Source organism: Pseudorca crassidens, chromosome 5 (genome assembly GCF_039906515.1).
Source record: "Pseudorca crassidens isolate mPseCra1 chromosome 5, mPseCra1.hap1, whole genome shotgun sequence".
Classification (NCBI taxonomy): Eukaryota; Metazoa; Chordata; class Mammalia; order Artiodactyla; family Delphinidae; genus Pseudorca; species Pseudorca crassidens.
In genome coordinates, this window is record NC_090300.1 from 142,277,879 (window position 1) to 142,854,594 (window position 576,716).

Consider the following 576,716-nt stretch of genomic DNA (forward strand, 5'->3'; position numbering starts at 1 on the left):
TTTAGTCTGCCTGCCAAGTAGTGCTAGACTTCTTATCCAGGCTGTATGCGTGTGTGTGTCTGTGTGTGCTTGAACATGTGCATGCACGTTGCTGGAAGAAGGCAGCCCTGGGTAGAACCTAATTTTATCTGGAAACAGTGTTTAGCTATTGTTCTTCTAGACCATACACATCTAGTAAACAATCCAAACCTTGGTGATAATTAGAAAATAACTAACCCTGAACTCTCCTGTCAGGGTCAAAGGACCTGAGTTGGGAAGGTAGCCCCAAGGGACCAGAGTATGAAGCATCACTCTGTGTGCTGGCACTGCTCTAGGACATGTTCAGAGTCAAAACAGTGTGGCAAAATCTTCTACAAATCCGGGCAACAAGTTTGGGGTTGGAAATGAGGCGTCTACACTAAATATCATCAGAAGCCCATGATGTTGGAGCATAAAGCTGGAGTGATGGTGAAGTGAGAGGATCCAGCTGTTACCATGGGCCTTATATCTCGTTTTGCCCTTGTTTTGCAGCCAAATGTCCAGCCCTTGACCACCTTCAGTTGTGAATGGAAACCATTTCTGCAGGATTAAGGGCCTGGCAGCTCTTGGGAAGAGCTCAACCCTTATATTCAGATACTCTGAGGTCCGTCCCAGCTCAGCTGCTCTGTCTGTGGAATCTTGAGATAGTCACATGACTTTGCTGAGCTTCCTTTTCCTAATCTTAAACCTGGGATAGTAAAATCTCCCCCACAGGAGGTGAAAGGCTTACACATGTGAAAGTGCCTTGTACATATTAAGCACATAATTCCCAGTGAGTTTAGCTTTTATGTCTTAAGTGTTGAGATGACCTAGAAAGATATACCCTTAGAAAGCTGGAGAGGGGAGGCATTGCACACTTGTGCATGTCCTGAACGCTTCTTGACTGATGATTTCACATTTCATAGTTGTATATGAGCAAGTTTCTCTTTTCCCTGAAAATTAATACTTATTTTGTTTATAAAAATATTATAGAAAAACTGGGAAAATACAGAACTTCTAAAGAAACATTACCCAAATCATCCACCTTGAAAATTACCATTTATGATGTGATATGTTTCCTCTCAATGTATATTTAACAATTAATTAAGTTTGAGATGTTTCCTTATACCCATAAGATGGGCAAAATTTAAAACATGTAAGAAGCATGTGGGAAAATAGTCCTAGCTCCTTCTTCTGGGTATGCAAATTGTTTCACATGCATTGGAGAGCAAGTTGGCAATATCTGGTAAAGTTGCAGATCGCTGGACCATAAGGCCTGGCCATTCTCCTTATTGGTATATACAATATAGAAACGTTCTGTATGTTCAAGGAGACCAATTCAATTGTGTTCATTGCAGCACTGTTTGCAATAACCCCAAACTGGAAACAATCCACAGGCTTATCAATGGTAGAATGCATAAATAAATTGTGGTAAAGCCACACAATGAAATAATATATCAAAGTAAAATGAATGAACTCATTCTACATGTACCAGCATGGGTAAAATTTTAAATGTGTAATATCGAGTGAAAAAAGCAAGTTGTATAATTATACTTTTGCAGAGACTGGCCAAATGTACACTAAACCCATTTCCCTTTCCTGGCAGACTACATTTCTCAGCCGTCTTTGTAGTTAAGTAAAGCCATATTTCTGAGCTATGACCCAGGAGATGTGGATAGAAGGGATGCATGAAGCTTTAGGTCTGTCCCCTAGAAGCTGACATCTAATTTAACTTCTCTAGCCCTCAGTTTCTCCATCTGTAAAATGGGGATAATAAAAATAGTACCACTCAAACTGGTTATTTAGAGGATGAGTTAATGAGTTAGTACACGGGAACTGCTTAGCCTAGTACCTTGTATATAATATTCTCATAAATATAACAATAATTATTATTGTTGCTGTTATGATTTTTAGTATTACAGATGGTCCCCTACTTACGATGGTTGAACTTAACAGTTTTTGACTTTACAATGGTGTGAAGACAATATGCATTCAGTAAAACCATGCTTCAAATTTTGAATTTTGATCTTTTCCGGGGCTAGTGATATGTGGTATGAAACTCTGATATGATGCTGGGCAGCTCCCAGGCAGCCACATAACACTGACATCCATTCTGTACCCAGACAACCGTTCTGTTTTTCCCTTTCAAGACAGTATTCAGTAAATTACATGAGATATTCAACACTTTTTCCCCCCAAATTTATTTATTTATTTATTTTTAAACATCTTTGTTGGAATATAATTGCTTTACAATGGTGTGTTAGTTTCTGCTGTATCACAAAGTTAATCAGCTATACGTGTACATATACCCCCATATCTCCTCCCTCTTGTGTCTCCCTCCCACCCTCCCTATCCCACCCCTCTAGGTGGTCACAAAGCACTGAGCTGATCTCCCTGTGCTATGTGGCTGCTTCCCACTAGCTATCTATTTTACGTTTGGTAGTGTATATGTGTCCATGCCACTCTCTCACTTCGTCCCAGCTTACCCTTCCCCTTCCCCGTGTCCTCAAGTCCATTCTCTACATCTGTGACTTTATTCCTGTCCTGCCCCTAGGTTCTTTAGAACCTTTTTGTTTTTTTTAGATTCCACATATATGTGTTAGCATACGGTATTCGTTTTTCTCTTTCTGACTTACTTTGCTCTGTATGACAGACTCTAGGTCCATCCACTTTTTATAAAGTAGGCTTTGTGGTAGATGATTTTGCCCAACTGTAGGCTATTGTAAGTGTTCTTAGTACATTGAAGTTAGTCTGGGCTAAGCTAGGATGTTTGGTGGGGTAGGTGTATTAAATGCATTTTCAATTTACAATATTTTCAGTTTACATTGGGTTTATTAGGATGTAACCCCATCGTAAGTAAAAGGAAGATTTATATTTATTCATTTTATTTATTTATTTAGTACTGCTGCTGCTGCTACTGCTACTGCTACTGCTACTTTATGGAAGGAAGGTAATGTGAGTAGAATATTATTCCATGTCCATGATTTCACCCACAGGAATCCCTTAGGGAATATATCATTATTATTTCGCCTTTACATATGAAGACACTGGCTTGCAAAGCAACTCACTAACTAATAAGAAATAGAACTAGTATATGAACACAGGTTATTCTTCGAAATAACACAATTCACCTCTTTCAACTAACCTGCGGGTCTAAAGGATTCCACATGAGCATAAGTTGAGTTGAAGATTTTGTGTGTGCCTTTCATTTGCTAATTTATAACATGTGGCATTGTAAAAAGTTTTCTTACCATGCTAGTTATTATGAGTTTATTTTCAAATAAAATTACTGATAATATTGCAAAAGGAAAATAGAATAGTAGCAAGAGAAAAGATTGACTGTAAAAGTGCCTTGGATGGTAATAAGAGCAAGATGCCATTCAGCTCTTGTGGTTGCTTCAATGGTGAAAGAAAAGTCCTAAAATAAGAGAGTTTCTTTGACATGCACCTTGGAGCATATGTCAAATTATTGTCAGAGAAGAGAGCAGAGTCTAAATTCTAGACCTGTCCTACAGGAGAGGTCACTAAACACATCGAAGTTCTTTCCAAATACTTGGCATGGTGAGATAAACAGTTTTTCCCATTAGTTTTTAAACTCATGGGTATTTTAAAAAGAATAAAATATAACTTCTAATTAATTTATGTGCATGTTATAAAAATGTTATTTTATGTAAAAACTTCTTTGTTTTTAGAAGTGTATTGAGCATGTTCAATCAAAATAGGAGACTTCAGGGTATAATGCAGTCATTTCCAACAAATGGCTCAAAAATTAAGGCCATTCTAGTATAAAGTAATTTTCAAGAGTCAGGGGCAATATGTGAAATAGAAGAAAAATATAATAAGTTTTCATAAAGACATTTATTCAATTTACATTGAATACTGTAAATTATTCATTACGTTATGAATGTAATGGGGGGAGGTTTGAGAGGTATTTTGGTGTTAAAAATATTCTTTTCACTGACATGATATTGATTATTCTTTCTTCAATTATTATTTCATTATTTGGGCTTTCGTTTTTGTTTCCCTGTACTACTTTCTTTGTAGTTAGGTCTGATCTTTTTCTAACTTTTCACACTGACTGTTTAGCTCATTAATTTTGACTTTCTTTTTTTTCCCCCCTGATGAATATGATATATATTCCTATATATTTCCTCTTAAATACTGTTATGTTTGAGGGTATGGTATTTTTCTTTTCATTTATTTCTAAGTCTTCCATTTTGACCTGTTTTATGACCTATGTTTATAGGTCATATAAAGTGATCTATAAAGAAGTGTCTTTAAACTTTCAAAATGTTTTAAAACACATGTTTTAAATTAACTTTAAATTGTCATGTTCTATTTTTTAGAATACTGTGCCAGAAGAACATGGCCTCATGATACGTAAGTATTTTGATATTTCAAAGATTTGCTTTGTGGCTTATTAAGAGGTCAATTTTTGTATGTTCCATGGGTGCATAAAAACAATGTATGTTCTCCAGTGATGAGATAGGGGTTCCATAAATGCTAACTAGATCAAGGTTTTCAGTTTTCTCACTTAAAAGTTCTACACACCTAATACTTTTTCTATTTGATCTGTTCTTCTGAGATAGATGTGATAAAATTTTCAATTCTTATTGTAGATTTAAAAATTTTACCTGATAATTTTCTCATCTTTGCTGCATTCATTTTTAGGCTACATAGTTAGATACACATAATTTCAGAATTTTTATATATCTTTATTGAATTATTCCTCTTTTATGTTGTGGTGACCCTTTTTATCTTTAATAATGGTTTTTTGTTTTGTTTTTTTACCTTAAAGCCTATTTTTTCTAATATTAATAATAATGTTATCAGTTTACTTCTGCCTTTGTTTACTTTTTAAAAACTTAAACAACATATAACTGGATTTTTAAAAATCCAATTTGAAAATCCCAGTCTTTTAATTAACGAACATAGTCCATTGTAATCAGTCACTAAGAAAATTAATTTGTACCATATCATTTTCAGTTTTATATATACTATGTATTTTTTGCTTCTTTTCTTCCCCTCTCCTGCTTTATTTTCTTTTAGAAATTATTTTTTTATAAATTCTCTTTTCCCATTCTTTCCTAAGTTATATATTGTGCTTCTGTTCTTGAACTGGTGATGCTTAAATATTTAGTATGCATACTTAACTTGAGTCTAATATTAACAAGTATCTCAGCCATTCTCATGAACTATACAAACATATGAGTTTGCTTGAAGTCCAATCACTCCCTCTCAACTTATAGGCTATAGTTATCTATTAGTTTAATTGAACCTCACTTTTTATGTTTTATATTTAGTTGCAAATTTTTTAATGGTCCCTAAATCAGTTGTAGTTATATGTGTATTCAATTAAGTTTGCACTTCTTAGGTTTTGCATAAATCAAAATGTTGTTATTTCATCCTTACTCTCGAATAATAGCTCAGTTGTATGTAAAATTCTATATTATATTTTTCCCTCAGCACTTTATATTATTTCATTATCTTCTGATCTCTATTATTGCTTTTGAGAACTCTGGTTTTTGGTTTTTTGTTTTTTTTTTTTTTGCGGTACGCGGGCCTCTCACTGTTGTGGCCTCTCCCGTTGCGGAGCACAGGCTCTGGACGCGCAGGCTCAGCAGCCATGGCTCACGGGCCCAGCCGCTCCACAGCATGTGGGATCTTCCCGGACCGGGGCAAGTACCCGTGTCCCCTGTATCGGCAGGCGGACTCTCAACCACTGCGCCACCAGGGAAGCCCGAGAACTCTGTTTTATGCTAATCATTGTTCCCTTGTACTTGACCTTTCTCTCTGATACTTTTTAATATGTCATCTTTGTTTTGATATTCTGTGGATTCACTACAATGTGTCCAGATGTGGATTTAAATTCATATCTTCCTACTCAGGACTCAGTATACCTTTTGAGTCTGAGTATCCTGTCTTTGAACAGCCCTGAAAAATTCTCAGTAATTATCTCCTTGAGTGTTGTTTCTTCCTCATTTTTCCTATTTTATTTCTGGGACATCTATAAGAAATATGTTAAAGTTATTTATTCTTGCATATTTTCCATCTCTTTATCTCTCTTTCCGTATCTTTATCTCTTTATGTTGCAGAGGAGGGATAAATTGGGAGATTGGGATTGACATATACACACTACTATATATGAAATAGATAACCAATAAGGACCTACTACTGTATAGCACAGGGAACTCTACTCAGTACTATGTAATTGCCTATATGGGAAAAGAATCTAAAAAAAAAGAGTGGATATATGTATATGCACAACTGATTCACTTTACTGTGCAACAGAAATTAACACAACATTGTAAATCATCTATACTCCAATAGAAATTTTTTTAAAAAGAAATGAATATATGACAATGAGTATTACTATTCAGTGATAATGTGCTCATGAGTCTGTGTGTGTAAAACCCAGATATTTTCTCATTGCATTGGATGGCGGCTTTCCTTGTTTCCTTTTTGTTTTTATTTTTGTTTTTTATTGCCAAAACTCTTTGTGAGAGAAAGTGATATGTTCCCTTTTATCAGTGACTTATTCAACACCCTCATAACTTGTCACATTTTTCTCATTTTTTCCCTAAGATTCACAGTTCTGATTCTGCTCTCTCCTGGGGTTTCAATATAGTTAATTTTTCTCACTCATTACATTTTAGCTTTTGTGTTAAATAGTGGTAGAATAAATCACAGACCTTCTTGCTTTACCTGGAAATCAAATTTTGTATTTTCCAATCAATCACTGGAGTTTTTGTTGAGCTCCTTGAATATAGATTGAGAAGCTCGATGACTAATTTACCAAAAATGAGTAAATTCGAGAGAAATATTTTTATTTAAATCCCCATAGAATCCTGTTTTTTTTCTTACTTTGCATAAGCATTAATAGTATTTGTTCTATTACCAATCCAATATTGGTAAAAGATGCAGGCATTTTTACTTTTCTAAATATTTTCTTATTTAGGGGAACTCTTTATTAAATGGGTAGCAAGCAAATTTAATATTTTTTGACACTCACTAAAATTACAATACCAAGTATGCTAGTTAAATAGAAACATAGTACAGGCACTAATCTGTGGAAAGTTATAATTGCACTTACACCATTTTCCTAACTGGGTTTCCCTTGAGCTCCAGGATATAAGCTGAAAGTAACAAAAATAATCTATTCTTTAGTTTTGTTTTTTGGGTTTTTTTTTTGGCGGTACGCGGGCCTCTCACTGTTGTGGCCTCCTCTCCCATTGTGGAGCACAGGCTCCAGACACACAGGCTCAGCGGCCATGGCTCACGGGCCTGGCCACTCCGCGGCATGTGGGATCCTCCCGGACCAGGGAACAAACCCGTGTCCCCTGCATCGGCAGGCGGATTCTCAACCACTGCGTCACCAGGGAAGCCCTCTTTAGTTTTATTGTGAGTAATAAGGGGCAAATGGTTAAGCTTCTAGAAATATAAAGTGTTAAAAGCTGAAGTCTTCAGATGTTGTCCAATTACTGCTATTAAACACTGTATACGGTGGTTCTCAATCAGGAGCTATTTTCCCCCCCACCCCGAAGGAACGTATGTCAGTGTCTAGAGACCATTTGGGTGGTTATACCCAGGGGAAGGGAGGCTACTGCATATGGGGAGTAGAGGCCAAGGATGCAGCTAAACACCCTGCAATGCACAGGACAAAGGGATGCCTCCCGCCCACACCCCGCTGCAGCAGCAAATGATGTGGCCCAAAATATCAAAAGTGACAACATTAATGAACGTTACTGTATTAAATGATTTTTCTAGAGACTAAAACCTTATACTACATGACTGGCTCATAAGTCTGTTAAATTTTTAACACCTTTATTGAGATGTAATTCATGTATCAAACAATTCACACATTTGGAGTGTCCAGTTTAATGGTTTCTGTGTGTTCATAGAACTGTGCAATCACCACAACCAATTTTACATTTTCATCACTCCAAAAGAAGGCCCATACACTTTAGTCATAATCTCCCCGCCCTTCCCCTACCCCCTCCCCAAGCCCTAGGCAACCACTAATCTACTCTCTACCTCTATAGATATGCCTGTTCTGTATATTTCACATAAATGGAATTATACAATATGTGACCTTTTGTGTCTGGCTTCGTTCACTTAGCATAACGTTTTCAGGGTTCATCCATATCGTGGTATGTTTCAGTACTTCATTCCTTTTCATTGATGAATAATAAGGTATGTAAATAAGCTGTCTTATTTATGCATTCATCAGTAGATGGGCATTTGGGTTATTTCCACTTTGGGGCTATTTTGAATTGTGCTGTTATGAATATTCATGTATAAGTTTTTGTGTGAATGTATGTTTTCATTTCTCTTGGGTATATATCCAGGAAAAGAATTACTAGATCATATAACTCCATGTTTCACAGTTTGAAGAACTTCCAAAGTAGCTCAATCATTTTACATTACCACCACTAATGTATGAACATTTCAATTTCTCCACATGATTATAATTTATCACTATCTGTCATTCATAATTATTATCCTAGTGGGTGTGAAGTAGTATCTCATTGTGATTTTGATTTGCATTTCCCCAATGGCTAATGATGTTGAGCATCTTTTCATGTATTTATTAACCAGTTCTTAGAGGAAATGTCTATTCAGATCAATCTTCCATTTTTAATTCAGTTATGTATATTTTTATTACTGAGTTGTTAAAAATTCTTTATATAGACACAAGTTCCTTATCAGATTTACAATTTGCAAATATTTTTCACTCATTCTGTGGGTTGTCTTTTTGCTTTCTTGATGGTACCATTTTTTAAATTAATTAATTAATTTTTGGCTCTGTTGTGCACGGGTTTTCTCTAGTTGTGGTGAGCGGGGTCTACTCTTCATTGCGGTGCACAGGCTTTTCACTGCAGTGGCTTCTCTTGTTGTGGAGCACAGGCTCTAGGCACGCGGGCTTCAGTAGTTGTAGTACGTGGGCTCAGTAGTTGTGGCACACGGGCTTAGTTGCTCTGCAGCATGTAGGGTCTTCCCAGACCAGGGCTCAAACCCGTGTTCCCTCCATTGGCAGGCAGATTCTTAACCACTGCACCACGAGGGAAGTCCTTGATGGTATCATTTGAGGCACAAAAGTTATTAATTTTGATAAGTTCCAATTAATCTATTTTTTTCTTTTGTAACTTGCATTTTAAAAATTTCCTATCTAAGGCTTTGCCTAACTTTAGGTGACAAAGGTTTCCTTCTATGTTTTCTCTCAAGAGTTTTATAGTTTTAGCTCTTACATTTAGGTCTATGATCTATTTTGAGTTATTTTTTCTATAGTGTAAGGAAGGCATCCAACTTCATTCTTCTGCATGTGGATGTTCAATTGTTACAGCACCATTTGTTGAAACAACTATGTCCCCATGGAATTGTCTTGGCATCCTTGTTGAAATTAATTGACCATAAATATGAGGGCTGATTTTTGGACTCTCAATTCTGTTCTATTGATCTATGTCTGTCCTTATGCTAGTACGACAGTGTCTATAGTCTTGTAATAAGTTTTGAAATTAAGAAGTGTGAGTTCTTCAACTTTGTTCTTATTCAAGATTACTTTAGGGACTTCCCTGGTGGTCCAGTGGTAAAAAAAAATCCACCTTCCAATGCAGGGGACGTGGGTTCGATCCCTGGTCGGGAAACTAAGATCCCACATGCGGCAGGGCAACTAAGCCTGTGTGCCACAACTACTGAGCACATGGGTCACAAGTAGAGAGGCTGCATGTCACAAACTACAGAGCCCATTCACTCTGGAGACCATGCGCCACAACTAGAGAGAGAAAACCCGCACGCCACAACTAGAGAGAAGCCCGTGCTCCACAACGAAGAGCCTGCACTGCAATGAAAGATCCCGTGTGCTGCAACTAAGACAAAACACAGCCAAAAAAATAAAAAATGAAATAAATGAAAAAGAAAAAACATTGTTTTGGCTATTCTGTGTCTTTTGACTTTCCATATGAATTTTGGAATCACCTTGTTAATTTCTGAAAAACAACCAGCTGGGATTTGATAGATATTGTGCTGAATCTGTAGATCAGTTTGAGGGATAGCACCATTTTAACAATATCAAGTCTTTCAATCCAAGAACATGGAATGACTTGCCATTTATTTTGGTCTTCTTTAATTCCTTTCAAAAAAGTCTTAAAGTTTTCAATGTACAAGTCTTACACTACTTTTGTTAAATTTATTCCTAAGCTTTTATTCTTTTTGGATACTATTGTAAATGGAATTGTTTTCTTAATTTCATTTTCAGATTGCTAGCAAATAACAATACAAAACTGATTTTTATAAATTGATTTTGTATCCTACAATCTTGCAGAACTAACTTATATTACTTTTTTTTAGTGATTCCTTAGGATTTTCTATATACAAGAGCATGCCATATATAGAGATGATTTTCTTTTTTTTTTTTTAACATCTTTATTGGAGTATAATTGCGTTACAATGGTGTGTTAGTTTCTGCTTTATAACAAAGTGAATCAGTTATACATATACATATGTTCCCATATCTCTTCCCTCTGCATCTCCCTCCCTCTCACCCTCCCTATCCCACCGTCTAGGTGGTCACAGAGCACCGATCTGATCTCCCTGTGCTATGCAGCTGCTTCCCACTAGCTATCTATTTTACGTTTGGTAGTGTATATACGTCCATGCCACTCTCTCACTTTGTCACAGCTTACCCTTCCTTCTCCCCATATCCTCAAGTCCATTCTCTAGTAGGTCTGTGCTTTTATTCCCGACTTACCCCTAGGTACTTCATGACCTTTTTTGTTTCTTAGATTCCCTATATATGTGTTAGCATGCAGTATTTCTTTTTCTCTTTCTGACTTCCTTCACTCTGTATGACAGACTCTAAGTCCATCCACCTCACTACCAATAACTCAATTTCGTTTCTTTTTATGGCTGAGTAATATTCCATTGTATATATGTGCCACATCTTCTTTATCCATTCATCTGTTGATGGACACTTAGGTTGCTTCCATGTCCTGGGTATTGTAAATAGAGCTGCAATGAACATTTTGGTACATGACTCTTTTTGAATTATGGTTTTCTCAGGGTATATGCCAGGTAGTGGGATTGCTGGGTCGTATGGCAGCTCTATCTGTAGTTTTTAAGGAACCTCCATAATGTTCTCCATAGTGGCTGTATCCATTTACATTCCCACCAACAGTGCAAGAGGGTTTCCTTGTCTCCACACCCTCTCCAGCATTTATTGTTTCAAGATTTTTTGATGATGGCCATTCTGAGTGGTGTGAGATGATATCTCATTGTAGTTTTGATTTGCATTTCTCTAATGATTAATGATGTTGAGCATTCTTTCATGTATTTGTTGGCAATCTGTATATCTTCTTTGCAGAAATGTCTGTTTAGGTCTTCTGTCCAATTTTGGATTGGGTTGTTTGTTTTTTTGTTATTGAGCTGCATGAGCTGCTTGTAAATTTGGGGGATTAATCCTTTGTCAGTTGCTTTGTTTGCAAATATTTTTTCCCATTCTGAGGGCTGTCTTTTAGTCCTGTTTATGGTTTCCTTTGCTGTGCAAAAGCTTTTAAGTTTCATTAGGTCCCATTTGTTTATTTTTGGTTTTATTTCCATTTCTCTAGGAGGTAGGTCAAAAAGGATCTTGCTGTGATTTATGTCATAGAGTGTTCTACCTATGTTTTCCTCTAAGAGTTTTATAGTGTCTGGCCTTACATTTAGGTCTTTAATCCATTTTGAGTTTATTTCTGTGTAGGGTGTTAGGGAGTGTTCCAATTTCATACTTTTACATATACATATCCAGTTTTCCCAGAACCACTTATTGAAGAGGCTCTCTTTTCTCCACTGTATATTCTTGCCTCCTTTATCAAAGATAAGGTGACCATATGTGCATGGGTTTATCTCTGGGCTTTCTATCCTGTTCCATTGATCTATATTTTGGTTTCTGTGCCAGTACCATACTGTCTTGATTACTGGAGCTTTGTAGTATAGTCTGAAGTCAGGGAGCCTGATTCCTCCAGCTCTTTTTTTCATTCTCAAGATTGCTTTGGCTATTCAGGGTCTTTTGTGTTTCCATACAAATTGTGAAATTTTTTTGTTCTAGTTCCCTGAAAAATGCCAGTGGTAGTTTGATATGGATTGCATTGAATCTGTAGATTGCTTTGGGTAGTACAGTCATTTTCACAATGTTTTTCTTCCAATCCAAAAACATGGTATATCTCTCCATCTATTTGTATCATCTTTAATTTCTTTCATCAGTGTCTTATAGTTTTCTGTATACAGGTCTTTTGTCTCCTTAGGTAGGTTTATTCCTAGATATTTTATTCTTTTTGTTGCAATGGTAAATTGGAGTGTTTTTTTAATTTCACTTTCAGATTTTTCATCATTAGTGTATAGGAATGCCAGAGATTTCTGTGCACTAATTTTGTATCTTGCTGCTTTATCAAATTCATTGATTAGCTCTAGTAGTTTTCTGGTAACATCTTTAGGATCTTCTATGTAGAATATCATGTCATCTGCAAACAGTGACAGCTTTACTTCTTCTTTTCTGATTTGGATTCCTTTTATTTCCTTTTCTTCTCTGATTTCTGTGGCTAAAACTTCCAAAACTATGTTGAATAAGAGTGGTGAGAGTGGGCAACCTTATCTTGTTCCTGATCATAGTGGAAATGGTTTCTGTTTTTCACCACTGAGGACGATGTTGGCTCTGGGTTTGTCATATATGCCCTTTATTATGTTGAAGAAAGTTCCCTCAATGCCTACATTCTGCAGGGTTTTTATCATAAATCAGTTTTGAATTTTGTCGAAAGCTTTCTCTGCATCTGTTGAGATGATCATATGGTTTTTCTCCTTCAATTTGTTATTATGATGTATCATGCTGATTGATTTGAGTATATTGAAGAATCCTTGCATTCCTGGAATAAACCCCCCTTGATCATGGTGTATGGTCCTTTTAATGTCCTATTGGATTCTGTTTGCTAGTATTTTGTTGAGGATTTTTGCATCTGTGTTCATCAGTGATATTGGCCTGTAGTTTTCTTTCTTTGTGACATCTTTGTCTGGTTTTGGTATCAGGGTGATGATGGCCTCGGAGAATGAGTTTGGAAGTGTTCCTCCCTCTGCTTTATTTTGGAAGAGTTTGAGAAGGATAGGTGTTAGTTCTTCTCTAAATGTTTGACAGAATTTGCCTGTGAAGCCATCTGGTCCTGGGCTTTTCTCTGTTGGAAGATTTTTAATCACAGTTTCAATTTCAGTGCTTGTGATTGGTCTGTTCATATTTTCTGTTTCTTCCTGGTTCAGTCTCAGCAGGTTGTGCATTTCTAAGAATTTGTCCATTTCTTCCAAGTTGTCCATTTTATTGGCATAGAGTTGCTTGTAGTAATCTCTCATGATCCCTTGTATTTCTCAGTGTCAGTTGTTACCTCTCCTTTTTCATTTCTAATTCTATTGATTTGAGTATTCTCCCTTATTTTCTTGATGAGTCTGGCTAATGGCTTATCAATTTTTTTTTATCTTCTCAAAGAACCAGCTTTTAGTTTTATTGATCTTTGCTATCGTTTCCTTCATTTCTTTTTCATTTATTTCTGGTCTGATCTTTATGATTTCTTTCCTTCTGCTAACTTTGGGGTTTTTTGTTCTTCTTTCTCTAATTGCTTTAGGTGCAAGTTTAGGTTGTTTATTTGAGATGTTTCCTGTTTCTTAAGGTAGGATTGTATTGCTAGACACTTCCCTCGTAGAACTGCTTTTGCAGCATCCCATAGATTTTGGGTTGTCCTGTCTCCACTGTCATTTTTTTCTAGGTATGTTTTGATTTCCTCTTTGACTTCCTCAGTGATCACTTCGTTATTAAGTAGTGTATTGTTTAGCCTCCATGTGTTTGTATTTTTTACAGATCTTTTCCTGTAATTGATATCTAGTCTCATAGTGTTGTGGTCGAAAAAGATACTTGATATGGTTTCAATTTTCTGAAATTTACCAAAGCTTGATTTGTGACCCAAGATATGATCTATCCTGGAGAATGTTCCATGAGCACTTGAGAAAAATGAGTATTCTGTTGTTTTTGGATGGAATGTCCTATAAATATCAATTAAGTCCATCTTGTTTAATGTATCATTTAAGCTTGTGTTTCCTTATTTATTTTCATTTTGGATGATCTGTCCATTGGTGAAAGTGGGGTGTTAAAGTCCCCTACTATGATTGTGTCACTGTCGATTTCCCCTTTTATGTCTGTTAGTGTTTGCCTTATGTACTGAGGTGCTCCTATATTGGGTGCATAAATATTTACAATTGTTATACTTTCTTCTTGTATCGATCCCTTGATCATTATGTAGTGTCCTTCTTTGTCTCTTGTAGTAGTCTTTATCTTAAAGTCTATTTTTTCTGATATGAGAATTGCTACTCCAGCTTTCTTTTGGTTTCCATTTGCCTGGAATATCTTTTTCCATCCCCTCACTTTCAGTCTGTATGTGTCCCTAGGTCTGAAGTGGTTCTCTTGTAGACAGCGTATATATGGGTCTTGTTTTTGTATTCATTCAGCGGGTCTGTGTCTTTTGGTGGGAGTATTTAATCCATTTTCATTTAAGGTAATTATCAATATGTATGTTCTTATTCCCATTTTCTTAATTGTTTTGGGTTTTTTATTGTAGGTCTTTTCCTTCTCTTGGGTTTCCTGCCTAGAGAAGGTCCTTTAGCATTTGTTGTAAAGCTGGTTTGGTGGTGCTGAACTCTCTCAGCTTTTGCTTGTCTGTAAAGGTTTTAATTTATCCATCAAATCTGAATGAGATCCTTGGTGGGTAGAGTAATCTTGGTTGTAGGTTCTTCTCCTTCATCATTTTAAATATGTCCTGCCACTCCCTTCTGGCTTGCAGAGTTTCTGCTGAAAGTTCAGCTGTTAACCTTATGAGGATTCCCTTGTGTGTTATTTATTGTTTTTCCCTTGCTGCTTTTAATATATTTTCTTTATATTTAATTTGTGATATTTTGATTAAGGCGTGTTTCTCCTTGGGTTTATCCTGTATGGGACTCTGTGCTTCCTGTACTTGATTAACTATTTCCTTTCCCATATTAGGGAAGTTTTCAACTATAATCTCTTCAAATATTTTCTCAATCCCTTTCTTTTTCTCTTCTTCTTCTGGAACCCCTATAATTCGAATGTTGGTGTGTTTAATGTTGTCCCAGAGGTCTCTGAGATTGTCCTCAGTTCGTTTCATTCTTTTTTGTTTATTCTGCTCTGCAGTAGTTATTTCCACTATTTTATCTTCCAGGTCACTTATCCGTTCTTCTGCCTCAGTTATTCTGCTATTGACTCCTTCTAGAGAATTTTTAATTTCATTTATTGTGCTGTTCATCTCTGTTTCTTTGCTCTTTAGTTCTTCTAGGTCCTTGTTAAATGTTTCTTGCATTTTGTCTCTTCTATTTCCAAGATTTTGGATCATCTTTACTATCATTATTCTCAATTCTTTTTCAAGTAGACTGCCTATTTCCTCTTCATTTGCTTGGTCTGGTGGGTTTTTGCCTTGCTCCTTCATCTGCTGTGTGTTTCTCTGTCTTCTCATTTTGCTTAACTTACTGTGTTTGGGGTCTCCTTTTCACAGGCTGCAGGTTTGTAGTTTCTATTGTTTTTAGTGTCTGTCCCCAGTGGCTAAGGTTGGTTCAGTGGGTTGTGTAGGCTTCCTGGTGGAGGGGACTAGTGCCTGTGTTCTGGTGGGTGAGGCTGAATCTTGTCTTTCTGGTGGGCAGGTCCTCGTCTGGTGGTGTGTTCTGGATTGTCTGTGGCCTTATTATGATTTTAGGCAGCCTCTCTGATAATGGATGGGGCTGTGTTCCTGTCTTTCTAGTTGTTTGGCATAGGGTGTCCAGCACTGTAGCTTGCTGGTCATTGAGTAAGGCTGGGTCTTGGTGTTGAGATGGAGATCTCTGGGAGATTTTTGCCACTTGATATTACGTGGAGCTGGGAGGTCTCTTGTGGGCCAGTGTCCTGAAGTTGGCTCTCCCCACTCAGAGGCACAGCACTGACTCCTGGCTGGAGCACCAAGAGCCTTTCATCCACACAGCTCAGAATAAAAGGGAGAAAAAATAGAATGAAAGAAAGAAAGAAAGAAAGAAAGAAAGAAAGAAAGAAAGAAAGAAAGAAAGAAAGAAAGAAAGAGGAAAGAAAGAAAGAAAGAAAGAAAGAGAGAGAGAGAAAGAGAGAGAGAAAGAAAGAGAGAAAGAAAGAAAGAAAGAGAGAAAGAAAGAGGATAAAATAAAATAAAGTTATTAAAATAAAAATATTAAGAAAAAAATTTTTTTAAGTTAAAAAGGAAAAAAACAGACGGACAGAACCCTAGGGCAAATGGTGAAAGCAAAGCTATATAGATAAAATCTCACACAGAAGCATACACATACACACTCACAAAAAGAGGAAAAGGGGAAAAAATAATATATCTTGCTCCCAAAGTCCACGTCCTCAATTTGGGTGATTCGTTGTCTATTCATGTATTCCACAGATGCAGGGTACATCAGATTGATTGTGGAGATTTAATCCACTGCTCCTGAGGCTGCTGGGAGAGATTTCCCTTTCTCTTCTTTGTTCGCACAGCTCCCGGGGCTCAGCTTTGGATTTGGCCCTGCCTCTACGTGTAGGTTGCCGGAGGGCGTCAGTTCTTCACTCAGACAGGACGGGGTTAAAGGAGCAGCTGATTTGGGGGCTCTGGCTCACTCAGGCCGGGGGGAGGGAGGGGTATGGAGGTGGGGCAAGCCTGCGGCGGCAGTGGCTGGCAGGATATTTTACCAGCCTGAGGTGCGCCATGCATTCTCCCGGGGAAGTTGTTTCTGGATCACGGGACCCTGGCAGTGACAGGCTGCACAGGCTCCCGGGAGGGGAGCTCCCTCCCACTAGTGCAGGTCCCATCCCTATTCTTTTGTCTCTGTTTTTTTCTTTTTTTTTTTTTTTGCCCTACCCAGGTACGTGGGGAGTTTCTTGCCTTTTGGGAGGTCTGAGGTCTTCTGCCAGCGTTCAGTAGGTGTTCTGTAGGAGTTGTTCCACATGTAGATGTATTTCTGATGTATCTGTGGGGAGGAAGGTGATATCTGCGTTTTACTCTTCCGCCATCTTCTCAAATCTCTGAGATGATTTTCTTTCTTCCTTTACAATCTGGATGGTTTTATTATTTCGTTTGTCTTTTTTTAAAATATTTATTTGTTTGTTTGGGCTGTGCAAGGTCTTAGTTGCAGCACATGGGATCTTTAGTTGTGGCACGTGCGATCTTTTGTTGTGGCATGCTGACTCTTAGTTGCAGCATGCAGACTACTTAGTTGCAGCTTGTGGGCTTCTTAGTTGTGGCATGCATGCAGGATCTAGTTCCCTGACCGGGGATTTTGTCTGCCTAATTTCCAAAGCTATGCCCTCCAGTATAATGTCAAATAGAATTGCTGAGAGTGGACCTGTTTGTGTTTTGCCTTATCTTGAAAAGAAACATTCAACTTTTCATTATTAAGTGTGTTGTTATCTGCGAGATTTTTATAGCTACCCTTTATGAAGTTGAAAAAATTTCCTTCTATTCCTGAGTGTTTATTGAGTGTTTATTGAGTGTTTTTTATCATGAATAGGTGTTGGCTTTTGTCAAATGTTTTTATGCTCTAGTGAGATAGTCATGTAGTTTTTGTCCTTTATTCTATTGATATGGTATATAAGAGTGATTGACTGTTAGATGTTAAATCAGCCTTACATTCTTGGGATATTTCCCACTCGGTCATAGGAATAATCCTTCTTATATGTTGCTGGATTCAGCTCACCATTATCTCGATGGGAATTTTTTTGTGTCTATGTTCATAAAAGACATTGGTTTGTAGTTTTGAGAGTTTTCTTATGATGCATTTGTTTGATTTTTGTGTCTTTGTAACAATGGCCACACAAAATGATTTGGAAATTGTTTCCTCCCCTTCTATTTTTTTCAAATAATTTCTGGAGAGAAGCTATTTTTTTTTTTTTAAATGTTTGGTAAATGCATTAGTGAAGTTATCTGGGTCAGGGCTTTTCTCTGTGGGAAGTTTTAAAATTAGTCATTCAATATTTTTATTTTTGTAGGCCTAATCAGATTTGTTAGGTGAAAAATGTTTATAATTATTATATTTTTCTGATAGATTGACCCTTTGATCATTATAAAATACCCTGTTTATTTCCAATATCATTTCTTTGGCCTTAACGTATATTTTGCCTGACATTAGTAGCTCCCTTATGATTGCTATTTGCATGGCATATCTTTTTTCATTTTTAAATTTTCAAGCTCTTTATATTTTTGAATGTAAAGTTTATGACCCAGGGACAACATATAATTGAATCATGGTTTTTTTAATCCAGTCTAAAAATGTATGCTTTTTTTTTTTTTTTTTTGTGGTACGCGGGCCTCTCACCGCTGTGCCCTCTCCCATCATGGAGCACAGGCTCTGGACACACAGGCTCAGCGGCCATGGCTCATGGGCCCAGCCGCTCCGCGGCATGTGGGATCTTCCCGGACCGGGGCACGAACCCGCGTGCCCTGCATCGGCAGGCGGACTCTCAACCACTGTGCCACCAGGGAAGCCCAATGTATGCTTTTTGATTGTACTATTTAATCTCTTCACATTTAGTATTGTTACTGATATGGTTGGATTTGCACCTTCTGTTTTGCTTTTTGCTTTCTATATAGCTCATGTAACATTTTGCTCCCCTGTTCTCCTTTACTACTTTCTTTTGCATTAAGTGAATATTTACAGTGTAATAATTTATTTCCTCTAGTAATTTTTTCAGTTACTTTTTTAGTGGCTTATAAGAAGGTATTTTCTAGGGTTTATACTATACACCTTAATTTATCAGAATTGACTTCAGACTCATGCTAAATTAATACCAACCAGTGAGATATAGAAACTTTACTCTTACATAGCTCTATACAGTCCTCCTCCCTGTTTTGTGGTATTATTGTTATACATGCTCTCTCTCTCACATATATATATATGTGTATAAATATATATATATACACATACATCTCTCTATATATGTATACAAATATACATATATAATAAACCCAACAATACATTGCTTTAGTTACCACTTTAGGTAATTATATATCATTTAAGGAAGCTGAGATAAGAAAGGAGAGAAAATATGTATCTAAAGACTTTTTATCTCAGTCTTCTTATGTTTCATTTCTGGTTCTCTTTATTTGTTATTGTAGATTAAAGTTACCATCTGGTGTCATCACTTTACCCCAACATGTCTTTGTTCCCTCCTACCTCCTTTATGCTGTTATTGTCAGATATATTACACTTTTATATATATTCATATATATATGTGTATATATATATGAATCGTATTTTGAATTAAAGTTCTACACATAGTAAAATGATTCGTTACTGCTGTCCTGGGTTCCTTATAGACCAAACAGAAACAAATAAACAACTTTTGTTCTAGCAAGATGTAATGATGGAAAATAAAAGATTTTATGAATTTGTGATCTGTTTGAAGGACCAACCAAGGCTGTGTTTAAAGATCCCCTCCAGTTTATTCAAGAGAGCTTCACAACTGGGAGCCCTTTCCGAGTGGACCGACCAGGCACTGAAACTATCACAACCCCTTCAATGTCTGATATTCTTACAGCTGTAGAGACACAGCTTGAATGCTGGCATTGGCGTTATTCTAGGGTTCCTTTTTGCCTATATAAACATTTCAATAAATATGAGTTTATGTATAAAGGTATCTGTTATTTGGAGAATCTGAATAATGAGCACATGCTTTTTACAACCTTTTATATTTCTGAATTTTAAAACTCGTTCAACACCCTGAGTCAGACAAAAGTAAGAACAAAATGAAACACAAACCTGGCAACAGAGGTGTTTTCTGACTCATGAATAAGACATACAGGTAGAAGCAATACCTGTCAGACAGGTTAGGTGTGTGGCTAGATCACTTACTCCATGCTCAAACAGCCTGTGATGTCCAGAAACCCACCAGGGTAATTTCCTGATAAAATCATGAAATGCTGGGATTTCAACTGAGATCTTAACTCTTGAGAAAAATCAATATAGTCCATGCACAGTGTCAGTAGATTTCATAGGTTTTGGACACAAAAACTCTTCTTCAGGGTGTTTCTTGAAGCATAGAAGACATTTCCTCCCTTTTCTTTTTACCTTTGTAAAACACTTGGATCTTTGATGACCGCCAGAGATGATTTTCTCTAGAATAAGTATGTCATTTTTCTAAAACTAGATGATTAAGACTGTGCTAATATTTCTATTCTGCAATTGTATTTTTGTTTCCTTTTGTCCATAACTTTTTTTAATTGAAATATAGTTGATTTACAATGTTGTGTTAATTTCTGATGTACAGAAAAGTGATTCAGTTTATATATATATTATATATTCTTATATATATTCTTTTATATATGTATACATATATATATTCTTTTTCTTTACATTCTCTTCCATTATTGGTTATTACCAGATATTGAGTATAGTTCCAATACTCTATGTCCAGGGATTGGTGTGGAAAAGAAAGACCACAGGGAAAAATGTTTCTCCCTTTCAGTTCTCTATAGCTTTTACCTGTCCTTCCCTCACAAAATATTTTTGTTCTCAGAGGTTGTTCCCTGGTTAGACATGATCCTGTAACTGCGAGGCAAGTGACTTGTGAAAGTTTAAACCCTACAAGTAGATTTGCAGAAGTGACAGAGAACATCTGGGATGTTTCTGGATGAGGGTCAACCTGCAGAAGCAAGCCATTTTCCACTGAACTGGAAAAGCTGGCTTGCTGTCACAGGAGAAAAGACCTATTTACAGGAGCTGATGGAAAATAATTCAGACCTAGCTGTTTTGTTTTTGTTTTTGATATTTCTGGGAGCCAGATGTTTGTAGAGGCATGTTCACCCTTACTACCAAGATTCCAACCAGAACGATTTTTGATGTGACATTTACTTTACAACTTTGATATTTGTAACATTGCTCAGTTCCCACAAGCTTGCTATCTGATCACCCCAAGGTCACAAAGCCACCCACCCAGAAAGTATATCAAATGTAATAGCCACCAAGGGCGGCATTACAGTGAAGGCATCCTGCCTGCCCCGAGAATCCACAGGCAACCCACAGGACCCCCGTGGCAGGGAATCTGAACGCATGAATTCTGAAAAGACCTCTCCTGGGGTCCTGATTTATGTTTATTTTTCCCTTTCTCCCTTTTTGTCTTTTAAAAACCTTCAAAAAAATAATTTCCATTGTAGCTGGAAAGGCAGAAAAAGTACTTAACTTCAGCCACATTTCTGGTACCCTATAAAAGCTAAATAAAAATAATAGTGTTATTAGTGTTAGCTAGTGTTAAATAGTGAATAAAGCACAGCATAGATATGCACAATCTTTGCAGGCCAATGAGCAAACCAAAGATATGAAAAAGGTCAGCTCCTTCAACCTTATCTTAAAATAGAAATTAGAGTTACAAGGGAAATAGAAGCACTACCACTCCCAGCATGGGGAACTCTGCTTGGACCCTCATCTGAGCTTTAAGTGAAAACAGAAAGCATTTCTGTGTGTCTGCTTTGCTGTGACTGCCCTACAGTGGAAAAAGGACATTTTTGCTGTGACTTTTATCATTTGATGCAGATGTTTGGCCCAAGTCTCCTGATCTTGTCAGCAAAATTGCCATTAAAAAATTAGAACAAGACTCTTGGTTTACGTGTGTTTTCTTATGAGGTGTAAATTTGCATATATGAGCATTATTTTTACTGCAGTTCCTTACAGAGCTTTTATTCCTGGGGTATATTTCCTATTCTTTCTCCTTGTTATGAGTAATTAGATATATTACTTAAATTCACTGATCACTTCTATCTCTCCCCACCCTTGTATCTCCAAGGACCCCCATAACAAAGTACACTGTATTACAGTGATGGCTTATCCTTTTTAAGGACCATCAAGAAGCGCAAACTCCCACCATGACACTGCAGATGGCTAACCCTCTCGTGACCCTTAGATTTTTCAAAGTCTGCAAAGAAAAAAAAACAATGGGGAATGCTCAAATTTCATCACGTCTAGTCTTTCCTTAGCGGACCTACTGATTGGATTTGATACGCTCTGTCCAGTTTGCCTGATTAAAAGTGGTTACAGAGGAGCTAGGAAGTACTGAAAAAGCAAACATGGTCATGATAACAAGTTAAGCATTAGCAAGGAAGTTTTTCTTGAGCATGAGTCTTCATGCACGGTCTGGGCTTTACGAGTAATCTTACACTGATCGTCTGTTATCCTTTTAGAGATGGATGGAAAGTTGCTTTCAAAATGCATCTGAGTTGTTGAATATCCATTATGTTTCAGGGAAGCCATTCCTTCTTCCAAAACAATTTTAATTTTTATGGAGTCTAAGTTATAACAGGAACATTTATTTTCTTAGGGGGAAAATTCTTGGAATGTTCTATTATGAGGAGTTAGTCCATTTATTGACCAAATAACATTTGACCAAACACTGTTTTCACAGTTGACTTCTCTTAAAAGGAAAAAAGATTTAAAAAGGCAGGCATTTTTGATCTGTAAAATTCAAGAGTTTTCCTGGAGCTCGGTCTTTCAAAATGCCCATCTCTCATGAAAGATTTCCATAGTCAACAGGTGGTACCAGCCATCAGTGTTCTGCTTATAATAAAAATTACACATGTGTATGACCCTTGCTGTTGCATTTAATAGACACACCCAAATCTAGTTAATTTGTTCAATTTTTGGATAGTTGGTGATATACTGGGATTAATGAGTAGGCAAATACAATTTTTAAAAACTGCCCAGGGTAGGGAGCATCACGGAACATATTGTACCTTATTATAAAATAAAAATAGCCTAGGACAGCCCGTGGAATCTGTTCTAGCAGCATAATCAGTTCTTTACTGTGGTTTTCCTGCCAGTCGGGGAGCCCTGCGTCACAGAGCGTAGGTGCCAAGTGTCTGGTTTGTGCTTTGGTAAGATATGTTTTTCTTGCTGAGAATTTTCAGGTTTGCAATTTCCCCAAGTGCAAGGCAGCCAGGTCACCTTTCAATGCAGCGGGGTATCACTTTTGTTCCAGATGTCTCCCTGAAGGTTGCGGTATTGGTGTTCACAGCACCATTGGGTGCAGGCGCCCATGGGCTCCGTGAAAAGGCCAGCCCTGTGTAGATGGCAGAGGCCCGAGGCAGCTCAGTGAATTTTCATCTTGTGCAAATAAGCTTGCTGTCCAGATCCAAGCTCTCCACTATGAACAGCAAATTTGTGACAGCGTGTAGAGTTGAGGCCACTACCTAAATACATTTGGGCAAAACATACTCTTGGAGCAATATGGGATTTCCACCCTCCATGGATTATTCCACTTTTTAGTCTAAACTTTTCAAGGATGACTTGCTTCCTCTTTTCTTTTGTCTACAAAGGCCCAGTGTTGGTGTGTGTAAACCGCTTTCTTCTGTTCAGGGAGGGATTAGTTATCCTTAACAGGCACATGGGTACCTGAAGCCACAGCTGCCTTTTGGGGCTGTCATCACCTGTGCCCCACACTGCGTCCACTGGTCATTTCGTTTTGTGCAGCCAAGACTTGGATGGTGCATTTTCCACACTCTGTCTTGGTTATTTACCCAAACAGAAAATGTAATCAGAGAGCGAGCAAGATGGTGGTTATATGCATCCCAGATGGACTGAAAGTTGTTCCTATATACGTGCTGTTCTCACTGCTGCTTCTCTGATGCTTGTTTCTGCCACACTGACAGTGATCTGGGGTTACCTGAGCACCAGGATTTCACATGGGGCTGCGTGTGGAAAAGACCCCTTCTCCTGCCCATGTGTGTACACATGGGTGTACCCATGTGTACACCCTTTGAAGACAAACCAAACAGAAACCCAGAGCTAGGAGTTTAAAGAGAGAGGGCCTCATCCAACATGTAAATCATTTCAAAAGCCCAAGTAGAGAAAAGGGAACCCCTGTGCACCGTTGGTGGGAATGCAAATTGGTGCAGCCACTATGGAAAACTGTATGGAGGTATCTCAAAGGGCTAAAAATAGAGTTGCTCTATGATCCAGCAATTCCACTCCTGGGCATATATCTGAAAAAAACACAAACACTAATTCGAAAAGATACATACACCCCTATGTTCATAGCAGCACTATTTACAATAGCCAAAACATGGAAACAACCTATGAGTCCATCAACAGAGGGATGGATAAGGAAGGTATGGTACATTTATACAGTGGAATACTACTCGGCCATAAAAAAAGAAAGAAATTTTGCCATTTGCAGCAACAAGGATGGACTTGGAGGGCATTACTCTAAGTGAAATAAGTCAGACAGAAAGAGAAATACTGAATGATATCACTTATATGTAGAATCTAAAAAATACAACAAGCTAGTGAATATAACATAAAAGAAGTAGACTGACAGATACAGAGAACAAACTAGTGATTACCAGTGGGGAGAGCGAAGGGGAGAGGGGCAAGATAGGGGTGGGGGAGTGGCAGGTACAAACTATGGGGTATAAGATAGGCTCAAGAACGTATTGTACAGCACGGGGAATAGAGCCAATATTTTGTAATAACTAAATGGAAAGTAACCTTTTAAAATTGTATAAAACAAAATACATAAATAAATAAAATGCCCAAGTGGCTTCATTTTCAATTCGTACAAAGGTCTGCAAGGTTCTACAGGATTTCCTCCCCAATCCCTCATCCCCACGTCTCTCCTACCACCCGGGCATCCTGGCTCTTCTCCTAGTGCGCTCCCAGACTGTCCTCCTCCGGGCCGTCCCCTCTAAGACTCTGTCTATCTGTTTGCCCAATTTCTTTGTTTCTACGGGGCTCTGTCCCAAAGTAGCCTCATCAGTGGCACCTTCTTGGCCTCCTGACCCCTCCTCATTTCCCATCACCCACACCTGCTTTCTTTTTCTCCATCCTCACTTGACGAGCTGTGTGTGTATATGCTTACTTATAAATTCAAGGCAAAGAAAAACTGGACAGGGTGGAGGTCTGTTTTGTTTACTGCTGTCTCCACACCAATAGAAGAGTACCTGGCCCATAGTTGAGATGCTTCATGAAACGTGGTAATCAAAATGATCAAACCAAATGGTGCAGTATACGAGGAGGAAACGAATAGTAGAGATTCACTTCCCTGCCTCTCCACCCGGCTGTGTGACTCCAACCCAGTTTAAAAATGAAATAAATAAGGACTCAAGCTTGAGAGTCACTTAGCAAGTGTTTGTTCCAATAACAAGTGGCCGACAATAAGAATGCAACTAAAATCATCTCATGGAGCTTGTCTAATTCAGAACGATTGAACATCTCTGGCTCTTGTCTGTACAATTATTGAGATGAGGACTTTTGAGAAGGTTCAAAATTTGTATGGTTTTTCAAGCTATAAAATTTTAGAAATATTTTCTTTGTAAAGAAATAAATTCTCCTTTCTGACTTTTCCTACTGCACTATAATTTTCTTAAAGGCAGGTTTAAAAAATGCACATCCTTTTATTCTCTGATATTCACAAGACAAAACTTGCACTTAACTGGTGCTCAATAACTACTTGTTGGAAAGAACCTCTTTTTTCTGGAGACTTCTACTCACTGTGACTAGGAAGGTGGTTTTAGATGATACATTTTATATTGCTTGATCTGCTGGATCACAGGTTGGCAAACTTTTTCTGAAAAAGACCAAACAGTAAATATTTTCAGTTTTGTGGACTATACTTCTCACCCTTTTTTTTTTGTCACCAGTCTGCAATTCTGCCTTTTTGGCCTGAAAGCAGACATAAACAATTTGTAAACAAATGGACGTGGCTATGTTGCAGTAAAACTTTATTTACAAAAACAAGTGGTGGGCTGTATTTGACCTGTGGGTTGTAGTTTGCTGGTCCCTGTGCTAGACTGTTTTTGCCATAAAATAACTATTCCTAAGAACAAACTGTTTGGTTCCATTGTGTTTCTGAATTGGACATAAGCTGCCTGAGATAATTTTAGTTCCATTTATATTGCTGTCTATTTGTTAATTGAATAAAGACTTGCTAAGTGAATCCCAAGCTTGAGTCCTTATTTATTTAATTTTTAGATTATACAAAGCTTGACCCACTTAGGAAATATACCAGGGCATTGCCTTCTCTTTTTTCGTCCTTTTTAAAAAATATTTAATTAATTAATTTATTTTTAACATCTTTATTGGAGTATAATTGCTTTACAATGATGTGTTAATTTCTGCTGTATAACAAAGTGAATCAGCTATACATATACATATATCCCCACATCTCCTCCCTCTTGCGTCTCCCTTCCACCCTCCCTATCCCACCCCTCTAGGTGGTCACAAAGCACTGAGCTGATCTCCCTGGGCTATGCGGCTTCCTCCCACTGGCTATCTATTTTACATTTGGTAGTGTATATATATCCATGCCACTCTCTCACTTCGTCCCAGCTTACCCTTCCCCCTCCCCGTGTCCTCAAGTCCATTCTCTATGTCTGCATCTTTATTCCTCTCCTGCCCCTGGGTTCGTCAGAACCATTTTTCATTTTGGTTTTGTTTTTAGATTCCATATATATGTGTTAGCATATGGTATTTGTTTTTCTCTTTCTGACTTACTTCACTCTGTATGACAGTCTCTAGGTCCATCCACCTCACTACAAACAATTCAGTGTTGTTCCTTTTTATGGCTGAGTAATATTCCATTGTATATATGTGCCACATCTTCTTTATCCATTCATCTGTTGATGGGCACTTCGGTTGCTTCCATCTCCGGGCTATTGTAAATAGAGCTGCAGTGAACACCATGGTACATGATTCTTTTTGAATGATGGTTTTCTCAGGGTATATGCCAGTAGTGGGATTACTGGATAGTATGGTAGTTGTTTTTTTTTTTTTTTTTATGATTCTATAAAGCCTGTTCTGTTCCAAAGCTTTTTTTTTTTTAACATCTTTATTGGAGTATAATTGCTTTACAATGGTGTGTTAGTTTCTGCTTTATAACAAAGTGAATCAGTTATACATATACATATGTCCCCATATCTCCTCCCTCTTGTGCCTCCCTCCCACTCTCCCTATCCCACCCCTCTAGGTGGTCACAAAGCACCAAGCTGATCTCCCTGTGCTATGCAGCTGCTTCCCACTAGCTATCTATTTTACATTTGGTAGTGTATATATGTCCATGCCACTCTCTCACTTTGTGCCAGCTTACCCTTCCCCCTCCACGTATCCTCAAGTCCATTCTCTAGTAGGTCTGCATCTTTATTCGCATCTTGCCCCTAGGTTCTTCTGACCATTTTTTTTCTTTTTCTTTTTTTTTTTAGATTCCATATATATGTGTTAGCATACGGTATTTGTTTTTCTCTTTCTGACTTACTTCACTCTGTATGACAGTCTCTAGGTCCATTCATCTCACTACAAGTAACTCAGTTCCATTCCTTTTTATGGCTGAGTAATATTCCATTGTGCCACATCTTCTTTATCCATTCATCTGTCGATGGACACTTAGGTTGCTTCCATATCCTGGCTATTGTAAATAGTGCTGCAGTGAACATTGTGGTACCTGACTCTTTTTGAATTATGGTTTTCTCAGGGTATATGTTCAGTAGTGGGATTACTGGGTCGTACAGTAGTTCTATTTTTAGTCTTTTAAAGAACCTCCATACTGTTCTCCATAACGACTGTATCAATTTACATTCCCACCAACAGTGCAAGAGGGTTCCCTTTTCTCCACACCCTCTCCAGCATTTACTGTTTGTAGATTTTTTGATGATGGACATTCTGACTGGTGTGAAGTGATACCTCATTGTAGTTTTGATTTGCATTTCTCTAGAGATTAGTGATGCTGAGCATCCCTTCATGTGTTTGTTGGCAATCTGTGTGTCTTCTTTGGAGAAATGTCTATTTAGGTCTTCTGCCAATTTTTGGATTGGGTTTTTTGTTTTTTTGATATTGAGCTGCATGAGCTGCTTGTATATTTTGGAGATTAATCCTTTGTTGTTTGCTTCATTTGCAAATATTTTCTCCCATTCTGAGGGCTGTCTTTTCATCTTGTTTATATTTTCCTTTGCTGTGCAAAAGCTTTTAAGTTTCATTAGGTCCCATTTGTTTATATTTGTTTTTATTTCCATTTCTCTAGGAGGTGGGTCAAAAAGGATCTTGCTGTGATGAGTTCTGCTAAGTTTTCCTCTAAGAGTTTGATAGTGTCTGGCCTTACATTTAGGTCTTTAATCCATTTGAAGTTTATTTTTGTGTATGGAGTTAGGGAGTGTTCTAATTTCATTCTTTTATATGCAGCTGTCCAGTTTTCCCAGCACCACTTATTTAAGAGGCTGTCTTTTCTCCATTGTATATTCTTACCTCTTTTATTAAATATAAGGTGACCACATGTGCATGGGTTTTTCTCTGGGCTTTCTATCCTGTTCCATTGATCTATATTTCTATTTTTGTGCCAGTATCATCCTCTCTTGATTACTGTAGCTTTGTAGTATAGTCTGAAGACAGGGCTTGCTAAGCTCTTTGTGGTTAAACTCGTTTCTCACCCACCAGACTCTGGAAGAGGGAAAGAAACAGCAGATTAGATGTGTTTTCAGGAGGGATCAATATGTAATATAAACCAGATTGTATCTCCTTTGTTCTCCTCAAGCCCAATAACAAGCAATCCTTGTATGCGAGTTGCAAACAAGTGAGGAAAGAGGGGTAGACTTTGATCCTTTAGCTGAGACTTTAAAAATACCAGGAAGCAGAGATGAGTCCACATTCCATGCTTGGCACAGAAACCCAACCTAACCTGGGTCTAGGGCCTGCATGTAGAGCTATTGTCTTTCCTCATCCGGTGGTGACGAAACCAACTTCCTCATAGGTGTGCCTCTCCTTCACTCATCGCTGCCTCCATCAGATCTGGGGTGGGTCAGAGATTGTCTCTAGAACTGTCCACTCTCCTAGCAGGAGGGGACACCCAGAGCTCCCTGGACTCCAACGGCTCCTTCTAGGCAGAACTAAGTCCCCAATAGTAAGATCTTGATCTCTGGTCCCATCCCAGTCCCTGCACACCCCTGAGTTCCAAATGACTTAAAGTCACTGACCCCTGGAAAGCTGTGTCTCGCTGAAGGCCCTCGGGACAATAGCACTAGCAGCTAATGAGACAGTGGGGGATTGTCTTGTTACTTATAAGGTATTTATTCTGCAGAACTAATGGGAACCAATAGGTACTCTGGACTAAGAACAGCATCTTTTCTTCCTGAGTCAAGGTAATCAAAGTCACCAGAGTTGTTGACTGGCAGCTGACCAAAGGCCCAGCTAAGGGAATTGGACACATCCTGAGGTCGATGACCACATGGACACTGTGGGTCTAAGATGCTCTTTTGGGGGTTGGTGACTCATCCATGACATGGAAGAATAGGCCCAGTCCCCTTCTGACCACAGGAGATTTCTACAGGCCCCGTCATCACACGGTCTGACAACAGGATGAGGTCAGAGAGAGAGGTTCAGTGGGGAGAGATGGAGGACTGGAGACCTGGATTGAAAGCTGAGTTTACCTCCTCCTGGCTCTGTTCCCAATGTCCTCTCTCTGTGTCCACCCCCCTATTCTCAAACTTGGTTTCATTTAAACCATCTCAGTTTCTTAAACACAATATTGATGTCAAGACCTCACCCTAGACCAACTAAATTAGAATCTCTTGGCCATTTAAAAAGTCTCTCTGGGTGATTTATTGTGCAGTCAGGGTCGGGGACCACTGTTCTGCTTCATTATCACCTTGATGCTTAAATACAGGAAGGAAATGAGGAAGGCTACTAGCCACCCCACAATTCCTTCATCTGAGAACCTCCTCAGATGAGGCTTTCAGATAAGTTTCAGATAAGGCTGCATCTGAAAGTAGGCTTTGAGGTCACCTTATGAATAATTCCTTTTATAAACCTTTTTTGAAAAGGTGAAAGGTGTCTACAGCTGGAAATCAAATAGAACTTGGGTCAAACATCATGTGTTCATTTTTTTTTACTCCTTCATGGTGTAATCCATTACTGCAGCTCAGTTAAGTCTGAGATGACCCACATGAGTTGTGAATTCATGAGTGACTGTAAAATACAGTGATTCAGAATGTGTACTTGGAAGGGAGACCGAGATTTGAATCTTTGCAACTCAAATTGCTAACTATTTGATCTTGGGCTAGTGACTTAATTTAAGACTTAATTTTCTCACCTACAAAGTGGGAAGAACAATCCCTGTCTCACAGATAGATTTGTCAATATGATAGCAAATGTGAAATTATAAAAAATAACTTGATATTCAATAATAGTTAAACAGGGTGGTGGATATAAAACACCTAAATCAAATCCTTGACCCTTGGCATTTCTTTAACAAATGGCAGTTGTTATTATTAAAACTAAAATGAATTGTGTGTCAGAGTCTCAATTCCTTGTCATATGGAATAAGAATAGAACCCACTAATTATGAAGTCTTGATTTTTCTTGAAGCAATGAGCTCACTAGAGTTTCTTTGTGTTGCCAATTTCAATGAGATCCAGGAGTATTGGCTGCTGTCGGCATTCAAGGAAGACAAACTTTTGGAGGAAGTTTTGGTCTGCAGGATGCAGACCAAAAATAAAAATTCCAGGGCTGCCTTTGATTTCCTTTAAAGTCACAGCAGCTCATGTGAGGAGTGAAGATATTTCCATATTCCCTACTATCTGCTGAGGGTCAAGAGATGAGTTACAGTGACCTGAAGGGAGTGTTTTTAAAATCTTGGTTAAAACTAGTGTTAAGCATATAGGCAAAGTATGAATCTCTCCAATGCTTGATTTCAACTTTAAAAAGTAAAGAATAAGTATATTACAAAGCAAGCAGAATTTCAACATAATCTTTAGGAGTTAAATTATGTTTCCTGTGCCCTACATTATGACCATAATACCTGCTACCTGGCCTATATGTGGTGTGTGTGTGTGTGTGTGTGTGTGTGTGTGTGTGTGTGTTAATTAAAGGGGCATGTATTTACCTACATATCTATCAGATTGGTAGTAACAGTCCTACTCCACAGATTTTAACATTTGGGATTTGCCGTTCACAATAATATAAATGCACGTCTGAGAACCAAACTTGAACATAGCCTTTCTGACAGGAGATCTTTAAAGCTGAAAGTTATCCTGAGCTTCAATTTCAAGAAAAAGGCAAAGTTTACATCATAAAACCAGAAAACGAAGGACAGATGGCTGTCTGTCTGGATAGGTAAATTGATAGATAGATAGGTTTAATAAAACACCGGAGTTAAAAGAAATCTTTGTTACTCTGTGTACCTACATGTTCTCCAAGGCCACTTGAACAGTGAGCCTTCTGGTGGAAGGGTGGTGTTACTGTTGTCATGTTGATTTCATCTTCTGCCTGTGTTCCATGTTTTCCCAGGTTCCTCATAAACGCACACATAGTTTAGCATATACAACGGGAAAGAAGCTTTCCATCACCTGCCCTTGTGATTCCTAAAGATTCCTACAATTCGGGTGGAAGTTTGCATTGTATACTTATTGCCAGTAAGAGCACATTACATCACAAGGGACAGCCAACGCCATACATAACACTCCCCACCCCCTTATCTTTGCCCCTTCAGACTTGCACACAGTTATATCTGTACTTGATTCAGGGTTGGGTGCTGTAAGCACTTCAACAGCAAATAAGAAACAGAAGGGGTGTCTGAGCAATATCAAATATTATTTTAGGTTCTATAACCAAGATAGGAGATAGATTTTCATTCTCCATTGCTGGGAATACTAAGGTCCTATAAAAGTCAAGAAACAATGTTTAACTAAGTGGCATAAAACTTATAGCTTATCACTGCAATGCAATGTACATCAGGAAAATTGGCATGAGAAAACTCAATTTCCTAGGAACAATCTAATTAAGTTCTGTTTATTCAAGTAATCTAAACTATTGACTACTCAAGTGGTTTGTGATAAAAGAAATAGAGTAGGACTCAGAAAGCTCTCCTACCTACAGGCTCCCCTTGGAAGAAGCAGCAGGGCTTCTAGGGAATGCAAATCATTTAAGGTATTTTAAGCCAGCTCAGGACCTCTGCAGAAGGACTAGTGAAAACAGCAGATCTTAAAGGAATAGGAATACGCAGTTTACCTGTCTTACAATTCAAACCCAGAGGAAGAGAGGAGAATCTCAGTGTCAGAGCAGGAATTTTCATATGACCATTTTTAGATGAGAGTTGAGACAAGAAAAGTGAGTATCCTGTCACAGTGGCAGACCACAGTGGGCAGGAAGAGTGTCTAGACACTGGCCACCTTCACCGTGGAACTCCACTCCCTAAAGCCCTCTGATAGAACCCCTCATGGGGCCAGACCCTTTCTACACTCACCCTCATCTATGCTGCATTAGAACCCTGGAAGGTATACTTGTTTTCCTAAGTTCACTAGTGCAAAAACCAGTTCATCAATGAACTTGCCCCAGGTCATGCATTTGTGTTAGTACGTAGCCATTCTAGAATTACATCCATGCCTACCTGAGACTAAACCTATACTTTTTACCCCCATTATACTGTACTGCTTGCCAGAAAGAAATAGTATAACAATTCTGTGTCTGAGGCAAGGATAAAGTGACAGTTGACTAGTAAGGTAAGGTATACCATTAAGCAATTTGAAAAACAAAACATAACAATGTTTGCCAAGAGATTGCCATGAGTCTAAGCTGATAATCCAAGCACTCTTGTTGGTGTGCATGCTTCACTGTGTGATAAGCGGTAGTTACTGACTGATAAACAGTAACGCTGTGCTTTTGCAACTACTGCTGCTTGTTAAGTACACAGATTTCAGAAGAGAAGTGAGCGAAGGCAAGTTTGCAGGGATTAGAAGTTCACCAATGAAAGTTATTTGAAGAAGAGAGAGTCATAAGTCAATACTCACTCTGGGTTCAGGTGACCACAATGGAAAACCCAAGCTGGTGGGACAGAGCAAATGACAGGTACAGAAACTATTCTTCAGCATGTGATAAAAAATAAATGCAAGAAGGTACAAAAACCTTAGGAACATTTCTTAAAGGAGGAGTAAAGAAAATCCAGGCACTCCTTTTCCAGTCTGTGTAGGTGTCAAACATCAAGGAAGTTGAATCCGTATCACTTTGGTTTCAGGAGTCCAACCTGGCCTCCTACATCTCCAGCTTCTATTCGTCAAGTTGGACCATCAAGGAGAACAGTAAGGAAAAGAGTATCCTTTTATTGGCATTCTTCATCATCTCTTTGCTCTGCTGGTGACTCAGCTGTTTCTACAAGCGCACTTGATAAGTTGAAGCACGAGGCTAGAACAAGAATGACTGTGGACAGCTTTCCCTTCGAGGCCAGTTTTTTCTTTAACCAATTTGTGTAGCCTTGGGTAAAGCTACAACTTCTCCAGGCAGTGTTTGCTCAATTAGCACCTGCATTTGGCTGAGGGAGCTCTGGATTCAATGGGGTTTGGAGCTGAGATTTTGAGTGCCCATCACCGTCTTTCCATACCCAGACTACTTCTTCAGGATGAAGTCCTTTAGAGTTTATGACAACTCGGCTGGGATCTTCATTGTATGAATTTAGACAATTTGCATTGCTCAGTTTTCCCACAATAACTAGAAGGTTTGGCAAAAAGGTACAATTTTGCAGTGGGAAGGATCCCAAAGTAAAATTCTAGTTGTTTCCCTGGTTCTGCTAATAATAAATACCTAAAATAAGTCCCGAGAACTCTCCTGGGCTCTCCTGCATTTACACCATGTAGGAATAGAGGTACTGATGGAGAATCAAGGTTTTAATTACTTTCTTCTTTGTGGTTATCAGAGATAGAAACTATGGATTCATAGAGAAGTGATTCAGGAAGTTATAAATGAAAGATTTACGGTATAATAATACCACTAAATGCTAAACCAAATAAAGAGCCAGAAGACATACAAGGTGCATCCAATGGGCTATGCCAGAGGCCAGGGACTGAACTTGGGAAAAGTGGGAAAGAGGTTTTACATGTGCTCAGGATCCAAAACGTTACGGCAAGAAATGTCAGAACAATGAAACCTGTAAGGAGACAGTTTGATGGAATTTGGTGATGAAGGATAATGCCTGTGTCCATCAGATAAAATCAGACATGTTGCCTATACCTTGATATCTCCAACCCAAGAAGAAAAATATTCCATCAACTGGATGATTTTTTTTTTTTTTTTTTTTTGCGGTACACGGGCCTCTCACTGTTGTGGCCTCTCCCATTGCGGAGCACAGGCTCCGGACGCGCAGGCTCAGCGGCCATGGCTCCCGGGCCCAGCTGCTCTGGGCCATGAACCTGTGTCCCCTGCATCAGCAGGCGGACTCTCAACCATTGCGCCACCAGGGAAGCCCAACTGGATGATATTTTAAAGCTGAAGTATGTAGCTTAGATCTAACCAAGGACAAAGCGCTAAAATATGAAAACCAAGAGAAAAGGTAAAATATTTCACTACTTTTGTGTTCCTCAGTTATTCACAGAAATTAATTGGGGTGATAATAGCATTTTGTCCTATTTTATTTTATTTTATTTTAAATTTTTATTGGAGTATAGTTGATTTACAATGCTGTGTTAGTTTCAGGTGTATAGCAAAGTGAGTCAGTTATACATATACATATATCGACTCTATTGTATTTTAAATAGTCTAAATGTGACTCTGAGTTTTGAATTGAGATTGAGTTTCAGACTCAATCTACCCTGTGTAAAATACTGTACTTGGCCACCTGATGGAGATGGGGTCCATGCACAGACATCTCACTGTCTGGCATAGAAGATCACCCATATAGTTGATTCAGAGTTAACAACAATAAGACAGAAATAGAAGAGGTGACTTAATTCAAGCCAGCAGGTAACACGTGGCCATATGAATGTTACGGTGATATTGATATTGATAAACTGATACTGATAAACTGATATTGTTTATCAGTCAGTTAGGCTTTGTAAGGAAGGTGGGATCATTCTGGATGCAGTAGCCTGAAGATGGAAACTACCCTGTAGGTGTTGCATTCTTATTTACCAGCCATGTTGTCAACAGCAAAAAAGTCATTATCGTATACCTTTCATTGATGGAAATTGCCACAGAACAGATCACTCAGTAAGGTGGGTCTGAAGTGAACCAGGAACAAAATGTGTGTATTTAACATTCAGCGTAAGGTTGCACCAACAACAGCTAAAGCAACAATGTCCAATTTGAATGAGGCAAGAGGAAGCTGGATCACCATTGAATTAATGTCAGTGGTGCTTTGCAACTCACCGACTCCCAAGCCACTCTGTGGGTGAGGACCTGAAATTGCTAACGAACTTTAGGGGAGGTTTAAAGGAAGGTGACCAGCCTCTGTACAGAGTGTTGAGCATTTCCTGCATCTAACTTTTTAAGTATACATCTTCCCACTTGACAAAATCAGATTTTACATACGCCCTAACAAATGTCCAGTTGGTGCTAACAAATTAGGAAATCATGCCTATATTCACACTTAAAAATTAAACAAAAATGTTTTAAGCATTAAAATTTGACAGTTGCCTACAAAAGAGCTGGAAACAGAGAAGTAGGGTGACCAACCGTCACAGTTTGTCTAGGACCAAGTGATGTCCCAGGACACAAGACTTTCAGAGCTAACACTGGGGCAGTCACGGGAAAACCAGGCCGGCTCATCACCCTACAGAGGAATCATTTGGAGGTAACACTTCTATTAAGTTACTCTTCCATTTGGGGATAATTTTTTGTGCCATCCCATTGAAGAAGAATGTGAAAAAGCCCTAAAACAGCCTCACTGTTTTCCAGAGGAGGAATTCTTTTTAGTTGGGAATAGTGGTGGAGAGGTTGAGAAACCTCCAGCAGGAGATAGCCTGGGAACCCCGAGGGGCAAGAGGAGACAGGTACTTGGGGACCTGCTGGAAGAGTCCACAGGCAGATGACCTGCCAGCTAGAGCCTGAGGGCTTTGTCCTATAGGAGCTGGTTTAGAAACCAATAGATGGAAACAAGTTCAAGAGAATATGCACTTTTAACTAATTCAGGCAGGGGCATTCACCTGTTCTTTGCAAGAGATCTTCCTTCAGCCCAACAGGAATAACTGGCCTTGCTGCAAGGGCTGGGAAACTTTTAAAAGCCAGCTCACCCATAAGGCCAGCTTTTCTATTAGGATCCTGGGAAGATAGTTACCTGACCTTATGTGTTCAGCGGTGGCCCCTGTGACTTAAATAGTTGTCTTCTTAAGCTCCTGGTCAGAATTTGTTGTTGATAATTTTAAAATCTCTCAGATCTTTCACAGAGCACAGAACAGCCACATTCTTCACCCTAAATAATGCCCTAAAACTAGGCATCTGTGGTCACGATTCTGTCTAACAGGAGAGGGGCACACACTTACGTATCTGAACCTTCAGTCAGGAAAAATATTGAGTGATCTTTGAGTTCTGGGTTGAGGCAAACTGACAGCAGGAACAAGTTAACACAGCAGGGATGATGTTTTGACCACGTGACATGCTATGGGAAGGGTGAGCAAAGAGGGAGGGAATGCTAGAACCCATCAGCATCTTCACCAAGAAAAATGAACATGTCCTGGGCGTGAGCCCTCAGAGTCTTCAGAGATGTTCCAAGTACCTTCAATGATCACCACTCAAGCACCAAAAGCAAAGGATGGCTGTGCTTCTACTTTGGGTTCAATGCCTGCAGACACTGTTCTGTTTCTCACCTAATCTGGCATAGTAACCGCTAAGAGGGCTTCTCACGCCTGAGGCTTTGGAGTAATTATTTTTACTGTTCTACTAAAACTTCATTGGCTGAAGTCCATCAGCCACACCTGGGGGAGAGAGTGAGACCGTTAGGTAGCTGGCTGTCACATCCTGAAAGCCCCCCACTGATACAGCTCTTTTTACAGCAATGCAAACTTTTACATAGGTTTCTGGCACTTGAAAATGATATGGGTACACACACGTGTCAACGTAGGGACTAGCTTAGCGGAGCACAGTAAAGTGTACGAGAATCTTTCAGGAGATGTCGACGTAGATTTTTGGGTTCCAGGCTCTGTAGACGCTGTGAAAGTCACTCTCTGGTTTTCAGTGTCTTAAAGAGAAACATTACGAAACTGAACAGGGTGATTTCTAGGCTCCTTCAAGCTCTAACTAAGCCTTTGTGATTCTTCTTATTGCTCGCTTTCTGGAACATAGCCATTCATGAAAGTTTCCTTCTCCCTCAGAGCCCAGCCATGCCGAGGAGATGCTGAGTGGGAGAAAGCTGTCGGGTGGGAGAGGCGAGGTTGCCGAGGGGAGAGGAGCCACTTATACATATGGGGGTGGCGTGGAGAGCTGGTGATCTGCCTTGATGAAATGAAATTTGAAGACAAGCTAATTTCTGCTTGGTGACTTAAAAGTCTGAACGGAAGGCAGACATGAGAAAGAACACATTTGGGTTCTGATTTCTCAGTTTAAAAATGAATGATATTCAAAAAATGTTAATGTTAGCAAACAAAATGTAGCTTTTAGTGTTCTGATGTTCTTCAAAGTCGTGTAACTTTCTATCCCATGCGGCCATACTAAGTCAAATTTGACCTATCTTCGTTCCTACTTAATGAAACCCCCTTAACGGTAATGTAACTGAAGTACTTTTCTTTTTTTTTTTTTCTTTTTCTATTTTGTGGTATGCTGGGCCTCTCACTGCTGTGTCCTCTCCCGTTGCGGAGCACAGGCTCCGGACGCGCAGGCTCAGCGGACATGGCTCACGGGCCCAGCTTCTCCATGACATGTGGGATCTTCCAGGACCGGGGCACGAACCCGTGTCCCCTGAATCGGCAGGCGGACTCTTAACCACTGCGCCACCAGGGAAGCCCCGAAGCACTTTTCTTGATTCATGCTGTCTAAACTCTGGGAGTCTAAGGGTAGAGCTGCACTGTCAGTCTCCACCATTGTTAAGCTTCAGCTCTCTTGACTATTTTACTCTTTACCATTATTTGTTCTGTTTCTTTTTCCTGGAATGTGCACAACTCTTCTTTGGCTCCACCTATGGAAATCTTGTCAGTTGAACTTAACTGTTCCCTCTTCTGGAAGCTGACCTTTGAACTCCCAGCAGAGTTCACTGCCCTTCCTATGGGCTTCTAGAGTATTTTGATTATATAGCACTTAATGACACTGCATTGCAGTCAGCTATGCCCATCTTTCTGCTGAACTGTAATTTACCCCAGTGCAGAGATTGTGGCAAAGAGAAGGCACCCAATGTAGTTTACCAATCAAATTAAATCAACGTGATATCCATAATAAAGGCTTCTATTAGTAATAGAAGGCCCTGCTGGGGTCCTCCTGGCACTTTGAGTAACTGACCATGTGCACAGGAAGGCTATGTGCATCTTAAATCAAACTCCAGAGTTAGTCTGAGATCCCCAATTTTATTTTGGCTGGGAACTTGCTGTAGTGGAGGAGGAAGATGGGCGATGGTGAGGGAGTGAGGGGGCCATGGTAAGGGGGAGTAGCTGTACCAGTGGAAGAGAATCATTCCAGCATTCACAGGATTAGCAATTTTAGGCAATGTGGTTGGTTGTCTGCCCAGATCCTCTTGGATCTCCTTCACTGCTCATGGGTGCCCATTCCTACACTTCTGTGTGTATTACTTCTGATGGCATGGAGCTCCTACTGCCATCTGTGTAAGCCTGCCCTTGGACCATGGGAGCCTTTTCTTTGCAGATTCAGGAAAGCCAGAGCACTTGGGAGATTGCATGCCCTGCCACTCCTACTCCTAGCAAAGGCTGACTGGGGCAAGAGCATGAAACCCCCATTACCTCATCACCCAGTACCCAGTACCCTTACTACTTTCACTCCAGAACTCCCTCCAGAATCAGGCAGGGAACTGACCTTGGCCTGAAATCTCACCCTCACTTGACTTCTTCCCTTCCCCCAGCTGGCTTCCCCCACCCAGAGGAATCCTTCTTTAATAAATTGCATGTGCAACCTTGTCTCAACATCTGCTTCTAGAGTGCCTACTTCAAGACAGGATTCCAGCTTGATGGTTTTCTAAGACAAGCTTCTCACTGGAAAAGGCCAAAGGCAAGCAGGTCCCCGCCTCTGGCCTGCAGAGTCTTGAAATGATCGAAATGGACATCCTTCATACTCCACGGCTCACTTACCTTCCAAGAGGACATTTTACAAACCTCTGATGGGGATTGTGGAGGCAAACTGGAGAAAACTGCCCAAATCTTGCCTAGCCCGTGGACGATGCTTTAAGCGGCTGGGGCCATCGGAGGTTTCGAGAAGCTTTAAAAACTGACATAACCCTCCATAAATAGTTCCATATCTAACCTAACTTAAATAGATGTAGTCAAAGGTAAAAATGTGTATTTTTTCCTCTCATCACACTTCAAGGTTTTTAATGTCTCAATTCAAGCCAAGATGAAAATTGGAAGCAAAACAACCTGTTTTTTTTTTTTTTTTTCTTTTTAGGAAATTATTCTCGGGAAATGGTTCTTTCAAAAAAGCTGGTTCTTGTGATCTCTTCTGCCCAGTTTTCAAACATCTTTTTAGAACTTTGATTAAAAATCCAGACTTTAGATGTATATTCTTTTCAAATTTGACACTTACAAGAGTCTTGCTTTCAGTTAAGTGGGAAGAAAGAGAGAAAGATGATTTACTGAGCAGTGATTCATGTTATTTTTTTATATTAGGCTAAAAGATCAATAACACTGACCATCTTCCATTACAAAATGATTAGCCGTGTTCTTTGAAGAAATTTTATATGGTAGATTGCAGAATCTATGCCTTAGAATCAGAATGTGAGAAATCTTTTGCTTACTGGATGGGAGGGAGATGGGATGACAAAAAATGTTTTGTCAAGATTAATAGTTTGCCTTATTCCCCTCATTTACCCTCAGAAATTTCCAGAAATACTTACATGGATCATCCAGTTATTAAAACATGCAGCATAAAATCTGTCCCCTGTGGCAGAAATCTCATGGATGCTGATTCTAGAATTTTCCCACTCACCTCTCAAATCTTTAATCATGTGTTTATAATGCCTTACCTTCTTTTGCGAATTCTGTCAGATCTAAAATACCGTCTGATTATTGACATATCCTCAAATGAAAAAAAACAAAAACAGGTTAACATTACCAAAGTGAGAAGAGTATATTGTCTTTTGTGTCTGTGTGTGTGTGTGAAAGTTGCCTCCTTTATTGTTTTTTTTTAAATTAATTTAATTTATTTATTTTTATACAGCAGGTTCTTATTAATCTATTTTATACATATTAGTGTATACATGTCAATCCCAATCTCCAAATTCATCCTGCCACCACCCTGCCCCCGCGTCCCCCCTTGGTGTCCATACGTTTGTTCTCTACATCTATGTCTCTATTTCTACCTTGCACACAGGTTCATCTCTACCATTTTTCTAGATTCCACATATATGCATTAATATTTGACATTTGTTTTCCTCTTTCTGACTTACTTCACTCTGTATGACAGTCTCTAGGTCCATCCACGTCTCTACAAAGGACCCAGTTTTGTTCTTTTTTATGGCTGAGTAATATTCCATTGTATATATGTACCACAACATCTTTATCCATTCATCCGTCAACAGGCGTTTAGGTCACTCGTGACCTGGCTATTGTAAATAGTGCTGCAGTGAACATTGGGGTGCATGTGCCCTTTTGAATTATGGTCTTCTCTGAGAGTATTGTCTTCACATGTAAATTAGTTCGTGTGTTCATACTACTTTGGACTCACTTTCTTCTTTCATCATTTGTAAAGACTGTGTGATGAATGAGCCCGAGCTCTGCTGTGTACGGCCCTGTGAAAACTGCAGCTTGCCAGGTGGTTAGTCTGCGATTATAATTCATGCGGTGTGTTGCTTGATACTCAAAGGAATCTACACATGCACATGTATGCCCACAAAAGACCAATTTGAGAAAAATGGAGCCTAATGAAAAATGCATGGACTGAGTGTGAGAAGAGCTGTTTCGAGCCTCAGCCCACCTCTCTCTAGCTCTGTGACTTTGAGAAAATCACTCAGCGTCTCTGGCTTCCACTTCCTCACCCTTAAAATGCAACTAATTATGCCTTTGGGTCTGAGCATCCAATTAATCACATTTCTGAAAGAGCTTTATAAATTGAGAAAGAACATTCAAATGTTAGTTTACTAATAAAAGCTGAAATGGGAAAAAAATATGCATTAAAAATAAGAATTAAAGTTCACTTGTAACAAGCCATACCATCCGTTTATAATCGTTCATCGATCTTCTTGACAACTTTTTTTTTTTTTTTTTTTTGCGGTTCGCTGGCCTCTCACTGCTGTGGCCTCTCCCGTTGCGGAGCACAGGCTCCGGACGCGCAGGCTCAGCGTCCATGGCTCACGGGGGCAGCCGCTCCGCAGCATGTGGCATCTTCCCGGACCGGGGCATGAACCTGTGTCCCCTGCATCGGCAGGCGGACTCTCAACCTCTGCGCCACCAGGGAAGCCCTTCTTGACAATTTTTTAAGGGTCTATGATGTGTCAGGTGTCCCTCCAGGAACATGTAGCAAGCCAGACAGGCGTGGTAGAGCTCTGAAAAGGAGCACAGACAGTAAATGATAAAGAGGACAATTTAGACAGTGCTAAGTGATATACAAAGTGAGAGGGAGAGTTGAGGTACAGAGTTGGATTGGAACCACGGGAGATGAAGAGGTAACATTTGGGCTAAACCTGAATGGTGATAAGGGGTTGAGCAGGTGAATGAAGATCTGAAGAAAAGCATTCCAGGCAGAGGGAACAGCTTGTGCAAATCGTCTGGGGTGGGATATGGTCAGATCTTGAATGCTGCATTTCCCCTTTTTTGTTTTTCTCCATCTCTGTGTTTACCTGTTTTATATGGGACTTTTATAATACCTTCCCTCCCATGAGATCTATCTGATTTTATGGATCTGGAGGAAGACAACCAGCTTGAAGAGGTCTGGACCTACGTGGCTTCTTCAAGTCCTGAGCCTCTGGGAGCCCAGGGTCTTCTCTCAGGGGCCACTGCACTCTTCCCAGCAGAAGAGGAAACCATTGCTTCATGGGAAGGAAAAGGACAAAAGGATGGGGACAGGTGCTTGTTCCCACTGGGGAATCAGGGGCAGGGGATGATTTATACCTGGGCTTGGGATCAAGGGAGGAAGTAGGAGAAAATGGGGAGGTCTCAGACCTTCCCCCCCCAGCCAAAGCAGAATAACTCCTCAGGCTTTCCTGCCTTCAGTTAGTTCAAGGCCCCAGAACAGATGCAGCTGAACCCAGGGTCAAGGAGAGGAGATGCACAGGAGTGTGGAACCCAAAACTCAGGAAAGCAGACATATCATTTTCTTCCAACAAATCAACTCACTCCCTGTTCCCTCCAATGTGAAGCAGCTGCAGCACCCTGGCCCCGCCCAGGTGTCTGTGTAAGAGCCTGTGTGAGTGTGTCATCATCTCCATGGTGACAGAGGGTCTTTGCTTCCCACCAAGGTATTGCCCCTGGACCAGTGCAGGGGATCTCATTAGGGAAAGTGCCTGTGGGCATCTTCTCCCTTAGGGTGTACCAGGGTCTACTCTGGCCACAGGACAGCTGGTGACAGGCAAGGGCTGTGGACTGGCGTCCCTTGGCATGATGGCTGCAAGAAACTGCTTGGTGTAGGAAGGACACACAAATGCATTCCAGAATTCGGACCATTTCTCATAAAAGTGCTAGACTCTGTGGACCAACGCTGGGATGATTCCAACATGGAATCTCATTCCCAATTTCCATGCTGTGGAAGAACTCGATTTTACCCATATCTATCCACCTTATGTTTTTTGATCAGGGAAAACAAAGGCTATAGAAACAAATCAATACAGCCAGAAGGAGATTGAATTAAAAACATAGAGTGTCCATCTGCAATGTTTGCTTATACGTATATTTGATATATGCATTATCTATATGGGTTCATCCTGATCTTCCCAGGAGGAAGGATTTTTGTTAATATTCACCTGGAGTGGGGAGAGGGAAGAGGAGGAGAGAACAGGAGGTGAAGGAGAGCTTGTTAAAAAGTATAATCTGGTTATTTATTTATAGTTTATTTCCGCAAAGGGACCTTTATAAAGGCTGTGATAAGAGTGGCCAAAGTTTCTTAAAGATTAACTGGCATTCTTTAAAAGGGCATTAGTTTTTTTTTTTTTTATGCAGGTGTTTGGAGAACTCAGGACTGGGTGTCCATCAGAATATTTTGCCGGTCTGTAGATTCCCTTAAGACACACTGCTGACATCGTGGTCTCCTTTCTCAGATTCCTCTCTCTCTCTCTCACTTTCTCTCCTTCCCTCCCTCCCTCCCTCCCTCCCCCCCTCCTTTCCCGTTCCTCCCTCCCTCCGCCCAATCTCTCCCAATCTCTTTCTTTCTCTCTTCAGTTCCTTCAGGTAAATCCTACTCCGACTTGTACCAACTTGTTTTTGACTGACAGTGCACAGCGAGAGCGTTTTCTCCATTCTGAGAGAACCTGAAGACCTAGGCTTCCCAAAGCGACCTGCGTGGAGGACTCATCTCCTCGCCTTTTCATAACCTCGCATCTAGCCAGGCGCCTGCATTCACCAGTCCTCGCAGGTAAGAGGCACAGGCTTAGGTCAATTCTGGAACATGCTGCTCGCTGGAGGGATTTCTGAAAAACTTTCCTTCCAAAGGTAATGAAAATGTTGCGATTCTTTTGAAACTGACTTAAATCCTTCAAGACTTCCAGGCTTATCTGGGGGAATTTACAAGTGCTGTTTGCCTGTGGAAAACGGGTTTTTACTTAATGATGGGGCAAGAAAAAAAAAAAAGGCTTTATTCATGCCTGTAAAACAATAACCAGATGTTGTCTTGTTTGCTGTGGGTGTAAGTGATCTAGATGGAGGGAGAAGAATTACTCTGTTTGCAAGTGTTTTTTTCTCCTAGTGTCTGTGAGAGCAAGTTTGTTATTGATTTTTAGTGATTACATGGGTTTTTTGCGTCGTTCTTCAGCAGTTATTTTCCTTAGTCGGCGGAGAAATCAGTTTAGCTTGGCGTAAGGCGAAACCTCGCCGGAAAATTTTAAAATCTGTTACCTATCCTCATAAGAAAAAAGTAATGTAAGTTTTCTGTGGTAGGTATAAGGAATGTAAACAATTCTGACTTTGGAAACATTAGGAACCTGGTTCACAACCCATGGCTAATGCGTTTTATAACCTGTGTATAATTTCATGGGGATCTAGACGGTTCTCAGCTAATCAATGTTATACTGGGTGAAATTTCCACATTGTTCCTGTGAAGCTAGTTTTTTTAATCTCCTCTGCACTTCCGCATTGAGTTGCCTGAAGGAAATAAGAATGTGCTGTTCAACAGAAATCTCTTGACCTCATGATTTCTTTAAGTCGCAGGTTAGGAAACTTACAACAAATGCGATGTTCAACTTGGCAAAATTAAAGACCAAAATTAGTCCTACTCAATTCAAATCTTTAGATTTATTTCTTCTCATCAGAAAATATCTTAATCTTTTTGTTTGTTTGTTTATCTAAAGGAAAGATTTTGAAAAAAATATTACAAGTGATTCTTGAAGTTCTTTTTTTGAAACCTCAAAATCACACTCATACACACACAACTGCTAATCCTAGATCCTATTCCATTCTGTCCTCTCTCATAAATGTTAAAATAAATATGTAATGTTCTACGATAGCCTTAGGTGATAAATTCTTTCAATTTAAAATTGTCCTAAAAATCAAAAGAGAAGAGTCAAATACAACTATCATGCATTTTTAAATGCCATCATTTTATGACAACCAAGTGCTTACCTTACACACATCTGCCCTCAGAACTGTTTTCCCCAGGTGTTTTTTTTTTTTTTAAAGCAGTTTTCTTCCTTCCCTAGTGATAAATACAGTAAATGGCCAGGCAGGTAGCAACCCAGAGGTCATATGACTGGTCTTTGCAAACGTCTGGAGAGTAGAAGAGTTTCACCAAATCACCAGTCATATCTCAGAAACACTAATCAAATAACGGGGCTGACAGGTCCTCACTGAATTAAGTAAATGCCTAAGTAGTTTGGGGGTTTTCTAGAAATAGACTTAGCTGAATTTGGCGATTCTGGTTGCTTAAGGAAAACACATTTTTAAAAACTCCTCCCACACTCTCATCACTCCTTCCTCTCATCAACCGTTGTGGTCATTTTACGGAAAGTGCTATTTCCCCAATTTCCTCTCCTGACACTTAGAACCAGTGTAGACAGCCCCGTGTTTGGGAGAAAAGAGACAGAGTGAGACCCCAGGCTTCCCATGCCCGCGGTCCCGAAGAGCTGAGAGAAGCAGGTCTGCTGGATCCTTCTACTCTCGCTCTGCCCTTGTGTGAAGGAAATCTTAAAAGGGCTGAACTTTCAGGTTTGGGGGTGTGTGTGTGTGTAATTATGTACCTGAATGACAACGTGCTTTGTACAAGAAGAGCCACCAATGTGTGGCTTTAGGCATCAAAGACAAACATTTTCGGACTTAATCACTAAATGTCAAGCATTTGAAATCTCCTTTCCTGCCACACCCCCTCTCATCTGTCAGAGACGCGGGGCAGCCCACTGACTTCCTTCCTGACTCTGCTTCAGAGTCCAGAGAAGTTTGTGGAGAGTATTTGCCTGGTGGATGCATCAGAATCTTAGAACCAGCACAGGAGTCTGCAGAATGAACCGTAAGCATGCTGGAGCTGCTGATGACAAGTCCCTGGGAAGGCTTGTTTAAGGCGTATAAAGCTCCCTAGTCATGCCTTTCAGCCTTTACTCTGTAAGGAATCCAGCTACCGTCTTCTCCCCTGCAACCATTCAAGCACTTCACGCCAGAGTAAATCAGGTATCTCCAATTGTGCTGTTTCAATTCTTCTTTTAAGTAAAAAGAATTCTGCTCCAAAAATAGTCAGAAAGCTATGGCCAGAGTTAATGTTAGCTTTCATGCTCGCAAAGAAGAGTGTATTGCTTATTAAAGGGTACGTGAAAGATGCATATGAGACAGGGGTGCTTCTTCATTCTCCTCTCTCCTGCCCTTCACCTTCATCTTGTAGACGCACCTTGGGAGTGGGGCTTGGGTGCAACTGGTGTGGCCGGGCTGGGTACGGGGAGAACAGAGGAGCAAAGCGATCCAAGGTGGGTGTGGGGGGGGGGGCTTGCTCTGTGCCCCTCAAGGATGCAGTGCCATGGAAGGGGGCGGATCTGACCCCAAACACCTGGCTCTTTGCTGCCGCTCAGGTGGCCTCCTGCTGCCAGTTTTACAGACAGAGAAAGCACTGTGTGGCCAGAAAGAGCAGCTCCAGAAGTGCCAAACCTTCCCACAGCTAAAGGAACTAAGGGCAGCCCACCTTCCCCACCTTGAAATGGAGAATTGAGAGAAGAGAAAATAACTTAAAATCTGAAAGCGAAGGTTCTGGGAAAGAAGTTTTATTTGCTAAGCATTACTTTGATAAGATAAAAGGGGAAAAAAATGAGCATATAGACGTTCCTGGTAAAAGACAAAGCAAGAAAGACGAATCTGAAAATCTGCCCTCCCTGCAAAATGCTCCTTGGGCTGATGCAGACAGCAACGTGGGCACCTCTGCTCACAACGCAGCTGAGTCCATGTAGAAATTCCCACTGTCTTCCCAGGGCTTTTTAACTAAAAACATTTCTGCTTTTCTCATAAACAAAGGTCAGAGCTTGTGAGGGGTCGGTATACCTGCCTTCCCTTCGTTTGGTACCGTGACTTATCTGGTGAAAGGATTCATAAGCCAATAGTCACTGCAACCCAATTGGACTTTAGAAATTCACACCTGGCCTAATTCCAGAATAGTCTGTGGTCCCACACCTAAAATTCCATAACACAGAATTCCAGATATTTCAGTCCAATCGGAAGATGAACTAGGGTTGCCTGACCAGGCTCACAGAATCAGAAGATACACGAGAAGGACAAAACACACTTGTCCGTAGGAACACACCTGTCCATGGGAAACAGTGAAGTAGAAGAGCAGGCCCGTGTTACCTGGGGGCTGAGGACCCAGAGGAGCCGTTGAAAGGAATTAGCAATAGAATAAGCACGGTTTTGTTTGGTTCTTCCGCATGACCCCACAGCTCAGATTCAGAGCAATCTAGAAGTGTATTGATCCACATTAAACAAGGCAAGCAGTTCCTTCCATGGTGGCCTGATCTGTAGTCACATGGCTGCATTGGCTACTTAGGCTCCCATTCGGGGTTCCGAGTTCAGGGAAGTGACATCCACGGCCTGACTGTGACCCTGGGATTACAAATCACTCTAACCCTCAGTCACTGTCAGGGCCATCGGAATGAACACAAAAGAGGTGGCTCAGAGGAGGAACTCTGCAGAAAAGGATCCAGTTCTCAGGGCCCAGGTTTGGGTTTGGGTTTCAATCCACATCCTGTTTCAGCCGAAGTTGCCCTGCTGTGGGGCTGATGACTATGAACTTTCTTGTGAGTTTTCTCCAGTGCCGGGACCAGAGGCTGATCAAGATTTTATGGAGCTTGAAGATTATACAATTTTGAGAGCCCTCTTTAAGGAAAAGGAATGCAAAATTGTGACTGTAAAATTAGGTACAAAGCTTTGGAGAAGGTTGGTACAAGGGAGGAGCCCTGAAGCTTGCATTTCATTAGCTTCATGACAAATCCACTCTGTGTCCTACGTCATAAAGGCCCAATACTTGTTTCCTGCAGGAATGGTTGAATTAATTTATGTAAATTTTAGCTGCTGGTTGCCCTCTAAGTAACTCTGAAAACTGATAAGTGAAAATATCAAATAATTGTGCTTATATACATCTAATGATTGGTGATATATGGAAGACTGATGTGGGTGATACCTAGAACATTTCTCATTTCACTGGCACAATGCTGTGAAATGTAGATCCTTGTACTGTGGTCATAAACGTTAGGTTATAACTACCCAGTGGTAAGATGCTAATGGTAAGATGCTATCAAAACTCCTACAGCTGAGTATGTGGGAATTGAAATTCATGGTGCACTTTTTCCATTTGAAAAGTCCTCAAGTTAAAAACGGAAGAACTTCACGCTAGTCGCGGGCCTAGAACCTAGAAAGATATTAAAGGCATCAAGAACACACTTCTCTTTTAATAGGCTTGAGGCCTTGCCCAGCGAAATATCTACGTGTCTGGCAAGGGACAGCCTCTTCTATTTCTATGAGTGCTGTTTCCAGCTCCAATCGCAGTTATCAGTATCATTTCTCAGTATGAATGCTGGCTAAACCCATGCCTGCCAGGCCAAATAATGCTCTCACTCAGTGAATTTTACGTCTTCAAATATTGCAGATTGGTATCTTGCTCATCCTAGTCTCCTGCCAAAGAATGCAAGGTTGGCTCCCCGAATGAATCTGGCTTTCTTACTTCCTGAGTTACCCCTTTGTCTAGCCCTAACTTCCAAGAACACATTTGAGAAGCCTATCATTTGCTTTGAAATATCATGAAATTTGACATCATCTCTACTTTTCCTACAAATCCTATCCCCACATACCTGCTACAAGTTAAAAATATATACATATGAGCCCAGGAGCACCTGGCTCCTTTATTAAGAATTCTCTAAATACTGAGGAATGAGAACCTGCCCTGTCCTCGTCCTAGTTTCAAAAGTCCATGGAAAGAATTTACGTATAAACCAATAGTGAGCTACATCACGTGCAGACATATATATGCAACTAACAAAGGCAGCGAGCGTGGATATGTATTTAGCCATAACGTTAATGATGACACTAACTGTGTAGGTATAGAGGAATTTATTCCAACGCCAACAGTGTCACAGTACAATGCTGCTTTATTTTCAACATCTTGTCTTGTTTAGTAAATTTCAAATCTATAATTTACACTTAAGGTCCATAGTAAAGATTAAGTGTACAAAAAATTGCCCTCTAAGCAGTGTTGCCATAGTGACAATGATCTTAGCATCACCCTTTAACAAAGGAGGTGGGTATCATATTCATGTGACTCCATTATCGTCCACACGGATGTCATGATAATCTGATCAAGGAACACTCAGGGTTTCACCTCTTAGCACCACAACCCACCTGATCCCTATTGGCATGGGGAGGTGAGGGGACTGAGGCGTCCACTCCAGTGCCTTCATGACTCAATCTCTTGGGAACTGGGGGAAGACTCCTTGGAAGCTGGCCCTCTACTTCTTGTCTTAGGGGTCTAGGGGCAGGAGCAATCCCCTAGCCAGAAGGCTGAAGGAAGCATCCCAAAACACAATCAAGTTTGACAGTAAAGCAGCATCTCTCCTGGGAAGTTCTGCTGGCCAGCAAGTGGTCCTGAGGAGAGTTCTGTGTAATTCTTGGCCTACAGGAGATAAGAAGGTCTATACTCTGATAGGTTTGGGAAATCTGTCATAGTCTAGAACTCCCTCTTAGAATGTGCCAGTTATCATTACCATATTAAAAAGTCTAAGAAATCCAGCAGCAAAGGCATCCTTTAACTTTGAATCCCAAGTTGTTTAAACCATGTTGGACTACAAAACTGTCTGCCGCCTCCTTCCGCCTCCTTGTAACTATTATTCACTCCTCTGACTAATACTTCACGCAACCCCATGGAGGACACTTTTGCAGGCTCTGATTGGAAAGTTTTCACATACTCCAAGAAAAGAACGTGTTACAAGTTTCATACTCCACTTGGCTGTGAGTTGTACTTTTGGGACCTATAGGTGACTGGCCAGCCTTTGGGATTACAAAGTGGCCACCCACAGTCAGCTGCAAATAATTTATTTCCTTTTTGTCTCTTTGTTTCTTTATGTACATCTTATTCCCAGAAGGATTCAGGTGAATTTACAAAGACACATCCACATATCCTCACACAAATACAATACTAATTAAAAGTAGATGGAAAAGAAAAATAAGAGTAAGCCTCAAAGAAGTAATTTGATGAAATCATTTACTTATATGAGTTTTAACCTATTTTTAAAAACCACAAATGAATGTACCCTGACCCACAGCAGTGAAATCTTGTTTGTGACTTTAGAATTCAATGTATATTTTAAAATATGCTTCATATTTGACCCTGGAAATCAATTAGGCACTCCTTGAATCTAGTTTTATGTGCACCATATTTTATAATTCTTTTAAAAGACAATGTTAATTCTGCCTCTCGAGATCTTTTTCTTTTTTTCGTTTTCTCACTATTTCTATAATTTAATTGTCTGTAAGTGAGGTTATAAACTTTCTCCATCAGGATGTAGCTGGTTCATCCCACTTGGTCCTACTTTGCTATCGCCTGTCTACTTGTGTCTCTCCCCTACTGGGCTGTAAGCTCAATGTCCATGGAGATTTTACCTGATTCTTCCTCTGTGCTCCCAGAGCTCGGCCCAAATAATTCCTTAGGCAATGCTTGTTGAATCAACATGCATTGACACCGAGGCAAAATTTCTGCTGTAATTACATCTTCAGTTGAACCGTGACCTACATCCGTCCCATCCTGTAAACATAGAGCACAGGACTTTGTATCTGAAGTGTTTTGAAAATACATGTATCTGAAAACTCCTGACTAGTGCATTTTCTCCCTTGATGACCATTACAAAGGGATAGACTGGCTGTTAGAATCACTGAAAGGGGGCTATTAAGGAGGGAGACATATTTGTATGAATGAGAAGAAACAGGCCACCAAGTTACAATGTAGGAGTTGTGTGAGCCCCACGGAGGGAAAATAGGAAACACGCAGAGTATTTTGGAAAGAGGAAAATGGAAATAAAACAGAAAAAATAAATGCAGAGCCAGCAGGGTTTGGTGTGGCCTGAAAGTTTGATCCTGGAGAAGAAAATAAAGGAAAGAAAGGAATGAAAGAATCTACTGCAGTCTTGGGGAGGAAAGGGTGATTTGATCCAGGGCGTGACCCATCCAGGAGACAAGGGAATTCACATCATTTCAGTCTCCCTCAAATGCTGTGCTTAGATACAGTCTGTGTTAGCATACCTGCGGCAATGAGGGTATTTGGCTCGCAATGTGTTTTAAATTTTAAGATGAAGAGCATTTTCTAAGATTTGCCCATTTTAAAGATGAAATATTATAGGACTAAAACTTATAAGAGCCACTTTTCTGTGATTACAATCAAATGCCTTTCATTCCAACTAGGGGTAGTGGATGCCAGTACATGGTGTTTCAGAGTCTGAGGCTGCATGAGGGTGTATAGTTAAACATACATTTTACAATTACGGATTTTAACTTGTCTAGTCCAATATCCTGGGAATGGTCTCTTAACTAGCCTTTTTTGCATAGCACTCTGTTTTGTATTCAATATCCGAAGAAACGGTTTGTGACTTCCTAGCGCTATATTGGTCAAAATGTATATTTAATGAGTTTCTTAATCAACTCAGGAATGTGGCTGGTTAGGCTCTGACACTCAGTTCTCTCCACCTGGTACACATGCGCCGGCAGCTTGCTCTGCAGGAGGCTGGAAGGCTGTGTCTCAGAAGATACAGGAGCAGAAGACTTAGTCTTTAATCTCAAGGAACTTCCATCCCACTGCTGGGAGGAGGTGTGGATGGGGATGCAGGTGGAAAAATAGTAAGAAATACTCAAAACACATGAAGGGCTGCGCTGCCCGGCAGAATATGATGAGCATTACATGAGACCTTGACAAAAGCCTGAGGAGAGTCAAAGAGGGAAATATCAGATCTCTTTGGGACAGTTGGGAAAGGTCTTGGAGAGAACCTTGGAGAATGAATAAGACTTCGAAAATCAGGATATGGGGAGGAGAAGCCATCAGGGGTCAGGAGAAAGGCAGGCACAAAGGTACACCTGAAGGGAAGGGCAGGGAGGCTTGCAGTGGGCAGAGGGTTGAGTCTGCTGCAGAGAAGGAGTCTGGGAGTCATGACAAGAAGCTAGATGACGCTGATGATGGTGGACACTGCTGAGTGCTCACCAAAGGCCAGATCATTCCAGCTATGTCTTAATCCTCACAACCACTGCCTATCTGGGAGGCTTTCTTATTAGCGTTGTTTTAGAGATGAGGAAAGCAGAGAGCAGAGGTTCAGTATACAATCACAGGTTTCAGACGGTGTGATCCTGGGCTTTGAAGTGAGGCCATCGGTCTCTAGAGGCCACACCCTGAAGTTTTGCTCCCTGGGAGATGAGTCTTAAGGGTAAGCTCGTTGGGAAGGGCTGTTTGGGGTTTGATAAGCAATGAGGAGTCACTGAAGGTTTTGCTTGAGCTGCACTTTTGAATATCAGCCCAGTAGTGAAGACCATGTGACTTGTCAGAAGGGTATTTTGAGAGGCTGGGCAAAGGGACTGGGGAGTTGGAGCAGAGCAGGGGAAGAAGAGAGGGAAAGAGAGACACACACACGAGATACACTAAGAAGGTAGGACCTCTGGGCTCGCACTAATTAGGCAGGAGTGAGGGAGTGTCAAGACACACAGGTGGGAGAATGAGGGCACCATTGATTGGAACCAAAAATCAGGAGAAGTAGTTGGATGCAGGGAGAACAATGTGAGTTGTGTTTTGGACGAGTCGGTTCTGAGCAGTTCTCTATGGGAGGTGAACCAGGGGACATTGGAAACGCAGATTGAATCTAAGAGGAGGCACGGGTAAAGAAATGGGGCCAGGACCAGTCGAGGGAGTAAGGTAGAGGATGCTGAGAGAGAATAAAGAGAAATAAAAGAGGATGACTAAAAGACCCTGGGGGATATAACTGGGGGCGCGAGAAGGAAGAGGGAAAGTCCACCAAGCAGAAAGAGAATGGATAATCAGGGAAGCAGATGGATGACCAAAGAGTCTTCTGACCCAGTAGCAAAAGGCAGAAGGAACTTTCTGAAGACACTGCTACTAATACCTGCCCTGACTCGCACATCAGAGAACTGGAGAAGCATGTTTGGGAACTGAAGAAGAGAAGCAGCAGAGAGTCTAAAGGTACCAGCAAGAAAAGATGTTGCAGGAGGGCTTGGTAGCCCCATCCCAATGTACTCCCCAGAAAGAAAGTCAGAGGAATTGAGAGATGATCGTTTGGCTGGCCAATCAGAGTCTCAGAGGCCGGGAGGATGGCTACTTCTACTCGTGTTAGTGACATAAGTGTCTTTTCCTCTATTCCCTGTTCTAAGTGTGGTTAATCTGCTCCCGCTCCTCTTTAAAGTCAGGCAAGTTATTCCATAAATTAACATCTATCATGATTTTAATAGTCTGTGCTTAGCTCAGAGGGTGGTTACATGTATTCCCAAAGGAAGATTCCAGCAACTCAGGCCCCTGGGAACTGGGTGAATACCTGGTCTCTGCAAGTTATGTGCTTTAGTTTCCTGAGACACTCTGGATAAACTACAAGCCCATTCTTTTTTTTTTTTTAAATAAATGTATTTGTTTATTTATTTATTTTTGGCTGTGTTGGGTCTTCGTTGCTGCACGCGGGCTTTCTCTAGTTGCAGCGAGCAGGGGCTACTCTTCATTACAGTGCGCAGGCTTCTCATTGCGGTGGCTTCTCTTGTTGCGGAGCACGGACTCTACACGAGCTGCAGTAACTGTGGCACACAGACTCAGTAGTTATGGCTCATGGGCTCTAGAGCGCAGGCTCAGTAGTTATGGCGCACGGGCTTAGTTGCTCCGCAGTATGTGGGATCTTCCCGGACCAGGGCTCGAACCCGTGTCCCCTGCATTGGCAGGCGGATTCTTAACCACTGCACCACCAGGGAAGTCCACAAGCCCATTCTTGAATGTGTTTCCAATCAAAAGGGAAAGATAATGCAGCGTCCAAATTTTCTAGTTACTGACATGATTAAAGCAAGACTTTTCAAGTTTATTCTTTTATAAGATCGGAGATCTTTTCAATACAAACAGGATCTGACAGATAGTCTTAACGATGGAGAGAGAGCAGGCTGGGCCAGTTCCTTCAGAATGATTCGTTGTTGGCTTTGAATCTACAGTTTCAAGTTTGTTTTGCTGGGACTATCTTCTACTTTTTCGGTGTTGTAATGGGATTAAGCAAAACTTCAGCAAAACCTAAAATGCTATATTATAGTAGTTTTGAAAAATATGTAGGTGGATTTTTAAAAAAGTCACAGTCTTAATTTCTTAGCAAAAGTCAAATGAGTAGTCTTTTGGAAACTTCTGTCTTAAAGAATACGAATATTTGATGAGTTCTTTTTTTCAATTTATTATTGAAGTATAGTTGATAACTACAATGAGCAGCAAAAGGATAAACATGAAGATGTAAAAGAGGACATAAAAATCATAACATTTGGGGGAGGGGAGTAAGAAAATGTAGATTTTTTTTTTTTTTCCAGAATGTGTTTGGTAAGAGTTCCTGAAGCCCTAGAGAAAAAAAGTTGGGAGAGGAATGAGAAAAGCCTCAAGGTAGATAACAGTGGAAACTTGACAAACAGAGGGCTATCTGTGAAGAGGGGCAGGTTGGTCTCAGGAAAAGACTTTGGACTTGGGAGCTGACATTCCTGGATGTGAATTTCAGGTGTGCGGGCTCCCATGGGTGAGATGCACCGACCATCAGAGCCTCAGTGTGTACTGTAGGGTGTATGGGAAGCAATCAACAGATGTTGGTTCTTTCTCTCCCCACTCCGGTCGCCACCCTCCCCCACTGATTCCTCACCATCACCCCCACTCCCAAGGGCAAAGCAAGGCTTTTCTTTAAGGCAGCTGGTGAAAAAATAAAGTTAAACTTGGGAGTGGAATCCCTGGATTGGAGTCTTCACTTCTGTGCTGTGTGATCCTCCGAAAGTTATCTAACTTCTTAGATTCTCATCTGTAAACTTGAAGAAATTCCTACCTGCAAGAATAAAACAGGAGTGTTCGATGAGCAGATTTTTGTAAAAGTGTGGGGAAGTCACTCCTGTTTCTATGAATCAGTAGGGAACAAATATTCTCAATATGACCCCAAACAACCCTCCTTTCTTCCCTGAGGACCTAATTCCCTTTTTATACAATTCTGCTTTTTAGAAATTACTTTATAAAGAAACTCACAATTCCAGAGTCTAGGTTACCACCCTTACAAAATCTGCAAGCAGCTTTTTAAATATTTTTAATTTTTTAAAGGGATTATACCCCTGTAGCTACTCAAATTTTGATGAAGGAGAGTTTAGTTTTGGCAGGACTAGCTTACTGGGTTTCCCTCTAGAAAAGACTGTAGTTCTCGATGCAAATTGAATCAGAAATTACCCTTGTAATTTTTTTTTTGGTCTTTCACTCTTTTCTGTTAAAAATACATAGAAGCATTAAAAGGTAACTTTCTCCTAGGTCTTATAAGGAGAGAAGAGTGACAGAGAGAAAGACTATGAACTTGGCATACCATTGAACCATGCTCTGGAATTTGGGCGGGTCTAGGAAAAAGTACTTCAGTGGAAAGCATATATGGGTGTGGGAGAATTCCCTGTAAACTATAAATTGACTACATACTGCACAGGCTGGTGTGGAAAGAAACCACAAGTCTCCCAAATTCAGAGAAGAGGAGACAGAATCAATTTGGCATCAAGAGAACACCAGGTGCCCTTGGGAGCTGGGGATGTTTGCAATTAGTAGCAGTCTTAACTAGTTCCATGGAACCCAGTAGTCGTAAGCATCTACTGTGATGTCCTGCAGTTACCCGTTCCAGGACCTGCTTATCGTCAAGGTTCTCCATCACCTGACCTCAGTTACCCATGCTCTGTCCCTACCCACTCAGGCCCCCTGTTCTGTTGCTTCTGGTTTCATCCCATCTTGTTGCCTTTGCCTGCAAGGTCTCTTCCCTAATAATATAAATATTCAAAGTGTATATATGTATGATTTTTCAATACCTTTTTTAGAGCAGTGTTAGGTTTACAAATTGAGAGGAAGGTACAGAGGTTTCTCATACACCGTCTGCCACCACACATGCACAGACTCCCCCATTATCAACATCACTCACCAGATGGTAGAGTTTTCTTACCAAGAGTGAACCTACACTGACATCAAAAGTCCATAGTTTACCATATGGACTCACTCTTGGTGTCGAACATTCTATGGGTTTGGACAAATATGTAATGACATGTATCCATCATTACAATTCCATACAGAGTAGTTTCACTGCCCAAAAACCCTCAGTGTTTCCCTATTCATCCTTCCCTTCCTTCTTAATCCCTGGCCACCACTGATCTTTATCTGCCACCACAGTTTTGCCTTTTCCAGAATGGCATGTAGTTGGAATCATGCAGTAAGTAGCCTTTTCAGATTGGCTTCTTTCACCTAGTAATATACACTGAAGTTTTCTTAATGTCTTTTCACGACTTGGTAGCTCATTCTCGCTGTATATTTATGAGAAGACCAAGACAACACTTGACTCCTTGTTCTTTATAGTAAGAGGGTAAAAAGATTTATAAGCAAGTTAATGTTTAAGGGAGTGTGTAACTATTTTATCACCTGGGTCACATGTACTTCCATACATGCCACATGTCTTATAAAGAATTTTAAATGTAGCAGATAGGTCTCTAGCACAATTTCTTGAAGAGCCAAAGATAGTTCCTAGTGACAGCATCACTCTCATCTCATGGAGCCCAGTCTCCCGAGGTACCAGAAATCACCAAAAGCAGCAGGAGTCTTAGCTGCAGGAACTTCCATCTTCCTAAATCTTCTCAGTGACCAAACGGGACGGGGTGTCTTCCAAGACAGATGTTCTTATAAAACTGCCATACCTGATTAAGTAAGCTGAAATTTGGAGTCTGGGCTCTCTGTGCTTTTTCTTGAAATTTCACTTCATAGAAAGTTAAAGCTTAAAGGGGTTTCAGAGAAGTGAGTGTGACCCTCTCTCCCATTACAGATGAGGACACTGAAGCCCAGGGGGTCATATGACTTGCCTGGGGTCTTGCAGCACATAGAGAAGCTGGTTCTTCTGACGGTGCTTGAGACCCCTCACCAGGGCTCCTCTTACCCCAGGAGGAACCCAAGAGGAAAAGATGAACCCCCAACTCAGGGGGATGCCATATAACTGAACCGTCTTATAGTTTGGAAACAGATGAGAGGAGTGAATGGGAAGAAATAGAAAATCAGTTAGACATTTGCATGTTTTAAAAAGATAGAGGATTCCTGGGACTTCCCTGGCAGTCCAGTGTCTAAGACTCTGTGCTACCACTGCAGGGGCCAAGGATTCAATCCCTGATCCGGGAACTAGGATCCAGCATGCCATGTAGTGTGGCCAAAAAAAAAGAAAAAAAGAAAAATAGAAGACTCCTACTTTTCCTAAACCATTGACATTTGTCAATAGTTCCTTCTCTGAACTCTCATTCCTAAGGTCGGTCCTATAAGGAAAATCTCTGGGAACTGGGCTGGGTGGCATGTTAGTATTTTTCTTATCAGAATGTGGTGAGCCCATGTACTATGCTGCTTACACTATAGAATCACCCAGGCCCTGGCTGCCGGACCTGGTCATTGTTACGATGTGCAGATTGCCCACATCCTGTCCTGAGGTCATCATGGGAACAGATTGTGCAGGGAAGAAACGTCTGTAGAAATGAATGGAGAGGTCATCGCAAACGAAGGTGCACGAGATCCAGCCAACGTCATGGGAAGTTTCTAGTGGGTTCCCATTTGTTTGTGATAATCATCCACCACAAGGGGCTGCTTAATTACTTGACATTTTAAAAACAAACCACAAAACCCGTGACTTAGTGCCACAATCAGACCCACAAGGGGAAGTGTGAAGCCCCAGGTTGGCATTGAGAGCTGCTAAACTGTGAGGCTTCCCCAGATAATTTCCCAAGGTCCCGGTGCCCTTTGGGTAGAATTCAGGAGAGAGAAAGACCTTCCAGTGTCCCCTAGCACCTCTGAAGAATAAGAAAACTCTGTGTTGCCTCCCAGGCCTCTGTGGTAATTCTGCTTGGCAGTTTTTTTTGTCAAATAGCTTTAAGAAAAATCTGGAGCTATATCAGTTATAGTTATCTTATGATGCAAGGGGACAGTGTTTCATGCATAAAAACCAAGTCTTGTGCTAGAAAGCACTCGTGGCCCAAGGGCTCTATCCTTGGAGGTGTGTGAGGGCTGCTGGGGTAGGGACAGAGGCCCCTGCTCGATGCCCAGTTTCCACCTCCGGGTGGAGGGCACATCTGGTCCACTCTCTCGGCTGTCACGTGAGCACAGAGCCTATAGGTGCGGGTTGCAAACCAGTCTCCCAGCACCTCGAGCCTCCTCCCTGCAGAGCCAGCCTCCTTCATCACTTCCCCAGATGGCTGGGATCTTCACCTGAGCTGGGCCCCAGCACCTGGACTCCAGGTAAGACCCCCAGAGTGCTTCCTGCTAATTACCCTGGGTGGTAGAGAAGGAAGGGGAAAATAAAACACCCAGACCTCAGAGGACCAGGGAATTTCCGGAAGGTCCAACCAAAGTGATTCATCTTGACCTCAGGCATGATTTTCTTCTCTACGCTCCACTCTTTTCAATTTCAACTCATGTATATCTTACTGATTTGAAGAAAACTCCAGTGCTTAAAAACAACTAAGCACTACTCAATGACATTGTAAATAAAATAGAATATTCACTTGGTCAGAAAAACAAGCAATTAAGACTTGTACCTTATACTGTAAGACTGAAACCCGAATTTATTTGCATAAACAAAGGCCTTGGTATAAAACTAAAATGCAGTTAGTTAGGCCAAAACCTCCTTTCAATAGTAATATATTGAACATGCTTCTGTAAATAGCAATTAGCTATATTAATCCAGATGAAATTTACAAGCAAATAACTTGCAGAGTTAGTGCTGAGTTTTGACCCTTAAAGACCTTGATTTCAATGACAACATGTATAAAAACGCAGCTTTTTGGAAAAGCATGTATACTTAGGTTCATTTCTTTCAAGATCACGTATATTATTATTCACAAGTCACAATGCATATGGAAAGTGATACGATTTTTCAAGTATTAAATGATGGTAGCTCGCTAGCACCCCGTGATCATACTTTATCTTAGGCTTTCAGAATCTACCCAAGGCCTGGTTAACTCTTATTCACAAATTTTGAGAGGGATACAAAAAAGGACTTACATATAGCACAAGGAACTATATTTATTATCCTGTGATAAACCATAATGGAAAAGAATATGAAACAGAATGTATATATGTGTGTGTGTATAGATATATATATATATATATATATATATATATAAAAAACCGAATCACTTTGCTGTACAGCAGAAATTAACACAATTGTAAATCAACTATACGTCAATAAAATAAAACATTTTTAAAACGGTCCTGCAGATATTACTCTAAATTATTCTTAGCTCTGTGAGAGAAGTCACGTTTGCATAACTGTATCTAATATCCCTACCTACTCTTATCCTAATATTTGAAAAGCTCCTTCCCTTCCCCCACCCCCTGAAACCCTTTGACCAATATGTCTCCCTTTTCTCCCATTATTCACAAAGCAATTTCCCAGGCCTGCAAATATTAGAACCCATTCATCTCTAATCATCTTCTAGTCTGTCCTATCAATGTCATATCAGTGACCTACCAATTACTCTGCTCAGTTACCCACGACACTTGAGATTTCTCCCACCAGTATTAAGCTGTACATTTTCACAGGGCAATTTATTTTAAACTCAAGATGATCCATAAAACTAAGGATTTGGCATGCACAGATTCCTGTTTGTTCTGCAGCTGCATTTCTGAACGCTAATAGTTAAACATTAGATGTAGATGTTAAGGAAGCAAATTAACTCAGAATTTCACGTGTGCCCTCAGGTTCAGCACTGACCATGCTGGGAGAGAACTTTGAGGTCATTTTGTCCAACCCTCTCATTTTACAGATGAGGAAAACAGGACTAATTGATAGCTAGTTATACCAAATTACAGCTCTCCTGAAACAAGATAGCAGAGTTAGTAGGCTTCTTAATGTGCTCAATTACTACCTGGATTCCATGAGCTGATGAGGCTGCTGTGACCTTGAGCATTTCCATTCTGTGGTTTTCAAATGTTTACATTTCTAATGTGGTATTTGTCATCCCGAGTCCCAGGCACCTTTTACCATGGGCGGTCTTGCCAATACCTAACTCAGAACAGCCCACCTCTTCCCTCCTCAACGTGTGGTTGAACTTCTTTCTTCAACTCTTATTACTTCACCTGTGTGCTTCTCAAGAGCCAGCACAGGTTTGTTCGACATTTTTCAGCCTTGTTCCTCTTACACCAAAGGACCAAGACATCAGTCCCCAGACTAAGGACAGAGTTCCTCAAGTTTCATCCTCAACTGCTCAAAAAATTTTTATAACTTATCTTTTTTCCTCTGCCCCACAACTGGAGCAGAAGCTTCATGGAACAAGCATGTTGCCTGTACTCTTGAATCCCAGTGTCTACAAGAGTCTGGAAAATAGTAGGTGCTTGACACGTACATGTGTGATGAATGTAACCCTTGCTCTCTTAGGGAATCATTTGTCTCCCTCCAGTCTAAGACTTTGCCCCTGGGAGCATCAGTGTCCCTTTGTTCACCCTCAGATCTCTGACCTCTGGATCATGTCCTCACTCTCAAAATCGTGCCTCCTTAGTTGTCCACTCTGATGAGTCTACAGAGCCGTGCCTTCTGCTGGCTGCTCCTCCTCAAGCTGCTTTGCTAGAAAGTTCTCTCTCTCTTCAGTACAGGCAGTCCCCAAGATTCTGCCCTCAGCTGCCTTCTTCTCTCGGTATTTTTTTCTTTTTTGCAAATCTCATTGACTCATAGGTGATCAACTTCTACTTCTTGGGCAGTGATCCCCAAATCTCCATTGCCAGCCCCCAATTTATTTCCTAGAGATGGACTCCTACCATCAGAGCCAGAGCCAACCTCATCGTGTTATGGTCAATACCCTCTGCTTTTCAGGCAAGGCGTCCTCTTCATCCAGGCACCAAAGCCCAGAGTCATTTCAGCTCTTGCTCTCCACCCTCCACTTCACATCTAAGAGGTGTGTGAGGATTACCTGTTGGTGAACGTAGGTGTTGATGCCCTTAAGTTCGTGTGTTGCTTAATGAATATAGCAGCCTCCTAAATAATCTCTTTACAGCTGTTCCCTCCTTCTCAATCTATCTACCAGATGAGCCTGGCTTCTTTTGGCCTGTTGAAAGACCAAACTTTCCAGTTTGATCTCCATGGCCTTTTATTTTATTTTAATTTTAAACATCTTTATTGGAATGTAATCGCTTTACAATGGTGTGTTAGTTTCTGATTTATAACAAAGTGAATCAGCTATCCATAAACATATATCCCCCTATCTCCTCCTTCTTGTGTCTCCCTCCCACCCACCTTATCCCACCACTCTAGGTGGACACAAAGCAATGAGCTGATCTCCCTGTGCTATGTGGCTGTTTCTCACTAGCTATCTATTTTACATTTGGTAGTGTATATGTGTCCATGCCACTCTCTCACTTCATCCCAGCTTAGCTTTCCCCTTCCCTGTGTCCTCAAGTCCATTCTCTATGTCTGCATCTCTACGTCTGCATCCTGCCCCTAGGTTCTTCAGAACCATTTTATTTTTAGATTCCATATATATGTGTTAGAATACGGTATTTGTTTTTCTCTTTCTGACTTACTTCACTCTGTATGACAGACTCTACGTTCATCCACCTCACTACAAATAACTCAATTTTGTTTCTCTTTATGGCTAAGCAATATTCCATTGTATATATGTGCCACATCTTCTTTATCCATTCATCTGTTGATGGACACTTAGGTTGCTTCCATGTCCTGGTTATTGTAAATAGTGTTGCAATGAACATTGTGGTACGTGACTCTTTTTGAATTATGGTTTTCTCAGGGTATATACCCAGTAATGGGATTGCTGGGTCATATGGTAGTTCTATTTTTAGTTTTTTAAGGAACCTCTATACTGTTCTCCATAGTGGCTGTATCCATTTACATTCCCACCAACAGTGCAAGAGGGTTCCTTTTTCTCCACACCCTCTCCAGCATTTATTGTTTGTAGATTTTTTGATGATGGCCATTCTGACTGGTGTGAGATGATATCTCATTGTAGTTTTGATTTGCATTTCTCTAATGATTAGTGATGTTGAGCATCCTTTCACGTGTTTGTTGGCAATCTGTATATCTTCTTTAGAAAAATATCTATTTAGGTCTTCTGCCAATTTTTGGATTGGGTTGTTTGTTCTTTTGATATTGAGCTGCATGAGCTGCCTGTATATTTTGGAGATTAATCCTTTGTCAGTTGCTTCATTTGCAAATATTTTCTCCCATTCTGAGGGTTGTCTTTTCATCTTGTTTATGGTTTCCTTTGCTGTTCAAAAGTTTTAACTTTCATTAGGTCCCATTGGTTTATATTTGTTTTTATTTCCATTTCTCTAGGAGGTGGGTCAAAAAGGATCTTGCTGTGATTTATGTCATAGAGTGTTCTACCTATGTTTTCCTATAAGAGTTTTATAGTGTCTGGCCTTACATTTAGATTTTTAACCAATTTTTAGTTTTTTTTTTGTATGGTGTTAGGGAGTGTTCTAATTTCATTCTTTTACATGTAGCTGTCCATTTTTCCCAGCACCACTTATTGAAAAGCCTGTCTTTTCTCCATTGTATATTCTTGCCTCCTTTATCAAAGATAAGGTCATCATCTGTGTGGGTTTATCTCTGAGCTTTCTATCCTGCTCCATTGATGTATATTTCTATTTTTGTGCCAGTACCATACTGTCTTGATTACTGTAGCTTTGTAGTATAGTCTGAAATCAGGGCATCTGATTCCTCCAGCTCCGGTTTTCTTTCTCAAGATTGCTTTGGGTATTCGGGGTCTTTTGTGTTTCCATACAAATTGTGAAAATTTTTGTTCTAGTTCTGTGAAAAATGCCATTTGGTCGTTTGATAGGGATTGCATTGAATCTGTAGATTGGTTTGGGTAGTAGAGTCATTTTCACAATGTTGATTCTTCCAATCCAAGAACATGGTATATCTCTCCATCTATTTGTATCATCTTTAATTACTTTCATCAGTGTCTTATAGTTTTCTGCATACAGGTTTTTTGTCTCCTTAGGTAGGTTTATTCCTAGATATTTTATTCTTTTTGTTGCAATGGTAAATGGAGTGTTTCCTTTCTTTCTCTTTCAGATTTTTCATCATTAGCATATAGGAATGCAACAGATTTCTATGCATTAATTTTGTATCCTGCTGCTTTACCAAATTCATTGATTAGCTCTAGTAGTTTTCTGGTAGCATCTTTAGGATTCTCTGTGTATAGTATCATGTCATCTGCAAACAGTAACAGTTTTACTTCTTTTCTGATTTGGATTCCTTTTATTTCTTTTTTGTCTCTGATTGGTGTGGCTAAAACTTCCAAAACTATGCTGAATAATAGTGGTGAGAGTGGGCAGCCTTGTCTTGTTCCTGATCTTAGTGGAAATGGTTTCAGTTTTTCACCATTGAAAATGATGTTGGCTGTGGGTCTGTCATATATAGCCTTTATTATGTTGAGGTAAGTTCCCTCTATGCCTACTTTCTGGAGAGTTTTTATCATATATAGGTGTTGCATTTTGTCAAAAGCTTTTTCTGCATCTATTGAGATTATCATATAGTTTTTATCCTTCAATTTGTTACTATGGTGTGTCACATTGATTGATTTGTGTATATTGAAGAATCCTTTCGTTCCTGGGATAAACCCCACTTGATCATGGTACATGATCCTTTTAATGTGCTGTTGGATTCTGTTTGCTAGTATTTTGTTGAGGATATTTGCATGTATATTCATCAGTGATATTGGTCTGTAGTTTTCTTTTTTTGTGACATCTTTGTCTGGTTTTGGTATCAGGGTGATGGTGGCCTCATAGAATGAGTTTGGGAGTATTACTCCCCCTGCTATATTTTGGGAGAGTTTGAGAAGGATAGTTGTTAGCTCTTCTCTAAATGTTTGATAGAATTCACGTGTGGAGCCATCTGGTCCTGGGCTTTTGTTTGTTGGAAGACTTTTAATCACAGTTTCAATTTCAGTGCTTGTGATTGGTCTGTTTATATTTTCTATTTCTTCCTGGTTCAGTCTTGGGAGGTGTGCTTTTCTAAGAATTTGTCCACGTCTTCCAAGTTGTCCATTTTATTGGCATATAGTTGCTTGTAGTAATCTCTCATGATCCTTTGTATTTCTGCAGTGTCAGCTGTTACTTCTCCATTTTCATTTCTATTGATTTGAGTCTTCTCCCTTTTTTTCTTGATGAGTCTGGCTAGTCGTTTATCAATTTTGGTTACCTTCTCAAAGACGCAGCTTTTAGTTTTATTGATCTTTGCTACTGTTTCCTTTATTTCTTTTTCATTTATTTCTGAACCGATCTTTATGATTTCTTTCCCTCTGCCAACTTTGGGGTTTCTTTTTGTTGTTGTTGTTCTTCCTCTAATGGCTTTAGGTGTAAGCTTACATTGTTTTTTTGAGATGTTTCTTGTTTCTTGAGGTAGGACTGTATTGCTATAAACTTCCCTCTTAGAATTGCTTTTGCTGCATCCCATAGGTTTTGGGTCATCGTGTTTTCATTGTCATTTGTTTCTAGGTATTTTTTGATATCCTGTTTGATTTCTTCAGGGATCTCTTGTTTTTTTAGTAGTATATTGTTTAACCTCCATGTGTTTGTATTTTTCACAGATTATTTTCCTGTAATTGATATGTAGTCTCATAACATTGTGGTTGGAAAGATACTTGATATGAGTTCAATTTTCTTAAATTTACCAAAGCTTGATTTGTGACCCAAAATATGATCTATCCTGGAGAATGTTCCATGAGCACTTGAGAAGAAAGTGTATTCTGTTGTTTTTGGATGGAATGTCCTATAAATATCAATTAAGTCCATCTTGTTCAATGTATCATTTAAAGCTTGTGTTTCCTTATGTATTTCCATTTTGGATGATCTGTCCATTGGTGAAAGTGGGGTGTTAAAGTCCCCTACTATGATTGTGTTACTGTTGATTTCCCCTTTAATGGCTGTTAGCGTTTGCCTTATGTATTGAGGTGTTCCTATGTTGGGTGCATAAATATTTTCAATTGTTATATATTCATCTTGGATCAGTGCCTTGATCATTATGTAGTATCCTTCTCTGTTTCTTGTAATAGTCTTTATTTTAAAGTCTACTTTTTCTGATATGAGAATTGCTGCTCCAGCTTTCTTTTGATTTCCATTTGCATGGAATATCTTTTTCCATTCCCTCACTTTCAGTCTGTATGTGTCTCTAGATCTGACGTGGGTGTCTTGTAGACAGGATCTATATGGGTCTTGTTTTTGTATCCATTCAGCCAGTCTATGTCTTTAGGTTGGAGCATTTAATCCATTTACATTTAAGGTAATTATTGATATATATGTTACTATTACCATTTTCTTAATTGTTTTGGGTTTGTTATTGTAGGTTTTTTCCATCTCTTGTGTTTCCTGCCTAGAGAAGTTCCTTTAGCATTTACTGTAAAGCTGGTTTGGTGGTGCTGAATTCTCTTAGCTTTTGCTTGTCTGTAAAGGTTTTAATTTCTCCATCGAATCTGAATGAGATCCTTGCTGGGTAGAGTAATCTTGGTTGTAGGTTTTTCCCTTTCATCACTTTAAATATGTCCTGCCACTCCCTTCTGGCTTGCAGAGTTTCTGCTGAAAGATCAGCTGTTAACCTTATGGGGATTCCCTTGTATATTATTTGTTGCTTTTCCCTTGCTGCTTTTAATATTGTTTCTTTGTATTTAATTTTTGATAGTTTGATTAACATGTGTCTTGGCGTGTTTCTCCTTGGATTTATCCTGTATGGGACTTTCTGTGCTTCCTGGAGTCGATTGACTCTTTCCTTTCCCATATTAGGGAAGTTTTCAACTATAATCTCTTCAAATATATTCTCAGTTCCCTTTTTCTTCCTCTTCTTCTTCTGGGACCCCTATAATTCGAATGTTGGTGCATATAATGTTGTCCCAGAGGTCTCTGAGACTGTCCTCAATTCTTTTCATTCCTTTTTCTTTATTCTGCTCTGTAGTAGTTTTTTCCACTATTTTATCTTCCAGGTCATTTATCCGTTCTTCTGCCTCAGTTATTCTGCTATTGATTCCTTCTAGAGAATTTTTAAGTTCATTCATTTTGCTGTTCATCATTGTTTGTTTGCTCTTTAGTTCTTCTAGGTCCTTGTTAAGCATTTCTTGTACTTTTTCCATTCTATTTGCAAGATTTTGGATCATCTTTACTATCATTACTCTGAATTCTTTTTCAGGTAGACTGCCTATTTCCTCTTCATTTGTTTGGTCTGGTGGGTTTTTACCTTGCTCCTTCATCTGCTATGTATTTCTCTGTCTTCTCACTTTGCTTAACTTACTGTGTTTGGGGTCTCCTTTTCACAGGCTGCAGTTTCGTAGTTCCCATTGTTTTTGGTGTTTTCCCCCATTGGTAATGTTGGTTCAGTGGGTTCTGTAGGGTTCCTGATGGAGGGGACTAGTGCCTGTGTTCTGGTGGATGAGGCTGGCTATTGTCTTTCTGGTGAGCAGGACTGCATCCAGTGGTGTGTTTTGGGCTGTCTGTGACCTTATTATGATTTTATGCAGCCTCTCTGCTAATGGGTGGGGTTGTGTTCCTGTCTTGCTAGTTGTTTGGCTTAGGGTGTCCAGCACTGTAGCTTGCTGGTCGTTGAGTGGAGCTTGGCCTTTACGTTGATATGGAGATCTCTGAGAGAGTTTTGCCATTTGATATTACATGGGGCTGGGAGGTCTCTGGTGGACCAATGCCCTGAACTCGGCTCTCCCACCTCAGAGGCTCAGGCCTGTCACCCAGCCAGAGCACCAAGACCCTGTCAGCTACATGGCTCAGAAGAAAAGGGAGTGAAAGAAAGAAAGAAAGAACGAAGGAAAGAAAGAAAAAATAATATAAAGTTATTAAAATAAAAAATATGTTATTAAAATTTTTTAAATTAAAAGAGTAATAAAAGACAGAAAGAAAGAAAAAAGAGAGCAACCAATCCAAAAAACAAATCCACCAATTGTAACAAGCAGTAAAAACTATATTAAAAAAAAAACAAAAACGGACAGACAGAACCCTAGGACAAATGGTAAAAGCAAAGCTATACAGAGAAAATCACACAAAGGAGCATACGCATACACAGTCACAAAAGGAGAAAAAGGAAAAAAAAAAAAAAAATATATATATATATATATATATATATATATATGGAAGAGAGCAACCAAATCAGTAAACACATCTACAAATGATAATAAGCTCTAAACACTAAACTAAGATAAACATAAAACCAAAAGCAAATTAGATGCAGAAAGGGAACCCCAAGTCTACAGTTGCTCCCAAAGTCCACTGCCTCAATTTTGGGCTGATTCCTTGTGTATTCAGATATTCCACAGATGGAGGTAAATCACGTTGATTGTGGAGATGTAATCCGCTGCTCCTGAGGCTGCTGGGAGAGATTTCCCTTCTCTTCTTTGTTCGCACAGCTCCGGAGCTCAGCTTTGGGTGTGGCCCCGCCTCTGTGTGTAGGTCGCCTGAGGGCGTCTGTTCCCGCTCAGACAGGACGGGGTTAAAGGAGCCGGGGTTAAAGGAGCCGCTGATTCGGGGACTCTGGCTCACTGAGGCCGGGGGGAGGGAGGGACACAGATGCGGGGCGAGCCTACGGTGGTAGAGGCTGGTGGGACATTGCACCAGCCTGAGGCGTGCCGTGAGTTCTCCCGGGGAAGTTGTCCCTGGATGCCGGGAGCCTGGCAGTGGCGGGCTGCACAGGCTCCCCGGAAGGGGGGTGTGGAGAGTGACCTGTGCTCGCACACAGGCTTCTTGGTGGTGGCAGCAGCCTTAGCGTCTCATGCCCGTCTCTGGGGTCCACGCTGTTAGCCGCGGCTTGCGCCCGTCTCTGGAGCTCGTTTAGGCAGTGCTCTTAATCCCCTCTCCTCATGCACCCCGAAACAATGGGTCTCTCGCCTCTTCGACAGGTCCAGACTTTTCCCTGGACTCCCTCCCGGCTAGCCGTGGTGCACTAACCCCCTGCAGGCTGTGTTCACGCCGCCAACCCCAGTCCTCTCCCTGCGCTCGGACCGAAGCCCGAGCCTCAGCTCCCAGCCCCGCCCGCCCCGGCGGGTGAGCAGACAAGCCTCTCGGGCTGGTGAGTGCCAGTTGGCACCGATCCTCTGTGCGGGAATCTCTCCGCTTTGCCCTCCGCACCCCTGTGGCTGCGCTCTCCATCGCGGCTCCGAAGCTTTCCCCCTCCACCACCCGCAGTCTCCGCCCGCGAAGGGGCTCCTAGTGTGTGGGAACATTTCCTCCTTCACAGCTCCCTCCCACTGGTGCAGGTGTCATCCCTATTCTTTTGTCTCTGTTTTTTCTTTTGCCCTACCCAGGTACATGGGGAGTTTCTTGCCTTTTGGGAGGTCTGAGGTCCTCTGCCAGGTTTCAGTAGGTGTTCTGTAGGAGTTGTTCCACGTGTAGATGTATTTCCGATGTATTTGTGGGGAGGAAAGTGATATCCGCGTCTTACTCCTCCGCCATCTTGAAGCTATCTCTCCATGGCCTTTTAAAATCTATTGCCAGTATAGCTTCCAATCTGGCCTCATACTACCTTTCTACATGTACTACAGTGATGCTCAACCATGGATACACATTAGAAGCAAATGGGGAGCTTGGAGAAAGTACCCAAACTCTGTCTCCTACTCATATGTCTCCCACTCAGCCACCTCCTTGAGAGATTCTGATTCAACTGACCTATGGTAGAGCCAAGGTATTAGGGAATTTTAAAATTTCCCCAGGTGCTTTTTACATGTAGCCATAGTTGAGAATCAGTGATATACTCTTTGATGCAATCAAATGAGTGTACTTAGCAAAGTACTTTACCAACACCCCGTACTTTTGCCTGAGCAATTCCCCTTGAAAGCAGCTCTCTTTGCTCTATTCTTCTTCCTACAGAAAATGCATGAAGACTTCTGATTTTCTTCCAACTGGAAAGAATCAATCCTTTTCCTGGAAATTGTTAGTACATTTTCATATATTACATTCATTCATGTCAGCAGGGAAGACTGTGTGTTAGATAAGGACAATGCAGAGTATTAGAATAAGATAAGGTCCCTGTCTTCACATAGCTGCCCATCTTGCGGGATAAGAGAAACACATGAACCAACAAATAGGGCTTCCCTGGTGGCACAGTTGTTGGGAGTCCGCCTGCCCATGCAGGGGACACGGGTTCGTGCCCCGGTCCGGGAGGATCCCACATGCCACGGAACGGCTGGGCCCGTGAGCCATGGTCGCTGAGCCTGTGCGTCCGGAGCCTGTGCTCCACAACGGGAGAGACCACAACAGTGAGAGGCTCGTATACTGAAAAAAAAAAAAATGAACCAACAAATACCATAAGTTTTATAATAGCAATATGGAAGTGTCCATGAGATAGTGTTTAGGCATAAAAGGCTCTATTCTTCCTGGTGCAATAACAATTTATGTATATGTCATCGGTATATGTTTGAGGGCAAGTGCCATGCATCATTCACCTTTATGTATTGCAAAGACCACGTTTCTCTTACAATAGTGTTAAATGTTTACTGAATCAATGAATGAGTGAGTGAGGAAATGAGTGAATGAGTAATATGTTGGTGATTAGGAGTCATTGGGAAATAGTGTCAGCTTCAAGGGAGTAGTGCCATAGTTCAGTGCCTGCCCAGGGTGGAGGGTGTCCCACTGGAGTTACATCATCGTTTTCAGTCCTAAGCTATGTGTGAGTTCTACAATTTCCGTCAACCAACCATTCCACAGTTTATTTTAAATGGTAATAATAATATCTTATTAGAAACTAGGTCCAATTCTCTCATGACAAGAAGGTGGTAATGGTCTGTCCAAAATAATACTTAGCACCTTTGCTTTTAATAAGCAAATCCTGGAGATCAAATGGGATGGTTTGATGGCTGATGGGAAGAACTGGGGGTGGGGGGATTAGAAGAAACACCTGTCCACCCTACAGATCCATGAGACTTCCTCCTTCCCTGTTGAACTTGCCATGGTCTCCATGTTGTCTTTGGGCCTCTTAAAGATATTGCTGAGAAAGCTGCTAAAATGGCCACCAAATAAATGAAGATGAATAGGGCCCTGCAATAATTTCCAGGCTGATTGGGGTGGGGCTAACAAGTGAAGGACAAATGCACATGTGAAAGTAATTGTGCTTCTCCAGTGGAAACCTCTAATCCTTCAAGCAATTAATCATACCCTAAGAAGTAAACTGTTCTCGGGGAGAAAGCCATCTCTGAACATCCAAGTACTTTGAGGACACTAGTGAACCAGAGGATAAGAGTCATCAGCTGAGTGAGCTGAAAGGGTTAGCCCAGCTTCCGGGAGCGTCTGAGTCAGGAGAGATAAAAGGAAGTGTTTCCTAATCCAGAGGATTTCAACACTGTGGAAACTCATTTCCCACAGAGATACAACAATGTGCAAATATAAATCATTTCAAAAAAAGCCGTTTAGAAAACTTCACATGTCATGATAAAGGCGTTGAAACTGCTCACATGTTTTTGGCCATGTCTTTGACATTTATTCATTCTTTAATTTATGGATTGAATATTAATCCATTTATTCGATGACGCATTTATAGAGTCATGAGTATGAGTTATTATTTTTTTGTTTGAGCATCTACTCTGTGCCAGGGGCTGTGTTACTGTGGGTACAAAGATGAACGCGGCCTAATCCCTGCCCTCAGAGAACTAGCCATCTATAAAGAGTAGAAGAAACATGAAGAGAAAATCATACTGTGGTGAGTGTATTGATATTACCGTTTATAATGGTAAAGGGAGGCAGGATCTTAAATGAAGATGCAGGGGAGGAGTGAGCCAAGGGAAGAACCACGGGGACAATTGAGGGATCTGGTTCTAGGATGTGGTTTTCAGGCAAGGGAGACATTGGGGGCAAAAGCAGGTAGAAAAGTGTGGGGCAGTGCGCCGTGTGTGGAGAAGTGGAAGCTGCTTGGCATTGTGGAAGTGTGGATGGTGGAGCTAACATCCAGAGATGTGACCAACATGGTAGCCAGAAGTCTTGGACGTTGGGTAAACAGTGTATAGACTTTATCACGTGAGAACTGAAGAACGATTTGGGGGTTGGCACAGGGAACCGACACGGACAAGTTCTAATTTTTGAAAGGTTATATTTGCGGTTAGAGAGATTGGCTCTGAAAAGGGTCAGAGTGGAGAGGGGTAAGGAGGGGCCAGGGATGCAGTGATCAGGGTGAAGCCATAAAAGGGCAGGGGAGCAGGAGGTGGAAACAAAAGTTATTCGGGAGATAGAACTGGATGACATGTGGCTGTGGTCATGAAGGAAGGGGGAGGGGAAGCAGACCCCAGCATCTGGGTTGAGTGACAGTGGAGCCACTCACAGAAATAAATGATACAGGAAGAGGAGCAGTTTGGAGTGAGGGTTGTAGGCAGCGCAGCACAATGTACCTCCAGGGAACACTGACTTTGTAGGCACGATACCATCCATGTCTTCCATTGGTAAGCAGCCGCGTGTGCTACAGGAGACTGAGTCAAAGTGATTTTCCCTCAACTTAGCTCATCAATACAACCAGTATGTAGGAGATTTTCTTTGGAGACCCCAGACTGCTTTTCCAAAACTGGAAGAGTCCAAGCTCCCTTTGCTTCCATTCATGCATTCACTTATTCATACATTCACAAACATGAAGCCCCTGCTAGAACCTAGGCACCAGCATAAACCAGATAATATATGGGAGCTCACATTCCAATGAGAGGCAGTAAGGTATGATGGATAGAGAGCTGGCTTTTGAGTCAGACAGACTAGGATCTAAATGTTGTCACCACTGCTGACTAGGTGTGTGACCTTAGGCACACTCTCTAACTTATCTGAGCCTCCATTTACTTATTTTGATGGGTTTGGAGTTCAACTATATGAACTACCAACACAATGCTGATCACCTATGTTCTCCACTACTGGTAGCTGTTAGTTTGATAATTATTATTGCAATTAGATATATACAAGTAAACAATTCAACTACACTGAGATAAATATTCTGGGAGATAGAAACACAGGGAAAGCGCCTAACCCATGAGAACAAGCAGAGAAAGCACCTACCTAGAATGGGCAATGTCTCAAAAAAGAGATATGAGAAAGCGGGGAAAGGAAGAGGGCTTCCAGCAGATGGCTTTGGTATATTTCAGTGCATTGAATCAATCAGTAGAGGACCAACCCATTTGGGCCACTGAAAGTCATTCATCACGGAGCAGGCTGCAGAATGGCTGGTGTCAAGTCTAAAATATAGGCGGGGCCAGTTCCTGAAGGTCTCACATACCATGTTCACAAGGTCAGGAGCTGAGACTTTGGTTTGTAGATAATAAGGGGTCACTGGGCTGGGCAGCTGAGGAGTATTTAGGGAGATCACAGAGGCTGCACTATGGGGGATGCTTTAGAGGGAGGGCAACTTGCTGGAATCACTGAAGAAAGGATGTGCATCTAAACCAAGGAAGTAGAAGTGGGAAGGGAGAGGTGACAGCTTCAAGGGATATAGAGATAAACTAGGAGTAATTCAGTATCTTTCAGAGCCTGAGGGTCTACAGGAGCAGGGGAGCTGACCTAGACAGTGGATAATGAAGCTAAGCTGTGGTCAATCAAATGGGACAACAGAATCATTTCTTGACTTACAGTGATGTTCTTGCAGGGGAGAGGGAGACCTGGGATGGAGATGCAAGGTCTGGGCTTCCTAAAAAATAAAGGTGGCATCTCAAGCCATGGGAGTGGATACGGGAGTATGTTTAGTGAGAAGAAAATGATTTGGAGTATGGGGCCACGGGGAAAATATCATTTTAAGGAGCTGATGGAAGAGGAGGAGTCTAAAATAAAACTGAAAAAGGGCCAGAAAAGTAGGGAGAAGTTGGGAGAAGACTGTAGCAACAGTCTGAAATGCTACGGAAGTGTCAAGTAGGTGAGTAGAGGACTATTCCCCTGGGTTGAAGAGTCATCACACAGCCACCAAAGGCATGGAGGCAAAGTATCATTTCCTTCCTTCTTAAAGCTCTTCTCCATAGCCATCCATTCTGTTCCCCGAAGTTTGGCATTGTGATACAAGATATACACCTTGTCTCTCCCCACAACCCAAAGAGGGGTGTTTTGGCCTTTTTCATTTCATGATCTTTATCATCAATGATCAAGAGGAAACAAAGGATGGCGCACAGAACAAACAAGAGGGTCGTGCCCAGGTCTTTCAACCATGGTCCCATTCCCAATTTCACCCCCCCAAAATTGGATCTCTCACCTGAAAATAGTGCTGAAGATAGATCCAGGATAAAACATTAAGAATTGGCCAAGAAGTCTAAATTCAGGGGCCAGCTCATCTCAAGCGGACAACTTAAAGGCCTCTTGGAATTTCCTCATCCGTCCTCTTGTCTCCATTTTCTTTGTTAATCTTGAACATGTGCCCTTAGGTGTTGAGGTGGTTAGAGGCTGAGTCCTGTTGGGCTGCCTTACGTTTGTGTGGAGAGCGGACCTAGAGTCAGAAGAAGCGTCTTTCTAATTCAGTTATACGCCACTTTTTGTTGACACCAGTTACATAGTGGAAAAGCTGTTAGATATTCAAAAACGCATTTGTAACCACTATTCCATAGTAAACCAGCTCAGAAATTAAGCTAAGGCATATGGTTCAAATTAGACCAAAGTTGTCTTTCGAAAGTTCTATGGGACACACAAACGTGAATTGCTGGGTAGACTTTGCAAATTAAGAGACTCATTTTATTTGTCAAAAATGTGTGTGTATGTGTGAGTGTATATATTCACTCACAAATATTCATTGGGGGCTATATGTATGTGTTTTTCTTCTTCTCTTCTTTTGGACAGAGAGCATATGTAACCCACTGACTCCCAACATCAGGGTCCCATTAGGGTGAGGGTGTATGGATTTTGCCATTATTAGTCAGAAACTCTGGACTTAGCGCTCTGCCACTTAACATTAGCACCCCAGGATCTTTGACCATTAGAAGTGGTCAAGACCTTGGTTTCCAGCAATGCTTCTGGTAAAGGAAGTTCTCAGATAGAAGCCAAACACTGGAAAAGAATTGCTGACTCCAGGACTGTTTTGTAAGACTGTACGGTGATTTATAAACAGTGGGGTTTTTTGGTTTGTTTGTTTGTTTTAATGAAGTTGGCTAGTGCTCTTGAACTTTCTCGCACAGGTAAAGCCGTGTGCCAGCATGCTCCTTGGAGGCCCCTTTCTCTGTGAGAGAAGTCAGGCTTCATGTCCCCACAGCTTCCTTTGCTTAGAATGAGTTACCTTCTCTCCTCTGCTCTCGAGCAGTGCTAGTTACGGCTATCTGTGGGAGTCACAAATAAACAGTTATTGGAACCACCTTCTGTGTTCTATGCTGTGTGGTTCAGATGAAGAACCAGGGCTGCAAAAGCCTGATTGCCATCCAAAGTGTAGCCACCTCCAGCCTCAGCATCACATCACCTGGGAGTTTTCTAGAAGTGCAGATTCTCAGACCTCAGTCCAGATCTTCTAAATCAGAATCTGCATTTTAACACAATCCCCAGGGAACCTGTCTGCACATTAAAGTTTAATAAACACTAGTCTAGAGCAGTGAATTAAAAAATGTACAGTCCCTCTCTGCGCGTGCGCACGCACGCACACACACACACACACACACACACACATGAACACACACACACACACACGAACACTTTGGGACATACGTGCATCATATATAAATTTTTTGTCCTTTACTAATATATGAGGTACATTTTAAAATATGCACAAAATACAAACATTTAAAAGGGTGAAGCAGAAGCTACATGTGAATAGTTCTATTACTTTCTTATTGTACCCTCTTAGGTTATTGGGGTGCAATACTTTGTAGACCCCTGTTCTAAGGAAGCAAATAGAGAGCTAAAAGGAATCTTAGAACACTTTCTATATGATGGTCAGCGTTCTTAAGGCCTCAGGGAACACAAAACACACATAGAAAGTAATTTGTTGGGCTAAATTGAATATATGTATGCCACCCACAGGTAAAGCCATATCCCCAGCATATGCATTTATATTTAGTGTTTATCAATTTCATCAGGTTGAGAAATGTAAAACCCATTTTTCTCTTCAAAGTAAAATGCTGTAGGATGTTCCTTGGGCTATGAATCAAAATAGGAAGTCTAAATCTTTGTTTTTTAGTTTAGTCATTCAAGTCAGTAACGTATTTGGTATCCTCTCTGACGCACCTAGCTTTGGACTAGCTTCCCCTCTGACCTAGAACATCATCATTTAAATGGGTGACATCAGTTACTAAATCTGGATGGCTCTGTGTTCATGTGAACAGCATCTCTGACCACCCTGTTTCTTTCTTACCATGTATCAGGCCTTGTGTTGGCATTGGGGTTAAAAGACAAATTGATCACCCCACAGAGCCTGGTTTAAGGAGAAGAAGAAGCTTCACAACAAATCATTACAGCAATACATAAGTCTTATCATGCAGTGTGGACAACTTGCAAAAGGCAGAAGAGAGGAGTAGGAAGAGCTTCCTCTGGAAGCTGAAGGAGGTGACATTTGAGTTGGGCCTTAAGGGATGAATAGGAGTTTGCCAGGCACAGGGCACAGAGAAGGAACTTGGGGGTAAAGGGACCTCCCTGAACAAAGGCATTGGGCAGGAAACCTGCTTTATCAGCGTTCCTCTTGGGTGAAGCGCAAACTCTTCTAACTCAGTCAGTTAAATGAAATAATTTAAATTGACATGAAATAATAACCCTGAACGCTTACTGAACAGTAGGCTCTTGGGTTTGTAAAATCGAACGACTCTGAGAGTAAGTTATTTCATATGGTTTGGCCACGACAGTGTGTGGAAAGTTTCTCAGCAGAGCACAGTAAGTACTTCTCATTTACAGTAAAATCTGGAATGTTTGGGAAAGGTTTGTGCTAGGGAAATTGAATTTTCAGATTAACTGCATAAAAATGGAAAGTCTGGTTTAAAAAAACCTTACTAATTTTGTTTTCCTTTGAAGAGATAACTGCTGTTAACATTTTAGAGACATTTCATTTTAATCTTATCTAGTAAGAGAAAAGCCGAGCACTTATCCTGTCTTTTCAGCTTTACATAATGCCGTTCCAAATTCCACCCCCCAAAATTGGATCTCTCACCTGAAAATAGCACTGAAGCTGGGGGGGTGGCCATGCCACGCAGCAGGTGGGATCTTATTTCCCTGACCAGGGATCGAACCCGCGCCCCCTGCAGTGGAAGCACCAAGTCTTAAACACTGGACCGCCAGGGAAGCCCCCCTTAATGCCTTTTTAAAATTTAACATTTTAGCACGTTGCCGTGACTTAAAGACCACATAATATTTTCAGCTTATAAATATTTTGTACATTTTAAATCCTTTCTATGTTATTGATGATCCAGGTTGGTTCGGAGGTTTTAACATTGTAACTAATGCAGAGAACGCTCTTACACATAATCCTGATGCATATTTCTTATTAGTTCTTAGAAGTACATTTACTGGGTCAAAGATGATGAATAATAAACAGTTTTAAACTTTAGTTATACATTGTCAAATTGCCTCCAAAACAGCTTGGCCAAATTACTCTATCGGAGGCCATGTATGAAGCCCTTCGCCTCTGCATGCTTGTGGATACAGAATGTTGACGTGTCTTTTAAAACCTCTGATTATCTGATCAGTGAAAAGCTGTGTTTCTTGGACCCCTGGCTCCTTCTTATTCTCATTTGCCAATGTCTCCTGCTCTGCCTGGCCCTGGGGCTGCCCACGACTCAGTCTGGGGCTGCTTCTCCCACACCCTACGTCTAGGAGAATCTCATTCACTTACATATTTCACTTTCTATTTGTAGACTTAAACAGTAAAGGCATCCCTCCTGCCCAGCTCTCTCTTTTGAACATCAGACCCAAGAGCACAGACCCCAGATCACATCTGAGGCAGCCCTAGTGCATTCCCTCGAACCTCACCCCCAAACCTGGATCCTGTTTCAGTATTGGGATTACGTACCAGAGTGAGTTCCACACTGATATAACATTAAGACATTCTAACAGCGTGGGTGTCTGATAACGGATGAGTGGGTGTTAGCTACAGAGGAAGTTCCAGTGTCCTTGGAATCAGTAACATACCCACATCCAATCCACCTCTTTTTCATGCCAGAAAGTCAGGAGTTATCTTTGAGACCCCGTCTGCCTCTCCACCCACGCCCCACCCACCTGTCAGAGCCTCCTACTGACTCTGTCTGGAACGTGAAACTCAGAGCCCCTGGCCCCTCTCAGCCCTTGTCCGCGCATCCCTAATTTTAGCTTGGATTACTGAAAGCACCTGATAGCGCGACTTCCAGCATCTACGTTTGCCTCTTTCCAATCCATTCCCCGTGTCATGTCACAGAAGATGACTTGAAAAGGCAAGTCTGATCCTACCTCTTCCTTGACTGAAACCCCAAGATGCTGCTCGTTCAGCTAAGATGGTGCTGATGGTGTTCAAGGGCCCCACAGAGCCCTACATGGTGTGGCTCAGCCCTAAGCTCCTGTTCCACCCCCTCTACGCTCCCCAACTCAATACCCTTCCTCACGTCCCAGAAGGCAAGCTCCAGGCCTTTGCAAATGCCATGTGTAGCCCTGTGCCCAGAACACTCATCTCTCTCCCAGGCTGCCTCCTTACCTGCCAAGTGCTCGTCCTTCTTTATGTCTCCACCTTAATGCCACCTCCCCAAGGGAGTCTTCCTGGAACCCCAGGCTAGGACATGTTGTACACCCCATGTTCTATTCTAATGATTTATTAAATACCTCTCTTCCCTGATCTATTGTAAACTACATGAAAGTGAGGACCAAGTCAGTCTTTCTCCCTGCTGGATCTGCAGGCCCCTGCACACTGCAGCTCATAGTAGGTGCTCAGTAAACTCTTGGTGTACAAATGAATGAATCATTCTTGAAATATCTTCAAGATTTTTTACCTTTTAATTTCTTTTTGAATTGTTTACTTATAAATGTTACTGTTTGGGGGGAAACAGTAATTTATTGACTTCTAAGAACTTTCTGTCATCTGTGGTAAATTTCCTTTGGGTAAGGCATATTTTGTGTGTTTTGTTTATTGTAAACACATAACAATAACAGCTAACTCTCATATAATTATTAGTGTGAACAGGCAGAGTTTTATGGTGCCTTATATGTTTTAACCTGACACCACCTTATGAGTGGGCATGATTATTAGCACTAGTTTGCAGAGGATGAAACTGAATCTCAGATGGGTTAAGTAAGTTGTTGAAAGTCACACAGCAATTCGTAACAGAAGCAGAACACTGTACTCTTAACCTTTACACTACGCTGCCTCTGAAGAAGTGTTTAATTTTTTTTTTTTTAAGTTCAGAGGAGGTAATATTCAACCTGCCCTTTGAAGAACAGGTGGAATTTGACGGAGAAGGAAACAGCAGGACGAGCACCCTCAGGAAGGAGCAGCTGCTGGTCATGGAGCCATGAACACATTGAGCAGTCTGGAAAAGGTAAGTACACACCAGGCTAAATCCTGGAGGCAATAAAGATGAAGAGGGTACGAGAGCCAGGGCTTAGAAGGACCTTTTGCTTTGCAAAGGGGATAAGGATTTATCCTGTCAGCAGTAGAGGCTGCTGGAGGACTTACAAAGGGAGCTGTCGTCTGCATTACTCTGTAGATGAGTGTGCTTCTTCTTCCTGGTAAGAGATACGATGAAATCATGGTAATACAAAGTTGCATGCAACCGAATAGTGTCTTAACTGTAAAAATCCGGGTTCACAGTCCTGAGAAATGCAGCCCATGAGGCTGTGAAGACAGAGAATTACGTGTGTGCCTGAGCTGCTATTTCCTCCTTTGTTTCCATGTAAGAAACTGTACCATCATGTCCAGAGGAGGGCGTGTTGGACTGTCTCCCCATGGGTATCATTGCTCCAATGATGTGAACACCAAGGGAGTGGTGACTGCCAACACTAGTGCCCCCAGTGGTGTCCTAGTGGAAAGGGAGTTAATTGCAATTCTGTGAAATATCTCAACTACTCTTCCAGAAGTAACAGCATCTTTGTTATCAATGGCAAGGGAGTGTTTGTAGGGAAATCAACCAAGAAGGATTCAGTAGGTTGGCCCGATTTCTGTGACGTTATCAGAATTACTGTACGTAGAAGCCTCACTCACAGCAGGGTTTACACACAGGTGCACGGAGCCTGGAGAGATTCGGGGTAGAATCAGGAGTGTCCATGTCCTAGGATGGTGGGGAGGGGTGGGAGAAGAGGAATTGTTTATTCTCAATCACCTCTTAGGCTTTTATTGTTTACTATGAATGTGTAACACACCACCATCATTTTAGCCCCAACTGTGACTGTGTCATAGTAGAAGTCACAGTATTTCAACATGTAGTTGCTTCAGAGATTTTGAAATAACATTTCTGCTCACCACCCTTTCAAGACGCTAGCTCTTCTTAAGTAATACTTGAAAACAGAGCACAATTTTGTTTTAAAAATATTTTAATGAGTGCATTTTAATATTATCGGTGTCTTTTGTAGTCATATTTATTTTATTCTTATCTATTTAAACACATTCTGAGAAAGCAATCTTAGGTCTTACCTGTCTGCCAAAAAGAGCTATAACACAAAAATGGTTAAAAATCCCTGAGCTACACAGAGAACAGACTTGTGGTTGCCAAGTGGGAAGGGGGTGGGGGAGGGATGGAGTGGGAGTTTCGGATTAGCAGATGTAAACTATTATGTGTAGAACATATAAACAGTGAGATCCTACCGTACAGCTCAGTAAACTGTATTCAGTATCCTGTGATAAACCATAATGGAAAAGAATACGAAAAATAATGTGTGTGTATATATATATATATATATATACGTATACAATGTGTGTATATATATATATGTGTGTGTGTGTGAATCACTTTGCTGTACAGCAGAAATTACCATAATATTGTAAATCAACTATACTTTAATAAAACAAATTTAAAAAAAGAATCCCTGAGCTAAAATATTAAAAATGAGACCAGCTTACTAGACTTATTAGACTTCCTGACACCCTCTGATGTACGATGCGTGAAAAAGCTTTCGTCCCATAATGGTTAGAATTGTTTCCAGGAGTCCTAGTACTGGGAAAATCTGGACTGCTGTTCTTCTAAGAAAGTTGTCTGTATATTGAACCTTGTCTTTGAGTGTTTTGACCTTCTGAGCTACTGTTGAGCATCGATCTGCTCTTCCCTAGGGATGCCAGGTTTAACAAATAAAAATATAGGACTACTTTGTACTATATCTATGTGGTACATATATACGGATTTCAAATAAACAATGACTGATTTTGAGAATACGTATATATCAAGTATTGCATGGGACATACTTAAACTAAAGATTATTTGTTGTCCACCTGAAATTCCGTTTTAATTCAACATCTTGTATTTTACCTGGAAACCCTAAAAACACCAAAATTGGGCCAGTATCCCCCAACTAATTAACTACAGATTGTTAGAAAGTGTTTTCTCACAGTGTTTACTGATGGAGATTAGTTAGCTGCCAAAGGTCTCAGACTTTGATTAAATGTGAAGGTATTTTGAAGTTGAAATTTTCTTATTATCCCCCAGTGATCACAAACACCTGTTTTCAACTTTGGGACAAGCATACAACTCACACATATTACCAGTCCTTAAAGTCCATTTACCACCGTCCAAGAATTTTGGTGTTAACTGTGTCCCCCGAGATCCTGTGATAATCCAGTTTCTGTATCAAAGAAATATGGTCAAAGTTTAGACTGACAGGGAAACTGAATTTCAAAACCTTTTGACACTCATCCCGTTGTTAAGTATTTTGGTTCCAAATCAAGCAAACGTCATAATTTCCTTTGTCTGGGATGAGATTCCAATCATGAAAATAAGGAGCATAGACATCACCGAGGAGGAGAATGTCACTCTCGCATCCAGGTGCATCACACCAAAGCCCAGTAATCATCAACTGCTCGAGGCCAACAATTCCAAATTTATTTTTAACAGAAGAAAAAGTAGTCAGCATGAAGCCAGAAAACAAACCGGCCTGAAGTCGGTATGTATATTTATAATGTGATATGCTTTCTGTGTTTCTATTCCTTCACCATAGTAAAAAATATTATAAATGTGAGACGAAGAAAGATAGATGTGAGTGGTTAAAGGCGGCGGGTTCAATGTCTTAGTGAATGAGAGACTTACTTAGGGAAAAATCAATCTGAGTGTTGCAAATTATGTAATGATGCAGTGTAAAAAGGCAGTGATCTCGCCTCAAGCAACTTTTGAAGGACAGAGATGCGGGTTTGAGAACACAAACTTGCTTGCTTGCTTTCCGTTTTTTTCTTCGTCTTTTAGTGCTCTGACTATGCCCAGTTTGAAGTTTCATTAAATAGAATCTACTAAATAAAATACTTGTTTCTCTACAAGTACCATCTGCAAAAATAGATGCCTTCCGTTCTGAATTAGTTCCAGCTTCCGGGTTATCATCAGACAAACCCAGATGCTCTACATTTTCATCTCCTTATCTAAAGGGAACAATGTGGAGCCGTCTTCTCTGTGTTACATTTGAACTCATCCAGACTAGAATAGTAAGTAAGATTCCACGAGCTAGTTAAACCTCTTCCCTAAAGAGAAAATTGGGGGCAGTGCATCAGGGGGGCTATCGCAGGCCAACCCGCCTTGTTTTTTTTCTCCACTCAGACATAAATTTTCCTGTTTCACCAGTCATCTTACAACAATGCATGTCCAAGCCATGCTGTGATTAGAGGGGAGTATATGCTTATTACCCAAGTTATTCACATGTTGGAGCACGGAGGGACCAAGCGTGGTAAACCAAAGGAAATTTCCATTTGCTTTTCAGCTGCTGCGCATTCTTACTCTATAGGAAAGTTAGCTGTTATTAAGTAATGATGTTCAGCTGAAGTTGGTCACTCGTAACAACAGACAGATGTAAAATGTTTTATTTGGGTTAGCCAACTCTCTCCCAAATAAAGGGCCTGAAATTGCACTGTCTTTACAAAAATATTCAGCAAATGATACCTTATTCCAGTGCTCGGATTCTTTGCCATGGAAAATGGGAAATGAGTCTCCTAGTGAACCCACTATCTGTTTAAACTTGTCTTTGCCCAGAGAAAACTTGATGTTCTATGGAATGAAAAAAAATTTTAATGAATCTACATTGAGGAGTAAAGGGTATAACTATGCAAACCAAAGGATTTTTTTACTTACTTATGGAATTTGAAACAATAATAATGAAATGGAAACATAGGAAAAAGGCTAAATATTTGACCACAGAGGCAAATTGGATCATTAGATGCTCACATGCAATGTAAAATGTGGGATTTGTCTTTAAAGCAGTACTTGTTGCTTTTCCAATGTATAATAAGGCAAAAGAAAGACTTTGTCAGTTCTCCAAGCCATCACTTACAACCTCCAGCCACATAATCCTTTAGGAAGTTGGGTGTTTTTAAGACACTGGTTCTGATTCAGTGGCTCGAGTGTGGGACCCAAGAGCTGGGATTTCTGATTAACATTAGTAAGTGATGCTGGAGCTGCAAGCCTTTTATTATATGCTGTCCTGTCTTCAGGGTCCAGGGATATGGATAGTTCATCTCAAGGTATTTCATGACCACAGAGAAAGATATCTGCCCATCAAATGAACTAAGATTCATAAAGCCTGTCTCCATCCCTACTCCTGCCACTGGCTCAGTGACCTTGAATAAATCACTCTCAACCTTTGTGATCCTATTTTTCCCCAGATATAAAGTGCAAAGTTTAAACCAGATCAGCACTCCTCAGAGTGTTCCCACGTGTCAGATAAAGGCCAGATTTACAGAGTTAAGCATGTTTCTTTGCTGTAGAACTTCTCAGACCCTGTAATATACAAATGTGCTGTGTGAGTCTCCAGTGGGTGGGGACAGTGGGGTGCTTGGAGGTTCTGTAGGCAAAGCTTCCCCAAATTACCTGACCACAAATTGCTTTATTTGTGGAATACCTATTACCACACACTTAGGGGAAGCCTGAGCAAGAGAACTGCTAAGGTTCTTCTATTAGCTCCAGCTCCCTCAGCCCTAAAATCCAGGATCTTTCCTCTGGCCTCTGATGTTCTTAGCCAGTGAACCCCGAAAGCAACTGTAGGATGAAATCCATCATCCAGAGAAGAAAACTTAGAGCAATTTTAAACCAATTGCTTTCCTTGTCTCCCAAATTCTCATTTTTCCCTTCAAGGCAATTCACCTGAACTTTTATTCCCTAGGACACCTTTCCTGGCAAACTGAAAACTCCACCCAACAGCTACCATATCTGTACATTCAGCCCCATTGATTTTCTCTTCCTTCTCACACCGAAGGACCCACTCCTTTGCTTGAAAGTAACGAGGCTGAACTTTTAGGCAACCCGGTTTACGTGCTTGTGAATTTCCCACAGATTCTATATAACTCTAAGTGGTGAAGAGTATAGATCATGATTTCAAGACTGGTCTCAAGACCAGTAGCCTCAGTATCACCTGGGAACTCATTAGAAATGCATGTTCCCAGGCTCTACTCTAGACCTACTGAATCAGAGACTCTGGAGCCCAGCCATCTGTATTTCAAGACTTCCACATGATTCTGACACTCGCTGAAGTTGGGGAATTCATGTTATAGAGATGAGAAGCGAGGATTACAGACTCAAACAGACCTTGTGCTATATCAGTTTCCTTACCTGGAAGACAGGAATAATCATATTAACTCTCTCAGAATCTAAGTGAGAGTTAAATTAATATACGGCACCTTATGTAAGATCTGGCACCGGATAAGCAATAAATCAAAGCTGTTTATTCTATAAGGGCTACTAACATGTAATGAGCAGGAACTTATTTTGCGATGTTTTGAACTGCATCATTAGGAGTGATGTTCTTGAGTTCGTTTTGAGGACAGAGGTGCCAAGTGGTTAGATAGGAGACAGATTTGCTTTGCCAACGAGTTCCTCTGTGTATTAACTTTATGAACATGTGTAAATTATCGAATCTCTCTAAGCTTAGTTTCCTCATTTAGAAAATCAAGAAAACTCTTTCTTCAGAAGGTAAAGAGAAGGATTAAATAAAATACTGTCTGTAATGGCACTGAAAAGGGCTAGTCCCTTTTAATGACATAATGTTTAATTAATGACATAATCCCCTATGTGTTTGTCATCACAGATTATGAGGCCACCAGAACATTAACCAAGGGCTTCTTGCTCCACAGAAATAAGAGTGACAGAATCTGAGGCCCTTATACCTTGCCCTGAAAAGTTGTCTTGTCGTGATAAATTTAAGTACTGATTCAGAAGTAATTGAATGAGAAGAATTATTCACTTTTTCTCTGCTGTCCTTAGGGATCAGGCAAGTCTTTCTTCCCACTGAAATCCTGTGAGATTTGTATTTATTTTTCTATTCAGTGTTTAGCCATAAACTAACATTTGAAGTTTACCTTGAGGGATATTTCAAGACTTTACGTGTTTTCTTTAAATACAGTACCTTTTAGGTCAGATATTTAATCCAAAAATATGTAGTAAGAGCATCACTGCGGTCAGACTTTCACTAGGTTTTGCCTTAGTAACAAACAAGTCCAAGAATTCAACCAGGCAACAAGAGTTTTTTCTCACCTGGGTTACAGGTCAGCTTTGGTTCAGCTGTAGCTCAGCTCCAAGTGTCCCCCACCTCCCCCCTACCCCCCACTGCCATCCAGAGGAAGGAGCAGCCCAATCTGAGCCTCACTGGAGAGCAGTGACAGAACCGTGTCATTCTTATATCTCTGTTCAGGTGAGGCTTGAGTCACTGCAGCTCACAGGCCATTGGCCGAAGCAGTCACATGACCACATCTGACACAAAAGCGTGAAAACATACTTCCCTGCAGGGACAAACCCAGGGAAGGAATCTCATGGATGGACCCCACAGAGAGGGGCAGATAGTAGGTGGAAGCAACAATCAGCCACGACAACCCAAAATGACCACGGCTCTACCAATGAGGTTCCAAGTTCATGTCTTCAAAATACAGGTCATTAGGATAGAGGAAACTAGATTGTGAATTTGCCATAACCTTCATTGGTGCTTCCCCTCAGAGCCTCTTGTTCCTCACAAAGAAGAATGTCCAACTCCACAGCTTCCCAAAAGCTGCCACTCCTTCCAGCCAACCTCAGTCCTCAATGGTCCGAGAGAAAACATGGGTTTGCAGAAGGAAAGAGTAATTTCCCCAGCAGAGAAAACCAAAGGACCACCCTTTGGAATCTGCCGAGAGTCAGCTTTGGCCACCTTGTTCTCTTTAATGAACATGTCCAGTTCTGAGGCCACCTGGGCAAAGCCATCTGTGTCCTCAGATGACACTGATGAAGTCAAGAAGTGGATTCAGAACAGGGAGCCCAGCCATTGAAGCGAGTCCTAGGCTGCTTTGAAGAGCAGGTAGAAGGTGGCACGAGGCCAGTGCCAAAGGCCCCAGTGCATGTGTATGTGCGGCCACAGTCACAGGATCCAAAGAAAGGATAGCTAAGCCTCACTGAGTTTATTTTCCATTATTTTTAAACCTTTTGAGTTCAGTGAACCCCAACTAGATTCTTGTCAAGCACTTTTTTTCTACTTAATATTTAAACCCATGTACCCTTAAAGTGAAATTTCAGCCAGGTATTTCAGATTCATAGCAAAAAGAGAGATCATTAAAAGATTGTTTTGTCAAAAATATTTGACATCCAACAAAGCTTTAGGAGCAAATTTTCTTACAAACAGGGAGCTGTTTTGCCAGAGTTTTCAAGTCAAAGTCCCTCAGATTCTAATTTTAGTCTAGAAATCCAGAGTTATGGCTGGATTTGGATTTCATTCTTCCATGCCTCACCGCCCATTTGAAGGTAGGTAGGATGACATCACTTGAGGCCTGGTTGAGAAATTCCAGGTTTAGGGAGCCACTGTCTCCCCATTTTTAAATTATTTTTCCACAGGTGCATAGACTTTGTTAGCCCACCATGGAACACAGAAGTTTTTCCCAGCATGGGTGAACTGAAAACTTCCAAAATTTGACTCAACAGAGCTATACGTTCTTAGAAGGTCTCAGTTTTGTACTAACTAGGAGGGGAAAAAAAATCATTCTTAAAGCATATTTATTTTTTTCCCAGCCAAGCATCACATGAAAGTTAGCTGTGTTATCACATTGTTGAGAATTAAATATCCTGTAAATACAGGTTGACTAGAAGAATGGTGGGTGAAAGTCTATTGTGGAAATGAGAGACTTGTCTGTGCTTAATTTTGGTTAATACATCTACTAGCATTATTTATATCATATATTAATATAATATGAATAATGTATCATAATATCTACGTGTTATCTAAGTTAGATAATATATAATTTCTACATATCCTATAACACATAATACTTATATGATATTTATATGATAAATATAAATAATGTGTTACAGTTTTGATCAGATTCTCCATATATTGCTTTTTAAAAAATTAATACTTAGCCTTGGGCCACTGGGTCATTGGCATTCATTTATCTGTAAGGATGGTGAAGATTCTGAAAAGTAATAAACGGATGTTCTCCATGTCTGCGTGCAATAGCGTTATTTCAGAAATGCTAAGGGCAAGTGGGGAATCGGAGATTTATCAAGGGGGGGAAGCCGTTAGGCTGCTGATATGATTCAACATCTATATCCCAGTGTGGTGGTTCTCAATGAGTGTTCCTGCAACAGCAGCATCACCTGGGAATTTTTAGACATGCTAATTCTTGGACTCCACCCTAAACCTACTGAGTCAGAAACTCCAAGCCTTCCAGATGGTTCTGATGCAGCTAAAGTCTGAGCACCCTTGTCAGAGTGGTTGAGAGTGTAGATACAACAGCTTCACACACTGCCAGGTGCCAGCTGTTGAGAGCTTGGGTGAGTCACACAACCTCTCTGTGGCTCCATTTCTTCCTCATGGGGATGGTGTGAGGGTTAATTACATTCACACATGGAAAGCACCTAGAATAGTGGCTGGTACATGGCTCTAGCGCTATCTATTTATGATGATGATTATTGTTATTAGTGATCTGAAGCTTTTGTATTATTGTCACTTATCTGAATCTTTATTTTATTATTGTCATTTTATTATCTGGACCTTTCCCACTTTGGACCATTTCTGGCTGTATCCTGACTCTGTGCTTGCTTAGTATTTGCATATGTATTTCTCCTAACTGGTCAGGGACTTTCTGTCCATTTACAGGTTGATTTCTCTCTGACAGGACAGCATCCTCCAGCTCACAGTAATTAATTTCTTTGGTCTTCCATTCTTACCAGATCCCCTTTCTTGGATAGAATTCTTCCCCTTCCACCAGCGATGGTGATGGGAACTTCCTTTCCATTTTTTCCATTCTCATTGTTTTGTCCCCAGCACTGGAAGTGTGGTTCTTCATATAGATAAGTATCTTTTTCAATGTGGCTACTGTTTAGTTCTGTTTCCAAAATGTGTTTCTTTTCCCCTTTATCTCCAGAAAACAAATGCTACACAGCCTAAGCACTAAGTGACTTCATTCCATGTATATGTTACTGGCCTGAAATAGGAGAGTGTAATATTGATCTCTCCATTCAGTAGTTTCAAGGACTTCACTTCAGTAAAGATATCACCATTCTAAGAAATACAATCCCAACCCACATGTTGGAATCATATGATGAAAACTGGAGAAATAAATACAGTTTCCAGAGACTATAGAAAACTACTAATGATTCATATGGAATATCGTTTCTTTGCGGGACTAGGAGAGGGAAAATTAGAAGAGAATATCTTTTATTATTCTTTCCTTCCTTTACTTTTGGGAAATGATTATGGTCCCTTAATATTTTAGAAGTGAAACCAGGTAGATTGCAGAATCTAAGGGAAAAAACATCTAAAGCAGTAACATAAAATTATATGAAAGAAGAGTGTGCAATGAAGTAAATTGCATTAAGGAAGTCTGCTGAGGAATGAAATACTATAAATTAAGAGCATATAATAAAGTGTAAAAGATAAAGCATACAGGTAAAAATAAATGGGTGCAAAGAAGAAGATGCTGGATCTTAATAGAGCGATGATGTAGATGTCGTTTGCCAAACATACTGTGAACACACTGGGAGAATCCAATATATAAAAGGCTATACGGACTGATAATTGAGACTACCTAAATGATAAAAGAGTAATTATTGTAATTATTTACAATAATTAGTGGATCAGAAAAGAAGTGTGAAGTGTACTAAGCCTCTGTGTATAAGACAGATAAAAATGTGGGGAGATATATATGTATAGTTTAGGAAGAAGTATTTCAGAAAAGTAGCATGCAAAAGAATCTAGTGGAGTTAGAACAGATTGCATTAAACTTTGGAGGTTTAAGAGGGATTTGTGTACTGACAAGAACTCCAGTCTAGCTTCCAAAAACTTTGGACCCCGTTCTTTCTGCTATGGGCCATCTGTGTGAAGAAGACAAGTCACTGCAACCTCCCAGGTCTCCTGGTTTGAAAAACGTGTGTCAAATGCCTTGGTTTTGACATTCTTTTTGAATCTAATGTTCTATGACTCAACAGCAATAATGCATTTCCACAGGCGGTAAAAATATTCTAGACTCTTCCCTTCCAATTCTCACTGTTTACTTCCTCTGCACTTCCCCTTCCTGCCTCCCTGTTTGCTGGTCAGTTGATAGTGGGCTTCAGTGGGGGTGAGTTAACCCACCCTTTCCAGGGTGTTTTACTATTGAGCTCCCTCCAGAGGGTGGGAATTCTACAGTGAGGGCTGTGATTGGGGCTTCAATTTCATTCCTAAAACACTCCTTGAGCTTGGATCTATTCTGGGCACTATGCCAGATCACCAGGGGTTGGAAGGTGAATGCTGGGGCCCTAGCACTTGGGGGAATCAGTAAGGGTCAGTTTCACTGGGTCAGTTTCTTAGTAAACAGCTGTGAACTCCATGTGTCCCTCTTTCTTTCAGGAAGTAGAAGAATCCTATGGTAGCCAGGTGGGCGAAGGGGAGCAAGGACGATACACCTGCTTTGAAGAAGTCGCCATTTGACCTGCCGAGTGAGTGACCAGGTAGCACCCAGTTCTGAGGGCACAGGAATGTTGAGAGGGAGGGAGTGGGTGTTTAACCTTTGAGTGCTGTCCACCAGCCGCTCTTTTCCACAGAGAGATGCTAATCCCAATACCCCCACCCCACCCAGAGACTCTAAGTTTTGTTCCCCCATATATGCCCCCCGTCCTCTGATAGCCATTGGTGTCACTGATTCCAACAACAGTTGTGCAAAAATGCAGCCCAAGAACTTTCAGCAGAAAGAGGGGAAAGATTCAGCTCATCGCGAGCCTGGCCCTCTGCCCCTTTGAAACAGAGGTTAAAACAGAAGCTTCATGACACTGCCTTCATAGAAACAGGGCCAAGTTTCCCAGAATCTGGTGGAAGGCTGAGCTTGGAGCTTAGCGTGTGCTGCAGGACACTTCTGCATCATTCACACAAGAAAACTTAAGCTTCTGTTTTTATTTCAGTGGGTTGAATGGCATGTACTTTCCCCTACCAGTTTCTTTTTGTTTGTTGAAGTGCATGCAATTACTTGTCCATAAGCTGCATTTGTCTTGGCAAAGTGTTCTGAGCTTGACTACACATCTGGGCATGCCAGCAGGGCATTAACCTTTTCAAGCTTTCATTGTGGTCGCTTTCCTCTTGATTACTGAGAAGTGCTGCATAAAGGGTCTGATGGAGCCCCCGCTAAATTATATCCTGTACTTTACATCTAAATTGATACCCAAATAAATGGAATAGGCTTCAACAAGTAAAATAAATTCTGAATAACTTCGGGCCCTTCTTTGCAAAGAAAATGAAACGGTGACTCTCCTTTCTGAGGAAAAAAAAATCATTTCAAGGGTCAGTCAGTAAATGACACACTCTTAATAACATAACAGGAAAATTAAAAAGCCCAACAGATTTACTGCATCCTCAACAGGTGTTATCCTATAATGGATACAGTTTCAGATGCCTTGAAGGGATTTGCCCAAAGGATTACTTTAGAAACTTCTATTGAGATAACACTGCTCCAACAGCAGAGATTATTGCGTGAATCACAGACCACCCTATACCAGTTCCTTTTTAAAGGGAGAAATTTTTTTATTATTATTCTTAAAATGCCGATGAGGTGGAAAAAACATACCAACCAGGTAGAATTGCCCTATAATCACTCACATTATGTTTTTCAAGGAATGTAGGGGTAATTTATGTCAGTCGCCAGGCAGGTACTATAAGATGCTGTGTGGCCTCATACCCAGCTTGTCCCTATCTGTAAACGGAGGGCAGAGCATTGCCCAGGGCTCAGTGTGGGAGCCTAGTGTTTCTTCTAGGTAAGTCTGTTCTGCTACAATGTTGGATGCCTGTACTTATTTACTTGTTCATTGGCTCTTTAAAATAGATTCCTATGCTGGTTCTACTTAGCTCAAAAGAAGTAAGGCCAAATTTTTGCACCATACCTAAATGTCACACCTAATATTCTATATTGATAACACTTTTCTGAGAATAACGAGCATATTGATCAAGCCGTTAATAAAGCTTAATTATTCACTCTATGTTTGTTTTTGGTTGTTTGATAACTTGCTCTTTTCCATTGTAATCAAGAACTAGGACAGGTCATGGATTCCCAATTATTCATTGGACTAGGGGGAAAATGAATTGCTACTACAGGGAATGTCATGCAAATGGTAGCTTTTTAAAAACGTTTATGAATACTACACACGGTTTTAAAATTTGTATTAACATTTCCGATTGCTGTATCAAGACGTATCTTATGGATGGTGCATTTTAATTATATCAGTACTGGCCCTATGCTCAGTCAACTTATTTTTAAATTTTCTATACTTGGAAATCCGTAAGAGCTGAATATACATAAATAATCATAATACTCCGTGGGGTGGATTCTTGTGAGTGTGATATCACAAAGAGAAGATTAGCATCATTTTTTTGAGTGTGAATCTCTGTTTTGGCACTTTATAGCCATTATCTCATTCAACTATCACAAGAACTCTGAGAAGTAGACTTTATTTCCATATTTTACATATTAGAGATTTGAGGTCCAGAAAGGTTAAATAGCTTAGCCCAGGTCTCACAGCAAATAAGTGGGAGAGGCAACATTTAACCCAGGCTTCCCTGTCTTCAGTCTGTGCTCTTCACTCCCTCCTACTGCCATCCTCAAGTACCCAGTGATTCATCTTGCCCTCAGAATTATCCTTTCTTATAAACGTCCATGTACATTCGTACTTATCTCACATGATTATCCTGTTTCTGTTTTCTGGGCATTCTACCTCATGTGACAACAATGGAACGTCTCTCTTTGTCATTTCCTTAGGTGGTCCCAAGGCCTGACCATGGAACGGATTAACATCAGTATGGCCAGGGCTACCCTGGTGAAGCACACGGCTGGAGCTGGCCTCAAGGCCAGCAGACCCCGAGTCATGTCCAAGAGTGGGCACAGCAACGTGAGAATCGACAAAGTGGATGGCATATACTTGCTCTACCTCCAAGACTTGTGGACCACCGTCATCGACATGAAGTGGAGATACAAGCTCACCCTGTTTGCTGCCACGTTCGTGATGACCTGGTTCCTTTTTGGTGTGATCTACTATGCCATTGCCTTCATTCATGGGGACTTAGAACCCAGGGAGCACACTTCAAATCACACCCCCTGCATCATGAAGGTGGACTCCCTCACGGGGGCATTTCTCTTTTCCCTGGAATCCCAGACAACCATCGGCTATGGAGTCCGTTCCATCACGGAGGAATGCCCTCATGCCATCTTCCTCTTGGTGGCTCAGCTGGTCATCACCACCTTGATTGAGATCTTCATCACGGGCACCTTCCTGGCCAAAATTGCGAGACCCAAAAAGCGGGCAGAGACCATCAAGTTCAGCCACTGTGCCGTCATCACCAAGCAGAACGGGAAGCTGTGCTTGGTGATCCAGGTGGCCAACATGAGGAAGAGTCTCCTGATTCAGTGCCAGCTCTCGGGAAAGCTCCTCCAGACCCACGTCACCAAGGAGGGGGAGCGAATCCTCCTCAACCAGGCCACTGTCAAATTCCACGTGGACTCCTCTTCCGAGAGCCCCTTCCTCATCTTGCCCATGACATTCTACCATGTGCTGGATGAGACGAGCCCCCTGAGAGATCTCACCCCCCAAAACCTTAAGCAGAAGGAGTTTGAGCTGGTGGTTCTCCTGAACGCCACGGTGGAGTCCACCAGCGCTGTCTGCCAGAGCCGCACCTCTTACATCCCAGAGGAGATCTACTGGGGTTTTGAGTTTGTGCCTGTGGTTTCTCTCTCAAAAACCGGCAAGTACGTGGCTGATTTCAGTCAGTTCGAACAGATCCGGAAGAGCCCAGATTGCACCTTTTACTGCACGGATTCTGAGAAGCAGAAACTTGAGGAGAAGTACAGGCAGGAAGATCAGAGGGAAAGAGAGCTGAGAACGCTTTTGTTGCAACAGAGCAACGTCTGACGGCAGTGGTGTCGCCTCGACTTAACTCTGAGCTGCTTCCACATCTGAGCTCCCTTCAAACCCAGAGGTCACTGGGAAAACAAAAATGTGTGGACGCACTCTGAAAAACTGCACAGATGTACAGACCTGTTCCTTTGATCTGGTGTCTAAACAAGCATTACACATCTGGGAGGGTTCCCTTTTTAAATGCTTTGTGTGATGCAAACTCCCCAAATTCAAATTTTCTAAAAGGGGGCTGCATTTCAAAGAACTTGGTGGAGGCTACTTGAAACAATCTGGATGGACGGATATTTCACAATGCTGGTATTGAAAGGAAATGCATTTCCATACAAGGATGTCAGCTATAATAAAATGTATTTATTCAATCCAAGTATCAAAAAGGAGATGGCCGAGAGCTGAAACGTGGTTCAGTACCCACTTATATCATTGCTCTAAAACACACTCATTTTTTCAAGCAGAGAAAAAGATATTTATAATGAAGGCTATCTGGTAATATATAAAAAGGGGCAAAGGGACTCTGTACTCACAAAATATGATAATTCTGTTTTTACCTTTTTCAGTGAATGTAATTGTACAGAGTGAAATTGATCAAATCAGGAATGCATCGTTGTGAATACATGTATAGATGGAGCTGATGTGATTGTTCACACTAATTTGTTTTGGTTGGAATGTACTAGCCCCTTTCTATTCAAAATGGGTTCACAGACCAGCAGTATCAACAGCATCCAGGAGCTTATTAGTAATTTCGCTCCAGCTGGACTTAGAGAATCCGAGGCTGTATCTTAACAGGACCCACGAGTCATTCACGTAAAAATGAAAGTTTTAAAACTTCACTCTGGACAATGTTTTCGAAGTAACTTTCTGAAGCCAGGGGACTCTGTGGGTCCCACATCCTCCGTTCTTTATTATGGACACATATTCCTTTCAGTGATTTCATTCCTTATTAAAATACCTTGTCCGCAAAGGAACTGCCACAGGTATTTCAAGAACAGAATAAGACTGTTGAGAATAATGGCTGTCTCTCTCAAGCTAAGTACATGCTTGTCGATTACAGTGAACACAAAAGAAACATTCAGCTCCATAACAATCGGAAATGTGCTCCTATATTGAAGTCCAGTCCGTGAGGTTGGATGGGACGCCGAAGAACAGGTGGAGCTGAGGATAAGGAATTCAAACACAGACGATTCCTTGAAGCAGGAACAAAATTTGATACTCTGATAACATGTAAAGGATGCCCTCAGTATTGAAACAAATCTCATACAACTCAGTGTTACACAGGTAACGTCTGGATTTTGGCAGAATTTAGAGCGTTTATTTGGGGCAGAGAATAAATGGGCTAGGATTGGCTAAATGTGCAAAAGGTGAATTCTCATTTCATTCAAACCAGGACAGATTTGTACATTCACTCAAGAAGAATGTGACTTTGAGTGTGTAGACACGGCATGGATGTACACACGAGCCCACATATATGGATACACTGACCTGACCTGCGAGCGCGCACACCGCATGCACGCACACACACAGAGGCGTGCTCGTCCTGGCTCTTCCATCACAACTGTGGAAATTATCCACGAAGACATCTGTGATTAAGAGAGCAAGTCCTGGGCAAGTGTGCTCATGTATATTTTGTTCTATAAGAATGGGAACACTGGGACAAGTAATCTGGATTCAGATTATCTGTGAAATGGTGTCATATCATGATGTTCCCACATTTCAAGTCTTCTTCCATTAAACAGAAAATGTGGCTAAAACCTCTGACCCAGAACTGAACCTTTAATGCAGCTGTAAAAATCATGGGGTTGAAGCTGTAAAGTTTAAAATACAGGGCTTCCCTGGTGGCGCAGTGGTTGAGAGTCCGCCTGCCGATGCAGGGGACACGGGTTCGTGCCCCGGTCCGGGAAGATCCCACATGCCGCGGAGTGGCTGGGCCCGTGAGCCATGGCCTCTGAGCCTGCACGTCCGGAGCCTGTGCTCCGCAATGGGAGAGGCCACAACAGTGAGAGGCCCGCGTACCGCCAAAAAAAAAAGTTTAAAATACAATCTCCGTGCACAGGAAGTTACTGTCTTCAATTTTTCAGGAAGTTTTTTTCTTTTTCTGGTGATCATTTTATGGCAGGTTGTTTTAGATCTTCATTCTCTTTTTAAAAAATCACATTAGGACTTCCTTGGTGGCTCAGTGGTTAAGAACCCACCTGCCAATGCAGGGCACATGGGTTCGAGCCCTAGTCCGGGAAGATCACACATGCTGTGGAGAAACAAAGCCACAACTACTGAGCCTGTGCTCTAGAGTCCGCACGCCTAGAGTCCATGCTACGCAACAAAGTGAAGCCACCGCAATGAGAAGCCCACGCACTGCAGAGAAGAGTAGCCCCTGCTCACCGCAACTAGAGAAGGTCCACGTGCAGCAACGAAGACCCAACACAGCCAAAATATAATTAATTAATTAATTTTTAAAAATCACATTAATGTAGTTAGATATTAGTCGTTTTAGTTATTAAACCTTTTTTAATTGTATAATGTGGTAACATTGACAGGAAAATAATGCCCTGGTATGTTTACAGTTTTTCTCTTGCACTACGTTTCTTACGTTTTTTCACAGTATTTACATCACTGCTAATTTGAATGTGATCAAAATTAAGAATCTTGCATACTTCTATTGTATATGGTACAATGATGTAACATAAGATTGAGAAATCTTACTGTATGTTCATTTTGCATACCTATTTCAGCCAAATTTGGAAGACTCAATCATCTGATCTATTGCACTACGCACAAAATAAATATGTAGCGTCTTAAAATCCAATACTTGTACAAGTCAATAAATCATATTATAACAAAATATTCCATAAATAGCTCTAAAGTTGCTTCTGGTTTGAAACTTAGCATTTTCTAGGCACACGTACTTATTATTACTCTGTACAAAATCCTCTCGTGTTAACATGCTAACAAAAGAATTCAGGCAAAATTGTTTGATTACATCTGGGCATGAATCTGACTGAAACAGATTCATGCTCAACACCCAACTAACAATTGTCAAGCTAACGGAGGATTTTGACCCAAAAATCTTTTTTGCATTTTGACATATTTCCAATGCATGAGGCCTTCTCAGTGCAGCCATTCAAAAATGTCATGTTCCATTTGAGAAACCACAACGTAACAAGCAGCAAATCAGTGTAATCGGCAAATCATGTCTTATTTAAGTGATAAAATACATTGTACTGACATGGCACCCGGTAGCCAATGGCCCCAGACAGCATAGCAGAGATTCACTCATTGATCCTCACGACAAGCCATCTTTGTTTCTCTTTCCCACTTAACAGGAAATTACGGCCCAGAGATGAGATTCCAGAAACCTAAAATTAGAGGTTAAGAGTAAGAAGTGCCATGAATGAGTGGGTCAGATATTTAGATGCATGTAAACAACTATTTTGTCTGATTTTTCTTTGAATTAAATTTTCAGTTTTAATTGACTGATTTCAATCCCATCAAAATGTAAATTGACAGATTAAAAAAAAAAAAGGGACACTTCTACTGCAATATGCTTCTTTCTCCCTTGCTTGGATCCTCTGTACTCAGACATCATCTGGAGAAAGAAGAAAAGAGAAAAGAAAAACAAGGAAGTCACGAGGACTTTGCACTGGTAGCTTAGTAAAGGGCCACCTCATCTTCGGGCTTGGTTCTGTATTTGGTCTCTGTGGTCAAACGGTCAGACATCCAACCATGTGGCATAACAAAGACTTCCAGCCTCTCAATCTTGGCTTTCATTCTTGCTAGACTTTTACTGTTAAATATTAGAAATAATTAGTTTTGAACGCAGGTTATTTTATAATCGCTTTCTGGGATGGGATTTTTTTTCAAATGAAAGGTATTAGCATTTCAAGTCTTGATTTCCAAGTTCTATAGTGTACACTCGAATTTCAGCATTGGACTCTGCATAGGTCCAAGGTGCCCTTAATTTTCTTCCCCTGGGAAGACTTACCCCTGAAGGTCTAAACTTAACATTTCACTCCTAATTGACTAACTACACACGTTTTGCCTTTTCTGGATTTCAGTTTATCTGTAATCAGGATGAGCTGCCAACCAATCCTTGGGTCTCTGGGTAGCAATGAGCTGTTTCTGCTCTCAGAGTGAGGTAACGTATGAGCAGAGTTTGAGTCTCCAGAGTATAAATTTGTAATGAAATGGTATAATTAGAATTCAACTGGAATTTTAAAGAATAAAGGAGCTGCTTAATTTCTTGAGGTATTACTATTTGTTGGTAGACTTTTTTATTGTTGTTGTGTCATTTTGATTTTTTTTTAAGAAATCTGAAACAAAGTCTTTGTCTTCAAAGTAAGAAAGGCAGGGAGAAACATGTAAAAATAAAAGCTAATAGGTGATCAATTAGACTTCCACATAAAAAGACTTCTACCAGTGGAAAAGAACTTCATTGCAGGGGAAATATGGGTCATTCAGTCTCACATTACAACAGACTGTGTCATCATATCCTTCTGGCTTCCCAGGGGTAGCAATTTTCCTAGCCTTTAAGAAACACTGATGTATTAAGCCCCACTTTTTCCCAAAGTTTTTCTACTAGATGTTTACTGAAAAAAAAAACATGAGTCAGAAATAAAGCTCCAGTTATGTCACTTCATCTTCATCTTCTGTCAGTTCTCCTGTTAGATTCAATTTTCTTTTCAACTTGACATGTCCTTGGTTGATTATTCTTCATCTTTGCCATCCATTCTATCAAGTCAAATAAGTCTGTGGGTTAAAAATAATCAATCAATCCAAATTAGTAATTTGTGGACATTTAGATGCCTAAAAACTGAGGATAGGAACTTTTATCTTTCAGTTAGTATGTTGCTCGTATGTAAAAATAGAAGACCAAGAAAAACCTGTTGGGGCTTCCCTGGCAGCGCAGTGGTTGAGAATCTGCCTGCTAATGCAGGGGACATGGGTTCGAGCCCTGGTCTGGGAGGATCCCACATGCCGCGGAGCAACTAGGCCCGTGAGCCACAACTACTGAGCCTGTGCGTCTGGAGCCTGTGCTCCGCAACAAGAGAGGCCACCATAGTGAGAGGTCCGGGCATCACGATGAAGAGTGGCCCCTGCTTGCCACAACTAGAGAAAGCCCTTGCACAGAAACGATGACGCAGCACAGCAAAAATTAATTAATTAATTAATAAACTCCTACCCCCCAACATCTTAAAAAAAAAAAGAAAGAAAAGAAAAACCTGTTGATTTGAGTGGATAGTTAATTCCTAATAAAATTACAAGAATTGATTATGGAAGTCGAAGCACATAATTGGCATATGAGTATAAATGCCAAAGATGTCATATATGTAGATAAAGGACATATATAGAGTAAAAGTAAATTTCAGCCAAACACAGGGGACTTTGGTAGATTCCATGCACATCCTTTGAGCCTGTCACAGAAGAGCCAGGAACAATTGGCTCTAACTCTTCCTCCACGTGATGTACAGGAGCCCTGACTCCCAACCTCTGTTGGAGAATCAGGCTGATGGCTTTGTATTCCTAACCAGCACGGGATGAGCAAAACCAAAGATGAAGGCATCAACCTAAAAGCCCATCACCAAGTGTTTTGTTTAGCAGCTCCAGCCTTATGATGTACTTAACTGTGATCTTATCTTCACTCAAGGCCAAATCTTATCTAGTATCCAGGCCTTCGCAACAACTTAAGATATCCAATTTCACCCCTCAAAAATATTAAAGTTAGAGGTAGAACCTACTCAAAAGTAGACTCCAAGGGAGCTACTACAATTGATTACATAGTACCCATTCTCAAAAAACATCAGAAGTTGTTGATTCCGAGCTAAGAAATATGACCTCTTAGCTTATTATTCCTATGATTGTTATTATTGCCAATGCCCTTAATATTGCTGAAAAAGTAAAGAACTTCCAAGAATGTGATTGGAGAGGAATTCAAAGGAATGATTTTTTTTTTCATTTACTATAATGTAACCATGTTCTTCCATCTGCAATCAAATCTTAAGAGTAAGGACGTTGTATTAAATCACATCATTACAGGAAGTATGACTGTATCAGGGACTTTTTACAAAAACAAACTTCCAGATCACGAGAGGAAGCTGTGTTTGTGTGCTGACACAAAGTATTCAACAGCAGTCAGGAGGGGAAGGCAGGATGACAGCCAACTTGGATCTATTTTTGAAGAATTATTTCTGTAGGGTATCATAGCATTGTAAGTTATGAAAAAGAATGCTTTGGTAAACAGTCATCTCCATTTCAAAAGGACCCACTCCAAAATACCACTTAATGAAATTCACGGGAATGTTATGAAGATGGAAATCCCAAATGACATGAGATTTTACAACCAAACAGTTTTACTTTTCGTAAATACTGGCAGACTGCATTTACCAAAATCTCCATCATGCCTTGCTCTCTTGCTATATATAGCACTCGATCTGATCACTACACCATGCCGCAAGAGGCGTGTCCTTGTTTTCCTCTGATTTTTAAACTAGTCTTAGGCTTAAATTTACCATAGCATAGTAGGGACTCCTGTTTCTCAAGGTTGAGCTACTACTTGGTGCATGTTAGAAATCTCAAACTAACTGAGGTGTGTGTACTTGGTCACTACTGAACCTAATCATGCTATGACCAATCAGCTTTAAATAGGTCCTTTTATGTTCTATGAATTCATTCCGCTATTTGTCAAACCATTTCTCGTTTCATATGTATCTCCATCACCTTTTTTCTTTATATATATGGAATCACTCTCATCTGTGAAACAATAGCAAATACAATAAAGCTACTTTTATAGTCTTGAGTTTCTTCTCATTTCACTGGAAGGGTAATGATGTTACAGCTGGTGCTCTGATGGGCAGGGAATTACTAGTTTCTTAGAGACCTCAGAGATCAACTCATTTGACACAGCCTTTTCCAATGATGGTAACTACAATAATTTGGGGACGACTAGGTCCTTGTTGAGATGGTATTTTCTACCAATGTCTAAAGGAATGTATTTTGTTTCTTTTCTAATCAAAGAAATGAAATTCCTGCTTCTTCTCTTTCTTGTGCCGTGATGGTCTACTTGCTCATTTTATTTTAGTCAATGATTAAAGATCAAGTTAACAGTTTAACAGCATCCTTTCAGCACCTTATTCCTTACCAAAGTCCCTTGCATTCCATTGCTCTTTTACTTTGATGGATGAAAAGAAATAAAACACATAATTATATAAGCCTTAAATGCATCAGTATGGGTGTGACTACAAAGCAACACAGCTATATAAGATCCACACTGCAGAGATGTGCACCCATATCACTGTCCTCCTGCGGGAATACCACATACAGGCATACAACAGAGTAGCCACCAAAGCTCCAAACCCTCTACAGGTGTCTCTTTTGGAACCTGCTCTTTTGGAATCTTGGCTCATTCATTGCGATATTCTCAGTGGTGGCAAGACTAGGTTCTCTGAGAATGTGACAGGTGGAAATATAAAAGGCTGGTGCATATGGTAGGAAGTCAAAATGCAGGATGTTGTTTTGGCAAAAAAAGCCAAAATGTTTTCCAGAAAGTGCACAGTAATCTGAGACACAGTAATGAGGCTCGTCAGTTGGGATACATTTTATTAATTTTAATTTGCATGAAATTTCTCAGACACATATTATTTTCTACTCCATTATCTCCCCGCATCTGCTTGCCCTTGGGGGGTGACCTTGGCCGAGAACTGAGCTGTCCATGGCCAAGACGTGAAATAGCTTTGACTCTACCACACCATGTCTTTGGGGCAGTGAATATATGGGACTTTGTCACAGCAGCATGGGAAGCTTTGGTTCTGGGCAGGAAACAGAGCATCCTGGCAGCCATAATTTCTCAGAAATCCTTGATTTCATTCACCTGCCTTCAAAAAGTCAGATATTATGGTTTTCTCAGGGTAAAGAGTCATGTATCACAATGTTCCTTGCAGCTCTGTTTACAATAGCCAGGACATGGAAGCAACCTAAGTGTCCATCAACAGATGAATGGATAAAGAAGATGTGGCACATATATACGATGGAATATTACTCAGCCATAAAAGGAAAGGAAAGGAAATTGAGTTATTTGTAGTGAGGTGGATGGACCTAGAGTCTGTCATACAGAGTGAAGTATGTCAGAAAGAGAAAAACAAATACCATATGCTAACACATATATATGGAATCTTAAAAAAAAAAAAGGTTCTGAAGAACCTAGGGGCAGGACAGGAATAAAGACGCAGACATAGAGAATGGACTTAAGGACATGGGGAGGGGGACGGGTAAGCTGGGACAAAGTGAGAGAGTGGCATGGACATATATACACTACCAAATGTAAAATAGATAGCTAGTGAGAAACAGCTGCATAGCACAGGGAGATCAACTCGGTGCTTTGTGACCACCTAGAGGGGTGGGATAGGGAGGGTGGGAGGGAGACGCAAGAGGGAGGAGATACGGGGATATATGTATATGTATAGCTGATTCACTTTGTTATACAGCAGAAACTAACATACTGTTTTAAAGCAGTTATACTCCAATAAAGATGTTTTAAAAAAATCAGATAAACAAGTTTTATGGTTTAATTTTTCATGCAAAAGTCCATATTCTTTCCAGAAACTATTAGCTTGTTTGAGGTTTTTTTTCCCCAAACTTTCTATCCTTTTACTTGAATTTAACACTTCCACTATAGTGCTGAGCATGTAATATATTTGAATGTCCCAAATGTGTTTCACTGGTCCCTAGGGCCGTTTTTTTTTTTGTATCTTTCTTGGTTTGTCTCTATTGAGTATGTCAAAAACTCTGTTTACATATGGTTTAAAGATCTGCATGTGATTTAAAGATCTGCCATAAGTCTGCTATAAACAACAGACACACAGTTCTACACCAACACAGAACAACGTGTGCTTTTTCTAACCCACACCCACACCATGAATCTGGCTGACCTGCTACATGGGGCGTATGTTGTAGCGTGTGCTGTTGCAACATGCCTTTTCTACTCATACAAGCAACACACACACACACACACACACACACACACACACGTGCATGCAAGCAAGTCCCAGGACTTCTGGTCACACCCTGGATTTGCAGAGAGCAAACAATACCCACACTTGTAGGGTTCTTAATGCTTTAAGCAACTTCAAAACATTTAATGGTCTATTTTATACCCAACAAAGGAAGTAGGATATGTTTCATTCCTATACTTTACAGAAGACCCTACTGCTCACTGAGGTTCAGTGTCTCACTCAGTGTGACCCAGCAAGTGAGTACGGTGATTCAGGTCTCTCCCTTCCGGTCTAATGTTCCATCCCCTAAATTGACAACATGGGAATCTCACCGTGGAACTGATTTCTACATGTGATGGGTCAAAATCAGAGCTAAGTGATGACAGAGTAGGTCACCCAGGGAAAAGATGAGGCTGGAAGCCTGGAAGAATTACACGGAGGCTTTGCATGCTGCCAGGAGTCTGTTATTCAGGGGCTGAGCACACGGGATAAGTATTCAGAAGGTAGAAATGATATGAATCGATCAGCTGAAAGAAAAGAGCAGAAGAAATGAAGGCTGCTCACTAAGATTTAAACAAAATCTACAGCCCTGCTGTTTATCTATGTAGAGATGAACATTTGGCCAAAAAATAGACATAGGGGTGACCCAAAATTAAGAAATCCCAAAGGAGAGTCTCAGTGGTCAAGTGTACGCACCCAGTTTAGTTTGAAGTTCCTTACATCCATTATGATCCAGTTGTATCTCCCTGAAACAGGTAAGCATTGTCAGGATCCCTATTTTATACATGGTAAAACTGAGGCTCAGAAAAGTTAAGTAACTTGTCCAAAGTCACATAGTTAGGAAGTGACAGAACCAGGAGTAAAACCCAGGACTGACCAAAGTGAAAGCCCGTCTCCCTACGCAAGCTCTCTCCTGACTCCTGGATGGGCCATTCCACAGAGCATCCAAAGTAGCCTAGTGGATTTGGTGGTTGATGTTCTTGGAACAAAGCAGCTGTTGTTCAGCTCTCGTGTGTTTTTGTCAAGTGAAAACAAACCACAGTTGAGTTGCTATGTTGCCATAGACCTGACCCCTGGGTACTGAATTAATACTGAAGAGCAGCAATGCAAATAGTAAGGGATTTGCCAGTGTGCTGCCAATACAGATGGAGTGGTAAGTTTCCAATGATTGTTTTGCTGATCTCTGAAAACCTGATCTGCAAGAATTTATACTGGGCTCTTCAGAGAAACTCTAAGAGAGGTAATCATTTTAAGATCTTGGCTTATGGAGAGACAAAGAGAGTTTTATAGAGATGAGCAAACACTACAGAACCAACAGAGCATGCTGGAATTTGATCCTGAGTGTAGGGGGCCTAGTGGGGACAAGTGAGTGGTCCCAGCACACACAGTCACTGCTATAATAATGACCAGGGCTAAGCAGGCAAGATCAGGACCCAGGAGCCAAGAAAAGCTAGAAACACAGGGCAAACACACAAGGGAGTCCCTGGAAGCTGACTGTAGAGGGAGATCCTGACAGATGGGTCCTGATGCTTGGGGAGACAGGACTGCAAATCTCCCCTTTCATGGGCAGATGAGTAAAGGAAGGGGCCAAGGAGAGAGACATGGTCAATGAACCCACCACAAAGAGTGGAGATCAAGAGAGTGAAGTTTCGGGACCCAAACCCAATGCGGCCAAATCAGGGGCAGAACCTGTTCCTAGGAGAAGTCAGTGAAGAAGGGAAACAGACAAAACCTTATTTCTGGGGCAAAAACTAAGTCTGGAACTCAGGCATAAATAGGCTGACCATGACAGGAGTGGAACTGGGTAAAATATTGGGAAGAAGGGTTCAAGGAGAACAGGACCTGGGGTAAGGTGGATTGAGTGAGGAGCCAATGGCCCAGAGCACCTTCATTTCCCCTGAGTAGGAATCTGAGCTGAAAACCACAGCTCAAGCCTCAGTGCTCTCCAAGGCAGAGGTTGGAGGGCAGGAAGCAAGCCCATCCTCAGAGCCATAGGTTTGTGGTTCATCATCAGATAAAGTGGTTCCTTTCTTCACTTAATTCTTACCCAGCCAAATTAGACACATTAACAGTTGCCTGATTACCACGCCAGGTCTTTAGAGTGTTGTGGTCTCCACATTAATATCGATTTGACAACATTTATTGTATTAGGAGATAAAAGCTGATTCCCTGAAGAGCCATGCTATTTGTACTCTTTCCCTAGGGCTGCTGTAACACATTACACAAATTTGGTGGTTTAGAACAAAGGAAATTTATTGTCTCACTATTCTGGAGGCAAGAAGTCTGAAATCAATGTAGGCAGGGCGGTTCTCCCTCTGAAACCTGTAGGGTAGGATCCTTCCTGGCCTCCTCCATCTTCTGGGAGCCCCAGATGCTCCTTGCCTTGTGGCTGCATCACTCTAATCTCTGCCTCCATCTTCCCATGGTCTTCTCCCTGGGTCTTCACATTGCCTGTCCTCTCTGTCTGTCTCTGTGTTCAAATTTTGCTTTTTTATAAGGACAAAAGTTATACTAGATTAGGGACCATTTAATGCGTTCATTTTTATTACCTTTGTAAAGACCTTATTTCCAAATAAGGTCACATTCCAAGGCACTGGGAATTAGGACTTCCTCGTGTCTTTTTGAGGGGACACAATTCAACCTATAACACTATTCTTTCCTTTCCAATTCATCACTGGCTTGTCTACACTCAGGTCTCCTCCCATTCTTCTCCCTGGAAGAGATAAGGTGTTCACATTGGTGATGGTAATTGTCCTGGGTCTCCCAGTTCTGCAGAATGGAGAGACAGAGCAAATTTCCAGGAGATGCTTCATTGAGGATGCTCTTAGACACCGCTGAGAGGGTTTTTGGTTCTCTGCATAGAGAACAAAGTGTTTTCTTCCTTGGATGTTCTCTCCACAATTTTCGTACACCAGAAGACTTTTAAACCTGGCTTTCAAATAGTCAGAGGCTAGTTTTAGCCTCTACAAGTTAATCATATACTGGGCTTCCCCTCCCAACTGCTATCCACAAAGAGCTTGCTGATTTCCCAAAACTTGAAAGTATTTGACTTTTAAATGCATTTCATAATTCTGTGTCTGTCATTTTGGGGCATTTTGTGTCTCCTACTATAAAGATTACTAAAAACCCTTCCTTTGACCAAGACGTGCTTCACTGAGGCAGCTCTGCAGCCATTGCCAGTTCACACGCTGAGGTATGCCTGGTGTGGGCTCACACTTGCACCATTATACAGAATCAGGTAGCACCATGTTGCTCTGTGAACAATGTTCTTACACATTGTTATCCTCCCCAGACCAGCTCCTCCTCCAGTGCAGGAAACCTGAGACCCACCCTTGTCTTCTCCTGCTACCTCACCACCAGTATCTAAAGCATCACCCATCCCTGTCCACACCACCCCTGAAATGAGTCTCAAGTCAGTTTCTTCACTTTCATTCTAATTGTTCCTCCTTAGCTCAGGTCACTGTCATCTCTAATCTGTGTTTTGAAAGTTTCTGGCCGAAAATGCCTCTAGTCTTTCTCCCTTCCACGCCATCACACTGTACACAGAGTTGGCATTCTAACATGGATCATATAAAAATCTGATCATATGACTCCCTTGCTCAAAACCTTATGCTTCAGAATAAAGACTAACATGGGAATCATGGCTCTCCTTCATGTGGCTCCTAATAATCTCCTCCCTTGTTATGCCTTTCCTTTGCACTGTATCTTCAAACATCCTCAACTATTATTACTGGCTCACTTAGGTAAGTGATTTAACATTGATTCTTCTAATGAGACTGAGGTGGGGTGAGGTGAGATAATGAGACATTTGCCTCAGGGGAAAAATGTAAGGGGTGCTAAAAAAAGAACTAAGTAATCAAAACCATATTTTGAAGCAATATTTTTTTAAATCAAATTAAGGCCAAAAAAATCAATAGTGGACAAACTATCAAAATTTTAAATAAAGATCAGTAAGAGTGCTCAAAGAAAAATTTACAGTCTCAGGTGTTTATTTTAGAGAAGAAGAAAAGCCTAAAATCAATGACTTATGTTCCAGCCTCAAGAAGGAAAAAAGAAAAATAAAGAGTAAGTTGAATCCAAAATAAATGGAAGGAAGGAAGTATTATAAACAAAACAGAAATCAATGCAATAGAAAATCCACAAATAATGGCTCTGTTACTTGTAACAAACTTACCTACCCTCCCACAGATAACAGCTACATACACTGGAAAAAAATATATAAAATCAACTACCCAAGGACTCTATAGAGTGAATAGAAGCAAGTAAAGTTTTGAAAGTTGAAACTCATAGGAAGCAGCAAGCATGGGGGAAGTTCCCATCTTTCTAGCCTTGCCCTAAGGACAATTGCAGTTGTGGTGTGTCATAGGTCAGCTAAAACTTCAATGGAAAGTCACCAGTTTTCTGGTTCAGGAGAGAAGGATAGGTGCCCAGGGCAACCAGGACTACTGGAGGGTGGGAGAATCAAAGAAAGGAAAAAGCACAGAATGGGAATCCTTAATTCTGTACATACACTCTAGAAAAGTCTGTGGGTGACCACTGAGACATACACACATGGGGCAGACTACAAAGTCCAAACTGAGAACACAGCTATGACATAACCACAGGTGAGATCAACTTTGAAGTTTAACTCTGACCAAGTTGATTGCCTGCTAAAAGAAAAACATTAGCACACATTATAAGAAGGAACAGAATTCAGATTATCTACAACATGACTTTGACAATGTTTAGGATACAATCCAAAATTAAATGACATACAAAAAATCAGGAAAATCTGACAAGTAACAGAGGTCAACCCTAAAATGACAGTTGTTAAAACTATGCTCAGTAAGGTAGAGAAAATACAATGCAATGAATGAAAAAAATAAGAAAACTTACCAGAGATATGAAATATATAAATGAGGACCAAGTTGAAATTTTGAAACTGAAAAATAAAATATCTGAAATTTTAAATTTTACTAGCTAGGTTGAATAGCAGAATGGAAATGAAAAGAAAAGTGTAGGTGAATTGAATATATATCAGTAGAGTTATGCAAACTAAAGAAGAGAAAGAAAAAAGACTTTTAAAAAGTTAATAAGCCCCAGGAACCTGCAGAGTAATGTCAAATGTATAATATACAGGCAAGAGAAGACCTAGATATTCCATTCTTAGGCATTACCCAAGTGAAATGAAAACATATATCCACTCAAAGACTTATACATCATTGTTATTTATAATAACCAGGAAATCTGTAAACAGCCTAAATGTTCATCAGTAGGTGAATGGATAACAAAATGTGATCTACACATACAATGGAATAAATGAAAATTAATGATCTACTATTAATGAATGAAGACAACAATGCAGATGAATCTCAAAACATTATGAGCAAAAGAAGCCAGACAAAAAGAGTATGTACTGTGTGATTCTGTTTATACAAAATTTTTAAGTTGTCCAAATAATCTACAGTAACAGAAAGCTAATCAGCAGTTGCCTGGGGTCAGGGGTGGAGAGAGAAAATGACTGCAAAAAGGCATGGGGAATCTCTTGAGGGTGTTGGAGATGTTCTTAATTTTTACTGTGATGATGGTTCATAGGCCTACACATCAGTTAAAACTAAATTCTAGAGATCTGCTCTGTGACATAATAGGTATGTTTAACAATACAGTATTGTGCACTTTCAAATATTTTAAGAGGATAGGTCCTATGCCAGGTGGTCTTCCACACACACATACACAATAGAACACAAGGACATTTTGAGAAGTGATGGATAAGTTTAATACTTTGGTTGTGGTGATAGCATATGACCAAACTCATCAAGAGGTATATATTAATATGTGTGCAATTTTGTATACCTCAATAGGCTAAACATACATACACACACATCAACCAGGATCATTTAAATACATACAGTTATTATTTCTTAATTTTAACATAATAAACTGGATTAAAGAATTGATGTATGTTCTAATCACCAGGGAGCTAGTTAAAATAAAGATTCTGATTCATTAGATCTGGGCTGGGTCCTGAGATTCCACATCTGTAACAAGCTCCCAGGTGACACGCAAGCTGCTTGTCTGAGTCCACACTTAAAGGAGCCTGAACTAAACTCTCCAATTTAGATAAGGTATAGCTGAAGAGCTTTTTATAAATCCTCTTTCCATGAGTGATTAGCATCACCTCTCTCATTCGTATAGAGCTGGGTCATGTCCCACAACTTCCTCTACAGTGTTATCCATCCATGAGACTGTTAATGATACTAACAATCATATCTGGCATTTATTAAGCACACGTTGAGTGTTGGACACCGTTCTCACAGTTGCACATGAATTTACTCACTTAATCCTCAGTGTAAAGGCAGGTACTCTTATTATCCCATAACAACAAATGTAAAAAACCAAAGCACAGAAAATTTAAGGGACTTGCCCAAGGTCACGGTTGAAACCCAGAGGAGGCAGATTCAACCCCAAGCATCACACACTTAACCATTGTGCTCTATGACTTCCCCTCAGAGCAATTATCATGCTCCAAATGTCACAGGTTCCGGCCCCAAAATCAGAACTACTAATCCCTGTCCAAGAATCTTCCCACTTTGCCATTCTTTATGGAGAACATTATTGTTTCAACATCAGATATGTATTCAGCACTTGCCCCGTATCAGCCTTTGTCCACAAGATGGGCCAGCTCTTCTTATGTTCTCCTGAAAGCGTGTTATCCTTTGCCAACCAACCCAGCATCCAAGCAGTGTCTACTCTTTGAGCTGTTTACCAAGAATGCTGACTGGTGTTCCCTACCACCCTCCTCTGTCCTCCCAGTGATGTTGCTATTTTCCAGCAGAACCAGACCCACAATTTGCCCTAGTGTCTCCTCATACCAGAGAGTCCACACCATGAGAGAGTCATGCTATGAGCTTCTGGGGACTTGGGCTGCCATTTTGATCTCTGGCTCCCAAGGAAAAGGAGTATTGTTCAGATATCCCTGCAACTTGCAGAAATTCATTGAGACTCTAAGTGGAAGGCAGGGGTGACTCTGACATTCTCTCCTATTGGCCCATCAAACATTCCCATCCAGCCGGTCTGTGGGGAGACAGCTGATAACCTGGGTTCATCATCCATCCTCCAAGAAGACTCTGATTGGTAGTGCAAAGTTTTAAAACTTCCTATTTTCCAGTTGCCTCAACATTCCCACGAACAGGCTGTGAACATACCAACCAGGTGACCAGGTGCACCAGAGTGATAAGGTTGTCCCCTGACACAAGTTCCCCTTCTTGCCCTCCCCTGACAGTGACCTGTTGACCTTCAAACACATCAGTGAAACCCACTCCTGCCTTTTGCTTTCATAGTCCACCTGATCCCCAAAAAGGCACTGGCCCAGGGGTCCTCACTCTCTCCCACCTGCCTGGTTGAGCCCACTCCCTGCATGCTCTGCCCCAGTGGCTGCTGCATGCCAAGCTGTGCCTCCCTCCTCTAGGACCTGTAAGTATAATAAATCTCTTTTGTTTTCATATGTTTCTCTCTGGTGTTATTCTGTGTCCATATCAGACTGAGCATCAAAAAAAAATTTTTTTAAATAACATAATTATTCCTTACAATACATGATTCCTCCCCTAAGCTGAGGGTAAGAAAGCTTCGGGACCCCGGGGGGAGCCTGTGGCAGAAAAGCTTGCACAAGTTGGGAGGTGGGGACAGAAAGCTGGAAAAAGGTGTCTCATTAACAGGCACATGAAAAATGCTCAGCATCACAAATTATTAGAGAAATGCAAATCAAAAGTACAATGGGGTATCATCTCACACTGGTCAGAATGGCCATCATCAGAAAGTCTACAAATAATAAATGTTGGAGAGGGTATGGAGAAAAGGGAACCCTCCTACACTGTTGGTAGGAATGTAAATTGGTGCAGCCACTATGGAAAATAGCATGGCAGTTTCCTTAAAACACTAAAAATAGAGTTACCATATGACCCGGAAATTCTGCTCCTGCGCATATATTTGGAAAAGACGAAAACTCTAATTTGAAAATTTACATGCACCCTAATGTTCACAGCAACACTATTTACAATAGCCAAGACATGGAAACAACCTAAATGTCCATCAACGGATGAATGGATAAAGAAGATGTGCTATATATATACAATGGAATATTACTCAGACATAAAAAGAATGAAATAATGCCCTTTGCAGCAATGTGAATGGAGCTAGAGATTATCATACTAAGTAAAATATGTCAGACAAAGAAAGATGAATATCACATGATATCATTTCCATGTAGAATTTTTAAAAAAAATGATACAAATGAACTTATTTACAAAACAGAAATAGACTCACAGACATAGAAAACAAACTTATGGTTACCAAAGGGGAAAGGGGGGATGGGGTAAATTAGGAGTTTGGAATTAACAGATACATACTACTATATATAAAATAGATAAATAACAAGGACCTACAGTATATTTACACATATACATATGAATCACTTTGCTGTATACCTGAAACTAACACAACATTGTACTGTAAATGAACTGTATTTCAATTACAAGAAAAAATGTCCAAGGATCTATGAGTGATGCATGAACAGTGTCCAGTACAGTATACGAGCCTTTTAGGGAGGCTAGAAGGAGGCGCTTCCTGAAGGGCAAGGTTGTTGATGAAAAGGATGGATTAGCAAAGAAGACAGAACTAAACTGGAGTAGCAAGGGCTCTAAATGTAGATCTTCCCTGAGGCAGGGAGCTGTACCATTGACCTCTCCAAGCCCTCACATGTCTATGAGTCTACCTCAGCGAGTTTCAAGTCCATTAGGACTTTGTGGGTTCCATGTAGAAGATCAACCGCCAGTGAAGCTGAAGGCCATTGGCCAAGCCCACTTCCCAGTTGAGGACAACACTGAAAAATAGTCTGGGCAGCTTCCTGGTCAGCCCATCACTCTTACCAAATAGTATTTTGGTGAACTGAGTGTAAATGAATGAGAAACACATGGGTTTAATTTCCCTTGAAATTAGGGGCAGGTGAGCCCAGCCACAGTTTGGAATTGCTGAATGTCTCCAACTATTTTTTTCAAGTGCTTTTGGTTCAGAAAATCCAAAACAATGGTTCTGCAAAGCACATTTCCCCTCATTTGTATGAGTATTCATGTTTTTTAATGGGAATTTGATCTGCATATTTCAACTTCTTTACACTTCACTTATCAAGATGTTTAATGCAATTTCCTGGAAGTCTGAGAAATATTTTATAACTTTTTTATCAATCTTTTTTTATTTAGGGAAAGGAAACAATGAGGAAGGTTGGAAAACTCATATGCCAGAAAATGTGGGTTTGGGTGAACGTTTACACTTTTAGGCAGTTCTAGGGCCCAGAATTACACACACATGAGGTGTGCAGCCATAATATGCTAAAGGAATGTATTTGAAAATCTCTTGGAAAGGGAGGAAAAATTGGGTAAGTTCAATAAGTATAGGCTCAGGGGAAGTCTGGAAAATACAATATAGTTTAAAGAAATGGTGCAGATTTTCTCATCTCTAATATTCAGGCAGAGTACCCCTAGTAGCCATTGTAGAGTGGAGCAGAACTGCAGCATCTTGGCATCACACGCCAGCATGGATTCCCACAATTCTCCATGTATCACATGTCATAAGACATGTGATAAAGGAGTTACTATGGAATGCTTAGGAGTGGATGGACGACCAGAGAGGGTGGAAGAAATGTGTCACAGGAGGTGGGCACGGGTGGGGCAGGGTGAACCCCCAGCGCCATCTTTGTTTCAGAGATATGGAAACAAAGAGCTATTGTTAAAGAGCTGTTTTCACTTAAAGGTCATCTTGAGGTTCCAGGGGACAAAGTAAGACCCAAAAGGGAAAGAGGCAGTTGTCCCCCATCCTCACAGAACAGTCCGTTTGCATTGTCTAGGAAGCACAGAACTCGTCAAACCTTAATGGACCCACTTCTGTTCCTAGTGGAATGGGCAGTTAGTGGAGCAATGGATGCTGCCCAGCAGGAAAAAAGAAGGAAATGGTGGATGTCTGATAAAGTTTGTCTCAGGTGTCTAGGAGACATACCCTGGGGATTCCCAGAAAAACAATTTGTGGTGGGGACTTTATGCAGGAAGCAATAACAGAATAAGTTTTATTATGGTCAATATATCTCCCATTTTAATCCCCAGGCTTCTGTACAAAGAGCAAACATAGATTACACATCTCTTTAAAGCTATATTTATCCTGGTTTTGAAATTAGAAGACTCAAACAGGGCCACGTGACAGTGACAGCAGCAGTGATCCATATTCCTTGGACTCCCAAAGTTAGCCAGTTTCCTTTGTAGCTAGGCTGGGGACATGTGATTGGTTCTGGCCAACAGAGTGCAAAGAAGAACTAAACCTCTATCTGTTAAGCCATTGGGATTTGTGGGTGGAGGGAAGCTTGTTTGTTACAGTAGCTGGTGGTAACCCTCCTGACTAACACATGCTGTAAACTTTGAGTTACTGATTTAAAACGTGTCATTATAATTCTCTGATAGTAATAAAAATGGTGATTTTAGGCTAGATTCTTAGAAGTTTTTGAGAATATAATGGTACTTTGTATTAGCTTTCTTATTGTTGAATAACAAATTACCTTGAAAGGTGGTGGTGTATAACAATCATTTCTTATCTGAGTGCTTTTGATGGTCAGGAATGTGGGAGTAGCTTAGTTAGGTGATTCTGACTCTAAGTCTTTATGATGTGCAGGCAAGGTGTTGCCAGGAGCTGCAGTCATCTGAAGGCTTGATCGGGGCTGGAGGATCCACTGTTGATAGGAGAACTCAATTTCTCACTGGCTGTTGGCTGGAGTTTTCAGTCTTCACCACATGGGCCTCTCCATGGTCATTCTCATGACGTGGAAGCTAGCATATTCCAGACAGATTGATCCAAGAGGGAAAGCAAACAGGAATCCACCATGTCTTCTATGACTTAGCCTCTGATGTTGCACTCTGTCACTTTTGCTGTTTTCACCTATTGTTTAGCTATAAGTCACTAAATCCAGCCCTTACTCAAGAGGAGGAGAATAGGCTCCAGCTTTTCAAGAGAGTGTCAAAGAATTTGTGGATATATTTCAAACTACACATACCCCATCACCCCAGAACAAGTTTCTTAGTAGCTGAGGGGAAATAGAATGATGGGTTGCACCTAAGGTCGGGAAGAGGGGCTTCAATGATCCATGATAGATCAGGCTGTTGGAGGGTAATTATGTAACTGCTCCTTTCTTACAATGTTCCTTGGTCTCATGAACAAATGAAGGGAGCACAACCCCTTCTATTCAAACTAAGTGGGACAGACCTCTTACATGAAGCTGCATACTGAGATGTCAAGGTGAGCATAAAAGCCTTCCTGGTCATTTACTACTAAATTACACACTGCATTATGCATGATGCAGAGGAAATTAATTCTCATGAAATAGAGGCCCTGGTTGTGTAGGCAGGTGAAGATTCAACATCCTCCTCTGATGTAACCACCTCTTGCTGACCTCCCAGTTTGCCCAGTGTGGTACAGCATGCTGATTGTTGTTACACACTCAGAGAGTTTGCACAGAAGATTAGGATAAAATAGGATAGACTAGGAAAGATAGAACAAAAAGAGAAACTCTTCCCTTCGTATAAAACATAGTAGGCAGATGAAGGTGGTCTTAATTTAAGCCCAAATGATAGAAAATGGCAATAACACTGGAAATGGAAATATTGGTTCTATGAGGGTTGGGATTTTCCTTCTTTTCTCCTGTATCCACAGTGTCTATGAAAATGTGCCCTATACAATAAGCACCTTGCTGAATATTTTTCTTTAATTTATTGGATGAGATAGCACTCACCATAGAAGAGAAAGTAGTGGGACTAGAAGGTGGTAGGAATTTTAGATCTAAAATTTAGAGTTTAGGTTACTGATTCCAGAAACTTCCATCCTGGGGCTGTGCTGGGGATAGGCTTGCAGCCTGAGGAAATGGTTGTGTACATGCCTATAAATGCTTCATATTGGGGTCCAAGCCTCTGGTGTGGCCCACCCTTGGCTGATCCCATGGTAGGATCTACACCAAGAGGCAGGGCAAGAGCCAGAGATGAACACTCAGTCAAACCACACAGTCTTCTGCTGGTGATGTTTCAGTAACCAGACAACATACTTTTTGCTTCAGCAACCATTGAGAGCATCCGCTGCAGACAGCTGTAGAGTGTGGTCAAGCTGAACATGTCACAATAGCCTGCCAGGCCCTAGGAGCTATTAGCAGCAGTGAGAAGAGGTATCTATTTAGGTCCCCCACAGCCACCATATTTGGGTGGCAACCACAGGCAGTGCAACAGCACTTGCTCTGAGCTGCAGTAGCTGGGCTGTGAAGTGCTCCAGTCTCAGGGAGCACAGCTGAGTTTGCTCTTCTAATTCTAGAAAGAGACAGATAAGGAGTCAGGGGAGGAGTAAACTTCTTTCTCATCTGGGCATGGCATCAGACTGCTGAAGTAGGGCATCCCTGTTTGAGTTACAGCTTTATTTTAACTTAAAAAGGACTTTTATTTATTTTTATTTTTTTGAATATCAAGAGGATAAAAAATAGAGTATTATGTCACAGAAGCCAAGGTCACTGTCAGCAGTCTCAAATGCAGCTGAAAAGCCAAGAAAATGAGGACTAAAAAGTTTCCTTTGAATTTACTGTCATGGAAATCACTGATGATCACAAGAGAACAGTTTTGATGAAGAAATTGATGGGTGGTGTGGGTTGAGTAGAAAATTAAGGTTAGGAGATGGAACCAATGATTATAGACAACACTTTCAAGAAGTTCTGCTATAAAGAAGACCAGAGAGGGAGTTGAGTAGCTAGAGATTAAATAGGTTTTTGAGGGAGGGTTTTGCTTCATTCATTCATAAATTCCACTTTTTACTGTATAAACATATATATAAAGTAAATGTTTTGCATATGATTCAAATTTTCTGTGTCTGTTTTACATCAACTTCATTTTTTTTTCTTTTTACCTTTCGATCCCCTTCATCCATTTCTTTCACCTCCTCATCCCCTCCTCCAGCCACCACCCATCTGTTCTCTGTATCTATGGGCTTCTTTTTTTGTTTGTTTGTTGTATTTTTTAGATTCCCGCATATAATAGAGATCATACAATATTTGTCTCTCTCTGTCTGACTTATTTCAGTTGCATAATACACTTGAGGTCCATCCATGTTGTCAAAAATAGCAATATTTCATTCCTTTTATGGCTAAATAATATTTTAGTATGTGTGTGTGTGTGTGTGTGTGTATCACATCTTCTTCATCCATTCATCTATCAAGGGATATAAATAGTTTTCATATCTTGGCTATTGTAAATGATACTGCAATGAACATGGAGGTACATATGCCTTTTCAAGATAATGTTTTAGTTTTCTTTGAATAAATACCCCAAAGTGGAATTGTTAGATCATATGGTAGCTTTATTTTTAATTTTTTGAGGAACCTCCATACTGTTTCCCATAGTGGTTGCACCAATTTACATTCCCACCAACAGTGCATGAAGGTTCCCTTTTCTCCATATCCTCACCAACACTTGTTATTTGTTATCTTTTTGATAATAGCTATTCTAACAGGTGTGATGTGATATCTCATCATGGTCTTGGTTTGCATTTCCCTGATGATTAATGATGTTGAGCATCTTTTCATATACCTCTTGATTATTTGCTTGCTTTCTTTGGAAAAATTTCTGCTCAGATCTTCTGCCCATTTTTTAATTGGATTACTTGTTTTTGTTTTGTTATTGAGTTGTTTGAGCTCTTTATGTACTTTAGATATATTTTAAATGATCATATATATGATTTGGAAATATTTTCTCCCATTCAATAGCTTGCCTTTTCATTTTGTTGATGGTTTCCTTTACTGTGCAGAAGCTTTTTAGCATGAAGTAGTCCCATTTATTCATTTTTTATTTTGTTGCTTTGCTTTTGGTGTCAGAATCCAAAAATCATCACCAAGACCTATGTCAAGGAGTTTAGTGTCTATGTTTTCTTCTCGGAGGTTTATGGTTTCAGGTCTTATGTTCAAATCTTTAATCCATTTTGAGTTAATTTTCAGGTATGGTGTAAGATGGTGTTCGAGTTTCATTCTTTTGCATGTGGCTGTCCAGTTTTCCCAACACCACTTATTGAAGAGACTGTCCATTCCCCATTGTGTATTCTCAGCTCCTTTGTAGTAAATTAACTGAGCATATATGTGAGGTTTATTTCTGTGCTCTCTTTTCTGTTCTATTGATCTATGTGTCTGTTTCCATGCCAATACCATACTGTTTTAATTACTATACCTTTGTAAGATAGTTTGAAATCAGAAAGCATGTTACCTACAGCTTTGACCTTTTTTCTCAAAATTGTTTTGGCTATTCAGGATTTTTTGTGATTCTATACAAATTTTAGGATTATTTATTTTATTTCTTTGAAAAATGCCCTTGGAATTTTGATAGGGACAGCATAGAATCTTTAGATCATGTTGGGTAGTATGGACATTTTAACAATATTGATTCTTCCAATCCGTAAGCACAGAATATCTTTCCATTTATTTGTGTCTTCTTCAATTTTTTTCATTAATGTCTTATAGTTTTCAATATACAGGTCTTTCACCTCCTTAGCTAAACTTATTCCTAGGTATTTTATTCTTTTCTATGTGATTTTAAATGGAATTGTTTTCTTTATTTCCCTTTTTGATAGTTTATTAATATATACATATTCAATAGATTTTTTTAATATTTATTTTGTATCCTGCAACTTTACTGAATTTGTTTATTAGTTCTAACAGTTTTTTGGTGTAATCTTTGGGGTTTTCTATGTAGAATATCATGTCATCTGCAAACAGTGACAGTTTTATTTCTTCCTTTCCAATTTGTATGCCTTTTTATTTCTTTTTCTTTCATAATTGCTCTGGCTAGAACTTTTCAATATTATGTTGAGAAGAAGTGGTGAGAATGGGCATGTTTGTCCTGTTGCTGATCTTAGAGGAAAGGCTTTCAAACTTTTCACCATTGAGTATGATGTTAGATGTGGGCTTGTCACATATGGCCTTTATCATGTTGAGATACATTCCCTCTAAACTCACTTTGTTAAGAGTTTTTATTATAAATGGATGCTACATTTTGTCAAATGTTTTTTCTGCATCTATTGAAATGATCATATGATGCTTATCCTTCTTTTTTTTAATGTGGTGTATCACACTGACTGATTTGTGGATGTTGAACCATGCTTGCATCCTTGGAATAAATCCCACTTGATTATGGGGTATGATCCTTTTAATGTATTGTTAAATTCAGTTTGCTAATATTTTGTTGAGGACTTTTCATCTATGTTCATCAGGGATATTGGCCTGTAATTTTCTTTTCTTGTGGCATCCTTGTCTGGCTTTGTCATGGTAATGTTGGCCTCATAAAAAGAGTGCCCTCTTATTCTATTTTTGGGACGAGTTTGAGAAGAATTGGCATTAATTCTTCTTTGATTTTCAGTGTGGCCCTCGAACATGCAGCTGTCACTTGCCCCACAGGCACACATTAATGTGCCTAAATATTAACTGAGGTGGGATAGAAAGACCCAGAAAAATTTCCTGAAAGAAATTAAGACTAATGCAACAAAAGAACACACTCACCAATCAAACTTCATTGAAAGAAAACCAAACTATCATCTTCCTTCAAAATAATAGCAACAGCAATAGCTAACACTTGCTGGGCTCTAAACGCATCTCACATTTCTGAGAATGTTACAAATGGGTTTATTTGCCTCTTATTCACCCAGATGGTAAGGGAGAGATTCCCACCCTAAGGTTATGGGGATGGTCAGATGCACAACACCCAACAATGAAGAAATGAGATCAATAGTAGTTTATCAGAAACATACACTCACAGCCCATGGAAGGAAGATACTGCAAACCATACAGGTGTTGCACTTGGGCACAGAGGGAACAAGCTGGAATTGTGCGTCAGGCTTGGTAGTAACAAGAGGGTAAGGGGGCCCTGGTTCCCACAGACACCAAGATGTGGTGGTTTACTTGAATAATTCTGTAGGCTGGCAGGGAACTGAATAAAAGCTGCTACTAAGGGATTAGCAAGAACTGCACTTGGTCCATTTTATAAGGCAGGCTGCTTGTTTAGGAGGACTTCATCTGCAGGAGCAGCATTTGGAAGGAGCTGGATTCAAAATTTAGGTCATTTGAGGCCCTCCTGATTTGAACAGATGTCAAGGAAACACATAATATTGAGCCTTAATTTTAGGCTTAACATCAAAACGCTTCATCATCAAAACACTCATGAAATATTATCACACCATTCTACACATGGTGGATTCAAGGCTGAAAAGGCTAGTAGATTGTCCAGTGTTGGCCAGATGATAAGCGACTGAGCTGGTATTAAAATCTGGGTTCGTTGACCCCATTAACCATTGCTCCCAGGGTAGATGTAATAGACCAACTTAGAAGTGGACTAGCAGAGGGGAAGAGAAAGGTATTAAGGAGATCAGCAAATACACCTCACCCCATAGACAGAAAGCGCAATTAAACAAACACGATCACTTTTGCTGCTTACCATGTGACTTTCTGAGTCCCATACAAACTTCCCCCAAGGCAGCTGGGTTAATAACACAGCCCCACCGACCCCTAGCAGCCAGGCTCTGATTCTGATGTCCAACCTTGTATTTTAATCAGTGGCTCCTGAAATGCCTACAAGCCCAGCTGCTCCAGACACACTTCTGATTACACAGCCCACAGGAATGAACCCAACCAAGCAGATCACATAGTTCCCAGGTGCTTCAAAATCCCAAGCCCAAGATGGCCCCGAATTAGTCACCCTCCTGGACAAGCATGTTGGGCATGCCGGTGGGGCTTGGATTTCTACAATAAATTCCTTTGCACTGAAAGAGACCTTATATCTCATCCAATCCAACCTCCTCATTTCACAGTTAAAGAAACTAAAGTTAAGTGGCATCCCCAAGATCACAAGCCTAGTTAAGGCAGATCCTGCTTGGGTCCCTTCCTTAAACCCTTTACCAACTCCCTCCTCCCTTGCATCCCTTCCTTTATAAAGTTAAGGTGACACTCTGACCCATTTCCAGATGTTGTGCCATGAAGGAATCTGCTGGAGGGAATCTGGGAGAGAATTTTCCTCCCTGATAGAAGGCAAGAGACATACAAAGAGAGCTCTATTGTTTCCCTAGCCACCTGTTATGGGCTGAATTGTGTCCCCCAGTTTAGCCTGGAGCAGCCCCATGTCAGCAAGGAGTGTCTTTGAAGTCTTGAATTTATCCTAATAATTCACAAGAATTTTACATTCTGCTCCAAAATATGCCATGTCTATTTTAAATTAAATATAAAATTAGTGATTGCCTGAAAACTCAAAAAAAATATTGATGTCCCAGGAAGCTGTGTCCGCAGTTCGCCTGCGGTTTCAAGTCACCTTGGGCGCAGGGCACTGTGCCTTGGGGGTTAAAAAATTCCCCCGTTTGAGAGCACAGATGTAAGTCATTTACCTTACTAACTATTCTAGAACCTTCTCTGGTTCACACTTAGGACAACCACAGGCCACCAGAGGCTTGAACTTAAGAAACATGCGTGTAAGATGAAATCAACTAGAAGGCAAAATTTCCAGGAGATATTTGCACATAGGTCCAGGAGACCTTCTAGGGAACCCCTCACCCCCACCCCGTGCTGCCAAAATTAAAAAAGAGCACCTCACTGTGAGGCAGTAACCCCTAACATTTTGGGGTGTCTGAAAACTGCTGTAGCTATGGAGACCCTCCCCAGAAAAGACACACAGTTTCTCAGGTCCATGTGTCCTCTGGAGATTTCCAGAAACCTGAAGCCGTCCGTGGATCCCTAAGAACACAGGGATCTCACTGAGACACTTTGTCCTATTCCAGTTGTGGTAGGCATGAGTTTTTTCTTAAAATGTTTTAGGCCAACATTTAAACATTGAGAAAGTTCACATTAATGTCTGGACATTAGGGCCTGACAGCCTTGCGGTTCCTTGTGGCTCCTTGATGATGAGGGTCGGCTACCCCTGTAGCTGGGGCTTTCCTGGCCCCTCCTCTACTGCATCTGATCTTTCTCCATCACAGAAGCTGCCTGTTCCCTGGGGCAACTGTTACCGCACTGCAGCCCCACTTAGGGTGGCCCTGGAAGACTGCAGTGAGGGAAAATTCCACCGGGTGGAGCTTTGGGTGGTGCCCCTGGTCATCCACTTCATGTAGAAGTGGTTAGAATACATACAGAGTCATGGGCAGTGAGGAATGGCCTAGTTGCTAGTCAAGGAGAAAAATAAGATTGAAAGATCGGGAGATAAGACGGCCTGGGTATGATGAGTGTGGACTAACACATGTGGGTACAACGTGAGGATATTTGTGGCGTGTCAGCGCTCTCCAGAAAGCACTCACCACGGAAGATACAATGTATTCGGCTGTCTGCACTGCCGTAACAGACTGGGGAGCCTAAATGACAGAAGTTTATTTTCTCACAGTTCTGGAAGCTGGAAGTCCAAGGTCAAAGTGTCAGGTTTGGTTTTTCTTGCGGCCTCTCTCCTCTTGCCTTGCAGACTGCCACCTTGTCACTGTGCCCTTTGTGGTCTTTGCTCTGTGCGCATGCATTTCTGGTGTCTTTTCCTCTTCTTACAAGGACACCAGTCCTATTGGATCCGGCCCCACCCTTATGACCTCATTTAACCTTAATTACCTCCTTAAAGGCCATATCTTCAAGTACAGTCACAACGAGGGCTACAGCTTCAACATATGAATTCATGGAAGGAACAATTCAATCTGTAACAAGCACTAAGGCACAGATAAGCAGAGTGGCTCATCCAGCTGATCATGAACCAGTTCTGTTCTGACACAAAGGGCTCATGGATAGAGTAGCCATGGTGGCTGGGAAGGAGGGTACACATGGACCCAACAGCAGGGCTTCTTACTTACCAAGGCTGATCTAACTCCTACTTCTACTGAATGTTCAACCTGACATATTGGTCCAAGAAGTGACCAACAAGCCACTTGTTGGCAACTGATTACATTGGCCCGTCTCCATCAGGGAGAGGCAATATATGTCTTTTTCAGGAAAAGACGTATATTGAAAATATGGGTTTGTCTTTCCTGCCCACAGCGCCCAAACCAGACTCACTGTCTGAGTATTTTTGAAGGTTTGATCCATCAACAGGGACTCTTAAGAAAAGGCAGTGCTATCCCCAAACACGGTGCTATACAGCCTCCTCCCAGGAGCCACTGGTCTGAAAGACAGTGGAAAGGTCTTCTAAAGATATACCTGAGGCTTGGGGTTAGGGATGACATTCTGTGGGGATAGGATGTCATCATACAGAATGTGGCACACTCTAAAGAATGATCATCATATGGTTCTGTGTCCAACACAGATAATTTATGAGGGTCTAGGAACCAAAGGTTGAGAGTAGAATTTGTCTTGCTGATCATCACTACTAATGACTTACGGAATTTGTGTTTCACGTCCCTACAGTTTTAGGATTTCTGGATCGAGAGGTTCTAGTTCCCAGAGTGGGGAGATGCTTCCCCAGAGGAGGCACATCAAGAGTCTCATTGAAATTTAAGTGATGGCTGCCTTCCAGTAACTTCGGGCTCCTTATGCCCAAGGAACCTAGGGGTGAGGAAGGGGGTTGCCATGTTGTCAGTGGTGAGGGACCCGATCTTCAGAAGGTGGTCGTGCTGCTGTTACATAAACAGCATAGAATAAAGTATGTTTGACACTTGGGGAAAAGAGTAGGACATCTCTTTATGCTCTCATGCCCAAATTAAACAATGAAAGTAGCCATGGCCTAAAAAGGGCATGGGAGACAGGGACTCAGAGTCCTCAGAGACCAGAGTCTCGATCATCCCATCAGGCAGTCTGCCTACACCTGCAGAGATGTAACTGAGAGAACTGAGGCTGGACAGTTGATAAGGGGGATGATACGTACCAGTTTAAGACCAGCTGAAGCAGTGGCAGTGCGAGTTGTTCTAATAGTGCTTCTCATATAATTGTCTGGGAAATAAGACCAAACAAAATCCTACAGAAGTTCTTTCCACAGGGCAAACCTACTGTAAGAAGCAAGTAGATCTGGACAGTGCAAGGGGTAATGACGGTCTGAGTCTGTTTGAGCTGCTGTAACAGAAGACCATAGACTAAGTGGTCTATAAACAATAGACATTAATTTCTCACATTACGGAAGTTGAAAGTACAAGATCAGTGTGCCAGATGGTCAGGTTCTGATAAGGAACCTCTTCCAGGCTGCAGACGGCCAAGGACTTCTCACTGTGCTCCCACATGGTAGAAAACGGGCTAGAGAGCCATCTGAGGCTGCTGTTATAAGGGCACAAAGCTTTATAAGGGCTCCACCCTCATGACCTAATTACCTCCTAAAGGCCCCACCTCCTAATACTGTCAACTTGGGGGATAGGATTTTTTTTAACTTTTTATTTTATATTGGGGTATAGTTGATTAAAATAGTTGTGTTCGTTTCAGGTGTACAGCAAAGTGATTCAATTATACATATACATGTATCTATTCTTTTTCAAAATTTTTTCCCGTTTAGGTTGTTACATAATACTGAGCAGAGTTCCCTGTGCTAGACAGTAGGTCCTTGTTGGTTATCCATTTTAAATACAGCAGTGTGCACATGTCAATCCCAAACTCCCTAACTATCCCTTCCCCCTACCCTTTCCCCCTGGTGACTGTAAGTTCGTTCTCTAAGTCTGTGAGTCTATCGGATTTGAGGGGTAGGAATTTCAAAATAAGAGTTTCAAGGGGAAACACACACATTAAGTCCATAGCAGATACTATAGGGCTTCATCCAGACCCCGGGTGGAGCAGGTTTACTCACCTCCCAGGGGACGGTTTGGCTGCTAATGGCTCCCAGCTGCATCCGTTGATGGGAACTTCCATCAGCCACAGGGACCTGCATTGCCTAATCTCATACCTCCTCCCAGGGGACAACGGTCATCAATGACTGGCTTCTGCAGGGACACATACACTCAACCTCTCTTCCTCAGTTTGGGACAACTATGAAGGGTCATCCCAGCTGCAGAGCTGCTGGAGATCAACTGAGGCTCCACCTGTGGCTGTGCTGTAGGCTGGCTCTGCCTCCCTCACCTCCTTAGATGTACGCAGCCCAAGAACACTCCCCGATAAACTTCGACATCCAGCTCTCGGAGTCTATTTTCAAAGTCCCTATGACAGTACCCTTTCCTAAAACTGGTCAGTCTGAGCCTACATTCAGAATAGCCCTTTTCCCACCTTGAAAAACGTGTGTCACACCCGCTTCTAATATACTGTGGCTCATCGTCCTGAACTGAAATACACCCATGACACCATACAAAAAGGTATTTATTTCTTTGATTAAACAAAGGCCATGGAACCATATGGCTTCCTGTCCTTCCCTGCCTGAAAGATAGGTCTGTTAATTGGTGAAGCTTGGTATTAGAAATAGTGTATTTGGACCTATATTGTGATATTTTGAATATAGAACAGTCAAAGCAGTTTAGGTCATTGTCACTTGTTCTTATAAATGTAGACAGAATGTGAGCTTATCGAATTCTTCATGATACATTATATAAAATGTACAGATAGGGCTTCCCAGGTGGCGCAGTGGTTGAGAATCTGCCTGCCGATGCAGGGGACGTGGGTTCGTGCCCCGGTCCGGGAAGATACCACATGCCGCAGAGCAGCTGGGCCCATGAGCCATGGCCGCTGAGCCTGCGCGTCCGGAGCCTGTGCTCCACAACGGGAGAGGCCACAACAGTGAGAGACTCGCGTACCGCAAAAAAAAAGAAAAAAGTGCAGATAAAAATTTTATGAGATTCATTCTAAAGTTGGTGTGTTTTATTCAACAGAATAGTTAAAGCTATTTTATCAAGTCACATCATATTTATTCTAATCGCCATCCATCATCATCTTCTAATTTCATCTTATAGAGTATTATATGTTTGTCTTATTTATTACCAAGAAGTAGACTTTTTCAAGTTTATGATGAAAACATTTATATAATAACTTATAAATACACACAAGGGTAGATAGATTTTTCAACCTTCTTTTAAGATAGTGTGTGAATAATGTACAGTGTAACTATCAACAGAAGGAAAGGGTACCACTCATACATTCCCCTATTCTCAAGAATTTAGTAAATAAAGAAACGAGTAAAACAGATAGGAGGCCAAAGTACGTAACGGATATCCCTCCACACGGGGTGGGCAAGAAGCATCACCTCCCCCCAGAAATAACAGCCACATAATTGAGATTTTCGGGGCAGACCCCAGACTCCAGTACTTCGATCTGTTTTCCTTAGAGAGCATGTAGGGCTGCCAGACAACGTGTCTTCTTTGAGGGAGGAATATGGAACACATAGTCCCTGTGACTACACACCTTGCCCAGCCTATGGAGCCTTGGAGCACAGAGGCTGCCGTGTCCTTGGCTTCCTGGCCAGGTGCTCCTGGCTGGCCCTTTCCCTAGCAGTTCCCAGCAGACCTGGTTCCTGGCAGTTATGGCTTCGCTTTCCTTCCAGGTCTATTTTTGCCCAAAGTCGCAGACTCCCCACCACAAGTCTCCATTCCTTTTCCCCAAGGACCCTATCAGTTTTCATAAAGGAGGGTTTTCCTTGCCCACTCCTGGTGCCTCTGAGTCACAGCCAGCATCTCTGCCAGTGGGCCGCCAGCCCACTCTGCTAGCTAACCAACAACCCTGTTTTTGCCTCCGAGGAAACATCCCTCCTGTGATCGTCAGAATTTCAGCCAGAGGACACATGTGGGCAGAGCTTAGACCAAGGGCCAAAGGCAACAAACCCCAGGTAAAAGCAGATGTGAAGTCATCGCCAGTGACCGCTGAGGCTCCAAACATACCCCTGGTAGAGCCTGAGGTGTCCCTGGGGTGACCAAGAGTTCTCATCTCCTTGATATAGCAAAGTCAAGTGTCTCAGCCTTGGAGAGGTCAGGAGGCTTAAATGGAAATGTTCTGTGTTAGGCCTTCACCCCCGTATCTTGATCCTTGAGGCTATACAAATAGTTAAGCATGAAAAGTCTCACACTCAGATCTCATATGTTCTCCACCCAAAGGTATAAAGCCTGTAGATCCAGAAAACTGTGCACCGTCGTCTGTGGCAGCCGTGTCTTCAATTAACTTCTGTTCCAGGGAAAGGCGCTTTAGCTCAGCGAGGGCAGGGACAGCCCCGTCTTATTCCTTGTTTTATCCGTGATGCCCAGATCATACTGCTGACACCTAGTAAGTGCTAAACAAACACTGATGGAATGAACACTCACTCTGACTGGAAAGGGCATTTATCAAGATTTTTACTCCATCAAACACAGGAAGTCATTGATGATGACCCCTTTTGCTCTAACTTTTCAGAGTTTGTAAAGAGTCCTTTGCAGGGCTTCATCACCACCCCAACAGGATAAGGGTCACCCTTATCCAGCTCACCTGTACTACCTTGCATCCCAGGCACTCATGCTCTCCAATGCTTCTAAATGAAGGCCCTTTTCTAATCATAGTGAGGTAGACTAGAGGATTAGAAAATCCCACGCTCTACTAGGTGAGTCCATTTCTACTAGGTTCATGAAAGGATGAAGTCGTACTCATCCTAACTTTTTCTCCCTGAATTGCCCCCCAATTTCTTATAGGCCAGCCTCAGAATATCTCCAAGAGCAAATGTTGTCAGGTCTTTGCCCAGGGAGAAAACTTCAGCTCCTTATTACCAAGGTTCTGTCTCTAAATATGTTATTCATTAACTGCCTCACTCTCTCTCACCCACTTGTAGGACATAGATTGGAGCCCTTCTATTGTCTTACTTCTGCAGTTGATCTCCAATTGTGATCAGGAATATAGGGAAAGGTTCAGCCCAGGAATTCCTAAGCTGGCAGGGAGGGAACATCCCCTCCACAACCATCTTCGCAAATTCCTTTTCATCTTCTGCACCTCAACCTCCTCACTTCCCCAAAACAGTCATAAAATAGAACCACAATTTAGGATTAAAAGGTCTCTGAAGCACCCAGGCTGTCTACTATAATACATGGTCATCAACATATTTATAATCATATTTACAACTACAGAGTTTTGGTCTTGCATTTGCTTCAGAGATGCTGACCTCAAATGCCCCAAAAGTATTACAGTAGACTAGAGTGAAGTAGGTCTTCTGAGAATGGCAGGGATTGTGTGAAGATTAAAGAACCAGCCCCTTTCTTCTGACAGTCTCAATAACTTGGACTGTGAGACAATCGTTTTGTTCAGTCTTTCCCACTTCATAGCAATCAAATAGTCCTCAACCTCAATGAAGTCAAATGCAACAGCTTCACACAATGCAAAAGGCCACCATTGACTTGGGTGAGAAATGCCCTTTCCTATCCATGAAAACAGCCCGGGAGGGAGCAAGAAACCTACCACAACTGACACTGGAGCAATTATTTCTGCTGACACTGCTGTAAACCTCTCTCCCCAGAACACTTCCTCTGTTATCAAGTAGAGCAAAGCCAGGAAAAAGTAAGTGAACCAAGTGTTTACTTGACTGTTGAGTGTTGATAAAATGTTGGCCTCTGTGTAGCTCTGGACCAGGCATGCACTCCCCAGCCCTGCCAGCCCCGGGCTACAGAAAGAGCTGAGGGGCAGGTGATGCCCGCTTGCGGTTTTCAGCCCAGCGTTGGTTCCCTTATCCTGGACGCTTGACTTAAGAGGGGCCATGTTTATGCTGAGTCCGCCTCAGGGTCACTTTGGTTGAATGGTGTCTACTGGTGCGGGTCCCACAGCAACAGACTGAGCCCTGATTCCAGGAGAGATTAGGAGACTGCTGACATGAAAGGAAAGGACACAGAGAACAGCCCCAAGTCACAGAGGCTGCCAGGTTGCTGAGCTGAGGGGAACTTGTGTCTACTTGTTGAAAATGAAAATCAGTTTCGAGTCTAGTCAACATAATCTTCCAACTGTTTGAAAACCATGGACCGTAGCATGGATTTATAGGCAGCGTTTCAGATTGGGAGCCCAGGAGAGCAGAGAGGAGTGGAATAAAAACCAGAGCCAACCTAAAACTTCACTCAGTTGAGACTAGAGCCCACCCATCTTTCCATAGGGGTAAATACTGACGATAAAGGTAATTATTATTATAATTATTTATATTATTATAATGATAGTACATTACATAAACATCCACTGAGCTGTTCGCTAACTTCTGCTGGTGTTGACGCTTTCAGGCTACCTTGAGGCTCACAGGAGCAATGTGGCAAAAAATAGACTCTTGCCCTTCTCACCCCAAAAGGAAAGCAAATTATCTCAAGTTTTACAGCCTGAATAATCTAATTGAACAATAAAGAGAATCTAGATATTTGCCACAAAATTAAACCATCTTACAAAAGGATATTCTCCTTGTGACTGACCTTATTAAAAACCAGAAGAGTGAAAAGATCTGTGTGTTGAGAGACCCGTGTCTTCCTCCTGGCTCTGCAGTGAATTGGAACCATGGCCTTGAGCATGCACTGACCTCTGTGTGTCCTCTCAGGTCCAGGACACCTGCTGTGCCTGCCCTGATAGAACTCAAGCAGGTGGGGAAGCCCTCTGAGTAGGACATAGTGCAGAAAAGAAGCAAGGTCCATGGGATGTAGATCCTATCACTGCTGGGCCTTTTGCAAGGATATGCATTATGTAATCATTCGGTTTTGTAGAAATTAAACTTACTGGAATAGAAACTGTAGGTTGGAAAAGAACAATTCTAGTGGAAAAGGCCAAGTAAGTTCCTTTGACCTTAACTTTTTATTTTTGATTACTTAGGCTCCATGATCACTCTAGTATCAGATACCACAGATGAAGAATCCCACACATTCAGACACACAGCCACCCCCTGACCATTTGGCCATATACCTCTAGAGACTCATTTGGGAAAATTCTTTCCAGACTGCTCAGTGATCCAGGAGGAGTAGGGGCAAGGGAGGGGCCATAAGTTAGGCACAGAAAGCAGGAACCATAGACATGCTTAGTAGAGTGTGGGATGCCTGCCCACACTCCCCCAATGAAGGACATCTTGCCCCAGCTGCCAGGAGGGCTATCAGCTCCTTCTTGGATGGCCCCAGTTGCAGAGAGTTGCTTGACCAAGGTGGCCCAATGACAGATCAAGGAGAGAGTGTAAAGGCCTAGTATTTTGGCTATTTTAACACCCAAGGTCCCCATAGGGTCAGCTGAGACTGTTTCTCCTCATCCCACTCATGTTTTCCTTCTCCTCCCTTCCATGGGTGTCAATCTCAAGGGCACTGTTTAATAAACATCCTGTACTTTAAACTCCATTTCAGAGTCCATTCCCAGGGAACCCAACTTGTGACAACTAGGAAATAGAACGGATGAAATTCCCCAAGACAAAGAGGAGAATGAAAGGGCAAAAGACAAATCTGCTTTCTTTTGTACTGTCATCACCTTTCCTTGTCTGGCTTTCTGCAGCAGTCAGACTCTGGGGCACAGTGGAAAGGATACAGGAGTTAGGTTCCTAGGGCCACATTCTCATCTGAGCTCTGTCAGTCACTAGCTGTATGATCTTGGATAAATCAATTTCACAGGGACTCTGTTTGCACACTGGCAAATGGGGAGACTAATGATCCTACATGAGAGTTGATTCATCTTGAGGGTCTATTAAGATAATGAATGTGAACATGTATGGGGAACCATAAAACTCCATCAGCTGGTGACCACTTCTCTTCCCTCCAACCAAAGCTTGGAAAGCCAGTGGCAGCTTGAAAACAACAGCCTGAAAGGAAGAGTTTCTACTCTGCTCTTCAATCCCCCAGCTGGTGGAGAGATTGCAGGGAAGAGTTAGGGGCCAGAAGTGATGGGAGGGGGGAACATGTCTCAGTAAACCCTCGTGCAGCAGGTAATTGAGTACCTGTTATATACCAAGCACCATGTTAGTCCCTGTCTTCAAGGTACTCACATGCGGGGTCATGAACATTAACTAAAAACATCCCACAAACAAATAAAACCTCCCACAGGATATAAGCCAAGTAAGAACAGTCAGTGAAAGCCTCCTCAAGGAAGTGATGCTTGAACTGAGAAATGTATGATGGGTAGGAGTTATGTCAATAAAAAGGAAGGGAAGGAGACTCCTAAACCTGAGAAAATGCAAGTGCAAACAAGCCCCCACGGTAAGGAGATCAGTGAGCACAAGGCCTGGAAGCATGAGTGTGAAGCTGGAGAGTCTGGGGAGTGAGGGATGAGACAGGTCTGCAGAGGTGGGTGAGGGCTATGGTGATCAATTCCTGGCAGATCAATTAAAGGCCATCATCTTTAACCTACGTGCAATGAGGAGCCATGGATGGGCTCTAAGTAGAGCAGTCAGATGATTATTCTGGCTGCAGAGGGAAGGACAGACAGGAGGGAGGACAGAGTGGATAATATTAATGACAGCTTGCACTGATTAATCTACTATGTGCCTGGCACACTTGTAAGTTTAAATGAAGTACAGGCACCCAATAAAACAGGTACTCTTGTGATCCTCATTTTAACCATGAAGGAATGAAAACACAGACAGAATAAATAACCAGGATTCCAACCATGCTGTCTAGCTGCAAAGCCACACACTTAACAATGACACAATACTACAAGAGAGGTAGACCAGATGGACAGTTATTTCAGTAATCTAAGTTAGGTGGTAGCAATGAAGCTGGGGAGAAGTGGATGCATTTTGCAGAAGTGTGGGAGATTAAAAGGCAAGACAGAATTCAGTTGTAAATGGGTCATAAGGACGTGAGGGAGACAGTCTCAGGGATAGTGCTGGGGTGGAAGTGAGAAAGGGGGTACCAGTCACTGAGATGTGGGGCACTGGAAGAGAACCAGGGCTGTGGTGTTTCAGGGCTGGGGCAAGAGGCTGAGAACAGCGTGAGTCCACCTGGACCTACAGAGCACTGAGGCGCCTTGGTGACATATTTGGTTACATTGAATTCTTGGAAGGAGAAATGGTTCTATCCTCCCACAGGACTGCAGCTCCTTCTGCTTGGTTCTGATCCATCTGGCACATTCATTTGTTAACATGGCATACCTACTACACAAACAGGGGAAAAGGCCACTACCTCCCTTAAAGTCTCTTTGCAGAGGCCAGCAAGTCCCCCATCCCTCCTCAACCCTGGAAATTAGCACCAAATCATCCTATCAAGCATGAAAGCATCTACCATGAGGACAGGTGAGTATGGGGGATGGTTAAGAGCATAGATTTTTAAGTCAGATGCTGTATTAGTCTGCTCAGCCAGCCATGACCAAACACCAAAGACCGGATGGCTTAAAAAACAAATATTTATTTTCTTACAGTGCTGGAGGCTAAAAGCCAAGATCAAGGAGCCTTCGTGGTTTGGTTTCTGGTGAGGTCTCTCTTTCTGGCCTGTAGATGGCTGCCTTCTCCATGTGCCTCCACGTGGACTATTCTCTGTGTGCATCAAGGAAAGAAGAAGGTCTCTGTTGTCTTTTCCTCTTCTCGTGAGGACACAAGTCCTATCAGATTATGGCTGTACGCTTACACCTCATTTAACCTTAATTACCTCCTCAAAGGCCATATCTCTGCAGACAGTCACATTGCTGGGTCAGGGCTTCAGCATATATTCCAAGCCCCATCATTTGTGAGTGTTGAGATTATGCCTTTGCACAATTCATCAATCTTTCTAAAGCTCAGTTTTTCTATCTGTGAAGTATGGTTACTGGGAGAATGCAATGAGGTAACATATACGTAAGATGTAGAGCACCCAGAGCCTGACATGCAGTGGCCGAGCAATGGTAGCAACTATTATCTCTGGTGGTGATCACAGTAGATGACCCCTCGAATTGTTGCTCATTTCAGAGCTTCAGTCCCTAGAACCATAGGAATCCCCTCCAATTGCCTCCTGTCCTTAGTCTTTTCATCCTGTGCCCTGTCTTGCAAGGATAGTGGTCATGAGCCATGCAGACAGTGCTGAGATGTCTTCTCAGACAGGGATCCTCATCATCTCATAAATGTTTTGTAGGGCTTCCCTGGTGGCGCAGTGGTTGAGAGTCCGCCTGCGGATGCAGGGGACACGGGATCGTGCCCCGGTCCGGGAAGATCCCACATGCCGCGGAGCGGCTGGGCCCGTGAGCCATGGCCGCTGAGCCTGCGCGTCCGGAGCCTGCGCTCCCGCAACGGGAGAGGCCACAACAGTGAGAGGCCCGCGTACTGCAAAAAAAAAAAAAAAAAAGTTTTGTCCCTGTTCAGCCATTTGCTTCCTTGCATGAAAAGGAAGTCCCACATAGAAGTTTGCTTAGTGAGAGCAAGTGGAGAGGGCAGAGGGAAAGGAGTTTATCTGAAGACAGTCTTGGAAACTGAAAGGTAGTTTTTTAATGTGAATAATGGATGTAGCAATCCTCTTTGCAACGAATCCTTCTCTTTCCTCAAGGTTGGTTCCAAGGAAAAAATGTCATCACTTCCTGGGAGCCCTGAGGAGTCTTTCCTTGAGATGGAGGCAGGAGTGGTGTCTCGTCTCCACTCAGGAGCTTTCTTCACTGAGGCCTCCCAAAATGCAATCTGTCTTGGAAGGCAGTGGGTCCCATGTGCTGTGGCCGCTCATGGGGTGATTACAAAGCAGGCAACTGAACCATACACTTTATAGCCACTCAGGACACTGGCGACCTCTCACCCCAAGGGTAGGACAGGAAATGGGGCGGTTGAATCCCTTAGACTCTGATTTCACAGTCTGATGGTTTGGAGGTAAGAGGATTCCTAGATACCCCAGATCCTGGGAGGGAAATTTCTCTGCTTATGAACCTTTGTGGGGCACAACCATGCCTGATTTGGGGGCAGGACTTCATGGGGGAGGGAGACTTTTACAGACAGGTCTCACCCCCTTCTCTGCAGCCCAAGGCACCAGTAACCCACAGGGAATAGCGCGGTGTCTTTGCTAAGATGCCTTGAGAGTCTATCACTGTTTGCATTAGAAATAAGTAGGTAATTTTCCCAGTAATTATCACCATCTGCACTGAGAGAAGAAAAACTCATGTTAGCATGTGTTTTTAAAAAAGACAATAGTTTTCTTAAGAGAAAAACAAACACACCAAAAAGTAAACTCATACTTTTGTGTGTACTAGGAAGAGGAAACAACAACAACAAAAGGCACCTGACCCCCAGCTACCCTTTTTCAGGATGGAAGGATTATGTCTGGAATCTCACAAACTGGGGCTTCATAAGGCACCCCTGCATCCCTGTTTCCTGGAATCTGCTGAAAGAAAACGGCAAACCAGCCAAGATATTTGACTGAGGTTTGTTAAGAACACACATCTCAGTTTGGGTGGTTTTCTGAGAGGAGGGTCAGAGAGACATGGTTTAAGTAAGAAAATTGCTCATGGACAGTTTCAGAAATTATGACTCTCTCCACCGTCCCGCACGTCGCTGGCTGTAGTTACAGGAAGCAAAGTGGAGCAGTGTTTACAAATTACCTGGGGATGTGGGCAGGATGTACAATTGATTGAGAAGGTGGAAGGCGGAAAAACATCTTCTGTGTCAGTTATCAGGGAAATTCCATAGCTGGAGCATGCGTTTAGTTACTTAAGTGAAAGGAGGGAAGGTTCTGATATCTGGACCCCGGCTAGACTTTGGAATGGAACAAGAGAATCTACTTCATCTGATTTGTGGTCCACACTCCCCAGAGAAGATGTAGCTCAGGTCTCTGACATCTACCCATTGTGAACCTCAAAGGACCAATCTTCATACCCTTTTAATGTAAGTCTATTACACGTTTACCAAAGTCTAAACTCTTTGACTTGACTCAGAAGATGATTTTAGACAGTTACAGCCCATAGTATAACTGCATAAATGTTACCCGAAAGTGGGGTTATTTTGGTGGGTATCAAGCCAATAGACACAACCAAGCTAAAGATGGAGAGAAGGATTTATTATTACTTGCACAAATAAGGAGCCACCAGGGATCTTCTCCAAAGCAGTGTCTACCCAAACAGCAAAATTGGGGAAGCTTTAAGCTAAGGGTACCTGCATATTCATGAATGGGCTTGAGCAGAGAATTCAAGTTGACTTGGAGCAAAAGTTGATAGAGTCCAAGCTTTAGTTGATTGAAATCAGGAGGGTCAACATCCTTCCATTCTCTACCTGGATAGGGGCCTTAGTTCCTGCAGAACTCAAAGACATATTATTATGCATATCCCTTGAGGGGAATAGGACTCTGTTTTGTCATTGTACTATTGTTTGACTGCCTTTTCTCTGTTCCTGCATTCCTTTATTCCCTTAAGATCACTGAGTACTCAGACCTGTTCAAGGCAAGCATTGTGGACAGGCTTAGATCACAAAACGGCTTAGGCCAAAAATGGCTTCTCTCCTGTCAAGAAAGCCATGCCTGATTCTCTTTCTTTGGGAACCCCCCACCCTGTCTGTTTACACGAACAGTTTCCATAGCTCTGAATCAACCCAATAAATAATAATAACAATTCTCAAAAGCAGATAATTTTGGTTGTTTGACCATCAGAATTAGTTCTTTCTCTCAGGTGTATCTTTGTGGTTACCCTTTGCAGTATCGTGTCTGTTACCCTCTATCTATTTGGGGAAGGATAAACTGAAGTTGTGTTACACTTGATTTTGCATCTTGGGTTAAAGACTCAAAAATTCTACCTAACTACCTTCAGTAATCAGTGGAAAACCTTAAATTTCTAGATCATGAAGCTCACATATCAGATCAGTCATTTATATGTGGTCATTTGTCCAAGAATTCGTTCATTCCCTCAGCCTATCAACATGTGGTCCATACCTGCAGAAGTCTGACACCACCCTGAATGCAAAGAGCTTTCCAGGGACACAGCAACATCGGTAACACCATGGGAGGTCAGGGGAGGGCGTGGTTACTTTTCAGGGATGTCCCCAGAGAGGGAGAATATTGCTGTTGGCCTACAAGGATGGGAAGGACTCTGACAGGAAGAAATGAAGGGCTTTTAAGAGGATGTAGGGAGATGATTTTCCAAGTTTGAGCAAACCGAGGAAGTAAGAAATGAGAAAAATTGAGTGATTAAAATGGCGGTTACCTGTGTCGACTGAAAAAAAAGGTACAACCTAAAAGTTGAGAATTATGTTTTATTCAGCAGGCTTGCTGAGGACTTAAGCCCGGGAAACAGCCTCTCAGATCGCACTGAAGGACTGCTCCGAAGAGGTCAGGGAGGATCCAGGATATACAGGAGTTTTTGCAACAAAAACCAGGTAGTGAGAACATCAAAAGATTACTGTTAATTAAAGAAAACCAGACATCTCAAGTGAATGACTTTAGCGCTTTTCTATGTATGGGGAGATGCAAGAGTCTGGGCTCCGTGAAATCACTCCTTTGATATGCACCTTAACCCTCTAGGGCCAGTATCCTGCTTTTCTCCGTCCTGAATCCCCTCACAGTGTACAGCTGGGGGCGGCTGCAGTGGCTGAGAGCTGGGCAGTGGGCAGCCCATTTGTCTCCCTCCCGAGTTCCCTCAGGGCTCACCGAGGGGGTGGCTGTAGTAGCGTGATGGCTGCGACATCCTTTGTTTACTGATATGGACGGTGACATTCTTCTTCCACACCTGGATGCAGGATGGAATGTCAGGTGACTATGGTGGATGGCAAAACATAGAAGATCCTCAGAAGATAGGGGTTGGGGCCTTTTTTTTTTTTTTGGTAGCGGCTGGGAACCACAGAAAAGGTGTGGGTAAGAGCAGAGAAAATAACGGATCTGGGGAGAAAGCGTAGACTGCTGTCAGTGTGAAGAACGGATTAAAGAGTCGGGTGAGAAATGCAGGGATAAGAGACAGGCCAGAGCAAGAGCCCAAGAGAGAAGCAGTAAGGAGCTAAGTGGGGCATTGTGGAGGGAAGGGAAAGAGGGCGTGGCTGAGGGAGGAGCTTTAGACGAGGGACCCTCACCCCTGGGCTTAGTCCTGGCTCTACGCTCGGCAGCTGGGCCACCAGGAGTTAATGCTTCCAGACTTCAGTTCCTCCAAAGTGAAGGCAAGAGGCTGGATGAACCTCAGCCTCCTGTACAGCAGTCCCTCCTGTGAGCCTCTGGAGACATCGTAGGGAGGAGAGCTTGACTGGCTGGGAAAAGAGAAATTTTAGAGCCAGAGGCAACCTTGGTGATACTGGTTCCCAAACTTCAGTGCAGGTCAGAATCACCTGGACGGTGTGTCAGGAGCCCAGGACCCACCCCTGAAAATTCAGATGTAGTCTGAGGTTGCCCTTCCCACTGCACGACATTTTGTGAAACGCTAATCTCACAACTGGAATGTTGTCCGACTCTCTCAGACTGGAGGAATTTGAAGCCCAGGGGCGGCTCAGTTGCTGTCCAGCCCGAAAGGGGCACCTACCGCCTCCCTCACCATCTAGCCAGGGGACCCCCACCAACATGCTGCCACTTCTACGGCTCTCCCTTCCCACCTAGTCCATCTCCCCAGGACACAAGGAGAGCCTGTTGAGCTCAGAAGATCCCCAAGTCAAGACACAAGGCCGCAGGTTTCAGAGCAGCTGGTCTGAGGTGGCCCAGGGGCCCGGCCGTCCCTGTGCTGCTTTGCGCTGGCCGAGCCTCGTCACGATCAGTCGTCAGGGCGAGGAGGCTCGGCCAGCGCACTCACTTTACCCTTTGGCACCTCGTCATGCCTTGCCGTGCCGAGCATCACCCAGCAGCGGCTTCTGGAAGCGTCCTGGAAATGCAGAATCTCAGGCTCACCCAAGACCCATGATCTGGAGTTTTACGAGGTCCTGAAGTGATTTATTTGTGTTGTGTGCACATTAGATTTTTTTTTTTCCTTTGCGGTACGTGGGCCTCTCACTGCCGCGGCCTCTCCCGTTGCGGAGCCCAGGCTCCGGACGCGCAGGCTCAGCGGCCATGGCTCACGGGCCCAGCCGCTCCGCGGCATGTGGGATCTTCCCGGACCAGGGCACGAACCCGTGTCCCCTGCATCGGCAGGCGGACTCTCAACCACTGCACCACCAGGGAAGCCCACACATTAGAATTTGAGAAGCTCTGGTTTCTGCCTACTCTGCCTTCTGTACATTGTTCTCCTCCCCCCACCCCCGCCAAGGTAAGGAAAGAAGAAAAAGGGAGGGGAGGGGAGGGGAGGAAGGAAGGGAGGGAGGGAGGGAGGAAGGAAGGAGGGAGGGAGAGAGAGATTGAGAATAGCTAGAGCTGGCCTCTTAAGGTCAGTCCAACCACAGGACACATCTTTTTTTTTTTTCTTCTTCTTCTTTTTTTCACATGTAAGCCTTGTTGATGTCAAGTAGGACCAGAGGGTGGGGCATTTAAGAACCCCGAAATCAAAGACCTCTTATGTTTGCTTCCCACTTCCTAAAAGGGGAGGCCTCGGTCCCCTTTCCTGTAAGAGATATTTAAGCCACCTAGATTACAGCCGATTCATCACACAGCCACTTGGAGCAGGAAGTACCTTAAAACCTGGAGTTAGTCTGCACGCGTCTAATTGAAACCCTTGATTAATCGGATTAGCTTCCACCTTAAAGAGAAAAGCAAATACTAAGAAAACAAAGCAGCACCTGGCATGTATCTACTACTCAGAGCCAGCGGCTCCGCGCACAGGCAGGCACCCCCCGCCCCCCCGCCATCCTCCGAGGCAGGGTGGCGCGGTGGAAAGGGAGCTGGCAGCGGCAGCAAGGCTTCCACCCCAGAGCCACCGTGCACAGGTTGGCAAGTTATCTCACCTCCCCGAGGCTTGATTTCGAGGCCTGTGCATTGGGACTAAAAAAACCAAGAACCTCTTCAGTAGAGTCACTGTGGAGAAGATTAGGACTTTGGAACTGCTCACCTGATAGCTTCTCAATAGGAATAAATTCTCTTTTTTAAAAAAAATATAATTAGCAACAATGTACGTCGACAACATGTGTAAAATAAGCCGCAGTTCAAATTAAAGATGAAAACGAAATCATGAAAATTACCCCAACTAATATTTGCTGTTATTAGAACGTTGCACATATTGTCAATAATTTAAAAGCGAAGGTCTATCCTTCACATCTCCTAATCCCCCCAGGATTAAGTTCTCTGTCTTAATTCCTGTATCAAATTGCCCTTGTCCAACTCAAAGGGGAGCCCTAGGCCAGCCCCAAGGCCTCGGAGATCTGCACAAAGCTGAGAAGGCTTTGATTGTGGCCAGCCGACTGTGGTCTCGCTAACACCAGCAGAGCCGGATGCTTCCCACCCTGGGGAATCCCATCAAGGTTTCCTCTGTTTTGAAGCAACAGCACAAACAAAATAAGAGCCTGGAGACTTGAGGGGGAGCCTTGCTGTGAGAAGCAGGGACGAGTTGCGCTGGGTCTCTTTTGGGAAGCTCCAGCGCCATCTGCTGGCCGAGAGCGGTATTGACTCGAGTCCCTCCTGGGTTTGGCGGGTCTTTTCATTCCCTCAACTGCACTTTCTAATTAGAACCGCAGGGTTTCTTCCCTGAGACACGTTCTTCATTATTTCTTTTTAAGAATCTTGCATATTTCTGGTTTTTTCCTCTCTTACATCTAAACATTTCTATTTCTCTCGTTTCACTGGCTCTCTGACCTGACTCTTCCAAGCTGCCACCCTAGTTCCTAAATTTATAAATCAGTTCAAACCTTCTAATTCTCTAAGAGGATTATCTTTATCCTCTTAACACAAAGGGGCTTCCTTCTTACATCTTAGCAGAGGCAGTGGCATAGCAGTTAAGATCCTGGACTCTGCTGCTGGACTGCTGGCGTTAAGGTTGCACCTCCCCTCACCCATCCGTCGTGTGACCTTGGGCAACTTACTTAACCTCTCTGTGCCTCAGTCCCTCATCTGGAAAACGAGGCTGACTGCAGAAAGCACCTAGAATGCCTGTTGTAGAATTAGATGAGTTAATACCTAAAGCACTTAGGACAGGTCCATGATGGACCAGGAGCTAGGTGTTCGCCATCCTTGGTTTCAGGGCGATTCTCCCACCTCGCAGTACTTACCTCACCGGCTATGATTTCACCCACCAGGCAAGTGTTTTCTGCAGTGTGTGCGGTATAAGCAGATTAGGTCTGGGCCACAATCGGGAACGGACATCATTAACACGCAGACACAGGGATTCAGATGCACACTCACCTGTGAGCCCCACCCCAGGCAGTGGCTGCCCCATCGTCTGCTCCCCCCCCCCCATACCTGTGTAGAGTGAGCACCTGGCCCCTCGGAAATGCTCTGCTCATGTTGGTTTCCTTCTCCATCTCTTCTGCTACATGGTTTTTGAACGAACAAATGACAGACTGACTGGATATTAAGTTAAAATAACAGGGCATCTCAGGGCAACTTAGAGTCTGAGTCCTGCCAGTTGTTTTCTCCATGAAGAATACACGTGAACACACTTTCCCTGTTAGATCTGAGCCGTTTTTATGAACGTTATCCAAAAAGGAGATGAAATAATAAATGAGTCTCTCATGACACAAATATACGGAAACAGGTTATTGGTGAAAATGGCAGCGATTCTGGCCCTGAATTTAATGATGTTTTACTATAAAGGGATGCCGTTTCCCTGGTGCATCAACCACCAAACACATCTTTAAACTTAAGGACATCAGATGGAGGGAAGAAAAAAGCAAAACCATCCCTCCCAGACATGTGTTGTTGAGCTACAAACGCACCGCCTTTTGTGAAGGACTCGAAAGCAGTTACAATGGGGAGAGGGGATCAAGTTGGCGCTCTTACCAACGAGCCAGAGAAGTTTTCTCTGTTTTTATTCAGAAACATGGCCTCAGCCCTCAGCGGTCACCCCTGGCCACGCTGGCCCTGTTTTTGGCACCTGACACCACCCCGTGATGCCGTGGCACGCATAGCCCTCATGCCTGATTCAGATGCGCCCAAGAGGACCACACCTGGGTCTTGAAAGTCACGGCCAGGGAAGAATCTGCAGGAGGCTCCGGGGTTCATTGACTGGAATGTCCCCACACCCCAAGGGCCATCAGTAGCTCTGCTGACCCAAATCTTCCAACGCTGGCTCTTCTCTGTGGGACCTACTTAAATGTTCTCCCCATCAGTATGAACTGATGAACTGAAAGGACATTTGAAGAGCTCTGAGGTTGCAGCCCACAAAATCTAGACACACACACATACACACACACAGGGAGTTTTAAAAAGAGAAGTGTGTGCCCACAGATTCAGTCCCAAGATCTCTCTCCAAGTCCTGCCCAGGCTCACAGGGGAGCCAGCCCGCAGCACGCTGGAGGTAACCTCGCAACTGACCTCTAACTTATTCTGGAGAGATGAATGATGCCTGAAAAAGAAAATGATCAAAGTTAAGAAGGCAAATGGTGAGGTAGGAACTGGGTCTTGGGTCCCCGACCGCAGTGGCCGTGCGTGCAGCTCTAGCGCCACCTAGTGGATGGATGGGAGTCGTCCCCGCGCTTTCACATCAATCTACCAAGACGTGCCGCCACCTCCTGCCTGGCCCAGAGGTCCTCTCTGCCCGTGGGTCCCTAGGCTTGGTGACAACACAGTGCGTTCTAGAAGTACTTCTAACCTCGGGTCTTCTTTGGGGGGTCCTCCATTAAAGAGGGGAGCAACTGCAATCTTCTCCCCTTTGCTATGAACTGAAAAGATATTTCAAAGGAAGTAGAGCTCTGAGATGGCAACACGCAAAACACACACACATACAAACAGAACAGATACACACAGACACAGATACACAGAGACACATGCAGACACACAGACATGTACACACAGGGACACAGACACACAGACACACACAGAGACACATGCAGACACACAGACATGTACACACAGGGACACACACAGACACAGATACGCACACAGAGATGCACACAGGGATACATGCAGACACACAGACATACACACAGACACACACATAGTCGCACACACACGGGGACACACAAACAGACACGGGACACACCCACAGATACACCCACAGGGACACACACAGACATACACACAGACACACACATACAGGGACACACACACACAGACACAGACATTCAAAAGAAGTGTATGCCCACAGCTTCAATGCTACGATCTCCCTCCAGGCCCTGCCGGGCTTGTGGGGCAGCTTCAGCAGACTGGCTTCCCCAGATCTTGCCAGATTCCAGAGTGGGGAAGAAATATTAAACCCGTGACCCCTAGTGGCCAAAGCTGCCTTATCAAGGTCCTGCCCCTGTTTTGTTTTTGTTTTTGTTTTTTTAAGTCTCCTTTTCTGCCAACCCCAGATAAGGATGCAGGTCTGGGCGCCCCAGGAGAGGGAACAATGGAACAAGCTGGGAATCTTCCGGTGGGGGAGAGATGGCCAATGGTTTACACTCACATGCTCTGTCTGGCTGGCCCTCCTCGGGGTGACGGAAGGTGCGGGGGTTGGGTCACACACCACCACCCCCTGCCCTCTATCAGGGGCTGCTAGCCCACCAGGCTGTAGAGACCTTCCTGGTGAGGGTTGGTGAATCGGGGGCTGGTAACATGACTTAGAGGCTCACAGCCTCTTCCTCAGAAAGAAAAAAGAAAGTGAGTAATGATCTGCGCTTCACAAGACACAAGGTTTAGCCTGCTGGAGCCGATGTGAAATAAGTTACAAGAGGCCAGGGAAAGAGGATTTAGAAAAGATGAAGGAAAATGAACAAACAAAAAGAAAGTGGCAAAAGTCTGCAAGTCCTGACAGCTGCAGGAAAAGCAATCGGCTCCCTTCTGGCAGGAAACCTCGGCTTTCCAACCTGGGTGTGAATCTCCTACTTCTGAGCTGTGTGACCTCGGGCAGACCACTTAACGTCTCTGAGCTGCAGCTTCCTCATCCACAAAATGAAGATTCTGATACCGTGTGCCTCATGATGGAGACCAGATGAGTCAACAACATGTGTTTATCTGAATAAAAGTGGCTTCTTTTAGGGCCATCCTACATGGTAATCTGTCCAAAAGACCCAGAGTTGAATCCGTACTCTTTGAAAAGTAATGTGCGCCTTTACTGATTGTCATTTGAAGGTAGGTGGGGACGCAGAGCCACAGAATACACACAAGCTAAATTTACTGAAACCAGCCAACCAACAAGCTTTACCAACTTACCTCGCCAAAGTCCCTGGCAGCGGGCAGCTGTCCCAAACCTCTCCTGTCTCTCCCCTGAAAATAGTATCATCCTTTCCAAGCATTCCCCCACCCCACACTCATGGTTCCCAGCCCTGGCTGCATTTTTAAATTCTTATTCATATAGGATAAATACATATATACTCTAATATATACGTATAACTGAGTCATTTTGCTGTACAGCAGAAAGTAACAAAACATTGTAAATCAACTATACTTCAATAAAATTCAAAAGGAAAACCTTTTCAAAGGGCCAACCCCTGGGCCCCACTGCGGATGAATGAAATCTTAATTTTTGGAAGTTACGTCTTGACATCAGTAATTTTTAGATGCTCTGGGGTGATTTTATTTGCATCTAGGGCAGAAATCGATATTCTTAATATTTTAAAAACTGTTCCTTTTAAATGAATCAGTTGGCCACCTCTGGCTTCTGTCAATTCTCCTCCATGTGTCCGTGATTACTCCCTTCAGTGTTATTTGCATAACAAGTGGCTTGAAAGCAACACCAAATCCCTTCGATAGGAGACAAGTCAAATAAAAATGGCACATCTAAGCAACAGAAAACCAGTCAGCTATGAAAAATGAACCAGGAAGCTTTCTCTGAATAGATGGGGAAAGTCTCCTGGGTACCTTTTTAAGTGGAAAAAGCAAGATACCCAGCAGGTACCTCTCCTGCCATCTTTCAAATAGAAAGTGAAGAAGGCAGGAGGTTTATTTGTTGGGTTTTTTTGTTGGTTTTTTGGACACGAGGCATGTGGGATCCCAGTTCCCCAACCAGGGATAGAACCTGCACTCCCTGCATTGGAAGCACGGAGTCTTAACCACTGGACCACTAGGGAAGTCCCAGGCAAGAGTTTATATTCATGTTGTCTTGCATATGCATTTTAAAAACTATAAAAGATACACAATTGAACAATAGTTGTTATATGTTGAGGGGAGCCTGGGATGGGGGAGGATAGGGTGAGAAATAAGGCTTTTTGCTGTGTGCTGTTTTATATTTTCAAACATTTGAGTCATGAGATCATGTTACTTATGCAAAAGTTAAGATAAAATGAATTAAACATGAGAATAAATCAAGGGTGGGGGCGTGTCTAAAACTTGCTCTGACCATCCCATCAGGTGTGAACTGCAAGCAAGACCGAGTCCCTTCCCTAGACAGCTTCCCTTCTGGTGAGGAAGACACAGTAAACATACAAACAAGTAAATGTAGTGGAGGTGACAGGTGCGATGGAGGACATAATGAAGCAGGTTATGAGGAGAGGTGCCTCCCGGGGGGCGGGGGGTACAGGTTTCAGCAGGGTGGACCTGAAGGCGGTGGTATTTGAGAAGAGCCCTGAAGGAAGTGAGGGATGTGAGCCTTGAAGATATTCAGGCAGAGAGAACAGCAAGTGCAGAGGCCCTGAGGCCAGGATGGGTTTTGAGGACCAGCAAGGTGGTCAGTATCCCTGGAGTGGAGTGAATGAAGGGAGTAGTGGGTGATGAAGTCTCATAGGTGGTCAGAGGCTGGCAGTCAGATTCTACAGGGCATTGTTGGTCACTATGAGGATGCTGGTTTTTACTTTTACTCCCAGTGGGCCAGGCACCATTGGAAGATTTGAACAGAAGAGCAATATGATTGGATTAAGGTTTTAAAAGGAATTTTCTAACTGCCAAATTAAGAATGGAATTGCAGAGTAGGTGGAGAGAATAGAAATAGGGAGACAAGTTAGGAGAGATGGTAGATTGTCTTACTGTCCCTTTACTCTCCCAGGAGTTTGCATCCTGGGCTTACCTGCCTTCCCCTGGCAGAATAAACTCCCCCACCCTGTTGACTGTACACTTGACCGTGTGACTTGTTTTGGCTCAAGGGGCCTTGGGCAGTAAACTCATATGAGTAGAAGTTTAAGGGGCCATTGCCTGACTGGCTCTTACTTTTTTCCCTCTTCTAAAAGAACAGACATCCCAAATAGGAAGAAGTAGAGGATTGTCCTTCAGCCCAGGTCATTGAACTAGAAAACACAAAGCAAAGCTGCAAGAACTGAACACAGGCACTGACGTGAAGCATGAATGAGAAATAAATTGTTGTCAAAAGCTTCTGAGGTTTGGGGATGTTTGTTAATCAGCGGAGCTGACTGATACAGGGCTTGTTAAGGTATGACATTGCAGAGGTATTGGTGGAAGTAATGTGAAGTGAGCTTATTTTTGTACATTTTCTGTAAAGTCGAGCCAATCAGATTTCAATTTGACATATGGCATGTGAGACAGAGTTTGATTTTGTTTGGGGACATGTTAAGTTTGAGGTCATTAGGCAGCCAAGTAGAGATTGGAGCCCATGGAAGATGTCAACTAATTACAACTTGGGAGTCATCTTTTTGCATTTACAGCCTAAGAACACAGAGATAGTCCTCAAAGACATGAGACTGTGTGGGATCAACCAAAGAACAGTTCTGAGGACTGGACCTGGGGTGCTCAAAAATGTGAAAGATGGAGATCTGAGATGGTTCTTGAAGGACGAGTGAGCACCGAGCAGGTGGTGATGTGGGGGAAGCACTTCAGGGAGAGGGAGCATGTGTGTAAAAACCAGGAGGGTGAGACAGCCCACTGGGGAGGTGGGCAGCCTACGATTCACCAGCCTACCTGGGCTCATCTCCAGGACCCTGCCCTTCCTTATCTAGAAGGCTTACCCTCCCATCACTCACATCCCCAGTCACCATCCTCTACTTGAAAGGATTTCACTGGGTTCACTCATGGTGGACTAGTTCATGGACCCCAAGATTTAAGTCTCTACCACCAATGACAAATAGACTTTCCCTTTCCTGGCTCAAGTCCTGGTCATCCTTCCTTATTTCAACCTAAATGGAGCTTCATCTCACCCAGCTACAATTTGGCAATGTGGCCCAGCCTTGACCCAGCTTCTACCTCTAGATTGCTTTCATCACCAGAGAGGTTTTATCTTGCATTAAAGGCATGCAATTTGTTCAAGACTCCTCTTCTTCTGGGTCAACGTTTCTTGCCCTTAAGTTCATCATTATCTCCCAACAATCTGGCCAGAGCACCCATCAGCAGGCCCTGCCCTAAGGACAGTTGGCTCCACTTCTGTCCAACACTCCAAGAGAGTTAATCATCCTTCAGACTCACGAGCTGCTCCAGTCACCCTGCAGCCAGTTTCTTCTCCCACCCTGACCATTCTCTGCCAAACCATCAGAGCAATCCTCCTAAGATGAGAAGGTTGCCCTTCACTTCCTTCCCTTCTGCATCTCCACGAGGTAACTCCATCACAGCTGCTTTCATCATCACTGGGAGCTCAAGTCCCTCGACAGTTCCACTCCTGCTAAGATGGCTGGAATGCTCAGGAAATATTAGGAAAAGTATGTCTGATTCTTGGAGTTATTGGGTAGAAAAGGAACTCTGTATGTTCACATATCTCTACTCTATCCCTGACATTTTTTCTGGAATAGGAGAGGAACAAGGAAATGGATGGAGTGGGGGATTAAAGAAAGAGGGGAGAGAGAAGACAAAGGAATACCTTGCGAGGCTGGGGAAGAAGAAGCAAAGCCATATGACCCAGTGGCAGGGACTTTGGCATGGTTGTCTTGGGAAAATTACTTAAACTCACTTTGATTCAAGACTTCAGATATACACAGAGATTATGGTGATAATTATAGCACCAGTAAAGAGATGCCAGAGGTCTTCCTCAGAGAAGGAGGCACAGAACTGGTCCTTCTAGTGACCATGTAAAGAGCAGACATTGATTTTACCCCAATCCACTCACAGTGTATCAGGGAACCCTATGAATCCAACCAGGTCCATGTGTAAAACACTTGCCGTATGGCGTCAAAGACATCATAGAGCAGGACCAAGTGGCCACATGAGTTCAAAATCATAATGCAAACAAGTAGCATGATGGCATCTGACCCCACCATGATCTTCATTTCATGGAAGGTGCTACAAGGCTGTTTCTAAAAAGGAAGTTTTGTTGACTTGATGCTTGCTACTGCTGGGACCACTCACTGCCTGGATTTATCTAGCCTTTCAGGACAGAAGCAGGATCCCAAATGCTCATTACGTCCGTAACTGGTGCTCTCTGCACGAAATCACATCTTTAGGCTCTCCTGACGAGGACAGAGTCATAAACATTAAGGTTAGCATCATCTAGTTTTAATTTCTTGGCTTCATTAGAGAAATTTAGGAACCTTGATTAATAAACTCACAGAGAACATTTGGATTTATCTAAACTAGTAATTCCATTATCTACAAATGCATAGTCAGTGGAACGTAAAAGGAGTGTTATTTGGGCCCAAACCAACAGATTTGGGTATGTGTCTAGGGTCATTCAATAAAGCACAAATCGCTCTTCCTAGGTTTGTACTTGATTCACCATTAAAAGGCTTGAAACAAGGTCAATCTCTAGAGCAGTTGTTTCTAATATTTTAGGGTGATAGTAAACTTTGGGGGTTTGATGAAAGCAATGGGCCATCTCACCAGAAAAATTCCCCAATGCAAAAAATTTTGCTATGCCATTTAGAGCATTACCAGCCCCAGTTAAGGATCTCTGCTTTATGGATTAAAATACTGAAATCATCTGCATTTTCTTAGAGCGTGAAGACTACCATGACATTGGCGTGAAGTGGGCCCAGCGCAGACCCCTGCATGTATGAAAAGAACAATGTGGACTCCTCCAAGAGACTTCCTTCAAACTAGCGGGAAAATTTTTCCCTTTTGGTCACAATTCCCTCATTTTCCTTTGGGTGACAGCTCCTCCCTAACCATCAAAGGTTTGGCTGTGATTGATCCAACTCTAGCTCTAGGGTACATGACTCAGGCTGGCCAATCAGTGCATTTTATTGCTTTGGCTATAGTGATGGGTTCAGGGAAGGGCATGTGACCAAAGTCCAGGAGTGACCCTTAATTCCAGGTCTCCTCTTTGAACTACTGGGAAAAACAAGTGCTTTTCTGCTGGAGTGGTTGAAAGGCCATGGTGTAGCTGGTGATTCCCAACCGGTGGCGATTTTACTCCTCATGGGATATTTGGGAATGTCTGGACACCTCTCATATTGTTATGCATCCAGGATGCTGGCAAAATGGTAGGTAAAGGCCCGGGATACTGCTGAACATCCTACAAGGCACAGGACAGCAGCCTCACCACAACCATTTGGCCCCAAATGTCGATGGTGCTGATGTTGAGAGATCTTCTGTAAGCCTTTACCTGGAGTTTTGTGGTGGCGACTATGTTGATATGACACAAAACAAGCCCACCCAAAACCAAAGCCTACAGAGAGAAAATAAAGCTGAGAGACGGAGTTAAACCAAGTCCTGAAGCCCCTGGAGGCATCTCTGCTTGAAGTCTAGCTCTGAACTTTCCAAATCTGTCTCATTGACAAATAAAAACATCCTTACTGCGTCAACCTGCCAGGCGCCAGGACACTCCTTCATGGAGGTTTCAACAGCAATGATGATGAAAAACAAATATGTAAAAGAGGAGAAGGCCAGTGCCAAGGGCCTTGACGAAAGTAGCCCTGCGGATGTGGGATTGTGCAGAAGGTTGAGTTAGATGTGGTCAGAGACGGCCCTGCTGAGACCCAGAGGACGAGAAGAAGGCTGCTGCGTGAAGATCTGGAGAAAGAGTGCCCCATGCAGCGGGAGCTGCTAGTGCAAAGGACTGAACTCGGAAAAGGCCATGGGTTTGAGAGAGAAGGAGAGCAAGGGGAGAACTGAGCCATGAAACGAGAGAAGGTGGCAGGGGCAAACCCTGCAGAGTCTGCAGACCTGGTGAGGAGTTTAGTTTTATTCTCAGCATGATAGGAAGCTTCCACAATCGAAAGTCCCCTGCAGCTCCCTTGTGAGAAGGAACTGAAAACTGAACGTTCTTAGTTTGTATCCCTTACAGGCCAACTAGATATGAAAATATAAAGGATAAAGTATGCAGTGTTCGGCTCTCCTTAAAACGCGTGGCTGCGGTCATGGTCATCAGACCCTCTCAGCATCTTCACGAAGTCTCAAGTTCAGAGCCCCTGGAGGACTGTGACTGTAGGCACCTGTACAGGAGACAGTGCTTCTGACCTCCAAAAAGAGATGCAGGATTCTGCCATCAAATGGCACTCTATCCCCAGCTGGGAGCACAGGGCATACACTTGTTACAAAGGATTGCCAGCACTTACCCCCATGTCTGTCCCAGTTTCTGAAAGGACCTTGATGCATTTACATTCATCAAAAAATCACCCAGGTCAGCAGAAAGAACAGACTGTTCTGAGCAGAAAGGTACATGGCTGAGGGGCGGGTGGAGGCTGATGGCGGAGCCCATGCTCCCATCACCAAGACCTGCGCCCTGGCTCAGGGATGTGTTGCCTAGAGACAGGGCCACATTGCTGAGAATCGTTCACCCACGTGGCTTGTCGGTCCAGAGCATGCACCTTTCCTGTGTGCTGGTGGCGGCCCTGCTGGGAAAAGCTAATAGTTACCCAGTCTCCTCTCTCACTCAGTCGCTATGTGAGTGAGCAGTGCATGCATTCTTCAGACTCCCTGCTGCTACGTGCTATCAGTGGGAAGTAAGCACGCTTCGTCACGTGCTTTTTGTCCCTCTTCTTTATCCTTCCCTCACTGGCGTGAGCTGGATTGCAGATGTTACTCAGCCAGAGACGCATGGCCTGATCTCTCTCTCTCTCTCTCTCTCTCTCTCTCTCTCTCTCTCTCTCACACACACACACACACACACACACACACACACACACGACCTACTGGGAAGCATTAATTAGAGAAAACTCAAGGAGTCAGAAGCAGAAGTGGGTGCATGGGTCACCTGTGGACACATTGTTCTGTGGCTACCAGGGCACACAGGGCTAGCAGGGCCTGACATCAGGCTGTAGAAGAGGGCCCTACCCTTAGAGGGGTCTAAGCTTGCCTCTTCCAGCAAGACAGCAGCCGGGATCCAACAGCAGTAGGGGTGGTCAGACTTTCTCTCGAGCCCTGTCCCAGCAGCTTCAGATTCATGCCTGGGGAGCACCGGTCTCTTTTCTGGAGAACCAGGGCTCAAAGTCCAAGCCTTGGAGATGCAGTTCCTATGATGTGGCAGAAGGGACCTGATTTGCCGCCTCCAGCACTCAGCTGTAGCTGTTTTTCATGGAGCTTTGCAAGAGACCGACTGGTGGGAAATCAGTCTTAGACTGGACTTGTAGCCTGAGATGGGCAGTTTCATGTGCTCTTGGCAGTTATTCAAACATTAATCTAGGTGTTACTCTAAGCTGTTTTGTAGATGTGGTCAACATCCATAATCTGTTCACTTTAAGTAAAGGAGATTATCTTTTAATAATCTGGGTGGGTCTCATCCAATCAGTTAAAAGATTTTAGGAGCAAAATGAGGGAAGAAAAATTTCTGCCTGTGGACTTCAGTGTCCACTCTGGCCTGAGAGTTTCCATCCAGCTGATTTGCCCACCAGATTTCAGCCTCACCAGCCAGATGCCACAATGGCAGAAGCCAATTCCTTGAAACAAATACACACACACATTTGTACATACATACATACATTAATACACACATAGGAGCATACAGACATTCATATTCTACCAGTTCTGTTTTTCTGGTAGAACCCTAGCTGACACACAGTCCAGGTCCAACTTTTGCTTTGCCGTGAATATTTTGGAGTGAGCGCATCAACCTTTGATCAGAATAACCACACATAGTGGAACAACAAGAGACAAAGATCCTGGATTTCCTGACATCACGGATGCCACATCTGCCCTAGACCACCTATTTACCTTTGGACTTTGACATGGAAGAGATGCAAACTTCTACTTTGATAAAACCATTGTTTTTCTTCTTCCATAGCCAGACTTAATTCTAAGTAACTATTATTTGACCAACAGACAAGGAAAGAGAACTTCTGAGAAGCTAAATGCCATAACCAAGTTCAAACAGCCAGCAAATGGTAGGACTCAATGCATGCCCATGGGGTTTGGAAACCCACACTATTTCAACTACAATCCACAAAACCCAGAATGTTAGGGTCCTAGGTGCTTATAATACCCCTTTTACATCTGCGGGAAAAGTATTTCTTTAAGCAATATCCTTCAGCCTCAGAAAACCTGAGAGTTGAAACATAATTTGTCAACGGAATGACAAGAATCAGCCCAAGATATTTCAGAATCAGAGGGATATCCAGATCTGAGGTCAACCCAGGCTATATCGGCTTAGCCATTCTTAAAGTCTAAAGCAATATGGTAGGTCGGGAAGAACTCACAGGCAGCAAGGTTGAGAAAGCAAGTTGTATTCTTTATCTATTGCAGTGTAATCAATTTGCCCAAAACGTAGTGGCTTAGAACAACAAACATTTATTATCTCACAGTTTCTGTGGGTCTGGAATTCGGAAGCAGCTTAGTTGGGGGGTTCTGGCTCAGGGTCGCTCGTGAGATTTCAGTCAAAATGTTGACCAGGAATGAGGTCATCTGAAGGCTTGACTGGGGCTGGAGGATTGGCTATCAGCAGGAGGTCTCAGTCCGTCATGGCCCTACCACTGGGCTGCTTGAGTGTCCTCCTGACATGGCTGCTGGCTTTCCCCAGAATGAGTTATCCAAGGGAGAAGGCAAGGAGAAGGTCACCATGCCTTTTACCACGTAATCTGAGAAGTCACCCACTGTCACCTCTACAACTTTCTGTTTACTAGCAGGTCATTGAGTCCAGCCTACTCTGAAAGGGTGGAATCTTAAACTCTTGAATGGAGAAGACTCACAGGAGACTCATCTTAGAGAGAGACAGGATGAGGTACAGATATTCATCAACAATAACTAACCAACAGAGAGCATTTGGCACAGGAAGAAAAACCTGGGGAATACCGAAACCCACTGTACCAAAAGTGAACTCTCAGTCACCTCACAAGAGGAAACGGAGCATCCTCTGCAAGGAGCAGTCAGAGGGCAGCATGTTTCTCAGTGCTGGTAAACATTGCTCCAACAGCACACTGCTGGCAGGTGGGAAACTGTGGCTTCATATGCGCTTATCCTCTTTGTGTCACAGCATTTAAAACACATTTGAATTGGAAGATACATCATAGGTACAGAGAATGTTTAAAATGAATATACATAGCAAATAAAGAAATAGCTTTCATGATGGAGAAAAGAACATGGCCAGATTTTTTTAAACACCTGAGCATCCCTCCTTGACCCCATCTCTCTTCTTCCCCCTGAGAAGTAATCACTATCTTGGCTTTGAAATCATCAGTCCCTTGCTTTTATTCCTATTTTGGAACACTTTTGCATAATCTCCGAACAACATATTATTTGTCTTTGCCTGCTTTTGAAATCTAAATAAATGAAACCATATTGTATATGTTTTCCTGATATTTATTTCTTTGGCTCAATATTAAATTTGTGAGTTTCATTCACCATTGTCTATATTTCCATTATGTGACTATGCTAAATCTGGCTTATCTAATCTAATGTAGATGGATTCTTGGGTTGTTTCCAGTTATTATTATTACAAGCAGGCTTATAGGGACACTGTGGTTCATGTATCCCAGTGGACTTATGGAAGGTTTCTGGTTTCCTTTGGAATTTCCCTAACAGGATTTGGGGTATACACTTTGTCTGTTCTACAATGAATGACAAACTGTTTTCCAAAGAGATTGTACCAACCTCTGCTCCTACCAGTAGTTCATGAGACTTCCCTTTGTTTTACATCACCACCATCACCATTCTTAATTGGACTTTTTAATGTTTGCCAATATGGTGGGTATCAAATGGGTATCATTTTGGTTTTAATTTACATGTCCTTGATTACCATGAGCCTGATGACTGTCCATACATTTATTGTCTATCACATTTCCACTCTTGAGAAGTGAGCTATTCAACCCTTTTACATATTTTTCTATTGCTTTTTTCTTATTGATTTATAATAATTATACATTCTGGATGCTAGTAATTTGCAGGTTATATGAGTTACAAATACCTTCTCCCAGAGTGTAGCTTGTCTTTTTGCTCTCTTGAATGATAGCTATTAATGAAAAGAAGTTCTTAATATAAACACAGAAAATTTTATCAATATTTCTTTTATGTCTTGTATTTTTTTTTGGTCACGTTTAAAAAATTCTTTCGCACCTCAAGTTCATGACGGTATTTTTCTGGAAGATCTTTGAAAATCTTTGCACTTCTGCATTTTAAATTTTAGTCCTTAACCACATGTAACTGATTTTTGTGTGGTATTATATAACACTCCATCATATTTTTTCCCAGTATAGATTTCTAATTGTTTTAGCTCTATTTATTAAAAAATCCATTCTTTCTGCACTGATCTTCAGTGTCATTTATGACTATATCAGGTATTCAGATATGTTGGATTTGTTTATGGACTTTTCTTCTATTCCATTGATCTATTTGTCTCTTTTTGAGCCATCTCACACTGTGATTCTTAATTACTATAACTTTATAAGATTTAGTATCTGGGAGGACAAACCCCACAAAATATAGACTGTGTTTTCTTCTAGAGTGTCTTCTGTATAAATTCTAAAGTCCGCTTGTACAATTAAAAAGACTTGGGAGTTTTTGATAGGGATTGAAGTAAATTTACAGATTTTGCAAATAATAAACATCTTTATAATACTGAATCATCAACTCCATGAACATGATTCACCTCTTTATTTATTTAGATCTTCTCTGATGTCTCTCAGTGAAGTTTTACTATTTTCCCATAGAGATCTTGCATATCTGTATTAGATTTATTCTTAGGTACCACATATTTCATGTTATTGTAAATAATATTTTAAAGTTTATCTTTCTAAGTGTGTGTGCTAGTTATGTAGAAATGAAGTTGAATTTTTATTTCAACAATTTTGCTAAGACTCTTATAAATTCAAAAAATTAACCTAAGGATTAATTTGGATTTTCTACATAAACAGTCATATTTTTTGTGATTAATGAAATATTGGGGTTTTTTTTCTTTCCAATACTTATAATTTTTATTTCTTTTTTTCTTGCTTAGTGTTCTGGTGAGAACTTCCAAAATTATGTGGAATATAAATGGTACTAGTAAACATCTTTGTCTTATTCTTGACAACAAAGTAAATGTTTCAATTTTAAATCTTTAAGTCTGACATTTGCTGTATGTTTCTATAGATGCACTGTAACAGGTTAAAGAAGTCACATTCTATTCTTAATTTGCGAATAGCAATATATACCTGTTTGATTATATTAAACAAATTTTCTATGTCTATCAGATGATCGTGTTTTACTCATAATGTACTCATGTGGGAGTTACATTAATTGATTGTCCAATATTAATTCAACTTTGCATTATTTTGATAAGTCCAACCTGGTTATAATGTAAGTGCTTTGTTATACATGGCTGAATTCTATTAGCTAATATTTTGTTTAATATCTTTGCATCTCACGTTCATTAAGTGTGATTGTCCTTTTTGTACTGTCTTTGTTGACTTTTGTTATTTTGTACAATTGGTTACGTTAGCATTACAAATTGTATTGGGTCCCACTATTCCCCACGAGACGCACGTTTCTGTGGAGAGGGCTTTCCCCACAGTTACTCTTGCTTTGTCCCCACCCCTTCCGGTGTCTCCTACAGGAAGAGACAGGACTCACCCTCCCAGAAATCTGTTAGGGTTGTTCTCTCCCTGGGTATCACCCTCTCTGAAGAAGGCAGGTTGCTCCGTACTCTGCTCAACTTCTGCCAGCTTCTTGGAATATCCTGGCCTTCTAGTCAAGAGATCTTACCAAATGGCTTCATCACTTCTAGCCCAAATTCTTTCTAGCATATTTAACCTCGGCTCCCATCCTTTCCTTAGCATCTTAAGTGGAAAGCCAGCCTTGTCTCCCAGCCTCCGATGCCTGCTGGGAGGTGGAAACGGTTTCAGTCTGAAGCTGGGTTGAGGCTCCCTGGGGCTGCCCTACACTCTTTTAGCTGAGCCATGACTAATGCTGAGCAGGCTGGGACCAACAACCCCACGATGTGTGCCTTTATGCAAGAGTGTGGCAGGGGGCGGTCTTCCTGTTAAGTGAGAAAATGTGGAGGGGAACTTCAGCGGTTCTACCAGGCGGCTGCCTCTCCCCATTCACCAGGTCCCTGTGGTGCTGAACGGATATGTACATTTTAACCTCCAAGCAAAGTGGGCTCAAATCAATCTGGAGACACAAAGCCACAGAACAAGCAAATTTGGGGGGTTCTAATGTCTACATAATGTTTAATCCCCAACTGTGCTCCTGCCCTTGGGACTAAGTGATACTGACCAACAGTGAGACTTCTAAGCTGTCATGCATTTCAGACCCTTTTCCCTGATCTTCCAGGAACATATATATATGACATTTCATCATTTTGCAGAACCTGAGTTCCGTAGAACTGGAAAAGACCTAAACAGCCAAGTAGTCCACCTACTGAATGCTGCTAAATATCCGGTGATTAATCACATGGTCTATACTTGAGCACCCACGTCCAGCAACTGCTGGGCAAAGGGTTGGCCATTCCATATGAAGCTCCTCTGTTAGAAAGTTCTTCTTGAGTCTGGCCAATGGGCATCCACACTGGGTCCAGCTACGCTCCAGAAGTTACTTTTCTGCATGTTCATTTATATTCACAGCCGAAGACATTTACTGACAGCTTAATACTTCCATTCACCACACTGGGTCCTGGACTGATGGGCCATAAATGTAATCCTGCTTCCAGTATAAATACTGGACAGTCCCTTCAGCTGTTCTTCCATGCCATAATCTTGGGTTCCCTCATCCCTCTCTCATCTCTATTAGGCTTGCTCTAGCTGGTCTATGTACCTGTGCAAGGTTATGTCCAGAATTGATGTTGGAATCAGTTCAAAACAGCATAAGCAAGTTCTCTTTCACAATCTTTTAAAAAAAATGCAGCCTACATTAGGGTAGTCATGTCACTTTCCCATATCCTGTCAATATGAGGCAACATAGCTTAAGATTAAGAATAGAGGTTTGGACTACTGATACTAGGTATAAAATAGATAACTAATGAGAGCCTGCTGTATAGCACAGAGAACTCATCCAATGCTCTGTGGTGACCTAAATGGGAAGGAAATCCAAAAAAGAGGGGATATATGTATACGTATAGCTGATTCACTTTGCTGCACGGCAGAAACTAACACAACATTGTAGAGCAACTATACTCCAATAAAAATTAATAATAAAAAAAAGAATAGAGGTTTGAAAGCCAGTACTGGGACAAGCATTAGTTCACCCTCTTACCTTGGGTGCGCTGGATAAACTGTTTAATCTGAGTGTCAGGATTTTTTATTTTTAGCTGGTTTCACGAGGACGCCTGGAAGGAGTAATGAGACAACGCATCTGAAGTGCTCAGCGCAGTGTCTGCCCCTGCCCCTTAGCTCATTAATACTGTATATTCCACACATCACTGTCATCATCTCCAAAACCCTGATGTGCTTTTCACATGTGCTTTTGCTCAGTCCCACTCTCAGGTGCTTTGAATGTGATGCAGCTCCTAACATCATTAAGCTCCAGTAAGCCTGGAAAACTGGGCCCATCCCTTTAGGCTGCTCTTTCGGATCCTGAAATCGTCATGTAACCTATCTTCCTTTCAGCCCACAGCATCTGGAGTTGTCTTTGGTGTACCTCCTATATCTTCACCCTAGTGAGGTATAAATGAGTAAGGTCAAGGGCAGAGGCCTGGAGTCTGTCCCCGGGACCTCTCTTCCAGATGGGTATTGATCTTTTAATCAGTACTCTTTGGCTGTGCTCAACCAGTTATGACCTTGCAAAATCTCAAAACAGTTTCATGAAGTCCTCTCAGAATAAAATCCTGGTTACCATTTGTGTATTATTTTGTTTAGGGAACATGCTATGTGTATCTATGAGTCATGAAAAACTTGCTATTTCTTTTTTTCATAAAGGTCTTACATTTAACATGTTTCCTGCATAAGTCCGTAATTCAACATGTCTGACACAAATGATAATCAAGTAAATATTAAGGCTTGCCTTGACAAAATAATATCTTGTCAAAACTTTTTATGAGAAAATGAATGAAGCCATTTCACTTTATAAAATTAATTTAAAATAAAAGTTATAAGTTAGAAGAGTTTGCACAGTGATTTCTATATAGAATGAAGTTAGGCTGCTTTTTCAATAGAATCAAAAGAATATGTAAATACTATGAAAAAGTTAGCATAAGCCCTTACATTTTCAGCATAAAGTTTTCAGATTGGTCAGATTAAGACCAATAGACTTGTTCAAAGAAGTCCACATTGCCAGTGGGAGAGGCAGCCATGGAGCCCAGGGCATCAGTGCTGCTGAGTCGAGCCTGGCCTTTTCAGCAATGTGCATTAAACAGTTTTGATTGGCCAAAGGATTTTAGAAAATGCTAGAAGACAGGCAGTATAGCTATGGTGTTAAGCAGAATTCTAAGATGGTCTCTAAGATTCCCGACCCCTGGTGTACATGCCCTACAGAATCCTCTCTACTTGAGTGTGAACAGGACCTGTGAACATGATGGCTTATCACTCCCATGATTAGGTTACATTCTACGGCAAAAGGAATCTTGTAGATATAAATAAGGCCCCCAATCAGCAGACCTTGAGTTAATAAAAAAGGAGATTCTCCTGGATGGGCCTGACCTAGTCAGGTGAGCACTTAAAAGAAGTCAGAGAAATTTGAAATGAGAGAGGTTCTCCTGCTGGCCTTGAAGAAGCAACTTCCTTGTTGTTGAGAGGGCCACACAGCAAGGACCTCAAGTGGCTTCTAAGACTTGAGAGTGGTCCCTGGTGATGGCCAGTAAGGAAATAGCACTTCAGTCCTACAACCACAAGGAACTAAATTCTGCCAACAACCAGTGAGCTCGGAAAAGGACCCCATCCTCAGAGAAAATCACACTCCTGGCTGATTCCTTGATTTCAGCCTGGAGAGACCCTGAACAGAAGACCCAGCTAAGTTGTGCCTGCACTCCTGACCCACAGAAACTGTAAGATAATAGATGTGTGTTGTTTCAAACTGCTGAGTTTGCGGTAATTTGTTAGTCAGCAGTAGATAACTAATACACATGTAGGCGAGTTAACAGTAGGGAGGAGGGCTGTTCAGAGGGAGCAGAACTCAGGATGACACTTCCAGAGTAAACTGGCTTCCCTGATGGTTGATTTTCATATGGCCACAGAAGAAAATGTTATGGGATGGAGATTTCACACTGAATATTCCACACACAAAGATTATCTTTTCCTCTGCTGCAGTGGTTCGCAAACTGCAACATGCTTCCAAATCACCTGTAAGGTGTGTTAGATCTGATGGCTAAGCCCCACCCTCCAGGGTTTCCAATTCAGCAGGTCTGGGGTGGGGCCTGAGAATTTGCATATTTAACAAGTTCCCAGGTGAGGCTGCTGCTGGCCCTGGGACCCCACTTTGAGCACCACTGCTCTATGATAGATGAAGAGGTTCCAGTTATTTTTAATATTTGATTTCTATAGCCAATCTTTTCCCCATTTGACATGAAAACATTTCACCAAGATTTTTTTAAACCAAGGTTAAGATAAAAAGAAGGAATGGAATGTGATATACCTTTGAGCAGTCCAAAATCTTTTTCATTCTCCAAGTAGTCATCCAAGAACTTCTATTTGGGTGGGATGATGGAAGACCAATAAACATGATGCTCTTTTCTTTAACCATAGGTTACAGGTCAATCCGGGAGGGCTTGTGGGATCTCCATGTTTTCCCTATTTGCCATCACCGCCCCACATCCCAGGTGTCAGTGGTCCCTGCAGCATCTTGCATCCATGGCATGCCCCTCCAGACCCTTGTTCCCAGGTGGCAGGGACTGCAGCAGCGAAGAGGTGCTTTGGAGGAGCAGAAAGTCCTCTACCTGCACCAGTCCTGACAAGTTGCTTCATCATGAACCCCTCTGAGACATAGCAAGGACATCAAACTGGGAGCAAAAATGAAGTCTTGACTGAGATTTGGGAATCCGCAGAGATTCCACCATGTACAAATTCCAAAAGACTATTTAAAACAAGAAGAGGGCCCATCTCTTGCCAGCAGAAGGGAGATTCTGCAGGGATCTTGAGTGTACATCAGGGCAAACCGAGAGATGGGAAAAGCAGAGAGGAAAAGGTTCTTGATGCCACTATGAATACGAACTGGAGACTGCTCTGGAATTCGATTCTGCAGGAGCAGAGAGTGAACGTTATTTTAAGATATAACTGAATAATTATTTATTTGGGAGAACTCAGCATTATCACGTTATCCAAAATAATCCCCATTGCTCATGCTTGTCATAAAGTTTGCTAATAATCTGGATGGCAGGGGGAGGTGGGACCCTAACTGAAAGCAGCTGTTAAAATTGAAAATGAGAATTACGCCTTGTTTTTATTACTTTGTTCATGATACAATCCTGAAAGAGGGGAACTGAGTGATTATCCGAGTAAATGTCTGTTTATATGCAGAATGTAGGTGTGCTTCAACTTTGCATTGCAAAATAAAAATGACTGATCTTTCCCATTAACACAGTGTGGGTCACCGCAGCTGCCAGCGTTTATGCTTTTACTTATTTATGTCTTCCCTAAGGAGATACAGGCACTTTGCGGGCCCTTCCCAAGCTGCTGTAATTGATGGAGAGTTGGACTTCTTTTAATCCAAGTAATGCCGAGTGTCTGCAGCTTTGGTAATCGGATCCTACCAGCTTTAGAGACCACTGCCAAGGGATCCAGAGCCCAGAGGTTTGGCAACGTCATTTAATCATCGCAAGAGGATTACAGAGTGCAAAACAAGCCCCCAAACAGCGAGGAGATGGGCCAGTTCAGAAACTGACTCAGGCTAGGGAGCTGCCCAGGCTCACCCCCTCTCACAGGGCCTTGCACCCCACTCCCGAGCTGCCTTCACCTTGGCCAAGGCCGGCATCCTTTGTGGCACATAGGAGAGAAAGGATGTCAAGGGGAATTGACTTTGGATCAGAGAAATAAACAGTGTCTGATCATCTGTCAGGCTCAGGGTTGGTGAATCCCAAACCAGGGTACCCAGATTATCCTGGTGTGGGAAGGTCAAGGTCACAGTCTACCCGATGAGAGCCTCTGATGGAGAAGCCAAATGGCAAATTTTGAAGCTGTCCCTTGTCTCGTTAAAGTGAGACATTGCTGCGATCTCTGATGCTTTATTTACCAACAATAATACAGTTTACATTGAGAGCAATAGCTTGTTTGCCATCCAATGAATGCTTTATAGCAGGAATTAAGGGTGATTCGTGACTAGGTGCGGATCTGGAATTTCTCAATTACAACCCCAGCTTAGAGGCCTCTCTCCACTCTGGGTCTAACTCTGGAGGCTCCCAGGTGAAAACCTTCAGTCCTTCTGCTCCGGACGGGTCCAGCTGGCAACAAGGCCCCGGAGAGGTCATCACTGTTTGCGTGCCAAGCATGGCATTTGCTTGGCTCTCCCTTGCACGAGTTCCTGGACAAAGGAGAATTCTAACACAAAACCCACCCCTTGCAGCACAAGTTTCTAAAAGGCAACTTTAGTCACTAAAAAAGTGCAATTGCAGACTCCTGTGTAAATCTGATTTGCCATGCTAGGCCAAGCTTATTTTATTACATACATTCTGCATTCTAAGAACTAATAACTTCATATTGTAAACATTAAGCATACAGAGTTAAAGTTCAAGGCCACATTAGATCATTGATTGTCCCTTTTGTCGTGTATCTTTGGCTGGCCGAGATCAACTCGTAGTGTATAAATGCATAAGTTATATAATTATTATATAAAAAGAAAAAAAAAAAAACCATTGACTTGTATACTTCATTCTGACAAACGCACAGCGTTCGCGACTCAAAAGGAAACCTGGAGCCCGCCTCACCCCGATGCCTAGGTGATTTCGGATCGCAGTAGCCCAGAAGGCTAGCTCTTACCTGACCCTGTGGAGAGCAGGGCCCTCACCTAAGGATGAGGTCCTGAATGTTTCTTTTAAATATCAGACAATTCCAGTTACAATTTTTCTTTTGATAAACAAACAAAAAGAGAGATGCACGACTTTGTTTCTGAATTCTACTACTTGCCCTGCCTCCGTGACGCTGTGTCCTTCCTCGTAACACTGGATTTGGTACAACACTGACCGTATGGAACCGCAAGTCTCCATGACTCAATTCTCTGCAGGACCGACACCGTCCTAAGTCCAGTCTTTACTGCTCGAGAAGTTTCTTTCCCAGTCCTTGCCTCCTCTTCTGCTTCTTCCTCTCCCGCCTCATCTGTCTACACCCACACGCTTACCCTCCAGACACATTCTCAGTCCCTCCCTTCGGCTCAGAGCTCCTGTCCTATCATAAAGGAGTTGGAAGCTTTGGGTTGTCTTCACAGTTGGAGAGAGCTGACCGCTCTCCATCAAATGGAATGAATCTGATTTCGCCCAAAACTGCAAGTGCTGATGAGTTCCCTATCAATGTCTATCGATGGGCCACAGTCTGTTTTCTTTTTTTTCTGTGTTGATATGTTTCTCTTTTTAAATACAGGTAGTTTTTTTTTTTTCCTTCAAATGACATTAGAAATGGCATGTTAGGTCCAGACTGTGTTATCTCTATTGCTTGAGTTTAATCCCAGTTTAATGCATGAACAGGATCCCAAAGGCTCCTCTAAGGTTTACATACTTCTTCAGAACATTTTCTTTGGCACTTTGTCCTCATGACTTCATGCTTCTACTTACAATGCCTTTCACAAGGTTGGTCCACAGATGATCTGTCCACGTACATTACACTTGTAGCATCCTCTTTATCTCTGTAGTAATATTTTAGTAATTCCCTCCCACTGAGAGTCTCTGGATCTCTTCCCCGGCTTCCTCCCCCTCAGCCCCAGTCAAGCTTTTTCATTCCTCTTGAGGCACTTCTGATTCATGGTCTCCGATAGAGCTTGTGGCAATTGGTTGGCGGTTGCATGTTGCTGGGAAAGGCCTCTCTCGGGTCTTTAGTAGTAAGTGCCCAGATGCGAAGGCATATGGCTGGCTGGGAGCCTAGTGTTAGGGTAGATCCCTCCTGTTGGTGAATTCCAGTATGGGTTTGGGGCAGCAAAAAAACTGGACGATGTCACGGGGAGGGCTGGAGGGTGGGGGGCCACAAAGTTCATCTTCTGTGGGTGGGTGTGATAGGAGCCCATGTAAGGGAGGTCCGAGGGGTACTTGTACAGGGAGGACTCTGGAGGGTGGGGCTGCAGGGCCTGGGCGATCCCGTGGAAGTCAAACTTGTAGGCATAGCGCTTCCCGTGGACTTTGGTCATGATGTTTTTATCATAGTAGTAACGGAGGGCCCGGCTGAGTTTATCATAGTTCATGTTGGGTTTGCTTTTCCGTTCTCCCCAGCGCCGGGCCACCTCATCTGGATCTGTCATCTTGAACTCCCCGTTGGTGCCTTCCCAGGTGATGCAGTTGGAGTTCGAGCTGTCTGACAGGAGCTCCAGGAGAAACTGCCACAGCTGGATCTGCCCGCTCCCTGATGAGGTCGGAAAAGACAAGAAAACCCCAGTGAGAACAGGATCTGAGCTAAAGGGGTCCTTTCTTCAACGACAGAAGAGGGGGCTGTGGCGTCCCACCCAGACTTCCTTTACCAGGCTGTGCGCCCATCCGTCAGCGGCTGGGGTATTGGCTGCTCTTGTCCCCCAGATCCCCCTGCTTGTCTCCAGAGAACTGCCCTTGGCTGAAGAGGCGCTATTTCATCCACCCCCAGGTAGCCCACAGCCTGATGGACTGACACAGGGTACCAGAGGCCGGCCCCCTTGCCTCGAAGAGGGACCAATTCTGTGATGCTGGCCATGCCCCGGGCTCCGCATGGGATCAGACAAAAGCAGGGCTCCAGCGAAGTCCACAAGCTTCCTTCACTTTCCCCGGTCCAATCCTGCGTCCTCACTCCCTCTCTCCTGAGAAATACCCTTAATTAATCACTTGCACAAGTATCCTTAGCCCAAGCTCTGTGTCTAAGGAAGCTGACCTAAGATGATGATCCTTGGTGACTACCAGGCTGATCTAAAGATCCAGGTCCTTCCTGGAAATGCAAAGAGTTCCTAGAGGTCAGAGTTCAGGTTTGTTCCATCCATTTCTGACTTCCTTAGAAGAATAGCCAAGTCAACGTTGTGTTTTGGGGGTGGAAGGGCTTACTTTTCCTCTTTTGCGAGGCAGAAAGTGCTTTTATGTGGCTGGCAATAATGACTTAATACCATTTATATTGGCTAGGTCAAGTAAAATAATAAAAGTCAGATTTAGGAAATAAACTTCAAAAAGTTTATGGAAAAAAAATCGAGAATGGAAGTAAACACCGTTATTTCTAACATAACATTTGGCTGGCATGCAGAAAGCCATTCTGTCAAAACTTTTCCTAGAACAGAATTAACCCACTCAAAATGAGGAAGTTTAGAAAAAAGCTGGCTCTGTTTCAAACCAGATCACCCATTTCCAGTATTTAGGCAAATGCATCTTAACGGAAATCCATGTGTTGTCCCTGCGTTGCAATGCCAATTGTGTTAAGCAGAGTTTCCAAAAGAAAAAACTGTAACAATGAGTGATTGCAAGCCCTCTTGGGGCTTCCAACAGAGTCAATGAGACCTCATTTGACTGGGTGGACACAGAACCCTCTTGATCCCATTGGAGACCTATAGATGTGGCTTTTTGGTTTTATTAAATTCAGAGAAAAATCCAGGCACACCATTCTAGACTCTATGCTACAATACTTTAAGATGATTGATGGCTCCCTAAAAGAGAGAAACATGCAAATATCAACAGTCATACCAGGAGTACCAGGAGAGGCGAAGTACCGGGAATATCTGATCCTGAGTACCAGGAGAAGCTAAGATGCTTTAAGCAGATTTTAGAAGCTTTGAAAATGGACACATGAGGCAGGTCTTTCCTCCCAAACTCCCAAGCACTGCCTTGGGCTTATTACCAAAAAGATTATCTTGTATTATACTATCAATAAATATCAGTAGATAATGATAAAATCATTAAAGGAACTGTTGACTATTCAGGGAATTGATGAAATGTAAAACTCAATTATAGATGTGTTTTCTCTAAATCCTCCCCACTAGCTCACTAGATAAATTGTCCAACTCATAAATCTTTGTTTCCATGTTGGCTACATGGAAATGGATATGTTTGTGACTTTATCCGTACAACAGCATCATGAGAAAGGTCAGCCTTTTCTGAATTTGTTCTGGAAAATTAGCATTTTCAGTCTAGCAACACATTTGAAATGTATTAACAGCTTGTAGTTCATCGCAATGGAAGCCTTTGCTTTTTCGGGACCACATATTCAAACTGTTCTCAATCAAGTTTTCTTGCCCCCAACATTTCATTAATATGCATTTAAAAAATACAAAGAATAGTTTGAGAAAACCATATGGTTTTAGTATATATATTGTAACCAAAGGATTACTACTTGAAAAAAAATTCCATATATGACCTGGGAATAGGGAAAGACATAGATTTTTGATTTAACAGTGTAACATATGTTTCAATATAAACACATAGAGTTGTTTGAAAATAAATATTCACTGTCAACCTCCTCCCATACAGAGAACAATCCCACAGATTTTGTATAAATACACAGATCTTCCTAAACAGTCAAACTTATACTTGGTATCTATTCAAACCTTGGTATTGCCTCTTGGGAATTTGTCCCTCACCCACTTCTTTTATAAACATGTATAGGAGAGAACCAGTGTACAAAAGTGTTTTCCCATCTCTCCTGTTTCTGAAGAACTAGTAAGTCAGGGAACTAAATTCATGGCTAGAAACTCAAAGTTCAAAGGATGGATGACGAATTTCTCCCTAGACGATTTTACCCATCAGCCCTTGTACACAGTGCTCGGGCCTCTGAGCATTTCAAGAGTCTATGGGAATAAGACACCTGTAAACAAAACTCATCAGCTTCCGAACCTGAGAACAAAACCATAAATGCAAATCAATTAATGTTTAAGTAGATGTTATAAAATGTAACATTATGTCAAGCTCATTACTTGTTAAATTTAATATAACAAAATCCACTGCGTTCACAGTCTACAGCAGGTTTTCTCGCTGTTCGAGAATCCTCAAGGGGGCACAATGTTTGCTGAGAAGTTATAGTCAGTGGTAAATTAAACGAGTTACTTGTGGCCACGAATTTCAAAAGCAATTTATTAAATTCTTCGTTTACTGTCGAAACAATAACACTTACTGTGCACTGAAGGTGCATTTTAGAATATAGAATAGGGATTCCAGAACACGAATGCCTAAGATTTGGAAGCCTGAGTGTGGCTTGGGTATTCCACTGGCCAAACCAACAAGTAAAGGGAGATGCTCTTATAAGACCGGACCTTGCACCCAAACAGCCTCACCACCTGCACCTCAAGAATTACCTTCTTCAGAAAAACTCTTCGTATCTATTTTCTCTCTCTATCCTGATAACCACCTTTGGAACATCAGTAAGGAGTAGCTACTTTTGCCCTAGTTTTGTCCAAGGTAATTAACTAAAAAGGCAGGACCGGGAGGTGGGGGGACCCAAAGATGTCGGCTGCCCACCTACAGGAGAGTCCAGTGGGGTGAAGGGGCATGGGGCGTGGCTTCAAAGAAGACAGAAGGCAATCCTTTAATTCTGGGGAAGAAAGTGTTCTCCAAATGCAATTAAAAGAAAAGAAGAGAAACATACTAGTGAAGAGGTACAGCCTGAGCAAAAAAGGGCAAAACATCTAAACGGTTTATAAACCACAGAGAAAAGCACAGCTGGGGGTGAGTCAGCAGCTGTGGGTCAAGTAGGAGGGGTGTCCCCAAGCAGGGCACTCAGCAGCCAGCTGATGGAGGAACAGAGCCGTAAATAAAGCAGAGAGGGTCTTTAAAGCAGCAACCACCACAGTGGCAATCACTTGGGCTACTTTCTACAGTAGCTGGAGGTGCTACAGAAAATCCCACGTGCACAGCCTGGACCCCCCAGCGCATCGGGATTCAGGCAGCAGGCATGTGTCTCAGACGGAAGGCTTTGTCTGTGGCTCAGACAGGGCTTGTTGCGGGGGTGGGAGGGGCAGGACAGTATGGTGGCCGGAAGCACCCCTTTGGAGTTGGCACTGTCGCAGCTGAATCCTGGCTCTGCTCACCTGGCTCTCTGTGCCTCAGTGTCCTTGTCTGCAAAATGCAGGTGATGGTAATACTATCAAGATGGTAGTACCATCTTGCAGGATCACTATGAGGGTGAATTCGGTACAGAAGTGCTCTTATCATGATTTGAGCTGGAAACCAGGACTTAAAGAAAGGTACATCCTGGGCTTCCCTGGTGGTGCAGTGGTTGAGAGTCCGCCTGCCGATGTAGGGGACGCGGGTTCGTGCTCCAGTCCGGGAAGATCCCATATGCCGCGGAGCGGCTGGGCCCGTGAGCCATGGCCGCTGAGCCTGCGTGTCCGGAGCCTGTGCTCCGCAACGGGAGAGGCCACAACAGTGAGACGTCCGCCCACGTACCGCCAAAAAAAAAAAAAAAAAAAGAAAGGTACATCCCTTGCCTAGAGCCAGGAGATGCCAAAGGAAAACCACCACCTTCCCCCCAAAAACCCCATGCTGGCCAGGCAAAAGCTGGGAATGGTGGTATTCTCAGGGCTGGCCAGCATCACTGAATGCTGACTGGTACCAGGCATCATTCTGAACATTTTCCACGTGTTTATTTAATCCCCCTCCCCCCAGCATCATGTGATAGCCCATTGTAGGGGTGAGGAATTAGAGCCCAAAGAGGTAGAGTGACTTATCTTGCCCAAGGTCAGCAAGGGTTGGAACCCAGATTCGCCTAGAATCTGGGGCTAAATCACTGCACAACAACACTGCTCTTGCGCCTGGTTTCTGCACACACCTCTGCAGTCTCCTCCAGTCCTTCCCTGGGCCTGGAGCTTGGTGGGTTCCCAGTAGAAGACTGGACACTCCCACCTCCTAACCAATGGAAAAACATCCCTAAAACTGGTCTCTGGTTCCGCATGAAGCAGGTTACACTTTCATGCCCACCATTAGCGACTATCCAGGGAGCACCGAGGGAGCTACTGAACTCCTGCTCCCAGGAAAGCTCTTCCGTGGAAAGGCAATTTCTGTTCATCATAGAAGCCACATTAAATGGTCAGCCATCCTGACGGGACATAAAGGGGCTATGTCGCTAATATCTGATCCAGGACATAATAATGCAGGGACACACTCTTCTCAGCAGAAGAAATACGGTCCAAAGTGCACCCCAAATGCATATTTTGGATAGAGATGTTGCGACGCTGTTATCATCTCGTGCATTCATACTATATGATGTCATCTTTCCATTTAAAATGGTTTAAAAAACGTTTGCATTGTGAAAAGAGGAGAGGCAGCAGTTTAAAGTGGTGAAGGATTTATTTATCAGAGACTGGGAAACTAGAATCAAACAGGAAGAAGCATTCTCATTAATAGAATGATAAGACATTCTGGTTTTAGGGGGAAAGGCCACATGAAAGTAACTGACACACAGCCTAAGGAGAGATGGAGAGAAGGCCTAATTCATTATAAACGAAGTAAAAGAAATCTTTATCTTTGAGTCAAAAGTTGGATGTTGCCACTTTCCCCAGGCCCAATGGGCACAGTCTTTGCTTACGACGCCAGTGTCGCGGACCTCTTAGGTACCAAGACATTTTCCCAGGCCAGTGATGGGTCTGCAGTCTCCTCCTTGCTCGGTCCCAGGTCCCTCTACCCTCCGTGGGCAACCCCAGGCTGCTGGGAACAGCGTGAATAGACACTAAGCCCTCTGCTTAGGGGCCAGCAACTCTCTTTGGCCCCAAGGCACCAACCAAGCCACACCTTTGAACTGCAACAACATGGGCACAGACTTATATTTCACTTCACCAATCTGTGTGGGTGAAAGGGTCGGTTTGGTTTTGTTTGGTGCAGTTTGACATGTTCCTCCTCTTCATCCCTGACCTCAGCCTCATCCCAAGCATTGAAACAGTTGTTAAACTGAAAGGAAATCCTTTCTTTCTATTCTCTTGGTCCTCATTCTCCAAGACCTCCCTCTTCCAGGCTCACTCAGTGGCAGTGGAGAGCCAGAAAATATCAATAAAAGCAGATTTTGGAGACAGAAAGTCACGGTTCAAACCTGGCCTCCCTTCTTATGGGCTGTGTGACCCAGGAGAAGTTACCTAATTTGTCTGGACCTCTGATTCCTTTTCCGTAGGACGAAGATAATGACCTCCCAGGGCTGTTCTGAGACAGACATTTGCCCAGGCATGATATGGGGGAGGGGTGGGGGGAAAGCTATTGAATTGTTATTTCACATTATTGTATTAACTTCCCCAGCGTGTTCCAGCTTCCGTCCTGTTCCCCTTTCTAATCTATCCTGAACATTGCTGCCAGATCAGTCTTCCTGAAGCCTGACTAATAATAATCATCTCAAAACATAGCAATCGTTTTTATGTGAATGGTTATAAAGGCAGTTGCAAATAGAAAGCTGAGCATAGGCAGGAGGACGGACCAAGACCCCGGAGACGTGGCCACCAGGTGGATGCTGGGGTGAACCTGTGTCCATTTCTCCACAGGAATGGAAGCTCCTTGAGGGTCCAGGATGGTATCTTGTTACTCCTTGCATTCATTTATTCAACCAATAATTATTTAGCACCCGGTCTAGGCCCAAGGGGTAGAGCAATAAACAAAACAGACCCTTCTCACTTCTAAGCTGCTTAAAAAATATTTGCTGAATTAGTTAACATTAATCAAAATTTAATGTCAAAGATGTGGATGCCAAATAATGATGATATTTTATGTTTTCAAAAGTATAGATTCCCTGTGGGGATGTACACTGATTGAACCTAAATTTTCCCATTTCTAACCCCATTTTGGCCTCAATGTATAGAAAATATACATTCCAGCTTGTATTTGCAATACTCCTATGACATCTTGGCATCTGAATTTGCTGTTGAGAATATGCAGCATATGCTGTGAATTTCTGAAGTGGATGCCAGCACAGCTGGTTCTGATCTGAATACAAACACATCAAACAATTTGGTTGGCACTGAAGCGTGATGACAGGTGACAATCCTTGGCAAGGGACAGGTTACAAATGGGCCAATTAAGAATCTGTACTTTCTCCTGGCACCTGAGTTCAGAAATAGACCATTCATTGAAGATGATCCTAGATTTGAAGTCTTGTGGTTGTCATTATGGTTCTTTTTTTTTTAAGATATTATTTTATCTGCTAGTGTGATGGGTTGAATTGTGGCCCTCCCCCCAAATTCATATGTTGGACTTGCCCAGTACCTCAGCATGTGACGCTATTTGGAAATAGGGTCTTCAGAGAAGTAATCAAGTTAAAGTAATATCATTTGAGGGGGCTCTAATCCAATATGACTGGTGTCCTTAGAAAAAGGGAAATCTGGACACAGACACATATAGAGGTAAAGAGATACAGGCAGAAGATGGCAGCTATAAGCCAAGGAGAGAGGTCTGGAATAGATCCTTCTTTCATGGTCCACAGAGGGAAATAACCCTGACCACTTGATTTTGGACTTCTGTCCTCTAGAACTAGGAGACAATAAATGTCGATGTCTAAACCCCCAGTCTGTGGTACCTTGTTAGAGCAGCCCTAGGAAACAGATACAGTTTGGATTAGGTAATGATGCTCTTTGCGGAAGCTACATCTTAATGTATAACCCGACCCAGTTTTTTCCACTTAGGCAAATAGTCCAGCGAGACCTACAACTTCAGCTTGCTCAGTGGAAGGGATTTCTTGTCTATACAAGTGCGGTTTCAAAATAGCTACTGCCTAAAAGATAACTTTATAAGAGCAAAATCGTCAGCAGTATCTCACCTGGATTTGCAAGGCGGCTACTCGTGGGTCCAAGAATCTGATAAGGATCTACAGCAAAAAGAAAAGAAGTCAGATCCCAAAGACATAGTTGTGAGCAGGTAGGATGCAGCTCCAGGAATAATGCTGACCCACTGGTGTTTCCAGATCTCAGAGCTGAAAATGTCCCCCACGCCAAAGTCCCCCAGCACCACTTCCTGTATTAGAAAAGATGTCACATGGGTCTGAGTGATGCTTCTCAGTAAAGGTCTCCTAGCTGGTGGCCAAGCTCAGATTTGGCCCAGGGTTCCCAACACCTAGCCCAGCGCCCTCTCCATCCCAGGATTTAAACAGGGCAGATGTATTCTGCCAGGGCCGTGTGGGCCGTGACGCTCAGCACACGGGCGGCAGCATCCTGCCACTGTGTTTCCGCACTGGACTTGGCACACACGCTGATGTTGCTGTATGTGACCTGGAAGGTGAAAATCAAAGAACTGCTAGGCCGCAAAGAAGCTGCCTGTGGGCATGCAGCATGTTTTTTCCATATTTATTGCACAGGTTTTGGAAATGTTTTAGCAAAATCTCAAGTCATTCCCAGTTGAGTAGACTGATAATTTAGTCCCTGGTTTACATACGGAGCAGTCCTAAAGAAGACGAAGGAACATTAGTTTAACTTAGAAAGTGACACATTTTAGAAAGAGGCTGCTAAACCTGTTTCTTCTTTTATGGCCACCAAGATGCTCTGTGAAACATACCTAGCTGAGGACGCTGGTCTTCAGTTTTGGGCACTGTGGAAGGAGATGGCTGAGCAGCTGAAAATCCAAAAAACAAAGAGACAATTAGTTATAACTTGTATTTGCTACCAGACTTTGATGCTGTTGTATCATCATTCCATCATTTACCTTAGTTATTAACATAATAGCCTTACTCTTATAACAAGAAACATGGTAAGAAAAAAATTTCCTTTCTAATGAAACCAAATGTAAATGTGGTAGCAAAACGAGGGCACTTTTTAAAAATTTATTATTATTTTTAAAATACTTATTTTTAAATAAGTATTTATTTTTAAATATACTTATTTTAAAAATTTATTTTTACCCCACTTTTTGCAAAACTAAAAAAAATTTGAGATGGTTTACAAAACAGATTAAAATGAATCAACTCTAAAATAAAAAGATAAAGGGAAACCACCAGGAAAATATAAAGTAAGGAATACTATAAACATGGCCAAGATTAGGAAATCACCCAGTATTTAATCTGTACTCAAGCATCCTATGAGACATGCATTTGTCTAGAAATGCATTACATCATTCATTACATCATTCACTTCTTCTTGTTATAGAAATAGGTATAATGCCAATAGAGAAAGAATCATTGCATTTAAAGATCAGTTGCGCTTTGTTGCCAAAGGGACAAATGTATGTTGAAAAAGCATAGTTTGGCTACAGAAATTATCATTTACTGCATCAAGAGTTACCCACTGCCTTGTGATGTGAGGATTCAAGGCAGTGGGAACCAACACTGTACCTTTCGACTGGGGGGTGGGGTGGCCGTGACTGGTCCAGGCTGATCTCCTGGGTGGTTCGTAAGGTAAATCTGTAAAGATAAATAAATTGACTAAAAGATCAATGATGTAACTTGATAACAGCTACCTTGTGTGCTTTTTTTTTTTGTTTTGTGTTTATTAGAATCAATATTGTGCAAGAAAACCCAGTTATCCAAAGTAATATTCAACCTGGATTCCACAAGATTTGGGTTTTATTTACAAATGATAACTTTGTATCTTTTATTGATCTAACAGTTGCACACCCATTAATCTGAAAACTCCCATGGATGGATTCTCTAGGAGCTGGCTGACTCTTCTAAGGTAATTTCCTGCAATCCTAGGTCAAGACCATATCAAAAGTTTCTTACAATCTAATTTTTCCTGCTTCCCGCTGGAATTGACATAAGTCCATCACCCCTTTATTAGCTTCATGACCTGTCTGAGACACAGCCTACAACGTGGATGAATCAACCGATTTCCTACTTGAGGTCTCACACTAGATCCACCGAATGACGTTCACGTTCCTCCCTTTTCTTCTTCCTTGGAAACGAGCACTGCCTTCTCTTACTTGCCAGATGCCTCTCTCAGCCACCCCTCATCCACTTATATTAAACCAGTCTTAAGGGTCTAGTTATTTTTCTTTTTTTATTAAAATTAATTTTTATCAGAGTATGGTTGCTTTATGATGTTGTGTTAGCCTCCACTGCACAACAGAATGAACCATCCCACTAGATCCACCGAATGACGTTCACGTTCCTCCCTTTTCTTCTTCCTTGGAAACGAGCACTGCCTTCTCTTACTTGCCAGATGCCTCTCTCAGCCACCCCTCATCCACTTATATTAAACCAGTCTTAAGGGTCTAGTTATTTTTCTTTTTTTATTAAAATTAATTTTTATCAGAGTATGGTTGCTTTATGATGTTGTGTTAGCCTCCACTGCACAACAGAATGAACCATCCATACGCATACAGATAGCCCCTCCCTTTTGGACTTCCCTCCCATTTAGGTGGGTCTAGTTATTTTCCTACGCAAATGTCTACTCTTTCTCCTTCACTAAATGAATTTAGAATTTCTCTAAAACGAACTGTAAGACTGAAATAGTACTGCCCCCGCAAAACATTGGCAATGCCGTAGAGCTGAAGTATATGCCAATGATTTTTTTTGTATTTATAATGTATTGCTATTTGTCCCATAAAACTTCATCACACTTTGCATATGCAAATTTAATAATTATACTTCTGCATCCTCAGTGCAAGTTCTATTAATGATTATGACTCTATGTCATTTCAAGTTTCCTTTACAAATATATTCCAGAAACGTTATTATGCATGCTCTTACTAACTGTGCCTACATAAAGCTGGGGAGTGGGGTGGCCAACTACACGCAATTTTATTACAGAACCATTTCAAAACTACAACTTGGATTGACGGGTCTCGGTCCAATGCCATGTGTCATTCTGGGCCAGCTGAAAGCCATAGCCAGGTACTTCAGCAGGTGTTCTGCTGCCAGTCACCTGGAGATGACTATAAAATCTCACTTGGAGAGATTTTAAACTTTGTTTAAAATTGGCAGTTTGGTGGGTCAATCTTGAAAAAGCTTGTTGACTGTGTTGCAGAAGACATGTCTCTTCCTAGTTTCATATCCCAGAGAGAACAGCAATGAAATGCAACGTGAAATCCAATGCAGAATTGCCTTAATTTATTTGGTCTGTTTGGCTACAAGCATCTCGACTAGTGTGGTCCGTGAAATCCTACCCTCCAGAGCTTTGGTTGAATTCGATAATTTTTCTTTTGAAACTCTCCTATTGCTCACCACTCCCTCTCTACTGGCATTTCTGTATTTTTGGACTGTAAGCGTTTCCCACCCAGTTCCTCAGATTCTCACTTTTCTGGTGTTGAGGTTACACGTGGGAATTAAATCTGCAGTCGCTATCAATTTACAACTAAATTTCAACTTAAGTCGCTGGGAGCATTTGCACACAGATTCTCATCTAGTTGCATTTTGTCTAGAAAATGGTTAGGCAGAGTTTCAATTTGAGAATTGTCTCAGAAAGAAAAATCTACTAGCAGGGCAACTGTAACAGCATCTCCCCTACTTTAGGAGCAGACAGCCATATCAACATGGGGCTTCTGTCTACCAAATGAAAAAGCAAGAGAATCCAGAAATATGTTCTGGGTCCTTGTTTCTCCGCAGACCAGCTGTATCGGCAATGTCTGGAAGCTCGTTAGAAATGCAGAACCTCACTCTAGATCTATTGAATCAGAATCTGCATTTTACCAGATTCTGGTAAAAAATAAAATAAAATAGAACTACCATATGATCCTGCAATCACACTCCTGGGCATATATCTGAAGAAAACCATAATTAGAAAAGATACAGGCACCCCACTGTTCATTGCAGCACTGTTTACAATAGCCAAGACATGGAAGCAACCTAAATGTCCATCAACAGAGGAATGGATAAAGAAGATGTGGTACATATACACAATGGAATATTACTCAGACATAAAAAAGAATGAAATAATGCCATTTGCAGCAACATGGATGGACCTGGAGATTATCATACGAAGTGAAGTAAGGCAGACAGAGAAAGACAAATATCATATGATATCACTTATATGTGGGATCTAAAAAAAACCGATACAAATGAGCTTATATACAAAACAGAAAACAAAAAAATGATACAAATGAGCTTATATATAAAACAAACACAGAAAACAAACTTATGGTTACTAAAGGGGGGGAGGGATAAATTAGGAGTTTGGGATTAACATATGCTCACTACTATAAATAAAATAGATAACCAACAAGGACCTACTGTATAGCACGGGGAACTATACTCAATATTTTGTAATAACCTGTAAGAGTAAAGAATCTGAAAAAGAAAAAATATATATATACATGTGTATATATATATATATATATATATATATATATACACACACAGTTTTATATGTATATATAAAACGGAATCATTTTGCTGTACATCTGAAACTAACATGATATTGTAAAACAACTATACTTCAATTATAAAAAGAATCTGTATTTTAACATGGTCCCATTTAACTTGGGTGTACACTGAAGTTTGAGAAAGCCTGTTCTAGACAATTTCCACTATTCTTTTCTAAAAATCTGTGTTCCTACAGATAAGGATTTCAGAAATGCTATCTGAGTGTGTTAACACAAATAAATGTGTGGAAAGAGTTCTAGATTGAATGCTTTCACCTGAAACATTAGAAATGGAATTAATAGCAAGTGTCAGTAGTTAGTCTGCTACTACTTTTTGCCCATGAAATGTGACTGGAAGAAATTAAACACCAAACTACTAATATGAAAATATTCTGAAACTCTTAATTCATAAAGTCCTTCTTTGAGTGTGTAACCGTGTCTCATCCTCCCTTGAAAATCCGTCAGGCCCTAAACAACTCCAAGTCTGATTTTTTGCCAAGAACTGGAGATGTTTATATGAACAATGATTAATGTGTTCATGAACATATTGCCATGGAAGATAAGTGGGCTTTTGTTTTTGTTCATGAAATTCTGCTCCAGTGTTCTCTTATCAGCTACAGATCACAGGCCATGGGCACCAAGCCCCCCTCCTGTGGGATGTGACATTGGGGGGTGTTGAACTAAGGCTTGCTGAGATGGGAGACAATCATCTCAGTGACCTTGTCAGCAGCTACAACACCTCAAAGCAGAGCCAGTTTTGAGCAGTTCTGCTTTTTGGCTCCTTGAAAAATTATTACTCTGTGTACATTTGCTATTTGCCTCTTACGGAGAGTAGATCATAAGACTTCTAGGAAGAACACAGTATACATTGCATTTTTGGTGGTCATTTCAATCCACTCTCCATTTCTCTTCAACTTTAATCTTCAAGGTCATTAACTCTTAGACTTGGCAGAAGGTCCTGTGTCAGGGACAGCTGCTTTCTGGCATGGGTTCTGCTATTTTTTTTCTGTAACAGACAGTGTTTTAAAACAACTTTATAAAAGCCATTTCACAGGCAGCTGAGGGTTACCAAAGAAGTATGCTATATGCCGTGATCTAGACCAAACACCATGAAAACTACAAATAGGGAGTTTGACTGGTGTTGGCCCCCTCCACCCCAGCACCTTTGTTTATTTCCGGGGAGTCAAGATCCGTTCCTGATTCTGAATGAGACTCCTTCCCCCAACCACTCCCTTCCCTAGACATCAATGATGTAAGCAAGCATCCCTGCTGCCCTTCGTGCGGGATTAAGTTCACCAAGTTTTATATTCTCCTTTCATCAAGATTACTGAAGAACAGCCCACTAGCCCTCTTGACATCTACCCACCACTTTATTTTTTTAAAGGACCAGAACTTGGATCATGGGAGAGCTTATCCTCATGCTGGGGATCCATGCCACATGTACAAAGTAACTCTGGAGGTCCCTGGTTGCACTGGATGTGAAAGGTTGAATTTTGCCACTCTCAATGAACTTAGATGCTAATGGCAAAGACAAAGACCGAGAGCTATTGGCCTAAACCAATCTATAAACCCCTATTTAATGCAAGGAATTTTCAGGGTCAAAGCCGACTGACATGATTAAATCACTCTCTCTTGTCTTCCTCTAGCTCTCCCTAGGGTCTTCTAAACTCCTCTGTCAAAGACAGGGAGAGCTGGGGGCATTGTGCCTTCCCTTTTCAACTAGGCGTACAGATGTACAGATCTGTGGTTAGAGTATAGTTAGGGCAAAGCCAAGAATGCATTTTCAGCCATTTGCTGTGATACAGGCTTTACTTAACTGAGGACACAGTGCACTGGCTGCGTCATCTTGCTATGACTGGAGATGCTGAATGGCACTGAGCTGCAAACTCCAAAGGAGGAATCATTGCAGATTCCGAGAAACCCTTGAGGAGAGCCAGCTGAAAAGGGAAAGTCGAGGCTGCACTTGCTGACCCAAGTCTCCAGTCTCCTTCGATAAAATCCTAGATGGGTATCATGGTGCATGGATTACCATGGTGACGGAGGAGGGGAGGATGGGGTTACAGATCGTCCTGGGCACACACCAGAGCTTTCACATACACTGCTCCTAGGACGCCAGGCAGGGTTCACATCATGAGGTCCAAAACCAGCTTGCAAGTTTCTCTAAGTCAGACCTGTCTCTGTTTATGTCACTTGAGGCCTCAAGGGGCCATGGCCCCAAAAAAAGCATGTGTTCAGCAAAGAAGGAGGGTGTTTACAGGGGAGATGGGGAAAGGGCTTCTGGTCATAATAACTGACTACCCAAGAAACACATGCGACACCATGAAATTCGATCATAAAAAAAGAACGTAAATGGATCTGCCTATGTGCTAGCACTTTCTAAGAGGAGAGGAGAGACTCATCTAAATGCTAATTCAACAAAGGGATCGTGAAAGAGGGTGCATTTTGAATCAGGAAAATCTGGATAAAATTAATAGGAACAAGCACAGGCAGAGAGGGGATTGAGGCATGAACGAAAGAGTATATTGTCCATCACGTGTTATCCTGTAAGGTCACTGAACAGTCCCGGACAATTGTGGGGGGGGGGACTGAAAAGACCCAGTAATTGGACAGGGCAGGCAGTAAGGGGACTCTGGAATAAATGATCTTTTTGCGAAGCTGGGCCATGACAAGAAGAAAAGGTAGACGGGGGTGGTTACTTGAGGAGGAAGGAAAGGAAGGAAGTGGGGAGGGGACACTGGGAAGTTGGACTCAGCAGGATGACACAGGTGGGAGGAAGGAGTCCTCTGTCTCCGTGGATGTGGGATTAGAGAAATGGATGGACACAGTAAACCAAGAGTGCAGGGGAATGGGAACTCAGGTCTCTGTCCCCAAGGACCCAAGGACCTCTCCCAAGGAAAGTCAGCAACCAGTTCTTTCGAAAGCAGTCAGATACCCACCAACCAAAGGGATACGGTCAGATTCCCAGTGACCCCTCCCCCAATGATGTACAACACCCATCCCCCCTGAGCCGTCACAAACTTCTCCAACTGCACCGTTATAAGCTTTCACACTCACAAGACTGTTCCTGCAAGGCTGATCACTGGTCCACCCAAGGTATACAAACAAGTCTGTTCTCCAAGTTTGAATCCCTCAGTCTGGCTGACAGCAAACCGTTCTCTGGCTCATTCACTCTGACTTTCAGTTCTTTGTAGCTCAGACACTAATATTTGTATCTCCTTTCAGAATCACAGCAGCAATCACCAAAACACGTATTTTGGTACAAATCAAGTTTCTTCCAAGTCACACTCGAATGACAGACCCAAGAAAAGAGCATCATCAGGGCTTTGCTAGGTGGATTAGTGTTTGCCACCCTTGTCTCCCCCTGGGCTGAAGCACAGAGGGGTGTCCCAGCCAGAGACCTCCCGGCCACTCTCCTCTCTGACACCTGGACGCGCCATATCTTCCAAATCCACCATATCCTCAAATAGGGAGCAAAGGAGCTCCAGGACCCATTGTTCCGTCTAGGAAGCAACAGGCAGCTGACTGGCTGCTCCGACCATCGTGCTGAACGAACTCATGCGGCCACACAGCCCTGACACCAGCTCACAATCCCTGGCTTTTGCAACTCAGAGGCATCCATGAAATTGCTTCAAATAAACAAACAAATACGCAACCCATGGCCAAATGTTTCACAGATAGCTTTGACTTTTGTGAGTACGTATGGAAACTTCTTTCGAACACTCACAAAATCATGGTGATTTTCCTACACTTCCCATGTCCTCCCAAGGGACCATTTACTGGCAGTAAACTCAGGAATGCCTAGAGCTAGCGTGACACATGTACTTTCATTGTCCTTTCTCAGTACCCACGGCGGGTTTCTTTAGGGTCAATCTAGTTCACTCCAGACCCTGGGTCTTGTCCATGATCAAATGGCCTGTGTCAGAGGTAACTAAGCACTATCGCCAAGGCTTTCCACTATGCTTCCCAGGAGGAACTTCATGAGGTTAGGGGACAGAAAATCGCCAGCCTGAAGTCACAGTACCAGGGCTGTGTCGGGGCGAGAAAAACTCCCAGAAGCATCTTCACCCAGGTTATTCAGCTCACTGCCCCCCCCCCCCCGTCTTTTTCACTGGGAAGAAACAGCAGCGCCAAGCTTAGTGCCTGGGACCAGTTCAAACTAGGACTTGGGCAGCCTGGACACGTGACAGACATCCAAGAGCATCAGCTTGGGTCTAAGAAGACGTGACTTCTAGATCCACGAGTGAATAGGGAAAAGCCATCCCACAGCTCTAATCACGCTTCCTCAGCTGTGAGGCTGGCATGTATCATCCAGCTCATGGGGTTGTACATCCCAGCGAGGGGACAGATGTTTGAGCCATGCTTGCCCAATGTCACCCTCTCCTTCTCCACCTGGCAACACCTAATCCTCCTCTGGCATATGGTCCTTCCTCTGCAACGCTTCCTTCCCCCGTTCGTGGAGGGATGAATTCCTTTCCCTTCCTGTTCCCACAGCCTCTGTCGTTAGAGGTGTTGCCTCTACTATACAATCAGTGCTTTAGGTTAAACATCCATATCTGTCTCTCCAGCTCTAGGTACCTAGCCCGTAGGTTAAATGTATATGTGTGCGAGTCTGTTTCTGGCTCTAGATGGCTTTACATCTAGAAACATCTAGAGCTTTAGGCTGTGTGCCTGTGGGCTTGTTCTCTGCTGCACCCCCATGGCTGGCACTCAGGAGGCTCCATGGACAACGGTGGAATGAACAGGCCAGCTTTCTGAAGACAGGGAGCTTTGTAAAGTCTGGTTCATCTTTAGATTCCCAGAATCTAACATCGTGCTTGGCACTAACAGACAGTTGATAGACAGTGATTCTTTTCGTGAATGACGCGTAAATTAATAACCTAATTAAATCATCGGGAAAGACAGAAAGTAAGACTCAGGTGTACATATGATTGATTACATGCTTCTGCTCTGAAAGACTGGCTCTCGTGACAGCTGAGGACCAGCTGCTAGTGTTAGGGGAATGCCTCCTGCTCTGTGCTGTGCCTTGAGGACGGAGAGATTACACTTATGTCCTTCTGTAAACTCGAAACCGGATGGATTCCTTATCGCCAGGCATCCAGGATGCCTTCCTGGCCCATCTGTCTTCGAGAGCAGCTAGTGAAGGGGCTGACCTGCTCATAATCCCGCAGTTCGGGGACTGTTTGCGTGATCTCTGGATGGAACGGTCTGATTCTAGGCGCCAGATCCACAGAGGCAGAATAAGACCGTTTAGAGGGTCCGATCCAAGATCAGCTGTCTTTGTGTCTCGTGACGTAGGTCACGGACCTCACAGGACATCCTGGGATGTCTCTCAATAAAGAGATTACACAGGGGTGTTTTCGTACCTGGCCTAGTTGTAATTCTTTGCGTAGCTTCAGGATATACTGAAGTATTTGGGAAAATAAAAGCTGCACCCCCTGCAGACAAAAGGAAAGACAAAACATGTGAAGGTCTTTTGCTGTGGTTGTTGATCTGATCTCAGCAACAGCGCCTAATCTACTTTGCCCCATGACAACCAAGGGAGGTGGCCTCCTAGAACCTGCCACGCCAGACTTCGGGAGAAGGGACTAGCACACAGGTCAGAAACAGATGCTGAAGGTGGAAGAGATGTGACTCTCTCTGTGCCCCACTCGGCATAAGGCGTCTTGTGTTTTGATTTAACGGCTTCCTCCTGAAGCCCATCCGTGGGTCTGCCCATCCCCCTGCAAGCTCATTTTATTAAAACAATTCTATGGTGGGTGTTTTAATTTTCAAATCGTATAAAACCCATAAAACATTTTACAGAGCCCTTGGAAAGGAGCACCAAAGAATGATAAATATTTTGCCAAAGAATATATGGATCTTTTTAAAAATTAATCCGTGTCTCTGTTCAGATGCACATTTTCCCTTTCTCTCCCTCAATCAATTCTCAAATTGTTAGTGGAAGTAATCCTCTTTTCACAGGTCAGTCCGTTTGGAATCTGTTGTCCTGCTTTTCAATTGCTTCTATGTTTAGCAATAGCAAAAATAATGAAGTCAGAGATTTCCTGACACTTTCATCCTCTGCTAAAAACTTTTTAAATGACTAAGAAGTTATCAGAAAGTGTGTGTATCTCCGAGGCGTTTCCTAAGGCAGGGGAATTACTTTGTCTAAGGTGTTTGCTATTTCTGGCCACAAGGTCATTAATGGGCTGACTGTGTAACCTATATTGAAAAAGTGTATTATTGACTCAAAGCCATTTTTTTAAAATTTCAGATTAAAAGCACAACATTCTGGCTACTGGAGATCAACTAGCAATCCCTTTATAATACTCAAGCCTGGACTCACTCACATCATACATTTAAAAATAACAGGGCAAGTCTTTGGAAAATGGCTGTATTCCTATGTGAGGGCTGCTCATGAACTGGCTGGCTTGCCTATGAGGGGTTACTTAAGTCTTTCCAACACTAGATGGTTTTCTCCCTAGCCTGGTGGTGGCAGAGGGTCCCTGCAGGCTGATAACAGTGGGGTGAGCAGCCTGCGGCCATGCTTCTGTAAGTGTCTCCATCACCAGGGAGGAAATGGGTGTGACCAGGGCCACATTCATCCACAGAAAGCCCAGCCTCTACTCTCAGCCTTTACTAGGAGGGGAGGGAGCAGGGTTAGCCAGGAAGAAGCATCACGTTAAAACTCTATCAGGCTCAGGCAAAAAAAATAAAATAAAATAGATAAATAAATAAAAGGTAGCATCAATGGTTAGACACAGAATAGCAGGTATTTAGTTAGTCACTAATGTCAAATCTTCCCAAGTCATAACACAGTTTCCCTCACAACAAAAGCTCCCCCAAAGTAACCGGCATTCCCTCCTACGGCCTTTTTGCAAATGTACGAAGACTGTGCAAGAAGATTCAAGTCAAGTTGAATGGCCTAAAACTTTACCAAAAAGGAAAAAGTAAAACCCCTGCTTGTCCTAGTAAACATTCCTTTAAGAATGGAAATTTTAAAAGGAAAAAAAAGAAAAAAGGAGCATGCTAAGGGCCCCTTCACATGGAACATGCTTTTAGTTTCTACAGTCAGCACAGGGCATACTTGAGGACTAACAACAGCAGACTGTGACCCAGCCAATGTGAGCTGAGGCTATGGCTGAAGGCTGATTCTGCACATCTCCTGGTTCAAAGAAACCCTCTGACTGGCAAGGGAAGCGGGGGAGTGTTCAGAGACCAAAGAGTGCCTCCTGCCTGGAGGCTGTGGTACCGCCAACACAGAGCCTCAACCTACCAGGGACCCCTCAACCATCCACCTCTGACTTCCGCCTTCCTGATGCACTGACTGTCCCAAGTTCTACCTGTAAAGCATGCAACCTGTAAACAAAACCCTACACTTGTCCTGGGGGGAAGGGGCAGGGCCAGCATTACCTGTGTTTCTAGCATGCATTAACCGTGGAGAGTTTTGTAAGGCTTTATCAACATCATCTGAAGTCAAATGTGGAAGAGGTGCTACAAAACAAAACAAAAAGCAACATCCAAATGAAAAAAGAGAGAGAGAATTCCCTTCCTTGAAAAAAAAAGAAGAAAAAGAAGGAAAACATTCACCCCACTCCCCATCCTGTTATCATGGGCTGCTTGGGAATCTCTCCATGGCCCTGCTACTGGTTAGCATGTTAAAACCTAGATGGGGATCCATATTGAGTTCAGGGAAGAAGTGGTTGGGATGCCAAGCAAAGCATTTACACCAAAGAGTTCACACCACCCACTGTTGCACTATCTCTACTATCTCCTTCTGATCATGCTTGACATTTGAAATATTAAAGCATGCAGCAGACTCTGTGGATTCATGCCTCTCATTGCCAAGACGCCATTCCCATTGTGACAGGCTAAGCCACATCTCAAGATACCAAGTGAAAATGTTCCTCATTTTGTGTTCGAGTGGGATACAAAGGGGAGCTTGCTTTGGCTTTAGGGAAGATACACTCCACAATTCCCATCAAGTAGGAGCCTTTCCATAATGTTTCTATTTCTATTTGGGCATCATGGAGATGAAATAATGTGTGACCAGATAAAGCTCTGTTTCCCTTTGGCATGTGATCTTCCTGGTTGGGGGACCCTGGAGGAGGCAGCTGAATGCTAGTTGACTTTGCCGCTTTCGTAAAAGCGCTGACTACTTCTCACTACGCAATAAGTCATCACTTATAAGCATTCTCTCAGATACTAGTGGGAATCGGGTTAGGGCAGCAAGATGCTGCCGGCAACTGGGCTGAACCCTCGCATCTTACGTTAACAAGGACCTCTCGACAGTGCTCTCTGTGGGAGTGGGGACTGCCTTACTCTCTCTGAGGTAGTGGAGATGCGACAGAAGGATGTCAGCGTTGTAGCTCGGGGTGAGCCTCTGAAAGTCGTCTTTGGTCATCTTGCACAGCTCCTTCCCGTCAATATTCTGGAACAATAGGATGTCGACGTCCGGAAGGCCATATTCTTTCACTGCCCACTCCAGCCACTGCCGGACATGGTCCGTACTCCATAGCATAGGATCTGAAACGGGATGGAAGCATATTTGGTCAACTCCTGAAGACAAATTTCTGGGGTAGAGCCATATCCCAGGTGGGATCTCCCACCAGCCATAGCTTTCCAGAGCATCCCCTCCCTCTCTTGCAGAAGCACAGCCTCAAGCCAGGCTCAGGGACCAGTCCGAGGAGAATGTCTGAGGAAGACCAACTGACTCACAGTCAGAGACCACTGTCTTTAAAGTGAATTGTTCTGGAAGTTTAGGATTATTCACACCACCTGCCCTTCTGTTGCTCATATAATCTAAAGTTTCCTGTAGTGATGGGATTTTTTTTTATCAGTTTCTTTTAATTTTTATTTATTCATATAAAAATATGTTTATGTGTAAATATATATATATATGTATAAAAATCACACTGTTGTATACCTGAAACTAACACAACATTGTAAATCAACTATACTTCAATTTAAAAAAGAATGGGAAAAAATGAATAAGAATAAATGAAAACTTTCTTTCCTCAGAAAACTACTGGTTTCTTTATATGAAATAAGAGTAACACATATCAGGAAGATGTTAATTACAGATTACCAAAAAAAAAAAAAATCCCATACAGTATTTGTCTGAAATACTGAAAGATATTGACCACAGAATTGGAGATGATGTGTAGGTCAGCCAGAACCCTAGCACTTCCCAGGAGCTAGTGTTTCTAAGAGAGAGCCGTCAGTTACACGCTTTTCCTGCAGAGAACTTGGTTTTGCAACTAACTCACACCTGCAGGAGGCAAGCTGGCTGGGGGGCTTTCACATTCCACAGCTGGGGCACAAACACCCCACAGGATGCAGGCAGTGTCATCACGCTCTGCTGCCACATACGGGAGGAGAACCCTGTATGACCAGGAGAGCAAGTCTCTGGGGAAAAGGAGCAGGTGATCCCCAACGGAAACACAAGTTGGGACCACCCCACACAAACAGCCTGGGTGGAGGGGTGCCCAGGGCGCCTCGCCAGCAGACGGGGCTCCTCCCTGGGGTCCCTGCGCACAGAAAGACACCTGGGCAAAGGAGTAGGAGCCCAGAGTCCTGATCCCAGGGTCTCTCAACGCTGCAGCCTCCAAAGGCTGCTTCTCCTTTCTGTGTCTGTTTCCAACGTGAAATGAAAGCCTTAGTCTGGGTCCTCTGGACAGGCTCGTAGAGGGCAGGTGTGCCACGATACTCAGATCATCGTGAGTGAAAATATCTGCTGGGGGAAATACATCACCCTTTTGAATTGCTTTCTAGCTAATAGTTTTAGAAGCTTGTTTGGTCTTACTAATGTTTCAGGCTGCTCAAGAATGGGCATTGGATGTGCTGTTGGGATACATTTTCGGTTTCCAGAGTCAGTGGCAGTAACAGTGAGAAACAGCCAGACAGTCACAGTCACCAGAATTCTCCTCCCTTTCTCCCTCCCTCCCATCCTTCCTTCTTTCCTTTCTTTTTCTTTCTTACTCTCTTTCTGCCTCCCCCTCCCTCCCTTATTTTGTCCATTCCCTACTTTCTCATATCTTTTTTAATAGAAAGAAATTCTTTCAACCCCAATAGAATCCATCCCTAACCCATTCCCCTCCTGGACACTCCAGGAGGAACCACTAACCTGAAAGGATACGTGCATCATCCTTATACATATCTGAATACTTTTACCATATCCACTGTACATATATTGTCGTGTGCCTTTAAGCTAACATAAATGGTATCTGATTTGCTTTTGGCGTTCGGCACTGTATATTCAAGATGTGTCCAAGTCAATCCATGGAGGTATATTTCATCATTTAATCTGCTCTCGGATAACCCCACCCCCCCACAAATATACCCCACTTACTTATCAATGAAGACCCCTGTGTCTCCCTCCCCACCCACATGTGAAGCAATCTGCATTGGTCCACAGCCTGGGTACCAATAAAAAACTACTGATGCCTGGTCTCACCCACAAAGATTCTGAGTTAATTCTGCTGGAGGGCAGCCCGGGCATCAGGGTTGTTAAAAGCTGTCCAGGTAATTCTAAAGTGGTTCAGACCATCTACCCTGGGGCTTCACTACTCAGACTGTGGTCGTGGGATCTAGCAGCCTTGGCCTCCCCTGGGACCTAATTAGAAATGCAGAATCCCAGGTGCTGCCACATGCCTGCCGAATCAGAGTCTATATTTTCATAGGATTCTCAGCTGATCTGTGCGCACATTAAGCTTGAGAAAGTGCTGGCCTAGGTGAGGACCTAGATGTAGAATTGCTGGTCATAGGGCCCATGTGTAGAAGCTATAAACTAAGAACTCTGGTTCTGCTACAAAGCGCAGAACATCTACAAAAGCTCAAATGGCAGTGTTGACAGAAAGCTGTGCATATTCCTTTGTAATCCAAACACATGGAAACATTTTGTTAGCCTGCGAAAACCGAATGTGTATTGGGAATGTTAACTCTGTCCAAGTCACTGAAGTTCAGATGGCTCTTTGCCATTGGGTCAGCATTCTGCTTTCAGGGATAAAATGTTCTGAACTCCAGAATGTTTCCATAGAAAGTCCTTCTTTTCCTTTTCCTCATGGTATGTCATGACTCCTCATTATTCAGGAACAGATCATATATTGGTCTTAGGATGCCCTGAATTCAAGTCCTCTTTCCTTGGTTCTGTGCAGAGGACAGTTAAATGGCCCTCTCAGAGAGAAGACCCTCCCTTCCACAGGGGTCCCCAAGCCATTTCCTATAAATTCCACCACTAGGTATTAGCCAAACTCTTCTTTTTGTTTTGTTTTGCATTTAACAACCTGGAAGGACTATGTTTTGGTGTAACTACTTCCTAGAAATCAGTTCATTCTAGGAAGGCATTTTCTTCTCTTAATGGTAGAAACAGATATTCTAAAAATGATACATAAAGATCTTCCTGAAAGTTCCTGGGTTCATGTTAAAACGGTCAAATGACGTCTTAGGAAGATAGCCAAAAAAAGAAGTCCAATCTCTCCAGCATCCCTTGGTGTGCCTGTTAATTGGTTTCCCTCGCTAAGCCCAAGGTTGTAATGGCTCATTCAATTTTCGTTTAAGGGAATCACATGCAAGACCCCAGAGACCAATTCCTCCTTGACCTGCCCTGTTATAATCCCTAAATTCTCACTTTGGATTGGTCAAATGGCCATTCTCTTGTACTGCTGGAGTGAGCTGTAAATTGCTACAACCTTTCCAATGAACAATTCGGCAATACATTTCAAATGCCTTTTAAAAAACTGTGTGTATAGTCTCTAAACTAAAAATTCCACTTCTAGAAATTTATCCTTAGAAAATCATAGAGGAAGTGCGCAATGATTTATTTTCAAGGATGTTCTTTGTAGTGTTGTTTATAATAGCAAAACACTGGAAACACCCTAAATGTCCCAGAGAAAGAGAACTAGTTAAGTTGTTGTACATTTAGGAACAGTCCTGTGATATTTAGAAACTAAAAATTACACTGCGGAATGTAGGTATTGATATGAAAATTGTTCAAAATAGATTAAATTTAAACGTTTGAAACATTATGGTAGATTATATTTTGCAAAGAAATATAAACATATCCATGGAAAGAATTTTGGAGAGATATGCAGTGAAATGGCAACTACTGTCTCTGAAACAAAGGCAGTAGAGATTTAAAAGTTTTCTTTTCACTAAACTTTATCTTCTCTCTTTCCTACAATACACATATAATACTTGGGTTAAAAAGTTATTTTTAAAAATGTATTCTCTATATTTCAAAATCAAAACAAGGTTTTATAAAGGATTATATATATATATATAATATATATATATTTGTTAAAGTGTTTTTATAAAACTTTCAAGAGTATAATATTTTAATGTCACTTTCTTATACAGTTTGTTAATGGAAATTGCTTCGTTTGAAAAGAATAAAATTACACAAAGTCAGGTTACTCCTGTATCCTTTTGGAATTTGATCTCCATACCTCTGCCCTATACATTTATAAGCAAAGAATATTAAAAACAAAATATGGTCACTTGATAAGAGTAAATGAGATGTTCCTTTCCAACCTGTCCATAGGGTGCCATTACTCTGGACCTACTCTACAGGTGCAAAGAGAACAGTCTGCAAGGGGCAAGTCCAAACTCTTCAGCCTAAAGCACGTGACTCTTAGGTTTTGGGGCCCACCGTCTTAATAGGTATCATCCCCTGTCCTTCCCCTGTACTTCCCCTACACTCACTACCCGCTTTGGGTGTCTGTCCTCCACACTCTTGAGGTGTAAGCACTTATCGTGAATCTCTGGGCAGGGAACTGATAAAAAGACAGGAGGCCCTGTCCCTGCCCTGATGGCAGAGCCCACCCTGGGCTCCCCACAAACTCCCTGGGCCAGGCATGGATGGTGCCACTGTAGACAGTGTTGTTTAGGGTTCAGGTCAGTGTGTGGGGTCCCAGCTCACTCCTCAACTCCACAGAGCACCCAGTAGAAGCTTCCAGGTCTACTCCATGGCCCATGACAGGTCAGCAAAGTTTTCTTGCTTCTGACCCACCCGCCATAACAGAAGGGAGCTCACGAGGTCCCACAAGATTCAAAAGGCCTTATCTCTTTCCTCAACTATGCATGTGAAGGAGAAAGGGGAGGGGGCAACAGGATGAGCTCCAACCAAGGGTCAACTTTGCCTCTGTTCAGGGGTGGCATCCCACACCCTCTGCCCCAGGTAGTGATGCAGCTCAGAACCTGCCACCTAACCTCACGACTAAGCCTGGATTTTTGTGGTTTTCTGCTCATTTTATTATTATTTTTTTAATTGAAGTATAGTTGATTTACAAAGTTGTGTTAATTTCTGCTGTACAGCACAGTGATTCAGTTATACATATATATACATTCTTTTTCATATTCTTTTCCATTATGGTTTATCACAGGATATCGAATACAGTTCCCTGTGCCATACAGTAGGACCTTACTGGTTATCGATTTTATATATACTAGTTTGCATCTGCTAATCCCAAACTCCCAATACTTCCTTCCCCTATCTCCCTCCCCCTTGGCAACCGCAAGTCTGTTCTCCATGTCTGTGAGTCTGTTTCTGTTTCGCAGATAAGTTCATTTGTGTCCTATTTTAGATCCCACATATAAGTGATATCATATGGTATTTGTCTTTCTCTTTCTGACTTACTCCACTTAATATGATAATCTCTAGTTGCATCCATGTTGCTGCAAATGGCATTATTTTGCTCTGAGTAGTATTCCATTGTATGTATGTACCACATCTTCTTTACCCATTCATCTGTTGATGGACATTTATAAAACAATGTGCAGCCTCCAAGGACCCATAGGATAAAGACTAAGCTGAATTTAACTGAGTTATTGAGCATTTATAATATACACAAGTACTTCAAGGATTCAGAATTGGCCAAGACAAAGATGCTGAGAATCTACCGAGGTAGGCAGCCATGAAGACAACCCACAAAGCAGAATGAAATCTGTGTTATCCAAGCAGGACGGGAGTACAGAGAAGCAGCAACTGATCCCAACAAGGAAAAAAGGGAAAGGCTTCACCAGAAGGGTTTGGCTTGAGCCTGCATTAACAAAAAGGATTTTGACAGAAGTAGGGTGACAAAAGCAGAGAAGACCTTTAGTTTAGGGGAACAGCTTGAGCCCAGCTTCACACCCACAGAGGCATGAAATATCTGATGGTTTTGAGGGACATGTGAGAAGTTTGGTGTGGCTGGAGTGGAGGGTTTAAGAGGGAGCACAGAGACATAGGAGGATGGAAATGAAAGTTGGAGACAGATCAAGGAGAGCCTTGAGGATCTTGCTAAGAAGGCTAGACTTTATGATCTAGGAATTTCAGAGTCATTGAAAATGTCTGAGGAATCAAAGAATGTCTTAAGTTACATCAAGCACAGCAAAGTTGGTGATCAAATAAAAGGCTTTATTGGGAGCCAGAATACCCATATTTGGGCTCTGATTCAACCGTTCTTTAGATGTAAAAGTTAACCTCTCTAGAATTTGTTTTCTTCTTTCTGTGGGTAATTAAGTGAAATGTTAGGGGAAGAGAAAAGTAAATGAGATAACGTATGTGAAAGCACTTTGCCAACAATAACACATTACAGAGCAATAACGCAACCACGCACTGGATTTTGCATTGCAAACTCTGCTAAAATGAAATAAACAATCTATTATCACAGGGTCAGCCTCTTCCTCTAAACACAAAAGTCTGATTTATCACTTTATTTTAAGAAGTTTTCGGAGGTGCTTCTGTGAGATGAACCAAGAGCCACTACAGATAAGTTGTTTTGTTTTCAGCCCTCCAGTCCAATTGTTTTGAAAACATCTGTGTCATCACTCCACATTTCGTGGACATCAAAATGGTAAACCCCCATGGTACAGGGTAAAAGAAACAGGAAGCCATCTCTCTCTCTGCAGTTTCTTATTTGTACCTTAGATTACATGGTTAATATCCAAAAGTTTTACAAATGCTATTTCAGTAAACTGGGATTAAAACAATAAATAAAAGCAAAGCAGAGTTGCACCGTTTAAGGTTTGGGTGGGGAAGCAGGGGGAGGAGGGAAAAGCAGTGGGTGGGATTAGGGTTGAACATTTTTTTTACATTTCCCTGAAACTGGATTCTGCCCTAGTAGAGTTCCACTGCTGCCAGGAAAATATTAAGTAGATATTTAAATTAAGCAAAAGGATATTGCATTGCTGAAGACATACTGTGCCTTCTTGAAACAAAATACCTCATGTAGGCAAACATCCTGTTTCAGAGACCCCCAACCCCACCCCAGAGTAATGAATGAAAGCAAGATTAAGCAAGAACCAAATTGGTGATAATATAAGCTCTGAGTGTCATTTTTCTTGAACAATATCAATGTAAAATATTGGCTTCCAGAAAGAAAAATCACCCTTGGTAATGAAAAAATACCAACAAAAATAAAATGTACTTCTGAATCATATCAAAATCCTATGAGGTCTTTGTTTATAAAACCAGACCTTGGTGAGCCTGCCAGTCTGCTGTCCCACACACTCAGAAGCCTGCAAAAATAAGATTTAGCATGTTGCCTCCTCATTGGAACAGACTTTACATTTATAAAGAAGCTTAATAAAGAGAACTAGCTCACATTTGAGCTTCACTCCACAAGAAACTGAAATTTGAGCTCAAGTAAAGAGCCTATGTCAAGGTTACTTCTGAACCTTTTCATCTCCATACTATGAATGGGGCTCAGTTATTGTTTTGATAATTACTGATTTCTAATTTTACGACACTTTGGCCAGTGAAGGAGGTATAAGATACTGATTTTTTGAATACTGGTTGTTACTCCTTTGGTGGGCAATTTCTGCAAATTGACCATGCTTAAAAAGAAGGCTTATCTTCTAATTGTTGAGTGCAGGTTTCTATGAATAACCACTAGATCAAAATTAGTAATGCATATATAATTTTCATGTCATTGATCTATCAAAGACTGAGAAAGGCAAATTTAAATCTCTCACTAAGGTGGATTTGTCTATTTCTCTGTACAGTCCTTTATGTATTTTGAGGCTATGCTATTAGGTATATACAACTTTATCACTGTTATATATTCTTCATAAATGTAAACTGTTTTTATTATGTGATAACCCTCAACTTTCTCCAGTAATGTTTTCTGCTTTCTGTTTCCATTCTCGTCAGCTTTATTTTGACTGAAATTTAACTACTATATCTTATCCCATCTATTTGCTGTCATTCCTTCTCTGTGTTAGATGTTTGTGTAAATAGTATATACATAACTAACTTTAGAATAATTTTTAAAAATCTGCTTCATCACTTTCTGTCTTTAATGGCAAGTTTGGTCTACTTACATTTATTGTTACTGATAGATCTGATTTCTACCACTTTACGCTTTCTATTATTGCTATAGCTGTTCTTTATTTCTCCTTTCCAAATACCTGATTGGATTGATCTATTTTTCTTTGTTCCTTTTTGTTTCTCTACTTGTTAATCTTTAAACAAAATCTAAAGTTAATCACCAAATGTCCTTCTCCCAAAGAATGGAAGGAATTTAGGAACCCTCAACACTAGTCATTCATCCTTATAAGATAATGTTGGCCAGTATTTTTATTCTACCTTATTAGAGTCTGTAAAAGGTAAAAAAAGAAAGGTTAAGAGCCCAGAAGGTAACTAGAGTTTTGTCAGTTTCTCCCAGCTCACTGGAGATTTCCTTCTACTGCCCCTCTGTGCCCTGTTTTGTTGTTGAGAAGTCTGCTGTCCTCATAACTGTCATTATCTTCAGATAGCCTGTCTTTTTCTTTAGTGCTGGCTCTAAAGTACTTTGTCGTTGGTGTTCTTCAGTCTTACCATAATGTAATTAGAGAAGATGAATTCTTATTTATCCTTCTCTGACCGGTGTTTCCTGTATTTGGAGAATGGTGTTGTCCACCAATTTTGGGAAAGTCTTAGCTTTTATCTCTTCCAATATTTCATCTCTTCCGTTCTCTTTATTTTCTCTTGCTGGAACTTCTATTAGATCTACATAAGACATTACTATGAGTCCTTCCCAACTGTTGACTTTTTTTCTCATTTTCTACCCCTTTGTCATGTGCTGCACTCTGAAAACAATCTCAAGTCTCCCTTCTCTAATTCACTCTTTGATTTTTTCAGATCAACTGCTTAATCCATCTACTGAGTTTTTGGTATTTTTTTTTTGTTTGTTTGTTTTTGGTATTTTTTGACACTGAATTTTGAAAACTGTTTTGTGTTTCTAGGAATTCTATTGTTTCTTCCTTAAGATTATCTATTCTTTTCCATAATATCTGCTTCCTCTCTTTTTTGGTTTCTTCTTTTATGTATCTAGTCACTTTTAAATCTATTCACTTTATATTCTCTATCATACTTCAATTATCTAATATTCTTGAGGGTTTAATCTGTTGTTTCTGCTGAATCTTGGTCTTGGTAGATTGTTTCTTCCTGTTTTCAAAACTTGGGGTTGCAGAATCATTTTCTGTGGGTCTTTGTAGGAATTCTGTAAAGCCTGGATTGAAGGCAAGCTTCTCCAGGAAGATTTTGTACTTACTTCCTCCAGGTGCCCAAGGTTATCACTAGCTCATAACTACTTTTCAATGGTTAATTTCTGACTCAGGATTGTTGGACCACACAGTTGTGTGCATGTGTTTATAGGGTAAGGGGAGGGATCATGCCCAACTCCTGCTTTGTGCAAGACCAAGATCTCATTTCCTGCCCCTAATTAATCTTTAAAACCTAAATCTCTGTATTAATAGACATTGGAACCCCACCCCCATTCATGCCACCTAAGGCAACCAGGTGACAACATGAGAATGGGCTGCCCTGTTCTCAGTTCCCCCCTTTGTTTTAGTCCCTAAGAAATTCACTGACTTTCTTCTCAGTTCAGCTATGCATTTAAAAGGACGTTGGATTCTATGCATAATTTCCAGGTGCTCCACAAGAGATCCTTTTAAGTTCAATATTTTACTAGAACCAAGAGTCTTCTCTGCATATTTTTTACCCATTTACTTTAAAACTTTTCCATTTTCAATGCAGCTGTCAACCTAGCTCACACTATGCTCCACTTCATTCATTTATTAATTAATCAACTGTCAAAAGTTAATTGTACATATGAATTGCTCAATACCCTACAGCATAAAAACTGTAAAAAAAAGATGTGCCTACTTTAAACTCTCTGAGAATCAACAATTCCATTACGTATTTTATTCAAAACATACATGACTACACTATTTTTGTTGGGCTCTAAAGATACCTTTGAAACTCTGACATGCCAAAATATTTCAGTGGATGGAGACCTTCTTAACTCCTCTTGAGTGGATTATCTAGTTTGGGGATTTTGGTTTTCTTTATTTGTTCCCCCATTACCTCCCCTTAGTTATTCCGTGACAATGCTGCTTATGCCCATCATGTTTTAGAAATAGAGTGACTTGTTCCATTTCAAAGTCTCTCCCTGCTTGGGTTTTCTTTCTTTGCCCCTCTTTAAACGTTGGTGTCCCTGGAGTTTTGTCCTCGGTCCTCCATTCTCCTCACTTCATAGATATCCCTGGGCGTCTAGGCTCTCACATTCCAATTACAACACGCACGCTGTATTGGTTTCCAAAGGTTGCCATTAACAGAGGACCACATACTAAGTGGCTTAAAACAATAGGAACGTGGTCCCTCATAGTCCTGGAGGCTAGAAGTCTGAAATCAAGCTGTCAGGAGGGCTGTGCTCCCTCTGGGACTCTGGATAAAATTCTTCCTTTCCTCTTCCATATTCTGGTGGTGGCTGGCAATCCTCAGCGTTCCTTAGCTTGCAGCTGCATCCTTCCAATCTCTGCCTCCATCTTTACATGGCCTTCTCCCTGTGTCTTCACATCATCTTCTCTCCATGTATGTCTGGGTCCAAATGTCCCCTTTTGATAAGGACACCAGTCGTTTTATTAGGCCCACCCTTGTGACCTCATCTTGACTTGATCAAATCTGAAAATACTCTATTTCCAAATCGGGTCACATTCCAAGGCACCAGAAATTAGGACGTCGACATATTTTTTTGTGGGGGAACAATTCAACCCGTAATACACGCTTATCCCTTGAGCCTAGCGCTTTCTCCCAAACGCCTGACCAAATATGAAGAGAAGAGCTGCAATTTTTGGAGGTATCACTATAGCCCAAGCACTGTTGATGCACTTCACACATAGGTCTTATTTAATCCATACAGCACCATATGAGGTAGGCATTACTATCATCCTTATTGTAGTGGCAAAAAAACTAAGGATCAGCAAGATTAAATGACTTCCCAGAGCTAGAAAATGGCATAGTTTAGAACTCACGTGCAGTGACCCCATGATAAAGAATTTTAACCCTAGCTCTTCATGGGCCCACTGAACTGCCTTGTGGGTATCACATGGACATCTTAAGTACAGGATGAACCAAACCAGAATCATCTATCTTAGTTTTTTTTTTTACATTTACTAACATCCACCCAGCCATTCTTGCCAAATCAAAGCTATTTTCAATGCGATTCTTTTCTTGGTTTACAGGAAAAACAGAGAAATCATTATCATCATGGAAATGTAAAGGTTACGGGCTGAGCAACAGACGATCTTGAAAATCTCCTTTATCCCTTGACTTATTACTTACATCTCCTTTGAAAAGGCCATTTCAGAATCTACAACAATTTAACAAATTTATTCCACCATTCTATTACCTTGTGTTCTTCCTGGACATTTCTGATCATGTAGGATAGGAATAAGAGCTCAGACTATGGATTCAGACAGAACTGGGTTAGAATTCTGGCTCTCCACATCATTGGCTAGGACATCTTGGGCTACTATCTTATTTTCCCTAGTTTTAGTTTCTTTATCTGTAAAGTGAGAATAATAAATAGTCCCTAGACCATAGGATAGTTGTGGGATTTAAGTGAGATAATCCCTTTTTAATAAAGAACATGGCCAACTGCCTGACAACAGTGTGCACTCAACAGAGGGTGACTGTTGCTATTTCTGTCTTTATCATTTCAGTCACACGTATAACCCAATGGCAGTTTCCTCAATTCAGCTCACAGTTTAAAAATATAATTAGTTTTGACTTTAGGATTTAAGTTTTAGTTGGTCTGGTTGTTTAGTTGCTTGACTTAGCATAAAAAATTGTAACCAGAAGCTTATAGAAACACATTCCATAATGCAGACATAATGGGAGAGATCTTTGGAAGTGTTTAGAGGCATGACAAAGTAAAATAAAGAAATGTATAGTTTATAGAAAACAAATGTGTGGTTACCAAAGGGGAAAGGGAAGGAGGGGTACAAATTAGGGGTGTGGGATTAACAGAGACAAACTTTTACGTATAAAACAGATAAGCAACAAGGATAGACTGTATAGCACAGGGAATAATACCCATTATCTTATAATAACCTATCATGGAGTATAATCTTCAAAAATACCGAATCACTGTGTTATACACCTGAAACTAACACAACATTGTAAATCAACTATACTTCCATTAAAAAAAAAAAAATGTGTAGCTTTACCAAGAAGTTCTTTAAGTATAAATGAGCACAGGCCTGGGAATTGGCTCTGGTCTCACCCATCTCCGCGTGCGTCCTCGGGAAAGTTGTTTCACCTCCCTAGGGCTCGATTTTGTCATGTTTAAGAGTTTTATGATAGTTAATTGTATGTTTCCACTTGACTAGATCACGGGATGCCTAGATATTTAGTTAAACATTATTTCTGGGTGTGTCCGTGAGGGTGTTTCCAGAAGATACCAGCATCTGAATTGTGAGACTGAGTAAAGCACAGACAGGGAGAGGGGGACAGAGAGAGAGAAAGATTGGTTCTGCTTCTTTGGAGAACCCTGCCTAATACAAAGCTGAACGAAGATCACCAAGAATCTTGTACATCCGTCTCCTGTGATTCTGTGGTTCCCACTAACTAAAGCCGGATTCCCATTCACTCAAATAAATGCATGTTTACTGACTTCTGCACACGGGCCACGAGCTTGCTGCTTTGGCTGGTGGTGAAGAATATGCAAAAGACAAAATCACCAACTCAGGATGCTCACAATCTAATAGAACAGACAGGCTTATAAATAACTAAGTCTAATAAGATTAAATCGTAGTAATATGTTGGTCATCTGGGCTTGGTTGGAGAGTGTATTCTTCTATTGCTTGTTATTCGTCTGCTTTCAAGCCCAGCTTGGAGATGTCCTATGTAGAAAGGACCGTGTGCAGGTGATGAGAGACTTCTGCCACTCTGAAAACTCAAAATCCTGACTTTCTAAGAAACCAGACCAGCAAAGACTCACACTGAGCGTACGCTCTCTGTCTGCACTGAGCTGTTCGCTAATGTAACTCACTCTGTCCGTGGAGGATGTCACAAGAAGCAGGCTGGCACTACGTGGTACTGCCACTGAGGCAGGATGGTGGTCACGACTGTAGCCTCAGTGAAGCCCGAACAATAAGCCCAGGGATCCTGCTTTTAGGATTCTGCACCAATAAAAACATTGCCTTCCCTGTGAAACTTTTTTGAAAACAGGCATTAATTCCCCAAATGGCTCTTTTTACACTGGCCACCAGGAAGCTCAGAGCCATACTGGAAGCTTAGCTACAGCATATTGGCCAAGCTTGTGGCCAAAATGGCTGCATTCCTCCTTCATGAGACCTTGGTTTTCCATTAATATTTGTAATTGCCTTAGTACTGATCTCATACAAACAAACATCAGTTTCTAACTGATCAGTAGCTTGGTTCACATGATTATCAGTAGTTTAGTTCACAAGGCATCTCAAATCCTTCATGGAATTAAATGCTATGTCCAGTATACAGATGCATTATAGAATATAGTATAAAACCAAATAAAGTGTGGCAATGAAAGAATTGGTAAGACGTTGGCAGAGAAGCAATGAAGGTGCCAGCAGATCAAGGATGGCTTCCTAGACAAGGTGGATTTCAAAGATGCCTTGAAAAGTGAGAAGGATTTGTTAGCAGAGAGAGGAAGGGCATTCCATCAGAGGGAACAGCATGGGCGAGGACACTTGTGACAACGCAGCACAGGAGTAGAATGATGTGACTGGAGGGCAGGACAGGGTGGAGGCTGCAAAGGGATTTAGAAATCTTGTCATCAGGGAACAAAGGAAGCTTTTCTTTACTAGTCATGTTTACAGTCATCTTGTTCCTCAGCTATTTTGAAACATGTCTGAATCACTCATTTGAGCTCTTAATCATACTCTCTGCTGTCACGAATTACTTAACTTCATGTGGCTGGGTCTTATCTGCTTCTCACAGGCTTTGGTCATTTCCTCTGTGACTGGTGTGAGAGTAGCAAGTACCCAGTAAATACCTCACGCATTGAGTGGAAGTTACCCAGCAGGGAGGGCCTGAGGAAGACACAATACAAGAAGTTCTAGCCATGTGTGTTTGGGGGCCAGGAACAGGGGGTTTTAAATCACATAAGAGCTTTTATCCTTGGTGACTAGAATATTCTAAGTGCTCAGTAAATGAATGAATGAATGGATGGATGGATGGATGAATGAATGAATGGATGAATGAATGTATGCAGACAAGGAGCTAGTTAAAAGATGAACGTGGCAACTTTTTGTCTCTGAGACTTCTGACTCCCAAGAGCATTTGTGCTCAAAGTGGATATTTAGAAAATAAAAATAGAAGTGTTTGGGCTTCCCTGGTGGCGCAGTGGTTGAGAGTCCGCCTGCCGATGCAGGGGACACGGGTTCGTGCCCCGGTCCGGGAAGATTCCACATGCCGCGGAGCGGCTGTGCCCGTGAGCCATGGCCGCTGAGCCTGCGCGTCCGGAGCCTGTGCTCCGCAACAGGAGAGGCCACAACAGTTGAGAGGCCCGCGTACCGCAAAAAAAAAAAAAAAAAAAAAAAATAGAAGTGTCTGAAAAGCCCCATGCCTTAGCACCCATTTTAGGGAATAAAAATAAAGAAAAAGAAAAGTCTTCTCAAAATGATGTAAGCTGCTGAAACCAGAGGTTCTGTTGCATTTTGGTCAGCGTTCTGCAACTCTGAAGAAAAGTGGATGAAGACCGTGCCTTACTCTTTGCCAGCTCTCTCAGTTAGCACATCGCTGAGCATACTGTCAAGGCCAAAAAAATAACAGTGACTGCCGGAGGCCACCCGGCACACGGAGGGACAGCATCAGAGGCTGCAGAGGCTGCAGAGGCTTCATCAGACATCACAAAACTTACGTTCTCTAGAACATATTAGTTCCATTGTACAATGGGGACCCATTCTTTCTAAAAATCGATCTGTGTTCACAGCCTTGGTGAAGAAGAACTGGAAACACCACTTGGAAGTCAGATTCCCGGGTTGTCCCCGAGTTGTCTCGGCTGTTGATGGGAGCACAGTAAAATGTATAAGGCTGAGTATTGCGCTTGATCTGATCTGTCTGAATGGAGCTCAGCGCTGCCACCAATGAATGGAGCTGCGGGGCTTCTTCCTCAGCTCTCACACTGTGTTTTGTGCCTTCAATGGCCCTGTATTTCCCTTTGAGTGCCTTGATACAGGACCTTTACAGAATTTAGTGTGCCAGCCGACGACAGCCCCCAAAACACATCTGAAGGGAAAAGCTTTGGGACAATTCTTTCTTTTGCCAACTTCCTTTTCTAAATGATGCCTTTATTTCAAATAATGAAGGTGTATGAAAGCAAAATTGATTTAGTGTCTTCTATCTAGCTTAGAGCACCTCAAACCTTATAATTTATGAAAATCACACAGGAATGTGTTAACTATGTAAAATCCTCAACCCCACGCCAGGATTCATAAAATTTAGAGATGGGCATTTTTAAATCATAAGTCTCCCAGGGAACCCTGATGCAAGTGGTTCTGGTCACACTTGGGAGAAACATTTCCCAGTCAGCCTCCAAATTAAGCTGAGCCAGCAAAGAGCCATTTAACTGGGTCCCATGTCAGGGCCCCTCTTATTAAGACTGATTTCCCCGAATGATACTTTGATCTACAACTGTGAACATGAGAAAACAGCCCAACCCCCTGAGATGTAGACCCAGATATACAGATATTCACGCCAAATAGATAGATAGATAGACAGACAGGTATGATACATAGATATAAATGATAGAGACAGACAGATAAATGATAGATAGATATAGATAAATGATAGATATACAGATGATAGAAAGAATAGATGATAAAAGAGAAAGAAAGAAAGAAAGAAAGAGAGGGAGGAAAGAAGGAAGGAAGGAAGGAAAAAAGGAAGGGAGGAAGAGAGAGAAAGAAAGGAAGAACAGGTGTGATGTATTGTCTAACCACTACACTTTGAGGGGGAGGGGCACAATCACCAACCTTGCCAGGATGACAGGTGTAAGCCAGGGTTTCCCAGAATGTCTGGCAGCTCTACTGACTATTTTTCTTGTGACTTCCCTGTTACCTGCCTACAATAAACCAAGGAACCCATTTTTCCCTAGACTCAGAATTAATAGCTGGGCCACTTTCCCACATTTGTTTTCTTTTTATTCTAGGGACACTGAGGCATGTATTGATGGAAGCATCTTCACACAGCCTGCTGACACCTTGGACCCAAATAACACCCGCTTTCTGCAACTGTGCAGGATTTAAAAGCTTGCGTTAAAAATATATACATATATACACAAACATACAAACCCCCCTCCTGGTTTCACCGTCTGTTAAGTTCTTACTTTAGCCCCTGTTCTCTATCCGTTTACTCTGAATATGGATTCTTTCTTGTTCCTTTATTTATATTTGTGTGAGCTTCCTTAAATCCATTTTGAAACAAGGAGAGAGTGTAAATATATCCAATGAAGGTATACATTTATTCATTAGGGTTATTTTATGAGTTTCTTTAAAGCTCTTGAGTTAAAGACAGTGAGTCTCAAAACCAGGAACTTTGAGAAGTGAGGAATTCAGGTACAAGAGCCCAATCTGAACACAGACAATACCCCAAGTTCTGCTGTTTCTTCTCGCTAACACACCCACCTTCAGGCCAGTGTGTATCAGGACCATTTTTAGATCTAGGACATGAATGTCAGTATGTAGGTGATCGATGGTGCAAGTGCTTCAGAGTAAATAATGGGGTTTTTTTTTGGGGGGGGGGTTTGGTTATCTTTTTGATTTGCACTTATGAGTGCCAATCAATGTGTTTAAGTAGTAGGAACTATATGAACCAGTCAGAACCAGGTTTGGAGAATTCTACCTAAGTATACGGAGTTCTCTACAGCCAAAATGTGCCCAAGTGAGGTGCCTGGATCCCAGAGCTGGGGCCTAAGGTACAGAGGCAGCAGCTGACAGAGTGGTCCCCACGTCCTGCCATCTCTACACTGGGGAATTTTCTGGATGGTGCAACGCAGCTGTGTGTGTGTGTGTTCATCTGTGTGTCTGTGTATGAACACACACACGGGAGGCTTGACCAATAACTGAAAGGCTCACAACTTGCAAAACCAGCCACAAGGAGCTCTCTTACAAACACTGTCAACTGAATAACTGCCTCTGCATTGGCATGAAGCAACCAAAGGAGGGGACAGCTGAAAGAGGACCTTCTTCAGGAGATGAAACCAGCCTTTACACAGAAACTTAATATGAGCCAATCTGTGCAACCAGGCTTCCACCCAACTGACTGACATTTAATGAGCACCTACTACCTAGATCACAAATGGTGGATGCTTTGACTTGATTCAATTGCTTCTTTGCCTCTTTCCCATGTAAATATCTCTCCTGTTTTCTAAACAGTTTATTTCACATAGGAAGCCGCGAGTCTGGCCCTACTGGAAAGGATATTGATGACATCAAAGGCTATTGCTGGCAGGACAGAAATAGGACCTCGTCAGTTAAAAGGATATAATGGCACCAGGCTTAGCTCGTGGGTCTGCGATTCTATAGGGAACCCAGATAAGCATCTTTAACATGGGCCTCTCCTCAGATTGACTCTCTCACCTTAGAGAACTAAAAAGACTTTGTTTTGCGTAAACTGAAGAAAATACTTTCTTAAGGAGGAAGGCAAAGGGTGAGATGGGCCTGGACGGACATCCTCTGGGTTTCTGTCATCCCGTTCAGCATCAGCCAGTGTCCGAGGCAACAGCATCCCTGCCCTCCCAGTCCTCTCCAGGCACATGTCTGTTCTCAAGCCTTTTTTAGGTACCACACATCCCGGATGGGCATCTCGGACATCTGCTCTTCCATGTTTTTTCCCATTCAACAGGAAATGCCTCCTGTTCTAAGTCTCAGTAACAAGTAATGGGTCTCAGGAATGCAGCTTAGTTCCCATGATCAAACCAAATACACGCCCTCTGCATAAATGCCAACTGTCTTTCAAGAAACACGAAAACCAGCTTTGTCCCTCTCATACGGCACACTTGAGACTCTCCACTGTCTCCTATAAAAGCCTTACAACATGTGCTTCCAGATCAGGGACGGATGATCCCTTTCGTACCTATAACTGCATCAAATCATTTTGCTGCAAAGCCACACAGTGACAACCCTGAAGAGAAACCCAGTCCAGGAACCCAAGTCAGAGGTGTTGCCAAGGACTCTGCACTCTGAACTCTCCTGTTCGGAAAGCAACGGGAACGGAAGTCCAGTGGGTGTGACCTGATGCAGAAGGAGGGGCAGGGGTGGGAATCACGCCACAGAGGGGATTTGAACCCGTCTGCCATCACACTTCATGGAGATGAATAGAGGTGACTTCTGCGGCAAGGGAGAATCAAGTTTGCACCAACCTCACCCATGCACACCTCTTATTACTCCAGCAACAAGGGGCAGCCCGGACAGGACTACCCAGTGGCTAGGCACCCCTTCATCCATTCCTCCCTCAGTTAATATTCATTGAGCACCTAGTACACACCAGGTACTGCACCTGGCCATGGAGGTAGGGCCTTTGTGGGGCTTACATTCTATTGAGGGAGGAGATAATAAGAGAGCTTTCACATAAATGTCCACTATAGTGACAGATGGGAATAAAGGCAATAAAGGAAAATGAAGCAGGTGGGGGGTTGAGAGTCACTGGGTGGAGTGGGGAGGGGGCGACTCTGGATGGAGTGGTCAGGAAAGGCTTCTGAAGAGATGTTTGCACAGAGCCCCGGTGAAGGACAGAACTCCCTGGAACCAAGGGGGTTTCGGGCTGAGGCGACAGCCAGTTCAGCCCCTGAGGCAGAACAAGAGGGGGACCAGGAGGCTGCAGTGGGTGATGGGAGGGAACTGGCAGGGCTACTGCAAGGGGCTGAGATTCATTCCAACCCCCCCTCCCCCCCGAAAGGAAGAGAACGAAGGAGTCAGAAGGGCCTGAGCTCTAACTCGGCCTCTTATTAACTGCAGGCTGACCTCTCCAAGCTTCAGTTTCCTCATCAGGGCACTTGTGACAAAGACACTACCTATTTCCCAAGATTTCATGACACCAAACTTTCTATGTCTGCACATCGCTCACCAAATACCTAATATAGAGTCAGGACCCACTGAGTTGTCACCGTTGCTATTGTGGTGATATTTTTGGTTTTGTGTAGTGCATTTCCTCTGAGGAGGTTTAAGGCATCCTTCCTATTACCTTTAGTTTTGCTAAATAAATAAATTCCTGGCATTCTCCTCAAATCCAGAGCCATTGTTTTGGCTTGGGTTTAGAACTACTTCTGGTAAAGAATTTTTCTGGCTCTCAGAGTCTGTGTTATATGTCAGTGATAGCTGGAATTTCAGAGTTTGAGATCAAACAATATAGGGCTCCCAACTGTTAATTTTGCTAGATAAAACAAACTTTTAAAGCCTACCTTCTATTATAAATAGCACCTCATAAAAGGAAGGATATTTAACACCAAATAACCTCAGAGAAAAGCCAGTTCTTCCTTAGAGAGGTCACTTTTCATGGATTCTCTCTCTCTCTCTCTCTCTCTCTCTCTCTCTCTCTTTCACACACACACACACACACACACACACACACACACATACACACCAAGAGCAGTGAACATTTCACTGTGGGTGGACCAACTTCTGCCGGCTTCCATTTACAACCATTGCTCCAGGCAGTGGAGGGTGACCAATGCCAAGGGCAAGAAGAGAGAGCCGAATGAAGTTCTAGGAAGGCGTGGGTCGCTGACCGAGCCTCTGACCTGCTGGGACGATAACTCGGCGCTCGTTCGTGGTCATGTTTGGGGGCGGCATATGCTTCTCCTCCATGTAGCCGCTGTAATTCATCCCGACAGTGTCCGTGCTACCCACCATCTTCCCTCCTTTGGCCATGCTGCATTCATCGGGGGAGTTCCTGGAGGGGAAGAAGACACATCCTTCCATTATTGCGGCAACCCAGAGCCCTCCTCCCTGTCTCCACATGATACCCAGAGAAGCAAGGAGGGGCAAGGTGGAGGGGTGTGAGGAAGGGCGAGGAGACTGTGAAAAGACAAATGCAGTGTCTGTGATGAACTGAATGGCTGTGTTTCTTCCAAATTTATATTTTGAAGCTTTAATCCCCACATGATGGCATTTGGAGGTGGGGCCTTGGGGAGATAATTAAGTTTACACAAGGTCCTGAGGGTGAGGCCCCTATGATGGGGTTAGTGGCCCTTATAAGAAGGCAAAGAGACCAGATACCTCACTCTGTCTCTGTCTCTCTCCTCTTTGCCACTGAGTTTACAGTGAGAAGGTGGCCATCCTCCACCCAAGAAGAGAGCTGTCTCCAGACATCAACCCTGCCAGCAACTTGATCTTTGACTTCCAGTCTACAGAACTGTTATTTAAGCACCCACCCCCCACTGCCCCAGTCCATGGTATTTTGTGATGGCAGCCCGAGCAGACTAAGACAGTGCCCCTGCTCAGTGGAAGCAGAGGGCAGGCACGTGGGAAGCAAAGCTGCCACCTGGCTTCTATTTCTCCAGCCAGCTCCTTCTGAAACTGTTGTGTCAAACCCCCTTCCGTGACAACTGACTGGAAACACTTGCAAGGAGCAGGGAACTGGCGCTTGTTCTCCCCGTGTGACTGTAAACAGGCCACGCACACAGATGCTGGGAGACGACCCTCAGCAAGGTTTATCCTAGAGCGCATGCCTCTTCACAACCTCAGAACGAAATCCTTGTTCTCAATTTCAAATCCCTGCAGCCAATCTTTAGACACAGAGTTTGAAGGCCCCCAGTGTTCCTGGCTTAGGTGCAGGCAGGAAGATCAGAGGAGGGAGAAGGACAGGGGACCCCAGCAGCCCTGTAGGACTAGGATTGGTGGGGGGGGAACCAGCTATGCGCCTGCAGAAAGGAGTCAGCTGCTGGGCCTTGGGGAACAGCTCACAGGGCTGCTGTTCGTTAAGATAGCCATGGCCTCTTGGACAAAGACAAACCTGCCTTTCTAAAAAAAGAAAAAAGGGGAATATAAATTTTTAAGTGAGACTGGAAAGTTATTGGACATGGTGAAATCATACATAATGGGGAAACTCCAAACAGAAAATGCAGTTTAACCAGGAAACAGAAAAATGTTTTTTTCTGAGGGATCTTGATGGTTGGGTTATGTCTTCTAAGGTGGATTTCTAGAAATTTCCTCTCAAGTGCTACCCAACACAGGATTCTTCATACTCTTAGGAATCTACGCATCTCCATTGGATGTTAGATTTCCATCCCCATGTCTGCGGCCCTGATGGTTGTGGGCTCCACTCCAGTGAGCCTTCCTTTGTCTCCTCCACACTTTGTTTGCTGGAACTCTGCAGCCAATTTGCAGAATCTTGGAACTATAGGCCTGGCATGGACATGACCTTCAAGTCAGAGATGGTCTGAGGCATTGAGGCAGAAGGGCACTCTCTGGGCGGGGCAGCACTGAGGTGGGGTGGAAAAGGTCATTCTAGACCCAAGAGCCACGGCAGGGGTGTGGACAGGAAGAGCAGACCAAAGGCCCTGGAAAGAGTTTGTTCAGCGTCTGGGAACTCTGAAAATACAGATTTGTTCTCAGCATCCCTTGCACATGTCTGGTGCTGATGGAGGGAGCTTAGGGCTGATGATGAGGAAGAAGCAGGTATGTCTGTGCATGGAGGTTATAGTTGGGGTCATCCAGGACTAAGTTCCTACCATGGGCCTGGAAATACACAGCCCTGTTTCATGGCATCCTCACAGCTGTACTAACATGAAGGAAATTTAAAAATAATAGCAGTCGGAGTTCCCACGGTGCAAACCCTCTATATTTCCAATGCTGCCTACACGTGCATTATTTCCTCTTGATGCTGTTTTTCCTGGCTTCCAACATTTATCTCTAAAAGACCCATCCTAATATCAAAACACTGAATGTCTTCACTTGAGACTTAGTTTCCTTTCCCTTTGGAAAATTCCATCAGTTGAGTGGAGTATGTATGTTTTGGTCCGTTGGTCTCAAGGAGAGAAGTTACTAGGGAAGAGAGTTAAAGGGGTTTGTTTCTTTAGGAAAGAGACTTTACATGTTACTTAGGTGATGAGTGTCACTCAAGTAACATCTGTAAGATCTAAGATGAGCACTGTTCAGATTCATTCGTTCACTCCTCCATTTAGACTATTTTTTATTGAGTGCCTGCTGTATATCAGGCACCATAAATTCTTTCTTCTCCAGCAAGGCAGTTATCCATCTAAAAAGTTAAAAGTCAAAGAGATGTATAGAATTATAGAAAGAGGAAACATGGGGGATTATGGACCATACGTTCCAACTCTCCCATTTTCTTACAATTCAATTGTTCAATTTCCATCTCTGAGGACGAAAGCTCTAGGAACAAATCAGTTTTCCCATGGCATTAAAATAGATCCCTCATCAAATACAGAGATATAATGAGCTATTAAATTGCATTTTACCAGAGCTTTCCAAAAATATGTGTAAGTATTTAAAACAGGGGCAGTCTTCAATATGGTTACTTTGTCTTCATCTTATAACCAGAAGACATAATTCATCTCATTAAGCTTTTCCAGCCAGCTTTCATTGTGAAAAAAAGCAGCAGAATGAAACCCTATTTTCAAACGTTGTACCCTCAGTTCAGTAAAAAAAATTGTCTTTTTTCCACTGTATTTTGTTTTAGCTTCAGAGGAAGACAGAAGGGAACCATGTTTGTGATCACTTCAAATAGTTTTTGAATCTAAGTAATAAATCTAACAGAACTCCAACCTCAAAGAGGGGAGAGGTCACCCCATAGGGCCACTGACATACGAGACTCAAGGCAGGTATTCAATAAATACTGGTTAAAGGGGCCCCAGGTCATTCGCCTTGTTTATTCTCTTGGAAATTTTAATAGCAAAAGAGTAGCATATATATATGTCACTGTGTTCTGAGAGCTCAACAGTTACCAATCCTCAGAACAGCCTGGTGCAGCGGCTGCTGGCATTAGCTCCCTTTCTCAGATGTGTAAACTGATGACACAAAAGAGAAGGGAATTGCTCCAGGTCTCAGAGCCAGGAGGAGGCAGAACAGAGGCTTGAAGCTGGGCAGCCTCTACTCACTGGCCACACTTATAACCCCCGCACAGACAGCCCCACCCAGTAAAGCTAAGATGGCTAGGATGGCGGCCCTTTAAAAAGTAAAGCAGATCCTTATTTCAGAAAGGCATCAGGAACGCCCTGCCCCACACGTTACTCTGGCTTAGGGTGTGCACTGCGATACATACACGATTCATAGTCTAGGCCACCATCCTTGCCCCTGGACTGTTCACTCCCCAGCACAGCAGATGTGTGACCCATCCAGAGCGTATCTAAAAAGACGGAAATAAGAAAGAGAGGGAAATCCTGGAGGAGGATTTTTTTCATGGACTTCAGACACTGCTATTTTAAGAAAAAGAAATCTTAACGTGATTCAGAGAATTGCAAAGTGTATATTGAAAAGTCTCCCAATAAATGCCTTTTCAGCTCTTTGCCCAGCTGTGGTAAGAAAAGATCCACACCGGAAACCTGCCCCTTGCTTACTGCACTGTTTAGCTCTACCTTCATCGTGCATTCCGAGAAGTCACAGGGAGAAGCTCCCACAAACAGCCTGGTATCCTACCTGTACCAAGCCTAGAACAGAGGATCCCACATTCTCTAGTCTAACATGGGAAAGGTTTCGGCATTCAGTACATTACTTTGAAATGCACATAGCAAAGAGCATCCCTTTAAATATGATATTCTTGGTATTCACATATGTGTTCTTTAACAGTTCCTGTGAAAGTTCTAAGGCAATTCATTAGATGCCTGCTAACTGGGTAATTAATTGGTGAATATGAAAGTTCTCTGTCTTATTATTTGGGGCATCAATTTCTTTATTGCTAATAAGCATGGTTCAAGATATTTCTCTCAAAGACTCTATCTTTTAAGGGCATGGAAAAGTGATCATGCAAGTCAAACCACAGTGAGATATCACTTCACACCTGTCAAGATGGCTACTATAAAAACAAAAACCAAAAGAGAGCAAGTGTTGGTGAGGATGTAGAGAAATTGGAACCCTCGCGTACTGTTGGTGGGAATGCAAAATGGTACAGCTGCACTGGAAAACAGTATAGCGGTTCCTTGAAACATTTTTAAAGAAAACAACCATATGATCCACCAATCCCACTTATGCCTATTTATCCAAAAGAATTAAAATCAGGCAAGAGATATTAGCACTTCTAGCTTCACTACAGTACCATTCACAATAGTCAAGGTGTGGAAACAACCTATATGTCCATTGATGGATGAATAGATAAAGAAAATGTGGTACACTCATACAGTAGAATACGATTCTCCTTAAAAAGAAGGAAATTTGGAAATAGATGACAGCATGGATGAACCTTGAGAACATTACACTTAGTGAAAAAAGCCAGTCACAGAAAGACAAATACTGCCCGATTCCCCCTTATATGAGGTATCTAAAAAAGTCAAATTCAGAGAATCAAAGAGTGAAGCGTTGGCTTCCAGGAGCTGGGGGAGGGAGAAGTGGTGAAGTTACTAATCAACCATCATAAAGTCTCAGTCAAGTAGAATGAAAAGGCTCCAGAGATCTGCTGTACTACTTGGTACCTTTGGTCAACAATAAGGTACACTTAAACATTTGTTTAAAAGGTAGATCTCATGTTGTGTTCTTACAACAATAAAATAAATAAAAAATGATTGTGTCTTAACCATATTCTCAGATTCACATTTTCAGGTCTGGGTTCTATTTATAACCCACAAAACACTGGTCTTGACAACCCCATACAGTATGTGGCACCAGTGAGAGGGAAGAGAAGGCAGGAAGACCGCTCACAGCAGGAGAAATCCCACATGGGGCTGGGGCTGCCCTGAGAGGGGGAGGCTGGTTCAGACTGAAGAATTTCAGGAAGGCACTGGACAACAGCTGGGGTGCCAGAAAGTTGGGTGTATCAGCCTCCAAGCCCCTTAAAACATCCTTGGGACCACACAACTTCAGGAGTTTAATCTCTGCAGCAATCTAACAGATTTCCATGCCACTTGGGTGTAATTGCAGTCACTCTAGGAAATAGAGAAATAATGTAGAAAGACCTCCTCAACCTTCATTATGAACAAGCTAGGGGGTTGGTGCCCTTCTTCTGATAACTGGAGACACATGCCCAACTAAGATGGCCTGTTGAGCCTCAATTAATTAATCGCTCTTAAGTAGCATTTGGAGAATTAAGGTAAGTTGAGAACATGATCATTGACTTCTTAAAACATACTAGTATTATGAATTAATGATGAAAGACCATAGCAAAGAATATCAAATAAATTGGAAAATCTACTATATTTAAATTAAGGTGAGAAGTCAGACATGCTGCCAAACTCCGCTGGGTTCTCGTAGGGTTACAGAATCAGAGGGCTGGGAAACTCCATTCCCAAGCCCCCAGGCAGGACTCTCCAGAAGCTACCTGGATGAACAAATGCTTAGCTTATATTAACATTTTTCTAAGGAGGAGAGTCCAACATCTCCCTCTGCAACTCCAGAGTTATATTTATGTGTATGTGTGGTGGCTCTGAATATACTTTCTTCCCCTGTCCTTCCTCAAACTATGTGACATTTGAGGTGGACTGCAAAAATGCACACAAGACATAAACGATCAAAGGAATGGAAGTGAAGGTTATATGAGGGCAGAAAAGCAATTAACCAAGAGATAAAATCAGCACATTGAGTAAGCTTCCTATTTATAGTTGTTCAAGGTAGAACATCAATCTATCTCTGAACTTCCTACTTGCCAAAGCAAAAAAGGAATCTATCCTGTGACAATTCAAGGTGTCAGAAAGATACATATGAACCAGTCACTCAGCAGAAGCAAAGCTTTTCCTGGGCTGGAACTTGAGAGAAGTTTCTCTCGTGGCTTCTCTTGCAGAGAACTGGGTGATGCGGCAAGCAGTATCCTTCCCAGCATCCCATAACAGACCTGAGAACATACCACACACAAAGCAGGATGCTCCAATCACACAGCTCGCAGCTGCTTCAGCTACAGGAACTGGGAGACTGTATTTCCTCAGCCAGCGTTTCATGCTTACCACTTCTCGACACTGATTTTGGAAAGAACCAGCCAACCAGAAACATGAGTGCAAAAATATAAAAAATAAATGATTAAAAACCGAAAAAAATCTTGAGAGATGGAATGCTACATATTCCAGTTTCCACAGTCTTCTAAGTTATATGTTTTAAATTCAAATTTGCCTCCGCATGGTGGGCAAACAAATATTTACAGACCTCATTTGTTTCATCTTCTAGCGCGTATCTGACTACTTTTACTCATGCTAGGGATGGCTCCAAACTCTTTTCATGTATTCATGTTATAGTGAAACATTCAAAATGGTGCTTAACACACAGTAAATGCTATGCGTTAGCTGTTATTATTCATCTCATCCACACAACTCCACGAGGTCAAATACCAATAAGCAGCAGCAATATTACAGTTGACTTGCAGAGAGGATGGAGGCAGGTTGTGCCCAAGGTTACACGACCAGCAGTGGAGCAGCTGGGATTTGAACCTACAGAGTTGGGGTCCTGAGTCCAAGGACTTGACCACCATGCTATAGGACCTCCCCTGGTAACTCCACACGAATGGTCTCTTTCACAGACATAACACCTAATGGGATGGACCCTCAGAAGACTCAAGGTCATCACTATTGGGTATTTTCTGAAGCATATCCTGGGAGTGGCCCTGAAGACAGTCATGGATAGGGCGGCAGATGTGAGATGAGTAGGGCCAGCCCTGTGCAGACAAAGGCAGAGCCTCCTGAGAGACGCTAAAGGCGGCAATGTTTATTTGGACATGCATACGAATTTTGATAAGTCTCGTTTAAGAAAAAGGTGGCCACCTCGATTTACAGTTGAACATCATATGTCCCTCCCCAAACCTTCCTTGAGGCACTCAGCGGGTGCAAGCTCTGCAGAGATGATGGGTGAACATTCATGAGTGTGAGGAAATCAGACAAGAAGTGTCTGTGCTCAGAGAGGAGAGTGGGAATGCCTGTGACTCAGATCATGGGTCTAAGAAGACAGAACTGAGAACCAGGACAGAAGCTGGACCACTGAGAAAGTAGTCCATCTAATTTTTTTAAGATTAAGTGGACCCCAGCCCGATACAAAAGCTTCTTTTAGCTGTTTCCATAATCCTTTTCTTTGAAAAGGGGTAATGTGCCTATAAAAATGTACCAAGACATTAAAATTAGGGCTTTGGTTTTTGAAAAACAAAATAAACTTGACATCTGACATTGGTTTTCTCACATCAGAGTCTACTTACAGCAGGGCAGATTCCATCACAGAAACAGCCCGCAGTGAAATGGCATAGATGCGAACGTTAGCTTGACAAGGATGCGCTGTGCCCTGAGCTGAGTGTGAATGGACCTCATTTATCCAAGCATGTCACTGAATGCAGCCCCAAGTGACAGGGCCAAGCTCACCAGCCACCTTAAATCTGTGATCCACCCTCACTTCACAACAGTTAGTGGAGGCGCTCAGGCCTGAGAGAAAGCCCAAGGCAAGTCAAAATCGAATTTGGGCAAAACTGATATAACTTCTCCTGGTGGTGGCAAACCCGCTGGTCCTCTCGAAAATCTACCCATTCTTCAAGCCCCATCCTCCTTCCTGTTCCTGAAATCCTCTTGCACTTGGAGACGGCTTTCCCCTGCCTTGTTCTCCATCACATGCTGGTGGAGTAATTTTTTTTTTTCACATTTGAAATGTATTTTTTTTTTTTGCGGTACGCGGGCCTCTCACTGTTGTGGCCTCTCCTGTTGTGGAGCATAGGCTCCGGACGCGCAGGCTCAGCGGCCATGGCTCATGGGCCCAGCTGCTCCGCTGCATGTGGGATCTTCCCAGACCGGGGCACGAACCCGTGTCCCCTGCATCGGCAGGCGGACTCTCAACCACTGCGCCACCAGGGAAGCCCTGAAATGCATATTTTTTAAAAAACACTTTTATTGGAGTATAGTTAATTTACAATGTTGTGTTAGTTTCGGGTGTACAGCAAAGTGATTCAGTTACACATATGCATATATCCATTCTTTTTTAGATTCTTTTCCCATATAGGTTATTACAGAATATTGAGTAGAGCTCCCTGTGCTATACAGTAGGTCCTTATTAATTACCTATTTTATATATAGTCGTGTGTATATCTGAACTAATTCAGACAGAGAAAAGACAAAAATCATATGATATCGCTGATATGTGGAATCTAAAAAAAATGGTACAAATGAACTTAGCTTCAAAACAGAAATAGAGTCACAGATGTAGACAACAAACTTATGGTTTCCAAAGGCAAGAGAGGGGGAGAGGGATAAATTAGAAGGTGGGGTATTGTATTCTTGAGCTTTACTTCCAGAGAGTCTGCTTTCCTGCTACCAGAGTCATCTTCCACAAAGACAAGTCCATGCTGGCCACGTGCAACCCAAGCCCTTCCTCGGCCCATAGAGCCTTCCGACAAATCCACACTCCCTAGACTGTCCTCGGCCATCTGGCCCTGGGCCTCCTCAATTCATTCATTTAAAAAAATTACTCAAGTATTGCTGATTTACAATGTTGTGTACGTTTCAGGTGTACAGCAAAGTGATTCAGGTATGGATTTTACACACACACACACACACACACACACACACACACACGTTCTTTTTCAGATTGTTTTCCCTTATAGGTTATTACAGAATATTGAGTACAGTTCCCTGTGCTATACAGTAGGTCCTGGTTGTCTATCTATTTTATATATAGTAGCGTGTGTATGTTACTCTCAAACTCCTAATTCATCCCTCCCCTCCCTTTCCCCTTTGGTAACCGTAAGTTTGTTTTCTATGTCTGTGGGTCTATTTCTGTTTTGCATTATAAATAAGTTCCTTTGTACCATTTTTTTAAAAAAGATTCCACATATAAGCAACATCATATGCTATCTGTCTTTCTCTGACTTACTTCACTCAGTATGAGAATCTCCAGGTCCACCCGTATTGCTGCAAATGGCATTATTTCATTCTTTCTTATGGCTGAGTAACATTCCATCGTACATATGTACCCCATCTTCTTTATCCATTCATCTGTGTGACAAACACTTACAGAGCAAGTGTACGCCACGTACTGTCCCAGGTGCCGGGGACCCAGCAGTGTCCCTGTTCTCGTGGTGCCTGCCTTTGGGTGGGTGAAGTCTCTCTCCCCAGCCCCACATACTCTGCCCTGGAAGACCACGGTCCACATCCCATCCAACCCTTTTGTGGATGAGCAAGCGAATGTTTACTCCCGTGCAGTCTTCAGCTCATGACGGTTTATTAGAATGGCACTATCTTCCCAAATGTGCTTTTTAGCTTATTAGGTGACTTCATGTTAAGAACTTGATGATGGCAGCTCTACCCTGACAGTCCAAAGAGTTCAGTTCCACGAGAGGGTCCTAAGGATGCTGGCCAGGGCACGCATCCCAAGTCTGCCTTAAACCTGAATAGGAATCAATCCCCCCTCAGGTGGTTTTCTTCCTAAGAATCCTAAAAGCACATACTTAGTCCTAATCGACCGAACCAACTCCTAATCAAGTTTCACGCCATGAATGGAGGTAGTCACCACAAAAAGGTATTTTTAGGACCCCAGACAAGGAGGGGATTGTCTGGAAAGCACTGGGGTAATTTGTAGGTCTGGTTTATTTCTGAATCAGAGGCAGTGGAAAAGCTGCTTCAGAGCCCATGGCCTGAGCAGCGGGTGGAGCTGGGCAGTGATTCACGGAGCACTCTGGGCTCCAACTGAAACTGGAGATGTTTATCTTCACAGCTGTGTGTTATTTTTACCCTTACTAAATATTCTCTCTTACACCTGGAATTTCAGCCTCTTCCCACCAGGCCTGTTCCCTTCTCCCTTCTCCCTTCTCCTAAGCAGTTGAAGACGAAATTAATTTAAAAAGTTACCACCAACAGTTAGTTCTTTGTCCCCAAAAGGGGTTTGAAGTTTCCCTGAGAAAGTTTCATGGTTTAACAGCCGAAAATGGTATCAGCAAGATCACAGCACATTTAGATCTTGAAAACTGAGGAGGAAACGCATCCTTTGGGGATTCATCCTTTAGAATAAAGTATTCTGTAGAATAAGATGTCTACAAATAGTTACCTGACAAAGATGTGGCACCTTTTCTATCTTGTGTGCGTGTGTGTATGCTTTTCTCAAAACACTTTCATTTTTCAGAGAGGAAAGAAGTAAGCCCGATAGCCATTATGGTGCTTTCAGGGTTTTATTTTCCTAAAAGGCTATGTAAATTCTGGTTAACCAAGATGATTTTCCTTTCAGGATAGAAAATGCCAAGCAGTGCCCTTGTCCCAATGTCAATATCCACAGTGACCCGATGGGATTCACTTACATCATAAGGAAGAGCACAGCTCTTAGGCTCTTCTCCAAAATGGTGTCCATCCATTTGACACCCCAAGAAATGGCAAAGATGCTCATGAGTGCTACTAAGGAAGGGGGATGAGAAAAAGTCTGCTCCAGACAGAGAGGGAGCCCCAGAGAACTTGACTCTCTCACTAAATCTTCCCCAAGTGAGGCCCTTTCAATCCATGTCTCAGCCCTGCAGCCCAAGGAACTGATGTCTGTAAAGACTCAAGGCCCCTTACAAGTAGGACAAACTATTACCACCCGACCTCACTAGCACAGTCGGGAAAACCACTAGTTTTCCAGTCTCCAACACTGAGCCGCCCACAGCTTGGAAGGTTTGGAAGGTGGCCAAGCTTAACTAGGAAACATCTTTTATGCCAGTCGGATTCAGAACCTTAAGGCAGAAAGGAACAAATGTGATTATAGCTGCAAATTTCACTGTCCTAAAAGAAGACATAAAGTCTTCTAGAAAATGTAAGAAGATATACATGAAGTCAAATCTCAATGCATCAAAGTAGAAAAGCATGAGGGAGACCAGTCCCAGGGAGCCGCTTTCAAATGTCAAATATTGAGTATTCCACGTAAAATGAGAAAACTGATGTTAAAAGACCTTCCGCCAAGATGTTGCTCTGTACGCAGGAACTGGGCAAAGCACCTCTTCCAACACAATGACACACAGGGAACTGGAATAGTCGCTATCCTAAAACTGAGAATTTTTTATTTTTAATTTCAGCCCAATGAGTATTTACTGAGAGCCACCACTGGGCTCAGACCGTAGGTCTCCCATCACGCGAATTATTTGTTAAATGTGGTTCTGTTTGGAAGCACCTCATGAAGGGAATGTAAAGATGAGTGCAGTTTAATTGATCTGTTATAATAAGTAAAATGAGAGGAAAGTAAATTTTTTTAACTGTGTAATATATACAAGAAATCAAAATATGGTTGGTGTTTGGATTTAATGCCTCTCAGAAGACAAAAAATCGGACATATTGCTTATCCATCACCTGGAGAAACTCCACCATCCCTGCTAACACAGAGGTGATGCCTGGCTAAAGGAAGCAGCCCTGAGGGAGGAAGAGGAGCACAGGCCTGGGGTCACACGGCCCATGGCAGGCGGACTTAAGTGACGGAGACTCAATGGTCTCCATGCGTAAAATGGGTATAATCTTAATGCCATCTCATAGATTTAATGAGGAAATTGGATGATATGTTGTATCCTAAAATCTATTAATAAATCACAGTGCATTATAGAAATATTAGTATCACTCCTCTGGGAGTCTTTCCTGCCTGGGGAAACTGAGTCATACTCTCCTGGCCTGCTATGGCCAGGCCCAGAGCATCCCCCTGACCTTGTACTTGTCATGCGACCTCACGGAATCTTTTTCACCTTTGATGGACCTTTGATGGACCGTAAGCTTCTCTTAACTCATCTTCATAGCAAACACTGTCTGTGATGAAGAGTAAACACCAAATAAATGGTTTAGTGCAGAGTTCTCCACTTCGAGACGACAGACCTTGGGGGCCAGATGATTCTTTCTGGGGGCAGATGCTGTCCTGTGTGTTGTAGGCTGCTGAGCGGCACCTCTAGCCTCAACTCACTAGATGCCAGGAACGCCTCACAGGTGTGACAGTCTTCAGGGCTTCCCTGGTGGCGCAGTGGTTGAGAGTCCGCCTGCCAATGCAGGGGACACGGGTTCGTGCCCTGGTCCGGGAAGATCCCACATGCCGCGGAGTGGCTGGGCCCGTGAGCCATGGCCGCTGAGGCTGCACGTCCGGAGCCTGTGCTCCGCAACGGGAGAGGCCACAACAGTGAGAGGCCCGCGAACCGCAAAAAAAAAACCTGTCTGCAGACATTGCCAAATGGCTCCCTGGGGGCGCAGCCACGGCGTCTGCGAACCACTGGTTTAATGAGTAAGATCCCCTGAACTCAGGCAAGGAGTCCAGAGCTCGTCCTATTTTGCCTGGTGTCTATTAGAGGTAAGTGCAAGCCCCCTGCGTCTGGGCTGATACTTAGAGGGGCCTAGGCTCGATTCTCAGGAGGATTCCAGTTGTGGTTTGTCCACCCCTCATTTGGGGTACAGCCCCCAAACCTGGGGCTCAGCCTCACTTCCCTCTTCCTCACTCCATACCCACCAGCAAAACACAACCGTTCTACCTTCAAAGTATGTCCAGAATGCAATCACTTTTCCCACCCCTGCATCGCAACCACCCTCACGCAGGCCTCACCATCTCTTACCCTGACTCCCGAAGGGCCTCCTAGCGGTCTTGGCTTCAACACTGGAGCCAGGGAGATCCTGCTGAATCTGAGTGACATCACGTCCCTCCTCTGCTTACAGCCCCCAGCGGTCTCCTAGCTCGCTCAGAGTGAAGATCAAAGCCCCTCACTGGCCTCACGATCACTCAACCTCATCTCCTATCACTCTTCCCCTTGGTCACTGAACATTAGCCACGACTGTCCTCCAACACTTCAGGCTGACCTCAGGGTCTCTGCACTCACCACTCCCTTTGCCTGGAATATTCTCCTACTGGGTAACCATGGGACCTTCTCCCTCACTGACTTTGGGGCTTTACTCAAATGTCATGTTCTCAGAGGGGATCTTTTCAGGCTGCCCTTTCTAGACCTGCCACCCCCTGCCCTGCTTTAGTTTTCTTTTTTCCTTAGCACTTACCACAATCTAACCTGTTAGCCTTTAATTAGCTATCTGGTTCACTGGCTGTCTTTCCCGTTAGAAAGTGAACTTAGAGAGGCAATATTTTTGTGTATGTTTTACGACTGTATGTCAAGTACCTAAAACAGTGACTGCACATAATAGGTGCTCAGTACATACTTGCTGGATGAATGAATGACTCCGAGCGTAACCAGGACGTCTGACACCAAGATGGACCAATCAGGTAGCCCCCTTTTCTGTCATCTTCATCACACTCCAGACCGCATGCTTTTTAAATATTACGTCAAAAGCATCCTGTCATCTGATCCTAGGCTGGAGTTCTTCACAGCACACAGTGAATCTCCTTCCCAGACAACAGAGAGAGGCGAGGCCCAATCTCTCACCTCACAGGCTCAGCCAGACAAAAGCCACTGCAGTGAGAGGCGAGCAGGGTGGCCGTCCACCTAGGCAGACAGACTTCCTGGGAGCGAACCCTCCTCTGCACTTTGTTCTCCCAGATTATCCACTCTATAGGCCACCTTTATCCAGTTCCGGGGATTCTCATTTTTTTTCTCTCCCTGGATGCTGCCACGGGACTGTTTCTCAGACCGGTGAGTGTCAGAATCCCGGGGCAGGGGAGGGGGAGCTTGTTAAAGCAGGAGTGCTGGGTCCCACCCCCAGAGCTCTGGACTCAGCAGGTCTGGGCAGGGCCTGAGAATCTGAATCTCTAACAAGCTCCCAGATGGTGCTGATGCAGCGGATCTTAGGGCCCTACTTTGAAAATCAGCGCACCAGGGGACCGCTCACCCAACAGACCTCAACAATAGATGAATGGCTCCAGGTGGCTTGGGTACTGGGCTAAGAGCAGGACTCACAGTGTGGCACACAGAGTCATTCAATTCCAGCTGCAGTGAGCCTCCAGGGGGGCAGCACGGAATTGCCACGACTTCCTGGTGGGCTACCAGGAGTTTTTACTGCCTGTGGAAGGATGAAGGATGCCCAATTCCACCCGCCTGAGAGTTGACTGAATCTCCGAGACAGGGATGCTGAGAGAGAGTAAAGGCTTGCACACCATACTGCCCGCTTGTGATGGAAGACAATTTTCTTGTGGACCGTATGTGAGTATGAGTGTCTGTGTGCATGTGTGTGTGCGTGTGTGTGTTTCTTGGTCTATCTTGCCAGTCTACAGTGGCTTGGGCCTTAGGAACCTCACATAGAATTAAGGCCAACAGCAGGGGGCTCGCTGGAGGCCAGGCAGTTCTGAAGCCCCAGCAGGGCCCTCTGTGAACAGCTGTTCCAGCTGGGCTGCACTGACACGTCTCCATTGTGTGAACACTTGGGGGTTTCTTGTGTGTGAGGCTGGAGTGAAGAAAGGGGAAAGGCAGGGTGTCAGGGACCACCGAAGCTGAGAAATGATGTCTTGTGTCTACACAATGTGCAATTGGATTAGTGTCTGCAAGAATCATGTCCTCTGATACGGCAGCCGCCAAACCAAACCCACAATTACATCCCTGTTGGCTCACAAGGCATGGTTCCTTTCTCTCCTGTTTTCCTTTCATTATTTTTTATAGAGCTCTGTTATAATGGCAGTAGATCTCATTTCACCACTCATATTTCATTTCAGGAGCTTGTGTGCGCATTGGGGCTAAGGTTTTGCAGAATTCCATCACTTGCTTGGGAAATTCAGTTCCTCCCTCCTCCAAGCCTTGGCCTTTTCCTCCGAGGGTAATGAGTCGATAGGGACAGACAGGACCATTCCCAGGGACCGTATCTTACGCGGAGGGAGCTAGGTCACGTTCTGGCAATGCCCAGGCTGTACAGGGGGCTCTCCCCCCCCCGGGGGGGTGTTTGCAAAAGAGCACCAAGGGGCCACAAAGGTAACAGCCCGCCCGTTCCAGCCAAAGTCCGATTTTTGACTTACGTAAACTCCCCCTGAACGTGACTTCAAGAGGCAAGTGTACTGTATGGAAGCCCACCACACAAAAGCTCAGAGCAAGAACAATGAGACGGAGCTACTGGGCTGGGGGCCAGGAGATGCGCTTCCTTTCCTGCTGCAGTCCCTAACCCCCAGCACTCCTGGCCTGGGGCTTCCAGGTGGTGGGTGAGGCAGCCAGCATCTCCGGAAAGATGCAGGGAGGCGGCACATTTACGAGCTGCATCCTGGTCCCTGGTGCTCGACCGCGCTCACCTCTGCAGTGTCTCTGCCGTGAGCCCCTCCAGGGAGGATCCCCGTCTCCATGACCTGGGCCTCTTCCCCCTGACACTTTGGGCAGAGCTGGTACAGCCAGGGGCCCATTCAAGGTCTCTAGAATGAAAGCAGAGTCCATGCAGGTCCACGTTCCCTTTTATGGAACTGGAGCTGACACGTGTGAAGACCACGCCGCAAGCTGGCAACGTCTGCGGATCTGATCCCGGGCAGCCCTGTCTGCCGGCCTCTTCCAATCCTCGAGATGAAAGGGGCCTTAGGTCCGCTGATGAATTTTGAGTTTTTCCTTCCTCCACGCCCCTTCGGGCAGCCCGTCATGCTCTGAAGAGCAGACTGTGCCTCACCACCCACTTGCAATATTCCACAAGGTCACAGCCTGAAGGCCGGTCCTGGTGACCATCAATCTGACGTGCGACAGCCCCCAAAACTTCCCATCCAGCCAGGCTGAGCCCCTTCAGGGACAGGGAACTGGCTACCCCAGGAAATGCTGATTTGCAAATCTGAAAGGAACGGCCCCACTAACCACTGACCAGCCAAGGGGCCAGAAGCACCAGGCGTGGTCGGTGTCCTGTGTCCACCTGGCCAGGCCACTGCACTCAGTGACTTAATCCAATGCCAGTCGAGGTGTTGGTCTGAAGGTATTTCACAGATGCGGTTAACATCTACCAACCATTGACTTTAAATAAAGGTGATTATCCTTGATAATGTGGGTGGGCCTCATCTCATCAATTGAAGGTCTAAAGAACAAAACCTGAGCTTCCCCTAAGGAAGAAAGAATTCTGCCTCAAGACTGTTGCATCTGAAATAGAGACACAGATGTACAGAACAAACGTATGGACACCAAGGGGGGAGAGCGGCGGGGGGAGGGTGGGATGAATTGGGAGACTGGGATTGACGTGTATACACTAATATGTATAAAATAATAGCTAATAAGAACCTGCTGTACAAAAAAATAAAATAAATTTGAAAAAACAAAAAAAGACTGTTGCACCTACTCCTCCTTGAGATTCCAGCCTGCTGGTACACCCTACAGAGCTCAGACTTGACAGCTTCCACAACCGTGTGAGCCAGTTCCTTACAGCAAACCTCTTCATTGTGCATTCCACTGGTTTTGTTTCTCTGGAGAACCCTGACGGACACACCAGACCAGCCCCACTGAGCTGGATCCAGCACGTGGAGCTCGGAAAAGACGGGCAAAAGACTCTTCTACAAAGAGGACCAATATATGTCTGCCTCCTGTTTCCCCAGAACGTTCCACGGTGAGGGGAAGGAGGGTACTTGGTGACCAGCTGACATCTGCATCATAGCTCAGTTCCACAAGCTGTGCTCCTTCCCCATGCTCCTCCCCCCTCTGCTCCTTCCCCCGTGTTCCTCCCCCCACACTCCTCCCCCCTCTGCTCCTCCCCTCCGTCCTCCTCCCCCGTGTTCCTCCCCCTCTGCTCCTCCCCCCGTGTTCCTCCCCCCACGCTCCTCCCCCGACGCTCCTCCCCCCTCTGCTCCTCCCCCCCACGCCCCTCACCCCCGTTCCCCTCACCCCCTCTGCTCCTCCCCCCGTCCTCCTCCCCCCCGTGGTCCTCCCCCACGTCCTCCTCCCCCCGGTGCCCCTCCTCCCCATGCCCCTCACCCCTTGCTCCACACCAGGCTTGCCATTTCCCATCAAGTTACCAGGCAAATGCAGGCAGCCGTGCCCACCTCCCGGGCAGCGGCTGCTGGGCCAGCACCACCGGACATCCAGGAGGAGGACAAGGACCACGACAAGGCTGACTTCCCTCGGTAGCCGCCACCGAAACACATCCCAGTTTGCTCCCAAAGCTGGAACTGCCTTTAACCTCTGAGGGGAGCATCCTCTGAGGGGAGCATTCTGAGCATCTTAGGATTCCATGAGGGCCTGAGAGTGGAAGCTACTGACGCTTCCATTGTCCCCTTGCAAGAAAATGGTCCAGTTTCTCCAAAAATGATTTCCTTTCCCAGGAAAGAGACCCTCGCCTGAGTCCGCAGCTTCGCAGCTGCCTGACAGACGAACGGCCAAGAAGCTTTCCAAGGTCAGCCGGCCGAGGAACGCGGGAGAAGCTTTCCGGGGGCCCGTGTCTTTCTTGGGGACTTGAAGCCCCTAGGCCAGGCTCAGGGTCACCTCAAGTCCCCCCACCCATCCCGAATCCCTGTGATGACCACCTCGGGCTGGGAAGGAGGCCCCAGGGCTTGGCCAGGAGGGCAGGTGGACATCAGCTCTTGAAGGGAAGCACAGGCCGGCATTGAAGGAACCGGTATTCACACTTCTCTCTTATTTATTTATTTATTCGTTTATTTGTTTGTTTGCTTATTTATCCATTCATCTATTTAAATTCAGCGAGAAGGAGAGGAAGTTTCATTTCTGCAACATTGTTCTCACCTCCTCATTCAGTCTCCTTTCTGAGGCTTGCTAAATCCAGACTGGCATTCCTGGAGCTGGCCCTAGGCCAGACTCCACAAATAAGGGCCAGGGCACGGCTCGCTCTGCCAGCTGGCAGCTGGAGACCATCTCAGTGCCCTCTGCCCGAAGCGTTCTTTCCCTCTCTCTCTAATTATTTATCTTCCACTCTCTCCATCTCCATCTCTATCTCTCTCATCATCTCTCCCTTGCACACACAATCTCCCTCTCTCTCTCACACACACGCACACACACATACGCACACACACACATGCGCGCGCGCACACACACGGGCTGATGTATCTCCCATAGGTAGAAACTAGCCTTGGAAGAAGAACGCTTTAGAAATGCATCTTGCTCTTAATGCTCCCACCGTGACTGCCCCGGCAAGCGTGGGATCACGTGACTCCACCAAAAAATAGAATCCATCAGTGTTTACAGGGTTGGCTCCACAACTACCCTTTTATACAAACACCGCTACCTTCTTCAGAACAGGATTAACCTGCATGCCTCCAAGTCTCAGAAACAGATACAGCGAACGGTCAGTGGAACCATTCTATCAGATGGATAGGATTTACCTGTAACATATATACATATAACGAGGAACTGGCCGGGACTCTGGCATCCTGGACCCTATGCTTGCCTTTTCTACCATGGTCCTTTCAGAAGTCTAGGAATTAGCCCCTTGACGAGGCCTAAGATGGATCTGCCTGGGCTTGAATTCCCTTTAAGGGACCAGTGCTGTAGCAAATAGGCAACATCAGAATTAGCGTTCCCACTTTCAAGAAGAAACTCGACGCACAGAAGCGAACTGACTTCTCAGGGCCCAGGGACGTTCTGGCCCCTCCCATCTCCCTGTTTGGCACGTCCAGCCTCATGGTTGACATTCCCTCTGAGGGCTGTGACTTGGCACCTTCACGGACACCACACTAGAAGTTGATGCAATGGTTTCCAGCACTTATAAAACATGACACTTATAAAAAACATATTTCGCATTAAAATATATACGTAGCAAAAAGGGCCTATTATAGCTGCGACAGAGTGGGGAAAATGCACTGGGTGTGGAGTCAAACACCCTTGATTGGAATCCAAATTCTGAGTTGCTTTAAGTGCTGATCTGGGTTAGCCAGAAAATGCCTGAGTCTCAGTTTCCTCATCCATCGAATGGGGATAAGCATTCCTCACAGGGCTGCCTGGAGGACTGACATGCCATCAGATGTAAAAGGGCTTTATACATAGTAAAGCACTAAAACTTGTGAGCTGCTCTTGTGACTCTGGGCAGATCATACAAATTTAAATGCAATTATTCTTTCTTTGTCTTGAGATTTGATACGATTCTTTCTGAATATATATGGGGTATTATATCATAATTGAAATCAACCTGACTCTTCAAAACTACATCCAATGAAATGCTTTTGTGGGCTTCCCTGGTGGCACACTGGTTAGGAATCCACCTGCCAATGCCGGGGACACGGGTTCAAGCCCTGGCCCGGGAAGATCCCACATGCTATGGAGCAACTAAGCCCGTGCGCCACAACTACTGAGCCTGTGCTCTAGAGACCATGAGCCGCAACTACTGAGCCCATGTGCCACAACTACTGAAGCCCACGTGCCTAGAGCCTGTGCTCCGCAGCAAGAGAAGCCACCGCAATGAGAAGCCCCTGCTCGCTGCAACTAGAGAAAAGCCCGCACGCAGCAACGAAGACCCAACGCAGACAAAAATAAACAAACAGATAAATTTAGAAAAAGAAAAAGAAATGCTTTTGAGTGTCAGGGATAATACATTCGGTAATTCACTAATACATTCTAGGTGACCGCAGCATTATCGTGACAAACTCAGGAGAGTTAATACTTATGGGTGACACTGGTGCTTGGTTTTAAGTGTAAGTAAAGATGAGAAGAAAAAGCAAGCATCCAAAGAAGGTGACAGAGGAGAGAAGGTTGGGGGGCAGGGGGCTGGAGGACACAGAAAGTAGGTCCGTTAGCAATGTCATAGGGCTTGGACATATGCTACACTGCCTGGCCACTAGCTGACACTCTCCCTCCATGAAAACAGAAGACAGCTTTACTTTCCAGGCAATAAAAACCTCAGAGACAAATTCTGCCATATGTGGGCAAGGCCCCCTCCCACAAAGCCCTCACGTCTGGGAAGTGGAATTGAACATCTCATCTTCAAAGCGAGTTCTCGGTAAATGTACTACTGGTTTTACAACCTCTATCCTCCACGCAAACCACTGGAGAACACATTTTCTCAGCATTGCCCAGTGTTACTGTTCAATGCCCTGAGTTTCTGAAACCATCTCGGGGGAAGCGTGATCAATTTCCACTTTGCCTTTTCAAGGGGTGGGAAAACCAGAGGTCTGGGAGAGCAAGAGCCGGCGGTCTCCTTACCTTGAGCCATTCACCTGGTTAGGGTTACATTCCATCTTGATGGTGACCCTGGCTGGGGGTTGAGACAGCCAGTCCTGCTGAGGGACACGCGGGCTCATCTTGGATGTCTGTCCATAGTCGCTGGAGGAGGACGCGGTCATGTCCGTCTTGGCCAGGTGCGGCGTGCCGTATGCGCACTCAAACAATGACTGGTCCTCGCTCACGACAGATAACGCTTCCTGGACACCCAAAGAAACACACAGTCAGGACGTTCCAAGGGACAGTCATGCTTCAAAAAGTTGCTAACTGTATGGTCATTTCTAACTGGGACCCCCTTTTTAGGTAGTTTTTACGGTATCCATTTCCACCTTTCAGCAGCAAAAGGGAGCTGGCTTTCTTTCCCCTAGAGACGGTAAGAGTTGGCACTGGCCGACCTAGAAAAACTTTTGTGCAGGTCTCCAAACATCCCAGCCTTGACCACAGCCGTGCAGATAATACCCACTTTAATCTCAACTCAAGGAAGTGGAATTTCAAAGGTCTTAGAAGACATCCAATTGCATGTGTCATTATTTGACAAATGCAATCTATAATTCAAGCAGACAGGGTACAGAATGGTCGTGAAGATTAAAAAAGACATGTGACGGCTAACACCTAAGCATCTGGCAAAACTGCCACATTCCCAGGAGATTTTGAAGAAGAGCTACTTAGAAGAGTGAGGGGGAAATGGGGCACCAAAGGACACAGAGACAAAGATACGAATTTTTCCACTTCTAAGTTATTAGCTGAAATAGTTTCAAGTGGCGCTTCCATGACGGTGAACATCTGGATGATAAATGAACCAAAAAAAAAAAAAAAAAAAGCTGTGATTAGCCAGAGGTCTCCAAATACCAAGATGTTTAAAATACCTAGATCGCTGACTAGCTCTTTTTTTTTTTCCCCCTTACTTTCTATTCCTATCTTTGCTCATTTTGCATGATTGGGTGAGAAGAAATAGAAATGTGTCATTGTTAGAGCATTCTTCTGTGGTTTTAAGTCAAACAAGTGGTTAGCCTATGGCTAGGCGGACATTCGACAGCCAAATCAGCAAAGGCAAATTCGATTGGGAAATTTCAGCTACTGGAATGACGTATTGTGCAGCAACGACACAGAAGAACTACGAGACCATCCAACTTTGCTTTCTATAACCAAAACAGAAATCCATGTGGTAGTTCATGTTTATTTCAGTCCTTGGGCACCCTCGGTACTGCTATGCAGCTGGTGAGAAGCAAATGCTGTCTGGGTCACACATGTTTTTTAAATGGAAACTTTGGAGCCAGTGGGGACTGTGGAGACCTTCTTGTCCAAACTCCTCATCCCCCAAATGGGAAGATCGGAGACCCAGGAAGGTCGAGACCTCACCTTGAGGTGAGCTGCCCAAGATAAAGCAGGGATTTGGTGAGCACAATGGTGAGTGTTTTATCTTCAGTTCCCTCCTATCCCCACAGCCCAGGACACCCTTCTTATATTCCTTGGTTTCCGATAATTGTCTGCCTTAGCACTCCTTTCTCATTCTTTGAATTGATACTTAAATAAGTAACGATTTTCCCCCCACCCCCGTTAATAATAGAGCCCTACGAAGCAGCCTTTCTAAGACAGAAGCCCCCCCCTCCTTACGCAGAAGTGTCCGAATCTTTAGGGAACACATGCAATTTCACAAAGCACCCCCCAATCCAGTGTGTCCTCCCCCACTCCATCCCCCATCTACCCAGGGACCCGAGTACCTGAACTTCACTGCCAGGCACACTGTGCTGTGAACCAGTGAGCAGGGAGAATCAAAAGGAACAAACTCAGTGCTCTGGCTCTCAGAGTGGAGGCCAGGTGTCTGTGCATGGATAACCACCCCCCGCCACCACCCCCCGCCACGGTATCTCTAAAATCTCTTAGAATCGCAGCCCTGTGACAGTTTGGGAAAGAGTAAGCTGGGGGTTTAAACAATAACTCAAAATGTAGAAAAGGATGGGTTGTGCCAGCCAGAGAACCAGAATCAGGCACAAGGAAGAAAAGAAAAAAAGTAAGGCATCTTGAACCGCCAGCAAAAGCAAACGCATCAACAAACAGACGGCAACAATCCGAGAAATGGGCACGGTAGATTCGGCGGGGGAGCCTGAGTCACGTGGCGCTCTCTTCCGGTCACAAACGGAGTGAGGGGATGTAAGGAATCTAAACTCACAGACATGGGTTTAAAAGTCAAATCGGCACCACAGACTTAGTGCAGTCCTGCTAATTAATAAAGGCAAAATTATAGCTTCTTCAATAAATTGTGCAAGACAGGGTCTCCTTTCCCATCGCGGCGCTGGATGGAATGGTTTTACGCACTCAGAGCAAAAAACAAGGCTGAAGGCTGCCTCCATTCTCCCGCCGGGTCCTGCAGACTCCACCAAGCCTCGGAGGGGAATACCATGCTATGTAATGTCAGCGTTGGCTCACCGGTGAAGAGAAACATGAATAAATGTGCGATGTGTATCAGAAATTGGCAGAAACAGGTTAGATATAAGGAGCAGGCTAACCTTTAAATCACAAATGAGAAGAAAATGGCTTTCACAACAAAAAGAGTAACAATGTTAAAATATGAGTATCTCCCCAAGATAAAGTAGGATATTCTCACAAACACAACCAATGACCAAATAAATGTAGCCTAAGATTTAAAAACTGGACCAAAATACTAGAACTGAAACCAGGCTTCAGTGTGTGCTTGGAGGGGAAGGAACCCATTCTCACATCTGGCAAAGCATTTTTCCACCACATGGTTTTCTAAAGAAAGAAATCAAAGTTAATTGAGATCGATTTAGGAAAAAAAAAAATCTACAAAAGCTAGAGATAAGCGGGGGGGGGGGGGGGGACACACATCTTTTCTTCGTATCTTAAAATTCTCCTCCAAGTTAGTACTGAATAAAAATGAGAAAGGCCATATACTTCAGAATATCAAAAGCTGCTTTTGTTCGCTAGAGGAGAAGCAGTCTAAAAATGAGGACGCTTCAGGATAAACGTTTCATTTCCAAAGGGGTGAAACACAGTCCATACTCTGGAAAGACAGCGCATGCCCCAAAGTGATGCTAATTAAACCAAGGCAGGCAAGCACCTAGGGTTAAGTACAAGTCAGGAAAAGGAAACAAATGAATAAATGGAATATCTCACACACACACACACACACACACACACACACGTGCGTGCTAACTTAGCACATCTGAACAACGGAGGAGTCAAAAGAAGCTGAAGGGTGGTCTTCAGAGACCTGCTTCAAAGATGACCACGAAAATTAACTGCTGTTCTTTAGAAGCAAACAAATGCTATGTACCCACAGCATGCCTTTGTTCACCCACTTGACTTTGTATATTACATGTAGGTTTCATCATCCCTTTGGTTGCAGTATGAATGACAGAGGCTGGTGCATAGGATTCTCCCACCCCAGCAGCACTGGGACTTCAAAGCAGGGAAAGGATCTAGCCTAGTAGGATTAAAACCAGAATGGATCGCTCACACAGGCTGGTAACCAGGAACACATGAGTCCCTCAACTGTAGCTCTGCAAGTGACTCTTCCTGGCCTCGACGGATGCTGTCCCTGCTTCCCTGCCGTCTGGCTTCCCTCCTTGTCTGTGGTCATCTCACCTACCTACCTGCCTACCTGCCAAAGCTGTCGGCAGATGCCTTAGGTAACATCTATGGCTTATTCCCTCAGCACCTTCGGCCAGACGCGGGGACTTGCAAACTGCTTTGGCTACCTTATGACAGAGAATTCAAAAAAAAAAGTCCAAACCTGGCAGAAATGTGGCATAATTAATTAATATGCCCACCTCTGTGTTACTCTAAAAAGACATGAACTTTAGATTGGTGTGTGCGTGTGTGCGGGGTGTTCTTTTCTGTAGCCCCAAGAAAGCTGGGATATTTTGATGTGCCCGGTGGCAGGCTACCAATGCCATTTTTCATGAACTTATGAGAAATGCATAAATTCTAAGCGAACTGCCCTCAAACAAAAGGGACCGTCGTGTTAGTATACAATGTTTATTATTTCATTTGAATACTGAATATGCACCAATGACATGTGAGGACCACTTCTTCAGATTTTGGTCATCACAGTTGACTGACAGTTCTAGAAAGTGAAGAGAACTCAACTAGATTATATTTCATACATGAGACTAAAATACGATTCTATTTTTTAAGTAACTAGATTTGGGTACAACAAAGGTTCCAAAATGCTTAGATTTTTAAAAAAATTAAAAGTCGAATGCACTTTTAAGCATGCTGACATTTCCAGCAAATGATTTCAGACAGCCTAAAACAGATGAATTTTTTTCTGTAACAGATGAATTTGAGAGGCTCCTATGTTTCCAGCAAAAGAATTATAAAATAAGGGTCTGGGCTCAATTTTGCTCTTAACTTTTGATCCCCACGGTTCATAAAAACACTGAAATGTCAATCCAGGGAACCCAACATACTTAAATTTTCATGAAAATCTGGGCGTGGTAAAATGTTGAAACTAAGAAAGTCTTAAGGAATGATCGGCTCTCTTTCACAGCTGGAGCCAGTGAAGCATACCCAGGGAAATGATCCTTACGTCGTTTTCAAAAATCCAGAGGATGGCCAGAACTAGGCGTCCAGGGAACAGGATTCCCAAATTCACCCTCAGTTTCCTCAAGTCTTAGGTGCCTCAAATAGTTATGAAAAACAAATGGAAAAACTAAGTGGAACAAGCATGTTAAGATTATGGTCATGCTTTAGAAAAAGAAATTCTTATAGAAGTCTTTGGTATCACAATACACTTTAGGAAGCCAAGGTCATCTTAAATCAATAGTCTGCCTTTCCCCCACACACATAACCAATCAGAATCTCGAACATCACATAACTGCTTACACTGCGATGAATAAGCCATCTTTTAGCCACGTTCTCTTGACTCATAAGCAGCTGATCCATCACATAATAAACGAGGTTACCTTGGTAAGCACTTCGTATGCAGTATCCCTTTCAATCTTATTACACTGATTTTAAGATACACCTTTTTCCACATTTTACGAGCTCTGAAATCTGGATGCATCTCACCATCGATGGCATGTCGTGTGTTATTGGCAGCATCTCTTCTCCTTTGACGGCCGGTAAAATAATGGTTCGTTTTATCATCAATGACATCTTAATTTTATGAAATACAGTCCTGACAATAGTCTTATAAGGTCAGGTGTCATTCCTGCCCACAGGTGAGAAAGCAGGATTGGGAAGAAGGGTAATGTCAACGTGAGGACAAGGTAGCAGCAGCGTTCGTGTCGGGGAGTGGAATCACTCCCTGAGGCTGTACACTCGCCACTCTGGGTGTGACCAGAGAAAGAACAGGTTGGGCTGATGGAGGTCAGATGCACAGGGCTTCACTGCCTTGAAACAGCTGTGGAAAGAGCAGAGCTGACAGCACAAATAAGAGACGGAACCACCTAGAAAGAGAGAGGCTGGTGGAGGGAAGAGGTGGGAGAAGGCTGAGGGGATAAATGCCCAGAATCCCAGGACTTCGATGGAATTAAAGGATCAGGAGAGTAAGTGGAAAGCCTGTTGGAAACTAGGAGGGAAATTTCTAAGTACAACACGCTCTCTTATGAGGCTAAAAGCTATGTAGCAATAGGTCCCAGATACATTTAATTAGTCTTTCTTACTTAATAGTTTAAATCAACAAATCTGTTCTTTTCATTGGTTAATCAGATAATTCAGACCCAAATTGATGGCCGTGTATTGGGGTGTGTTCATTGCAGGTGGATGCCTGGCTTCTCAATCAATACTGCAAGGGAAGAATAGGGCAGGTAGGAACACCATTTATAAATGTTAGAGCCAGTGCACGTGGTGGCCTTAAATGGATGTCTGCAGACCTAATGATACTGGAAAACTATTTATTAGGCTGTCTCAAGCCCAGTTGTTTATAGCTTCTCGGGCTTCCCTGGTGGCGCAGTGGTTGAGAGTCCGCCTGCCGATGCAGGGGACACGGGTTCGTGTCCCGGTCCGGGAAGATCCCACATGCCGTGGAGCGGCTGGGCCCGTGAGCCATGGCCGATGAGCCTGTGCGTCCGGAGCTTGTGCTCCGCAACAGGAGAGGCCCACGTATCACAAAAACAAAAACAATTGTTTATAGCTTCTCTTCAAGGCAGAGTGCATGCGGTAGATGCTTCTGGAAAGTCTACTCCTAATCACATTCAGAGGAGAAAAAAGCAACACAAATACGTCCCTAGGAAAGACCTCCACTCCATGTGCCCAACAAAAGGCCAATCCTTCCAGAATTTTATTCTCAACGTGTATATTTTTGCATTTGAATATTGCCAACATCTCATGGGATGAGAAACTTCCTCTGACCGGTATCTTTTAATTACAACACAAAAAAAGCCAAACATTGTGAGTTAAAAGATGCATTGTCAGGCTGAGTGGGAATCATTTTGCCCCGTCTTGATATTATTTTCTTTCCTTAATTCTTCAGCGGAGGAAACATTAAAATCATATATTAAATGCAGCATCTAGCTTTGTGCTCACGTTTTTCTCATTTAACACATTGCTATTTTAGTCCTTCAAAAATATAAAAATCTTGGATTAACCTCAAAGGAAAAATGTATGTAGGCAAATGAAGTCCATCTAAAGAGAGTGTTTCCCCAATGTGGTATCGCTTCAGTATCAAACACGTTTACAACTGCAGTACCAGCCCAGCGCTAAGAGAATGAAACCCAGGACTGGTGCAGAGATACAGGCATACAAATATATTCATATACATGCATACACATACATATTTATACGCACATATATGCATGCTCACACACACACACACATACATACACATATGTCAATTTCCATATACATGCCTATACATACATAAATATATTCGTATTCACACATACATGCATATTCGTATGTACATGCACACATGCATAAACATAGACACATATTCATGCATATTCACACACACAGTCATACACGTATACACACATACATATTCGAATATACATATCTGTACATGCACGCATGCGTATTCATACACACATACATATTCACACATATGCATATTCATATACATGCACATATTTACATACACACATGCCTATTCATATACAGACATTTACATACACACATAATACACATATATGTATATCCATCTATCTCTCCATCCTTACTATCTTTGCTCATTGAGCACTTTAGAGGACCTGTACACAGTCCTTATTGGTCAGCAGACCCCCTAGGGAAGATGGTGCCTAAATGATGTAGAACACCAGGATTCTTCCCTTTTTGCCTTGATTTGTTTCTTTCTCAAACTCAAAGGTGCTTTTCCTCCCCTCAGCAAATCCCTTCAAGAAAAGACTGATCTGGAAACCAGTCTCCTTATGACCTTCAGACGAATTTCCCTGCTCTGAACTCACCGGATTTCTCCTTGGCTCTGAGCAGCGTAGCCAGTCCTGAGAATTCTCTTGCTCACATACTTCTCCCCCAACTGCTGCCTTTATGAAGATATGAGCATTTCCAGGGCAGGATCGTGTGTGTGTGTGTGTGTGTGTGTGTGTGTGTGTGTGTGTGTGTGTGTGTGTGTGTGTGTGTGTGTGTCCCTAGCATCCAAACAGCTTCTTAACATCACATTTTGTTGATGTTCCTATTAACCACAGAACTAAGTCATGAAATTATACGAAAGCCCCATCATAAATGCTGTAGGTCCAAAAACTTTTTTCACATCAAAACAAAGGAAAATATACTTGTGAGATGAAGTGTGCAGCCAGTGACCAGGAGTTTGGAAGCTAATCGCCCTGGCACTATAGCCTCAGCCATATGATCCTGGAGCACATTACTGCAGGGTTTTACCTGAAATCTACGTAGGCTTGAATTAGGGACTCTGCGTAGTTAGGCAACATATGAAATAAATAAGACTTACTAGAAAATGAACACTAGCAAAGCAAGGAGAGAAGCTTTCAATGGCTAAGCGCAAATCCCAGAACGCTTGCGGAGATTGGAGCATTGCAGAAAAATGTCAAGGAGAGAATAGTTAGGTTCCACATAAGGAGAACTGGATTTAAATGAACCTCAAAAAATTAGAAACCCAACAAACATAATTTTAAAACAACCCTTCTGTTTACTTTCTCAGTTCTATGCAGATGCTCTTTGAAACATTTGAAAGGAGGGTGAGATAGGAATATTTAGCCTGGCAATCAAGGTTTCAGGCATGCACGATGAGTTAAGTCTCTGGAATCTACAGCACAGCATCCTGCTACAGTTAACAGTTCTGAATCATATACTCACAAATTTGCTAAGAGAGTAGATCTTATGTTAAGTGTTCTTATCGCAAAAAATATATAAAATAAAGAGGGAAGGAGGAAGCTTTCGTAGACGATGGATACATTTATGGCATGGATTGTGGTAATGGTTTCATGTGTAGATACTTATCTCCAAACTTATTAAGTTATAAACGTTAAATACTGTACAGCTTTTTAGTACGTCAATCAAGCCTCAGTAAAGTCATTTTTGAAAAAACAAAAGAAACAATGTGTAAGTGATGTTAATAGCCTCTTTGTTTTCCTACAAAGAAACACATTTTCCCCCCATAGGCTTCTTTCCTTCTTTAGAGATGAATAAAAAAGTGTAAAAACATGTGTGGAAACATCCTGTTTGTGTGTTTTAAGTCGGAATGAGTGCAAAGAATGCAGCACTACCCCCTTCAGATCCTTCTGCACCCTCTTGGTTTTGTGGGGGGCAAATTCTACTCCTGGCTTTCCATACTTGTTTGTGTTTTTCTAATCACTGTCATCACGTGACACTCAGAAAATTTCATCAAAAGCCTTCATCTTATTTGTATCTCATTTGAAATAACTCATTTGAGATGAAAAGATGATTTGCTTTTCACTTTGATCAGCAAATTTAGGATAAACAATAGAGATGCACCAAAATGTCGGAGACAGCACGGTAGAGCATGGTGGCCACTGGATTGGGGCTCCAAAGACCTGAGGTGGAAGCTGCCCTTGGTCACTGGGCCACCCTGGGACTTCCACAACCCCACTCTGCTCCAAATTCAGTCCCACGTGAGCTGCTGAGGGCTTGTTACAGACGCAGAGTCTGTGTGTCTGCAGCCCTGCTGAATCAGAATCCACTTCATAACATGAACCTGGCACACTCGCATATTCAAGTTTAAGTCCTGCTGCCTTATCCTAGCTTGAGTCTCAATTTCTTCAACTATGAAGGTGATGTTGATAAGAGCTGCCCCAATCCCAACCAGGGCTCCCAATGGGCCAAGTGAGCTAGTGTATGTAAAAGGTTTCATAAGCCTTAATGTTGCATTTCAACTATTATCCCATCCTAGAAAGCTGATGTGACTGACCCAAATTCTCCATGGGGTTCAAGACAGTGGCTTGGACGATCCGTTTCAAATCCTATTCTTCTAACAAGCCACATGCCAGGAAAAGTACATCGTCTCTCGTATGCCATTAGTCACTCATTCTTTGTTAAGTACTAAATTTAAAAGTCAGGTATCTTTATCTAACATGGGGAGAAAGATGAGCTGGCATCTTTGCTTTTATTGTCAAGAGCATTTAGTACAATGTGATTTAGCCTTTATGGTGCCCGGTCCAGTTTGTACATGGGTTTTTGGTTGTAATTCTACATTAGTTTGTTGGATGTCAATTCAATGTAAGTTTTGTGTGGGAAGGGATCTGGATTCCCTGTTGAAAACTGTGGCCTCAACAGCTGGTACGTACCCTGGCATGTTGTTGTTCTCTACAAGATGAGTGGATGAATGGATGAATAGGTGAATGTATGAATATACCACGTTCTCATAACACAATTCCCATTCATTTCCCTAAAATTGCACACAGCACACAGCTGATGTTCCTCAAACTCCCCAAAAAAGTCTTCTCTTCCAGGATGTGGGATCCACGATGCTTTTCATCCTAACTTTCCCTAAAACCTCATGAGATTTTTAACAAACTTGGACAAGGAAGTGATTCTACGGCAGTCTTGCTAAGAGGCTCACGGAACTCTTTTACTCTTCTGATTTCTGCAGCTCACTCAGCCCAACCCAGGTTGGGCTGCAAGTGATTCAGGTTCCAAGAGGCACAGAGGACGCTCAGAAGGGCACCGCCACGCCCACAGGGTGACAAAGTCATTAGCAGTTTTCCTCTATTGGAACAGCCCTCTCTAAACCCCAAGGGAGAGATGGTACATCATACCTCTCACCTCCAGGAGCTCCATGAAAACAGGCAGCTCTATGCTTGGCCTTTTCAAAACATACATTCAGACGCTAAAAATACAGTGCACTGCACATCTGGAATGTGTCTCATCCATGAATCTCTGACACATGGATTCACTGTTTTCGAGAAAATTCCAAGAATTTTATTCATGAGAAAACTTTGGCACAATGGGAAACGCTGGCAAGCATTAGATAGCAGCAGCAGATGTGCTGGCCTCCGCCCCCAGGCCTGCGGCTGGTTCAGCCCGTTTGCATCAGGTACCTATCTCGTGCCTTCAAACTTCCAACTCAAAATTCTCCATAAAAGAGGGAGGCCTTAAGTTTATTAAGTGATGCGGTTCCCCCCACATGGGTGCACAGTACCAGATGCACTCTGCAAGTGTCGGGATGGGCACGTGGGAATTTAAAAGGGACAACAGGAACACAGGGTCACTGGTGTGAGATGCAACTGCTCCCTGTGCCTCGTGCCCTGCAGCCACCGCCTCCTCGTCTGTTACGTGAGGGTCTGGTCTCCTGATGTTTCCTTCCTGAGGTCCCTCCTTGCGCCAAGATGAAATCTACTGTATTTAACTAGTGACATTCTCTTCCTGCCGGGGCCAAACCACAGGCCCCACCTTCTCCATCTCTGAGCAGCTATGTGCCTAAGGGGAAAACCTATCACCTGGGGAGCTGCGGAAAGTTCCTATGAGTTCAGGTTCAGAGTGAACTATGGGCTCTTTCCAGGCTGCCCTGGGTTTTAATTTCCTCTGGATAACTTCTTCCATGCTCATGGTGGGAGGGTAGTCAAGACCCTGAGAGCTCATTTCATGTCTTCAACTGCCATTAGGACCTAATCTCCTGCACGGGAACTCTGGGTCTGTTCAGAAAACACATCAGCCACAATAAAATACAGTTCTACTAACAAAAAGTCTTACAGAGACTGGGAGTCTCGTGGCGGGAGGGAGCGTACGTAAGAAGCCCTCACTTTTCCCAAGGTGCTCCAGGGACCTCCTTCCTCTCCTTTCCATCCTCATTCCCAAGTAACTGTTGTCAAGGGCCACACAACGTATAAAGCAGACATGAACACAAACATTTTCTTTTCCTTAGACACCAACTCCCATTGTGGAAAGAGCCGAGAGCTCACCCACGGTGAGGGTCCAGCCCTGCCAACCCTCACTTCGGCTCCACGAATGATGACGCCTCTGTCCCTGGGGCTGGGAGGCTAAGCCTGTGCTTTGCACCAGATTTTCTAGCACATAGATCCATGCTGGTGGCTGCACAGGAAGGGGACCCAGGAGCTAGGGTATCATGACCTTTGTTCCCGCTCTGCGCCGAGCTCAATCTCTGCCTATCATGTAGTTCAGGGCACGAGAGAGGACCCCGTCATCAGAACACTTTTCATGCACCAACCAGCTGGTTACCAGCGAGACCTGATTTTTACAATTCTGGGAGTGTTGATCTCAAAACCTAATACGTTTGAATTATGCACTGTAAACTCGTCCAACAATTTCAAACCACGTATACATATGTCATACGCAATGAGGCTCTCCTGAGCCCCTCTGTAAATTGGTCTCTTTAAAAATCTGTAGATCCTTTCCTACCAAAACCACTCTAACCTGCAGAAAAGCTTGGCGGCCTGAAAATCTTCATGATGTCTACCCCAGGGTCTAAACTTCGGTTTTCAGATTGTCTCTTTACTTGGACCTCTTTACTTATTACGCTGAATCCCCAGGGAGGAAGCAGAACCATGAATGTCCATGTCTACCCACCTTTTCCAGGAGAAGGAGGAAGTTTCCAGGGCTCAGAACTGTGTGCAGTGTCATATACATGTACAGGCACAAAGAGAGCTGCTGGACAGGTGAGGGGTCTGTGCAGATGTATCTCCTTTCCGAGGGGGTGGAGCTTCCTGTCACCCACCCATCTAATTTGCATAATAAGCCTTATGGGGCGGGGGCACATCTACTTAAAAGGGCAACTTACTTAGTACAAAGGATGATTTGCCGTCCTGTCTTCCAGTCTGGTAGACTTGCACTGATCACTATTTGCAAGCAGAGGGACACTTTAAAAATTTAAACAAGGTGTAAAGAACTGTGAACCTTGCTTTTCAAAGTCTGATCCATGGACCAGCAGCATCAGCATCACCCGGGACTTTGACAGAGAAGCAGAGCTTCACCAGGCCCCACCCCAGAGCTACTGAATCAAAACCCTATTCAACAAGATTCATAGGGGGAATGGCAGGCACATTTAAGTGTGGAGAACTGGGTGAGAGGGTGGTCTAAGTTTCCCAAAAGAAAGAAAAGGCAGGGCTGCGTGAGAAGGGGGAGGAGGAGAGGGCAGACTACTTCTTTTCATTAGAGTGGTCAGGGAGGTCTTCTTGGAGGAGGCGAGCCCTAAGCAAACTTGAAGGAGGCCCAGCGGTAACAGAACAAGGCCAGAGGTGGTTTGAGGGTGGGACACAGGGCTCAGGAACAGCCAAGGAGGAAGTATTGTCACAGGAGAGGAGGGACAGGAAGCGCTAGCAGTGGACAAGGAGGTAAGCCAGTTGCGGCTGGGGGTCGTTGGCAGGACCTGGACGGTACTGCGAGTGAAATGGGAGCCTCTCTAGATGTCTTGGCTAAAAGCCCAGGGATTGTCTTCTTTCCTAAGATATACTAATATTTTCCACCTCGTATGGGCTGTGCAAAGAAAATACTTTCTATCTTTTGAGTTTTATTATTTTCTTTTTTTTTAAACTTTTTATTTTATATTGGAGTACAGCCGATTAACAATGTTGTGATAGTTTCAGGTGCACAGCAAAGGGACTCAACCATACATATACATGTATCCCCTTCCATTTAGGCTACCACATAACACTGAACAGAGTTCCCTGTGCTATAGAGTGAGTTTTATTATTGGTTGGCCAAAATGTTCATTCGGTTTTAAGTAAAAATAAAAGACATTTTTCATTTTCACCAAGAATTCTATTGAACAATGGATTCACCAACACAACGAACTTTCTGGCCAGCCCAATATTTTCAAAGCTCAATGTGACTTGCATGCATGTATCGTGCACACCACGTGTACACCAAAAGCCACACCTCACAAAATGTTACGGCCATCCTTTGCTCCCCATACAGTGGGGGCTTCTGTTCGTCATCATACAGAGAAACTGTGGGAATTCAGAATATGTGTTTTTCATTCAGAGAGTCTGTAAATGGCCATGACCGCTGTTAAAAGGTTTTGCACAGACAGTAAATACCTCCCTGAGGCTCCTCTGCCCCCACCACTCTAACAGGCAGCCTCAGGGAGCCCTACCTCTGGAATCAAGAGGAAACACAGCACCAAAGGGATCCCCTGCTCCCAAGTCAGCTGTGTGAGGCCCACAGATTCTGGCAGCTCTGGTGGCAAATGACAGGCCAGAACATCACTTCCTGCTGCCTCCCCCCATGCTGGACTGAAAGTTTCAGGGCTTGAGCAGGGATGCAGATGACCAAGTATTTCCTCTTTAAACACAATGATAAGCGTGCTTCAGGAAGGAGGCATTTAGAAGAACTGTTTATTGTCCTTGCCGGTGGAGAACCCTAATTCTCCGAGGTCTATCTGGTGGAACGTGCTTCCTGGTTAATAAAGGGCGACTTCCCTTCTGCTGCGGAATTTTCTCAAGTCATCAACATAGGCCTCGTAGCCATCTCTGAATCCAATCTCGACATTCAGTGTATAGTCTGTATATTAGTTTTCTAGGGCTGCGAAACCAAATACCACAGACTAGGGGGGCTTAACCAACAGAAACTCATTTTCTCACAGTTCTGGAGGCCAGAAATCCAAACTCAAAGCGTGGGCAGGGTTGGTTCCTTCTGAGGGCCATGAGCTGCTCCAGGCCTCCCTCCCTAGCTTGTAGACGGCTGTCTTCCCCCAGGGCCTTCACAAAGTCTTCCCTCTATGCATGTCCGTATCTGTGCCCAAATCTCCCCTTTTTATAAGGACGTGGCCATATTGGTTTCAGGCCCAACCTCATGACCTCATCTTGATTACCTCTGTAAAGACCTGATCTCCAAACACGATCACATTCTGAGGTTCTGGGGGTTAGAACTCCCACATATGAATTTAAGGGCACACAATTCAACCCGTAACAGGGCAGAGAACGTGTCCATTTTCTTCGAGGGGCTGCTGTGCGGCTTGCGGGATCCTAGTTCCCCGATCAGGGACTGAACTGGGGCCCCAGCAGTGAAAGCGCAGGCCACTGGACCGCCAGGGAATCCCAAGAGAGTGTGTCCACTTAATTCACTGCCTAGCACAGTGCCAGGTACCAGAATAAGAACAATAAGTCAGTGGTTCTCAAAGTGTGTTCCAGGAACCCCCTGGGGTCCCAAGACCCTTCCAGGGACTCTGCTGCTTGACAGTTTTCACAACATGCTAGGACATTATTTGCACCTTTCTGGCTCATCCTCTCACAGGTGTACAGCGAAATTTGCCAGAAGCTACAGGACATGTGATAGTACAACAGATTAACTGCAGGGGCAGATATGAGAATCCAGCTGTCAGCTGTTAAGCCAGACACTGAAGAGATTTGCAAAAATGTGAAACAATGTGACTCTTCTTACTAAATGTCTTTTTGGAAAAGACAGTGATTTTTCATAGCCATGTGTTATTTAAATTAACATATAATGGGTTTATTACTGTTATTTTAAAATGAATTCATTAATAAATATTTTAAGAACATCTCAATTTTTATTTCTAATTCAGTAAACATCAACAGATATAACCCCTATCAACCACTGCCCTTTAGGGTCCTGAGGCATTTTTCAGGGTGTCAAGGATCCTGAGACCACAAGTTTGAGGACCACTGCTGTACAGAGGTAAACTGGCTAGGACCTAATCTTTCTTCTCTGAAGTAACCCACAGTCTTAGGGTGATAAGACGCTTTATAAAGAACATATTTTTAGTAGCTAAGTGCCACAAAAAAGGAAGTTTGTTGGCCATCCCCTTAGGTTGACAACAGAGAGTTCTCATGAAGAAAAACAGAAAATCTGATCTCGACCTAGTGATGTGTTCAATTTGGAACATAAGAACTTGCAACACCAAGAGTTGGAGGGATCAGCACTTTTTTGGCCTCTCAACTGATCTGCCAAGTGTTGGCCCCAGACCGCCTAACACTGGACAGAATCTACTAAAGAAGCAGGTTGCCCACCCCCACCTAGTTACAAACTACCTACCAACATCTATTTCCAGCTGAGCCTTCTTGAAAGTGGCATGCCTCTTGGCAAAACGAGAGGAGGTCCATGAGGGAACCCAGACCAGCAGGAAATCAGCGGAGACTGAAGACCACCTACCCACTACCAAGCTGGCTGTGCTTCAGATCCGAGCCAGCCTGGGAAACTGGTCCTGCAGGCGAGGGGCTGCAGGGCCCAGGCACAGACTCCCTGCCCATCCCCCAGCGATCCCATTTTGGCACACCTGGTGCCTCTCTGGACGCACAGGTGGCACTCTTCAATTAGTGCTAAGGACCACGCTCCTTTTTTTTTAATGACCAGGTTGTTTTAATTTTTAAACTTGTCTCTTGGGAGATCCTCCCTGTTTATATCCTTGTTAGGGATTGCACATAGCTATCTCATTTTAAAACCATTTCTCCAAGGTATCTGATTCAAATGACAAGTAGTTGGGTACCCACCACGTGCAAAGCAACTAGGGTGGGCACTGTCGGCAGTGATATAAGATGGACCATTCTCAAAGTCTATTATTCTAGACAGACTGTAATCACTTTGATAGAAGGACAAAACATCTGGGAGAAGAGATGCATCAGGACTGGGGGAATGCAGGCTCCACGAGGGCAGGGGTGTTTTTTTCAGTGATGTTTCACCAGTGTCTGTAAAAGTGACACACACACACTGAATATCTAATGCATAAATTCTTAGTATGTAGGTGTTAAGTGTGGTGCTGAGTTTGTCTACTGCTTGGATGATGGAGGGAGGAAGGAAAGTAGGAAGAAGGAAAGGAAAGAATGAGGGGAGGGAGGGAGAGATACTCTCCTTTCTCTATTGGAACAAAAATCCTACTGTATCACTCTCCTGCCCTAAAATAAAATCCGATTTCCCAACATCTTCTGGCCCCTAGAAACCCATAAATCCTGCAAAGAGGCGTCTACAGCTTGTTATTCTTGTAAACTATTTCTGCATTCACTTGTTAGTGACCTGAGCAATGAAGATAACTTCCGATCAACCAGAAGAGGCAGCTTAACTTGGCAAGGCACGACCTACATCATTGTGACTTTGTGGGAAAATCCTCCTATTCTACTAATTCAAGAAACATTTGGATGGGCTGCTGGGAATTAGGATTCAATCTTGGATTCGAGTCACTTGAGTTAAGGACCTTGTTCTTTATCTGGATGAGGTCCCACTTCGTAGTTAAGAGAAAGACCAGACAAATGAAAGCAGAAAAAACATATCACAGCTCAAGTTCATGTGCAAGAACACATTACTGTAAAATTCTTGTGCTGCAAATGTTTCCAAGGAAATAAGCACACTCCCGGCATGTGCACTGGAGGGAATGAACTGGGTTCTTGTGCTGTTGCCCCAAACAACCCTCTCTCCTCCAAGCTGGCCCCAGATCTTCTATACATGATACTGTTTCCCAACAAGCAGTCGGACATCAAAATGTGAAATCAGAAACACACATTTTCTGGTTATGAAGAACCTAGGGACAGGACCGGAATAAAGACGCAGATGTAGAGAATGGACTTGAGGACACGGGGAGGGGGAAGGGTGAGCTGGGACGAAGTGAGAGAGTGGCATGGACATATATACACTACAAAATGTAAAATAGATAGCTAGTGGGAAGCAGTCGCATAGCACAGGGAGATCAGCTCGGTGCTTTGTGACCACCTAGAGGGGTGGGATGGGGGGGTGGGAGGGAGATGCAAGAGGGAGGGGATATGGGGATCTATGTATATGTATAGCTGATTCACTTTGTTGTACAGCAGAAACTAACACACCGTTGTAAAGCAATTATACTCCAATAAAGATGTTTAAAAAAAAAACACATTTTCAAAGAACAAGTGCATTATACTAACAAGTTAGATGCAGCGGGGGCAGGTGTACCCGTGGGGTTGGAGGGGCAGGACAGAAAGGAGTTCAGGAGAAAGTGTGTTGAGATTTGAGACATGAAACTAAGAAGAAGGAACCCCCAACAGGCACACAGAGGTGGGTTCTGTAACTGTCAATGTGCTCTCATCAAATCGCCACCTTCAAAGGACTTGGATCTGAGCCCAGACAGAAATCCATTAATTTGCACCTTGACTTTGGGGCTTCCAAGAATTACTCAGTAGTTACCATCTCAGGGCTCAAACAGCGGAAAAGCAGTACATAGGCAAAAATCACACAATCAATTGGTTAATTCCAAGTGAAATCTGCATATACCAAAAATAAAATGTTTGCCTTCCTGGCATGTGAGGTAGAAATCAGCCTGGTTAACAAAATGTAAAGCACACTTGCAGTGTGTGTGTGCCAGTGTGTCATCTGTGACCATGGGCCACATGCACGCCCAACACGAGTCAGTCATGCCGTGGCCTGTCACCCACTCTGGGAGGTACTGGAACCTTTGTCTTCCTCCCTCCAGCTTCCTGCCGTCTTAAAACATCTCACTGGCCATCAGCCAATGATCTGCAGCTAGATGCAGAAAGGGGGAAAAGGTGAAACTCCTCTCCATCCACATCGGGACTTATCTGTGCTTCAGGGGAAAGGTTTGTTGGTGGAGAGCCAGGGACGGCCTGCATGCGCATGAGATTTGCTCTTTACGTGGATCTGCACCTTCCTCATCCCCCACTGGTCAGTTCATCAGCAGTACTTCTCTCCTAACTGGGAACGGTCCACCTGCCTGACTGCTTCTCTCCCGCTGGCCTGTTAAGATGCTCTGAAGCTCTGGGCAATGGAAAACACAAGTGCTTCCCTGGATATGGAGGCGGAGGGGGTGGAAATTGGGGGTTAACATGGCAAGGATAGTGTGCACTTAATTGTTTTCTGAAAGCAAAAGTTAAATCTGAGACAAGCAGAGCTTTGCAAAATTCCCATAGCATTGGCCTCCGTTCCTAAAGACTTTTTTCACAAGAATCACGGAATGACTTTGAGGTTCTAGCCACCCTAATCAGCACAGTTAATGATGCTAAAACATACGCCACAGCAGAGGCAGGGATGCAACATTCTAGATTTCCCTTTGTCAACTGTGACTCCAAGGGAGCCTTGCAGAGTCTTTGGTTCACTTCACACACCATGAAGCCATCCCAAATAAACCAGCTCTCTGGACAAATGCAGTGTCCTCACGAAGAAAATGTGACTTGAAGACCGCATCCCCAGGCCCGTGTCCAATCAGATCATAGCTCCCCGAGACCTCTGATGGAACTGAAGTTTCCATTATAGAAGCATTTCTACCAAGAACAGTTTCAATCAGAGAATCTAAGAAATCTGTGAAGTTCAACCTCCTCTTCAGACTTTGGACATGTTTTTAATATTATACTTATCACTCGTGAACTAATGGATTCACTCATCAAACATGTACTGACTCATTACTTTGTGCCGTCTACTGTGATACAATTTCAACATCTCTTTACGAGAAGATCCGACAGTTCTATCCACCTGCCATTTGTATGCCGTTATCTTATTAAAAAATCAGCCACAAATGCTCATACACGTCATCTTTGTGAGCTGGGCTCTATTGCTTTGGAAGATCCTGCCGTCCTAGAAAAATGAATGACTACATACGAACATAATTAATTGCATCTTCCCCCCAGAATCATTTTATTTTATTGCTTTTGGCTATTCTCTTTCTTTTTAGGATATATTGTGAAATGTTTCCTTTTAACATCTTTTAGGCAATATTAATTTGTAAGAGACACATTTTATGACAAATTATTTTTCATGTTTATTTTCAACTAAACTGAGTGAAAAACTGAATTTATAAGCAGCTTTTAAGTATGTCTTGCTTTTACGTGAAAAAGGAAATAAGAGGACAGGCTTACGTTTGTGTTAGTAAGGCAACACTAGGGTAGGAATTATAACTCTTACTCCCTCCTGCTGTACGGCGTATGTGCACATACACAATCTCATTTGGATCTAATATAATCTTTATACATTATGGGTATTACCACCTGAAATATCTGCTACAAAGATTTCCCCAGGAATTCGTCTTTTTAATTTTATCATGTGTATTGCATACAGATGTTTACAATTTGTGAACAACCTGATTGCATAACCATGGTTTATTTGTCTGTCTCACGTTATTAAACTGTAAGCTCTAGGAGGGTAGGGAAGTATCAAATTCACTTCTGTATCCCCAGGCACAGAATGAATGCAGCCCTCCTTGGTTACTTAACCTCTCTGTAGCTGTGTCCTTAGCTGTGAAATGTGCATAATGACTGCCCCTGTCTTATCTGTTCTGATCAACAAAACACTTAATACAATGTCTGGCATATAATAAGTACTCCATAAGTGTTCTCCACTATTACCGTGGTTGTTATTTAGAGTTGATTGAATGAAAATTCCTGTAGGCGAGCTAACTTGTACAACTGAATGTGATGGATAACTGGCAGAAAGAAAGGAATATCGGGGATTCTCTATCCTGGTCCATAGCTTTGTCTAGTCTACCAAAGTTGTAGGATTTTTTTCTCAAAATTATTTCCATTCATACAGGAAAAAAATAATTTATTTGTAAGGATTACCTGTGTCTCTTTACCTGTCATAATTCCAATGACCTTACCCAATACACATTGGACATTAACATGCTGGTTAGCTGAGGGGATCCAGAAATAGTAAAACCTGGCCTCACTCTACAGTGGTGTCTCTTTTCTTCCACATATACATCTCATAATTACATTTGTCAAACAGCTTCCTAAGCAAAACCTTGTACCAGGAACCAAATAAAACTGACCCAGCTTTCAGAACATAAAAAAAGGAAAACGAACAGTATAATCCACTTCGTCACCATTAAATTCTATTTGTTGCTTTGTCTAAGAGTCTATTAAAAATCCCCCCACAGTGACAGTAGAATAGTCTACACCAAGTACTAACAAGAAAGGCTAAAGTGGAAGACACTTTGTAAATTGTCTCATAAGACTGGACAACGATGATGAGCTAGTCAAGGTGATGCTATTGGCAAACCTGCAGAAATTGATGCTGTTTCACTGTACTCCAGGTAGAATGCCCTATATCCTATATGGACTCTCTGCTTTATATATGTAGCGTGTATATTACAAGCTCATAATCAGCTTGTATATTCTGCTTTATATGTTGCAGCTTAGTTCACCATAGTGGAGGCCAGTGAACGATACATAAACATTAGAGAATTTTTTATAAATATGTTCATTTGTATGAAGGCTAAAATTAGATTATGAAATTCAACGAGAAAGTGGGTAAATAGTTCTGTCATTTGATTGAAATATTAGAATAAGGGAAAACAAAGAAAGCTCTTACAGAAATGAGTGCATCTGGGTTCTCAGCGAACGGCAAATGCCTCTTGTCTCCGGGCAGGAGGCTGTTTGGGAATATGTGGAGCCTTTGGGTTGTCATGGCCATGGAGGGAGCATCTGGCAGTCAGTGGGCAGAACCGAGGACACCTTCAAAATATGGTTTAGTTTTACATAATGCAAGAAGACTGTTGGCCCAAAATTCCAACACTGCCTCCTGTTGAGAAGGGCAAAAGCTACAGAGCTCATCAAAGGATGATACATTTCTAGAATCGTTAGAGGCCAAAGTCTCCTTCTTTCTGGATATATCCAATCACATTAAGCATTTATGCTTATCCCATCTTCTCCAGAGTAAACTGGCCACATCTTCATCATGAGAATTAAACCTAATTAAAGATCCTAAGCTGATAATAAAATTACTCAATGACCAAGCTATAAATAGTTTTCTACAAGTTAAAGAAAAAGAGTTTAGCATCATTGATTGTTTAATTTTGTTTAATTCCTCTTTTCCTAAATTTGAACATTAAGATAAAAAATTCTGAGAATTCATTAGCCTGCAAGAACGAATGAATATGATTCGAAGCCCCATCTATCTGTTAATGAAGAAAAGCAATTCCTTTTCTGATTACACTTGGAAATAGTAGTATTCAATAAACCTACTGAGGAAAAGAGGGATTAGGCTAGTTTTACAATATCTAAAAAGCACTTCATATAAGCAATATCATACGATATTTGTCTTTCTCTGTGTGACTTACTTCACTTAGTACGATAATCTCTAGTTTCATCCATGTTGCTGCAAATGGCATTATTTCATTCTTTTTTATGGCTGAGTAGTATTCCATTGTACATATATACCACATCTTCTTTACTCATGCATCTGTTGATGGACATTTAGGTTGCTTCCATGTCTTGGTTATTGTAAATAGTGCTGCTATGAACATTGGGGTGCATGTATCTTTTCGAAGTATAGTTTATATATACATATATATATATATATTTATATATTCTACTGTATAGCACTGGAAACTATATTCAATATTTTGTAATAACCTATAAGGAAAAAGAATCTGAAAAAGAATCACTGTGCTGGACACCTGAAACTAACACAACACTGTAAATCAACTATGCTTAAAAAAAAGAAAAAAGACAATAAAAAGCACCTCAGACCTAACAGGCTCAGAACAGATCACTTGATTCTCCTTCCAGAACCACCTGTCTCCCTATCATTCTCTTTTACCTGCCTTCTTTGATTGCCTAGCATGTATGATTAGTGTATAATGTACATTTGTGTATTTGATTATTATCCGAAACACTAGATACACAAGAATGTAAAACCCAGGAGAGCAAAGACTGGTTTCCCCAGAACCTGAACAACTCCCGGCAAATCCCAGACACTGAATGTTTGTAGAATGAAGGAATGAATGACGTGAGGTACCAGTACAGGCCGCCTTCAGGTGCTCATATAACACACGATGTTCTAAGGAGCTATGAAATGGATTAGCCATTATGCACAGTTGTTTACCGGATTATATGACGAGCGCTTTACAGTTTAATAAACACGTTTTGATCATCATCTCATTTGATCCTCTTAACCACTCCCTACTTGGCAGAGGGGAGATTTCATGATATCTAGTTTATAGATAAATACATGGGCTGTGTTGCAAATTTTGCTTGTGAGTCTGTTGCCTATTAACGTCTGACGCTCTGACCCCCCCATAGAGACGTGTCACCTTAGTGGTGAGCTTGGTGAGGCGCCCACGTAAGATGCTGCTGTCTGGTACCCGCCCTGAGCTAAGCAGCCTGTGCAGGGCCCCTCAGAGAGCTGGAGTCCTAAGATGCAGGGGATGCCGCTGACGCTCAGCAGGGAAAAGAAAGAAAATGAACGTTCTGAAAAAGGCCTTGCTAAATCGCAGTGGCAGGGGGGAGGAAAGAAGTCGCAGCTCCTAAGTTCGTTTCTCTTTTTCCTGAAGAAGGAAATGACTGCCCGTGGGCCAGTCTTGAGCTCCGTGTGCTGCAAGATTATGTAAGTTTCTCTGCCAGGTCTTGGTGTGGACTGTTTCCATCCTGAAGAGCCCCCATAGGGCCCAAAGGAAATAAGTTTTGCAGCCCCATCTCCACTCTTGAACTTAGCTTCTTCTGCTGACCCTCAGCGCCCTGCCTACAGACCCAGCACCAGGCAGGCAGCAGCCACAGACGGGGAGCGGGGCTTGGGGGGCGGCCCAGGACCTGCACAACTGTCTCCTCCCTTCTGAGGTGGGATTTTGAAGTGTAGCATGTTTCCCGACCACAGAACAGTCTACAAAAAATGTACTGCAAAATGAAATGAAGGAAGTTCTCAACAAAGTAAAAAAAAAGAGGCCAAGATACGTCAAAAGGACAGAGGAACCAATGAACTCATGATTGAGAGAGGCAGAGAGAAAGAGAGAGAGAGAGAGAAAAAGAAGGGGGGAGGGTCCAATGGCCAAAGCTTGGACAAGACCAGCAACAAAATAAATAATGAGAGTATTGGATTATAACCCAAAGAATCAGATAAATATCAAATGCCTCTTCTGATCTACATAAGTGATAGAATTAAGTGAATATACGGGGGAGAAGAGACAACTCTTCTTTACAGAAGAATCACAAATACTAAACATAGAAGGAGTGAGGGAAATAGAAAATCACCCTCAGAGTCACACAGTCCAAACTGCTGTAGGCAAGATGTACCGATGGGGCTCCAATTAGTGGGCGATACTTTAAGGAGAAACAGGATATCTGAATGTCTTCAAAGTATCTCCTTCAAAATATTTATTAATAACTGCTGTTATGTTAATGCATGTCCACAAAATCTTTGATACTTCCCCCTCCAGGAGATGGAGCTTAATTCCCCTCCCCTTGAGTGTGGGCTGAACTTAGTAACTCGCTTCTAAGAAATAAAGCATGGAAAAGGGGAAAGCAGTGACCCTGTGGGGAAGAAAAATGACAGACACCACCTTCACCAAGGGATCCAGGTCAATTTTGCCAGCAAGAAGACACAGCAATGTCATGCACCGCCTGCTGTGATGCAACGAGATGGGCGTATAACCTCTGTGATATTTTCTTCCTAAGAATCTATAACCTCTGCCTCGGCATGACAAACCCCCAGTGAGGGACACTGTACAAAATACCTGAGCAGTACTCTTCAGAAACATCAAGGTCATGAAAGAAAAGGAAAGAACATGAAACTGTCTTATGTAAAGAGATATGACAAGAAAATGCAATGCAGCTTCCTAGATCAGAAAGGGAACATCAGTGGAAAATTGGGAGAATTTGGATAAAGTGTGCAGTTTTTTTAAAAGGAGGAGGTGGCAATTTTTTTTCTATGAAGAGGCAGATAGTAAAAGTTTTTCTCTTTGTGGGCCATGTGCTCAACTTCGAAACTGCTTACCCCTGTCCCTGTAGTGCAAAAGTGGTCCAAAAAAACACGGCAGCAAAGAGTCGTGACTGTATTCCAGTAAAACTTACATACAAAAATGGGCAGTGGTGAACGAAATAATGCCATTTGCAGGAACATGGATGGACCTAGAGATTGTCATAGTGAGTGAAGTCAGTCAAACAAAGACAAATATATGGTATCGCTTATATGTGGAATCTAAAAATATGGTTCAAACGAACTTATTTACAAGACAGAAATAGAGTCATAGATGTAGAAAATAAACTTTTGGTTGCCAGGAGGGGAGGGGGGAGGGATAAACTGGGAGACTGGGATTGACATATACACACTACTATATATAAAATAGTTAACTAATAAGGGCCTACTGTATAGCACAGGGAATTCTACTCAATACTCTGTAATAACCTATATGGGAAAAGAATCTAAAAAAGAGTGGATATATGTATATGTATAACAGATTCACTTTGCTGTACACCTGAAACTAACATTGTAAATCAACTATACTCCAATAAAAATTTTTTTTAAATGGGCTGTGGGTTGGATTTGGTCTGTGAGCTGAGTTTGCTGACTGCTAGACAGTAATACTGTACTGATGTTAGTTTCTCAGTTTTGACCATTGTGCCCTGGTTATGGAAAATGTTAACACAAGGGGAGGCTGAATCTCTCTGTACTATCTTTACAACTCTTCTATAAATTTAAAATTATCTCAAAAACTTTTTAAGTAAAGTAGAAATAATTTGGGGATTGTGTGTCATTTTGAGATGGTCTTTGTTACCCCTACTCTATACCTTCTTTCTCTGGTGACTATATTTATTCAAGAAGTGGTCATATATACAGATCACATGCCACAATCATGGGCAATTCCAGGAACTTTCCTGTGTCTGTTCTGCACAGAATGAAAGACAGCGGGCTCATCACACCACATGAGTGTTGGAAGCAGCAGCAGGAAGTACTTCCTGAAATGAGGCTAAGCATCAGGATGAATCCCCAAAGGGGGCTAATAGGGGTGACTTTGGAGAGCGGTAGCCCCACTGTGCCTCTGCTCATAAAAATGGCTGGACAGGGCTTCCCTGGTGGTGCAGTGGTTGAGAGTCCGCCTGCCGATGCGGGGAACGCGGGTTTGTGCCCCGGTCCAGGAGGATCCCACATGCTGCAGAGCGGCTGGGCCCGTGAGCCATGGCCGCTGAGCCTGCGCGTCCGGAGCCTGTGCTCCGCAACGGGAGAGGCCACAGCAGTGAGAGGCCCGCGTACCGCAAAAAAAAAAATGGCTGGACAGATCCCATTGAAACCTAGGTCATGGTGCCATTTTTCAATAACCCAGAATAGCAAACTGAATGAGCTCCCCATCTTCCACTCCAAACCCCTCCTAATAAAGATGAGAAGTTCTTTGCTACAGCGAAGGGGCAGAATGACCAGGACTGGAATTCATACCTCTGGGCGCTGCTCCTTGTGTAATGGTGGTATTAAAACCATCCTAGAGTCAAGGAGCCATTTTTTTAAGCACGTCTTAGGCAGGACGGGAATGAATAAAGAAAGCTGCCTCACAGTGAAATGCCATCGGGGCTGGGCCTCGGAGGATGGGTAGGGCGTTGCCGGCACACACGAACAGGGCCCGAAGTCCCCCCCACGTTGGAGAACCCTAAACATGGCCCCAGGGTTAGCAGGTAGTGGAACACAGAGTGCCCTTGGGCTGAGACTCAAATGGACCTGCCTACCACGCCAAGCAGCGTGGCCTTTGTCACTTGTGATGGGGAGCTGGAAAAGGGTCTCCTGCAGGTGGGCAGCCAAGTCTGTGTTTTGGAAAGATGACACCAACAGGGGAGGGGGATCCACTGCAGGGCACGTACCATGCCCGTGAACCAGGAGGATGAGCTGTGGGCCCACATCCCGAGGCTCCAGGAGCAGAGGCCAGAGATGCAGGTGTTGGACCTTCTTCGTGGGAAGGAATGAGGTCCTGACCCTGGGGCCGCAGCCATTTCAGGGGGCTCTGAACCCATGATCTGACATCTACAGGAAGCTGAATTTTCTCCCTCTGTGTGCACCCCAGGCTGCTCAGCGTAAGTAAGGAGGTGCTAGTCGCCTCTGAAATGTAAGTTCATAGCTCAGACGTCATAAGTCACGGGCACAGCACAGGCACTACAAGCACACTCTGTACTGAACTCAGCCATATCGAGCCATTTCCCAAATTTGATTCCCAATCACTTCAACCCCATCTTGACATCACTCACACTACCTAGGCAGGTGAGAGTTGGGTGAAATCATTTATCTTTAGTAAGTCCCTTAGTTTATCTTGTTCAGCTGTTCATTGTTCTTTGGGACACTGAGCCCATTTTTTTTATATATTAACGTGATCCTACACTTAATTCTATATACAAAAATTTTTCTCTTTTTTTGAAGAATACTTTAAATAAGAAAAAAATTATTTTAGATACCAGAGAGTGGTGAAATTGTAATGATTCAAACTTAACCCTATGTTGATGTATGGGAAACTGACTCAAGTTTGGGAGTGTCAAAAATTCAGAAGCATTTATAAATGCCAAGGAGGAAATATCTTTCACTTTGTGGCCAAGAGAAAATAGTCAAGGTGGGTGAGGGAGATGTAGTGTGGGGATATTATTACTTTGTGAAATGACATATTTAAATGTATGGTACAGGTATTATTTTAAAGTTCACTTACATCTTTACATTCTATGTAAAGTGGGTGAGTTTGGATGTAAACAGGTATACTTATTTTATTTATATTTATTTATACATATATATGACATCAAAGGAGGAAGTAAGTTGGAAAAATAAGCCAAATGATTTCTTTCCTCAGATTGGCATGAGTGTGGGACTAAAGAAAAATGGTTAAAAGTTTACTCATCAGTATATCTATCTTTCAAGGCTTTCCCATAACAGCAGAGAAATCTGGGAGGGGCAATTCTTGCCCATGTATGAGTCATCCGTGGAGTAAGAGGTAAGACCCATTGCTGGTCCTGGAATCCACGGACAAAAATGGTCATGCCTGAGAATTTCCTCTGTCCTCTCAACCCTCCCCCCACCCAAGGCACTCACTGCTTGTGTATTCCTTATAAGAATTCTCAAAGGGAAAACAAAGAATTCATCAGGAGGAAAGCCAAGAAATAAGGCAGCACATGCAAGCTCACATCCCATTCGGTGCAACCTTCACGGGTGTTCAGGACCACAGAGTTGGCATGTTGGCTCAGCATCCCTGGCTACGGCATCTTCTGTTTGCCTCAGGTGACCTCCAGCATCAGAGCCTGCTGGGTCCCTGCCCCCTGGCCCTCAGTGCCACAGACTGTCAGAGGCCCCAAAGAGACAGTGCCCCAACGACGCAAACTTCTCTCTCTTCTCTGCCTCAGCTTTTCACCCTGAAAATCATGTGCTCCTTGTGGGTTTAAAAATCTCATTAAGCCACGTGATGGTTTGTGGGACAGATAAAGCACTTATTCTTAAAAAACCACTGAAAACCCATGAGATGCCTGGCTGTGCAGAAGGTGATAACTACGCATCCCTTATTTACAGAACAACAACAACAACAACAACAAACAGGGTGAAATGAAAAACTCAGCTGAACTGATTTTTTGGGGGGAGAAAACATTGTGACAAGAAGTCTCCAACGAACAAAAATATCTCTAGACTTAATGATAATTCATGCTCCCTTTTTAAAACATCTTTTATTTTATACTGGAGTACAGTTGATTAACAATGTTGTGTTAGTTTCAGGTGTACAACAAAGTGATTCAGTTATATACAATTTATGCTCCCTTTTCTCAGCGAAATAGATGGCTCTAAAAAAGGGAAACAGACGATGTTGGATCTTCGTAACAACTTTAATGGATGATCAAACCGTGGCTATCACTATGACAAGCGCCTGTGTGAATTCATGCCTCTAACCTGCGTGTTAGCTTTTTAAAGCAGGAGCTACCGCGATCCCATTTTAAAGATGTGGAAACTGAGGCTCACCTGATTAAATAAGCTACCTAGAGCACATGGCTAGTAAACACCAGAGTTCTAGCAGCTGCCAGATTCCAAAGGGCATGTGTTTAACCACTGAACCCGCTGCATCAAATAGCCTGGAACTGAAGCGGCTGCAAAGGCACTCTGAAACGCAGGAAACAAGAGAATATTGAAAACTAGCCCAGCCAGTGAAAAGAGACAATGCATCAGAGATGCGATGTAAGGAGAAGGGAAGGTAACCTAGATCATTTAACTTTTCCTTCATGCCGTTAACTCTGCTTAAACCACTTCACTGGTACCCCATGGCCAAGGCGTTCCCATCTTTTCGCACCTAAGGGAGAGGGACCTGGTACAAGACGGAACCTGACAACAACTGAAGCAGGTGGACCTCTTCTTTAGGTAGGATGCTCTTCTTAGCACGTCCTCTGAGAAATCACTTTACAAGAGGCCTGATGTCCACCGCCGGTACACAGGCTCCCCCTTCCAGCTGCACAAGTATGGTCGCTGCTCCCAGACACCCAAGCCCGTCACTGCCTCAGGGCCTTTGCCCTTGCTGCTCCACTCAGCTCACAACACTTCCCCAGGATATCCAGCCCTTGTCCGCACACTCCCTTTGCATCTCTGCCTGAGAGCCTTCCCCAACCACCTAGTCCAGGCCAGAGCCCCTGTCGCCCCTGCCAGCACGCCCTCTCCTGTTTGTGGCCCACGCTTCCCACCTCCTGATACGTCATCACTGCTCCGCTGTGTTCCATCGGTCAGACCTGCCCATACCCACTGGACCAAGGGTACCGTGTGAGCCTGGCCATCCTGCTTCACGCACCCACAGCCACGGTGGGTACCCAACAGCTCATCAGAATACACAGACGCGTTGATGCCCACGAGCCAAACCCAAAGGGATAAGATGACGTTGCTCTTTTGCCATGCTCTTTCTTGGAGGAATTTCCTGAGACAAACCAAAAGTCATGAAGCTACCTGTCACAGTCAACTAAAATCTGCCTACCGTTTTTAGGCACACACATGAAGACAATGTCTATGAAATCCCAGAAATTAAACAGAAGCTTGAAATGTGCACAGGAATTAAATGAAGTGTCCACTGCCACAGAATTCAGTGTGGACGCAGCAAACAGAACTCCTCACCACTTAGGTGGGCGCCTTAATAAGGAAGACCTGATCATAATTGTTTTAACATCTTCAGCAGCAAACAAAGCCCTGAGTGTCACTCGGCATCCGTCCTAGGAGCAGGGTCCTGCGGGGGGGGGGGGGGGGCAGGGAGCAGCTGCGTGGACTTCGGGCCTTTTCACTGGAGCCTTGGTGTAAAGGGGTTCGATTGTCCCCACTGTTTATGAGCCTCGGCCTTCGTAACACCCCCTGAAATGTGTTCTCCTAAAGATGTTCCCTGAGATATGACACCGCTCTGCATTGTTTCGCTGCATACCAGCGTGAATATCCCAGAGTAATCCACCCTTCTTTTAACGGCCGATGACAGCGCCAATGGCTGGGCAAAAATCAGTTGAAGGAAAGGGAAGTCTTGTCGGAAATGAGATTAATCTTGTAACGAGTGTTCAGCCCTGATAACCCATCTGGGCACACAACTGCTTCAACTGGAGAGCAATTAACCTTCACCCGACAAGCTCTGTCCAACCGTTATAAACATTAAAGAGACAGAATCCTTCCCCACCACCTCCTTGTAGACTAAACAACCAGATTTGAATTCCACGTAAATGGCCTCTTTCTGCAGATGTGCAGTGACGACAAAGTCCAGGGTGCAGGTGGGTCAGGACTGCGCTGATCACTCAGGTAACTTTGGGCTCAGTCTGCTCAAATTGAGGTTATTAGCGTGAAAAATCACTAGGGGCATTTTTCAATAAAATCACTAGCTTTAAGGGAGTTGGACAGAGTTCCTTTCATGCAGGAACACATGTCTGCTAGGAGAAACACAATTTGCGTGTTTTTTTTTTCCTTTTCTATTTCTTTTGTCCAACAGGAGGAATATTTGCAAGGAGCTGGCCCCTCGTTTGCACTCAATTCCTCTCTTCCAACCAATGCGGGCATTTGCACAAGTGATGCAGCTTGTGGTCACCAAAGGGAGATTTTTTTTTTTTTATCTCTGAGAAGTTATTAGCTTTCATGGGGCACAAACCTGTGATCTTGCCTTTATCAGCATACGCTGTAACTGATTGAGCTAACCAAGCCGGCCCACGTAAATTACGAAGTGGTTAGGAAATCTACCACCTACAATTGAAAATAATTTTTATGACACTGAAGAGAAGTCTCTGACGTCATGTAACTCATCTCTCAGGCAACAGCTCTCTTTAGCATCAGTTTATACTGGGCCATTGGGTTGTTTGTATCCAGGATATTAACAATGAATAGATAAAGGAGAAGGCCCCTGAACCTTAGAACTGGTGACAAACCAATGTGGGTGCATAATATACCCCACTTATGGCATTTAAACAAGAAAAATATTTAAGTACATCTACAAAGTAATACGAGGGACAGATGTTCTATGTAACTAACCTCTCTGCTAGTGTGACTGTAACTCAGATTTTTAAAAATAATTAGAAAAGAATAAAAGGAAAAAAGGAGAAGATTCATTTAGCATGTTCTAAGCAAATTTATCTCTCCAAGATTTTAACCCAGTCTTCACGATGACCAAAGACAGCTCTCAAAATAGTTCATCTTAACATTGCATCTTAGCTCTCCTTTGAACCTGGTTTCTCTTTTTCCAGTGGATAAGTCACGATGTACCAGGCTTCAGTGCTGTGTTTGCATGTACACAGCAAAGCTGAGTCTCCAGGGTAAACCTCACCCATGGTGGTCTCCGGACCGGCCTCTATTAACAGCATGAAAGAGTGACATGGTAGAGGGTATGCGTCATATCGGGAAGTGTTATGCAACCAGGACAAAATATCCCAGCCTCAGGGTCTTGCTTTCTGAGTTTGCATTCATTTGCTTCACACAGTGCCTCCTCCTGCCATGAGTGGGTAAAAACCTCCTTACCCTCCAGAGCAGGAGCTGTGAGAGGAAAGCAAATGGACCAACTCTTGCATCACAGGGATTTAGACCATCTCTGCATTTGCAGCCAAGTTGATGCCAGCAAGGGATTCCACTGGGCCAATTCTCCCAGTCACCCGGCGAGCTTTTTGGTGACTCAGCCTGAGGCAAGGTGGAGAGGGGCTAGAGTCACTCGAGCTGGCCAACTTTTCATCCCAGAGTGAACATCGGGTGTACTTCAAGTAGACGAGGGCACACACAAACAACATGACCGAAGTCCCTGACTGGTTCTTGATTTAAGTTTGCATTTCTTTCCCAAGAAAATCTTGCAGAGCTGCCACATCAGTGACAAGATGAAGTTCCATTTTACTTACAGTCAGATTCATTTCATAAGACATAAAAGCAGAATGTTTAGGGGCAGTCCATGTTTCTGGTTCCAAATCCTCTATGTATATATAACCTCGGCAGATATACAGACCGAAGACAGAAAATAAATCATAGTGCCTGACGGTCACAAAGTTTATGACGCCATTTTACGCCTTAGAACAGTGCAGTTTCAACTCGAGGACATTATGAAAAAAGCCACAGGAATCATTTTTTTTATAAGATGTAAACAGCACACTCAACCATTAGTCTAGACTGAGCAGACAGGAGGAGGGTGACTTGCTGCCTAAGTCCTCACGTGACTCTGATGAGCGGGTGTGGGCTGCCCTAACCTTGTTACACTTCTTGACATTTACCAAGGAAAATGATGAGATCAGGGAAACCACAACATCAAACTCAGTATCTTGTGAAACTGAAACGGTTGCAGAGTAAACACTTTGCCTGACAGTGATTTTTGTTTTGATCATCATACTGGATTGAACGACATCCATGTTGTGCAGTTGTATGTTTTTTTCAATGAAACTAACTGCATTACACTTTCCAATATGGTATTGACACCCGAGGGATTTCTACCTAAGCACGAATGTTAGAATCCTAGCATCAGCACTTCAGTCATTAGGCCTTGCCAATGAGTAGAGCCTCGGTCTTCTAATGGGCAAGAAACGCGCAGAAGAGAAGATTTACCTTGAAACTTACTTTGTCTCCTCCCTACCAGAAGAGAGGACCCCAAGCCCACCTGGAACCTCAGAATGTGACCTTGTTTGGAAATAGGGTCTTTGCAGATGTAATTAAGGTAAGGATTGAGATGAGATTGGATTAGATTAGTATAGACTCTGAATCCAAGGAGAGCATCCTTATAAGAGACCAAAGAGGACAGACAGAGACTCAGAGAAGAAGGTGATGTGAAGACGACAGAGGCGGAGATGGAAGTGATGATGCAGCTACAGCCCCAGGAAGGTAAGGATTGTAGGAAAACACCTGGAGCTGGGAGAGAGGCATGGAGCGGATTCTCTTTCAGAACCTCCAGAACCAGCCCTGTTGACACCTTGATTTTGGACTTCAGGCCTCCTAAACTCTGAGAGAACAAATTCCTGATGTTTTAAGCCCCCAGTTTGTGGTTACTTTCACGGGAGTCCTAGGATATACTAATACACTACCTGTAGATGCTGTTTTTAACAGTTTACCATCTCCGGACATTATATGGCCCATTAATTGCCTTATAGAGTTAGTACAGTTTCCAAAAGTGCTTGAAGGGAACTCCCAGATTACAGCAACCAGATAGCCTGAATTTTCAAGAACAATACTAACTTTACAAAGCTTTTCATGTAAACTCCTTTGTCTGACTGTGCCCTGATTTTTCTGCTTAGGAAAATGTGTCTCTTCTACCACTGGGGGAAAAATGTCTGATTCACCTTCTAATGAATGTCATGATCAGGAGGGAAGGTGTTTTAACAAACATCTTTAAATCTCTCAACGTTCGTTTGAAAAGACTGTTAGAAGTTAAAACAAAAAAACAGCCAATGGAAATTAAAACCTAATTTTTTAGTATGTTTTTCCAGCTAACATATGTGGGCAAATTTTTCAAATTATGATTGCTTCATATATATATATGGAATCCAATTTTATCACCTGGCTTAGATAAGTTGGTTATTAATTGCTATTAAAGTTAATTTTTCTCATAAAGCAGATTATCTTGCAATTGAATACAAAGAACTTAGCTATTTATGAAAACGTTCTCCTATATATATATATATATATATATGAAGCAATCATAATTTGAAGTATATGAAGTATAGTGAAGTATATGAAGTATATATGAAGTATAGTGATTTACAATGTTGTGTTAGTTTCAGGTGTACAGCAAAGTGATCAGTTATACATATATACATATATCTATTCTTTTTCAGATTCTTTTCCATTATAGGTTATTAAAAGATAGTAAATCTAGTTCCCTGTGCTATACTGTAGGTCCTTGCTGTTTATTTTATATACAGTAACGTTTATTCGTTCATCCCAAACTCCCAATTTATCCCTCCCTGCTGCTTCATGTATATTCTTTCCCTAACAAAATCCTCGTTCTCTTAGGAGTTCCTTTCAATTATCCTAAAGAAAATTAAGAATTTCCTGACCCAAAGGAGAACTGGGTTGAGACACACTGGGCTTCTCAATGGCCAGTTAAGTTTCTTCCAACATTTTGGCTCCCAAATAAAAGTTGTTTCCTTCTCTTCAACTCCTTAGATACTAGATCATGGTGTTTGTTAGGAGAGGGCCAAAGTCAGACCTCTTCTAATGACATATACTGCCAAAGACATGCTTCCCTCAGGGAAAGATTTTGGTACCCATTTATTGTTGTGTTCACTCATTCAGCAAATATTTATGAGTCAGCACTTTATGTGCTAGGCACTGAAGAAACAACAGTAAGCCAAATATTTGAATTATGAGATTGAAAAATTATTAGATTGGAAATTCATTTAAGAACTCTTACCAAGATAACCAAATTCTGTAGGTTTTAGGAAAGATCACATTTTCCTTGGCTTATATATAATACTTTGACCACCAAGCTCATTGTTAATAATATGTTTGCTAACTTTGAAATTTCAGTAGGGAATCCAATTTTACTACCTGGCTTAGATAAGCTGGTTGTTAATTGCTATTAATCTTTCTCATAAAGCAGAATTATCTTGCAATTAAATACAAAAGAACTTAGCTCTCATGAAAATGTTGTCCCACATCATATCCATTGCAGATGTTAACTATATAATAATTGCAGTACTGGAAGAGCTGCCTGATTCACCAATAAGCAAGGAAACCCTCCGTGTGAAGCAGTACATTGGATATCAGCACATGTGTTTAAGGGATCAAGTTACAGCTTCACTGAAATTTCTAAGGAGTGACTGCAGTTAACAAAAGAAGAAAATCAAACGGTGCCCATCGTAATCCATTAAACACAACTCTTCATGACTTTGTACCCAGGAGGACTTTTTGCATAGGGGGTTGTTAACAGCTGAACATTTAGAGAAGCCAATGCACACCTTGGAGAAGCACTGGAAGGTGCTGCCACTCAGTAAAAGCAAAATTGCTGCTTGGTTTTGCCGCATCCAAACAAGTGTCACGTAACAAAATTCAGGCTCTGAGAACTGCATTTCTGCTTTTAGTTTTCACATGGAAGCATCTCCAGCCACGGGCCGGCACAGACATGTGCATTGATCGGGCACGTGCTCACAAATGTTCAAAACCCCATTAGGTTCTGGGAAGCCCAACGATCACCAGACCTTCCCAAGCCCAGGCAGGTTCTTTAAGATAACACACACTTATGTCTAACATCTGGCATTCAAATTGGACACAGGGGCACACAAGACATTGGTCCCAAGACATAGTAATAACTCTGTCTTCTGATCAAGAAGTACAACTCCTCTCCGAACCTTGCGGAGGGCGACTTTACGATGCTTTGCATGTGAGAAATCAGTAATTGCTCGTTGAATTAAATGAATTACTTCTCTATGATGTTATCAGCTCACTAATTAATGCCCTTGTTCATGCATTTATCATCCAGGCAGATATTCATTTACTCATTGAACACACATTATTAAAAGCCTGCCGCTTACCAGGCATGGTCGCACAGATAAAAGATTACAGGACCCCAGCCATATAACTTAGGGCATAGAGGGCTGAACTTTAACAAGCAATGTTTTGAGAGTTTCTGTTTTTCAATGAGGTCCCATAGATTCCTAATCATGAACATTCACTGGCGATATGGTAAATCAGTAGACGTCTGCTTGCCTCTAAAGAATGTGTCAGCCAAAGTAGTTGGTTCAAAATAGCACTTGACTCCTTCCATGCTAGGACTACTCCAGAGACCAGCTGTGGCTCCCCACTGCAAGAACACATTCATTCATTCAATCATTCATTCATTCATTCATTCATTCATTGGCACAGGCCAGAGAAAAGGCAAGGAAGGAGACAGTGAGTATCCTGCAGCCCTCCACCTTGGTTTTCTTTTTGGATCGTCAAAACTACTGGATTTCTGGGCTCAAAAAAATGCAGCTGAGTTCGGCTGCTGAAAATTTGGTTAATTTGTTGCTTGAACTCCTAAATGGACTCACAGTGGTGACTCTGTTATATTTATTCTACTATCCTCAAATGAATGGCACGAGAAAGAAACCAATTACATAGAGGGAAACACCTTCGTCTCTTTAGAAGAAGCTATAAATATCTAAAGGGTATTGGAGGAATCCAGTCAAAAGATGAACAGTAGAAACAAATACAATCAAGAATTGATTACTTCAAACAAAGCAAATAAGATATGACAGTAAATTAAATAATAAGAATGAGACTAGTATGAGTAACGAAGAAGAGCTCACATTAGTGAACATTTTTTGCACACAAAAACACATTACTGTTCAAGCATGGACATGTATTAAGCTGTTGGATCCTTGAACCACCACCAACAAGCAAGCGTTATTATCACTACGGAGTCTATTTTACAGATGAGGAAAATGAGGCACAGAAAAGTGAAATGCCCTGGCAACACTCGGTGGAACAAGGGTCAGCCCTAGGCAGTCTGGTTGTGCTCCAGAATAAGACACCAGGTCCTTAGGAAGGGATATGGGGCCTTAATCTCTAGAGGGGGTCATAAAAGTTCAGTCCTCATTCCTCTTTTCTTCACTATCCTGGAAGAAAAAGGGAATGAAAAAGGACTATTGAAATGAGTTTAATTTCTCCCATTCTATTATGCTTTTTAAAGAATATATCTGTGTGCATGGAGAACAGACAAAAGAATTCAAAAAGAATCCAATCTTAGCAGCCCCCTGATGGTGCAATATCAATTAATTTAACTTCCTTTTCTAAATTATTTTCTAAGCTCCTACAATAATTGTTTTGGAAATGGGGGGAAAGAACAAAGTTTGTATTATTATTTTGTCGTTTAAAAAATATTTTATCCTGTGGGTTTATTAAACCTGTATTCAGGTTGAAGAAAACAAAACAGAACAAAAGCAACCACCATCCGCAGGCAGGCAGTGGTGATTTTCAGAGAGGATGTCCAAAATGAGTCTACCAGCTATAAGGCCCTGCCCAGCACCACACAACCGTGATTCCCGTGGCACCGGAACCAATACAGACGCAGGAGATCAGAGAAGGCATTTTGAAAAAAAGCAGAAGTGGTAGGAGGCAGCATCTGGAAGGAAACATGTAGGGAGATGCCTTGTGGAGTTTCACGAAAAGGTAACAAAACTGCACAATGAAGGTGGGGGGGCGGCGGGCAAGTACACAGGAAGAAAGATCTTCATTCAAACAGGAGGCTCCTGAGATGTTACGGTGTCTTCCAACAAGATGAGCAAAAGTGTAAAAACAAATGGGTCTCCAAAAGAAAAATATCACTCTGGCAGCTTCATGTCAATTCCACCAAAATACGTGCCTTGAGTGACTGTGTAAATAAAGTCATTGGAGTATGTTCATGTACCAGCACCTTCATGAGACAGTACTACATCTAACCACGTCTGGCAGCTTCTCAGGGTCAGATATAATCTCTGCCTCCCCCTGGACGGCCATCAACATCTACAGAATACATACTGGACATAGAATCTCTATTGGACGCTGTCCTCTTGTCCATTTCAATGCAAAGCTCACAGGCGCTTTCTGATCATCAAAGGAGGCACTTTAGCATGAAGTCACCCGACAATTAACAGCGGCTCAGTGTTCTGATTATTTCAGGGACCCGTAGGAGATCAGGGTGGAGCTGTAGGTTTCCATGCTTAGAGTAAGTAAACATCACTCTTTGGAGTTTTGCCAGTGCTTGAGCCGAGTGGCTTTCAGGTGCTATTTATTTTGTTTAGTTTATTGTTCAGTGTTACTGTTTGTTGACTTGATATATTTTTCCCCCCACAAAGGGGCCAGTCGGTAAGAACATATCCTGTAAGTGGAAAATTGATGATTCCCTATTGTTCAGTGTTTGTGTGTGGTGGTTTTATTTGCTTTGCTTCAAAGGACCTAAACAATGCATTCATTGGAATTTAACAACTGGTGTAAAATCAGCACAGAGAACAATCTGTGCGCTGAGATTTTTGTACCCAAATCGGGTGATCTCTGCTTGACTCAAGAAAGCAAAATCTAAAACGACCTTTACATCTAAATAACCACAGAAAAGAAAACCACTGACTGAATCTCAAAGAGGCGTATTTTTCAACAAATACAAAAACAGACTCATGCATCATTCTCCATGATTCCAAGGAGGCTAGAGTGCCCACAGGGCACAAGTCTTACTCATGGACATGTCTAATCTAGTTACCCTCCTCTGTAAAATCCAACCAGCAGACAAGACCAAGGATGAGAACAAGGGTCTGAAGCCATTACCTTAGAAACGTCGTATTTTCACCTACTTCAGGACAGTGAATTCTGCCAGAAAATCTGTAGCAATAGGCTCATTCCCCTTGGAGGGGAGCGAGCGCATCACAAACTGTGCATTCGCAAAGGAAGCTTCCATGGGGAGCTCTTCCTGCATTGGTGCGTCTCTGGTCGGGTTGGCTATCTGTGTAGGAAGTGGACGCAGGAAGTATCTGTCTACAAACCCTTTATCCTCAAGGTAATTGCTACAGCAGCATTTTACTGTTTACTAAAGCAGTAAACATGTGATCTAAAAAAAGATGTTTTCCATCTCCAAAGAACAAGGCTTAAAAAAAATGTATGTGCACTTATTTCATAACCAGCTTCTTATCAAAACCGTCGGCAATATGACCGTGCTTCCAAGAGTGAGTGAGTCAATGGGAACAGCTTTTGGGGTAGAACAGAAGCTTCTCTCTCAGGGATGCCCAAAAAACAAAGCCTGGTTTTCTTTACTGAGATGCTACTCTAGCAAAGCAAATTTTATTTCTCTTCTAAGCTTAACACAGGCTTAACAGAGTCAGGGTCTTTGGCTGAACAGGTAAAGTGAACAAGACTTTCCACGTTAACTCAAACTGGTAGAATGGATAGCCCATAAAATCACTTGTATTTGACCTTGGGCAACATTCATCTTTTTTATGTGGATATAAATATGCTTCTAGCCCTAAGAGTTCACACAAGAAGAAGTTCAAGCTAGAACTCAAACGTGGACATGTGGCTACTGCTTTTGATGACTTTTACCTGGGGCAGGCAGAGCCTCCTGCCAATCTTCTCTTTATTTCTTTATTCCAGATGAAAAGCTTGTGAGCCTTCACTGTCCCAGGTTTCCTGGGATGACAGGAGTGATTGGCTATCTGTGAGAGGCAGTGTGGGGTGAATGGAAACGGGTCCGAGGAGAACCCTTGAGCACTGGAGATGTTCCGGGGGGGGGGGTCCTCTCCATCATTACTGTTGTCCTTTATGTTTTGAAAAGCTCTTGTTGGGTTGTTAACTATTGCAGAGAAGAAGAAAGAGGAGGGAAGGAGCATGAGAGTGAGAAGTACAGAGAGAAGCAGAGGGTAGCAAGGCCCCAGATTTATTCTCCAGGGCCGGCCATGCAGAGGCTCAGGCAGACTCCTCAGCAAGCATCTCTTAGCACTGTCTTAGGTCATCTCCAATACTGATAAAGCACTGTGAATAACTGAGAACGCACTGTTCTGTAAGAGTCTTTATTTCTTAATAAAGAGAAAAGAACATGTTAATCAGAGGAAAATTGGCTACTTGAAAAAAGAAAAAAAAAAAAAGAATCAATTCACAACCTGTTGTAGAAATTGAAAAAGAAAAAAAAGCCTTCTATGGATTTCCTGATTTTATTCCTAAAAGGAAAATTGATCTGACTCGAGTGAATAATCAAATTAGCTAACAAGTATTAAGTACCTCTAATGTGCTCCATACAATTCCAACTCGGTTCATCTCCCCATAGCCCTGCGAAGTAGAAACTGTGGTTACTGCTTTTTACAGATGGAAACACCCAGAGATCGTGAGGTGAGGGGCCTGTCCAGGGTGAAATGCCAGGAAGACCATTTCTGTTTTCCCGAGAAGGAACTCAGGCCTGGAGAGGTGCCTTCACCTGCTGAGGCCCTACAGCATCAACTGCAGCCTCAGCTGGTCTCTCTCAGGACAGCCTCTTTCCACTTCCCCTCCTAGCCTCCACATCTATGCCTCCCTTTCCTTGTGAACAAGATAAGACCAATCCTTTCCCCACAGAGGCTATTTTAAGGATGCCGTGAAGAAATAGAGTCTTCAGGGCCTCCCTGGGCATAAGATAAACACGGCTGGGCTCGCTCTATTTCACCTTCATGCTTCCGATGCTCTTGGGAACATCAGGTAACACCCACGTACAACACAGATCCAAAGGGGACTTCGCAATATAAAACCACACACACTTTTTTTTTTTTTAACTCGGAGCAACGTATTAGGAAATCTACCTCAAATTGAGACACAAACTAATCGTGTTGACAAATTCCCAAGTGTTGTTTCAACAGTTTCCTCTTCCTCAAAGGTGAGCATCACATGCCTACAGCTAACTTTAAAAAATAAAAGTCAACAAGACCCAATGGGATCCAAAGGGAACAGGACGGTAAAGTCCCTATTGGTTGATGATTTCAATTAATGGACTTGGGGGCATGTGGATGGGAGCGATGGGGGGCAGATTTTGTCTTCAGCGGTGACTCTGTTTCAGTACTTGCTAAATTAAAAAACCCCATCAGTTTGCTATACTGTAATTTTATAATGGAAAGACAGATGTTAAATCATCAGGGTGGAGCGATTTAAAGGCCACTGTGTTAGATCCAGGAGCGCGAGTTCTTTGCACATGTTAGAAATGCTCTTTATTTTATGCCCCAGAAATTGACGTGCATTGTCTTGAACAAAATCATTTGAAGTAACAGCACTGATGTGAATGTTATGATTGGATTATGATGTGGCTTGAAAAATAAATAATTTTGCTTGGCCTTGGCATTTCTTTTCTAAACGTCTCGGCACTTATCTGTGCCTAACAGCAGATTACCGTTCTTCCCAGAGTCTAATTCCATGAACACCCCTGCGGAAAGACTTGGTAAGGCCTGATGGAAAACTCAGAGACGTGGGCAAGGAAGTTGATACTTGGGGTGAGGAAACAAATCAGCAGCTGATCTGGAATCTGCAACCACGGGCCCCTTGGATATAGCCAAATATGGAAAGAATTCTTGGCACCAAGCAAGTGGAGAATGGGGTGCTAGAGTTTTAGCTGTTCAGTTTTCTAGTGCTTTGTCTTAATTAGCCAGTGAGAGCATAATCATTGTTGGCTGTGGGCTTTTTCACACAAGAGTGGTAACATAAGTTAGCCAATTATAATAATTTTCATTATTTAATGTATCACACCATATCATTTAATACACCTTTTTTTTTTTTCCTGCACAGTAATTTATTATTTGGAGCTAAGTAAGGCAAATAGCAGGAAAAAAAAAGATCAGATGATGATAAATTGAGGGGAAACAGATTTGTGTGCCCGAGCAAGTTTCCTAGCCTCTCTTAATCCTCTATCCTTATCTGGACAAAAAGCACCAGGATGCAGGCTGTGGTGAGCATCTCACGAGATAACGTGAGCATCCCGCACACAGTCTGGCCTGGAATAAGCAGTTACAAGGATGATATTAATTTGGATTATGAATTCAAGCTACAAGATCTACCTTTTAAAAACGTTTTTCTCTATGATCTTTTCAACAGCAATTTAATTCTATGTAGTTAATGTGTATTTAAACTAGGAGAGATATCTCTAAAGAAATACATCTATTTAAAATCTGCAATAATGATTGCAGATTTTACTAATATCTTCACTTTCTCTTGATGACCTTAAAGGATTTTAATCAAAATTTATTTTTCAACAACTATTTATTGAACCCCTATGCTTTGCCAGGCTCTGTCAAGACACAGAAGAGATGGACAGACTATCACAAGAAAACAGGTTCTATTGTTTACACAGGTAGACAAAAAGTAGAGTCACACAAACACAAGCAAAGCTGAGAGCATGTGTCGCCAGAGAGAAAACAAAGCAGGAGAGAGTGGACAGAATGAGGAATGTTCTTAAACTTTATAAAACATGCCTCAGCCAAGTTCAATAGGGGAAATATGTGCGAAATAAGTGATCAAACAGGCAATGAAAGTGTGAATAAGAAAAAGATCCAGAGGTCACAGTGGCCACTAGTTGAAATAGGTTCACAGCAAAAAAAAAAAAAAAAAAAGTGGAATGAAATACTATAATTACGGAAATACAAATAAAAATGAGATTCCATTTTTGCCTGTCACAATGGCAAAGATTCAAAGAGTGAAATATTCAGAGTTGTTATGAGTTCAGTGGAACTGGCCTTATCTATGGCTACAAGTGGGAACTGGTACAACCCTTCTAGAGAGTAAAGTGGTCATTTTTTTTTTAAACTGGCAAATATTTAAATTTGGCAGAGACTTTAAAAATATGTACACCCATTGGTCCAATGATTCCTTTTCTAAGCACTAACACTAATAAAATCATTTTTTTTTAAATTACATAAAGGGTACATTGCAATATAATTGGTGAAAAACTGAAAGCAATATTATTTCCTACAATAGGATATTGGTTATATAAATCATAATACTTATTTAAATGGAATATAATTAAGCATAAAAATTCTGCTTATTAAAAAATTGTAGTGACATGGGGAAATGTTTGTAAAACAATGTTAACTGAGATGAGCAGGACAGGGAGACAAAAGGACAGACAGAAACACACAGTAGGAAGACACACACCAAATGCTGGTAATTTTCTCTGACTGCCTGGGGCTGGGAACAATTTATATTGACTCTGTAATGATTTCTTTTTTCATTTTCTCTACAGTGAGAATGTTTTATGACTGTAATTTGTACAAAATAACAAGATGCATTTTTCAAAATTAATGAGAATACAGGACAGTGGAGGATTCCAGTAACCCTGTTCCTGCCCTAATCAGAAGCAAGAGGCACTGCAGGCCTCTGCCCTCCTTCAGCGACGAAGCAAACAGCCTCCGTCCTCAGAACAGGACTAAACCAACCCTCTGATCACCCATGCCTTGAGGGACCCCCTGGACACTCCGCCTGCCCAGGTGTTTGGTCCCTGCCCTGCTATACCCTTCTCCAGGGACCCCTAGGAGCTCCTTGCCCCTCACCTCTCGGCTCCCGTGTGCCCTGCCCTGGCTGGGAGGCCGCAGTAGTGACCTGTGGAAGTGACCTGTTATTCTCCCTGTCTCTTCAAAAGCGTTAGCACAGAGTCTGTGTGCCTCTGGGCTTCACAACTGAAGCCGGGTAATGGAACACATAGAGAGAATTCAGAGCAGGGCCAGAAAGACAGTGCAATTTATTAGCAAAGGTTAGATGGACTTGAATTGTCCGATGGCGTCTGCCACTTACTGAGCACCTACTAAAGGCTCTCCCACCCTGGACTCGCATCAGGACGGTCATTATAATCCCACCTACAGGTGAGGAAACGGAGCTCAGACAGGTTAGGGCCCTTGCCCAGGGTCACGTGACTAGGAAGGGTTCAAATGCAGGTGTGTCCGTGGCCACATAACATAAGTAAAGAAATCTCAGAGGTGACGGGGGGACAAAGTCCCCTGAGAAGAGAAGAGCCGTCCTCTAACCTGTGGGGACAAAAGGAGGGGATGCTGCATTTGAGGCATTCCCTAAGCCCTAGGAAAAAATCCTGCTGGAGCAGATGTGTCACCACCATTGGAAAGGCCTGGAGACGGTCTCTGTCAAACCCCCTTCTCGGAAGATTTTACACTGCAGAGAAACTCTCTGGTCCTGGCTTTCCAACGGCCTCCTGTATTGTGATTCTCTTCTGTGTCAGCTGTCAAATCTGCCAGGGTATTGGGATGCCAAAGCGGAATGTTCTGCTTTGGGTCTCCCCTCCCACAGAGGGAACCTTATTCTGAAATTCTAAACACAGAAGTAATATTTTCCTGAAAGCATCAGGAACGATTGTTTCATTTATTTATTTTATTTCTACTTATGGTTTTTCAAGAGACATCGACAAGCGTACGTATGTGTCGGGGTAGAGGAGAGATTTAAGCAAAGATCTGTTTTGTAAAAAATAAAAAAATTTTAATGAAATAATCACTTTAAAGAAAATATAGATAATTAAAAAACAGTTCAGACTTCCAGAACATTCTCTGAGAGTACTGCAGTCCTCCATAAGTATATTTCATGGGAAGAATGATCCACAAATTCTATCCTTTCCAATTCTCCTTTCCACGCCACTGAGGCAGCATGCCCAGCCTCAGAGAGAGCTGTAGGAGGAAGAGTGCTGTGTCCCGTCCAGAGGGGGCAAACTGTGTCCAGAGCCACCCACGGATGCAAGCAGCAAGTCATTTTAAGATAACGGCCCATAATTCCACCTTTAGGCCAGTGTTCTAGAAACATGACATTCACATAGTGGTGCAACAGTATTTTCCGTTTTCTATTCCTTCCACTGTCACAGAGTCCTCTAAAGTAACAAGGGATGAAACAACTGAAATTCCACTTGAGCCAATGAGTTGTTGAAAATTTATATGCCCTAGAGCTATTAAGCTCATTCATCACATCCCTTAAAATCCTATATATGAACTTCCTTCATATAACCCTGAGCTTTTAATTTTAAACAAGTTTGCTTCACACATGATGGCAAATATTCAGCAAGAGCCTGCTACGTGCAAGCCATGAAATACGTAAAAGATGCTTCATGTTTTTAAATTAACTTCTTTTTTTTTACTGAAGTATAGTTGATGTACAATATTATATGGTACAGATGTACAATATAGTGATTCCCAATTTTTAAAGGTTCTACTCCATTTCTAGTTATTATAAAATATTGGCTATAATCCCTGTGCTGCACAGTATATCCTTGCAGCTTATTTTATATATAATGGTTTGTCCTCTTCATCCCCCACCCCTACGTTACCCCTCCTCCTCTCCCCCTCCCCACTTGTAACCACAAGTTTGTTCTCCACGTCTGTGAGTCTGCTTCTTTTTCTTATTTGTTGTAGTTTTTAGATTCCACCTATAAGTTATATCATGGTGATCATCAAAACCCTCCAACCTCTGTCAAATCAAAGAAAGGAACTTCTTTAAACAGCTCATTGACACCGTAATCATGTTCTCCCTCAGCAAGCCTTGTTAGTAACTTTCCATCCCCTGATTCTAAGATGCTCTCCACTCACGCTGCTGTTTGCAGTTTGCTCTCTCCTGGTCTTCCAGTGCCAGATCTGTGATAAAGGAAAATGCCCACGATCCCCTCTTAAAGACTAAGGACCTTTAAACTCTAGGATCAGGGGCTGTAACCTGGGGTTCACGGACCACCCAAGGAGTCCAAGGACAGAACTGGATTTCAATAGTATTAGCTGCCCTTGTCACTCTATGTATTGACTTTCCTGCATTTTAAAAGCATTAATCTGAGACGGGATTGCAGGCTTCATTAGACTTCCCGAGTGGCCCAAGGCATAACAAAGGATCAGGGAAGTCTTTGGGAGATTGGATTAAAAATCCTAACAGAAGCAAAATCAAGTTCCAAGGCTAACAACTGGCTGCTTGGAGTCTGTAAGCAAAGGCAGCACTGTTTTGTGCAGAAGGAAGGGAGGGGGTTGTAAAGCACCCCCCAGGTATCATCAGGTGGCCCCGGAAGCAGTGGAAGCACCAAAACTGATTCGTGAATTACATGTGGGAACATCACTTTTGATGCTTACGTTTTTATTAGAACTCTTAATCTGATCTTAAAATCCACGGCCCTTTAAGGATAAACCAACCGACAGACTCACATAAACTCATAAGATTCCTTTACTTCTTCCCATGGAAACACTCTTTTACCATTTCCAAAATACCAAGGGAAAATGATGGTGAGAATCATAAAGACGGGATAAAAACACAGAGCTTTTCATAGTGCCTCATAGGGTCTTACAGACATTCACGCCAAAAAAAAAAAAAAAATCCACTGAGATGCGGAGACCAACTTAACAGATTCTGTGCATCTGATGCTTGATGGACTAATTGATTTATTTACTGAAACAACAAAAAACAGAGTGCGTTTGAGACTGGAAATTGCCCGTATGACAGACTTTCCTAATTCCAACGGACAGCCGTAATTTTCCCTATGCTAATTTGAGCTTTGCACTAACGTAATTAAAACTGCAGTCAACAGACTCAGGCCTCCTTTTTTCCACTCTATAAACAAGTCTGTAAAGTCATCTCATTACTTTACCCAGGAAGCCTAGCAGAACATTTGTCAAAGGAAGTTACCTATAAAGAGGGGCTATTTTATTTTAACAGAGGATTAAAAAGAGTCTACTTGAAGTCATTTTTGAAAGTTCACTTAAGCTATATATGATACACAGATAATGCAGTGTAATCAAATGTTAAAGTAAGCATAGTCTCCTGGGTAAGTGGAAACTATTTCCCAAAATTCATCCTGAAAAACACAAAACGTTCAAGCTTCAAAAATATCTTCATCTTTTCAGAAACGTATACTTTAAATTAAACAGTATGACACATTTGTATTCTATGCAAAACATACCCCACACCTAAAGGATTGTCTGTTATTTCAATGTCCTTTAATACACTGATTTTTTTTGAAACACACACACACACACACACACACACACACAATTGTACCCAAGCTATTCAAAATTTACAAAGAACATTAGATTCAACTGCTATGAAATATGGACACAAATAAGGGTAAAAATAAGAATTAAGAGGGCAGCATTTGGGGTTATAAAATCAAATAATTTCTACTCATATAGCTCAAAGCAGAGTACATCAAACCCTCAATTTTAAAATTCCTTTCTATACAGTTATACTTCAGCAGACTTCAATCCTTGAAGAAAGAAAAATCTCTGTAAGATTAAAATCTTTGATACATGATTTTTTAATATGTATTACTGAACATACCTTGAAAACCAAAACCTATCTTGAGAACTAGAAACTGAACAGAACTTCTGAAACATAGTTTATGCAACGGGTATTAATTAAATCCTCTCGCACAAACATTTCAAATTCCAAATCAAAGAGGCTTTTAAAAATTGTCCTGGCCCAGTTCTGGGCAAACTTCTATATTGATGAGCTTTCAGATCAACTAAAACCCTTGATGAAAACACAACCAAATGCTTCTCACCTACATGCAGCAAAACTAAAGACATGCAACCCATAAAACTTGCTTTTTCCTCCTTTCAGTATCTGTTTTTGTTCCTGACTTTTCTCATTTCTAGAAATGTCACCAAGACGTGCTGGCCTTGAAAATATTGTGACAGACCACTTCACGGGCTCTATGCCGCCAGCTTGCACTAACCATCAAACTGGCTTCAGTTCCAGGAATCAGACTACATTCACGTTTCTACCTCTGTGCATTCACCTCCACCTTAATCTCTCTATTTGCAAGAAAAACAAAACATCAGACCACACACCCCAGAGCACAGAGAACCAACCCGCAATTCCCACAAAGCAACCATCACGGAGAAGAAAGTCTATTCACAGTGCACCGAGGAGTAGGTACTTTATTAAAGATAAATACATAACCGAACAAACCGAATTACCACCACTTGCATTATGAGAACGCTCTGTTCTCAGCCTGAAGGTTCCAAAAATCAAGTCAACATTGGCATGTCCCATGACTGACAGCCACTTGCCAGGCATCTCTTCATTTCCACAGGGACCGGCTGGCACCCCTGATGGTAAGGAGGCCTTCAAGAACGTCCAAAAGTTCAACATTTCCAAGCCCATCTTTTTCTCCGACCCTGCCCTCCAAACTCTCCAAGTCCATTGCCTTCCAGCAGATACACATCCAGGCACCGCTAGAGATAGTTAAAGAATATGAAAATTCGGACGCGCTCTTTGAAAAGCTTTTGCAAAAGGTCATCCACAGCCCTCAACCGTGAATTTAGAAACCCCAATTTTTTTCTGAGTTTGAAGTTTTTAAGCCTTGCGGATGGTTGGAGTAGGAAAAAGGAAATTTACTAGGCAGTGCAAAGGAAATCTTGTTGTCCTCTATTGTGGCAGCGGGGGTGTTGCCCAATGCTAACTTATCTGCGTTGATAAAGGAAACCAAAGAAAAGAGTAACAAGCACAGAATTTGGTCAAATGAAAAGGAACCCTCTCCTTACCTTAATAGTGCTGGCCATAATGCAATCAAGTTTATTGATCGTTAATAAATGTTAATAATAATTATTGCTTCTCTCTGACCAGAAAGTAGTTTTGATGAGGTTGTTTAGAGCGGATGAGATTGTGCTAAGTCTGGGAAATGAAGTCAGTCAATGGCAGGAAGAGGTTTCTATTGGTCCTGGCTGCCCAGCCCGAAGAAACAGGATATTTGGGAGTGGAGAGATAAGAGACCCTGAAAACAATGTTGTTTTTCTTGATGATATGCAGCCAGGAGATTTTTTTTTTTTCAATTAAAAAAAAAAAAGACATCAATTGCCTGGGCCTGGGATGACCACAGCAGGTGTGACCCAGTGTGCCGCCCTGTGACACGCCGCCCCGGGGCAGGATGCAGATGTGGCGGGACTCCGAGTGGCTTCACGTGGGCGGCGCGCTCCTCAAGGCCCCTGGGTGCGGACGGGACTCCTGGGCCTCTGTCTCCCCGGATGTGCCACACGCCTGGGTCGCGGGGCCTAAGGCCCCTACCCGCTCCGCTTTGCAGGTAGCGCTTATTTCATGTGAATAGGCGACGACGTTTAATAATAGCCATTCACCTGCTGATTTTTAACAACCTCCACTGGTTCAGCATCTCAAGTGAATGTTCCAGGACAGTTTCATTTTCTCCTTCCAAACATAAGTAATTGCTATCGGCTCCACGATAAAATAGTTGAAAATGCAAAGACTCTAGAATGGAAGTAGCTAAGAGAAATAAAGAGGAAAATAAACCTGTCAAATCCTCATTTTCAAATATTTATTTAAAATCCAAGGCACTTAAATGACTACGAATGCTTTATAATGGCAGCGAGCTGGCCCCCTCTGACAAACGTCCAGGTTGCAGACAACAGACCCCGATAGAACTCTTGGCTACACAGAGATGCCACGTCCTCATTAAGTGTTTTAAAATCTGAGCTGTAAGTTCAGGGCCACACGTCTGTTTTCCACTCAGAGGAAATACAGCTAATTGTAGGCCTGAACATTCCTTAGAGGATTTCAGGCCTTTTAATTACTCATTTTCAGGAAATTACTTGTTCTCTGGAAGAAACAACATTTTGCTTTGAATCTAGCTACACTAAAGTTGGGCCAGTAAAGAGGTGTGGTCTCCATCGGGGACCCGCAGAACACAATAGACCAAACCCTGAGTCATCCAGCAGCTCCTGGTTTCAGAGGCAGTCAGTGAATTGATTTCACTGGGACTTAGGCCTGTCTACATCAGAGCTCTAGAAATGAGCCCAAGCTTCTATATCTTTCACTGATCCCAAGATTTCCCCTTATGATAGGTGAAGGAGAAGGAAACATGAGGAGAAGGAAACATGAGGAGAAGGAAGGGGAGAAAGGAAAGGAGAAGGAGAAAAGAAAGAGAGAGAGAGAGAAGTGGGTGGAGAGAGGAAAGAAAGAGAGAAAGAAAGAAAGAAAAGAGGAAAGGAAACGAACAAAGAGAAAGAAACAAACAGAGGGGGGAAAAGGAAACGAAAGAAAGAGAAACTATAAGAAATCTCATGTAAAAATCAGAACCTGACAAATTCTCAGCATCTACGTTTTGAGGGGATGTTCATTTCCGCTCTTTTCATCTCCAAACAATAAATGAGATGGCAGGCTGATTCAAATTGTGTTTCCCCTAAAATTTCAAAGTACTGAGTTGTTTTATCTGGGCAGCTTCCACTAGGATTCAGGAGTGCTGGGAAAAGCGTTCTTTCAGCTCCACTGAGATTCCTTATTTTTTACTCTCCTAAGAAGCATCAATTTCAAATGTGAACTGTAGTACCCTAATAAGCAGTGTTCTATTATGAATTTCTCAAAGAGCAGCCTTAAGTAGGGTGACCCCTTGCTAAAAAAATATAGCCATGGAAGAAAGTTCTGTGCGGTCCCATCTCACCACTGCCGCCTGGTTTCTGACACAGCCCTTGTCCTCTGCAGCAGGAAAGCATCAATAATTTTATGGAGATCTAATTCTTCGTTGAGGGTCTGCCCTGAACTCCTTGGTTCTTGTCTAATTCAAATCAGTGAACAGTAACATTTTTTTAATTCTTTATTTAGAAATGACATCAAACTTCAAATACCATATGATATCACTTATATGTGGAATATAAAATAAGACACACCAATAAAAATTTTTTTAAAAAGCTCATTTTAATTAAAAAAAAAAGAAAGCAATAAAACAAAATACGATACAAATGAACATATCTACGAAACAGAAACAGACTCACAGACATAGAGAACAGACTTGTGGTTGCCAAGGGGGAGGGGTGTGGGAGAGGGAAGGATTGGGAGTTTGGGATTAGCAGATGCAAACTATTATATATAGGATAATAGTCCTACTGTATAGCACAGGGAACTATATTCAATATCCTGTGATAAGCCATAATGGAAAAGAATATGAAAAATAATATATATATGTATAACAGAGTCACTGTGCTATACAGCAGAAATAAACACAACATTGTAAATCAACTATACTTCAATAAAATAAAAAAGAAAACAGAAAGAATGAAACTTATAGAAAAGTTACAAGATAATACAAAGAACTCCTAATATCCTTCACCAGTTCCTCCAACTTTGGTAATTTACATCATTTGCTTTGCCTTCTCTCTCTCTGTCTCTCTTACTTATGTCTAATGCATATATATGTATATACACCCATATTTTATTCTTTAATAAAATTCTGTTAGACTAATGTACTTGCTTGGAACTTACAAACAGAAAACTCTATGCTACTCTTTGATTTATTTCCTGAAGATTCTATCCATAAGTTTCATTGTGTCTAATTCTGAAAATGCATATAACACAAAGTGATGTAATAAAAATCCAGTTTTGAGATAATGAGTTGTAAACCCAGTTACAAAATTTAAAAGGCAAATCTTCCTCATTTCTAATGACAAATGCTGACTGATGTCTATCATCTTCTGAGAGAATTATTCCTGATGTCTAGAATGGCATAATAGCATCCCAGTTCAGTATCCTCTGGCTATTTAATGCAAAGTTCTAAAAAAAGAAACAAACTTCAATTGGCTATTGACAGCACAAGGCATATCTATTAATTAGAATATATTTAGTAATGCAGAAATCATTTCCCAAACATCATTCTGGGGGAAATCATCTATGCTCCCGTCACCCACACCCAAACCTCTGGCATCAAATGGCCTCAGCACTAGATCACCCAGCAGCCTAAGGACCGGGCTGCCCTTCCAACGAGACACCACGCCTCCTTGGGGGAAGCCACCCTCAGGTCACTATGCAGACCCATTTCGGGGCAACTGCAGGTAGCCTCCACCTGGGTCATCCTGCCATGAATCTGTCAAGACAGGGTCCTTTTCCACCCTCCTTGGAACTCAGTAAACACCATGCTGGAACAGTGTGGCACCCCCGGCATATGTGTGAATAAACTACACGTTTCCATTCTGTACTTATCCATCAGGGACCCATGACCCATGAATTTACCAAAGCCCTTCAAAAGCCTGTTCATACCTTACTCCAAATGAAAAAGGAAAGAGTGTAAAATAGACTCTACCATTACCATAACTATAAAAGGAGCACTGTCATTTATTTCTCCTAAATCCACAGCTTCCCATTTTCTGGAGTCAACAAATGCTCATCCGTCTTCTCCTACTAACTTCTCTGTGTGGGATCTACAGAGGAAGGTCAAGGGTTGAGAACACTTTTGGGTGAAGGCAACATAGTTCTAAAAATCATATATGAGTGTAGCAAAGAGATACTGAGCCAGAATCTTAATTGGAGACACAACAGAAGATTCACTCATGATTGACTGATTGATCCCTGTATTCAACATCCATACAATGACATACTTATCATCACTGAAAATACTGCAGGAAAATGATGTAGTAGATGAATACTTAGTGGTATGGAAAATTATGGTACGATGTCCGGTAATTTAAAACTGAGGTCATAAAGGAGAATTATATCACAGACTCATTTTGTTAAAAATAAAAAGGCAAAACAGAAATATTAGTCAGCTACATACTACAATACTAATAGTAGAGAATCTTTTTTGTTTTTCCCCCTTTCCCCTTTGGTTCATCTATATTTTAAAAACAGTTACAATAACTTCAATAAAAATAAATAAATAGTAAAATAGAATAAAATTTACTCACCTATTCTACAAAATATGTAGAACATATTGTTTCATATGTTCAGCAAGCCAATATTATGAAAAAAAAAGTGGGGAAGAGGGAAGGAGAGTTCTAGATTCAATGGAACTTAAGAAACCCAAAGCCCAAATGCAAGTGATCGTCTACAATTAGATACTGATATGAACAAATTAGAAGTCAAAGGCTTTTCCAGGGATGCTAGAGAAATCTGAATATATAATGATTGTTACATCATATTATAGATTTATTGTTAACTATTTATAGCTTTAAGAATACTTTGTAGGAAAACGTCCTTACTACTTAGAGCTGCGTTCCAAAGTATTGAAGATGAAAAGGTAATAATTTCTGTAATTTATTTGAAAGAATTCATGAAAAATAACAATGCAAATATGACAAAATTGTCAAATCTCAATCATAACTTACATGAGTGTTCATTGTATCATTTGCACTCCTTTGAGTTCTAAATTTTTTATAATATAGTGTTAAATAAAAGTTTCTCATAGATGTCTTTCTTTAAAAAACTTACAATAAACATGTTACATTGTAATGAAAAAGTTATATAAGCGACATGCAATGTTCTATTTTTTTTCTAAATACCTGTATAACATGCAGCACACGATACCTATTTGTCAAACTCTATATGTGTGTGTACCAAAATGCATATTCTTTTATAAACATCTACAAGAGTAGCTCTTTTTGATTAATTTCACTAAGGAAACCCTGCAGACACTCATGTGCTCTGTAATGGTCACCTCCCCAGCATTATTCCCTCCAGTCAATGAGTGCCTTTTCCATGCCCACTCAGAGCTCTGGTGGGCACAAGGAAACAAGGATGACAGGACTCTGTCCAGTCCCTGGGTGTCTCAGCATTCATGAAGTCTCTGTTCGGCAACTCAAATTCCGCACACATAAAACTGCAGGGCATGGGACCAATCCATGAACCGCAGACTCTTTATGGGCAAAACAGTAGGATAAAAGTGCTGTATATTTATTGTCCCTAGGATGATACATGAATCTTAAAATGCGTAATGTTTGGATTATTCAAGAGAGCCCGGCAAGAAGGATGTCCAAAGGATTTTTGGCAGGGGCACGCCTGAGATTGTAGATAAGGATTAAGCATCTGGAGCTGTCCCCACAATGGAAAACTCCATCACCCAGTGGAACTTTTCCATCTCGATCAATTGGAGGATTTGCCTGAGAACACAGGGAGCATAAGGCACTCTTAGCCCCCAAGGTCACCCATCTTATACTGGTTAAGGACCATTTTTCTATTCAAAGCGGACTTCATGAGGACTGTTTCACTCCATTGGGTAAGACTCTGTGTGTGTGTGGCATACCCTCCAGCCGCTCATGAAGAAATAATCCAATTACAATTTAAATAACTACTGTTTCAACACTTTCTCTAAGTGGTTAATATATTCTTCAGCGTCTTGGTGCATTTGAACTAGTCTAAAACAAGGAAATTGTTATCACACACTAAATCCTCGACTTCTCAACACCAAGTTGCTTAATTTGGAAGCATGTGTCAAGTTCAGTTCTATAGGCTCAGATGGAGCAATGATTTCAGTGCACACGATTTCATAAGCATCACCTATATCCTCACATTTTGCCAACTTTGCCTCTTACCCAATGGCTCTAAAAATGCGGGAGTACTAAAACCCATAACAGGAACCCAAAGTATGTCAACTTAATACTCGTGGCTAAAAAAAAAATTTTTTAATTAAAAAGCAAAGACGAAAGAAACAAGAGTACTTATTTTGACACACTAATTTAGTATAAAGGAAGATTTAAATTTCCTTTTTCAAAGATCATGTTTCTATATATAATTTGTGAACCATTAAGTACATTTCAAGGTCTTCATCCATCTAACTGGGGCATAAATTAGTATAAATGTTATAGTCATCAGATTGCCACTGGTTCACTACAGGACAGTCTAGCACCCATGTCACATAACTGGAAGGCCCACAAAGGCACATGGCCCTCTGCCTAATGGCTGTCCTGTTCCTCTGCCCGCTACTCAGATCTAGGGTTCTGTGTCCCAATGACTATCCTCAGCTATCACCCCTGGCCACCCCGAGAAGTTATCTGGAGCTACTGACATTAAGTTAGATTTTGATCACTAGTTAGATTTTTAAATGTTTTTTTTTTTAAGTGTGTCAGTCTCACTTATAAGATACTGGGCATCAGCATTTATTTTTGTCTTGATCTGTAAGATTTTGTAAATTATTTCTTAAAGAAATTATATACTATTTCTCAAAGAAACAGCATTCAAATCGCACCATAATGTCACACAATTAATGGAAATTTACAGAGAAGCCTGCATTCCAAAATTGCTCAGTCTGTTTATAAAGGCGTTTTGGTTTCAGATTGAGATGGCCTTTCTTTCCACATCACTTAATTTGTTTATGTTTTTGCTGATATATTTCTATCGCAATTGGAATCAGAAAGGAAGCCAAGGAACAAAGTGCTGTGCCGTAAATAACGCATTTAGATCTGCATGAGTGTAATCAGGCAACCTGCAGACTTAACTTAGTCCTAGGCCAACACCTTGAAGGCAGGTATGTGAAACAGGGTCTGTCTCACTGTGGCAGCCCCGCTAGGCTGTATTCTCCCTGCACTGTACCCTCTCTGCACTGTGCTCCTTCTCTGCATCGCATCCCCTCTACATGCACCCTCTCTATATTGTATCCTCTCCCTCTGCAAAGTGAGGTACAGAACTGTTCCCTCTTGGAGGTACAGAGTACAGGCCAGTTTTTTTCCAGTTCACCCTCATGGAAAGAAAATTTGTTTACTTCTATTTAAATACACTGAATGTACTCAAAACTATGATGCAGGTTAATTCATAGGTTGCATCTGATCCCAACACAAATCTCAGCACATAATTTGGGGAAAGTTGCAGTCTCCGGGGACAAGTGGAAATGTTCTTTCTGGATGTATTGTCAATGACAGGCCAGAAGAGAAGCGGCGGTTTGCCTAGAGGATACTATTTTACCCTTTATTACAGCTACAAAAATAATCCTGCCTCAAGACCAAAAAACTAAAGTGCTTTGTTTATTTGCTAGCTGGAAGCCAAAAGTAAGCTTTGCAGGGAATTTCTTTTTGAACTTCTTGATTGTTGTCACTAGAGGGTGCTAAATGTCCCTCTAAAAGGTCCTTAGAGGGGAGAGGAGTATGCATAATTCTTGCCTCTACGTTTCTTGAATTGATATTATCCTACAAAGTTGTCTCATTTATCCACTAAAATCAAAGTCCAACATTCAAAATGTAGAACATTTTTGAAAATTTAAAATTTTTCATTATTATGGAACATAAGGAAATATAAAGTATATGCATCTGCACATAAGACGGAATTCCCCAACGGTCCAGTGGTTAGGACTCCGCCCTTTCACTCCGAGGGCATGGGTTCAACTCCCCGTCGGGGAGCTAAGATCCCACAAGTCCCACCGACGCGGCCAAAAAAAAAAAAGATCTGCACATAGGACTAATGGCATCATTCTGGGTGAGATTTGACTATGGAAATTGTATAATTGTTCTACATCACTATAAATAATTTCAAACCCTGAAAAATATTCTATTTCACAGTAATTCTAAAGGGCTGAATATGTTCCCAGCACAAGTTTCATCAAGTAAATGATAAGTTTTGAGTGCATTTATTTTCTGGTTTCAGGGTTAAGCACTTTGCCTGAACTCAGATATTAGTATACCCTTTCCAGACATGAGAACTATAGGAGGGGTACGGATTATACTGTAACATGTGAGAGAGACTTTGTGGTCCCTTCCTTTATTTAAAAAAAGAAACCGTAGTCTCTTGGGATATGCTTATGATACAACACTTATCAAAATGATATACAAAATGAAGGTCTATATAAATAGAGTTGAAATAAAATAAGCTTTAAAACTAAATACGAGAGTTTTCTTGAAAATAACCCTATTATTCAATTACACTGACTTTCAGGTCATTAAGAACACACTTAAAGCAAAACGCAGTGTCTTGGAAATATCTGCAAAACCAAAAAAGTTAACTGATTTTGCAACTTTCCTCTTTTTGTCTTCACTTGTACTTAAACATATCTGTAGAATTTCCTTTTTCTTCTTCCACTTTGGCTCCTATATACCAAGGAAGAGTGAGGGCAGTAGATGAGGGTTGTTTGTGCTCCTGGCTGCCCAGAGGGGGGCTGCGTGGGAATGCTCCCACAGACATCTGAAGAGGCCCCTGTAACTGCAGTTGACGATGGATTTTCCTCTCGGTCTGCCAGTGGAGCAGAGGTTCATATGCAGTGTGTTCTACGGAAGGATAATTAAGGCAGCATTTCATCTGTCCGTCTGTGATTTTTTTTTTTTTTTTTTTTTTTTTTTTTTTTGCGGTACGCGGGCCTCTCACTGTTGTGGCCTCTCCCGTTGTGGAGCACAGGCTCCGGACGCGCAGGCTCAGCGGCCATGGCTCACGGGCCCAGCCGCCCCGCGGCACGTGGGATCTTCCCGGACCGGGGCACGAACCCGCGTCTCCTGCATCAGCAGGCAGACTCTCAACCACTGCGCCACCAGGGAAGCCCTCCATCTGTGATTTTTAAATGGAACAACAACTTTGACTTGGGCACATAAATGGCGCAGAGCAGCAGGACGAGGCGTTGAAAACTGTAAGAGCAGGGGACCCCTCATCCAGCTTCACACTGACCCAGCTCCAGATACAGGGCATCAGCAGCTGAGGAGAGCACAGCCAGCTCCCACAATCCTAACTGCCAACGATAAGCCGTCTCAGGTGGGAACTGAGGATGTGAGTGCAGGGCTACCGCCTACGTCTACAGGTGAAATAGACCTGCACACGCTGGCGGGGGAGCCTGGGGACATCCCTCAGGGAGCACGAGCCCAGGGTAGCACTCCGATCCCAAGGGCCTAGGCTTAGGGCAGAGGGGCCTCAGCCTGGCCTCAGCCTCAGCCTCCTTAGTGACTTAAGGAGTCATCTAATTCACCTGTCCCAATTTTCCATGTGCACGTCAATGAGTAACTCTACAGGCTTGTTCCAAGGAGGAACTAGCACACACTGAGCATGCTGCTCTGTGCCACCCCCCGGCACCCCACAGGCTGAGATGAGAGCAGCAGCCCCCAGGGGGCCCCAGGGCTCTGTCACAGTGCTGACGCTAAGCAAGCCTTTGCTGAATGAATGAATGAATGAATGAACGAATGAGTGAATGAAGATGTCTACAGAGCCAGGAGCCCTGGGAAGGGCAGCATGGGCTGTGCCAACGGGCAGCCCAGGAGGGGCCAAAAGTCAAACTTTGGTCAAGGGACCCTGGGTAACAACTTTGGAGGTGACTTTCCTGAGCCACTCCCCCAGATCAAGGTGCTGGGAAGCGAAGAAGGCAAAGGGTCTCTAAGAGATCTTCCAACTCTATAAATTATGGGATGTCCATCTCAGTAACTGACCTAAATACCCGGCAGTGAGTAGACATTCAATCATAAATAATACATACCGCATGAATGAGCAAGCAAAAAGAGACTGAAAGAGCGAGTGAGTACTGCCCTCTGTTTGGCCTGCACCACGCTGTATTCACAGCAGAGCTACCAGAGCTGCAGAATGAAATAACGGCTCCCGTTTGTACTCCACAGCCCTTGCCATTTTCCAAAGTAACTGACGAAAATTATTTCCAGCTAAACTATTTCAGCAACCCGGCCGGCTTCACACGCACTGAATGACAGATTGATTGCATTTCTAGGCACTTGCTGTATCACCCATGACAATCACGTTTCCCCAGACAGTTCAGTAAGATGTCCTGTCACACAATCCCATCTAACAAGGTGACACTGACATTGCTCCCATCCAAGCTGGTGGGCTTGTGACTATAGCCGAAGTTCAGCTGTGTGACTGCCAAGGCTATCTGTAAAGATGATACAGCTTCCACCTGGTTTTCTGGGGAACAGCCACTCCTACACCTCAACCACCATACTGAGAGGAAGTCCAAGGCACACGGAGAGGCCATTTGTAGGTCATCAGTCAGGCCAGCAGCCAACACCAACCTCCAGCAGTGTGAGGCAACCTTCAAGGTGACTCCAGCTCCACTGCCACTTGACAGCAACCACCCGAGAGACCCTGAGCGAAAACCGCCTCTCCCTCAGCCCGCTCAACCCCTGGAACCACAAGGAGTAATCAAATGATCACTGTGATTTGAAGCCACTGAGTTTTGGAGTGTTTTGTTAGCAGCCATAAGGAATGAGGATGCCATCAGAAGATCCTTTATCTTTTGCAGCATTGTTACAGCAGAAAATATTTTTGCTACGTGATTATTCATCCATTCATCAAACCTTTACTGGCACCCATTATACGCTCGGCATCGTGTCAGCCACTGAAGACGCAGGAAAGAAGAGAAACAGTCCTCAAAAAAAAAGAACAAAAAACCCTGTATGTTAGTTGGAGAGAAAAAGATTCCGAAATCACAAGAGCATCTTAACCCAAGAGAACGGACAAACACTGTGAACATAACAGCTCTTCCCTCTGCTCTCCTACCCTCGTCCTCTCTCTGCTCATTCAATGTAAATGTGCCTCAGGGTCACGACCCCATGGAGATGGAACCCCTGCTGTTCCGCCCCTGGCCTTCACCCTGGCTCCACACCCAATGCCGGCAGCTCCCCAGGCTTCATACTGCTGGTGCCCCATTCCCATTTGTTAGAAACATCTCTCCCATCAACCCCAGATGACTCTCCCAAGGAGACATGGGAAAACTTTAATTTCCCCCTCTGTGACTTCACAGAAAAGGGGGTGGGAAATGAGAAGCAGAGGGAGAGGATTCATTACCTCGAGTTACTAAGAAGAAAAGCCCTAGTGTTTAGGAGGTGTTGTTATTATTTTCCCTGAAACATTAGCTCCTAGAAATCAGGGGCTCTGTCCCCATGGCCGTCTCGAAGCCTTCCAGGACGCCTTGCGGGCTGCCGTCGGTCAATTTTTGACTATAATGAGAGCCATCTGGAAGACGGCAACGGTGGGTCTGCACAAGCACTGGACGAGAGCTTTACTATGAGCAAAGGGACACACAGTATGTCTGTTTCCAAGAACCACAGTGCCGTGGGCTCATCCCCCAAAAGACGATGAGGAAAAGCGCAGTCCTGAGTGGAATTCTCCCCGAACATCTGAGGTTTAATTAAAGGTGGTCAGTTATCTTGCTTTTAACCCCTCACGTTGATTCTTATAGATGCAGCATCGCTGTTCCTCTCCTCAGGCAGCTGAAGCATCCAAGCCTCACCTCCCAGACTAAGCTAGGATTTGAGATATTTGATTCCATATTACTTAAAGCTGTCTCAAGCTTTTCATCAGGAATGGAAACCATTAATGCGTCTCACACGCCTCTCTCTGTTTTATGGAATTCTTGCACTGGGGAGCTCTTTTTCTTTTATTATTTTCTTTAACAGCCAGAAAACTGGGAAGTTCACAAAGAAATTGTTCGACTGCCTTAAATGAACCTTAACCTAAGAGGTTTGGCCTAATCTGTAAATTGGAGTTAAAAGTATTTCAGGACCTTTGGAGTGGGAAGCTCTTTGTCTTTAAAAGAGCCCGGAGACCCCTAACAATGGGGCTACACATACCTTGGGCTTCTTTGTTAGTTGCTGCAAACCAAAACCAGATGTGAAATATCAGTGGCTACCTTGTACTGACCCAGGGCAGTTGAGGCTAATCCAGATCCCTCTTAATAACTCAAAACTGCCACCCTTTAACTAGTTAATTGTTTTCTCACTTATAAGTGCAAAAAAGAATGGACAGTACACATTAAAATCCATGCCCGTCTGAACACATACAGATCTTCTCTGATAAGAGCCAGAAATGAAAGCTCTCTCCACCAAACTGTGCCGCTGTCATCTGACTAGGTTTTAGGTTAGGTGATCACCGCCTTTAACAACAAGATCTGAAAGGAGAGAATTTATACTGAAAAGGAGATATTTGTCTTGTTACCTCTTCCCAAGACTCAGGAGGTGCAGAGGTCCTCGCATTAGCCAGAGTGCTTGTAAATGTAAGAGAATCGGTTTAAGGCAAAAAATCTAGCAACCTAAAATGTTTCTCTAACATGGAAATCATTTGAATTTCCAATCATTTTCCCGAATTTTAAAAGTACTCGATATAAGGGAAAGGGAAAAATCAATAGAAACAGGAATGATTCAGAACCTCCCAAATGGAGAAATCAATCATTCTGCACTAAATTCGAACATTCTATCAATATTGTCTATTTACTAAATCCAAGAGGAACTATTTTAACATAAAATTAAATATAAAATTGTTTTAGACATTGAATATGGCTTTTTACCTTAAAGCAGGCACAGAGTAGAATGATTATAGATACAAGGCTAGATATTGATTGATTTTTAATGCCTGTAACTATGGCAGTTACACTGTCATGCTACATAAGACTTCTAGTCCTACACTGAAATTAGACTGTGCATATGTATAAATAAGAGAAAGACTAAGACAGAGTCATAATCACATTTCATCGACATAAGACTGTGGATGAGAAGATGTAAAACACGCCATGATTTAATGTATCACTCAGAAAGAAAAAAAAAATTTCAGCCAAACAAAATTAGCCATTAACACTTTCTTATCCATCAATTGCAGACACATCCCAACTTTTGGAAACCAATATGTGCCTTAGCATAGAGGTAATGTGGTACACTTACAGAAGAACAGGGCACTAAAATGTTATTTAGAGCAGACTGCCAGGTTTCTCAACCTGTGATCTACGGACATTTGGGGGCTGGAAAACTTTTTGCTGTGGGAGCTGTCCTGTGCACTGCAGGATGTTTGTTTGTTAGCATCCCTGGCCTCTGCCCACTATTCCAAGATTATTCCAAGAAATGTGTCAAAATGAGGGAAATACCTTGTCATCTACAGATACCAGGAGCATCTTCCATACCCTCGGTTATGATAACCCAGACTGTCTTCAGACATTGCCAAATGTCCCTGAAGGTAGAGGCAGAATCACCCCAGCTGGGAAACATCGGAACAGAGCAATTCAATTTGGTCAGCTTTACAATATAATTTACTTTATGTATAAATGACAGACTGGAAAGCCAACTGGAAAGTGTACTGTTAGATGAGATGCACTGACCTAAAAAACATAACATAAACAAATAATTGGTGCATGGATAAGAGTGCCTGTTGGCCATCCCAACCAATGGGATGTAAAAGAGCTCTGAAAAGTGCTCAACATCACCAATCACTAGGGAAATGCAAATCAAAACCAGGATGAGATGTCACCTCACACCTGTTAGAATTGCTGTTATCTAAAACAAAAACAAGAAAAGGAAATGGCAAGTGTTGGTAAGGATGTGGAGAAAAAGGAACCATTGTGCACTGTGGGTGGGAATGTAAATCGGTACAGCCACTATGAAAAGCAGTATGGAGGTTCCTCAAAAAATTAAAAATCTAAGTACCATAAGATCCAGCAATTCCACTTCTGGATATTTATCCCAAGGAAACAAAATCACTATCTCAAAAAAGCTATCTGCATACTCCTGTTCACTGCAGCATTATTAACAATAGTCAAGACATGGAAACAATCTAAGTGCCCATCAACAGATGAATGGATAAAGAAAATGTGGTTTATATATAAAATGGAATATTGGTCATAAAAATAAAATAAAATTCTGCCATTCTCAACAGCATGGATGGACCTTGAGGGCATTATGCTAAGTAAAGTAAGTGACACAGAGAAAGACAAATACTGCATGATCTCACTTATATGTGGAATAACAGTAATAATAATAATAATGAACTCATGGATACAGAGAACAGAGTGTTGGTCGCCAGAGGTGGCAGGAGAGGGGTAGGCAAAATGGGTGAAGGTGATCAAAAGGCACAGAGACCCAATTATAAGACATTTATCTTACAGCCCCGGGAATGTAATGTACAGCAGGATGACTATAGATAACTATACTATGTTGTATATTGGAAAGTTGCTAAGAGAATAAATCTTAAAAGTTCTCATCCCAAGATAAAACAGTGTGTAACTGTGTGGTAATGGATGTTAACTAGACTTACTGTGATAATCATTTCATAATACATACATATATCAAATCATCATGTTGTACATCTAAAACTAATACAATCTTATATGTCAATTATATGTCAATACGATTTTTTAAATTAGAAAAATTAAGTAACATGCATGAGGCAAGTCACTATCACAAGATTTCACTGTTTATATAGACTATCCAATAACTATGAAAAGAATTAAAGAAAATCAAAATAAGGAAGAAATTAAAGAAAATCAAAATACAGCATTTTGGGCCTATCCATATTGAATATTTTCAAAAATGAAAAAATTTTGATTTTTGCAACATTGGCAAGAATGTGGAGGTAAGAGCACTTTCATTCACATTTATTTGGGATATAGATTAATACCTTATCAGAAAGTTAATTTATCTTTTGACTTAGCAATTTCTATCCTAGAAATCCACCTTTCAGAAATATTCACAATAGACAAAGACAGGTGCAAGAATGTTCACCTGTTTAGTAATCATAAAAAAATGAGAAAAAATTGAATGCTATCAATCAGAGACTAAATAATAGACCACACAGTATTAAGAAGAATGAGATCTAAATTCACTGCATAGAAAATGCTCAAGGCATAATAAGTTTTAAAAATTACCAGATTTGTGTTACTAAATGCAGAGAAAACATCCTGAGGCATAAACCTCAGTTTAGAGGTTGGGATCACGGGATAATTGCCTCTTTTTAAGTCAAACATTTGTGGAAAGTTGAGCTATAACAAATATGTGTTGCTTCTGTAATTAGAAAAAAATTTAATTCATATTCTGATAAATATTAAAATGTCACAGAATTTAAATATATTAATAAAAACATATAATAGGCTACAGAATAGACTTTACAAAACACATAACATAAATACACAGTAATATAGATACAAAGAGGTAGAGGTTTAGGGCTTCCCTGGTGGCGCAGTGGTTGAGAGTCCGCCTGCCAATGCAGGGGACGCGGGTTCGTGCCCCGGTCCGGGAAGATCCCACATGCTGTGGAGCGGCTGGGCCCGTGAGCCATGGCCACTGAGCCGCGCATCCGGAGCCTGTGCTCCGCAACAGGAGAGGCCACAACAGTGAGAGGCCCACGTACCAAAAAAAAAAAAAAAAAAAAAAAACGAGGTAGAGGTTTAATCTCTTATCCCAGAAATATTTGAGCATCTATTTTATTAAATTAACGTTAGTAAAATAATCAGTGAGACTCATTAATAAAAGCTCCTGGGAAAAATAAAATTTTAGTTGAGTAGCACAGGATTAGAATGTGTTCAGACTGTAGGGGGGAAAAGTGTCAAAGTATTTTAGGAATAAGAAATTTTAAAACTCAGGTAAAGGAGTTAGTTCAACATGAAAGGAACAAAGAAGCTGCAGGTAAGATTACTCCAAGAAATGTGTCAAAATGAGGGAAATATCTTGTCATCTACAGACAGATATTTATTATTGATTCATTTCGGCAATGAGGATTCACAAGACTAATTTAAAGGGCACACATAAAATGCTTCAGATTAGAACACATTTTAGGACATGGCATGAAGAAATGGCTGTAGAAATTACTTATATCCTAACTGGAACTAGGTTTGGTTCTGCAAATTAAAAACGAAGAGTAAATATGAAATGGATTAGACAATAATGTTACTGTTTCTGTGGTTAATCTCTCACAGGAAACAAACAAGGATATTAATCTTAAGAAGTTAGAAAAACCCAAAGAAAAAATTTAAAAAATATGAACAAAAATTTTTCTTAATTTTTTTTTTTCTTTTCTGGCCGCATGGCATGGGGGATCTTAGTTCCCCGACCAGTGACAGAACCTGCGCCCCCTGCATTGGCAGTGCAGAGTCTTAACCAGTGGGCTGCCAGGGAAGTCCAAGAACAAAATTTATAAAATAGATAATGAGCATACAGTGGAAAAAGACTAACAAAGCCCAATCTGGTTCTTTGATTAGTTATTTATAAATCCTTGATGAGTACAAATATGGAGAAAAGAGGGAAGGTTGAAATAACCAAAGTCAACAATGAAAAAGGGGGACTTCCCTGGCAGCCCACTGGTTAAAACTCCATGCTTCCTCTGCAGGGGGCATGGGTTCGATCCCTGGTGGGGAACTAAGACCCTGCATGCTGCAAGGCACGGGGGGAGGGGGAGCTAATAAAAAAGGGGCCATTATTACAGATCCTACAAACATTAGGAGAATTATAAGAGCACATTATAAATAATTTCTTATCAATACATGTGAAAATTTAGCTGAAATTGATAAAATTCTTGAAAAATATAATTTACCAAAACTCCCAAAGAAAAAACAAAAAATCTGAACTACTCTAACTAGTAAAGAATCATCTAAAACCTTCAGAAAAATGAAGAAGGAACATTCCAAGCCCAGACTGATTTCTCAGCAAATTCCAACATACACTTAAACAGGAATTAATGTCAGTCTTACACAAACTTGTCCAGATAACAGAAAAAGAGGAAAGTTTGATATCAAAATGTGACTAGGACATTATGAGAAAGGAAAATTATAGACTAATCTCACACATAAATGCAGATGCAAAAAACTTGAAAAAATTCCCAGAAAACCAAATCAACAGTATATAAAACAGAATCATACGTACTATGATGAACTTGGGTTTATTCTAAGACTGCAAGGTTACTTCAATCAATATAAATTATTCAATTTGCATTGTAAAGAAGAAAAGTCATATGATGATCTCAAATAAAAGAGGATAAAATTCAATATCAATTCATGATAAAAATTCTTAGTAAATTAGAGATGAAAGGGAACTTTAACAATATCATAAAGGGCATTTACCAAACTCTACAATAAACCACATACTTTAATGGTGAAATACTGAAATCTAATTTTTTAAAGTTGGGAAAAAGACAAAGAGGCTCACTATCACCACATGTGTCACAAATTGTATTGGTGGTCCTAGACGGTATGTAAGGCAAGAAAATGAACTAAAATGCCAAGGGATTGGGGAAAAATAGATAAAACTTTAACTATCTGAAGATGATATAGTTTTTTGCATAGGACTTCCAAGAGAATTTAGAAACAAATCATCAGAATGTCTAAGTTTGGGAACTTTGCTGGTTAGGTCAGTATAGGTAATTCAATTTTATTTCTATTTATCAGCATCAGTAGAAAATAAATTTTAAATGATAGTCTTTGTATTAGCATCAAAAAAACTTAATATATGGGAATAATATACGATGTGCAGGACCTTTACACAGAAAACTACAAAGTATTATTGAAGAAGACCTAAATAAATGGATAGCTATACCATATTCATGGATTGAAAGACAATACTGTAAAGATGTCAATTCTCTTCAAACTAATCAACAGATTCAATGTAGACGCAATCAAAATTGCAACAAGATTTTTGTAGAACTTGACAAATTGATTCTAAAATTTGTATGAAAATACAAAGGCCAAAAATAGACCAGATATTCTTAAAGAAGAGTGATTCTTAATGACAACTTGCTCTAGAGTAGTATTCATGCAGGTAAAAACAAACAATGGAAAAGAAAAGAAACAGATTTTCTTTCAGAAACAGATTCACACATATATGGACACACTTAATTTTTGACAAAGGTATCATGCAGAGCAGTCAAGAAAGAAAGAAATTCTTAGAAAATAGTGCTGATGAAATGGGATATCATATGGGAAAAAGAAACTTGACAACTAACACCATCACAAAAATCAATTCCAGGTGAACTGTAGATATAAATGTGAGAGGAAAACAAAGTTTCTGGAACATAATATAGAAGAATATATTTATGACTTTGGGATGGAGAAAATTTTGTAAAACAGCACAAAAACACTAACTATAAAATTAGACTGGTACACTGAACTACATTAAAATAAAGAGATACATTAAGAACTTCTTTTCACCAAGAGACACTATTAAAAGAATAAAAAGGCAAGCCATGGAGTATAATACTTTTAACACATCTAACCTACTATTCATATCCAGAATATGTAAAATACACCTATAAATCAATAAGACACACAACCCAATGGAGAAGCAGGGAAGAAAGTTGAACAGGCACTCATAAAAGAGGCTATCAAATGCCCATTAAATATAGGAAAAACCCTTCCACCTGGTTAGTAATCCAGGAAATGCAAATTAAAACCACAATGAGATAACACAACATATACATCAGAATGTCTAAAATGAAGAGGAATGACAACATTTTTGGCAAAGATGTAGCAATAAGAACTTTTGCACACAGCTGGAGTTTGGAAAATATCTTTATTTATGAGTCAGTGTTCTTATAGGAAACAGATACAGAGAGTTTAATGAAAGAACTTATAAAGATAAGGGCAGAACTGAGTAAAAACTAGAGGGTGATGAAGTCCCAAAGGCCAGCAAGAACAGGAAGGTATTACGATCCTCAGGCTCAAAACAGCAAGGGAGAAGGTGGTTATTAGCACCTAGAAACAGATGCAGCTGTAGCTTTAACTACAGGCGAGGACAAACCATAGGAGCTGTGGCTTTCCCTAGAGAGAAAAAGCCACTGCCAACCTGTGGCCAAAGAGAGAAAGTTGGGGAAATACATATGTAAACTCTCTCTCCTCCTCTCTGATTTCCTCCTGGTGTTTCTCATGAGCTGAACTCAGCGCAAGACAGAGGACCACGGAGCACATCAGATGTAGTCCACAGGTGTCAAACTCCCAGGTAAGAAGCAGGGCAGAGAAGGCTAGAGAGCAGACTGGAGAAGTAAACGGAGAAAATCCAGGATATCTGCATCATCCAAGACTTTGCATTTCCACTACTTAATACACACACAACGAAACGTATTAATACACACACAATGAAACTACTTAATACATACACAACGAAACGTATGCATATGTGCACCAAAAGACACATACGGGAATGTTCTCAGCAGTATTAACTGTCATAGCCTGATGCTGGGACCAGCTCAAATACCCTTCAGTGGTAGAATGAATCAATAAAGTGTGGCCTATTGTGGCACACTGCACCTTCTACAGCAATGAAAATGAAGAAACCACACACAGCAATACAGATAAATGCCACAAATGTAATGGTGAGTGAAAGCCCAACACAAAGGAATACAAGGTACAATTACCTTTATATAAAGATTGAAAAGGAGGCAAAGCTACATTCTAGTGACTAAGGTATGCATAGTTAGATGAGAAAACTACAAAGAACAGCAAAGAAGCAATGATCTAAAACTTAATATCTACCTTTAGAGGAAGGGAAGGAGGAGTAAGGATCAGGGAGGGGCACGAGTGGGGCTGTTCCTGGAATTGTAATTAACCATGGTGCACATTTATCTTTCAGGTACTTTTCTCTCTGTGTTACACTTCAAAATTTTTTTAATTAATAAAAAGGTTATGTAACCATGAAATATTAGATGCTAGGAATCCATTCTCTTGTTTGCTCAGTTAAACACTATAACTGGCTATGTTAGAAGCCAGTTAAGCTTAAAGTGTACATAATGGCCCATCTCTGGGAATCCTGCCTCCCAGATAATGAGCATTAAGCTACAATACCTTTGTTTAGCTCACAGGAAACATCCTGACCAGGCCCACCTGTGAATGGCTGCAGGAAGGAAAAAAGTAACACATCCCCTCAGGAGTCTGTTCAGCAACCAGGACTTTACCCCCTCCCCTGTTAGTATGAAAGAAGCCTTAATTCTAACTCGGGAAAGATGGTTCTTTGGGACACTAGTCCACCATCTTCTCAGTCTGCTGGCTTCCTGAATAAAGTCGCTATTCCTTGCCCCAAAAACTCGTTTCTTGATTTATTGGCCTGTTGTGTGGTGAGCAGTACAAGCTTGGACTTGGTAATGGCTACATGGGTTAGATGTAAATTAGGACAGAGACCCTGATCTGGGAGAAAGGTACAACTGAGAAGACTTTACCACCCAATTAGCTTCCAAATAAGGGGAACTCAGAGCAGTTCATAGAAAACATTTTATGTAAAATACCTTTTGTGTAATCCCCTCTCAAAAAGAAAGGAAGCAAAAGAGGGGAGGGAGAGAGGGAGAAACCTCCAGGGCTACCTCTTCTCCTCAACTCAGCAGGTCAAAATTTTTCACGTAGGGAATACTTTTACAGGCAGCCAGATGAAACATGGGATTTGGCAGTGAAAAAGGGATAATCGTGACTTGCGGTAATATACCAATTCCACCTGATCTTCATATTACTGGAGATCAGTAATATGAAGGATAATGAATATTTCTCCTGACCCTCACCACTCCTCAATGAGGGGCATCTCCAGGAACTGGAGGGAGTGGCCCTCAGTGACATGGGGCCCTCACCAGAAGGCGGCGTTCAGTTAAAATGTACACAACAAATAGGGGCCATTTACAGATGCAGAGGAGCAGCCCTCCAGGTGAGAGACCAGCTACTTCAATATTCCTGAGTCAGGCTGTTTGGCACATCAGAGAAACAGAATACTGGAGCGCCATGAGCCAGGGCCCAGTAATTTCATCCAGTGTCTGCAAAGCGGGCAAGATCCAGATCATACTCAGGAGTTTGGACGTATCCCCAGTATGGCGGGAAGCCACTGGGGCTGGAGATGAAATAAAGATTGTATGATCTGATGGACGTGCTCTAAAGGCTCCAGACGCTGCACAAAGGAGAAGATTGTCAACATGCACAAAAGGGAGCTGGGAGAATGTAGCTAAGATGCTACTGTGTCAACCCAGGTGAAGGATGATGGAGCAGGAGCCACCAGAGGAAGAGATGACAGGATTGGCCGATACACTGGAGGCAGAGAGTAAAGAAAAGCATCAGAGATGATCTGTGGTTTCTGGATGTTCTTTTGTTTAATTGCATGGCCTTTGCAACTGGGAAGATCGTGTTTCCACTTCACAGAGATGGGGAGACTTGGAGAATACAAGTTTGGGGAGGACAGGTCAGGATTTGTACTTAAAGTCAAAGTTGCTTATGGATATGCATGTTGAGATATCAATTTAGAGATGCTTATAAGCAAGGAGGTAAGATTGGGAATCATTGAAATGGGAGTGGAACCATATGATTGGACCACATTTTTTTAAGGGGGAGGTGAGTGTGGACAAAGTGATTAAAGCTGAGCCTTGGGACTGTCCATCACTTAGATGCTGAGCAGAGAAAAAAGAGCCAGCCTATGACTCAGGGCAGTGCAGGAGGATTTCGATGCAGCCTTGAATGCCTGTCGGAGACCTGCGGTCACAAATAGAGTGAGAGCAGCCAGCACAGTTCTGTATCTTCCCTCAGGTAACGTTCAACGGCTCAAAGTGCAGCTACTATGAATGGAGACAAGCCCAGGGCCAATCATCACAAAACCTTACTAGGTATGTCTACTCTTAGCCGAACTTTACAGCTGAAGGTACGGAGGCCCAGAGAAGTTAAGTAACATGCCCACCATCACAGCAATTAGGGGATGGTTATAATCAGGGCGGCAAGAATGGGAATCACCAACTTTGAGGCAAGGTCCTTCTCAACCAGATGTCATATCCTTAAACACTGTTCTAATGCTACCTCCAAAGGAAGGGGGAGAAAAGGTACTCTGGCACCAAGAAAGCCCACAAAAAGGAAACTGACACAAAGAGCCAAAGTGTGGAACTTAAGAACAATATTCAGGGTTCTTGGGAAAGGCATCCTCCATAGAAACACAATGTGGTTCATCCCAGTGTGATGAGGAAAATGATGCAAATGAAGTTCATTGAATTTGTTTGCAAGAAACCATAATTCAGGTTTTGAATTTTGGAAACTAAAATAAGATGGGGAACCACTTAGGAAATGTTTTAGAAATCTGCAGCCCAGATTAGACACAACGGTGACAAAGCACCTCTGAGCAGGCAGAGTTAGACTACCTGGTGCTCCAAATAAGAGAACTCAAATTGGCAATTACGATCAGACAAGCATTAAAGGGGCTCTGGGGGTACATTTTCAGATCCAGACACTCTTATCTGTGATATTCTTGATCATATATTTGCAATGTGTGGTTTGAATATTAAAAATATGATGTGAATGAAATTCAGTTATTTCTGGGTAAATCTGATAATCAGTCCTCTCATCAGCTGAAGTTCTCAGTATGAAGGGTTATAATTTGTGTTACGTGCAATAACTACAGATAGTACCATATGAAAATGGAGAGTTTTCTATTATGGAAAGAATTACTTAAATCTAAACCTAGAGTAGCATTCATAATTTTTCATAATGTGTGGTCCACTCCCTATGAATAAGTGATGGGGGAAAGAAAGGTTTGCTTTTAGAAAGTGGTATATAAGTGTGACCTGTTTCATATATAAATTTTGGTAAAATATAGTCAGTTAAATTAAAAGATGTAATAAAAAGATGTACTTTTTCTCATATGAAAGGAACGATTTACTTCTGAAGTAATGGTCTTTACAAAATATGCATTTTTGGTTTCCTTTTTCTTAGTGTCTGTAAATTTACTAATAAAAGGTTTTGTCTTGACTTACTAATGCTTGAAAAGATGGATTATATTGGTATTGCAAGAAGAGGATATCATAAATTAAAAATCCATACACAAGCTCTATTCTCTTATTTGCAACATGACAAATGATTACATAAAGTCATAATCAATAAAAGCTGTCTGGGGCTTCCCTGGTGGCGCAGTGGTTGGGAGTCCACCTGCTGATGCAGGGGACGCGGGTTTGTGCCCCGGTCCGGGAGGATCCCACATGCTGCGGAGCGGCTGGGCCCGTGAGCCATGGCCGCTGAGCCTGCACGCCCAGAGCCTGTGCTCCGCAACGGGAGAGGCCACAACAGTGAGAGGCCCGCGTACAGCAAAATAAAATAAAATAAAATAAAATAAAAGCTGTTTGAAAGTTATAAAGTGGATTTAGCCATAACTGCTCTACCAGCAATGTTAAAAACACCCCAACTATTTTTAATTATCAGTTTATAGTGCAGATCAAGCATGTCAAAATATGTCATTTTAATCAAGCAATTATCTATATGTGGCTTCATTTTACAATGTGAAAGTTCAATCAGATATTTCCAAGGTATTTATCAAAGTTCAACAGTGGTCCTGTGACTAGACAAAAGGAATAAGCAAATTCTTGTTTGTTTCAGTATTTTCCAAGCCGTTCCCAAAAGACACAGTTGTTATTGTCATGTGAATTTCCAGTAAAAATCTGAGCAATCTTGCTTTGACCATCTGTTTAGATACGATATGATGGAAATGATACAAAAAAAGAAGGTATAAGCTCTATTAGACTATTTCTCTTGGACATAAAATGTGTTTTGGGAAGAAATGAGTTGTTCCATATGAGCCAGGGGCAGTTACTTCTTACGTGGGAGCAACTTTGGCTGTGCAAAATCGTTTATCAAAGGAGGCTTTGTGTTTGGGGGAGCTGAGCTTTCCACTCAACATCATTTCAAGTAATGCCATTGGATCCCACACTTCCAGGCTCCCTCCCCAAAATGGGGCCTATAGTTCTCAAAAAACCCACACAGGTGGCAGAAAGGGCAGACTAAAAATAATGTGGGTTAATGTTTACATACTGTCCACGGTGGTCTATTGCAGATAAACAGTCCATTATGTTCTCCCTGCACCTTTTCATAGAATCCAGAGTACTGTTATTGTTGCCATCTTATATAACACCAAGTCTGTATTTATAGTAAACATTCTAATGAGTACCTATCACTGACATCTCCCCAAAAATACTCAGAAAAAAAATATCTAAGAAAACATCTCTTTTCTATTTTATCTAAACAGTGGTATTGGTTATTAAAATAATGACAAACACTAGTAATTTATCATATGCCAGGAATCCCTGTAAATGCTTTATGTACATTAATTATAAGCTGTTAATTCTTAACCATAGTTCTACGAATGAGACGTTATTCTTCCCATTTTACGGATGAAGAAACTAAGGCTTAGACAGGGTAAGTCCCTTATCCAAGTTCAGAAAGTAAGAGGCAGGATCAGAGTTGCAACAAAGAACTCTCTAACCAGGAAACTGGCGGTCATCCTGACCTGCTTCTCTGGGCTTCCACCCTGGTTAATGTTCTGTGTCTATTCTCACTCCATTCATTATTGTAATTCTCAATTAACATCCCAGTTACCCATGTGGAATACTCATCTACATCTAGCCTAATTTGCTACTGGATTTCAATGTTATTTCATATGAAAACAATCAATAACATAAAAGGGCCTGGATCTGGTTTCAAAAACATAATTTGAAAGGAATTCACTCTGAAAGCTCCAAGAAGCCCAGTGATCTCCAACCAGCACCCTGGAAGGGCTTCTCAGCCACCTTCACTCTCCGCTGGATGCCTCCATCCATCTAAAAATACATGTCTGGCTTCTCCCGCTCATAAACAGAAACAGAGTACTAGTCTCCAAAGGCAAAGTTGTGCTTTTAAGAGGCACTCTGTTTTTGTAGGTGTTCAAGGATTTGGAATCAAAGAGGCAGAATTATTAAAATTAATCCAATTTTCTTTCATTTATTTTGTTAGTTCATACCTCTAAAAGATATATTTTGGAAGGCATCGTTCAACCCAACCATTTACAAATCAAAGCTTTCTTTGGAATCCCAGAGACCTAACCCAAGCTAGGCAGGGACCCTCTGCCAGCTCTGGAGCCCTCCCCACTGTCAGGAACATGGCAGCACTATTTGATTTGTGCTCACATTTAATTACAGTGTCAAAAATCTACCTTAAATGGCTTTAATCAACTGCCAAAACTGTGAGTCTTTCTGGCTTGGATTTCTATAAACAAAAAATAAATTCAAATATGTCACAAAGTGGCAGCAACTTGGTGACCACTGGACTAGGAAGACATGCAACCAGTGCTGGCTGGGAAGAGAGTCCGTGTCTTCATATACATGACTCTTGGCGGATCATTTCAAATGACTGATCAACAGAACCAGCACAAAACTAAATGAGCTACTGCCCTGAAATCCCTCGGCCTCAGCCATCCAAACTGGCAGAGTCTGAACAAAGCTGTCAATGACTTTTCCTGCTCCCTTTCAGGGCATTTTTAGAAACATCATTGCATGTTTAAAATATAATAAACAAAAGAATCCTTGAAAACAGAACATTCTGTTATGAGAAACTCCCAAACACAGAGAGAGGTGAGAAGAGGTTAGGTTTTCTTTACTGAAGTGGAGAAGACAGGAACCTGCAGAAGTACCCAAAGTAAGAAATTCCAGAGCCAGAAACAGCACTCTTTATTTGGGAAACATTTAAAAGTCTAAGGAGTGATCTCCCAGTTCAACCTGAGCACTTCTGAAAATAGCTTCGGAAATTCTCCTGCAGAAGAATTCTCAAGACTCCTCTGTTTGAAATTCTTCCCAAAGAAAAGTATAGCATTAACGCAAGAGGCAAGAGTTCGTGCTAATTACAAACAATGAGACCAACAGTCATAAATTAGGACTGAACCCGTCACAGAAAGTATGCATGCTGCTTTCGACATGAAGTCACTGTTGGAAGGAGTGGAGGATGATGCAGAATTAACAGCATTTATAATCATAGAAAAAGATCAGAAAATGAATTTGAAAAAGGAAAAGGGAAACTTATTTCAGATATTCCCAGACAATGAGTAAAGACAACGTAAGAGGACTCTCAAGACCCATCTCTGCTGGTGTGATGTGAGCATCATGGCAGTGGAAGTGACACCACTCACATCTCCTTCCTGGCTCCGGTTCCACCACCTCCCCTGGGCATTTGTCCTCTAGCAGGTTCCCGCCCACGTCCTCTGTGAAAGGCCACGTCCCCACACACCTCTTAGACTGATGCCTTCACAGCTACCCAAGCTCTGCCCCCCTCCTGATGCAGATCTGTACATCCAAGTGCCTGCCAGACGCCTCACCTGGATGAACGCCAGCCCTTCAACAAAACCTGATCCCCACCAAAGGCAGAGGTCTCCTCGGTGCTTCCCCTCCAGGGTTCCCCACCACGCCCCAGTCTCCGGAGCCAAGATACAAGGGGTCCGTTTGCAAGCCATCTCACTGCTTCATCCCCACCGTCCAGTTCACCCCCGCGATTCCACTGACTTAACCCTAATCTCCTACGTGTTGCTATTTAACTGACTTCAGCCAGAACATCTTCTTACGGGGCAGGAGAGGCATATTTACATCAGTGGGAAAGCTGATTTCTGTACATCTCCCGTCAGATCCTAGAACTGGCAGAGGAGAGGGAGAAAGCAAGCTTGAAATCGTGGTTTTCACCTGTCCTTAGCGACCACACCTTTGGTTGAGACATGGGTCTGGGAGTTTGAAAAGGTCGACTGGAAGCCAAGTGAGCTGATGAGGGGCTAAGCAAAACATCAAGCTCATTTGTTCTGTAAGGCGACGAGTTTCACAAGGATACCTGAGGAATCCATTTTTTGAACAGAATACTGTTTGGACTCTTGTAGGGGAAAGGTAACTCTAGGGTTGGGGGGAGGGGCGTGAATTCAAAGACACGTGGAACTGAAAAAGGAGTCCTGAAAAAGAGAGGATGTGGTCTGTTACACACACGGACGCTTTGCGCCAGGGAGCGGCTGGGGAAACTCACGGAAGGAACTCAAGGAACTCTCTCCTCAGGGGCGTGGCTGGAGGACAGGGATTGGATGTCAAGGAAAGTAAAATAATCCATGAATGGACCAACTTCCCTGGAAGCAGGAACCCAGAGCCAGAGGTGATTGGGAAAACATGTAAGCTCCACTCTGCACCTCTCTCTCTCTCTCCCCTTCCCTCCCTCCCCCACCTCTCTCTCACCAAATAAATCCATTTCTAGAATTTTATACTAGATGAGTTAGATGTATTTACTGTAATATTAATCACAATTTTGTCTGTGATAGAGAAAGACTAGAAACTACCTAGAAGAGTCAAAGTTGTAATCTAAGAATAGATTCACAACAGAAGATACTCATGATTCTACCAATAAACAGCAATTAATAAAACTCTAAGTTAAATATTTTTAATTTCAGTTATTTAAATCATTTGAATTTTACTTGTTAAATAAATTTATATTCTTATATAAATGTGTATAATTTAATTAAAATAAATTTTATGTATTAACTAGAGGACTACTACTGAAAAATAACAGATATTATTTGAGTGATGGGGCTGGGAAGGTTTTATTTTTCTTTTTACTAACTATATTTACTAAATATTTACCGCTATTAACTTTGTAATAAAAATTTACTTTTTCAAAAAAGAATAAGAAACACAGTTATAGAAATATTATTAGGATATATGAAAGAACAAAATCAAGCAGCAGAATTGGAAAATTACGTTAGGAATTCTGAGTGAAGCTGTAGCAGTTGAGAAAAATCCTCGTTCTGAGCATCTTATTAGACAAAGTAATGAGAAAAACAGAATGACAGAATGTTTTTATTGAAATATAGTTGATTTATAATGTTGTGTTAGTCTCAGGTGTACAGCGAAGTAATTCAGTTATACGTATGCATATACATACAAACACATTCTTTTTTAGATTCTTTTCCGTTATAGATTCTTACAAGTATTGAGCATAGTGCCCTGTGCTCTACAGTAGGTTCTTGTTGGTTATCTATTCTATATATAGTAGTTTGTATCTGTTAATCCCTAACTCTTAATTTTTGCCATCTACTAAGAAGCCCAGCCACTTATAAGAAGAGAGTCAATATATCTACATCCTCAGACTTGAGGGTAATTTTCCACGAAGGACACCCAGCAACAAAATGAGCAAAGCCCTTGAGAGGACTTCTCTGAAATGGCAACAGACACCACAAGCATGGTCTACCCCACACTGGCTCTTGGTGAAATTCAAGAGCATAATACCCAAGTGGAGTTGGGAGAAGAAAATTCCCCCTGGACTGGGGACAAGAACATGGTCCAGTCCTGGGAGGTCAGAGCTACTCAAAACATGGTCTCCAGACCAGCAGTATCAGCATCATTGGGGGCTGGATGGAAACGAAAGGCATGGGCTCCTCCCTAGGCCCCCAAAACAGCATTTCTGAGGTAGGCCAAGAAATCATGCTTTAACATGCCTTATAGTTTGAAGACCCTCGTGGTAGACAACTTCCTGCTTGCTTAGTAGAGGGGCAGTGCTTAGTGAACACCAAGGAACGACCCCCTGCATCATTCCTTAGTCTATCGAATTCCCTCCCGGCCAGAATGCTGCACAGCAGATGGCAAACAGGACTGTGGTGACAAGGGAGGTTCTGAAGAGGGGGCATGGATTGCTGTTGACTGAAAGGCGACCCATGGTGCTTTCTGCTCCTGTCTCATCCCCAGCTCACTTCTCTTGGAGGGACACCAAAGACAGAGCAGGAGCTTTCCATTAAGAGCAGGGTCTGTTAAAGACCAAAGGGCGACTCACTATTCTGTGCATGGCCTTGCCCAGAAAAGGTTTGAGAGCTGCAGCGTTCCCTGGCTCATATAAGCCTGAACAAGAACTCTACCTTCACCTTCACATGGTGTTCTGCCTGTATATGTGTGTGTGCGTATCTGTCTCCAAACTTCCCCTTTTGATAGGACACCAGTCATACTGGACTAGGGCCCACCCTACTTCACTATGACCTATTCTTAACTAATTACATCTGCAATGACCCCATTTCTAAATAAGGTCACATTCTGAGGTCCTGAGGGTTAGAACTTCAACATATAAATTTTGTGGGGACACAGCCCAACCTATAACAGGTCATTTAGTATTATGACTAGGAAGCTATAGAAAACTTTTCAAAAATGAGTATTTACTGAGTTTAGTAGAATTAATATTAAAATATCTTTCCTGACAAGATTTAGCTAAAATATTCAGCTTCATTTAGAGTACCATGATATGGGATGGGCACTAATAATAGAATGATCTTTTTTTTTGCAGTACACGGGCCTCTCACCGCTGTGGCCTCTCCCGTTGTGGAGCACAGGCTCCGGACGTGCAGGCTCAGCGGCCATGGCCCACGGGCACAGCCGCTCCGCGGCATGTGGGATTCTCCCGGACCGGGGCACGAACTCATGCCCCCTGCATCGGCAGGCAGACCCTCAACCACTGCGCCACCAGGGAAGCCCTAGAATGATCTTTTAATTATAAAAATACCCTACACCTGCATTGCAATTAATTCATAGTAGATTTTTCAGGTATAAAGGAAAGAAGAAAATTACTGTCAACCCTTTGAGTTATATCCTTGTAGATATTTTTCTAAGTATATGTTTATAAATAGCCATGGGTAAAATGTTTCAGCCAAAAATAATGGGATTTTCTATGTATATCATTTTAAAATTCGCTTTGCTTTTTTCACTAATTATATATCACCGTCTTTCCCTGTGAATACATATAGGTCTAGGTTATTATTTTAATGGCTGCCTAGGAGTCCTTTGAATGGCTGGGTCATTGGTTTTCCCACACATCAGGTAGGCTCCCACCTTGGAGCCTTTGTCCTTATTCTTTCTGCCTGGAAGGTATCTCCCCCAATTCACGCATCCACCTCACTCCTTCCCTCCTTCCAGTGTTTGCTCAAAGGTCGCCTTCTCTGCAGCTTAGCTCATCTCTTCATGAAACGCTACAGTTCCCGCTTCCCAGTACGTCCTGTTCTTCCTCGCTTGGTTTTTCTCCATCTCACTTATTTTATTACGTATTTTATTTAATTACCCTGGTAACTGTCTTCCTCCTCAGAATGACGGCTCTCAGAGAATAGGGATTTCATCCTTTGGGTTTGGTCAAGAACAGTGCTTAGCATTTAGCACAGACTTAAATAAAAACTGTTGAATGACTGAACTACCTTCTTAGTAGTAGAAAGTTAAGTCATTTCCAATATTTCAATATTGAGGACAAAATTCTTTCTTTTTCCATCGTTTGATCCTTTTGGATCTTTTAAAAATTATTTTGGCAGCGCTCAGAAGCACTTAGTCTAGGGCTCATTACTCCCTATACTCTCCAGTACTAAGGCAAGACCTTTCTTTTTTTTTTTTTTTTCTTTTTTTTTGGCCATACCCCACAGCGCGCGAACTTCCCCAACCGGGGATGGAACCCACACCCCCTGCAGTGGAAGCATGGAGTCGTAACCACTGGATCACCAGGAAAGTCCAAGAACAAAGTTCTTTTTAAAACTGCCCAATAATTCACTTATAAAAGAAGCCTAGAAATATTATTAAGTCAAAGGATACAAATGGGGCTTCCCTGGTGGCGCAGTGGTTGAGAGTCCACCTGCCGATGCAGGGGACGCGGGTTCGTGCCCCAGTCCGGGAGGATCCCACATGCCGCGGAGCGGCTGGGCCCGTGAACCATGGCCACTGAGCCTGCGTGTCCGGAACCTGTGCTCCGCAATGGGAGCGGCCACAACAGTGAGAGGCCCGCGTACCACAAAAAAAAAAAAGAAAAAGGATACAAATGTTTTGAAAGTTTCTGTAATGGTGCCAAATGTGTGCCTCACGCTGGATTATCAAGCTTACAACTTATAAATTATTTCCAGATACATGACGACATTTAAATCACACCAATAATCTAACAGTAGTCAATGATATAATAACTCATCCTAAAACCTATCCATTCTTGAGGTTAGACATGTAATTGAGACACCCTCATCTGAGATTCACTAATGAGAAATCAGATGATGAGTTTTAATCCAGCAGACGAATGGACTTGACATTCAGTTCTCAGAAGCAAACGTTTTTAATATCATGTGTACGAACCATCTTATGGGGATAGTGTCCAAGGATTCAAAGGCTGAAAAAAAAATTTTCCAGGGGTCTTTGTTGGGCTTAATACAATTAACCACATGTCACATAAACAGAGGCAATACTAGGTCACAATTAGAATCCTGTGGTTAGGGGGCCTTTGTTCAACCTCTGCTACAGACAAACCAGTGTCTATGGCTGGCACTCAGATCTCAGGTCAGGGATTAGCACTAAAATCTTCAGTCATTCAAGTGTTTGTTTGTTTAGGAAATAAGCTACCTGTAGGTGGTTACTAAGAAATTCACTATGCTTAAAGAAATTAATGAATTTCTTAATAACCTTCTTTAACATTTATTTTATTTTTTATTATTTAAGAAAAATATTTTTAAGCTTAATGAATTTCTTAGTAATTTTTTTTTACTATTTATTTATTTATTTACTACTATTATCTTTCTTAAAAGTTTTTAAGCTTAATGAATTTCATAGTAACTTCCTGGACACTCTGGAAGATTCCCAGCCCTTGCAATTATTGGGACCTTGCGAGAGACTCTGGCCACCGGATTATAAACACAAGTGAAGGATGTCACCGGTGCTCCAGGGATCGTATAGAACAGGTATTAGTTCTGTGTGTCTCTTTCCCCTGCTACGATGGGCCTGGAAGCCACGTGTTGATGCAACGAAGTCATAAGATGGGGGGACTTCTGTCAGCCTGAGTGACTGTGTGGGAGCTTGTTAGGTTAACCCCTGGGATTTGGAGTTAATTTGTTACCACAGCTTCCTCAGAGCTCCATCAATGGGGTCGCTGGCTTTACCAGGTTTTTCAACTTTATATCTTTGTGAATTATTTACACTTTTTAAATGAGCAGATAATTATTTATATAACCTCACACATACAAACATAGTGAAGTTCTCCAGTAAAGCTCTCCTCATATGGAAAAAAAAAAAAAGTTAGTGAAATCGGAATAGGGAGCAATAGGCCCTTGTGACACATTGTAGGTCACTCAGAGAGAGCACCCCACAGTTTAAGAAACTTTGCTGCTTGGATCAAATCAGAAATACCGCATTGAGGGCTTCCCTGGTGGCGCAGTGTTTGGGAGTCCGCCTGCCGATGCAGGGGACGCGGGTTCGTGCCCCGGTCTGGGAAGATCCCACGTGCCGCGGAGCGGCTGGGCCCATGAGCCATGGCCGCTGAGCCTGTGCGTCCAGAGCCTGTGCTCCGCAATAGGAGAGGCCACAACAGTGAGAGGCCTGCGTACCGCAAAAAAAAAAAAAAGAAATACTGCATTGACTTTTAGCTTTTTAACTTTTTTTATTATAGTATAATTGCTTTACAATGTTCTGTTTGTTTCTGCTGTACAATGAAGTGAATCAGCTAGATGTATACATATATCCCCTCCCTCTTGGACCTCCCTCCCCCACCACCCCCATCCCGCCCATCTAGGTCATCACAGAGCACCGAGCTGAGTTCCCTGTGCTATATAGCATGTTCCCACTAGCTAGCTATTTTACACATGGTAGTGTATATATATCAATCCTAATCCCCCAATTCGTCCCACCCTCCCCTTACCCCCGTGCCCACATGTCCGTTCTCTACATCTCTTCCTGCCCTGCAAATAGGTCGCATTTACTTTTAGTTTTTATTTTTTAGTTGTAGTCTGACAAGCACAGAATAAAGTGACAGAATGTTACAAAGTGATGCTAGTATAGGAAGCACATCCATGGGAGAACAGCCAGGATGATACAAGAAATAAAAACCATGGGAGAGAACAGGGGAGGAAACCAGAGGTGTTGTGTTGAAAAAGAAAAAATGAAGGATCAGAGGGAGACATGAGTGTCTTGTCCTCAAATATTTGAAAGCTTGCATGTGAAAAAGGGATTCACTTATTCTTTGGGCTTGAGTAGTTCTAGAGGGTCTATCTAAGACGAAGGGGAGAACTTTTCCAAAAGGCCAAAGGGTTCCTCCAGTAGAAGAAAGAGGCAAGAAAAGGTGGCATAACATCTTTCAGGATTCTGCGGGGGAGATTCCTCCACTGGGTAAGGGGTTGGAAGGTACAGCTCTAAATTTCTCTCAATCCATGATCTACATTTTTAGGTTTCTTGGAGAGGAGGTGATGTCTTCATTTCCCTAAATCTCTCATACACAGGCAGTTACATATTCAACTAGCACATGGCTTTTCCCGATGACAGTGACACAGGCTAGAAAAGCAAGCTTTTTCTAGATAGTGCACCTGACTTCAATAGGAATCATTTTATATTTTTCAAGATTCTGATAGAAAAGTTGAAAATGTAAAGATCTGCGAGAGTGGTGATCTTCAAAGTCCCTTCAAGGTTTACAATCTAGGGCTTTGTAGTTATGTCTAAACATAAAAATTCCTGTATCAGAAAACGCTCATAGTATTTAATATTTAGCTCAAAAGGACCAAGAGAGTTCTACTTGGGCAGCAGCTGAGCTACACAACCCATGCCCAAAGAACAATTACTGGGCCCAAAGACATGAATATTAATAACAAATCACTGTAAACTAGAACTTTCTTTAATTGGGAGAGCGGGTTTCAGGTTTGGCTTTCCTTCGGCAGGGGTAAATGGAGAGCAGTATCTGAACATGTGCAGCTCACAGGACAGGTCTGAAGCTCGAAGCGGCTGCCCTAACACATCTGGTGACCAGTAGTGTGGATTCCCCAGGAAAGGGATGTCAAGGCGTCATTATTCAAAGGACCGCCCCCCCACCCAATTGGGATAATCAGAAACAGTTCACAAATCAAACAAGCCATAAGATTCTTCATCTTCTCTTGGTGCCCTCCCCGACCTGGTGACATCACTCGACATGTGGCCACACAGTTTTTCCAGGACTTTTTTTCCTCCCCAAGATTGGAATCTCTGGCTGTAGGCTAAAATTACCACTTAAAACAAGGACTGACCCTTCCTTGACACTCTGAAGAAGGATCCGTGTAAATAGGTACCCTACCTCCTTGGACTCGAGGGAAAAACCTCTGCTTTGCTTTGGTAAGACAGGCTCTACCTTAACTGGTAAAAGATTTTTTTAAAAACCTAAATGAATAAAGAGATGCCATTTTTAATTGTTTTATAAGTCTGGCATGGCCATATTAAGGCAATTGTTATTTTATATGTAGAACAGGGGCAAACAAATCTCAAGGGATTAAAAACCACGTTCTTGTGGTTTGCTTTTAAAAGCTGCAAATTTGAATTCAATTAAAAAAAAAATCATGGCACAGGGACAAAATAAGAACGAACAAAGCTGGGGAAAATGTCCGTACCATTCTTCAGAGTCAAGGGCCACTGTGAATGTACATGTTTCCAATTACACGTGTTCAGACAAAACCAAAGTGCAGGGTGTTATGCAGAAGCCCATCCAGAAAAAGCTTCCCAAAGTCATTCTTTCATCTGAAACAACCACATAGACAATTCAGTTCTTTAAAGAGAAAAACATGTAAAAAAGAAAAATATTATCATATGATTTCTCTCTTTTGCCTCTCAATACAAAGCCTAGTCACGTCAGTGTAAGAACCAATATTTTCTATTTTCTTGGTTGCTTTCAGAACAATTGTAAGTAGCAAAGAGAATAAGTATGAGAAAGAAAGTTCAAGCCTTGCCCAGGAGAGCTAGCAAACAGGGAGACCTCCCATTACTCACAGACAGACAACCAATGCTAACTAGACGCGTGAACGTTTTCACAAGATGAGCTAATACATGAGTCACCGGTGTTCATTTCTGGCTTCATTTGAGCTGCAGGGAAAAAAAATACCGATTTTTTTTTTCACATAAGAAAGACCCAATAGCTGGAGATGAAGAGAGTATTTAGGGGGAAAATGTGTCTGTGGGCTGCCGTTCCAAGCGATGGGAAATCATTCCTGAAGTTACTTCTAAAGGTTATTCCACAAAACTGAAAGAAGTCTCCACACGTGTGTTCTCCCTTCTTGTGGAACAATTCTAGTTTGGAAAAGGTGACTCTTTGTAGAGGATTCAAAAGGAGGAGCTTTACGGAAAAGGCTGAGGGTCAGGACTTCAAGGACTGAAGTGAGGAAAACCACTGAAAGCCAAGATGTCTGATGCTGGTCCCCGGCTGCACTCAAGCTGAGAACAGACCATCTGTCATCGCAGATTATTCTGATGAGAAGAAAGCTTCAATGATATCGCCTTGAACACACACTCTCAGCTCCCCCTCCCCCAACTACTCTTACCTGGAATCCAACGGTCTCTACAGATAGAAGTCATGATCACCCGAACAGTCACATCAGTGCTTTTGTGTGAGGTAGACTCAAAAGAAATATAAAGATATCAAATAAGAAAGTTCCATCACTTGACCTAACAGGCTTCCCAGTGCTGTATCAGTCATCACCTGTCTTCAGAGACTTTTGGTAAAAATTAACTGCTTAGTAAGCTACAGAGCTTCCTGAGGGCACTATTTCTTTTTCATCTCTGTGTTTCCCAAACCTGAAAGTCAGCAAAATGCTTTTTGGATGAAAATGTAGGAAAGCATTTTGAGATTTCAGATTTCTAAATTAAAGGATATACACAAAAATGTATTTTTTCTTCAGACAAGCGTTATTAGAACCCAGGAGTAATACCCAAACGAGGTCACAGAACACCTTTTTCCAAAAACATTTCCAAACGAGATACACAGAAATCTAACAAATGACTGAATGTGAACCCAAGTCGGCACGTGGTCCGGGCAATGGAACAGCTGACCTGGAAAGCACAACCCCGTGTTCTTATTCTGGAATTCCTCCATCGGGTGTCTGCTATCAGTAAATCGGCCATGCCCTTATGTAAATGCAAAGAAGTCAACCCACTTAAAAATGCATCTCAGGCTTCGCTGGTGGCGCAGTGGTTAAGAAGCCGCCTGCCAATGCAGGGGACACGGGTTTGAGCCCTGGTCCAGGAAGATCCCACATGCTGCGGAGCAACTAAGCCTGTGCGCCACAACTACTGAGCCTGCACTCTGGAGCCAGTGAGCCACAACTGCTGAAGCCCGTGCGCCTGGAGCCCGTGCTCTGCAAAAAGAGAAGCCACTGCAATGAGAGGCCCATACACCACAGTGAGGAATGGGCCCTACTCGCCGCAACTGGAGAAAGCCTGTGCACAGCAACGAAGACCCAATACAGCCAAAACTAAACAAGTAAATAATTTTTTTTTTTTTTTTAAAAGCATCTCCTCTTAATTGAGCTTCTTTGTGTCAAACTCAAAGAAGCCTCACATAAATGATCAAAGACTTTTCAGTGGTTCCTCCAAATGCACGGATGGGCAAAGGCTGCTCCACTTCAATAATTTTCAGTGAATCCTCTAAAATGAAGGTTTTGAAGATGCTCACCAATGGAACGTCCTGCCTCACAGCTATAATATTTTTTAAAAGGCATTCAGTTGAAATTAATATATTTGGCCAGACAACGGTATTAAAATTCTTGTTATTTTTTCTGTTATAATGGTAGCCTGTGGTATGACTAGTCTTCTTCAAAAACCTGTAGAGTTATTGCTTCTCTCTTGCCTGGGGTACATCATATGTTTTTCATTTGCGTGTGCTACATGGCAATACCTCATTAAAACACTTAAGCTAAACGAAAGTCTTCATATCGTGCCACAAAGGGCGTACGTAAACTCACTTGGAAAGTTTCAGAGCCTCATAACTCGTTGCAAAGCTCTCTTATACCAGCTGCTCAACTGATATTCACTCTGCTGGATGATGTTACAGGATCCATGCTCTTAAAATTGCCTGCCTTCCTTCGGCAAGTATATATTTTTTCTCATACAGTAAGCAAGGGGAGGTTCAGGAGTAAACAGAGCCGTTTTTTTCCTACACAGGAAACACCCCCTCTCCCTTGGCCACACACACAGGCACACACACTGGCACACACAGGAACACACACCAAACACTTCACTTCTACTTGCGGTGCAACAAAAAGTTGTAGCACGTTATGTGCAAATAAAGCCTTGCCTCTCTCCTGCTGGACAGCTCCTTCACCCACGTATTTCCCAAGACACATAATACCATAGGGTCCACTCCGATCTCATTCTCTGCGTTCAGTCCTGGGATGACTTACCTACTAATCTTAAGCTTTGCGTGGGCCCGAAAATCACTGCTGACAGAGGACCGATCTGTGGCTTTTCAAAAACAATTTCTACTATTTTTAAAGGTTTTGGAGAAGAGGTTGTTTTGGGTGTTTCATCAAAGTTGCGATTGCCAAAACAACACTTGATTCAAAGAGTTCTCGAAAGTCACACATAGGAAGCTTATGACTTCAAAATATAGTCTTCTTTGAAGAATGATTTCTTAAAATGTACTGACTGATAGAAGACAAGCAGGTGGCACTCAATAGCTTCATTCATTAATCTTAAAAAAAGAGTTTTGCACCTCAACGCATAAGGATGGCTACTATGAAAACAAAAAACACAGAAAATAGCAAGCGTTGGTGAAGATGTGGAGAAATTGGAACCCTCTAACACTGTTCATGGGAGTGTGAAATGGTGCAGCTGTCATGGAAAACAGTATGGCAGGTCCTGAAAAAATTAAAAATAGAATTACCCTATGATCCAGCAATTCCACTTCTGGATATATACCCAAAAGAACTGAAAGCAAGACCTTCAAGAGGTATTTGTACACGAATGCTCACAGCATCATCATTCACAATAGCCAAAAGGTAGAAGCAACCCAAATGTCCATCAACAGATGAGCAAATGAACAAATGTGGTATATCCATACAGTGGAATATTACTTAGCCTTAAAAAGGAAGCACATTCTGACATCTATCACAGCATGCATGAATCTTGAGGACATTATAATGTGCTCAGCGAAATGAACCAGGCACAAAAAAGACACATACTCTTCTGTAAGGCTAGTCTATTTGACTAGAATAGTCAAATTCATAGAAACAGAAAGTAGAATTGGTGGTGGCCAGGGGCTCAAGAGAGGAGGAAATGGAACGTTGTTGATTAATGGGTACAGAGTTTTGGTTTTATAAGATGAAAAAGTTCTAAAGATTGGCTGTACAACAAGGTGAGTATACTTATTAACATTACTGAACTGTACACTTAAAATGCTTAAGATGGTAAACTTCGTGCTTTGTGTATTTTACTAAAATAAAAACGATTTTTCAGCACCTATTACAGACAAAAACCATTCAATATCTTACACTGGTAACTATTTCATGATTTTCAGAGCACCTTTTCCCATTCCCCCATTCATTCCTCCATACATCCCGTATTTATAGATAACACAATGTGTACACCTATCAGCTATTCAACCTGAAAGACCGAAAGATGAATCAGGGGTGTGCCCTACATTTCAAGATACTGCAGGGCCATAAATACAAAGTAGAATGTGTTCACTGCTGAAACTGCTGTGTTTCCTAGATTTTTTCGATGCAATGGCAATTTAAAGTATTCTGCCACGTTGGCCCCATAAATTCACTAGTGTTTACAAATTAATGTGCTTGATTTGGGCACAGCTTCCCTTTTCACCAAAAGGATACAGATAAAATGCTATGGGGTTCCAGGAGTAGAAGGCACTTCCTGTTAAATCCACATCTTCAACCTTTAAGAAACACACACATAATTGTTTGGGTTCTTTTAATCAACACTACCTTCTTGGTGCTTTTTCATAGCTCATCCTCTCCACTGCTCTGTGCTGCCTACACAAGCTGTCTCTGGACCCACCTAGGTTATTATATCTGATGACAAGCATTACATGGGCCGAAAGCCATCCGCTCCTCTGCACCCCTGGGAACGGAGCTCACGTGCGGATTTCAGTCAGACCAGGATTAAATATCTTGCTGGAACGTTAGCCCTGAAATCGAACTCTCCAGGTAGACACTGAGGTAGTCTCCGACCAAACCCGACCTATGCACTGGGGCTCTGGGAGCCACCAGAGCTGTACAGTAACATGGTAACATCTCCGTCCAGGGCGCAAACTAGAAAGATAGTCAGGTAATGCCAAGGGTGAGCCATGGGGAGAAGCAGCCCACATCTAATAATTGTGGTTTCTAGAACAGCCATTCGCTCCAGATCTAAAATAACTCCTCCTTCTTTTTAATCTACCTTGAGAACTCCTCTCCATCCCTCTGTACCAGATCTAGCCTCACCTCCTAGTGAAGCCTTCCCCTGGAAGTCACCCCCGCTCCTGTGTTCCCAGCCTTTTGTGCCTCATCTGTCAAAGCTCCTGTTTGTACAGCTATAGCCACCATTACATTTGGAGGCAAGAGGCCAGGCATCTGAATGTTCAGAACCCAACACAGAGCCTGAGACTCTGTGTGTGGTGGATACAAGGATGAGTGAACACATCAGGCAAGGGGGTCTCGTCAGTATTCATACTTCAACACACTAGCTAAAAGTTGTGCAATTAGCCATGACTGATCTGTACTTAGAAATGCCAAACTCATACACCTGAAATTATTTCAACCCGAAAATTTCTTTTTGCAAGTGAAGTCTTTGCCTAACCAAAAAACAATTTTTTTGATAAATTTAACAGACGCACTTTTGTTGGGGGGGGTGGTCAATAAAATCTCAGGAGTTAGCACTATGGAAGGAAAGTAGAATTCAATGTGTCCTTGAGTGTTCCTGGATCCAGTAGGTCCTCCTTCCTTTGCAGCTCTTGGACCACAGAGATAGAAATATATCCAAAGTGATGAAGGCGTCTGAGAACTGGGCCCCCATCCAGTGCCACAACTACTGAGCCTGCGCTCTAGAGCCCGTGAGTCACTAACCACTTTACTACCCAACTGAGAGGCACTGGCTGGGGGCAATTCCAGATTTCTGGAATTGGTGTCTGGCCAGAGCTTGTCCTAGGGCTAAGTGGCTAAGTCAGTGAACTAGGCTGTTGGTTTCCATGTTTTCAACAGAGTGGTGCAATTTTGCAAGGTACCACAACCCTTTGCTTTCAGCCACATAGCCAAGTGTGACCGACACTGACCAGGAGACAGGGACAGGAAGTGCCCTGGATTCCTGGTTGTAACCAGCAAGTCAAAGGAGCTCTCCATGTGGCTCTTGTTCAATGTCCACTATTGACTCTCCTGAGACCACCAGGATAGCTACTTTTCTGCTCCGAGATTCACTCTTTAGTCTGTAAAACGAGATTGAGTTCCTGTCACAGTTGCATAAACCCTTTCCCCCAGAAACAGAGACTTCTCAGAGTCTATCCAGGACAACCAGGAAGCCAGAACAGGAGTTCAGCCTTCCTGGGAAGGAGTAAACAAGTTTCGTTAGGTCATAAGAATCTCAGATTCCTCACCTACAAAATGACAAAGAATAATGCTTCTTTTACCTCATTCACAAAATTGTGAGATCAGGAACCACCCTATTTGTAAAGGCACTTGAACGATAATGATGTTCCTCATCTCCACCTACGGAGCATCTCTGGAGCCCAGAGAACCCAACAAAAATAGTAACTTCTAGATCCACGCCCCCTACAGCAGCCACTAGCCACATGTGGCTTTCGAGCACGTGAAGGTGGTGAGTCCAAATTGAGATGTGCCGTAAGAGTAGAATACACACCAGATTCTGAAGACTTAGTGTGAAAAGGGAAAGTGAAATATCAATCATTTTTATATTAATTACATGTTGAAAGGATATACTGCACTCTCTAGGCAGATAGTGACACAGTATTTAAAGAAACTATTTAAAGAAAATACGCAATTAAAATTCATTTCAGAATTTTCCCTTGTGACAGAGCAGTTAAGAATCCACCTGCCAGTGCAGGGGACACGGGTTCGAGCCCTGGTCTGGGAAGATCCCACATGCCGCGGAGCAACTAAGCCCATGTGCCACAACTACTGAGCCTGCGCTCTAGAGCCCGTGAGCCACAACTACTGAAGCCCGCGCACCTAGAGCCCATGCTCCACAACAAGACAAGCCACCGCAATGAGAAGCCCGCGCACCACAACTAAGAGCAGCCCCTGCTTGCCGCAACTAGAGAAAGTGCTCATGCAGCAACGAAGACCCAACGCAGCCAAACGTAAATTAATAATAAAAAAAGGATACAAGTTAAAATTTAAAACAGAAATAAAATTCATTTCACCTGTTTCTTTTTACTTTTACTTTTTTAATGTGGCTACTAGCAAATGTAAAATTACATACATGGCTTACATTCTTATTTATATTGGACAGCACTGCTCTAGACTGATGAATATAACTTTTGAGTTATTTTTAAGCATGGGAGGATAGAAAGAAATCAGTAAATAAAGCCAAAAAGTTAAAAAATAGGGCTTCCCTGGTAGTGCAGTGGTTGAGAGTCCGCCTGCCGATGCAGGGGACACGGGTTCGTGCCCCGGTCCGGGAAGATCCCACATGCCGCAGAGCAGCTGGGCCCGTGAGCCATGGCCGCTGAGCCTGCACCTCCGGAGCCTGTACTCCGCAACGGGAGAGGCCACAACAGTGAGAGGCCCACGTACCGCAAAAAAAAAAAAAAAAAAAAAGTTAAAAAAATAGAGACATTTAGCAATCATGACTATATTTTTTGCAGCGGTAATTTCCTTGAAGCGGTAATTTTTTGAGCATATTCCTGACCACTGAAGCTGGTGACTGCCTGACTTCCCCTCTCCCTACCTTTCCTTTCTGCTAATGAGTCCAGCTCCCGTGCAGACACGCTCAGGCAGGAACAGTCCTAGGACCCGGCAGGATGTGCAGTAAAAGCATGCGACATCCAGAAACTCCAGCACAGCTCTAATCCCTGTGGGCATCACAGGGAACAGCATTTTTCCGGTTCTTCTTTGACTGTAGGTCTGATGGGCAAAAACAGCACCTGGCTCACCCAATCTTTTAACATCATTCAAAAATATTTAGTTAAAAAAAAATTAGTTTTCTCCTGTCATTTTTTTTATTGAAGTGAAATTCACATAACATGAAATTAACCATCTTAAACAATTCAGAGGCATCTAACACATTCACAATGTGTGCAGCCACTGCCTCCATCCCGTTCCAAAACATTCTCATCACCCCAAAAGGAAACCTACTCCCCATTTCCCCCTCCAGCCCTACTGTTTTGTGCACAATTGATTTGCTCTTAGCTATTCAGTTAAAAATGATGAGTAAACTACAAGCCCAGGGTGAGTGAATTATTTAGTATCTCTCAATATCCTGACATGGAATGATCCACCTATAACACAACAGAAGACACTGACAAGAACAAATATCTCCACCCCCCTATTCCAATGAAACCCCCTCCACAGAGCGAGGCCCAGCCAGGGGTCAGGTCCTGTGACTCCACAATACATCAACACACAGGCAAGCACCAGACCCTGCCTTGGAGAGCTTTCCAATGTCCCCTGTCATCTCAATCTAATCCTTCCATGAATTAGGCTCTTCTGAGCGTTGAAACTTCTCAGTCGGCCTCCATACAATATTTGCCACACGCCAGCTGATGAGCCAACCTCCAAGATCTAAGGGAGAGGACCTGTGGTGATGACAAGGGTGGGGGACACACTGGGGAGGCTGGTGGAGGCACCTGAGGATGGCCAGGCCAGGATCATGTCTGGACCTGTCTCTCAATCCAGCAGAATTCACAAAGGAAGGGCCAGCTCTTGAGGGTCCAGGGCGAGAGCTCCTCTCTTTAGCTGTCCCTTCAGCACTTCGGTGGTTGTGAGAAGTCTGGGGGGAGGGGGGATTTGTAGACTTCAAATTTCTCTTAACTGGGCAGCAACTGCGAGTGGTAAGCACACCACTGTGTATCCGTCTTGCCTTTCTGTGCAAGGCTTTTAAACCTTGCACAGAACCCATCTGGATGAAAGATGCCCTTCAATTATAAATTCTTATTACTCTTTTTATTGCCTTGTAAGCGTTCTGATGCTGGCTTTTCCACGCCCAGATGTTTCTGTTTAAGGCGCTTCATTCAAATGAAATTTGAAGAAAAGTCCAGATTACCCAACCACAGTGACCTGAGTAAAAATCCCCTCAATCATTCTGGTAATCCAAATAAATTCAGATCATGAAGGTGGGGTGCCTAGATAGCTCTGGCTAACAAATGCTTTGTCTCCTGTTTCACTTTACATTATTATAACACACTTAACTGCACTCCATTTGTAGTCATGGGAAGGACTTGTTTTATGCCATAGATTGCCACTCACTGTAGTAGAAAACAAGCCTTAAACGGCTGACATAGCACTAATATTAACTGAAAAAAGCAATCATAACATGCATTTTAAGGCAATACGTCAGGTTTAAACAGAATCAAACTATTTGAAATTTACTTTGTGTATGACTGAAATTAAAATGCCATGAGACTTACTGCAAAAAAGTTTTATTTCAAATTGATTTAATAAATATATGGAATAAAACGCACAATTTGTAATGTACTAAACAGAGCAATTCAAGGAGAAATCATGTCATTCTTCTAAAAAATAATCTGAAAAGATCAACACCTTCAAAGCAAAAATCCTATATACTGTTAGTTCTATCACCTCATTTATAAATCCATAAGATGCCCTGTGATTTTTCCAATTAAATTACTCAAATTACCGACTTTTCTTTGTGTGTATTTTCAAATGGTTTGTTTATGAATTCTACTGATAGGTCTGCTATGATTCCCGAAGGCTAAAAGATGTTTACAGGACAAATGACATCATCACCATGACAAGCCTGACCGTGTTTATACCAATTGGCTTTAGAGGGTCTTCAAAACATGGCTTTAAAATCTTAGTTACTATGTAGCTTAATGTGTTCCTGATGTTTCCGGAATAATAGATTTCTATAAATCGAGATATAGTTTTGTTAAAAGAAAATCAATTACTTGTCTGATCTATCGTGTGCAGAACTAATTCACACTCTTCTCAGATAATATGACAAACTGTGAATACAAAGGGGTTTATCACAGAAAAATATATAAGTAAATAAACACTAAATAGGTATTTCATACAAGTCATTATTTTATAAGAAATAATTCAGATATTTTATAGAAAAGGAAAAATCTCCACAGGAGTATAAGAAATTTCCTACTACTGTACGCAAATCTACTGTTACCAGTTTAAAACTGTTAATAGTTTTTTTAGTTTGTTTTGCTGCTACCTGAGACTCTTCAGATGAAAGTCCTCAAGTAGAACATGTGGCCATAGACTTTCTTTCTTTGGATATATTTTTTTTTTGATGTGGACCATTTTTAAAATCTTTACTGAATTTGTTACAATATTGCTTCTGTTTTTATAGTTTTTCAGTTTTTTGGTCACGAGGCATGTGGGATCTTAGCTCCCCAGCCAGGGATCGAACCGGCACCCTCTGCATTGGAAGGCGAAGTCTTAACCACTGGACCGCCAGGGAAGTCCCAGCCATAGACTTTCTATCTGAACTTCCAGTGATGGAAAATTCTGTCCTCTAGGATTTAGTCCCACTGGTGTGTGACCAATTAGAGAGAAATGATTTTCTATGGAGCTGAAATCACCCTTTCTGTAGCTTTCCCCATTAATGTAGGTTCTGCCTAGTCTAGATTTATGTAAAGTATAATTGGTCTTAGACACCATAATATCTAAAGCATCCGTCATGCGCCTCCACAGCCTTCTAATCTCCAGGCCAAATGACCCTCAAAATGTCCCTTTAGCTGATGTGATTTCAGATCTTTATCTTCCTCGCCATATTCCTGCCATCACCTTCTATTTACCAATATCCCTATTAATACATCACCTATGTATGCACAGGTTAAAAAAAAGAGATTACACTGAAATATTAATGGAGATTATTTCCTCATAGAATTATGGACTATTTTTATTTTCTTCTTGATGCTTTTCTGTGTTTCCTCAACCTTCTACCACGGGCATATGTGACTTTTGCAGCCAGGTAATTCAATATTCATTCATTCAACGACCATTACTGAGCACCCACTATGTGCCAGGAACTGTCCTGTGAGGTGAGGATGCAGCCACAAACAAGCGAAATGAAAACCCCTGCCCTTGTGAACTTACCTTCTCACTGAAGGAGACACAAAGTTAAAAAAAAAAAAAAAAAAAAAGAGTAAAACTAATAGTATGTTAGAAGGTGCTATAAAATTGAGAAGGAGAACAGGGGTGAAGTGAGGGAAGCACTGCGAAATAGGATGGACAGGGAAGGCTTTACAGTACGTCTCCTACATACGAACCTTCAAGCTGCAAACTTTCACAGATGTGAACGTGCATTCGCATGTCCAATCACGTAAGTTAGTTCATGTGTCTGGCGTACATTGTCCTGCGAGGGCATCCTCTACAAGTGGTTGTACTTTTGTGTGCTTTACTGTACAGTACTGTATCAGGTACAGTAGTACAGTATCTTTATTTCTTGCCTGTTCACTCGATGTCAGCCCCTGTATGCCAGCTGCTGTACTGTTGTACTGTACTTTTCAAGGTACTGTACTGTAAGATTAAAAATGTTTTCTTTATTTTTGGTTTGTTTGTTTTTTATGTATTATTTGTGTGGAAAGTATTATAAACCTATTACAGTACAGTACCATACAGCCGATCGTGTTAGTTGGGTACCTAGACTAACTCTGTTGGACTTATGAACAAATTGGACTTATGAACGCACTCTCAGAACGGAACTCGTTGTTATGTAGGGGACTTACTGTTCTATGAAGGTGATAAAGACCTGAAATAAGTGAGGGAATAAGCCACTCTATGTGGGCAGAATGTTCCAGACTGAAGGAGTAGCACCTGCAAAGGCCCTGGGGTAGGAACAGGCCTGGGATGCTTGAGAAAAACCAGAAAGCCTGTGTGGGTGGAGTGGAGAGAACAAAGGGTCAGGGCATAGGATATGAGGTCAAGGAAGGATCTGGTCAGATGGTGCAGAGCCTCATGGACCAGTGTGAAGACTCGGGCCTTTACCCCCACGGAAGTGGAAGGCACTGGAAGGTCTGCCACAGTGGAGTGATGGGGTCTAACTTAGTGTTTTAACAGGTCACTTTAGCTGCCTGGAGAACAGACCCACGGAAGGTTAGAAAAAGGGAGGCTGGGAAGTAGAGCAGAGGCGTGATCCCCACACAGGACAACGGTGGCCCAGACCAACAGCAGCAGAGAAGTGGTCCTGTTCTGGATTTCCAGGGTTCAGTCAACAGGATTTGTGGAGAAAACACAGTCAAAGGTCTGGAACTAAACACCACACTCCAATTGTGGCCTCACCATGGCAGAAGAGAGAGACGATTTTACATTTCCTTTCCCAGGGTACCTATTCTCACAAACACTGAAACCCAAAAGGCGAGCCAGCCAGCGTGATGAAAATGATTACATAAGGTACACAGCCCATGTGGGGTCTGACCTGATGAGGGCAAAAGCATCTCTAACTAAACTCCTCCCACTAACCACAGCCCTCTCTCCTTCTATCTTTCCCTCTCCAGCCCTCTTTCTGAAACGTCCTTTGTTAAGTTCCGTCTTCCATATCTAGACTGTTTTCCCAGATCCCTTATCAACTCCTGGTTTCCCTTACCTCCCTGTGGTCATCTCAGTATCATCTTACTGGTCCCTTGAAATCTCTCATCTCCTAATAACCAAGAGGCCGGGCGCCCCCTCTTCCTTCTCCACCCTGATCCCAGAGACTAAGCATTGCTGGGGAGACCATGCAACTATACTGGTCGGGTCTACCACAAATTCCATAATTTTTCAAACTCATTTGGAATTTACATCTACTCCTTGACTTTTTTTTTCATTTCTAATTCACCTTCTACACAATACCCAGCACAGCTCTTGAACATCTTTTATTTTTCTGCCTCTTACTCCAAACCTGCTTTCACGTCACTCACAGATGATCTCGCTTTTTATCTTGTTGAGAAGAAGGAAGCCACAAAAAGTAAGTACTTTCAGTGTGAACCTCTAATTCTCAAGGTTTCTCAGGAGAGTCACCCATATCCTCCTACTTTTCTCTTGACTCAGAGGAAAAACGTCTCCCTTGTTCCTTTCCCAATTTAACCCCTCCTTCTGTGCCCTTGAAACAGACCTGCCAAGGTTTGCTAGCATGCTGTCTCATCCACTGTCTATTCCCTTTTGTACCTTCCATCTTTCTTTCTGCAATGGATAGTTTCTCTGTGCAAGAGAAATTTCTTCTATCCTAAAACAAATAATCCAAAACATCTCTTGACTCCACTTAAGCCAACATTCAATATCTCACTTTCCCTTGTTTCAACAAAAGCTAATTAAGCCAGGAAGGCGCTAAGATTCTCAGATACAAAGACAAACATGATGGGGTTCTGGCCTTCGCCATCATATTTCTCAAAAGAAAGAACAGTCAACACACCTTGCTATGTCGCCCGCTTTCTCTTTAATTACTTGCAAGATGGCTTCTAGTGAACTCCACTAAGATCTTTCATATGGGACCACACCCATTCCCAAGGGTGAAACTCTCCCCTCCTCAGCGATCTTCAAAACCTGCCAGCTCCGGGCTGTCCCATTAGCTCCAATCTACTTCCTGCACAACATCTCTACTTGACTCTTGAAAGCCAAAGGTCAGAAACCAAATTCTCCAAACTTCTCCTCCCTTCTCTTATCCATCCAACTCCATCCTTGTCTTCCTCATGAATGTTCCCGTTCCTAGAAATGGCATCCTCATCTTCCAGGCCTCCAGGTCCAGCCTCCAGTCACCTTTAATTCCTCCCTTCCCAGGTCCCCAGCCCCAGGCAGTTTTAAAGGCGTTTGCTCTATGTGGAGCCTCCCATCGCCCAGCTCCATCTTCCATGCCCACATCTTGTCCCTTTATCAGTAAAGCCTTTTTCTACCCCAGATGTGAGTGGCAACCCTCTCCCTTAAAAATCCCATAAAAGTTTTGATTTTTTTTCTGTTACTCCATCCACTCATAGTAGAACTTTTTATGTTATGTCTGACCCTCCCATACTCACACAGAAGTGCTCCAATTACAGGCACCCTATTCTATTCCCTTTCCCGTCCGCCACAGAACCACGTGCAACAAGGGCTGTCCTGGGCTTCCTCCAGTCTTGGTGTTACACGTCCTTCCCTATCCAGGTGTGGGTTCATGTGATACCACCACAGGCACTGCTTACTATGCAATACGTCTTTGCCACTATCACAGTCTTGTGATATGAGCTCACTTCCAGGAGCTGGCACAAGTGCCCACACTCCTAAGAGAATACATTTTTCCCATTCTGTGATATACAGTTTTCAACAGCTCTACTCTGGGGCCAACGTCTTTTTCCTCCTAATCTCTGTGTCCCCATCAACAGAAACACAATGAGGTCCTCCTCTGGGGGTAGCACTAAGAAACAACCTCGTCCAGACCCAGCCCGCAGCCACCACAGAGATGCCTGAATGATGCTCATTAGAGGTACCAGCTCCTGGACTCAACTTCCTGGAAACAACTGCACATCTTCTGGGGAAACTTTGAGTGGGCAGTGCAGAATGCCAAGGTCAAGCTTCCTGCCGACCTTGGTTATCCGTCTCCCTGTCGAGCTCCCTCCCTCAGCTGGACGTTTCTGAAGAATAAGAATGGTGTCCAGGTTAATCCAAACACGTTTAGGGTCTGGCAAAATGAATCAATGATGATTTATTTCTCGTTTGGGTGGATACATGAAGTGGTTCGCTACCCAGCTGACATCCATTAGGAATAATATTCCTCTCCTAGGCCTCGAAGGTGATTTTACCTGTCTGCAGGCAGTCTGCCTTTCTGTAGAATTGCTTCTTATAATTTCCTTTGCGTTGGGAGTATGAGCTAGGGTGTTGGAATAAGGAAGAATCTAAGGGAGACCCAGGGAATTTCCCATCTAGTTGGTCTAGTCTGTCCTGCGTAACTTCTAAGCCAGTTCACAGGGATAAATGAAGAGACGTGGATTTTCTGCCATCTTCTCGACCTCAAATGCCCTGATTTAGCATTAATATTCAGCTTCCCACGTATGTGGCTATGGGTTTATTCTTGCTAAAATATTTGGAATTAAGTTATATATATATATTCTGCACGCACATAAGATTAGCCTGGCTGACCATCGGTACATGTTTGACTGTATGTGACATTACAAACTCCACTATCAATGCACTAAAAGGAAGAGGGTATCAAACTTATTCTTAAAAAAACAAGAGGAAAGGCTACCTCTCAGTGGGAATGGAGCCACGATCTGGGACCCCTGGAAGTGATTCTCCTAGCAATGAACAAGAGAGAAGCCAAAGTGAACAGTGAGCTTTTAACTCTGAAAGAGGACAGCTAGATCCCAGGCAACGTCTGCCCTTAGTGCCAAAATGCCACTCAGATTGTGCTGGCTCGTGGATGTTTTCTGTTTTGCTTTGTTTGTTTTATTTACTCTGTGGAAACTGACTTGCATTCCATAGGCAAAATAAACGCAGCTATCACCACATACCTTTACAAAAGAAAGACAAACAGTGCCCTCATCCCATTCAGCTACACTCTTGGCCCTTGAAATACCTCCATGAATCTAACAGGCCAGGAACAGCCCAACACCAAAACCTTTGTTACCCCAGCCAGCATCTGTAAGACTGCACCATTGTTATTTAATTAGAGGCAATTTTTAATGTGTAAGGTACAATCATGTGTAATAAAAAGCACAAAATGCACAAAACATGACATAATCCTTTACTTCTTGTCTAATTCAACACATAGATTCTAAGCAGGAAAGTATTTAAGATACCTAAAATTATGCAATCATAATTGTTCTGCATCAAAATGACTTTGAGATGTATGATAATATTTTTCTCCAAAAAATGTTGCCACATCATTCTCCAGGTCTTCCTCCAGTCCTTAAGGTCTAAAAAAGTGGAAGAGCTAGACAGACACAAGTTGCACCTGATGGCGGCTCAGTGAAAGCAAAATCTAGCAAAAGATGCCCCTCCTGTCTCCCTGAGGAATCTCTGATTATCTCAGAGTGAGGACCATATCCCACCTGGTTTTGGACTCAAGCCATCAAGAGATCTATGACAGCTTATTCTAAAAATTGTGACACCATATATAACTTGACAGTTATTCATTATTCATTTAACGTTTTAACTTCTGTTAAAAAATAAAGCCTCTTAAACCAATGCAGGCAACCATTCTGAGATTCCTAAATTTGCTTCCCCTGAACAGAGACCATTCTCATAAGAATTTTTAAAGGAAAATTAAATGATAATTTTTTAAAACTCTACATAGCATGACTTTGGAACAGTACTTTTTATTGTTACTATTTAGAACAGTGGTGTGGAAGCACATTAGGATCACCTGGAGGAATTTTTTAAAAGACAGACAAGCCTATACTCCTGACCAATGAAATCAGAATCACCAGGGATAGGGCCCGGCATAGGCTTTTTTAATGCTCCCTAGATGATCTCTTGGTATCTCAGGTTGCAAACCACTGTGTTAAAAGCATCACGTGACAGCTCCTTAAAAGTATTAGAGAAGTTCTAAGACGATGCTCTATTGCACGTCCTAACATTAACCAGCTGTGCAGCCTAGAGAGGGACATATCCAAGCAGCTAGTTTAGCTGCTTACAAAAATCTACAACTAAAAACGTGTCTCCACCTCGTAAAGCTTAGGCTCCCCTAGTCTAGACGTTCAATAAGCTTTTCTGTGATTTGACGTCTCTCTCTTTCCCTCTCTCTCTCTCTCTCTCACTCACACACACACACACAGTAAGGCACAGTGGAGTGACTGCTAAGGATTGTTTCACACTCATGACTTCTTTAGTTGTATAACAGGACAATCTCATGGGAGATGAGTCTTTCGAAAAAGGCTAGTTTGTGTGCATATATTTATTTTCATGGGAAAAAAAAGTATAGAGAAGAAAACATGCCAGAAGTAATGTTTGTTCATACAGGGTGTTTCAGCCTGGATTTCTTAGAACGCTTAGCCTGAAGCGAAGCCAAAGCGCTGTTGCTTCATTTTGGAGGTGCAAACCCAGGGCGGGGAGAGTGAGGGGAACGGAAGCAGGGGGGGAGGGAGGCACGGGTAGCAAGGCAAGGTGCCCCGTGACTGCCGGCTGCACAATGAGCCACGGACAGAGACCGCAGCCTCCGCGGAGACCTGCAGATGCCTTGTGGCAGGTTGTAGGAGAAACCCTGCCTCCTGAGAGCCCACGCGAGGGAGGGAGGAGGGACTTTACTTGCCTATGTTATTTCTGCATCTTGTGTGCCATTAGTCAGAGTTACCACTCCCAAAGTCAGATACTACGGCCCGTATGGGGTGCTTCATTTAAGGGCAGAAATGGCAAGAGGATCCGGAATCCCTTGCACTTGGTTGCTCAACAACGCGGCGTAAGGCTCAGCAGTACCGGAGCTGGCTGGCTCCTGCCGGTGAAAGCAGCCGCCGACGTGGCGTGGAGGCAGGGCGGGGGGCTGAGGGTCTCGGCAGGAGGGGATGCGCAGAGGCCACCGGGATGGGCTTCGACGCGCACGGTGTACCGTCTACCGTGTGAGCTGCTGACTTGGAGAAACTGAGGACGCAGAGACTATGCCTAGTGATACAACTGGCCAGAGATGGGCCACTGCAAATGGGACTCAGTTTCACACAAAGTTTGTGACGTAAGAAATAGGAGGTAGATGAATCAGCAAGGCCAGCAGTCAGGAATTAACATACAATTAACGGGTTAATTAAACAAACTACAAAATCTGGAAACAAACCCCTGTGCCCATAAGAATTTAGGAGGAAAGGGGACATCAGTTAGGTTAAAACGAGTTATTCAATAAATAGCACTGAGACAATCATTTATTTTTTAAAAAGCTACCTTATATATGTAAAATCCAAATTGATGAGAGGTGTAAATACTAAAAATTAAGCCATTAAAAAAGAAATTTTTAAAAGATAAGCATTTGTATAATTTAGGGTGGGTGGGTACAGCCTCTGTCATGATGAACTAACAGAGTCCATAAAGGAAAACACTGATAGAGTAAACTACATTTAAAAGAATTAAGATACTCTGTATGTTTAAAAAGACTAAATTAAAAAGCAAATAGTTTTGTTCATTCTCGATGACAAAAAATATATATATTCTTTGTAAAAAAAATTAGAAAATTTTCAACCACCTGGGGAAAATATTTGAACTACCTGTGACAGCTTTTTAACATCCTAAACATATAAAAAAAAAACCTTCCCACTTTCCTTTGTTCATTTAACAAATGTTTATTGCCTGTCTACAGCAATAGACACTGGCAAGATATTTGAGGAACTGCAGAAGAAATATTCAAGGCCACATGGAAAAAAATGGGCAAGGGATATGAAGAAGTATGAATGGCCAATAAACATTTTAGAGAAAATATTAAAGTGAAAACAAAATGGCATATCAATTTTTTGCCATTTACATTGTCAAGTTAGAAAGATTTAATAAATATTGGCAAGCATTGGGGGAAAAAAGTACTCATATACCAGTGCATGCTTAAGCTGGTACAAGTCTTCAAATGGCAACTTGGAAATTCCTGTAAAATACTAGAATTTTGTGTATTTTTGACTTAGCAATTCCACTTCTATGATTGCAACTTTAAAAAGTTATCATAGGTCTAAGGAAAGATACAGGATATTCAACACAGCACATGTAACAGCCAAAATTTGATGCCTAAAAATGCATCAATAGGGCTCCCCTGGTGGCACAGTGGTTGAGAGTCTGCCTGCCGATGCAGGGGACACAGGTTCGTGCCCCAGTCTGGGAAGATCCCACATGCCACGGAGCGGCTGGGCCCGTGAGCCATGGCCGCTGAGCCTGCGCGTCTGGAGCCTGTGCTCCGCACAGGAGCGGCCACAACAGTGAGAAGCCCATGTACCAAAAAAAAAAAAAAAAAAAAAAAACGCATCAATAAATATTTAGTTCAGGATTTATGCAATATGCATAGAAATTCCATGAGGTCCTAAACAGTATTTAGGACATGCAAAACCATCAATGCAATATCTATGGATGATAGAAGAGCAGTTTCAAAAAATATTTACTACGTCCCTTTTTTGGCAAAAATAATTATATCTCATTTTGTTCATGAAAAAATAGACTGGAAAGATGTCCATCAAAACATTAGCTGTGGGTATCTGAGTTGGTGGGTTTTTATGTAATTATTTTATCTTTGTAAGTTGTTCACAATGACATATAGAGTTTTGTCATGAGAGAAAAGAACAAAAAGACGTTTATTTTGTAACCATAGAAGGAGACAGACAGGAAGAAAAGAAAACCACATATGGACCTGCAGCTCCTCTATGATTCAATCAGGTTTCCATGACACTTTGCGGGCACAGGAGAAACTGGCTAAGCATTTGCTAATGTCCCTTTTCCTCCTGGGGACCCAGGTAGACTATTTCCCAGCCTCCTTTGCAGTCAGGTGTGGTCATGTGACTGATTCTAGCCAATGGGAAGTGGATGGAAGTCTAATCTATGAAACGCTCCTACACTCAATCCGCCATTCTCTTTCCCACCCAGTGGCTGAATGGAAAGGCTTCTGGGGACACTAAGAAGAGCAAAGTCTAGTCAGAGGCTGGGAGGGAAAAAGGCTGGATCCCTGAGTCACTGCTTACAAAAAAGATACCAGAAGAGCCACCACACCAGGTACCCCTGAACTGGACTGAGTGAGAAATAAACTTTTTTGTTGGACCAATGAAATCTGGGGATTCGTTAGAGCTGTCAGTATTCCCCAATTAACTCTGAGGTAGCCCCTCACTCCTGCCCAGCACCCCCAGCGGAGTGACAGGATCTTCCTGCACATGCCACTCAACCCCATCCCATGCTTTGTGACTCTGCACTTGAACACTCACAAAGAACATGTATTCAGCCACTCAAAGCTATAGGTGCTCATGAAGAGGAAGTTCTGTTTCTGTGACCTGGTACCAGTGATGTCATGGATGACATTCCCTGGAGTGCCAAGAAAAGTGTTAAATCTCTCTGATAACTATGGAAAAATGAGAAATTTGGGACTTTATTTTTAGTTGCTAACTTATGCATTTCTGAACACTTTATTTAAAACCAAAGGAAACATTTCCATATTGAATTTCAATAGTGCAATATGCTGTTTTAGAATAAAATTAAAAGATCCGGTACATAAAGATCTGTAAAGTTATATAATCCCTGCTGGTTTTCACTTTGATGGTGTACCTCCAAGTTGCAAGTGGACTGGTAAGACTTTGTGTCACCTGCTATTAGGAGACATCTCCCATATTTCTAGGGCCACACTGGGGGTTTTAGGGGTCTGTGAGGATCAATGACCCAAGATATACTAGCTTGAGAAAAAGCTACTATTTTAAAAAATAATAATGGTTAAATGTTTAACAACTTAGTAGTCTCGGGGCTTTAACCAGCAAAAACAGCAGAGTGACAATTTACATGGAAAAGCTCTTCAAGGTGAAGATTAAATCCTAGCCACATGAGAAAAACAATACGTGTTGTGGACAATTTCCCTTGTTTCCTCAGAAGACTCTCAGAATGTTCTAAAGTATGTCTTTTGGGGTGACTGTTCCATAAAGATGCACGCCTACCCACCATCTGCATATTGACCTTTCTTCTTTGCTCCTAAAGATGCAGAATTAACTGAGACTGGCGAGATGTACAAGGTTTTCCTTGTGTGTCAAGAAGTGAATAAATTTTTTAAAAATTCTCTATGGCTTGGAATTGTTTGACATATGCTATTGGCAACTGGCATTTTATATTTAACTTTACCACGTTTTCTTTTTTCTTTTAACTGGAGCAGGACATTAAGTTCCTGGTGGAACTTAAGAGTTTTGGTCTCAGACTTGCAGCAGAGGCCCTCATTATAAAGTGAGGGACAAGACTACTGAGTTAGAACATGTTTAGAGTTGCCCTAAACCTGGTCTGGTGAACTCAGCCCATCACTGATTTCACGGGCACAGGAGGAGGAAGGAGATGACAGGAGAAGTGGGCAAGTAAGATGGGACAAGAGGGGACTGACCACACCCTGCTTCCACTCTGAAGTTTCTCACCCTGAAACAGGTCAGAACCAAAGAGGGCAACAAACCTTAAACTGAATAGGAGATTGAAGTATGTTTAAGAATTAACTGGATTTCCCAGGACTTCCCTGGAGGTCCAATGATTCAGACTCTGTGCTTCCACTGCAGGGAGCACGGGCCCTGGTCGGGGAATTAAGATCCCACATGCCATGCAACGTGGCCAAAAAAAAAAAAAAAAGAAATTAACTGTATTTCTCAATACCTGAAAATAAAATTGTGTATTAACAATTGTAAGTGATTATAAAAACTCTGGATGCATCTGACGTATCATCTGAGAGAAGAGGATTTTTACTCTAAGCAGGTGGGAAGGAGCAGTGGTGAGAAAAGTAGGGTTTTATTTATTTATTTTGGCTGTGCTGGGTCTTCGTTGCTGTGCGGGCTTTCTCTAGTTGCAGCAAGCGGGGGCTATTCTTCGTTGCGGTGTGCGGGCTTCTCATTGCGGTGGCTTCTCTTGTTGCGAAGCACGGGCTCTAGGCACGTGGGCTTCAGTAGTTGTGGCTCGCGGGCTCTAGAGCACAGGCTCAGTAGTTGTGGTGCACAGGCTTAGCTGCTCCGCAGTATGTGGGATCTTCCCGGACCAGGGCTCGAACCCGTGTCCCCTGCATTGGCAGGCGGATTTTTAACCACTGCACCACCAGGGAAGTCCGAGAAAAGTAAGGTTTTATGCACACTTTACTGAGTCCAGCTCATTCATAAAAATGGCATCACTCTCCAAATCCTCAAATGGTAAATAGTGAAGGCATGGAAATAGAAGAAAAAGTGGTGTTTAATGTCGCTCCAACATTCCTGCAGCCTGGAATAGCCCTTCCTCAGGAGCTTTATTTTTCAAAATATATCAATAAAGAAAGTGGCTTTAAGTACGCCAAAAGTAAGACATGAAGAAACCTCCCGGATATATTTACCACACACAGAGGTGACAAAAATTACACTGCAAAATGAAAGGGAAAGTAAATGACTCCAATGAATAAACTAAAAACATTAAGGCACATCTAAAAGAAATGAAGCATGATGGCAGTATTTGTAAACAGCTTAACCATCAACACAGGGGAAGGTGAGAAATGTACAAGGTCCTTCATCAAGATGGAGGGAAACATACAAAATAATACCAAAATTATTGACTAGATAATCAGAATGTAAAGAAAATATTAGACAGCCAAGAAAGAGAAGAGAGATCAAGATTCAGTCTCCTACGGGGACACAGGACAAACGAAGTGCCACAGGGATGAAGGCTATCGATAGATGCCCCACAGTAGAGAGAAAGCTTTGGCCAGCATTGAAGCCACAGACCTTGCATGAGGAAGCCTAGAAGGAGCCTTGTGTGGAAACATCAGGAGTAGAACAAGGAAACCCATGTGAGTAGCCTCCCCCAATTTTTTTTCTGGTCCAGAAATTCCCAAATCTGGTAGCAGCAAAAGGCTGGGGCAGGAGCCTGGCAAAAACATGGGTAGAGCTGCCTCCTGGTGCCCACATGTGAGGGGAGACCTTTCTTTTTTTTTTCCTTTCTTTTTTTTTTTTTTATTTGAAGTGTAGTTTATTTACAATATCATGTTAGTTTTAGGTGTACGGCAAAGTGACGCAGAGATATATATATTCTTTCTCAGATTCTTTTCCCTTATAGGTTATTATAAGATATTGAGTGTAGTTCCCTGTGCTCTACAGTAGGTCCTTGTGATTATCTATTTTATATACAGGTGTGTGTATGTGTTCATCCAAACTCCTAATTTATCCCCCTCCCCGCCTTTCCCCTTGGGAACCATAAGTGTGTTTTCTATGTCTGCGAGTCTATTTCTGTTTTGTAAATAAGTTCATTTGTATCATTTTTTTTTTTTAGATTCCACGTGTAAGTGATATCATATGGTATTTGTCTTTTTCTGTATGGCTTATTTCACTTAGTATGATAATCTCTAGGTCCATCCATGTTGTTGCAGATGGCATTATTTCAATCTTTTTATGGCTGAGTAATATTCCATTGTGTGTGTGTGTGTGTGTGTGTGTGTGTGTGTGTATACCACATCTTTTTTATCCATTAGTCTACTGATGGACACTTAGGTTGCTTCCATGTCTTGGCTATTATAAATAGTGCTGGTATGAACAGTGGGGTGCATGTATCTTTTCAAATTATAGATTTCTCTGGATATGCCCAGGATTGGGATTGCAGGATCATATGGTAGTTCTATGTTTAGTTTTTTAAGGAACCTCCATACTGTTCTCCATAGTGGCTGCACCAATTTACGTTCCCACCAACGGTAGGAGGGTTCCTTTTTCTCCACATGTGAGGGGACCTTTCTGCTTTCTAGCACCATACTTGGTAGGAAATCAACTCCCTCTCCTTGAATCTCATTTCATTTCAAGCACTGAAGATCACAGGGGGGCAACCCAGGCCCAAGGTAGCATTAGAATAAAGCCCCAATTACTAGGCTTAACTGTTGGGGGGCAAAAGGTTACAGAATGACCAACATGATTCGGGTGTTTAAACTTGGGATCTGAGGAACCAAATAAATGACTTAACCAAAAGCCCAAAGAGAAATTTAATGTCAACTCTGAATTGTAACTGAAGAGGCAAATAATACAACAGAGTAAAAAACTGTTTATCCAGAGGTCTAAACCCAAGAAACATCCAAACAATAGCATTAATAGTCAAAAAGGACTTTTTTAAAATCATCTATTTTTCTAAGCATTCTGATTTTCCATCATGGTGGTCCTGGATAAATGGTGGAACTGCCCAGCAGTGAAGTGCCCCGATCCAAGTACTACGGACAAGAGGCTATCCATGCTGTGATAATCACGTAGATTTTGTGATCGAAGGGCACCTGCTATTCAGCAGAAGATAATCCTGCAAACGGTAAGTTTGCACCCCACAAAAAAGGAAAAAGGATGGAGTAACAATGTCAAGCAAATGACTCCGCCGGGCTTTGCAAAGCAGGTGACTACTTCCTGCTCTTGCTTCTGCAGATGCTTGTGGCAGCCCCAGAGGTGTGCGCCTCAGACCTCCCTTCAGGAAAGAACCTGAACAGCCTCCAGCTGCTCTCACCCACTCTGCCTCATCTCAGACGCCAGAGCCAATAACCGAACCCAGTGGGGTGCAAGAGCCTGGCCATTTCTGCCCATCACTGGACTGCACCAAAGGCCATGTCTGCTCCAGAGCTTCCCACTGGGCCGGTCAAACTGTCCAATCTGCATCTGGGCTGAGGCTGTTTCTGCCGAATCCTGCTTCATCCTCCTTTTACCGTTCACAGGAGCACCCTCCCCCTCAAATAAACTTCATGCGTTCCTAATTCTGTCCCAACATCTGCTTCCCAGGGAACCCAACTAACACAATGCTCCTAAAACCAATACCAGTGGAAAGTGACTTTCCACGCCCCAGTCCAGAGATCAACTTTCCGGAAATTAAAATTTCATGCTGTAAACTACTAAATATAGAATGGATAAACAACAAGGTTCTACTGTATAGCATAGGGAACTATATCCAATATCCTGGGATAAACCGTAGTGGAAAAGAATATAAAAAAAGAATATATACATGTGTATAACTGAGTCACTTTGCTGCACAGCAGAAATTAACACAACATTGTAAACCAACTTAAAAAAATTATATCATTTCATACCAAAAAACTATTTCATGCAATTCCCATTAACCATGTTATTTGGCCATTTCAAAGGGAATAAACAAGCATGATAAATTTCAATCGTCAGTGAGTAAACCGATGATTGAAATGTTGTTATTGTCATAATGACACAAAATAATTAGGACTGCACGTAACATGCTTTTACATGTTCAGGTAAATCTAAATACTGTTATTTGATGCAAAAATAATAGCAGATACTTACTAAATCCTTCAAGTGATTTACATCATATCAATCAAAAGGTTTTCTAAGACACATATTTTGATACTGTAAAATGCATTTAAAAGAAAAAACCTGGGAGGGCATTACGTTAAGTGAAATAAATCAGATAGAGAAAGACAAATGCTGTGTGATTTCATTTAAATGTGGAATCTAAAAAAGCCCAAACTCATAGAAACCAAGAGTAGAATGCTGGCTGTCAGGGGGTCAGGGTGAGGGAAATGGGAAGATGCTGGTCAAGGGGTACAAACTTCCAGTTATAAGATGAGTAAATTCTGGGATCTAATGGACAGCATGACTAACAACACTGTACTATACACCTGAAAGTTGCTAAGAGAGTAGATCTTAAATGTTCTCACCACCAAGGAGAAAAGAGGGAATTCTGTGAGGTGATGGAGACATTAACTAACCCTATTATAGCAATCACTTCACAACATGTACCTGTAGCAAATCCTCTCTTTGTACACCTTAAACTGACACAATGTTACATACCAATTGTATCTCAATAAAGCTGGGGAAAAAAGAAAAACAAAACAATACTTGCGTCATTTTTTTCTTATTCTTAGCCACATTTCTTCACCAGGTATGTCTGATGTCACAGAAGGTTTTTTGTTTTGTTTTGTCTTGTTTTTTTTGTTTTTGTTTTTTTTTTTTGCGGTACGCGGGCCTCTCACTGTTGTGGCCTCTCCCGTGGCGGAGCACAGGCTCCGGATGCGCAGGCTCGGCAGCCATGGCTCACGGGCTCAGCCGCTCCGCGGCATGTGGGATCTTCCCGGACCAGGGCACGAACCCGTGTCCCCTGCATCGGCAGGCGGACTCTCAACCACTGCGCCACCAGGAAAGCCCCTGTTTTGTCTTGTTTTTATTGATTATCAATCCATTTTATTTCAACAGCCCTAAGATCAAAGTCACTTTGGAAAAATGACTGTAAACTTGATAAACTAGTAGTATCAGAGCACTGCCCTACATTTTTTTTAAATTGAAGTATAGTTGATTTACAGTATTGTGTTAGTTTCAAGTGTACAGCAGTGATTCATATATATATTTTCAGATTCTTTTCCACCATAGGTTATTGCAAGATATTGAATATAGTTCCCTGTGCTATACAGTAAATCCTCATTTTAATTTTTTTCAATGTCACTTTTGAGGAATAAAGTAAGGGTTTTTTTAAGTCCTTTTATTGAATATGTGTGAATTTTCCATTCTTAAAGACTAAGGAATAAGAACAGCAGCATATTGTTCAAATTATTCAAAAGACAAAAATATCTTTTCTTTGGTTCTGTTTTTGTTCTTGATGCCTCTGTTCATTGCTAATATTGCCTATTTTATGTATAATTCTTCCCGGACAACCTCCCCTGATGGCCAAACAGGAAACTCACTCATCACCTCTCCTTTCACCTGCAGGCTCCTGACCCCTTCTGTAATGTGTACGGAAATAGGGAAATCTGCATAACTTTTTTTTCAAATAATAATGGAAAGTAAGAATTTGAATTGTGGGCTTTTCAAACAACATAAGTCATCAAAATTTTGACTTATTTTTGACTGTTACTTTAGTCATACCCTTTTAATTTGTGATGATACACTTAAACATAAAGACATTTTAAACTTGGGTTTTAAAACAAAGGATATGAGAATCACGTGGTTAGAGTTATATACTTCTGTCAGCTTCAAACTGAGTTGGAGCAATAATACCACTATCATAAAATTTTATGGGGCTAATTTGGAGGTCCATATAAATTGGTGTTATTGTTTATTTTTGGATACTGATAATAGCAGCAGATTAGCAGTTCATGTAGAATGCAAATGAACAGCACTTCTCAGAAAATCCACAAAGAATCACTAAAAAATTAATATCCATGCTTCGGTTCAATTTGGTTACTTTTTTAAAGTACATTCTCAAAAGTAACATGTACTCTCAATTAAGCCAAACACAACCAGGATTTTCATGTAACCCTGGAATTTGATCTTTAAAATTAAAAAAAAAAAAAAAAAAAACTTTCTCTGCTATTTACAGTTCCTGCTTTGGGATAAATCCCAACATCTGGATACCAGAATCAGAGCAGCAAAATCTATGGAGACACATGTGCAATTTTATGCTTGCAAACCCACTATTTTTTCGGATGAAACGACTAGGGAGGTGCTTCCCCCTCATTTCTTATACCACAGAAATCTTGAGGACTGTTTTCCAAATGTACCCAGAGCAAAAAATCATGTTACATAACACAAGCCAGTATACGTACCTACGCATACATAACTAAAAAGGTTTTCCAAAAGAATACTTTTCCTTTCTATATGCAACACACCCTGATAGTTTCCATCCTATTCCATCCCATTCCATTTCCTTTTGTTAATACTGGCTTTGACTCACTTCCACACATGGGTCTTGACCTGTAGTTTGAAAACCAGGGCTTCAGGGCCTTGCTGTAAAAATGCTGGTCCTTGGGCCAGCGGCACCAGCAGAGGCCTTGTTTGAAGTGCAGAATCTCAAGGCCCATCCATCCTGGTCTCCAGGTGACTCGTGTGCACATGAACGTTTGAAAAGCTTTGCTCTAGAACACAAAACTGCAGAATGAGGATCTGTCATCTGAACTGAATTTAGACCAAGAATGTGCCTCGAAACAAGCTTTGTTCAAAGAAGCTCTGTCATCCCACTAACTTCAAGAGGCAACACATTTTCTGGCAGGCCACTTAGGTGCAAATGAAAATTTATTTTCAGTTTTATCAACTGCGTCCAATGGGGTTTCCATTGCCAGCCCAGGGCTCCCAACCTGGGATCCCTGGGCTTCAGGGGGCTGGGGGGCACGGGTGCTGAAATAGATCTGTGAGCATATAAGTGTGTGTGTGTGTGTGTGCTCACCCTGAGGGGAAAATATATAGCATTTACCAAATTTTTAAAGAGTTCTAAGATTCAGAAAAGGTAAGATGAGCTATCAGGCTATGACAGGACTTAGAAGAAACGTAAACACATAGCACTAAGTGAAAAAAGCCAGTCTGCAAAGGCTATATACTGTATGATGGCAACTTTATGACATTCTGGAAACCACAAGACTATGGAAACTGTAAAAAGATCAGTGGTTGCCAGGGATGGGGTGGGGTTTGGAAGGGAGGGAAGGGATGAACAGGCAGAGCACAGAGGTTTTTACGGCAGTGAAAATACTCTGTATGAAACTACAGTGATAGAAACATGTCATTATACGTGGGTCCAAGGCCACAGAATATACAGCACCAAGAGTGAACCCTAACATAAACTTTGGAGTCTGGGTGATGATGACGTGTCAGCGCAGGTGCATCAGCTGTTAACAAATGCACATTAGTGGGGCATGTTGACAGTGGGAGGGGCTGTGGGTGTGTGGGAAGAGAGGGTACTTTGCTCAATTTTGCTGTGAACCTAAAACCGTTCTAAAAAAACCTCATAAAGTTACAGATATAAAACTATACAAATAAAAGTTAAGACACACTGCCCTTGAGAACACATTGTCTCTTCTGCAAATGGGCTGTGTGGTTACAACCATACCTGCAAAGGAGGAGAGAGAAGGGTGAAGAGTAGGTGAGCACTGAGCTGGGCCATCGGTCCCAGAACAGAACAAAGTCCCTGGATCACTCTCGCTCCCCTGTGACCACCGCTTATTCAGTTCCATCAACACCTCTATGTTAAGGATCTAGCAGGCACAGGGTACCATGAAAGACACGTGATTATAGGATCACTTTAAGTAATGTACAGTCTACACGCAAAGAAAACAGGCACAAAAATAATCAATATATGGTGAATACCCGCTCCTCTCTCCAAATGTCAAGGAGCAAATGTCAAGATTTGGAGGATGAAAACAAAAGCAAGAGGCCAGAAGAGCCTGGAGGAAGAGGTTCAGTGCCCTGGCACGTGGGCACTCAGAGGAAGGATAGAAACACTTCGGTAGGGGCACCAGGTGTTTCCAACCGTGATCTCTTCTGGTTGGTCTGCCCCATTCCGACTGGTGTGCCCATGCCAGTTGTTAAATATTATATTTTGATTATCCTACCCTCCAGGGGAAACTAGCAGAAAAAAGTTGCTGCAAAGTTAGGCTGGGTTCCTTGTGCACAGAACACAGAACTCAAGACCCTGGCTTTGATGCTGGCAGCAATTCTGCGTGTCTTCTGTGAACCCTGAACAACTTTCTTGGTGGTTTTTAAAAGAATATACATTTTCTTTTATTTCTATTAAAGAAGCCGTATAGAAAACTGGGAAATACACAAGAGTTAAAGCAAGAAAAATAGATAGGCACTTTTTAGGTTGTAAAGCAAAGGGAAAGATAGCAAAGAAGAACATCTAGAGGTGTAAGCAAATAAAAATATTTCTCTCATGGAGGTAAAAATTAAAAGGCAGAATAAACATCGAAACCAACCTGTATGACAAATATGACATAGCTCGAGATAGATATCATTAAAGTATAATGTATACAAGCTGTTGAGGAAAGAACAAAACCTCCTAAATCCCTGAAAAGAGTCGCCTGCATGAGCTGTCTGCACTTATTCATTCTCCCTTTTGGGTTTGAACCCAGTCCAATGTGGCTTTTGTCCACTCCATGCAAATCCCTCTTCCCAACCTCTGTGTGTTGCAGGGACTCAAAGCTCAACCCTAAGGCTCTTCTGTACCTTGGTCTCCAGATGAGCTCGTTAGGCACCCAGCCTGAAATACAGGCCAATGACTCATAATGCAAACGACTCAACCAATGTACATTATATTATACTTCAATGAAGCTGTTTACAAAATCAAAAACCTGCAATCAGATCACGTCGCCCATTCTACTTAAAACCCCCCAATGGTCCCCTGTCCCCCGACATGCAGAATACAATGTAAAAGTCCCTGTCCTTGCATATCAGAACTTAACACATGGCCTCACCCTTACTCTACACCAGCCCCAATCTCCCTGCTGTTCCTTGGACATGCCAAGCAGGCTCCAGCCTAATGGCCTTTGCATGTGCTATCCCCTCTCTCTGGGACACAATTCCCCGATATGATGACCACTTCCCTCAGGTCTCTCTCTGAATTTCAGCTCTTCCCCAAAACCTTCCTTAATCTCCTGGGCGAAATGGCGCCTCTCCCCTCCAACACTCTCTTGATGACCTCTTGCTTACTTTACGTTTATTCTAAAGAACCATAACCAGCATTTTAAAATACACACACACACACACACACACACATGTTGTAATGCTGGTTGTAATGCTGTAATGCTGGTAATATACTATATATATTTGAGCTTCATCTATCTTACCCCCTAGAATGTAAGCTTCATGCAAGCGGGGATCTTATCTGTTTGGTTCACGCTATACCCTCAGCAATGTTGAAGGGTTTCATTGAAATGGGTCCAAAAAAATTACAAAAGAGATATTATAACTTGCTGATAAGCAAATGAGGAGATGACCACTCGCAAAAGTTTCCAAATGAAATAACTCTGATAAAACTCCACTCATCAAATCAGCAAAGATTAAAAATCACAATAGATTGTGATAAAATGGCATTTTCAGATACTCCTTGGAGAAGGAAGAAGGGCACAATTGGGTGGGGAGATATTGTTATCAAAAGCCTTAAAAATGTTCCTACTCCTGGAATTAATCAAGGTTTCTGATCAGAGAGGTGCCGAAGGAAGCCGTCTTGTAGGAAGATTAACCTGGCAGCATGAGATAACAAGCACATAAGGAAGGCTGGGTGGAAAAAAGCAACAGAAGAATAGTCAGAGACAAGAGATAAAGCAGACCTGCTATGAAAAGGTACCACGAATTAGACACAAAGTGAAAAGTGAAAGAGAGAAAAGTGTTAAAGATATGCCCTAAATTTTAAGCCTGGTAACTGGGAGAAGTGGCTGTGAAGAAAAAAGGAAAAGGGGGATTAACAAAAAATTTAAATGATGACGATGATGATGATGACAGCTAACCACTATTCACTAGACACTGTTCCAAGACCTTCACATGAATCACCTCATCTGATCTTCCTACAACCCTAGGAGGTAGACACCACGCTCATTTTACTGATGAGAGAATTGAGGCTCAGAGGGGCTCAGTGACTTGCCCAAGGTCAAATAACAAATGTCATGCTGGGGATTATAAAGCAGGAAGTCTAGCTCTACAGCCTGTCTGCTCACCCATTACTCTGGAGCTGCCTTGTCCCAAAGGGAAGTGGTTCACCAGAAATGACATGATATCACAATGAATGAACCTGGCCTTGGAGGAGGCTGGACTCTGTGACCTGGACAAACAAGCTAAGCTCTGCATTCAATGCACCAGAAGTATATGAAGATGCTCCAGAGACTCGAGGCATCACACAACGTAAGTATGGCTCCTCTGATTGGTTGCTGAGTTGAAGGTACTAGTACCCATATCCAGATGACGTGTCCAGCCTGCACCTAGAAATGTGAGGCTGGAGCTCGGGAGAGAAACCAGAGCCAGAGATAACAGAGTCCCCTGTCCCCAGAAGGTGACAATTGAAGCCATGAGACTTTGAGGTCAGAAGGTAAAGAAAGTACAAGAAGAAAAGCAGAAGGTGGAATTAAACCATGGAGAACCTGTAAGTTAAGTCCTGTCCCCACTCAGGCAGAGCGTTCGGTGCGCCCATTGGAAAACACACATGTTGCATCCTGGACTCACTGTCCCCACTAAGCTCACCTCCAGCTCACGCCCCCTCCTCCACATCAGCAGTCCCAACATCAGTCTTGCAACAAGGATAACGATGCTCAAACCCCAAATGCACCAACAGAGCCACACAGGCAACATCGACGTCAGCCACAGAGGCTGACGAGTCCAAAACACTCAATTGCTAGGGGCTGATCTGAAACATTCTTGATTCAAATTCTTGATTAGTTCATTTCCCATAAGGTGGAAGAAGGAGGAAGGACACTTCTCTCCTGGACTCTCATTACACCCAGTCACGGAGCCCAGGAAACCTGCTGTGGCATTCTGAAACCCGAGTCCAAATAAGGTTCTCTAAACCCTTACACGTGTGACTCAGATATTCAGAGCGGTGGTGCAGAACAATGCAGCCGCCAGTGTAGACAGAAAAGAAAATCAGTTGCTTTGATAAATATTTACCGTAAGGCTAGGTTAATAATTAGTAATTATTCATTATCTAAGCAAGCACCTTAGGTGCTTGTTAAAATGAAGATCACTGAGCCCAACCCAAATTTACTGGAGAAGCGGCTCTGGCAGACAGCCCAGGAATCTGCATTTTGATTAGAATTCCAGGATACCTTTGGAGAACCACTTCTGGAGGAAAACTGCCCCAGAGGGGCTCTAAGCCAAGCACGGACAACTTCTAACCATTCTCCAGGGAAGTGATCTGAACCTCTTCTGACCCCCGTTTACACCTCTCGGTAAGGCGGGTGCCCTCCCTGAATGTCAGCGTCACTGAATCTTAATGAGGCATTGCTAGTTTGGGAAGGAGCACGCCATTACGGCCCCCTGCACCCACCCTGAGCACAGCCTCCAGCAGGTGACCAGGCTCAGCCCTGAGGGGCGCAGGCAGCCAGCAGGGAGAGACAGAAAGTACAGCCCTGCTCCAGCAAACCTCACCTAGGATACGTGCAGGGGAGACGCTTCGATGTTAGAAGTCTCTACAGTTGTGCCATATGGAATGTCCTGAAACTTTTTTTTAAATATTACCTTCTGGTTATAAAAAGTAATACGCATTCATCGTGGGCATTTTCGCAGATTTGCTCTTCTGTGTTTCATTAAGTGCCACCATCTCGCAGAAAAATGAACTGGCAGCTATAAGCAGCCAGTCGCCAGGCTTACTGGGATGTGCTAACCCCACCGGCATCTGATCAAAGCTGATTTACTGAGGAAAAAACAGGCAGCGTATCAAAGGCTTACATCATCTTCACAGTACACAGATTTGGGGAGGAAAACTCTGGCCTCTGTTGAGTATATCATCGAAAGGATAAGCTGTCCACCTTCCCAGGAAGCAAAGCCACTATAAATCAGATTTACAAAGATGTGCAAAATGCTTACAATGCAATGGGTCCTCTGTCAGTCACATAGGAGCTAGGTAGTGAGATCCACTCTTCTCCACGGCGATGGGATAAGTCACCACCAGCCACAGAAGCCACCTAATTGCTCACTCGGGATGCAGATCAGGGCACTTTTTGTATCTGCCTCGTGTTATTTTAAAAGGATTTGAGGGGGCTATGTTCTACTTTGGTGGGAATAGGACTGAGTTGACGCCCTGCATTCAATTTGTGCTTTTCCTGGAGTTTCTTTTCTGTTCTTTCCGGAGGAGAAGGGCCGAAAAAGGACCATTCCAGGGCGCGGCGCTGGGCTTGCCACATTTGGGAGCGCCGCCTGAAGTCGGGCGCACAGCCTCCCGCCGCCCTGCCGTTGGGCTGGTGGAGGCCGCAGCACTGCTAGGGTTGCATCAGTCCTCCTGTTTGCACTATTTCTTTTTGCGACCATGGCCCCGCCTTAAGTATTTCCAATTGAGAAACAAAACCTCAGGAAACCGAAACTTAACCAGCCGCTCTCGCTTCTGTAATTACGCTTGCTGACCCCCCCCCCGCAACCGTCCAACCAATCAGACGGCGACTAGTGTCTCTGTTTAAAAGTCAACCAATCGGCGACTAGTGTCTTTGTTTAAAAGTCAACCAATCGGCGACTATGTTTGTACCGGTCTATAAAAGAGCTGTACTAAACTCCGCCAGAACCTCTTAGCGTCACCGGCAACGAGTGCACGGAGGTCCAGGTTCGAACCTGCAATAAATGACCCTTGCCGTTTGGCTTTGACTCTCGACTCTGGTGGTCTTGTGGAGGGGCCTCGCAACCTTGGGCATTTCAGATTCTGCTCATCTTCTGGGTTCTCAGGCCTCCCAGTGACCCTGTGCTTAATCCTGGCTACTTCTTAAATCTTTTTCAGACCCTTCCTTCTATGAAATGCAAACGGGGTTTAAGTTTAGCATCTTTTATAGTCAGAAATATTTAGCATTACTTCCAGAGAGGCAGCCACAGAATCACGTGGGAAAGAAGTCAGTTCAGCAGTTGGCTTCTTGGCAAGTACTGACCCTATTATCTTTCCAGTTGTTTCCAGAATATTCCCTCTTCCTCCTTCTCTCCTTCTACTGCTATTATGTAAGAGCATGCTAATATATAATATTATATATTAATGACATAAATTTATATTATACAACTGCTTTAGTTTTTAGTACTATAATAATATATTGCTATATCATTAACAATAATAATAATATATTAATATATAACATGTTAATATATTAATTATATATAAATATATAAAATGTTAATATTATCAGTAATATATAAACAATATAAGAATATATTATATAATTACTATAACATAAAATACAATATATAATATATTGCATCATATATTAATACATTATATAATGAATATGATATTAATGACATTAATATATTAATAATAATAGGTAATGTTATAATAAGTGTTAATGGAACTGGGCATGGCTCTGAGTGCTTTAAAAGCATTAACATTAACTAATTTAATCCTCATGATTCTAGGAGGTAGGTACACTATATACCCCCATTTTACAGCTGAGGAAACTGAGGCAACTGATAACAAGTGGCACCAAGCTTCAAACCTAGGCCATCTGGCCCCAACCCTAAAAAAGGGCAAAAAAATATAAAAGTTAAAAGGGAAAGGAACAGGAAGGCAAAAAAGTCACTAGAAACAAAAATCCTGGTAAGCCGATTTTTCAGTCCTTTTCCACAAGTGGAAGGAATCAACTAGAAACCAGAACAGAGAAACGGTTCACCCCGTGGTCAACTGTGACTGATCCTCACACGAAACCCTGGGGAACAGGGGCTGGAGATGAGCTAGCCATGGACACCAGAACTGAGCCCAGCGTCCTCCTCAGGACGACAGAGGGTCAACAGGGCAGTGACAAACTCCAGGCATTTCTAGACACAGAAGCATGTGAGCTGCACCTGGGAGCCATCAGATCCGTGAAGTGCACTCCAAATCGCGTGTGTGCTCTGCCTGAAACACCCGGCAACGTGTGACCCCCCCAGGAAGACCCTGGAGACACCAGGCTGTCTCCAGGCAGAAGCAGTGCTGGCCGAGCACAGGGCTAGGAGCGGGACGAGGTGGGGTGGGTGAGGTATGTCCCAGAACATGTGTCTGGGAACGTGTGTCCTGTGCCCCAGATGGCAGGTGCCGTGTCTTTATGATCTCTTATTCCCACACCCACACTCCCAACCTGTTTCGAGTACAGGGAAGGCTTTGATGTTTGCTGAATGAATGAACGAGTGAATCAGAGAGAGATTCCTTGTTGCGAAAGAGTGTAGCGGAGCCACCCACAGAGCTACAGGCGGGTGGACTCACTCAACTCAGAAATGACCAACAGACTCACAAACAGAGAACAGACTGTGGTTGCCAAGGGGAGGGGGAGAGACGGACTGGGAGTTTGGGGTCAGCAGATGCAAACTAGTATATATAGGATGGATAAACAACAAGGTGCTACTGTAGAGCACAGGGAACTATATTCAATATCCTGTGATAAACCATAATGGAAAAGAATATTTTAAAAAATAAATAAATAAATATAAATATATATATGTGTGTGTGTGTGTGTGTGTGTGTGTGTGTGTGTGTATAACTGAATCACTTTGCTGTACAACAGAAATTAACCCAACACTGTAAATCAACTATAGCTGATTTATAGTCCAATAACCAGAGCTGCCTGGAGAGCTTCGTGCTCAGCCTCCGTGGAGACACAGCCTCTCACTGCAGTCCCTGCCCAGCTGTCACTTGACCAGAGCTGGCTCCCACCCGCCTCAGCAGCTAGACCAGCGCTGGACGAAGCGACCTCTAACACTGACGACCTGCCGCAGTGCAGAATGGTTTACAGTTAGAAAGTGTCTTCCCAAATATCATGCCACCTTGAGCTGCCCACCTTGATCTTCCCTTTCTCTTCTTTTAGTATCTTACGTTCTTCACTGTAAATATCACTCTTACACAAATATGATATGTGATACTTGTGCAAGTTAAAGAATAAGAAGCAAACGCTCTTGTATGCATCCTCAGCCCACAACAGGCAATACCAGGATCTCAGAAGCCCCCTGAGTCCCTCCCCAAAGTTCTCCCCTCCCCCACAAGGCAATTTCTATCCTGAATTATGTACATATTGTGCCTCTGTTCTTCCTTTTGCCACATACATGTGTGTCTATGAACAACATATGTTTTGTAGTTTTGCCTTTTTTTTTTATCTTTATACATGGAATCATACTGTGTATAAAGTATGATACTTTATTCTTAAATAAATACAGTATGATAAATACAGTATGATACTGTACTTATTCCTCTGTGACTTTTTTTTCATTCAACCTTGAGAATCATGCACATCAATGCACAGACACAGGTAGATGTTTGTAGTTTTTTCTTCACTGCTGTGTAGTATTCCATTGGAGGGCTAGACCACAAGTTATTTATCTGTTCTCCTGGCATTTGGGTTGTTCTAGTTTTTTGCTTATGCATGTTTCCTGGCACCTGTGTGCAACAGGGCATATACCCAGGGGTGGACCTCCTAGAGCACCATTAGCTTCAGAAGTTAACGCCAAACTGGTACCAAAGCACAACTGGTATTGTACCAACTTACGACCAGTGTGGAGGAGAGGACCCTCTGTGTCCCATCCATGGTAGGAACTGACATTATCTGTATATTATTACTATTATTTCCCTTATCTCCTAACCACCTCTCAGAGCAACTAGCCAACATGTCCCATATATGCACTCATCTCCTCTGATGTGGTCATGGTATGTTTTAGATACATATGTATCCATGAAAAGTACATGATGTCTTTTGGGAAGTGTACATGATTTCCTATGTGTAAATAGTATTGTGCCACAGAGCACATTCTGTTTTAGATTTTTTTCCTTCAATTCAGTATTTTTTAAGACATACCCATGTCACTCTGTGTATATCAGACACGACAATATTCTGTCTTCGAGACGGATATGTTATCCTCATTTCACAGACCACAGGAGCTCTCAGCGGGGTCTTGGTGCATTACCCGTAATAACAGCTCACTGAATCCTCACATTAACCGCCAAAGTAGGTGCCTCCACTTCAGACAAGAGGAAACCAACGCACAGAGAGATTAAGGAACTTGTACAGCATCACCGAGTTAGTAAACGACAGGGCAGGATTTGAACTGAGTCCTAGGACACTAGGACCCTCTCTCTTATCCATGATATGAACCTAGCTAAGAACATGCAGCTCGGAGAGTTTTGGGAACCAGCATCTCTGGGTCACACAGCCAGTGATCCATGGAGTAGAACTAAAATTCAGACCCTTCCCCTCTCAGTCCCATCCTCCTTTGGCCAGTTCCAAAATGTCTAGTAATCCAAGTGGGTAGTTGATGAATGGCAAAGGGAACAATTACAAACTGTACCAATCAGATGTTTCTTTAAAGCTAGAAACTTGACTACTCTCTACTCTGCTCAACCTCTTCGTCTCTAATGTTAGTAAATGAAAATATGAAAATGGAGCTCTTAGGAGGAAATGCAATGATGTAAATCGAGAATTCCGATGAGAATTCTCATCGGAATGAGAATTCATGACCAAAGTCTTTGTCAAGTCCTAGTAAAATGGATTTTCTAGTCTTTTTTCCCTGCTTGGGATGTAACAGAGAAGAACCAACCTGACTCCCTATCAGATCCATTCCTTCAGCTCTAACCCTTGTGCTCTGTTGCCTGTGCTTAGTCATGCTGGCTCTGCACCTTTTGTAAAAGAACGTTGCCTATAGCCTGAAATATACAGGAGAGCCCACTCTCAAGGCTCTGACTTTTAAAGGTGAAACACTTTTCCAATCATATAGAGATAAAAAGTTGCAAAGCAGAGAATAACAATTGTCTTGTTGGAGGTTGATAGGACAACTGTGACCAGACCCACGTGGACAGCTGCAAGAACAAAGGATTCCGGCACCAAGAAGTCTGCAACAACCAGCCACACCCCCTCCCCTTTTGGTATAAAAGAAGCCTGAATTCTAACTCAGGTAAGATGGTTCTTTGGGACACTAGTCCACCATCTTCTCGGTCTGCCGGCTTTCTGAATAAAGTCGCTATTCCTTCCCCTCAACAACCTGTCTCTGGATTTACTGGCCTGTCATGTGGCAAGCAGTTCCAACTTGGACTCAGTAACAGGGGTAAGAGTCTGGGTCTATCTTTGGCAGTGAAACGTGCTACCCCTTAGCAGAGCAGAGGCATGGTCACATGGCCTAACCAGCTCAGAGCATACTGGTGTGACACTCACCATAATTTCTATTATAAGACAGTACTTGGAAGGGCCAGCAAAGAAAGACAAATCAAAATGTGCTTAATAACTTAATATTTTCATCAATAAAGAATAAGCTGAAATACGTTTAAAGTTCTGTTCATTTTCTTTGTAAATCAATTGCCACAACTGTTACATTATTTAAATCAAGAATATCTAATATTTCACAATTATTTACCATCCTTCCTTTTTAAAAACTACTTCCAGCTCCTTAAATATATGAAAGGGTAAAAGTAATTTGCTCTGGCAGAAAAGAACTATAGGAAATTTTGCAGAATACATTTCCTAAATAAAAAGGAACATTTCTTTCCTCCAGGTCAGCCTATGGAGGGATACGAAGGCCACATAAAGTCTTTATGGCTGTCTCCGTGCACACCTGCCAGGTGAAGTCAATTCTGTGGAGAATTCAAGTCCTTTTCAGATGAGAAAACCATTTCTGTAGCAGTGAGCCAAAGACAAAATCTTCCACTATCTACATTAACATAGCAAGTGGAACCTGTCACGTGTCATTTATAAGAACTTCCTCTCCCAGAAATAAGAGCTGCATTCCTCAGCCCACAACCAGAAACTTCTCAGCATAGAAAATTTTACTGAATAAATTCCCCAAATTGGGTATTTTAAGGGAACAGTGGAAGGCAACCTATTTTCCTGACTGTTGTCAAGGACACCAATTTCATAAACAAAAAAACAAGGAAGTCCAGGAATAATTATTCAAATTGCAATAGGTGGAATTTGATAGATTTACCAAGGAAACAAATGTCTTTAATGCAATTCTCTCTGCCTCAAAGCCAACATCAGCTATTAGTATATGCAACTCTAATCATCTTCTACCAAATCATCTTCAAAAGACACAGAAGCAATTTTAGTTGAAATTTGTTTTTTAAGAAACTCTCAGGGTTCCATTTCTTAAAATTATCTGTCAGTTATATTTACGTTAACCAATGTGAGGGTAATAAATCAGAGCTAAAAACATAGCTCATTCCTGAGATCAAATACAGAACATTTCTACTAAACACTTTTTCAGAGATCATGTTTCTCAGATGTGTCTGTGTACACTTGATGAATTAACTTTTAAAAATCTGCAATAATTTCTTGCTGAATTCATCTTTTCCTTCTGGTTGGTTACGAATAAAATGCCAGTCAAAGTGGATTTCAGTTGCTGTCGCTCATACTCTGAACTACAGAAGATATTTCTTATATCAACTTCTTTCCCTGAGAGCTTTTCTTTGCATCCTGCAGCTTCATGGTCAACAGAGGCTAAAAGAAAAAAGTCCCCTCCCCCACTCAGTGTGTGGCACAAACACACTCACCAAACACATTCCAGATATTTCTGAAGAGACCTTATCACATCCACAGGAGTTTTCCCACTTGCATTTTTGTAGACATAATGTCCATGCCCCAATCAGTTATCACACAGAAATCAAATGACAGTGTCAACCCAGAGGATCTGCTCCTGTCCGTCCCTGGATGACATTCAGAAAGCTCCACACCCCGGGACTCCCCGCATCTCTGACACTTGCAGTAACACCCACAAAGGTCAGAAAATGCATTTAAACTCTTATTACTTCTAATCCCACTTTCAAAGAAATTAAACACGTATGAATGTGAGTTGTACATGGTACATAACACTTTCTCAAATATACTGCTTTTGAAAAGCATGTGTGTGTGTCAATGTGTGTGTGCACGTGTCATTTTGGAGGGCGTTTTATATTTTAGTCCAAAAAAAAAAGATAAATATTTCAATACCATAAACTTTCCTCTCCTTTATAAGCCACTTTCCATTTTCAATAAATGTTTTAGGTAAAGAGTAAAAATTAGTAAAACCGATGAGACCATTTGGGAAAATGAATTTATATGGGGGAAGCCAAGAACTGGCAAGGTAGTGAGTGAGTCGGGCCAATGTAGACAGCTGGACCAATCAGCACAGGTGTAGACAGCCTATCTGGATCATGTAGCTCAAGCCCCAACTTTTTCTGTAACTTTTATTTGGGTCAAGTATATGAAAACCATCACTTCGTTTCTCCCGGTGGCTATAACCATGTGTACGCGGAGTATTGAAAGGAATGGGCCGGCTTCCTCTCAGGGACTTGCTTTGGCTGCAGTCTCACTTCCCTGTTGTTCTCTCACCTCCAGAGCTCCAGGAAGAGCTGCCAGTGAGCAGGCGGGGCAGGTGTGGGGTGACAAGCTGCTGAAGTGTCAGCACGCCCAGATAAAACGACACGGCTGAGCACTGGAAACCCTCTCGTCTCTCCCTAGGTAACCCCAGGAAGTGTAAAGGAGTTGAACGTAGAACAGAAGTTAGAGGATTTGGATGTGGTTTTCAATGTTAACTCAGGGGTCAGCAATCTTTTTCTGCAAAGAACCAGATAGTAAATATCGTCGGCTTTGCCACCCTACGTTCTTTGCTGGAAGGACTCAATTCTGCCATGACGGTGTGAAAGCAGCCCTAGACAGCATGGAAATGAGTGTGTGGCTGCAGCCCAGGAAAACTCCCCTTCTGGACAATGAAGTCTAAATTTCCTATAATTTACATGCACTATGAAATATTCTTCTTCTTTTGATTTTTTTTCAACCATTTAAAAACTTAAAAGCATTTTCTTAGCTCATGGGCTGAATAAAGACAGGTGGTGGACGGGGTCTGGCCCACGGCTGTGGTTGGCTGACCCTTACATTCGCTGACAGGTGGGCAGGCATCTGCAAACGTCCAGCCAAGGAGGAAGCCAGGGCAGCTTCCTGGCCGAGCTAGAACCTACCTTGATATGAGCTGCCGGGTCTGGGACAGTCTGAATCATGTCCTTCAGGAGGCCAGCACGGTTACCATCTGTTCAGAACCTGAGGCAGCTAGAAGACACAAAGGGGCAACACAAATAGTAATAAACAACCAGGTTTCTTTGTTTGGTTTTCCATTAGGACTGAACACAACACACCAATGGTAAAATAACCCCAGCTCTGCACTAAACATTTGCCTTTAGATATGCATAGTAAATGAAGTGACGAGAAAACCCAGTTCTCTCCTGTTGGGAATATCACTTACTTTTAGTCCCCAAAACCCTAGTATGACAAGTCCCGTCAAACCCAAGTCAAATTCAGTTCATGCACATCATTTTACAAGGGTAGCATCTACGAGTGATCATTTAAAGGAAGAAATGAGACACCCAAAATGATATTTTCTATTATATTGAGAGAACTGGACTTTTGAACTTTCTACTGAAACTAATGCCATCTACACCTCGGTAAGCCTCATAATTAAGCACTTAATAAAAAGCACAGATACCGGTCATCGAGCGCTTAAGTGGCAGCCCTGGGGCTAAGGGCTCCACACGCATTTCTCATTTAACCCTGACCACCACTCTGAAAGCTCACATTCCCATCATCTGGTCGGGGATGTGGACACCCAGGGAGGTGGCTAATTTGTCCATGAACACCTGATTCTCAAGCAACAGAGCCAGGATTCAAGTCAGACTGGCCTCACTCCAAAGCCCATAAGAAACTTTGGTTTGACATAATTAACAGGTTTCACCCTGTAATTTGAAGATACTTTAATTCATTTGAAAATTTAATTTAAACTTAAATGAATGAAATATTAAGGTGCCCATACTCTAGGGAGAAACACTTCATCCAAAATTTTCCTTTCTTCAGATTCTGCACCAGTGCGTTCTGGTTCTTGTCTGTCTGCCCCTCCCCATCGCAGGTTCTCCACCCATGCCCCATGCCCCCACCCAGGGCTGACCCCTACAGACTACCTCAGCTGGGCTCCTTCACCTTCTGGCCCCCGTCAAGTTTGATCAACATGACACCACCTGGAGATCACGAGGCGGGAAGAGAGAAGAGTAGGGACATTTTGCCCCCAACCCTTCCCACCATCCACTTGAGGCTCCCTGCAGTCTTGGCCACGGTCTGGCCATAGCTAGATCCTATGGGGACCTCTCCCATCCTCGGGACCCTCCCCCAGGGCTCCACGCTCCAGGAACCATTCCCCAATCCAACTCTGGTTCTCTGTAGATCTTAGCCATCAGTTGTTTCCTGGCACTGAAAATACCTCTTCTAATTTACATTTTTAGGGGCCATGACTTTTTTATTAACTATTATTTTTGTGTGTTTTCTTCTTGGTAAATCTGGCCTATGACTCTTAGCAGTAGTAAACCACAAAACAAAAATTCACATCTTCATTACAAGACTACAGACACAAAAGCTGACTTTCAAGTAACACATTACTCCAGGGATCTGCCAGGGCACTCGCCGAGTCCCAAGTACATGTGTATTCTGGGCTTTCCGACCCTCTCAAGGCGCAAACACATCCACCTCCAACGTAGATGAGCTTCTCACGGGAGGTCTTCGCCTCCGGGTCTGTGTGTGGGGTGGGTCTGTCCCCCACGTGGCTCCACGGCGTCCTCCCAAGATCAGGGGAAGCTTGGCTGTCCAAGATGACGAACTTGGAACCTTAGACATTATTTTTTCCTATAGCCAAATGTCTTGATCTTGGAAAGTAGGCAATTTCCCCCCTAGGTCTAAAGCAAGTCCTTCTGGGGGATAAGAGTTGCTAAAAATGCACAAGGAATGAAGCACTGTCTTGAAATTGAATTGGGCAGCTCTTGAAGGTCACCCACGCTCTTGGCGCACACGGGAGAGGACAGAGGATGGCAGGCAGCCTGGACAAAGGTCTCTCAGAGCTGGCTCCTCTGGGAGCGGGGTGGATGGGTAATTCCTTCCACTCCTCCGAGACGGCCTCCTCAGGGCAGCAGAAGTCACCCCAGGAAAAGACCACTCTGCCCCTAGGGTCATTCAGCCCAGAGAGGTCCATCCTGGAGGTTTCCTGACAAAAGCAAGTCCCCCCACGCAGGACCCCACATTCAGGAACGACCGCTTTCTCTGTAGGTTTTAGCACCTCTCTAGGGTAACCCAACCCACACAGTCGCTGCCCCCCTGTACCCACACGCTGCTGCTCGTACCACAAGCTTGTCCCCTCCCCTCCAAGCCCAGCTGAGTTAATGACTGCCTCTGATCCAAAGAACGCTGCAGAAGGGATGCTCTGGGGGCCTGAGCTCAGACCTTCATAGAACCAGAAGCTTTCCCTTCCTGCCTCTGGGAACCCAGTCCCTGTGCCCCAGGGCAGCACGTGGCAGAGGCCTGAAGTGGGTGTCCGGCTGACACCTGCACCACGTGCCAGGCCCACGAGGGAGTCATCCTGGACATTCCAGAATGGTGGTTTCTCAGATGACTGCAGCCCCTGCTGACAGCAAGAAAGGAGAACTACTGTCCAGCTGAGTCCAGTCAACCCACAGGGTTATGAGAAATAGCAAGTGGGTTCTTGTTTGAAGCTACTCATTTTGGGGCTAGTTGACTACACACACAGATAATCAAAATACCCTTCATGTGTTGTAGATACACAGAGAAGGGAGACTAACTTGCTTACATTTTCCTGTCACACTACGGTAGATTAAATGATGGTTCCAATTCTCCACTCCTCCCGGGGTCCCTGCCTTTTGCCGTGTGACTGTGGTTCCCCTCACTAAGTTGGGTGCGCTTCCCCAAGCCTTGTTTTTGGGCTGCCCATTGGACTTGCTTCATTCAACAGAACACAGCAAGACAGCCCAAGTCTCAAGAGGCATCAAGTGTCTGCACTTGTAACTTTCCAGCTCCATGGGAACACACCCAGGCTAGTGTGCTGGAGATGAGAGGCATGTGGACAAAGCCGAGTCATCCAATCTCTCCAGCCCAGACCACTCTAGATCATCCATCTGAAAGACCACCCATCCCCAGGCTTGTGAGGGAAACTACAGAACCAGAACTGCCCAGCCAAGGCCAACATGGCCGACCCACAGGCTCATGAGCTGAACAGATGCTACTTGTTTTAAACCGCTGAGATTGGAGGTATATTGTTACACAGCATTTTTGTGACAGTCAATTACTAATATACACGATACGTTCTTAATAACCGGGTTACCAAGATGCCCCTTAAAACTTTCCTAGCTAGAGAGATAAAAGGAGACTCCAACAGAAATTTCAAAGGAAATTCATCCCAACCCACAAACAAACCATTTCCATCCATCTAAGAGACATGATCTCAAACCCTTATCCCACCCTCAAAATGAGTCTGGAAACTGAAGAGTAACCGAGAAACTCCAACCAGAAGACTCTGGGATTCTCAGAGCCCTTCTCAGGAACAGCCGAGTTCTCACTTAACATCGTGGGACCCTGTCAGCCTGCTGAAGATTCCAAATATAATGAAACGGAATCAACATTCTGGATATCCAAGACCATAGAAACATCTCAGAAGTTACAAAGGCCATTCAATCTGTAACCAAGCAAGACATAAACCTAATAACAACTGTTTATGTCTCATGTCTTGTATGGGGAAGTTTGGGGCACTTTCAACGCATAAAGATGAAACTGTGGGGAAGGGGATAAATAGATTCCAGATGCAGCACTGTCGCTTGTCTACCCCTCCAGGGATAGAGATGGGGAAACAATTCACACAGATACCCAGAGGTCCTGAGAGCAGACGGCCAGTGGCAATGCCAGATGAGGGACATGGATGATACCTAGGGGAGGGAAAGAGCTGAGTGATACAGAGAATCAAGGCGATGCCACCAAGAAGCCTTGAAGAACAAGAGGCATGTACACTGGCAGAAAGGCAGGGAACAAAAATTCCTCCCAGCTCCTCCACCTTAGGGAGCCAGAGTCTATGACCCTAACCCACCACCACCATCAGGTCATCATCCACTCAAGGGATTTACTAACCAGAGCGTGTGAATGCTGCTGCCGTCCTCCAAACCAGACCAGCCAAGAAGCAAAGTCCCTAAAGCCCAGAAGGATGAAAGTTCTACCTCCTTTCCCATGCCTCTTCCCTCCACAAATACCCTTGACTGTTTCTGCAGTCATTTGGTGTCTGTTCTTTTTGCCATTTGAGGGGTTTTTATGGATTTTTTAAGAGCACTTCTAATTTACTTTTGTGTTTCTAATGAGCATTTCTCAAAAATTCAGTCATTGATGAATGACGTGACGCTTTTATATCGCTGTGGGAGCCTCTTCTATTTTCTATTTTACTTGCCCTTGAAGCCTTGCAAAACCTGAATCCATGTTATCTAAAAACCCTTTTACTACCTATTTCTTGCAATAAATTCCTTTGGTAATGTATATGTTTATGACTTTGGATTTCACAATCCAGTATTATTTTATTACTGGGTATCTTGAAAAATGAAACGCTCCCTTCTTCGTTCTTGTTTTGCAAATGCCAATGGCTTACTACACAGAAACACATATTTGATTTGGGTTGCTTTAGCTATAACCGCATCAAGTGTGGACTGGTGCACAGGGCCAAAGGGAAAATAAGCATTTTGTAATTGGAGAGGCAATACTGTAAAAATGGTTAAGAGAAGACCTGCATATCTGCATGGCTGGGGCAAGAATAGAAACGGGCGCTCCCTAACCCTCTTCTCTTCCCAAGCCAGTTCTGGCCTGTTTGCAAGGTCCCCACACAGTCATCAGGACACTCCAGTCCACACGGCCATGCTGGCCATCCTTCAGGCCTAGAGAAGCACACACAGGACCGGCCCAAGGAGATGGACTGCAGGAAAGAGGCCTGTGTAGGCCCGAAAGATGCTCAGGCCAGTTTGGGCAGGAGTTCTGGGTTCCCAGGCCCCTCAAGGGCAGTGTGGAGTGGGAGATGGGCAAGAGAAGGCCCTAGAAGGCATGGGGGCAGGGCTCTCATGGAGGGTAGTGCATCCAAGCAGAGGTGCAGCGTCAGATGGAAGATGGAAGCCAGGTTTGGTTTCCCTCCTCAGAAACCTAGAAAAGGTCACTCTATTCTCTATGGTCTTTGGTCACACATCTGTAGAATGGGGATATTACCGTGGGAGAATAAAAAACACACTCGGCCTTTGTTGGCAGTTCCTGGCACAGAGCTCTTAAATTTCCTGAGTGCTAAGTGTGACAGGACCATGTCTTGCTCCAATGAAGTGACTCTCGGCAAACCCCTAGAAAGCTTCAGGATGGTCTCAGAACCACCAAGCCTGGGTGAGAGGCCTGGCACTTTCAGCCCCACCCGCTTCCTTTGGAGGGAGAGGAAGAGCTGGAGATTGAATTCATAATTGATCTTGCCTATGTGATGAAATGTTCATAAAAACCCCGAAACGACAGGATTCGGAGAGTTTCCAAGTTGGTGAGCACATCCATGTGCTAAGAGGGTGGTCCCCCCCCGACTCCTCGGAGACAGACGCTCCTGTGCTCGGGACCCTTCTGGACCTCGACCTACAAACCTCCATCCGTCTGTTCATTTGTATCCTTTATAAGAACCTGTAACAGTAAGTACAGCAGTGTCCTGAGTTGTGTGACTCCTTCTAGCAAATTACTGAATCCTGGAGGGGGGGATTGTGGGAACCCCCAACTCTGAAGCCAAGGTGGACAGAAGGGTGGGTAACCTGAGGACCTGACACTTTCTGCTGGCCTCTGAAGTGGGCGGCAGTCTTGTGGCACTGAGCCTTTAGCCTGTGGTGTCTGGTGCTAACTCCAGGTACTCTCAGAATTGAATCAAATTGTAGGATACTCAGTTGGTATTGGAGAGTTGGAAGACGGGTTGATGGTACTGGAAAATACGCCACCTATTTGATGTCAGGAGGGAAAATCCCCTCAATTACCACCTCCAAATTGATGTTCAGCCGTTCACACAGGTGTGACGCAAGATTTGGCCAGCCTCTATTGCAACTGGTTTGTCCCTGAGTAGAGCCACTGTGTAGCTAATCTTCCCAGCCTACTCCATAAGGCCTTTGTGAGGATCAGACTGAACCATGCCTCCAAAACCTCTCACAGTGCTGTGTGCAGAGTAAGCACTTAATCAGTGATAATCATTTTGGGGAAGAAAGCACGCATTCTGATCTTGTATAAAATCTTGCACCTTTGAGGAAAACAATTCTCAAGAAAGAAATTGCCAGTTTTTCATAAGGGCCCTTTGTCCTTAATGTTAAAACCGAATTTTTAATTTCAAGCTAACTAGTCATTAAGTGAAGACATTTTAGACAAAATGGCTCTGAGCAAACTCATCATAATGGATCCATTCACTGAATGAGCTGATCAGGAGACACACTTGTTCTAGATGAGTGGGTATTAGGCATGTCAGTCCCTTACCAGCAAAACCTACCCTAAGTACTGCACAGGGCTGACTCTGCTCTGGGCAGTGGTCTCCTAAATGGAGTGTGAGGCCAATGAGACGCCCACCTGGGGCCCACGATTTAAGGAGGTGCCCCACACCCGCCCTCAGGCTCCTGCAGGTGCTCAGCCGGCACTGAGAGGGGGCATCTCCTTCAACTTTGTGCCTCACTCGGCTGACCCTGGCCCCAGCCCTGGTGCCTGCACTCCCCGAGGTAAGCAAGAGAGACCAGTGGGGGCTTCCCTGGTGGCCCAGTGGTTCAGAGTCCGCCTGCCGATGCAGGGGACACGGGTTCGTGCCCCGGTCTGGGAAGATCCCACGTGCCACGGAGCGGGAAAAAAAAAAAAAGAGACCAGTGGAAGGTGGAAGAATGAGAAACCAACTGTACCTCTATATTTGTCTAAAAATAAGAAACTGTACTCCTTCAGTACGATATGGCTTATCTTTCCAAATGAATACAAATAACTACTTCAGTGGGTTGAACTGTTTCCATCATGCAACCCTTCATGTGTTGGAGCCCAAACGCCCAGTAGCTCAGAACGTGACCTTATGAGGAGACAGGGTCTTTCTAGAAGTAATGAAGTTTAAAATGGGGTTATTAGGCTGGGCCCTAACCCAGTATGACTGGTGTCCTTATTTTTTTAAAAAAAAGGGAATTTTGAAACAGAGACCTGTGTAAAGGGAAGACAATGTGAAAACACAGGGAGAATACAACCGTCTGCAATCCAAGGAGAGGGGCCTGGGAAGACTGTCCCTCACAGCCCTCGGAAGGAACCAATTCTGCCCTCACCTTGATCTCAGACTTGCAGCCTCCAGAGCTGGGAGAGAAGAAATTTCTGTTGTCTAAGCTCCCCCAGTCTGTGGTACTTTGTTACAACGGCCCTGCAAACTAACACACCTTTATTTTCAATATTTTAACTGATGAAGGATACAGGCCCTGATGGGGGCATGGCCTCAAGAACCACATCCAATTTAATTGCACTATTTCTTACAGGACACAAACTCTGCTCAAGGACCGTCCCAGGCACCATGGACTGTTGTGCCACCTACTCATCACTCCTGGCTTCATGTCAGCAGAGAAGAGACTCTTTTAAGTTCTAAGGCTTGAGTGAGTGTTATACGGGGCCCACCATAATCTCTTCCAACCCCTGGAATGCTTTTCGGGGGGAAGCCTGACAGTCCTGAAGAGCTAAGGGGCATGATTCGTAGATAAAGTGCTGAAATCCTCCACCTTTATTTATTTATTTTTTTGCATAGCTAATGAATGTATAGACTCAATCCCTGTGTGTGCCTCTCGAAATGAGGTTTCAATTGAATTCAGGCAAAATAACTCTAAAATCACTATGAACCAAACCTAGTAACAGGACAGAAAAAATATAGTTATCATAAAAGCACAGGCCTGTGGACACTGTTCTTGGCCCTTTGGCTCTTCTGGAAGACGCAGAAGAAAGTGGAAGGCAGTGTAGAAGGGAAGAGTTGTGATGACTGCAGTACTTAGAAAGCAGTGATTTTAAAAACTCTACAGGAGAGACCTTCAAGATGGCAGAGGAGTGAGACGTGGAAATCACCTTCCTCCCCACAAACACATCACAAACACATCTACATGTGGAACAACTCCTACAGAACACCTACTGAACGCTGGCAGAAGACCTCAGACCTCTCAAAAGGCAAGAAACTCCCCATGTACCTGGGTAGGGCAAAAGTAAAAACAGAGACAAAAGAATAGGGATGGGACCTGCACCAGTGGGAGGGAGCCGTGAAGGAGAAAAGGTTTCCACACACTAGAAGCCCCTTCGTGGGCGGAGACTGTGGGTGGCGGAGCGAGAGAGCTTCGGAGTCGTGGAGGAGAGCACAGCCACAGGGGTGCGGAGGGCAAAGCGGGGAGATTCCCGCACAGAGGATCGGTGCCGACCGGCATTCACCAGCCCGAGAGGCTTGTCTGCTCACCCGCCGGGGCGGGCGGGGCTGGGAGCTGAGGCTCGGGCTTCGGTCGGAGCGCAGGGAGAGGACTGGGGTTGGCGAGAACACAGCCTGAAGGGGGCTAGTGCGCCACGGCTAGCCGGGAGTGAGTCTGGGGAAAAGTCTGGACCTGCCGAAGAGGCAAGAGACTTTTTCTTACCTCTTGGTTTCCTGGTGCACGAGGAGAGGGGATTAAGAGCACCGCTTAAAGGAGCTGCAGAGCCGGGCTTGAGCCGCGGCTAACAGCGTGGACACCAGAGACGGGCATGAGACGCTAAGGCTGCTGCCGCCACCAAGAAGCCTGTGTGCGAGCACAGGTCACTATCCACACCTCCCCTCCCGGGAGCCTGTGCAGCCCGCCACTGCCAGGGTCCCGGGATCCAGGGACAACTTCCCCGGGAGAACGCACGGAGCGCCTCAGGCTGGTGCAACGTCACGCCGGCATCTGCCGCCGCAGGCCCGCCCCGCACGCCGTGCCCCTCCCTCCCCCCGGCCTGAGTGAGCTAGAACCCCCGAATCAGCGGCTCCTTTAACCCCGTCCTGTCTCAGCGAAGAACAGACGCCCTCCGGCGACCAACACGCAGAGGCGGGGCCAAATCCAAAGCTGAGCCCCGGCAGCTGTGCGAACAAAGAAGAGAAAGGGAAATCTCTCCCAGCAGCCTCAGGAGCAGCGGATTAAAGCTCCACAATCAACCTGATGTACCTGCATCTGCGGAATACCTGAATAGACAACGAATCATCCCAAATTGAGGAGGTGGACTTTGGGAGCAACAATATATGTATATTTTTTTCCTTTATCTCTTTTTGTGAGTGTGTATGTGTATGCTTCTTTGTGTGATTTTGTCTGTATAGCTTTGCTTTTACCATTTGTCCTAAGGTTCTGTCTTTCCCTTTTCTGTTTTTTTTTTTTAGTATAGTTTTTAACGCTTGTTATGATTCGTGGATTTGTTTTTTGGTTTGGTTGCTCTCTTCTTTCCTTTTTGTTTATTGCTTTTTAATTTTTTTATTTTTAATAACTTTTTTATTTTAATAACTTTTTTCTTTTCTTTCTCTCTGTCTCTGTCTCTGTCTCTGTCTCTGTCTCTCTCTCTCTCCTTCTCTCTTTCTTTCTTTCTCCTTTTTCTTTTGACCCGTGTGGCTGACGGGGTCTTGGGGTTGTGGCTTAGTGTCAGGCCTGAGCCTCTGAGCTGGGAGAGCCAAGTTCAGGACATTGGTCCACCTGAGACCTCCCGGCTCCGCGTAATAGCAAACGGCAAAAGCTCTCCCAGAGATCTCCATCTCAACACTAAGACCCAGATCCACTCAACGACCAGCAAGCTACAGTGCTGGACACCCTGTGCCAAACAACTAGTAAGACAGGAACACAACCCCACCCAATTGCAGAGGGGCTGCCTAAAATCATAATAAGGTCACAGACACCCCCAAAACATACCACCGGACGTGGTCCTGCCCACCAGAAAGACAAGATCCAGCTTCAGCCACCAGAACACAGGCACCAGTCCCCTCCACCAGGAAGCCTACACAACCCACTGAACCAACCTTAGCCACTGGGGGCAGACACCGAAAACAACGGGAACTACGAACCTGCAGCCTGCGAAAAGGAGACCCCAAACACAGTAAGTTAAGCAAAATGAGAAGACAGAAAAACACACAGCAGATGAGCAGCAAGGGAAAAACCCACCAGACATAACAAATGAAGAGGACATAGGCAGTCTATCTGAAAAAGAATTCAGAATAATGATAGTAAAGATGATCCAAAATCCTGGAAATAAAATGGAGAAAATACAAGAAACGCTTAACAAGGACCTAGAAGAACTAAAGAGCAACCAAACAATGATGAACAACACAATAAATGAAATTAAAAATTCTCTAGAAGGAATCAATAGCAGAACAACTGAGGCAGAAGAACAGATAAGTGACCTGGGAGATAAAATAGTGGAAATAACTATTGCAGAGCAGAACAAAGAAAAAAGAATGAAAAGAATTGACGACAGTCTCAGAGACCTCTGGGGCAAAATTAAACGCACCAACATTCGAATTATAGTGGTCGCAGAAGAAAAAGAGAAAAAGAAAGGGACTGAAAAAACATTTGAAGAGATTATAGTTGAAAACTTCCCTAATATGGGAAAGGAAATATTTAATCAAGTCCAGGAAGCACAGAGAGTCTCATACAGGATAAATCCAAGGAGAAGCGCACCAAGACACATATTAATCAAACTATCAAAAATTAAATACAAAGAACAAATATTAAAAGCAGCAAGGGAAAAACAACAAATAACACACAAGGGAATCCCCATAAGGTTAACAGCTGATCTCTCAGCAGAAACTCTGCAAGCCAGAAGGGAGTGGCAGGACATATTTAACATGATTAAAGGGAAGAAACTACAACCAAGATTACTCTACCCAGCAAGGATCTCATTCCGATTCGATGGAGAAATTAAAACCTTTACAGACAAGCAAAAGCTAAGAGAATTCAGCACCACCAAACCAGCTCTACAACAAATGCCAAAGGAACTTCTCTAAGTGGGAAACACAAGAGAAGAAAAGGACCTACAAAAACAAACCCAAAACAATTAAGAAAATGGTAATAGGAACATACATATCGATAATTACCTTAAATGTAAATGGATTAAATGCTCCAACCAAAAGACATAGACTGGGTGAATGGATACAGAAACAAGACCCGTATATATGCTGTCCATAAGAGACCCACTTCAGACCTGGGGACACATACAGACTGAAAATAAGGGGATGGAAAAAGATACTCCATGCAAATGGAAATCAAAAGAAAGCTGGTGTAGCAATTCTCATATCAGAAAAAAGGGACTTTAAAATAAAGACTATTACAAGAGACAAAGAAGGACACTACATAATAATCAAGGGATCAACCCAAGAAGAAGATATAACAATTGTAAATATTTATACACTGAACGTAGGAGCACCTCAATACATAAGGCAAATGCTAACAGCCATAAAAGGGAAAATCAACAGTAACACAATCATAGTAGGGGACTTTAACACCCCACTTTCACCCATGGACAGATCATCCAAAATGAAAATAAATAAGGAAACACAAGCTTTAAATGATACATTAAACAAGATGGACTTAATTGATATTTATAGGACATTCCATCCAAAAACAACAGAATACACTTTCTTCTCAAGTGCTCATGGAACATTCTCCAGGACAGATCATATCTTGGGTCACAACTCAAGCCTTGGTAAATTTAAGAAAATTGAAATCATATCAAGTATCTTTTCCGAACACAATTCTATGAGACTAGATATCAATTCCAGTAAAAAATCTGTAAAAAATACAAACACAGGGAGGCTAAACAATATACTACTTAATAACCAAGAGATCACTGAAGAAATCAAAGAAGAAATCAAAAAATACCTAGAAACAAATGACAATGAAAACACGACAACCCAAAACAGTTCTAATAGGGAAGTTTATAGCAATACAATCCAACCTCAAGGAACAAGAAACATCTCAAATAAACAACCTCACCTTGCGCCTAAAGCAATTATAGAGAGAAGAACAAAAAAACACCAAAGTTAGCAGAAGGAAAGAAATCATAAAGATCAGATCAGAAATAAATGAAAAAGAAATGAAGGAAACGATAGCAAAGATCAATAAAACTAAAAGATAAACAAAATTGATAAACCATTAGCCAGAATCATCAAGGAAAAAAGGGAGAAGTGTCAAATCAATAGAATTAGAAATGAAAAAGGAGGAGTAACAACTGACACTGCAAAAATACAAGGGATCATGAGAGATTACTACAAGCAACTCTATGACAATAAAATGGACAACCTAGAAGAAATGGACAAATTCTTAGAAAAGCACAACCTTCTGAGACTGAACTTGGAAGAAATAAAAAATATAAACAGACCAATCCCAAGCACTGAAATTGGGACTGTGATTAAAAATCTTCCAACAAACAAAAGCCCAGGACCAGATGGTTTCACAGGTGAATTCTATCAAACATTTAGAGAAGAGCTAACACCTATCCTTCTCAAACTCTTCCAAAATAAAGCAGCGGGAGGAACACTCCCAAACTCATTCTACGAGGCCACCATCACCCTGACACCAAAACCAGACAAAGATGTCACAAAGAAAGAAAACTACAGGCCAGTATCACTGCTGAACATAGATGCAAAAATCCTCAACAAAAAACTAGCAAAAAGAATCCAACAGCACATTAAAAGGATCATACACCATGATCAAGTGGGGTTTATCCCAGGAATGCAAGGATTCTTCAATATACGCAAACCAAGCAATGTGATGCACCATATTAACAAAATGAAGGATAAAAACCATATGATCATCTCAATACATGGAGAAAAAGCCTTCAACAAAATTCAACACCCATTTATGATAAAAACCCTGCAGAAAGTAGGCATTGAGGGAACTTTCTTCAACATAATAAAGGGCATATATGACAAACCCATAGCTAATATCATTTTCAATGGTGAAAAACTGAAACCATTTCCACTAAGATCAGAAACAAGACAAGGTTGCCCACTCTCACCACTATTATTCAACATAGTTTTGGAAGTTTTAGCCACGGCAATCATAGAAGAAAAAGAAATAAAAGGAATCCAAATCGGAAAAGAAGATGTAAAAATGTCACTGTTTGCAGGTGACATGATATTATACATAGAGAATCCTAAAGAAGCTACCAGGAAACTACTAGAGCTAATCAATGAATTTGGTAGAGTAGCAGGATACAAAATTAGGGCACAGAAATCTCTTGCAGTCCTATACACTAATGATGAAAAATCTGAAAGAGAAGTTAAGGAAACACTCCCATTTACCATTGCAACAAAAAGAATAAAATACCTATGAATAAACCTACCTAAGGAGACAAAAGACCTGTATGCAGAAAACTATAAGACACTGATGAAAGAAATTAAAGATGATACAAACAGATGGAGAGATATACCATGTTCTTGGATTGGAAGAATCAACATTGTGAAAATGACTATACTACCCATAGCAGTCTACAGATTCAATGTAATCCCTATCAAACTACCAATGGCTTTTTTCACAGATCTAGAACAAAAAATTTCTCAATTTGTATGGAAACACAAAAGAACCCAAAAAGCAAAAGCAACCTTGAGAAAGAAAAGCGGAGCTGGAGGAATCACACTCCCTGACTTCAGACTATACTATAAAGCTACTGTAATCAAAACAGTATGGTACTGGCACAAAAACAGAACTATAGATCAATGGAACAGGATAGAAAGCCCAGAGATAAACCCACGCACATATGGTCACCTTACCTCTGATAAAGGAGACAAGAATATACAATGGAGAAAAGACAGCCTCTTCTATAAGTGGTGCTGGGAAAACTGGACAGCTATATGTAAAAGAATGAAATTAGAATACTCCCTAACACTGTACACAAAAATAAACTCTAAATGGATTAAAGGCCTAAATGTAAGGCCAGACACTATAAAACTCTTATAGGAAAACATAGGCAGAACACTCTATGACATAAATCACAGCAACATCCTTTTTGACCCACCTCCTAGAGAAATGGAAATAGAAACAAAAATTAACAAATGGGACCTAATGAAACTTAAATGCTTTTGCACAGCAAAGGAAACTATAAGCAAGATGAAAAGACAACCCTCAGAATGGGAGAAAATATTTGCAAAGGAAGCAACTGACAAAGGATAAATCTCAAAAATATACAAGTAGCTCATGCAGCTCCAAATCAAAAAAACAAACAACCCAATCCAAAAATCAGCAGAAGACCTAAAGAGACATTTCTCCAAAGAAGATATACAGATTGCCAACAAAGACATGAAAGGATGGTCAACATCACTAATCAGTAGAGAAATGAAAATCAAAAGTACAATGAGGTATCACCTCATTGATACTAGTCAGAATGGCCATCATCAAAAAATCTACAAACAATAAATGCTGGAGAGGGTGTGAAGAAAAGGGAACCCTCTTGCACTGTTGGTGGAATGTAAATTGATACAGCCACTATGGAGAACAGTATGGAGGTTCCTTTAAAAACTAAAAATAGAACTACTATACGACCCAGCAATCTCACTACTGGGCATATACCCTGAGAAAACCATAATTCAAAAAGAGTCATGCACCACAATGTTCTTTGCACCTCTATTTACAATAGCCAGGACACGGAAGCAACCTAAGTGTCCAGTGACAGATGAATAGATAAAGAAGATGTGGCACATATATACAATGGAATATTACTCAGCCATAAAAAGAAACAAAATTGAGTTATTTGTAGTGAGGTGGATGGACCTAGAGTCTGTCATACAGAGTGAAGTAAGTCAGAAAGAGAAAAGCAAATACTGAATGCTAACACAAATATATGGAATCTAAAAAAAAAAAATGGTTATGAAGAACCTAGGGGCAGGACAGGAATAAAGACGCAGGCATAGAGAATGGCCTTGAGGACACAGGGATGGGTAAGGGGAAGCTGCGATGAAGTGAGAGAGTGGCATGGACATATATACACTACCAAATGTAAAATAGATGGCTAGTGGGAAGCAGCCGCATAGCACATGGAGATCAGCTCGGTGCTTTGTGACCACCTGGAAGGGTGGGATAGGAAGGGTGGGAGGGAAACACAAGAGGGAGGAGATATGGGGATATATGCATATGTATAGCTGATTCACTTTGTTATAAAGCAGAAACTAACACACCATTGTAAAGCAATTATACTCCAATAAAGATGTTAAAAAATAAAAAAAAATTTTAAATAAAATAAAATTCACCCACCTAAAAAAAAAATACAATAAAATGATGCATGAAGAACTTACTAAACTCTAAATATAGCTAACTATACATTCATTTAGCCATTGATGTATAGCCAAGGTTTCTTTCCTCAGTGTAGCTCCAATAAGTCATTGCTATTCTATGCTGCATAAATGAAACATCATACATGATCTGTAATATCCAGTTTTTGTTTATTTAAATAGTTGAGAGTCTTAAGACACCTGTGAAATAAGATTCCCCCCACTGATTTTTACAGGGGTTTTTTCTCTTAAAAAAAAAACTCTACAGTGCTGAAGGCAAGAATAGGTAGTACTGGGCGAGGGGCATCTTATTTGTGCAGGAGAATCAATGGAACCAATATAAGTCCTCTAAGTACACCAAAGGACCAAAGAAAAGGTCTTTGGAGGTCTGGGACCACAAATATCAAATACTGAAGATATAAAATATTTACATTCACATTTTTCTAAAAAGTCTTGACTAGGAAAGGTAGGGTTTTCTGGGTTTTGTTGTTTTACCTTTAATTGCCCTTGGCTCCCCCATCTTTTCTCTCTGTGAGTCATTTGTCTTCCTTTTGGTCAACACGGCTTTCTCCTGGGTCTTCAAAGATCTTAGAACAACCTGAAAGAGAATTTCAATATATTAAGCCCTGGTTTTTTCCCAAATATTAAAACCAAGGATCGACTATACATTTAGTGACAAATCCTGTTTCTGAAACATTACTTTAAAATATCCTAAAAGGGGAATGCACTTAAAATTCTTACTTTAAAAAAAAAAAAAGTGAGGAAGGGAGATGGGGCAACATTTCTCCCAGGGAAGTTCAGCATTACAAAGCAAAAATTAGGAATGAAATGAGGGCCAAGCCTGAATGGATATACTGAAGACCACGTATACTTTTGCAAAGAAAATATTTTGAAAGTGTTTTCCTTTCCTCACAGCCCACAGCTTTAGTAATAATGGTTTCCCCAGATCATTACTTTAGCACTTTTGTCTGCTCAAAACAAAGAGTAATGGGGTTTATTCAACATCCTGAGAACTGTAATTAAACAACTGTTTTAGTCCCAGGAAACAAACAGTCTTTTTAATTTGTAGATGCCACAAGGATCCATATTATTTTTAAGAGATTAGAGAACTACCATATTAAAAAAATAAAAATAAAAAATCTTCCTCAGAATATGCCTGTCGGTGCAGCTCTAAAATCCAATCTCTCTGTTTTTTTTTTTTGTTTTTTTGTTTTTCTGGAGATACAGGAATTTCTGTGCTTATGCAAGTCTCCAAATCAAATATCCAATCCCATAATATTTAGTACATTTAACAAAATCCTCACAACATGACTAATTGCAAACGGCAGCTTTTTCAGTCAAAAATATTTTCAAGTTAGAAAATCCTTAAGTATTGCATCAAAATCAATATTTGCAATGGACAATATTATTTATAAATGGTTCCACAGACCAACTGAGACTCCCACTCCACCCAAGAGGCCCCAGCCAACTCCACCTGAAGGATGCAGGCCTGGGCATCAAGATATTTAAACCAAATTGCCCAACTGGTGGGGCAAAGGGTTTGGTAGGATATGGAAAACCCAAATTCTTGGTGGAAAATTAGGATACAAACCATATATATAGTCTGATTCCAATATCATAAACAGAAAACAGATGGATGAAAAAACAAGAGAGGAAAAAGGGTACAAATGAACTTAGTTACAAAACAGAAGTAGAGTCACAGATGTAGAAAACAAACTTACGGTTTGTTTTCTACAGGGGATAAGGGGAGGGATAAACTGGGAGAATAAGGTTGACATACACACACTACTATATATAAAATAGATAACTAATAAGGACTTACTGTATAGCACAGGGAACTCTACTCAATGCTCTGTAATGGCCTATATAGGAAAAGAATCTAAAAAAAAAGAGTGGATATATGTATATGTATAACTGAGTCACTTTGCTGTACAGCAGAAACTAACAACATTGTAAATCAACTAGACTCCAATAAAAATTAAAAAAAAAAAAACAAGAGGGGAGATAGAAAGAGGAGGAAGGCTCTAAGAAAGTGCAGGAAGTCGCTACTGGAAGTGGTCTTTGGGTTTCCAATGTGATTTCTGGGGAGTCTTATTTTCTTCTTTATAACCATGGGCATTTTCCAAATTTTCAGAACCACGAATATTCATCTGGATAATCAGAGAAGAACTACATAATAATGATTGTATAATCCTAAACACGTTTGCAAAGTGTTTTCTTCACAGTGATGTGGGATAAGCGTCCAGCCTCAAGGAACCGTGGGGCCTCCCATGCTCAGAGACAGGCCGCTCAGCAGGAAAGGAGGGGATAGCAGTGAATTAGGTCATGCTTCGCATGGCCACACAGATCTTGAGTTAATTAAGGTGTTTCCAAATTTCTTTTTCTCTAAATCCAAAAGCCAATATTGACTATTATTTGGTTAAATGCTTTCCACGGACAAGTGGTTAAAATAGTATTTAGTTTCCAATTGCTGCAAAGGGAACATGGGTTTTAAAAGCCTGGGCTAAAATTTCCTATACTGTGTCATCCTATAGTACGTTTTCGTGCCCAAACCTCTTCTATGCCAAAAGAAACACTTGATTTATGATTGAATATCATTGGACCTGATTTAAAGACAAGAGCAAAGGCCAGAGAAGATTCTATTAAATATGTGCAATGGGTATTTTTAAATTAGCGTTATAATGTTATTAATATTTCATCTATCCAGAGGGCATTTATCTGACAACGTAAATTATCCGTAATGCAGCTGAGAAGCCCACAAAGGATCCAAAAAGATGTCACGAAGTCTAGGGAGAGAGAAGCTTTGCCAGAGAAAAGGCACGCTACCAGCCGCGTGAGGTAACAACCGGCCCAATCTAAGCAGAAAAGTCAGAAAATTATGCAAACCAGACTCAAGAAGTCAAAAAACACAGCCATTTGAGAACCTTGGTATGAGAGCAAACTGCTCAAGCCAGCTGAACAGCCCTCGGTCCTGCAGAAAGCACAGGATGAAGAACATGGTGCCCAGCCCTGCCAAGGTCAAGTGCTCTGAACCCCGTCACCCCTGGATCCAATGAGCCCCCTGATCTACGCAGTAGGAGAACACATGTGATCGTGATCGTTGGAAAATTCTCACTGGAAATGGTCAAAGTTAAACACACCTGAGCATCTCAAGGGCAAGTTTAATTTGCAAAGCAGTCGCGGTGCACAGAGAGACCGGGCTCAGGGCCAGATTGGTGCTGACCACCAGCGGCCAGCAGACCGCTCTCCACCTCAGTCTGCCCACCTGCAAGCCATGGGTTAGACAGGAATGGTGCGAGTCCAAGGAGACAGTGTTTGTGGCAGTGCCAAGAGAAGAGACAAGGCATCGTATGTCCAGGGACATGCAACGTCCTCGTTCCATAAACACGCAGACAAGAAGCCACTCCCTACGCACCGATTTTCCTGGCCACCTGTGTCAGCAACAGTGAATGTTTCATAAGCTGAGGTCAGCTACTGGGAAGATGGAAAACTAGATGTCCTAGAGAGCTGCTGCCTTCTCGACAGAAAACACCCCGGACCTTGAGTGAACAACAGCCGTCTTTTGTGGAAAGGCTTCATTCCCAGCAGTGACACCGGGGACAGTCATGGTGAACTGTGAGCCCGCTCATCTGTTTATAGCCCCCTCCCCACAGGTAGCAAAGGCAGCGGACACACTGGCTGCCCCCTTCTCCTGAGAGAGGAAACCCAACTTTGCTTGGGTATGTAGCCCAGCCCCCCGACATGCCCTGGCAAAGGCTGACCCTGCCCCAACTTCAGGGGCAAATCTGATCATTGGGCACCCATTCCTCTTGCCACTGATTGGTTTAGGGATGAGCATGTGATATCATTTTGGCCAATTCAATCCTGGGGGGCATAACAAGAGGACTTCTGGAGAAAGTCTCTTGGCTGACAAAGAAAGGTCATGTGATATTGTCCTGTCTTGGGGACAGTTGGAACTGTGACAGCCATCTCAGAACCATGAGAGGTGGGGACCTGAGGACAAAACCAATATGCTGCGATGTCAGGGGAAAAAATGAAGGCAGTCCCCTGAGATTCTGCTTTGGGTGGGGGACGGCAGGATTAATCAACCCTGAAGACACGAAGCATCCTATAGACTACAGTGTCTATGTTCAAAAGAGCCACCTTCCTCTCTTTTATTATCTGTGTCCAACTCAAACAGACATGCTGGATACACTTTTCTGTTCTAATTTTTTAAATAAAATGATCTGCTGGAAATTAGTCCAGCCCATGAATCTTCCTACTTATAACATTATATCTTAAGACTTGAGAAACAAATAACTATTATCAAGATAAGTGATCTATCTCAGTCTATATATGTATTGAGTGTCCAGGTACTAGAGGTGATACAGAATGGTGCCCTCAGTAAACAAAGGATTTGATGGGGGGATTACACTTCTGGTTAAATGACTGATTGGAGGCAGAATGTGGTGAGGGTCATAAGAGAAGTACAAAAGAGGTGGCAATTCCATCTAGCCTCACGGAATGGCAATGCCTCTTCATAGGAGTGAGTATACCATAGGCACTTAGTATTCAATAGATGGGAACAGGGAGGAGAGTATATAAGGTAGAGGAGAGAGATGAGCAAAGGTATGAAAGTGAAAAAGTACGCAGGAGAGGCACACTGTAGAGTGTCTTTTACTCTCAGAACACAGTTCAGAAATGTTGAATGACTTGTCTTTATAATTAAGAAGTTATGTTGATACTTGTTTCTTTCCACAATCTAAGTTCAACCTACCCTTCAAATCCATTCACTCACTCAACTGTTCCTCCATTCATTCATCCATCACCCATTATCCATCATCCATCCATCCATGATCCATGAATCTATCCATCCATCAATTCATCCATCATCCATCCATCCATCTACCCATTCATCATCCATCCATCCATCATCCACCCATCCATCCATCCATCAATCCATCTATCCATCCATCTATCCATCCATCATCTGTCCATCAATCTATCCATCCATCAATTCATCCATCATCCATCCATCCATCATCCATCCATCTATCAATCATCCACCCATCCATCCATCCATCCATCTATCCATCCATCATCCATCCATCCATCCAACAATCTATCCATCCATCATCCATCCATCCATCTATCCAACATCCACTAAGTCACTTTCCTCCAGGTGCCATCACTGAGTTAAGCACTAACTAGAGGTGGGCTCTGCCGTGAGTTGAGAGTCTAGTGGGAAAGACAAGGTTGTAAAGGAACAATCACAAATACCAACTCCCCCATTACCACGCTTGACCCTCAGCTGCAGAATAACTCCCACAACGGAGGTATGCAGGCAGAATCCAATTGAGCAGAGCACCTGAACTATTTGAGAGACTGAAGGAAGAAAACTGGACAACCAAGAACACAGGGAGGAGCAGTCAGAGAATTAGGAAAAATCTAGAAAGGACCCAAGTCCTGGAGGCCAAGGAAGGACATTCAGTAAGGTAGAAACAGTTCACAGCGTCGATCTCCAGAGAGCTGAATACGAATGAGAAATTCAATCAACCAACCACACAAGTTGACAAAAAGGTATTGGATTCGGCAAGTCAAAACCTCTGGGTGACCTCCAATAATGTTGCCAGTTTCCAAAGGTTTGCTAGTGGAAGGTTGGGAGGATATAGGAAGGTCAACTTAGGCTATTCATGAAAGGCACTAAGCAACAAAGAGAGAAAAGGGGAAAGCAGTTCAAGAAAAAAAGAAACACGTGTTCACTCACCCAACATTTGTTGCATGCCTACTGTGTGTCAGAAATGGCCAGCAGCTAGGAATGCAAGAGTGCACAAGACTCAGTCCTGCCCTCAAGAAGTTTACGATGCAATTAGAAGAAGGTTTATCTTATTTGTCTAGCTGGTTTCTTAAGGATGAGAAAAGCAGGTACGTTTATAGGTGGGATAAAGGGAAAGGTGTAGTAGCAGAGACAGATTCTAGAGACAGAGGATCAGGGACAGTCCAGCCTTGAAGAGACAGAGGAAAGGCCAGGCCATAATGTCAGCTCTGGCGGGTGGAAGGGACGCCAGTGTCTCAGAAGTGGTGTGTCACTAAATGTTTAGCAACCGGCTCTCCAGGGGAAATCCTCTGATTTGAAGCATTTGGCAATTCTTGTGGAGTAACTATCCCTATCCTGGGCAATTTCAAGAAACTAACAGAAGTCCCTGAGTACAGAGTTGAATAGAGATATGGGCCATCTTTCTAGTAAGTCCGAGGTGCCAGCCCTGGCACACCTGTGCTCCAGAAGCCAAGCAGAGAAAAAAGGCCCCGAAATTGCTGTTAAGTTAAGAGGTGATGGTGAGGAAATCTGTGAAGACCAACCAAAGCAGCTGCTCTGCCAGTAGCTGAGTCCCTGAGACATGTCACTTGCAGGTAGGGCAGAAACGAGAGAGATGGCGTTCCAGAGCTAGAAAACACGGCAGTGCTCTGAAATCGCATCCACATCAGCTCTTCTGCCTCTTGAACCTGCTTAGAACCCAAAACGTCGTATGCTGTTCGTCGTTACCACCCCTCAACTTGACATCGTTCGTGCGCACACGTGGGTACCTTTCCACTTGTAAATCACTGTGCTGACTTATCCACTCTCAGAACTCAGCGAGGCAATTCCTGGCAGCTTTTCAAATTCCCCAGAGGGGGTCCACTGACTCTCCGTCTTAGAGAAACGTGGTAAAAAATATACCAGAGCAGTTCTGCCGGAAGAAAATGGCAAGAGTCTTCAGGAATCAAGTCTGTGCCATGCATGGCCACGCCGGGAGGCTGCCTGTCAGTTTTGTTTTGTTTTGTTTTTTTCTGTGGTTGTTTGGTTTCATTTCATTTTGTTCCTTAGGGTCAGCCTTTCTGCCATTCACAGCCTTAAGTCAACCTCCATCCTTCATGCTTCTTCCCTTATTCTTTTTCCAAGGAGAGAGCAAAACGAACCTGGACATTAACGCGCCTTACGAGCCTGTGATGTCCTTGGAGGAAGGGACACTGGGTCTTTCTCTCCTTCTTGGCCTCGTCATGTGCATGTGAAAGCATTCAAGCTGATCGGGCTGATGGCAGAGGCAGGGGGGTGGCCGCCGCCTTCCACCAGGGCAAGACACACAGCCACCAAACGGCTCCACGGCCCCTCGGTCTGGGGTCCATGGTCTGCCTCGAGGTCCCCAGTAAAAAAGAGACATTTGAAAGAAAACAGGCTGCGTTTGAAAGGCGGGTGACATCCAGAAAAGCGAAAACAACTATAAATACTACTTCTCTCCCGTTTTACACTGAGCCTTCTGTTAAAGGAAACACATTTACCAGAGTTGTGTTTTTTCCCTAAGCTCAACTGGAAAAACATAAATATTTAGTCATTTCATAACGGCAGACAACTGACAAGCAGGCCACAGATTAAAGGGACATGATGTATTTCTAAGAAAGTTCATCAAACAAAATATATCTTTGAGAACAGAATCCCAAAGTCTGTTTTAGAAGCGAATTTGGCCTTCAAAACGAATTTTGTCTTGATGTCATCACAAGGTCACATCTTACAGACAGCAACTGCTTCAACAGCCATCTGTGCAAACAACGAGGTCTGTTTCATATTTTTATTTTTATATTTTGTTTTTTTGGGTTTTTTTGTTTGTTTTTGTGGTACGCGGGCCTCTCACTGTTGTGGGCTCTCCCGTTCCGGAGCACAGGCTCCGGACGCGCAGGCTCAGCGGCCATGGCTCACGGGCCCACCCGCTCCGTGGCATGTGGGATCTTCCCGGACCAGGGCACGAACCCGTGTCCTCTGCATCGGCAGGCGGACTCTCAACCACTGCGCCACCAGGGAAGCCCTGTTTCATATTTTTAAATTAACAACACTGGGCAGAAAAAAGTAAAACATTGTTAATGCCTAACTGCTTTAGAGGATGCATATAAAATAACTAATTGCTAGTTAAATTAATCAATATTGTATTACCATCTCAATATTATAAATGCAAAATTCCTGAGCAGCAAGATCTATAACAGAGCAAAAATGAAAATAACTTAAATTAATAGCGATATCCTATGTAAGGGACCCAGAGAATATCACAGAGCATCTCTTTCAGATGAAATTCTTCTTTCAGCATCCCTCTAATGTGTTTATTTTGAATACAGTATGAAGAGGCAAGTCAGGAGAGTTAGAAGCTTTTCCTAAGGAAAATCAACTGGCCTAAAGGCAGAAAGAAAAAATTCTTAGGCTCTCCAATAACGCAGATAATTCTCTACATTATCTGCCTTTAAAAGACAAACCAACTGCCAAATACTTACAGAATATTAACTGGGAAAGGTTTCCTTGTGCTCTTTAAGAGTGAGGCATTTCAAAGAACCTTGAACTCATCCTGAAAGTAGTTCTGTGTCCACTAGCTTGGCTGAAACACTTTGGCCTCCCTGGTGATGGGGTTTTCACCGCAGGAGCACTGAAATCAGCTTTGCCATTTCTGCTGATTTTGATTAGTTTAAGAGAACTGCATCAAAACTGTCTCACTTGTACTGGACACAATCTGGAAATAAAGATTTTTCACTCTTCTTATATATTTAAATAGAAATCACGAGCCTCACCACAAACGCCCTTCGCTGATACAGTGTAAGTCCTCTACACACGAATGAGTTCCATTCTGAGAGCACGTTCGTAAGTCCAATTTGTTCGTTAAGTCCAACAAAGTTAGCCTAGGGACCCAACTAACACAATCGGCTATATAGTACTGCACTGTAACAGGTTTATGATACTTTTCACACAAATAATACGCAAAAAAAAAAAAACCATAAAGAAAACATTTTTAATCTTACAGTACAACCTTGAAAAGTACAGTAGTACCGTACAACAGCTGGCATCCAGGGGCTGGCATCGAGTGAACAGGCCAGAAGAGTTACTGACTGGAGGAGGGAGAGGAGGTGGGAGATGGTAGAGCGGAAGGGTCGTCAGCAACAGGAGACGGAGGGCAGGCGGCAGTTTCATTCACGCCTGACGCGGATGGCACAGGTTCTGGTTCCTTGCTGGATTCAATTCTATCTACCCTCTTGAAAGAACAATCCAGTGATGTCTGGGTAGTAGCTCTTTTTTCTCATCATAGATGACACGGTAGCACTGGACTGCATTCTGAACGGCTGCTGCAACCTCTGTGTACTGTTCCACGTTCGGGCCCTGTGCCTCAAAAACTAACAGTGCCTCCTCAAGTAAAGAAAATCTCCTTGCCATTTCCTGCATCGTGAATCTCTCTGGTCCTTCAATTATTGTTCTCCTCTTGTCTCCCTTTGTTCTTTCTCTAGGACAAAGAGAATTCAGGAAACTCCCAGGCAGCTACCCTATCTGCACTCGCTGTCTCGCCAGTTGTATGTTGGGAAAGTTGGCTCCAGCCTTGAACCGATGAAACCAGCCATGGCTGGCATTCAAAGATGTTCCCTCTGATTCTTCGCCGTGTTTCTTCTTCAAGTCTTCATAAAGGCTTTTAGCTTTCTCATGAATCAGCATTAAGCTGAGCGGGACTCGACGCTGATGCTGACCCTGCATCCACACACTGAGAAGTTTCTCCATCTCCTCCATCACTTTTCCACGCTTCTCCGATATCACTGTCAACATCATCAGCACAGCAGACTTCACATGTTCCATGATCTTGTCCTTTAAAATCGCGCCGATGGCTGAACGTTTCAAGTTATAAGGACAAGCGACGTCTACCATCTTTTCGCCTCACTCCACTCTCTCAGTTATTTTCATTTGTTTCCATCATAATCGCTTGGCGCTTCCTAGCAGTACCAGCTACCTCACTGCTGCTTTTACGCTTGCTTCTGGACATCCTGGGCTTGAAATAAAGATACTGTACTACTGTACTCTATACAGTACTGTCCAATAAAGTACAACCACTTGTAGAGGATGCATGCACGTGACGATGTACACCAGACACGTGAACCAACTTATGTGATTGGACGGGTGAACGCACGTTCACATCTCTGAAAGTCTGCAACTTGGAGGTGCCTATGTAGGGAACTTACTGTACCCAGGAGGCAAAGTTTACAATGTGCCTCTGGCTGTACAGCTCTGCATTCCATCCGTACAGAATCTTCCATGAAATACATCATTAGCAAGTCCTTCTATAAGTATTAATTGATGACATCATGCAAAGAGCTGTGTCCAGGGGTGAGGGAGGATGAAAAAGTTCCAAGGTGTGTCTCTCATGCCTTGCGGGAGAGTCAGCATGTGGCCTAATGTTTTATGATACAGAATAAGGGGCAACACAGCAGCTTCGATAAGATGCACTGGGACAGCTTGGGGAAGAGGAAGAGGGAGCTTCAGCTTTGGGTGGTAGGATTTAAATCAGATGATGAAAAAGAGGAAGAATGTTATACAGACATGAGAGAGGAGGGCAGCCCGGGAAGAAGGAATAAGTGCCGCAGGCCATCAAGTACAACAGGACTGCAGAACACGAGCCTATAAAGGGGGCACAAGGCAGCCACCTCTGCATGTGAGTAAAAGTCTCTGTGAAACAGCACAACAACAACCAAATCATCTTTGCCATCACCTGAGGTGGTCAAGGAGGGCTTTTCAAAGCAGGACAAAGGCGTCAGACAGAGGGTGTGGAGAGAAGCTGGGCCAGTCCTTCAGGCAGGTGTTCCAGAAAAGCAGGAGAGCGGGAGAGCCCAAGGGTGGGATGGTGGGCACCGTGGCTGGACCAGGAAGGCTTGTGTGGCCAGGCGGAGCCACTGAGAGAGCCTCAAAGCACAGGCTAGGAAGTGTGGCCCTTGCTCTGAAAACAGCAGCTGGGGACTTTTGAGCATCTGTAGAATGGAGTTTCCCAAAGAGGCTTTTGGGAAGATTCCCAAGGCAGCTGACTGCAGGGAGGGAAATGCTACCATGGTCCAGCCAGGAGTGAAGGCGGCCCAGCCAAGGAGCAAGGAGGCAGGATGGAGGGGAGGGGAGATGCCAAGACCTGGGGGCCCATTGGACACGGAAGAGGAGGGGGAGAGAGAAGGAGAAAGGATGGAAAATGGGAAAGTGAGGTCTTGATGAAGGTGGGGCATTCTGTTCCAGTCCCAAGGATGAAAAATTTCATCCACAGGCCCCAACCCATGAAGCTGGGCAAGGTGAACAGGAGCTCCAGGGCTTGGTCCAGGCAGGGACTGGGCTTGGACTCTCTCGGGGCCGCAGAGCAATGACAGAGTTTCCCAGGGCAGGGAGAGTGGCTAAGATGGGGGCTGGGGGAGGGGCTACAGGGAGATGGAAGGGGCTTGTCGTCCTCCTGCGGGGAGAGCCTGACCTTCGTCCTCCGTACACCCGCCTGCTGAACCCACACCCTGTTCCGTTCGGGGATTATCTTCTCACTTGAAATTTCTCTGAGTTTTCTGTTTGCAGCATTCACGAGATACAATGATAACGTTTATTCAGCACTTTTTTTCCTTCTTGCTGGGAAAAGAGTTATCAAGTACCTGGACTTTTCTTTGCCAGTCTAACCCTCTGAAACGTGACCAGGTTTTGCAATCTCGAAACCAGGTCTTCCAGGCTGGCTCTCTCTCTCTAAACAAGAGGAAGGAGGGCCCTTCTCCCTTCTCGTTTTATGGCAGATAGAATAACTTGAGCTTTGCGTAAGAAATGCATCAGAAGCCAGTTAACCCAGCACGGCTGCTGCGATTCCCCTGCGTGGTAGTAATGGCCTCGGTCATCACCCGAACTGTGGAGCCTTTATGGCACTAACCATCGGCTGGTGTACTGAGAGCCTGGGAGGCGGTTATCACTCTCCTTGTTCCTCTGATAAGGAAGTTGAGGTCACAGATCTGCTAAGTGGATGAGCAGGGATGGGAACTCAGGATTCAAAGCCTGCCTCGATTTAGTCCGTGAACCTTGCTGTCTTTTCCGTGGAGGAAAAGTCACACTCTGGTTTGAGGGCAGAAAAGAGAAAGAGGCAAGCATCCCTGAACCGTTTCTACGTGTCATTTCCACCGTGGGGCCCCCTCCCGAGATCCATGATCCTCTTTTGGTTAAAACCCAGGATGAGTGGGAAGATGCCCCTTAGAGAGCTGCACGCTGTTACCCTGATCACTCAGAACCAACTCATGCCCCAAAGACAAAAATCCCCAGGTATGGACACATGCAAGCCGATCTTTGCCTTAAGGCCTCCCAGTTTCTCCTTAGCTTGTCTCTGAAATGCTACGTTTTGTCCATTCATTCTCTGAATCAACTTCCTAAAATCTCACCCAGCCACTGTGGCCTTCTTGGGAAGGCTCAAGAATGTCATTTCAGGCTGAGTGGGTAGTGGGGATGCTCCCAGAAGGCGTTCCCCTCGCTGGTGTTTCAGACGTGGCGTGAACCCAGACATCACACCACCCGCTCTCCACCCCATCGTGTCCGTCCCCATTTACCAAAAACACAGGCAGCCAAACAGAAAGCCTTGAGACCTTGCAGAGGGAAGCTGAGCAGACACCCATGTATCAGGGCTGGGAGGAGAGCTCAGCTGCTCTCATTAACATCATCGTCTTCTTTATTCTCCCTGTGACCACCAGCCTGCTACTTACTCTTGAGAACTTTCCTCCAAAGCAGAGAACGAGGCCCTGGTCGCAGTCCAATTCACAGCTCTCAGTCTACCTGGGACCCAGAAAACATTCCAGCCGCCCTTGGTGCTGAGAAGGATGACTGAACCCAGGACAACCCCATCACCTCCCTTCCATCTACCCCCGCTTCGTGTTTATACCTTCCTGAGTGAGAGAAGGACAAGCTGTGTGACCCTGGGTGAGAGACTTAGCCTCTCTGTGCCTCCGTTTGCATATCTATAAAATGGATACAATAGTAATATCTACTTATAAGTCTTTTGGGGGAATTAAATGAACTAATATATTTCAAAAGCTTAGAAGAGTTCTTGGAACATAGCAAGTGTTCAATAAATGTGAACTATTGAATTAGTTGCATAAAATGGTTTATGGAGAAGAAGTTCCAATGAGTTTTGGGGGATTACTTGTGAATTTTAAATACTTTGTCCACTGGAGTCACAGAAGTCATTTAAAGGTGAGCACTTCCAGTGAGCGTGAATTACACACCCAGGGTAGGCAAGGCAGGGCATCCACTCCTGTAGCTCAGTTTTGCTAATTAACTGGTTTTGCAGGATGGGTTCTCAGGGGAGCAAAACCTGAGTCAGAGATAAAGGTGGAGGGCATTTGACAGGGTGTATCCTGTGGATGCAGGGGGGAGGAAGCAGGCGTGGACGTGGGGGGAAAGGTGAGGTGTCAGGCAGCCCTAGGAAAGGCCTCACACATGCCCCTGGGGTACTCTGCAGCTGATCTGGCCTTTCACAGCTGGGAGTCAGGGGCAAGGGGCCAGGCCTTTTAACCCCTGCTGTGTGGTTAAGTCTATGTGTCAACTGGGCTAGGCTCTGGTGCCCAGCTGTTTGGCCAAACACTAGTCTAGTTGTTTCTGTGATGGCATTTTGAGCATGTGGTCAACGTCTACAATCGGTTAACTTTAAGGAAAGCCGGTTACCCTCCCTAATGTGGGTGGACCTCACCCAATCAGCTGAAGGCCTTAAGAGAAAAAAAGAGGTTTGGGGGGAAGAAAGGATTCTGCCTCCAGACTGTAACAGAGAAATCCTGCCTGAGTGTCCAGCTTGCCAGCCACAAATTTCAGAATCAAGACTGGAACATCAGACCTGGAGATTTTCATACTGAGTGAAGTAAGTCACACAGAGAAAGACAAATATGAAATAATATCACATATGTGGAATCTAAAACATAATACAAATGAATTATTTACAAAACAGAAACAGACTCACAGACATAGAAAACAAACTTCTGGTTACCAAAGGGGAAAGGCGGGGAAGGATAAATTAACTGTACGGGATTAACAGATACATACTGCTATACATAAAATAGACAAGACAGGGATTTACTATATAGCACAGGCAATTATAGTCAATATCTTGTAATATCCTATAATGAAAAATAACCAGAAAAAAATATATATATATGACTGAATCACTTTGTTGTACACCAGAAACTAACACAATATTGTAAATCAACTATACTTCAATAAAAAAAAAAGACTGGAACATCATCTCTTGCCTGAGTTTCCAACCTGCTGGTCCATCCTATAGATTTTGCCAGCCTTCACAGTTGTGTGGGCCAACTCCTTAAAATAAATCTCATTAAAATAGGTATAAAAACAGATAGAGATGATATAAATTAGATATATAGACGCAGACATAGATATAGATATAGATAGATATCTACATCTAAATCCATCCTATTGGATCTGCTTCTCTGGAGAACCTGACTGGTACCCCTGTGCTGAGAAGGCTTTGGCTGCCCCAGGAAGGAGGCATGACCTTGGGCAGGGCGTCATCTGCAGCTGGTACTCCCCAAAGGGGGCCAACAGCTGAGACATCTTCCAGCCACACTCCCAGCATCTGAGGCAATAAGCCCTCCACTCCTAAGAAGGGCAGCACATTCCAGAGTCCGTGCTAACCAGGCAAACTGAACAGGTACAGAGTAAATGACCAGAACTGTCAGGTAAAAACCAGGATGAAAACATCGCATGATTTAGAGTTGGGGAAAAACCTTAGACATCACTAATTTACTGTGAAATACTCCGGCACAAATGGACAGCATCCGATGATCATGGTACATTGAGGCCGATCTCAGCTGACCAACGCTCTGCACATGAAGTTATGAGACCTCTGATAGCGGGTGGTCCAGGACCTTCCCGCACAGCAAGGATGAAGCCTGACCCTTCCCCATGCACAGGAGGGAGGGAGCGTCTCTAAAATCCAGAGTCAGGGCCGGGAGGGTCTGCTGATTTCCGTGTGCTGTAAATATGACCCCACCTGCGGTTTCCATGGGCCAACAGGAGTCGTAGGGAGAGAAGCACACATGGGTCCTCACAGCTCTCATGTGGGACACTCAGCGGGGAGGTCAGAGACCCCGCATTTCTTTAGCGGGAGTGTTGCCAGCGTCTATGCAGTGTCTCCCTCACCCCAAGGGGTGAAGGGAAAACGGGCTTAGATGGTGAAATTGCACAAGCATACACACGCACACACACAGAGCTCAAAGCTTCAGAAGAACCATTTGGGGAGCCTCACGGGACCCCCAGGGTTCCAAGCTGCCGGGGCAGAGGGACTGGTGCCTGACTTCCAAGGGAAGAATCTCTCAGAGAGGCAGCCTGGAGCCACCTGACACAGGTAGGTAGACGGGCCACGGTGGGAGAGAGCTGAGTTGCCATCAGTGGCCTGAGCATCCTTTGGAAAGTTGGATGCCAGACTTCCGGGAGCACGTCAAGCCTGAGAGGAGGCGGCTGGAGGTGTCCTAGGGGTGGAGGAGCTATGAGGAGGGCGTCATAAACCACGCCACGGAGAGCTGTGGTCCCTACAAGACCCCTGAGGAGCCTTCCAACTCGCCCCATGCAAGACAGCCGGTGCTTGGACCTCAGCTCCACAAATCACAATGCCCTGGGGAGCAAGCCTTCCACGAGCCCCTTGCCACCCTCCCCTTCCCGCTTCAGCCCTGGAGGAGCAGAGGCAGAGGGCAGCAGAGAAGGGGGAGAAGAAGAACAGTGCTGGGAGACAGGGGCCCCAGAAGTCTTTCTGATTCTGAGACAGGCTCAACACGCAAAGCATCTTTAAATGGACGGAAAGACAGACTTACATTGATTAGACCTCTCAGTACTTGAAAATTAGACTGTTACTTAGCCCCTGGAAGTTCTGGGGAAAGTCTGGCATCTACGAGACTGGGATGGGGGTGAGACGTGCTCTGGACTTGAACCATGAGTTTGGGGGGAATAAAGTTCATCCCGCACTGCGTCTCACTGAGTCCAGCGCATTGGAAACACAGATGCCCGGCTTCTCACAGGTGTGGTGGAAGAGGTGAAATCACGGAGGAGTGGAGGCCGACCTCGGGGACAGGGACAAAAAGTGAGACACATCTGGACAAACACCAAGAGACAGAATGGTCTAGAGAGGGTGAGTGATCCAGGCTAGTGACAGACCCACACTCCAAGCCCCACCCCATTCATCCCACCCTGGCTTCGGCTCACCTGGGACTGCAAAGTAATGAGTGGAAACACCTGTACATCAAGGAGATCTGACAACATCGCAATCAGAAACACCTGCCTGTAGGCCAGTGGCTGGAAGAAATGTCCCAATATACAGACTAACGTTTAGAGAAACACAAATACCGTATGATATCACTTGTATGTGGAGCCTTAAAAAAAGGATATAAATGAACTTGTTTACAAAACAGAAACAGACTCACAGGCACAGAAAACAAACTTACGGTTACCAAAGGGGAAAGAGTGTGTGAGGATAAACTGGGAATTTGTGATTAATGGATACACACTACTGTATATCAAACAGATAAACAACAAGGCCCTACTGTATAGCACAGGGAACTATATTCAATGTCTTGTAATATCCTATAATGGAATTGAATATGAAAAAGAATATATATATGAATCACTTTGCTATACACCTGAAACACTGTAACTCAACTATACTTCAATTTAAAAAAGAGAACACTTCCAAGAAAAACACACAAAAAATTAATGAATTAATTAAAAAATAAAGTTCCCAGTTGGGTTCACATATTGCCTGCGGGAAAGGTAGGTGAGAAAAAAAAATGTCCCCTGAAGGACAGGACACAGAACAGCTCCAGTGCAGTGTCACAGAGGACCCCCTCCCCTGCTCACAGAAGGCAGCCCTCCCAGGGTGCGATGGAAGGGTCCAAAGGGGACACTGGAGTGATGCCACCCTAGGTGGCAGCCTGTCTCATGTAGGACTGTAGGACGTCATGAATCCTATCAACCACCCCTCCCTGCTATTCAGAGAAGTGAAGAGGGAGTGAAGAGCAGGGAGGAGAAGCTCGATTTTATTTGACCAAGAAATGCAACAGTAAGAAATCTTAATAAGGATGAAATCATAGCACCAGTAGAACGCAGAATTAAACAATTAAGAGACGCTTCCGGCTGAAATATGCCAAGAGGTTTTTACTTCTAATTAGTATTAGAAGATACTAATATTGAGTATCTTCTATAGGTGAGCCAACAAGACGTCAATTGGAGATTTCAGGCAATTCCTAAACTCTGACAGAGTTCACAGAAAATGAAAGGCAGCCCTGCGATTCCAGCCTGTCCATGTGTCTAGCCCCACTCGGAAATCCTTGGCTCTGAGACACCCCTGTTGTCACTATTAGTTTCTTCCATCTCTGGTTACAGCAGTCAGGTTTACAGGGAACAAAGAGACAACCAGAAACATCACCTCTACCTACAGGACATAGGGTTCACCAGCTTGTATTGTTGGAACTGATGGATTTCACATAATTCAGAGAATCGCTGGGTTCCAGAGTTGGTCCCAGGACCTCCACCCGCCACTCCCCACTCCCACCAATTCAGATGACATAGCCTAAAACACAACAGCCATATGAGGCGGAAATCCAACCTAATGTTTAAATAAGATGAGTGAGGGGAAGGCTCAACTGCGAGGATACCACGGTCTTGAAAGATATACAAAGTCTGGTAAAGGAAATCAAGGCGAATCTCGAAGTTAATTTATGAAGCAATCCAGTACCATATCATTGTACTAGACATGCTCAATTGGAGAAAATCAGAGAGATAGATGATAGGTAGATAGATAGATGATAGGTAGGTAGATAGATAGACAGAAGGATGACAGGCGATAGACAGATGGACAGATAGACACAGATGATGGACAGTTAGATATTGATATCAATATTTTCAGTTTTAATTGCCAAAGGCTAACCAAAGAATTCAGGACGGTTATGGGCGTGGCGGGGAGCGGTTAGAATCATGACTAAACATTGTCCCCGTACCAGAGGAATTTCTCCCATTTTAATTCTCAGATGACCTGACTCCCTGAGTTTCTCATCCCCTTAACTTGCTGCCATGAGCATTTTATTCCTACTTCTCTTTTTACTGACCCTCCTATTTCTGCGAGCATTTCCAGTCACCACTTTAAGGAGAGAGGATAACAGTTTTCTCCTAGAATAATAATAGAAGCAACTTTAAAATAAATTCATGGGCATAAAAAAATGAAAATGAGAAGAAGTCAAAGCTTACCAAACACTTTTTGAAAAGGAAGTTATTTTACGAAAAGCGTTTTGAACTTGGGAAGACTTTGAAGGTCCTCAGAGCCATTTCCATTGTCTTTCTGACTGCGTTGCATCCTGTTACTCGCACTTGGCATAAACCTCCTACTTCTTGATTTAATTTCGGCCTTTAAGTTTTGACACTTTCATTGCAAATGTAGGAACTTTGAAAAAAAGAAACCAAAACAGCTGTGCAAACATCAGACATTCGAAAATGAAACGATTTTTGATAAATATTGACTTTAAATGGGGAGGAGAGGTGGTGAGGAGTGAAAAAGCAGCAAACTGATATATTTACAGCAATTTAAATCCACGCTTATCATTAAAATGTTTCATTACATTATCATATATTTTACAAAGTTATCATTAAAAATGCTTCTGTGTTTTGTAACTAGCCATACAGAGCAACGGCAAAGTTATCATTAAAAATGCTTCTGTGTTCTGTAACTAGCAATACAGAGCAACGGCACTGAAAATAATGCTTAATAACACATTGATGTGTGGGCTTGCCCTTTTTCTCTTCTTTTTTCTCTCAAGCCCTTTTGAAGAATATCTTTGAACACCTCATACTGATTTGATGCTTAACGTTCAAGTCCTTTCAGCAGCTGCAAGTTTCCTGAATAAAACACATGAGCCTTTCATTCCTGAAACTCTAAGATCTGGTGAAAGTCCTCAAAAAATTATGATCCAGTTGGGTGGAATTTCCTCCTGAGAAGTGAAAGATAAACCACATCAAAAAAGGTACTGAAGGGCTTTCTGTCTCTGCTGAGAACGGGTGAGCCTGGCCATGGTCGGGGCAGGAGCCCAGCTGTGCTGTCGAGGCAGGGGGAGCTCAGACTTACTTCAGGCAGGAGCACAGGCAAGGTGACACTGAGAACCTGTCCCATCCAGGGCACCAGAAGCATGCCCCAATGTCAAACTGAGCAAGTTCAAAAGTGTTACACTTTTAATTTATATCCTTCTCACCTAAAGAACTTGTCTTTGAGAGGGTATGTCTGCCACAGGAAGAGATTTGAAATGTGTCCAAATCAGATCCTTTTTCAACAAAATTGCATATAATTTTGCAAGGTCTCCAGCAATGGGCCTTAATTGAACATTTTTCAAGATTTTCAGACAAAAACTGTATTAAAACTGACAGATATCAGAGCCATCCTTTGTGGTTCCTTGTTCTGGGACTTTGGGGGAAGCTCCACCTGTGTGAGAAGCGGTGGATTTGGGGTCCACCATTGGAAACACCCAGCTTTCTCACTGGTTTTACTGCATTAATCAGCTATTTTGCAAGCAAAGTCACAACTCAGACATGAAGAAGTTCCTTCAGACATCGCCCAGGTCCAGGGAATCCTTGACCTGGTTTTTGGATCAGGAAACTTCCCTGATGAGGTTTTCAACCATCCTTGGAGAAATAGGGGGAGAAGTGGAAGAAGAGTAAGTAACTTTACTCAAAAGGCTAAATTAAAGGCATTTTCCTTTATTTTGAGATTATATCCTTTTTCTTTTTTTGATGTTAAAATGTCCTTTATTTGTGGAAATGCTGTGAAATTACAGAATAGGTTTTGTTTCTTTCTTCTTGTTTTTTTATTTTAATGTCCTTATTTAACAAAACAAATTGGAAATCCTGATTCCCTTTCTTTTTTTAATTTTACTAGTCTCACGTCTTAATTGCAAGTCTCCATCTAAAATGTCTGCAAAATTATGAGAATTTAATTAGATACCTGAAAATATTTACAATAATAAATAGAAGAAAATGCAAAATATTATATATGGTATGATTACGGCCAGGAAAGAGAACACACAAATGTGATATACAATGCAAAATGAAAATAGTTGCAGAAGAATGGTATAATTGGGACAATGTAAATTTTTTTTTTTTGAGTGGGGTACGCAGGCCTCTCACTGTTGTGGCCTCTCCCGTTGCGGAGCACAGGCTCCGGACGCGCAGGCTCAGTGGCCATGGCTCACGGGCCCAGACGCTCCGCGGCATGTGGGATCTTCCCAGACCGGGGCACAAACCCGTGTCCCCTGCATCGGCAGGCGGACTCTCAACCGCTGCGCCACCTGGGAAGCCCTGTAAAATTTTTTAAATTTCTTTTTAATAGAATTATCTATTCTAATAGAATAGAATTCCTATAGAATTATCTTTTAAATTAAAAGAAGTTTCGAGTGATACATACTATCGATTGAAGCATACACAATTCTCTCTGTAGCCACCGGAGTGTGTCTTTCCAAAAATATTGACGTAAATGTTAGTTCTTTTGTCACTTTAATAATTTATACATTATGAGTATTATTTATTGGACATTATCTAAGGACTAATCCAGTCTTCATGTCCATTTTGGGTCCTACAGAACAGTCTAGGCCATATTCAAAGACTCTTCTCTGATAGGGTGAGCTTGAATAGAAGCGATTTTAAAATCTTCATAAAAGTTCTATTAGCCTCGTGCCACTACAAGATTCAAAATCCATTTGCTGGGCTTCCCTGGTGGCGCAGTGGTTGACAGTCTGCCTGCCGATGCAGGGGACATGGGTTCGTGCCCCGGTCTGGGAAGATCCCACACGCCGCGGAGCGGCTGGGCCCGTGAGCCATGGCCACTGAGCCTGAGCGTCCGGAGCCTGTGCTCTGCAACAGGAGAGGCCACAACAGTGAGAGGCCCGTGTACGGTTAAAAAAAAAAAATCCATTTGTTCTCCTACTGGGAGTCTGAAATGTTAACTAGAAAGTGTACATCTTCCCTCTTTTCTTTCCCAATTCTAACTGGAGGTTCTGCTTTGGTTCTCCTTAAAACAACCTTTGCATTGCACCTATAGTTAACAATAACGTACCCTACACTTAAAAAGTTATTAAGATGGCAGATCTCATGTTAAATATTCTAATAATAGTAATACATCAGTGCTTAATAGATGAAATCATTTTCTCTATTTTTCCTCCCTTCCAACTTCCTCTTTCCCATAGTTGAAGGTTTACTTTCTTGCTGAATTCTCAGTTTTTCCTACCAGATGAATGGTATGACTTTTATTTTCTTCCTCCCCACTTCTTTCCACTGTTTAAACCATTAAGAAGTTATCTATACTATCCCAATGCTTTCAGTACCAATAATAGAAAATTATATAAAGCAAATCATCTGGGGTTCCCTGGTGGCACAGTGGTTGAGAATCTGCCTGCCAATGCAGGGGACATGGGTTCAAGCCCTGGTCCGGAAAGATCCCACATGCCACGGAGCAACTAGGCCCGTGAGCCACAACTACTGAGCCTGCGCGTCTGGAGCCTGTGCTCCGCAAAAGGAGAGGCCGCGACAGTGAGAGGCCTGCACACCATGATGAAGAGTGGCCCCCACTCACCGCAACTAGAGAAAGCCCTCGCAGAGAAACGAAGACTCAACACAGCCAAAAATAAAATAAAATTAATTAATTAATTTTTCAAAAAACCATGATTTAAAGCAAATCACCTTTGAGTGGTACAGTAGCGACTGTCATCCAACGAGTTTTAAAAAAAATGATTTCTCTTACTGAATACCCATTCTGCCTCTGGGTTTAACTAGAAGTACAGTAAATATTCTTCCTAAAATGCTACCCTAGGTCCCCACATGTCAGACTCATCTGACACAGTCAAGGCCCTATTCCCATTACAAACACAGTGAAATACTATAGAACAAATAACCACCAATACCCACCACTCAGAAAAAGAGTCTGTATAATACCCAAGAGCAAAAGAAAGAAAGAGAAATACACAAGCTCCAGAATCAAAGAGAAAAAATAAAGCAAGAGTGGTAAGTACTAGCTGCAATCACAAAAACCCTAGGAATTTGGGCCCCAAATATAGGTCCTAAGAAATTGGTGGGAGGTGAGGGGTAGATTCTAAGGCTCAAACAGGGACAAAACATGGCTTATGATTCAGGGGAAGCAGGAGAACTAGAATTGGGACTCTTCCTAGCAAGAAAGCTTGCTAAGTGCCCAAGGACTTGTGCAGAGGGAAAAAAAAAGAAAAAGCTATCTGTGAGACATCAAAACCACATTTCTGTTATCTGTATAGAGTATATTAGCACAGCTAGATTAGACAGATAGATAACTGATGCATAACCATCAAAACCCCTAGGACTGTGGTAGGAGCAAACAGAAAACCCACTCTGTAGGGACACTTTCACATCTTAGGTTACAGTAAACGTACAAAGAAAAATTAATTCTCACCGAAGATGAGCTCACAAGATAATATTACAAAGTACATGATGAAAAAACTAAAATGAATAGATTTTAGTTGATGTAGATATGCAAAAAGAAGGAAGAATAACACCCCAAAAACTGTGGATAAAAGATCAAACCAAAAAAAAAAAAAACTGTAAAATAAATTTAAAATAACTTTTTCAAAAAGTATCTAAAACCATAATGAAAAAAGCAGGACAGTATAAACCAATCACAAGCAGAGCTGAAATAACTGAAGACACTTCCAGAAATGAAAAATTTAATAGATCATTTAAAAAACAGTGTTTCATAAATGATGGAAAAATTAGTGAACCACCTAGAAAGTAGGAAAAAGAGACAAGAGAGAGGTATTAAGGAGTGTGGAGGCTAGGATGCAATGGCCAGTGCCTACCAGGATTTCCATGATGAGTGAATTAGTGAAAATGGGGGATAAAAAATATTCCAAAGAGATAACTGGGAAGAAATCATAACCAGGTTTGAGGAAATAAGTGAGACTTCGAAAGAAAAAAGAAAAAGAAGTCCTGGGCAAAATACAAAGAACTAAATGCACATCTAGTCGTAGCATGAGGAAACGTGGAAGACAAAGAGGAAATATTAAAAGTGACCAGAGAACAGGAAAGAGATTAACCACAAAGGAGCCAGTGTGAATCGATATAAGGCTTCTCATCAGCAAGAACACATACCAGAACACAATGAAACAATATCTTCCAAGCGCTGGTAACCTAAACAACTGTCAGGCAAAATGATCATTCAAGAACCAGGGGGAACTGAGAAAATGTTGAGGGAAAGACTGAAAGATTTTCCACTCACAGACATTTAATTAAAGAACTACCAAAGTATGCCTTCAGTACCAAGGAAATTAAGCCCAGAATGGGAAAAAAATTAAATTCAAGAAGCAAAGGCACACAAAAGAAACTAGCTAGGGGCTTCCCTGGTGGCGCAGTGGTTGGAGTCCGCCTGCCGATGCAGGGGACACGGGTTCGTGCCCCGGTCCGGGAAAATCCCACATATCGCGGAGCGGCTGGGCCCATAAGCCATGGCCGCTGGGCCTATACTTCCAGAGCCTGTGCTCCGCAACGGGAGAGGCCACAACAGTGAGAGGCCCCCGTACCAAAAAAAAATTTTTAAAAAATTTTAAAAATAAACTAGCTAGCAGTTGAGAAATCCAGATAAATGTCGATACAATTAAAAACACGGCAACCATGGTCAATTTTAGAAGGATTTTAAAGCAGCGTAGAACTAAGGAATTTGGTGACAATAACATGAGAGACGGGAGTCAGACGCCTTATATTTTGTAGACAGAGGATAGAGATACCATTTAACTTTGGACTCTGTTAGCTAAGGAATACTTGTAAAATTGTAGGAGTAGCCCAAATCGACTAAAATTAGAATGTATACATTCCAAAAACAGTAGGTGGGGAGAGGAGGAATAAATACATTTGATAAAGTCAGAAAAGGAGTAAAACTGGGAAGCTGAAAAAAACAGTAATAAATACAAATATATATAGTAATAATATTATAAATATATATTTTGTCGATTAAACTCAGTTATCAAAACATAAATATCCTCTTCGGGGTTTTTTTTTTAAATCCGAGTTATATTCTGTTTACAACAGATAAATTTAAAATGTAAACAGGAAAGTTTAACATAAACTTGTTGAAAATGATATACCTGATATAGCAAGAAAAACTTCACCTAACACAAAGAAAGCTGGAATAGCGATTTTATATCAGGAAAAGGTAGATTTTAAGACAAAAGGCATAATTAGGGATAAAGATGGGCAATGCTCCATGATAAAATGGGGTGATTTACCAAGAAGATATAAAAAATCCAGAAGCTCTATGCCCCCTAACAAGAGCCTCAAAATATTGACAGATAAGCAAAAATTAACAGAATGATAAGGAGAAATAGACAAATCTATTATAGGTTATGGAGAGAAACTGTCACTTTGTCCAAAACTACCATATCCAAAAAACTAGTACGGATGGTTCTCAGAGGATGTTTTGTGAGACTTCAGCTGTCACCTGAGATTTGGTGGCTAAAACCCCAAACCGAGGACAAGAGAGACCTGACGGGCTTGGGCTTATTAGGAGGTGGATGCAGTGTCCCTCGCCAGTTTATGTAGGGGACGGGGCCAGTCCAGGATGCTTCCTATGGACGCTGTAAGAGACAGCGAGTCTTGAAGCCTTCTGCTGATACAGAGATGAGCTTGGGAATCAGTAAGAGCTGCCTGCCCAGCAGGAAGCTGCCAGGGCAAAGAGAGGGACCCTGGAAGCAATCAGGCCAAAAGGGGTCTCCCACTCCAGGGGAACTTACAGATCCCCCTGATACCCTTACACATGGGCTGCCACCCAGAGGGCCTCAGTAGGACAGTATCAGACACACAGCGATAGCCAAGCTTCTCCTCCAGATGCAGCCAGACAACTAACTCATTTCACTTTATACCCACCCCTATACCCATACACGGGGGAGCCAGAACCAGGTGGGGGGCAGATAACAGAATAGACCTCCCCCTCTATACCCCCGTGGCCTGTCCCTCATGCCCTGGAGGGCCGTTTAGGGAGGACGGAGGGGTACAATCACGTAAGAGTTTTTAATTAGTCTAGACCAGACTTTTACAAATGGCTGAAGGAGACTGGAAAGTTTGAATCTACCAGCGAGTCGGCAAGAAGGGCTGTGAAAGAGATTCATCTGCACAAGGATAAAAACAGAAGGTGAAAAAAAGATTGCTGGATGTGCCTATTACAGATAGATTTGAAAAACACAAAGATCCAGCTAGATCTAACAGGTTTTCAGAGGATCCTGCACAAAGTAGAAAAATGACACTCTTTTCATGCCCATGTGGAGGATTTATAAAAATTGACTAGGTGGTAGGTCCCAAAGAAATAATCCACAAACGCCACAGAATGAATATCCACACTCTCTCACTACAATGAAACAAGATTAGAAATAACAAAAAGACGTCTCAAAAAAAAAAGACTTTTAGGCTAAAAAATAATCTAATTATGAGTCGAAGAAAACTATGAAAAAATTAGAACTGAGCCACCAGAAAAATCGGTATATAAACTAGACCTACACACACCAATATTGATAAACCTTCAAACATAAAGTTGAGTGGAAAAGCAAACTGCAGAAGAATGTGTATTAACACTGTTTGTGTAAAAAATGTTTAATGCATTTACAGAATACACGTGTGTGCGCCTGTGTGTGAACGTGTGTGAGATGCGTGGCACATACGTGCAGAGTGAGGGGAAGAATACACACACCCATTTCTGGCCACTGAATGGAGATGGGAGAGCCGAGACTGGGAAGGGACGTACATGAATCACTGACTATTTGAAGTATTTCTTTCGAAAGAATGTGAAGAAGAAATAACAGCTAAGTGTTAGCAAATGTTAAACTGGGTCAGTGAGTACATGGATTTTGTTTGTTTCATTATGACCGGTCTTTGTGTATTTCAAATACACACCATTAAAGAAGAAAAGCCACTCCAACATGCAAAGCCTGTTTCTAAGGCAGCTTCTGCTTCTCTGAGTATGGCTCTGGCTGGAGCCCTGCACGCAGGATGGACCAGAAGCCACGATGAAGGATGGAGAGAGGTGCGAGATCACAGCGGGTTGTGATTCAGCACAAAGTGTTGCCATCAGTATTCCAACACACAGCAAGTAACCGAGAGCGGCTAATGCTTCACTTGCTCCTACCCACAAAAGCAAAGCTTCCCAGGAAGGAACGAGAACTGAAATGTTTTCCTAAACATGCTGGATTCTGACAAATCGGCTCCAGGCTCAGATCCTGGTCGGGTGAAGGGCACAGCTTCAAAGCTCCTGGCAGCTCCCGGCCACGCCTGCTTCTGTGCAACGGCAAAGGTCACCACCCAAAAGCCGCCCATCCGTGGCTTCAGCCTCCCTTCTGTAACAGGTCAACCTGGTCAGCGTCCACCCACATCTCCGCCTTCCAGCCACCCCATCTTAAACCCGGTCCCCGCAGTCAGTGTGAGTGCAAGCAGGAGGGGTCTGGATTCCTCGAAGTTTCGATAAAAACACAGCATGCAGACCGAAGTGGGCGATATTGAATTGCAATCATACCATGCTCACGGACAATGAACTTTTGATCCGAGCCATCATTCTGCTCTGCGGCGTGGGAAAGGAAACCTCAGGAATGATACTTGCCTTCCTGTGACCACACAGCACCGTGCATCTGGGCAGCCTCTCCACATCCAGCGCCTGGTCCTGCACACAAAGCAGGGACGAGCAGGAAGAGAAGTCCACGGAGAGGTTGAAAAAGGAAGACAGTGCTTCCCATGAAGGGGGACAGATGCTGCGAGTAAGATGGCTTGAAGAAAAAGCCCTCAGCACTGTTCCCCACTGTGCTGCTACCAAAAACTCCTCTCACCCAAGAACCACCAAGACCGGCCGGTGGAAGGTGGGACGCAGATGTGCCAGCTGCTCAGACCCCAAAATGTCAGCTTCATCCTCACTTCCCCTCCTCCTCTCACACCCAGACCACAACCAGAATGTGACACACCCACCCCCAGACCTCCAGGAAAACCACCCTGCGCCAAACCACTATCATTTCTCATCCGGATTATTCCCAGAGCTTCCTGTGTTTTCTGCTTCGAACCAAAAAACTACTGTCCACATGGCAACCAGCGTGATCTTGTAAAAACATACATGATATCACGTCACCCCTGTTGCTCAAAACCCTCAATGCTGGGCTCCCATCTCACACAGATTAAAAACTGAAGACCCATGTCCTCACAGTGGCCTGTCAGCATCCTCCATCCTCGGCCCTCCCTTGTTTCTCTGACCTCATCTCCACTCCTCCCAAGTCCCTCTGTCCCCCTCTCACACTGGCCCCTTTGCTGCTTCTCAACGCAGAAGGCACCGGCTGTCCCCTCTGTCTGGACTATTCCTCCCCAGCTAGCTGACGGCAGCCCCTCACCTCCTGCAGGGCATTCACTCAAATGTCACTCCTTCCAATACTGGTCACTATAAAACCCTGACCCTCAGCATTCTCTATTCCCTTGTCCCTGCTTTATTTTTCTTCTTAGCACTAATTTCTACCCAATCAGGTCTTTTGCTGTTTATCTTTTTTTGGACTGTCTCCCCGGGCAGAACGGATGCTCCAAGGGCAGGGCCCTTAGTCTGCTCTGCTCTCACTTGTATCCGCAGCACCCAGAGCAGGGCCTGGCATGTAGGTCACGAGTAATAAATCTCTGTGAACTGAATTACACCGAGAGTCTATGACAAAACAGGAGGGTAGGGGAGGCCGTGCTTCTGTTTTCTGGTTTATGAAACTCCCGCTAAACAGGAAAGAAAAAAAGGGGTTCTGTGTGATTCTTCTTTCCTGAGTCAAAATGGTAATGCCTTTGATTTTTAAATAAACTAAATTTAGTCGGAGATATTTTAAATGAGTTTTGTCATTAAGTTATATGTACTCTAGCTTGTAAACAGGAGGAGGAATGTGGGTGACATTTCCAAGACTGTAGCAAACGCCAGCCAAGTAAAAAACATACAAAAATGTCCTGAGGGTCCAGCCATGTCCTGCTTGAAGAATTCCACTTTACAAAATCACGGTCATAAAATGTTTAGAAAAGTTTAAAATACTACTTAAGTGGGACCTTAAAATTCTGCTCAAAAATAGTTTCCTGAAAATGTGATTGATTCAGATTGATTTCCCTCTTTTTCGTCCTTTTTTTTAAGACATAACATAATAGGAGTAGCATTTTGATTAAAGCATATTAGTAAAACTTTGATATTTTATTTGGTTATAAAATGTTTTTCATTTTCTATCATTACACATGGTGCCTCCCTTATAGTCTATTTTTCATAAGGCTAAAATCACGTGTCATGGGAGGATTCCTTTTACATCAAGAGCATTTGCACATATTAAATCCTATACGTTCCTTTTAGAAATGTCCCCTTGCCCTCCTCCATCTTCCATTTCAACTGGATAATTATTTAAATGTTTATGAATAAAAAGATGAAGAAATAAAACACAGCAACTAGGTACCATTACAGTTATTTGCTTTGACATTTCTAAGCAGCAGATTATATTTGCAAACCGTGTTAACTGTTTGTAAAAGGTGTACAGATCTGAACAGGGAGAACCCTCGAAGTCCCAATTCATCTTAGTTTGCTCGCTGGTTCTTATTGGCATAACAAAATATTCATCTTGTCAAATGCATTTCAAGCACACAATTGGATCGGTGTAGCAGGGACTCTGGATGCGTCCACCCCAGAGCAGCCGGGGACACATTGATCATCTTATTTAAGACTGTTCAGTAAATTCAGTAAACTCACAAGTGAGTCCAAGATGCTAAACTGCCATGAGTTTAAAAAAGAAATCACGGGCCTTTAGTCAGACTTAGTTTCCAAAATAAAAATTAGAACAAGCAGCTACTTTCTAGTCTATTGTTGATGTGTGTTCTCTAAGAAGTGACCACAGTATAAAATTTGACGATCACAGTGTTATCAGAGCTGTTGGATGAATTCATGAAGCCCAGTCACTAAAGCACACATGACCACATTCCAACGAAAACGAAACACCGTCCTCACGGAGAGCACCACTTCCCTTCCTTCCCTGTTACAGTGGGCTGTCCATTATTTTCATACACTGTCCCCAGAGCTCCAACTTCAGCAAACAGCAGCAGTCAACACACCTGCAGACCAGGGTTCTTCACTGCTCACTATGGGGACAAGCAAGGGACAGTGCCACTTTTTTCCCCTCTGTCTCCTTCAATCCATTCCCACCAACTCCCTCACCAGCAGACAGACTGCTGTCCTGGTAAAACAGTGAGGGTGACCAATGGCCCTGAAGTTGCTCCATTCCTTCCCACTGGGAAGCAGAGAGGCACCGTGAAATCCGAGATACCTGGTTAATTCTGCACTTTCCTAAAGCAAATAACCTGCTTGCAATACCAGTGTTACCCACACAACCCGCTGCCACCTCGCCAGTAGATAAAATGCCGGGTGATGTAAATTTAAATTTGAGAAGTGCTGAATTATCTAGCTGTGTAAAACGATTATCTGAATAAAATGTCCAAAATGACTTGACTTGGGGCCTAAAGGTCCCCCAGTTCCTACGCCTTGAAGGGAAACCACTGTACATGTGGACGGCACCTGTTAAAATGCCTGTGTGGTCCTTTGGAAAGGTCTTCTGGAAGGAAGCAGCAGAGCACGATGCTGGGCTCCATGGGCTTTGAGGTCAGGGTCAATTCCGATTCTGGCTCCAACGTTTACGATTTGTGCAACCTTAGTTAAATTCCTAACCTCCCCGAGCCTGTTTTGTGGTCAATAGAAACCATCTCAGAAGTAGTTGTAAAGATACTGAGACAAGGTCGGTAAAGCAACTGGCATGCAGAGAGCCAGATAAATAAATGGCTTCTATTATATAAATAATAACAATGATATTAAATACAGGCACACCTCAGAGATATGGCGGGTTTGGTTCCAGACCACCACAATAAAGTGAGTGACGTGGAATGTTTGGTCTCTCAGTGCCTATGAAAGTTATGATTACAGGATACTGTGGTCTCTTAAGTATGCAATAGCATGATACCTTAAAAAAGGTACATGCCTTAATTAAAAAATACTTTATTGCTAAAAATGCTATTTTTTAGCATTCAGCGAGTCGTCAACTTTTTGCTGGTGGAGGGCCTTGCCTCCATGTTGGTGGCTGCTGACTGATCAGGGTGGTGGCTGGGAAGGTAGGGGTAGCTGAGCCAATTACATACAATAAGACAACAACGAAGTTGCCGCACCCATTGACTCTTCCTTTCCCTTGAACACTTAGCAGCCATCGTAGGGTCCTTAAATGGCCTAATTTCAATATCGTTGTGTCTCAGGGTAGAAGGGAGTCTGGAGGAGAGGGAGAGAGATGGGGGAACAGCAAATTGGTGGAGCAGTCAGAACACACACGTTTATTGATTAAATTCACCATCTTATATGGGTGCGGTTCATGGTGCCCCAAAACAATTATAACGGATCACAGATCACCGTGACAAATATCATAATAAAGAAGAAAGTTTGAAACATTTCAAGAATTACCAAAATGTGACACAGAGACATGAAGTGAACAAATGCTGTTGGAAAAATGGCCCCGAGAGACTTGCTCGATGCAGGGTTACCACAAACCTTCAATTTGCAAAAAACACAATATCTGTGAAGCACAATAAAAAAATGAAGTGCAGTAAGACGACGAGGTCCACCTGTAACAATACTCATAATACATGATAGCTGATTATCAGAATGTAAGCTTGAGGCAGGGGAGTGCTGGTAAAAGTGTTGTCTGTTTCTTCGGGGAAAAAAAGCCCCAATTTGTAGCCATTACCAATTTCCATGGTGCAAATACTCCCACTGGGGCCAGCTTCCAGCTATCAACGTGATGTCACTGAACGCAGACTTGGGAAGATAAGTTATACTATCAACTCCTATGAGCGGTAAGAGCTGACAGCAGCTCAGCACTGGCCCAGCCCCGTAGTGATTCCTGTTGTTCATTGTGGGTTCCCGAGTGTGTGGCATAACCCCTGGCATGTGGGCACTAAGCAACATTAAGTGAATGAATGGATGGTTGATTACGATTCTTCAGGCACTCAGCTATTTTCATCTCTTCATCATCTGGCATAGATTTGGCCTGGGACTCAGAAAAAAAATGTTTTGATGAATATCAGAATAGGGAAGGGATATGTTTAAGAGCTTGGGTTGCGGCCCACACTCAGCTGTGAGCACACCAAATAAGGACAGTGCTTTCCCATCACCTCTGTCCATCTACATTGACATCAACCTATATATGGAGCCAAGGGATTCGGAAAACCAAGAAATTCCCTGAAGATTCCCAACCAAGGTCCGTCCATACAACAGAATATACTGAGAGAGACAGCATCTCATCAAATTATCTGCCTGGATTTCTAGCAAAGAGGCCTAAGGAGTCACATCACATTCTGCTTCCCCAAACCCAACTTCTAAATGATCTCCACCTGGGGATAACAGAGTCGCATTTAATAACACTGCTGTGTCTGGGTAAATGTCATTTTTTTCCCTCATGGATTTTGGCAGAGATGGCTTCAAGGTTCTTCCAATTCTAAGACTCAATGGTACCATAAATATGTCTTAACTAAGGAGATTTAATGAAAAATTCCCCTGGAAAGAGCTGTTCATGGGGAAACATGGGCCCAGCACACCTCAGGCACAGAGCATGTGCTCTTTTCCAGCCCATCTCTCCAACCACAGCAGATCTGGAACAGCCTGCCAGGAGGATCCTGCAAACAGGCCCATGTTCAGCCTTCCCCCAAACCAAATGGAAAGGGCAGGCAGACCACTTGCCCAGCACAGGGAATTCTCCACGCACCATCCTGCCACTGACATTTGGGAGAACGTTTTATTTAATAAATTTAGAGTTGTCCTGAAAAATGTCCCTCTGCCTTCATTTTAAATGGCCTTGACGGATTTTTTAAAGAAGAAATAAGTGTAGCAAGGCACACTGTTTGCGTCACCTCCTTCCTCACCTCTTCAGCTCATGACAATATTCACTGGATAGGAGACAGTGCAAGTCCCGAACTCATTTCTGTTCCATATAGCGACTCAAGTCACTGATAATGTTTCTATTTCATGGAAGTGGTATGGAGATTTCCATCAGTTTCTGTATTATTTCCATTTCACCGTAAACACTTGGTAGGACGTGTTCAGCCTGAAACTGAACGTTTGTTTGGCCAGTCTGCTGCTGAGGAAGCACCAGGAGGAATCCGTCTCCAGAGGAGAGAGGCAAGGAAGGCTCTATTCTCCCCACAGGGATGCTCTCACAGGTGACAGCAAGCAGAGGGGGGAGGACCCAGCGGCCCCAAGTCAGCCTGGAGCAGCCCCTGGGAGTCAGGGCAGCCTGGAGCAGTGGTTGAAGGGAAGAACAAGGAGTGCGCATGAGGCCACACGTGTCAGGTGCAACTTCCGCTGCTTCACGGGAGGACAGGGGGATGGAGGCTTCCGGACCATCAGCAGTCAGATTAGAAAGTAAGACGACATAGAAAATCAAGGCAAAGCCATAGGTGGGAAACTGACAGAATCACCTGCAGCAACCCAGCTCCCGGCCCCACAGAAGTCGGGACCCAAGCCTGGAGTAAGAAGACCCCACCGTGTAAGATGCTTTGAGGAGTGAAAGTGGCCTTGCAGGCTGTGCAAAACCAGGGTCAAAAGAGCAGCTTAGAATAAACAGGTTCATTCAGGAGATGACAGGAGTGGAAAGAGCAAACATCAGGATATACATTGGTGGAAATTTATATACAGGGCCCTTAGAAATCACAGTGAACAAAGAAAAAGTAACACAGAGTGATGACCATAAAGCAACTTAGATCAGGGAGAGTCTCCAAGACATTCTTTGGCCCCCAAAGCAAGAAGCTGGGTTGGTAACATTTTAAATCGCTGTAACTATAAGGTTAGCAAGAATGATCAAATCCCCTCACTTGGGCGAAAAAAAAAAAGGAAAAGAAATAAAAATTTTTTTAAACTTTAAAAATTCATAACTTAATAAAACAGATAGTAGTGAGCCCTTCAGAAAATTCCTCTAGAGAAAGGCCATGGCCTCTGGGCAGTGCAGCCGTTCTGTCACTACAGCAGTATTGGCCCCACCTCCCCCAAGACACGGGGACATTCAGGACCAGCCAGCACTGAATAAACGGTGCATCCCCCCCGAGACGGGGAAGAAAGTACATGAGGACTAAAGCCCGCTGAGGTGCATTCACACTCCCCCCCACCACTCACTAGCAGCGTGACACTGGTCGAGTTACAACTTTGTGCCTCAGGTCCACCAGCTATCAAAGGAGAATAAAAGTATCCAAGCCCCCTGGATGCGGGGACCACTAAGTGAGTGGCTCTGTGTTGGAGACTGGAACCCAGTTCTGAACACTTAGCGAGTACTTAATAAAACAAAGTTAATGACTAAGGAAGGAACTGAAGAGGAACCTAAAATATTAAGGAGACGTCACTGCAAAGGGTCGCGCGAAGCTGGGTTGAGAGGGAAGCCTATCGGGTCCGCGAGGTATTTCCAATCAAACCAAATTCACTGGGTTCTGCTGCCACCCATCTCCTGACACCTCCAAGATGGCGCCCATGACAGACTCGACCTGTAGACGCCGTCCCTTCCTCATACCCAAGGCAGTCCAGATACTAAGCTGAAAGTATTTCAAGGACTCCAGCTTCATGAGCCACTGGAGTCTGGTATTGTGGCCCACCGACCTGGCATCCAGAGAACCAGAGAAGCGCCTTGGGCACTTCTGAACGCCTCCTTCAAGACGTGACATTTCCTCCTTCTCCCTCTCCCCCTTTTTCTTCCTTCTTCCCTTGTTCCTCTCTCTCCCACTTAATCTCACTGCAATCCCAGCTTACCTCACCCGCTGGCCTCACAGTTCATTAACACCGTGGCCCTCAGTCTTACCTGGAAAGAAACAAAATGGCACACGGGATCTCCTAGCAAACCTCAGAGCATCCCTTTTCTGAGAGTCTAACTAATGGGGACAGCTCAGGAGGCCCTGCACAATGTACTAGGTAAATCTACTATATTTCAGTCTACACTGCCTGACACAGTTTATAGAGCCAGAATTTATTACCAGCCTTATGGCTTCATAAATTAGCTAGTCAAGCCATTGCCCCATCTCAGTGTACTCTCGTATCCGTAAATTTATGGTATGCTGGCTTCACGTAGCATCACTGCCATCGCTTTCCAGGACCATGAGCATTCATTTTATCCTGGGACATAATTCATCACAGCTATTATGAAAATACCAACAAAAACACAAGAGGAAGAAAAATATGTAGGTTATGGTCTAACTGCCTGAATCTATCCCAAAAGGAAAGGAGATATTTGATAAAGTTTGGAGGATGTTTGAATGTGCTTAGTGTTATTTCAACTCAAAAAGCTTGACACACTTGAATGGGAAAATACAGGGTGAAGAGACCATTGACAATCCGCAGAACGCCAGCCAAGCAGCAGGGCTGTGTTCTGTTGAGATATCTGGGCTGGGTTCCCTCTGTAAATCAGCATTTTAAGTGTTAGATAAAGAGACTCCATAAATCAGGATTATATTCCTTCCACGTGATCTGTGTCTTCAGCAAAAGGATCTTCTGCTACTTGGCGTTTTGGTCTGGTCAGGTTTTACGTGGTCAGTTGCGAGTTTGGTTTGGTTTCTGGGTTGGAGAGGTTGAGCAGTGGAAAAGCTATGACTTGTTCTTTTGTTCTAGTTCATTATTCCAAGGACTAAGAACAATGCCAAGTCAACTCTCCTGCCCACGTGTAACGGCCAAAATGAACCTCTGGCTTCTAGCTACAAAATCCCCAGCGTGTTCTGCAGCCCTGCAGCCAGCCTGTCTGCTTAGGAAGGAACAATACTGTAATTTGAAAATGACCAATGAAAGAGAACACTGGTTCTATTTATTTTAAAATACAGCTTACGTTGTCTCACGCATAAGGAACAGATCTTTTTCAATAAATTTAAAACATGGGGATTCTGAGCCATCACTAAGACTTTAAGGATGCCACAAGAGCTGACTTTATCACGACACCTGTGTAGCACAAAAAGCATGGATTTAGGAGGCAGAAAGATATGGATTTGAACGTGGGTGCCACCATTCTCTTATCCGAGGACAGGCCTTTCTGCCCACCAGTCCAAGCTAAATCGAGTTTCCCCTTGCAGATGTGGTCAGGAGTCATCAAGTGGGGAGCAGCAGGCTGGTGAATTTGGTCTGAAGAGCCTGGAAAGTGGAATCTCTTTGGAAGCCACTTACCCACACTCACGGACACACAGACTCGTTGAGTTAGAAGGGCCTTAGCCGTAATCTAGCGCACTTCACCCCTGGTCTCTGCGGAAGGAGCTGAGAATGATGCCAATGGTTTTCGCCGTTTATTAAAAGGGCACAGACTATTGGAGGAACGATTTTAAAGATGCCCATCAGGCATCCAAGTCAGATGTCAAGTCAACAGTTGGATATAGGAATTTGAGTGTGGCGGGACCATCAGGGATGGAGATGTTTGGGAGTCGCTGGCCCATGGGTGGTGCTGGAAGCCAGGGGGACTAAATGAGGTCACTCAGAGAGTAACAGACTAACCCCTTCTGTGAAAAAGGAATTATGGCAGATTACTGTGGATTATTGTTCCAACTCGTAGCTCTGTCCCTCCTGTAAGAGAATAATGCAGCCCCACTCGCTGTCTGTGACTTGCTCTGGCCTTCCTGTGGGCACAGGGCACTCACCTCCCCATTAACTTTGGTCTTGCCCATGCACATGGTTCTGACCAATAAACGTAGGCTAAAGTGAAAGTGTACCCATTGCAGGAGGCAACTCCGAGAGGAATCACAGGACTCTGCTCATCCATCAGCTTCCGCCCCTTCCACACGGGCCCCAGAAAGGAGCCCAACAGAGCCACATCTGACCTGTAGTCTTCCAAGTAAGAAATAAATATCTGTTGCTATAAGCCACTGAGAGTTTTAGGACTGTTTGTTACTGCAGCAAAAGCTAACCAATACATAAATGAAAATTATCACCGCCAGTAGATACTTCCCAAAAAGCAGAGTAAGTCTACCTCAAAGATGCCAGGGCCTCAAGCCTGAGTGTGATCCACGGAGCTGTGCAAGGTCAGCCCAAGACCAGACGATGAAATGGTCCACGTTTACCATCAGAACTTCCAGATTTCCCTTAGGTGCTCTCCACCCGACTCCCCACCAGTGCCTTGCCCACAGGGAAAACCTGCCCTGAAGAAAGGTTCTGATATGAGCCATTGTGGTAACTCATTTCAACCAACAACTACAAGATTTATGAGCCAGCAGAGTTGCTTACATACAAAGATGAACACAAGACAATCTTGGCCTTAGTGGGTTGACATCCAGTCTACTCACTGAGGGCAAAAGACTGGGAAATTGACAGAGGGCAGAGACTGCCCTGAACCTCTGGGTAAACAAGCAAGCGACTGCTCTGTAACGCAGCCTGACCCAGCACCTGTGGGACTCTGGGTCACGCCCACCCTGCTCAGGTGCGGCCCCAGGCATGCCAAGCCACAGGGAAGAAGGGTGGGCACACCCTGCAGTCACTACCACCTCAGGTGCTGCCATCCACTGTGCCAGGACACAACCTGTCACGAGCCTTCCATTCAGGAGGGGCACTGGATATGCCCTCATTTTGACCTTAATCTGGGCTTTTCACTCTCCACAGGTCAATACAACTCACCAAAGAGCATTCCTCTTTGCCTTCTCAGCCAAATCAATGGAGGAGAATGAAGGCTGGCTGACATCGAGGAAAATGAGACTCTGCCATTCCTGAATGAAAGGTCTCTTAGGTCTCTTTTGATATCAAATAGCTAACACACACACATACGCACACACACGCACACACAGTTTGCATGAAGTAAACAGAAAGCAGATGAAAACACTGATTCATTTTTCTTGCAGCGCAGATTAGATCCAAACTTAGAGAAGACCAGCCGAATGTAAGATCTTTATACATTATCTCTGAAATGTTTGTCATGCTCAAAATATGATTTCATTTATCTCTTCCCCTGTCGGGTTGTGTCTGGGGGTTTTGTCACCTGAACTATAATAGCACGTTTTGCAGTATCACAGTGCAACAGAGCTTTTACACGTGTTAGCTTGTTTTACACGTCACTGTAGCAGAAAATGAAAGTCCTAGACTCAGATGTGTTGCTCCCTAAAGAAATGGAGCACATGTGTTGCTCTGCACGGACAGCACACCTCTGACAAAGGCATAGATGATCACCTACCTGGGAGGAATTGAACTTGAAATGAATCTATGCATCTGGGCCCCTTGCCTGTGACACACAAGAAACCTTCCATAACGAAACAAGGCAATTCGTAACATTCAGTCATTAGATTTCTGAAAGGACATCCTGGCTCCATCTTCACTAAAACATAATGCAAGTGAGCCATTTCTTCCCTAGCAAATTTTTTACAAAAGAAGTTTTAAAGCTCTCAGAGTTGTCGTCATCACACAGCAAATAAAAACATTCTTGAGATGCTTTTCATTTTCAAGAGAGAAGCTACTTATTAAATAATCTCAGCTTTCTTCATCCTTCAGGCTGCATTTGAAGCCTTAGGGTAAAGCTCTGAGCTGAGCCAAGCATGGGACTTAGACGTCCTCACTCCTACCTTTTGGGTCACCTCTGGCCACCCCTCACCGTCCATCCTATGGTCCGGCCTCGGTGAACCGCTGTCACCAGAATGCATGAGCACTAGATGTCCTGCTTTTGCATATGCCTCTTGGAAACTTCCTCCCTACTCAATCCAGCTAACATGTGTTTGCCTTTAGACCCAGTGCATGCACTGGCTCTTCTGAGAAGCCATCCCTGACCCCTGGACAGTCTTGGTGAAACCGCACTTCCATGGGTCCTTCTAGAGCACCTGTCTCCCTCAATCCTCGTGTAACAACCTGGGTTTGACTCTCAGCTGCACCACTGGCCAGCTATGCAACAATGGTATGACCCCTCACAGAACAACCAAATTCAGCTACGTAGCCATAGTCGGTAAGAAGTGCCAAAAACACTGTATTCATTTGCAAAGATGCACTGGCAGATGAAACAATGAAACTATCAAAACTTAAGCAGCATTTTACATTCAAAATATTGTTTTTAAAGCTCAAAACAAAGTATTTGCAAGAAACAGCATTCATTGAAAAGCAACAGAAGCAGATGTTCAATATTGCATATATAAAAGGAATGCTTTTGAAGATTTCTAGTGCAAAGGGACTTGGGTTGCAAAAACTAAAAACAAACAAAAACATAAAATTGTCAAGACATCCATGTAAAACTGCATCAGAGGAGTCTATTTGGGAAATGTTAGGTGAATCTGTGACCAAAAAAAAAACAAATACGTAGGGCTTCCCTGGTGGCGCAGTGGTTGAGAGTCCCCCTGCCGATGCAGGGGACACGGGTTCGAGCCCCGGTCCGGGAAGATCCCACATGCCGCGGAGCGGCTAGGCCTGTGAGCCACGGCCGTTGAACCTGCGCATCCGGAGCCTGTGCTCATACCACTTCCCAATGATATCCTAACTCAGTGTTTTCAAGACGGGACAGATTGTGAAATTTTTTGTTCTAGTTCTGTGAAAAATGCCAGTGGTAGTTTGACAGGGATTGCATTGAATCTGTAGATTGCTTTGGGTAGTAGAGTCATTTTCACAATGTTGATTCTTCCAATCCAAGAACATGGTATATCTCTCCATCTATTTGTATCATCTTTAATTTATTTCATCAGTGTCTTATAATTTTCTGCATACACATCTTTTGTCTCCTTAGCTAGGTTTATTCCTAGATTGGAGGAATCAGGGTCCCTGACTTCAGACTATACTACAAAGCTACAGTAATCAAGACAGTATGGTACTGGCACAAAAACAGAAATATAGATCAATGGAACAGGATAGAAAGCCCAGAGATAAACTCACGCACATATGGTCACCCTTATCTTTGATAAAGGAGAAAAGAATATACAGTGGAGAAAAGACAGCCTCTTCAATAAGTGGTGCTAGGAAAACTGCACAGGTACATGTAAAAGTATGAGATTAGAACACTCCCTAACACCATACACAAAAATAAGCTCAAAATGGATTAAAGACCTAAATGTAAGGCCAGGCACTATCAAACTCTTAGAGGAAAACATAGGCAGAACACTCTATGACATAAATCACAGCAAGGTCCTTTTTGACCCACCTCCTAGAGAAATGCAAATAAAAACAAAAATAAACAAATGGGACCTAATGAAACTTAAAAGCTTCTGCACAGCAAAGGAAACCATAAACAAGACCAAAAGACAACCCTCAGAATGGGAGAAAATATTTGCAAATGAAGCAACTGACAAAGGATTAATCTCCAAAATTTACAAGCAGCTCATGCAGCTCAATAACAAAAAAACAAACAACCCAATCCAAAATTGGGCAAAAGACCTAAATAGACATTTCTCCAAAGAAGATATACAGATTGCCAACAAACACATGAAAGAATGCTCAACATCATTAATCATTAGAGAAATGCAAGTCAAAACTACAATGAGATTTCATCTCACACCAGTCAGAATGGCCATCATCAAAAAATCTAGAAACAATAAATGCTGGAGAGGGTGTGGAGAAAAGGGAACACTCTTGACTGTTGGTGGGAATGTGAATTGGTACAGCCACTATGGAGAACAGTATGGAGCTTCCTTAAAAAACTACAAATAGAACTAGCACACGACCCAGCAATCCCACTACTGGGCATATACCCTGAGCAAACCATAATTCAAAAAGAGTCATGTACCAAAATATTCATTGCAGCTCTATTTACAATAGCCAGGACATGGAAGCAAGCTAAGTGTCCATCATCGAATGAATGGATAAAGAAGATGTGGCACATATATACAATGGAATATTACTCAGCCATAAAAGGAAACGAAATTGAGTTATTTGTAGTGAGGTGGATGGACCTAGAGTCTGTCATACAGAGTGAAGTAAGTCAGAAAGAGAAAAACAAATACCGTATGCTAACACACATATATGGAATCTAAGAAAAAAAAAAAGGTCATGAAGAACCTAGGGGTAAGACGGGAATAAAGACACAGACCTACTAGAGAATGGACTTGAGGATATGGGGAGGGGGAAGGGTAAGCTGTGACAAAGCGAGAGAGTGGCATGGACATATCTACACTACCAAACGTAAAATAGATAGCTAGTGGGAAGCAGCCGCATAGCACAGGGAGATCAGCTCTGTGCTTTGTGACCACCTAGAGGGGTGGGATAGGGAGGGTGGGAGGGAGGGAGACGCAAGAGGGAGGAGTAATGGGGACATATGTATATGTATAGCTGATTCACTTTGTTATAAAGCAGAAACTAACACACCATTGTAAAGCAATTATACTCCAATAAAGATGTTTAAAAAAAAAAAAAAAGACAAGACAGAGAGCATAGCTACAATTCCAGGGATCTAGGTGCATACACTTGAATATAAACTCAACAACTGCTTCCTTTCCAGAGAAAGTCTTGTGCTACAAGGAAAAAACAATGTCAGCTGCATAACACACTTAGTGACATAGGATCTGAAAGCTAATGCAATACATTCAATATTTCTGTCTTCCTTACGTGATATTATGGAAGATGAGCAGAAATGCACTCCAGTGTTTCTCTAAGAAACCAGTGTTTTCCCAGCTTTTTAAAGACGTGAACTAGACAGACTTGTTTATTCATCTGATCTCCTCAGTATTTTTATTTTTTTGTAAAAAGGAACATTTATTTATTTTTGGCTGGGTTGGGTCTTCATTGCTATGCACAGGCTTTCTCTAGTTGCAGTGAGCGGGGGCTACGCTTCGTTGCAGTGCGCAGGCTTCTCATTGTGGTGGCTTCTCTTGTTGCGGAGCATGGGCTCTAGGCGCACGGGCTTCAGTAGTTGTTGCAGGCAGGCTCAGTGGTTGTGGCTCGTGGGCTTTAGAACACAGACTCAGTAGTTGTGGCGCATGGGCTTAGTTGCTCCTCAGCATGTGGGATCTTCCTGGACCAGGGATCGAACCTGTGTCCCCTGCATTGGCAGATGGATTCTTAACCACTGTGCCACTAGGGAAGTCCCTCCTCAGTATTTTTAAATATCATAATACTCCTAGGCAAAGAAGGGATGCAGTGTTTCTTCGATGTATATCTTTATATAACTATGCATAAAAGAGTCTGGAACTATATAAAACAAAATAGTAACAGTGGATAACTCTACAGGGACATTACAGAGAGTTTTTTTCTTCCTTTTGCTTCTCTGTATTTATCATCTTTTTCTACCTGAATTCCACTCATGCCATTAAGAATTAAAGACCACAGAGTCATAAGAGGGTGACATGAGTTCAACCATTTAAAAACAGCTTTAAGAGCTTTGCCTGTCTAAGGGATCACGTGAGCTGTCTATCACTGACGGACCCCACACGTTACCCAGAACCACAAAAACAACAGTATGAATGTGATGACCTTAGGATGCAGATAAGGAAGAGTCAGTTAAACACACAACACCCCACCCCTAGCTACTGGGCCAAGCAAAGCGTTAGAGCATTCATTCCAGGATGTATCTATAGCAGAGTAACTGGAAACACAGCACAGTCTGACAGTTGGGCAGCTCAAGAGTCTACCTGGCCACCTCCTTCCCAGGGTCTTGTTTCCCGTGGAAGTGGGGCCGTCCCGGGGCGGGGAGGCAGCACCTCCACTTCCCTTCCCCTCAAACCTCCCACCTCTTCCATCCACATGCTCCAAGCTTTCAGAATAACCCCTGTTATCCACAGAGCCCACCAGGCTAGGTTGAGCACTTTTACACAATTTCTCATAAGCAATCTCTGTTCATCATATCTGTATTATTAACTTTTTTCTCTTTTATCAAAAGATAAAGAGAGCAGCAATACACAGCTTTTGCTTATAAATGACTAGGGTCCTCCAAAGTGTTCCCCTTCTACCAAAGTATCCTAAACGAATTAATATTATCATTATTATCATTGTGGTTATTACTATCACTCTTATTATTAATGCTAAGGAATGACCTGTTTTTAGGTAGACAACATTTACAATTCAGTAGCAAAGTTTCTCATGCTGAGTTCACAGTTCACAGCGTCCTGCGGCCCTTGGACAGGAATATATAAAGCTCAGAGATGCCTGCTTATAGACCTCTCCAGTGGGAGACAGTGACAGGTAGACCCTTGGAATAGGAGGTAGGAAACCTAAGCCCCTCCATCCCTGCACAAGCTCTAAGCAGGGAACCTGAGACCCATCAGCCACTCTCTCTGCCATAGACCAGAGGCAATTATAACGGACTTCCAGGACTGGTACACCAGGACCCTAGGACCTCCTCCACCAGGAGGTTCTCATCACAGTCAAAGCAACAGACAAGTGTATTAATTAGGATTCATTTTAGTTGTAAGCGACAGAGATAACATTGACTTCTTTTTATCATTGTATTTATTGTCAGTTGACACTTACCCTACAACCCTCATTTTCTTCTATAGTTATATTTGCTAGTATAAAGAATCCATTTTGCACCAGACACATTTACACATGTCAAACATATCTTTTCTGTTCATTATTACATTCTCTACATCCTTCCTATATGAGCCCCTCAAGTGAATATGGACAAACAAGACACTGGGCACATTTTGAAACTTTCATTGTCACAGAGTCTCAGGAAAATTGAGAATAAGCTGGACATCTGAATTCAATATTTCATTAGTTTCATCTATGGCTCTGTGATTTAAGAGATAACATTGACTTTTAAAAATGGTAGCTTTTCAAAACAAGCAACCTAATTTAAAAATGGGCAAAGGGCTTGAACAGACAGTTCTCCAAGGGAGATAGGCAGATGGCCAATAAGCACAGGAAGAGGTGTTCAACACCATTAATCATTAATGAAATGCAAATCCAAACCACAATGAGATACCACTTCACAGCCATTAGGATGGCTACTATCAAAATAACAGAGAGTAACTAGCGTTGGTGAGAATGTGGAGCAATTGGAACCTCTTGGCATTACTGATGGGAATACAAAATGGTGCAGCCACTGTGGAAGACTGTATGGTGGTTCCTCAAACAGTTAAGCAGAAAATTACCACGTGACTCATTAATTTCACTTCTGCGTGTATACACAAAAGAATTGAGAGCAGAGAATCAGATACTTGCTTGCCAATGTTCACAGCAGCACTACCCACAGCAGCCAACAGATAGAAATGACCCAAATGTACATCAACAGATGAATGGATAAACAAAATTCCATATTATTCAGCCTTAAAAGGGAATGAAATTCTGAAACATGGTACAATATGGATGAACCTTGAAGATATTATGCTGAGTGAAATAGGCCAGACACCAAAAGACAAATACTATATGATTCCACCTATATAAGGTCCCTAAAGTAGTCAAATTCATAAAGACAGTAAGCAGAATAGAAGGTACTAAGGGCTAGGCGGAGAGAGGAATGGGGCGTATTATGGACTTAACGTTTGCGTTCCCCTAAAATTCACATGTTAAAGCCCTAACTGCCAATATGATGATACTTGGAGATGGAGCCTTTTGGAGGTAATTAGGTCGTGAAGGGGAGCCTTCATTATTGGATTATAAGTGCCCTTATAAGAAGAGACAAGAAAAAGTGTGCTTCTCTCTGTTTCTGCCATGTGAGGACACAGCAAGAAGGCAAGCTGTCTGCAAGCAGGAAGAGGGCTCTCACCAGAACATGACCATGCTGGCACCCTGATCTTGGACTTCCCAGACCCAAGAACTGTAAGAAGTATATGTTATTTAAGCCATCCATACTATAACTTTCTTATAGAAGCCTGAGCTAAGACAGGGAGTTAGTTTAATGGGTACAGAGTTTCCATTTGTGATGATGAATAAGTTCTAGAAATGGACAGTGGTGGTGGTAACACAATATTGTGAATATAGTTCATACCACTGAACCGCACACTTACAAATGACTACAATGGTAAATTTTGTTGTATTTCACCAGAATATAATTTTGTTTAATGGTGGCTTAAATCATATCAAAATAGTTAGATAAAGACTGCTATGATTATCAGAGACCCAACTCCTTCTGTTCTGACATTCTACTACCTCAACACACAGCTTACTTCTTGAAACAAGATGGCTGCTCCAACTCCAGTCATCACATCAGCAATCCAGCAAGTGGAATGGAGAAAGGAAAGGAGAAGGACATACGTTTCCCTTTAAAGACTCTATGTGGAAGGTCAACTTCCTAGAAGTTGCCTGCAGCCCTTCTGCTCACATTCTATTGGCCAGAACATAGTCACATGGTGGCACTCAGCTGCAAAGGAAGCTGGGAAATGTAGTCTTTGTTCCAGGCACCGACCTTCTCCGCTAACGTTCAGGAGTTCTGTTACTGAGGAAGAAGGGAAGGATGAGGACTGACAGAACACAAGCCATCTCTGCATAAGTTGAAAATCACCTTGCAAATGTTTTTTGGCACAAAGTTGCAAATCTTCAAGATTTCCTAGGATCACAATGCAGAAAGGGGTAGCTTTAAGAAATAGCTGTGGCCAAGTGAGTACGTTCTTCTTCGGTAAGCTCACTTGGCAACATACAAGGAATCTGGACCCTTATAGGGATATGCAGTACAAAATGTTGTTATTCACCATGTACTCCAAGGAATAAGCACGGCTAAATTGAGAAGCAATTAAAGAAATAAAGAGAAAAAGCAAAAGAAAGCAAGAAAAAGGGATGGAGAGAAGGGAGGGAAAAAGAAAGAAAATAAGAAGAAAATTTTAAACAAAAAGATGAAAATAAAGAGTCACTTTCCTAATGCCTCACCCCATCCATTTTGTAGAATTTCAAACACCTGGAATAACTGAATACAAAGAAAAACCCTTATGACCTGGGCTGCGTTCAGCTTTAGCAGAGACCAGGAAGCACCCACTGGCCCATTCATGACATTTCAGGTGGGTAACAAACACTTGCCGTTTCCAGGGCACCCACCTCCCTCAACTCTGAATGCCTCCTGCCCTCAAGGAAAAAGATTCAGCACCTTCAAAACGCCCCCTACCCCTACACTTTGTTTCCCATGAAGGCTGTCTTTGGTTGAAAATTTCAGAGGCCAAGTACAGAGTTTCACATATTCACACAGTTAAGAGAGAGGATGAGAGTTCTTATGAGTCATAGAAAATTTGGTTTCAAAAACAAATGGCATCAGGAAGAATCAAAAACACTAAACGCCCACATGCCTCGTCTCTTTAAAGCACACTGGGGGAAATTTTGCTTTTAGTGGTAACCTAACATTCTGTTGCTGCTATATATGTCACTTTCAGCAGAGGCGAAATAGCTAACAGCCTGGGAAGACTTTTATAGCCTTCTCATCCTTTTTTAAGAGATGGCGTCGTCCCAATTTTGACCTTCCTCTTACTACTTTCCTTTCCTTTGGACAAAATCCATGTAATCCTCAGTAATACTACAACAACTCTGTGTGACTGCGTATGCACACCTGATTCCCACGCCTTTCTCATCCCCTGTTTTGGAAGAGATCTATCTGTACATAGAGGTATAAAGCCCCCATACACCCTGTTCTGGAAGCCACAGCCCTTACCCCAACTCAGCCCTCCTGGCATTACCTGTCTCCTGCCACCGATTCAAGTCAGGAAGCACTTCAGACCCAGGCCTGCAAACAAAATCCCGTAGACAGTTCTAGAGGGTGTGCTTGGCTGTGGAAGCAAGCTTAAATGGCTTCTGCTTGAATCATCCCTCCATCAGCATCACCCCTACAGAAAGTCATCTCTTGAGTTTTAGAATGCTTTAAACCCTCCCTTTTATTTTTTAGCATTTATTATCCATCTCATATTACAGCTTTTCATATGTCTCATCTCTAAGGGAATCACACATTCTAGCTCGTCCAAGACAGTTCTAGTTTGGCCTGTTGTCAATATAATTATTCATTGTGTCTTCTTTCACTTCGAGTTTGGAAGAAAAATTATACAGACACCCAACTGATCTCTCCAGTGTGTGTGTCACCTCCTTGATAATAGGAAAGATTCTGTCCTGGCAACCTTTCCGTTCTCCAAGGAGTCTCCCCTCATATAGCAGCTGACCCAGGTGGGTACAAGTAGTTATCTGTTGAAAGGAAGGAAGGGAGGGAGGGAGGAAGGAAAGAAGAACTCTCTCCTACTTCTCCTCTTGCTCAAAATCCAGCCATGAGCCCAATATAAGGATAAGTGTTAGAAAAAATTACTTGAAAGAGCAGCATTCTCCCCTCACAGGGAGGGATATAACACAGTGGATGAAAGTAAGACTCTGCCTGACTGTCCAGATTCAAAGTCTGATTCCATAATTTACTATCTACATGACTTTGAACAGGCTGACTAACCTTTGCTGCCTCCATTTTCTTATCCCTAAAATGGGTATAGTAAAAGTGACTCCCTACACACAAATGGCCACCACGCACATGAAAAGATGCTCAGTATCACTAATCATTAGAAAAATGCAAATCAAAACCACAACGAGATACCACTACATACCCATTAGGATGACTAATATGAAAAAGAAACGAACATGTGTTGACCAGGATATGGAGAAATTGGAACCCTTGCACACTGTTGGTGGGACTGTAAAATGGTGCAACTGCTATGGAAAATAGGATGGAGGTTCCTCAAAAAATTAAACAAAATAACCATACGATCCAGTAATTCCACCTCTGGGTATTTACTCAAAAGAATTGAAAGCAGAGTCTTGAAAAGATATTTGCACACTCGTGTTTATAGCAGCCTTCTTTATACTGGCCAAGAGGTGGGAGCAACCCAAGTGTCCATCAACAGATGCACGCATAAAGAAAATGTGGCATATACATATAATGAAACATTATTCAGCCTTAAAAAAGAAGGAAATTCTGTTACATGCTATAACACGGATGAACCTTGGGGACATTAGGCTCGGTGAAATGAGCCAGTCACAGAAGGACAAATACTGTATGATTCCACTTATATGAGGGACCTAAAGTAGTCAAATGTATAGTATAACGGTGGTTACCAGGGACGGGAGGGAACGAGGATGGGGAATTAGCATTTAATGGGGACAGAATTTTACATATGCAAGATGAAATAGTTCTACAGATCTGCTTTGAAACAATGTGAATATACCTAGCACTACTGACTGTACACTTAAAAATGGTTAAAACAGTCAATTTTACATTATATGGTTTTTACCACACAGACAAAAAAATTATCATTAAAAACATGCTGTCATATGAATTAAACCAGTTCATACATGTAAAGCACAGAACACTGCCGGGCACAGAGTGAATGTTCTGTAAATGTCACCTTCATCAATGAATCCACATATTTTGTTCCACACTACATCAACGTGTGTGAATTATTTTAAGTTTGGTTTGGTGCCTTTTTACTTGTTTGGGCTTTTGTTTTCTTACTTCTTGTCATCTTCGCAGTTTTCCATATCATGTATTGCTCTCTATGGCTAATTGTTTTAGAAGCTTTACGCATTCTATTTTAAAATTATTCATTTTAGGATAACAGTAAAAAGTATAATATGAATCTTTTAAGAAAAAAATCAACGGCCAATTATTCAATTTCATAAGATACAATCTTAAGTTTGGATTATTCTCTTTGCTTAGACTTTTTGAGAGCCTTCCTATTTACTATGAGCTTGCAGCAGTTGATCAAAAAGAGACACGATTGTTTTCAAAGGCAGTATGATGGGGCTGCCCCAGAGCTAACACAGAAGCATAAAGCCCAGATCACAAAATATAATGGTCCCAGATTTCTTAGGGACCATTCTGGACATGAATTTCTAAGAAGAACATTGATTAAAAAAATAATATATCCAGAAAAATAAAACTGATATATGATAGCTCTAAAAAATGTATTATATGAAATAGGGGATTAAAAATTCGTTGTGTTTTATCTGAAAAAGAGAAGTTTAAGGAAATACTCATTTGAAATATATGAAGATCAGTCAAATGTTCACACATTCACTTGTTCAGTTCTGAGATTATTTGGTAAATATTTACTGTAAGATTTTTAAGAATCAGGCACTGTGCTAGGTGTTAACAGTACCAATCATGACCAAAAACAGCCACTTTACTGTGTTATCCTAGAAGGCAGAAGTAGACAGAGAAAATCTGAGGTCACTCAAAGGAAACACATACTGATAAACAGCTATCTTGCAGTGGAAAGGGCTATTCAGTGAGGGAGTGAGGTCCCCATCCCTGGGGCTACGCAGGCAAAGGCAATATGAGCATTAAGAATGTAGAGAAGAGGGCTTCCCTGGTGGCGCAGTGGTTGAGAGTCCGCCTGCCGATGCAGGGGACATGGATTCGTGCCCCGGTCCGGGAAGATCCCACATGCCACGGAGCGGCTAGGCCTGTGAGCCACGGCCACTGAGCCTGCGTGTCTGGAGCCTGTGCTCCACAATGGGAGAGGCCACAACAGTGAGAGGCCCGCGTACCACACACAAAAAAAAGAATGTAGGGAAGTAACTTCTACACTAGGTTCTAAATAGATGTAGTGAAGGTAACAATCTACCTCTCCTCCAACCAGAAACTCTATGAAATCCAGTTTTAAAGCACACGGAGTGGAGAGAATGCTGGTACATTCAGAGTGACCTCAAGATGAAATGCTTAGAAAAGCTTCACTACTCATTCAACATGACAACCTGATAGGAGACCTAAAATGATGTAGACCTATACTAAGTCTGCAACATTTATTATATCAAGTGTAACCATGTCTCTTCACATGGGTGCATACTGATGATCCATTATTAGAATCTCAACGTAAATTACAAGAGCACAGCAGTTCCTCTACAGGTAGCATCCTTCCCTCACAAATTTCATTCCAGCTTTGAAAACAATCATGAAAGTGATTGCTAAAACTTGGAAGTAACCAAGATGCCCTTCAATAGGTGAATGGATAAACCAGCTGTGGTACATCCATACTGTGGAATATTATTTGGCTGTGAAAAGAAATGAGCTAGCGAGCCACAAAAAGATGTGGAGGAGGCTTAAGTGCATATTACTAAGAAAAAGAAGCCCCCTCAAAGTCACAGTACTGTGCAATTCCAACTATATGACATTCTGGAAAAGGCAAAATATTGAGACAGTAAAGAGGTCACTGCTCATCATAGGTTCAAAGGGATGAATTGTTGGAACATGGGGTATTTTTAGGACAGTAAAACTATTCAGTGTGGTACAGTAAAGGTGACTATGTAGCATTAGACGTTAGTTAAAATCCATAGAAAGTACAACACAAAGAATGAACCCTAATGTAAACAATGGACTTTAGTTAATAATAATGTATCAATATTGGTTCATCAATTATAACAAATGTACCACACTTAAAAACAAACAAAAAACTACACTGAGATAGAAAACATTTAACAGATTCAGAGATAAGTAAATAGTAAGTAATTAAAGAAATGAAAAAATCATGAAACTTCACAGGCCCGTCTTCCTTTAAGGGGAAAAAAAAATGTTCTCATCTCTAAAACCCAAGAACTATTGCAAAAGAATTCAATGTGATATTTTTAAAGCACAATTATTGAGTATAAAATGCAGTGTGACAACACACAACTTTGCAAGAACTTTCTGTGTTTAGGTAAGGTCAACTGTATAGTTGAAGGCTGAGCTGTAGATGTTTGCGGTCACAGTGACAGAGATCCCCTCTGGCAATTACCACACATGTTCAAACGCGGTTGACCCCGGCGGGACTAAGGGTGGAATGAGATGCAGGAAATAAGATACTGGGCAGGGTCCCCACTTTGCCAGTCATTAGTTCTCCAAAGTTGGGCAACTGACTTTGACGGGTGTCTATTTTCTCACACAAGAGGTGAACAGAACAGACCAGGCAGCAGTTTCGATATTGGTCTCCAGTGGAAGAGAGGGGCTGGGTACAGTGGGGATGGGACGATAGGGAGGGGCAAGAGGGGACTGGCTTCCACCAAAAGAGTTCCACTCTTTTGGGGGAGGTTTTACTTACTGGGCTTTTGTGTACAATTTTATTTGAACAGAGACCTCCTTAGCTAAAAAAAAAAGACAAAGAAAATTAAAAGAGACATCTGGTTCCTTTTCCCTGAAGGTATTTGCTCGTGCCAAGGAATGAAGCACCTGTGGGTGAGGAACAGATGAAAGCTGGAAATATAAAAACTTGAGAGAACCATTTTTTCATTTCGAAGGGGATTATCGAAGGCAGAATGTACTTTGGCTCCTATAAACCCATCCAATATCTCATCTCCCACCTTGGCCCACTGCTGCAGTTCTGCAGGATGTTATCCAAAGAGTTCCTCTCCCATTCCAATGGCCTAAGGGGGGAAGATTCTACCTGAAATACTGGGGCCCATGTTTGGAGGGATGGGTGAGTGCCATCTGAGTATTTGTCCTACTTAGAAGGAAGCAAATATTTATTCAAAAGCATTTATTAAATAATAAGACAATGATCAAAAAGGAAAGGGCAAACACCCATTGTAGTTTACATACAAGAATCATGGACCCTTAAGTTATAAGAGACTTTAAATGAGGAGAGAAATAAAGCCACAGAGGAGAAAAATGTTGTGAAATGTTACGTAATAGGAGGTAGACCTGGGATCCAAAGCTGGTACTGCCAGTGATGATCTATTCTAAGTGAAGATCTAGATGAAGATCCTTCTGCTCAGGCACCAGCCTCTCTGTGTTTGCTAGTCAGTGTAAAAGGCATCTCAAATGTTTTGCCTTCCCAGTCTTCTGAAAGCCACATAGGCATGTCTATGCATTCATGTCTGTGTGTGTGTCATTGCACATGTGCCTGCCTTTCTATTGAAGCTCACAAAAGGATATGACCTACCTGCAAAGTGGCAAACAGAACCTGATTGAATGAAGAAACACTTGATTGAGAGTTTAAGAAACAACCATTTGGGGCTTCCCTTGTGGTGCAGTGGTTAAGAATTCACCTGCCAATGCAGGGGACACAGGTTTGAGCCCTGGTCTGGGAAGATCCCACATGCCATGGAGGAACTAAGCCCGTGCGCCACAACTACTGAGGCTGTGCTCTAGAGCCCGTGAGCCACTACTGGAGCCTGCATGTCTAGAGCCCATGCTCTACAACAAGAGAAGCCACTGCAATGGGAAGCCCGCACTCCACAATGAAGAGTAGCCCCTGCTCACCGCAACCAGAGAAAGCCCACATGCAGCAAAGAAGATGCAACACAGCCAAAAATAAATTATTTTTTTTAAAAAAGAACAGAAAAAAAAAGTTGAAGAAACAACCATTTGGATTTCTTACTGCCATCAAAACTTGAATATTAAAAGTAGTCTTTACTTGACTCAATTTTTTGAAGGATACCATGGTGTAGTGGAAAGAACCCACAATTTGGAAAAGACACTGCACTACTAATTAGATGTCCATAGGAAGTGACTTAATATCTCCAAGTTTCAGTTTCTCAATTTAAAAGGAGGATTGGGGACCTTCAAGATGAAGGAGGAGTAAGACGTGGAGATCACCTTCCCTCCCACAAATACATCAAAAATACATCTACTGTGGAACAACTCCTACAGAACACCTACTGAATGCTGACAGAAGACCTCAGACTTCCCAAAAGGCATGAAACTCCCCACATACCTGGGTAGGGCAAAAAGAAAAGGAAAAACAGAGACAAAAGAATAGGGACGAGGGCTTCCCTGGAGGTGCAGTGGTTGAGAGTCCTCCTGCCGATGCAGGGGACACGGGTTCGTGCCCCGGTCCGGGAAGATCCCACATGCCGTGGAGCGGCTGGGCCCAGGAGCCATGGCCGCTGAGCCTGTGCGTCCAGAGCCTGTGCTCCGCAACGGGGGAGGCCACAACAGTGAGAGGCTCGGGTACTGCAAAAAAAAAAAAAAAGAATAGGGACGAGACCTGCACCTTGGGGAGGGAGCTGTGAAGGAGGAAGTTTCCACACACTAGGAAGCCCCTCACTGGCGGAGACGGGGAGTGGCGGGGGGAAGCTTCGGAGCCACGGAGAGTGCAGCAACAGGGGTGAAGAGGGCCAAGCGGAGAGATTCCCGCACAGAGGATTGGTGCTGACCAGCACTCACCAGCCCAAGAGGCTTGTCTGCTCACCCGCCGGGACGGGTGGGGGCTGGGAGCTGAGGCTCAGGCTTCAGAGGTCAGACACCAGGGAGAGGACTGGGGTTGGCTACGTGAACACACCCTGAAGGGGGCTGGTGCACCACAGCTAGCCAGGAGGGAGTCCAGGAGAAAGTCCGGAACCGCCTAAGAGGCAAGAGACCATTGTTTCCTGGTGCGCGAGGAGAGGGGATTCAGAGTACTTCCTAAATGAGCTCCAGAGACGGGCGCAAGCCACGGCTAACAGCGCAGACCCCAGAGACGGGCATGAGACACTAAGGCTGCTGCAGCCACCAAGAAGCCTGTGTGCGAGCACAGGTCACTATCCACACCTCCCCTCCCAGAGACTGTGCAGCCCACCACTGCCAGGGTCCCGTGATCCAGGGACAACTTCTCCGGGAGAACACATGGCATGCCTCAGGCTGGTGCAACGTCACGCCGGCCTCTGCCACCACAGGCTCACCCCGCACTCCGTACCCCTCCCTCCCCCCAGCCTGAGTGAGCCAGAGCACCCTAATCAGCTGCTACTTTAACCCCTGTCTTCGCCCTCTCTGAGCAAAGAACAGACGCCCTCAGGCGACCTACACACAGAGGCGGGGCCAAATCCAAAGCTGAACCCCAGGAGCTGTGCGAAAAAAGAAGAGAAAGGGGAATCTCTCCCAGCAGCCTCAGGAGCAGTGGATTAAATCTCCACAATCAACTTGATGTACCTGCACCTGTGGAATACCTGAATAGACAACGAATCATCCCAAATTGAGGAGGTGGACTTTGGGAGCAACTGTAGACTTGGGGTTTGCTTTCTGCATCTAATTTGTTTCTGGTTTTATTTTTGTTTTAGTTTAGTATTTAGAGCGTATTATCATTGGTAGATTTGTTTATTGATTTGGTTGCTCTCTTCATTTTTTTTAATATATATATTTTTCCTTTTTCTCTTTTTGTAAGTGTGTATGTGTATGTTTCTTTGTGTGATTTTGTCTGTATAGCTTTGCTTTTACCATTTGTCCTAGGGTTCTGTCAGAGTTTTTTTGTTTTTTTTGTTTTTTTGGTATAGCTTTTAGTGCTTGTTATCATTGATGGATTTGTTTTTAGGTTTTGTTGTTCTCTTCTTTCTTTTTTTTTAAATTACTTTTTTATTTTTAATAATTTCTTTTTCTTTCTTTCTTTCTTTTTTTTTTTTTTTCTCCCTTTTCTTCTGAGCCGAGTGGCTGACAGGGTCGTGGGGCTCTGGCCAGGTATCAGGCCTGAGCCTCTGAAGTGGGAGAGCTGAGTTCAGGACACTGGTCCACCACAGAGCTTCCGGCCCCACGTAATATCAAACGGTGAAAGCTCTCACAGAGATCTCCATCTCAACACTAAGACCCAGCTCCACTCAACAAGCAGCAGGCTACAGTGCTGGACACCCTATGCCAAACAACTAGCAACACAGGAACACAACCCCACCCATTAGCAGAGAGGCTGGCTAAAATCATAATAAGTCCACAGACACCCCAAAACACACCACCAGACATGGACCTACCCACCAGAAAGACAAGATCCAGCCTCATCCACCAGAACACAGGCACCAGTCCCCTCCACCAGGAAACCTACAGAACCCACTGACCTAAACTTACCCAATGGGGGCAGACACCAAAAACAACAGGAACTACGAACCTGCAGCCTGCGAAAAGGAGACCCCAAACACAGTAAGTTAAGCAAAATGAGAAGACAGAGAAACACACAGCAGATAAAGGAGCAAGGTAAAAACGCACCAGACCTAACAAATGAAGAGGACATAGGCAGTCTACCTGAAAAAGAATTCAGAGTAATGATAGTAAAGATGATCCAAAATCTTAGAAATAAAATGGAGAAAATAAACTTTTAACAAGGACCTAGAAGAACTAAACAGCAAACAAACAATGATGAACAACACAATAAATGAAATTAAAAATTCTCTAGAAGGAATCAATAGCAGAACAACTGAGGCAGAAGAACGGATAAGTGACCTGGAAGATAAAATAGTGGAAATAACTACCGCAAGTATAATAAAGAAAAAAAAAGAAAAGAATTGAAAACAGCCTCAGAAACCTCTAGGACAATATTAAACACAGCAACATTTGAATTATAGTGGTCCCAGAAGAAGAAGAGAAAAGACAGGGACTGAGAAAATATTTGAAGAGATTATAGTTAAAAACTTCCCTAATATGGGAAAGGAAATAGTCAATCAAGCCCAGGAAGCACAGAGAGTCGATACAGGATAAATCCAAGGAGAAACATGCCAAGACACATATTAATCAAACTATCAAAAATTAAATATAAAGGAAGAATATTAAAAGCAGCAAGGGAAAAGCAACAAATAACATACAAGGGAATCCCCATAAGGTTAACAGCTGATCTTTCAGCAGAAACTCTGCAAGCCAGAAGGGAGTGGCAGGACATATTTAAAGTGATGAAAGGGAAGAAACTACAACCAAGATTACTCTACCCAGCAAGGATCTCATTCAGTTTCGAAGGAGAAACTAAAACCTTTACAGACAAGCAAAAGCTAAGAGAATTCAGCACCACCAAACCAGCTTTACAACAAATGTTGAAGGAACTTCTCTAGGCAGGAAACACAAGAGAAGGAAAAGAACTCCAATAAGAAACGTAAAACAATTCAGAAAATGGTAATAGGAACATACATATCGATAATTACCTTAAATGTAAATGGATTAAATGCTCCCACCAAAAGACACAGACTGGCTGAATGGATACAAAAACAAGACCCGTATATATGCTGTCCACAAGAAACCCACTTCAGACCTAGGGACACATACAGACCTGAAAGTGAGGGGATGGAAAAAGATATTCCATGCAAATGGAAATCAAAAGAAAGCTGGTGTAGCAATTCTCATATCAGGAAAAAGGGACTTTAAAATAAAGACTATTACAAGAGACAAAGAAGGACACTACATAACAATCAAGGAATCAATCCACGAACAAGATATAACAATTGTAAATATTTATACACTGAACATAGGAGCACCTCAATACATAAGGCAAATGCTAACAACCATAAAAGGGGAAATCGACAGTAACACAATCATAGTAGGGGACTTTAACACCCCACTTTCACCCATGGACAGATCAACCAAAATGAAAATAAATACGGAAACACAAGCTTTAAATGATACATTAAACAAGATGGACTTCATTGGTATTTATAGGACGTTCCATCCAAAACCAACAGAATACACTTTCTTCTCAAGTGCTAATGGAACATTCTCCAGGATAGATCATATCTTGGGTCCCAAATCAAGTCTTGGTAAATTTAAGAAAATTGAAATCATTTCAAGTATCTCTTCCGACCACAACGCTATGAGACTAGATATCAATCACAGTAAAAAATCTGTAAAAAATACAAACACAGGGAGGCTAAACAATAAACTACTTGATAAACAAGAGATCATTGCAGAAATCAAAGAGGAAATCAAAAAATACCTAGAAACAAATGACAATGAAAACATGATGATCCAAAACCTACGGGATGCAGCAAAAGCAGTTCTAAGAGGGAAGTTTATAGAAATACAATCCTACCTCAAGAAACAAGAAACATCTCAAATGAACAACCTAACCTAACACCTAAAGCAATTAGAGGACGAACAAAAACACACCAAAGTTACCAGAAGGCAAGAAATCATAAGGATCACATCAGAAATAAATGAAAAAAAATGAAGGAAACAAGAGCAAAGATCAATAAAGTTAAAAGCTGCTTCTTTGAGAAGATAAAAAAAATTGATAAACCATTAATTAGCCAGAATCATCAAGGAAAAAAGGGAGAAGAGTCAAATCAATAGAATTAGAAATGAAAAAGGAGAAGTAACAACTGACACTGCAGAAATACAAAGGATCATGAGAGATTACTACAAGCAACTATATGCCATAAAATGGACAACCTAGAAGAAATGGACAAATTCTTAGAAAAGCACAACCTTCCGAGACTGAACCAGGAAGAAATAGAAAATATAAACAGACCAATCACAAGCACTGAAATTGAGACTGTGATTAAAAATCTTCCAACAAACAAAGGTCCAGGACCAGATGGCTTCACAGGCGAATTCTACCAAACATTTAGAGAAGAGCTAACACCTATCCTTCTCAAACTCTTCCAAAATATAGCAGAGGGAGGAACACTCCCAAACTCATTCTATGAGACCACCACGACTCTGATACCAAAACCAGACAAAGATGTCACAAAGAAAGAAAACCACAGGCCAAAATAACTGAAGAACATAGATGCAAAAATCCTCAACAAAATACTAGCAAAAAGAATCCAACAGCACATTAAAAGGATCATACACCATGATCACAAGTGGGGTTTATCGCAGGAATGCAAAGATTCTTCAATATACGCAAATCAATCAGTGTGATACACCATATGAACAAACTGAAGGATAAATACCCTATGATCATCTCAATAGATGCAGAAAAAGCTTTCAACAAAATTCAACACCCATTTCTGATAAAAACCTTCCAGAAAATAGGCATAGAGAGAACTTAACCTCAAAATAATAAACGCCATATATGACAAACCCACAGCCAACATCTTTCTCAATGGTGAAAAACTGAAACCATTTCCACTAAGATCAGGAACAAGATAAGGTTGCCCACTCTCACCACTATTATTCAACATAGTTTTGGATGTTTTAGCCACAGCAATCAGAGAAGAAAAAGAAATAAAAGGAATCCAAATTGGAAAACAAAAAATAAAGCTGTCACTGTTTGCAGATGACATGATACTATACATAAAGAATCCTAAAGACTCTACCAGAAAATTAATAGAGTTCAACAATGAATGTGGTGAAGTAGCAGGATAGAAAATTAATGCAGAGAAATCTCTTGCATTCCTATACACTAATGATGAAAAATCTGAAAGAGAAATTAAGGAAACACTCCCATTTACCACTGAAACAAAAAGAATAAAATACCTAGGAATAAACCTACCTAAGGAGACAAAAGACATGTATGCAGAAAACTATAAGACACTGATGAAAGAAATTAAAGATGATACAAACAGAAGACCTAAAGAGACATTTCTCCAAAGAAGATATACAGATTGCCAACAAACACATGAAAGGATGCTCAACATCATACATCATTAGAGAAATGCAAATCAAAACTACAATGAGGTATCACCTCACAGTGGTCAGAATGGCCATCATCAGAAAATCTACGAGCAATTAATGTTGGAGAGGGTGTGGCGATAAGGGAACCCTCTTGCACTGTTGGTGGGAATGTAAATTGATACAGCCACTATGGAGAACAATGTGGAGGTTCCTTAAAAAAACTGAAAATAGAACTACCATACGACCCAGCAATCCCACTACTGGGCATATAGCCCGAGAAAACCATAATTCAAAAAGAGTCATGTACCACAATGTTCATTGCAGCACTATTTACAATAGCCAGGACATGGAAGTAACCCAAGTGTCCATCGACAGATGAAGGGATAAAGAAGATGTGGCACATATATACACTGGAATATTACTCAGCTATACAAAGAAACGAAATTGAGTTATTTGCAGTGCTGTGGATGGACCTAAAGACTGTCATACGGAGTCAAGTAAGTCAGAAAGAGAAAAACAAATACCGTATGTTAACACATATATGTGGAATGTAAAAAAAAAGAAAAAATGGTTCTGAAGAACCTAAGGGCAGGACAGGAATAAAGACACAGATGTAGAGAATAGACTTGAGGACACGGGGAGGGGGAAGGGTAAGCTGGGACGAAGTGAGAGAGTGGCATGGACATATATACACTACCAAATGTAAAACAGATAGCTAGTGGGAAGCAGCTGCATAGCACAGGGAGATCAGCTCGGTGCTTTGTGACCACCTAGAGGGGTGGGATAGGGAGGGTGGAGGGAGATGCAAGAGGGAGGGGATATGGGGATATATGTATACATATATCTGATTCATTTTGTTATACAGCAGAAATTAACACACCATTGTAAAGCAATTATACTCCAATAAAGATGTTAAGAAAATAAATAAATAAAAAATAAAAGGAGGATTAAAATGTCCATCTTGCAAGTTGTTGTGACAATGAGCTAGTATATACAGGGACCCAAGAAGCAGCAGCTACCATTATGTTAATATTATTAATGACTTTAATTATTAAAATTATTAATAATGATTAAAAATTTACATAATTCCACTCTATTAACTTATTGGCTTGTTTTGTGCTCAGTTGTTTATTCTGCATGTCCTTTTTTAATCGGTGGCGATATCTGTCTGCTTTACATTCTGTATTTTCACAGGTTTTGTGTGCGTGTGTGTATACACACATGTAAGTGCTCCAACAGGTGTTTCCATTTTCCCATTAGGAATTTGCCTCTGGAGTCTTACAATTATAAAAGCAAAACATTCAGCACTGCAAAAATGTTAACTGAATGGATTCAAGACCAGGAGAGTTCTCATTATATCCATACCCATACTACCTGGACATATCCACAGAAAACAAAGGTCTAAATGCTAAGGGATGGGACATAGCGCATGTGACTTTGGAAATAAATGTTGGGGATGGGGTGTGATCCAGGGGAGGAACTGTGGCTCATGGGACTCTTCAAAGAGAAAAACTAGTGTGGAATCTGAGGTTTTCCCCAATACCAGGAGGAGAGTTTTGAGAGGTTGCTGGAAACACCCCCCTTCCCTGCTTAAGGACAGTGTTGTGGTCTGGGTCTCAGCCTCTGGATGAGCCAGCCTGAGTCCAATATCCAGCTCAGCCACTTCTCCCCATGGAACCCTGGGCACGTTACTCAGAGATTCCAAATCCCAGGGTCCTCTTCTGTGAGTTGGAGGGAATGGGTCTTCCCCCATTGGGTTGTGAGGATTAAGTGAGTTAATAAAGGTAACGTGTCACAATCAGCACTCTATAAATGTTGGCTTTATTAGGATCATGTTATCATTCTGCATGGATCTAGCCCTTCCCACTCACAGCTGTTGCAGTCCATGATGAAACACGGTCCTTATCTGAATGTTTGCAACTTACTTCATCCCTAAAACATAGCACATCCCATTTAAAAATGGCACGTTGATAAATGCTGGAGAGGGTGTGGAGAAAAGGGAACCCTCTTGCACTGCTGGTGGGAATGTGAATTGGTACAGCCACTATGGAGAACAGTATGGAGGTTCCTTAAAAAACTACAAATAGAACTACCATATGACCCAGCAATCCCACTACTGGGCATATACCCTGAGAAACCCATAATTCAAAAAGAGTCATGTACCAAAATGTTCATTGCAGCTCTATTTACAATAGCCAGGACATGGAAGCAACCTAAGTGTCCATCATCTGATGAATGGATAAAGAAGATGTGGCACATATATACAATGGAATATTACTCAGCCATAAAAAGAAACGAAATTGAGTTATTTGTAGTGAGGTGGATGGACCTAGAGTCTGTCATACAGAGTGAAGTAAGTCAGAAAGAGAAAGACAAATACCGTATGCTAACACATATATATGGAATCTAAGAAAAAAAATGTCATGAACAACCTATGGGTAAGACAGGAATAAAGACACAGACCTACTAGAGAATGGACTTGAGGATATGGGAAGGGGGAAGGGTAAGCTGTGACAAAGTGAGGGAGTGGCATGGACATATATACACTACCAAACGTAAACTAGATAGCTAGTGGGAAGCAGCTGCATAGCACAGGGAGATCAGCTCGGTACTTTGTGACCACCTAGAGGGGTGGGAGGGAGGGAGAGGGAAGAGATATGGGAACATATGTATATGTATAACTGATTCACTTTGTTATAAAGCAGAAACTAACACACCATCGTAAAGCAATTATACTCCAATAAAGATGTAAATAAGTAAATAAATAAAAATAAAAATGGCATGTTGGACCCATAAGCTTACCTTCAGAATAATATCACAAAAAGTAGAAACCCAGGCAGACAGAGGAAAGAAAGAGGAGACATCAGCCTAAGGGAGATACCCACCCAGTTTGCAAGATGAGAAGCAAATGGTTAAGTGGCAGCTGATGGAGGGGACCTCTGTGCCAGCAAAGAAGGAAGCCAGTAAAGGGAAATACGATTCACACCACAGAACCCCAGAGAGGTCCTGATGTCTGAGGGCCCAGCACATGATGGAGGGGGAGAGGAGGGGCAAAAACTCGAGTTTAAGGAAGCTGGCATAAGGAGCATTTCAAGTGCCCTCCTCTCCTGGGCATACCCTGGCAGGAAATTGGAGGTCCCCTTCCAGAGATGGTGAGGATTCCAAGCCCTGCAGAGTGTGGGGATGAGGCACTGGACTGGAAGGAGAATTAAGTGAATGGTGAGACACCCCCCCTTCCAAGGACCTTCCCTCTATTTGACCTTCAGCACACTGCAGCCAGGCTCTCACAACCCCCAGCCTTGCTCCACTGCCCTTCCCAGGGTAGAAGGTTGCAGCACCCTTCGCTGGAGATACTGACCAGCTCCAAAGAAAAAGCTCTGAAACAGCCACGTGTTCTCCAATGCCATGGTCAGGACCCACCCCCATCATGGCACACACGACAGCCAACAACCCCACCTGGGCTCATTCTTCATCAGAACAAGCACCCAAGCACCACCAGATGGGAGAAAACCTCCAACATGAGCGACAGTGACCAAACCCAACAAACAGAAACAGAAAAACATAAAGCAAAACGATGACATGAAGCAGAGAAAAATATTTTAACTTATAAAAACTATCACTTAGATACTAGAGATAAAGTAAAGATGCTGCCTCCATTTTTTTTAAAAAAGATGCTGAAATAACAAATCAGAGAAGACATTCAACTCCTAATTGATGAGTTCTAAGAACAGAGCACATGAAAAAATGGAAGGAAAATTATCAAAGAAATAATACAGGAAAACTTCCTATAACTGAAAGGCATGAACTTCTAGACAGAAAGGGCCCCCTGAGCACCTAACACAATAAAAGGAAGCAAACTCTGACTGAGGCACATCAGTGTGAAATTTCAGAACACCAGGAACAAGGAGAAAAGCCTGAAAGCATTCAGAGAGAAGAAACAGGAACCATATAACCTGTAAAAATTGTGAATCACTATTATACCTGTAACTTATATATTGTACATCAACTATACTTCAATAAAAAAAAAAGAAACAGGAACCAGGGGTCAATGAAGCATCGCTTTCCAAATCGTGAGGAAAATGTTTTTTAAAGAGAACTGAATGCCTGACCAAATGGCCAAGCTGATGGCCACCCCAAGAATGAGAGGGATGGGATAATGGGGGCACAGGGAGTCCCACACAAGAGACCCCTAGTTCTTGGAAGCAGCCAATTCACCTAGAACCTAAGAACACAGGACTCCCAAAGTCATCCTCTCCCTTCCCTCCAAAAACCTGAGAGATGACTGAATGTATCCTGCCACTCTGGCAGGAGATGCCAGTTCTGCTGGGGAGTTGACTGGCCTCTTACTGATAAGTACATAGAAAAACTAAGGCAACACTCAAATCCCAGGTATTAAAGACAAAAGGCAAACGCAGCACAGCATATGGTTCACCTTTAATAATAGTTACATAGTTACAATCACTTAGAAGTAAACATTAATGTAACTGACATCATTGCTTAACTACTTGGAAGGTTGGAGGAACAGGGAGGGGATGGGGTGGGGGATGAGCAAATTCTGCTCTTCCTTCATAGAAAATCAATAGTGCCCAAACTGAAAACTCATAAAGGAGCAGCACAAGCTCATGATTCACAAACATGGAGGTAAATGACAGAAGAACAGCTAAGACAACAGGAGTTACCTTTGGGAGGCGTTGGGCAGAAAACTGCTATGAGCTTGGAAATACTATTGGACTTTTAAACTTAGATAGATGATAGATAGATATGTATTATTTTGCGAACAATAACAACTACATTAGAAAAGTGATAAAATATGTAGGGGACCGTCCGAGTGAATAAACTAAAGAAGAGGCAGCTGTGGAGCAGATGTCTCAGGATTCATCAGGGGCCTAGAGGTATAAAGCACCTCCTGCAGGACTGTCACATGCCCATCGTCAGGGCTGTGGCATCTGCCTGGTGGTCTGACCAAAGCTCCATGGGGAGAAAGAGGCACCAAACACACCCCTCTTCATTATTTTAGTAACACTTGTTTGTTTATTTAGGTCGTGTTACTATACCAAAAACTAGCAAAAGCCAAACCGCTCAGTGTAGTTATCTGGTGTTCTACAAACCTCTTCCCCAAATCCACACACACATTCTTTCATCCTTCACCTTTGAAAAGCCTTAAAACTTAAGGCGAAAATTAGTTTAAAACAAAAAATACTTCTGAATGGTAATTTGGCAGGACGCATCAAAAGATTAAAGACAGGGCTTCCCTGGTGGCGCAGTGGTGGAGAGTCCGCCTGCCGATGCAGGGGACACAGGTTTGCACCCGGGTCCGGGAAGATCCCACGTGCCGCAGAGCGGCTGGGCCCGTGAGCCATGGCCTCTGAGCCTGCGCGTCTGGAGCCTGTGCTCCGCGACGCGAGAGGCCACAGCAGTGAGAGGCCCGCGTACCGCAAAAAAAAAAGAAAAAAAAGATTAAAGACACACACCCTTGACCCCAAAATTCCACTTCCAAGAATGTATCCTAGTCTTTGGTAAACTAGACCACTGGTTTGCAACAGTGACCTTAGACCCTCAGAGAATGTCAGAATACTGATTCCTGGGCCTCGCCCCCAAGACAGCCTGATTTAATTGGACTGTGATGGGGCCAGGGCATCTGTATTCAGCAGCCAAGATGGAGAGCTCTTGGTTTATAATAGAGAAAACTGGAAACAGCCTAAATACTCAACAGAGAGGATAGGTGAAGTCCATCATGATAGGGCCATACAATGGAATCCTAGACAGTGTTAAAATAATGTGGCAGAAAAAAGATATTTCATTAAGCATATTTATGGACATGGACAGATAGTTACAATGTTAAGTAAAAACACAGGTTATAAAAGTATATGTGATATGATCCACTTTTGGAAAAAAGTGTATACAAAAGAATTGCCACCATTCTGGAATTAAATGCAACATTGTCAGTAGCTGTAAGGTCTGAGTGTGGAAAGATTTAATTTAAATATTTTTGTCTATCTGTATGTTCTAATATTTCCACAATGAAGAAAGTATTATAGAGACTGCCTATTACAGACATCGCCTTCCAAAGTTCAAAAATGCTTAGACATGTCATTTGTACGTTTTAAACGTTTTAACACTGTTCACATAGATTTCACCTCATGCCCCACTCCTGGTCAACCAATAAATTTATACACACACCCAAACTCTCACCCGAATCTTTCGGGGCACACTGCTCCCTGCCAAGTCTCCAGGGTGAGAGGACAACTTTCCATGAGTTTCATCTCATGGCTGCCTCAAACCCAGAATATCCTTGTTAACTTCCTTACACCCACTGACCTTCTAAATTCAAGGGATGAGAGGGGAGCTGTTTTTACTGTAATAATATCAGGAAACCAGAGAGTGGATTTGTGACTCTGAGACAGACAATGAGGAAGACACAGCCCACCTCCAAATCCCCCAAATTCTAGCCCTGCTAAACCATTCGTGTAATAGGGAAGAACAAATCTGACTCCATATTGGATCTGTTTCTTTTACTTTAATCTTTGTATTCTATCGCTTTTGCTGCAAGTTAAGAATGTTGCCTATAGCCTGAAATATACAGGATAGCTCATTCTCAAGGCTCTGACCTTTAAAGGTGTCACACTTTTCCATTCATATAGAGATTAAAAAGTTGCAGAACAGAGAATAACATTTGTCTTGTTGGAGGTTTACAGGAACATCATGACCTGACCCACACGGACAGTTGCAAGAATATAGGATCTGGCACCAGAAAGGTGGCAGCAAACAACTGTAACCCCCTCCCTTTTTAGTATAAAAGCAGCCTGAATTCTAACTCGGGTAAGATGGTTCTTTGGGACATGAGTCTGCCATCTTCTCGGTCAGCTGGTATTTCGAATAAAATCGCTATTCCTTGCCCCAATAACTCATCTCTCGATTTATTGGCCTGTCGTGCAGCAAGCAGTACAAGCTTGGACTTGGTAACATTCAGGATCATTGGTGGAGGCTGTTGGGAGAGGTAGGAGGGATGAACTGGTCCCAGTAGGCATTCAGAACATGCGTGTGTCTTCCCCAGAAGCTTTGGGCATGCGGAAGGGGCTGAGTTACAGATCACAGAGCATGAAACACCTGCAGGGGACAGACCTTCATATTCTGAGCAAAAGTTGCAAAGGCCTTCACCCTTCACTTTACCCACCCTGACACCCACTGCCTTCTCCATGCCCCCTTCCCTCAGTCTTTGCATCAAAGTTGTCCACTGAAAAGAACCAAGTAAGCTGCAGAGTTCTGCAAAACGCTATCTTCTGAAGTTTTTGAAACTCAAGATAAAAGCAGTCAGGGAATGAAGACCAAACGCCAAATATGTGAGAAAAAGGCTTGAACATGTGGTGCAGTGTGAAGCGTCTGCTCCCCAGGCCCGGGGAGCAGACTTTTGCCAACTAGTAGCAAACAAGCAGGATACTGGAGCAAGCAGGAAACCTAAAGTTAGGTTTTACTACCTATAATGGAGGATTTATTGAATGGTTTAATTGGTAGTCTCAGGACTAAACCCCAAGGGGGGAACAAAAACATCTTTCTGGACATACCTAGTGAGCCTGCATGCACTCCATGAACCTCACCTACAGCCCACGGACCTGCAAGTCTGCAGGGGGACAGAGCCGGGACACAGCTCTTCCTTCTAACCTTGACACACCCCAGAGCCAAGAGCACGGTAGTCCCTGGTTCTTTATTTAAGAGGCAAAATGCTTTCTTATGGTAGAACAGGCCTTCAGACCACACACAGAAACTCAGGTGTTCTGTGGAACAAAAGGACCCATGTGATCAGCCCGCTCCTGAAATATCCCAACCCACGAGAACAACGCTCAAAAGGTCAAAGGTAGATTCGACTCAACCAAGATTGTTCCATTTCAGTGCTGGCAGGATCATCTGAAAATTTTCCCAGGTCCATTTTTGGTCAATGTAGAGAATCGTGACATTGTGTGTTTATGTAAATCCCATGTGTTCCGAGAGAGTTCAAGTCAATATGAGAAGAGAAGCACAAAGGCCTTGACTGGAATGCTGACTGGTGATGTAGGGCAGGTAACAAACCCTCCCCTGCAGGGGGTGACTCACAGCCCAGCATCCAAAGAAACCAGCCACTGCCGAAGGCTGGGGTCCCCAGGGACTAGCGTGACCATAACAGTCCCTTCTGTCACCCTGCTCCCTTTCTGTCCCATCAGCTCAACAAACGTGAGTGAAGTTGTCTGTCTTCCCTGGAAGGGTCTTTCCAGCCACACTCACCCCCTCGCTGGGTGGCACCCTGGATCCACTGTGGATGGACTTGGAGTTGACAGCCTGAATCAAGGCCAAGGCATAAAGAGGGGAGGGAAAAGCAGGGACGGTGACTGCCTTTCTGACTCCAGTGAAAATGGGGCTCCATTTTTTAGAGCGGCATTCTGTCTGCAAACCAACGTGATGCTATCTTTACTCAGTAGAAGAATCCCTTTTAAAAGAAGCTTCTATTTATGACAACATACTATAAAATAATGGGAAGACATCTTTGCTTTTAAAAATCTTATATTTTTAAAGGAGATTCAACTCTCCAATGTTAAAAGAATTTTCCCCAGGTTCCACTAGTCTTGTGAAGGCTTCTGTTTAGGTGTGGAGCCTTCCCGTACACGGACAGCAGGTGCCTTGACCTATAGGAGCCCCATAGAAGGAGATCACATAGAACATGGTCTTTTTCTACCTGAGTAATTAGCAACAGAGTGAAATTCAGTAAGACTGGGGTCCCCCTCGGACCTCTCTGAATGTGGTCTAAGAAGAGACAACTTATCCTGAACTCTAGGCACTGGTGAGAGGTTATCACAATATTTACAGGATTATTGCAATATTGTAATCTATGCAATAGATTATATGTACAGTACACATGAAATCTACATACTAGATTATATATATGTGTGAACGTATGTGCGTGTGTGTGTGTGTGTGTGTGTGTGTGTGTGTATATATATATATGTAATAGCTTATGTTTATTAAAAGATTTGGGGCGGAGGAATGCCATGCAAAAATCATGTTAAAGACAATTGAGCCAAGCAGTGAAACAATGCTGAAATGGCCTAGAAAACCAAATGGTATTTGATATTTACTTTTCTGGATACAGACGTGGACTTCCTGTTATCACTGACCCTGGTTGGTTAGGACCCTCAATGTTTTCTAAATTCCTAGACTGCTTTATAGTCAACAGTCTCAATTAGTAAGTTCAAAGGGAATTCTCCAGAAAAGGTGGAGTGAAGTAAGTGTCAACGATGGCTACAGAAGACCAGATACACAGCTTGTAATATAAATAAGTGTTTAGGCATACACTGTGGTGCGTCATCTAATCTGGTCCTATTACCAAAAAAAGTAAATAACACTGTAATTTTACTATGGCATGTACTGTGAGAGCAGTCTTCGTTTGAAGAGGCATTCTGAGCGATTTTTAAGGGCAAGCACTCATCAACTTCCAAATCTTTTCTTCATGTGACCACGTCATAGCACTTGGTCAATTCTCCTGTTTGGTTTTCAAAATTCTGACTGTGGATCACCAGTGACTCTAACTATTTGTAAGAAATGAAAAAGAAGCCTTGTGTGAAGAAGAGGGGGAAGGGTTAGGAGAGAGAGCGTTCATAATTAAATGTGACTTGCTTGGAGGTTAGCACCTCTTGAAACGGAGACAACAAAGACAAAAAGAATCCATGAAAATGCACCTTTTACCTTCCAGATGCACAGCACAGACAGCGTCAGGGGTGGGGCAGAGGAGCCGCCAGGCTCTGCATCACATCACGGGCTCAGAGATGCTCTAGGCCCAGATACCCGTCTGGATCACCTATCTCAACAGAAGCAAATTTCTTGGTGACATTCCAGAAAGAAGCATACTACCAGAAAATATCATAACTCCTCCTATACCATGAGCTGGAGGTAAGCATTTTTTAAAAACTTAACCTTTGTGCGCTCTGCACTCACAGTAATGTTATTTATCATTTGATTATTCTAGAAGAAAAGGGACTCTGGATACTATTACTGACTTTGAGAACCAGAGGATTTGGCAGGACTGCTGGCGAGGAGGGGAAACTCAAATACAATGTGAGCTTCTCACCAAACCGCCCTGGTTTCACAGCTCGCACGTCTCTCCCTTCCTAAGAATCTGTTTTTTTCCCCTCATCCAGTTATTCCTATTTTTGGTATCACTGGGTCCGGTCCCTTCTAGTAAGTATCCCGTCAGCTCCGGCCGGGGACAGGCTGCTCAGAACACTCACCCTTCCACCTCTGAGTCAGCTGCCTGTTCATGGAAATACTATACAGTGATCATTTTCATAAAAATTTGTGCTGGCTTGGTTTTGTTTCTCTTGACACTGGCCCAAATGTTTTTCTCTTCTGATTGATTTTTGGTTTCAACTTGGCGTGTTTGGGGGGGCTGTTTATTGTTTAATATATTTCCATTTTTACTAGAGGGGAAACCTTAGCGCCAAAGGGATCCAGCTGCATCCAATCAGCCACACAACCTGTACTTCTACATCTGAGACTATGGGGAAGCGCTGTCTGCAGAAGCAGAGGAGGGGTGCTCCTGCCCAGATGGGGAAGTAAAGGTGGCCTTTCTGGTCACTGACACGCAAGGGTTCCCTGGCCTCGTGGGGACTTGTATTTGCAACTTGGGTGTTTCTGAAGACTTGCTGATCGTGTATACCCTAAGTCTGATAAGCACCCCATCACCTGTTCTCGTGCGGAGTGTGTGGTTGGCAGAAATACATGGTCAATGGAGCCCTCTGAGAAATACACAAGGAGCTATCAACTTCATTTGCTTGAAATTAACCCAACACTGTAAATCAACTATACTTCAATAAAAAAATAAAATTGCCCTTGCTTTAATACCGTCAGTTTTCAGGGCACTCTGGATACAAAGGAGAACGTAATTCCCCAGCATAATGTCCTGAGTTCCCTTGGATTACCCCCCCTCTGTCAATCCCTTCTAAGATCACGGAGTGGCATCGGCCATCTCTTCTCTAAACAATCAGCATCTCTCGAAGTTAAGCCATGCACTCCCAAGGAGGCTAAAATCTGCTCTTGGAGGAGGAAAAAAGGTCTCACTCTTTTATGTATAAAGCACAGATACACCTAAATGTAGATATACATGTATATGTATAATGTAAGATTCCTAAACCGATATGCTGTGTAACTGTGGTGTTAAATTTTCAGGTGGGAGAAGGGTGATTAGGGGAAAAAATGTCTGAAAAGACTCCTTAGGGAATTGGTTATGAAAAAAGGTTGAAAAATAATTGAAGCCTAAGGGTAACTGCATCACAAAATATTATGACTTCTCGATATGTTTAGCACGGGTGCTTCTGTGATAAAGAAATCCTGTTTGCATTTACTCCCGTCTGTTTACGATGTGCCCATAATGATTTCTTTGTAAACTGGGAATTGGAAGAGTTATGCTACACTGAGATACTCTTTAACCAACAATTCACACACATGCCTCCTCTTGTTTTAGAAGCCAATGGGCATTGAGCGCAAGAAACAAAACCAAAGAGAAAAACAAAAACTAGAAAAGGAAAGAGATAAAGAGCTAATATGCTAATGCAAATGAAGCAGATGCTTGTACTTATTTGAAAACAATGACCTATTTTTTTAAATGTCTACGAACTAAAGATCTCTCAGAATATCTTCTCATTCCATATTAAATATCCAACGCAGCAAACAATCTTTGCCTTGCCTTAGTCTATTAAGAACCTTACTTATTCCAGAAAGGAAGCATGCGTTTATCTTTCTCAAATACATGATGTGCAATTCTTTTCTTTTACTTGCTTGGAGCGAAGACTAAAAAACGGTGTTTTATCTTGCTTCCTTTGCCAGTGCCAACGTAACTGATTCTCATCCTCATTTCCACTTTTTGCATCTTCTTTCATCTGGGTTAAGCCGGAACTCATTCCCAGCCCTTTGGAGAGAGAGCCTATATTTCCAACAGGGCCATCCACGATGCTACATGTTTTCCTGACCTGCGCTGCCTGTGCCCTTGCTGGAGAGAGAAATGGGGTCATTTTGACTCGTAATCTCAGAGGTTACGTAAGCCAGCATCACAGAATACAGAAGTAACTCTGTGATGACCTCAAAATGTAATTTATGGACAGTAAGTGGGGTATGTTTTTGGTGCTAAAACTCCCAGACTAGGGCAGACTTATGAATAATTTTCAAATATCAGGAAGTCTGCGAAAATCCTCCCTGTCTGATAAAGATTGCACAGTGCCCATTGAATCTCCTAAGGCCTCTGACTCCCTCCCCTCTTCGGAAGTGCCTGGACCAGAGTCCTGACAGCCAGGGCCAAAGAACGCAGTCACCTGCCTCCAGCAAATCCACTCCGATTCCCCCTCATTCCCAGACACAAATTTCCATGAAAACCAGACACAGGACAGAAACCAGGGGCAGGATATTCCAAAATCACTTCACATCTGCAGCCTGATTTCATTAGACTCACTGCCTTGTTTCTTTTAGCCCCTGTGCGTGTCCACTGCAGGTGACACTTCGCTGACGCTCACCATCAAAACCGTGCTATCCAGACACTTAAGGAAATAAGACCCGTGCAGGAGGGACAGGGGCTCTGGCTGCAGAGAGGGGGATCAGTGAGTTTAGAGACCACAGGAACAGGGAAGTGCTTAGCAACGCCTTCATAAGGTGACTCTACTGGGTGTTACTGGTCCTGTCACTGAATCCGCCCACACATCCCTACAGCATATGAAAGCTGTTCATCCCGAAGGGGAGAAAGAAAACACTCCACAGCTGACATTCTTAATCCAAGTTTACCTAAATACAGCAGTTTCCAAGAGCACATTTTAGCCATTTCACACCCACAAACACCCAACCAGAGAAGCTGGTGGGGAATCCATGTGGGGATGGGCAGACCCGCTGGGTCCCTGTCACCTTCTCTGTGCCCCAGCCCACAGCTGCAGCCACGAGCTGTCAGAGCCGTTCAGCAATTTGCCTCCAAGGTCTTGCCTGAGGATGTGGCAACTTGCAAGGACCCCACACAGAAGCAACTGGACCTCAACTTTCCCTGCCGAGCCACGCTGCCAGTCGAAGGCTCTGGGTGCCAGTGACGGCACGGTTTTTCCTCCAAGATTTTAAGCACATGTGGCTCGCATCAGTGTGGTCTCGTATTCGCTCTGTTTAGACCACTTGCCTCGCACGTTCTCATATTTACGCATGTTCACTGAACATAACCCCGAGTGAATTATTTAAGAAGGCTTAATGTGCTTCAGACTTCTCAAATATAATTTAGACTTTAAATTAAATTTGTACTCCCGTGGGAAAGTGGTGCAATGAACGCGGCGTATGGCATCGAGTGGACACGCCGTAGGTCCTGGAACAGAACTGCAGTTACATTAACAGGATCTCACCTGGCGACCGATGCTCCGCGTTGAACGAAACAGGACTGAGCTACAAGATTTAACGTGTTGCCTGTGTTTGAAAGCAGCAGAAACATACACCGCACAAACGCTCTCGCTTTTTGGGTTATTCCTTGCTGACCTAAAATGAAGCATCCCGACAATGAGAGATGCGGAACGTCTAGACCAGCACACAAAGCCACATTTGTTAGTTCTGAGTTCTCTGGGTTTTTTTAATAAATCGCAAAATCCTTTCTATCTGTGTTGGGATGCCAATAACTGCCCTGAATTAGGTGTTCGATTCTGCACGGCAAATTCGACTTGAGAAAAGGCAGACATATCTTATTTAACACACTTTTGTTTTGTTTACAGTAAGCACTGCCCACCAGCAAAAATAAACCAGAACAATGGAGTGAAATGCCCTCCTGCACGGGTGGTAATGAACACAAACTATCTAGAAAAACATGCAGACAAGGAGTTCACTGCCGACCGGGCCCTGAACTGAACACACACTTCTTATTCAGGGGAAGGTGAATGAGTAAGAATCTGTAGGGAAGGTTTTGACTTTGCATAAAAATTAAATTAAATCAGCTTTAAAACATGCAGACGGTAAAAGGGCTAAGTTATTCAACGACACATTACACATAGTACACCGGCAATAATAAGCAGCATGTGACTGACTTGGCTATGAACTTCAGCGTTACAGGAGAGGGAAAGGCCCGCATTAGATGCAATCTGTCATCACCAAATTGTGCGAACGTGTGCTCTGAGAAGTTAACTCTGCAGCAATCCATCTGATGGCTACCCTTTCTTTCTCTGGGATTCTAGCACCTCAAGAACGCTATTCCTCAAAATGATAAATTGTATTATCCTCAAGACACTGTCCACGGGCAAAATAAGTAATGTGTCATCCTGCCGGGATTACCCTTAAACAGGGAATACTCAAATAAGATGTTTATACGAGAAGCTGTCAGAGCATGATTCCAACAAAAGCAGCACTATTTGTCACCAGGCACATGAAGTTTCAGTCTGAAAGCAGATATTTGGTTTTGCCTCTTAAAAGCATGAAGTGAGTCAACAGGAAATCATACATACGTGATCTCTGCAATCTGAAAACTGCAGGTTTGATACAGAACATACCATGCTAGCATTCACTTTTTTTTTTTTTTTTTTTTTGCAGTACGCGGGCCTCTCACTGTTGTGGCCTCTCCCGTTGCGGAGCACAGGCTCCGGACGTGCAGGCTCAGCGGCCATGACTCACGGGCCCAGCCACTCCGCGGCATGTGGGATCTTCCCGGACCGGGGCACGAACCTGTGTCCCCTGCATCGGCAGGCGGACTCTCAACCACTGCGCCACCAGGGAAGCCCGCGTTCACATTTTTATTGCTATCATTTCTGGCTCCAGCGTGATATATTGGGCGATATTGCCAAGGGGGACACGAAGTCACAAAAATTCTATTACTGTGATCAAGTTATACAGTAGACGTCACAGCTCCTAATTATATGAATCCTGAACACCTATGCTGAATAGTGTCGACCTGCACTGTCCAATACAAGAGCCACATGTGGCTACTGAGCCCATGAAATGTGGCCAGTGCAAATTGAGATGTGCTCCATGTAACCCACACACTTGATTCTGAAGATTTAATACAGAAAAAAATGTAAGAGAGCTCATCAACATTTTTATATAGATGACACTTGAAGTGATAATATTTTGGACATCTATTACGTAAAATAGATTCTTAATTTTTAATAATAATAGTTAATTATTAATTTCATGTTTCTTCTTCCTTTCTAAAAGTACACGTGAGACTCACATTCTATATCCCCTGCCCAGCGCTGCTCTGACCTTCCACCCACCCTGCCTCCATGTCACCCTGCCCCCTTCTTGTCATTTCCGTAAGTGGACCCTCTGTGCTGACCAAGAGAACTCCCCGTAGCAGTGGGGATCCAGGGCCAAACCCCAGCTGGGTTCGGACTCTGCTCTGGCTCTATCTGTGTGACTGTGGGCACATCACTCAGCTCTCCCAAGCCTCACTTTGCTACTCTGGAAAATGGGGCAATAAAACACCACCTTCACAGAGCCGTGGTGAGGATGCCCTGGGGCAACAGGGATCCCATGTCTGCACCGCCTGGTGGAGTCAAGGTCAGTGACCATGCTCTAAACATCACAACTCGCTTCTCCTTTGCAAGCTTACTTTATTCCCTGCCTTTTAACTTCACACTTGGTGTCTAGCTTGGTCCTTCCAACACCAGGGGTTGGGCAGTTCCTGTGCTGTGTCCCCCAGCTCCCAGGGGGCACTTCCCACACTCCGAGCACCGCAGTGCCTGACTGCGGCTGCCCTCCCACCCCCATCCCTGCCTATCTAGAGCCAGGACACGCCATGGTGCAGGCCCAACGCACCAACCTTCGGGAAGCATTTTTTGGTCTTCCTCTGGCATGGTCTAGATCCCTTTTCGATTGTATGATTCTTAGGAGGTGGACTATTTTATTTATAATCTATCTTGTTCCGTAAAAGGATTTAAAGTGATCCACAAGGATACAGGTGATATAACAAGGTTTTTTAAAAATTCCGAAGTAGATGCAAATTAAACAATAGAGATGAGGCTAAAGGGAAACAAGGGCAAGAACGGGAAGAGGAGCTAAGAACGTGGCAGCCCACCCAGGAGGTCACAGGATCCTGCACCCGTGCCGGAGCTGGGGCACACGCACACCTCCAAGCTGGATGAATGACATCCAACTCAGACAACTACTCCTCATGCTGAGTCGACCCCAAGTCTTGATAAGACCCAAATCTTGATAAGATAACAAGCTTGCCCAACAGCTGACCTACAGCAGGCATGGGGATGGTCTCTGTCATGGCCCCGAATGCAGCACATCAGAGCCCCCTAGGGACCACTCCCTCCATCACTGCACAGCCTAGGACCCTGGCTCACTGTCACACCAGCCTGGTTCAAGCAGGTGGCACTGATGAATGTGCCATTTTTGTTGGCCTGTGCATTCACCCCCTTTCTAGAACCCATGGCCTGTGTGTTCATCCCCCTTCTAGATCCCATGGCCTGTATGTTCATCCCCCTTCTAGAACCCATGGCCTGTGTGTTCACCCCCTTTCTAGAACCCATGGCCTGTGCATTCATCCCCTTTCTAGATCCCATGGGCTGTGCATTCACCCCCTTTCTAGATCCCATGGCCTGTGTGTTCATCCCCTTTCTAGATCCCATGACCTGTGCTTTCACCCCCCTTATAGATTCAGTAGCATGTACACTCACTCCCTTTCTAGATTTCAGCTCCTGAAGGCCTGACCCGAGGCTTCCCCACAGTGCCTTGCACTGAAAGATCAGCTTGCCCTTCTAGTCTCTTCCTGGCGCTTGCCTCTCTGTGACTCAGAATGCCCCTCCTCTGCTGCAGTCCTGAACCTTCCAAGTCTGGGTCAAATCTGACCTCAGACAGGTCTCTCCCTGCTCGGCACTCCCTGCGTTCTCCTGCATGAATTTCCACCTGTGGATGTCTATCCCAAGGACGTTGCGTTCAGAGTGAATGCTATTAGCTATTTGGAGTGGAAGGGGCTATAGTTTCCTTTACATGTTGTCAATACAACTAGTTGAGCAAAGAATACTTGAGGCAGGCCACTAATGGCTGGGATCAAACAGGCAGACAGGCAAGCTCTGAAGTGTTCTGGCTTTTCCATTACATGTGCAGTTGCTTTTCTAATCTCTAGATATGTCCAGTGTCTTAACAGTCCCTATGCGATCCACATTCCCATCTCTCTTTCAGGACAGTGCTCTCATTTAATAGGTGATCAATAAATTTTGATTGAGAAATGTGTTTCCAGGTTGCCTCAATTTAATAAAGAAAATTCAACATGATTTAACGCTTAACGTTTGCAAAGAAAAACTTATATGCGTGCAAAACATAGTTACAAATGCGATCTTAAAATTAAAACAGATATAACCCCTTCTCTGCCTCCCAGGAGTTTACTGAGGGTTCTACATACTTAGGGGACGATTCTTCTGGACTTACCTCCAGTTTTACAATTTGGGAATAAAGTACGTAGGAGAAACTGGTCTTGTGGAATGTTCTGTTTAATCATCTATATTTATAAGCCTTAGAAAACTGCAAAAATCCATCAAATTTTCTCATGAGATGGGATTAGAAGCCATTTCGGACCTGATACTACTTCAGCTGTAAAACCCTCTCCCTTTGACCCTGCAAGCAACCATCTCTTTCTCTGCTTTAATGGCACGGTTTGGGGTGGGGTTTCAGAACTTAAATCCTGGTAATATGCTGACCTAACACCCCTTCTCCAGAAAAGACTCTCAGTATTCCCTGGATTTGAACTTCATTGTCATTATTTCTATTTTAAAACTCTGTAGAGAAGTAAATGTTCCTGCCAGGGTCAAACAGACTAGAAAGTACTTTGCACTACTGAAGAGGCAAATTTTTTCCTCCACTTTCGCTTATTCTGTCATCTTGCTACTGTAACTTGCACTCCAGAAAGCGCCAGGCTTGCACAAGGCACGTTTAAATTTTGAGCAATTATAGACCCAGATCTGTAAATCCGGCAGCAGGCCCACATCAGCTTCGGGAGGTTGGATATGATTTTAATGAGATTCCATTCTTCTTAAAATGCGATCTTCTTAAAATGTCCCTAAGACGCCAATTGGCGTCTTGTTTCCCAATAAAAAGAAATCTCGATTTTCTGATATATTTAATTTCACGTTTTATGTTGAGATGGCAAGTGTGCATGGTTTGTGTTTCCAAACACTTCATTTTACTAGCACACACTTCAGCTATTATTTATATTCAGCTTGGTTCTTTGTACGTCCCATGGAAGAATCCTGAAACCGTCCTTGTTCACTCCTGGGGTCCCAAGGTGCCACCGTGATCACCTCCCTCCCGCCAGCCTCCTCAAAACAGCTTCTTTCAACCTCTACTCAAAAGCCTGAGCTCTTCATTCTCTCCAGCACAAGCAGAATTCCAAGCACCAGTAGCACAGAGAGGAGGGAACACTGCTTTTCCATTGCCTGTTCCAATCAATTGATTATATTAAGGCAACGGGTCGTTAACACACATAGTAAGATCTTGGGTTTCTCCTGTTGTTCAGAAGAGCACAGAGCCTGACGCCCAGCTTAGCTCAGACAGAAAGGTGCACGACACCAGTTAATCCATTTCCGCGATGCTGCTTATGACTTTTCGCAAACGAATCCTTCCTCAAGGTGGTGACACAAACCTCCCTGCCTAGAGCACCGAAAAACTTGCACACGCATCTCTCTTTTACTTTGCAACTTAACTACTTTCGTAGAGCCCCGAGGATCCATAACCCACATTTCCACTCCCTCACGGAGGAAACGAATCTCCCCACCAAGAACAGAGAATCACTCAGTGGAAATATGACCAAACGAGTACATTACCGCTCAAAGCTGGGCCCCTTCATTCCCCTGTACTCAAACTAAGGGGCAAACACTCTTCTTCACTTTGAAATGAAGGTTTGGAGACCTCAGCCAAACCCTTAATCAAGTGAAAGTAAGGGTTTCCTGTTTTTGAAAAATCACCGTAGATGTGCCTGTTTTTTTCTTTTTCTTTTTTTTTAACCATTCTTTAGGTTTTATTTTTCATTTATTTATTATTTTTTACAATATATGTTTTTCTTCCTATCCATTGCAGGCATGTTTTTCTCCCCTAGAGTAGGTTTTCCTGGGGGAATAATTATTAAAATAATAGTAGCACTAAAAGGAATCCGATATGAGACACTAACGTGTGAAAATCTCATTCCCACTGAAACAGTTCAAAATTAGGTGGTATGTTTTAACTACAGATCTAGGTTTTCAAATCCCTGAGACATGCTAACAGTTTGTTCTAGATCAGATCTCCCGTCTAATTCTCTAGGGTTGTGATTTTCAAAAGTGATAAATTAATTCAAAAGGCCTATTGTACACACTTTAAGGATATTGTAGGCTTCAGCCACTGCCATTCTGAAACGGGAAAAAGTCTCAGAACTAAACTTTCTTTGCTCCTGCTTCTGACCAGGCGCTGAGTCAAGGTAACTGAACCCCTTACTTTCATTGTTAAATTACTGCTTCTCACACGCAATCAGGGTCTTCCAGATTATGACAGGCCACTGTCAAAATAGAAGAACTTAAAAGTTACTTTAAATCTAAAACGCAGACCCAGTGCTCCATTTTTAGATGCACCCTTTAATTACTTGGTGGTGTCTACATCTTACTTATGCTTAAATTTAGCAAAGTAATTTTAGATCACTCGCCTTCAGATCACTTCACTACCTTCACTAGATCTGCAATGTTACAAACATAGAGCACCGAATCCTCTCTCTTCTAAGTACTAAAATGTTTAAAATAAAAGGTAAAAAAGTTAAAAGGGCAACACTTCCCCCTGGCTATTTTGAAAAACTGGTGCGAATGAGAGCCCAGCCATCGGAGACTTCTGTTTTTTTAATCTACAGAATAACTGCTTTGAATCTATCAATGTGAGAAGGTGTATACTGACAATGTACAGATAATTACCTGTTCCTAAGCCACGTGAGGGTGCAAACAAGCACCAAGGAAGATGCCATCGTGACATCAACAATACAGGGGCAGCTAGGAGACCTCCTGTGTGAGTGTCACCAACTACGGCAGGGACTTTCAAAGTCCCCCCCCAGAATTCACACTGCTACCACCACGTATCAAAATTTTCTGAAATTGTGTCCAAAATATTTGAATCCCTCTGTTGCGTCAGCTTGTTTTTCTTACAAATGCAACTCAAAAGGTTTGAAGAGTTCCAAATTCAAGGTGCAGATCATAAACAAAGCCTGTGTTTTGAAGGACGATATACCCTGGGAATGCCCAAGTATCCCTACACTTTGGAGAAAAAAAATGGAACCCCTTTGGCATTCTCCTCCTCACTGGAAAAGCTTGTCCAGGAAGCAAAGGGTGATCAAGCCAGGAGGTGACAAAGAGACCTGCATTTAGAGAGATCGACCCCCAGCTTAAACGGAGCACTGACTTGCAGCATCACAAAGCCGGGATTCTGCTTATAATGACTTCCTTCTGATCTAAGTTACCTGGACCACTTCTTGCTTCCCAGGCTCCAGTAGTCTCACTAGAAGCGGGTGTCTCTCTGTCGACACCTCCTGAATGAAGTTCCATGAAAGAGTGAGTGGCACCGACATTTATTCAACACGACACTGTCTCCCCACCCTCCATATCATATGACTGATGCTGACCTGCTCTGGTTTTTCACTGGGGAATAGCAAAAGATCTCAGGAACATTAGCTCCTCTGTCTTGTGAAGAACTAAATCCCCCTTTTATTATTTTTGTTGTTGTTGTTTAAGGACAGGTAACAAGGAAAGACCAGAGCTAATATTAATTTTAGAAAAAAAAGTTGAAAATTTCCTATTACCTACTTACAAAATATATATTCCATATACGCACAATATATAAAATTTTAGAATAGTACATAAGTTAAAAATCAAGGTTGACATCTTCAAAGAGGCTTTACTTTTTACTTATATATCCGGCACTCCACTGGGATCTCAGCCCTTACCACAAATAAAATAGCTGATTTTATGAGATGAGAAACTCAAGAATTTTCTTTAATACCAAAACAAAACCGGGGACTTCCCTGGTGGTGCAGTGGTTAAGAATCTGCCTGCCAATGCGGAGGACATGGGTTTGAGCCCTGGTCCGGGAAGATCCCACATGCTGCACAGCAACTGAGCCCGTGCACCACAACTACTGAGCCTGAGCTCTAGAGCCCGTGAGCCACAACTACTGAGCCCATGCACTGCAACTACTGAAGCCCACATGCCTAGAGCCCGTGCTCCGCAACGAGAAGCCACCGCAATGAGTAGCCCGCACACAGCCATGAAGACCCAGCACAGCCAAAAAATAAATAAATTTTAAATAAATAAATAAAAATTAAAATGAAGTTGCTTTTTAAAAAAAAGAAAAAGAAGTGGAGGAGGCAATGGTTATAAACACGTGTACATGCAGTCCCATTACATAATCCAATGGTAAACAAGAATTCTCAAAAATTTACCTAAAAAAGGCGCAGCAGAGTAAATCACCAAGAACTCATCATGAGAGAATAGATACATGGAAAATAATATATCACAACGCTACCCCAAATATTTAAAAATAAAATGAAGGAATTACAAAGTGTTAAAAAGAGAAGAAACCAAAATTTTAAGTGTACCTGGAATTATATATTCTTAAATAACTCGAAAAGATATAATACCTATTTGCTGGCTTAGTGTAATTTCCAAAAGTCACTGAGTCAAATCGAAGCTGGGGTTACCAGACCGCAAACTGTATTTGTGATATGTGTAGAACTCATAATGCCTTTCTTCAGAATTAGAAAACTTTGCATAGTAGCCACAAATTTGCACAGCTCATCCGGTTTCCACTAGAGTCGTAATTTCAATGGTATAATTAGCTCATTCATAATTTGACACATAGTGAGTTAATTTATCTGGTTAGATTTTTATGTAACTTCTATTGCCTGGTCTTCCCACTGATGAAGCCAGTGCAAGCTGCTGCCAGCGAAGCAAGGGTTAAACCCAGGAATGTGACAGTTCTCCTGGTGATAAGGTGACGGGTAGCTGAGGCCAGGTCAAGGGCTCTAAGCTATTTGGAGAGAATTGAAAATACTCAAAAATAATCTCAATGGTAAATAAACTCTATGCCCTATGTATGTCACCAGGGGAAGACTAAAAATTTTTTTAAATCACATTGAAAGTTTTCTGAACTACAGAAGCTCCAGAAACATGCACAGTGGGAAATCCGTGGCACATATGAATATGTTCTTTGGAAAGATAACGAAATTATCCCAACGAATAAATAAACAACTCTATGTATTAAGTTCACATCGGCATTAAAATTGTTTATCCATTTTATTGGGCAGTTTAGTCTGCTATTGGTAATAGCATCTAACTGCTTTAAAATGTTAAAAATAATTCTATGCAGTACCTTTTGTAAAGCCTCTATACAATATACAATAGCGATACATAGATGTTGGATTTCAGGTAGAAACCAAGAAGGCTAGCTGATATACATATATATATATATATATATATAATTTTTAAACATGCGAAGTTTCCCAATTAAAGTGGTAAACGGGAAGCATATAAACATAACAGCTGCAAGCTGAGGTGTCAGAAGGTGAAAAGACAGAGACAGAAGTGCAGAGAAGAGACTAAGCCCAGGTTTAGGAACGCGCGGTGAGAGCGCCGTCGAAGGGCGACTCCACGCACAGATGGACCGACCCGGCAGTGACAGCCAAGCCCACACCTCGTCTCGACTTTCAGCCAAGCGTGGGCTTTAATTCGAGCCTTATTTCTATTCCAGACAACAACAAATAACCTCTTTCTCGGTGTCCCAGACGAGGCCCCCGCGGTCAGCTTTCCCGGCCCTCGCCTATTGCGGGGTCTCCACTCCTCTCCCTCCGTCCCGGGCGCGCGCGCCTTCCGAGGCCGGGCAACGATGAGCCGTGCCTCCCGGCGTCCCACACCCAACCTGTCCCGGCGCCGTCGGAAGAGCCGGGTCAGCCCGCTGCCACCGTCCCCGCCGCCGCCTCCAGCGAAGGAGCCGGGCAGAGCGCGCGGGCCACGGGACTTACCGAGAGGCGAGCGCCGCCGTCGGGGGAGGGCGTGTCCCGCACGTGGGTGTCCGCGCGTGTCCGCGCCCGCGTGTGCCCGCGCGCGTGCCTGGCCGTGGGCGCCGAGCCGGGCGGCACTGAGTCCCTGGGCGCCGACGGACTCAGCCCATGGTGTGGGCGCCGGCCTCCGGGAGGCTCTGGCTCCCGCCAATCGCCGAGCAGGGCTGCCGCCCCGACGCGCTGCTCGAGATCCGGGAGTGCACGCCGGGGGCGGGGCGGGGCGCGGGGGCGTGAGTGGCCCGGGGCGCGGGGGTGCGCGCGCGCGCGCGTCCAAGTGCGCGTGGGTATGCGGGCGCGCGTGGCCGTGAGCGCGCCCTCGGGCCGGGGAGCGCGGGCGGCGCGGGCAGGTCTGGACCCCGCTTGGCTTTAGGAAGCATCTGGCGGCTCGGAGGAGGAAGAGGAGGAGAAGCGGAGCCTGGGACGGAGTGAGCGAGAGTCCAGGCCCCGGCGGCGCGGGAGAGAAACCCAGGAGGGGAGAGGAGCGAGGACCGGAGAACAGGCGAGGGGAGGGGAGGGCCCGGGAGGTGGGGGACGCCGCGGAGGTGCTTGCTCCTCGGAACTTGGTGAGAAGTAACTTTTTATCCAACCTCGGCCGTTACACACATTACAAATAATAAAAGTTAAAACTGGTTGTTTCGGGAGAAGTTTAAAATGACCATCGACTGCCTGGGATACTGATCAGAATTAAGACGACGTTGCCCTCAGCTTAATGAAGAGACGCGGTGCCAGGCGCCACCGGCTTTAGTAAGACCTGGAGTCACTGCCCGCGCGTCCCGAGAGCGTTGGGACCCGATGGAGGAGCCTGAGGAGCAGCGGTGTGCGGTCGCGAGGATGCCAAGATGTCCAGGGGACACCCTGGTCTGATGGACAGACGCGGTGACGGCGGCCCTCCTGAGAACAGTGTCTGCAAGATACAGCCTCCAAAAGGGGGAGCCGCGAGGTCTGGCTCATCGGCCCGGGGGCACTGCGAAGCCCCTCCAGATGTTTTAGTTTATAAGTGATTTCTGACATCAAAATCGCGCTTACCTGACTGCTGCTTCTCTTCACTCATGTCCCGCGGGGACCGTCCCTGCCTGATCGCTAGGAACCCAACCTAGAGCGTCCTCTTGCAGACTCTCCCCTTTCCGACCAAGTGAAAACTACTCGTGTCCCTCCCTCTCCAAACTTTAACAGCCAAGAATTTCAGCAAACAGCCAGAAAGAAAACTAAGCCCCCCCCACCGCCTGCCACCCCAAGGGAAGGGAGGGAATAAGCACTTCTTTAATTTGAAAAATAATAATTAAAACTCCCTCAACGTTTAAGGCCGGGCAACATAATCTATTAATTGGTCGCTATTAACATGCAGTTTTATTGACCATAGCACACAGAAGTCTGATTGTGAAGGAGTGTTTTCAATGAAAGTGGAGTTATTTTAGCTGCAGACGTGTTTACATTTCTGTGGTTTAGTCTATAACTTTCTCTTTTTCTTGCTTCAGAATTCTGCTCCATGAAGCAAAGCCCTTAGCTCCCAGACATTCCAAAAAGTCTGCCAAAATAATAGAAAAAAAAAAGAGAGGGAAGAAAAAACACACAGAGACCCCCAAGTCTGGGTCAGACTCAGGGTTGTAAGTGGGCATCACCAGTATGCCCCCTCTCCACACAATTTCCAGTTTAAAGAAAAAAAAAAAAAAAGCCCTTCAGGCCTCCATTTCCTGTTTGCTGAGGAAAAAATAGGATGGGTCTAAGCAGCTGAGTTTAGAAACCGCCTTCTCCAGGACCTATAGATTCCGAGAGGTTCTTTAACCCTAGAGATGCCAAAATGAAATCATGGATATGAAAATCTACCATTCCACACTCTCCAAGGAAGTACCTCTCTTTTAAGTGGACAACCTTCACAAACTACAAATGCGTTCCTAGGAAATTTCTTGAACAAACAGGCACACCATAGTAGATGGGATGCAAGCCCACCTCTCCATAGGTGGCCAGGAGAAGATACCAATAAAAATAAGTATGGAAAACAGATTAAGTTTCTGAGAGGCATGCAATCCTTTTCTTTCTGAGGATGCGGTACAAAAAAGCAGAATGCATATTAAAAAGTGCATATTTAGTACTAGGGTTATGTCAGTTTTCACAACCTGTACTAGAATCAAAATTGGCAGAATTGGTTGATCCTTTGAATTGCTCGCTAGTATCACAGAAGTCACGGTATTGCCATTCACACGATCTTAAAAAATATTCAACCTGCCTCCCCCCTAAACTATCAATGGCATATTTCGGTTCCTATTCTTTAGAACTATTCTCCAAAGATTCCAGATCCAAGAAACCTCACTGTATTTTGAAATCTTCCTCTTAGCCACTCATGCCCAAAACTCACCACAGAGAGCCTTTGTCATTTAGGGGAGTGCTTTAAAGTGAATAGATTCTCAACCTGACCAATGAGATCCGCAGTCCATGGCAATGACTCTGCTTTGCAATACATTACCCTAGCAAAGTTCCTTCAACATCATCACAGGTACCGAATACTCTAATAATATAGAACCATGCTGAAAATAATATAATGTGTGCTAACTGACAAAGGAGCTTGCTTTATGAATTAAGAACTGTACTTTCATAGTAGAACATGATTTCAACAACCCGTTACCACTGTTGAGAACAGAAAAAATGAGTTCAGAAAAACCACAATATTTGAAACAATGTCATCTGCGACTCGTCCTTGCTACTCTCTCCCATTCCCCCAAATATACCACACAGAGAGAGGAGGAGGGGTGGGGGGGAGGAGAGGAGAACGGAGAGAGAGAATTGCATAAAAGACAAAAGCACATACTAAGCCCACTCTCAAAGCTGAGGTTATTAATGTTGAAAAATCTTAGAACCCAGAATCCCAGAGTTTCACAAAGTTAGGACACCATCTCCTCCAACTGATTGTATCTTGCAGTTGCAGTTAGGAAGTTCTTTCTATTGTCTAATCTAATCCCCACCTTCTACCACAGCATTCCTTTGAGTCTGGTCCATAATCAAGGTCAAGTAGTGGGAAGTCAATTTCAACTAATTAAATCAATTGAGTTAATTTGAGAGGCCAACAGAACACAAGTAATGGAGATACATTCACCATCTATCTGTGCTGCAAGACAGGAAATACAGTCATTCTAAGTTCATAAAATATAATTTAAGGGCTTCCCTGGTGGCGCAGTGGTTGGGAGTCTGCCTGCCGATGCAGGGGACACGGGTTCGTGCCCCGGTCCGGGAAGATCCCACATGCCGTGGAGCGGCTGGGCCTGTGAGCCATGGCCGCTGAGCCTGCGGGTCCGGAGCCTGTGCCCCGCAACGGGAGAGGCCACAACAGTGAGAGGCCTGTGTACCGCAAAAAAAAAAAAAAAAAAATACATTTAAAAGGAAGGATTTTATAAAAACACCGCTTGACACGTTCCACAAGAATTAGTATTTTTAAGTATTTCATACATGAGATAATCTTTCTATGTAAAGTTTTGTGGTCGACTTAATTCTTTTTGAAATCCCTTTTATCCAAAAGATGTTTTGGATTAATTTAAGTATTTGTTACTGGAGAATGTCAAGCTCTTGTTCAATGAAATGTCCTGAATTGGGTTGTCACACCTGTTAAATATAAGCCTCCTTTTCTTTTGATATTCTGAGAAGGGCCTTAAAAGGTTTACATCCTTCAATATGGAGATTTAATTGCTTTACCTATAATAAAAAATAATCCCTATAAAATTCAGATTGTGGATATTTCAAAGCTGAAAGAACTATTGGATTGGGATGTAAAGGTTGCAGTTCAAAAAGCCTTCCACGTTTAATATCACGTGCGTGGAGTTATGAGTTATAAACTCCTGGTTATCATTTTGTAAGGTCTGGCCTTTGTAGTCCTCGCAGGGAGTGTCTTTGAGCTTACTTTATGGCTTAGCAGTTCTGTGTGTGCACGTGTTAAATATGGAAAGGGGAGCGCATCCCCCTGCAGTAAAGGCTCTCAAGGGAGGAAGTCTCAGATTCCATTTTAAATGAGGTACTGGAGTGAGGTTCGCCACACTGACACTTTTCACATCTTGGGTGAGCTCAGACCTGGCGAGAAGGACAGCCCTGGTTTGAGAAAGGAGACAGTATGTGTGCTTCGGCCACTGGCCATTTCCCACTGTTCAAGCCCTGAGCATCTTCAGTGTTTCTCGGGGCATCCAGAGCCCACCCCCAGCCCCTCCCCTCCCCGCCACAGCCTCCACTCAATCAATTGGGACCTTCTTTTCATCCTGGAGGTGGTTGGATGGGGCTCCTACTGGGGCAACCCAAGACAGGAAAGGGAGGAGAATAAGCGTTAGAATTCTGGAGTTAGGGTCCTAAATGTAGCTTCCCTGGGGGCCCTCTCCCCACCACCATCCTCATCCCATTCTCTGACTTTCTTCATTGATTGTAAGTGAACACGAGAGGGCAGAGGTGTAAATTCTCTTGGGAGAGTCTTCAACCCACCACAAAAGCATCCCCACTATCACCAGGATCTTTTATCATCAGCTGCTAAGAAGTCAGTTTTATGCGCTCCTTACCCTCCTAGACAAACTAATTTCATGCAACACTCTTATCCTCTGAAGCACTTTTTCAATCGCCGTCAGATGTAGTTTAAGCCTGCAGTATACACAGCAGTTCTTAATAACACGTGGTGACCACAAACTGCTCCATAAAATTGCATAATGCATAATTCCTATCAACTTGCATAATGCACACGACGAGTTGATATGAAACACATTGTACATCTGTCAGTGAGCTTTGGTGACAAAGGTTATACAAAATGGATCGGGAGACTGTATTTGCATTTTTAAAATGGAATTACATAGGACACATCAGGAGATTTGCTGCCGCTCTTCTGATGATTATACTTATTATACTTATTTGCTTGTGAGCTTCACATACATACTGTGACACTAATTCTATCAATGAAGTTTCGTCATGTACATTTTCATCAATGGGATTACTCATGAGTGCGAGAATAGTTGCATTTTTAGAAAGTTGACACAACTCAGTGATTTTTTTTTGTATTGATAAAGGCCTTAGCATAACAGTGCCTCAGTGCAAATAAAATCAATATCTTAATGATTTTCTTTTGTATCCTAGAATAGAAAATTATTATTCTATGATTATGGGTGACCTGATATAATTTAAATGGGTGAAAAGTCTATTTCAGATAAAATACACAGACAGTTGACAAGGAATGAGTGAGAAGAGGAATCCAACACTCACCAGCCTTATGACCTTGGGCAAGTCACGGCCTCTTGATTGAAATCTCAATTTTCTTATCTATTAACTGAGGCTATTGGAGTAGATGACCTCAAATAGGCTAAACAAAGAAACTCCCAGGGGAGAATTTGGGTTATTCATCTTTATCTCCCTGCTTTTTGCATTGTGACTAACTGATTGATTAATTGAGGGCACATATTAGAAATTACACCTCTCTTCAATAAGCCCTGAGCACACACTCCTGCTTCTCTCCCGTGCACCCATGCAGGGAGAACAGCACCCTCTGGGCAGAGGTTCCCTCACATTTCAGTCCAGGCGTGGGTGGAGAACTGAGGTCTACACAGCAGTGATCAGAGCCCTGCCTCTACATCAAAACCACCGGGCAGCTTCAAAAATAATGCCGTTCTCTTGACCCCATCTCAGACCATGTGAATCAGAATCTTGGGGGACAGGGGGGTCTATGGCACCAATACAGATGTTTGAAACTCCCCAGGTCATAGGCATGGACCTCCAGGGTCAACGATCACGCTGTTGAAATGACAGCCATTCATTGAATAAGGAAGGAAGTCCAGAATCTCTATCTAATGAGATAATTCAGAAAATGCGCTTCAGAGATGAGCTCTGTCCCCCAAAACAGTTGTCTGGCCAGACTGCCCTCCTTCTGTGTTTAGTGTCAATCTTCACTCAGTCCCCAAATCCTAGAACCTTAGGATTTCTTCCTCATTTTGCCCCCATTTCCTGGAATGTTCTTCCTTTCTTCATTGTGGTCTACCATTCAACAGGCATGTTTATCATGCAGATGCCTTTCAGTCACTTATGCAGTAGTAACAAGGCCTGAGGCACTCCAGTTCAAAGGGCTCCAAAGTGAGTCAAGACTCAGACCCAGATCTTGGGAGTTTTCACTGTGTGGCCAGTTCATCACCCTTCCTTATTCAAAGTCTCCTTCTGGACCTGTCTTGGCCAGCCCTGAGCCTAATTTAATTCCCGCCCTCCAGCAAGCCTTCCCAGCCTTGGGACAGCACCAATTTCTTGTAACTGCATCATTCACACTTTGGAACTCAATAAGAATTGACCTTTGAAACTGCCCTTCACTTGGCCTATAGCTAAATGGTCACCATCGGCCATACTGAGTCACCACAGTTCCCATGGACAGCTGCTTTGTCTATTCCCAGGGTCCAGGCCTCTCACTTGAGCTTTTATAGCCGCTGGCCATGGAGGCTGTCTCCTAACTGCCCACCCACTCCCCGGCACTATGCCAAGTACCATCTGGCCAAAGGGTCTTCACCTCACCACACCACAGCTGGCTTCAGAAGCCTTCAGGAGCACGTCTTGCCCATTGGGTAGATTCCAGATGCATTTCTAGTGCACCAGGTGAGAATTTGGAAATCATGGACAAGCCTTGCAGAGGGCAATCTCTTCACCTCATGTCTACCTACCTGCATGGAGGGGGAAGGGGGATTAAGATTTGTTGCAGAAGAAACTAAAGGGGGAAGATTCTGACATGCAAGTAGGATTAAGGGACAGGACAAAAGCTCCTTTCTCGAAGACCCTCGGCCCTTATCAGCACTGCACAGGCCTGGAGCACCCTGCTCAGGGAGTCCTCCCACGGTGGCGGAGATTAGAGTTCTCTTTGCCATCAAGATTTAGCTGGGCATTTGGATTCAGGAGAGGAGAACATAATATAGGGGAAAGCCCACCCCCTTCTGAGGCCCACGGATGGGTGAGAGATAAAGGGAGGAGTCGTGAATAAGAAAGTCTGGGTCCCTATTGCCTCATTCTCCTTCTGTGCAGAGATGCAGGGATGTGAGGCCAACAGTGGGGAAAAGGGGGTTCTGACACCCAGTCCCTAATGAGGGACCTGGAAGCTCCCACGCCCCAGGGCCCAGGGTGACAGAGGGGGACTCACATGTCCCCCCGTGTGGCATGGATTCTGAGTTGTGATCCCCGGAGCCCACATGGTTAGGTAAGATCACTGTCACCATTGGAAGTTAACCTCAGGGCTCACAGGCCAGGTGGAGGTTTCGGCCAAGCCTCGGAGGTGCCCAGAAGGGGTCTGAACAATGGGTCCCACCAGCCACAGGATCTGGTCACAAGGCTGCCAGCAGGGTGAGTGACAACCAGGAGGATAAGGGACCTTCCCCTGAAACCTCAGGGTTTATGTCTGAGAGCCCATCTCTTCCAGACGGTGCTACTCCAAGTGTGGTCCCTGGATGGGTACCAGTCTGTGAAAGACTGGATGAGTACCAGTCTTTGGGAAGACCAGGGAGGCCTACCCCTGTCTAGAGAAACTGTTTAATTTATTGCATCAGGCTAGAGGTGCTTAACCAGACCCACTCATAAAGCAAATATTTTTCCCGCTAACCAGCAGGTGGGACAGAGGAGGGAGCTCAGAGTCACTGAAGAAATCCCCTTTCTCTGAATGTGTAAATCATGGCATGAATTAAGATTTGTGATTCCTTGACATAGATATTTGTTTTACATAGATATTGACCCACAATCTGGGTCCAGGTTTTCTTTGTGATTTGATACCCATCACTTCCTTACATGAATCTTTCAATATACCCAGTCTCCTCTCCCACTCTCTTTTAACTGTGCACAGCCTACCATTTTCATTTTCGTAGCATCAAGCACAGCGTTGGAAAGATAGTCCAGCTTACAAATGTCTGTTATTCACGGACTTTAGCATCACATCCTAAATCTCACGCAGTTGTGACTTAACTCACCTCCTGGTACCTAAAGATGATCAAAGCAGTCTACGCCCTGCCCTGGACCCCACCGGCCCCTCGAGCTCACCCATAGCCTGGTGGACCATTTCCTCCTGCGTCCACAGTTTCTGTCTGAGCCTCTCTGGCTGCTTGGAGAAGCCTTCTCTGGGGTGCCCAGAGCTTGCAAGGCAGCCCAGGAGTGCCGGGGAGGCACAGATCCCAGCCCTCAACCATGAGGGGTGGCACGTCGTGGGCCAATGTCCCAGCTCGGAGACACAACTCTGAAGCATATTCTACACGGCTCCTCAGATGGTTTCCATGGATTGGGCCCTAACTGCCCATTGGTGCAGAAATCACGCCCAGAACACGTTCTTTTCATTGGTTTGCCCTCCCCCATCCCTCTTCCCCACTCCCTCACTCTTGCTTGCTGGGATCACTTTCCAGATAAACTTCTTGAACCCAAAGCCCTGTCTCAAGTCTGCGTTTGATGGGAACCATACAAAACATCACCAAGGAGCCGTTTGTTGTCCACGTTGTGCCCTGACCCTCATCCTGCCAATGTCAGTACAGAGCAGACCTGTGGACCTGATCCAGGGGTGGCCCTTGCGGTACAAACAGCACAAGGCTCTAGAACCCCGAATGAGCCAGAAGGCCACGTCTGTGGAGAACTGGACCTTGAGAGATTTGGGGCCTCACCCTCTCACAACCTGACTGGTGAGGATGCTGGTGACAAAGAAGGTGGCATCTCTGCCACTGTCTAAAAATGCCCAAAGCTCCCTGCTATCCCGGAGAACCTCGCCCTTCCAACCATCACCGCCAAGGCAAACAGCACACCCCTGTCCCCTCACAGAAAGAAGTCCTGGGAGGTCAGGGTAAAATACACGCGGTGTCACCTGCATCGCCGACGGGTGACACGGACCGCATGACTCATGAGGAAAAGAGCCCCGCCTGGCACAGAGCGCAGCTCCCAGCGCGGCACAGAGCGCAGCTCCCAGCGCGGCACAGAGCGCAGCTCCCAGCGCAACACAGACCCACTGGGCGCTGAGAACGTAGGTGCTCGTCTTTCTGTGCACGTCAGAGAGAACATGGTGGCAGAGAGCATCGCACAGGGCAGTCGGCAGTCGTGGCTGTTTCTCACGCCGCCCCTTCCACAGGCCAGGCTGCACCATGTCCACCGTGGTTCACACACTTGTCCACTACGGAACTCAGCACAGGGCACTGATGACGTCAGCCTCTGTCTCCTGCCAAACAGGCAGGCTGCTCACTGCTTGGTTTTGTCCTATTTATCTTAGTATTCTCAGAGCCTGGCACATGGCCGATATTGAATAAATGTTTTTTAAATGGGTTTGAAAGGAATTAAATTGGATCTGCTTTGGCTTGGATTAAAATACACGAGCTAAGAACAAAGCATAATGTAGTTTGTGTGAGTTGTTTGAGAGATAGATAGATGATAGATAGGTAGATAGATAGACAATAGATAGATGATAGATCTGATAGATGGTAGATAGACATGATAGATAGATATGATAGATGATAGATATAATAGATGATAGATATGACAGATGGTAGATAGATATGATAGATGGTAGATAGATATGGTAGATAGATATGTTAGATGGATAGATAGATGATTGATAGATATTATAGGTAGATATGATAGACAATAAATAGATGATAGATATATATAATAAATAGAAATAATATATGATAGATAGAAAGAATAGATGATAGATAGATATAAATGACAGATAGATAAAAAGATAGAAAGACAGATGACTGATAGATTGATATAAATGGTAGATAAAAAGATACAAAGATAAATGATTGATACTTGATAGATAGATATTTAATAGATAGATGATTGATAGAAAAGAGATGATTGATGGATAGATAGATGATGATAGATAGATAGACAGACAGATAGATAGGAAGAATATATACTTCTGTGGAAACACACACTCTCTTCCAAATGTGTCTAAGTTGAGGCAGGCCAATTTGTGTTCATTCCATTAATCAATCAGGTCCAGAGTTCTGTTCATTGATGATGGGGTTCAGCAGACAATTCCAAATCATCACCGTAGAAAGACAACCCCAGGACCCAGGGCCTCACAGCCCAGTTCCAAAGAAAAGAAAACGCGAACCTTCTCTCCCAGGCGTTCAGCTCTAAAGAGTAGTTTTCCCCGTGCATATTGTTTCTAGGTCGGCACACGAGAGCCAAATTGCTAATGAATAGGCAGCCTCAGCTGTCCATTTACTCTTGGCAATTAAGATGAAAGTTACATACTTTTTATGATCTCCCCCCGCGAGCGGGGATAAGCCGTGGCAGCTCTGCCTCTCCACAGCCCTGCCATTTCCCACCGCCTGTGCGGCCACTCCTGGGACTGAGCCCCTTTCATGAGCTCCAGCAGAGCCCCGCCAGCCCCCAGGTCCCACCGCGGGCCACATCGCCTCAGACCAGACCACGTCTGTTGAGCTAGCTGTCTGTTTCTATGGGGGCTATCACCAAATTAGTTACATTCTTTCACCACTAAAGTCACTGAGATTTTTTTTTTTTAACAATCCTTGGAAATGATCCCAGTTTAAGAAGGAATGAAACTCAACTTTCAGCCAAGTACAACTTTTGAATAATTTAAATGAGTGCTACTTAAGTCTTCTGAAAACAACTCCAACCCTGTGTTCTCTGATGTGAACAGAAAAAAAAAAAAAATTATGCACCAGCATGCAGAATTTGAGCCCATGCAGATGGCATGCTTTGCACCGTAGGCTGTTGTTCCTGTCTTGGCAGAAGTGTTTCTATGACTGGCACTGTGGAGGGCTCCACGCCCGTCCGTTTGGCAAATTGGGTCTCGGGTTTTGCCGAGGAGAGATCTCTAAATTCTATTACAGTTAAATGCATCATCAGACTTTCCTGGGGTTTCGTTTCTCCTCATTTTAAATGAATACATCAGAGTCTGAGTTACAGCCAGAAGCCATGTTTCTCAGCCTCTGTTTGGCCAAAATGTCCTCTCACCTCCAGGACAATCTGTGGTGGTCATTTGACACATAAAGACAGAGTAGAGCATTTAGATATTTTCCAGAGAAAAATAAAGCTTCATCAAAAATTGCCTTTCTCTTGGCCGTGAGCACAGCACCGCATAAAGAAACACCCAACAAGATGACTTGCTTCCCATGCACTTGCGACGTGCTGGGCAGACGTAAAAGAGAAATTCAAGAGATTATGGCCCCTGTGCCCACAACACACGCTTCCCCATGCCTGGTGCAATGAGCAGTACAGAGATGTAGAACTCAATGATCCCAGTTTTCCCGAGCTCACTTCCTTATAAGGCAATTAAGTTGCCTACACAAGAATCTACAAAAAGGATATGTAAAATAAGGGCTCTAGAAGGAAGGCAGAGGATGATTGCAGAGTTTAGCTGCAGGCGAAATCTTTTCTGACCTCGGGAACCTAGGTGGGCTTCCTGTAAGCGGTTCAAACTGAGATTTATTGCCTTTGTGCTTTCTTCACTCCACTGAAAGTGGATCAGGCACCAACTGGAGAAGCACACATCCATTTAAGCACCTAGTGAGTGTATGCATCATGCCAGGCACTAAGGATGAAAAGATGATATGCCTTCTGCCCCCCAGGAATTCATGGTGTGATGGGGGAGAGAGGTATGCAGACTCATCCTTGCAGAGGACTGTGCTAAGTGTAATGAGAGAGAGAAATGGACTCAGTTCATGAGTCACTCTGGTGAACTCAGATGCAATAACAGATTAGATAAGAAGCTATTTAATTTTAAGTAGATGTAAACTATATCCATCTAGGAAGCTGTATTTAGACGTCCAAGCAAAATCACGGCAAGGCAGATGACAACTATTTTTTTTTTTTTTTTTTTTGCGGTATCCGGGCCTCTCACCGTTGTGCCCTCTCCCGTTGCGGAGCACAGGCTCCGGATGCGCAGGCTCAGCGGCCATGGCTCACGGGCCCAGCCGCTCCGCGGCATGTGGGATCTTCCCGGACCGGGGCACGAACCCGTGTCCTCTGCATCGGCAGGCGGACTCTCAACCACTGCGCCACCAGGGAAGCCCCGGATGACGACTATTGATACAAACATTATAAATAAAATCACTGTGTGAGTGAGCAGGGGTCAAAGCAGATAAATCTTGGAATACAAATTCCATAGATTAAAGTTAAACCCTGTTTTATAGACATATTATTCTCCTCATCGGATAAAATCCAAACACACACATTTAAATTAGGAGTAAAGGCATAAAATGCATTCGACACAGCATATATGACACATATTTGGATTTTTGTTGTGTTTATTGATTCAAGATTTGGGAATTCAACCTGCGTTCTATAATCTAAGCATGAATTTGCATGGTCTTGCGTAAAAGGCCAGCAGTGCCTCCTAAAGGGTTTATAATGTTTTTAAAGAAACATTTAGTGCTGGGGTCTAGCACTATTAAGAAAATTGGTCCTAAATTCAAAAGTGAAATTATGTTGTGGGGTGTTCCTGGACCTCCTTGGCCCACAAAACTCTCTTACTCAAGGTGTCAGAAACCCCCTTCTTCTGTTACCGTTTGTCTCTTTCCTCCTCACACAGCTGGCTTTTCATTTCTCAGCTATAAGGACTTTGGTCTTTTTGCTGAGGTTGAGGAGTTTTCAAAATCGAGTCAATTCTCCCCCTTTTTCTAGTTCTCAAGTTCTCTGGAACACTGGTAAATGCAGGAATTTTTAAAGTGTTGTTGGATCATTCGTTTCAGCTTAGTGGCTGCTGAATCGCCTTTGAAACAATTAAGATACAGTTGATTTTCTACAGCCTACATAGTAACAACGTATAAAGCAGATTTTTTAAAACGTCGGCAAATTCACTGATTCTGAAGATTTGAAAATTCTACCCAAGTTCTATAATATAAGGATGATTTTGCATATTTTTAGTAAAAGGCTAGCAGTAATCCCTAAAGAGTTTATAACACAAACTACAACTAGGTTCTCAGGTTTTAAACCTCTAGTTAACAGCCCCATGGGTACCACTCTGTGGGGTGTATTTTAAAATAGACTAGAGAGGGGAGACAGAAAAAGAAAACATACAGAAGTATTTGAATTTTCTTATCATTTACTGATTGGAAGCTTATTTTCATACTGCGTGTTCACTACTTCTGTTTTGCTTTCAGTGAAAATTGAAACCCGTCTTCAGCTTTCTGAGAAAGTATTATTTTATTTTTGATACCCAATAAACAGCACTATTTTATTCATCCTTTTCTTTAAAAATGATTTTCTATATTATTATCTTTGTTGATCGCATATGGAAGCAGCTTGGTAAACAGAAGAATATGAACTTCATCTCCACAGAAACTGCAGAAGTTTGGGACGAGATTAAACAAGGCAGCTTTAAACAACCAAAATGTGAATCCACCCCAGCCCTTGTTGGTCAAATCACACGGACCTTCAACCACCTGTCTCATCTTTATAATAAGCATCTCATCTTATTAAATAAATTCAGTAATAATATGGGTTTTTTAAGTCTAGGTTTTAAAAAATGACTTTTTTACTCCCCCCCAGAACAGGATACATAAAAATTCTTACAATTAATAAGTGGCATTAGTGTCATAAGAACTTCTCCATTTTCTTCTATTAAGTGACTAGATTTTAACCTGAATTATCAGCACACTCAACAAGATAGGCCCCTGGTAAGAGAATGAGATGATTTTTTCACTCCCCAAAAGCCCTTTTATAAGACAATGTACATTTCAGCAGCGGCATCAATAACGGCATTGTTGTTCCCCACCTCTCTTCCTACCCTTCGCTCCCCAGCTCCAAACTGCACCACACCTCTCTAGAAATACTCTCTTTCTTAATGAAAACCATATTTAAAAAAAAAAAAAAAAAGGTTTGCATGACCCGCTGAAACGCCTGGACAATATTTAATGCCAGCTTCAGATGACACGTGTCTTATGAAAGTCTGGGGCCCCTGCTTGTCTGGCAGAGCGAGCTCTGTCCCACATCTTTATGAGGAAGACGGACAAAACTTCTGTTTTTGGCATTTTATGTTGGAGTCTGTTTTAAGCGAGGAGGAAAAAAAAGTAGCAACGTAGAGTCTAGACAGAAGAGATGGGGGTGAAATCTGGAAGCCATTCACCCGACGAGGGCAGCGGCAGCCCGTCGGCAGCGGGGATCGCCTTACACTGCCTAATTACACATGAAAAATGTACACATCATTTCTCTCAACTGCTTGGAAAAATAGATGCTCAGATGGCGCTTTTGGATTGTGGCGACTGAACCAGCCATATATATTCTGGAAGTGGGATATATTCGTCCCTGCATTTTGCAATGTGAATTTTTTTTTTTCAAGAAAGTCAGGATCCCTCCCAGCCCTCTCCTGACAAAAAAAAAAGGTTTATCGTGTTCTAAATTTGGCAAGTGGTCACATTCTGTGAAGAATATTTCGATGTGAAAGTAGGTTATATGTGTGATGAAATGAGACACATTTCTATTCTAAAGACTTGCTCAAGAGTAAGATGAAGACTCAGAGGTCCGAAGGCTTATTTTAGGACCTAATTTATGGTCTGAGTTGATTTGTTGTTACAATGATAACTTCTAAATCATTAGCTTGGCCTACTCACACAATCACAGCCTTCTTGCTGGGCATGGTTCTACATTTTAGGCAGGATAATGATTTTTTAAGAATCCTTTAATATAGTGTCTCTTCGCAAGACTTCAAAGCATTTTTCAGATATTAACACTTGGTCACATAATATTCTTGGGACCTGAGAAAGGAGATGGGGCTGTAGCCAGGAGCTGAATCTGCAGAGGGTGCTGTGTACGGGCTTTGATGCCATGGAGTCTCTTCATGCAGAGAATGAAAACGGGAGTGGGACTTAGACCTTAACTACTGTGTGTGTGTATGTGTGTGTGTGTGTGTGTGTGTGTGTGTGTGTTAAAGAGAGACAGACAGAGGCACGGAGAGACAGAGACAGAGAGACAGACAGAGACACAGAGAAAAAGAGAGATACACAGAGAGAAAATGACTGGTTCATAAAATGAGAAATGAAATATGTTTCGGTGACTTGCCCAAGTTCACACGGTGGCCTTCATGATTGAGACTAAAATAAAGTAATTCCTATTGTCTCCTTTACATTCTCCAGCCTCCACTAAGGAAACTAAACAGAAGAAAGTATTTCATGAGAATAACAGGTTACGTGATCTGCCGACATGGATAACTGTTTTTTACTCTTTCTACATTTTCCTTCCTACCAACATCCTTTCTGCAAATCTTTGCTTTGGACTTAAGAGACTCATTCGTCACTACAGTTTAGTGTTCTGTTTGAACCTGATAGGAAAATTTGATCATCTGTCTTTATGAATTTAGTGTTTGTCCAAAATAGTAAGGCTCTGTCTAGATTAGGGACTTGGGTGCCCAGGAGTGGCAACTGGCTTTGTAAACACTTCCACACAGGTGTCCTCACCTTGACAACCAAGGAAGGGCAAGGTCATGTGTCTCCCTCTATGACAGTAGCAAATCCTGGGAGGATACAAGGGGCCTTCATGGTGCTTAGTGGGGAGAGTTGGGGCTGGAATGGAAAGAGAATTGGAGGGAAGGGATGGGAGAGCTGACAGAAAGGCCTGGATAGGGGAAAGGTTTAGCTCCTTCATGCCAAGGCCAAGGTCACCCTTGGCCCAAGTCCCAGGCCCTACTGGCAGCAAGGTTGAATGCGAGGGGCCGAGGCTTCTGGTCTGAAGGAGACCTTTTCCTCCCGACAGCCAAGGTTCCATCTTCTATCTCAATGGGACCCTCAACCCCATAGACAAGAACCTCTTCCTCTGTGTGTCGTGGATCCCCTCGGCTCTCTGGCGACACCTGTGGACTGCTCCTCAGGAAATGTTTCTAAATTCATAAAATAGAACACATAGGATCTCAAAGCAAATCAATGACATTGACATCAGATACCAAAATAGTACAAAAATTAATTTGTGGTCGACATGCTTCTTTATTAACTTGTTAAATAAAATGATCTAGTGGTGTCCCTGATAGTTATAATATGAGCAAAAAACAGATACCAAGATACCTGCAACAACTATAATGTGCCCTGAAAATATGTGAATGGTATCAGTGACAAAATCACAAGTCCTGCCAATGACCATGGGGAGAGCTTAGCTCACGTATAAGTCAAGAAAATGCTAAATATCAATGAGGCCGTGGTGAAAATGCGGATCATTTTGTTTTGTCATCCAAGTTCATCAACACCAGGCTACTAACCAGAGCCTTAGGGAGAGCTCTTCTAAAAATCCCTCGAGCAGGTCTTCCCTGGTGACGCAGTGGTTAAGAATCCGCCTGCCAATGCAGGGGACACGGGTTCAAGCCCTGGTCCGGGAAGATCCCACATGCCGTGGAACAACTAAGCCCGTGCGCCACAACTACTGAGCCTGCGCTCTAGAGCCTGTGCTCCGCAACAAGAGAAGCCGCTACAATGAGAAGCCCGCTCACCGCAACGAAGAGTAGCCCCCGCTCGCCGCAACTAGAGTAAGCCCGCGCGCAGCAACAAAGACCCAACGCAGCCAAAAATAAATAAATAAATAAAAATCCCTCGAGCAATAGCCCCACTCTGACACCCCCCTGCCCCGAGGAGGAGGCAACAGAGAGTCACACGCCCACAGCCTCCCCCCGCAGGCCCAAGAGGACACCCTCACTTTCAGCCTCAGACAGCCATTTTTTTTCTTTTCAATTGAAGTATAGATGATATACAATGTTTCAGGTGTATAGCAAGGTGATTCAGTTATACATAACTTCTTTTCCATCATAGGTTAATACAAGATATTGACTAGAGTTCCCTGTGCTCTACAGTAGGTCCTTGTTGGTTCTCTATTTTATATATAGTCGTGTGCATGTTAATCCCAAATCCCTAATTAATACACCCCACACATTTCCCCGCTGGTAACCGGCAATGGAGAAAACAAATTCTGGCTCTTGTGGAGTGTGCATTTGACGTTGGGTGGAGGGGGAGATAGACTACAAAGTGAGAAACAGGTGCCAGGTGATGAACGTTGAACTAAGACCAGGCAGGTGAGGGGTCAGAGAGGCCGTGGAGGGACAGAGATGAGGGAAGCCCTTAGATAAAGCGACTGTCGCACAGAGCTGAGGGAAGGGAGGGAGGATGGAAGAGAGATATTTGAGGAGGGGTCACACGTGGCAGGTTTGGAGAACAGCAGGGACCCAGGAAGGGTGGAGCCTCGTGGACAGTGGTCAAGGTGCCAGGTGCTCTGGGTCACCTCGTGGAAGGCTCCCTGGGGACTTCAGTGAGCAGGGACAGTGGGGCACCGAGGGGGCTATTGCTGCAGCGGCGCTGGCAGAGTCGGTGAGTCTGGACCAGAAGGAGGAAGGGTCTAGAAACACTTCCCTGACTCTGATTCAGGGCTGACTCTGCTACCCCACCAGGACCCAGGGGTGATGCTGGTGGTGGCAGCGGCAAAACACCAAAGATGACGAGCCCCTTCTAACATTAGATTCCGTGTGCCCTGCAGTAAGGGTTGTTGAGTAAACTGGGGCAACCCCTGCCATTGACCACGCGCTGTGTAACCACTGGAAACACACCGGGGGGTGATACCCACACAAGTGCTGCACTGATCAAAATTCATCCAACTGTGCACACTTCATTTTTGCTGACATAACTCATGGTCCATTAATAAATAGCAAATTGATTAATTTAAAAAATTAAGCCTAGTCCAAGCCTTGTGCAAGCCTCTGAATTCCCCTGGTCCTCTGTTTCTGATTTCGGCAACAGCAATAGCTAACTCTTACATTGTCTTTGCAATGTGACCACCACTCTTCTGAACATTTGCATAGGTTAATTCAGTTAATCATCAGATAGATACAATTAATATCTTCATGTTGCTGGTGAGGAATCAGAGGCGCAGAAATTTCGTGAGATTCAGCCAGTTTCTGGTAAGAGAGTAAGTGGCAAAGCCATAAGCATCCTTGCCCTCCCTCACAAGGCAATTCCAAGAACCAAACGAGAAGCAGATACCAAAGGGCTCTGGGAGAGCCTGGACCAGCGAGCAGTAACCACATCTGGCCAGAATGCCCCCTTCAAGGACAAATTCCTATTTGTCTGTGGAGTTAGGAATCACTGGTCAGTGGGCAGAATCCAGCCAAGATTCTAAGAATGATAGCCACCCCTTAACTTCCCTCCAGGAAACGAATAATCACCTTAATCCCCTGTCCTAAGAGGCCTGTTTTCCATCCTCAGAGTCATTACTTTTGTTCTTTTCTGAATTCTATCCAATTTTCCTACACCCCTCTACAATTTTTTTGGAACACCCTTGACCTTCAAAGAAAGTTTGAAATAGTTTACAATGAAAGACACCTGCAGTAAGACCTGCAATAAACAAGCCAGGTTATCAGAAGATTTTGACACCCAGGAGTGACATATTCATTTTACCAAAACCCTGGCTTAGATGCCAAACTTAGATCCTAAGTGTTTAAGACACCAATGCTGAAACGTTTCTGTTATGAGACCAGAGGTCCAGCGGGCTAGGAAGGTGGGTCAGTGATATGGAGGTTGCTGTCCAGGATGGTTTTGGAGGTCGTGGCCCCCTGAAGTCTCCAGGAGAACCCAAGGCCTCCAGCGTCCTACCCCAGCTGGGGGCTCCACTTTCTAAGCGACCACTGGCAGGCTTGACTCTGGCCAGGCAGCTGCCTTAGGGCCACACGGCGTGACTGCAGAGGCCAATGCCTCCTTCACCAGGTTGGCAGGGTGCAGTGTGAAGGGCACAGGGAGACCCCAAAAGGAATTCCGCTTCTACCATGAAGCTGGGCAACGTGGGACAAGTTCCTTAAGCTCTCTGGGCTTTATTGTCCTTTTCTATAAAATGGAGACGGTAATACCTCCCTCCTAGGGTTTCTGAAGATCAGAGGTGATAAGAAGTAAAATGCCTCAGTGTACTAAGGGTTCCCCAACAGCAGCCTTTGTGATGATGGTGGAAATTGGCACCCCGTGTTCCACCCCAAGGTGTGCTTTCCAGGGCCAGAACTTGGGTTTCCGCAGTCGGCACTTACGGGCAGACACAGAGAGAGCGAGCTGACATTTCAGCCTCTCCCACAAGCAGATTTTTCACATCCAAGAGCGTCAGAGATTGGATCACTCAGGCTGGGGTCGGGGAGAGGAAAGAGCATCACAGCACGGGAGGTACAGAAGGGCAACTCGGCTGAGCTGACATCGCTCCTGGGAGAACATGCCCCCTGGCAGCCCTGAGAAATAGCTCCCATGACGGCTGCTTTCGGGCATTTACTGAAAAGCTCCACCTGACCAGGGAGAAGCTGGTGGGTTTAGCCAGAGATAACCCTGCAGTTCTCTCTCTGGACCCTCAAGAGTGCCTCAGTAAATCTTAACAGTGCTGAAGTCTTAGGACCAATCGTGTTTTTTTTCTTGTACTGTTTTGATTCCAGTACACATAAGCCCAAATTAAAAAAAAAAAGAATGAAATAGATGTTAAGTACTGACATGGCAGTGTATCCACTATTTGCCATGAGGTGGCAAATAAAATTAGTGAGTTGCATACAAAAGACGTTATCCGTGTTTATGTGTGGTATGTTTCATATGTTTAACTCTGCATATATATATATATATTTAATAAATTTATTTATTTATTTATTTTTGGTGTGTTGGGTCTTCGTTGTTGTATGCGGGCTTTTCTCCAGTTGTGGCGAGCAGAGGCTACTCTTCGTTGCGGTGCACAGGCTTTTCATTGCAGTGGCTTCTCTTGTTGCAGAGCACGGGCTCTAGGCACACAGGCTTCAGTAGTTGTGGCTCATGGGCTCTAGAGCGCAGGCTCAGTAGTTGTGGCTCACGGGCTTAGTTGCTCCACGGCATGTGGGATCTTCCCGGACCAGGGATCGAACCCGTGTCCCTTACATTGGCAGGCAGATTGTCAACCACTGCGCCACCAGGGAAGCCCAACTCTGCATATTTTCAGTGTGGAAGAATGAATGGATATATCCCAAATGTTGAACAATGATTATCACCCAGGAATGGTATTAAAGATGGTACTCTCCTCTGTTCTTTATACACTTTTGAACTGCTGATTTATTTTTTACATGTTTGAATTTTATAATTAAAAAAATTTTTTTTAATGACACCTATCAAGAGCTCCAGTCTCTTTTGTTCAATCACAGAACCAGAGGTTGTTATAGAGTTGGAAATGACCATGGGGATTGCAGTGCATCTACCTTCACGATTTCCTGCTTTCTCTTCCTGCTGGAAGGGGTTTTATCTCATTGTTGGGCAGCCCCGCTCTCCCTGGGTGCAGTCTAACTCAGCGATCCCGCAGGAGGACAAGCGCTCTCTCCCAGGAAAACACTCAGTACCTGAGCCCTCACAGGTGGAGATATGATGTCTGGGGGGTCATACACCCCAGCTTAAGAACCTCTGGCGGGCTGTCTTGGAGGACCTGCACACTGATGGGCCCTTTGTCCTTCTGTCCCTCTTACTCCAAACCTTGGGGGTTATTGCTCTGACCCACTGGAGGGCATCCTTCCCAAGCTGTCTGAAACCATCCATTTCAAATGCCACTTTGGCTTGCTTGTGGAAGAGCCATTGAAAACTTCCAAATGTTGGGTGACTAGCCAGTCTGCTTTTCAAACGGCAGTCATACATATAGGATGGGGCAAGGGAAGGCCCGCAGGGCCGGAGACCAGCCTGCAGTAAGAATAATCTACAAGCTCTTCAGAATGTCCCTGGACTTCTAGCTCCACCCTGTCCCTCATACTATGCTTCTCTGACTTCATCTGTGGGTCCTGCTGCCCTGTTTTTTTTTTTTTTTTTTTTTTTTGCGGTACGCGGGCCTCTCACTGTTGTGGCCTCTCCCGTTGCGGAGCACAGGCTCCGGACGCGCAGGCTCAGCAGCCATGGCTCACGGGCCCAGCCGCTCCGCGGCATGTGGGATCCTCCCGGACCGGGGCACGAACCCGTGTCCCCTGCATCAGCAGGCGGACTCTCAACCACTGCACCACCAGGGAAGCCCCCTGCTGCCGTTTTTCTGAACAGCCATCCAGCCTGTCTGTATGTTCCTCTTCATTCCCCTTTCCTCCACTCTGTATCTCTCCCACCCGCCCATATCTCTTTCTGTTTTCCCTTTTATCTTCCTTTCCCAAACATTTTTTTCTTTTTAGATGTTGGGGGTAGGAGTTTATTAATTTATTTATATTTATTTTTGCTCTGTTGGGTCTTCGTTTCTGTGCGAGGGCTTTCTCTAGTTGTGGCAAGCGGGGGCCACTCTTCATCGCGGTACGCGGGCCTGTCACTATGGCGGCCTCTCTTGTTGCAGAGCACAGGCTCCAGACGCGCAGGCTCAGTAGTGTGGCTCACGGGCCCAGTTGCTCCGCGGCATGTGGGATCTTCCTGGACCAGGGCTCGAACCCGTGTCCCGTGCATTAGCAGGCAGACTCTCAACCACTGTGCCACCAGGGAAACCCCCCTAAATTCTTTACTAATGAGAATGTGGAATGAAAACACTGGTTTTTGTATATTGGATTTAAAATAATGCTTCTAATTTTTTAACTTTTAAAAATTATTTTTAACTTTTAAAAATTATTTTAACTTTTAAAAATTTTAACTTTTAAAAATTATTTTTTAACTTTTAACTTTTAAAAATTATTTTAACTTTAACTTTTAAAAATTATTTAACTTTTAAAAATTATTTTTCCAACATCTCAAATGATTTGAATTTCTTTTTTCTCCTAATGGCCCTTGATGGATTTTTTTGTAACTATTGTGATTTGATTGCTCATTTCATTTCTTTCTTTATTTTTAATCCACCTTATTCCAAAATCTTCATTGGGTGATTTTTAAAAATCTACATTTATGTCTTTCAAAAAACTGTTCTTTACTCAAGGCTTAAAGATTTAATAGAACAATAATGTGTGACACCCGTTACTGAGAATAAGAATAAGAAAGGAGAATTGAAGGCTTCCAGGAGCCCAGACCCACCCTGCAGGAGTCTCCCCAACTGTAGCTCACCTGTGTTTAACATGCTGGGTCAAATCATATTTCCCCATTTCCCAGGCTGAGCGGTCCACAAGGAAGGTTCACTGTCAACGTGTGGGGTCTTTGAACCCTGTTCCCTTGCCCAGATAGTAAATCGAGCGAAGGGCGCCCATGACCTTCCAGAATTGATGCACACTAATGAGATCATGTTGGAGAAAACACAATCTGTAGATACCAGGCAAGGCTCAAGATTGTCCTAATTATACTCGTCTGGTCATGCCGTTGTCTAAGAGAAGCAAATGGAGTCTAGGACCAAGACCAGGTAAAATGGTTTGAACCATTGTGAAAGGTTTGCTGAAACCGGATTGAAGCACACCAAGGACACCGATGGGAACCCACACCACCAACGTGAGCCCCCATCACCTCCCCAAAAGCAGAAGGGAAAGTGTCTCTGCTGCAGTTAAAGTCCAGTTTTATCAACTGTGCCAGATACACGCCAGAGTGAAGAATCAGGTTCCCGGGGTAGACGTTAAGCGTGATCCCAGGCTTCAAAGACATACAGCCTGGGTGGCAAGCAGAAGCACATCCTAGATTGGGCTAGTCTCTGGCAGAAAGAAGAATCGAGAGATGGTGCCATGACTTTCCAACATGAATCCTTCCATTATTTGTATTTCTCTGGTCTTGGTAGGTGTCAGAGAAACCGACCAGAGGAAGTGAATCACTTCCTGTGGTCATTCCTCTGCCCACAGTTGCACTATTTTTAACAATCTGCATAAAAATAATAAATCCAACCCTGGGCGTGTATATTATTTGCTTAACAAGTACCCAGTAGGATGAGGTGGGAGTGGAGACAAAAATGGGCAGAATCGAGACGCTGAGGAGGCAGCAGTTCAGAAAGTCCCTCCAGATAAAGACAATCTTTTTGTTAACTTCTTCTGGAAAACTTGGCACAAAGAATGAGAATCAACTTTTTAGAATCACTTCTCAGAGTAATTTTCCACTCCCTATGGAAGAAACTAATGTTTAAAGCAAAACAGCTGCCCGACTTTCACAGTGTCTATAGTAAATTACTCAAAATATTCCAGCCTTCAGCCAGGATGACTTTTGAAAATCTCTCTGCCCTTTATCAGTGCTATTTCCCTCACTTCAGATATGTATGATCATTTATACAAAATCTGTGAATAATTAGACAAGAAATGTGAAATGATTCATGAAGAAAGGTTTACATATTAAAAGGAGAATTTCACTCTAACATTGAATGAGGTGGTGTATTCGTTTGCTAGGGCTGCCCTAGCAAAGTACCAGAGACAGGGGGTTTTAAAACAACAGAAACTTATTTTCTCACAGCTCAGAAGGTCAGAAGTCCAAGAGCAAGGCGTTGGCTTGTAGATGTCATCTTCTCTCTGTGCCTTCATACCATCTCACTTCTGCATGTGTCTGTGTCCTAATCTCTCTTCTTAGAAGGATACCAGTCCTATTGGATCAGGACCCACCCCAATGACCTCATTTTAACTTAATTACCTCTGTAAAGCCCTATCTCCTAATAAGGTCAGATTCTCAGGTACTGGGGTCAGGATTTCAACATATGAATTGGGGGTAGGGAGAGGGAGGGACCACAATTCAGCCCACTACAGATAGAAAATCCAAGTAAGAGCTAAATGTCTCTGTTACATTGTAATTTCAACACATACCAGGGTTTCTTAGTCATTAAATATCTATCTAACCCCTCTAGGTTCTCTGCTTCAACATTTAGCCCCCAAGTAGATGTAGAGCGAGGAAAACCAACGTGAATTCTGGAAGGGGTGCTGCTGCCCCATCCTGCCCACTGCAGACACCATAATTCAGAGACCAGGTCTCCTCCTGTTAAACCGGATGCAGGTTCACGTGCCCGATGCACAGCGAGGCCAAACAATACCGAAACATTGGAATTTGGAGCAGAGAAAGGTCATGCAAGGGGAATGGCTGGCTCATGCCCCACAAAACCCCGAACTCCCTGAAGGGTTTCAGCAAAGCTTTTTTTTTTTTCACACACACACACTGTATCTTATTTTTACAAGAGATAAATAAACTGACACCAAGCATTGTAAATGGATGACTGCAACAAAAGCAACAATGATTGCAATTACCAAACACGAAACACACTCACACTATGTCATAATATTGACATTCAGTCCAGTAATCCTCCACTGTAACAGCACCTTTACTTTGCAGTGAAAATTGATTTGTATATTTTTTGCCTCTGAGTCCTTGCGGGATTTCTTTTGTTTTTATTCAAACAGAAAGTCACAAAAATTATAATCATCCTCATCAGTTCACTCAGTCCCATGTAATTAATTTTTCTTATCTTGATCTTTTGTTAGCACTTTTATGAATTCATCAGTTTTCCATTAGAGTTCTGAAAATGCTTATTCATTCAGTTCAGCAGTATGGTCAGTTACCAGAAACCTGTACTTCTCAGAGTCTTTTCCATGAATTCCTTGAATATGAAACCCTTTTATAGGAACATATTTGCGAAAGCATCAGGGTACACCCAGAACTGTCTGTAAATGACAAAAGACTTAAAAATGACCATGGTTAAAGATTTGATGAAAGTTCATAATAATGCAATTGACAAGGAAATTTAGTTATTTCTGTGATATACATTTTAAAGTAATAACTAGAATTATGACTTATAACATTATACCAGAACATATAAGATTTTTAGAAATTTCATGTAATCTCTGAAACATTTATATTAACATATTTCCATACAAATAACCCAAAGAAAGTTTAGTATTAGTTGTTTTTTGTGTGTTTGTTTGTTTGTTTATACTGCAGGTTCTTATTAGTCATCAATTTTATACACATCAGTGTATACATGTCAATCCCAATCGCCCAATTCAGCACACCACCATCCCCACCCCACCACAGCTTTCCCCCCTTGGTGTCCATACATTTGTTCTCTACATCTGTGTCTCAACTTCTGCCCTGTAAACCGATTCATCTGTACCAATTTTTTAGGTTCCACGTACGTGCGTTAATATACGATATTTGTTTTTCTCTTTCTGACTTACTTCACTCTGTATGACAGTCTCTAGATTCATCCACGTCTCAAAAAATGACTCAATTTTGTTCTTTTTTATGGCTGAGTAATATTCCATTGTATATATGTACCACAACTTCTTTTTTTATTTATTTATTTTTTTAACATCTTTATTGGGGTATAATTGCTTTACAATGGTGTGTTAGTTTCTACTTTATAACAAAGTGAATCAGTTATACATGTACATATGTTCCCATATCTCTTCCCTCTTGCGTCTCCCTCCCTCCCACCCTCCCTATCCCACCCCTCCAGGCTGTCACAAAGCACCGAGCCAATATCCCTGTGCCATGCGGCTGCTTCCCACTAGCTATCTACCTTACTACGTTTGTTAGTGTGTATATGTCCATGACTCTCTCTCGCCCTGTCACAGCTCACCCTTCCCCCTCCCCATATCCTCAAGTCCATTCTCCAGTAGGTCTGCGTCTTTATTCCTGTCTTACTCCTAGGTTCTTCATGACATTTTTTTCCCTTAAATTCCATATATATGTGTTAGCAGACGGTATTTGTCTTCTTCTTTCTGACTTACTTCACTCTGTATGACAGACTCTAGGTCTATCCACCTCATAATAAATAACTCAATTTTGTTTCTTTTTATGGCTGAGTAATACTCCATTGTATATATGTGCCACATCTTCTTTATCCATTCTTCTGTCGATGAGCATTTAGACTGCTTCCATGACCTGGCTATTGTAAATAGTGCTGCAATGAATATTGGGGTGCATGTGTCTTTCTGAATTATGGTTTTCTCTGGGTATATGCCCAGTAGTGGGATTGCTGGATCATATGGTAATTCTATTTTTATTTTTTTAAGGAACCTCCATACTGTTCTCTTTAGTGGCTCTATCAATTTACATTCCCACCAACAGTGCAAGAGGGTTTCCTTTTCTCCACACCCTCTCCAGCATTTGTTGTTTGTAGATTTTCTGATGATGCCCATTCTAACCAGTGTGAGGTGATACCTCATGGTAGTTTTGATTTGCATTTCTCTGATAATTAGTGATGCTGAGCAGCTTTTCATGTGCTTCTTGGCCATCTGTATGTCTTCTTTGGAGAAATGTCTATTTAGGTCTTCTGCCCATTTTTTTTTTTTTTTTTGCGGTACACGGGCCTCTCACTGATGTGGCCTCTCCCGTTGTGGAGCACAGGCTCTGGACACGCAGGCTCAGCGGCCATGGCTCACAGGCCCAGCCGCTCCGTGGCATGTGGGATCTTCCCAGACCGGGGCACGAACCCGTGCCCCCTGCATCGGCAGGCGGACTCTCAACCACTGTGCCACCAGGGAAGCCCCAGCAAAGCATTTTTAAAGGCAAGGTGAGGGAGGGGTGTGGTTGCTTGTTGCAGACTTCTTGGTGTCATAGTCCTTTGTTCTTGCAGCTGTCCATGCAGGTCAGGTCGGGATGCCCCTGTAAACCTCCAACAAGACAAATGTTATTCTCCCTGCTCTGCAACTTTTTATCTCTATAGGAATGGGAAAGTTTTACACCTTTAAAGGTCAGAGCCTTGGGAATGGGCTCTCCGGTATATTTCAGGCTCTAGGCAACATTCTTAACTCCAGGCAAGAGCAATAGAATACAAAGGTTAAAGTAGAAGAAGCGGATCCAGTGTGGAGTCAGATTTGTTCTTCCCTCTTACACTTCTGACAACACCTCAGATGCTCTAACACTAGACTCCAGAAAGATCACCGACCATACTCGGAGGACTGTTTCTGATTTAACATACATGACATCCTGTAAAAGCCATGCAATGGGCTGGGATCGTTCCCAGGCTCTTTGGTGATGCTCCGGATGAGGAGTCAGCAAACTTCCCCTTGAAAGTTATTTCAAGGAGATCAGGCAGCAGATACTCCAGGCTTCGGGGGTCATTCTCTCTCCTCACAGTTTCTCCACTCTGCTGCTGTCCCATGAGAGCAGCTGTGTGCAAAAGAAGGAGCGGGACTTAGTTTCAGCGAGAGAGAGGCATGGACGTATATACACAACCAAACGTAGGGTAGATAGCTAGTGGGAAGCAGCCTCATAGCACAGGGAGATCAGCTCGGTGCTTTGTGACCGCCTGGAGGGGTGGGATAGGGAGGGTGGGAGGGAGGGAGACACAAGATGGAAGACATATGGGAACATATGTACATGTATAACTGATTCACTTTGTTATAAAGCAGAAACTAACACACTATTGTAAAGCAATTATACCCCAACAAAGATGTTAAAAAAAAAAATTATCTCAAATCTCCCAAAATAAAAAAAATGAAAAGAAAAAAAAAACTTTTAAAAATAAACACTAAGATTTGACTCGTATACGCTCTGCACATGTCAGATTCCTCATCCAGTTCTCTTCCAATCATTTAACAATATCAAGCCCTTCTGAGCTCACAGGCCATTCAAAACCATGGTAGTCAGACGTGACTGGAGGGTCTTCATGGGCTGACCCCATCCCTTTTTGCTCCTGGTGAAACACAGTCATCTTCACCTTCTGTCTGTTTCTTCCTTTCAGGTCCTGATTTGTGCCTTTTGGTCCATACTGACCTGCTTGTCCCAACACAGCCCTGCATACTTTTCAACTGATTTCCAGAAAGGTGTTGCTTCAAATGCATTTTGAGAGATGACAGCTCAGGGGGAGCCCCCACCACTGTCTTCCAAGTCGTGGCTTCCCTTGGCCAGACTGTCCTTTAGGATCAGGATTTTTCCTTCCTCTGGCCAAGGGGTGGTGGTGAGAGTTGAAACCTCTGGTTGTAGGCAGGGTCATTTTTCACTTTGAGAGGAGCTGAGAACAGCTCTGCTATGGAGCCAAAACACAAATACCATGACACTTCCCGTGAAACAGCCTCTGTACCCTCCCTCCACCACCTGCCCTCTGCCAGCAGCAGCCCTGGGCATCCCTCTTTAGCTGTTTTAGGCTCAATATTATGTTACTGATTTGCCAGCTTAGCAGATCTCTGGGTAGTACCTAGTGAACCTTCCCTGAACGTTGCCGGAGTGGGGATTGGAAACCCACAGTGTGATGATATCTCTTTATTGTGAAAACCATTTCCTGAACTACAGGTTCCCCTCTACTCTGTGCTGAAGGCAAATCCAATCCTCTGTGTGAAGGAGAACAGTTACGGAAATCTCTTAGGTGCAGAATAGTGGCTCGGATTTGCAGGCTATAAACGCAGAGACTGGTGATGTTATTTTTCATTCTAGCCACTAATTAATCAGCAAGTGCACCTCTGGTAAATACACACGAGAGGGCGACCGCCTTTCAGAGGAAGCATAAGGCATCACGAAACCCTTGTTATGGAGATAAGTTACAGATTGTACTTGTGATGTGTCCCATGACAAGGAATTTTCAAATAGCATTAGAAACTTTGGTTTGGATGTTAAAATTTGCCTTGTCCCGTTCATCTTAAATCATGGTGTTAATTATGTTTTCATCATACTCACACGCTGCCCATATTTGAAAAATGAAGACATATCCATGGGATATTTTCCCCAAGTACGAAGTCCGGTGGCGAGGATGAGACACTGCCTGACTCTGCTCAGACCTGGCGTGTCGGCTCAGACCCGAGACAGGTCATCGCTTCAGCTCCATCTCAGACTGTAAGATGTTTGAGGCCAAGGGCTGTGGGCTGAAGATCTCACTCAGGATGCCCAGGCCAGCAGATTGCAGCAGATGCGGTGATGTGGGACGACAGCTCTCTTTGCATGGGAACCAAGTTTGGCAACTGTCCAGGTCAGGTGTGCTCAGCTCCATCAGGGCCTCTCCAGGCCGCGAGTCCTAGGCAAACCTTGGGATTGCTTGCTGGCAGCTTCCCACTTCATCTGTTTGCCCACTTGAGTTCCCTGGATGACTCTGTCACTGGATAGCAACTTTTTTCACAAGGTCACGGGTTCAAGAGCAGCCCAGGTCCTCTGGACGTGGCCATGAAATGCTGCTTTCTTCTCCCCACACCCGGTGTGCACAGCATCGTGCAGACACCTAGGGCTGCCTGTCCCTGCTCTGCCCCTTTCCCAAGGTGGGGCATAAGCTGAGCTCAGAGCCGCCTTTGAAGCACTGAGTTTCCGCAGAGCTCCGTGGTGTGAGGCCACCATGAGGAGCCAGACCACAGAGACAGGAGTAAAACCAAGGGGTAGCAGGAAAATGACATGACCTGTGGGAATCCGACACCTCCTGGCCTCCAGGCAGCCAGGGCCCTCTCCGCCAACAGCACCCCACAAACGAGAATGGTCCTGGAAGGTCAGCACGGGTCACAGAGCCTTTCCATCAGAGAAGGAGACCAAGAGGGACTTGCTAAAAAGGAAAGTGTACGGACTGGTAAAACAAGTATGAGTTCACCAGGGGATAAGATATTTCCATTCTGAGACTGTAATCACTGTTCCCATCATCTTCACGATGCAGCCCCATCCTCGCCTCTGACCCCCTTAGATGAATTTTTAAAAGATGAATAACATTCAACGTTGCTGTTCCCAGGACGTTAAACTGCTCAGGATGTGAACTTGGGGTGCTGCCCCCTAAGAGGGCTGTGTGAAATGGTATTGTTCTGATTCCAAGAGCTAAAAGGAAACTTTAGTTTTCCTGAGTTACTTGGCAGTTTTCCGCCAAGTGCCCTGGTCCTAAGTTTGATTTCATCTAAGGGAAGGGTGTGACCCCTGTTACTCCAGCCCTGAGACCACAGCCCTCTGCCTGGAGCATCAGCTTTGCTATTAAGAGAGAAGTTTCTCATGGTTTATGGATAAAATGAACTGAAGAGTTCTCACCAGGGACTGCTAACCAGCCAGCTGTTAGAAGCCAAAGAGAGCTGATTCTAGAGTCCGCATTCCAACTGAATTCCAGGAGATATACAGTCTGCTCTGCCTGCAACACACCATAGACTGGGAGGCTTAAACAATGGAAATGTATTTTCTCACAGTTCTGCAGACGCCAAAGTCTTAGATCAAGATTCTGGTGGAGTTGGGTTCCTGGTGAGGGCTCTCTTCCTGCCTTGCAGATGGCCACCTTCTCACTATGTCCTTATATGGCCTCTCCTCACAGAGAGACAGGGACAGAGCTCTCTGGCATCTCTTCTTATAAGGACACTAATCTTATTTCATCAGGGCCCACGCTTTGACCTCATTTAACCTTAATTACGTTCTTCAAGGCCCCAATGCCAAATACAGCCACACTGGGAATTGGAGCTTTAACACATGAATGGGATGGGGGGAGGCATTAAGGGGGACACCAAAGCTCAGTCCTGAACAGTTATGTGAAAAAAGCACTTTCCTGGACCACTTTCACTCTTCATTCATTCATGTGTTTGCTCACTTATTTAATACCTGTTCACCAAAGTTTCCATTCACCAGGACCTGGGCTTACAGTGGTGAGCAAGCAGCTGCCCCCCAAGGAGCTATCATCCTGGGGCAGGGGTCAGATGAATAAACGTGTAAAGAAACAAGAAAATACCATGTGATACATCCCACAAAGAGAACACGTTGCTTTTCATTTGTTCTCAGCTTTATGCCAGGTCTGAAATAATCTGGCTTACAGTTTCTGATAGAAAGTCTGTCCTTATCCCTTCTTTAAACTTTGCCAAACAGGATGAACATCTTTCAATTTTTGGAAGTGATGTCCTCAAACGTTTTAGACTACACATCTCTCCTCTGCAGAATTTGAACAATGTCTCTTGCTGCTCCGTGTTGTTCATAATAAGTCATAACAGTCATGGCCACAAGAACTGGGTTTGAGCACAAAAGTGGGTATGATGCTAAAAATAAGGGTATGAATATATTTCTCCTCTGAATAACCATAAATTATCACAAAGAAGCCATTGTTTCTTTCTTTGCTAATATCATTTTACTATGTGGATCTCTACGTTTTTCCCCCAGATTTGTTGCTCTGGAAAAAAAAGTACCATAAGAAGGAAGAGACACCAGTGGGTACAGTCATTACAGACTTGACATTTCTAAACTGGGTTTGACAGTGGAACTTTGAAAATATTTATCTATCAGAAAATAGTTTCAGCCGTGGGCAATTTGGCGAAAAGGTTTAGTTGATGGAAAAACCATAACTCAGTGTGACTGGCTTTAATGTAAGATGCTCTTGAAGGCCACAGGATAACCAGCACTTCCAACAACCTGGAAAATTTAGACCAGCTTGGAAAAATAACAAGGGGCTTGGGGAGGTAGCCAAAGCACTGTACAGGATCAGATAAATTTATGTGCTTCAGAGACTCAATTTTTAATATTAAATTATAAACGAAAGCAACACTCAGGTTAAGTGCTTAAGCAGGTCTCTCTGCCTATGTCCTATTCTTCCTCCCTCCAAAAGACTGGGACAATTTTTCAGGAAAAGGTGTTCTGCTACACCTACATGTACTTCTTTTCCATTTGCATTTTTGTGTACTTTTATGGCTCCTTTACAGAGTTAAGAAGGATTCTGCCTTGGGGCGCTGGCTTGTGTCTTGGTATTTTTGTGTGGCTTCCAAGCTCAAGGCAATGGCTTGCCATCCTTGCCATGGCTGGTGGCTGGACAAGCTGCCCCACAGCTGCCCTGCACAGCTACTCGAAGAAGCTGTGCTGACTCTCTGAGGTCCTCCTTTCTGCCAGCCCTGGCTGGCCCACTACATAGGCAGTGAGCCGGGTCACTTGAAGCTCTGAGGCCATTTCTTCTGCCTTTTTCACCCACACCTGCCCTGGAACAACTCCCTTCCTGAACTGTCTCATGAACATGATCAGATTTTCTCCGTCTTTTTTCTGCTCCACACCAAAATTAAATAAAGTGACTCCCCCAAGAACAAACAAACAATCAACAGAACAGAGGAAAAGCACACCCTGGCCTTTATCCCAGTGGTCCTCCCCGGCACAACTCTTGCTCCTCCTTCTAGCCCTCAACATGGGTACAGAGTGGCATAAACTAGGTTTCAGTTTAAAACTCTCCTCCCTGCTACCCTGGAATCATTTCCAAAGCCGTATCAAGATTTACACACCCCCACCCATCTTCATAGCCTCAGAACTCCCCAACGCCTCCTTTACACTATTTCCACCACAGCCGAGTATGTTCTGTTCCCCGTAAACCATCCCAGGCCTTGGAACATTCCAAAACAGAAGTGTTATTCTTACAATTCCTGCTCCTCCTTCAGTTGGCCAACTTCTACTCCTTCGGCAGGGTCACTGCTTTCCCTAAGGGTGGCCCCAACACTGGCTTAAGTGCCCCACCATGACTTCTCTGCTGTTATTTCCTGTTTGTACAGCTGCTCCCCATCAGGGTCTTGGAAGGCAAGGCCTCTGTCTCATTCCCTGTTGTATCTTCACAACCTAGCACTGTGTCGGACACACGCGTGATAAGTGTTGAACAGCTACTTGACTTATGGATGAAAACAAGAACAAGAACCAATGTTTAGATTAAGCCAAATGAAATTGCTGATATGTGATGAATTTTGACCTACCAGAAAATTGGCAATTTTATGGTTCTATCTAATATACAAACTGTCTCAGAAATACTGTCCCCCAGCACTAAAAATTGCTTCCAAAAGATTGGGGTTTAGACCCCATGAAGAGAAGCTTCAAATAACACAGAAGGGGACAAAGGTGAAAGTAAAAAAGGATATTGTTTAAAAAAAAAAAAAAAAAAGGACTGGACAGGCATTTCCAATCAATTATATGCTGGGAAGTTTTCCTAATCTCCCAAATATTGCCCCTCAGCCTTCCAAACCATCTGGAAAGTTCTTTCTTCTGGATGAAGCATAATCATGCCAAATGTGAACTCTGCACCCTCTGACATTCATGAGGAAGCCTGTCAAATTATGTAGCACTATGGGAAAAAAAGAAAGAAAATCTTTTCTAAATCAGAAAATGATTCAATCTTGTTCAGTCTTCAGAGAGCTCAATAACAATGGGGTTAATATGCTGAGTGTGTGGCATATTGTGGGCTTATAAAAACTAATGTTCTGAAAAACTGGATTCTAGGAAGAAAATGAAGCTCAAAATAAGAAAGGAGAAAACATGAGATGGTCTAATTTGGGTGGAAGTTGAGAACATGTCACTCTTGTCATGAGTAATTGAGAGTTTGATGGTTAAAAAGAAAAAGGATCTGACATGTTTCTCCTCCCCTGTAGGTAAGGTAGTCAAGGACATAAATCCCTGCTCAAATCCAGTCCCTCCGACTGCAATCAAGGGGAAGCTGAGAGTGTTCGAGCAGCAATCACAGTTCTCCAGGGTGGGAAGTTCTCCCAGGTAATCAAATGACACAATTTTCGAAAATACTAGGAAACCGACCCCAAAAGTAAACTACCCTGTTTATGCATAGAACTCGTCAGAGTAACGTGCATTCAGGTTGCATAGATTCTGCTTTAGAAAGATGCTCCTAAGAGCTAGGGTGTGTTCAACAGTGTCATCCACAACACCACCACCCGGGGAATATCATTCAACCACCCACCAGGGAATCCTACCAAAACCATTTACCAGGCATCCATCAGGAACTTGGCTGTGGGGCCAACGGGCACACAGATGAAGGATCAATGACTCTGGTCCTCCAGGAGTTTGTGCTCTTATGCAGGAGCTGCACAGACAGAGCCCCCGAAGCCAAGTGGAATGGGCAGGTACAGAGCAAGGATGCAAGGAGACAGGCCGTGATTAGCGACCCAGTGTGAGTAGTGGACCTGGTGTGCTGAGAGTCAAGAAACGGATGGCAACTGGTGAAGACTGACAAGTCTGGGAAGACATCTTGCAGGAGACAAGCTGATCAGTGTTGAAAGGTGATAACTGATGTGAACCATTTCTCTGATACATCTCTTAAAGAAGCATCCTCGAAAAGGAAAAGGGGGGTCCAGGTGCCCTATGCTTTAGGCCTAAATCAGGGATGAGAAATACAGCTGGGGTTGTGAAGTCTAATACCCTTTGCATTGGTATGAAGCCAGTAAGAAAGTCCAGCTTTGTCTAACATACAGGCACAATTATCTGTTCCAGTTTTTTTTTTTTTTTTCCGGTTCGCTGGCCTCTCGCTGTTGTGTCCTCTCCCGTTGCGGAGCGCAGCCTCCGGACGCGCAGGCTCAGGGGCCATGGCTCACGGGCCCAGCCGCTCCGCGGCACGTGGGATCCTCCCGGACCGGGGCACGAACCCGTGTCCCCTGCATCGGCAGGCGGACTCTCAAACACAGCGCCACCAGGGAAGCCCTCCAGGTTTTTTTAACGGTTTTCCTTTTATAGCTAAATTTATCTCATTTACTTTTATTAAGATGTTTAGAATTAGTTCTGTTTTTTAAATTTCCTTGTTAGCTTTCTGAATTGTCTTTTGACCTTTAATTACTGTATAACGTAAGTACAGAAAAGTGAACAAATCCAAAACGTGCATTTGAAGGATTTTCATAGAGTTAACGCACCTGAGGAGCCAGCACTCAGATCAAGAAGCTGAACATGACCATCATCTAAGAATCTCCCCCTGGTGGCCCTTCCAGCCACCAACTCTCCCCAGAGGTAACCATTAACCTGACTTCTAACTCCATAGATGAATCTTGCCTGTTTTTGAACCTTATATGAATGGAATCTTATAGTATAGACCTTGCTCAATATCATGTTTAAGAGATTCAATAATATTGTTGCATATGGTTGTATTTTACTCATCCTTATTGCTGTGTAGTATTCCGCTGTGTGAATATACCACAACCAATGTGTCCATTCTACAACTGAAGAGCATTTGGATAGGTTCCTGTTTGGAGCTATTACGACTACTACCACTATGAATATTCATGTACTTGTCTTTTTGTGAACATGTGCATGTATTCCTGTGTGGCCCCCACCTAGGAATGGAACTGCTAGGTTATAGGGTTTGTGGACTGTCAGATTTAGTAGGTTCTACCAACTTTCCTAAGCAGTTGCACAAATTTATATTCCCACCAGCAGTCAGAAAGTCAATAAGATTTGGTTAACAAAAAAACTCTGATGCTCCCTCAGGCAATACATGTATACTGAAGAAATCTCTTCTCTACCAAGTCAGCGTGGCCTGAGAGCTTAAGTATTAAATATTTTTTTCTTTCTTAGAACAAAAGTAAGGGTTAGCTGTACTGTTTTTGAAAGGAAGGAGACTAGAAAGAAGGGTGTTCTGATAAGCATTGAGGACTCCTTTTCAAGATGAATGAATAATGTAAAATAAATAAAGGTTGATAAAATGGCACAAAATAACAGTTAAGAGTAACCAAGATCACGCCAGACGGTGGTTAGAGAGCCAGATGTTTCCAGGAAACTATGGTTCTTGTTTTGAACTTAGCTGGCTTAAATCTGGGTAAAATTGTACATGTCAAACTCTCAGGGCTATCTGACAACAATGCTTAGCCTATTTTGCAAAGAAAAATTTCCTTGGGTGCGTCAGGAAGAAAATGCTGATGAAAATTTTAAAACTCTTGGGATAAATTTTTAATAATTTTCCAATTTTTCTCATTGATGCAGCATTTTCTAGCATCGTTAGCTCAAAAAAAAAAAAGTTGAAGCAAATTGAAAGTGAGCGTGCAGACTGGCTGGAGACTTTAAAAGGTGAAATCTCTTTTAAACTGCAGGAAAATACCATGGAACCACAGCTACAGAGACACACCTCTGTGATGATTTCCCATAGATGAACAAAGCGTGTACAGTGTAGGCGTGCAAACCTACATACAAAGGCAAAAAATATTTCCAGAACAAGATACAAATCTCACCACATTTGTTCTCTCCTTAAAATCCCCAGTGTTTTTCTTCCCATTGCCTAAAATCCCAGCTTTTGGGCCTGGCATCCAAAGACCTTGATGAGCTAGCCCTTGCCCCTCTGCTCCATCCCATCGTCACTGCCATTCACCCCTCCCCCCTTGCACAGTTCATCCCAGCAAGAGCAAACGATCTCCAGGTCACACAATCTTCTCTGCCATTTCAGAAGCCTTCTCTGTGGAGCCCACTCTGACCTGGCTTTGCTTCCCATTGCCCATCTGATTGTTCTCATCGAGGTCACCAGGAACCTCCGTTTTGCCCAAACATGTGCTCCTTTCTTGGTCCTCCTCTTACTTGGTCACCCTGTTTCCAGTGTATTCTGGGAAGCTTACTGCCCAGGCTGTCCTCCTACCTCACCGGCCTCTTCCTCCTCTGCCTCCTCTTCTAAACCCTGAAAGTCGAGGTGCTCAAGGTGCGAGTTCTTGAGGCTCTGCTCACCTTTATCCATATTACCTCCTGACTTGATCTCAGCTGGTTTCATGGCTTTAATTGGGACAACATACACCGCCGATCCCTTAACTTTATATCCCCACCCCAAGTTCCGTTCTGAGCTCCAGCTGCCCCTTCCACGCTTCTACTTGGTGGTCCGCTAGGTGGTGTCCTAGACCTTCACCAGGCCCGTGTGTCCCTACCCCGGGGGCTGTTGGCTGCTAATAGCACACAGCTGCACCCTTTCTGGAGTGTTGCCTTGGCTGATAAAAGATGCTCGGGATGATGAAAAACCCCTCACCCAGAAATGTCGGGGGGGATTATACCCTAGAAGGGATGAACGGGCACCCTAGCCAATGACTGGCTATTACAGGGATACGAAGCCCAGCCCCTGTGCCTCCAGGAGGGGCAACTCCACAGTGCCATTCACGCCCCAGAGTCCCCTGTGGGATCAGGCTGAGACGAGACCAGACTGCAACAATGGCTTTGCCCAGCTGATTCTCCTGCTGTATCCCGCATCACTTTCTGTGGAGAGCTCCTCCTCTATAAATCACTTGCACAAGAATCCCCAGCTCAGGCTGTGCTTCCAGGAAGCCCAGTCTAGGGGCTACGTTTCCCACCTACCAGCCCAAACCGTGCTATGGATCAATTCCTCCCGCACGTGTCCTATGACCCCTGGATCCTCTTCATGGCCATACATGGCACCTTTCCCCAGTTGCCAGGTACAGAAACCTAGACCTTGTCCCTGTTTCTTCTCTTCCTCTCACGCTCCAGATCCAGTTCATCAGAGAATCCTGTTATCCTCACCTTTAAGAAACATCCTGAATCTGAGCCCTTCCTGCACCACTGGAGGAGCCTCTGTACAGGTCTCCACCTCCCCATTCTTCCCAAAATGTAAGTAGAAGCAAGTCTCTCCTCTGCTCAAAACCCCCAGAGGCTTCCCGTTTAGACCTGGAATTGCCTGACCCCCAGTACTTCTCTCCACACTTCACCACCAGAGGGAACATGACATCTCTAGAATGTTTTAAAATCCCTGTTTAAAGTGCAACGATACATACTAATTTCATGAACTTTATAAAGATACATGATTACTTCTGTTACCATCACGGCTCAATGTTCATCCTTTAAAAATTCAAAGTGAAAAAACATTTCAAGAGGAAAAAAATAAAACAGTACATATCCTACCAAAAAATATATTAATTAGCAATGTCACCTGCTTTCTCTTTAAAGGAAAACAGAATAACAACTGGTGATGGATGAAAGTAAAAAGTGGATACTCACAATAGTGTTAGAATCAACATGTCCTTTTAATGTTTCCTGGATCTAAATAGGGTGTGGGAAGTGTGTGCCGTGTGTTTTCTCGTGTCATCCTCTTTTCTCCACTAAGGAGAACATCAACTGCACATGTTGAAAAGATTCTCAGTCTTGTAAAAAGAATGACCTTTTAAAAAAGCTGAGTGTGATACTTATGCAATAAGCATCCCTTGGCCTTACATCAGATACTGCTATACCTCAACGCCGCTTCGAGACCCTATGCAAAAGTCACTTCCTTTTGCAGCAACACGGATGGACCTAGAGGTGGTCATGCTAAGTGAAGTAGGTCAGAGAAAGACAAATATCATGATATCACTTATGTGTGGAATCTAAAAAAATGATACAAATGAACTTATTTACAGAACAGAAACAGACTCACAGACATAGAAAACACACTTATGGTTACCAGGGGGGAGGGTGACGGGGAGGGATATATTAGGAGTTTGGGATTAACAAAAACGCACTACTATATATAAAATAAACAACAAAGTCCTACTGTAGAGCACAGGGAACTATATTCAATATCCTGCAATAACCTATAATGGAAAAGAATCTAAAAAAGAATACATGTATAGATGTATAATGGAATCACTTTGCTGTACACCTGAAACTAACACAACATTGTAAATCAACTTTACTTCAATAAAATAAAATTTTTTAAAGTCACCTCCTCTGGAAGCCTTCCTGACCTTCAAAAGAGCCCAACCTGTTGCCTCTGCATTTCTATTTGATTTTGCCCTGTTCATCTTCTTCTCCTTAACAATAAGCCCAGGCCCTGTGCACAGATGGTGTTAAATAAATGTTTGGTGAATAAATAATTGAATGAAAGTATTAATCATCTAGAAAAGTGACTGTGGAGTGGGCTGCCCCCCCCCCTCATTTCCCCACTTCCTTATGAGGAGATGAGTTGTCTAAAATCTAGGAAGATTAGAATTTGTTCACACTGAACTGTTGTCAATGAGCATGAAAGGAAGCTCCTTCTGTGCTCTGCCTGGTTCAAGAAACACATCTAGTTCAACACTCTGCTGGTACAAGAACATCGAAGTAAAAGCAAAGTTTTGACATCTCCAGATCAAATGTACTATTGCCTGCCAAGAGATTCATTCAGCACACTTGAATAAAAACACCTTTCTAGAAAGGCTGTTTGCCCACCTGCTTCTGTTTGCAGCACCCAATATCCATCACGTGTGTTTTCAGGAATCAGTGAGGATGAACAATAAAAAAAAGTGACTCAAACGCTCCTCTGGGCAGGTGCTTGTGACTGGCTCACTTAGAAGGTTTGCTCTGGGGGTGAACGTGATCCACCACCTCTCGCCAGGTGTCCACACTCAGACAAATAGGGAAGAAGGGATGAATCTCTCCACAGTTCTGGAAATAGATTCTGGGTGTGCAAGCCATTTGGCCAAGCTAAGCATTAAACCTTTGGAAAGTCCGGTTTTGACAGAGTCCGACGAGTTGCATTTTCATGCACCTCCCATAATGTCAAACCAAAAAGAACAACGAACAATTCAAATTAGACAAAACATCGGAGTCTTGTGAAAATGCCAAAGAAAAATGTCTACAAAATTGTTCTTTCTTTCCCTTTTTTTTAAAAAATAGACCCTTGTAGATTCTGGTCCTCTTCCAAAGGCGCTTTGAACAGCATGGGGTGTCCTACAGAGGACCGCACAGGAGCCTCGGAGAACCCTGGGACCTTGAAGAACGGCAGTCAGCACATTCACAAAGCTCTGCTTTTAGGTTTAACTGCAGCGTCTCTGACAAGCCACTCGGTGACAAGAATTGAATAAGGACAGAGGAGATCTGTGTTCACTCCTACCTGCAGGTGGAGAGAGCCCTTTCCCCGTGCCCACACCCTAATGGGAGCACAGCCGTTTGCCCTCCTCCAGGTGGCCTCCCCGACCACTGTCAGCCTCAGCGCACCTGGCTCATCCCCTGTGGAAAGCGACAGCAGAAGGTCCACCTTCTGAAGCTGGTGATGCTGTCAGTAAACGTCCAGACCCTTTCTGCAAAGCTCTGGTTGAACTGGTCCCTGTGGATCGCCATCGAATCTGACCCCAGGGGTGGACCTTGAGAGCCATGCACCCATGGTAAGTCCTCAAAGATTCAGAGAACTATCCTTCCCCAAAGCCTTAGCCACAAGAGCAGAATACCTTGTGCCAAGTGCTGTGCTAGGTGTGAGGGAGGGATGATGCTAAAAATCAGTATGAGAGAAAAGTTTCTCTCAGACTCCGGGGAACTTCGTGCCCATCTCTCTCCCACCAACTGGAAATTAAGGAGCATCAGCCCTGACTTTTCTTAGGTGACCACCTTCAACACTGGCTGTCCCTCAGACCCCACCCTATCCCACCCACCCCTTGTCTCCACATCACCAGCCCCCAGGATGCTTCCTACCTCTTGACACCGAGGAGAGTGTAGAGAAAAACCTCCTGCTCTGTCTTCCAAAAGGTAATACCAAAAGCCATGTTCCCCATCCTCAACAGAGTGAAAATTAAACAACGGGAAAGTATAATTCAAATTGGCAAAGATTAAAACAAGAAACTCACTAACTTAATATTGGTGAAGTTTGAACATATTCTCCTATGCTAGGAAATATAAACTCATTTAACCTTTCCATAGAGCTATTTGGTTACAAATATCAAAATTTTAAAACTTTTGTAGCCCCCTAATTTCACTTCAAGGAGTTTATTAAGAGGGAATAACGAAAAATCTAGACAGAGATGTAATCATTGGCATGATCGTCTCCACCTTGTTTATAAGAGTAAAACTTTGGAAACAATCTAATTTTCCAATAATGGGGAATTGGTTAAACAAAGTAAGACTTGTGTATATAATGGGATCTCATGCAACCATCAGAAGTGAGGCATAAACATGATCACGGCATATTATCAAGTAAAAGTTAAAGCAACTACCAAACCAAACACGCACCATTACATCAGTCTTGTAGAAATCAGAATACATCTACAGGTGTATCTCAGAGATATTGTGGGTTTGGTTCCAGACCACTGCAGTAGAGCATATCTGCTTTCCCAGTGCATATAAAAGTTATGCTTACACTATTCTGCAGCCCATTAAGTGTGCAATGTGTCATGTCTTAAAAAGCAATGTACATACCTTAATTTAAAAATACTTTATTGCTAGAAGATGCTACCCATCATCATCTGAGCCTTCAGGAGTTATCATCTTTTTGCTGGTGGAGGCCCACCTCGATGTTGGTGGCTGCTGACCGATCAGGGCGGTGGCTGAGAAGGTAGGGGCAGCTGAGCCAATTACGAACAAGAAGACGCAATGAAGTTGCCGCTTGCAACTTCAAATGAAGTTGACTCTTCCTTTCCCTTGAACACTTAGGGGCCATTGTAGGGTTCTTAATTGGCTTAATTTCAGTATTGTTGTGTCTCAGGAAATAGGAGGGCCAAGGATAAGGGAGAGAGATGGGGAACAGCTTGTTGGGGAAGCAATCAGAACACACATAACATTTACTGATTGTTTGCCATCTTATACAGGCAAAGTTCATGGGGCCCCAAAACAATTACAATGGGAACATCAAATAGCATTGATCAAAGATCGTGTAACACATATCATAATAATGAAAAAGTTTGCAATATTCCAAGAATCACCAAAATGTGACACAGAGACACAAAGTGAGCAAATGCTGTTGGAAAAATGGTGCCAACAGACAAATGTTGCCACAAACCTTCAATCTGTAAAAAACACAACTATCTGCAAAGCACAATAAAACGAGGCACGATCAAATGAGGTTTGCCTGTATTAGCAGGAAAACCAAAATCCTGAAGACTCACTGTTGAACTTTAACAATGATATCTGTGTCTGGAAACATTATAAACAATATTTTGCTCTTTGTATTTTACGTTTTTCTTATTTTAAAAATTAACAAACCTACAACACCCATTACAATGGCCAAAATCTGGAACACTGACAACACCAAGTGCTGACAATGATGTGGAACAACAGGAACTCTCATTCATTGCTGGTGAGAATGGAATACTTAGTAGGTGAGTGGATAAATAAACTGTGGTACGTGCAGACCATGGAATATTATTCATCGCTAAAAAGAATGAGTTATCAAGCCATGAGAATACACGGGAGAACCTTAAATGCATATTACTAAGTGAAAGAAGCCAGTCTGAAATTGCTATAGACTGTGATTCCAACTATATGACATTCTCCAAAGGCAAAACTATGGAGACAGTAAAAAGATCATTGTTGCTACGGGTGAGGGAGTGGTGACGAGGCAGAGCTCAAGGGGTCTGAGGGCAGTGAAAACACTCTGCGTGACACCCTAATGATGGGTCCATGTCACTACACATCTGTCCAAACCCATGGGACGTGAAACACCAAGAGTGAACCCTAATGTAAACTATGGATTGGGGTGACGATGGCGTGTCACTGCAGGTTTATCGGTTATGACAGATGTTCCCCTCTGGTGGGGCATGTTGACAGTGGGGGAGGCCATGACATGTGGGTGCAGGGGGCATACGGGAACTTTCTATACTTTCCCCTCAATTTTGCTATGAACCCAAAAGTGCTCTAAAAAATTGTCTTCAAAAAAAATCAATGAATCTCTAGTCCAAGTCATCAAGTGAAATGTTAAATGATATCTTCCAGGGCTAATGACAAATTTTCTCCCAATTTGCTCTGTGCATCAGTACTCAGGTAGGAAATGCTCTGCTCCACCATCAACTGTCCTATCAAGACATGGAGAGGGAGGACACATAACTAAATAAAATGGTAGCAAAGTGATAACATTTTGTCTGTGAATAATGTACTCTTTTTAGGAAAATTGTTCCACTCTGCCTCTCCAGCACATTCTTATTCCAATATATTGATTGATTCTTTCATTCATCAAAATTTTTGAGCCTACTGTGTGCTGGGCACTGTTATAGAAGAACAGGACAAAATCCCTACCTTCGTGGGCTTACATCCGAGCGAGGGCAGAAAGGAGGAGGGAGAGAGAATGGCAGTAAACAAGTGAGCAATGCTATGAATAAGATAATTTCTGGTTGTGGTGTCATGAGAGATATAAGGCAGGTGACATGATGGAGAAAATAGTAGGGAAGGGGGCTGCTTTAGATCTGGAAAGGGCTCTCTGAGGGAGTAACTATTAGGGAGTAACAGGAAGGAAGAGCAGTGGGTAGCAGAGGAGAGGAGGGGAGGGGTGTTCCTAGCAGGAGAGACGTCAGGTGCAAACGTCCTGGGGTGGGAAGGCTTTGGCATGTTTGAGGATGGGTGGAAACCAGTGAGTTAGGGTGAGGGTGGGATGAGGCATGATGGGAAGTGGGGCAGAGTCTAGACCACAGTGAGCCTTGTCTGGGCCACCTCAGCTTAGAGATTCTGACAACACATCAGAATGGAATTAGGTATTAGAGTCTTATGTCTGGAGCTCAGGGGAGAGACTAGGGCTGCAGATATAAATTTGTGGAGTTTCCAGCATTGGGTGGGACTTAGAGTGACCAGCTCATCCCAGTTTGCCTGGGACTTCCCTGGTTTTCAGCACTCAAAGTCCCACATTCCGTGAAACCCCTCAGTTCCAAGCAAACCATGGTGGTTGGTCACTCCAATGGCATTAAAGTTATGAAAAGGGATTGTATTACCTGGGAAAAGAGTGTTGATGGGGAAACAAAGAGGCCTCAGATGTGGTCCTGTGCATTTCAACACTTACAGGTCAAAGAGAGGAGAGGCTCTGAGTCCGTCTTGCCGTAAGAGCGGCCAGCGACCTCTCTTAAAATCAGATCAGACACATTCCCCGCAGTGAAGCGGTGGGCAGAATGCAGAACGGGCATGAATTGTATTACACTGAGCGAAGAGGGCTTGGGGAGTTGAGGCCCCCAACATCATCCAGTGGGGATCATGGAAGTGGCGTTCACACTGAGACCTGGAGGATGACAAGGCTTGCCCTGCGGTGGTGCGCAAGGGAGAGGGTGGTTTTCCAGGCACATCGAGAAGGACACAAAGGTCAGAGAAAGAAGTTCAGAGACACGTGGGTCCAAGGGGAGGTCGTCAAGGCCGGGAGGCAGGGCCATGACTTTGAACTTCATCCTGTGGGAGAAGGGGCACGATGGATGGCTTTTAGTGGGAGAGTGATGGGATCAGATTTGCATTTTATTATTTTTTAATTTTATTGAAGTAAGGTTGATTTACAGTGTTGTGATAATTACTGCTGTACAGCAAAGTGACTCAGTTATACATATATGTACATTCTTTTTCATATTCTTTTCCATTATGGTTTGTCACGGGGTATTGAATATAGTTCCCTGTGCTCTGCGGTAGGACCTTGTTGCATTTTAAAAGGATCAATGGCTTAAGTGCAGAGAAGGAATTCATTCGAGCAGGGTAAGGATGAGAGGTGGGGACAACAGTCCTGGTGAATGAAAGGTTAACATGCATGTGACTTAGGGCTTTTACTTTTGTGTCCCTCTGCTTTCTAAAATTTCCCCCATGAACATAAATTACTTTTTAGAAAAGAAAAATCAATAAAATGCCATTTTTAAGGGAAAATTGTACAGAAGTCATTGAAAAGGAGAGAACGTGATTGAAAGACGAACACGATGTCGTGGGTGTAAAAGGCCACGGGGAACCCCCCCGTTGTGCCCCCCGGGCACACCTGTCAAAGACAGGCATTCGTTCACCCCTGGACTCTGCACTTTTAACTACACGCAAGATGAGTCTCTTCAGATGAGTTTCCTTTTCTAGAAGCTTCAGCCCTACAATCATTCTGATGCACCCACAACCTAGAACCTCGCCCCCATCGCCATCCTGGGGCATCTATCGCTTTATCCTTTACCAGGATAAACTAGACACCATCTGTGTGTGTGGCAGGGCAGAGCGGAGAGGATAGAGAGGACCCTCTTATACCAGCCGGTCCTTTTCTCTCTTTTCACCTTCACAGCCCACGGAGTCTCAGGCTCCTGTTCAGTTTAGAAACTGAGACTCAAATATATCAAGTCGTTGGTCCCAAATCACAGAGCTAGTGAGTAACGGGGCCAGGATTTGCACTGCTGCCCCCCAGCCGGCAAAGCCATTGAAATACAATATGGCAAATTGCAGGGTGGACTCAGGAGTGGGACTTCCTGGTTCAAATATCAGCTCCACCACTTATGAGCTGTGTGACCTTGAGAAAGATATCGATACCTAACATCGACAGACCGCCATCTGTGCAGTGGGTTGCCGATGAGGGTATCTACCTCATAGATTTCTCAGGAGAGCGGAACTGGGAATTCATGGAAGGTGCTTAGGACCCGCCTGGAACAACACAGACTTATAGTTGTTGTGTCCACTAATCCATCCTGCCTTCCCACCTATCCCAGACCCCCAGCCTTGGGAAACTTTTGGGCATCTTGCTAACCAGCTTCCTCAGAGTGGCTCCAGGATGGAGGCTTCCCTTGGTGAAGAAGGCGGGAAGAAGACAACAATTTACGAATTAAAGGTCAGTTAGAGCTAAGCTCTCTACTGTCTCTGCCCTTTCAGGAATATTTCTCATGCTCGGAGACGTTGGAAACATCCACCTCGATTCTACTCAACACGTGTTCACAAGCCCCAGCCTGAGCTCTGAACAGCCCTAGAATCTCCCTGAGTCTGACAAAGTGACTTTATGTCACTGAGTCACTGATAATCTAGTGACAGAGACAAGAGAACTGTTGATGAACTGGGACTGCCTGAGGCAAAGGAGAAGGAAGCACAACCCGAGAGAAATGGATGGAGGAGGATATGCAACGAGGGTGCAAAGCCGGATGCTGCACAGGCGGGGGCGGGAGAGAAGACGGAGCATCTTGCTGCGAGCGCAGCGCTTACTGAGCTGAGGCACGTAAGTTTCCACGTCTTTCCAGAGGCTTGTCAGACGAAAGCACGGCGTGACACTGATGCATTTGGTGCAAGGAGAAGCATAACCATCAGGTGGTTGAGTAGCGCTGCTTCACCCCTTCCAACCCTGCTCAGGCAGATACACGAAAGAAGACAAATTATGATTGACAGGCAGCTTGACTAGCCTGAAATCGCAGCCATTGGCTGTGTCATCAGATTAGGATCCTGATACTCTTTTGTCCCCTGAGGGGCTTCCCCGTGGCCCAGAGCCCACACTTAATACTGTGGTCAGGGCACAGTCTCCCTGGGAGACGTTACAAAGTATTGCCAAGCTGTGGACCTGCTACTATGTGGGATGCTTTCCCCAAGGCACCCAGGGGTGGTAGATTTCAGGTTACAAGTGAATGGCAAAATCGACTTCAATGTAAATATTTTAAATAGTCAAGATCTAATTGGAGAACTCACCCACATCAAGGCTATAAAGAGGTCAGGCTTGGGAGATGCAGGTTTTGTGACAAGGATTTCCCTGGAGAAAAGTACAAAACACCCCTATAGGGGTGGTACATGGAAGTGTGCCTTTTCTCTTCCTTTCAAACTTCTGTAGGATGGGTTGGAGCTGGGGCTCCATGTGCCCTGAACTCTGGGAGGCCTGGTGGACTGATGTCTGACATCTGTGCAAAGAGCCCAAAGATGAGAAGCTATGGGCTGTGGGTTTGCAGCAGCAGCAGGGCAGGAGAGGGGGACGGGATGCAGGGAGCATGAGGTCGCTCCCATCAATGGGCGCACAGGACTCCGGGCTGTTTCCCATGGACCATGTGTGGGCCATGATGGAGAGACAGAAGATCTTAAAGTGTGCTCAGGGGAACATTCTGGAAGGGCACTGGTGCCACAACAAAGAGATTCTGGGAGAGGGGAACTCCAACAACCAGGGGCAGGGCCGAGCTGCACCAGGGGAGCCTACATCACCTGCCTCATGGAAAGGGAGGTGGATGCTTGAAGTGGGGCCTCGGAGAGTCCCCCGAGAAAGGGTCAGCTGCAAACAAAGCCAAGCCCTGCTCCTCCAAAGGCTTGGTGACATCAGGAAACCAGAGTTGTGGGCCAATGTCTGGGAGAGACAGTGGTCACTGCTCAGGTATCATTTCAAAATCTATGAAGACAGGGAAATATGGAAAGAATCCAGAATTCGATCAAGCAACAAAGAATTGAGAGAAGGAAATTACCTGGAACGTTAATGGGCTGTCTTGTCTACACAAATCAGATGGAAATCATCAGACAATGGAATGACTTCAACCCAAGGGGTATCTGAAGAGCGTACACCTGGAGCTGCCTGTTACATAAAACGCTCAGTGGGTCCCCATCTAGTCTTGCAAATAGGCTCATGCTTCTATCAGTTTGATCAGAGAAACAGAAGCACTTAGGAAGTGATAGATTCAACAAGAGGTTTAACCGTATACAGTTGTGGGAGCTGGTGAAACAGTCTCCCAAAGGCTGTTGCCTTTGTGTCTGCTGCTGGAGCTTGAGGTCTGCAAAGCGAGCAGTCAGACTGGGAGACTTAAAAATGGTCTCCTAAATCATAGCTACGCAAAACTAGAAAGAAATGTAGTGATGCTCTTGGCTAATTTTATCTGCAAGAATAAGCACAGAGGGCTTCCCTGGTGGTGCAGTGGTTGAGAATCTGCCTGCTAATGCAGGGGACATGGGTTCAAGCCCTGGTCTGGGAGGATCCCACATACCGCGGAGCAACTAAGCCCATGAGCCACGACTACTGAGCCTGCGCGTCTGGAGCCCGTGCTCCGCAACAAGAGAGGCCGCCATAGTGAGAGGCCCGCGTACCGCGATGAAGAGTGGCCCCCGCTCGCCGCAACTAGAGAAAGCCCTCACGCAGAAACGAAGATGCAACACAGCAAAAATAAATAAATTAATTAATAAACTCCTACCCCCAACATCTTCTTAAAAAAAAAAAAAAGAAGAAGCACAGAGAGTTCTGTTTTGGGGGGTGGTTTGGGGTGCCTGATGTGGTCTTCATAGATCCCCACAAGGACCCTGGCCACGAAATTCTTCCTGCAGGTAGAGTTTGATAGGAAAAAAAAAAACACTTAGATTCTCATCCACCTTTTCCAAACCCATTACCCATCATTCATGGAAATAAAGGACCTAATTAGGGGCAAGGGAATGAGTTGGAAGGAAAGAGGATGCAGGTCCGGAAGTGGAGAAAAGGGCTTCTGCTAAACGGTACAGTTGTCAAGACACTTTCACATTCCTGTCCTGTTTCACTGGAGCCTCAAGTCACCCCACAGGGCGAAATAATCAGGCATTATTATCCTCCATTTATAGAGGAAGGGACAGAAGCCCACAGATCTCACCCGAGGCCACACCACTGAGGGAGGGAACACACAGATGCTCATCTGGGCCTCGCGGTCCTGACTCGTGGGGTCTCCACTTCACTCCGAAACTCTCAGCCTCCCAGCTCGTCAAACTGGATATAACAGCGCCGGAAAATGACAGGCCTTGGTGAGATGCGTCCTCTCCCCCAAGGCCCCCCGACACCCCAGCACCTCTCACCCTGAATCTAACTTCACGTGTACACGGTCCCCAACCCCTGTGTCTGCCAGCACTATTGCTCACTGCGTGGTTAAGGAACAGGACCGGGGCCTCAGTATCCCAGGCAGAGGTCAAGTAGACCGAGGCCAACACCAACAGTGAGACAGGGCGTCCTCTGCCTCTACCCTCAGCTCAGAGACAACAAACCGTACAGAGACCTGGAGTCTTCAGCACAGAAAGGATCCCACACGTGACCTCTGTGGTGCTCAACACAGTCACTTACGGAGATAGTTCAAAATGCAGATGCCCAGGGCCCCACTCAGAGCACCTGATCCAGGAGGTCTGGGATCGGCTTCAGACTTTGTATTTCTAACAAATACCCCTGCAAGAGTCTCAGGGAGTACTCAGAGTCCTTATTCCTGTTATCAGAACAGGGGGAGGGAACACAGCTGGTGTAATGACGGGTCCCTGGTCCCGTGGCTCCGCCCCTCCCCCACTCCCTCCCTCCCGGTGAGAACCGCATCACCGTCCCCTGTGCCCCGGGCAAACGGCATGGACCACATCCAGGCACACTGCTGTGCGTCCATCCGGGGACAGAGGCAGGTACCAGAATACACATTTAGGGAAGTGGTGGGTAGCAGAAAACACCAAAAGCGAGTGAGTTCTTGTGTGACCAACTCATGACGCTTTGCCCCTTGGATGGTTGTTCTGAAAGAAGAATGCCTGTATCTTACTGTGTTCATTTTGAAATATTCACTCTTCACTAAGACTCTGGAAGGAACAGACAAATGACAGGAGTAGAGAATTGGCATTTATTTTCCTCAGCACTGCTTCCCTCGCCTGCCCTGGGCAGGCTCACAGGGTGAGAGCAACCAACTAGAAGCGCAAAGGACACTTCACAGTTGAGACACATGGTTTGGTGTCTTAATGGGTTCCATCTTTGCTTTTTCGGTCAAGCCAACAGACAAACAGACTTTTTAGCTTTCATCTCCCCGGCCCCCAGAATGCAGAGAGTCTTTATTTTAATTCAGGGAGCAGACTCACCCTCCACCTCATCCTCCTATGACAGTAGGAGGTGATGTTTCCCTGACGCGTCCCTTCAGTTTAAGCCAGTTCGACTGATTAATTGAAGAACTCTCCCCAAACCTGACAAAAGACATCTGCAGGCTGTGATACGGTCTCACTGCTTCTGCAGGGAGATGGTACTGCGTTCAGAACACGTTTATCAGCGGGCCAGGGGCTCCCAGAGGGCCACCTGCCAAACCCAGCAATTACACTTTGCAGTTCTGCCGATTAAAAAGTGTTTAAACATCTGCTACTTAAAGGATACTTAAAAAGTCATAAATTAAAACCAGGGGGTAAAGGAACTCAAAGTGAACAGAGAGTGAAAAGTTCTATGTAAATAGAGAAGCGGTATTTTTTCCTTTCTGAAGGTGTCCCTTGACAACTTAAAAATAAGCGCTAACTCAGGTGTCCATAGTGTAAAATAAATCTGGATAAGCTTAACAAAATTCAGGTAGTCGTCCACAAGAAAATGTAATATCCTCACTCTCTTAACTTCTAATCGCACGGTTTGCTTTGCATTGGCTTTTACTGAGAGATGGGGGCCGCCTAGCTAGTTAGGGCAATTGTGGGCTCCAGGAGCCCAAGCCCGTGCAGGAAGTGGGCTGGAGCATTGCAACTTGACACACAGAAGATAAGTTTGTTGTGCCTGGTTAATTTTCAAGAAACTTTCCAGCTTCTTGAAACCATGCTTTCCGTCATGTATGGTTCAGTTTTAAAGAACCCTATTAACTATCGCTCATAACTGGCAAAGACTCTATCACTGCTGCTTCATACTTCGGCATTTATTTTCATCTCTCTTAAAAATTAGGTAACATCATATTGTCCTTTGCAGTCTAAGCATCTCTTTCCTACACACGACATTATTTAAGAATATTCTACTAAAAAAAGAGTGGATGTACGTATATACATCTACTTTGCTGTGCAGCGGAAACTAACACAACATTGTAAATCAACTATACTCCAATAAAAATTAATTTTGAAAAATAAAATTCCGGGGGAAAATATAATATTCTAACCTACAGTCTTTTCAGTCACACCTATCTGTAAAGGAAAAGTTAATCTCCAAAATGAAAAGTTTGGCCGTGGCACCCCATGTACATGGAGAGAACGGGAATTAATGGGAACGCAGCCACTTAAAAATTCTGTCCATCATTTATATAAACCTAATTCTGTGGGTCTTCTGGGTCACACACAATTTCGATTCCCACACTCTTCCAAATACCCTGATGGAGGCCTGAACAGTCTAATGCACTTGTAGTTTATTCTCTTTTAACAATGATTGATTTAGTATTTAGCTCAAAACTAGATTTCTTTTTTGCATATTGGTTACGTTATAGTCGTGGGTGGACGGGTTTGTATAAATAAGCATTCAGAGTGTGTATAATCTGTGTAGCTGGCAGTTCAGTTGCCTCCCTCATCCTTTTCCTGTCTGGATGTAAAACCAGGTTTTCTCCTTGGTCTCTTTTGCAATTACAGGGAACTTCAGCTGTGGCCCTCACTGGGTATGTGTTTCACCCATGCAGGATAGAAATCCTGGTGTCAAAACGGAGCTCAAGGTTACAATCAGCTGACCTAGGTCAGGTCCTGCCTCTGCCACTCACAGGCAGACTGACCTTCAGGAAGATACTTGGCTCCTTTCTTTCCCTTTTCAAAAAGTACAATGGGAATAATAACATCCTTTCATAACTCTCAGAGCCACTGTCAAGTTCAAGTGAGTACATGAGTGCAGGCAATCATACCCAGCGTTTTTTTATATGATGACTCTGTTTAGTATCTCAGTAATAAATTTAAAAATAAATGAAAAGGGCTTCCCTGGTGGCGCAGTGGTTGAGAGTCCGCCTGCCGATGCAGGGGACACGGGTTCGAGTCTCAGTCCGGGAGGATCCCACATGCCGCGGAGCGGCTGGGCCCATGAGCCATGGCCGCTGAGCCTGCGTGTCCGGAGCCTGTGCTCCGCAATGGGAGAGGCCACAACGGTGAGAGGCCCGCGTACCGCAAAAAATTTAAAAAAAAATAAATAAATAAATGAAAAGAAGGACTTGTGGTCAAAGACCTGTGAAGATGCTTCACTGTTATTTCCACAAAGGACAGAGACTTGAGCATTCAGTGGTATTATTCTTTTAAATGACTTCTGTTGTCTATTCCTAATTCCAAATGAATACATGTTCTTTCTTAAAAATTGGAAAAACAAATGTCACTCAGAACAAGAGATAACAATTCTTAACATTTTTGTACCCTTACCTAAGTCTACACATAAGAAGATAATTTTTTTTTCTTTCTTACAAAACTTGGATCATAATGCATGCAAATCTGGGTTCCTGATACTATTTCCTCTGGAGAGGTTCTCAAGAGTGAAATTACTTGGTCCAAGGATTGAAAATCTTTGAAGGCTCTTCATAAATTCATCCACGTCTTTGGAGAAAATCTGTACCCGTGTATAATGGCACCAGTAGGGAACAGGTACACTTATCTTGCAGCAGCGTCCTAGCACTAAGTGTGATCATTATTTCAAAATTTTGGTCAAATTTCACTTATTTGATTATTATTGAAACTGAATTTTTTTCATATCCTATTGGCCATTTGTGATTCTTATTTTTCACATTGTGTTTTCAGGAATGCTCTGAGCTGAAAGTTAAGAGAAAAATCTGCCTCACAATGATGCAAACCAATAGAGTTTTTCAGAATTCTGCAGAAATTGGCTGCCATTGTTGGTTCAGTAGCTCAATAGTGTCAATGACAGTGTTTCTGCCAATCTCATGGCCTCGCACTCATGGTGGCAAAATGGCTGCCCCAGATCCAGCATCACATCCAGAAAGAAAGGAAGAAGAACAAGGCAGCCATATCCGTTCCTTCCCAGAACCCTCCCCATGAAGATTTATGCTTATGCCCCATTGAACTATGACACATGGCCACGCTAGGCACAAAAGAGGCTGGAAAAGATAATCAGTTTTTCCAGCTCCTATAATGGAGTTGGGCAAAAGTGAAGGCGGTTTGAGAATGAACGTTGGGTTAGCCAACAGTCGTGGTCTTATCTTTTATACACCACCACAATAAGATTTCTAAATGGTGTGTAAAACGCCAGCCTTCCCAGTAGTCCTTAGAAGTATGAACTACCATTAAATAAATAAAATTGCTGATAATCACCTTAGCCCATGCTACGTAGCTTAATCACATGAGAGGCAGCTGGATCACAAACCAATGTCTGCATTTTCAAGGCACTCTCCATGTGACTCTTTGCCTCATTGCAAACCACTATTCTTTTTTCAGTCCATGACATCTAAACACATTTGCCATGTTTCTTCAGTGAAACTTGCTTCTTACCAGATGGCAGCTTCACTCACAATTCACACAGTCACCATCCAGTGGGAAAAAGAAAAAAGGGTAACCAGATGAAAGGCAAAAAAGTGATTCAGGAGGGGCTGCCTGTCCTGAGTCTAGCAGCTACGTCTCCGTGCCTAAGCTATGCCCATGGCTTCCTCAACAGCAGAGAAGCCTGGGGAAGTGACTTTTCCTTAGCTAGTGGTTGGATTTCTAGGCCATATGAAGGTTCTGTTAATAAGAAAGAAAGGGGAAAACATGAATATTGGGGGAGCTGCTGGCATTATCTACTGCAAACATATACAACTACAGCACAAGAATCCTCCTTATTGATACATTGAATTTTTAGTCTCTGCTTTCAAATGGTAGAATGGCTATCAGCCAGGGTTCTCGGCCTTCCCCAATCAACAGAAATTGATGAGAGGCCAGACAAGAAATTCAGGCAAGCCTTCATTGGGAGACCCGCCTCAGCAGGAGGGAGTGAAAACAAGTGTGAAAACAAGTAACAGTTTCCCCGGCTTGCTCCCCAAGGTTGGGGGCGGGGCGAGCTGTTCCTGATATGGGGTGAGGGTAGGGGTGAGTCCAGGGGTCAGGCCAGAGGGTGGCTTAGGTGTTTCATCCACCCCTTTACTGGTGTCGAGTGTAGGGGGCATGCACAGTACCCTGCTTTTGCTCCTGGCTCTTCAGAAGAGGCAGTGGATTTTGAGGGGGCGGGGGTGGGTCTTTTTGTAGCATTTTGTCTATAATTTGCCCCAACTGTGCAGGAAGCCAGTTATTTTTAGTCCCGTAGAGTTTCTTTGCATTGTTTTGCTCCAGGAGATGTTTGTCCAGGTGCAAGCACTGCAGCAAAGGATCCCAGGTCCCAGGTCCCTGGTCCCAGCCTGTCTCAAAATGAATACAAACTCCCAGATTCTGGCTAACTATCGCCCACCCTACTCCGTTTTCAGCCTGTTTCCTTATATTAGGCACTCCTTTCTTCAGCCCTCATCCCTCTCACAGACAAGTCTGCAGAGGTGCAGACAAAGCCCCCAGGGGCCTGTAGGTTCATTACTGGGCCCTCAGTGGCTCATCAGTGGAGAGGCATGAAATCAGCCTTTCCCACTGTTATCTCCCCCATTACCGGGAGAAACAATTTGTATCTGCAAAGACTGCCCTCTGCCCTTTATTTGATGAGCTATATACCCTGCATTGTCTGTGTGTATGTGCGTGTATGTGTGTGAGTGTGTGTGTGTGTGTGTGTGTGTGTGTGTGTGTGTTTACACAGGCATGCACACCTCACGGCTCCTTAAAGAAGTCCCAAAATGCAGAGATGAGGCTGCCTCCCTGGTCCCTATGATTTTGACTCACCTAGCAGGACCACTTTCGATTTCTGAATGGTTCCTCCATTGTACCATGGAATTCTGTCAGGTATTTCTTAAATGGTTCCAACTTTCTTTCTTCCCTGAACATTTTAACAACATAAAGAGCAAACAAAACATGCATAATCTTTAAGTAAACTCAACAGAGCTTGTTTCATAAAAGCATTACCCTTTCCAAATGTTTTTCCTTCCCCCCAATTCCTCTTCAGTATTATGAATTATAGATGTGGAAGATTAATCATATAAGGTCTCTATATTTCAAGCCTGCCAATGACTTCATTTCTCAGCGGTGGTCAAATTTACAAATGAAAACGGGTGCATATTGCTATAGGACAACTGGACACAGGTGGGAATGTCCATCCCCCTCACACAACTGGTCCTTTCCATCACCTCCCAACGAGCTATCTTGAAAGTATTTTGGGGTATCCCTTCACTAATTTAGCAGAACCTGAGGCAGAAGTTTCTGAGAATTGTAACACAGGGACCTATGCCAATGAATTCTAAAGTGCTAGAGCTGAGAAATGTCCCTAGGGATCCCCTAACTTTTTAAGTTTAAAGATTAGAACTCCAAGGCCCCAAAATGTCAGGGTTCCCAGACCTCTCCTTCCAATTTTAATGACTACATTACATTAAACAGTGCAATTTGTTCGTGCTCTCTCTTCCTGTGTTGGGCTACTATTGGCCTAGAAATAAATACCCCCCCAAAAGAAATACCCTGGTGCATTTATGAGTTTTACACTCAACCAACCTAAAGATAATAAAACAGAAAGAAAATAAGATCAAAATAAAATACTCTCCCACTTGGCCACATGCCTTCCCCACCACCATCACCACACCAGTTCCAGCCCAACATCCAATGGTCCAATGTCTATCTCTGCTCACCTTCACTCTGTTCACTCTGCCAGCTCTTCGTGCAAATTTCTCTCTACCCCACAGTGGTGTTTGCCATTTGCAAGGAGAATGGGAAAAGTTTATAGAAGCTTTGACTTCCAGTCATCACTTGTAAATGTTCCGTGCATGTTCATGTAGCCAACCAAAATCATGTGAACCCACAGATTCACACTCTCTCACACCCCTCTCCAGAGTCCTAGGGGTTATTTCAAAGGCACTGGATGGAAAGCTGTTTCTGGTTTTGGTTTAGGGTTATATTTTATTTTTGTTTTAAAAAGGCAGCTCAAGGAAGCAGTTGGCTAAATGTCTCACCTAAAATTAAGACTGAGAGACACAATGAGTGACCTAAAAGAGATAACCAAGTAGTAGAGATTCTAGAAAGTTCTCAAGATGGGAGAGAAGTCTACGTAGAATTAAGCCCAAGAAATACTGAACTGATTTACAGCTGATCTAATATATTTCAGAGAGAGGAATAACTTTCCTCTCACAACTCTGCTTCATGAATTTGCAATGCATATTATAAATGATGCAAGGAGGGAACTGATCTCTATTTCCTGGTGTTAATTCCTGGAAAAGAATGCAATCATCTAAGGGTTCCAGAGGAGATTCTCTATCTCCACATGAATATCTAATGTATTGCAGTTTCTGAAGTTGTAAGACATTGTTCTTGTTAAAGTCGTTTATTATTAATCATCACCACCACCATCATTGCCATAATGAAAGCCACATTTCTTGAGTGCCGTATGAAATTAGCCATCACATCCATATCACAAAGCACACTGACGACGTTTCATGTGGCCTGTTGAATGCATGTTTCAATTTGCTTCTACACCATGTCACCAGTGTATGCACCCTGCAACAAAAGTGTATTTGGGGGCTTCCCTGGTGGCGCAGTGGTTGAGGGTCCGCCTGCTGATGCAAGGGACATGGGTTCATGCCCCGGTCCGGGAGGATCCCACGTGCTGCGGAGCGGCTGGGCCCGTGAGCCATGGCCGCTGAGCCTGCGCGTCCGGAGCCTGTGCTCTGCAGCGGGAGAGGCCACAGCAGTGAGAGGCCCGCGTACCGCAAAAAAAAAAAAAAAAAAAAGTGTATTTGGGGCAAGGATAAAAGCAAACAAATAAACACAAATGAACATAAATTACTAATAGGGAGATACCTCCCACTATCAACTCAAATGTATCCATTTTTAATACAAAATTGACCCGAGCTACAAAAGGCTACAGTCTGGAAGAGGTCAGACTGTGGTGGACAGGTCGCAGGGCCTAGAATCGGGAGACAGGTGTTCTCAAGGGAGACTGACAATGCTGGTGTGCAACCAACAGTAATTCCTTGCATTTGTTTTGCCCTCAGTTTTGCAATCTATGAAATTCACTGGATGTTCCCTAGGCCCTGCTCAGGCGTCCTGTGTTATACAAGCACAGGTGCATGCAGCCCCATGTGGCGGGGTTTGAAGAGGGAGCAAAGAAGAAGAAAAAAAAGACGATGTAGTTGATATTTGTTATTGGCCTTTCCAGCACTCATTGCTGCCTCGTTGAGTAGACATCACTCTGAGTCCACGAAGCCTGGGTGAGGCTCAACCCTCATTTCCAGGAGTGGAGAATGCAACTCAGGCTTAGCCAAGTAAAACACCACAGTCCTCCAGCCTTAAGGATCAGGTGAGGGAGAGAATTTATCTCAGAATGTGAACAGAAGTTACTCTTTCCCCATAGAATTGAACCTGGAAGGTTGTTGGCTTAGTTGGAGTTACCTTAGCCATTGTGCCAGCTGTGACAAAGGTTGTGAAAGGAATAGGCAAGGGACACAGAGAAACTAAGTCCTGACGATGCACTGGAGTCCCCAGGCCAGTGGTTCTGAGTGTCTAAAATTCCCTTTTAGACAGCGTTCTGGCTTGGATTTCTGCACAAGCAGACTATGAGATAAGACCTCTAGTGCAAGTAGTTAATTTGGGAGATGGTCCCAAGAAAGACCAATAGGGAAATGGGATAGTGAGACAGAGAAGGAGAGGAAGCCAATAAAGCGTGTTCTGGTAGGAAGAATAATGGTCCCCAAGGATGTCTGCATCCTGAGATCTGTCCATAAGTTGGATTACAAGCAAAGGGGAATTCAAGTTGCAGAGGGAACTAAGTCTGTTAATCAGCTGGCCTTAAGATAAGGAGAGTATCCCGCATTATTTGGGTGGGCCCAAAGTAACCACAAGGGTCTTTAAAAGGAGAAGAGGGAGCAGAAGAGAGAACCAGAGATGGTAGCAGGAGAAGGACTCAGCCCAATGGTGCTGGCTTTGAAGTTGGAGGGAGGGGCAACAAGCCAAGGAATGTGGGCAGCCTCTAGAAGATGGAAAAGGCCAGGAAATGGATTCTCCCCTGCAGCCTCCAGATGCACCTGCTGGCACCTTGATCCTCAGCTCATTTCTGACTTTTAACCTCCAAAACCATAAGATAATAAATATGCGTCGTGTTAATCACTAAGGCGTGAACATTTGTAGCAGCAGCAACAGGAAACTAATACAAGCGTGTTAGGAGTCAGCTACCACATGGGCAACTGGAGCCCAGGCACACTGGGGGCTTCTGGAAGGTGGTGGACAGCATGCTTCCAGGTCGCCCAACCAAGGGTGAGGATTTGGGGCATCCACCACTGGTCTACAGCCAGCAGGGTGAACGCTCCAGCATTTCCAGTTGTTCTGTGCGTCTGAGAGGGCTCCGCAGTCATCCAGCAACAAGCCTGCAGGCAGGAAGTCTCACGTGTTCACAGTAAGCAGCCGTTTGTGTCAGAGATGACATCCAAGGACACCAACAGCGTCTGCGACAGACGACTTTTGGAAATAAAGCGTGTGCATGTGACTGGGAGTGGGTTTTACTTGTCACAATAATTGGGAGCTCCTATCTGTATTTACTGGCTGAGGCCATGCTTGGCGTGATTCTGCACCAGCAAGAAATGTCTCACCCAACATGAAGAAGCACCCCCGTGAGAAATGCTGGCTGAGACCACTGGCTTCTACTCTATCCTGTCAGACTAGCCGGATATTTCCTCCCCGCTTGGCTAATGTGGAATGAGTTTCCCTTCGGTTAGCCCAATGGCTCTCAAGATATACACAGAGGACAGGGGTAGACAGAGATACATCGGAAGATCTAGGTGTTGCTTTTTGTAAAAATGTCCAACAACAGTTTCCGAAAAAAAGATGAAGGATAGCCAACAATTCATAGCAGCTGGGACTCAGTTCCCACCCATTCTTTACACTTTTGTGCATAGTGTTGAAAGGGGCATAAAATCAGCCCAGCCCAGTTAGAACACTGTGTCATAAAGTAACAGAGACACATTCCAAAAAGAAGGAGAGGGGATTGCAGTGTGCTTTCCTACTCCCTGAAGGCATATAGACAATAAACCAGTAAACGTTTAAAGATCAAATAAGAGCCTGAACAAACTGCTTCCTAATGTCTGTCTAACACCCCTGTCAACCAATAACGTACAGGTAAGGGAGGAAGAATGGAAGGAAGTTCACAAAAGGTCGGAAGGAAGGGCGGGGGGATGGGGAGGGAGGGAGGGAACTGTTTCCTTTTCTCGTCTTTCTTTAAAATACGCTGTGGAGTTTTTTGACCACATGAGACTTTTGATAGGCAGGCCTTCCACCTGCCCTCTGGAATGGAACGCTACGTCAGTAGCACTTGTTTCAGACACGGGCAACCCCGGAGGACGGGAGCAGAGGAAAGAATCTGGAAGTTGGGGGGCAGGCCCAGAGCTACCCAGGTGTTAATTCTCTCAGACAATCACCTTTGCTAGATACCTCGTGGATGAGCCCCCCCAGGGCCGCCATAACAAATGATCCTAAACTGGGGGGCTTAAAACAACAGAAGTGTGGTCTCTCCCGGTTCTGGAGGCCGGAAGTCCGACATCAAGGTGTCAGCAGGGCGGAGCTCCCTCTGAAGAGTCTAGGGGAGCGTCCTTCCTGCCTCTTCCAGCTTCTGGTGGATGCCCGCAGTCCTTGATGGTCCTTGGTTTGTAGACACATCACAGCAATCTCTGCCTCTGTTGTCACGTGGCATCTCCTATGAGTCTGTGTCTCTCTGTGTTCAAATTTCCCTCTTCTTTTAAGGACACCAGTTATTGGGTTAGGACCCACCCTAACCCAGTACAGCCTCATCTCTTTATGATGACATCTGCCAAGACCCTTTTTCTGAATCAGGTAAATTTCACAGATATGTGGGGGGTGGGGGGTGGGGGGCGGGGGGGGCGGTTAGGGCTTCAGTGTATCTTTTTGGTGGACACAGTTCAACCTATAACACCTCCTCAAATCACACTGGGTAAACAGCCCCTCTGTGAGGCAGCTCGGACATAAATATTTTAAGTTATACTTGTGATGTCAAACGACCAAGACCTGGTGTAAGGATAACAAAAGGTCCACCCCTACCATTGTGTCCACACAGCACTCTGTTCCCCAGAGTCGTGTGGCCCCAGTGGACCCGATCCTCCAATACCTGCAGCCACCAGGACTTAGAAGAATGGCTTTTAGAGCCCATGGAAGGAATGAGGGAAGGCATTTACCTGCAATGGTGCTTTGACCAGGTCGTGGTCCTGTCTTTCCAAGAAGCTCTCTTTGTCAACGTCTTTCCCAGCCTTCATCTGGCAGGGATGCTCTGAATATTTCTTCCAAGTTTCCTGCCTCTGAGTGGACCCTCAGCCCCCTTCTCTTGCTCAGCTCTACAGACCGGGCTTGCCTGACAACTGCGTTCCAGCTGGGTTTGCCTGGGGGGAGCTTAGGCAGGAAACTAGTGGAAATATTAGGTTAACCATATTAAATCACCCATATTTGTCCATTTTGTACCTGCAAAAGCAGTTTCATATCAACTTCTCACCACTTCTGTTTTGCTGATGGGGGTCTCAGTGATGCACTGACTGAGCTCAACTGCAAAAAAAAAAAAAAAAAAATCCACCTTGCTGGAAAGATTGGCCAGCAAAGCTGCAAGTCACTTCCAAAGTCAGAAGACGCAAAACTATCCATTCTTCTTTCAGCATGTGCTAATTTGTTGATCATATCCTTTAATTCCCTGCAGGAAAAATCAGCCTGTTTAAACTTTGCTAGAAAAGGAAACAATAACTGTCAAGGGCAGTGTGCTAGTTCAGAAGTGAAGGGAATAGTAGTTTGAGGTATAAGAATTTTCAATAATGGTTTTTAACCAATAAGACCTACTAATAAAAATACAATAGAGGTCTCAGGCTTGAGAAAACCTGAACGATTTTAAATACTAAGACTTAACCTCTAAATTCACGTATCCCTCTTCAGAGCTGTCTCTCTGAAAGACTGTGACCTTTTCCAGGGTTAACGTGAAGGGATCGAAACAGCTCTCAAGAACCTCTTTGACGTGGCTTTTCAGAACCACCTTTTGATTTATATAGTAATTTCACTCACCCTGACAACTCCCTTTAGTCATCAAGTTGATCACTAACTGACTTCTGGTTGTTTCAAAAGATCCAGCTCATCTTTACGTGGGATGAGTTGCCATCGCTTACTAGATTCCAAACGAGGCCTGTGAAAAGGTACTGAAACTTGCTGCGAGGTTTCCTATGGGTAAGTGTGTAAGCCCACAACGCGGCTACTTAGAAAAGGTCTGTTTTTACTTTAGAAATTTAAGTTATACATTGATTTGTTTTTAAAATACCTGGATTGTATGATCCCACCTATTTGTGACAAAACCTCCCTGTTATTCAAAGGAAAAGCAAAACTCATTCAGGCAAAGAAGCGTGAGAGTGGCATAATCCCGCTCCAGCCCAGCTTCTGAGGAATCCAACGCCGCTTATTCCCTAGGGGACTCTGCAAGGCCCTAACGGGTGCCTGAGTGGCTTCCTAGGGACTGTCACAGAGCCTGAAACTCACGCCATCACTGCTCTGGGTTGTCATTGTACCCAGAGGTCCTGCTGAAACATATAGATGTAAAATGATGAAATGACCTAGCAACACTTTGGAATCCGCTACAAAACGGGTATTGTCTTGGCTTGCTGAACCATGGCGAGAAGAGAGCGGGAGCCTATTTAAAGGGACATAGGAGGGGAAACGGGGGGGGGGGTGATAAGTTAGGAGCTTGGAATTAACATATACAAACTACTATATGTAAAATAGATAACCGGGCTTCCCTGGTGGCGCAGTGGTTGAGAGTCCGCCTGCCGATGCAGGGGACATGGGTTCGTGCCTCGGTCCGGGAAGATCCCACATGCCGTGGAGCGGCTGGGCCCGTGAGCCATGGCCACTGAGCCTGCGCGTCTGGAGCCTGTGCTCCGCAACGGGAGATGCCACAACGGTGAGACGCCTGCGTACCGGAAAACAAAAAAAAGATAACCAACAAGGGCCTATTATATGGCTCAGGGAACTCTACTCAATATTTTGTAATAACCTATAAGGAAAAAGAATCAGAAAAAAATAGGTATATATGTATGTATAACTGAATCACTTTGCTGTGCACAACATTGTAAATCAACTATACTTCAATAAATTTTTTTTTAATTTTTTAAAATTAAAAATAATAAAGGGACCTGGGTGGAGGATTGTTTCAGGAAAGGAGGGAGCATTTAAGAGTTAGGTGTTGAGCTTTTAGCAGCTGATATGGACCATTTTATTGAATTTGTTACAATATTGCTTCTGTTTTTATGTTTTGATGTTTTGGTCGCGAGGCATGTGGGATCTTGGCTCCCCGACCAGGGATCAAACCTGCACCCGCTGCATTGGAAGGGGAGGTCTTAACCGCTGGACCGCCAGGGAAGTCCTCTGTTGAGCAGTTAAGAGGCAGAAGAAGGACACGGGGTCCATGGCTGAGTCATGGGAATGGAGGGAGCACAGCGTTGTGGACGGCTTGTGGGCTGTTTCAGTCGGGTGGGACTCAGGCAGGGGAGCAAGGTCACGGTGAGTGTCACGGGATAGAGGAATTACAGGAATTAGACCTTCCACAATTGTGGGAGGACCTGAGTTAAGCCAACGTTGGGGGGGCTGGTGATGATCAGCGTTAGAGACCCCAGTCCATCAACCTGAGAGTCAATCTTCACATTGCTCAAATGAGAGCACAGAGGCATATCTGGGGAGAAGGCTGCTATCACCTCTGCAGCCAAGAGCCTGAGAAAGCCAGCAGTCAGGATCAAGAGCCGGCAGGGAGCAGAGAAGGGAGATGATGACCGAAACCCACCAGACCTCTGCGTCTACCCACCTCCACATCCAGATTCTCCAAAAACCTCAGAGAGTAACGGCCGCTGCTTCACTGCGTTTCAGAAATCACACACATTTCTCTTCTGGTTAACTCTAAATCAGACCCACACAGGACCATGCAACTGGAGATTCTGGTGAAACATTTTATAGAAACACAGCATCACTGGAATGACTGGGGAGTGGAAAGATTAGATTACGGATCAGACGTAGTCACTCTCTATCCTTCTCTTAAAGGGTGGAGTATATTTCCTATCCCTTGGCTTTAAGTTTATTCATTGCCTTGTTTCATCAATGGAACCAGGAGAGATGAGTACCAATCCCAAACCTCAGCCTTAAGAGACTTCACGTGTTTCGATGCACCCTATTTTACTTCTGCCACTGGCAGGAAACTAGACCGCTAGGCTGGACTGTTGGCTGGCCAAAGGGGAGGAGGAGAGACGCATGGAGCAGAGCTGAACCGCCCCAGATGAACCAACCACAAGTCGGTTCATCACTAGCTGACCCCCAGATGTGTGAGTAAACCTGGCCAAGATCGTCAGACCCACCTGGCCAAACCCAGCCTAGATCAGCTGACCCCCAGCTGACCCCAAGACGCATGAGTTAAATGAGTGCTTACTGTTGTAGGCTACCAAGATTTTGTAGTTGCCTCTTACACAGCATTGCTTTGGCCACACAAAACCAGAACAAACATTGTACCAGAATGAGTGCTATTCTAACAAAACCCAAGGTATGTTGAGTTGGTTTGAGGGATGAGTGGCAAGAGGTTGAGAAACTTAAAGAAGGTAAGAAAATGGTTAGAAAACAATTTTAGGGGGCTGAAATAGCGATGAGGCATGGTGGGAGTAGAAAATGGAAAATGTACCTAATGAACTTCTGAACCTGGACAAAGAGATCTCCAGGCAAAATACCAAAAGTGTGAGTTGGTTCCTTTTAGCACATGTGATGAGTTACTTCAAGAAAGAAATGAGATCAGGAAGAACCAGCCAGTCTACAAGCAGAATTTGGAGGGAATATAGGAATTCAGAACTTACTGAGTTAGAGAATAAAAGTGTCTCTCATTTCCAGCCTTTCCAGGTAACAAAATATTTTCAAATCAGGATACAACCTGACAACAATGATTAATCCAACAACACCCCCAGTAAGACCTGGCCTCAGAGTAAAAACCAAATTAAGCCTATGGATGTAAGTGCTTTTGTTATGAATTTTGTAAGAATTAAGGTAAAGTCTGATGTACTTTCTCAGTTAGACAAAAAGACTTTTAGAAAACATAGAGTGGGGTGCAAGGGCAGCCTGATGTGACTATAAAAGCAGTAAGTACATTGAGAGATGAATATCTCAAAATGAATTATGTGTGTGACTTTTGGTACATGGAGTGGACTGCAGCCAAATATATATAAGACATACAACATTTTTGAGGCAGCCACGTAGACGTGTTGGCAACCAGGGGTAAAAGTGATTGTTCAAAACACAGAAAAATCTCTGGGACTGTGTACCAGTCTCCAAAAGAACAGAACCAATAGAATCTCTTGACAGAAGATAGATGATAGATAGATAGATAGATAGATAGATAGATAGATAGATAGATCCTTTATTTTGAGGAACAGGCTCATATGATTTTGGAAAGTAGCAAGTCCAAAATCTGTATGATAAGCCGGCAGGCTGGTGACCCAGGGAAGAATTGGTGTTGCAGCTTGAGTCTGAAGGCTGTCTACTGATAGAATTCCCTGTTCTCTGGAGGAAATCAGCCTTTTTCCTACTAAGGAACTAGTTGGATGAGGCCCATCCTCATTATGTAGGGCAATCTGCTTTACCCAAAGTGTACTGATTTAAATATTACTCTCACCTACAGAATATATTCACAAAAACATCTAGGATAATGGTTAACCAAGTATCTGGGTACTGTGGCCTAGCCAAGTTGATCTGTAAAATTAACCATCTCAGCCTCCAACTTACTCCTGACAGAAAGTACACCAAGAAAGTTTCTGAGTCACCAAAAATAGCTTATTTTCCAAAGTCCTCTTCAGAAGTGTCCCTGAAAAGGGATGCAAAAGAGAGGACAGCTCAGAGAACATAGCCATGAGCCATAGTGAACAAGGGAATGAGGAACCACACCCAGTGAACTGAACCTGGTGTTAATCGGGGAAAACTCACCAACCCCAATGTCGTAGGACATGGAAACATTTGCCGAGCAAGACTTTAAAATTGCTAAGGACCAATGACGGCCATTCTTTCCTCTTTTAGATAGGCGTATTTTACTGTGCTTATCCTGTCTGTTTCACTGTATTATTTTGTATATGTGTAGAGAGGAGGGATCAACTTGTTCTTTAAAGCCTCCAAGAAAGAGGAATTACATCTGGCCCTGATGTAGATCATGAGATCTTGACCTTCAAGTCTAGACCATGATTGGATGAAACTTTGGGGATTTTTGAATAAGGGTTAACATATTTTGCATGTTGAAGAATAATTAATATTCATCAAGAAGAGGGTGATTATAACTTAGATTATTGTTGACAAATATTCACTTCCCACCACCACGAGCCACACACACACACAGACACACACACACTAAGGCAGAATATGTTTTGCTGTCTCTTGGCTTTAGGGATAGCCACGTGACTTGCCTTGGCCAACTGAACAAACGTGGGAGTGATGATGTATCGGGTATGAGCCTTTCTGAGGCTTCGTGTGTTTCCACTTGCTTTCTTGAAGAAACAAGCCCAGACTAGCTTGCTGGTCCCACAAGGAGGATGAGAGTCACAGGAGCAGAGCTGAGCCCGGATCAACTAACCTCCAGCCAATTCCCAGATGCATGAGCAAAAGCCCAGCCGAGATCAGATGAGCCTTGATTAGGCCACCTGGTCCGCGGACATAAGATGCAAAGTAAACCCTCTTTGTCGTATGAAGCTGAGACTTTTGTTTGTGACACAACATTATTGTGACCATAGGACACCCATACAAAAAGTAAGCTGGGAAAGTGAATAGGGTAGGGAAAGTAATACTTACTGAGAGCTCATAACACTGTACTGATTCTTTTTTTTTTTCTTTCTTTCTTTTTTTTTATTTTGCGGTACGCGGGCCTCTCACTGCTGTGACCTCTCCCGTTGCGGAGCACAGGGTCTGGACGTGCAGGCTCAGTGGCCATGGCTCACGGGCCCAGCCACTCTGCGGCATGTGGGATCTTCCCGGACTGGGGCACGAACCCGCATCCCCTGCATCGGCAGGCGGACTCTCAACCACTGCACCACCAGGGAAGCCCTGTACTGATTCTTTTAATTCCCAGAAAAAAAAAAAAAAGATGAGATAGAGTACTAATATATGCCTCCAATTTAATAAATGAAAGCCAAACTCCTCTTTCCCACTCTTACCCTCCCATCATCACCACCTCCCGCCATCCTCACCATCTTGAAAAATGGCTACTTTGTTCTACCAGTTGCTCAGGTCAAAACTTTAGAGTTTCCTTGATTCCTGTCTTTCTTTCACTTCTCATCCAATTCGTCTGCAAATTCACTTGACTCTTTGTTTAAAATATATCCAGAATCCCAAAGTATATCTCATGCCTATTGCTCAAATTCAAATCACCATACTCCCTGACCTGGACTTTGACTGTTACCCCCTGACTGTGTTCCTGCCCCTCCATTTGCCCTCCAACATGCTGTTCCCCACGCAGCATCCAGACTGTCCTTCTAGAACAAGTCAGATCATGCCATTCTTTTGCTCACAACTCTACAATGACTCTCATATGACTCAGAATAAAATTCTTTACAATGGCCCACAGCACCCTACGTGATTCACACCCCCATCCCTTACCTCTTTGAATGCAACTCCTGCCACAGTCAGCCTTGCTGGTTCCACTGTAGCTACAATGGCTTTTGTGGCAGATGCTGGCAAAATCCAGAATCCATCCCTCAGTACTCAGCTCCTCAGCCCGGGTGATGACTTCCTGCTGTAAGAACCTGCAACTCTCAGCTCCAGTGCTTTCTCTGGTGCTTCTTCTGGTGCTTTCTCTGGGGTGAGGGGCCCGTACTCAGCGAAAGCCAGCCCTCGGCTAACGACAGACTGGATTTGGAGGATCCATACTCCTGTTTCCTCATCCCTCAGGTGGGACAACACAGAGGGCGTATTTGACACTCCTTGTGGTTCTGGCCAGTTGTCTCCAGTGACAGCTCACTCATGAATGCCCCTCAGATTTTCTTCCTTCCCTTCCCTATCTCACTTCCCCACTTGTGGGATCCATCTTCCTGGGATCATTTTCCAAGCAGTCTACTTGCACTTGAATCCTTGTCTCAGAGTCTGCTTTGGGGATAACTATCTTATATAGTTTCCTTACTGCTCCTTAAACAAGTCGAGCATACCTCAGGACCTTTGCACTGACTTTTCATTCTGCCCCTATTGCTCTTCATCCATATACCTGATTGGCTCACCCCATGCTCACTCATTCTCTCAATGTTACTTTATCCAACACCTCCCTGAGGAGCACACCTCTCCCATTCTTTCTCTCATTATTCTTCTTAACACTCTAGCTCCCCTGTTTATTTGTTGTTGTCTGTCTTCCCCACTAAAACACAGTTCCATGAGAGCAGAGTCATTGCCCACATTGATCATTCCTACACGGCTGCGTATCCAGCACCTAGGACAGTGCCTGGCACAGAGTAGGTGCCCAATAAACATTTATTGAATTAATATTAGTTTTTCCACTTTACAGATGTTAATGATAATAACTAACATTCATTGAGTATTTGGTACGGGTCAGGGGTTTACATATGTTGACCTTTAACTCTCTCAGCAGGTACTACTACTATCCTCACTTCACAGTTGAAGAAACTGAGGCACAGAGAGGCTAAGGGGATCACTCCAGCCATGCCAACAAGATGAAGGGCAGCCAGAACTCGAACCCGAGTAGTCTGGTTCTAGAGTCCGTGGTCTACAGTGTTTTCCTACTCTTCCTCTGAGTCCCAGAAACGTCCACAATCACACTAGTCACAAAGGTGATCAAACCACAAACACCATGTTGTTTTGAGTTTGGAATTTTACTTTTATGTTTTTTCCAATTATAAAAAAATACATATTCATTGAAGAAAATTTGGAAATTCAGGGGGAAAATAAGAATATTAAATCACCTAGGAACACTGTTCTCATGTGGTTGTTTTTATTCCAGACTTTTTTAATACAAACGTATGTCTCAATTATTTGATGCAAAATTAGTCCTGTGCAATTCAATATTCTGTCTTACTTTTTTTTTGTTTGTTTGCGGTATCCGGACGCGCAGGCTCAGCGGCCATGGCTCACGGGCCCAGCCGCTCCGCGGCATGTGGGATCTTCCTGGACCGGGGCACGAACCCGTGTCCCCTGCATCGGCAGGCGGACTCTCAACCACTGCACCACCAGGGAAGCCCCTGTCTTACTTTTTACAATCACAATTTTATATAATGAACATTCGTTGTGCTAATATGCTTTGAAACATAATGTGTAAAGTCTACACAATATTCCATTGAACAAATTGACTTAATTTATTTAGAAATGCCCTTACTTTTAAACATTTAGCTTGTCTTAAAATTTTGGGAGTAAATGAGCATGTACATGAATCTCTGTCTCCATCACTAGACTATTTCCTTAGGACGAATTCCTAGAGGCAGACCTGCTGGGTCAGAAAGCGTGCATGTGGCTAACAAGGCATGTGATTCATGCTTCCAAATGGTGCTCCCAAAAGGCTTGACTAGTATTCATCCCCACCAGGGCAGAAAAAAACCCTAGAGCCCCATCGCTAGAGGTTTCTTGGATGAATCATGCTGCCCTGTCAGTGCACCCAAACCCAGATTTTACAGATGAGGAAAGAGGGCCCAGTTTAGCTGGGTGCCTTGCCCAAGATGCGTGTCAAAACCAGGCAGGCAGGAACAACAAATAGTATTTCCTCAGAAATAGGAGAAGGTAGACCAAGAGCCAGGTGAGATTCCTCAGCCTGGGATGTTACCTCTCCACCCCTCAACTTCTGGCCACCCACATACTTTCTTGCAAAGCAAATAACACACTGCGTCTTTAGTGATTCCAGAAACTGCATCTCTTGGAAACTTCCAGAACATTTCCAAATCATGGTCAAATTATAATTTTTCTTACCCACACAGTCACCAAATGACCCATGTGATGAGGAACTTGCTATTCACTGCAGACAAGATCCAACACCAATAAAATATCCTGACCTCAAGCTGTTCAAAGGGAAGCCTCTGTTTTCAAATCTAAAATAAAAATAATAACAAATTTGACAGCTGTCAGCAAGTCATAGGTAAATGAAAAACACAGGTCTTTGTCTTTTGCCTTTCTCTTAAAATAAGACAAGATTTCTGTCCAGTACAGTGCTTTGGGTCACATGAGTGGGACCATACTGGTTTTAGAGTTTAATCAAAGCTGTCACTTGAAGAGCAATTTATATCACTATTCCAAAGCCTGGGCTGCATATTAAAATGTTCCCACTTATCCTTTTAGAACTGGAGTTTCTAGTTTCTTTGTCCAAACATATAAGAAAAATGATCTTTGAGAAATGACGATTCAGCCCTTGGATCGTTAATCCTGTTTTCGCCGTCCACTTTGGAAAAGAAAAAAAGATATAGTCACAAATAGATATAATGCAGATTTATCACACAAGATTCTCATTTTTGTGTGTGCTACTATTTTATTTTTTAATTGAAGTATAGTTAATTTACAATGTGTTAGTTTCAAGTATACAGCAAAGTGATATATATATATATATATATATATATTCTTTTTCAGATTCTTTTCCATTATAGGTTATTACAAGATATTTGAGGTGTACGGATCCCTGTACTATAGAGCAGGTCCTTGCTGTTTATCTATTTTATATATAGTAGTTTGTACCTACTAATCCCTAACTCTTACTTTATCACTCCTCACCCTCTTTCCCCTTTGGTAACCATAAGTTTGTTTTCTATGTCTGTGAGTCTCCTTCTGTTCATTTGTGTCATATTTTAGATTCCACGTATAAGTGATATCATATCTGTCTTTCTCTGTGTGACTGACTTCACTTAGTATTATGACCTCTAGGCCCATCCATGGTGCTGCAAATGGCAAAATTTCATTCCTTTTTATGGCTGAGTAGTATTCCATTGTATATATGTGCCACATCTTCTTTATCGATTCATCTGTCGATGGACACATGGGCTGCTTCCATGTCTTGGCTATTGTAAATAGTGCTGCTATGAACATTGGGGTGCATGTGTCTTTCCGAATTAGAGTTTTTTCTGTTCTAATTTTTTTAATTGGTAAGGATATTCTACACAGAGGGCATCAAAGTTCTGTAAGCAAATGCGGGGTCTTCAAGAGCTTGAGAGTTCTCTATAATTCATCTTCTTTTAGGCATTTTAGACCCTTTCCTTTTAACCTTGCTTGTACTTTTATTTTGTACTTTCATATAATTTTTCAGTTCAACCGAAAGTTAGCCTTGACTGCAAACGCCTCAAGATAAGCTCCATCTCCTGTCACCTATTATCTTCAACCCACCCACCCCATCTGGTGCCCAACACTTAGCTGATTCTCTTTACACATTTGTGTAGCAAGGGAGAGACCTCACGGTTGTGAGATGATTTACCCAGGTTTCATAATGAGGCTGTCAGAGGCAGGTTCAGAATCCCCTGCTGAGCCTAATCTCATTCTAGATCCCCACCCAGAGGGAGAGGCTGGCTACAGGACCTGCAGGCCAAGCCCCATTCCAATTGCCTGGATATCCATTATGTTGTCTTGTAATGCCAGTTAGGACTGTTTTGAGATCATCTTTAATTGTAATGCATTTTTAAACATATAAAATGTTAATGCATTTTGGTCACAAACTTCTATCAATAAGACATTTAACCCACACTCTTAATACCTTTTAAAATGCTGATTTGTAAATGATTTACAACAACTGTTCTAATAATTTTACATACATTATAAAATATAAATGTTGAAGTTTGAGATACAAAATAAGTATAAGTAGAATTCCTAAATTTTCTTTTAGCACTCCAGGGAGACAACTCACAAAGCATGTGCACACACACTACACACACACTCTGGGGTGTACACACTTTTTAAAACCTTCTAATCCAGTTCATTCTGGAGCCTGGGTCTGTAAAGTCAGTGCTATAACGTGGCCATCAACCAGCTGTGATGCCAGGTGATTTGGGGACCATGGGGGGAGGGTGAGCTATTTCCATTTAGATCTATCCCAACATAGACAGAATGCTGAAAAACTAGGTGAGAAAAAGAGTATTTCCTGAATGGTCCTGTTATTGTATTTTTATATCACCAAAGCATATCATATCCACCCATTTATAAATAATACAATTTATATGATTTTTAGTTGATGATGCAGATTCTTATTTCAGTACCTTTAAACTCAAACTATTGCAAGAGAAATGTGTAGAGTTATTCAGAAGAAAACTACCTACATTAGTCAGGAAGAATATCCATCATAGTCACTATATAGAAAGTGGGTAAGGATGAGGATTGTACAAAGGCTAGAAGAGCCACCTCAGCAACTTTCCAAGTTGATCCTCAGCAATGGGCAGAGGTCGTTCCCGTTTCGGCCAGGCGGTGGCGCTCCAGGCAAATGGTGCTTCTATATTGGCCCTGGAAGCGCAGATCCTGAAGATGCTCTCCAAACAGGATCGTCAGAGAATGGACTTGAGATGGTCAGAAACATCGCGTTGGGGTGAATGGGAGAAGCATCTGGAAGCCATGCCGGGAAGACGAATAAAAGGGCCCCAAAAGAGTGGGGCACCTCAGAGGGAGACAGGCTATTGGATACGAGGAAATGCTAGAGCAGCCAGGACCAAGCGCAGCACCTGCTGCAGCTGCGGTAAAAGAAACGGATTGACTGAAAACGACTGCCCTTCGGCGGCAAGAATGCCAGGCCCTGCCCTGGGAGTAAGAGGGCGCCTGGCAGAGTCCCTGCGAGCACCCCGCAGCTTCCGGCCCAGAGTGCAGCCTAGAAACCTTTGTGCAGGTAAAAGCTAAGAACAAAACCCAAATCTTAGAGAGACTTATTGGGACTAAGCATTTGAGAATTAACCTCCGTTTCTGCCTTTCAGATGTAATAAGAGGCCTTTTCAAGTTACGTTTGTTCTTCTTTCATATGCAAATGAATTCAAAGTGATTGTTTTTCCCCAGCGTCTTATTACCTTACAAAATTATGATGGCCCTTTGCAAGTAAAAAGTTCTGTCCTTCCGGTCACTGTTAAAATACTGGTAATTCTTGTCTCTATTTAAATAAACATAGGAAAATAAAATAGGGCCAAATAGGCAAAAGCTCATTTTAAGGAAGGAAGTTCTCCTAAAAGCTAGGACTGTACATTTAGCTTAAGTCTGCTTATTTTTTCAAGAAAATACTTCTAAAATGGAATGTTCCTGAAACCCGGCATTTTCTAGTCTTTTCAATAAGCAAAGCATATTCTGCAACTCTGCTCTTTATAAGAATAAAGTAAACTTTCTAGAGATATGTACATTTGGATTCATTTCTAATTTCTAAATAACCTCCAATTGGAGGCATAATTGTAAAAACTTCATTCAATTCCTTGAAAATTTGGGCAAGGACAAAGAGAGAGGCTTGTAGCTCAAAATGATGCATTAAGGAAGAATAATGAAAAGAATGAGAAAAGGCCAGCATCCGCCAGGGCAATAACCACTTTTTATGAGGCTGAGCCATGAAATAAATTGAGTGGAATAATCACACACCTCTTCCAGAAACACTGAAGTTCAAGATAGACTTTTCAGTAAGAGAAGAGAACAAGATCCTCTGTCATGTCATTTCCTATATTTCTGTTTCATTTTGTCCCTCGTCCCTTGCAAATTCTCTGTGACTTAGTTTTCCAACTCACGAGGGCTCTCTCTCCTGGGAGGAGCCAAGTCCTATAAGAAAGAGAAACTAAGACTTTTTTCCCCCAGGAAACACCCTTTGAATATCTGTGCACGTGGAGTCTCTTCCCAAACTCAACTTGCCTGTAACCACCAAGAGTGTACACAGATGTTGAGTTATGACCTATTCATTGTGCAATTTGAAAAAGGAGGCAGAAAAATGGAAAGCGTGTTGTTCAAATTTGTTCTGGGTGGCTGATTAGAAAACACCTATGCAGAAAAGACAGTTGATGCTCTATTTTTAACAGCTGCATAGATTCTTTACAGGAGATGTACACTTCTGTGAAATACAAGGTCATGGTGGGTTAAAAAAAAAAAGAAAGAAATGCTTATTTGAAGACAGTGTACACTTTTCTCAAAGTTATACATAGGGAGGATGGAAATCAAAAGAAAGTGGAAAATCAAAAGAAAGCTGGAGTAGCAATTCTCATATCCGACAAAATAGACTTTAAAATAAAGACTATTACAAGAGACAAAGAAGGATACTACATAATGATCAAGGGATCAATCCAAGGAGATATAACAACTGTAAATATTTATGCACGCAACATAGGAGCACCTCAATACATAAGGAAAATGCTAACAACAATAAAAGGGGAAATCTACAGTAACACAGTCATAGTAGGGGACTTTAACACCCCACTTTCACCCACGGACAGATCAACCAAAATGAAAATAAATACGGAAACACAAGCTTTAAATGATACATTAAACAAGATGGACTTAATCGATATTTATGACAATTCCATCCAAAACCAACAGAATACACTTTCTTCTCAAGTGCTCATGGAACATTCTCCAGGATAGATCATATCTTGGGTCACAAATCAAGCTTTGGTAAATTTAAGAAAATTGAAATCGTATCAAGTATCTTTTCTGACCACAACACTACGAGACTAGATATCAGTTATAGGAAAAAATCTGTAAAAAATAGAAACACAGGGAGGCCAAACAATACACTACTTAATAACCAAGAGATCACTGAAGAAATCAAAGAGGAAATTAAAAAAATACCTAGAAACAAATTACAGTGAAAATTTGATGACCCCAAACCTATGGGATGCAGCAAAAGCAGTTCTAAGAGGGAAGTATATAACAATACAATCCTACCTCAAGAAACAAGAAACATCGCAAATAAAAAACCTAACTTTACAACTAGAGCAATTAGAGAATGAAGAACAAAAAAACCCCAAAGTTAGCTAAAGAAAGAAATCATAAAGATCAGATCAGAAAGAAATGAAAAAAAATGAAGGAAACAAGAGCAAAGATCAATAAAATTAAAAGCTGGTTCTTTGAGAAGATAAACAAAATTGATAAACCATTAGCGAGACTCATCAAGAAAAAAAGGGAGAAGACTCAAATCAATAGAATTAGAAATGAAAAAGGAGAAGTAACCACTGACACTGCAGAAATACAAAGGATCATGAGAGATTACTACAAGCAACTATATGCCAATAAAATGGACAACCTGGAAGAAATGGACAAATTCTTAGAAAAGCACAACCTTCCGAGACTGAACCAGGAAGAAATAGAAAATATAAACAGACCAATCACAAGCACTGAAATTGAGACTGTGATTAAAAATCTTCCAACAAACAAAAGCCCAGGACCAGATGGCTTCACAGGCGAATTCTATCAAACATTTAGAGAAGAGCTAACACCTACCCTCTCAAACTCTTCCAAAATATAGCAGAGGGAGGAACACTCCCAAACTCATTCTATGAGGCCACCATCACCCTGACACCAAAACCAGACAAAGATATCACAAGGAAAGAAAGCTATAGGCCAATATCCCTGATGAACATAGATACAAAAATCCTCAACAAAATACTAGCAAAAAGAATCCAACAGCATATTAAAGGCATCATACAACATGATCAAGTGGGGTTTATCCCAGGAATGCAAGGATTCTTCAATATACGCAAATCAATCAGTGTGATACACCATATAAGCAAACTGAAAGATAAAAACCATATGATCATCTCAATAGAGGCAAAAAAGCTTTTGACAAAATTCAACACACATTTATGATAAAAACCCTCCAGAAAGTAGGTATAGAGGGAACGTTCCTCAACACAATAAAGGCCATATATGACAAACCCACAGCCAACATCGTCCTCAATGGTGAAAAACTGAAACCATTTCCACTAAGATCAGAAACAAACAAGGCTGTCCACTCTCACCACTATAATTCAACATAGTTTTGGATGTTTTCGTCACTATGGAAAACAGCATGGAAGTTCCTTAAAAAACTAAAAATAAACTACCATATGACCCAGCAATCCCACTCCTTGGCATATACCCTGAGAAAACCATAATTCAAAAAGAGTCATGTACCACAATGTTCAATGCAGCTCTATTTACAATAGCCAGGACATGGAAGCAAACTAAGTGTCCATCGACAGATGAATGGATAAAGAAGATGTGGCACATATATACAATGGAATATTAGTCAACCATAAAAAGAAACGAAATTGAGTTATTTGTTATGAGGTGGATGGACCTAGAGTCTGTCATACAGAGCGAATTAAGTCAGAAAGAGAAAAACAAATACCGTATGCTAACACATATATATGGAATCTGAAAAAAAAAAAGAAAAGGTTCTGATGAGTCTAGGGGCAGGACAGGAATAAAGACACAGATGTAGAGAATGGACTTGAAGACACGGGGATGTGGCAGGGAAAGCTGGGACGAAGTGAGAGAGTGCCATGGACATATATACCTACCAAATGTAAAATAGATAGCTAACGGGAAATAGCTACATAGCACAGGGAGATCAGCTCGGTGCTTTGTGACCACCTAGAGGGGTGGGATAAGGAGGGTGGGAGGGAGACACAAGAGGGAGGGGATATGGGGATATACATATTCATATAGCTGATTCACTTTGTTATACGGCAGAAACTAACACAACACTGTAAAGCAATTATACTCCAATAAAAATGTAAAAAATAAAAAAAGAAGACCTGAGGGAGTGAAGGAGCCACCATGACGGGTAAGGGTGCAAGGTCAAGGCCACAGAGAGCCTAGTTAGTGAATTCCAGACTGGAGAGGTCAGTGCAGCTGGAGCTTAGTGGACAGAACACAAGATGACATCCCTAGACAGAAAGGACCAGCTCCTGTGCAACCTCAGACATTGCACGGCAAGTGTGGGTTTTATTCTGAGTGAGAAGATCAGCCACATGCAAGTGAGTCTAGTGCAGCTTCCATCTGCAAACACCCAGGCTCCCAGGACCTCCCCACAACCTTCTCCTTCTCCCTAGACAAAGAGGCACCCTCCACACCACTTCCGCTATCCTCCACCTGCATGTTGTATGTATCTCAGTCACAACTGCGACTTGGTATTTATGTCTTATTTTTCATTGTAGCACAGAAGGGTTTGGCCTCTGCGATAAAAATTCAAGATCCCAGTCATTTGAGGAAGGAAGGGGGAAGAAGGGGAAACAGAGTAGCTTCCCCTACCTCACTTATGCTAAACCATCGTGGTCCCAAACGGTCCAATTACAAGAGCTTCCCTGCAGTTGTTTTAGAGAAACTTGGGGTCCACTTTGACTGAATTGTTGGATTTATTAAAAGGCAGTATTTCTCCAAGTGTGGACGATGGATGTTTTGAGAGACGTCAAACTATGTTATATGGAAAAGTTTGGCAAAGATGGAATGAAGAGAAATGAAGTAGATTTCTTCACCACAGGACTTGTCAGAGCCCTTGACCTGGAACAGCAGGGTGGGTGTCTGTCTGTGTCACCATAGCAACTATATTGGTCCTACCCCTGGGTACCCTGCTTTCCTTCTGTATCTACAGTATAAGCACCACGAAGGCAAAGACTCTGTCTTCTTAAGTATTCTGTGTCTTGGACAGTGTCTCAAACATAGTAAGATCTCAATAAAGATTTATTAAATAAATAAATAAAGGATTCACCAACAGATGGTCGTTTCCCAAACTCATGGAACACATCTTGAGACAATTGTCCTAAAGAACAGACACTTTAGGAAGTTCTCAGGAACACTGCTTTAGGGAAAAAAACAACAAAGCTATGATGTTGTCCAGGTTTTTTCACTGCTGTGGAAGATCCCAGAATTCATTCTTGTATCTTGTGCTTTTTTTCTCTTAGAGAATTGTTCTGCCTAAAATTTACTTCAACTAAAAATATCATCATCATCAGTCAGAATAGCTGTCTTGCTGTTATACCCCCTCCCTCTCCTTCTCTCTCTCTCTCTCTCTGTTTCTCATGCAAACATGCAATGATGCCTAGCCATCATCATTAAAAATTAGTTTAGAATTGGAAAATGCAAAGAAAAAAAAATTGGTAATCCCACCATAGCGAAGACTTTGGCATCTTTCTTCTGGCCTTCTTTTTTTTCTTTTTTTTTTTATTGAACTATAGTTGATTTAAATTGTTGTGTTAGTTTCTGGTGTACAGCAAAGTGATTCTGTGATTTGCATATATATATATATACACATATGTATGTGTGTGTGTGTGTATATATATATATATATTCTTTTTCATATTCTTTTCCATTATGGTTAATTACAAGATATTGAATATAGTTCCTTGTGTTATACAGTAGGACCATGTTGTTTATCTGTTTTATATATAATAGTTTATATCTGCTAATCCCAAACTCCTAATTTATCCCTCTCCCATCCCTTTTCCCCTTTGGTAACCATAGGTTTGTTTTCTATGTCTTTGAGTCTGTTTCTATATTGTAAATAAGTTCATTTGTGTCGTATTTTAGATTCCACATGTAAGTGATAACATATGCTATTTGTCTTTCTCTTTCTGACTTACTTCAGTTAGTACGATAATCTCTAGGTTCATCCATGTTGCTGCAAATGGCATTATTTCATTATTTGTTATGGCTGAGTAGTATTCCATTGTGTATATGTTCCACTTCTTTATCTCTTCATCTGTTGATGGACATTTAAGTTGCTTCCATGTCTCGGCTATTGTAAATAGTGCTGCTATGAACATTTGGGTGTATATATCTTTTTGAATTACAGTTTTCTCCAGATATATGCCCAGGAGTGGGATGGATGGATCATACGGCAACTCTATTTGTAGTTTTTTAAGCAACCTCCATACTGTTCTCCATAGTGGCTGCACCAATTTACATTCCCACCAACAGAGTAGGAGGGTTTCCTTTTCTCCACACCTTCTCCAGCATTTATTATTTGTAGACTTTTTAATTCCAACCAGTATGTCATAGTACCTCATTGTAGTTTTGATTTGCATTTGTCTAATAATTAGAGCATCTTTTGCATCTTTTTACGTGCATATTTGGCCTTCTTTCTTTACTTCTTTTTCCAAATCAAATTTTTCCATACACACACAGAAAAAGCCATGGAGGGGACCCCCCCTCAGTTACCTTCCTTCCCTCTAAGAAGTCCAGTGTGCCTACCAAGCCCATAGCCCCCTACTTGGGCCAACCCAAAGTGGTTCCTTACACACAAGTATCACAAGGCTGCCACAGGTCACCAAGGGTCATCACCTGACCAGAGGCACATGGGAGGCACTGAGATGAGCTGACACAAGCCTGCTGCCTGTGTTGGCTGGGGACAATGCTACACAATGTCCCTGACACCTACAAAGTCTAATGGGAGGCCCAGGGAGCCAGTCCACAGAGCCAGAGCATGACTCAGAGACCCTCAGACAAAAAGCAGAGAGCATGGGTCTGAGAGGGGGTCAGTGAGGCAACAGCAGGAGCACAGAAGCAGAGGAGGATTGAAGCACCATCACAGGGTGGCCACCTGCATGGAGGAGGGAGCCGCAGCTCCCTCCTCCATGCACACCCAGGATGCTGTGCAGCTGGTGCCACTGGTCCAGCTGCACCCAGAGCTCCCGTACTGAATGACTTCCACACTGGTTGCTAAGTGTCTCACCCCAGCTGCCCAGCCACACCAGCCCTTCCCCTGGGACATCCCTCAGCCCCACTTGGTCTTTAGGACCCTACTCCCGGCATATGGCCCAGCAGCCACTCTGACTGGTGGGAGTGTAGGGGCTGATGGGAGACAGGGGTTTCAGGTGGGCATTGTTTCTCTGTGGTGCCAATTTCCAGGGGGACTGTTTCTCTGTGGTGCAGGTGGAGCTGGGCTTCCTGTTGTCTCCATGCATCCCTCCTCCCCTTCCTGTATCCTTAGAAGGAGCCCAGTCACTGAGGTCACCCGGACATCCCTTTCCTCCTTACAGCAGGATACCAGCTCCCTGGCACAATGACATGTGTGGGATACACAACTGTGTCTGGTGCACTTCAAGCAACTCAAAACAAAAACTAAAATAAAATAAAGCAAAGCTAAAAAAAAACACCATTACTAAGAAAGAGAGGAAGCGTTACCCTTCCTGTGAGACTTTGTACAATTGAAAAGATAATTCTGTTCTGCAAAAGTAGCTAAATATTCGATAATCTCTTCTATAAAATCAAGCCCTTTTCATCTCCAGGAAGGTGTCACTTGGGGTTCCTAAATCACAGGCCTAGGAAGATGCTGAGAGGTAAATAAGAGATAACCATGCCCAGTAAACAAACTCTCTCGATTCTCCTTCTTTGAGATTTGATGACTAATTGTGTTGCCTAAAAAAACCAAAGGACAATATCAGTATATCTCTCTTAATTCTATGAAACCCAGAGTGTTGATTGTTGTTTGGTTTGTTTTTTATCAATAGAATCAATATTTAATTAGCATATGTTCAATATGTACCTCCCTTGCCTCAGGCCGTTAGGACAGAAAATGTTTAGCAGGGTAACTAGCAAATAAAGCTAGGCTTACCACCTCATACCTATGCTTTCTCAGGTATGTCACGGACATATGTCACAGATTGCACCAGGAAACTTGTACCATTAATTTACCTGCACTCTTAAATAAGATGTTGTGTCTCCAATGTCTAGCCCGGTGCCTGCATGTAGTAGATGTTCAGTAAATGTTTGTTCCTGTCTATTTTATCCTGTTTTATTTTATTTTATCTTAATTTATTTAGGCAATGCATTTTTTCATGTAACTTAAAAAAATTCTTTTACTGAAGTATGGTTGATTTACAATGTTGTGTTAGTTTCTGCTGTACAGCAGAGTGATTCAGTTATACATAATATATGTTCTTTTTCATTCTTTTCCATATGATTTATCACAGGATATTGAATAGAGTTCCCTGTGCTCTACAGTAGGACCTTGTTGTTTATCCATTCTATACATAGTAGTTTGCATCTGCTGACCCCAAACTCCCAATCCCTCCCTCCCGCCTCCTTCCCCTTGGCAACCACAAGGCTGATCTCTGTGTCTGTGAGTCTGTAGAAACACACAGTTTTAAAGCTCTTTACAAATATTAACTTGATGAAGACTCATAACACCCCAGTGGGGCAGTTACTATTACTAGCCCATCTTACAGCTGAGGAATCAGAAGCACAAAGAAATGAATCAGTTTTCGACCGTGGTGCTGGCTTCCTCCACTCCCTTTCCCAGTTGTGGCTAGAAATCCATGATCCTTTGTCTACCTGGGATTTCTTACAGGGTTTTCGACTCTCCTTCCATTTATGACCCAAGGGACAGGCATTTAACATGGTGCCCGCACTTCCTCCCTTCCCTCTCATCCTTCCATCTCCAGGACGATGCTTGAAGGGGCCCCAGTGGTCCATGCATTGCCCTTCCCCTCGGCCCTTGGCCTCCCGGGCTTCTCCCCATCCACCCCCAGCTCCTAAGAAGCAGCTCTGCCTTGGCTGCCATAAAAAATACACCACAGACTGGGTGGCTTGAACAACAGGCACTTATCCGCTTGCAGTTCTAGAGGCTAGACGTCTGAGGTCAAGGTGCCAGGAGATTGTTCACATGGCCTTCCCTCTGCAGGTGTGGAGCGAGAGGTCCCTCATGTCTTTTCTTCTTCCTATAAGGACACCAGTCCTATATGTCCTGATCTCACCTTTGGTGCCTCTTTGAAGGCCCTGTCTCCAAATACGGTCACATCAGAGGTCAGGACTTCAACAAAGGAATCAGGAAGGGGGAACGTAATTTAGTCCATAACAGGCACCATGGTCCAGGGGAACCATGGTGTGAGTCTCTAGTGACATGTGGACTTGTCTTGGGACAGGTCGAAGGGTCTTCCTCAGCCCCTGACTGGGTCAGGCCCCTCACATTCCACACCTTCCAAAGACCCCAATGACTGGGGCAAATGGGCATTCGGCCACTTTTCTGCTCACTCTTGAGAAAGTGAATAAGCATGCTTTTTGTGTCCTCCTCTAAACATTTGAATCCCAGCGTTTGTAATGTGCAAGAAAGCCTTTCACAGCAAAGCCTTGTAATCTTATAATGAAATTAGGTGCTTGTGGGAAATAGCACAATTAAAACCAGCAAATAATTTAGAAAGATTAAACCCATTAGGGTAGGACATTTCTTCTTTAGTGGAGAGGAAATAAAATTAGGTAAACTAACTTATTAAAAACACCTACACAGGTATCTGAAAGTCTCCCAAATGCACTGAAACGCCTTGCTCTCCACGAAACAGAGATTCCACTTCCTTTTTTTGCTAAATCAAATTAGAAAGCCCAACCCAATGGTTCCCCTGGAGAAATATTTACACCTCAAAGTAGATTGAAAGAAATTTAATCTGAAGCTGCCTGGAAATTATTACAGAACTCAGTTATTTCCATCGTTTCAGGGTGGTAAGCTCCGGATTTTGTGCTAAGTAGATCTCTTCTAGGACCTAAATTTATATAAACCTTAAAGAATAAACCAGAAGGCAGAAATCAACTTTTCAGGATAGACAGTTCTTGTGACCATGATAACAACATAAGGACATGTACAGATGTGACCTAACTGATTGTACAATAAATAATTTGGGTATGACATTGACCTAATGTACATGCATGTTAACTGGATATATGGGAAATGTTACCAACCAGATATCCTCAGGGTTTTGATGATTGAAGAAATATAACATAGTGATTAAAAGCTTGGCTTTTCGAGTCAGACAGATTTGAGTCCAATGTGGCCGTGGAAATGTTACATATCTCTCCAAAGCTCAGTCTCCTTCTCTGTAAAATGGGGGTTCTGGAAACTTCTTTTAGTACTGTTATGAGGATTCGATAAGGCAATGCCTGTAGTTTTCTTAGCGTTGCCCCTGAACTCAAAAAATACCCAAAGTGAGCTATTTTTAAAGAATAAAAATAACAGTTCACGCGTTTACAGCTTGTAGTGTGATCCAGGCTCTGCTGTAATTGTTTTATGTATATTACCTTATTTAACCCTCACAAATACCTTGTGAGTAGGTGTTGTGAATTCCATCCCCATGTTACAAAAGAGGAGACAGAGGTACAGAGGGTTTGGGTAACGAGCCAAAGTCGTACAGACAACAAGTAGCTGAGACTGGGCTCAGACACCTCAATCCAGTAGCATGTTATAGGAACTCAGATTATCTTCAGCAGGACAAGGTAGTCTCCGGAGCAAAGACACAGCTCTAGGAACCCCAGCTAATCACCGCATTTCAAAAAGCAGTGTCATCAGTGTTAGCTAGTTAAAGCATGGGGGGGGGGGGTCCTCATTTTGTTACTATACATACAAACTTCACTCACCATGGTCTAGTTAAACAACACTGGTTTCCCAGCAACACGGTTCAAATTTTGGTTACCAGGGTGCATTAACTGAGTACCTGCATGAAGTACAAACCTTGATGCTAGCTCCTCACTCCACAAATGGCTGCTTAAATAATAATCACGTCGCTTCTTTCCGTCTGTGGGGGACTGGTCACTGCGTGTCTGTGGTTCAGTTCACACACAGGCAGCAACATGTGTAGTTGTGTTGTTTCCTTGTACCCCACTGATAAACCCACGTGACATTTTACAAAAATGGACAATCGAAAAAGGGAATTGGCAAAAAAAAAAAAAAAGAAAGTACATCAAAGGAAAAAAATGGATAATGTCGAAGTGAAATATATGTACCCGGAGTTACAGAAGAAACAGCTGATCATGGAATGTCAACACCACTGCTGTTCCAGAAACTTCTAGATGTGCAGCTAGAGGAACCGAGTGAAAGCCGTTTAATGACATTAATGAGCTAAGTGGTTGTGATATAAAGGCTAAGGATGTCCCAGAGGAAGTAAAAATCTTGTCATTAAAGGAACTCGCATAGATATTTCACAACATTGAAAGCACAAAAGCTAAAATGTGGGCAGCTGACCCACACTTAGAATGGAGTATGCCAATTTGTCAAGGCAAAGGAACGATGCTCTCTCAGTATCACAAACTCTATGATGAGAAGCTAGCACCGTTCAAACTACCCTCGATGTGTTCTCTACAAAGAAATAAAACACGTTGATTCTCAATGTTTCTAATGTTTAAATTACAATATGTAAAGTCAACGTTAGTTTTACGTTTTTAAAAATTGCCCTACATATTTATAACGGATACTTACAACATTTAATTTCTGACAAAACCTTTTTAAGGTCACTGGACAACTGAAATTTTCTCCATTGATTAATAAGATCACTTTGTACAGGGTGTGATCGTTTTTTCCGGTCCTGAACGAATGTGCGAATGCTGTGTATGCTAAAGGTCTATACACGTGAAGTGGTTCATTTCTTCCCAAACGGATCATGGTGCTATGTGAAAGCGGACGCCTCCTGCACTCTTGGGATCCTTGTTGTTTCCACTTGTCAGTGTGCCTCGGGCTGGGTCCCACCTTCAGAAGGGATCGTTCCTGTATCAGAAGAAGCTCTCCTTCCTTACACCTCCTCTCGTGTGGCTTGCCCTACCCCCCTAACCCGCACCCCACCCCCGTCTCCTCTTCTTTCCTCTACTTCCTCCTGATGCCACCCCCCGCCCCGATACATGGGCCCTCCCAGGCTGTCCCCAGCACCCTTCCATCCCATCACCACAAGAACTAACATTTGTTAATACCTATTTCAAACTCTCCAACACAGGCTCTGCTTTGGTTGGAGGTTGTTTCATGTAATAAAAAGTAGAATTGGTCAGCCGTGAAAGAAAGAAACAAGATAATAGAAGAGGGAAAACACACACACATTAGGAATAAGAGGAAAACATGAACTAAAAATCTACTTTAAAAAAACTAGTGTTTGTCGAGTGCATGCTTACTTGTAACTCATTTCATCCTCACCCTCACAAGCCCCTACGAGCCTGGTGATACTAGCATCGCTTTCACTTTGCCGGAGAAACTGAGGCACACAGAGAGAGGGTAACTTGCTCAGGTCACCAGAGAGCCAGGGCTCGGGCTTCAGAACCTGTGGCCTTGACCTCTAGGCCTGGCTCCCATGAGTGATCTTCGCTCAGATCCAACTTAACAATTGGGTCTTCAAGCTTCTTGCAAGGCTACAAAAAACATTTTAAATTTGGTGAAAGAAAAATATATACAGTCTCCAGAATATGAAAACTGCAGCAACAAAACCAATCTGCTTCAGTGTGTACATAATGCAGCATTTATCAACTTAAAAAATAACTAAATCTGGTGTTCAAAAAATTCCATTATTTTTGAAAATCATGTGTAGGTTTGATTTTATGATTTGAAAGCATCCCTATGTATACAGAGTAACTGCCTTGACATCTTAGCCAAGCATAACGCAACTCATTTTTAAAACAAATGGTATAACAAGTCTTTCAAATTATTTTATAGCCAAATACGTATGTATGTGAGGTGAGATGTGGCTGCATTTTAAAATGTGTGACTTGATGTAGGCAGGGGTCTCCTCCTTAAAGAAAAAGGAGAGCTCAGGGCCTCAACATGGTCTTGTCTTGCCCTGGACCCTGGCTTCAAACACCACTCACTTGTAGATGGTCCCCCCCCAGGCCCTAGATCTGCATTTCTTTGCCTGGGATCCCCACCCTGCCCCGAGCTGTACTTCTGCACAGGGCAGTCAACCTTTGGTCCAAGGCCAAAAGGTTTCAGGGCCAAGACACTGGAGCCGGGCTGTGTGGGTTCGAATCCCCATTCTCCTGCCGACACAGAAGGCAACCTCAGGTGGGTTGCTTAACCTTTCTGCTCTCAGATGAAGATGACAAATAGCCTACTTCTAGGGGTTGTTTATGAGGATTGAGTTAATGCATGGCACATGGGGAGCACTCAGTACATTCATTCATCCAAAAAAATATATATATATACATATATGCAGCAGCAACCACGTGTCAGGCACTGTTCTAGGGACTGGAACAGCAGACAAAACAGAAAACTGTCTGCCTTTAGGGAGCTTACCTCTGGTGAGGGGGACAGATGATAAACAGGAGACGTGGAAGACAGAGCATGTTGAGGGGTGATCAAGGCTAGGGAAAGAAGTTAGGTGGGGAAGGCATCGGGAGAGTTGGGGGCTCCCAGAGGTCATGGAAGGTGAGGACCTGAAGCAGATAAGCTATGAGGAGTCTGGGAGAAGGGTGCTCCAGGCAGAGGGTACAGCCTGTGCTAAGGTCCTGAGGCAGGAGTCTGCTGCCCGTGTGTCTGAGGAGCAGCAAAGAAGCCAGCATAGCTGGAGTAAAATGAGGGAGGTTGTGTTCGTCTTCTAGGGTGGTCACAGCAATTACCATGGCCTGGGGGGCTCGCACACAGCTCTGGAGGTTGGAAGTCCCAGATCAAGGTGTTGGCAGGGTTGGTTTCTTTTGAGACCTCTGTCCTCGGGTTGTAGATGGCGTCTGCTTCTTGTGTCTTCACAAGGTCTTTCCTGTGTGTGTGTCCCATCTCCTCTTTTTATTTTATTTTTTTGTTTTTAATTTTTTTTTTTTGCGGTACGCGAGCCTCTCCCTGTTGTGGCCTCTCCCGTTGCGGAGCACAGGCTCCGGATGCGCAGGCTCAGCGGCCACGGCTCACGGGCCCAGCCGCTCCGCGGCATGTGGGATCTTCCCGGACCGGGGCACGAACCCGCGTCCCCTGCATCGGCAGGCGGACTCTCAACCACTGCGCCACCAGGGAAGTCCCCCATCTCCTCTTTTTAAAAGGACTGGGTTGGGGCCACTGTAATGACCTCATTTACTTCTTTAAAGACACTGTCTCCAAGTACAGTCACATTTGGAAGTCTTAGAGGGGAGGGCTTCAACATGTGGATGGGGGGAGGGAGCAGGGGAGGCGCACAGTTCAGCCCATCACCCAGGGGAACGTATCAGATGTAGTCTGAGAACACAGGGCACAAGGCTCGGCAGCTACTGTAGGTGAGTCACACGCGGAGGAGCTGGAAACAGGGGCGCTTGCTTACAGAGCATTGATTGGATGCACCTCAAGGAAGGCTCTCTGAACCACACAGGGCTGACAAGCAACCCCGCCCCCCGGGGGAGCCACGAGCCACGACGCCACCACTGGAGTGATGAGTCCAAGAACATGTACCGATAGGCGCCACCTAGGGTGTGGTTAGGTTTCGTACCTGCTGATTTAACAAGCACCGAAACTCAGCGCACCACGAGCTGGCGACCTCTGGATGAAACCGAGCTAAGAGCTTGCTTTGCTCTGTTGCACTTTTTCAAGTACCTACCTGTTAACCTTTCTCTTTGTTTCGTTCATCTTTTCCTAGACCTCTTCTTTTCCTTTCATCAAATTCTGGAAAGCCTGCCGGGTACCTCTCATCTACTGCTGCTGCTGCTTCTCCAAATCTTTCAAATCACCCCTTCCGTCGCCTCATTTTTTTTTTCCTGTTCCGATCACGCTTGCAACTATCTCCTCCAAAATCCATCCCGTCCATAGCATCATTTCCAAACTCAGTTCTACTTGGTCACATCCTTTCACTGCTTCTCCCCCCTCCCCCCCTGCAAAGAGCCATTTTCTTATTCTCCCAGCAGCCAAGACTGTGGCTTCCGTGGACGGCTGCACCAGAGCAAAGAAAATCCCTCCATTGGGAAATGAGAGCAGATGTCTCCTGACCAGGAACGATGCTGATGCGTCCCACAGGAGGCTGGCACCGAGCATCCGTAAGGCCCTTAGGGGGACCGGACACTAATGCACACCCACGGCGACTCAAGCCAGGTGGGGGGATTTTCACCTGCAGCAACAGCAGCAGATCAAACACATCACTTAGCTCCCTTCTCCCTCCCGCATCAGGACCATATCGCTCCCCTGCCACCTGGAGGAGAGCACCTCGTACACAGCATCACTCCCTGCGCCGCGGCTCGTGGTAGGAGTCAGTCCCCAAGAATGCGGCGAGAAAGGCAGTGAGTTGGTGGGAGCCAACCTTGCCCTTGGCCTCCGCGGGTCCCCTCTGCTCCTGCTTCCCCTGCTTTCTGCTGAGACCTGTGTCCTGAACGGTAGCAGAACGGCATCTCTCCAACCGGTTGAGCCATCTTTGAAAATGACTCGAGGTGAAAGCCACCAGATTCGACACTGACAACCTAGCGAGAATTAAGTTGGCACGTTCTTTGCATTCCCAGGCTCCTCTTTTGTCGGGAGGGAACGGTGCCCTGTTGGGGGCCGCTTCAGACCCCACCAAGCAAAAGGAGCTGTATTTAGGGAAGGCGGGGAGGATAGGAACTTGTGTTTTCCAGCATCTTCTGTGGCTTGGCCCTTTGGTGGGTCACAGGGATGAGGTGGAGAGAGGGCCCCCAGCCAGCACCTGGGGCACATCACGTAAGTGATCCAGGGGCTCTGGACTCTGATGGCCTCTGCAGGATCCCCTCCCACGAGTCAAAAGGCCCCTTTCCCCCCGAGATCCTGGGCTTCTGCCTGTGATTCACAGATAAACGTTCCCCCCACCAACCAAAGGGTCAGCAGGCAGAAACACCTTCCACAGAGTGGCTCTCCTTACCCCCAGGACCATTTCCTCTGTGTCCCTGCTGTCACCCCAGTAAGACTGAAAGGATAGATCCGATCGGGCCAGACTCCCCAGGACAGGACACCGCTGATCTGACAAGATCAGGCCTGGACAAACCTCCACCTCCCCCAAGAGGGGGCCCTTTCTCAGAGACGCTAGTGACAACTTGGCCTGCTGGGGAAAATGGAAAAACACACATATATTCACCACACAATAGGGCACAGGGGACTCCATGCTTCCTACAGCAATTCTGTTGCTTATATCTCTGGGAAAAATAACAATATACTTTGTTTTTGAAAAAGCTGATGGGCAGTGAAATTAGCAGGGCTGCTCTAATGCATGGAGAGCATGGAGAGCAAGTGGTTCTTCTAAGTGAGAGGAGAAGGGGCAGGTGACTGCCTTGGGGACCGGCCAGATAAGCGGACAGCCACGCAGGCAGCTCACACCGCATCTTCAGGAAATGGAGAAGATGACTGATCTCTGCCTTTGCCACAGTGGACAATTTCTGAAAACTTTGGAGGGAAAATCAAGTTGATTTTCCTAAAAAGGTAATATCTTGGAGCAACATGGATAGACCTAGAGATTGTCATGCTGAGTGAAGTAAGTCAGACAGAGAAAGACAAATATCATATGATATGGCTTATAAGTGGAACCTTAAAAAAAAACTGGTACAAATGAACTTATTTACAAAACTGAAATAGACTCACAGATGTAGAAAACAAACTCATGGTTACCGGGGGGAAGGGGAGAAGGGATAAACTGGGAGATTGGAATTGACATATACACAGTACTATATATAAAATAGATTACTAATAAGGACCTACTATATAGTACAGGGAACTCTACTCAGTACTCTGCAATGACCTATATGGGAAAAGAATCTAAAAATTAGTGGCACAACATTGTAAATCAACTATACTCCAATTAAAACATTTTTTTTAAATGTAATATTATCTCATCCCTTTAACTCTCTCTCAAGTCTTTTTTAATGCCGCACTTGCCTTATCATTTCCTTGTCTTAACTAGGATTGGTTAAAGTCTGGGCTAAATTGGTTTAAACAAGCTCTATAATATTTTAAAAAAGAAGAAGAAGAAAGCAAAGTACATAGAGTTTCCAAGTCTCAAGAACATTCCGTTCCCAGTTTACAGCTGAATATGCTTTAAGTTCAAAGACAAGCTATAGCTTCTACAAAGAATGCGGAAATAATCTGAAGTATGAGACATCCATTATTTATTACATAATTGGAGAAAATTCTGGCTAGGAGAAATCTTTGGCTGAAAGCCAAGATGATCCATCCTTAATTGTTCTTAAACAAAATTAAAATGTATCTGTTGCTTTAATAATATCTTGGTGGAAGGCAGTTCCTCTTTTATCCTGCCGGGTGTCACTTGCCAAGTTGGGTGTCACATATGTAATCATAATGATGGCCAAGTGAGAGTTCCTTGGGCAAGAAAGTCAAATATTTCACGTGCTGATGTTTTTGTAAAGTAAGTTTTTTTTTAAGCACTCTCAGCATCTTAAATTTATAACTATGACGTTTTGTCTCCAAAATCAGTCATCGTTAACAGCATCCAAGATAATTCTCTTCGAGAACTGTCTATGATTTTAAAGCATTGTGATATTATTCCATAAACTGCCCCCTTTTTGCCCCCCATCTCTTCAAGCTATAAAAATAGTTCCATCAAGGGAAATAAATGCTTTTAATGACTTTTTTTTATCACTTTCCTTTATCAAAACTGTTTCCCTAGCGGCCCCTCCCTCCTGCTGGCCTGGACTTGTGGAGGTCCAACATCCCGTGAATGGATGTTGATTTAATAAAATGGTCATCCTGCATCTCTTGCCGCTGGGGCAAGCTTTGTGGAGGGCTGGGGCATTCTCAGCTTTGTGGAGTGGGGCGTCCCCACAATCCTCACCTCCACCACAATCACGCTCTCCCCTAAAGCTGCTTTATTTTCTTCACAACACTTAATACCCCCGCAACTATATTACTACTCAACTCATGTATTGACTTTCTCTTCTGACAGGAAACGAAACTCCAAGGGTACAGGAACTCTTTCTGTCTTATTCATTTCTGTATCCCCAGCTTCTAGAAAAGCACCTGACGCATAGTAGGTGCTCAATAAATGTTTGTAGGGCTGCTTAATTAATGAAGAACTATAACAACAAAAGGCACTGTGAATTCATTAATGGCATTGAAAGATTGTGTCTTTTATTACATGCAATAAATACATACATGTAAAAATGGCGGTATACGTGTATGAGTGTATAAGTTATTATTTAATCACTGTTATGGATTTCTGAACCGCTAGAAGTCACTCCAAGACAATCCATTGAGAATCATTGATGCATGGGGGCAAGTGATAAATTGAAATGCGGAAGACTTGATCCTATTACCAGTTATGTAACCCTGAGCAAACCCATGTGATCTCCCAGGTCTTGGTTTCCTTGTGTGGCAGATGGGAGTGATAATAGCAGATCTACCTATCCAATAGTGCTGAAAAGAAAATGAAACTGATGTATGCAGACAAATTCTGTAGGCTACAAAGCACCATATACATGTAGCTAATTCTTATGAAAGTTTATTATGATGAACCGTTTGGTCCATGACACCTGTGAGGCAGAGGATTGCCCTGCCTGCACCTTTTGTCAACTTGATCGCCATGGTCTATCATCACCAACATTGCAATAGGAGCACTTTCTCTCTTGGAATCTGTTGATCTCCCACATGCAGGAAAGCCCCGTGTAGATTTGCTTTGAATGTAGACACTCCATTTCCCACAGTGGTTGTATACTGGGCTCCTGCTCTGTGGATTCAATGACTCATGGAACGTACATCTTTTGTCTTTTAGCCTTGGCGACTGCTCAAAATGTTGTCTCTCGCAGTTCCCCTCAGCTGTTGTAGTATCGTCTCCGTAGCACTGTTGTTTCTTTAGGCCAAGTGAAATTTTAAAGCATGTTGGAAACATTTTACCTCTGACCTTCCTTTTCTGTTTAGTGCCCCCAAAAGTGCTGTGCAAACATAAGAATCATAATGATTGGTTGTTCTCCCCCATTCTGACCAATGTGCTCTTCATTATCACGGTTATGTAACGACTAACACACACAGCGGAACCCGGCCTCATCAAGGCACCCTGGTATAGATTATGATTTTCCTCACTGGGGATACCTAAACATTGCCAATACCAGACCCAAATAACTCTGCAGTTTTTAAAATGTAGAGAGACTGTGCTATGAATTTTCATGTTACATACACTACACAACAGAAAAGTGTGAAAATAAGAAATGAACAGCTCAATGAATATAACACACACACATACACACACACACACACACACACACACACACACACACACACACACACACACACCTGTGTAACAATGCTGCAGGTCAAGAAAAAGAACGTTGGGAGCACCCAGTAGCCCCTAGTGTCCCCTCCTCGTACTACACCCTCCCCACCTCCAAAGACAACGGTTATCCTTTCCTGACGCTTGCTAAACATTGTCTTACTCTTCTATAGTTTTACCACCTAAGCATGGCTCCCTTACCACCATAGTTAACTTCTGCCTGTTTTTAAAACTCTATGTCTATGGAATTCTCCCACGGATTTTCTTGAGTATCTGTCTGGCTTCTTTTGCTCATCATTATGTTGTGAGAGCCGTTCGTATTCATGTGACTGTAGTTCAATTATTTTCACTGCTGTAGAGTAGTTTATCATGAAAACATTTTCGTGAATCCATTCCATTGCTGATAGACAGGTTGCTTCCAGTCTAAGGCTACTAAAAATAATGTTGCTGTGAAGACTCTTGTCAAGTACCTTGGTGAACACAGACCGGCTTTTCTCCTGCGTATCTACCTAGGAGTGGAGCCACTAAGAAAGAATGTATGCATATGTTCACTTTAGTAGCTCACACCAAACTGCTTCCATCAGTTATTAGCACTGCAGTGTATGGGAGACAGTTTACATTGCTTCCCGTCTTTTTCTTGATGTAGACACTCCCCTTAATTTTACTTACTCTGGTGAGCATGTCGTAGAATCTCAATATGTTTTTAATTTGTATTTTCTATTAATAATGAAGTTGAGCATCTTTTCCCATGTTTATTGGCCATTTGAATATCCTTCCTGGTCAAGCATCTTCAAGTCTTGTCCATTTTTCTATTGGGTAACTTGAGTTTTGTATAGACACCTCATATCAAGGAGTCTTGCTAAACTTACTTATTGATATGACTCAGTAACCTGAATCCTAATTCATTTTTTGATTCTCTATATACATAATTATATCATTTAGGAATACTGACGATTTTATTTACTCCCTTGCAAACTTATATCTTGTGTTTCTTTTTCTTGCCTTACCACACTCGTTTGTGTTTCTTTTTCTTGTCTTACTGCACTGGCTAAGATCTCCAATGCAGTGGAGAATGGAAATAACAATAAAGATGTCCTTGCCTTGTTGCTGATTTCAAAGGTAAAGCTTTCAACACTGTACCATAATGGATGAGATTTCTTTATAGGTTTCCTATCTATCAATTGACAAATCAAGGACGTTCCTATCATTCCTGATATGCTAAGACTTTTTCTCAGGCCTGGATGTTGAATTTTATAGAATGCTTATCCTGCATCTACTGAGAAGACCTTATTATTTTCTCCTTTATTCTGTTAATGTGGTGAATTTACAATGATCTTTTTCCAAAGGTTTTCCACCTTACATTCTTGAATTAAACCCAACTTGGTCATTGTGTGCTATCCTATTTCTATATTGCTAGATTTGATTTGTTAAGATTTGGTTTTGGATTTTTGCATCTATATTGCATTCATGAGTTAGGCCTGTAATTTTTCTTTCCTGTGATGTCTTTGTCAGGTTTTTGTATCAGAGATATGCTCTTGTGAACAGTTGAGAAGTGGTTCTCTTTTTCTACTCTGTGGAATAGTTTGTGTAATTTTAGTGATATTCCTTCCTTAAATATTTGTTAGATTTGCCAGTGAAGCCCTCTGACCCCAAGAATTTGTGTGTGAGTGGTGGGGAGAGGGGTAGGTAGCCAGTGTTAAATTCTGGATTCGATTATTTTAATAGTTGTAGAACTATTCTAACTTTTCTTCTTTTTTTAAATTTATTTATTTTTGGCTGCATTGGGTCTTCTTTGCTGCGCGCAAGGCTTTCTCTAGTTGTGGCAAGCGGGGGCTACTCTTCGTTGTGGTGTGTGGGCATCTCATTGCAGTGGCTTCTCTTGTTGCAGAGCACGGGCTCTAGGCGGGTGGGCTTCAGTAGTTGTGGCACATGGGATCATTACTTGTGCCTCACAGGCTTAGTTGTGTCATGGCATGTGGGCTCTTCCTGGGCCAAGGCTCAAACCCATGTCCCCTGCATTGGCAGGCAGTTCTTAACCACTGTGCCATCGGGGAAGTCCTACCTTTTCTTCTTTTAAATGTTACTTTGGTAAGTTGTATTTTTCTAGGAATTTGTCAATTATTATCTTAATTTTTAAATGTTTTGCAACAAAGTTAACCATTGTATCCACTTACCATAGAAACTGTAATGTTATCTCCTTTCTAATTCTTAGAATTGATTATTTATGTCTTCTGTCTTTTCTTTCCCCTTAATCTGTCTTGCCAGAGATTTATCAATTTCATGAATCTTTCTAAAGAACTTTGGCTTTGTTAATTTGCTCTATTAAGTGCTTGTTATATAGACATAAGTCTCATTCATTCCTGCTCTTATCTTTAATATTTCCTCTCCCCTCTTGACAAACCCTGGGTTCCATAGTTTCATCCCTAGAGGCTCAGCCTCTTTACCTTTCTGATGCCCTTGCAGGAATCAGGAAAAAAAATAAATCAGCCTAAGATCCAGGCTACCATCTTGGAATTTCATCCTCCCCTGCATTTTGGCCGGGTAATTCATTACTATTTTGTTGGCTTTTTGATGCTCCCAAGAAATTTTTTTTAAATTTCCAAATATATTGGTCCTTTTATTTACTAGGAAATTCCAAGAAATCAATATTAGGGAATCTTTCTTTTTTTTATTGGAGTATAGTCAATTTACAATGTTGTGTTACTTTCTGCTGTGCAGCAAAGTGAGTCAGTTATACATATACACATATGAACTGTTTTTTAGATTCCTTTTCCATATAGGTCATTACAGAGTATTGAGCAGAGTTCCCTGTGCTTTACAGTAGGTCAATATTAGTTATCTATTTTATATACAGTAGTTTGTATATGTCAATCCCAATCTCCCAATTTATCCCTTCCCCTTCCCCCCTGGGTAACCATAGATTGTTTTCTACATCTGTGACTCTATTTCTGTTTTGTAGATACGTTCATTTGTACCATTTTTTTAGATTCCACATATAAGCGATATCATACGATATTTGTCCTTCTCTGTCCGACTTACTTCACTCAGTATGATAATCTCTAGGTCTGTCCATGTTGCTGCAAACAGCATTATTTCATTCTTTTTTATGGCTGAGTAATATCCCATTGTATATACGTACCACATCTTATTTATCTGTTTCTCTGTCAATGGAAGAAAAAATTTTAAAACTAGTTTCACCGAATTTCTGGCTTCCCTGAATTACCTAGCCAACTATTACAGTATAAAATTCCTCTCTTAAACTTAAGCCTGGTATGTGCATAGGAATGCTTGTTTCAGTGGCAAAATAATGTGTCGATGATAAAATCCATGTTCTGAAGTAAGAACTATGTCCATTTTTCTGTTCAACAGCTTGAGGATAAGCATATACAATAGCTATAAAATTGTACTGTTGGATCGAGGTAGACCCTTCCAGGCTCTGCTTTCTAAGGAACTCACAGGAACTCCTCATTAGTGAGATTATGAAAATGCTGTAGTATTGGCCCAATCGAGATTCTGCTTTTTCCAGGTTAGAGAGATCTTTTTTCTATCTTCTTTGGCTTTACTTTGTTTCCTCCACATTCCATGCTGGTCTGCATGGCATTGCTCCCATTCCTATTTCAGGACCTTGACTGTTTACAGATTTTTGTAGATTGTGCTGATGCAACTGCTCACAGTTCACTCCAAAGACTAAGTTTTCATCGATACATTTTCATGAAAGTTTGTTCTTTTCAATAACAAGTAAGAGAAACACCTTGTCCTTGGATGGAGGAATCCCGAGCCTGGTCTTCCTCACACTTCAGTAATAGGAGGGAGGTGGTCGAGTTCACCCTTTTGGCTAAAAAAATTACTTCTGAATTGGTAGTCAATCTGAAAACGGATTTTCCCAAATGTCCAGAAACATGAGCACCTGTAATATCCCCCTCCCCCTGCCCATCTCCCGCCACCCTGTTTCTTGGGATCCCATCATTCTTTAACCATTTTATCTGCATTTACAGGCATTATGCTGCTTTCGCTGTGGCCAGTATTACTGTCAGGAAGCACCCTCATGGTATCTTTCTTAATGATGTGATAACATCTCTCTTCATGAATGTTCTGACAAGTTCATGAACACATTTAAGAAGTACAAGTTCCAAGAGCTCCTGCAAAATAATGACAGATTCCACAGGCCACAGAAATGGTCAGTCTCATTCTTTCATGGCCACCTCCTAAGCACACTTCTTTTGAGGAGGTAGAGATGTCAGGAAGGCTTCTGAAGTTCTTATGCCTCTGCTATTCCTGCAAACTATTTACATTCACCTGTGTGGGCAGCAGACCCCCTGCCCTGCCACAGCCCAAACAGGAATCCTACAAGGCAGTGATAAGCTGTATGTGCTTGTGAATATGTGCGTGTGTCTATAAAATGAAACCATTTTTAAAGGCTAAACAAAGGCAAGTGTTTCCCATAATCCTACCATCATAAAGCAACCAACGTTAATACCTGACTATTATTATGTAACTTTGAATATTTTGTCTACCCTATCCTTGCCAGTATTAGAGAATAGCATGACATTTTATCCTTTTCTTGTGAATTTCATAGGTTAAAAACTGTTTTTTTCCTTAAATTCTCATTTCCTCCACTGTTAGTGGAACTATTTCTCATAAACTAGGTACTAGTTGCACTTCCTCTTTTGTTCACATCCCATGCCCATTCACATGTTTTTGTGTGCCTGTATCACTTACCCAAGAAAGATTTGGAAAATGATCTTTGGATAATACAATATTTTACCTATCACAGTGTGACATAAAGATGCACACAGTTTCATTTTTTTAGCCCAGACTTTCCACCATTTAGTGGACCTAGAATCCTTGGTTCCCTCAACCTTGTAGGTGTAGGACTCTCGAAATTTGTGTCCCCAGCCTGCCAGGGGATTCAGTCCCTCCCTCAGGGGCTCTCATCTTGTGCTTGTCCTTCTGTTTTGCATTTGTTCACTCCACACATATTTATGGTGCCTAAATATACCGGGCATAGTTCCAAGTGCTGGGAATGAAAGAAAGTACATGCCTTGGTGGCATTTACAGCCTGGAGAGGGATGGAGACACCCAATACAGTAAACAAATGAATGTGTAATGTAACATCATGTTCCATATGCTCTGAAGAAAAATAAAAGAGGACAAAATAAATCTTTCCTGGTAAAGAATGACCAGGAAAAAAGGGTGGGAAGAGCTACATTGAGAAGAATTATACATTCCACCTTGCCCTGTTTTATGATCAGAAAAGCCATCTTGAGACTGTGCTTTCTGCCCAATGCTACACACACACACACACACACACACACACACACACACACACACACACAGGCAAACCCCTGACAACAGTGACAATGTCTGTCTCACATTTGAGTGCCCACAAGGCCTAACACAGCACTTAGGCATGACTGATAACAATTTTGTTAAACAAGAAAAGCTTTTTGGGATGTTTCCATTCATTTAACCCGACCAACGAGCAATTTCTGGAAGTTTCTGGAATTTTCTGGAGCACACCCCCTCCCCTCCACGCACACATACCTTTCTGCAGCCTCTGTCTACCCAGTTGGTAGTTTCTGGGGCTTTCCCACAGCTGTTCATGTGTATCTGGTATTTGCTGGATGTTGCTCTGTAAGATGACATTTGTGGGCCTGGAAGGTCTCACTCCATCAGTTTGGTTGGGTTTCAGGTTTGCATGTAAACAGCTCCCACCGCGATGCCAACAAACTTGGACTCTATTTCTCATTAGAAGGCACTCTTTTCCACCCACACAGTCCCACAAAAACTTCTGACTCCAAAAACTCATCCTTAAACCCCATGTTACATGGGAGGCCCTGAAAGCCAGGCAGGGAGGGCGCTTCACTTCTAAGAAAAGGGGGCCCCTTTCACTGTCCACAATAAAATGCCAAGTTTGGCAAAAAACGTAAATAAGAGCCTTGTTTCAAAACTGCAAAAAAGCACAAACTTCCATTTGTGCTTTTGTTTATATTAAATAAGAAGCCTATTTTTCTATGAATAAAGGCTCTTGTGTGGGTAGTGAGAAGAGCTGTCGAGACGAACTTCTGCTTCTTACGCTGTGCTGGACCGGACCTGGCCTGCCCCCAGCCAGCCACAAGAAAGAAACTGCCCAACCGAATGATCGGGCTCTCTCAGATCAAAGCAACAAACCATGAGATAGCATGATGGAGAAACATTTTAAGATAAAACCCTGCTAAAGTGGTTTCTGATGAAAAGGAGGGAATAGTTCTAGCAAATTATCTTTAATAAGATTAAGCATCATATAAAATGGGTCCTTGACCTGCAGAAATAATAACTGAGGTGTGTTTGGTGCTTTAACTCTGAAAAATATACTCTTACACACTTTATCCAGCTGATTCTCAAATACCTCTGAGAGCTTGGCACTGTTATTTTGTACATGTTGTAGGTGATGAAACTGAATATCTGAAGGTTGTCTGTCCAGCTGTTAATGGCCTAAAATGTATCTCCCCAGATTCATGCATTGAAGTCCTAACCCCCGGTACCTCAGAATGGGTTCTTATTTGAAGATAGGTTCTGTAAAGATGTGAATAAGTTAAAATGAGGCCATTAGGGTGGGTCCTAATTCAAGATGACTGGTATCCTTATAAGAAGAGAAACTTAGGACACAGTCAAACACAGAGGGATGATCATGTGAGGACATGGGGAGAAGAGAGTCATCCACAAGCCAAGGAAACAGGTCTCAGAAGACACTGAAGCACCCAACACCTTGATCTAGGAACCCAGCCTCCAGAACTGAGAAAACAAGTACCTGTTGTTCAAGTTGCCTAGTCTGTGGTGCTTGGTTATGGCAGCCTGAGCGGACAGAGACACCAACACAGGGTCTCCCAGGGCTACCATGAGGCTTCTGCTGCTTCTTGAAAGCTCTTCAGATTCTGCAAAGCTGCAGTCCCATTCTGAGATGACGTCAGTAAAAGGCACAGGACACAGGCACGCCACCTGCTCATTCCCCTCTCCTCTCATGGCTCCTCACTTTCCCTCCCGTCTCCACCCTCTTCCCTTTTCCTTTCTGCCCCCTCCACACCTGGCTTCACATTTGCAGCCATCTGTGGGATGCACACTGTATTTTGTGTAAGCCCTCGTACCTGGTGTTATTTATTTCACTATGTTTCTGACTCTTTCCCTTTAGGACTATTTTGAAGCTCAGTTGGTATTGTAGGATGAATACCTAACTTACTGTAATTGTAAATTTCTGAAACTATCTTTCTTCTGCTTTTGCACTTGATTAATAGCTTCTGTGGGTATAGCATTCCAGGTTGAAAATCATCTACCTTCAGGACATTCTGTGATCTTCTCATTCCCAGAGTTGCTGCTGGGAGAGCTGAAGCCATTGTGAGTCTCGATTCTTTGTACGGTACTTTTTTCTTCACGCCCTGGAAGCTTGCAGAATCTTCTTTTGTCCTGGTTGGTCTGAAATTTCACAACACTGGGCCTTAGTGTGGGTCTATTTTTACCCATCGCACTGGGCCCTTTCAACCTTCGTTCTTGGAAAAGTTTCTTGAAGTGTGTTTTAAAGACCTCTCACCATCTTCCCTGTTCCCTCCTCCTGGACATGCACCTCCTGGACCGGGCCTCCCATTTCTTATATTTTCTCCCTTTTTTCACTCTGTCATTTTGTTCTATTTTCTGATAGAATCTTTCAACCACACCTTCCAACACTTCCACTGAGTCTTCCACGTCTGCCATCATGTTGTTACTTTCCCAAAGTGCCTTTGGATGTTGTTGTTTCCTAAATGTTGCTTTTTTATAGTATCCCTTTCTTGATTCATAGCTGAAAATCTCATCTCTCTGAAGACGTTAAGGGCAGGCACAGTCTCTGTTTCCTCCAGAGTTAAAATTTTTTTTCATTGAGATATAATCCACCTAATATAAAATTCATCCTTTTAAAGTACATAATCCAGACTTCTCTGGTGGTGCAGTGGTTTAGAATCTGTCTGCCAATGCAGGGGACATGGGTCTAAGCCTTGGTCTGGGAAGATCCCACATGCCACGGAGCAACTAAGCCTATGTACCACAACTACTGAGCCTGTGCTCTAGAGCCCACGAGCCACAACTACTGAGCCCTCATGCCACAACTACTGAACCTGCTCCCTAGAGACTGCGAGCCACAACTGCCGAGCCCACGCACCACAACGACAGAAGCACACACACCCTAGAGCCCGTGTTGCAACTACTGAGCCCACATGCCGCAATACTGAAACCCACATGCTCTAGGGCCCATGTGCCACAACTACTGAGCCCACGTGCTGCAAGTACTGAAGCCCATGCACCTAGAGGGGCCATGCTCTGCAACAGGAGAAGCCACCACAATGAGAAGCCCGTGCACCGCAATGAAAAGAAGCTCCCCCTCACTGCAAATAGAGAAAGCCCATGTGCAGCAACGAAACCCAACACAGTGAAAAAAAAGTACATAATCCAGTTGGTTTTTTTTTTTAAATATATTCACAAAGTTGTGCAACATTTAATCTCCTTTTTGGATCTCTAGATTTGTCTGTTGGGAACATTTCATACAATTGAAATCATATGTGACTTGTGTTATATTTGATTCTCAGGCCCCTTCAGTTGAAATGCCCTCTTTAGAGCAATTCATAGCCAACCTGCTTCCAGAGATAATTGGTAGGGATCGCAGGTTTTTCTATTAATCACCCTTATTAACAGATCTAGGAAGGGAACTGGGAGACTTTCTAGACCAACATCCTCATGTTTCTCCTGGAGAAACTCACAAAGGCCAAGTGGGAACCCCAAGTGCATGGCAGGTGAGTCACAGGTTTGGCATCACTTCTGTGGGACGAGAGGAAGGTGTGGGAGAAGATGGCTCCAGCACCTGAAGGGGGACTAGGAAAGGGGCTGTGAAAGGCCAGCACAGAGGAAACGTGAAAAGGGACTCATCACCCTCCCCAGTCCCCACACCTAGGTCTGACCAGGAAGATGCAAGGTCCAGAAAGGAAGCCTTTGGAGGACTCTGTCACTGGTTGAATCTTGTCCCCCAAAATGATGCCCTAGAACATGACCTTATTTGGATTATTTGCAGTTATAACTAATTAAATTCAGAACTGATCCTACTGAATTAGGGTGGGCCCTTCCCTAATCCCACATGACTGCTGTCCCTATAAAGAGAGGAGACTCAGAGACAGAGATGCAGGGAGAAGGCCAGGTGAAGACGGAGGCAGAGATTGAAGTGATGTGTCTACAAGCCAAGGAGTGCCAAGGAGTGCCAAGGATTGCTAGAAACCAGCAGAAGCTGGGCAAAGTAAGGAAGGACCCTCCCCTACAGGTTTCAGAGGGAGCACTACCCTGCTGACACCTTGATGGGCTCCAAAACTTTGAGAATAGCTTTCTGTGGTTTAAGCTTCCCAGTTCGTGGAACTTTGTTACCGCAGCCCCAGGACACTCACACGGCATCCAAGGCACGAGGGTAAGGCTTGGGTTTAGCTGCTACTCTGCCTTTAGCCTTTTTCCTCATCCTTATTTTGACTGATCTTACAAAAGTAACTGCTTTCAGACCCATTGCGTTCACTCTCCATAAGCATAAACGGCCCCACTTGCATTAGTCGATTCCCCGCCTGTGCTCTGCAGGGGCCTCGAACTGTAGGGATCCTAGCTCTGAGCCCTGGGGGCCAGCCGGGGAGGAAATGGGGGGAGGACTTGCCGAGCCTGCTGTGCCCAATACCTCTGCTGCCACATAAAAGGCACGCTGGACATATTTAGAATGATGTCAAATTCTACCCCCAACACGCCATTACACATGTGAGGTAGGCTGAGGCCAGCCTACCTGACTGGTATCCTGGGCTGTAGAGCATTCTTGACTAGTATACTTGGCTAGTGAAAAATGATGCCCTTATTCAAACTGGAAGTGAAAGGTAATGTCATAAGTGGGAGGGGAAAATGGCAAAAGTGAAAACCCAAAAGTGCCACTTGTCTAGTAAAAGAGAAAGTGTTTCACTAATTTCAGTTGTAAAGTCAGTACATGATGATTCAAAACACTAAAATTACATAGAAGCATATAGAGTCAAAACAGAAGTGCCTCTGCCTCTGTTTTCACCCCCAAAACCTGTCCTCCACATTCGGACTCCCCAGGAACTACTATATATAATATATGCTGAGTCCGCCTAGCGGAAGACTCTCCATTGCCCATACAGACATGCTGTAACACCGTCTGTTTCATTTCATTGTATTTTAAAAGCACAGTGTCTGACAACTTCCTTTTTCACTCGTTAGTACGTTATCGACATCTTCCCACATCAAGGAAGAGAGACTTATCTCAGAAAGTAACTGTGAATCGGTCTTGGGGTAGCTCTGGAAAATATCTGGGTGATTATAAATTTACAGTGTGCCTTGGGGAAACATACCACATGTTTCTATGGGTACAATTTGCAGCACGTGAATCTGACACACCACAAAGGCTGGGGAGAAATAGATTTGAAGGAGATCAACAGGAGAAATGGAAAAAAATTAAGCAGCCAATTTTACCGCTAAGACTTCTCGCCATATATGTCAACAGTTATGGATGATTAGACATTTTGTCAATGGAGAAAGGAGTTGAAAAGCCAGGGGAAATGATATATTTTTATCTCAGGTCAAGTAGAAGGTAGACCTAATTTACCTAGGGCGAGGATGGCTAATGTACAATTTCATTCCTAAACCTTAAAATTCGGGGAGGTAAATTGCATAGAAAAACAAAAATGTGACCCAAAAAAGTGTTTAATAAAGTAAAAGACTTTATCTTCTTGAAGAGGATAAACAATCCTGAGATTCAGTAATTCCTTGAGAACCTTAGAAAAACAAAATTCAAGATATTTTAGACACGGAGAAGGGCAGAATGAATTTTCCCTACCCTAATAAATCATGTTATATGAGGTTCTCAACCAGGGCAATTTTGCCTCTCAACCCCCCTCAGGGGACATGTGGCAATGCCTGGAAACAGCTTTGAATGTCACCCTGGGGTGGGGGGGAGGAAAGAGTGCTACCGGCATTCGTGGGTGGAGGTCAGGGCTGATGCTCAACATTCTACAACATATAGAACAGCCCCCAATGACGAAAAATAATCCAGCACAAAGTGTCAGAACTGATGAGGCTGAGAAGCCCTGTGTTATAGCTTTTCTAAAGGGATTGCTTTTTGTCTTATAATGGGTATGAAATCCTATTTAACCAACTTCGTAAACACATCCAGAACAGATTCATACCATTTTCTTGTGAATCTAAACCAATCCAAACTCTACTCCCCGACTCTCCCACCAAAAAAGTTGGAGTGAAACTTTCGAATGAGATTTACTGCACTTGTAAAACTATGAAGTAAGGGTAAACAGTGGTACCCAAAACACAGAACAGGATTTCTAGGCGGGCAAGACACGAGTTCAGACGCTGGAGGGGAAGACTGATTCTCAGGGAGCTGATCCGGGCACCATTGTGTACCTCACAATAAACCTACTCGTAGCTTGAAATGACACTCCGAGCCTGGGGAACATGGTTTAAAATGATTTCCATCATAGAGCGAAGGAATAGAAACTCAGCCTTGTCTGTGGTTAGTTGCCTAATAGGACACACACACACACACACACACACATACACCCCACTTATGCTGGATTTTTGTGAATACAGTCCAGTTCAAGCCTAGGAAAAAATCATGGCCAGAAAAATCTCCCCTTTTGTCACTGGGTACCAGCCATAGGTATTAGTCTCTGGAGCCCTGCATGAGTTTAACTTGTCACCACTCTACCTCCACCCCACCCGGGAACAGCTATGGATTTTGTACTCCTGAGGTCACCTTGGGTATTAGTACAGGTTGCGTATCTCATTGCCTCACACGTGCTTTCAAAGTCACCACTGTCTTTTAGTAAGTCATCTGAAGCTCTTTAAGCCCCCCAGCGAGGCAAAAGAATGTAGCATGTCTCAGACAGACAGCAGCAGCATCGTGTACTTAAACTGTTTGCTTAAGGGCAAGGAGTCATAGACAGTGGGTGAGCCAGGAGTTTCATCAATAGGTTCACAGTGGCCTTAGAAAAATCCATGCAGTAACCACAGGACCAGAGATGACGGAGAATTAGTTCCACGAGGCCTCTGAGGGAATGAGGGCTGCCACCCAGCACTGTGCAGTTCAGACCCAGCTCGAAGGCTCCACCCAGGGGTCCGGGGAGGCTGACTCCAGCCCCCACTGGCTGTCCTTGTTCTGCCCCAGGAGGGGGGCTTTCCTCTAACCCTCACAGGACACAGTATCGACTCACAGAAGTCTGATGAAGATGTTCTGGAGGAAAATGCAGAACGATAGCCATTCTCGGTCTTATAATGAGGGGGTCCCTCCAAAGTAGCTTTGCTCTGTCCTCTGTGTTTCCATTAGAAATGAGAAACCTGCTGATCCTTATTTATTGTTAAGCCTTCATAAACTAAATAATCAGCGCCCATTAATGACTCTAATCATTCAGCTCCTGTTTTTAAATCCTGGTCTTTCAGCATGCTCTAAGTGGGTGGTTTTAGTTAAACCTAATTGCAGATACATCACATCCAAATATACACCCTACACGAACGATTAACAACGCTTGGAATCTAGTTCATTAAATAGGTGTTTGCAATGGGATGATAGTGTACCTCAAACTTAAACATATCATATAAGTTACCCTTCTGGTAACTATGATGGTGAGAGGGTTGTTTATTAGAGTCATTTAGGATACAGTCTAGTGTCAATCTCAGAAGTTCAATTCTCAGTTGTCAGGTTCACAGAAGCTTTGTTTCCTTGAAGCTCTAAGTCGGAATGTACTGGTTTTGATTTTCTTTCGGATTTGTATGCCCAGATATCTTCTTCCAAAAGAGTGTCTTCAAACATGGCAACATGATATTATCATTAAAGAAGTTCTAATCTTAAATTAAAAAAAAATCACTTTCTGTACAAAGTGTGATCACTCCTCACCAGCCCTTCCCTAGAAATCAGCTCTTTATCACTAACAGCACACTCTCACATCCTTTATCCAGATAAATCTCACCTGACTCTAGAATACTTCCAGGATCCCGGTGTTGCTATTTTTTACATTAGAAGTGAGGAAACCGAAGGTGGGAACAGTAATTTGGCCAGCACGAGATCTCTGCAGGCCGGCCTTTATGTTCACCTGCTTGGAGAACTCACTTGCAACAGTCCGATTTGTATTGGAGACCTGATTTCCTTGCTCTGAACCATTACCTCACTCAGCGTCACTCCCCATGGGTGGGGCCATGCACCCCAGGAGCCAATCAGGGGCCGCCATAACAAGCACCCCGTGACTCTGCTCCCTCCCACCTGCTCATGCAGAGTCCACATTGTACATTCACCATGGAGGAAGGATTTGACATTTTTACCAGAGTCTTTCACAGAACAGAGTCAGAGCAAGTAAAAATCGTCCTCAGTGCCCGGCTACAGACTGCCTGATCTTTGCAACAAAGACGCTGCAAAATACTGTTGGAAAGTTCATCAGAAAACTGTCATAGCTGTGATGTTCCTGCAGTGCCTTCGTCAGAGGAGATGTCAGCTAGTTCGAATCCAGCAACAAAATATACATGGTGTGTAGAGACAATCACTGCCAGGCAGGGTTTCTGTTGTTCTTGGAAAGTTATTCCTTGCGAGAATATGTTTCTGATGCTCTGAAGTACAGATAGATGCTCCTTGACAGTGCGAGAATTGGACTGGATTATAACAGAGGCACATAGAATTTAAGTTATGTACTGTTTCAGGCGTGCATGGCCTATACCAGCTTCCACCATTGGCTTTACCTTTCAGCTGAATTGGGAGGGGTTCCTTTTAGTCCAGGTCAGAGGTCTGGAGGAGGAAAAGCAAAGGCTGGTTACTGTCAGTGGTTAGATTTGACCCTTACCTATTTGGCCACCCAGCACAGTTGACTTGGATGAACTGTGTAGAGAAGTTAGGGTGGATATCATCTCCTCCATTATCCACTGTGTGACATCAGGTGCATTAGTCAACCTCTCTGAGCCTCTGATTTTTGCATCTATAAAACGGGGCAGTCACACATAAATTACTGAGTCATTGTGAGGCTCAGATGAATTAATGGGAATAACGTGCCTTGTTCACAATAAACACCAACATGTATCAACGAGGGGTCATTTTTAAAATCAGGGTATTCCTCCTGAACTTAGAATTAGGACCATGTTGCAGGGCAAAGCCAAATTAATCATAATCCTTAAATATTCTCTAATGAACTTAGAGACGTAGATGACACTCAAATCCCTCCACACCCAACACCAGCCTTGACTGCAGACTATTGTGTCAGTGTCTACACCAGTCTCATATATAACAGACAAATACTGAAACCACCAGAAAACAATGTGCAAAAACAATGCAAGCTGATGACAAAGTGGAAATTCAAACATTGCCTGGGATAATAAGTTTCCTGAAATTAAAGAACACGACTGAGGAACTACTGGAATTGTTCAGTGTGTGGTGAAAGCTGACGTTGCAATTATTACTTTAAATGTATTAATAAAAAAACAATATTTATTTTCATCATTTTTTAAAGGTTTATTTTCAAGATGATGTCCCAGTTATCCATTTCCTCCCACTGGTTCTGTGAAATCATGTTCCCCATCCTAATTAAGTTCACTTTAAGTGGGCTTGATTCAGTTGAAAATATCCTCCAAGAAAAGAAGCCCTTGTGCATATAGACTCCATAGGTCATTTCACAGAATAAGGAAGAAATGGCTTCATAAATTATATTCCATCAATAGGAACTCTCTTTAGGCACAAATACAAGACAAAGATGCGTTGAATAGGATTAAATCTCCTGTGTGCCACCGGTGAATGGGATGCATATGGGACAAGATAAAGACAAGGCGGCAAGAAGAAGAATCAAACAGACAATACACAGAACAGGATTCTGTTAGTGAATCTGCTTCCCTGAAAAGCAGTGCAGACCTCCCAGGGCCCCTGAAAGCAGGAAGCCCTCCCACCTGAAGCCAGCAGAGCCCTATGGAAAGGAGACCAAAAGACTTAGTCTGCTGTGTGCAAGAAACCTCACTGCCTGAGCATGACTTTCAAATGCAGCGGAGGGCGGTTTCACCCTGGGTCTTTCCTTCTGCAACTCCATCAGTGTCTGATTCGTTGGCATTGTCGCACTCCATAATGCCAGCCTCAGCCTTCCCTACCCACTTCCAATCTGCCCAGGCCCCCTGCTCCATGCCAAGGCAGTGGTTGTATAAACATCCCTGGAAATGCAGCTCCCAGCCTTCATGCTGGTCTCTATTTAAATGAGTAATCCCATTACCAGTCTTCTAAGCAAGCCAGCTCCCACAGGAGTACCGTCCTCCAGCCCTCGTAATACAAAAATCATTCATTCGTCCATCCATCACACAATAATGTGAGTCGAGCGTTATAAAAGACAAAAGGATGTACGTTGTGTACACAGAAATCTAAGGTTTGAAAATTTCTAAGATTTAACTTGACTGGGGGAAGGAGTGGGCTAGAAATAAATGCCACATTTCTTCAAAGTGAATTGTATTAAAAACCCACGTCATGCAACATCTGTGTGAATCAGTCTCCCAGGACTCAATGTAAACAGTTGTTGATATAAATAGATGTGCTTTTAAGCAAAGACAGATGTCCCAGACCAAAATGTTAAGAAAACACATAAAACAGTTAAGTTCAAAGACATCTTGGTTTCCTTTTATTTTTTTTCTCCAATAGGTGAATCTTCACTGAGCTGTGACAGTAAAGGGTGGAAGAGAGAATATGTTGTTTTGTGCCACAGAAACAGATGTGTGAACAGCACACAGTCGAGAAGAGCGTCCGCTAGCCTGTGTCGTGATACGTTCTCCTACTCACACATTCTCATGGTATTCATTGATTAATTTGAAGAACATTCTGGAAGCCTCCTGGACTTGGACTGCCTCAGAATATTATTTCAGGGAGTACTAAGTGGGAGGCGTTGGGAAATAAGTCACTGGGAATTTGGGGTCAGTCATGCTGACGTCAGTGGGAGAAGAATCTAGGAGCCTGCCGGATTCTGGAGTGAGAGCGGCTGTAGGACCACAGTCCTCACTGGCAACAGGCCTGCCTCTCATTCTCCTGGGGAAAGAACTGATCAGAAAGTTGATAAACGAATCCACATTTCAGTGGGAAGGATACTCTCAGTGAGATTATCAAGAAAACTAGAACCAGGCAGAAAGGTCATTTATAAATAGAGCAATTCACATTTTTTGCATGTCAGGCACTGTGCTAGGAAACATTTTCACATGCATTCCCTCCCTGAATGTGAGCGATGTAGTAAAGCATTTAAAACTCCAAAGGAATTAGAGACAGAAGACAAGTATGGATTTTTGACTCTACTACCCTTTATATGGTAAAAAATTCTACCAGACTTTGCAAAGCAGGTTCCCTTCCTTCCAGGAGTGTGTGGCAAAGAAAATTGCCCTTGGATGGAGGTTTCCCCAGAAGGAAACTGTGGCTACTTTGCAGGGGCTGAGGACTGAGATGGGGGGCCAGAGCTGGAGGTCAAAACAGACTGGAAAACCCCCCAGGGGTCGTCTTTGCCAGTCCCCTCCCCATCCAGTCAGTGGACACAGGAGACAGGGCTGGCACCCCTGACCTTGAGGGCATGGCAGCCTTGCTGACCATAGGCAGGTGTGGACACACAGGCTGGCTGAGGTTTAAGGTAGAAAAGCCCCACTTTTGTTTCATTTGTCATGAAGCCAAATGACCTGGAACATGGTTCTTTCTCAAACTGTAAGAAAAGAAAGTCAAAACAAAGCCCCAATCACAATACAGATATGGATATAGATATAGATATCTATATTGTGATATATAGATATAGATATCTATATAGAATTTTTCAGATTCTTTTCCATTACAGGTTATTACAAGGTATTAAATATAGTTCCCTGTGCAATACAGTAGGCCCTTTTTGATTATCTATTTTATATATAGTAGTGTGTATATGTTAATCCCAAACTCCTAAATTATCTCTCCCCTCCCTTCCCTTTTAGTAACCACAAGTCTGTTCTCTATATCTGTGAGTCTCCTTTTGTTTTGTATATAAGTTCATTTGTATCATATTTTAGATTCCACATGTAATCTCTCTCTGTCTGACTTACTTCACTTAGTATGATAATCTCTAGGTCTGATAATCTCTAGGTCCATCCATGTTGCTGTAAATGGCAGTATTTCATTCTTTTTTATGGCTGAGTAATATTCCATTATATATATATATATGTGGTATGTATATATAGATGTGGTATGTATATATATATACACATACATACCACATCTTCTTTATCCATTCATATTTTGATGGACATTTAGGTTGCTTCCATGTCTTGCCTATTGTAAATAGTGCTGCTGTGAACACTGGGGTGCATGTATCTTTTCAAATTATAGTTTTGTCTGGGTATATGCCCAGGAGTGGGATTTTTGGATCATATGGTAGTTCTATTTTCAGTTTTTTAAGGAACCTCCATACTGTTCTCCATAGTGGCTGTACCAATTCACATTCCCACCAACAGGGTGGGAGGGTTCCCTTTTCTCCACATCCTCTCTAGCATTTGTTATTTACAGACATTTAATGAAGGCCATTCTGACTAGTGTGGGGTTATACCTCATTTGTGGTGTTGATTTGCATTTCTCTAATAATTAGAGATGTTGAGCATCTTTTCATGTGTCTGTTGGCCATCTGTATGTCCTTTGGAGAAATGTCTATTTAGGTCTTCTGCCAGGCAGTATTATTTATAGGAAATTACCTCTGGGTTGCATGCACAGGCTGAGCACATTGTCAAGAGTTGCAGAAGCATCTCTAACTGTGTTGATATAATACCGTCACCAGTCAGTGACCTGAAGATTTGGTCTCCTTGCTGCTAGACATCTGTGAGTATTGGGATAAAATGTCATATTAATCAAACATTCAGATGCGGTCACAGGTGATGCTTGGTCTGTGTGGACAGGCTGTAGTAGAGGTGGGTGAGGCAAGATATTCATAGTTGCATGTCCTCAGCCTGGGCACAAAGGAGGATGCATTTCCCGGCCTCCCTTGTTGTTAGGTTGGCCATTTCACTGGGTTCTGGCCAATGGAAAGTGGGCAGAAGGTCTTGGAGTTATGGCTTGGCCTTAAAGCTCCCTGCACGAACTCTGATGCATGCCCTTCTTCCATCATGACCCTAGAGGTCATGCGTGAAGATGATGGCTTCACAAGATATAAGGAGACTGGATTCCTGGGCTACCACTTGGAGGAGAGCCCAGGAGAGCTGCCCAGCCTGCATCAGACTGTGGAGGAGGGAAAGCAGATCTTTATGATGGTAAGACAATGTTACAGCAGCTAGCATTTATTATCTGACCGATGCATCTAGTTCTGGGAAGTATAGATGGATACCACTGAGCAGGGTGCTTACGGGTAACTTCTTTTTCAGATTTTTTTTTCCCGATCAGGTGTGTAGTTCAAAATCAGTCCCAAAAGGTCACAGTTGGGAAGAGAAAGAGAAGTGGGGAATGAAAGTAGTGTGGTGATGCTCACTCTGGACCTGATTCACATACATTCCTAGAGCAAAAGTGTTATTCAGTCCACTCCCTGCTTCTAAGTAAACACAGCTGCACCCAGGTCATCCTTGAGGGGTAGTCTGTAACCCTATTCCTAAAGACAGCCAAGAGTGAGATTCCACAGCTCACCCTAGTAATTCAGTGACCCAAAAGTCGGGGACCAGGGGTTTCTTTTTGAAAGCTGAACCAAGCCCATTGGCAGACACACCTTGTTCTCATTCATTCCGTTCAATGAAGGACAAACTGCTCACAATTTCCACACTGTATGTCTTCATTTATTTGGTTACTGACACCACATGAATGCCTCATGGCTCTTTCCTCACTAGGTAAAATAATGCGTTGCTCTGAAATTTATTTAATTAAACCAGCAGTGGCTGAGGCTCAGTCTCTGCCCTAAAAGAGATAAGACAGAGACATAAAAGAGCTAACAGGATCTTATGTTTACAATGAATGAGAGATATCTGAGGAAGAGGAGGAAGAGATGGGCTACAATGGTCGAAGAGGGATTCCTGGATGAGGTGGGCTTCCAGAGGCCCTAAAAGATGATGAGAACATGGAAAAGTCAAGAAAGGGGTAAGGTCATTATAAGAAAATCTGGAGGCCAAGACTGTGAGAACACCAGCTTGGCTGGAGTGGAAACTTCCATTGGGAAGTAGAGAAGAAGGCTCAAGGGAGTGAGAAGACTCAAGAAGGATGAGATCTATTCTTGGAGGGCATGGGTGGTAGAACGATGGCTCCCCAAGGGTGTTCAAGCCCTAATCCCCAAAACTATGAATGTTGCCTTCCATGGCAAAAGGGACTTTTACAGATGTGATTAAGTTAAAGACCTCGAGATGGGGACATTATCCTGGATCATCCAGGTGGAACCTAAAGGTAATCACAAAAGTCTTTATAAGAGTGAGGCAGGAGTCTCTGTCTCAGAGAAGGACCTATCACAAGGGAAGCCAAGGTCAGAGAGAGAGATTTCAAGGTGCTGTGCTATGACCCTAGGCCTTGAAGACAGAAGAGGGACCATTAGCCAAAGAATGTGCATGACCTGTAGAAGCCGGAGAAGGCCAAGAAACAGATTCTCCACTAGAGTCTCCACTAGGAATGCAGCCCTGCCAACACCTGGATTTTAGATCTTCTGACCTCCAGTACTGGACAAGAATAAACGTGTGTTGTTTTGAGCCACTAAGTTTGCAGTAATCTGTTACACTAGCTGTAGGAAACGAATACCCAGGACTTTGAATTTGAAGCTGGTGAGACTTTAACCTGTAAAGCAATCAGGGTCTTGGACTCAGAAGGCATGACATCACTCATCCTACACGTATGCATTGCAGGAGGTCTCTGTAAGCACCACGAAAACAGGTCCTTGCCTGTACTTGTCCCCAAGAGCCCCAGCGTGGAGAGCAGTGCCTGCCACCCAGTAGAATATTTTCTGGATGAATGACAACGTGGACAGTAAAGGCTACAGTGTCTCTAGGAAGTTCTCATGGCCTCCCACCCGAACTATTTCACTATCCACCTTGTCGGCTGCTTGGCCTTTGATCTTGTCTCCACTCCAATCTGCTGCCATGTTCATCCTCCAATACAAGCTCTGGTTCTGTCATTTTCATTCAAATAAAATTTAAATTCTTTCAAATATTATATAAAGTGCTCCGTGACATAGCCTCAGATTATCTCCAGGAGCAGAAACATCTACACCCACACAGGTTCCTGTCTACGCAGACGTGGCTTCACTGTTCAGCAGCCCTCCCTCACATGACTGCACCATCCCACTGTGCCCTGGAAAGTAGAAGTTACTAGCTTTTATTGTTGATTCCAGGAACTTCCCAGAAAAATCCACTTAAATAAACATCAAGCTGTCCCACTCTTCAATAGATAGTATCAAGGATCGTTTATTCTCTGAGACTCTTCAGAGTATCCTGCTTTAAAACCCTCATCTTGCTGTTCATATTCATCCTACACCATTACTTCATGATGCTTATTTCATAATCAAGCTTCCTCCCACACTGAAATACCTGCCAAGCCTCCCAAACCTATAGACATCCTAATTTGGCCTCACCCATCAAAACACGACTTGGACTCTGTCAGGATTATTTGCATAGTACAGAAGAGACACCAGAATGGAACCTGGCTCTCAGACTGATTTATCCACTAGGTATCTTGGGCTTAAACTTTTAGCTGAGAACTTTTTGAGGGGCCTGTGAAAATGTTTGAAAGCCTAGATGAGAGAGGAAAATTATGAAATCCAAATTGTTTCATTGAATCTCTACAAACTGTAATGCTATCTCAATTCATTACTTGTTGAATTTCGAATAGGTACAAATTCCACTATGTTTTAAAACAATTTGTGAGCTAGATTTTCTCAATTTACCAGAATACAGAATTCTCAACTATGCACAACAGATTAAAGTAGCTACTTGTAGCCAGCTCATTTTGGAAGCAATGTTATTTTTTAAAAACATCTTCTCAGGTTATTTTACATTCAAGAAACATTTAAGATGGGAAATGAGTACATTTTAATATATGTGATATAATGCATTATGGCTCCTTCAGAAGTGAGGGAGACCCTTAAAATAAGTCTGCTGGTAGATAAACAAGGTCCTACTGTATAGCACAGGGAACTATATTCAATATCTTGTAATAAGCTATAATGGAAAAGAATCTGAAAAAGAACATATACATACATATGTGTGTGTGTGTGTGTGTGTGTGTGTGTGTAACTGAATCACTTTGCTGTTCACCTGAAAATCAACTATACTTCAATTAAAAAAATAAAAATAAATGGAAAAACAAAAAAACAGGTCTGCTGGTTATGGGGCAGAAAGGACACTGGTAGTAATAACTGTGGTTAATAGTCATTGCCACTTATCATGTACCATTGATTCCTTTCATCTTTTTTTTCAGTTGAGGTGAAATTCACATAACATAAATTAGCCATTTTAGAGTCTACAATTCAGTGGCATTGAGTACATTCACTAAATGCTTCGTAGCCACCACCTCTCTCTAGTTTCAAGTCTTTTTCATCACCCCAGAAAAATACCCAGTTCTCATCAAACAGTGACTCTCCATTCACTCCTCCCCCCGCATCCCCTGGAAACCACTGATCTGCTCTCTTTCTTTATGGATTTGCCTCTTCTAGACATTTCATATGAACGAAATCATACAATATGTGACCTTTTGTGTCTGGCTTCTTTTTTAGAATAAAATTGACCTTGAACAACATGAGTTTGAACTGTGCAGGTCCAATTATACCCGGAGTTTTTTCAACAGTAAATACTATAGTACCACGTGATCCTTGGTCAGTTGAATCCACGGAATTGAACCTGTGGATAGTGGAGGAACCAGAGATATGCATAACCGCATATACAGAGAGCCGAGTATAAATTACATTCGGATTTTCAAGACCACAGAGGGTCAGCACCCCAACCCCCATGTTGTTCAATGGTCAACTGTTTTTACATTACCTCAAGAAAACCTGGTTCTCACTATCTATCACCCCATTATCCCTCCAGTCCCACCAGTCATAAGCAACCATTAATCTACATTCTGTCTCTGTAAACTTGCTTATCTATAAACTTGCTTATTCCGGACATTTCATATGAAAAAAATCATGCAATATGGGATCTTTTGTGACTGGCTTCTTTCACTTGACATAATATTTCCAGGGTTCATCTATGTTGTACTTCATTCCTTTTTATGACTGAACGATGATGTTCCATTGTATGTATACATCACAATTGGCCTTTATCAATTTGCCTTTTGATGGGCATTTGGGTTGTTTCCATCTTTTGACTCTTATGAATAATGCTGCCATAAACATTCATGTTCATGTCTCTGTATGGACATACTTTTTCATTTCCCTTGGGTACATACCTAGGAGTGGAATTGCTGGTTAATATGGTAACTCTATGTTTAACTTTTTGAGGAACAGTTCCTTTCATATTCCTTCACAATAGCAATGTGAGGAATTGGAAATAGGTATGATCATGTGCCCAGCGTGACACACAAGTAAGATGTAGGGCCATAATTTAAACTTGGGTCAAACTGAGTTTAGAGTCCCCCCATCCTTCCACTCACCAGTGCACAAGAGATAGTGTGTAGTGGGAAGAACTCATGGGCCATGTGCAGGGCAGGACAAGAAGTAAAGACTAGCAAGTATATGATGTGTCCAGGTGCGTCCTGAATGGAGGACTCTGAAGGTGGACAGTGGCCAGATCCTGGGGGGTACTCAATGTCAGGATGGTAGCCAAAGTCAGGTAGCCAAAAGAAGATGGGCTTTGAGGACCAATGTGGCCAGGATGTACCATTAGGGCCTTTTAGGGACACGGGTAGTAATGGTGACCAAGAGTGGGCCAGGTTTGAGAACCCATACCAGGGGACAGACCTGAGCAAAATGAACAGCACCATAGGCTGCCTGCATTACTTTTTATGATTATATTAAGATCGTCATCATCTCTTTCCAAGAAAGAGAAATGAAAAACAGTGCAAACACAGAGACACACGTAAAAGAAGTAACCCCCAGAGCCACAGCCACAGTGGCTGCAGCAATTAAGGAAACTAAATAAAGAAGTCAGAAAAATCTGTGCGACCAGCCCAGAGAAACTTTGCAAATCTGTCGAGATATGTGGACTCTCTCCCACATACACACAAAATCTGGCAGTGTCGGGGTCCCACTGATTTCTTGAAGATCTCATCTGCAAGTTTGGATCCTAAGTTTATTTATTTTGCTGTTCTTTCTCTTGTAATATTAAGATGAATATTTAACTCATTTGTTTTCAGCCTTTTTCCCCTCAATGTGAGCATTTAAAACTATGAACATACTTCTAAGTTCTGCTTTAACTGCATCCCCCAAGTTTTAATATTTAGTATATTCCTAGTCGTTCAGTTGTGAATATTTTCTAATTTCCATTATGATTTCTCCTTTGACATTTTGCTTGGTTATCTATTGCTGCATTAAAAAAAAAAAAGCACAGCAGCTTAAAACATCAATCATTTTATTTTCTCTCACCAGTTTGTGGGTCATGAATTTGGGCAACTTTCAGCTGGGTGACTCTTTTGCTCCCCTCAGTGTTGACTGAGGTAACTGGTGGTATTCAGCTGGTAAATGGACTGGTCTGGAGGGTCCAAGACAGCCCCCCCATACATGTTTTGCATCTTGGGAGGGAAGGGTAGGCTCAGGTGAGACTGTTGGCTCGTATGTCCACACATGGCATCTGCCACACAGTAGTCTCAGGATGGTTGGACTAATTCAAGGTGGCTAAGCGTTCCCAGAGAGAGTGCTCTAAGAGGAAGGAAACTGCTAGTCTAAGGTTCAGACCTGGAAACTGGCCCAGCACCACTTCAGCCATATTTTCTTGCTCGAAACAACCACAGAGACCTCCCAGATTCATTGGAAGGGACACAGATCCTGCCTCTGGATGGGAGAAATGGCAAAGAATTTCTGGTCATCTCTTTGGGCTGAATTGTGTCCCCTCAAAATTCATATGCTGAAACCCTAACCTCTAGTACAGAATGTGACAGTATTTGGAGATAGATTCTGTAAAGAGGTAACTGAGTTAAAATAGAGTCATTAGTGTGTTACTTAATCCTTATAAGAACTGGTGTCCTTTTAAGAACAGGTGATTGGGACACAGACGCACAGATGAAGAGGTGATCAGGTGAAGACACAGAAAGTAGGCAACTATTTGCCAACCTAGGAGAGGGGCCTCAGGAGAAACCAAACCTGCCAACACCTTGTTCTTGGACTTCTGGCCTCCAGAACTGTGTGAAAATGAATTGTTGTTGTTGTTGTTATTGTTTTCTTAAATGAAAGAGAAGGAACTGCTAGAAATAACACTGGGACAACACTAATGAGAAAAGTAACTCCAATTGTATAGAAAGCAGTTCTAGCAACAGGAATCATACTATTAATAAACTCTGACATTCTGAAACATATTATTACCCTCCCATCAAGTTTTTATAAACATAAACAACTAATACAATCAACTCTAACAACCGATACAAAAGAGACAAGTACAAAGAGAATAGCTAACAAAGATGGCATCCTGAGAGTGACACTCAAAGGGAAAGTTTAAAAAGAACTGACAACGTATGTAGCGTAAGGTAAGGACTTTTTTCCCATTTATTCAAATATATTCAGGAGCTTGACGGAGTAGTAGCGATGACTAACTGCTTTGTTCTTCTTTAGAGTCAGGTCATAGCAAGAGAGTTATATCATCTAGCTTCCAGGAAAAGACGTTGTGAATTCCTCGAATTTATGCCAGGAGAAGTTCTCTCCTCTCTGGCAATTCTGAAGGGAAGTGTAGTCAGCTATTCTTGTTGATATTCAGCATAAAATCTAGCTTAGAATCGTGGTGCTCATTCTACTGATACATAATAATTATTCCTCTGCCCTATTGAGCTATAGCTCCCTTTTGAGATTCAAGGATGGATATTTCCGTTTACATGTTTTGTCTAATTTAATCTTCTCAACATTTTTTGCATTGCTTGTTTTTATTATTATGCTTCTTGCGCAGATGAGAAACTTAAATCTCAGCGAGGTTAAGTTCTTAACATGGGGTCATATGGCTATTAAGTGGTTGAGCAGAGATGAAAATTCAAGTTAGTTGTCGTTCTGGGAGTGTCAGGAGCAAAACCAACTCTGGGTAACTCAAGCAAAATAATATGTGTCGTACTCAGGGTTTTCTGGAAAAACAGGACCAATTGGATATATACAGACATATAAGAGGAAATCTATTATGGGAATTGGCTCACAATTTTGGAGGCTGAGAAGTCTTACAATATGCCATCTGCAAGCTGAAAAACCAGAAAAACCTGTGGTAAAATTCAGTCTGAAGTCCAGAAGTTCTGAGGTCCGAGGGCAGGAGAGATGGATGTCCCAGCTGAAGAAGAGAGAGAGAATTTGCCCTTCCTCTATCTTTTTGTTCTGGTCAGGCCGTTAATGGATTGGATGATGCCTGCCCATTGGTAAGGGCGAATCTCTGGCTCACTCTACTGAATCAATGCTAATCTCTTCCAGAAACACCCTCACAGATACACTCAGAAGTAATGTTTTATCAGCTATCTAGGCATTCCTTAGCCCAGTTAAGTTGACACATAAAATTATGTAAATAAAATAAAATAGATTCAGTGTATTTGGATAAAACTAACTAACCAATAGAAAGATGTGAGAAAGGGTAACATTTTGTTGTTTCAGTCACCTGATCTGTGGTACTTTGTGATGGAAACTATAGCAGACAAAGACACCACCTTTGACCTGTACATCCATAAATTATGTATAACTGTGTTTCTTCAACTCCAGTCACATGGGTTTTCTTCTAGTTACCTTTTTGCTATTGATTTCCCATGTAATAGCATTGTAGCCAGAAAATGTGGACTCCAATTTACCAGTCGTTTGAAATTGGTTGAGGCTTGTCTTTTAGCCCAGTATGTGTACAATGTAGGTAAATATTCTGTGCATGCTTGACAAGAAGGTGAATCTACAGTCATGGTTCTGTGGTCCTTCTATAGCTGTTGGGTCAGGCAAGGGGGCTCAAGAAAAGTAAGGAATGGTGGCCAACTTCCTTGCTGCCACCAGCTAGAAATAAATAGCCTTTGCAGTCTTTGTTATTTCCACACACGTTTAGCTATTTTGGTTATTTTAACCACCACTTTCAGTTGTTTTGTAACCTGTCATGTGGTCTGGTACTTCTCAATTGAAGGTTTCTTCTTACCAATCTCCACAATAAAGAACTTGCTCTCGCGACATGGACTCAGAAATGCTCCTTTGCATCTCCATTTCCCTTACCTCACAGCCCTCTTCTAACCTGGCCTCATGGCAACAAGCTTCCCCCCTTCATCTGTTCTCCACACAGTAGTCAGAAAGATGTTTCTAGAATGAGAGTTTGCTCACCTCACTGCCGATCCACCACCTCCAGGCCAGCCCGGACCTCCATGCCTCTTGCTGTGTGCTCAGGAGACAACTGTTAAGACCCCACCCAGTTCCTTGTGTTGTGTGTAAATCTGCATTAATTCTCCCGAGAAAGGCAAGAACCTCACAAAGGGTGAAATTAACAGGATCATGGTGGGTTCTGTGTAACACTTGGTGGGGAGCATCTGAAGCCAGGAATGGAGCACTGAGTGAAGTGCCGGGGTTCAGATCTGTCTCCCTGGCTTTCACGATCTGACATGACGGGAACTAGAAGAAAGATGTTGCTGCATAACCGAAGCCAGACCTCTGTGGGAAGTTGGCCTGTCGGTGGGCATCACTCATCCATCTGGGGAAAAAGCCAGGATGAAGAATCTGCCTGTAGGAAAAGGAGCTAGTATTTGGAACACCCCAGTGGTCCTGAGCATCTGTTCCACCATCCACTGCCAGAAGCCTTCCTGGGTCACTTTGCTCAGAATGGAACCTAGCCTGAGGTCAGAAAGGTCCTCCCTGTAAGGTGATACTTAAGAGAGAGACCTGCAGAAAGAGTCCCAGTTAGAAAGGAAAACTCTTGCCCAGAATTTCCAGCTTTACTGACTGAATGGCTGCAGGGCTCTGATCCACCATCTTAAGTCTGAAATCGTAGACAGAAAACTTTTAAATGTAAGGGATTCATTTGGCATCTTAAATTGAGTGTGCATTAGTCAGATTTGGTTCTTTAGGAAAAAGAGAGAGAACCCTCCCTCTGGAAGGTTATCAGCCTGATCAAGTACTTATCAAAGAGGAAGGCTTTCAGGACTGTAATTCATTTTTACCCGATGGTCTGCCTTGGGCTGCCAGAAACATCCCTCATTGCTAACCAAGCAGCAGTTTTATTTAAATCAAAATAGTTTCTATTTACATAATTTAAAGAAGGTCTTCAGAGAAGGAAGAAACAGGCTTTGTTAAAAGCATTTCCTCCAGCCCGGCTCTGAGCAAACATTGTCCCATCAATCCTTCCCACTACAGTAAAGGGAGGCTCAGAACTTCAGAGTTCCATTTTAATAGAGTAAGAAACGGGCTGTGTGCACAAGTGGCTACCCACAGCTTGGGGGCCATAATCACTTACTTAAAACAGTAGGTTGATTCACTTCACTGTCCGATACAATTAAACTGAACTTTTAAAAAGTCATTTCTGCTCTGTTACACAGCAGTAGGACAGAACAAAGACTAGAAAATAGTACCTTACAGTTTGTTCTCAGTTTTCCATTTTTACCATGTTCTACTAGATTCTCAAACTTCCATCCATCTAAGATGTTCTCAAATTAGAGAAGTAAACAATCCTACTTTGCACAAAATCACAAGGAGGTATCACCTCCCTCTGGCCAGAATGGCCGTCATCATAAAGTCTACAAAAGATAAATGCTGGAGAGGGTGTGGAGAAAAAGGAACCCTCCTACCATTGGTGGGAATGTAAATTGGTGCAGCCACTATGGAGAACAGTATGGAGGTTCCTTAAAAAACTAAAAATAGAGTTACCGTACGATCCTGCAATCTGACTGCTGGACATATATCCAGAGAAAACCATAATTCGAAAAGATACGTGCAACCCAATGTTCATTGCAGCACTATTTACAATAGCCAGGACATGGAAGCAACCTAAATGTCCATAAACAGAGGAATGGATAAAGAAGATGTGGTACATATATACAATGGAATATTACTTAGCCATAAAAAAGAATGAAATAATGCCATGTTTTGGCAACACAGATGGACCTAGAGATTATCATACTAAGTGAGGTAAGTAAGAAAGATGAAACTGAGCAGAATCCTGCGGGGCTCCTGGGCATGGAAGCCTTCCCGTGTCCCCCATTCCTTGTTTGTAGGGAACAGGCTCCAGCCTCCATGACCTTCCCTGAGTCCCAAAGGGCAGATTCGAACAGTTGCTAATCAGGGAAGGGAGGGAATGCAGAGACAGGGGAGGAGCAGTCAAGAAACAGTAGTGCAGCCTTGGGGCAGGTCCTGGTTCTGCCTCAAGGGATGCACATAACAATATCTTTGAGCTCTTCTGCAAAACTAAAACCCCCAACTAATGGAAGATGTAGCATTCTTCAGATTAAAGGAACTAGAGAAGCTCATCAAGAGATTACTTGAGACCAGATTAAAGGAGTACAGGCCCTGCACACACTCCAATCTTATCAGCAACCCCGCCCTTCAACCATTGCTATAAAACTCCTCACCAAATTCTCCCAAGTGGGACACACAGTTTTGAGGGGCGTGATCCCACTGTGTCCCCCTTTGCCTGGCAAAGCAATAAAGCTGTTCTTTTCTTCTTCGCCCAAAACTCTGTCTGCAAGATTTGATTTGGTACTTGTGCCTAGAGGCCGAGTTTTCGGCATCAGAGAGAAAGACATATCATATGATATTGTTTATATGTGGAATCTTAAAAAAAAAAAAAAGATATAAATAAGCTTATTCACAAAACAGATAAAGACCCACAGATATAGAAAACAAATTTACAGTTACCAAAGGGGAAGTGGGGGAGGGGAGGGATAAATTAGGAGTTTGGGATTAACATATACACACTCCTATATATAAAATAGATAACTAACAAGGACCTACAGTATAGCACAGGGCACTGTACTCAATATTTTATAATAACCTATAAGGGAAAGTAGTCTGAAAATATATATATACATGTATAACTGAATCACTGTGCTGCACACCTGAAACTAGCACAACATTGTAAATCAACTATCCTTCAATTAAAAAGAGAGAGAGAGAGACAAAAGCATAAACTGGAATCATCTTTGGATGCAGTGTAGTCAATGACAGCATTTGTATTTCCTGCGCAGATTGTGCCAAAACACTGTAGCCTGGTCTACAGACTGTGTGATGGATAGGTAGATAGATGATAGATACATAGACAGAAGACGGATACATCAATCAATCGTCAGGGTGGCTACTTACCCTCACAACACCGCTGAGGTAGGTGTTACGATCGCCATGTTACACCTGAGGCCCAGAGAGGGTCAACACCTAGCCCAAGGTCACATGGCTAGTGAAAGGCAAAGCCAAGATCTGATCCACACCAAAATCTAATCCACACTGTCTGGCTGCCTCTCAAAATACATCCAAGACAGAACTCACACTTTGTGTAGTGTGAACAGTTAATTCTACTGGGTCGCTACTGAACTGAATTACATCCTAGTGCACTGCAAACTAAAATATCCAGTAGCAAAAAAAATTTAAAAAAATAAGCCGGCATACTGCATATTAGTCTAAGTGTGGCTGTTTCGGGGCCAACTATTTCTTTTAAAGCTCTGTCCTAAAATTAAGTTTTTATAGGTTTCTAAGCCCAAATGTGGCAGTTTAGGCCCATTAAATTGATTCAACAAAGAGGCCATTAGTCTGACGTGGCCTGATGCCGTGGCAGCTTCATAAGCAAACCAGAACCTAAGCCTGTAAACGCCTCAAAGTTCCCAAATCAAAAGCTAAGGACAACCAATTGCAAACAGCCAACTCTGCCTCACGCTACAATCAACCAGTGATTTCCTGCCTTTGCCTCCGCACTCTCTCTATATGTATCTTTCTTCTCTGGGGACAGTGGGTGGGGGCCTGAGAACAATTTCCAGTCTGGTGCTGCACGATTTGAATAGATTTTTGCTCCAAGAAACTCAAAACATTTTAATATGTCTTAGCTCCTCCTTTAACAGGCCCCAAAGGTACTGTTAAAAAATGATTAAAGACAGCTTAGGTGATACCAACAAATTTTACTTAACCCTTCATGAAGCAGACAGTCTCCATTAGGAAAATGGCAAAATGCGGCAGAAGGCAGGAGGCGTTTACAGGATAAAACATAAAAAACAAGGACTTGAGTGTAGAGCCCAGAGTTGGCTTGGCATTTGGGGAGTGGCTGGCCAGAGACACTGCGTTTCTGGTCAAGCAGAGCATTTACGGGGCCACCAAAGTTATGTTGCGGTTTGCTGACGTGGTAGCCCCGGGTCCAGAGCATCTCCACCTGGGGCCTGGTAATTTATTTCAACAATACCTAAAGCTGCAGAGTTCAGTGATCACCTTGGCCTTCGAGGCTGGGGGGATGGAGGTTCCAGGGGGACTTATATTATCTTTTCCTGTGAGGGCCAAGCCAGATGCCTGGGAACGCAGTCGGGTTATGGACTCTGTATCTGGATGTTTACTGCCTAACTTTCTCAAGTTTCTCCTGAAATTCCTGCTCATCCTGAGTATCCACCACTAAGCAACCATTTTGTTAAGTGTTTTTTTTTTTTTTTTTGATCAAGATAGGAATTTCCTTGTAAAATTTATGGTTTAATGACTTTGTAATATATATTGTTTCTTCTACAATCTGTTTCTGACATTCATTCAGTATTTATTGAGCATCTACTACCTGCTGAGTGAATTGACATAAGGAGAAGCAGGAACATGTGTCATTTAAGAAGCCTGCATGTTCTCATTCACTATATTATACCACTGAGCAAAACATAGTGCATCTGATTCAGGTAGATCTAGAATGTTATGATGAACATGCTAAATTGAGTAAGGGGTCCAAGTCCTTAGGATACATGGAAAGATAGGCATTAACTTTCCCAGACATGAACAAAACCAAAGCTTCTCACCTTACACACTTCCAAACACTGACCCAATGCAGAGAGCTTAATGTCAGGGCTTTAGGTGTGTGACTGTCCCCAGTCATAAGTGATACAGATGAGTGAATGTCACTAATGAGAATGTCCAACTCTTATAGTGGGAGTGATAAGGGTATTTAAATGTCATTTCAATAGAAATAAGTCAATAGTTCTTTTAACATTAGCATTAAATATGGTGTAAAATTAGTTATGTATTCTAACTTTTGTCTAGATCATTTCTCTAGATTTTAAAGCAGTGACTTTTTTTTAAGTTGGCATTCGTATTCAGCCCTCTCATGAGACAGTATTTACAGGCCCAGATTTTCTCCATTTATGCTTAATTATAGTACAGCTTTATGAACAAAGAGTTGAAAATTTGAAAAGGGAAACATGAAAATGAATTATTTTATAGAGAACAGTACATTAAATGTCACCTTAAACTTACCCTAGAGTCTCAGTAAACATGGTAACTACTTAATAATTCAAATTTATGATGGCTCTAAAAGCCTTATCAACCAAATTATTTTATGATATCAAAAATGTCTGAAGAAAACAAGGAACTGAAATCTTAAAATATAGATCCTTAGTTAAAGCCGTTAAAGGAATAAACTTCAGAACTCTGGAGTCACTCTTCCTAATTCTACTAACAACCCATTTCTTTCTCTTGCAAAGCCCCCTTCCCTTTCTTCCTTCCCAGAAATGCCTCCGCCTTACCCCCATGAGGCTGGTTTTACATTTTTACATTCTAAAAGGGGTACAGACCACCTTAAGAGATCAGAGACGTAGTGGAGGAACATGACAGGTCGTGGGCCTCAGCTTAGAGATCCCCACCAATTCCCTGGGCCCCATCAGCTGGGTACAGGGGACGTCACCTTCCTTCCAGGTGGTGAAATCTTTGCTTGCACAACCCCTGCCGGGCCCATCGGGTGAAGGGCACTATATTGATTTTTCCGCTTCGTTTCTGTTTGTCTCATTGGTCTTTGATGGGGCCCAGTGACTCACTCCCAACCCAGTCAGGACTTTCTACATCTTGATAACACCTAGATGACTAATGCCTACAACACCTGGGAAGCTCGGTGAAGGCACTGTTTGTTCAGACCACACTTGCTCCAAGGGCTTGTCCTTCCTGGAACAGAGATCAAATGGTGCCGATTGGTAGCTATGTCCCTCCAGTCCCAGAACAAGAGGAGTTGATCCATTCACTCTAGCTGGCTGTGATTGAGCCGACTTGGGGCCTCCCGGGACGGAAGTCAAGGTGTGTCAAATACACCTGTCCAGAAGGTGAGAAGCTCTTCTAAGTGTGACCAGCTGACACAGAGCAGCCTATTACCTCTCCTCCTTCCATCAAGATGCAGCTTAAATCACCTCTGCTCCATTCATCAAAGGGAATATTTACTGTGGTTGTAATGACTCTTCTCACTGTACCCAAGGCTACACTTAAGACACACAGGCCTTTCAGAAAGCACAAAGGGGCATTGTGTAAACCAGAGCCCAGTGAGATGGAGGAAGTAGTAAACACACCATTGACAGCTGTGCTCCTCCTCCGGCACGTATGACTTACCTTGGGCTGTGGGTGGCATTGAGTTGATACCGTATTTATTACAAAAGTTGTGCCTTCATTTTAAACATAATTAAATACCTAGGCATTTGCTTTGCATTAAAATTATCAAGCAACAAACATGCTGGGGAGAGAATCTTGGGCTAAGGTAAGAAGTTGTGCATCTGGTCCTCCTTACGTGGTACTGATCAGCTGACAGACCTCATAAACTCACATTGGAATCTCTGTTTTCTCATCTAAAAAATGAGATTAGAATACAACAGGGCAGTAGTTCTCAAAGTGTGTTCCAGGGCACCTATGGGTCCCTGAGCCTTTTTCCTAGTGTCTGTGAGGGCAAAAATTACATATTTGCTTTTTTCATTCTCACTCCCTCCTGAGTGTCCAGTGGAGCTTTTCAGTGACACGTGATATTGCAAGGGATTGAATTCAGAAGCTGATATGAGGACGTCCCTGGTGGCACAGTGGTTAAGAATCTGCCTGTCAATGCAGGGGACACGGGTTCGAGCCCTGGTCCGGGAAGATCCCACATGCCCTGGAGCAACTAAGCCCGTGCACCACAGCTACGAAGCCTGCGCTCTAGAGCCCGTGTGCCACAACTACTGAGGCTGCATGCCACAACTACTGAAGCCCTCACGCCTAGCGCCCGTGCTCTGCAACAAGAGAAACCACCGCAATGAAAAGCCTGTGCTGCAACGAAGAGTAGCCCCCACTCGCCGCAACTAGAGAAAGCCCACACGCGTCAATGAAGACCCAACGCAGCCAAAAATGAATAAATAAAATTTAAAAAAAGGAAAGAAGCAGATATGAGAATCAAAATGCCTTCCATGAAGCCAGACATTAAGAAGATTCACAAAATTGTAAAACAATTCCATGGGTCACACTAATGTTTTGTTGTTTTAGAGCATTCAGTTACCTTTCATTAAGAAATGTTATTCAGGTGAACATGTAATAGGTCTATCGTCATTATTTTTAAATAAATAAATGTTTTCAACATGTTTCAGTTTTGATTTCTAATATGGTAAAAATGTATATGATCTATATCAACAAGAAATTTTAAGAATATAAAGGCATCTTGAGACAAAAAGATTTGACACCCATTGCACTAAGTCACCTTAAGGTCCCTTTGTCATTCCTAATTTAGATTTCTTCGCCTTGTCAGTTTTTTTTTTCCTCTTTACCCACAATGCACTTATGGTCATTTTAATTACTCAATACTTTACTTACTTGTTATGCTTCTTATCTGTCATGTGTATTTCTCTGCTGATGTATAAACTCCATGAGGGCTGAGATGTTTGTCTATTTTGTTTTAAAGTACCCCAGGCTGCCTAGAACTGGGGCTGGCACGTGGCAGGCACCTGATAAATATCTGTGGATGTGAGGGAGGGGGAGGGGAGAGGGAGGAGACAGGGGCATAGCTCTTCCAGTATCTGTATAATTGACAGGGCAGGTTGCACTGTCACTGTTTTATGGGAGAAACCGAGGCATCGGAAGTGAAGGTCCCTGTTGGAGGTCCCATGGTGGTGGTAAAGCCCAAACTTCCTGTTGTAGCTTCCTCTGTAACGTGGTTCTATAATCTGACCCCAGAAGGCAACCCCTTCTCTAGTCATCCTGGGGGTATCTGAGCCCCCTGGAGTTGGTAGTAACAGAGAGCCTGTGTCCAGTTGTCACTGAAAGATGCATAGATTCTCAGGAAAGAACTCAGAGCCCTTTGGAGGAGCTCACACCATCCACACGGGTGGTGTGAGGAGATCGCTGGCTCTGTGAACAGATCCAGGCTTTGGAATCCACAGGAAGCCTTCCAAGTTGAGTGTAGTGACACGAGTCAAGCCCCATTCACCAGCCCCGGAGTGTTTCCTGCTATGTGAGGCATGCCCTCTGAGGGCCACCCACTGCTTTTGCTCCTGGTTAAGTCCATGATTCAGTAACCACAGCCACAGACCGGGCCTGGCTGCCTCTTCTGGAAATCTCTGGGAAGGAAGAGGGGTTCTTGCAGTCAGCCAGCCAGGATCCTGACGTCCACTGAGCTGGTGGAGCCCCTTTCAATCTCAGCCTCTCCAGCCTGGAAGAAACTGCCTGCAACTCCTCTAAAAGATGCTGGTGCTGCCCTCACCCAGGAAGCCTCAAGCCCTGGGTGGAAGGGGGCTTTTCTGGACCTTCAGGAAGCTTAGAGTCTCTAAGGAGAAACAGCCAAAACTGAGCGTTACAACCCAGGGATTAAGACCCAGGAGTCTGCTTACAACAAGGCTACTATAAGGACTGTGTGCAAAATAAGCAGGGCCCTCATGATGCAATCACCTCCCCAATCCCCTGCCTCCAAATACCATCTCAGGGTGGGTTAGGTTTCAGCACATGAATCTGGGGGCCACACAAACATTCAGACCATAGCAATGATTATTCAAAAAACCCTCGGTACATTTCTACTTTGTTTTCTCCTCACTCTCTTCCCTTCCCTTGGCTGGGTCTTGAGGCTCACAGGGTAGGTGACGTGGGGTAGCAGGAGACAAGGCTGGCGATGCAGACGAAAGCCATGCCAAGCTGTTTAGGTTTCATCTTGAGGGCAGTGCTGAGGCACTGAACGTCTCTGAGCAGGGGAATGACATAATCAGAGCAATGGATTAGGAAGCGTATCGGGCTGCCTGGTGTAGCATTGACTGAAAGGAAGATACCAGGGCGAGGGCATCTGATGGGAAAACAACTGGCTGACACTATTGTGCTCATTCCTATTAGATCAGTAAGAATAGGAAGAAGAGATTGTTAGGGAAATGTCAGAGCTAGTATCCACAGTTCCCGGTTCAGGTTTCAGATTGATTTGGAGAGGGCAAGAGATAGACAGCCTGAGGAATGTCCCTGGCCCCTGGGAAATGGCCCAGGGGGAGTGGCGTATCTCGGGGATGGATGTAGCTGAGTCTCTGCTCGCCCTGTGGGTAGCCATTCTTATCACCGGCTCATCCAGCCAGAGACCATACCTCCTAGCCTCCCTTGCAGCTAGATGAAGTCATGTGACTCAATCCAGACCAATGGGAACAAGCTGGACTGCAGTGCGCAATTCTGAATCGTGCCCCTAAACGGAAGTGCCTCTGCTTCTCTTCCCTCCTGTCCCAGGAAGGATTGTGGACGTGGTAGTGAGTCATCTTCTACCAGGGGGACAAGGGCTGAACAAGATGGGAGGAGCCTAGGTCCTAACATCACTGAGCCACCAAAACCAGCTTTGGACCACCTTCTCCAAGTGTTACGCCCAGGATCAGTAAAATTCCACCTCATTTAAGCCCCTGTATTTGTGGTGTCTTGTTTCTGACATGTTTATGTGCCGTGCTATGTGAAGGGCAGACCCATTTGCTTTTGTTGTATTTTAAGGGACCAACAGGTTGAGAAACTGCATCTCTGGACTATAGGCTCTCAGAGCCACCCATCCTCTGCCCACAAGCTCTGCACTGTGAGGTGTCCACAGCCCATGCCAGCCCGGGAACAGAGGCCGTTTAGGTGTGCAGCAGGCATCCGGGCAGCAGCAGACACTTCACAACTGCTCTGGCAGGGCTGAGCCAGGACACACTCCCGACTGAGTGAGGGCCTCAGGGTTGCTAGGATTTCATAAAAACACGTTCCGTCGGTGGCACCTGACGGGCTTACTGGTGAAGCAGAAAAGGTGAATGTGACATGTTATTTGTTCTTCAGCAGGATATTTCGCCCAATGTCTTATATCTTTAAGGCCAGTTATGAAAAATGAGTTAATCATCCCTAGGTTATTGCCACCCGGAGGGAGAGTCCTAGTGACACACTACTGATTCTTAGTCACTGTTTGTTCAACGACTTGCTTATCAAGGTTATAGCTTACTCAAAGTGGTTAGTGATGGAAGATACTTTGGATAACAAAAGTTGGGAGTCGTAAAGATCGGAGAGATAGGACTGGTACACTGAATCCAGTCAGATTCATTCATTCATTCACTCATTCATTCATTACTGAAGGTGCTGAGACATAGCAATGAACAGGATGGACAAGGGCTCTGCTCCCACTGAGCTTGTGTTTTACTTTGCAGTAGAAAGACAGCAAAATAAAAGAAACAGATTAATGACAATTTTTTTTTTTTTTTTTTTGCGGTACACGGGTCTCTTACTGTTGTGGCCTCTCCCGTTGCGGAGCACAGGCTCCGGACGCGCAGGCTCAGCGGCCATGGCTCACGGGCCCAGCCGCTCCGCGGCACGTGGGATCTTCCCGGACCGGGGCACGAACCCGCGTTCCCTGCATCGGCAGGCGGACTCTCAACCACTGCGCCACCAGGGAAGCCCTAATGACAATTTTTGAAGTGATAAATGCTAGAAAGAGTGTTACAAGTGTGATGTGATAGTGACGGGAAGGTGAGGCTCCTTCTGACCAGGGATCAGAAAGGACCGCCTTAAGCCAGTGGTATTCATCCTAGATGCAGAGACAGGGCAAAGAACATTGTGGAGAAGGGCAAGTGCAAAGGCCCTGGGGTGGGAGCAGTTTCAGGTGTTTCAGGAACAGACAGAAGTAGGTGTGTTGCAGTGTAATGATCAAGGGGAAGAATGATGGGCAAGAAGATGGGGCCAGTTGTTCAGAGCACTAGAAAAAGTTGAGATTCTATTCTACTTAGAACGAGAAGCTTTTGGAGGATTCTGAGGAGAGATGTAGCATTGCGGGATTTACTTTTTCAAGACTAGGTTGACTGCTGTGTGAAGGGTGACTCATAGGAGGGCTGCAGTGGAGGGTGGTCCGCAGTTAGGAGACAGATGCACAGTCAAGGTGAGCAAAATGGTGACAAGAGTATAGAAGCAGAAAGAGTGAGACATGGTTAGATTTGAGATATGCTATGGAAGTGGAGTCCACAGGATTTGCTGATGGCTTATGGGGCTGAGAAAGGAAAGGAAGCAAGGATGACCCCCAGGACCTTGGCTTGAGTAACTGGATGATGGTGCTGGTTTCTAAGATGGTGAATCGTTTTCTCCATCTCCACCATTAAGCCACTGGTGGTTCAAGCCACCCTGGCCCCTACCTTTACACCCAGTGCAGTCACCTGGCTGGCCTTCCTGAGGCCCTCACTCCTGTCCTCCACAGCCTCTGATGGAGTACGTTGAGATCAGCCCTGGAGTCCCACAGAAACACTTGCACGTGCTAACGGACGGGCTGGAAGGAAATCCCAGTGTGGTTCATGCTCAGAGGAGAGACAGACAGGTGGTCACTATAAGGGACTGTCCTTGGATGGCAGAACTTGGACATGCTTCTGGCCAGGGAGGGGATTGAGGACACCAAGCAGGGGAGAAGACTGAACTGAAGAAATAAGACCAAGGCAGAAGCTCCATCCTGGAGACCAGAAGTGAGGGAAGGAAGAGGTCCTGGTGCACAGAACAGCAGTGACCAAGGGACTTCTCAGGACCCAGCAGTGACCCTGGGTCCAATCTCCACCAGACCACGGGGCTTCCTATTGGGGTACTTTTATCTGCTGTCCCAAAGTCCATGGGGCCAGCCCAGTTCTCTTCCCAACTCAGGAACAGGGACTGGATCAGATCCCAACGTTGAGGGGCCCCAGAGAGCCCAACAAGGAGAAACTAGGAACAAACAGGGACAGGAGAGCCAAAGACGACCTTCCGGTTTCTTCTAATCTTCAGGCCGTTGACCACTTCACAACGTTATTAACATGCAATTGATCTGAATTCTAAACTCTTATTCTTTTATTTTAATGATTTTTTTCACATGAATCGTAGATGGTGACTCACTCCCAAGATTGCACTTAAGAGTCCAACGTGTAATTGCCACCATAACGCGTGTTGCCCCCACTGGCTGGAACATTCAAGAAAGAAGTTTCATAAACCCCTTTTTCTCATTTTCTTGTAGAGAATGTCAGAGATCCAAGTCACTGCCTAATTCAACTTTTTACTTGTTACCCTATTTTTTCAGTTTACTCAAAACTTCCTTACTGCTGCTAAGACCCCTCACTTTCTTAAAAGGTTCCTGTCCTTTGACAGCACCCCTGGTGCCTCCTTTCTCTCCTTCCAGTGTCTTGTCTCACAAAGGGATTGTATTAGTTTCCTGTGGCTGCTGTAATGAATTACCTCAAACTCGGTGGCTTGAAGAAATGGACATTAATTCTGTCCCAGTTCTGGAGGCCAGCAGTACAGAATCAAGGTGTCACTAGAGCCACGCTCCCTCTGGAGGCGCTGGGGGAGGGTCCTTCCTGCCTCTTCCAGCCTCTGGGGGCTCCAGATGTCCCTTGGCTGTGGTCGCATCACTCCAACCCCAGCTTCCGTCTTCACCCGGCCCCCTCCTCTTCTCCCTGTGTCTCTCCTCAACACTTATCACTTCATTTAGGAGCTGCCAGGGTAACACAGCATGGTTTCATCTTAAGATTCTTCACTAAGTACATCTGCAAAACCTTTTTTTCCCAATAAGTTCACATTCGTAGTGGGTTAGGATATAGACATATCTTTGGGCGGGGGAGGCACCATTCAGCTCACTTCAGGGATATGACCACTACCCCTGGTGGAGAGTTACTGCACAGGCCAAGAGAAGGGGAACCCATCCAAGTCAAGGTGAAAAGCACCCTGAGCAGTGGGGGAGCCCCTTCCCCCTGTAGCCACGTGGCTGGAGCAATTGAGACATGTCTCAGCCAAGTTTCAAAACCCAGCCCACCAGGGGTCTTCAGGCTGCCCTCACACGATGGAACTGACCAACATGACAGCCTCGAATGCCGAGGGTCACGTCATAGCTCCTTCTGCAAAGCACAAGGATGGCCTTATCTGTTGTCCAGTCAGTACACAGAGCAGACGGCTGGCCCTGGCCTGCAGCTTAGCCAACGGCCGCAGGGCAAGACACTGGCCAGGCTGAGTCACGTTTCCCTCACTGGTTAACAGGGATAACAGGGCATGTTCTGCTTCCCACAGGGCAAGGGACGGGCAGCTGATGTCTGTGGAGCAGTGTGCAAACTGTCAAGGGCTACACACATGCAAAGTACTATGTACTCTCAATGAAAACTTCAGGAGGTTTTAGTCCTGAATCACCTTGAAGTTTGCTCTGTGACTTTGGACAAGTCATTAAATTGGAAATACTAACGTTATCCAAAATAAGTAATGTCACAGAAGGTAAACCTAGGAAAAGCATAAAGTCCAATGTAAATGCAAGATTCTGTCACTATTCTGGTTTTTTACTATTTCAGCAAAGTATTATAAAAGACATTGCTAAAAAACTACAGATCCTGCAACCCCACTCCTGGGCATATATCCAGAGAAAACCATGATTGGAAAAGATACATGCATCCCAATGTTCACTGCAGCACTGTTTACAATAGCCAGGACATGGAAGCAACCTAAATGTCCATTGACAGATGAATGGATAAAGAAGATGTGGCATATATATATATATATATATATATATATATATATATATAATGGAATATTACTCAGCCTTAAAAAAGAATGAAATAATGCCATTTGCAGCAACATGGATGGACTTGGAGATTATCATACTAAATGAAACAGACAAAGACAAATACCATATGATATCACATGTGCAATCTAAAAAAATGATACAAATGAACTTATTTACAAAACAGAAACAGACTCACAGACTTCAAAAACAAACTTATGGTTACCGGGGGGAAGGTGAGGGCGAGGGACATTTGAGATTAACATATACATACTACTATATATATATAAAATTGATAATCAACAAGGACCTACTGTATAGCACAGGGAACTCTACTCAATATTCTATAATAACCCAAATTGGAAAAGAACTTGAAAAAGAACAGATATATGTATATGTATAAATGAATCACTTTGCTGTACACCTGAAACTAACAAAACGTTGTAAATCAACTAAAATCCAACATAAAATAAAATTTTAAAAATGAAAGACATTGTATCATATATTTATCTCTTTTTATTGGTAAAACTTTTAACATCTGCATCCATACTTATCAACCAAAATTTTACGTGTTCCTCGGAAAGGTGACAGAAATTCATCCTCGGAATTCATGAGTGTCATTTTCTCAACAAATATTTATTGAGTGGTGTGTCAGGAATTGTTCTGAGCACTGTAGAAAAGTAGTGCCCTAAACGGATACAAGCCCTGGCCTGATGGAGTAGAATTCATGCTAGGGAAATAGAGAATTAGCAGGGTAAAAAAGTAGAATGTCAAAGGAACATTACATAATGACAAGGGCTTTAGAAAAAAAATCGTGCTGTGTCAGATGAGCAATGGTTGAAATGTTCGATGGGGAAAGAGCTTTCCCAGGAGAGGAAAGATACCGCCTGGTGTCTGGGGAAGGCCAGCTGGTGCCTGAGGGGCACCAGGATTGGGGAAAGAAGAGAATCGCAGAGACGGAGGGAGGCCGGGTCACAGGACCTCGGGGGTCCTGGTGGGGCCTCAAGCTTTTCCTCTGAGTCACCCGGGGCCAGTGGACGGTTTCAGCTGTTGAGCGACAGGTCTGACGGATTTTTTTTAACAGCATCCCTCTGGCTGCTGTGTTGAAAACAAGCACAGTGTTTAGGTCTTTAGAAATGAGTATAAGTCACACTGAAAAGTCATTTTTAAGATGTCAAATGATGCCAATTATATCTCAATAAAACTAGGATGAATGAATGAATAAATAAAATGTCAAATGGTTACTTTTTAAAAAATTAAACCAGATCAGGTGGTTCTTGCAGGGAAATAGTTGACTCACTTTTCTATACAAACCTCAGAGTGTAGGGTGAAAATAAGGGAACGAGAAGACACAACTCGCTAAGTTTCATCAAATGTTCTTCTCCCTCCTTACCAAGAAACACATGTGCTAAAGATCAGAGGTGGAAGGGTCTTCTTGGTCTCTCCTCCATCCCCTACGAGGTAGGCCCGGCTGTTCCTGGGGTGTCCCACTGCTGGGAGGGCCGCTGTGAGGGAAGGACAGATGGGACCTAAAGGAAGCCCCGTGATGGACCGCCCGGCACAGCCCAGGCTGCTCCTGCCTGGACTGGCTTTGCTTCTTCCTCTGCTACCCAGGCTGGTCCAGGAAAAGAACATGAGGAGTGACCCCTCTCTAGGTGCTCAAGGTGCTCTAAGACTCATCGATAGGCCAGCAGTTTCCCAGGTAGTTGCCAACAGAAACCAGACAACGGTGTATACTAAAATATATATTGGCCATAAAGAAAAATGAGATGCTGACACAGGCTGCAACAGGGATGACCCTTGAGAACAGTATGCTGAGTGAAAGAAGCCAGTCACAAAAGACTACGTGTGGTACAATTCCGTTCATAGGAAATGCCCAGAATTGGCAGACAGAAAGCAGATTAATGGTTACATAAGGCTGGATAGGGATAGACGGGCGGGTGGGGTGATCGCTAATGGACACAGGGCTTCTTTCTGAGGTGAGGAAACTGTTCTAAAATTGACCGTTGCACATATTTGTGAATATTCTAAAAACCAACAACGAATTATCTATACTTTAAATGGATCAATTTTATGGTATGTGAATTATATCTCAGGAAAGGTGTGGATGTGCGTTTGTGGAGTGTGTAGTTTGAAGAGGCCAAGTCAAACTGACGCAGAGTCCCAGACCTGCCTCGGGAGCAGGGGACTGACAGCTACATGTCTGCCGTGCATTCTGTGTGACAGAAGTGCCCGCTGGCTCCCTGCACGTGGGGACGGGCGTGGGAGAAATGTCCCACCTAGGACCGACTACATAATTCGCAAAGCCCTCTGCAAAATGGAAGAGAGCCCCCTATTTTTAAAAAGAAGTATTAAGGGAATTCCCCGGTGGTCCAGTGGTTAGAACTCGGTGCTTTCACTGCCGAGAGCGCAGGTTAGATCTCTGGTCAGGGAACTAAGATCCCACAAGCCGAGGGTCATGGCCAAAAAATTACAAAACAATAAATAAATAAATAATTTTAAAGTATTAAGAATTTCAAGGTGGAGACTGGGACCTGGTCCCTTCACTGTCCCTTTCTCCAGGCGTGGAGGGGGAGGGGTGTGTCCCTGCTAGTCAGCTCTGCTTTGTTTTGATTAAGGGGGCACATGAAGGGATGTTCCTTTGCTAGGAGAGCTGGGGTGCCTCATGCAGCATTCTGTGAGAATCTTCCAGAAGATGAGCGCAGCTGGTTAGCCCCCTTGACAGCTGCGAGTGGAGGGTGGGCCCTTCTCCTCACCCTCAACCAGAAGCAAAGAGGCATGTTCAAGGAGACAAGTCCGGCATTTAGAGGTAAAGCAAGCATTAGCTTTAATGAAAAGAGGTGATTTACATAACGGCTATAAACAAGAGGCGCTAACAACTCAGTGGGTCTGAAATAGACACCAAAATCCATAAAAGCGAAGAAGTGGGGGAAAAAATCTTGCAGCAATTGGAAAGCCATTCCTCAAAAGAAGGTGAAACAGGAGGGAAGGGGGCAGGGCACAACCTTTAAAAGAATGACATACCAGTTGAGGATACAACATAAACTGCTTAGAACCAACTAGGTCCAAGGTGGCAGAAGATTCAACTTCCAGGGGACCTTAAGACTCATTATACGCTCATTATACGCTCATCAGCACATGCTAAATGACATGCCCACAGGCACCATGACTGTTCCAAGGGTAACCCTGAAAGACTGAAAAGTAGGCGGTGGCCCAATTCTTGGAAATCCCCACCCGTTCTCCAAAATAGTTGGCGTAATCCTCTCCCCCTCATTAGCCTATGAAATTACTCAGCCCATAAAAACTAACCACCCATATTTCGGGGCATCTAGCCTTTTGAGATGGCCCACCCTCTGTCTGCGGAGTCTGTCTGTTTCACTCCCCAGGGCCCTTCTTGCCTCTTGAGATAGACCTCATTCTGTCTATGGAATGTGTATCTCTCTAAATAAATTCACTTCTCACCTATCACTTTGCTTCTCGTTGAATTCCTTCTGCGCTGAGACATAAAGAACCTGAGTTTCATTAAGTCCTGCGACCAGGTGTGCAATCTCAATTAAAAGACAGTGAGTTCGGGCTTCCCTGGTGGCGCAGGGGTTGAGTCCGCCTGCCGATACAGGGGACACGGGTTCGTGCCCCGGTCCGGGAAGATCCCACATGCCGCAGAGCGGCTGGGCCCGTGAGCCATGGCCGCTGAGCCTGCGCGTCTGGAGCCTGTGTTTTGGCTGGGTTCTAGTCCTGGCCTGTGGGTTCAACTTCCAGCTTGAGGTGTGCGGTTTCAAATGGACATAATATAAATATCCCGTTTTAATGATTTATTCATGTGTTGCTTATGTCTGTTACATTATTGAGCTTTAAAATGCTAATCCAGGTCTTATGTTGTCACCTAAAGTGGCATGAGAATTAGCCTTCCTTAATCTTTAGCTGGACTGACAGGTACAATAGAGACTAAGTCTTCATTTGCGTGAGAACTAGCAGTTCCGCGTCCAGTTTGCAACACAAATAATCAAGTTGGTGCTCGAAGAATCCTTCAGCCCAGTGTGTGCTGTGGGAATCATTTTGTGATTCAGAAGAAACACACACAACTCCAAAGTCCTCTATCTGTACAGGTCTGACTCACACTGCAGACACATTTATTTAGGGATTATCAATCCTGCAGAATACAGCAGGTCCCTCTTACTATTTTTGCTGTTCAGACTTGCCTAAAGCATGTCATCACGTAGTTTAATATCACAGCGGATTTTGAAGGTGGTTTATATACTCCAAGAGCACCGCCTTATAAGGAAAAAATGACTGTGTCAGGGAGGCAGTGGGGGCAGTAGGTCTAGACTGAGGCCCCAGGCCCACCAGGAAAGAGTCCTATGACCGTTGGCAAGGAATTGATCCTCCTTGGGCCTCAGTTTCCTGGTAAAAACAGGAGTTGGTCTCACTTATCAGCTCTGAAGACTTTTCCGATTTTAAAATTCAGTGTTTCATTCCCTGGTCTCCTGCTACCAAAGGCAAGAGAATTATAGTGAAACTGTGAGCTCCAATGGACAGCATTGGTCTTTGACCTTATTCCCTACTGTGAATCAAAATCCTGCTTAGAGTGTAGCAGAAGACCGTGATCAGAGGCGGCTGAAGGGGACGGCAGGACCAACTCTCTGCGGACCTGTTGCTTGTTTATCACAACCTTAGACTTAATTATGTGCCAGGCATTGTTCTAAGCACTTAAGAAACTTTAACTCACTTAATCGTCACACAACCCTAGAAGAAAAGCAAGGCTATTATGCAAACTTGACAGAGAAGGAAACTGAGATCCAGACAGTTTAAGTAACTTGCTGGGGCCACAGCTGGACAGCTAGTGAAGGGCTAAGCTGGGATTTGACCTCAGGAAGTCTGACCCCACAGGCTGCCCTTCACAGGATAAGATCACAGGCTCTATATCTAGTTATCCTGCCTTCACGCCCCAGGAAACACAAGGGACCAATGAGGCTGTCAAAAGCAGCTGAAGTTAACATAGGACATTAGGAGAAGTTTTTGACCTCCCGCGGGTAGTCCCATGTTGGCTGTTCCGAGGAATCTTAAAGAAAAGGGTAGAAACTACCTGCTCTTGCATAGTGTGGGACCACCTTGTCAGGGGGAGGGGCCTGGGAGGCTGCTGGATGACCCTAGCTTGGCCTGGATTCCAGGAACCAGTGCCAGCCCGTAGATGGGCACAAGGAGAGAGCAGCTGGATGGTATACACGTTGTGCGCGTATTGGCTGTGTGTGGTGGGAGGAAATGGGGGAGGTAATAAAGTTTAATTTCATCTGCTCCTTGACCCCAACATGCATCAGTGGAATAACTACTGACAGTCATGACCCTGTGACTGCAGGGTGAATGGTCAGCAAAGGAAATGTAGGAGCCAGAAAGATATGCATGCATTAAATTATTTCTATCTCTAAGTGCATTTCCCCCTCCACTGCCCACCCCCCTCCCAGGATTTCCAAAGTCTCACACTTGTGCATGATTTTTGCAGAACCGTGGACTTCATTTTTACTTCTTCAAGGGCAGGGACTAAGCCCTTACTCATCTGTCTCCTCAGCAGCTGACACTGTGTTTGCTGAATGAATAAATGATACATCTCAGACCAGATGACATCTGTTTAGCTTGCAAGTGGAAACCACCTGTATGGTTTCCACTTGCAACTGTATGTTGACTATTGATTTGGATTTCAAGATAAATACAGACGTGTTTCTAAGGAGAAGTTTTTGTTGTCGTCGTTTTTACAGGATAATTTGGTAAGCTAATCATTTTTAATAATTACGTCTGGATTCTAAAGAACTCTTTGTCTGCACTTTACCCTCTAGACATTTACTGTTTATAATGCACACATTCTACTGTAATTTCCTCTTTCTTCTTCTCCTCTATGAGCTTCCCTCTTTCTTAAAGGAAGAGTTAAGACTGCTCTTACACTCAGCCTGACATGGTAAATCTGGTCATTTCTCCTGATGGGCCCTCCTGACTTTTAATTTCCTTCTAACACCTTTGACTTTTGATCTTGAAGCGCAAGGGCCGTACTTTTATTGGGTTTAATTTACTGGAAAACCCGATGTTCCTTGTGAATCAAGCCATAATAGTCAATGAATAATCACAGGCTGCAGCCAGGCTGGGTTTTAGTTCTGCTGAGTAACTAGGAAACCGACTAACAACAGGAAGGTAAAAAATGTTAGGAACCCTGTTATGGCCCCAGAACTAGGATAAGACATTTTATTATGAGCATGTGACCACCCAAGCCTAGAGTGGGATCAGCCACTGCCGCGTAGGACCCAGGGCAAGGGGGTTGCTTGCCTGAGCCCAGGGCTCCTGGGAAGGGGAACAGGGAGTGGCAGAGGCCTGGGTGGGAGTCAGGAGTACAGGCTTGTGCGTGACCCCAGCTTCCTCTCTCCAGCCTCTGCACCTCTTTCAGCTCTGCATTTTGCTCCCGGTTGGATTATTTTCTATCAGGTTTCATACATTTATATCTGAGAGGGTAGGGATTTTTGTTTCATGTATATAGTTTTTAAAGGATTTTTCATAAAATGATCCCAGAGGGGAGCTTGGAAAAAGACACTTAATAGCTATATCATTTTTAACCTCTCTCTACCATGTGCTGAACAAATTCTTTACAAATTTGGCTCTGTGTCAAATGCCCATCACAGCCTGATGACATAGGCGCCATAATCACCCTTGCTTCTACAGAGGCGAGAACTGGCCCAAGGTTTAGCCCGTTAGAGCAGAGGAAAAGTTGGTTGTCAGGAACGGACTGTCTCCAGACTCCAGTGCCACTTCTTTTGACGTCTTTCTGCTCAGATGTGTTGGAAACGCCCCTCCCCCGACCAGCCCCTCGAGGAGGAAAGATGTCTTCCCAAAGAGTCAGTGGACCTCAGGGACTCAGGGAGCCCCTGATCACCTAGCACCGGAGACCCACGGGCAGGGGAACAGGTCCTATGGACAAGGCAGCCCCACTCCGGGCAACTGAACTTGACCTAATGGCTGTCTGTACCAAGCTTATCAGATGCTTTCAGTAGCCTGGGGGAAAAGACCCTCTATGAGTGGAAACTGCAGCCCAGATGAGTCAGTATTTTCTGCTACAGTTAAAAAAAAAAAATACTCTTTATGTCTCCATGGTAACTTACTATGGATCTGTATCCCATTTATGAAACTCCTTCTTGACCTATCTGTGATTTCTGTTCCAGGCCTGAATGTACAGGGAGAAACCATCAGAATCAGTTCAATGTGCTGGAAATATCAATCTTCCAGCACCCAGTTGTTTGAGCCGTGTAGACCCTGCCTCTGACCCATGCAATGGTGATACCCGGAGACCCTCAGGTACCTGGAAACATTAAGGTGCAGTAGTATCTCAATTATCTGGATAACTCCTGGTTTAGGGTTGCCATGGAAACCAGGAACCTTGGTAACGGAGAAGTGAGGCCTTTCCTCTCTCCCTTCACAGCACTGCAGTCCCTGAGACGCACCAAATTTCAGCCCCTGGCCTTGCCTAAGCTGAGCTATTTTATTTTATAACTACTCTTAGGAATCTAAATATTCCTCCAAAATATTGGGAATCCGACCTGAATCTGAATAGGAAATGTGCACGTTTCTAGCCAGGGACTCAAGTATTGAATATTTCCTGCTACAAATGGAAATAGGAGGTGTGGGTGATGGTTTTGATCCTAGTTAGAAGTCAGATAAACTGGAGTTGCAACCCTGAATTTCCCATTTCTATGTCTTATGACTTGGCAAGTTATTTACCCTGAGGGTCAACTCCCTCACATTTAAAGTGGGGACAATAATGCCTTGGGGAATTAGCCCAGGGAAGCTCAGTCAAGGCTGGCTACTACTAAGGCACCGCTCAGCTCTAGGGGGCGCCACTCACACGGCGGCTGTGGGAATGGGGCTTCTCGGAGCAGGGGGACTCCGTGACCCATAAAAGGGCCCATTCTGCATCTTTATCGTCTCAGCGTCAGCATGACAGAATGATCAGAAATAAAAATGATCAGCAATCCTAAATCCACGAGGAGGTCCAAGAATGGGGCCAGGATGAATCCCTTATGACCCCAAGCCCTGCGGCCACTCGGTGGCACCAGTACTACTCCAGTCCTGCCAGGGCAAGTTTGGGGTTAAAGCCTCCGGACCCGGGGAAGAAACCAAAGAACGACTCTCCTCCTCAGCTCCCGGGACACACAGAGCACGGGGCGCCAGGCCTCGGAGTCCCCGGCCCAGAGCGGCCCTGGAACAGCAGGCGAGGAACAGCCGAGTGACATCAGGCGCCGAGCGAGGTCCCGCCTGAAAGGTCCGGCTCCGCCCCCTGCTCTTCTCCTCCCCCTCCCTCCCGCTGCCCTCCCCTCCCCTCCCCTCCACCCGCCCTCTGCAGTCTCTCCTCCACTCCCCTCCCTCCTTTCCCCTCCCCCTCAGCCCCTCCTCCCCTCCTCGCTGCCGTCTCCCCTCCCTCTTGTCCTCCCTTCTCCCCCCGCTCCTGAAGAGCGCGCGGCGGAGGGGACCAGCCGGTTACTTCCTCCAGCGGCTGCGCGGAGTGCGGTGTAGCCCCAGACCCGAGCGCCCGGAGCCCGCCCGCCAGCAGCCTGCCGCCCGCCGCCCATCCCGGCCTCCCAGACATCCCCCGCCGCGCGCCCGCGGCCGCGCCCGCGCCCTAGCCGGCGCGCACGGAGGAGCCCGGCCCCCGAACCGCCGGCGGCCCTGCCCGAAGAGGCGCGGTAAGAGCGGGATCGGGCCGGGCGGGCGGCCGGGGTCCGGCGGGGAGCGTTCTCCGGCGTCAGATCCTCTACCGGGGAACCCAGGAACCGGGCAGGGGACGTGGGTGGCGCCGAGGTCCGGATCCCGGGGCGCAGCCGGGACCCAGGCTGGGTGGCGGCTATCCGTAGTATTCGGGGGTCGAGCGTCTGGGATCCGGTCCGCTAGGGGCTCGTGTTCTTGGGGCCGAGTGGCTTTCGGGGCGGCGGGCAGAGCTCGGAGTGGGCCCTGCGGTGACGGGCGGAGCAGGCTGCGAACTTGGGCCGCGGCCCCGGGGTCGCCGAGGTGGCAGGGGCGGGCGGGGCGCGCCGCTTGTTTCACTTGCTTTTGTTTTAAAAGGAAACGCGGGCGTGGTAGGGGGGCTCCTGCCAGTGGGCGCCCGGCGGACCTGATTTCGCGAAGGGGTGGGGGACGCTGGAGAGGCGCGCCCGGGTTTGCGGGGAGGACGCCGGGCCCGGGAAGATCTGGGGTGCCGGGCGCCTGAAACACCTGGGAGGCTGCGGCTTCCCGAAAACGCGCCGATCCCAATCCCCCGGTCACCTCCGCGGCCAGGTCCGGGGCCCGGCCGTGGCAGCGGGCGAGGGGGCCGGCTGGAGGGTCCTGCGGCTCCAGTAGGACCCCCGCGGGCGCCCCAGGACCTCTGGGTCCGGGCCCCTCGGTCCTGCGAGGCGAACATGGGGAGCCTGTCGGAAATGGAGATGCGGGTGCACAAGGCTGACTTTATTTTCCCGTTCTTAGAGCATTTTGGATGAAGGGGTAACAGCGTTTGAGCGTGTATGGCTTTTTTTTTTTTTTTAAGCACATGAGACTTTTATATTGGCCTGTATTCAGTGTTAGGGTATCCGAAAATAGTAGTTGACCTGCTACTGCTGGTTTAGAAAGTAAAGAAGTGAGCAGTTCTCTTTGGAGATAGGGGTAATTTATTTTAATTTACCCGTAAGAGATTATGTTTGTTCCGTGCAGTGGAAGCGGCTGTGCACTGTCTGCTTGCCCACATCACCACCAATCAGAGAGATAAGTCTCTAAGTTAAGATTTATTAAAATTCTGAATGATATCACAGTACAGTAAATGCTAGCTCTCTGAGTCCTGCAGGGAAATAATCAAACACTCATTTCTGGGATTAGTCATTCCTCTCTCTAGATTGATAACTTTCAAAGGAAAAAGCAAACTAATCTTCAAAAGTGCGTTTCAGGCTTGTTTTTCTTTATTCTTGCTTTTTTTTTAAATTTACCTAAATAGAAACCTGTGCTCTAATCTCACATAAGCGATCACTTGTTTCCATAAGGGTACTGTTGTCCGGCAAGTTCTGCTTGTTTTAAAATTTAACCATTCTCAGCCCTTCCATTTCTGCCATTTTCCCTTTTTTCTGTTGTTCAAAAGCATCGATCAATAGGGCAACACCAAAAAGATCTAAATGTGAAATTGACTTAGGTGGAGAAACTTGGCCTGTCTGCCACCTTCACAAGCTGTGTTGAGTAAAATAAGGGAACTTAAATTTGATTAGTTATGTGTTTGTCAGAAACCATCGGTAGAGCATTTTAATTCTACATGGTTTCTACAAAACAAATTAAAATCCGGACAACAGAAGAATTCTATTCCATAGCTAGTCATTGCAGCTCTTCATGTGGGAGTGGTAGACGGCCTTTCCTCCTGGTATTTGTACACAAAAATCAGGCGAGGCTTCTCCATTGCCTTCCACTTCTATTCTCTGTCCGTCTCCGTGAAGCTGAAGAATGTGGAATAAAGTCCGCAAACCAGGCAAAGACGATGGGTAGCTGACAACACCCAAGGGGTGCTTTCATTTTGGTCTCCTGTTTGAGGCTTGCTGGTGTAATCAGCCGGTGACGGGACTTAGTTCATCCGGGTCAGTGGCATAAAGTTCTACATTAAGGAGCATTTCACATCATGAAGCGTCTCGAGCAGGGGCCTAGGCTAAAGATATCTGTGTGCCATCGCTGCTCTTTATTGATGTGCTGGGAGGAGGGCGCACGCCTCATCGTGATCCTGGCTCCTGGAGGAGCTCAGGAGGTAGGGCCATACTCCCCGGGGCTTTGGTCTGCCCTGTGCCCCTTAGATGCCCCCGCCGTAGCTGTGTGATCCCTGGCCAAGATCCCGAGGT

The 576,716-nt window shown here is 43.1% G+C and overlaps 3 protein-coding genes across 11 annotated transcripts in view; 2 read left to right on the top strand and 1 right to left on the bottom strand.

Moving 5' to 3' along the window:
* Window positions 1-90,969: 90,969 nt before the first annotated feature.
* On the top strand, window positions 90,970-92,105 carry KCNJ15 (potassium inwardly rectifying channel subfamily J member 15). The gene has a single exon (XM_067737306.1). The coding sequence runs from the start codon at window positions 90,978-90,980 to the stop codon at window positions 92,103-92,105; it is 1,128 nt and encodes a 375-aa protein (XP_067593407.1). The 5' UTR covers window positions 90,970-90,977.
* A 65,415-nt stretch (window positions 92,106-157,520) lies between these two features.
* On the bottom strand, window positions 157,521-437,529 carry ERG (ETS transcription factor ERG). Of its 8 annotated transcripts, none has more exons than XM_067739494.1 (12): window positions 437,382-437,529; window positions 356,927-357,029; window positions 341,298-341,385; window positions 219,517-219,734; window positions 199,238-199,389; window positions 179,538-179,741; window positions 178,629-178,709; window positions 176,600-176,671; window positions 168,271-168,339; window positions 167,499-167,555; window positions 166,768-166,815; window positions 157,521-159,441 (listed from the first exon to the last, which is right to left on the bottom strand). In XM_067739494.1, the coding sequence occupies exons 3-12, from the start codon at window positions 341,334-341,336 to the stop codon at window positions 158,921-158,923; spliced, it is 1,461 nt and encodes a 486-aa protein (XP_067595595.1). In that variant the 5' UTR covers window positions 341,337-341,385; window positions 356,927-357,029; window positions 437,382-437,529; the 3' UTR covers window positions 157,521-158,920. The 8 variants fall into 8 exon arrangements, with proteins under 8 accessions (XP_067595595.1, XP_067595596.1, XP_067595598.1 ...); XM_067739495.1 differs by lacking the exon at window positions 437,382-437,529 and adding an exon at window positions 436,317-436,450; XM_067739497.1 differs by lacking the exon at window positions 437,382-437,529 and adding an exon at window positions 436,214-436,236.
* Window positions 437,530-574,278: 136,749 nt separating this feature from the next.
* Window positions 574,279-576,716, top strand: part of ETS2 (ETS proto-oncogene 2, transcription factor) — an 18,708-nt gene continuing 16,270 nt past the window's right edge. Inside the window, exon 1 of one of the 2 annotated variants that reach the window (XM_067739504.1) lies at window positions 574,279-574,559. The gene's annotated coding sequence lies outside the window, so the exon portion shown is untranslated. The remainder of the gene's footprint in view (window positions 574,560-576,716) is intronic. The other variant, XM_067739502.1, reaches the window with a different exon arrangement.

Bases quoted from the DNA above. Each gene is read 5' to 3' on its own strand.
- KCNJ15 (XM_067737306.1), top strand. From the start codon at position 90,978: ATGGAACGGATTAACATCAGTATGGCCAGGGCTACCCTGGTGAAGCAC.
- ERG (XM_067739494.1), bottom strand. From the start codon at position 341,336: ATGATTCAGACTGTCCCAGACCCGGCAGCTCATATCAAG. The intron at 179,742-199,237 runs GTCAGAGGCTCG...ATCCCGTTTCAG, and splicing joins CCGAGTTATCGTCCCAGCAG to ATCCTATGCTATGGAGTACG. The intron at 159,442-166,767 runs GTGAGATACTGC...CGACCTCATCAG, and splicing joins TAGCCGCCTTGCAAATCCAG to GGAGCGGGCAGATCCAGCTG.